The 489,403-nt window shown below is 46.8% G+C and overlaps 11 protein-coding genes and 5 long non-coding RNA genes across 27 annotated transcripts in view; 4 read left to right on the top strand and 12 right to left on the bottom strand.

The window, feature by feature from the left end:
• Positions 1-21,520: 21,520 nt before the first annotated feature.
• On the top strand, positions 21,521-313,607 carry LOC310661854. Its single transcript, XR_014504145.1, has 3 exons — positions 21,521-21,537; positions 126,566-126,636; positions 313,545-313,607. It is a non-coding gene; the product is annotated as an uncharacterized lncRNA (long non-coding RNA).
• TMEM92 (transmembrane protein 92) lies at positions 28,311-36,000 on the top strand. The gene is made up of 5 exons (XM_083408373.1): positions 28,311-28,764; positions 29,912-29,946; positions 30,861-30,914; positions 33,044-33,251; positions 34,811-36,000. The coding sequence occupies exons 1-5, from the start codon at positions 28,702-28,704 to the stop codon at positions 34,916-34,918; spliced, it is 468 nt and encodes a 155-aa protein (XP_083264499.1). The 5' UTR covers positions 28,311-28,701; the 3' UTR covers positions 34,919-36,000.
• MPP2 (MAGUK p55 scaffold protein 2) lies at positions 47,067-112,876 on the bottom strand. 2 transcript variants are annotated; one of them, XM_083408372.1, is made up of 13 exons: positions 112,745-112,876; positions 98,049-98,157; positions 84,135-84,235; positions 73,172-73,324; positions 70,129-70,278; positions 68,948-69,175; positions 54,048-54,179; positions 53,556-53,661; positions 52,501-52,569; positions 52,243-52,404; positions 51,059-51,261; positions 50,249-50,377; positions 47,067-49,435 (listed from the first exon to the last, which is right to left on the bottom strand). In XM_083408372.1, the coding sequence occupies exons 2-13, from the start codon at positions 98,077-98,079 to the stop codon at positions 49,259-49,261; spliced, it is 1,641 nt and encodes a 546-aa protein (XP_083264498.1). In that variant the 5' UTR covers positions 98,080-98,157; positions 112,745-112,876; the 3' UTR covers positions 47,067-49,258. The 2 variants fall into 2 exon arrangements, with proteins under 2 accessions (XP_083264498.1, XP_083264497.1); XM_083408371.1 differs by lacking the exon at positions 112,745-112,876 and having other exon boundaries at positions 84,117-84,235; positions 98,049-98,071.
• On the bottom strand, positions 119,961-126,125 carry LOC310661381. The gene is made up of 3 exons (XR_014503919.1): positions 126,075-126,125; positions 121,358-121,545; positions 119,961-120,034 (listed from the first exon to the last, which is right to left on the bottom strand). It is a non-coding gene; the product is annotated as an uncharacterized lncRNA (long non-coding RNA).
• LOC310661847 (goannatyrotoxin-Vere1-like) lies at positions 132,076-138,903 on the bottom strand. Its single transcript, XM_083408370.1, has 4 exons — positions 138,807-138,903; positions 135,117-135,304; positions 133,641-133,736; positions 132,076-132,566 (listed from the first exon to the last, which is right to left on the bottom strand). Exons 2-4 carry the CDS (start codon positions 135,302-135,304, stop codon positions 132,542-132,544), a joined length of 309 nt encoding a protein of 102 aa, XP_083264496.1. The 5' UTR covers positions 138,807-138,903; the 3' UTR covers positions 132,076-132,541.
• Positions 150,489-157,691, bottom strand: LOC310661846 (goannatyrotoxin-Vere1-like). Its single transcript, XM_083408369.1, has 4 exons — positions 157,572-157,691; positions 156,803-156,990; positions 153,740-153,841; positions 150,489-150,604 (listed from the first exon to the last, which is right to left on the bottom strand). Exons 2-4 carry the CDS (start codon positions 156,988-156,990, stop codon positions 150,580-150,582), a joined length of 315 nt encoding a protein of 104 aa, XP_083264495.1. The 5' UTR covers positions 157,572-157,691; the 3' UTR covers positions 150,489-150,579.
• Positions 201,899-209,852, bottom strand: TMEM101 (transmembrane protein 101). Its single transcript, XM_083408356.1, has 4 exons — positions 209,651-209,852; positions 206,798-206,978; positions 204,452-204,598; positions 201,899-204,348 (listed from the first exon to the last, which is right to left on the bottom strand). Exons 1-4 carry the CDS (start codon positions 209,800-209,802, stop codon positions 204,040-204,042), a joined length of 789 nt encoding a protein of 262 aa, XP_083264482.1. The 5' UTR covers positions 209,803-209,852; the 3' UTR covers positions 201,899-204,039.
• Positions 215,712-254,383, bottom strand: ETV4 (ETS variant transcription factor 4). Of its 2 annotated transcripts, none has more exons than XM_083408349.1 (13): positions 254,182-254,383; positions 253,119-253,220; positions 252,878-252,974; positions 252,022-252,069; positions 236,335-236,388; positions 234,571-234,694; positions 232,834-232,908; positions 229,923-230,173; positions 223,252-223,326; positions 222,332-222,400; positions 219,131-219,300; positions 217,967-218,068; positions 215,712-216,247 (listed from the first exon to the last, which is right to left on the bottom strand). In XM_083408349.1, the coding sequence occupies exons 2-13, from the start codon at positions 253,176-253,178 to the stop codon at positions 216,032-216,034; spliced, it is 1,341 nt and encodes a 446-aa protein (XP_083264475.1). In that variant the 5' UTR covers positions 253,179-253,220; positions 254,182-254,383; the 3' UTR covers positions 215,712-216,031. The 2 variants fall into 2 exon arrangements, with proteins under 2 accessions (XP_083264475.1, XP_083264474.1); XM_083408348.1 differs by having other exon boundaries at positions 234,571-234,697; positions 254,182-254,375.
• Positions 310,995-324,723, bottom strand: MEOX1 (mesenchyme homeobox 1). Its single transcript, XM_083408357.1, has 3 exons — positions 323,975-324,723; positions 315,242-315,441; positions 310,995-312,531 (listed from the first exon to the last, which is right to left on the bottom strand). The coding sequence occupies exons 1-3, from the start codon at positions 324,426-324,428 to the stop codon at positions 312,409-312,411; spliced, it is 777 nt and encodes a 258-aa protein (XP_083264483.1). The 5' UTR covers positions 324,429-324,723; the 3' UTR covers positions 310,995-312,408.
• A 71,870-nt stretch (positions 324,724-396,593) lies between these two features.
• Positions 396,594-406,433, bottom strand: SOST (sclerostin). The gene is made up of 2 exons (XM_083408361.1): positions 405,610-406,433; positions 396,594-399,812 (listed from the first exon to the last, which is right to left on the bottom strand). Exons 1-2 carry the CDS (start codon positions 405,836-405,838, stop codon positions 399,391-399,393), a joined length of 651 nt encoding a protein of 216 aa, XP_083264487.1. The 5' UTR covers positions 405,839-406,433; the 3' UTR covers positions 396,594-399,390.
• Positions 406,434-422,481: 16,048 nt separating this feature from the next.
• Positions 422,482-439,118, bottom strand: DUSP3 (dual specificity phosphatase 3). Its single transcript, XM_083408367.1, has 3 exons — positions 438,637-439,118; positions 427,261-427,487; positions 422,482-422,929 (listed from the first exon to the last, which is right to left on the bottom strand). Exons 1-3 carry the CDS (start codon positions 438,756-438,758, stop codon positions 422,721-422,723), a joined length of 558 nt encoding a protein of 185 aa, XP_083264493.1. The 5' UTR covers positions 438,759-439,118; the 3' UTR covers positions 422,482-422,720.
• Positions 438,256-482,827, top strand: LOC310661837 (uncharacterized protein). Of its 5 annotated transcripts, none has more exons than XM_083408350.1 (14): positions 438,256-438,295; positions 439,112-439,313; positions 440,450-440,608; positions 440,759-440,814; positions 444,170-444,231; positions 446,392-446,464; positions 447,676-447,791; positions 451,679-451,745; positions 467,032-467,102; positions 469,518-469,592; positions 475,076-475,194; positions 478,035-478,158; positions 480,493-480,545; positions 482,696-482,827. In XM_083408350.1, exons 1-14 carry the CDS (start codon positions 438,271-438,273, stop codon positions 482,757-482,759), a joined length of 1,266 nt encoding a protein of 421 aa, XP_083264476.1. In that variant the 5' UTR covers positions 438,256-438,270; the 3' UTR covers positions 482,760-482,827. The 5 variants fall into 5 exon arrangements, with proteins under 5 accessions (XP_083264476.1, XP_083264478.1, XP_083264479.1 ...); XM_083408352.1 differs by lacking the exon at positions 482,696-482,827 and adding an exon at positions 480,955-481,106; XM_083408351.1 differs by lacking the exon at positions 438,256-438,295 and adding an exon at positions 438,481-438,545.
• LOC310661855 lies at positions 481,121-482,281 on the bottom strand. Its single transcript, XR_014504146.1, has 2 exons — positions 481,756-482,281; positions 481,121-481,645 (listed from the first exon to the last, which is right to left on the bottom strand). It is a non-coding gene; the product is annotated as an uncharacterized lncRNA (long non-coding RNA).
• A 371-nt stretch (positions 482,828-483,198) lies between the features above and the next one.
• Positions 483,199-489,403, bottom strand: part of LOC310661850 — a 93,166-nt gene continuing 86,961 nt past the window's right edge. Inside the window, exon 2 of the long non-coding RNA XR_014504141.1 lies at positions 483,199-484,754. This is a non-coding gene — a long non-coding RNA (uncharacterized lncRNA). The remainder of the gene's footprint in view (positions 484,755-489,403) is intronic.
• The window catches only part of MPP3 (MAGUK p55 scaffold protein 3), an 80,114-nt gene continuing 73,909 nt past the window's right edge, over positions 483,199-489,403 (bottom strand). For 5 of the 6 annotated variants that reach the window (XM_083408310.1, XM_083408312.1, XM_083408309.1 and 2 more), the window contains 2 exons: positions 488,857-488,979; positions 485,753-486,900 (listed from right to left, as the gene is read on the bottom strand). In XM_083408310.1, coding sequence (XP_083264436.1) covers positions 486,721-486,900; positions 488,857-488,979 — 303 coding nt within the window. In that variant the 3' untranslated portion in view covers positions 485,753-486,720. Of the gene's footprint in view, positions 484,057-485,752; positions 486,901-488,856; positions 488,980-489,403 lie in introns of those variants that run through there. The other variant, XR_014504139.1, reaches the window with a different exon arrangement.
• On the top strand, positions 484,833-486,459 carry LOC310661851. The gene is made up of 2 exons (XR_014504142.1): positions 484,833-485,474; positions 485,743-486,459. It is a non-coding gene; the product is annotated as an uncharacterized lncRNA (long non-coding RNA).

Below are 489,403 nucleotides of genomic sequence, written 5' to 3'. Positions count from 1 at the left end.
CCCCGAGAGAAACCCAGGACCCAGTGTTTGCCCTAGAATAATTGGGAACAGTGAAAAGAAGGCTTGTATTCCCCCCCCTCCTTGCTTCTCGTAGCCATCTTCTTAGACCCAAACTTCACTGTTTTCAGGAGACGAACAACAAAGACTCGCCGAATGAGTCATCCAAACATCTGGAAAAACTGCAACACAAAGCAAAGCCAGCAACACCCCAAGCAGTGCCTCTCGCTTTGCAGTCGGACCAAGCCCTGTGGTCCAAGGTCTTGTTGCTTTTCTCTGCATCTTTCCAGTTACACCCAGAGCTTTCCTGATTGGTCGAGACTTCTCTCAGGGCCAAATCAGCTCCCGCCATTCACTTCTTGCTGACTAACCCCTGCCTCCTTTTTTGCTATTGGATAATAATACTAAAAACCCACTTGCCCCTCCCCGGAGCTGTTTCCCCTCACCACCAAGAAAAGAGTAGCAGGTCAGGAAAGCTGGAGTCCATATAAGGGAAAACAAAAGAAATAGAACGAAAGGTTTCTGGCACAAAGATGTGTCGAAATCGGGCTCAAAGCTGCTCTTGACGGACCAGGATGCTTCGGGATGGCTTTTGACATCTCTTCTATATAGTGTCGGAGAAGCTGTGTGATTTAGCTGGTTTTTTTATTTACAGGAAAGCACTTTTAAAAAATGAGCTGGGGGCACTATATTTTGCAGGCAATTCTATTCTGTCCCTTGTGGCTTAGATTATGGATTTTTATTTTTTTATATGGGCGTGAATTACTTTTCCCAGCCACTAGCACTGCCACGTTGATCGATCCCTGTAATTATTTTGCTTTCAGAGAAGAGTTGCAGTCAGTTCTGTTTTGTTCTGCTTTCCTCTCTTATCTGACTTCTCTACATTCCTCAGCCAGGAGTGTATGTGTTTGCCAATTTAGGATTCCATCGCATTCACCACAACTTATAATAAATGTGTTAGCCTTTAAGGTTCCACAAGACTCTTTGCTACTGAAACTAGGCTCAGGCTCAGCCAGGATTCAGATTTAAAATGTCTAGCTGGTTTCCAGATTTGTTTTGCAAAGATATAAAAGGAGTCCCTCAGAGTGTGTTTGAATATTAATGACTAGGCAGCCTCTGCCAACCTTCACACTTCTAAGAGGTTTCTGACTATAAGGTGCAAGTTTCCAAAATAATGCATAACATTAAATGTATGTCTCGTTCGTATCACTTCACGCGACCGAAGATCATAACTGGCCTCTATACACCTTGGATTATAGATTATAGACAAGGTTCTCCAGAAGTTTTTCCAAGCAGGCATGAACTTCAGATTGTCCTGCTACAACAATTAATTGCGTCATCAGTTAAATCAATTGATTTAAAAAGCAAGCAAGCAAACAAACAAACAATTTTCATAGACTGAAAGTATCCCTGAGCAGAAGACATATATAATTTTTGATACAAGTGACTGTAAACTGTGGAGATGTCTCTTCCAAGATGGCTCCTGCCGCAACATATTTGTGTCATCTAGAAACAAAGAAAAAGGCACCTCAATTCAGAAATATTATTTCTACCTGGATGTAACTTTTAACGATTAATGAACGGACTAACATTTATTTCATCAGGTTGCTTCTGTAATAAGTTTAGAAAATTAAGTGCCTTGTGCCCAAGGAAAGGCAGGGGTGCCATATGTAGGAAGAAATTGCTACACAAAGTATTAATGCATTTACTAGTAAGAAAGCTCTATTGTGCTCTGCGGGATTTATTTCTGAGTAAACATGCAGGTCAGGGTAGAGGTTGTAGGAATGTGGCAGTGGTGTAGCATGGGGATGGGCAATGAGGGGTGGCGCTGCCCCGGGCACAAATTTCTAAAGATGCAATATTTCAAAAGAAGAAAAATAAGAGAATAGTAATAATAAATACCAAAATAGTGTGCCCTCCCCCTCACACAGAGTATTGTAGTCCGAAACAACACAGAGATGGTAACAGAGGCAGGGCTGCTCTCGCAGGAGTTGAAAGCCACTGTCTAGAGCTTGCCCGCTGGCCTTTCCTTAGAAAAAGGGGCCAAGATCAGCCTAGTCGAACTGCACTCTGAAGGGGGCTGCTTAAACACATGTTGAGAAGGGTGCAGGGAGACTTAAGTAGAGCTTCCACTCTCAGGGGCACTCTACCTGTGTGTGCGGATATGAGGAAGGAGAGAGAGAGGTGAATGCCATGTGCACTGATGTGATTGGACAGAGTTTTTCCTCGGTTGGCCCTTGTTGGGAGGTGCAAAACTTGTCTTGCCCCGCTGGCAACCCACGCTGCACCACTGGGATTGGAGCAGGGCTGGCAAGCTCCAGCACTTTATTCCCACGCACCTTAAGAAGATAAGGAGAGTCCTGCCAGGTTGGGCCAGTAGGCCATCTACTCTCTGTTCTCACAGATCCTGAGCGCAAAACAGTGTTGTCCCCGTCTGGATTCCTCAGCAACCAGCATTCAGAGTTATACTGCCTCCAACTGTATGACTGCCATCATCTCTAGTATCTGCAGACAGCCTTATCCTCTGTGAATTTCTCTAATCCTTTTTTAAAAGCCATGCAAGTTAGGGGCCATCACTCACTCCTGGGGGAGCAAAGCCTTCCAAAGCACCCTATGAATACCTGAAAAGGACTTATACTTTACAATGCATCCAATGGGGGTAGATCTAAAAACCCCTCAAAACTTAAAAAGGTAAATGACCCCTGACCATTAGGTCCAGTCATGACCGACTCTGGGGTTGCGGTGCTCATCTCGCTTTACTGGCCGTGGGAGTTGGCATACAGCTTCCAGGTCATGTGGCCAGCATGACTAAGCCACTTCTGGTGAACCAAAGCAGAGCACGGAAATGCTGTGAACCTTCCCGCAGGAGCAGTACCTATTTATCTACTTGCACTTTGACGTGCTTTCGAACTGCTAGGTTGGCAGGAGCAGGGACCGAGCAACGGGAGCTCACCCCATTGCGGGGATTCGAACCGCCGACCTTCTGCTCGGCAAGTACTAGGCTCTGTGGTTTAACCCACAGCGCCACCCGCGTCCCATCCCTCAAAACTTACACTATGGTAAATTTGTACGTCGTGATTGAATGACAGGACTCTAAACCACTGAACCTCTTGGGATTGCCGATCGGAAGGTCAGTGGTTTGAATCCCCGCGACAGGGTGAGCTCCTGTTGCCCTGTCGCAGCTCCTGCCAACCTAGCAGTTCGAAAGCACACCAGCGCAAGTAGATGAATAGGTACCCCTGCAGTGGGAAGGTAAACGGCGTTTCCGTGTGCTCTGGTTTCTGTCATGGTGTCTCATTGGGCCAGAAGTGGTTTAGTCATGCTGGCCACATGACCCGGAAAGCTGTCTGTGGACAAACGGCGGCTCCCTCAGTCTGAAAGCGAGATGAGCGCCACAACCCCATAGTCGTCTTTGATTGCACTTAACCATCCAGGGGTCCTTTACCTTTACCTATCTGCTGTAGAATTTTTAAATGTGCGAAGGTCGATTTGATGGGCTTCACCATGTCAGCGTATTGGAATCAAAAGGAGGTATGTATTGTTTTGAAGTTTTCTGCCCCCCTCCTCTGTGTTTAAACAAGAAGAGGAAACCATTGCAGATAGCTTTCTTTTATTTTGTACTTATTTTATTTTTGTGGCCGGGGGATTGGGGGTTGCGAATGCAACGCATCAAGCTGATTACTCTCCCGCCCTCCCCCATCCCTAACACACATTTGCAGATCCTTTTTCATCTTAAATTGTTCTCTCCTCAGTGTCCACCTCATCTGGTTCCCAGCTGCTGCTGAGGCGCTGGCTCTCATTCTCTGCTTGCGGTTGCCTTCCTTTAAAGCTTCTTGTTGTTTTTCCCCCCTGAAGTTTGATGCATGTAGAGTCGGGCTGGGTTCCTGCTGATGTGGCAGCGAGAGATACTCTAGCCTAGAAAGAATCTCATTCTCTCCCAACAAGAAGAGCTGTCCTTAAAAAGGAGAGAGAAAATTGGCAGCGATGGATCCAGTTCTCCTCTTCCATCCTTGTGATCATGCCCTCCCTGTGGTCTTGTTAGCACCTGCGCTTCTTGTTGTTTTTTACCCTTTCGTTCAGTTGTCGCCCCTGATTTTCATGCACAAAAGGACAGCAGAGCAGGAGATGGCTCCCTGCCCAGACACTGCGTCCACCTCTGCTCCACATTCTTTCCTTCCATCGCTCTGTCCGCCCGCCTCCTTTCCTCAGGGCAGCTCTAACAGGCTTGAAGTCTGTTCCCTTCTTCTTCGCAAAGGAGCCGCATTCCTCCGCAGCATCTTCAAGTGGTCATTTCCTTCCTGTCCCTAACTGACCACCCTGTTTGTACGCCTATGTATCAGTTCTCATGAGTCTGACGCCTATCAGGTTAGAGACGGGTTCAGTGTGGATGAACGGAGTCCTCACGTACATCCTATTCCACCCAGTCCCTGACCGTCCGCATTTGACGCAAGGGAGGTCAAGGTCTGAGCACAAGTGAGGATATTCTCTGCACCCTGCCTCCTGTCAATACATATACAGTGGTACCTCAGGTTACATACGCTTCAGGTTACAGACGCTTCAGGTTACAGACTCCGCTAACCCAAAAATAGTACCTCGGGTTAAGAACTTTGCTTCAGGATGAGAACAGAAATTGTGCTCCGGCAGCACAGCGGCAGCAGGAGGCCCCATTAGCTTAAGTGGTGCTTCAGGTTAAGAACCGTTTCAGGTTAAGAACGGACCTCCAGAACAAATTAAGTACGTAAGCAGAGGTACCACTGTAGTGTTTGTGTCAAAGCAGCTTTATGCTGAGTCTGACCATCGGCCAATTGACCTCTCCAGTTACGAAATGACTCTTCTTTTCCTACATCTGTGGCTGAAATCTCCTGGGTGACACAGATACTTGAATAGATGCCTGATCGTTAGGTACAGTTGTGGACAACTCATCTCAGTCTATAGGCCAAGGGAGCTGGTGTTTGTCTGCAGACAGCTTCTGGGTCATGTGGCCAGCATGACTAAGCCGCTTCTGGTGAACCAGAGCAGTGCACGGACACGCCGTTTACCTTCCTGCCGGAGCGGCCATGCGTATTCCTATTTCTCTCCCTCCCACTCCTCTGCCCGGCCCCGGGCACTGGCAACCCATGCTATTCCACTGCATCCACGTTGGCCGTATCACAACTTCTTACGAGAGTGTTTTTTTGGTTATAAGCCTGCTTTTCAGAATTGTTGTTTAGTCGTTTAGTCATGTCCGACTCTTCGTGACCCCATGGACCAGAGCACGCCAGGCCCTCCTATCTTCCACTGCCTCCCGCAGTTTGGTCAAACTCATGCTGGTAGCTTCAAGAACACTGTCCAACCATCTCATCCTCTGTCATCCCCTTCTCCTTGTGCCCTCCATCTTTCCCAACATCAGGGTCTTTTCCAGGGAGTCTTCTCTTCTCATGAGGTGGCCAAAGTATTGGAGCCTCAGCTTCAGGATCTGTCCTTCCAGTGAGCACTCAGGGCTGGTTTCCTTCAGAATGGACAGGTTTGATCTTCTTGCAGTCCATGGGACTCTCAATAGTCTCCTCCAGCACCATAATTCAAAAGCATCAATTCTTCGGCGATCAGCCTTCTTTATGGTCCAGCTCACACTTCCATACACGATTACTGGGAAAACCATAGCTTTAACTATACGGACCTTTGTTGGCAGCTTTTCAGAGTACACTGCCATAATGGTGATGACGATGACAACAACAACAACAACAACAACAACTTATTATATTTGTATGCCCCCCATCTGACTGGGTGGCCCCAACCACTCTGGGCAGCTCCCAACAAAAGACAGTAAAAACACAACACAAATTCACACACACTAAAATCTTCCCTGAACTGCCTTCAGATGTCTTTTAAGTTCAGAACGATCTACTGAAGGAGTTGGTAACCTGGGGCGCCCCAGGTGTTGCTGGACTGTAATTTCCATAACCACTGACACCAACCATGCTGCCTGATGCTGATGGGAGTTGGAGTCCAACAAAATCTGGAAGAGGGGTCAGGTGTTCCCAAGTCCTCAGCTGTGTTGCACTTAATTCCATCTTCCTAATGTTTCCATATGCGTCAACTTTCATGTTTACTTCCACATGACGTAAACGCTGCCCACTATAGAAGTTTAGTGCTCATTTCTGCTGTGGGGAGGCGAGATCTTCCATTTCAGCAACTGAATCATGGGCTAAGACCTGCCGGGGATGTGCTGCTGTGCTCATTAGTCCTGACCCTCAGCCAAGTCTGTGAAGATCATGTTCTTGCTAATACGGAGTTAACTCCAACTTAAACAGTGTGATTTACAGCCGGCTTGCTCTGCGACAATTGCCTCCTCCTCAGTCTCAACACTGAACTTGTAGAACTCAGCAGGGAGGATGATGGAACTATTGGGCTCTAACATTGGCTCTGGTGCCATCTGCAGTTGCCTCCCTGCTTTTTACCCTCCCAGTTCCAGTGGGCACCAGTCACCACTGCCCAGTGCTGCTTGAAGAAGAAGAAGAGGAGGAGGAGGAGTTTGGATTTGATATCCCGCCTTATTACTACCCTAAGGAGTCTCAAAGCAGCTAACATTCTCCTTTCCCTTCCTCCCCCACAACAAACACTCTGTGAGGTGAGTGGGGCTGAGAGACTTCAGGGAAGTGTGACTAGCCCAAGGTCACCCAGCAGCTGCATGTGGAGGAGAGGGGAAGCGAACCCGGTTCGCCAGATTACGAGTCCACCACTCTTAACCACTACTATACCACACACAGAACCAATTCAACCTCCCTGCTGCATTGTCCCTCTGTGCCCTGCTAATGCAACCACAAACTTCCTGCCTAGCAGCTAACTAGTGTCTCTGCCCCACCTGGTGAGCTGCTTCGACCTGAAAGTGAAAATGTCTAAGTTACACTTCCAGAGACAATAGGCAGACTGAAATCCTTTGCAATTCTCACCTTGCTGGATTTTGCAACGCAACAATAAAAACGAAGGGTTCAAAAAATTTGTGCCCGAGTAAAAAGTGTTCATAAAAAAATGCATGGATTCATGAAAATAGCGTACAATAGATGCATTATATTAGGGAGAAGAGCTTGTTGTTATGTGTATATTGGGAGTGGGGGCAAATGCACACTAAAACAGTGACAGTTCTTCTGTGAGTGCTTAGAAAACCCAAAACCAAGCTAATGTGGAAATGGGAAAATAAGAAGCAGGAACTGAGTTTGACAAGTTTTTAAAGTTTTTAATGCTTGATGTTTTATTGCCCAGAGTGGCTGGGGAAACACAGCCGGATGGGTGGGATATAAATAAAATCACCATCATCATCAGATTACAGAGGTGTCATGATCACCCCTATCATGGCACTATTCATTTCACATTGTGAATGGGACATTAATATGGAATGGAAGGTGAAGAGAAGGGTTGCCTTTGACCAAATAAACCCCCATTTCTTCGCAAAAGGAAGCTTCTGCACTTTCGCAGCCCTTTCCGCATGCTTTGCCGAACTCCTTAAGCACGTTCTTTCCCTAAATAGCCGTTTCGGTGGGCGCAGCTCTATGCCAGCCTACGCTAAACTAACACTTCCCATCCTGCATTTTAGGAAGATAGTGGCTTTCAAACCACCACTTGGATCTCTGCGCATTTAGTGGGATTAAGATGCGGTGAGGGCGAACATTAGGTTCCAGCCCTGCACGGTCATTAAGGATAATGAAACACCTTGCAGCCTCGGATCTCTCCTGTGTGTGGCTCAATTAAAAAACAACAACTGCCTCTTGCCTTCCCCAGAGAACCGCAAACAGAGAGAGAGTTCAGTCAGGGAACAGGAGTTGCCCCTTTGCTTCGGAAGAGGATTCTTAATAAACTGTGCATGCGTCACTTACATCGTGTTTGCGTGCTGAGGTCCCCCAAAACACCCCTGCCCCAATAACTCACACATCACACAGAATTTTTGTTTAAGGTTTTTGGCATAATTTTGGCCACAACTTTATTAACATACATAGATGTGAGTGGTTGCTTAGGCATTGGCTAGGACTATCTGTCCCCCCGGACAGAACTGACTCCGGGATTCCAGCGAAAAAGTCAGTGAGGGAAAACAATATTGGGGAGAACTGGAGCTGCGACACAGGCCCTCAGCTTCTCCCCGCATGCTCCCAGGGGCTTACGTGGCCCAAACCCGATTCCAGGGGTTTGGACGAAAGGATGGCAAGCCCCTGAATTCCTTTAACGGAATTGCCTTGCAGCAGCAGCACTGGAGGGGCAGGCGCAGCCAATCCTTACCCCTCCACCAACCAATTTTAACCAATGCCTAACCGCCAACCTTACAAGTTGTGACGATTTGCTACGCAGTAGGCAAAAACCAAATGGCACCAGCCAATCAGCCAGATGGACAAAATTCCTACCAGGCCCCCGCCCCAATGGCAGACGACCCCACGACAGGCATAGCAAGGTCAAAGCACAAGCCCAAAACAAGGGCGGGCGGGCAGGTGATCCGGTGCCCACAGCGAAAGAGAAGGCAGCTTGCTGTGAGCACGGCTTAAATAATTTCTGCTCCCACCTCCCAGCAACTGGGGCAACCAATCCTTGCCAGGCCCATCTAACCCAAACTACCTGGCAACAGCGGGGTGTCTTGCCTGGCCCCAACCACAACACGTGCTCTTTATTAATGAGAACACGCTTTGGCAACCATACCACTTGCTAACAGTAATGTCATGGCAAATTTAAGGTGCAGGAGTTCAGAGTGACAATAGCCATGCCACCAAGGAAAGCCCCAAAATGTAGGGAGCTGTTTTGATCCATGTGGGCACATGAGAATTTTTTCCTATTTTTTTATGTTCTTCTTCTTACCAGCTTACGCCAAACAGAACAAAAGAATTAGGAAAAATTAGCATGACCCAGTCAAAATCCAGCCAACAGAACTTGAAAACACTGGCTATTGGTTGGCTCATAAGTCCTTTTTGGAAACATTTTCCAGTCCTGCCATTCAGTCTCAGTGGAAGGGAGAGGCTATAATTAGCGGGTAGCCAAAGTGCTTAGCCATATTTCCAGGCACTAGGAGGCCCCGAAAATGGAACCAAATTGTTGGGTCTTCCTCCCTTCACCTTTGTTTTTCTCTGATAACATTAATTATTGGGAATTAAAGCCGGTCTCGGCTGAGCAACTGTGGAACAAGTTTAAACTCTTCCCACCTGGGCCAAGTGCTTGAAAGAATTTGCCAAGGGACAGCACCAGACTGCAAGTTAGCAGAAAGCTCCTAGGGTAGATAGATAGATAGATAGATAGATAGATAGATAGATAGATAGATAGATGATGATAGATAGATAGATAGATAGATGATAGATAGATAGATGATAGATAGATAGATAGATAGATAGATAGATAGATAGATAGATAGATAATAGATAGATAGATAGATAGATGATAGATAGATGATAAATAGGTAGATGATAGATTAGATAGGTAGATAGATAGATAGATAGATAGATAGATGATAGATAGATAGATGATAGATAGATAGATAGATACTGTAGTTATGTTCAAACAAAGAGTGCCTCTGAGCATAGGATCCCTTGATGCCTCCTGCATGATAAAAGGGTTTCCAGATTCTCAGATTTAGGTTCCCCCACACAGGGTGCCTAGCCAAAGGTGTGCAAAAGAAGAAGACAAAGAATGAGGAGGAGGGGGAGGAAAAGAAAGAAAGAGAAAGAAAGAAAGACAGACAGACAGAAAGAAAGAAAGAAAGAAAGAAAGAAAGAAAGAAAGAAAGAAAGAAAGAAATTATTGTGAACCTAAGAAATATTGAGGGAGGGCCCAAATTTGGTCCTTGCTCAGGACACTATATTACCAAGTCTGCCCCTGCAGGTTCTAGACGAATGAAGGTGGGGAGTCTGTGGACCGGGTTGCACATTTAGTTTTGAAATTAGCAACAAGATCTCTTGCACCCAGATAAATTTATTTCCTAAAATCCATCGGTCACTGCAAAAATACAGATAGCAATGTTGAGGTACATCTTAGCATGCTGGAATCTTTTGCTCGTGACCCTGAGATTAAGAGTCTACTAAGTGAGAGAAGCCAGCCTTACTTTGCTCAGTAATAAGAAAAAACTGCTCCTTTTCCCTTATGGGATATCCAAGAGCCGATATAGAGTCCCTAAGTGGGTTACCTATCAGTAGGAGAAAATAACAAAGGCTAAGCAGAGTATATTGAGAAGCAAAGCAGCTAGTAAGCCTGATCTTTATTAAACTGTTGCAACAAGGTCCCCACTCCCCACACGCAGGAGGGAGGAGGAACCCTGAACAATGGTGCCCAAGCCCTAATATAGACTTTTGAACTTGCCCAGCCTGTAGCCCAAGACCACCCCCCAAAACATCATACATACATCACAGACGTCTGCCAGGATACCTAATACTGGTCACTGATTGCATTACCTGGGCAGCCTGGCCCTTCTGTTGTGATGGCTAATACTTTAGTTCCAGAATCCAGATCACAGGCTCACCCTATTCATACACAAATGTGCCTTCAAGACAGGGTTTGCGAGCAAAAGACAATGGGGAGACTTTACCTATTTGCCTCCCTTACTGCAGAGGAATATTTGAGGTCACTGGGAGAGTCAAAAGGGCTTCATGATTGCTCTCCTGAACTATTTCAGACAAATGGTTCAAATGCTTATGTATGAGGTTGCCTTGTACATTTGTGAACATTTAATTTATATTTGAGACTTTAGAATTCTTACAACACCTCTGTTGAAGGAGTGCAGCCTTGGTTTCCATTCTTTCAGTATTACAATAGTCATCCGGGTTTGGGTTTAGGAGCAAAGGGTGCTGTCTTACAACAAGTCAGACCCATGGTCCAGTACTATCTACATGGATGGGACACGGGTGGTGCTGTGGTCTCAACCACTGAGTCTCTTGGGCTTGCCGATCCAAAGGTTGGCGGTTCGAATCCCCGCGACGGAGTGAGCTCCTGTTGCTCTGTCCCAGCTCCTGCCAACCTAGCAGTTTGAAAGCACGCCAGTCCAAGTAGATAAATAGGTACCACTGTGGTGGAAAGGTAAACAGCGTTTCAGTGCACCCTGGTTTCCGTCACGGTGTCCCATTGCACCAGAAGCGGCTTAGTCATGCTGGCCAAAAGACCCGGAAAGCTGTGGACAAACGCCGGCTCCCTCGGCCTGAAAGTGAGATGAGCGCTGTACCCCATAGTCGCCTTTGACTGGATGTAACCGCCTGGGGGTCCTTTCCCTTTCCCTTTTACCTTTGCATGGATGGGCAGATGGTGTCCAGGGTTTCAGGCAGGAATTTCCCAGCAGCCCAGCCAGGAGATGCCAAGCACTGTACCCAAGACTGAGTTACACCTTCCATGCTAAGAGTAAGAGAAAGCGGCCTTCTCTTCTGTCTTTTGCCACCTACTGGCAGGCATGGAGAGTGCTTTCTTCTTGGGAACTTTGCTGTCTGTGGATGCACATCTGCACAGAGAGAGGTTGCGTACGAGAAGGGACAAGGAAGAATTTGGATTTTTGAAACTTGCATTCATCTGGCATTTTTTATTTTTTATTTTGGCGGGGTTTGGTGTGTGTTTGTGTGTGTCCTGGGCTCTCTAGCATTTCACACAGGGAAACGCGTGCACTCTTGTATACAGTGGTACCTTGGCTCTCAAACTTAACCCATTCCGGAAGTCTGTTCCAAAACCAAAGCGTTCCAAAACCAAGAACTGCTTTCCCATAGAAAGTAATGCAAAACGGACTAATCCGTTCCAGGTTTTTAAAACAACCCCTAAAACAGCAATTTAAGATGAATTTTACTATCTAACGAGACCACTGATCCATAAAATGAAAATAACAAACAATGTACTACGGTCACACAGTCAATCAATCAGTAGCTGAACTGGGTTCCACACAGTCTCTCTCTCTCTCTCTCTCTCTCTCTCTCTCTCTCTCTCTCTCTCTCTCTCTCTCACACACACACACACACACACAAAAGAGCCACAAAAAACAACAACAATGCAAAATAAACAGCAAAAACAGACAGACCGCAGCGTAACACTCAACGGAAGTGTGGCACTCAAATCGGAAGCATAACACTCAAAACAGAGTACGTTCGGCTTCTGAAAAAAGTTCACAAACCAGAATACTTACTTCCAGGTTTGCAGTGTTTGGGTTCCAAGTTGTTTGAGTACCAAGGCATTTGAAAACCAAGGCACCACTGTACACTGTTTTCACATTTCGGATCCCTTTGCCGAGACCCTCGCCCTGACCCCTTACTACCTATTGCTCAAGACACTTGTCTGCCTGAGGATGTTTTATTTTGCAATAGTAGGTCCCTCCTCCTGGACGGATGTTCGATGCAGGGATTCTGTCCATCTGGAGAGGCAGCGCTGGAAGGATGGGGGAAATGCTCTGCACCAAGGAGGGGAAATCACAGAATTGTAGAGTCAGAAGGGATCGTGAAGATCATCTAAGTCCAGCCCCCTGCAATGCAGGAATATGCAGCTGTCCCATACGGGGATCGAACCTGCAACCTTGGCATTGTCAGCCCCACGCTCTAACCAACTGAGCTACCCAGACATTGCTGGACTACAACTCCCATAATCCCTTGGATACTGACTGATGCTGGTCGAGGTTGATGGGAGCTGGAGTCCAGCAGCATCATGTGGGCCCGTTTCCCTGGCCCGGCTCGGCATTTTGTGCCCATGCAAATTAATCCGCATATGATCATTCGGCACAAGAAAGACCTTGCAAACACCTGCTGGAAATATAAAGAGAAAAAAGGCACCTTTTATCATATGTGGTGGCTGTGTAAGGTAATAAAAGCTTTCTGGGAGATGACATGTAATGAATGGAAAAAAAATGTTTAAAATAACTTTTGTTTAAAAAACCAGAAGCTTTTTTATTAGGAATTATAGGTGCCAACATTCCAAAGGAGCAGAAAAGACTTTTTATGTCTGCGACAACAGCCTCACGGTGTGGACATTTCCATTCCACCTTAAGGAACAGACATGGGATTATTAGGTGTCACATGTCTGTTTACATTCCAGCACAGTATGCTGGGAACTTCCGTTTGTGTATAGCTTTTGTTTTTCTCGTTCTCTCTGAGATGACACCAGAGAGAGATGACATGTTTCTTTGTCCTGATTTATGATTAATAAATCTGTAGTTGTAATATGCTTCCACAAACCTCACGCCTATTCTGTGTGTGCAGTTCTCTCTGCTGATAGCGTGCCCTGGCTTTGAAGCCCGGGTCGCTGATTTATGTTGGAGCACGGGCCGATGGATGGAGACGGCACAGCTGGGGCTTGCCAGCTAGCCTCCTGGCCCTCTGTATGTTGACACACGGATGATATGAGCTGAGAGATGGAAAGAAGAAAGAGACCCTACCAGAGAGGAATGCCAAATCAAGCTGATGGACTACACCGAAATGGCAAAGCTGATTGGAAAGAGCAGGAACCAAGAGGACAAAATGCTTTAAAAAGAATGGGGGGGGGTTATAATTTTATTTAGGAGGCCACTGTAAGCAGGTGAAAACATTAGCAGGATTTTAATCTCACTTGTAATGTAGCAAACACCACGGGCAATATGGATAGATTATGAAATAATATGCAGTTGAAAATTTTGACAATAGGACCCATGGAGGGGATGAGGGGGAGTCTCAAGATTCAGAGAAATCTCTAAATAGGGATATGTATAGTGGTACCTCGGGTTAAGAACTTAATGCATTCTGGAGGTCCATTCTTAACCTGAAACTGTTCTTAACTTGAGGTACCACTTTAACTAATGGGGCTTCCCGCTGCCTCCGCGCCACCAGCACCCAATTTATGTCCTCATCCTGAAGCAGAGTTCTTAACCTGAGGTACCATTTCTGGGTTAGCTGAGTCTGTAACCTGAAGCATCTGTAACCTGAGGCACCACTGTATTTGGTATTGTTATAAATCTGTAAAATCAAATAAAAATGATTTCCAAAATGAAAATGAAAATTATGCAGAATCTTGGGGAGGGGGGAAAAGACATAACTCCCCTGTTTATACCAGTGGTGTGATACTATCTTTCTTGAGGGGCAGAATTTGCCGTTCGTATACTTTTTTGCAGCTGGGGAGGCAGTTTTTTGCCACCTCAGGGTTTTCCAATATGCCAGCCCCTTGCTAGGAGCCAACCTTCCTTGCACACAGGAAGACGTCTTCTCATCTCAACATGGTGGAAACGTTCTCCCCGGTCCCTTTCCCCTCCCTCTCAACGCCTTCCACTCGCTTGCGTGACGGTAGGCTTGCAATATCTGCCCTCGGGCAGGAGGAACAGCCAGGAAATGAAAATTCTTTTGCTTTGCCTCGTCTTTGCTTGGCTCTCCATCTTCCACCCGGCGACACCAGCGAGTTGTGGAATCCGGGAGATGCAAACCAGCGCGAGGAGAGATGATGAAACCAATTTGGCTCAGAGCATCTCCTTGCTCGTTCCTCCCTCCTTCTCACATTCTTGATAGGTAACTCTATCCCCCGATCTAGGCTACTGTTGCTTCCTGTTCCTTGCATTAGTTCCCCCCCTCCAACACCCCGCCTTGCAACGCCATGTCAGTTTGTCGTTCCAAATCCCTCCAGGGCTGGATCGGGAGAAAGCTTTTTCATGTTAAGTAAATTAGTGTGTTTTTGATTTTTAAAAGGAAAGTTGGTGGGGCCTAAAGGACGTGGTTCTCTCCTAGTAATTCTTTGCCCTACTTGTAGAGGGATATGGGCAGGGCTGGGCAGGGCTGGCTATGGTTCCCCATGTATTTTGGAGAAGGCATTCTGCACATGCTCAAATCTACTCTTTTCCTCCCATCTAAGGTGCAAAATAAACTATGTCAGCTCCAGGGCCAGCATACTTTGTCCCTCCTTTCAGGGATATGTTGGGGGGGGGGGATGGGGGCACTTTCTATGGATTCTGTATAGTTCCCCCCTCCATGGCTTTCCTCTCTGTCTCTATTTCGTTTTGTGTCAGTGTTTTTCATTTTTTTTAATTGTAAGCCTGTGGAGTTAGACTGGCTTGTTTTAATTTATTGTTATGCCCTGGGAGCCTTTGAAGCTGAAGAGTGGTGTAAAATTGCTCTAAATACACTACAAATAACAATAAATACACACATGGCACGCCCCCCCCCAAAAAAAACTTTTCCCTGTCCAGCACTTTAAAGATAGTGGCCTTTCTGCAGTCCCATAGAAACAAGATGTGCAAATAGGTCAGTTTTGGTTCTTTCACCATCTCATTTTCACAATCTGCAGTTTTTAAATTTCTGCAGCCATCTGTGGATCTGAGTTAAAATAAAAACTCACCAGCATTTTAGAGCAAATTTTGGAGCAAATAGGCACATCTTTCTATGTAGTTTTGAGTAATATACCCATTTTTGCAAGCAATTCCTGCTGACATAGTGCATTTTCATTTGTTATTTTCATTAACAGATGCACTTATATGCACACATTACTCAAGTACAGTGGTACTAGGGGAGGCTGATCTAGGTATTTATCACTGTACAGTGGTACCTCAGGTTAAGAACTTAATTCGTTCTGGAGGTCCGTTCTTAACCTGAAACTGTTCTTAACCTGAAGCACCACTTTAGCTAATGGGGCCTCCCACTGCCGCGGCGCCGCCGGAGCACGATTTCTGTTCTTATCCTGAAGCAAAGTTCTTAACCTGAAGCACTATTTCTGGGTTAGCAGAGTCTGTAACCTGAAGCATATGTAACCTGAAGCGTATGTAACCCAAGGTACTACTGCATATGCTTTTTGTGCTGGTTCATTGGCTGAAGAACTGCATTGCAAAATTCGGAGAAATGCAAACTTCAGAAGACAGCTGTGTTTCGGTTCACAATTTGTTTCAGAAAGTCAGTTTGCCTTTGAATGAGAACTGAGAAATTTCACCCCCAACCCTACATGGGGGCATCTAACACTGAATCACCTTCTCCAAGGGTGGACCAATCTCCTCACTGCTGGAGAAGAAGATCCAGGAAATCATGTGCAGCCTTTGACACCCGTCGCCGTGACCATAATATTGTAGCCTTGATTCATTTAATTCATTGTAATTTACTAAGGTTGCAATCAATGACCACGTAACAAAAAGCAAGTCCCATTGAATTCACTTGGACCTACTTTTGAATTATCGTGCTGGAGGAGACTCTTGAGAGTCCCATGGACTGCAAGAAGATCAAACCTATCCATTCTGAAGGAAATCAGCCCTAAGTGCTCACTGGAAGGACAGATCCTGAAGCTGAGGCTCCAATACTTTGGCCACATCATGAGAAGAGAAGACTTCCTGGAAAAGACCCTGATGTTGGGAAAGGTGGAGGGCACAAGGAGAAGGAGACGGCAGAGGACGAGATGGTTGGACAGTGTTCTTGAAGCTACCAGCATGAGTTTGACCAAACTGCGGGAGGCAGTGGAAGACAGAAGTGCCTGGCGTGCTCTGGTCCATGGGGTCACGAAGAGTCGGACACGACTAAACGACTAAAGAACAACAACTTCTGAGTAGGGGTGGAGGAGAAATGCAATTCAGTTTGCATCTAAAGGCGAACCAACATAACTTTCACTTTCCAAAAGACAACAAGAAAGCAAGCAGAGCCATCTTTCACAATTCATAGTTCTCTGAATTTTGCGACGTAGTTCTCCAAGCAAGTAAAATAAGAATGCATATTTGGGGTAAAGTGGGCCTAAACATGCACATATTAGTAAAATAAAACCATACAAAAACGCTTTACATTAGGGGGAATCCTTCTACAGAAATGTGTAAATTAGGCAGAATTGCATGCAAAGATGTGTACATTAGGAACAGGTCACTGATGAATTTTCACGATGACTTTAAAAAAAGTGAACAAATGTGGAAAAGCTGAGATGTGAACTCATGATTGGGAAAAATGTGGATCAGTAAAAATAGTTTCACTTCAGCAGACCAAACGAAGGCAAAACAAAAATATTTTAAAGGACCCATCGGCGCTTGCTGAATTTGCTGCCCAGGTACTGCTAACTATTGATGGGCAACTTTAAGGTCTATCCTACTCTCTCCCTTCTTTAGGAAGGAGTTTCGTAAAAACTGTCCTCTGAAAACCAGGACACACATGGTCACCCTAGGTGGGGTGTGGAGAAGAGCACCTTCAACAGATCTTAATGAGAAGACAAATTCATATGGAAGAAAATGATCCTTCAACTCTCCTGCTCCTAAAGCTGTACCTACCTACCTGTCAGGGAACTGCCATCAGTGCCGGAGGGAGAGAGCAAAATCCAGAGGGATTCCGGAGAGCGTCCCGGGATTGGGAGAGGCAGCCCATCTTCTGGGGAAGAGAATCAGCGTAGCACCAGTGGAGAAGGGGGGCAGATGGGGGAAGCGGCGAGGCGGTCCCATGACTCCTTGCCAGGGACCAGCGGGGAGAGTAGAGGTCCTCCGCTGCCTACGCCCTCCTTGCGCAGAAGGCTTTTGCACAGAGAGAGTAGGAGAAGACTAGGCGTCAAAGAGCTTCTTTGCTGGAAGAAGTTTAAGAAACACCCACTGAGGAATTCTGCCAGCGATTGAGACAGCCACGGGTGAGTGGCTGTCCGGACAGAAAAGGTTCACTCAGGCAATCCAGCCAGGTGTTTGCACCGGCTTACGCACGAGCAACCCCTAGAACCATTACACTACCTATCAATTGATCTATTGATCAATCCATATTCCAGCTCCAAGTTCAGTCCATTTACATCCATTTCTATACATGCATGGAGAACTCATTCTACGAATTTGGATCCGGCTGTAGCTAAACTGTATCTAAGCATCTGAAGTCCTCGTGAAAATTCAGACAGAATTTTAGTGCAGATTTATTCTAATGCACACATTTTGATAGCAGTTTCCCTTGATATACATTTTTTGCACAGAAATTCAACCTAATCAAATGCACTTCTGTATGTTATTTTCAATAAAATAACATACACAAAATAACTGTACGCATTTTGTACAGATTAGTTGGCTGGAAAACTACTGTGTAAGATTTGGAGAATTTTCAAGGATAGCTGTGCTTTGGTTTTTGCGTTGCTTCCCAAAAAAAGGTGCAAATTAGGTAAGTTTGCCTTTAAATAAAAATAAATAGAAATTATCACCCATCCTTAGCCTCTGGCATCCCTGAACAGGAACATCAGAAGTAAACAAGATTGCTACCTATGGCTGTCCATTACTCCATCTTACTGAGGGGCATCAACTATGTTTTAAAGGTAAAGGTAAAGGTACCCCTGCCCATACGGGCCAGTCTTGACAGACTCTAGGGTTGTGCGCCCATCTCACTCAAAGAGGCCAAGGGCCAGCGCTGTCCGAAGACACTTCCGGGTCACGTGGCCAGCGTGACATCGCTGCTCTGGCGAGCCAGAGCCGCACACGGAAACACCGTTTACCTTCCCGCTAGTAAGCGGTCCCTATTTATCTACTTGCACCCGGGAGTGCTTTCGAACTGCTAGGTTGGCAGGCGCTGGGACCGAACAGCGGGAGCGCACCCCGCTGCGGGGATTCGAACCGCCGACCTTTCGATCAGCAAGCCCTAGGCACTGAGGCTTTAACCCACAGCGCCACCCGCGTCCCATTAGATGCCCATTAAAACCATATTTGCCCTAATATTTTTAAAATTGAATTGTTCAGTACTTTGGTTTTGGTTCATAATTTTTATCCAATGAATCTTGATTTGTATTTTGTTTAGATTCCAGTGTTGAATTTCTGGTTTTTACTTCATAAACGTGTGTGTGTGTGTACATGTATGTATAATTTTTAAAATGTCAGGGCCAGGTGTGCCAACTTGAATAAAACATTAGAGGGGCCAGGTAAGCCCCACCCCACATAACAGATCACATGACATTGCTCACACACACCATTTGAATGACAATGCCCATCAACTAGATCAAGGGAAGTAATAGTGCCACTGTATTCTGCTCTGGTCAGACCTCACCTGGAGTACTGTGTCCAGTTCTGGACACCACAGTTCAAGAAGGACACTGACAAACTGGAACGTGTCCAGAGGAGGGCAACCAAAATGGTCAAAGGCCTGGAAACGATGCCTTATGAGGAACGGCTAAGGGAGCTGGGCATGTTTAGCCTGGAGAAGAGGAGGTTAAGGGGTGATATGATAGCCATGTTCAAATATATAAAAGGATGTCACATAGAGGAGGGAGAAAGGTTGTTTTCTGCTGCTCCAGAGAAGCGGACACGGAACAATGGATCCAAACTACAAGAAAGAAGATTCCACCTAAACATTAGGAAGAACTTCCTGACAGTAAGAGCTGTTCGACAGTGGAATTTGCTGCCAAGGAGTGTGGTGGAGTCTCCTTCTTTGGAGGTCTTTAAGCAGAGGCTTGACAACCATATGTCAGGAGTGCTCTGATGGTGTTTCCTGCTTGGCAGGGGGTTGGACTCGATGGCCCTTGTGGTCTCTTCCAGCTCTATGATTCTATGATTCTATAACTTTGTAGGGCCCTGGTCCACTCAAGTATTGTGGGGGGCTGAAGGGACCTCAGACCCTAGGAAATGGCTCCTATGGTCAGGGCTGGTTTCAACTAAATGGTTCCGCTAATGGAAACCCTTACAAGACCTCCCAGTATTGCAACAGGACTCTCCCACACCTTCCTCCACACCCTCACCCCACACCAACCCCAAATCTGCTCTGGCGGGTCAAGAGAACACCTAGAACAGCCCTTGGGGGGCAGAGAGAAGGGAGATTGTTCTACTGGGCTTACCCTAACACCACAGTCTCCTAAATACTACATTAAATTCCACCCTCAGCTTCCTGGATTCCAAACATTAACGGAACAGGTCCATGCCCTTACAACACAATCTCACACAGGTCTACTTAGAAGTAAGCCCCACTGAGTTCCATGGTGAAGCCGGTGTTCATTAGGGAGATTTCTGATGGCTGAGGGTACTGTAGATCCCAGACCCTGCTGATAGCTGGACCCCTTGAGGGCAGGGGCATAGCGTGGGTTGCTGGTGCCCAGGGCAGGGCAAATGTTGCACACACACATACACACACACACACACACACACTCGGTGGACTGGACAATGGCCAGTCCCTTCTCTGGCCAGAATCTAACCAAGGGAGTCTCCTCTTGCAAACTAATCCCAACTTGGGAGCAGAAATAAGGCAAGAAATGTGGAAGCCAGGGGCGCCGCTGTGTTGCCCTCCCCTCCTGTCCTTGCAGTGATGTGCTCTGAGTTGCAGCAATGCTTTCCAACCTTCTTCTTCTTCCTCCCTCCTTGGTGGGCAGCAGTGGCGTAGCGTGGGGGGTGCAGGGGGGGCCGGCCGCACCAGGCACAACATCGGAAGGGGGGCGCTCGCACTCGCAGCTCTCTGCCACTACCTGGCTCACTCACTCTCTCTCACTGCAGTGCTGGCTGTGCAAATCCGATCCGCCCACTGTGGAGGGGAGGTGCCAGGCATGTGGTGCGGTGCGGAGAGAGAGCGAGGGACTATGGGGGAGGGACAGTGCAGTGGGGGGGGGGGCACAAATTACTTGCCTTGCACCGGGTTAGGGGGCGCAAATTACTTGCCTTGCCCCGGGTGCTGACAACCCACGCAACACCACTGGTGGGCAGTGACAACACTCTCCCCCATCCCTCCCTCTTGGCTGGTTCAGGAGTGGAGCACAAACAGATGTCCCTTCGCTGGCCATTAGGAAATGGAGGTGCCACTGCCGCCACAGGTCTGATGGCCCAGCCCAGGTATGACTCGCCTCCTCACAGTGAGGGAGCCTGCCTGGTGGCCCCTGGAAGACCCCCTCAGAAATTTGAACCCAGAGCCACGCCCCTTCCCCACACCCCACCGCTTGAAGGCCCTGTGCGGTTTTCTCTTCTGCCTGGGAGCTGGAAATGGTGGTGCCAAGGCAGGACTTCACCTCGGTCAGGTTTCAATGGGTTCCAGCACCTGAAGATCTGGAAGAAGCATTTCCATGTCAGAGGAAGGTGTGGCTTCCAGGAGGGGATGAGCTCTAGCAGAAAGGGGAAGGGGGAGGCCAAACAAACAAACAAAAACTGCTGCTACAGAGTTGGAGCCAATATCCTGATTGTCCCTTTGACACTTCTCAGATTGTGCTGCTGTCTGATTCAGACTCTTTCTCCGTTCAAAACGGGGTTTGCTGTCTCCCGACCACAGAAAGTGTGTATGTTGGGGGGTGGGGGCGGGGAGAGAAAGAGCAAGGAACACCCTCCTAAACCAAGCCTTCTTTTCCAGGGGCCTCTCCATGGAAAAGCCAGCTTGCCAGCGGCCACAGCAGGGTGGAAAATAAATAAATAAATACATACATATCCCAGCTGCCACCAGCCTGGGAAAGCCATCAGCTTAAGCCTCTTCCAGACTTCCAACCACTGGTGTACGTGGCAGCTGCAACTTCATGAGGCTTTTTTATTATTATTATTATTTTAAAAAAGAAAAAGAAGCCGAGGCGGAGGAGATCCCTGCCGTTGTTACATTCCAGAAAGGAGAAAGGAAAGGGGGCAAGTCAGGCCAGATGGAATTTTGTGGAAATAAAATTTTTTAAAAAAGAATCTTCCCTTTGCTGTAGAATTTCAGGAGAGAGAAAGAGGGAGGGGAAAAACAATTTTAATATACAGTGGTACGTCGGGTTAAGAATTTAATTCGTTCTGGAGGTCCATTCTTAACCTGAAACTGTTCTTGATCTGAGGTACCATTTTAGCTAATGGGGCCTCCTGCTGCCCCTGCGCGATTTCTGTTCTCATCCTGAAGCAAAGTTAACCTGAGGTACTACTTCTGGGTTAGCAGAGTCTGTAACCTGAAGCGTCTGTAACCCGAGGTACCACTGTATGTTTTGAAGACAGAAAGCAAAGGTTTGTCTTCAAAGCACTGTTGCATGCACCTCAGTCTCTGAGCTTTGAGAGACTTCCAGGGCGTCCCAACACTTACTCAGGGTTTGGCTTCGCCAGAATGAAGGTAAACAAAGACTATGATGTCTTTGGGATACAGTCGTACCTCGGCGGTCGAACGGAATCCATTCCAGAAGTCCATTCTACTTCCAAACCATTTGTAAGCCAAGGTGTGGCTTCCGATTGGCTGCAGGAAGCTCCTGCAGCCAATTGAAAGCTGCGCCGGACATTCAGGTTCCAAAGAACATTTGCAAACCAGAACACTCACTTCCGGATTTGCAGCGTTTGGGAGCCAAAACGTTTGACTCACAAGGCGTTTGACTTCCAGGGTATGAATTTATCTGCACATATGCGCTGTGGGTTAAACCACAGAGCCTAGGACTTGCCGATCAGAAGGTCGGCGGTTCAAATCCCCACGACGGGGTGAGCTCCCGTTGCTCAGTCCCTGCTCCTGCCAACCTAGCAGTTCGAAAGCACGTCAAAGTGCAAGTAGATAAATAGGTACCACTCCTGTGGGAAGGTAAACGGCGTTTCCATGTGCTGCTCTGGTTTCATGAGAAGCGGCTTAGTCATGCTGGCCACATGACCCAGAAGTTGTACGCCGGCTCCCTCAGCCAATAAAGCGAGATGAGCGTCACAACCCCAGAGTCGGCCACGACTGGACCTAATGGTCAGGGGTCCCTTTACCTTTACTCCCAGTTAAGTGTATATAGGATTTCAGCTGCTATCAATTGTCCTGTGTCACTTCATTTTTTCTAGATGCTTCCATTATTATTTTTATTATTTATTACATTTCTATCACCTGAATATCACAGGGTGCTTTACCATATAAATTGTGTAAGCAGCTGATCCCTGATCTGCCTGTCACCGTGAGGCAATGACTCATCCTTTGCCATGGCAGGAGCCACACAAAATACTGGTGTGTCCTTCAGCGTCATGGAAACGGCTTGAGGCGTCAGGTGCTTTGTGATAGTGAACTTCAGAAGGGGAATCCCGTGTAGTCTGATATCTTGCTGGTGACACGGGTACCTGTGGAGAAAACGGTGTGTCCTCCTGAAATGTAAGATTACTTCCTGTTTTAGAGGGAAACTGAGGCAGGAGGGGGAGGGCAAATCAACTCTTCATAGGAGACAATTTCTTGGAGGCGAGGTTCCTTCAGGCCCCCCCCCAATAAAATATTTGAGGGGGCCAGGTAAAGGCAAAGGTACCCCTGCCCGTACGGGCCAGTCTTGACAGACTCTAGGGTTGTGTGCCCATCTCACTCAAGAGGCCGAGGGCCAGCGCTGTCCGCAGACACTTCCGGGTCACGTGGCCAGCGTGACATCGCTGCTCTGGCGAGCCAGAGCCGCACACGGAAATGCCGTTTACCTTCCCGCTAGTAAGCGGTCCCTATTTATCTACTTGCATCCAGGAGTGCTTTCGAACTGCTAGGTTGGCAGGCTCTGGGACCGAGCAACGGGAGCGCACCCCGCCGCGGGGATTCGAACCGCCAACCTTTCGATCGGCAAGCCCTAGGCGCTGAGGCTTTTACCCACAGCGCCACCCACGTCCCAGGCCACAGGCCACAGGCCAGACCCCTCACCAAATCCATGGGCATTGCCATTCACTTGGTATCCGTGTGTCTCATCTTGCAATTGATTATGTGGAATAAAATATTTTATTCAAGTTGGCACCCCTGACTGCTATATTGAGCAGGAGGCAGCTGAATTCATAAGGAATGGGTTGTGTTAATTTTTCATTTTAATTTTTTTTAAAACCATTTTAAAGACTCAGTGCTATTTGGTTACTCTCAACTTTCAAGGCAAGCATTCAAATGTATATTCTTTTAGGGGGAGACAATATCTTAACACCTGGGAAGATCTGTAGGGAAGGAGGTGGTCTTTCAGATATCTGAGGCCCAAGTCATGCAGGGCTTATACAAGGGTAATAAAATGCTACAATAAAATGGAATGTTGACTGTTGCAAGTGAATGGAAAACTGGGATGGGGGAATGGAATATTCTGAAATAGGGCATAGGAACCCTGAACAGGAGCCGCACTCCACGCTGCAACATCCCGTTGCACCGGCTTGTGAAACTTCCTGTGAGGTCAATGCCATTTTGCAAATGTTGTACGGAAGATTTCAGAGCCTATGGATTCCTTTGCTGGAGGCAAAGCCTATATAGGAATGCTCAGCTAGTTTCTCTCTCTTTCTTTTGTTCCTTTTAAAGGATGAGATGCAAGCAGTAACATGCCCAGGTTGAGAAGCTTCTATAGTATAGTGATGAAAACTAGGAGCTCTGAGCTGGGGATTTTTCCTCTTCCAGCTTCGGGACAGGCATGTATTAAAATTAAGCAAGCCATTATCTCTTGGTGTCACACCCCAGCATTTATAATGTGTGTGGTTGCGGGGAGTAATAAAATCGGCCCAGTATATAATGTTGTAATTGGGATTATGGAAAGAACAGGTGCGAAATGCTTTTAGTACCAAAGGGAGGATACACAGATCCTAAGGATCCAAAGGGACACAGGTGGCGCTGTGGGTTAAACCACAGAGCCTAGGACTTGCCGATCAGAAGGTCGGCGGTTCGAATCTCTGCGACGGGGTGAGCTCCCATTGCTCGGTCCCTGCTCCTGCCCACCTAGCAGTACGAAAGCACATCAAAGTGCAAGTAGATAAATAGGTACTGCTCTGGTGGGAAGGTAAATGGCATTTCCGTGCGCTGCTCTGGTTCACCAGAAGTGGCTTTTTCATGCTGGCCACATGACCTGGAAGCTGTACACGGCTCCCTCGGCCAATAAAGCGAGATGAGCACCACGACTGGACCTAATGGTCAGGGGTCCCTTTACGTTTAAGGATCCAAAAATTATTTGCTGTGCTTGGCATTGAAAAGAGGCTGGCGGAAGACCTGCACAACAGCACTGAACTCAGGTGGGTCACACTCCTAGCATCTTCGTTAACCACCAGGAAAGGCCATTAACAGCCAAGGTGACCTTCCGTCGCCGGGCTTGGACTGACACCTTGTGGCTGAAACCCATAATAACCACTGTCTATTTGGTGGGCTCTGCTTTACTTCAGGGTGGGTGAATCTGTCTGTTTTGGTTTCTCCCACTTTCTCATTTTTCCACCCTTGAATTCAGTTCTCCATATCTTTTTCTTTGGCGATCACTCGTAGCCGAGTAAGATTGTTTTCCATAAACACGGTTTTAACAGTGAGTCCGTAAGTGACCATGGAGGCCAATTCTGGATCCACATATCCTTCCACAGTGGGGACATAGGTTTCTGGGCGGGAGTTGATCACGGTGTGGATTTGTCAAGCGTGCCTTCCTCTCAGCACATTTCTCCCTTGTGTCCTGAGTTTGAGTGTCTTCAAAGCCCATGACACCTTTGGTAAAGGCTGTTCTCCAACTGGAGCACTCGCAGGCCAGTGTTTCCCAGTTGTCAGTGTTTATACTACATTTTAAAAGATTTGCCTTGAGAGAGTCTTTGAACCTCTTTTGTTGACCACCAGCATTACGCTTTCCATTTTTAAGTTCTGAATAGAGTGGTTGCTTTGGAATCAGGCATCCTCACAACACGAACAGTCCAGCGAAGCTGATGTTGAAGAATCATTGCTTTGACACTGGTGATCTTTGCTTCTTCCAGTACACTGGTATTAGTTCACCTTCCCTATTGATATGTAAAAAATTTTGGAGACCACCATTGATGGAATCCTTTGAGGAGCTGGAGATGGTGTTTATAAGTGATCCACATTTCACAAGCAAACAGTGAGGTTGGTAGTACAATAGCTTTGTAAACAAGCATTTTGGTTCCCCTGCGAATGTCTTGGTCCTCAAACACTCTGCACTTCAATTGGGAGAAAGCGGCACTCGCAAAGCTCAGGCGATGCTGGATTTCGGCATCAGTGTCTGCCCTTGTATGAGCCCTACATGACTTAGGCCTCAGATATCTGAAAGACCACCTCCTTCCCTACAGATCTTCCCAGGTGTTAAGATATTGTCTTCCCTTAAAAGAATCTATATTTGAATGCTTGCCTTGGAAGTTGAGAGCAACCAAATAGCATTAAGTCTTTAAAAGGGTTAAAATAAAATAAAATAAACACAAACCATTCCTTATGAATTCAGCTGCCTCCTGCTCAGTATAGCAGTCAGGGGTGCCAACTTGAATAAAATATTTTATTCCAAATAATCAATCGCAAGATGAGACACACGGATACCAAGTGAATGGCAATGCCCATGGATTTGGTGAGGGGTCTGGCCTCCTCAAATATTTTATGGGGTATGGGGCTGAAGGAACCTCGCCTCCTAGAAATTGTCTCCTATGGTAACAGTCATGTCCTGGAAAGAAGAGTTGATTTGCCTTCCCCCTCCTGCCTCAGTTTCCCTCTAAAACAGGAAGTAATCTCACATTTCAGGAAGACGAACAGTTTTCTCCACAGGTACCCATGTCACCAGCAAGATATCAGACTGCACGGGATTCCCCTTCTAAAGTTCAATATCACAAAGCACCTGACGCCTCAAGCCGTTTCCATGACGCTGAAGGACACACCAGTATTTTGAGTGGCTCCTGCCGTGGCAAAGGATGAGTCATTGCCTCACGATGACAGGCAAATCAGGGATCAGCTGGTTACACAATTTATATGGTAAAGCACCCTGTGATCTTCAGGTGATAGAAATGTAATAAAGGGGGAAAGGAAGAGCGGGAAGAAAGTCAAATATTAATAATAATAATGCAAGCATCTAGGAAAAATGAAGTGTCACAGGTCAAATGATAGCAGCTGAAATCCTATATGCACTTAACTGGGAGTTAGTACTAATACTATATACACTCAAGACAATCCACTATCCATCCATAGTTTATCAAAATACTTCTTTTAAGATGATGTTTGGCTTCTGCAGTTTTTGTAAGCATCTGTATGAAAGCCCTTCCCCCCTCATTCAAACAGTTTATTTTAATCTAGGAATCTAACCAACTAGATTAACTAAGCATTACTGTTCTAGTGAAAAGGGACTTTTCTTTTTTAAAATAATTTGCATTAAATATTTCTTAGTTTACAAAAAATATGCCCATTGTCTCTTTTTTCGAGTTGCGTTTTCAACAGATCAATTACATTTGTTGACAACTTTTCCGTTATGGGCAGGAAGTAAATGAAGCTGAGTTTTTAAACAAGTCAAACCTCGGATCCCAAAAGCCTCCATTTTGGAACATTTCGGCTCCCGGACGCCGAAAACCCAGAAGTGAATGCTCTGGTTTTCAAATATTTTTCAGAAGCCAACGCAGCTTCCACTTGAGTGCAGGAAGCTCCTGCAGCCAATCAGAAGCCGCGCCTCTGTTATCAAATGTTTCGGAAGCCGAACGGGCTTCCGGAACTGATTACGTTCAATAACCGAGGTATGATGGTACAGTGGTACCTCGGGTTAAGAACTTAATTCTTTCTGGAGGTCCGTTCTTAACCTGAAACTGTTCTTAACCTGAAGCACCACTTTAGCTAACGGGGCCTCCCACTGTTGCTGCCACACCGCGCGATTTCTGTTCTCATCCAGAAGCAAAGTTCTTAACCCGATGTACTATTTCTGGGTTAGCGGAGTCTGTAACCTGAAGCGTCTGTAACCTGAGGTACCACTGTATAGAAAACAGAAGGTGTATTATTTGCTTCTTAGCAGACTGGCATTTTACCATTGTACTGTGGAGAGTGTATTAACTTATGGTCTGTATGTGTGGTTTGGGAGCTGCACAGCCAGGGAGAAAACAACACTGTCCATGGTTGTAAAGACTGCAGAGAGAATAATTGGGTGCACTCTTCCCACCTTGGATCAGATCTATGGTTCCAGGTGTCATGAGAAAGCTGCAGAGATAGCGCAGGATAGTGCACATCCCGGAAATGATCTCGTTCAGCTTCTGCCTTCTGGAAGAAGGTACAGGGTTATAAAGACTAGGACTAGCCGCCTGAGAAACAGTTTCTATCCAAATGCGATTTTGGTTTTAACACAGTGTAAGGAGTCTCTATGGGAGTGTATTGTATTTTAAACATGGGGTATCAGAATTTTTAGGGGGCTAACCTGGTTGGGATAGCTGGGATACCAGGCTTGTTGGTTTTGAATGCCTCGTGTAGACCCCCCCCCCCCAATTTTGTTGTTGTTTAGGGATGCGGGTGGCACTGTGGGTTAAACCACAGAGCCTAGGACTTGCTGATCAGAAGGTCGGCAGTTTGAATCCCCGCGACGGGGTGAGCTCCCATTGCTCGGTCCCTGCTCCTGCCCACCTAGCAGTTCGAAAGCACGTCAAAGTGCAAGTAGATAAATAGGTAGCGCTCCGGCGGGAAGGTAAACGGCGTTTCCGTGCACTGCTCTGGTTCACCAGAAGCGGCTTAGTCATGCTGGCCACATGACCCGGAAGCGGTGCGCCGGCTCCCTCAGCCAATAAAGCAAGATGAGTGCCACAATCCCAGAGCCGGTCACGAATGGACCTAACGGTCAGGGGTCCCTTTACCTTTACCTATGGGACAATGACAATAAAGATTATCGTATCGTATCGTATCGTATCATAATACCCCACGTCCAGTGTGTTGTAAACTCCTGCCTTGCTGTTTCCCATGGAATCCATGCTCCTCCTAACATAGGAGAGGCAAGACGCACAATTCTCTTATGCCTCACCTGATCTCCTTGGATATCCCATACACAGTTTCAGAAATGGTAGCCCTGGTGGGGCGGGGGAACCCTCTGCTGGTCTTGGGAGCCCTGGCAAATGCCTGATCTCCTTCTCCGCACCTTGCTGTGTGCTCAGCACAGCACATGACGGTGTCTTGTACCCAGTGGCAATGACCCCGTTCCCCACCCTCAGGCAAAGTCCACAGGGCGGCGAGCAAGATAAGACTTTCTCTGAGCGCTCCGAGTCCTGCACAGAGCACTGAACTGCAAGGCAAGAGGATGGCAACATGGCGAAACCAAGCAGCAAGGCTCTTGACTTGCCTCTTCGCTGTTTACCAGGAGGTGAGTTTGCCGAATGCCGTGGGACTCATAGCACAGAGCTGGGAACATTGCTGGAAGAGGCAACCCCAATGAGCTGTGGAAGAGAGGGAACCTTATCCGTAAGGAAAGGCTCCAACTTTGGGGATATTTTAGGGAATCACATCAAGACTTCCAGTTATTCTTTGGAATAAACCAGAAGTGGCTTCTCAGCATGCACATTGACCCTAGGTGGGAAATTTGTAAGCAAATATTTTGTCACTCGGCCTCATTTCTTCCTTGCTTGCCAGCTAAAGGTTTGTTTTTCAAGCAGATGGATAGAAAAGCAACATATTTCGCATTAATATTCCATCATTAGAGGAAAACAAGGGAAGCAGAAGTGGATTTGCTGCGAGACCAGCTCATTAGAAGAACTTCACAACTTTGGAAACTACCATATTTTTCTGTGTATAAGACGATGCTTTTCGCTAAAAAAAAAAAGCTAGGCAAAAATTGGGTGTCGTCTCATACGAGGATAGTGAATGCAGAGGGGGGGCGTGCGATTAGTGGCAGCAGCAAGCAGAAGATTGGCAGCGGTGATTGGGCGGTTGATTGGTGGCTGCGGCAAGGCCTGCTGGTGATTGGATGTGGCTGCGGCAATTGGGCAGGCAATTGGCAGCTGTGAAAAGTGGGCGGGTGGACTGTTGGTGGCGGTGAGCAGGCAGACAATTGGTGGCTGCGGTGAGGTGTGCAATCGGCAGTGGCTGTGGCAAGCAATTGGCAGTGGCGGGGAGGCAGGTGAGTGATTGACGGAAGTGACCTCCCCCACCCCCACCCAAAAGCTAAACAACTTAATTTCTTAATTTTGGGTGAAAAAAAATAGGGGTCGTCTTATACATGGGGGCATCTTATACACGGAAAAATACGGTAGTGCCCGAATTTGCTTTTTCCTCCTCCATCCCCAACTTCTCCTCCTTTCATGCTGTGTCTTTTAGCTCAAGGTAGGGAACTTGGTTTTTTAAATAATTGGTCCACAACCTTCACTGGCAACTCCCCTCCCCCTCCCCGTGAAGATCAAGATAAAAATATCTTGCTGAAGGAAGGGTGGGATATAAACTAAATAAATAAATGCTCTTTAAATAAAGACATATTCCTTTCCAGTCGTTCACTTCCAGATTCATTCTCTTTCTAGGTTTCGACGTTCAAAGGAAACTGTATGGATTACTCGTAAGTTACAGCTCCAGCTTTTTCCTCTGGCCTGTTCTCCTGTACTGAATATGCTAGAAGGACTGGCTCAGGCCTTAAATGGACGAGCGTCCAACCTGGGCGTGGAAAAATTGGGTAGATAAAAAAATTGGGTAGAAATTGGTGCAACGCGGGTGGCGCTGTGGGTTAAACCACAGAGCCTAGGACTTGCTGATCAGAAGGTCGGCGGTTCGTATCCCCGCGACGGGGTGAGCTCCTGTTGCTCGGTCGCTGCTCCTGCCAACCTAGCAGTTCGAAAGCACGTCAAAGTGCAAGTAGATAAATAGGTACCACTCCGACGGGGAGGTAGACAGCGTTTCCATGCACTGCTCTGGTTCGCCAGAAGCGGCTTAGTCCTGCTGGCCACATGACCCGGAAGCTGTACGCCAGCTCCCTCGGCCAATAAAACGAGATGAGCGTCGCAACCCCAGAGTCGGTCACGACTGGACCTAATGGTCAGGGGTCCCTTTACCTTTAAGACAACAGGGGTGGAGGTGAGGAAAACCCAAGCAAAAAAAATTGGCATGGCCGAAAAAACTAGGCTTGAGAAGAAATCCAGACCCTCTCCAGGGTTTCCTTCTCCAGCTCTCGCTGCAGAGAGCTAGGAACTTGCATGCAAAACGTGTGCTGTGTCACTGAGATGCAGCCTCTACCCACAAAGTTAGGGAAAATCCAGGAGCAGCTGGTAGAGAGGAGTGGCGGGCAAAGAGAGAGTGGCCTTTTTCTGTTTTATTATTATTTATTACTGATGTTCTACAATGTATTTTTAACGGGGTACACCGCCCTGGGATCTTTTGATAAAGGGTGGTATATTAAACAGAAATAATAATAATAATAATAATAATAATAATAATAGCTTTTGTTTTTCTAAACTTTTGCCTCTCTCCTTCTTCAAGGTGTATAGGCAGCTACTGCACCTGCATTGAATGGACAATGCCTGGCTGGTCCATGTACGTATGGAGCGAGTGTGGGACCCCCTCCCGGGAGAGTGGATTAGGTGGGGGAATCACTGCTTGTGAACTGGCAGGAGAAGACTTTGGTTTGTCCGTGATCACACCAGTGTTGAGACTGGTCCAATATCACATCGATGGACTGGAGGAATCCGTTTGTGTGCTGCCAGGGGTTGGGAACCAAATGTGGTCCAGGCTATGCCCCCTTCCCAGCCACACCCCTTCTCCTGAAGCCACACCCAGTGCCAGATTTACATATCAGCTAAACTGGTTATAGCTTAGGGCCTCACTCTCTTGGGCCCCCCCAAAATAATTAAAGGGAAAAAATATGGATGTACATTTCCAAAATATAAGCTAAAAAACAAATAAAATAAAGCCTACATACAGCGACAGTGTTTTGTGTTGTGTAGGCTCCTATGATGTAAGTAATGGGTCCCGTCTGCCAGTCTGCTCCCTAAAATATCACTGGTTTGCGCATTTCTATATATAGGGTGCCTACATTCTGCAATTTATAATTATTAGTAGTTTGCATCATATATTTACACCTGTTATTATTTCATGTTATAGCAAGTTTCTAGAGACGAGATTATGAGTCTTTGTACATTGTGTTTCTAAAGGAACTTTTGTTATTGCCAAACACCAGTGTGTTTGCATTATTAAGTTTGTTATGAATAAAAAATTATATTAATAATTATTTCACTATTAATATACTTCTTCTTAATTGTATTTCAGTTCATTAATTACTTTGATAAAATACCTATTTTGTTATGTGCAAATGGCTATAGATACCTATTAAAGGTAAAGGTAAAGGTACCCCTGCCCGTACGGGCCAGTCTCGCCAGACTCTAGGGTTGTGCGCTCATCTCACTCTATAGGCCGGTAGCCAGCGCTGTCCGCAGACACTTCCGGGTCACGTGGCCAGTGTGGCAAGCTGCATCTGGTGAGCCAGCGCAGCACACGGAACGCCGTTTACCTTCCCACTGGTAAGCGGTCCCTATTTATCTACTTGCACCCGAGGGTGCTTTCGAACTGCTAGGTTGGCAGGCGCTGGGACCGAACAACGGGAGCGCACCCCGCTGCGGGGATTTGAACCGCCGACCATTCGATCGGCAAGTCCTAGGTGCTGAGGCTTTAACCCACAGCGCCACCCGTGTCCCCTATAGATACCTATTAGGTCCATAAATTACCACAGAGCATATATTCAACACAAAAAAACCCAGCGACAATTTGTTGTTGACAAAGGACAGCTGGACATATAAAGGGCCCAATTACCTTCAGTTGCTTAGGGCCTCATCAAACCTAAACCCGGCCCTGGTCATGTGCCCGTCTGCATTATATAACAATTGCTTAAGCCTTCCTTAAAAACATTAAAAGTCACGAGTATTGTACACTGAAAGGGTCTCATTCCTCTCAGCTGTGCTGCCTCATTCTGCCTTCTCTGCTGCTTCCAAATCAAGCGTGAGGGAAGCCCCACAGAGAGTGCATTGCCGTAGTCTAATCTTCCACTGCTATACAGCTTTTCTTTTTTGCAAGCATTTTATTCCCGATACAATGCAAATTTGTATGCTCAACTTGCGGGGGGGGGGGGGGCTGGGAGAAAAAACAATGCCCTGGAACAGAATGCAGCCTAGAGAAGGAATGTCTTCTTGGTGGTGGGTTTCAGATATTCTGTATTAGCAGCATGGTAAAAGATAAGGACGCGGGTGGCGCTGTGGGTTAAACCACAGAGCCTAGGACTTGCCGATCAGAAGGTCGGCAGTTCGAATCCCCGCGACGGGGTGAGCTCCCGTTGCTCAGTCCCTGCTCCTACCAACCTAGCAGTTCTAAGACGTCAAAGTGCAAGTAGATGAATAGGTACCGCTCCGGCGGGAAGGTAAACGGCGTTCCCATGCGCTGCTCTGGTTCGCCAGAGGCTGCTTAGTCATGCTGGCCACATGACCCGGAAGCTGTATGCCGGCTCCCTCAGCCAGTAAAGTGAGATGAGTGCCGCAACCCCAGAGTCGTCCGCGACTGGACCTAATGGTCAGGGGTCCCTTTAACTTTTAAAAAAAGATAAAACATTTCCTTGATGGGGTTTGGTAGATCCAGGAGCTAGACTTATGCTATGCCTTTCCTTTGTCTCCATGCAGAGGTCTTGTCACTGTCATTGGGATCGGATTGGGCCTGAGCTGCCTGACGGTGCTTTTTAAGTGTTGCTGTGCAATTTGCAAAGACCCGGAGGAGACCGACCGAGAAGAAGTGGCAATACACATGCCCACCTTGCCGCCTGCCGTTGCCCCACCTGTGCCCACAGCTCCTCCACAGCAAGAGAGCATGGATCCTCCTCCCTACAGTGAGGTAACCATCTCATGTGACTCTTTCTTCTGCTCGTGAGATACGGCAGGTATTCCTGCAATGACGACAGCTAGCCTGCTTCCGGTGAGCTTTATAGTGGTGTTGAAGAGGGAGTTCCACCGCTTTGTGGTAGGGAGCTACACAACATTTGTCAATCTAGTATAGCCTGCACTGACAGGCAATAGCTCTCCGTGGCCTCAGGCAGGGTCCTTTCCCACCACCTGCCGCCTTCATTTACATGGAGGCACCAGAGATGGAGCCTGAGGCTTTCTGCAGGCAAAGCACAGTGTTCGTCCACTGAGTCCCTCCTGGCTGGAACTCACTTTTTGCAGATGGCCGTTGTCTTCTGAGAAAGCCACATCTGCCTTAAGGAGGAGGTGGGGTTGTGGGCTTCACGGCCCCTCCACATGCCCAGGGGGTGGGAGGCCAGCCCCTGCACGACTGGGGGATTCCCAGCTGCGTCACCCCCTAGCTGGCCAATCGGGTTGGTCTGGGGGTGTGGCCTGGCCCTTAAAGGCAGGGCACAGGTGGGGGATCTCCTTCTCTGTCCGCCCACCAGCTGCTCCGGTTTCCCCACCCTCCTGCCCTCTAAGGTTTGCTTTCTTTGACCTTGGTTGGTCGCCGTTGGGGGCACGTGGTATGAATTTTTCCACTTGACAAATTGGCACCAGCCACTTGGTTTTCGCCTACCTCGTAGCAAATCGTCACAACTTTCTGGGTATTGGCGGTTAGGCATTGGAATAATTCTGTACATGGAAAAAGGGGAGGTAGCACCATCACCTGCCCTGCATATTGAAGGGTAGTCCGATAAAGGATTCAGGGGGGCGTTGCCCTGACCAAAGCCTAGGAAGTTAGGGCCTAAGGCACGCCCCCTATCGGTGACCCTGGGGGAGTTCCTAGTTGGTGTGCATCAGCAGGACTCCCCCGACTGGTGGTTAACCCTTCCCGAACTTCAAGCAGACGGGCTGGAGTCAGATCTGGTCGGTTAGGTCCAATGCCTAAGCCAATACAGTGGTGCCTCGCAAGACAAAATTAATCCGTTCCGCGAGTCTCTTCGTCTTGCGGTTTTTTTGTCTTGTGAAGCACGGCTATTAGCGGCTTAGCGGTTATTAGCGGCTATTAGCGGCTATTAACGGCTTAGTGGCTTTAAGATAAAGGAACCAACATCCAAGAACTCGCAAGACGTTTCGTCTTGCGAAGCAAGCCCATAGGGAAATTTGTCTTGCGGAACGACTCAAAAAACGAAAACCCTTTCGTCTAGCGAGTTTTTCGTCTTGCGAGGCATTCGTTTTGCGGGGTACCACTGTACCGCTCATCACCGGTAATCAATAAAGTTGTGACCATTTTTTAACCCACTAACCTTAATAATTGTGTCATGTGTCATTATTTGTGAATAATAACTTCATTATCGTGAAGTCACCACACAACCTTCTTTCCACCCTGGAGAAAATCTCCTTCCCTTTTCATTCCCGATGGTTGGGTAGAGTAGATGTGTGTGTTTAAGAGCCCCCCCAGAATTCTTCGTGTTTTGACATTGACACCGTTCCACTCATTCTCTCCAGGTTGCTTGGAAGCTACCCTGTTACCCAACTCCTGAGGGACAGCCGCCTGCTTATGACAACATAGCTCTGGATATCTCCGAGCCTCCTGCATACATAACCGAAAGATGACAGTTGAAGAGCGCCGTGTTTCTGCTGCTATTACAACCAGAACTGTGAGAAGAACATAAAAATAATAATAATGGGTGGATCGGTCAAGGCTCGCATTCCCTTCCCAGTCTGCAAGGTTTCCTTATGAAGCACAAAAGCGGGGAATATAGATGATGGCCTTTCCCTTCCACGAACATTTGGTCTTCACAGATATACTGCCTCATGAAGGTTCCATTAGACATTATGCTGAATAGTTGTGGACAGATCTGTGCTTTATTATTACTTTGCCTAACCCCTGTTAAAAATCTCTCCGAGCTTGTGGCCACCTTCACATCTTGTGGGACTTACTCCATGCTTATCAGTTATTAACTAATCAGGCTAGTAAGTGTATTATTATTGTTGTTGTTGTTATTATTTATTGAACTTATACACAGCCCTATACCCGGAGGTCTCAGGGCGGTTATGTGTTGAAGAAGCACCTTCCTTGGTTCTTCAGATACAGAAGAAAGTGTCTCCATACTTATTGCCCCCGCAAGGGTCTTAATTCTAAGCTACAAACCTCAGCCACAGTCCCCCCCCTCCTTTTAATTCTCTCGTCAGCTGAGGAAACCTCCCTGTTGTTGTTGTTTTTAAAAAAATATTTATTGAATTTTCAAATTTTGCACATGTCCCCCTAGACATTGGACTCTCCTTGTGACTTCTCACCCACCCTTCTATGGTGCTCTATGTTTTCCCTTGTGCTGCTTATTATCTTTATAATTATCATCCTAAATTATTCATCTGACTATTTCTAAGCTGTTACTCGTATTTCAAATCCTGCTCGTGTTTTCATCAAACTGTTTCTTTAGATATGCTACGAAATACTTCCACTCCTCCAAAAACGTTCCTTCATTTTTTATCTCTAATTTTGGCTGCTAACCTTGTCATTTCTGCCCATTTCTCCATCATTCTTATAAACCATCTGTCTTTCGTCGGTATCTCATCTTCTTTACATTCTTGAACTCTGCGTGTGATCAGACGGAAAACTGTCTGCACTACACACTTCTGAAATTTGGTTCCTGGGACTTCCAGGTCAAAGGGTTGTGTGTGACTGCCCAATACAGTTGTAGCAATGCTACGGTCACTTGTAGGTACGGAATCAGTACAAATTTCTCTCTCTCTCTCTCTCTCTCTCTCTCTCTCTCTCTCTCACACACACACACACACACACTTCGTCTTCCAGATCTAGCCCTGCTGGATGAGACCCAAAGGCTTATGATTTATTTGATTTATGTTGTAATTGCGATGTTCTGCCAGGTTATTATTTATTGTATGTAAGCTGCTTTTTGACTCATGTTGAGTGAAAACCAGCACAGAAATAAAATAAAGGAAATGAAATGACTTGAATCCAACACACAGTTTTCCACAGTGATTAAGCAAATGGCCTTCTCCTGCTCTTGTTCCTCAATTACTATAAATTTAGGGTTGCCATACACCCGGGATTTTTCAGACATTACTAGGATTTGGCAATGTCAGGAGTGTTGATTTTCCCCGCTGAAAAATAGCTCAAAAACTTCAATTTTCTTGGAGATTTTGCCAAAAATCTTTTGTGTCCGTATTTTCACTTTTTGAAAATGAGAGTACCCCTAAATATTCTTTTTAGAAGAAAAAAAGCACTGCTCAGAAGTAACAATGCCAACCCTATATAAATTAGCAAATGCAATTTTTACGCAAATATGTGTCTTATTTGGCGGCTGCAGCGCCTCTTTTGAAAAGCAATGGCATTGCAATTCTGTGAAATATACAGTCTGCATAACTAATATCACAACATTACATAATATGGTACACTTGAACTTCTGTATAAATATGAACTTCCATGTCTGTTCTGATATTAAAACTTCTGCTGTGTCTGTCCATTTCCTTCAGTGTTACACACACAAATCCTTTCCTATTTTTAAAATCTGTGTACTTATTTCTCAAACTCAGTTAGATTGGTCCTTGTGTTTTCAATCCTATTTTTCCAGGAAAAAAGGTGCTGCAGCTCTTAGAATGGCGATGGGACCCACCTGAGACAGCTCAGCTCTGGCTTAAAAAAAAAGCCTTGCATATACATTATACATATGCATAACAATTCTATTTTTTTTTTTTTAATGATTCTCTGTGTGTGTGTGGTTTCAGCACTTCTTAATTTGACTGTAAGCCGCTTTGAGTCTCTGTCAGGGAAAAAGGTGGGGTGTCGATAAATAGGTCATCATCTCCTGTGTTTTCAGCCGCATTGAATTCCTGGGCCCACTGTCTGGCTCCGCCACACCCTGATTTCGCTTGGAGTCCTTTCCTTCCTGGCTTCACAGCCAGCGATGTTTTGCTCTTTGGACTGCACTGTGGCAACAGCAACAAGCTTGTCACCAACTACATTAGGCCAGCTGCCAAGAGGGCACCCTGACCGGCACCCGACACTGCTGAGGTGGTGAAACACTGCCATTCCTGGGAGAAAAGTGTCGCGACGGTGCTTCACGACTGACTGAAGTGCTCTGCGGACTTACATTGGAAGACAAACCAAAATCTTCGCAATGAAAGGTTTTAAACCTCATAAATTGAAGGCAGGCTTGGCACCAACACCCGGCCTCTGTGGGCAGTTAGGTAAAGGGACCCCTGACCATTAGGTCCAGTCGTGGCTGACTCTGGGGTTGCGGCGCTCATCTCGCTTTATCGGCCGAGGGAGCCGGTGTACAGCTTCCGAGTCATGTGGCCAGCATGACTAAGCCGCTTCTGGCGAACCAGAGCAGCGCACGGAAATGCCGTTTACCTTCCCGCCGGTGTGGTACCTATTTATCTACTTGCACTTTGACGTGCTTTCGAACTGCTAGGTTGGCAGGAGCAGGGACCGAGCAACGGGAGCTCACCCCGTCGTGGGGATTCAAACCACCGACCTTCTGATCTGCAAGTCCTAGGCTCTGTGGTTTAACCCACAGCGCCACCCACGTCCTGTCTGTGGGCATGTTACTGAGGTCCTAATTCACCAGCAGTACATGGGCCTGACTTGTGTAAGGTTCCCCATATTTCAAGAAGTAAAAATCTGGACACAAAAAGTTGAGCTTTTTGGTGAAAGGTTTTTTTGGGGGGGGGGGGATTGCCCCAAAAGATGGTAACTGGACATATGGCAACCCTAGACATATGGCTCATCCAGACTTGCCCTTGCCCTGCCCCTTTCCCCCAGGGAAACCCAATATTTACCACTGAACTGGAGCAAACCTGAGTCAGTTTTTCTCCAGATAGATGTTTGCTCCAATTTATTGCTAAAGAATACCTTTTCCCGAGGAAAACAGCGAGGCCAAAACCACTCAGGCCCAAGCCTAGAAAGCACGGGCCCAAGTGAAAACCACTGGGACGCTTTGCAGTGTTCTTAAATCCCAATGGGTCTACTCTTGAGTAAAGCTTGAACATCGCCCATCACCTGCATTTCTCAAGAGTGGGGCAATCGGACGAGTTGCCATCATGCAAGCTCTGTCTTGCTAACAAGCACAGAAAACCCCGGCGTTCCAAATTCCCCCAAAATGCCACGAGTTTCAGCCTGAGAAGCCGGAAGAAGACACAAGAAGACAAGAGTTTCGAATTTTGTGTGTTCTTTCTTTGAAATTTAATAAAAGTCAACAGAAATGTGTAACAAAAGGGGTCCGTTTCAGTAGTGGCTACAGGGGCACAACGTGCGCCAGAGAGAAGAAAACAAGGTACAACAGCATCCAGGGTTCTCAAAAGCAGCTACTTCTTTCTCCTATTAATTAGGAGTATAAAACAGCACGAAGAAAAGGGAAAGTGAGGAAAGTGTAAACATAAAAAACAACCAGGACAGCCACCGACGCCAGACAAACAGTTGGAGAGGTAGAAACAGATTTTTAGAAAGAGAGGCAAAGTTAATGTTCTTATTTTCTATTGCAGGGATGGGGAAGGTTTAAGCCTCCCAGATGTTGCGGAACGACAGCCCCATCATCCCCAGCCATTGGCCATGCTTGCAACATCTGGAGGGCCTAAGCTTCCTCACACCTGTTCTCATGGAATCACTGTAGAGTTGGAAGGGACCTGAGTGGTCATCTAGTCCAACCCTCTGCGAGGCAGGCATCACAGCTAAGTGATTCCATTGAGGTCCAAATCTTACCCCAAGTTGGGAAGTGTTTGGCAGTGTTCATGCTTTATCCTTGGCAGTTACACCGCTAGAGAGATGGGCTTCTTTAAAAGGGCAGTTTATTTAATGTGGTTATCATCTCTCCCCTTGCCTCTGCCCCACCCCACCCCGAGCAGTCTGAATTTGATAAAGAAGCCAACCAGATTGGTTCCTGGATTTTACATCCGCATTGGCAGCAGGTCTTCCAACAACTTGCTCGCTGCTGCCCTCTGCTGCCCGTGAGCATCCTTCACGCGAGGCATCCTCCTCACTCTGCCTAACAGAAGGGCCGGACCCAGATTAATTCCAAATATCTCAGGCATATGGATCAAAGTGTTAAAAGGGATGCAGGTGGCGCTGTGGGTAAAACCTCAGTGCCTACGACTTGCTGATCATAAGGTCGGCGGTTCAAATCCCCGGGGCGGGGTGAGCTCCCGCCGTTCGGTCCCAGCTCCTGTCAATCTAGCAGTTTGAAAGCACCCCTAAGTGCAAGTAGATAAATAGGGACCGCTTTATAGCAGGAAGGTAAACGGCGTTTCCACGTGCGGCGCTGGTGCTGGCTTGCCAGATGCCGCTTTGTCATGCTGGCCACGTGACCCGGAAGTGTCTTCGGACAGTGCTGGCTCCCGGCCTCTTAAGCGAGATGGGCGCGCAACCCTAGAGTCGGACACGATTGGCCCTGATGGGCAGGGGTACCTTTACCTTTAAGAAACCATTCTTCCATAGGTTGCTCTTCCCACATTTCATTGCATGTGAGCACATAATATAAACATGACTCTCGCCTACCATAAACCAGTGCACCTACTGATGGGCGCGATTTCCCCTAGGATAATGCATTTCTGTATGCTGCGTTCACTAATTCATGCATTTTTGCAAATACTTTCCCCTGTAAGATGCCTTTTTGTATATATACTCATGTTGGAGAGCTATTCATTCAAGGAAGTGCAGTTTCTGAATGATATGCATTTCGATTGAAGAATTGTTTTGGGGAAGTGCCAGCTTGGTTGGTTTGCATTAAAGTGCAAAGGGAAATCAAATCTCTCCCGCCCCCCACCATGGCGCATTATCTGCTGCTGCAACCACTGTAGCCGACAGCACCACTTTTACCTTTATTCCACCCGAAATAAAATGGGCGGAAAACAGCCACAAACTTTGCCAAACAAAGCTCAGCAACTTCTGTGTCTGGAGTTTCACTTTTGAAATATGGCAACTCTGTATGAATTAGCAAATGCAAATTTTACGCAAATCTGTCTCTTATTTGGGGGCTGCAGTGCCTCTTTTGAAAAGCAATGGCATTGCAATTCTGTGAAATATACAGTCCGCACAACTAATGTCACAACATTACATAATATGGTACATTTGAACTTCTGTATAAATATGAACTTCCATGTCTGTTCTGATATTAAAACTTCTGCTGTGTCTGTCCATTTCCTTCAGTGTTACACACACAAATCCTTTCCTATTTTTAAAATTTGTGTACTTATTTCTGAAACTCAGTTAGATTGGTCCTTGTGTTTCCAATCCTATTTTTCTAGGAAAAGAGGTGCTGCAGTGCTTAGAATGGCAACGACACCCACCTGAGACAGGAGCTCAGTTCCGGCTGAAAAAAAATCCCTGCATATACATTATACATATACATAACAATTCTTTTCTTTTTTTTAATGAGTGGTTTCAGCACTTCTCAATTTGACTGTAAGCCGCTTTGAGTCTCTGTCAGGGAATAAGGTAGGGTGTCAATAAATAGGTCATCATCTCCTGTGTTTTCAGACGCATTGAATTCCTGGGCCCACTGTCTGGCTCCGCCACACCCTGATTTCGCTTGGAGTCCTTTCCTTCCTGGCTTCACAGTCAGCGATGTTTTGCTCTTTGGACTGCACTGTGGCAACAGCAACAAGCTTGTCACCAACTACATTAGGCCAGCTGCCAAGAGGGCACCCTGACCGGCACCCGACACTGCTGAGGTGGTGAAGCACTATCATTCCTGGGAGAAACATGTCGGGATGATGTTTCACGTCTGACACGTCTGACACGGCTTCCGCTTGACTGCAGGAAGCTCCTGCAGCCTATCGGAAGCCGTGCCTTGGTTTTCGAACGTTTTCGGGAGTCGAACGGACTCCTGGAACGAATGAAGTTTGGGAACCAAGGTAATACTCTATAGTCCAAAACCAGTCCATATCATCATATCATTATCATAATTTTTGACCTGGCGATATATCGCAAATCATGGTGTGCATGTGTGTGCACTGTGCAAAAATCAAAATGTGAGGAAAACTGTGAATCCATCCAATGCAACACAAAGCCATCCTTATTTCAGATATATTGATATATTGCGATGTTTAAAAAGGTAAAGGACCCCTGACACGAATGACTCTGGGGTTGCGGCACTCATCTCCTCAGCAGTGCGACAGGAGAGTAAATGTTACAAACCCCTGGACACCTCGGATGTGAAGCTTTCCTTCAAAGTTCTCCTTGGCAACCTGCTCAAAAAACAACCACCAAGGGGTTCGCAGCACAGCAATAACTTGAACACTAACACCAGAACTAGGGTGGCAAAGTAGCTGCCATAGCTCATAGGTGACGTGAAGTGTCATCCGCTTTAGCATTTTAATGTTTTGTACCTTTTAAAGTGTCGTATTTCCCCCCCTGGTTTTCTTGTTTTTATCTTTTCGTTAACCGCTTTGAGGCTTGTTGCTTTTGCAAGCGAGAACTGTAGAAATGCTTTGAAATAAAATAAAGTAAAATAAAATAGGTACAGTGAAACCTCGGTTCTCGAACGGCTCCGTTTTTCGAACGTTTCAGCTGCTGAAAGCCGAAAACCCGGAAGTAAATGTCAGAAGCGGCTTCTGTTTTGAGTTTCCCTATTGAATTGAGGCTTCCTCTTTCAATTTCCAAATGTTTTGGAAGTCGAACGGTCTTCTGGAATGGATTATGTTCGAAAACCGAGGTTCCACTGTATTGGAATCTAAACCTCTGTATTGGTCCCGTTTGTACCTAGGTATTGTTCTGGCCACAGCACCCTCTTGGGTTCGCCTGCAGCAACTGCAAGGGAAAAATCCGAACGCTCTTAATCGGAAAGTGTCGTTCTTATCATTCTTTATAAATAAATAAATAGATAACTATAATAACCATAATAAAAATTCAGAACAGGAAAACGTGTACAATGCTTCTCTCCCCCACCCTATAGCAATGACAACAGGAAAGGACCCACCAAATCAGTTAGAAGAGAACCTACCGAGCTTTCAAAACATCCAGGACAAAAACACCATCTAAAATGTGGCGCTACTGAAAATAACACGGCACTCTCAAGAGAGACGGCTTTTCTATCACACACGCACACACAATAGACAAGATACTGAACTGTTCATCTTCTTTAAAGTAAAGGTAACGGTAAAAATACATGACAGCAGAGTGCAAAAGAGAGGGAGAGAGAGAGAAATTAAGAATGTGACATTTCCAGTATGAGACTCTCTTGCACAGTATAAACAGTTTTTAAAAATAAATAAAGGGGAAAGAAAGCCACTCTATGCTGCCAGGTCCGTGAAGTGGGGTCGTTCTCCAGACTTCCCACTTCTTGCGATTTCATCGTGCATTTTACGCGTGTGGTGTTCTTTATGCCTAAAGTTCCACTTTAATAACATTTTTAGCCCTTGTAGTTGTTGATATAATACTGGAAGCAAGACTTGTGAGTGGAGCCCCAGGCAAAACGCGCAGTTATTCTTTTAAAAACAGAGATAGATGGAGAGAATGAGTTAGGGGGAATGTTAGCTCAACCGGGAACAGGGGAAAGATAAAAAAAAGTGATGGAGGAGGCCAAGGGCACATTCATGTCATACATTTAAAAGCACTAGGATTCCACTTTAAATAGTCGTGGCTTCCCCTGAGGAATTCTGGGAGCTGAGAATTGATAGGAGAACCCCGGTTCCCTTCCCAGAGTGGTTTAACAGTCCATCCATCTTCCCATGGAATTCTGGGAACTGTAGTTCAGGAAGTCTTCTAACCACTCTTGATAAACTACAGTTCATAGAATTCTCTGGGGAAAGCCATGACTGTTTAACGTGGCAACACAGTGCTTAAAAAAAAGGGATGCGGGTGGCGCTGTGGGTAAAAGCCTCAGCGCCTAGGGCTTGCCGATCGAAAGGTCGGCGGTTCGAATCCCCGCGGCGGGGTGCGCTCCCGTTGTTCGGTCCCAGCGCCTGCCAACCTAGCAGTTCGAAAGCACTCCCGGGTGCAAGTAGATAAATAGGGACCGCTTACTAGCGGGAAGGTAAACGGCATTTCCGTGTGCGGCTCTGGCTCACCAGAGCAGCGATGTCACGCTGGCCACATGACCCGGAAGTGTCTCCGGACAGCGCTGGCCCCCAGCCTCTTGAGTGAGATGGGCGCACAACCCTAGAGTCTGTCAAGACTGGCCCGTACGGGCAGGGGTACCTTTACCTTTATAGTGCTTTAAAAGTATGGCACGAATGTGGCCAAAAAGGAATAAAACAGGGTCGGTGCTTGTCCAAGACATTTCGCTGCCTTAAGCCGAACCCCAAAGGTGCCCCATCCCCACTAAGCCCAAAGCTTTAAAATACCGGTATTTGTGGCCCCATTTAGATGCAAGTCCCTGACTTTATCTTTCTCCCAGCTAAGAGACGCATGTAAAAGAAAGAAAGAAGAGAACAGAGGCACAGAACTACTACGGAGAGATGGGCAGGTACAAAGATCCAAACCATGAGAAGTGGGTGACAGGGCAAAACCGCAGGAGCATTTGCAGTAAAAAAATTTTAAAAATTTAAATGATTCCAAGCAGAAATGCAAATATAAGCAAAACCCTATTAAGAACGAACCCAGGAGTCATTGGTGGGAATGCGCACAATTAATGCCACCAACAGCTCAACCCCGTGCATGTATCTACTTTGAATTAAGTCCCACTAAGTTCAGTGGGTGCCACGGCCCCACTGTAAATCCAGCAATTCTGCTACGCCACTGCGGCCACAAAGCAGTATAATAATTGGCAAGTTTCTGCCAGACACTCTCTACAAAACCCATGTCTGGATTCTGAGTGACCAGACATGTGTGAGAGTCAGCTGGGCCTCAGAGGAATAGGAAATGGTGACTGCTCCAAAAGAGACAGCCCCTCCCCCGCTCTGTGACTTAATCCATGTAAACAATAGCATAACTGCTTTTAAATTACTGCCTCCCCCCAAAAAAAAATCAGCTTTGATTTTTAACGCCTGTTTTGCTATAACATCAGGCATGTCCTTTTGGCCATTTCTAGCCAGGGTGCTACAGTTAATAATACTTGTTTCCTCTTTGCACACCCGTAATTGCTACCAATTTATATAGATTTCTCTCTCTTTAAATATACAGGTTTTCCCCCGCCCCAAATAAAGGTGCATAAATCTCTCCTCTATTTCAGCTATCTGTACAAAATTAAAAACTCATGCACGCATACATTTTGAGGGATATAAAAAGCACATGAGAAAGATTTGGAAGCCACTGGTCACGAGAGAGTTAAGATCCCAAAGAGGGGCAGAGCGGTTATTTGAGAAGCTAATAAATAAGGCGTGGTTCTTGGGAGGGTGACAAGAAAGTAAGGGCCGCAGATCAAACCATTCCTACTGTGTCTGGAGAGAAGGCATTGCCATAAGGCAAATTCAAATGAGGATTTTAGCCCGTGCCGGATTAAACGCTGTGGAGGCCTCGAGGGAATTGAAATCTCAGGGCCCCCCTCGCAAATTATCTCCTAACACGTTTCTGATTTTAGAGGGATGACACGGAACTAAGAAAGATTGATTGTGATTTTCTTTCAAGATCAAATCAATATTATTTTGATCCGTTGTCCCTAAAAGGAATGGGCCGGTGCCTATGATGCCTGTTTGGTAATCCGGCACTGATGTTATCTTGCCAGATTTGCATCCATGCTGCAGCACAATCCTGAATATGTCTACTGAGAAGTCCCACCATGTTTAACCTTCTTTCTGGATAAGCAAGTACGGTGGTACCTCGGAAGCTGAACGGAGTCCGTTCTGGAAGCCTGTTCCACTTCCCAAACCAAGGTGTGGCTTCCGATTGGCTGCAGGAAGCTCCTGCAGCCAATCAGAACCCACGTTGGACGTTCGAGTTCCAAAGGAAGTTCGCCAACTGGAACACTCACTTCGGGTTTGCGGCACTCGGGAGCCAAAACGTTTGACTCACAAGGCGTTCGGGATCCAAGGAGGGAAGGGGAAAGCCTTGGCCTTCCCAGATATCAGTGGCTTTCAGCTCCCATCATTGCTCAGCATTGGTCATGGTGGCCGGAACCAATGGGAGTTGGGTTCTGACAACAGCCAGAGAACCACAGCTTTCTCATTCCTGCGGTATATAATGGCAGTTTCAAAGCAGATTAGCAGATGCCTACCAATATTCCAAAGCCAGAGAGTTGTGCTGTTTCTTCTCCTGGGAATGAGCAGGTTTCTTCTGAAATGCCCCTGTTATTGTTCTGGGTGGTGGTGGTGGTTTGCTTTGCCTCCTTGTTCCACAACTTCTCCATTTCAATTTATCTACACCCCTACTTGGGGGGGGGGGGGGAGTTACTGGGTGTGCAGTCTGCAGCAGCTTTCTGCATCATCCCCTCCTTATATTTGTGGAGCAGAAGAAGCAGTCCCTGTTAGAATTCCTGCTCCATGATTGCAGTCATAGGATTGTTGTCTTTCACATGACATGGTATGTTTTGACTCCACAGAGTGGGAAGTGACAGGGACAGGATGTTTGTGTTGCGTGAAGTGGGACTATTGTCCTTTGTTCTTTTTCTCTTTGCTGTCTGATTCTAGAGAGAGAGGGAGCCATGTTGCAGTGCTCCGTGTGTATTTATATGTAAATAAAGTAGATTAGCCAAAATGCTGAGTTGCTGAGGTCTGTTACGCAACTGTGCAAACTCTGCGGATCCCTAAGTGTGCCAATGTCTGTTGGCATCAGTCGCTGTGATGTTTGGGCAGAAGAAAGCTTTTGAAGCTCCCGATCGACCAGGAGGGAAGGGCATGTGTCTCTGCAAGGGGCCTACTCGAGAGTAGGACAAGCTCCTGACAGTCCCCACCACATCAACAGCAACCACTCACGGAGTACTGCCTGGCAGTGGGTGGGTGGGAATTGAAAATCTGAAGTTATCAACAGATGTAAGAATCAGAAACATGTTTGTGAGCAAGGAGGAGCCTACAACTCTGGGCTGGGTGGAATGTCAGGTCTGCATAAACTGATAACCGCAGATGTCCTCCTCACGTAGCCCTTATCTCCAGACCTGCTTATCTCCCAAGGAAGGTTGTTGAGCAAACAATGAGGGGACAAGGAAGATCAGAAGATCCTGTTTCGCAGCCTTGCTATTGTGGAGTGGAAAATCCTGACTCTCACCATGTCTGAAATACATCTTGATATATATTTGGTAGAAACAGTGGTGTGTTTCAGCTCTCAGGGTCCTGCTTGCCCCATCCGCATGGTGAGAGTAAGCCAGAATGCGTTGCGGTGATTTAATAAATAAATGTTCTGCTTGACAGACAATTGGACTCTGCGTCTTATTGGCTGTTCAGGGTTTTGGGTACTGAACCCCAATATTCCCCCCCCCAACAGTATCAATGCACTGCCTTCTCCTTGCAGTTTTGTCCATGAGCAAGAGGGTTTTATAGTTACTGGGAAAGCACACACTTGATCACCAGCAGGTGGAGTTATTGCTATTTCTTTCTTTTCAAATTAACACTTGGTGTTGCAAGTAACAGGAAACCTGGCCAGGGACTTCAGGGGCTACCAGGCTGCCCCTGGCAAATTCAGGTAACACACTCTTACCGTTGATTTGTGCTCTTGCACAACAAACCCGCTGCCCCTTCCCTCTCCCCGAAACTTGACTTCTTGCAACCAGGACGGGGAAATGCATGAGAAACATGACCTAGCCTTTCCACAAACAAAAAATGCTCCATAAATAACCAACAGTGTCTATCTTTCCCCCACAAACTTTCTGTGAACAAATTAGGAGGAATGTTCATAATATAGTTGGGGGGGGCAGAGCTGGGGCAGTGACCCAGCTATCCTCTCTTCTGACATATAAAGGAAAATATCCCAGCTCTATAACCTCCTCCCTCTCCTGGCCCCATGAAAGTAGCCTGATAACCGCTGGACCCGATGCATAAGTGTGGGTCTGCCTGAGATGGGGCTGTTTTGTTCTGGGTTTCTCTCTGCCCTCCTCCCTTGCAAAGATACGGTGGTAAATATACTGGTTGGGCTCTGCCCCACGTTGCCCTGCTGACCAGCTCCCCATGGACTCAGCATCATCTTAGAGGTGGGTGATGGGTGGGAGGAAATTGGGTTTTTGTTTTTCTTTAAGGGGGGTGGAGAAAGAAATTGGCATGTGGGAGAAGCACTGCAGAGAAGCTTCTTTTCTTTACCTGGTGATAAAAAACACTCCCCCAAGTCCAAGGTTCTGCCCTTGCCCTGCAGCGGGTAGTCCCGCCAGTTAACAGCTGCCATAGAGTTGTGAGGTAGTGATTGTTGGTCCTTGGCAGGAGAAAAGGAGAACCCTGGAACTCGAGGGAAGCAACTGCAGGTAACGGAAAATCCGGGAAGCGGAATCCGCGAGGGGAGTGGGCTTCACGTAGGCGCAGATGAGAAGCAGACCATTATTTCTGCACTACGGATTTTAAGCGCCTGATCATCTCTTCTGCGTTTTGATGTTGTAAAAAGGGACAAAGAGAGCTGTGGGCAGGAACAGCAAGGATTAGGATCAAAGATGACTGTAATTGCTATTGCTTTCTCTGGTGGTGCTTTTGTTTGTAAGCGGTGGGGCACTTTGGACAATGGGTGCTCATGGTGCCCCCCCCCACTTCCACTCTATGGTGCCCACTCTCCCCCAGGCTAGATTCATGCATCCACCTACAGGGAGAACATAAGGCAGGTGGAGCAGCATGCTATAGCTCTATGCTCTTAATGTTTACATGCTTGGAGGCAAGAAGTCAGCTGAGGGGCAGGGAGGTAGTGCTGCCCCCCTTGCAAAGGTGTGGGTCTTGGCAGGTGCCCACCGATGCTGATCCCTGATGCCAGCCCTGGGTTCCCCTCACTGCCTCCCTACACTGCTTTCCTACTAGCGGGTCAGCTTCCCGGAGGCTGGAGAAGAACGACTTCCTAGCTGGTATGATGACGCTGCCTTTTGCAGAGTCGAACCATGAGCCCACCTTGCCCAGTGTGGCCTAGGAGAGTTGAAAGAGCTTGGGGCAGGGGGAGAGGTCTTTGGGTCTATGGGGAGGCCGAGGGAGACCCAGGTTGTACCAGACACAATGTGCCCAACAGCTCTTTGGGGATATTTGCGGCGAAGGAGCCTGCCTCTGCAAACAGCGTAAAACGAAAACAAACCATATTAAATAGCCCCATTTTACAGACAGCTAAACTGAGGCCGAAGGATCTCGTTCAGCCGCCGGCCGCCACGGCCCAGGGGAACAAGTGCAAAGTCCCCACCACCAGGCTATCTTGCATCACATTCTTCCTTGCCTCGCTTACAAACCTTTCAGGCGTCCCTCTGCCGTTTTTCCAACACCCCGGAAAATCTCGTGCTGACCAAGGTTGGCAAGGCATTCGCCCCTCCCCTCCTCCAATCTACTCAGTGTGGTATGTTCGGGGGGGTGGGAAGGAGCAACACCCCAGGGTACCAGTTCTTTTGGCAATATTGAGGTTGTGGTCCATCGACAAAGCAGTGATTTTGGCAGTGAGTTAGCTGTGACTGGAGAGGCGTTGTGTTCCCGCCCACCCCTCTTCCGCCTGAGCCAATCAGAGGAGCCGGACACAATTGGGTGGAGCCAACGGGGCAAGGCATTGTGGGTAACTGGTAGCCTGGCTCGACCCCTCTGACCAACCCCCCACGTCCGCCATGAGATGAATTCTTCCTGTGTTGCCAGCAATGGTAGGAGAGGGTGGGGAGAGCAGCCACCCCCCACATCTGTGGCAGAGTTCTTGGCTGGTTGGAGGTGATCTGGGGCCGGACCATCAAGGAAGCACCTTTGCTTTTCGAATCTAATAAAGCCAACTTTTTTGCCACGCCTGATTTGCCTGGGCTGTTCAGATGGTGCCGGGTGGTTGGGGAAAGGAGAAAGACGTCGGGGGGGGCATGTGCTGGGTGCTGCAGGTTAAGAGATCTGGGATTCTTGGCCAAGTGAGGAGGACAAAGCCGACACTCGTGAGGCTGTGGGGAAGAGGAGGAGGAGGAGGAGGAGAGGCAGGGCGTCCCTCTAGTAGACCCAGCTGACGGGGACCCATTGTGGTTCGCTGTGCAACTTCTCCAAGGCTTCCTGCAGCTGCTGGAATGTCTGCTCCATGTTGTCGTTGACCAAGCAGAGGTCAAAGTAGTGACCGTAGCCCCGCTGGATCCGGCAGCTCTCATCAACCGTCCGCTTCAGGTCGGCATCCTGGCAGGACATGCAAATTATTATTATTATTATTATTAATTGAATTTATACCCGGAGGTCTCAGGGCGGTTCAAAGAACAAACTCAATACAGTGGTACCTCGGGTTAAGTACTTAATTCGTTCCGGAGGTCCGTTCTTAAGCTGAAACTGTTCTTAACCTGAAGCACCACTTTAGCTAATGGGGCCTCCTGCTGCCGCTGCGCCACCAAAGCACGGTTTCTGTTCTCATCCTGAAGCAAAGTTCTTAACCTGAAGCACTATTTCTGGGTTAGCGGAGTCTGTAACCTGCAGCGTATGTAACCTGAAGCGTATGTAACCCGAGGTACCACTGTATATAAAACCGCAAAATATAAAACCTCAAAATAAAAGCAATAACCCAATACAGTCATACCTCGGGTTACAGACACTTCAGGTTGCGTTTTTTCGAGTTACGGACCGCCGGAACCCGGAAGTACCAGAATGGGTTATGTCCAGGTTTCAACGGCCATGCATGTGCAGAAGCACTGAATCGTGCTTTGCGCTTGCGCAGAAGCGCCGGATTGCAACCCGCGCGTGTGCAGATGCGCAGATGCGGGTTGCGAACGTGCATCCCGCACGGATCACGTTCGCAACCCGAGTGTCCACTGTAACCCGAAAAGTCTCCTTTCTTTTAACTTGAAGGCACTGGTTCAGGTCCTACGCTCCAGAGCAGGCATCCCCAACCAGCGGCCCTCCAGATGTTTTGACCTACAACTCCCACGATCCCTAGCTTAACAGGACCAGTGGTCTGGGATGATGGGAATTGCCTGCCATGTGGGCGTTGAGGGGACTCACCGCAAGCTGCTTGGTTGCCACACCATGCTCCAGCGCTGCCTTGTTCATGGCTCGAAGGGTTTCAAAATCCGGTGCCTCAATGAACACCACGTACGGGACGAACTCCGCTGTCCTCAAAACTTTCACAGCCTTTTGATGCATCAGAGAGAGGAGAGAGAGAGGAAAGGAAGAGAGGGGGTAGAAAGAGGGAGAGAGACAGAGAGAAAGGAAAGAAAGAGGAAAGAAGAGAGGAGAGAGAGAGAGAGAGAGAGAGAGAGAGAGAGAGAGAGAGAGAGAGGAAGGAAGGAAGGAAGGAAGGAAGGAAGGAAGGAAAGAAGAGAGAGAGAGAGAGAGAAGAGAGAGAGGAGAGAGAGAGAGAGAGAGAGAGAGAGAGAGAGAGAGAGAGAGAGGAAGGAAGGAAGGAAGGAAGGAAGGAAGGGAGAGAGGGAGGAAGGAAGGAAAGAGAAAAGAGAAGAGAGAGAGAGAAGGAAGGAAGGAAGGAAGGAAGGGGGAGGAGGAAAGAGAAAGAGAAAGAGAAAGAGAAAGAGAGAAAGGAGGAAAGAGAGAAAGAGAGAAAGAGAGAGAGAGAGAGAGAGAGAGAGAGAGAGAGAAAGAAAGAAAGAAAGAAAGAAAGAAAGACTTCCAGTACTGCAACACTGATGAGAGTCGAGTTGCAATTCTGTACTTACAAATTATGTGACCTGAATAAATTATGCAATCCAAGACCTAGCACTGCAACCAGGAAAGGTTCCTGGCACAGCCGACCAAAGGAAGACCTTCTCCCCACTCCTCCCTCGGTCCCAACCCTTGGAGCCAGAAAAGAAGCAGTACCTGGGGGTTCACATCCAGAATGCACATCTTGCCTGACTCTACGACTTCATGGATGGAGTCAATCTTGGTCCCATAGAGGTTCCCTTCATACTCGCCGTGTTCCAGGTAGCGGCCTGCTTTGATGTCTCCCTCCATCTCACTCCTGGTCACAAAGCAGTACACCTGCCCAGTCTTTTCGTGCTCCTTGGGTCTCCGCGAAGTATCTGCAGAACCACAGATGAGCAAAGAAAGATCACCTGGAAACTGAAACTGGAGATGGGATCTCCAGTTTGGACACAATGGAGAGGTAAAAGATTTGGATTATCGTAAAAGATGGCAGGAAGAAATGATTAATAATAGGAACTGCAAAGGGGAGGAGGGAAGTCCAGGAGATTCTTTTGAATCTTGTTTTTATGTTGTTTGTTGGATATGTGGCTGTAAAACTTTAATCTGAAACCCCCCCCCCCAAAAAAAATGTGTGTGTGTGTGCATACACACACACATACGCACACAACCACAAATATTATTTTACAAATAAATCAAGGTGTGTGAATGTGAAACGGACCCGGAAATAGACCGATTCATCCATTCCTAACACAAGATGCAGGAGTCTCCTTCGCATACACACACAGACCCAGAGCAGAGTGCAACAACACGACTAGGATCTGCCAGGATGTTAAGATGCACTCCATGACCCCGTGTTAGGAGTCCAGGTTCCCATCTTGATAACACAGTAAGCGTAGGTAATGAAAAAGGAGGATTTACTGCAAAAACAAACAGATAGCTCCGGACGGCTCCTGCATCATTACTCAAGATGACCCTTCTGAAGACTGCTTCCGGCCACGACAGAAGATATTGAACTTACGGCTCTAATGCCTCTTGTTTTGCTTCCTGTCTAGCAACCCTCCCATTTGCCACCTCCTTGGACTTAGTGAGTCAGCTCCAACCTCTTCCTGGTCTGAGAGGCTGAGTCTATTCATGCCTATTTGTGCTTCCTGCGAGCTTTGGCTTTGGCTTAGCCTGCTCTCAGCTATGGCCCATCAAGGTCAGGAAGAACAGAAGTATGCAGCTGATGGCTCTCCCCTGCCTAACATCTAAGCCTCTCTGTTGCCTCTCTGTTCCTGGCTGCTTTCTGCAGTTGGCTGCAAACCTTCGCTGGGAGCTGGCTCATTCCTGACACCCCGTCTGCAATCAACAAGACTCACACGGGATGGTGGTTCCGTACTGCGACTGGTCAGACATGATGAGCTTGTTCTTAAGACTGCGCCGGCCGACCCCCTGAGCCCCAATCAGCACCAAGGTTTTTCTGCGGAACGGAGGCATGCGAGCCACTTCCTCGTAGATCAGCAGCTCGTGCCGGTCGAACTCTGAAGTGGGAGGGAAAGAAATCGCCATCAGCCATTAATGCAGAGGAAGCGTGGTCAGGCGATGGAGAAATGTGAAGGCACACTGAGATCCCTTGCCTGCATTTTTAGTGGTCAGATACATCATCCTCTTCTTCTTCTTGCCGCTGAGGCTTCCGCACAAGGCACCTGCCAGGAGGGGGGAAAGGAGGCACTAAGCAAAGCTGTGGAGAGAGAAAGCTATCGCACGTGTGGAAGAAGGTGGGAGTAGGGGCACATTCACACGACACACCTTGAAAGCACCACAATGCCACTTTAAACGGCCATCGCTTCCCCCAGGGAATTCTGGGAGCTGTAGTTTGTCAACAGTTCTTAGAAGACCCTTTACAGTGGTACCTTGGTTCTCAAACTTAATCCGTTCCGGAAGTCCATTCCAAAACCAAAGCGTTCCAAAACCAAGCCGCGCTTTCTCATAGAAAGTAATGCAAAACAGATTAATCCGTTCCACCTTTTAAAAACAACCCCTAAAATAAATGGCAAAAACATACAGGCCTCAATGTAGCACTCAGAAAAAAAGTGTGACCCTCAAATCGGAAGTGTGGAACTCAAATTGGAAATGTGGCACTCAAATTGGAGCATGTTCAACTTCTGAAAAGAAGTTTGCAAACTAAAACACTTTCTTCTGGGTTTGCAGCATTCGGGTTCCAAGTTGTTCAACAATTAAGCCGTTCGAGAACCAAGATACCACTGTATTCTCCTCTCGGAGCTAGTTCCCAGAGTTCCCCAGAAAGACAGATTGACTGTTAAACGACTCTGAGAATTGTAGCTCTGGGAGGGGAACAGAGGATCTCCTAAGAATTGTCAGCGTCCTTGACAAACGGCAGCTCCCAGAATTCCTTGGGGCAGCGGTTCTCAACCTGTGGGTCCCCAGATATTGTTGGACTACAACTCCCATCATCCCTGAGCTCTGGCCTTGCTAGCTAGGGGTGATGGGAGTTGTAGTTCAACAACATCTGGGGACCCACAGGTTGAGAAAGGCTGCCTTGGGGGAAGAAGTCACGACTGTCTAAAGTGCTGAGAGTTGTTAAGAGAGCCCCATTTCCCCCCTCAGACCTATGTCTCTCTTCCCAGGGAACTCTGAGAACTGAGGCTCTGAGAGGGGCTGTGCCTTTTACCTGATGAGGGGGTGACTTCGAGGTCTCGCTTCACAAAGGCCTTGCGTTTCTCCTCCAGCAGCTGGCTTGGGATCAGACCAGCACTGCCGCCTTCCACGTGGCAGGCCTGAAACAACCAAAGGTTAGTTCTGAGCACCTGGGTGGGGAGGTAAATTGCAGGACCCGAGATCACGGAAAAACCTTCCCCCCTCCCACAAAGACACGCAACCCATTTTCTTCATTCTGACATTTTTAGCAGTCGCAGTATTAATAAAAGAATTGCAGTAGAGGTGGAGACCCCCTCATACAGACTTCTGGTTTTTTGCCTAGGAATTGCATTCCTTTCCTTTTCTTGCATGTAGCCACTCTGATTTCCCTGGCTAGTTCTGGCCTAGCGCCCTACAAACTGATTTCTTGGCAGCTCTCCCTGAACGCCACCCATGCCTTATCCCATGAACATGCACCCGGGCCTGATCCTGCCCATGACTCATTTATTTGACACAAGGTCCATACCTGCCACCAGTTGGGGTCATCTTGGTTGACGATCTGGAGGAGGTCTCCAGCAATGAACTTCAGCCCGGCTTCCTTACATGGAATGAGGTTGTCAGAGGCTGGGTCATAGTCAAAGTGAGCCTTCACAAACACCTATGGAAGGGGAAGCAAGGTGAGATGAGCAGGGAGGCTCTGGAGTGAGAGAGGGGACTCAGAAGGACCAATCCGAGGGGGGTTGACATCACGAGCCAGCCAAGATTGAAACAAAGTGGGCTTGCAGGTCACGGTAGAATGTGGCATTGACACCAGAAACCATGGAATTGAAAACAGGAAGGGATGAAAGATACATATTACAGGGAAATGTGAACAGGACAGTTCTACCCATCTCAAGTCTCCAGTTCTGCGAGAGATAGCTATGGCTGTCCCAATCCTGCAATAATAAAATAGTAATAATTATGATTATAATTTGTTATTATTTGTTATTTATACTCCACCCATCTGGCTGGGTTTTCCCAGCCACTCTGAGCAGCTCCCAGCAGAATACTAAAAACACAATAAAACATCATACATTAAAAACTTCCCTAAACAGGGCTGCCTTCAGATGTCTTCTAAAAGTCAGATAGTTGTTTACTTCCTTGACATCTGATGGGAGTGCGTTCCACAGAGCGGGCGCCACTACCGAGAAGGCCCTCTGCCTGGTTCCCTGTAACCTCACTTCTCACAGTGAGGGAACCGCCAGAAGGCCCTCAGAGCTGGACATCAGTGTCCAGGCTGAACAATGGGGGTGGAGACGCTCCTTCAGGTATACTGGGCCGAGGCTGTTCAGGGCTTTAAAGGTCAGCACCAACACTTGGAATTGTGCTTGGAAACGTACTGGGAGTCAATGTAGGTCTTTTAGGACCAGTGTTATATGGTCTTGGCAGGCGCTTCCAGTCACCAGTCTAGTTGCCGCATTCTGGATTAGTTGTAGTTTCCGGGTCACCTTCAAAGGTAGCCCCATACCACCAACCCCTAAACCTTCCCAGAAAACTTATAGCAGGGCAAAAGAAGAAGTGGTGGCATCAGGTATTGGTGTGCCAGCCTAAGCTGGTAAAAAGCACTCCAGGCCCTGCCACCACCGGGGCATCCCCGGGCATGTTGGGTGCAGCTGAACTCCCAAACAGCCGGCATGGTCCTTCAGGAGTGCAATTCCATCTAGGACTAGCTACAAACAACAACAACACACACACATACACACACAGCTTGACCTGCAGAAACCAGTGAAATAAATAACTTGCAGCACAGAGATGAGCAAACTTAGCCTGCCCATTTTTGCAAATTAAACCACAGCTCAGAAACTTGGGGGAGGTGGGGAGTTGGCAACATGAGGCTTCCTAGCCGAACTGAAGCTTGGTACCCTTTTCTTTAGCAATAAATTGCTCGTTTTCATTGTAACGCTCTAACTGCAAACACCTCCTCCCTCCTTGTGGACTGAAAAGAACAATCCGGTAGTCAGGAGACGGATCCAGCAATTTGCCAGAGAGACTGCAGAGCAAGAGCATGGCCAGTACAGTACTCATTTTGCCCTGTTATCTTCAAACAATAAATCCTGGTGGTGGAAGGCAGCGAGGAAAAAACACTAGCCTCTCTCTCTCTTCATTATAGACTCCTTTTATTTGCATTCGCAGGAGACACACACTGCTGACGTCTCCTGGGAAACGGATCATATCTGAGCCTGTCTGTCGAGACCTTTCACTCGTCCCCCTCCCTGCCCAATCTGAACGCTTGTGGGGACGAAAACACAGAAGGATGTTTGCAAAGAAACTCAGGGGCTCAGCGCTTGAGCAGTAGCAAAGGGAGAAGAGAACCTCAGCTCAGGCTCTCTCGATCCCCACCCTTGCAGCCCCCCATTGAGTCTCAAAAATGAAATGTTGTCGAAGATCAAACTTGGCTCCACTTCTCACAGATCAAGGGAAATGGGCTAAGGCACTAGCTGGTCGGGGATGTGGGAGAAATGTGATTCCGTTTCCTTAAAAAATGTTTTCCTTGAAACATTTTAATGGATAACAAAGCCACATAGAAACTCTGCTTTCAGTTTGCAGAGACTTTTTCGACAGCTCAGTTATATTTGGAGCAAGACACTGCTATCGTAGGCATTGTGAGTCTGGAGAACTGAAATCACTTGCACTTTCAGGAAGCAATATGCAAAGCGAAACCCAGCCACCCTTTAAAATGTGCACTGCTCTGAATGTTGCATTAAAGTACCCCGGATGGTTAAGTCCAGTGAAAGGTGACTATGGGGTTGTGGCGCTCATTTCAGGCCAAGGGAGCCAGCGTTTCTCCACAGACAGCTTTCCAGGTCATGTGGCCAGCATAACTAAACCGCTTCTCACGCAATGGGACACACTGACAGAAACCAGAGTGCAGGGAAATGCCGTTTACCTTCCCGCCGCAGCGGTACCTATTTATCTACTTGCACTGGTGTGCTTTTGAACTGCCAGGTTGGCAGAAGCTGGGACACAGCAACAGGAGCTCACCACCGTCAAGCAGATTCAAACCGCTGACCTTCTGATCAGCAAACCCAAGAGGCTCTGAGGTTTAGACCACAGCGCCACACACGTCCCTGAATGTTGCAGTAAAAGGCAAAGGTAAAGGGACCCCTGACCATTAGGTCCAGTCATGGACGACTCTCGGGTTGCGACACTCATCTCACTTTATTGGCTGAGGGAGCCTGCGTACAGCTTCTGGGTCATGTGGCCAGCATGACTAAGCCGCCTCTGGCAAACCAGAGCAGCGCACGGAAACACCATTTACCTTTCGAACTGCTAGGTTGGCAGGAGCAGGGACCGAGCGACAGGAGCTCACCCCATCACGGGGATTCGAACCACCAAACTTCTGATCGGCAAGCCTTAAGCTCTGTGGTTTAACTCACAGCGCCACCCGAGTCCCGAATGTTGCAGTACAATCCCGCAAATGTGCGTAAATGCAACCTAGGGTAACAGAGTCCTAGAGTTGGAATGGACCACAAGGAAACCTGACAGCTGATGGTGGACTGTGTCTTCCACTGTCACCTGAGGGCAGAATGCTGCTCTCCCTCCTTCCCTCCCTCCCAGCATTTGCCTTCTGAGGCAGCCTCCTCATTCTACCCAACAGCAGGGCCGGCCCTGAATACATCCTTCCCCTGTTGCTTCTCCGCTCTAAGTTGTTCCCTCCCAAAGCCCTTGAGCAAGTTATATATTATCTCTCCAGATAGAGGGAAAGATTGAGGTGGGGAGGCAGAGGAGGATTGTGTAATAAGTTAACGTGTCTTCCCAAGCATGCATGCACACACACACACATGCCCCTGTTGTCTTTTTTTAGGCCGCTATTTGGGCTTGGTGGTGTGAAATAATCCTCTTTGCTTCCACAAAGAAGCAGGATTATATTCACATGAAAACAAGCAGCGCTCGTCTCCATCACCACCATTCACGTCATACCTCCCCCACCCCTCTGCCGCTCACTTTGGAATCAGCATGGGCTTTGTGACAAGGAGCTGTTGCTAACTCATTACACAATCCCTCCCTCCGGAATGCTTCTAGCATCGCCAGACGTTACTCTCAAATCCCCGCCTGCACCATCGCAACAGGGAGAACACTCGAGTATTCCGTACAAAATGCACGTATGCCCTCAAATCGTTCCCCCCTTCTTTTTATTCCCTGCGTTCCACATTTCATGCTGAAGTGTTTCCACTAAGCGATCCCAGATGTACTCAGAAGACTGGTGGATAGCAGAGGGACGCTGCAAGCATTCTGCTATCCATGTTCGGAGGATAACATCTCTGACACAGCGGCCTGTAAGCACTTTGTGAGGGTGAGGCGTTGGCATCGTTCTTCAGAGTTTAGTTCCTCATCAGTGGCATCTAGAAATTCAATCTCCCAGTGGATGAGTCAATGCATATCATCCTATACTGGGAGAGCAAAGAGCCATGTTTTTTACATACAGTGGTAAAGACTCTGCTAACCCAGAAATAGTACCCCAGGTTAAGAACTTTGCTTCAGGATGAGAACAGAAATTATGCAGCGATGGCGTGGCGGCAGCAGGAGGCCCCAATAGCTAAAGCGGTACCTCAGGTTAAGAACAGTTTCAGGTTAAGAACGGACCTCCAGAACAAATTAAGTTTTCAACCTGAGGTACCACTGTAAATCTGGATAGGTTTGATCTTCTTGCAGTCCATGGGACTCTCAAGAGTTTCCTCCGGCACCACAATTCAAAAGCATCAATTCTTAGGTCCAGCTCTCACTTCCATACATCACTACTGGGAAAACCATAGCTTTAACTATACGGACCTTTGTTGGCAAGGTGATGTCTCTGCTTCTTAAGATGCTGTCTAAATTTAGAATCTTTTAAAGAAGACTGGAAACCTTTCCTAGTCTATATAAAAAGTTATTTTCCACACGAGGACCACAGCGGTGTCTGAAGTGTAAGAAAACAGCAGAACATATTGAGAAATATGTCACAGCGGATAGAATCAGAAAAAGAGGAAACCTAAAATGCAATTGTATGTGATTTGGGTTATAAGCATTGATGCTGGCCGAGCGGGAAATCAATAGTATTTTTTTAATACAGAGTAGCAAATGTAACTTTCTGTACGGAAAAAGAATACAATATTATTATATGTATTAAAGAACACCTGCTTCACTGTAGGGAAATGATGTTTCCTTGTAGAGCTTTAGTTTAGCCAAAAGAACAACCATCAGCTGCTAAGGCTGCTTTTAAAAGGCTGCAAAACACAGCATAGATTCTATGGAATGAAGAAGGGGTAGGGAACTGGATGCAGCTGGTGGGGGGCGGGTGGATCCTTGTCTCCACCCCCTTCTCCCCTTGCAGGGCCAGCCACCTGTCAATCACCTGATGTCACCATGACATTGGGTGACCCATTTTCCTTTGGCTGCGCAGTCTGAAATCAAAACAGCTGTAGGCAAAGACATAGCACTTTGCAAGCCCCCCACTTGCACAGCACAGGGCCCTGCAGGCACCGAGGATCAGCGGATTGTCGGGACTCGAAAAGGGTTGTGCCTCACTCAGCTGCACCAGGCAGTTCCTATTGGAAATAATCAGGAGCTCGTTTCAAGCTCCCAGTTGCAGCTACATTCTTATATGTCTCCCCACCTCACGTACAATATCAGGTGAGGGGCAGATGGGTCTGATTTTGGAAAAATAACCACATGGGCCAAACGGGGATGCATGCCAGGCCTAACTGGTCCTGTAATTAAAATTAAAATTAAAATTAAAATTAAAATTAATTTATACACCACCCATCTGGCTGGGTTTTCCCAGCCAGTCTGGGCAGCTCCCAACAGAAAATTAAAAACACAATAAAACATCAAACATTAAAAACTTCCCTAAACTTCCTCTGGTTGGAGTCTCCCAATCCAAGTGAAATGGTTGGTGGGAGGAGGCGCTGCAAAGTGGGGAGTGAAATAATAATAATAATAATATTTATACCCCGCCCATCTGGGCAGCTCCCAAAAGAATATTAAAAGCACAATCAAACATTAAAAACGTCCCTAAACAGGGCTGCCTTCAGATGTCTTCTAAAAGTCACAGATAGTTGTTTATTTCCTTGACATCTGAAGGGGAATAAGAATAAGGATGTTGGAGATAAGGATAAGAGTATCAGTTTACTTCTGCTCCATGTCACTTTCACTTCTCTTAATCCATAGTTCCACTCTACCCCATTCCTGCATTAAACTACATTTTTTAAAAATCTGCACAGAATTCTGCTTTTAAATATGCAATACTAAACATATTCCAGGGATGCGGGTGGCGCTGTGGGTAAAACCTCAGCGCCTAGGATTTGCCAATCGCATGGTCGGCGGTTCGAATCCCCGTGGCAGAGTGAGCTCCCGTTGCTCAGTCCCTGCTCCTGCCCACCTACCAGTTCGAAAGCACCCTTAAGTGCAAGTAGATAAATAGGTATAGCAGGAAGGTAAACGGCGTTTCCGTGTGCCGGTTCACCAGAGCAGCTTCGTCACACTGGCCACGTGACCCGGAAGTGTCTGCGGACAGCGCTGGCTCCCGGCCTCTAGAGTGAGATGAGCGCACAACCCTAGAGTCTGGCAAGACTGGCCCGTATGGGCAGGGGTACCTTTACCTTTACTAAACATATTTCCCCTTGCAGTACTCTTTCCTCTCAAAAGACACATCCCTATATGTATTTTCACTCGACATGCACAATTCCATATGGTTTTTAAAGGTATTTTGGTATCTGCCATGTTCCAACCTGAACATTAGTCCAAGAGGTACAGAGCAGGTTGATTCCCATCAAAACTTGAAAAGATCCAAAGTCTTTTGAGGCATTTCCAGTTAAATGCTGGAGGCTATTGAAGCAGCACCTCCGCTCTGCTGACTGTGAAGCTTGTTTGGCTTCCTTTTACCCTGCCCACCAAAAACTTAAGTGTTCTGCAGCTGGTTGCAATTTGATGCAGAGTGCGGCCCCGACTTTGGCTGAAAAACAATACCTGCTTAGGAGTTAGGAGTTAACTCCCGTTCGTTCAGCGCAATGGACCTTACTTCTCAGCGGTGTCTGTATATATGAATGATTCAAAGTGTTGGTGCTGACCTTTAAAGCCCTAAAGGGCCTCGGCCCAATATATCTGAAAGAGTGTCTCCACCTGAGGTCCAGCTCCGAGGGCCTTCTGGCGGTTCCCTCACTGTGAGAAGTGAGGTTACAGGGAACAAGACAGAGGGCCTTCTCGGTTACAGCGCCCACCCTGTGGAACACCCTCCCACCAGATGTCAAGGAAATAAACAACTACAGTGATACCTCGGGTTAAGAACTTAATTCGTTCCGGAGGTCTGTTCATAACCTGAAACTGTTTTTAACCTGAAGCACCACTTTAGCTAATGGGACCTCCCACTGCCGCCGTGCCGCCGGCGCACAATTTCTATTCTCAACCTGAAGCAAAGTTCTTAACCCGAGGTACTATTTCTGGGTTAGCGGAGTCTGCAACCTGAAGTGTAGGTAACCTGAAGCATATGTAACCCGAGGTACCACTGTATCTGGCTTTTAGAAGACATCTGAAGGCAGCCCTTAGGGAAGTTCTTAATGTTTGATGTTTTATCGTGTTTTTAATATTCTGTTGGGAGCCCCCCAGAGTGACTGCCGCATTCTGGATTAGTTGTAGTTTCCGGGTCACCTTCAAAGGTAGCCCCACGTAGAGCACATTGCAGTAGTCCAAGCGGGAGATAACTAGAGCGTGCACCACTCTGGTGAGACAGTGAAGTGGGGAATCTTCTGTAACTGCAGAAGGGAATTCCACAATTCGTTCAGTACCTTGCACGGGGAGTGACTGCGCTTCATGAAGGCACCCTCCAACTCATGGAAGGTGGCAAGAACGATACTGAGAGAGGAGGGAGAAACTTGTTTGCCCCCGGTCCACCTGCCTCAGGCGTTCCTGCTATACACCGTAGCAGGACGCCGGGAGAGGATGTCTCTTCTTTTTTAAAAAAATATTTTTTATTAACTGACCAATCAAATCAAATCAAATCAAATCACATCACATAAATTCCAAATCACAAAGCCGGATTTTAAATTTTTGTTGGGGGTACCCATATTTCAAGTTCCGAAGGGGGTCCAATCATCTTCTTGCTGCTGCATTAACGTCCACAAATCTGTCCAAATAATGTTCATAATTCTATCCAGTCCTATCTTGCTGTTTCCACATCTCATCTTGTTATTTTCATATATTTTTCTTTTTTCTTTATGACCTCTTCTAATAATCTCCTTAAGCAGGTAAAAGCAAGTTGTAATCCTGTGTGAATTTTTCCGTTCGTCCAATAGCCATATCAAGATGGTTTCCATATATCATCACTTCCATAAATAAAAGCACTCTCTCCATCATTAATCTTCGCAAATCTGTCGCCTTCTTTAATCCTCTGAGGAGGTTCACCCGCAGTATGAAAACAAATCCATCCTCCCAGACAGAACTTGCCAAAATGGCAACGCTGTTTTTTACTGCGTCATCCCAAAGCTCTTGTACTTTCCTTGATCTCCTTAAAACATGCTTTTGGTTAAAGTTTATCTTCACACAGTCTTAAATCATGCAGCTTAGGTCATTTAAGTGGCATTTCTGACTTGTGAGGGGGGATTATTGGTTAATCACATAGAAGAAAGAAAGAAAAGTCCCCCCCCCCATCAAGTCCCACTGCCGACATACCAAGCCTTGGTGTGTCTTCTCATGATATATTCCTGTTTATCCGACCCGTCTTCTTTCACAGAGGTCCCTTCAATTAGCAGTCTTTACTCCCCATTCTTCACTTGAAATATGTGCATTTGCTTCTTCCTAATTGTTTCTTTTCAAGTTGCTGTAGCTAGTGGCGCGAATCGGAGACAGCGTCCAGGAGAGCCGAAGTCCACACAAGGGCGTTGTGTGGCCTCACCCCCTCGAATCCGGGGGTGATTTATGGGCACAGCAGGCAAGGGCAGTCCCCCCCATTCCTTTGGGGGGGGCAGGGAGGCTGCATACTCCCATAACAGCCTCTTAATTACCTTGTGTGGGTCGGAGCGATGTTATTGTCGGCCATCTTCCAATGCGCCCCTAGTGCCCCCCCCCCGGAGAGGATGTCTCAGGCAACAAATCTCATGTGGGAAGCAGAGACGGGGTGGTCTTAGGAAGCAGAAAGCCTTCCCCATCCTTTTCTTGCACCCCGAAGGACTAATGGCTGCACCAGGGTCCCCTCCAAGGTGTGAAGTCCAGGTTGGTTTAGGCCAGAGAGGAATGCCTGAGGTAAAAAAGTGCTACCTCCTGAGCAGAAATTTGCTCGCGTTGACTTAGGCCTTACCCAGAACCAGGTTGCCAAAAAAAGGGCTGTGTGACACACCTACATAGCTTCCCATGCTCGGAGCGTGAGACGGCTATGCGTAATTGATTTGACACCTGCTCATTAAATTCTTACGCCACTATGCCCAAAGCACCCAAGCATTAAGTCACTTCTGAACTCCGCCGCATGAGACAAAGAGAGGGGACGCGTGACGGAACAGAATGGAAAAGTCACTTGGCAAAGGAGGAGTGGAGGAGAGAGGGACAGGGACATTGGCTGAGGCAGCAGATTTCTCTCTCTTTCCTTCCCAAAGGGTTGCGAGAGATGAGGAGTTACAGCCCTCAGGCTGGGAGGGACAAATATGTATTTCTGTTTCTACCCATTAAGTCTGTTTGTGCCATTTCTGAATTAGAATCTGTGATTCAAAAAAAACAAAAACCCTCCATGTAAGTATTCATTTAAACTTCTACTTCCTTTCATATTCAAAAATGCATATTTTTTTATCTCCAATAAAGCATTTAAATACGTACAGTCGTACCTTGGAAGTCAAATGGAATCCGTTCCGGATGTCCGTTTGACTTCCAAAATGTTTGGAAACCAAAGCATGGCTTCTGATTGGCTGCAGGAAGGTCCTGCAGCCAATCCGAAGCCGCGAAAGCCCCTTCAGACCTTCGGCTTCCAAAAATAGTTTGCAAACCAGAACAGTCACTTCCGAGTTTCGATCATTCGGGAGCCGAAACGTTCAAGAACTAAGCAGTTCAAAAACCAAGGTATGGCTATATTTTGATATGTTTATGTTGCAACATTATAACTTCTGGTTTAAAGGTGGCGAATGAGTTGTTTTAATAAATTCACAAACATTATGAGACGTATGAAATCTGTTGGGTAGATACAATCTGCACTCTTGTCCAAGAGATACAAATCAAACCAAGAGGTGTTAATTTTGTACAGGAATCTGAAAGATTTAGGGTTCTAGTCAATGCAGCAATTCAAGGGCTGCCAACCTCATGCCTGTAGGAGCCATTGCACCCATGAAGGTCTTTCATTTGCACCCCTGCACAGTGGCCCCAGTCTTTTGAGCTTTCTCCTAGAAAGAAAGTTTTGAAAGAAAAATATGCAGATACCCTTTCAAGCATTTTCTGTGAAATGAGCAAGCCCGGCTGATCTATCTTACCAGTGTTTGTAACCAATGAGTGAAGTCAGAGCTGTGATTGATAAGTGAATTGTTGAGCCAACAGGCAAGAGGAATTCCTGAGGTCTTAAAAGCCTGCTGTTTTCTCCTTCTTTTTAATGCATTTTTTCCTGTTTCTGTCTTATTTTCCAGGCAGAAATTCAACAGTTTATGCTTCCTCTCATATGGAAATACAGTTATGAGGAAAGCATCGCCCTGACTGCACACTTTCTAATTTTCTGCCCCCACAGCAGCCATTTTGTGACTTGTGCCCTCAGAACTCTCAACATTCAAAATGTGCCCCCTGGTCCAAAAAGGCTGGCAACCCCTGTGGCCATCAAATAAATAAATATAGATAGGGAATAGGAACATCTAAGAAGACTTACCAGGAGGTGGTATGCCTAGCTGTGTATGAGTGCCGCCAGAAGTAACGGTTGCCAGATCATAATTCAAAGAAAAGTGAGGAACAGGGAGGGAGCATACAGGGAAGAGCTATGTCCCCAACTGTGGCTGGAATGGGGATGGTTTCTATAGGGTTCCTTAGATTCACATATTTTATTTTATTTTAAGTTGGAATCTGCACACCACCTCAGGCGAGCTGAAAATCTGAGATGCAAACACAACAATGCATTGGTTATGAAGAAATCTCCCCCTGCGTCCGTTGTGAGATTGACAGCAGGAGTCTCTGAGCAAGGCCATCTGTCATAACTCAGGACACACAAGAAATGGTTTATGCACCAAGAGTCATGGAAGATGGAGCGATCCTCCCCTTTGACAATCTCAGGAAGCAGCCAGAGTGTCAAATACTTTGGCATGTACTCAGTGGCGTAGCATGGGGGGTGCAGGGTGGGCCGGCCACACCGGGCGCAACATCTGGGGGTTAGGGTTAGGGGGCGCAAATCCATGGGTTAGGGGGCGCAAATCCACGGGTTAGGGGGCACAAATTACTTGCCTTGCCCCGGGTGCTGACAACCCACGCTACGCCACTGCATGTACTTCCAGGAGGAGAAATCTGCGATGTGGTTTCCTGCTCCTAAGGTTTCCTTGCCTATATCCTGTGACACTAACAGCTCTTCTCCAAAAAAAACTCCCTCTGGACACCCGGCCTTCCATGACTGTGAGGGGAGAGACTCCATCAGGCAAGGCCTCTTTCCACCTACCTTGCCCCACCCTCTGACCCTAGGAGTCCTCATAAGGGAGCTGTTCCTGGAGGAAGAACTGCGAGGGGAAAGACTCCATCAGGCAAGGCCTCCTTCCACCTGCCTTGCCCCACCTTCTAGTCTCTGCTTCTCAATTTGTATTGTATTATTTTATGTACTATTGGGACACGGGTGGCGCTGTGGGTTAAACCACAGAACCTAGGACTTGCTGATCAGAAGGTCAGCGGTTCGAATCCCCGTGACGGGGTGAGTCACGTTGCTCGGTCCCTGCTCCTGCCAACCTAGCAGTTCAAAAGCACGTCAAAGTGCAAGTAGATAAATAGGTACCACTCCAGCGGGAAGGTAAACGGCGTTTCCGTGTGCTGCCCTGGTTTGCCAGAAGCGGCTTAGTCATGCTGGCCACATGACCCGGAAGCTGTACGCTGGCTCCCTCGGCCAATAAAGCAAGATGAGCGCTACAACCCCAGAGTTGGCCACGACTGGACCTAATGGTCAGGGGTCCCTTTACCTATTTTATGTACTGTGGCTTGCCGTTGTTTTACTGATTATAGTTTAGAAATTATTTATTGTAACTGTTTAACTTTTTTATGTTGTTATTATTATGTAATACGATTGACTGTTACTTTTTTGACGTAGGTTGCCTATTTTAAAGTTTTATCATCACATTTTTGTATTGCATTAGATTGTTATAAGATGTACATTTTCTGTTTCTTCAGCTTGTAAACCACCTTGAGTATTGCAGGATAGAAAGACGGTATACAAATTAAAAAATGATGATAAAGCGTGCAAGTTCGAGGGAGACAAGAGACACTGCAGCCTGTGGCCCCTTTGGTTGAAAACGGAGTTCCTCCAGGGAGGTGAAACCTTGGATTTTTGCACCCCTGACTAAAAAACAAGACTATATCAGTTGTCATTAGGCTTCAGACTGGTTCTGGGGCAAGACTTCAGTTTGCTGAGCGAGCACTGCTTGCAAATGCAAAATCTTGTCTCTGACTCCAAAGTGCGCTGACCAAGGTGCTGAATTTCATTCCACTCTGTTGCCTGCCTGTCAGAATCTATTACCCATCCTCGGTTGAGACTGATGGTTGTTCCCCAGATGACCCGCCTCACGACGGCTCATTTTAGATACAGCATATAGAAAGTTTGGCCAACTTTCCCAATACAGTATTACATAAAACAAAAGGAGGAAATCACTGGCAACAGCTGCAAACAGAAAGCTGGGCAGCTTGTGGAGGTTAGTGTAAGAACATAAAGAAGAGCCTGCAGGATCAGGCCCATCTGGTCCAGCATCCTGTTCTCACCATGGCCAACCAGATGCCTGTGGGAAATCAGCAAGCAGGATGCAAGCACAAGAACGCCACTCTTCCCTCCTGCAGTTTCCAGCAACTGGTATTCGGAAACATGGTGGCCTCCCACTGTGGCGGCACAGCATAGCCATTGTGGCTAGTAAAAAGGTAAAAGGTAAAGGACCCCTGGATGGTTAAGTCCAGTCAAAGGCGACTATGGGGTTGCAGCACTCATAATAATAATAATAATAATTTATTATCTATACCCCGCCCATTTGGCCAAGTTTTCCCAACCACTCTGGACGGCTCCCAATCGAGTGTTAAAAACAATACAGCATTAAACAATAAAAACTTGCCTAAACAGGGCTGCCTTCAGATGTCTTTTAAAGATAGTTGTTGCTGTTTAGTCGTGTCCGACTCTTCAAGACCCCATGGACCAGAGCATGCCAGGCACTCTAAAATAGCTGCTTATTTCCCTGACATCTGATGGGAGGGAGTTCCACAGGGCGGGCACCACTACCAAGAAGGCCCTCTGCCTGGTTCCCTGTAACCTCACTTCTTGCAATGAGGGAACCACCAGAAGGCCCTCGGTGCTGGATCTGAGTGTCTGGGCTGAATGATGGGGGTGGAGACGCTCCTTCAGGTATAAAGAACCGAGGCAGTTTAGGGCTTTAAAGGTCAGCACCAACACTTTGAATTGTGCTTAGAAACGTACTGGGAGCCAATGGATATCTCTCAGGACCGGTGCTATGTGGTCCCGGTGGCCACTCCCAGTCACCAGTCTAGCTGCTGCATTCTGGATTAATTGCAGTTTCCGGGTCACCTTCAAAGGTAGCCCCACGTAGAGTGCATTGCAGTAGTCCATCTCACTTTCAGGCCAAGGGAGCCGGTGTCTGTCTACAGACAGCTTTCCAGGTCATGTGGCCAGCATGACTAAACCACATCTGCACAACAGGACACAGTGACAGAAGCCAGAGTGCAAGGAAACACAATTTACCTTCCCGCCACAGTGGTACCTATTTATCTACTTGCACTGGTGTGCTTTGGAACTGCTAGGTTGTCAGGAGCTGGGACAGAGCAATGGGAGCTCACCCCGTCTTGGGGATTCGAACCGCTGACCTTCTGACTGGCAAGCCCAAGACGCTCAGTGGTTTAGACCACAGCGCCATCCGCTAGTAGCCATCGATAGCCCTCTCCTCCATGTTTTTTGTCTAATCCTCTTTCAAAGCCATCCATCCAAGTTGATGGCCATCACTACTTCATATGTGCTGCATGAAGAAGTACTTTCTTTTAACTGTTCTGAATCTTTCAGCAAAAGAAATCACAGTACAGTGGTACCTCGGGTTAAGAACTTAATTCTTTCTGGAGGTCTGTTCTTAACCTGAAACTGTTCTTAACCTGAAGCACCACTTTAGCTAATGTGGCCTCCTGCCGCCACCGCGATTTCTGTTCTCATCCTGAAGCAAAGTTCTTAACCCGAGATACTATTTCTGGGTTAGCAGAGTCTGTAACCTGAAACGTATGTAACCTGAAGCATCTGTAACCCGAGGTACCACTGTAGTTAACAGCATCACAGCGTTCAAAACAGTCACACGGATGGGGGGAATTCACGCTATAAGGCTGCAGATATTGCTGGAGGACCATAAAAGGTCCTTCGTGGCTCTCTTGTAGGCGTCTGCTATGAACACGAGAGCATCTGAGCAACACTTGCAAATGCCAAGAAAGTCTCCATGCTCAGCACTTACAGAGTCTTCTTATCCAACAATTTCTAATGACCTAAATAATTATCTGTGTATGCCAAACATGCAGCTACCAAAAACAGGGGGGCTTTTAAAATCACTTTGAGCTTTCAAAGGTTTAATCGGTACTGACTCAACGTTTTGTTGATTAACAGGTGGTGGTGGCCAAATTTAAATTGGTGGCCCTGCAAGTTAAGAGCACATAACTTGTTTGTTTTCATGGGCTATTTTAGTTCTCAGTGTGCTCCTCCTGCCACAGGGAATGCAAAAGAAAATACTACGGACGGCCTTTCCTTTTCGGAAAAAGAGCTTTGGGACGTTACCATAGACTTCCCCCCAGCAGCTCTGAAAGGCACCAATACGGATGTTCTGATAATATCCAAAAAAAGAAAACAGATAAATAATTGATGAATTCTTTAATCAGCCGACAGCGTAATCATTATGATTTTAGGACGGGGAATCTTTCTGAAAGGAAGAGAGAAGCAAGAAAGGAGTGGGGAAAGAAATGAAAGAATATAGTGGAAAGCCTGTCTGTTTCAGTCAAGAGATGACGATCACATTTTATCTTTGTTCCAGGCAGAGGTAGGGTGGAGGAAGAGAGAAGCAAGAAAGGATTGGGGTAAGAAATGAAAGAATAAAGTGGAAAGCCTGCCTGTTTCAGTCAAGAGATGACGATCACATTTTATCTTTGTTCCAGGCAGAGGTAGGGTGGAGGTGGGGGGGCAATTAGCAAGACCTTATTTAGCACAGGGGAGACAAGTAACTAAATGATGGCGCCTCCTACCTGGCGAGGCGGGTGTGGCTCCTGGTAACTGGGCAGGATCTTGAGTACGACGCTTCCGCTGGCGTTTTTCAGCACCTCTTGCAATGCCCGTGGGTCACTGCCCACCTCCTGCCCGTTCACCTCCTTGATGATGTCACCCACATGCAGCAGCCCCTGCTGGTCAATCATGCCACCGTGCAGGATGCGGGCAATGACAAGCTCGCCGCGCTCCACCCGGAACGTCACACCCTGAGGGAAGAGAAAGCAGCAAGAGTGCAGGGTCAATGCAAAGCAGTTATGGGTAATGGAGACAGGTACAGCCAAACCATGAGGCAAGCTGAAGCAGCTGTTCCACCTGGGCTACCCTATTGCTATGCACCGTATTTTTCGCTCTATAAGGCGCACCTTTTCCCTCCTAAAAAGTAAGGGGAAATGTGTGTGCGTCTTATGGAGTGAATGCAGCTATCGCTGAAGCCAGAACAGCAAGAGGGATTGTTGCAAAGCCTCTTCAACAACATTTGATTCAGAATATTTTTTTTCTTGTTTTCCTCCTCTAAAAACTAGGTACGTCTTATGGTCGGGTGCGTCTTATAGAGTGAAAATATGGTAAGTGACAGGTTGGTTGGTTAGTTGATTAGTTGGTTGGTTACAGGGCCAGATTTAGGTCTGATGAGGCCCTAAGCTACTGAAGGTAATGGGGCCCTTTATATGTCCAGCTGTCCTTTGTCAACAACAAATTGTTGCTGTTTTTTGTGTTGAATATATGCTAGATGGTAATTTATGGACCTAATAGGTATCTAAAGCCATTTACACATAACAAATAGGAGCCTACACAACACAAAACACTGTTGTTGTATGCAGGTTTTATTTCATTTGTTTTTTATCTTATATTTTGGAAATGTACATCCAGGTTTTTTCCTTTAATTTTTTCGGGGACCCCCAGTAGAGTGGGGCCCTAAGCTATAGCTTGTTTAGCTTATACATAAATCCAGCACTGGTTAGTTAGTTGGTTGGTTGGTTGGTTGGTTGGTTGGTTAGTTAGTTAGCTGGTTGGTTGGTTGGTTGGTTGGCTGGCTGGCTGGCTGGCTGGTTGGTTGATTGGTTAATTGGTTGGTTAGTTGGTTAGTTACAGGTCTGCTCAGTACACTGGCCTTTAAACTAAAATATGGTGAGGCCAATGACAGTGAAAAAAGACTACTCACCAGGTGTTCCCCAGCAGTCTTACGAATCCCCACCATGCGCACGGCATCTGGTGGCACCGGCTGGTTGTTGAACATGGGGTCCAGGACTGGACTGGGTGGTGGCGTCTCGTAGCTCTTGGAGGCAACGGAATCGTGGGTTTCCAAGAGGGACTGAGAAAGGAGTGCGGCAGGGGTGGGAAAGAGGAGGCAACAGAAAGACTCCCTCAGTTGAGACCAGAGACAGATCAAGTAAAACGTAAAGGAGGGGAATGGACCTCGTTACGGGGGATCATGAGGATCAAGTCTTTTGCACTAGGTCCTGGATCTCCAGGCCTTTCTCTCCAAACAGCACACTCATGATACCCCAGAAAGCACAGTAATGGCTTGCCTAGAGGCATCCCTTCATATAGGAAGCCTAAGAAACTGCCCTATGCTGAGTCAAACCCTTGGTCCATCTGGCTACACTGACTGGAAGCAGCTCTCCAGGGATTCAGACATTCCCACTGGGAGATGCCCATGAATGAACCCAGGACCTTCTGCGTGCACATAAACAGGTGCTCGACCACTGAGCTACAACCGTTCTGCAGCTAATATGCATATTTGTGCAAATTTGTGCCATGGGCCTGTGTCCAGAAACCTTAAAGTCCCTAGTCACAACACTGGAAGCAGGGGCAAATCTTCCAAGCCGTACCCAGAATGTCAAAAATCAAGGGGTGTCTTATACACAGATACATCCCCTCCATTTTCTTAAATCTGAGTCCTCCAAAATAGGGGGGGGGGCGTCTTATAGATGGAAAAATACGGTATGTTCTTGATCAGAAGAGGATCTATTCCATGGTGATTTCCGAAATCACTAGATTTAGCCCAGCAAGAACATACACAAACACACAGCGTCCTGGGGAACTATTAGGCCATATATAAATGGTTAGATATATAGTACAACAGGTGTAGAGGTGCCTATCAAGCTAGGACTAGGGAGTGGACCAGGCTTCAAATCCGCACTTAGCCATGACAGTCACTGGGTAATTGTGGGTCATTCATTCTCTCTGAGCCCACAGGATTATTGCAGAGATAATACCATGTGTGTCACCTTGAACTCTTTAGAGGGAGATGAGATCACAACATCTGAATGACATTGGGAGGGGGGCAGAATCTAAAGAGCAGAATTCCAAGTGTATTACAACTTGGCTTCTGATACCTGACTATTAAATTATTATTATTATTATTATTATTATTATTATTAGTACCCCGCCCATCTGGCTGGGTTTCCCCAGCCACTCTGAGCAGCTCCCAACAGAATATTAAAACACGTTAAAATATCAAACATTAAAAACTTCTAAACAGGGCTGCCTTCAGATGTCTTCTAAAAGTCAGAAAGTTGTTTATTTCCCTGACATCTGATGGGAGGGCGTTCCACAGGGCGGGCGCCACTACCGAGAAGGCCCTCTGCCTGGTTCCCTGCAACCTCACTTCTCGCAGTGAGGGAACCGCCAGAAAGCCCTCAGAGCTGGACCTCAGTGTCTGGGCTGAACGATAGGGGTGGAGATGCTCCTTCAGGTATACTGGGCCATGGCTGTTTAAATATTGTTTAACTATTGTCTTAAGCTTTTAACTGGGGTGGGCAATAAATGAAGCTTTCACTGTTAATAAGCTTCTACTTCAGTTTCCTGTGAAAACTGAAGGCAGCCCTCTTTAGGGAAGTTCTTAATGTTTGATGTTTTATTGTGTTTTTAATATTCTGTTGGGAGCCACTCAGAGTGGCTGGGGAAACCCAGCCAGATGGGCAGGTATAAATAAATGATGATGATGATGATGATGATGCATAAACCTACCAGTTAAAACAAGACAGGCAAATCCTTGTGAGCTTTTAAACTACTCCCTCATGCCACCTTAGACACAGACACAGAGAGGCAACACTAGCACAGAGAATCTACACTTTGTGTATATACATCAACAGTCTGAAGTTACACGATCCAGGAAATTTGCTGAAGCTAAGCAGGTATTCATCTGGTCAGATCCTAAGTGGGAAAACACCTGGGAACTCCTGGTGTGTTGCCACACAGCCAATACAGAAGAAAGACCTGATGCAAATGCAACAAGGAAGCAAGCAAATAAACCAACAGCATTAAGCCAGACGCCTCAGGTGTCTCTGCAAAAAAAGAGGACATAAACCATCTCTTTCTTATACACACGGAAAAAAAATAAATCTTGCTGTTGCATGTTGTTGAGCAAAGGCGCCTCGCCCCTCAGCCTGGCATGAAGCAGAAAGCTTTATCCATCGCCAAGTCGGAACCCTCCCCCCAACTCCTGCTGCCAAATAGGGCAAATCCACAGATGTCCCTTATTAATATCCTGGCCCTGTGGTTCTTTGTGCGAAAGGGCACTTCTCCCGACACTTTTCTCTCTGTGTGTTTCACACACAGACCAAGCTGCTATGCGCTGGGATTCCTGCTGACACCTCCTTATGAGAAACGAGCCCTTCGTGAATTGTCTGTCCTCCTTCCAGGGCCACTTCCAACGAGCCCCAAGCTCCAGGGTCCATGCGGCATCAACGATCACAGTTCAGGTCTGGAAGTGACACCTTTTTCCTCACTCTCTTGAGAGACAGCTGCCTCTCACCTGAAAGTGAGGCTCCCTTCAGATAAAAAGCTTCACAACTTTTAGAAGACATCTGAAGGCAGCCTTGTATCGGGAAGTTGTTGTTGTTGTTGATTTTAATTTTTTTATTTATACTTTTCAAATTCATTAGTTTTACAATCAATCTAACATTTCAAAATTTGACTTCCTTCCCCCTTTTCCTGCGGTTCCTAAAATTTATTTTTTTAAGATCTTCTGCATATCCAAATTCATTTAACTTGCTCTTTTAATTGCCTACTGTAAATACACGCTCTTATAAAACTGCAGGTTATTACAATGATCCTGCTCGTGTTTTGGTTTACAATTTATCTGCAAATATTCAAGAAACCATTTCCATTCTTTTCTAAAAAGTTTTGTTATCTTGATTTCTTAGTCTTCTGGTAAGTTGCGCCATTTCCCCGGATCTTGAGAGACAGCTCCTTCCTACCTGGAAGTGAGGCTCCTGGAGAATGCGAGCCAGTTCGGCGGCCGTGCTGTCTTGCTGAGCGATGCGAGTGATGTCTTTGAGTATCTCCTGGACCAGCTCCAGATTGTTGTCCCTCACGGCTTCCAGCTTTGTCTCCTCCAGTCGCTCGTGAGCCTGCACAGTGGGCGGGTGGCAAAAGGGCGAAGGAGGGGGGTGGATTAGAGAGGCACATGTAAATAAACCAACAAACCAACAAAGCCCTGTGAACCCTTTGTCCTTCCGACACTGTGGATGCTGGAGACCTACAGGGTTATGTTTCTGTGGATGCCTGAAAAACCCACGGCCCTGTCCCCCAAGTTAAACCAAAAGCATGTGGTGTGTGGTTGATAGAGCTCTCCAAATTTTAAATATGGGTGCCTGCGGAGTTTGGGAAAACTCATCAGCACTTTCCAGAGCCAAAAGGGTAAGGTTGGGGGGGGGAGAGAGAGAGGGTGTGTGTTGTGAACTGTGTAAAGGAAAGGGGATTGGAAGAATTACTCACACATGCCGCTCTCACACAAACACACAGCCCACTTGCTCAGAGCAGCATCCCCAGAAAGATCAGAGCCTCTCCCAGCCTTTGACAGGGAGCGCAGTCAAAAATCAAGCAGGTCTTTGCTACAAAAGGGATGAATCGCTGGCTCTGGAGGAGCCTCGAGAAAGGCTGTCCAAAGGGAGGCAGACACAAAAGAGAAGGAACTAAAAATAAGAAGGCTCTCAAGCAGAAGCTTAGCGCTGCCTGCCTGAAGTCATCAGGAGGGGGGTGGGAAGGAGAGCTGAATATGAGCCAGTTCTGGAATCCAGGGCTAGCATTGGAAAATAGCGAGGTGGGATGTTTCTGGATAGCTTTAGCTGAAAAATAGGACAAAAAATCCTGTTTCTAGCCCTCTCGAGAGGAACTTTCCCAGACTCCACTATTTGACAGGGGATTAGGTGAGAAGGGAGAATGCATTTGGGCCCTCAATCCAGGAAACATTAACATACAAGTTTCGCTAGGTTTCTGCAGACAGCTCAGGGCCCAACTAAAGGAGAAACAGGAGATGTACAGTTTTCTTACAGTATCTGAAAGCAGCCCTGTTTAGGGAAGTTTTTAATGTTTGATGTTTTAATCACTTTATTATTAATTATTATTATTATTATTATTACTATTATTATTCTGTTGGGAGTTGCCCAGAGTGGCTGGGGAAACCCAGCCAGATGGGCAGGGTATAAATAATAAATTATTATTATTATTATTATTATTATTATTATTATTATTATTAAAGGGGGATACAGTGATTGGGATCAGAGGTACAGCATGAGGGAGGGTCCGCTTAACCCTTATCCTTCCTGCCATTTCCCTGCTCAAAATCATTCCCCAAGCTCTTTTTTCAGCCTGCGGCTAGAAGATATGTGGTCCCTGTATCTTTTCCCCCCTCAAGGAGAAAGGCTGTTTGGGGTAGGGATGTGGCAGGAGAGGAGAGAGAGAAATTTGATTCGATTCACATCAAAAGGCAGATCTACCTAATGTGCAGTTTCCTGAAACTGCATGTAAACGGAAACGCAACAATCCTTCAAGATTCTCTGAATTTTGCCATTCTCCAGCCGAGTAATGTGTACAAAAATGCATTCAACTGAGGTAAAATGTGCGTAAAAATGCATATTAACTGTTAAAGCATACAAATGAAGACAAATATGTTTTACAGAAATGGGTATATTACATTAAAAAAATGTGTATTTTAAATGCTGGTGAATTTTAAAGAGGACGTTTTTAAAAAATTAAACTGAAGTGGAAATGCGAAGGACTGAAATTAAGATTTGAAAAGCGAGAAATCAAGAGCATTGAAAGACTATGTGTTACAGCCGAATTGGTTAGAAATGAATTCAGGATTTCAGATAGAGAGATGCTGCCCATTTCATTTTCAATTACTATTTCAGTTATTGTTACTTGATTATAAATAAATTAAATTTCGTTATTATCTGAACTTGGTTGAAATAAAATGTATGTTTCAGATCCTGCTCATGCATCCCCCATTTCAAAAGCAACCTGGCTCCAAATGACTACAAATTCCGAAGCCAGAAACAGGTTTGCCCTGCAATCTTCGGATGGAGGGTAGTGTATTAATGATCTAGGCAGCAACCATTTCGCACGGGGGTCTGTTTTCGGGTCTCCACACCTGTCGGCAGAGCGTACATAATTCTGCCTCTGTTCTTCCCTCTTTGCATGTCTTAGTGCAGAAAGCATTGATCTGATGTGTAGAGATATTTCCTATTCTAATTCATTCAAGAGGGTTCTGGAAGCTTCTCTGTGTGAAAGAAGCAAGCAGAAGGTTTGTTAAGTTTGGGTTATTCCTTCAGAGAAGCTGGTTAAAACTGGTTCTGTTATCTCTTTCTGCCAAGGTCATGCTGACTAAAATAAAAGGCCAGAAGGAGCCAGGGTTTCACTTTCTCTTTCTGTCTCTCTTCCTTCTGGTGTGGTGTTCTGTACATAGTATGCTGAGTGTTAAGGTTTAGACTTCTTATAAGTTATTGTAAGTTTAAATTAAGTCTACTGCAACTGGATTTCTTTTTTAATTTTAATTTCTGTTTTAATTTTATTTAATTTATTGGTATGGGGGGAATAATAAAACAAAACAAAAAAGAGAGAAAAGGAAATACATAGATAAGACAAAAATAAATTACTATTTACACAAACAAAAGTCATTCCCACCCCGTGACTACCCATCACCACACCCCACCGCTTCCCTCCACCACACCTCGACTACCATTTATTTTGAATTTCGTATAATATTTTAAGTTTTATATTTTGATCTTGTTATGACATGACTTATTAATGGTTTCTGTTCCACTTTACTCCTTTAATCTAAACATATCAGCACATTCTTTTTTGACCAGTGTTTATCCATATATTCTTCAAAACATTGCCATTCTTGTCTAAGTTTTTGATTTGACTGCATTTTTATATTTGCAGTTAGCTTGCCATTTCTAGAAATTCGCTTAATTTGTGTAGCCAGTCATCTTTTGTAGGTATTGTCTCGGAACTGGATTTCATACAGACGGTGCCAATCCTGAATGTATTGGATTTGTGACCATTGTTCTCATTTGCCTTCAGCAGCAGTAAAGCTCTGCCTCTGGTCTGTTAAGTTTTTACTCTGCTAACTATACGTTGGAGTTCTGCTCTGGATCAATATTGAGTAGAATTCCATGACAATAACGACTGCACACACTTGAGAGCAGGCGCTGTTGGCTGTCTACTCTTCCTGGGTTGTTTGCTTATATTATCTTTCATTTTAATGGCCAATTTTCCCTAGTGGCTGCAGTGGAGAGAATGAGGGACAATTAGCTGCCAGAAGAAAGATAAGCAGAGGTAAACAACAGAAAGGTGGCCAGGGATTAATGTCTCTGAGAGTGTGTGTGCACCCGCAACTGTGAGCATTTCTCACACACCCCATCTTCCTCTGCCTGCCTCTAGGGGAACTGCCTCTGTAACCTGAAGCGTCTGTAACCTGAGCTACCACTGTACTTGCACTGATGTGCTTTCGAACTGCAAGGTTGGCAGGAGCTGGGACAGAGCAACAGGAGCTCATTCCGTCGCGGGGATTTGAACCGCCGACCTTCCGATTGGCAAGCCCAAGAGGCTCAATGGTTTAGACCACAGCGCCACCCGTTCCCATTATGGATATATAGGCCCTTGCAGGTTCATCAGGCTATTTCCATGGTATCCAATATTGTAACAGGGAACTCATTCTTCAAGTGTGCATTCTTGTGCAGCCAAAACAATGTGATCCAAGCAGAAGAGGGATGGATCAATGGTGTGTGGGGACTCCCAAGATTTTCAGAAGTACCCAAAACAGCCCAATGGGGAGGAATTAGCATGCTCAGTAGGTGAAGAATACTGCCTGAATGTTCAGGAAAGAAAATGGAAAACCATGCACAGGGAGGATGGAATGAATTATTCTGGAAAAGCCCATCGCTGACTGGAAGCCTGAACAGGAGTTCTCTGCACAGCAATGTGTGCTGAGACAAAATTATCCCCTCCAAATTCTAACTAGTGAATGCTTTTCTCAAATACTCTCCCGCTATTCTCTAAGTGGCTGAATATTTGATGGCTGCTTTTGACATCCAGCTACACTGAATTTTGTTGTTTGATGCCTGACAGGTTTTGACAATAAGTTATTGGTTGATGCTAGCAATTGTGTTTGATAGTGCAGGCAGGACAGATAGCAAGTACACAAATTGTATTATTGAGCTTCAAACCAAAAACCACACTCAGATGATGGCTGATTATATCTACTAATAAGATGGTTATTGTCCTCTTTTGGGGAAGATCCACTGAAGGGTGATCTGTAAATATTTTAAATAAGAAAAAATGTAAATGAAAACATTTTATACTAGAAAAATAAAAACCCACTTTCCATCCCAGAGTAGTTAAGAAAAAAAAATGGGAATCAGCATTGGTATTTAAACTGGCACACCAAGCAAAAGCTGGAATAAACGTTCAAGAAAGCAAATTTCTTGAAATGTGGGTTTTATTTATACATTTTTGTATAATACATTTTTGGAATAATAGAATTGGGGGATAGTATCCCACCCTATGCTAAACAAGAGTTGAAACCTCATTCGATATGGGATTGGGGGGGGCAACTCCCATCTCTTGCGGGGGCGCAATTAGTGCCAGCACCGTCCGTTAAGAGTTTGGGTGTAATCTTCGACACCTCCCTTTCCATGAAGGCGCAGATTGCAGCTACAACAAAGGCGGCATTTTTCCATCTCCGCCAAGCTAAGCAGTTGGCTCCTTACCTCTCTCACCCTGACCTAGGCACTGTGATCCACGCGACGGTCACCTCCAGACTGGATTATTGTAACTCGCTCTACGTGAGGCTGCCCTTGAGACTGACCCAGAAACTCCAGCGGGTGCAGAATGCCGCGGCGAGACTCCTTACGGGATCTTCGCTGCGAGATCACATTCACCCGGTGCTATACCAGCTGCACTGGCTCCCGGTGGAGTACAAGATCAGGTTTAAGGTGCTGGTTTAAACCTTTAAAGCCCTATACGGCCTAGGACCCTCGTACCTACGGGACTGCCTCTCCTGGTATGTCCCACAGAGAAACTTACGGTCTTCAAATAAAAACATCTTGAAGGTCACAGGCCACAGAGAGGTTAGGCTGGCCTCACCTAGAGCCAGGACTTTTTCGGCTGTGGCTCCGATCTGGTGTGTGTGTCTGTCTCCCCGGGGCTAAGATCCAAGATGTAACTGAACGACTGCAAGGAATCATAAAACCCACTGACAAATACCCCTTCCTCTTGGTTCATGTGGGAACCAATGACACTGCAAGCAATAGCCTCCAGAAGATCAAAAGAGACTACGAGGCTCTGGGCAGGAAATTGAAGCAATTAAATGCACAAATTGTCATCTCATCTGTCCTCCCAGTTGAACGACGTGGCCCAGGGAGAGAGAGGAAAATAGTGGAAGTAAACAGCTGGCTTCGCAAATGGTGTAAACAGGAACGGTTTGGATTCTTAGATCACGGACTGCAGTTTCTTGAGGATGGACTTCTGGCAAGCGATGGGCTGCACCTCACAACGGTTGGGAGGAATGTTTTTGCCAAAAAACTAAGAAACCTCATCAGGAGGGCTTTAAACTGACTAATGTGGGGGAGGGAGACAGTGCTCCTGAAGGTAGGAGTCTATTAATTGATGAAGATGATCATCCAAATGTCATAGACCAAATGGAGCAAACAGCAAGCAGACCTAGTGGTGGGAGGAAAAAATCCTTAAATAAGAGACACGGGGGAATGACTAATGGACTTCAATGTCTGTACACTAATGCACAAAGCATGGGAAATAAACAAGATGAGCTTGAGCTCTTGGTACAGCAAACTAAATATGACATAATAGGCATCACTGAAACCTGGTGGGATAAGTCCCACGATTGGAATGTAAAAATGGAGGGATACAATCTATTTCAGAGAAACAGACCAGACAAGAAAGGAGGAGGAGTGGCGTTATATGTCAGGGATGTGTATACCTGTGAAGAGATCCAAGATTTAGAACCTCAAAGCCAAAGTGAGAGCATTTGGGTCAAAATTAAGGGAGAGAAGAATAATAGTGACCTCATTGTGGGAGTTTACTATAGATCCCCAAGCCAAACGGAGGACATAGATGATGCCTTCCTGGAACAGATGGCCAAGCATGCAAAAGGAAGGGAGATAGTAGTAATGGGGGACTTCAATTACCCAGATATTTGTTGGATGTCAAACTCAGCCAAGAGCATAAGGTCAAACAGATTCCTCACTGGCCTTGCAGACAACTTCATTGTCCAGAAAGTGGGAGAAGCAACAAGAGGAACAGCCATTTTAGATCTGGTCCTAACCAATGTCGATGACCTGGTTAATGGGGTAGAAGTGGAAGGATCATTAGGTGCAAGTGATCATGCTCTTCTGAAGTTTACTATACAACGGAAAGGAGCAGCCAAGCATACTAGGACTCAATTTCTTGACTTTAAGAAAGCCGACTTCATAAAACTTAGGGAAGTGCTGGGTGAGATCCCATGGACAGTAATATTAAAAGGAAAGGGAGTTCATGATGGCTGGGAGTTTGTTAAGAGGGAGATAGTAAAAGCACAACTTCAGGCAATACCAATGAGACGGAAACATGGAAGGTGCCTAAAGAAGCCAGGGTGGCTATCTAAAGAACTTTTAACTGAGTTAAGATTAAAAAAGGATGTGTACAAAAAATGGAAAAGGGGGGAAACCACCAAAGAGGAATTCAAACAAATAGCCAGCACGTGTAGACACAAAGTCAGAAAAGCTAAAGCACAGAATGAACTCAGGCTTGCTAGAGAGGTTAAAAGCAACAAAAAAGGCTTCTATGGGTATGTTCGTAGCAAAAGGAAGAACAAAGAAACAGTGGGGTCACTCAGAGGAGAAGATGGTGAAATGCAAACAGGGGACACAGAAAGGGCTGAACTCCTCAATGCCTTCTTTGCCTCAGTCTTCTCCGATAAAGAAAACAATGCCCGACCTGAAGAATTTGGAGGAAATGATTCAGCAGAGGAAACACAGCCCAGAATAACTAAGGAGATAGTACAAGAATACTTGGCTAGTTTAGATGTATTCAAGTCTCCAGGGCCAGATGAACTGCATCCAAGAGTATTAAAAGAACTGGCAGATGTGATCTCAGAACCACTGGCAGTCATCTTTGAGAATTCCTGGAGAACAGGCGAAGTCCCGGCAGACTGGAGGAGGGCAAATGTTGTCCCTATTTTCAAAAAGGGGAAAAGAGAGGACCCAAATAATTACCGCCCAGTCAGTCTAACATCAATACCAGGGAAGATTCTGGAGCAGATCATTAAGCAAACAATCTGTGAGCACCTAGAAAGGAATGCTGTGATCACCAATAGTCAGCATGGATTTCTGAAAAATAAGTCATGTCAGACTAACCTGATCTCATTTTTTGACAGAATTACAAGCCTGGTAGATGAAGGGAACGCAGTGGATGTAGTCTACCTTGATTTCAGCAAGGCATTTGACAAGGTGCCCCATGATATTCTTGTAAAGAAGCTGGTAAAATGCGGTCTTGACTATGCTACCACTCAGTGGATTTGTAACTGGCTGACTGACCGGACCCAAAGGGTGCTCATCAATGGTTCCTCTTCATCCTGGAGAAGAGTGACTAGTGGGGTGCCACAGGGTTCTGTCTTGGGCCCGGTCTTATTCAACATCTTTATCAACGACTTGGATGATGGACTCAAGGGCATCCTGATCAAATTTGCAGATGACACCAAACTGGGAGGGGTGGCTAACACCCCAGAAGACAGGATCACACTTCAAAACGACCTTGACAGATTAGAGAACTGGGCCAAAACAAACAAGATGAATTTTAACAGGGAGAAATGTAAAGTATTGCACTTGGGCAAAAAAAATGAGAGGCACAAATACAAGATGGGTGACACCTGGCTTGAGAGCAGTACATGTGAAAAGGATCTAGGAGTCTTGGTTGACCACAAACTTAACATGAGCCAACAGTGTGACGCGGCAGCTAAAAAAGCCAATGCAATTCTGGGCTGCATCAATAGGAGTATAGCATCTAGATCAAGGGAAGTTATAGTGCCACTGTATTCTGCTCTGGTCAGACCTCACCTGGAGTACTGTGTCCAGTTCTGGGCACCACAGTTCAAGAAGGACATTGACAAACTAGAACGTGTACAGAGGAGGGCAACCAAAATGGTCAAAGGCCTGGAAACGATGCCTTATGAGGATCGGCTAAGGGAGCTGGGCATGTTTAGCCTGGAGAAGAGGAGGTTAAGGGGTGATATGATAGCCATGTTCAAATATATAAAAGGATGTCACATAGAGGAGGGAGAAAGGTTGTTTTCTGCTGCTCCAGAGAAGCGGACACGGAGCAATGGATACAAACTACAAGAAAGAAGATTCCACCTAAACATTAGGAAGAACTTCCTGACAGTAAGAGCTGTTCGACAGTGGAATTTGCTGCCAAGGAGTGTGGTGGAGTCTCCTTCTTTGGAGGTCTTTAAGCAGAGGCTTGACAACCATATGTCAGGAGTGCTCTGATGGTGTTTCCTGCTTGGCAGGGGGTTGGACTCGATGACCCTTGTGGTCTCTTCCAACTCTATGATTCTATGATTCTATGATTCTAAGAGACTAGGGCGCTGCGGGACTTGACATCTTTCCGCAGGGCCTGCAAGACAGAGCTGTTCCACCAGGCCTTTGGCCAGGGCACAGCCTGACTCCCTCCTTTGGCAATCTTCGCGGAGCTCTGGCCCAATGGTTGCCAGTGGCTTGATTTGAATTAATTTTATAATGAATGATTTTAGAGTGTTGTTTGTGTTGTACTTTTGTACTGTTTTATTGTTGTTAGCCGCCCTGAGCCCGGCTTCGGCTGGGGAGGGCGGGATATAAATAAAATTATTATTATTATTATTATTATTATTATTATTATTATTATTATTATTATTAAACTGGGGGTAAACATGTTTGGGCTCTATTCAATTACTGTATTTTTTGGGGATAAGACTATATTTCCACCCAATTTTTTTAAGTTTAAAATTGGGGGTCGTCTTATACACAGAATGTTGCAATTAATTATTTCTTAATTTTGGGCTCAAAAAAATAGAGGTCGTCTTATACATGGGGGCATCTTACACACACAAAAATATGGTAAGTCCTACACAGAGTAGACAAATTAAAATATGAATTTTGTTAGTCATGCCCATTAGCTATAATGGGTCTATTCTTGAGTAAGACTAACATTGCCCCCACCCCGCAGTTAATCCTAACTGTGTTACACCTTGTTTGTAACATTTTTTCTTATAAAAACACTAAATGAAAAACCCATTTATAACCGGGCCTTTCTGCCTCAGCTTGACGCAGCTTGCAGCAAAATCAATATGTCTGATCAATAAACATCAACAAAAACAAAGAATATGAACAAGCAGAGGAGAGTAAATAATACACAAAACTACTTAGCAGCTGGGAATCAGGCAAAAGTCCCCAGTTGATATGCAATGGCTTTTAAAACAAACAAAAATACCAGCCCACATGAAGGATAGCATGCAATGGTAGTTAGTACTTGACAGCGTTAGACAGCTGGACAACTTAAGAGATTTGTTATTTGAAAAACTACCCTGAGAGACACTCGCAGCTTAAAGTGGTTGAATTTTGAGGAGGAAGTTTTTCCTGCTTAAAATGGCACTTTTAAACTTAAAATGTCTTGTCCCAAAATTGCCAGAGTTTTATATTTCTGCAGATTCTGACCACCAGCTCTCTCCTGGAGCATGAAAGAAAGAAAGAAAGAAAGAAATCTTGAGCCTGCATACAGGCAGTTCATATGTCTCAGGCCTGTGTCCTGTATAATCCAAAGCTGGAGCTGTGCTGTGATGAACTATGGCTAAAATGAAGTTGTCTGTAATAGAAATAGTAAATAGGCTGGGCAGGGGGGATGGTCCCCAACAGGGTGGATAAAAATCAATGATTTTTTTAAAAAAATAAGATTTAAAAAATAAATAAATCAGATTATTATTTTTTTAAATTGGATTTTTAAATAAAATGCTTTTGGAGGAAAAGTCTTTCTAAAGATAGTTTTCTGTTTAAGTTACATTATAGCCCAACAAAATATTAAAATACAGTGGTCTGTTAAACATTAAAAGCTTCCCTAAACAGGGCTGCCTTCAGATGTCTTCTAAAAGCCAGATAGTTGTTTATTTCCTTGACATCTGGTGCGAGGGTGTTCCACAGGGCAGGCACCACCACCGAGAAGGCCCTCTACCTGCTTCCCTGTAACTTGGCTTCTCGCAGTGAGGGAACCGCCAGAAGGCCCTTGGAGCTGGACCTCAGTGTCTGGGCTGAACGATGGTGGTGGAGACGCTCCTTCAGGTATACTGGACCGAGGCCGTTTACTTTAATATCACATTCTATTATTTCTCTTTGGAAATTTGAGATTTCGTGAGCAAATCCTTTTCTTCTTAACATTTTTAAATCATTCATTTATCTGGACGTGTCGTAACCAGTTTAGAATGGAATCTTTAATCTTCTCACCCACTTCTATTTTGTATTCCTCCTGAATCTCAAAGAACCACCTTGCACTTGGCTAGATACCATCATCCATTCTGTCACACCACATAGGACCCATTCGGCTAAAAAACATGGAAGAAGTCATATATGTGTGTGCATTTGTGTCTGTCTGTGTGTGTGTGTGTGTGTGTGTGTGCATTTGTATTATGTGTGCGCAGTGTGAAGGCCGGATCGTGTATCCAGGTAAAGGGGAAATAAAGCGAGCAGAGAATAGGTTGTCAGCTAATCTAGTTGGCAAAAGCGTTAACGGCAAGATTAAGAAGGAGTAAGGGATGCAGCGGAAGTGGGTGGAACTGGAGAAGCAGGATCTGTTGCAGCAAACTTCCCCTCTCCCAACTACCCTGTGTAACTGTACCTTAGCCAATGATCTTACTATTGGACTCTCCATGAGGCCACGGAGAAAGATGAGGTCCAGGTCTCCGGCTCCCATAGAGTTCGGGAGGTCACTGAGGTTGTCCAAGACCTGCTGCATTGCTGTGTAGAGAAACAACAGGGATGAATGAATTTATTATTTCGGTCGCAGACCAGTTCCAGCCCACATACAATATCAAGGAAGTCATAAAACACAATAGGGATACATTTGAATGTGCAATTAGGTATTGCAATCAGGGATGTTATTTCATTTTTTATTGGGGTGGGGACAGAAATCATAACAAAACCGGTATGATCAGGGCGAGCCCAAGACATTCTGGCACCTGAGGCAAGCCACAAAATGTAACCTACCTTCCCACCATAGCCTCCAACATTTCTCCGATGAAAATAGGGACGTCCTATCCCATAATAATAATAATTTTACTATTCCTGCCCCATCAATCTCACTTGGATACCCCAGACGCTTCTGGCATACAGTGGTACCTCGGGTTACAAACGCTTCAGGTTACAGACGCTTCAGGTTACAGACTCTGCTAACCCATAAGTAGTACCTCGGGTTAAGAACTTTACCTCAGGATGAGAACAGAAATCGTGCGGCAACAGGAGGCCCCATTAGGTAAAGTGGTGCTTCGGGTTAAGAACAGTTTCAGGTTAAGAATGGACCTCCGGAATGAATTAAGTTCTTAACCAGAGGTACATACGTTTCAGGTTACAGACTCCGCTAACCCAGAAATATTAGCTTGGGTTAAGAACTTTGCTTCAGGATGAGAACAGAAATTGTGCAGTGGTGGCAGCGGGAGGCCCCATTAGCTAAAGTGGTGCTTCAGGTTAAGAACAGTTTCAGGTTAAGAACGGACCTCCAGAAAGAATTAAGTATGCAATCAGAGGTACCACTGTATATACAAACATAATAAAACATTAAACTTTTTTTAAAAAAACCTCCCCTATACATGGCTGCCTTCAGATGTCTTCTAATGGTTGTATAGTTACTTATCTCCTTGGCTCCGGATAACTCCATACTTTCCAACATTTCTCCAAAGAAAAAATAGGGATGTCCTAAGGAAAAGCAGGACATTCCGGGATCAAATCAGAACCCAGGGAAGCTTTTGTAAATCTGAATCTGTCCCTGGAAAATAGGGTCTGTTTTCAGCTGCTTGGGGGGCCTTTTTATCTTAGACAAATGCCCTAAATAAATAAAGAATCTTGCTTCATCGGAATACAAACGCGAAGGGGGGAAAGCCATTTCCCTTCATAAAATTTAACCAAAGGGGGAGGTATTTGGCACAGCCTAGTCAGTAGTGTGCCCTACATTTCCAGGCCCACTCGCTAATTGAGGAGAACATTTCATTAACGACGGACGCTTTTGTTGATCAATTTACTGACTGGATCACCAATCCTACTTCATTTGCTGTGTGGGGGGGGGAATTCCCCCTCATATTTGCATTCCCTGAGAGGGAAGGAAAAACCAGACTGCAGCCTCTGTGCCTTTGTCCACATGCACAAACAGAGCGCAAACAAACAAACAAGCAGCATTCGTGGGTCTTGGCAGACAGCCACAAACATCTGCTTCATCCCCCAGATGATAAATTCATTAATACAGGATATAGCTGGGCTTCCGCTCTTGCCTGTCAGTCCACAGAGCAGGCAGAGAGGCCTCTGAAGATGACTGACCGCTGTGGGGCGAACGTTTGAGAGGCTGTTGAAAACGTTGTGACAGAAATAGCCACACGCAAACGCCAGGCACTAACTGCTGAGAATTGTGAGGCTCTCCCAGAGACGGACGGCCGTTCTTCTTGTGTATCCCACCCCACCCCACCCCCCACTATAGTGGCTAATTGTCCCTGTGAGTTATGAAGGGACAGGGCAGAGACAGCAGATGGAGAGGGAGAAGTGAGCCAGCAGTTCCCTCTCCTCATGAGGGGTTTTTGCCTCAGCTGGAGTCTCTGCCGGCCCTTGACAGGAGTTTCGGGATTCTCAAGCCTGAGGGGGCAGCTTAGATTGTATGACAGTTGCAACCTCGGTTCTCGAAGGAAATCCGTTCTGGAAGCCCGTTCGGCTTCCAAAACGTTCGGAAACCGAGGCTTGGCTTCCCATCAGTTGCAAGAGCTTCTTGCACTCAGCGGAAGCCATGTCACATGTTCGGGTTCCGAAAAACGTTCAAAAACGGAAGCAACCCCAGAGTCGGCCACGACTGGACCTTTACCTTAAAGGACCCCTAGACAGTTAAGTCCAGTCAAAGGCGACTATGGGGTTGTGGCGCTCGTCTCGCTTTCAGGCCGAGGGAACTGGCGTTTTTCCACTGACAGTTTTCCAGGTCATGTGGCCAGCATGACTAAACTGCTACTAAACCACTACTGGCACAACGGGGCACCGTGTCGGAAACCAGAGTGCACGGAAACGCCGTTTACCATCCTGCCGCAGCAGTACCTATTTATCTGCTTACACTGGCCTGCTTTCAAACTGCTAGGCTGGCAGCAGGTGGGCGTTCACTTCACTGCAGGGATTGGAACCGCCAATCTTCTGATCGACAAACCCAAGAGGCTCAGTGGTTTAGACCACAGCGCCACCCACCACCAATGCTTTCAAATGCTTTTGAATCTACTCCTTCCCCCATCCGACAGAGGGATGAGCCTGGATAGCTCAGTTGGTTAGACCATGGTACTGATAACACCAAGGTTGCAGGTTCGATCCCTGTATGGACCAGCTGCATATTCCTGCATTGCAGGGGGTTGGACTAGATGATCCTTAGGGTCCCTTCCAACTCTACAGTTCTGTGATTCTGTGAAATGGGCAGTCTTTGTTTTGTGTTAAGTTGACAAGAGGATTCAAAGCATGGTTCCAAAGAAGCCAAATACCATTTCCGAAATGTCCAGGGGCACATTTGGAAAGATCAACCCGAAATTGTACATTTCCCTAAAGCGCAGAAATCCCCCCCCCCTTTTCCCACAACCAGAAACTATGAATTACCACTTCTTTGTCGCTGTCAACACACACTCCCGATAACTTAAAGAGGGCTGAGTTGTCAGAGTCTGTTACCAAGATAGGAATGTGCCACCTGCAATAGCTCTACGGGCAGCTGGTGGGTAGCAGCATTTGTGAAGACATTTAGCAGCCACCAGTAAGCAGCACTTAGTGACAAAAGAAGTGCCATAGGTACATATTAACCATGTTCAATCATAGATGTGTGGGGAGATGCCGGGGATGAGGGGTTGGGGTCAACCCAATTTCAAACAGGAAGTGTAGATAGATATGCATTAGCACACCCTAACCAGGGGCTTGGACCCCTATTCTCCATGTTAGCTCTGAGATTAGAAGCTGTTCAGCCAACGAGTTAGAAAAGGTATTTGGATAGCTCAGTTGCTTGGAGCATGGTCTGATGATGCCAAGGTTGCAGGTTCGGTCCAGCTGCATATTCCTCCATTGTAGGGGGTTGGACGAGATCAGTGGTTCCCAGCCTTCTTTTGGCCATACCCCACCTAAGCATCTCTAAATTCCTGATGCACTGCACCCCCCCCCCGGCTGGTGACATATACAGTGGTGCCCCGCAAGACGAATGCCTCGCAAGACGGAAAACCCGCTAGATGAAAGGGTTTTCCGTTTTTCAATGCGCTTCGCAGGACGAATTTCCTATGGGCTTGCTTTGCAAGACGAAAATGTCTTGCGAGTTGCTGCGATTTTTTTCTGCTCCCCACCCCCTTTTTCTAAGGCACTAAGCTGCTAATAGCCGTTTAGCAGCTAATCCGCTAATCCCTTAAGCCTTTAATAGCCGCTAATAGCCGCTAAACTGCTAATAGCGCTAATCCGCTAATAGGGTTGCTTCGCAAGACGAAAAAACCGCTAGACGAAGAGACTCGCGGAACGGATTCTTTTCGTCTTGCGAGGCACCACTGTAATTCTTAGTATTCAAAAAGTGAACTCCTATTCACGTGGAGAAAGCCTAAAAGGCCATTGGCTTGGTCTAAACAAGCTTCCAAATTGCCCTCCTTAAAAATCAAATTGCTACCCTGTGAGGCATGTGCCCCACGTTGGGAACCATGGGACTAGATAATAATATTTTAATAATAATTTATTATTTCTATAATAATAATTTGTTATTTCTGCCCCACCCATCTAGCTGGGTTTCCCCAGCCACTCTGGGCGGCTGCCAACAAAAGATTAAAAATACATTAAAACATCAGTCATTAAAAACTTCCCTAAATAACAATAATTATTCCTCAGGATCCCTTCCAGCTCCATGAATGCAAAGAAATGAGGGGAAAGCGGATTTTTATTTCAGTTTAACCAAAACAGGCATGATGGCATCTTTCCCTACACAAACGCCACTCAGAACATTCACAAAGCTTCCAGGTTATGCAGAGCTCTTTCCTTGCACAAAGCCTAGATGAAGAAGCATTGCTCAGCGGTTTTGCATCTGTTTTGCATTCAGAAGCTTCTACGTTCAAGTTCCAGCATTTATCGACGCCCAAAGCTGACGTAAAGGTAAAGGTAAAGGTAAAGGGACCCCTTACCATTAGGTCCAGTAGTGACCAACTCTGGGGTTGTGGCGCTCATCTCGCTTTATTGGCCGAGGGAGCCGGCGTACAGCTTCCAGGTCATGTGGCCAGCATGACTAAGCATGCCATTTACCTTTCCGCCCGAGTGGTACCTATTTATCTACTTGCACTTTGACGTGCTTTCGAACTGCTAGGTTGGCAGGAGCTGACATAGAATCACCGAATTGTAGAGTTGGAAGGGACCCTGAGGATCATTGAGTCCAACCCAGAGGCGGAGCAAGTTGGGTGCAGTCGGTGTGGCTCGCCCTGGGTGTCATCCCTGAGGGGGGGTGACATCACCCCCCGGGATGCTCGACGCGCCCCCGGGACACTAGCCCCTCCCTCCAGGTGCAAGCCCACCACTGGTCCAACCCTTTGCCATTGCAGGAATTGTCATGGAATTCCACTCAATATTGATCCAGAGTCGATTCCAGTGTATAGTTAGCAGAGTAACAACTTAAACACATTGCAGAATTCCCACTCCAAAATATAGACCAGAGGCAACTGTATTCCCTCCAGCAGAGCTTTGCCGCTACTGAAGGCATATGAGCATTATGGTCACAAATCCAATACATTCAGGATTGGCACAGTCCATAAGAAATCCAGTTGTAGCAGGCTCATCTTAACCTTCCAATAACTTATAAGAAGTCGAAACCTTAACACTAAGCACACAGACCACCACACCAGAAGGAAGAGAGACAGAAAGAGAAAGTGAAACCCAGACTCCTTCTGGGCTTACTATTATATTCAGTGTGACCTTGAGAGATATAGAAATGAACATGGGTAGGCAAACTAAGGCATGGGGGCCGGATCCAGCCCAATCGCCTTCTAAGTCCGGCCCATGGACGGCCTGGGAATCAACGTGTTTTTACATGAGTAGAACGTGTGCTTTTATTTAAAATGCATCTCTGGGTTAATTGTGGGGCCTGCCTGGTGTTTTTACATGAGTAGAATATGTGCTTTTATTTAAAATGCATCTCTGGGTTATTTGTGGGGCATAGGCATTCGTTCCTCCTTCTTTTTTTCAAAATATAGTCTGCCCCCCCCCCCCAAAGATCTGAGGGACAGTGGACCAGCCCCCTGCTGAAAATGTTGGCTGACCCCTGGATAAGAGAGCCAGTTTAAGCCTGCTGTACAGTGGTACCTCGGGTTACATACGCTTCAGGATACATACGCTTCAGGTTACAGACTCTGCTAACCCAGAAATAGTGCTTCAGGTTAAGAACTCTGCTTCAGGATAAGAACAGAAATCGGGCTCCGGCGGCGCGGCGGCAGCAGGAGGCCCCATTAGCTAAAGTGGTGCTTCAGGTTAAGAACAGTTTCAGTTTAAGAACGGACCTCCGGAACGAATTAAGTACTTAACCTGAGGTACCGCTGTACTCAGCTTCTCTGAAACTTCATGAACCTTCTGCTTGCCCAAACTTCATGCCCAAACTTCATGAACCTTCTGCTTGCTTCTTTCACACAGAGAAGCTTCCAGAACCTTCCTGAATTAAGTAGAATAGGAAAGATCTCTACACATCAGATCAACACTTTCTGTGCTAAGAAATGCAAACTGACAGAAATATGCATTTTGTCCCATGCAAGGATCAAACTTGCAACCTTGGCACTATCAGCACCACGCTCTAACCAACTGAGCTATCCAGGTCATCTTTGCTACAACAGAATGTGTGGGCTTGGCTTTGCGCCTCTCTCTTTCTGTCTCTCAACTGGCTGCTGTTGCTTCCACCCCTGGGTAGACAGAAAGCAGCTTCCACAGAATTAACCCTACTAAATATTTCACACATATCTAGGACGGAGCCTTAATCTGGAACACCAGGGAAGTGGGCAGCATTATCATCCCCACAGTCCCTTGCCTCAGGGACAGCTATCTTCTACCTCCTCTATGAAGCTCCGATTTCAGAGAGGAAACGAAGAGCCTCTCTTCCGAAAAGAGATCACTCACTGGGTTGCCATTCACAGCTGTCTTCTGGAAAGATGCTGAGGGCACTTCTTCCTGCTGCCGTGGCAACCGTCTCAGGGTACCACAGCCCTGTTAACATTGCTCTCAGCTCAGAACAAAAGGCAAGGGGAGGCAGTTCTTCCCCACCTCTTTTCTAACAGTCTCAAATGAGGCAGAAAAAAAATTGCCAGACAATGAGATGCAAAATATATAAACTCTGTGTGTGCGCGCGTGCATTTGTGCCTGCTTACGAGAGCAAGTAACACGTGTAAAAGAGGTTGGCATTGTGAATTGTGTTCTCTCTTGTACTGCCAGCAAATTTGGACTGAACTCTGATGGGGCAACAAGTGAAACTGGCAGATTAATGGATTTGGACCAGCAGCTACCGCCCTTTAAATGTGATATACAGTGGTACCTCGGGTTAAGTAATTAATTCGTTCCGGAGGTCTGTACTTAACCTGAAACTGTTCTTAACCTGAAGCACCACTTTAGCTAATGGGGCTTCCCGCTGCTGCCATGCGAATGGAGGAACGAATGCCTATGCCCCACAAATAACCCAGAGATTTAAATAAAAGCACACATTCTACTCGTGTAAAAACACCAGACAGGCCCCACAATTAACCCAGAGATGCATTTTAAATAAAAGCACACGTTCTACTCAGGTAAAAGCACGCTGATTCCCGGACCGTCCGTGGGCCGGACTTAGACGGCGATTGGGCCGGATGTAAATGTGCTTTGCTGCCCTGAACCCTCACTACTACTGTGCATTAACAATGGGCTTTCAACACCCTGAAGGTCTAGCTAAAAAGGTCGCTCAGATTTTAAACCAAATATGGAACCTTCCCAAATACTTGCAGCCCAGACACCTAGGAATCTATTTTTATGTACATAAATCCCACTTTTAGGCTACAAAACCTCCCAAAGTGGCCAGAAATTGAATAATTATCTATTCAGCTTGGTTCTCAAAATTATAATGTTGTCTCTTTAAAAGATTGCTGCCAGTGTTTTTTAGGAACTGGGTGCCACTTCCAGCTACAGGATACTTAAATCTTATAAGGGTACTTAAATCTTATAAAGGGTACTTAAATCCATCAAGCCTGTTCAGGCTGGAGTTGAGCCAAACTTTATCAGCAAAAGTTACCAGAGAACTTTCAGTCTCCCCTCAAACTGTTGGAAAGTATCAGCAGACCCAGGGGAAAATTTGGCAAAATGCCTCCCCCAGCCTGTACACACACACACACAACCTGAGCCTACAACCGGGGGGGGGGTGTTCACAGCATTAATACCCCAGCAATAACTTGCTTTGGGACGTGGGTGGCGCTGTGGGTTAAACCACAGAGCCTAGAACTTGCCGATCAGAAGGTCGGCGGTTTGCCTTGCCAGAAAGCTAGCCGGGCTTCTATTTTAACAGTTGCTGGATGGGATGGAGAATTCCAGGTGCCAACTACGGATGCAACACAAATTTATTTTGACTGTTGAAGAAAGGAGTGGTCTTGATTCCTGCCACCTCCCAAGCCAGTTTGCTAGGACTCTAGAGGCTCAGATTCTGAAATTTAAAGGGTGGAACCTGGTGAGGTTGGGGCAAAGCCTGGTTAGCATTCAAATTTCTGACAAGCCTGAAATTGTTAGCTGTGAAAATAGGTTATTTTGAAGTGTTTTCCAATATTCTGAAATGGTTTAAAACATTGTGAGTTTGTGTTGTATTCTATTGTTTTGCTCTTCTGTTGTCTTCCACCTTGGGCTCCTTTGGGAGGAAGAATAGGATACTGAGAGAGAGAGAGAGGGGGGGGGCGGGGTATCTTGAATCTCGAATAACTTGGCTCCCGAACAAATCGACTCGCAGACAATCGAACCCCTGAAGTGACTGTTCCGGTTTTCAAACAATTTTTGGAAGCCGAACGTCCGGCCCTTTGGTTTCCCGACGTTTTGGAAGTCGAATGGACTTCCGGAATGGATTCCATTCAAGAAACAAGGTACACCTGTATATATATTCAAACATTTTGACTGAAGCATGGCAATCATTTGAATCACTGTACTTGTTGAGGCTTTAGAAAGAGGCCAAGATGCTTGGGGGGGGGACATGTTTGTTCATTCCCCCCTTGCCTCCCTCATGAGCTCCACCTGATGCAGGGTTTTCGCACAGGAAGCCATCAGTTTTCTAATCTCTTTAAGATGCTCCCTGATTTTCCCCTACTCCTCCCCTTCCCCGGCGCCTGCTCTATTACATCCTCGTTTCTGTGGCAACGAGGGGAAGAGATTTGCATCCAAGGTTACGCTAAAACTAGGGATGGATGAAAGAAAGATTTAAAGAGAGAAGCAGAGACAGAGAGAGGCAGCACAACTCTGGTTGCAGCCCCAAACCCAAATCCCACCAGAACATCAAGTCTCTCAGAATAGGAGAAGTCACAAACAGGAATGGGCAAATAAACCCAATTTCTCATTTATCCAATACTGAATTCAGTTCTCGGCATGTCCATGTCAGTTTTGCAATGTGTTACTTAAAAATAAAAGCACCCTCAGGACAATTCATCAGCATTTTAGTGCGAAGTTCTCCAAATATATATATATTTTTAAATATGCAATTTTGTCTGTTGCGCACATTTTTTGCAAAGCAATTTCCCATAATATAAGGTGAGGCAAAAGGTAAAGGACCCCTGGATGGTTAAGTCTAGTCAAAGGCGACTATGGAGTTGCAGCGCACATCTCGCTTTCAGGTTGAGGGAGCCGGCGATTGTCCACAGACAGCTTTCTGGGTCACTTGGCCAGCAGGACTAAACTGCTTCTGGCACAATGGAACACAGTGACAGAAACCAGAGCGCACGGAAATGCCGTTTACCTTCCTGTCGCAGTGGTACCTACTTATCTACCTGCACTGGTGTGCTTTGGAACTGCTAGGTTGGCAGGAGCTGGGACAGAGGAACGGGAGCTCACCCTGTTGTGGGGATTCGAACCGCTGACCTTCTGATCGGCAAGCCCTAGAGGTTCAGTGGTTTAGAGCACAGCACCAGCCACGTTCCCCAATAGAAAACATTCTTGTACTCCTATTATATGCACATAGAGCCACGCTTTACCCTAGCAGATGGGTTTTTGTACTTGGGTAGAGAAAAGGAAAGGAGAGCGGAAATAGGGGCTGCCTAATATCCAGACTGGGATGCGGGTGGCACTGTGGGTTAAACCACAGAGCCTAGGACTTGCCGATCAGAAGGTCAGCGGTTTGAATCCCCGCGACGGGGTGAGCTCCAATTGCTCGGTCCCTGCTCCTGCCAACCTAGCAGTTTGAAAGCACGTCAAAGTGCAAGTAGATAAATAGGTACTGCTCCGGCGGGAAGGTAAATGGCATTTCCGTGCACTGCTCTGGTTCGCCAGAAGCGGCTTAGTCATGCTGGCCACATGACCCGGCTCCCTTGGCCAATAAAGCGAGATGAGCGCCGCAACCCCAGAGTCGGTCACGACTGGACCTAATGGTCAGGGGTCCCTTTACCTTTACCTTTAATATCTAGTCTAATAGGGGCTGTGGGTATGTATGAAGGCTGTTTGGAATTCCAGCCTGCAAACTTCATCCACAGTTGTGATAGCTCTCAGCTTAGGGCAAGACCTGATACTTTCACTACTATGTGTGGTTAACCGGCTTATGCAGAGCTGCGAGGATTACAGGCTGCGCTCCCTGTGTAATCGGAAGATTCAGAGAGGAGATTTAATTGGACAGGCAGGAGCTTAGAAATCGAGACAAGAGCTAGCAGGTGAGGATGCTGAGGATGAGTGCAGAGACTTGAAACCAAATGGCTCCTGTGGTCCATGAGATGTGCACCCTGGGAGCAGAGGCATATGAAGGGGAGGCAGGGGCGGCGTGGCCCAGGTGCCATCCCTAACGGGGAGTGACTTAAAGGCACCCCGTGGGGGGCTCGCCTTGCCACCCCCATGCACAGTGGCTCATCACTGCACCTCTGGCGCACTCGTGTCCCCAAAGCTGCATGAAAGCTCCTCCTCCAGTATACCTGAAGGAGCGTCTCCACCCCCATCGTTCTGCCTGGACACTGAGGTCCAGCTCCGAGGGCCTTCTGGTGGTTCCCTCCCTACAAGAAACCAAGTACCAGGGAACCAGGCAGAGAGCCTTCTCAGTGGTGGCTCCCTCCCTGTGGAACGCCCTCCCACCAGATGTCAAAGAGAAAAACAACTACCTGACTTTTAGAAGACATCTGAAGGCAGCCCTGTTTAGGGAAGCTTTTAGTGTTTAATAGGTTATTGTATTTTAGTGTTCTGTTGGAAGCCGCCCAGAGTGGTTGGGGAAACCCTGGTATAAACAATAAATATTATATTATTGTTGTGTTGTTGTTGTTGTTGTTGTTGTTGTTGCTGTTGTTGTTGTTACTGTTACTGTTATTATTATTTCTCCTTGGTCTAAGGCCGGGGGGCTGGATGTGACCCAATCGACTTCTAAGTCCGGCCCACGGACAGTCCGGGAAACAGCGTGTTTTTACATGAGTAGAATGTGTCCTTTTATTTAAAATGCGTCTCTGTGTTATTTGTGGGGCATGGGAATTTGTTCATTTTCTTCTTCAAAATATAGTCCGGCCCCCCGCAAGGTCTAAGGTACAGTGGACTGGCCCCGTGCTGAAAAAGTTTGCTGACCCCTGGCTTATTGTATTTCTTTGGTGGTGAGAGAGGTTAGTGGTGGCTTAGGATGTGGTTGGTTGTCTTTGGTTAGCTGTAATGAGGTTTGTTTTTGTGTGTGAGTAGGAGTGTGTGAGTGGGTGTTTGGATCAGGTTAGCCAGATTGATCCGTATGCTGTCGGCAGATTATTGCTGTTGTCTTGTTGGACTATGTATGTGATAAAGGGGAACCATACCGGGGTGAAGGCGTCTTCTTCTATTTGTCCTCATGTCAGTTTCAGTTTATTGGTTAGTTTTTCTAATAAGGCTGTTTCCCATACTATTTGATACCATTGATCCATGCTTACGCCTGACAGATCTCTCCAGTGTCTGGCTATGATGTTTCTGGCTGCTGAGAGTAGGTGGGTTATGAGCTCTTTATGATATGAGTGGGCATTATTATCTTGGAAGATGTTTAGTAGGGCCAGTTCTGGGGTGACTTCTAATACTTGCTTAGTTATTTTGCATATTTCTTGTAGGCACCACTGAAATTTGAAAGAACAAAGTCCGCCTCCATCAAGGGACAAACCACGTTATGATGTACAGCTGCGTTCGAAGTTATTCAACCCCCGTCGCAAACCACGTTTGTTATCAAAATTCACAGACTTTGGGCTGTTTCCAAATCAAACAAAAGCAACTGAAGTAGCCCGACAGCATTTCTGAAACAAAGACTGCATGGAACAAATTGCTGTGTGAATGGAGTTGCAGTTTCTCTCAAAATATGCACCTTTTTGAGTCAAGATGAGTGTCGGAATATTTGGAATGGTGAAAATCCCAAAAGTTATTGACAAGAAGTCAGTGCCATATACACAGCGCCCTGGCTATCAAGTACTTCCCAAACAATGTTATAATCTTGTCCTCAGCGCCAAGAAAACAAAAGCACAAAAGACAGGTTATGAGAAACTCATAGGAATGACAACAAAGTCTGAGAGCCCCGCTTAGACTAAACACCTCAAAGAAGCTGGAGGGAAATTAAGACACTCAGCACTGTTCACTCGGCTCCTGCTTATATTTCCCAGCAACAATAAGAACTTTTGATGCAAAACACCGCGGAAAAGGAAGGCCATGAAAACCCTGATACAAAAAGCAGAATGAGTTAGGATCATGTTACGCCATGGGAAAGTGCACTCGGCTCTGCAGCAACAAAAGCGAGGGCAAAAGAAAGCAAATACCTGCACAGGACCTCATTTTGATGTCTGCTACCTTCTCCCCCCATTGCATCACCAGGGCTGGGTGGTACGTGGTTTTCAACATCACAATGTATCACCAACCAAATATCGCAATATATCACAATGTCTGGAATAATAAGGATGGAGCTATCACGCTTTCTCCCACATGGTGAGTCCCAAGGCTGAGGCCAGTTCTCGGATACGTTGTGGACCGAGATAATTCTGCATCTGGAATCTGTGGTGCAAGATCTGCAGCTGCTTTTGAGAGAAAGCAGTGCGAGTTTTGCTCTTCTTGCCTCCTTTACTTTCCTCCTTGCAGTCAGATCTGGGGAGGGGGCGGCTTGTTGGGGCTGCTTGCAGAATCTGGTGTATAATAAGTGAATATCCCAGAGCTGCAAGACCTCGGGGAGAGATCTGGGTTATTTCTGGGGCCCTTCCCTTCCGGACCGCTAACAGCCTCGGGGGCAGGGAACCCCCCCCCCCCCGAGCAGCTCCCCGTCTCCATCTCCTCCTTCACCGAGGGCCAGTAGTAACCGTCGTAGCCCATGTCAGCCGCCGCCGCTGCCACCCCTGCAAGGTAGACCCGGTAAGAGGCATTGAGGGCCAGGGGGACGCTCATGAATGGAGGAACCGGCAGGACCCTTCGGAAGCGTGACTGGATCACCCTCTCCCACATGGTGATTTTTGCATAGCAAAGACACATCACGATTGGCGATATATATCGCCAGGTCAAAAATTATGAAACCAATATCTTGATATGGACTTCAAAACAGTTTTGGACTGTATATTGCCCAGCCCTAGAGGCAGACTCCTTGGCTTCAACATCAGCCCCAAAAAACAACAATGAAGTCTTCCACCTCACATTGCTCCGTTTACCATCTAGCCCTGGTGCAGGAAGCCTGTGGCCCTCCAGATATGGCTGAACTACAACTCCCATCATCCCTGGCCATTGGTCATGCTTTCTGGGGCTGATGGGAGCTGGAGTCCAGCAACATCTTGAGGCCTTCCCCACACCTGATCTGATGATGAGCTCTGGAGAACTCAACAGCTTTCCCACTGCTTTGTGATATTTTGGTTGGGCTAATTGAAGGTACCACCCTACAGTGGATTTTAGAATTTTCTTATATACATTTACATATAGGCACGTTTGTTTTCTATAGCTGGTTTTGCGAGCTCCCCCCCCCCCCCATCATCAAGGAAACTTTTTCCACCTGGATTCGTCTGCCAAGGTGTGCTCGCGAGCAAGTGTTTGGTTCCAGACGTAGCCCTGCATACTTGCAGGCAGTCGTAAAATGGTACAAAGCAGATATTTGAGGAATAATCCGTAGCACAGTCGTACCTTGTAAGCTGAACAGAATCCGTTCCGGAAGTCCCTTCAACTTCCAAAATGTTTGGAAACCAAAGCCCAGCTTCTGATTGGCTGCAGGAAGCTCCTGCAGCCAATCGGAAGCCCCGGCAGATGTTCAGCTTCCAAAAACAGTTTGCAAACCGGAACAGTCGCTTCTGGGTTTGCGGCGTTTGGGAGCCAAAACGTTCGAGAACTAAGCTGTTCGAAAACCAAGGTACGACTGTACTCGGAGTGGAGCAGGTTTGGGGATGCTGAGATAGGAGCGAGTCATTACCTGTCTCTGAGTCGGTGGAAGCAACAGGCATCTCAGCAGCTGGGGATGTTTGCGCAGTGTCAGAAGTTCAGGTGGCTGGCGTTCCTTCTGGTGAGTCTTCTTGGTGGTGCTGTGAAGAGGAGAGAAATGGAACAACTGATAGATGGTCTAGGGCAGGCAAGTCCAACTCCCAAGAGATTGTGATCTACTCACAATATAAAAAAAATAAATGACAGTGATCTATGCTTTTAGGGAGCCAAAGTTCTTGAGCTTTTTTTGGTGGAGAGAAATAACTAGGAGACCACAGATCGACCTGTTGGACATGCCTAGTCTAGGGCATGAGGAGGGCAGCTTCCAGCTAGTCTTGTCTGTGCCTACAACCACAAGATCTGCCAACTGTAGAAATGCACCTAGAATTAAAGAACAGGGAACTCCGAACATGCTTTGAATCTAGGGCCAGAACGGAGCTGAGCTTACAAAACCAGCTCTCATTTCCAGAAAGCTGGGGAGGAGTCAGTCGAGGCCACCAAGAGGCGCATTCAGAGGGTCTACTGTGCTGAACCCAGGGACAGCAAACGCCTGTCATGGGCTGGCTGGACACAGAGGAATGGTGGGAGGCACAAGCTGGGGAACCCCCAAAGGAAGAAGGCTCAGAAACTGGAGAGTGGTAGTGGGATGACAATGAGTGGTCAGAGGGAGGAGACTGGGAGAAAGAAGTGTCAGAAGATGAAGGGGTGACAGGGCTTAGTGAGCAGGGAGAGTCTATGGCAGAGAGAAGTCCAGAATCAGCAGCAGAAGCAGGAGAGGAGGGAGGCCAAGAGGCAGAGATGAGTCAGACTGGTGAAGAAGCTCCGCTCCCCCCACCAAGTCTCCCAGAACCAGAAGAAGTATGAAGAGAGAGCAGCAGAGACAGGCACTGTGGCGTAGTCTCAGGTTGCTTGGGAAAGACCCAGGGGAGGAGAAGATTTAGGCAGCCGGGGACCTTCTGCTCCCATAACTGCCTCATAGGGGCAAGCCCTACCTTGAGAAGAGCTGGTGTGCTCATTAGGCCTCGCACCCCTGAGCAGGCATTGTTCCTCGTTCACTTACTCTGTGTGATTTATTGCTGGCTGACTCCCTGACCGTGCCTTGGTCTCTGAGCTTTCATTGTTGAGGACCACTACCCCTTACTGGTAATTGGTCGAGGACTTAATGTCCATAATGGGCAGAGCCAATGTCAGTGGTTGGCGGAGCCAGAATTAAAGGCAGGTGGGTCTCTCTGTGCTCTCTGCTTAAGCTTTGGTGTTGAAAAACTCCTCTGTAAGAGCTTGTTAAAAGCAATAAAAAGCAGGCTGAGATTGTTCTGAAATAGATGGTCTACCCACACTGCTAACAGGACCAGACCTAGGTTTCAGGGGGGCTCTTGGCAAAACACCCCTCCCAGTGTACCCCCTACCTAGGTTTTGAAGATTGCCACTGCAGGAAAGGGAGTGAACACTTTCTTCCCTTAACCTTTCTAAGCTCTACAACCATAGGAATCTGTAGCTCCTTAGAAACTAAACAGCTAAGAAATCTCAACAATCATCTAATGGAGACCTAATTGTTCAAAACACACGGGTGGGGGTTATATGACATGAGTTCATAAGTCTGCCTCCTGCATCTCCCCCTCCCAATTGATTCTGCTTTGGGATGCTGTCCTTTTGGGTATATTCCATTTGCAGAGTTGTGATTGCTGCTTGCAAGCCTATGGAGACGCTTCTGACGGAAGCAGTAGACTCAGGATGCTTGGGATAAGGCATTCGACTCCATTGTGGGGGATTTGCCTGCAGTGGCGCTTCTCACTATACTGCTTATGATTTTTGGATTGTTTTATTTTCGCATCTCTTGGCAGTTCTTGGACTGCTCCCTGTGCTTTCCATCTACAGGATGGACTTTATTTGTTGCATCCTCTCCCTTCTCGAAACTGGAGCTGAACAGCTCAACAGATGCTCACACTCAAAGCATAAAAATAGTTCTAAGCTAGCTACTAACCATAAGCAGGCAAAGCGGCTTTTCAAACCTCGTGCAGCTTTACCTATTTAAAACCAGGTTGCTACAAGGGGTTGAGCAGCCTGTACCAACATGCTGCCCTCAAAATATTCTTGGATTCCAGCTTCCAGCTGGCCAATGGTCAGGATGATGGAAGTTGTAGTCTGACAGCATACAGAAGGCACCAGAGTGGGGAGGCTGGGGTACAATAACAGTGCTGGGTTTGGATCAGGGAGGCCCATGGTTCAAATGAGATGCTTGTGTTCTCTAGGCTCAGGTCCAGAAATGAGTGTTGTGGGCTTGGCAATGCTTGCCTCCTAGAAGAAGAGTTGAGCATTAGATGCCCTCAAAGATAGTCTTCCCACTTCGATTAAAATATGAACGGCAAAAATCCATTTCTATACTTACACATCCTTTGGGAGTACAGTGGTACCTCAGGTTAAGTACTTAATTCGTTCCGGAGGTCCGTTCTTAACCTGAAACTGTTCTTAACCTGAGATACCACTTTAGCTAATGGGGCCTTCCGCTGCCACCGCTGCACGATTTCTGTTCTCATCCTAAAGCAAAGTTCTTAACCCGAGGTAATATTTCTGGGTTAGCGGAGTCTGTAACCTGAAGCGTATGTAACCTGAAGCGTAGGTAACCCAAGGTACCACTGTATAACGCTGAGGACACTGCCTCTGTGGGGCAAAGGCCCACCCCCAGAGGGGACCACACGCCATCTCCAGGCAAGGGACAGATGAATCTGTCAACCTGATTTCTCTCTCTCCCCCCCCCCCAAATCTTCAGTTATTCACAATTCTGCATCAGTTTGCAAATTATTCGAGTTGTTTGCATTTAAATGCAAACTGAATTTAATCTCGCCCCCGTCCCAACAGCAAGGAGGCCTCCCTGTGGAGAGCATTCCACAAATAGGGAGCCAATGCAGAAAAGGCCCTGCTCCTGTGTTGCCTCTCGTGGAGGAGGCACACAAAGAGGGGTCTCAGAGGATGGTTGCAGAGTCCAGGTCGGTTCACATGGGGGGAGGTGGTCCTTGAGGTATTGCGGTCCCAGGAAGACCATGAGGGAACCTAAAAAGGTTCCCAACCCCTTCTCTGTCAGGATAATATTCCGCAACTAGGGCTGATGAAGGCACATGAGCCCAACTCTCCCCAAAGTGACACATGTTAACCACTGCATTGCCCTTTGCCAGCTCACCATCTTGTAACTGTTAGGAACATAATAAACTGGGGAGCAGGCACTACTCTTTCAGAATTATATCTGGAAAGGCGAACCTGTGGCCCTTCTGCTATCATTGCACTCCAAATCCCATCAGCCCCAGTCAGCACAGCCAGTGGTCAGGGATGATGAAGGATGTAGTACAACAACAAATTAACATCCCAATTTGTATTACATATGATCAACATATGGAAGTGAGAGCTGGACCATAAAGAAGGCTGATTGCCGAAGAATTGACGCTTTTGAATTATGGTGCTGGAGGAGACTCTTGAGAGTCCCATGGACTGCAAGAAGATCAAACCTATCCATTCTTCAAGAAATCAGCCCTGAGTGCTCACTGGAAGGACAGATCCTCAAGCTGAGACTCCAATACTTTGGCCACCTCATGAGAAGAGAAGACCCTGATGTTGGGAAAGATGGAGGGCACAAGGAGAAGGGGACGACAGAGGACGAGATGGTTGGACAGTGTTCTCGAAGCTACCAGCATGAGTTTGACCAAACTGCGGGACGCAGTGGAAGACAGGAGTGCCTGGCGTGCTCTGGTCCATGGGGTCACGAAGAGTCGGACACGACTAAACAACTAAACAACAACAACATGATCAACATAGTTGCTGGTATTTGGGGGCTATGGGGGCTACAATGATGAGCTTCTCCTGAGCTTCAGGTTTCACTTCTACACCTTCCAGGGTTTCAGCAAACAGAAGCCACGCAATTTTCAGGCTTCTCTTTCCAAGCAAGCCACTTAAAAAATAAATAAAAACACAAGCCAAGGAAATTGCCCTGGCCGGTCACCCCTAAGACGCTCCATTATTAATGCAGCCCTCGCTGACAGCTCGCAAGAGAAATCTCAACCTGGTCTTCTGGCGGCAGAGGGAAATAATCCATCACACAGCCAACATGCCCACGAGCAGGGGCTCCATCAATAACCAAGGGATCAATAGTACTCTGGGGACGGAGGAGTCACATCCCTTTTGCTAATGGACTCGTAGATGTTTGGTGGGGCCCGAAGGCAGACCCGGATCCGGAATCTGGGAGAGAGGGAGTCAAGCGACCCGGCTAAACTGAAATAGGTTGAATGTGCAAAATGAGAATTCTCTCGGGCTGCATCTTATCTGATTGAGATACTCTGTGCAAAGTTGAAATGGTGAGCTGCTTTTAGGAGCCCCACTCATTTTGGAGCTTCTCCATATTGTAGAGTTAAAAAGGTAAAGGTACCCCTGCCCGTACGGGCCAGTCTTGACAGACTCTAGGGTTGTGCGCCCATCTCACTTAAGAGGCCGAGGGCCAGCGTTGTCCGGAGACACTTCCGGGTCATGTGGCCAGCGTGACAAGCTGCATCTGGCGAGCCAGCACAGCACATGGAACGCTGTTTACCTTCCCGCTGGTAAGCGGTCCCTATTTATCTACTTGCACCCGAGGGTGCTTTCGAACTGCTAGGTTGGCTGGCGCTGGGACCGAACGACAGGAGCGCACCCCACCACGGGGATTCGAACCACCGACCTTTCGATCGGCAAGCCCTAGGCGCTGAGGCTTTTACCCACAGCGCCACCCGCGTCCCATTGTAGAGTTGGAAGGGACCAAAAGAATAATCTAGTCCAACCCCCTGCCATGCAGGAAGCTTTTGCCCAACATGGGGCTCGAACCCACAACCTTGAGATTCATACTCTACTGAGCTCTGGCAAATGCCCCCCTTCTGGAGCTGGCCTTCTGCAGATGCCCAGAGGCACCTATATCACCTCCTTACTCACAGCTTCCTAAGCTAGCAGATTCCAAGGAAGGACCCTGATGAACATTTCCTGAATACCACCCTCAGCCACTTAAATTAGGGATATTGAAACCTGCAATGAAGAATTTTGTCTTTCGATCTAGTGGGGGTGGGAAGCACAATGGATTTCTTTTGGAAACCCTTTTTGATCTTTGGCCTTGAATTATCAGAGGATTGCTTCCATTACAGTGGGGCCTCAGATATAATCATACATGCATATTCTGTCTCCAGCTCCGCTACATCATGGATCTGTAGTCTAAAGACTGCGTAAATATCTTGAGCAGGTATTTTTCTATCCTTGTTGCCTGAGCTAAGCAGCTAAAAACGTTACAGCATTTTGCAAATGTTTTGTAAGCATTTTAAAGGTGCCAGTTTTATAAAATCTTAAAATCCCAATGGGGAAAACTGTAAAGCAAAGCGCAAAAGTTTTTCTGGCAGCAGAGGCAGCCAGGAGACTTCAAGAACACTTTTTCTGCACTGATTTGATGATCTGGGCTATACATAAATACAGCCGTACCTTGGTTCTCGAACATAATCCGTTCCGGAAGTCCGTTCGACTTCCAAAAACATTCAAAAACCAAGGCATGGCTTCTGATTGGCTGCAGGAATTTCCTGCACTCAATTGGAAGCTGAGGAAGCTACGTTGGATTTTTGGCTTCCGAAAAATGTTTGCAAACCGGAACACTCACTTCCAGGTTTGCAGCGTTTGGGAGCAAAAACATCCAAGTACCAAGGCGTTCAAGAACCAAGGTACGACTGTAGTCCGATCATGGAAATTGCCTGCAATAGAATGTTTTAATCAGTCTGGAGCTGGAAATGAAGGTCAACTTTCTTCTAAAATTCTTGCAAGCATATAAATATAATCAATTGGCTATTTACGATCCGTGGCAAGGCATCCCTGGAGGAAGGGACAGAAAGAAACAGGTTGGCTGCAGGAAATACCTTTGTAAAGTAAGCTATGTGACAGGCACACACAGAATCGAAAGGTTTCTACATACAGTACACAACAGCTCACACCATCTTTGCATCTTCTAGCCAGCCGAGCAAGAAATATTCTTTACAGCAGGTCAAAGGTGCATTCTGCTAGCCAGGCAGAAGCACTCAAAGAGGGTGTGGAGCAACGCTGGGGAAAATATTGCCTGGGGTATTTCCCAAGGGCCAGACAGAGAGACCTGGGGGTCACATTCAGCTTCCAGGACCAAAGATTGCCCATCTCTGGTCTAACAAGAAATGGAATTTATTGTCGGGATGAGAGCATGGAGAGAGAGCCAGAGGGTTTCTGAGCTGGCAGGGAGGCTAGCTGGAAATCAGGGTAGCGAAACACAGTATGAAAGGCAAGGACTTCAGCCCAGTATATCTGAAGGAGCGTCTCCACCCCCGTCGTTCAGCCCAGACAATGAGGTCCAGCTCCGAGGGCCTTCTGGTGGTTCCCTCCCTGCAAGAAGTGAGGTTGCAGGGAACCAAGCAGAGGGCCTTCTCGGTAGTGGCGCCAGCCCTGTGGAACGCCCTCCCATCAGATGTCAAGGAAATAAACAACTATCTGATTTTTAGAAGACACCTGAAGGCAACGCTGTTTACGGAATTGTTTAATGTTTGATGTTTTATCGTGTTTTTAATATTCTGTTGGGAGCTGCCCAGAGTGGCTTGGGAAACCCAGCCAGATGGGCAGGGTATCAATAAATTATTATTATTATTATTATTATTATTATTATTGAAACTCAGATATATAATCTAGGCGCCAAATGACTCCTTAAACCATGGGTAGGCAAACTAAGGCCCGGGGGCTGGATCTGGCCCAATCGCCTCCTAAATCCGGCCCGTGGACAATCCATAGTTCATTTTACATATCACAGGTAAAGGTAAAGGGACCCCTGACCATTAGGTCCAGTCGTGGCTGACTCTGGGGTTGCAGCGCTCATCTCGCTTTATTGGCCAAGGGAGCTGGCGTACAGCTTCCAGGTCATGTGGCCAGCATGACTAAGCCACTTCTGGCGAACCAGAGCAGTGCATGGAAACGCCGTTTACCTTCCCGCCGGAGCGGTACCTATTTATCTACTTGTACTTTGACGTGCTTTTGAATTGCTAGGTTGGAGTGTCTGATAGCCAGGTACAAAATACACCTGGCACCTGGCTAATTTTGAACACCTATGGCTTCTGGGGCAGACAGCCAAAGCTGGGTGCCAGGAAAACTCCAGCATATTCCCTTAGTAGTGTGTGGCATTGTCTACAAGCTTTCTGACGCCATGTGCCAGCCATAAAGCAGAGCTTGTGAATTTTGCCAGTGGAGAAGTGGATTGTCAAGGAAAGAGAATTAAGACTAACTGACTGCACAGCTGTGAGCAGCATGCTGGCTGGATGAGGCCCTTACCTGTGCTTTAGGGATAGGAGGACTGGAAGGAGAACTGGAAAGTGGGTGGGTAGGGAGGAGGTTGGTTCCTTAGGGCAAATGGGGCACTGCCCCACCAACCTCAGTCTGCTCTCAGCCAGTTCCCACCTGCCTGTCTGCATACTTACAAGCAGTCCAGGGTTGGCGAGAGATTTGTTGCAGGCTGAGACATTTTATTTTAGAATCAATGGAGATTGAGTACTTGTTTATTCCACATAGTCCAAACACCATCGAGATCTTGCGTATTTTTAGTCCCTGAAAAGTGCTTCTTGAGGAACTGGTTTCTGTTCCAAAAACCACAGATTGATTCTGCATTACCCCACAATGTGTACATTTGATCACAAACACCACCAGGGTGCATTTGATTTAAATCAAATGGATTTAAATCACAATTTAAATCACTAGTCAGTAAGACTTGATTTAAAACTGTTTGTTTGTTTTTACAGAAAGACTCATTCTTGCTGGTATAATCTTAATATTTACAACCAGATGAAGGTTTCATTTTTGGACTAATAAATTTTCAGAGTAGTTTTTACAAGTTATATCAAAAATTACTGACTTGGTTATACTGTTAGAAATACATAGACCGATAATTACAAAATTATTGCGAGGTTTAATAAGTTAACTGTTTTAACTTTTCTGCTGTACTTTATTGAAAGGAGAAAAACAATCATTTCCTTCATAACAATTTAACCAATTTATTTAACTGCAACAGTAACATTATAGCATATGTATCCATGTTTGTTAACTGTTGTGGTTAAACAATTTAAAAAAAAACTTAGACTAAGTTTTAGCACACATGAAAAACTTAAAACAAATCCTTATTTCCTGATGACTATCCTTTGGACTATAAAGTGACTTAAACAGAAAACTATCTTTAGAAAGATTTTTCTTCCAAAAGCATTTTATCTTAAAAATCTATTTTTTTAAAAAAATCCGATTTAAATTTTAAAAATCTGATTTATTTATTTTAAAAATATCATTGATTTTTATCTACCCTGATCACCACTTCTTCCTCTTCTGTTCACCTGGGGCACGAGCAGGGAGGAAAAGGAAAACCTCATCTAAGAGTGGATTTTCAAGCAATTATCAAGGAACCATCGAATCACAGAACTATCGAGCTGCAAGGGTCCCCTCAGGCTCATTCAGTCCAACCCCTGGCAATGCAGGAATCTCATACCTAAGCATCTATGACAGATGGTCGTCCAACCTCTGCTATAAAAAACAAACCAGTGAAGCCCACCAGTTTTCGAGGGAGTCAGTTCCACTGCTCAACAGCTTCCACCACCAGAAAGTTCTTCCTGGTAAAGGTAAAGGGACCCCTGACCATTAGGTCCAGTCGTGGCCGACTCTGGGGTTGCAGCGCTCATCTCGCTTTATTGGCCGAGGGAGCCGGTGTACAGCTTCCAGGTCATGTGGCCAGCAGGACTAAGCCGCTTCTGGCGAACCAGAGCAGCGCACGGAAACGCCGTTTCCCTTCCCGCTGGAGCAGTACCTATTTATCTACTTGCACTTTGATGTGCTTTCGAACTGCTAGGTGGACAGGAGCTCACCCTGTCACGGGGATTCAAACCGCCGACCTTCTGATCGGCAAGTTCTAGGCTCTGTGGTTTAACCCACAGCGCCACCTGGTAGTTAGTCGAAATCCCCTTTCTTGAAACTTGAATCCACCCCAACCATTGGGGATGGCAGGATCCAAACCACAGCTGTCAACTTTTCCCTTTTCTTGCGAGGAATCCTATTCGGAATAAGGGAACTTCCCTTTTAAAAAGGGAAAAGTTGACAGCTACGATCCAGACTCAATATAGGCTGAAAGCAGCGCACTCAGGATAACCATACACGATTCCAGATTGAGGGGGAAATGACATTTCTGTGCTGCAAGCAGGTTAGTGCCTACGCTGCCATGGTCTCTAGGGAAGCATCAATCTCATCGTAAAACAGCTCTCTCTCTCTCACACAGACAGATACAAATCCTACCTACTCACTCCACAGCCTCCTCCAGCCTTTTTTCCCCTCCCCAGCAGCTGAAAAGGATTCCAACATCATCCATTCAAAAGCAGAAACATTCTGGATTATAGGAGCCCGATTTCACGTGACAAGCTAGGACCTGCCATGGGGCTGAGGGAGGGGAAAGGGAGAAATTGTAGGCTGCTGAGCTGCTCTGTGCTGCCAGCCTATCACCACATTCCCCCTTATGTAAGACCCTGCTCCACTCAGCCTGCTGGAAAGCTCCAATGTTTGCGGCTCTTTGTTTTCAAAGAAAACACACAAATGCCCTCTTTATTGTCAGTGGTTTTCGAAACGGGCAGAAGCGGTACCACGGAGAGAGCCATTTTGAGGATGAGCGGAGCACAGCTGAAATAAAATTTCATACGCATTTTTAAAAAAGAACCGCTGAGATTTAGTTTCCATTATTTTCCCACTCTTGTTAACACCATACTTAAATGGTTGCCTTTTTTCTCTCTCTTTTTAAAGTCCTCTTATCCTTGGGAATTCTTAAGTAATCGTTTTAGGTGTCAACGTGCAACTCATCCCTCCCCCACCACAACCCCCCACCCAGTCCAACCATTCTTATAACTATCTTGAAACTGCAATTAGAATAGAGTGGTACCTCGGGTTAAGTACTTAACTGATTCTGGAGGTCCGTACTTAAGCTGAAACTGTTATTAACCTGTTATTAACTACTGTATGAGCTTTGATTTGCAAGAAAACTGTAGGGTTGTGCCACCGCTGCTCCAACCATTTTCACCTCTAGAATGCCGAAATCATGGTAAATCACTTTTGTGTATTATAGAATCATAGAATTGTAAAATTGGACCAGGGGTCATCTAGTCCAACCCCAACATGGTTCTCAAACCCACAACCCTGAAATTAAGAGTCCCGTGTTTTACCAACTGAGTTACATACAAAGCTATATAAGCTATTATGATTTAAATAATACTTAAAACTATTTCTTTAAAATCATGAGTCATGGGTGGCACTGTGGTCTAAACCACTGAGCCTCTTGGGCTTGCCGATCAGAAGGTTGGTGGTTCGAATCCCCGTGACGGGGTGAGCTCCCATTGCTCAGTTCCTGCTCCTGCCAAGCTAGCATTTTGAAAGCACGCCAGTGCAAGTAGATAAATAGGTACCTCTCTGGCAGGAAGGTAAACGGTGTTTCCATGCGCTGCTCTGGTTTCGCCAGAAGCGGCTTAGTCATGCTGGCCACATGACCCGGAAAAACTGTCTGCGGACAAACGCCAGCTTCCTCGGCCTTTAAAGCAAGATGAGCGCTGCAACCCCAGAGTCATCTGCGACTGGACTTAACTGTCAGGGGTCCTTTACTCCCCCCCCCCTTAAAAACTAAAGACTTTCTGCCCACAAGGCAAGCCAAGAGGTGCTTTATTTTCTACCGTATGAGAACCCCGACAAATCAAAAATAGACACAAAATACTAGGGGTGGTTCCTAGTAACACCGCGTTTGCTAATCAACTTTCTAAAAATATGCATTGTCTGTGCCTGGACCGCAACAGGGGCTAGGACATCTGCAACTTTGAAAATTGTGCAGAAGAGGGAATTTTGGCAGGTGAAACTTGTCGTGTCAAGACCAGAGGTGGGGAAACGATTTCAGCTGAAAGGCCACATGCCCCTTCTGGGCAACCGTTTGGGGGCCACGTTTTCAGTGGTGGGCGGGGCCAGGGCCAAAAGTGGGTGGGGTAATAATTGCAAATTTTACCTATGTAAGTAGGCTCATTTCTACACACAGTCACATGCGCCTCTTTCATTCTAACTAGGCAAAAATATTTGGGGGTGCAAATAGGACCAGTGAAGGTTGTAGAGTGAAGGGGGGGGGAGATCTGAGAGCCACTTAGAGAGCGCTGGTGGTTCTCCTCTCCTGCTATAGAGTCGCACCAACCCAGTTCCCTCTTTGCCTCTCTTGCATCTACCTAGCGAAGGTGTGCTAATCTCACACATACATCCGCAGACTATTGTTTTCAATCATCCCTGACCAATGGGCATGCTCCCTGGGGCAGATGGGAGTTGGACATGGGTAAACAAATCCGGGGGCCGGATCCAGCCCAATCGCCTTCTACTCACAGCTGTCCATGGAGGCGCAGGTTAATTCTGTGTCCAGGGCAGCTGTCTACCAGCTCCATCTGGTACGCAGGCTGAGACCCTACCTGCCTGCGGACTGTCTTGCCAGAGTGCTGCGTGCTCTGGTTATCTCCTGCTTGGACTACTGCAATGCGCTCTACATGGGGCTACCTTTGAAGGTGACCCGGAAACTGCTGTTAATCCAGAATGTGGCAGCTAGACTGGTGACTGGGAGTGGCCGCCGACACCATATAACACTGGTCCTGAAAGACCTGCATTGGCTCCCAGTACGTTTCCGAGCACAATTCAAAGTGTTGGTGCTGACCTTTAAAGCCCTAAACGGCCTTGGTCCAGTATATCTGAAGGAGCGTCTCCACCCCCATTGTTCTGCCCAGACACTGAGGTCCAGCTCCGAGGGCCTTCTGGCGGTTCCCTCATTGCAAGAAGTGAGGTTACAGGGAACCAGACAGAGGGCCTTCTCGGTAGTGGCGCCTGCCCTGTGGAACGCCCTCCCTTCAGATGTGAAGGAAATAAGCAGCTATCTTCTTTTTAAAAGACATCTGAAGGCAGCCCTGTTTAGGGTAGTTTTTAATATTTACTGCTGTATTGTTTTTAACACTTGATTGGAAGCTGCCCAGAGTGGCTGGGGAAACTCAGCCAGATGGGTGGCGTATAAATAATAAATTATTATTATATTATTATTATTACTATTATTCTAAATCTGGCCCATGGATGGTCCGGGAATCAGCATGCATTTACATGAGTATAATGTGCCCTTTTATTTAAAATGCATCTCTGGGTTATTTGTGGGGCATAGGAATTCGTTCATTTTTATTTTATTTTTTCAAAATATAATCCACCCCCCACACACAAGGACTGAGGGACAGTGGACCGGCCCCCTGCTGAAAAAGTTTGCTGACCCCTGGAGTTGAAGAATAAGGGCATCTAGTGGACAACAGGTTCCTGGCCAGACCCAGATAGTAAGTAAGGTAAAGGTAAAGGTACCCCTGCCCATATGGGCCAGTCTTGACAGACTCTAGGGTTGTGCGCCCATCTCACTCAAAGAGGCCAAGGGCCAACGCTATCTGAAGACACTTCCGGTTCATGTGGCCAGCATGACTAAGCCGCTTCTGGCGAACCAGAGCAGCACACGGAAACACCATTTACCTTCCCGCTGGAGCGGTCCCTATTTATCTACTTGCACCCAGGGGTGCTTTCGAACTGCTAGGTTGGCAGGCGCTGGGACCGAACAGCAGGAGCGCACCCCGCCGCGGGGATTCGAACCGCCGACCTTTCGATCGGCAAGCCCTAGGCGCTGAGGCTTTAACCCACAGCGCCACCCGCGTCCCATGTATAGTAAGTATGATACTGATATGATGGCACCCTCACCAGCAAGAACCAGGGCAGCAGAGGGGTCTGGGGGACAGAATAGAGGCCGATTTACACCTTGCACTTAAAGCACATCCAACACACGTTTAAAGCAGATGGCTACCCCACAAGAATTCAGGGAACTGTAGTTCCCAGCAGCGCCGGATTCAGTTCCCCCGCCCAGGGCACTGAGAGCATGTGCAGAATGGAAGGTGAGAGAGGGGAGGGCACCAACTTGTTCAGGGTGCTGTATTACCACCCCCACCCCGTTCCTAGGATTTTTTGGGGGGTGGAGGGTTGCTCCAGTGGCGTAGCATGGGTTGTCAGCACCCGGGGCAAGGCAAGTAATTTGCGCCCCTAACCCGTGGATTTGCGCCCCCTAACCCTAACCCCCAGATGTTGCGCCCGGTGCGCCCGGCCCCCCCTGCACCCCCCACTGGGTTGCTCATGTGCTTTAGATGCATGGTGTGAATCTGCCCTAGGACTGGAAAGACCTGGGTTCAACTCCTCACTCAGACATTTAAGTTCACTAGGAGACATTGGGCCGATATCTCTTTCTGCCTCTCTGTCCGTCTGCCTCTGTCCCTGCCTTTTTCTCTGCCTAACCTACCTCCCAGGGTTGTTGTGACGATAAACCAGGGAGGAAAGAACGGAATATGTCACCCTTTTTTCTTTAAAATACAGTAGTACCTCTGGATACGAACGGGATCCATTCTGGAGCCCCGTTCGCATCCAGAAGCAAACGTAACTAGCGATGGCACGTCTGCGCACGCACGTATTGCTTTTCGGCGCTTCTGCGCATGCGCGTGATGTCATTTAGAGCGTCTGCGCATGCACGTGATGTCATTTACAGCGTCTGCGCATGCGCAAGAGGCAAAACCCGGAAGTAACGCGCACCCCGCCCATCTGGCTGGGTTTCCCCCGCCACTCTGGGTGGCTTCCAACAAAGATTGAAAATACATTAAAATGGGTTAAGAGTGTTGGACTAGGACTCCAGGTTTCAAATCCCCACTCGGCCGTGAAGCTTGCTCACTCGTGGCCTCCCTCGCAGGGTTGTTGTGGAGATTAAATGAGGGGAGAGAGAAGAACCATGCATGCCCCCTTTGAGCTCCATGGAGAGAGAAAAAGGATGAGGTCAAACGCAATCCATCAATCAATATGACCTGCGGGGGGAGGGGGGTATAGGGCGGTATACAAATTTAATTAAAAATAAAAATAATTAAATAATTAAAATAAAAAACAATTAATAAAAAATAATTAAATTAAATAGTTAAAATAAAAATAATTAAAGAGAAACCGGATTAAAAGCCGTCAGTAGCACCCAGGGCATCACCCTCCTCCTGTTCCGGGGGGGTGGGGAATGAATTGCAACGCCGGATCTCCACGCGCGCCGCAGCCATCATCAAAAGCAAGGAGTAAGGCAAGAGTAGGGGGCGGGGAGCAGGACGCAATGAAGAGGAAAGGGACCCACTGCAAATATTCAGATCATAAAGGGGTTGGGGGGCTGTGTGAAAGACCCCCCTGCGACTTAGCGGCAAGAATTAGGGGGCGGGGTGGTCGGCAAGAGCTTTAAAATGAAGAGGCGCGTCTTCGCCATCAAAGACGAAGGTCTCTATTCCACACAAGAAGAGGGGGGGTGTTAAAATCCGAATTGGGGGGGTGGGGGTCGCGTAATGCAAGCCTGGAATTGATGGCGTTGGAACTGACCGGTGTGTTTAGAGGAGGCGGGGGCGGGGGTAGAACGGAGAAGAGGGGAGGAAGATCAAAGACCCGGCAGGGGGGAAACTCCCACGTTGTTAGGCGCGCTCTGATTAAACACGCTCCATGGCGTGTAGGAAGGGGGAGCGGCGTGAATGAATAGGGGAGGCAAAGAGGGAAAGGAACGCGGCCGCCGCTCACCTGCTTCGGTGCACAGGCGACGGAGACGCCGGAGGAGCGAGCGAGCGAGGCTAGGATGCGATGAGATGGATGGATGGATGGAGTCGCTGCGCTCCGAAGCCGCTGCGAATTCCCGCGGCTCTGGATCTGGCGAGGCGAGGCTCAGGACTGGCTCGCGTCGCTCCTCGGAGCGGCCTCTAGGGGGCAGCGCCTCCTTAAAAGGGCGACTCTCCCGGCAAACGTGATTTCTCTGGGTCCCACCAGCCTTTATTTGTGCAAAAGCAGGGTTTGGGTTAAAGCAGAGACATCACCTTGCCAACAAAGGTCCGTATAGTTAAAGCTATGGTTTTCCCCATAGTGATGTGTGGAAGTGAGAGCTGGACCAAAGAGAAGGCTGATCGCCAAAGAATTGAAGCTTTTGAATTCTGGTGCTGGAGGAGACTCTTGAGAGTCCCATGGACTGCAAGAAGATCAAACGCATCCATTCTTAAGGAAATCAGCCCTGAGTGGTCACTGGAAGGACAGATCCTGAAGCTGAGGCTCCAATACTTTGGCCACCTCATGAGAAGAGAAGACTCCCTGGAAAAGACCCTGACGTTGGGAAAGTTGGAGGGCACAAGGAGAAGGGGACGACAGAGGACGAGATGGTTGGATAGTGTTCTCGAAGCTACCAGCAGAAGTTTGACAAAAATGCAGGAGGCAGTGGAAGACAGGAGTGCCTGGCATGCTCTGGTCCATGGGGTCACGAAGAGTCGGACACGACTAAACGACTAAACAACAACAGCAGCAGCAAGGTTTGGTTTCTCCCACCTGTTAAGTTGTGGGTGAACATATCAGACGACACAGCGGTTCTTCAAACAGCTCTTGTTTATTCACAGGCCCAGAACAGAACTGGCCTGAAGGGTTCACCCAGCCTGCTTATATAGAGCTCAACTACAAAGCAACAGTAACAACTTTGTGTAACTATCCAATCACTGAACGCCACTCTCAATTCCTTATTTGCATATGTGGACCTGAGTGAAAACTATCTACAGTAACCCCCTGCTGGCCCAGGGTGAGAACTTCAGTACATAACACCACCCACCCAGTGCTTTTTTTCTTTTAAAAAAAATGTTTAGGGGTACTCTCATTTTGACTCAAGAAAATCACCTCTTCATAGTTCAAATCGGGGAAAATAAATACAGTCAATGGAAAAAAGGACAAAGATGTTTAGGGGCAGTGCATTTTTTCTAAAAAAAATGTTTAGGGGTACCCTCATATAAATGATATTATTATTATTATTATTATTATTATTATTATTATATCTTGCCACATTTTGAGGAAAACAGAGTAATCCAGGTTAGCATCTAACCTGGCAGCAGCAGGAGGCCCCATTAGCTAAAGTGGTGCTTCAGGTTAAGAACAGTTTCAGGTTAAGTACGGCCCTCCGGAACGAATTAAGTACTTAACCCGAGGTACCACTGTATTAATGTTGGCTACATACCTTTACAGCACATTCAAAGCATGCTTTCCTTCTCCCCAAGGAATTCTGGGCCCTGTAGTTTGTTCAGGGAACTGGGAATTGTAACTTTGTGAGGGGTGAACTACAGGGCCCAGAATTCTTTGAGGGAAAGGATGTAATTGAATGTGTTTTTAAAGACATAGTGCATGCGCATACAGTGGTACCTTGGTTCTCAAATGCCTTGGTACTCAAACAACTTGGAACCCAAACACTGCAAACTCGGAAGTAAGTGTTCCGGTTTGCGAACTTTTTTCAGAAGCCAAACATGCTGTGTTTTGAGTGTTACACTTCTGTTTTGAGTGCCACACTTCCATTTTGAGCGTTACGCTGAGGTCTGTCTGCTTTTGCTATTTATTTTGTTGTTGTTTTTTGTTTTTGTGGCTCTTTTTTTCTAACTGTGTGGAACCCAGTTCAGCTACTGATTGATTGTGTGACTAAAGTACATTGTTTATTGCTTTCATTTCATGGATCACTGGTCTCGTTAGATGGTAAAACTCATGCTAAATGGCTGTTTTAGGGATTGTTTTTAAAAGTCTGGAACGGATTAATCCATTTTACATTACTTTCTATGGGAAAACGCGCCTTGGTTTTGGAACGCTTTGGTTTTGGAACGGACCTGAAACGGGTTAAGTTTGAGAACCAAGGTAGCACTGTACATGGTTATTTAGCTTATAAATTGGTACCTCATTCCCTGCTTCAGTGTAAAAACATTTCATTTTTTTTAAAAAGCAAATTTTATTTTTCAGAGATCTTTTGACATAAAAACAATCCAATATTTCCCATATATATATATATATATTGACTCCCCAGCCCCAGCCCCCCACTCCATGTAAAAACATTTCCAGGACAACCTGCCGGCCTCTACCACCACCTCCAAAAAATTAATATCAAAAGCAATATCAAAAGATTTTTTTTTAAAAAAGCCAAGCAATGAATTTTTTAAAATTGGTGGTCAGTGATTATGGGAGCTGTAGAGGAAGAACATTCTGCACTGCACGGCAAAGGTTAAAAAAATAATATTTTAGCTCCATCTAGTGGGCATTTGTGGGAAACGGAACTGAAAAGAATGAGACACATTTGAGCAAATTCGCCTAGAACATCAGAAGGTTGGTGGTTCGAATCCCCACGACGGGGTGAGCTCCTGTTGCTCGGTCCCTGCTCCTGCCAACCTAGCAGTTTGAAAGCACGTCAAAGTGCAAGTAGATAAATAGGTACCGCTCCGGTGGGAAGGTAAATGGCGTTTCCGTGCGCTGCTCTGGTTCGCCAGAAGCGGCTTAGTCATGCTGGCCACATGACCCGGAAGCTGTACGCCGGCTCCCTCGGCCAATAAAGCATGATGAGTGCCGCCACCCCAGAGTCGTTCGTGACTGGACCTAATGGTCAGGGGTCCCTTTCCCTTTACCTAGTGGGCATTTGTGGGAAATGGAACCGAAAAGAATGAGACACATTTGAGCAAATTTGCCTAGAACAGTGATGGGGGGGGGCACATCCCTTGCCTGTTTGCTTGCCGCTCCGGTCCAGCCTTCCCTCCCTCAGCGCCTGGGCCGCAGGGCTGCATTTAAAATGCATTTTAAATTTTAAAAGCTGAAACTTTCCAGAAAGCCACAAAGCTCATAAACTTGCAACACGTAAAGAAGCAGCAGCACAACAAATTGGAAAAAGCAAAGCAACCGCAAATGACTCAAAATCACAAGAAAGCATAAAACAACGCTGACCCTGTTGCAGGAATTTATGTATAGGTTGGGGGGGGGGTTGCCCCTCCAGCACATATCATGCACATGCAGCCCACTACCAAAATCAGCACAATCACTTTTGTGACTTTTGTGATTTGTCCCCACGAAACACTTCATCACAGTTTCCTCCTATCTATTCAAAGGGCCTTTGGTGCACAATACCAAATGTAAGAATTCACTGATAAATGTATCTGTGTACTGGCTCACTGGGAAAACTTCAGAAATTCATATAGACATGTGAGCTCAGCTACTCAGCAGCCCCTCTGCCTGAGTGATAATTCCTCCCAGTGGCGTAGCGTGGGTTGTCAGCACCCGGCGCAAGGCAAGTAATTTGCGCCCCCTAACCCGGGGCAAGGCAAGTAATTTGTGCCCCACCCCCCCGCTGCACTGTCCCTCCCCCAGATAGTCCCTCGCTCTCTCTCCGCACTGCACCGCACGCCTGGCACCGTCCCCTCCACAGTGGGCGGAGACCCGGCGGCTCAGATCGGATTCGCACAGACAGCACTGCAGTGAGAGAGAGTGAGTGAGCCAGGTAGAGGCAGAGAGCTGCGAGTGCGAGCGCGCCACCCCCCAGATGTTGCGCCCGGTGTGGCCGGCCCCCCCTGCACCCCCCATGCTATGCCACTGATTCCTCCTCAGTGCAGCCCTCCTCAGCACGGTCCCTGACGGTACACAGAACAAAGCAAGGACTCTGCAAAAGCAGATATAGACAGTTTGCATTGCACGGACCGACAGCTTGCAGAGAGATAGAGAGCATCTGTCATGGATGCTTTAGCTGAGATTCCTGCATTGCAGGGGGTTAAAATAGAGAAGCCTTGGGGTCTCTTCCCACTCTATGATTCTAATGGCTGGAATATAGGCAAACACAGCAATCCCCAAATGAAAGGAGCAGATTTTTTAGCTGCGGGAATTCAAAATAAATAAAGAAGATTTGTTGTATGCTTGTTGAAGGGTTGCAGCAAAACCTGCAAAGGCTACAGAATTCTAAAACAGGACAGAGTTGCTCTCTTCAACACAGTCTACTTTGACGAGACCACAACCCGATGTCTTAAGTGATCTTTCCAATCTAATTCACCCAACAGATCTTGGGTAGCAAGTCCACCCAAGTCATGTGGGATTGGCTTCTGGTGAGATCTCGCGAGAATTCTGCGAGATCTCATGAGATCTTACCAGAAGCTGCTGCCATGCACAGTAGCAGGGGCTCCCATAGGGTCACTGTCCCACAGGATTCTGCCACCCGAGGCAGCTGCTTCAGCCCACCTCATGGGCAGCCCGGTCTATCAGTCATAGCTTTCTCCATTCTCCAGGCCATGCGATCAAAAGACAGGACCAGAGATGATGAATTCAACTACAGGAACAAGCAAGCAGAAAATTGAAGACTCCTTTCCCAGTGATTTCCCCATTATTGCCTTCCCATGGTGATTTTGTTAATTGCTGTACCAAAGAAACCCTAGAGGCCATTTTGTCAGACTCTTGTCGTCTGTAATCTTTATGGAATGTGTGCACTATATAATATACCGAGATGAAATCTGGACTCTATTTGGATTTTCTTTTCTTGTACAAGAGCTGGAATTGGTGGTTATGAGGCGGAACCCAATGCAGGTTTTGAGAAATGCCTTAGAAAAAGAAAAACAGTCCCCACCCATAGAGAAGACTGTGGCTGAGGGGGACTGGTACCTAATGTGCACCTCTTATTGGGGCATGTCCTCTGAATGTACTGGTCAGGCTAGTAGAACCTCTATGTTATTCAGGAGAAAAGGACTGCAGATTGAACACAAACAACACCCTACCTGCACGTACTGGTGTGGGTGAGATTTGGTGGACCTCAGGGAAGCTCCAGGAACGGTTCAAAGTGTGTGGACTGTAGTTTGTTAAGGTCAGTGCTTTTTTTCTGGGGGGATGCAGGGGTACGCATAGCCCTAAACATTTTGTGATCTAATGGGGACGACTAAAACAAATTAAATTGGTGCTGTGAATTGTGGGTCTGTGATGGCTAAGTTTCAGTTCCAATGATTTACTGATGGCGATGATGATTTATTTACACCCCGTTCATCTGCCTGTGTTTCCCCAGCCACTCTGGGCGGCTCCCAACAGAATATTAAAAACATGATAAAACATCAAACATAAAAACCTCCCTAAACAAGGCTGCCTTCAGATGTCTTCTAAAAGTCAGGCAGTTGTTTATTTCCTAGACATCTGATAGGAGGGCATTCCACAGGGTGGGTGCCGCTACCGAGAAGGCCCTCTGCCTGGTTCCCTTCAACCTCACTTCTCACAGGGAGGGAACCACCAGAAGGCCCTCGGAGCTGGACCTCAGTGTCCGGGCAGAACGATGGGGGTAGAGATGCTCCTTCAGGTATACTGGGCTGAGGCCGTTTAGGGCTTTAAAGGTCAGCACCAACACTTTGAATTGTGCTCGAAAACATACTGGGAGCCAATGTAGGTCTTTCAGGACTGGTGTTATATGGTCTCGGTGGCCACCCCAACTCACCAGTCTAGCTGCCGCATTGTGGATTAGTTGTAGTTTCTGGGTCACCTTCAAAGGTAGCCCCACGTAGAGCGCATTGCAGTAGTCCACGCGGGAGATAACCAGGGCATGCACCACTCTGGCAAGACAGTCCGCGGGCAGGTAGGGTCTCAGCCTGCGTACCAGGTGGAGCTTGTAGACAGCTGCCCTGGACACAGAATTTACCTACGCCTCCATGGACAGCTGTGAGTCCAAAATGAGTCCCAGGCTGCACACCTGGTCTTTCAGGGCCACAGTTACCCCATTCAGGACCAGGGAGTCCTCCACACCTGCCCCTCTGTCCCCCCCCCAAAGCAGTACTTCTGTTTTGTCTGGATTCAGCCTCAATCTGTTAGCCACCATCCATCCTCCAACCACCACCAGCCACTGAATGTGCATTGAATGTGCTGTAAATGTATGGCGTGAATGTAAATCAGACCCATGACCACTGATACCTCCTGCAAAGCTGGGTTTAAAATACCACCAAAGCAATTCAACAGCAGATACTGCAAGATGTTTCCGCATTTGATTTCAGTGCTTTTACATTCAAAGGCGACCAGATTGCAACGAGAATCTTGCTTTATTATAATGATTAAATTCTACAGTTAGTTCAAGAGGAGAGGAAAGAGAAGGCCCAGGAGGGAATGTCTTCCTCGGAAGCAGGCGGCCATGATCTGAAGAAAAAGTCAGGTGAAGAGGATCGTGGGGCAATCAGGTTTCAGTCTGGGAGGCTTGCAGATGTCCTCCTTGTGGACATGTCCCTGAAGGATGCAATGGAAGAATGCAATAAAAGCTGTGAGTGGGAGATTCCTCATCTCTCCTTATGTCTGGGACTGGGGGGAGGAGGAGAAATGGTGGAGACCGCCTTCCCTTCCAGGGAGGAGGAAGAGGAAGACAGTATAGATTTACAAGAGGGGTTTGAGGGAGGTCGCAGCTCAGAGGCAGATGAGGGGAAAAGCTGGGAGATCATGGGAGAGCCAGAACAACACCCGGCTGACACATGAGTGCAAAAATGTGTGCATGAGTGCAATGAGTGCAAAAATATGTGCATGAGTGCAATGAGTGCAAAAATGTGTGCATGAGTGCAATGAGTGCAAAAATGTGTGCATGAGTGCAAAACATGTGCCGACATATTAGCAAAGAAGAAGAAGAAGAAGAAGAGTTTGGATTTGATATCCCGCCTTTCACTCCCCTTCAGGAGTCTCAAAGCGGCTAACATTCTCCTTTCCCTTCCTCCCCCACAACAAACACTCTGTGAGGTGAGTGGGGCTGAGAGACTGTGACTGGCCCAAGGTCACCCAGCAGCTGCATGTGGAGGAGCGGAGACGCGAACCCGGTTACCCAGATTACGTGACTACCGCTCTTAACCACTACACCACACTGGCAGAAAAGTGTGTTATAATTGGGGGGAACTGCTTGCAGAAATGTGCCTATGGATGGAAAGTACCTTGGGATATGAGTCTGAGAAATTTGCACCGGTTCCAAAAATAAAACTTACTTGTCAGTTTGAACAGTCCAATCTGGTGCTTGGATCTCCGCAGAGTGCCTGGCTGCTGGATCGCTTACCAAATCTGGGTAAAGATGAAAAGCTGGTTTGTCAAACTGTCTTTACCATCACCAACAACTATTCATTCCTATGCAGTAGCACAGACACACACTCTCTGCATTCTGGCTTTTAATGAGAAATAGAGAGTCCTGTGGAGCATTTCCCACAGGGCCGTCTTAACCATAGGTACTTGGGGTGCAGGGCACCCAGGCACTGGGCTCTCAGGGGCACCAGGCCAAGAGTCCAGGGCCCAAGAGTTGGAGTCCGGGGAAGAGCCTGCCCGCCGGTTGGAGAACCGCGGTGGGCTCTTCTGCTGCAGGTGGCTTTGCTCCATGAGTTCAGGGGCAAGTGAGCTAGCGAGGCACTGAGGCAGCCATCTGGCTCCATCCTCCTGCGTACCTGGGATTGGCATAGTGCTATGGAGAGGCCTGCTCAGCGCATGCTGCTTACACCACGAGGCGCCTGGCTTCACTCAGACTCAGACGCCTCGGGCTGGTTCCTTGCGCTGGGCTCCTTATGTTTTCTGTTTTCTTTTCTAGAGCAGAGATAAGTGTGGTGTCAACTCTCTAAAAAAAAAGGTCAACAACTCTGGGCAACAGGGTGTGTGTGTGTGTGTGTGTGTGTGTGTGTATGTGCCAGGCGGATCTTTCCACCCCGGCACCACATATGCTCAAGACGGCCCTGGTTTCTCAAAATGCTCTACAAGGTAAAAAGGGGGTCTACATAATAATAATTTATTATTATACCCCGCCCATCTGGCTGGGCTTCCCCAGCCACTCTGGGTGGCTTCTAACAAAATATTAAAATACAGTAATCCATCAAACATTAAAAGCTTCCCTAAACAGGTCTGCCATCAGATGTCTTCTAAAAGTCTGGTAGTTGTTATTCTCTTTGACATCTGATGGGAGGGCGTTCCACAAGGCGGGTGCCACTACCGAGAAGGCCCTCTGCCTGGTTCCCTGTAACTTGGCTTTTCACAGTGAGGGAACTGCCAGAAGGTCCTCGGCGCTGGACCTCAGTGTCCAGGTAGAACGATGGGGTGGAAACGCTCCTTCAGGTATACTGGACCGAGGCCATTTAGGGCTTTAAAGGTCAGCACCAACACTTTGAATTGTGCTCAGAAACGTACTGGGAGCCAATGTAGGGCTTTCAAGACCATTGTTATGTGGTCTCGGCGGCTGCTCCCAGTCACCAGTCTAGCTGCTGCATTCTGGATTAGTTGTAGTTTCCGGGTCACCTTCAAAGATGCACATAGAGCGCATTGCAGTAGTCCAAGCGAAAGATAACCAGAGCATGCACCACTCTGGCGAGACAGTCTACATGAAGAATTAAATGCATTTGACTTAACCTGGGACGGTTGATTGAGTTGTGGTATTGCTGATACTCGTTGTAATATTGAACCAGTTGGTCGAGTGGAGCATCTTCACCGGGGAATTCGGGAGCGAGGCGTGCCGTGTCCCCAATGTGGCTGAGAAACACAGCCAGACAGCAAGCGAAGGTGAAGAAAGAGAGATGGGATCTCCTTGGAGCGATCATCTGTATTGAGAAAGGGAAATTCCCTATGATACCAAGGCGTCTTGGGAGGCAATAGATGTCAACATCACTAAGCCTTATTATGGTATATGTATATGTAGCTAATGAGCTAGTGCGCTACTATTCATAATAAAAATTAGTATTATTATTACTATTATTCTATACCACCATCCGAGGATCACAGGGCAGTTTACATTATAAAAACACAAAAATACATAAATAGTAACTAACAAAAACAGTACACACAGAAAAACAGTTTAAAAGGCTATAGATTGTTTTATTAACCACACATTGCTATGTCCATGGAATAAGTTCAATATGAGCTAGTGTATGGGGAACTCATACCCTCCAACATTTCTCCGATGAAAATAGGGACATCCTATTCAATAATACAGTGGTACCTCGGGTTACATACGCTTCAGGTTACAGACTCTGCTAGCCCAGAAATAGTGCTTCAGGTTAAGAACTTTGCTTCAGGATGAGAACGGAAATCATGCTCCGGCGGCACGGCAGCAGCAGGAGGCCCCATTAGCTAAAGTGGTGCTTCAGGTTAAGAACAGTTTCAGGTTAAGTACGGACCTCCAGAATGAATTATGTACTTAACCTGAGCTACCACTGTAATAATAATAATAATAATAATAATATTTTTATTATTTATACCTTACTCATCTAACTGGGTTGCCCCAGCTGCTCTGGGCAGCTTCCAACATATATGAAAACCTAATAAAACATTAAGCATTTTTAAAAAAAAAAAAAAAAAAAACCTTCAGATTTGCCTTGAGAAGTCTTCTAAAGGCAGTCTAGTTACTTATCTCCTTGGCTACCCTCCAACATTTCTCCAGTGAAATTAGGGACGTCCTAAGGAAAAGCGGGACATTCTGGGATCAAATCAGAAACCAGGATGGCTTTTGTAAATCCGAGACTGTCCCTGGAAAATAGGGAAACTTGGAGGGTCTGGAAACTGTGTGAAGCAAGGTAGGCAGATGCACATGAGCAGTGGCGTAGCGTGGGTTGTCAGCACCCGGGGCAAGGCAAGTAATTTGCACCCCCTAACCCGTGGATTTGCGCCCCCTAACCCTACCCCCCAGATGTTGCGGCCGGTGCGGCCGGCCCCCCCTGCACCCCCCACGCTACGCCACTGCACATGAGTGCTGACCCCAATGCTGGACATGTTCTGCAGCATTGATCCTCCTTCTCGGTCCCCGTTCTAAGACTCATAAACATTACAGCAACCTTATCCTTTTGCATCTGATACAGTGAACCTAAGGGCTCACTCTGACTTTTGTGCTATGTTTTGAGGCACAGATGCAGGCTTTAAAGCTCTGTGTCTGAACTCTTTCTTTCTTTCTTTCTTTCTTTCTTTCTTTTTCCAGAAAGACCAACGTTTGATTAGAGCAAATGGCAACTGGGTTTTCCGCAGAATGGTGTTTGCTCAGATCTAGCGGTAAAACATAGGTGTGGATCTGTGCTCTGAAAGCGCAGCGCAAAAGGATGAGCTCTGACCCATCCTGGACCAGGTCAAAGCCCATCCTTCTGTTCACGTCTCTGGCCAGCCAGAAGCTTCATGGAAGCCTGTGAATAAGGAGTGGGCTATCTTTAAGGAATACATCAAAATGTATGTGGAAAAAGTAGAATTTCTGACAGATATTGAGTGAATCCAGAAAATGATTAAAGTGAAAGGAGAGTAAAGTAAAAAGATAGAAGAAGAGATTGAGGAAATAATGAAATGCGTTTAAGCTAGTTGGAAAAATAAAGTAACGTAACTAGAACAGCTGGAAGTCAAGTCACTTGGTGGGTGTCCGTGTGGGGAAGGTGTGTAGGTATGTTGATATGTACAGTATAGGTAGGTATTATATAGAGTAATGTAGGTATGCTTTATGTTGTGAAAAAAAGGTAGTGTGTTATGTATGTGTATTGTGTAAATGTATAAGTACCATATTTTTTGCTCTATAGGACGCACCCGACCATAGGACGTACCTTGTTTTAGAGGGGGAGAACAAGAAAAAAAATCTCCCCCTCTCTGCTCAGCGCCCCTTCAGTGAAGCGGCAGGAGAAATGGAGCCCCTTCCATTTCTCCTCCCACTTCGCTGAAGGGGCGCTGTGTAGCTCTCCCTCTCTGCTGAAGCCGGGAGAGTCTTGCTCTTTAGCAAAAGGAACCCGGAGCCTTCGGAGCGCAGTGCAAGTTCCCGCTATGCTCCAAAGGCTTCAGCCGGCTATCCCTGAAGCCTGGAGAGCGAGAGGGGTCGCTGCGTACCGACCCCTCTCGCTCTCCAGACTTCAGCGAAAGCAACACAAAACCTCCGGAGCGCTGCGTTTTGGAGGCTTCACGTTGCTATCACTGAAGCCAAGGAGCCTGCATTCGCTCCATAGGACGCACACACATTTCCCCTTCATTTTTGGAGGGGGAAAAGTGTGTCCTATAGAGCGAAAAATACGGTATGTGTTTTATATGTTAATTAAAAAAATCTTTTTTAAAAAGAAGAAGAAGAAGTTTCATGGAAGCCCACAGACTTGTCTGTGAAAACTTTCCTCTACCCACAGCAGGCTTCACTTGATAGTTCACAATGGTCGAAAATACTTTTATCACCTCCCAAGACTTTTCCATCCTAGTGCCAAACACTCTCAGTTTCTCCTTGGACCCGTTTCCCCAGCAGAAGCTTAGGAAGGAGGGAGAAAATCGTATAGTCATCTCCTCCCGCCCCACAAGCCAGGAAAGTATCAGAATGCACAGCAGGTGACAGAGCCTTGGAAGGAAACTTCCTCCAAGCAAGACACTTTTATCTGAGAGAAAGATGGCGAAAACAGAAAATTCACTGGGACAGTGTGAATTTTGCAACTGCAAGCAATGAACCAGGGACGGCGCAAAGGAGATCTTCTGAAACAACAAGTAGCACCGCCCAAGGCGTGATGGAGAGCAGCAACGGCTGGCAAAAGATAGAGATGATATATTACAAGGACAGGAAGAAACACTACGGAGAGAATATTGTATTGTAGAATATTGGAGTACTGCAATATATCCAAAACAATGGGAGAAATTGGAAGGATCTCAAAAGAGAAGATAGGGACTGGAAGGTATTTAAAGGATACATGCAAAACCATATTAAAAAAATCAATATGAATAAACAAGTTCCGTTTTAAATACTGGAATACTAAATAAGATGGATAACAATGTGTAATAGAAAAAGAAGCATGAAATTAGGTTAAAAGTGTGTGAAAGAAAGTAATTGAAGTGGAAAGAAATTGCAGTTGAGTAGATTGGAAGTCTAACACAAAAGTGGGGTGAGGGGTGGTGGATGGTGAAGGGAAAAGGAATTATCTGTGGGATTGAGTGTAGGTATGTTTGAACATTTTTAAGGATTGTATGAAATGTATGTTTGTATATTCGCAATACGTGTGTATTAATGCTGAATTATTTTAACAAATAAACTTTTCAAGAAAAAAAAAGAAACATTACGGACAGAATAATTGCCACCCATAGGAAGGAGAGAGTTTGAATGCTTCACCTGCAGTTGTAGAAATCATTCAATGTGTCAATACGAATGGCAGTCGATAAAACTGCAGTTGCGATATAAGGGATTGGTATTTGGACTGGAGCGTAATTGAAATTTATAAGATTTTGGAAAGAAAACCATCAAACCGTTAATTCTAGCACGCGGGGGGGCAACCTAATTTGCATAATTTGGCACCTCAGTGATTGGTATTGTTAATTGTGTTATAATTTGGCATTGTTATAATGAGGCTATTATTGGATTGTTGTCATTGAAAAGCAATAAAAATTATTATCGAAAAAGAAAATACTTTTATCACCTCTCAAGACCTTTCCGTCACTAGTGCCAAACACTCCCCCCTTTTACTTGGACCCGTTTCCCCAGCAGAAGCTAGCAAAGAAAGGAGAGAGAAAATCCTATACGGCAGTACCTCGGGTTACAGACGCTTCAGGTTACAGACGCTTCAGGTTACAGACTCCGCTAACCCAGAAATAGTACCTCAGGTTAAGAACTTTGCTTCAGGATGAGAACAGAAATCGCACGGCGGCAGCAGGAGGCCCCATTAGCTAAAGTGGTACCTCAGGTTAAGATCAGTTTCAGGTTAAGAACGGACCTCCAGAACGAATTAAGTTCTTAACCTGAGGTACCACTGTAGTCGTTCCCTCCTGTCCTACAAGCCAGGAAAATATCAGGGTGCACAGAAGAAGAAGAAGAGTTTGGATTTGATATCCCGCCTTTCACTCCCTTTAAGGAGTCTCAAAGCGGGTACCATTCTCCTTTCCCTTCCTCCCCCACAACAAACACTCTGTGAGGTGAGTGGGGCTGAGAGATTTCAGAGAAGTGTGACTAGCCCAAGGTCACCCAGCAGCTGCATGTGGAGGAGCGGAGACGCGAACCCAGTTCACCAGATTACGAGTCTTAACCACTACACCACACTGGCTCTCAGGATTTCAAGAGCCTTGAAAGGAAATTTCCCCAAAGCAAGACAACTGAATAGAGAAATTAGTCCCCAGGCACTTCATCACAACCACAACAAGTTTTTACCCTGAGCCTTTTGGAAGTTGGAAACAGGAATGTGCTGGGCTGGGTGGATCCTTCTGTGTTTCCTCTCGCTCTTAATCTGTGGCAGCTGCTGAGGGAATTTTATACCTTTTTTTCCTCCCCTCCCTCCCCCTCACACCTCCACACAGCGTAAAGGGGGACACTCTTAATAGCCCTTTGCAACCAGTGAGTTCCGTCCCTCCCCTGACAGTTCACCCACCTGAAAACATTTTGCTGGCAAGAACCAGATTGTGGGGGTTCCTCCCCCCTCTAAATGCGAGTGATTAATTAGTTATTTGTTTTTGGTCCGCCTGAAGATAAAATGGAAAGAATCGCCTTTAAAAGAGGAAAAGGGAAAAAACAGAAGCACAAAGCATCTAGTGTTATAGCTCATGGTGTGTGTCTTATTTTCATTAATATGCCAATTTTTATTTACACCTTCCTGATACAGTGGTACATCAGGTTACAGAAGTTTCAGGTTATAGACGCTTCAGGTTACAGACTCCACTAACCCAGAAATAGTACCTCGGGTTAAGAACTTTACCTCAGGATGAGAACAGAAATGGTGCGACGGCAGCGGGAGGCCCCATTAGCTAAAGTGGTACCTCAGGTTAAGAACAGTTTCAGCTTAAGAACGGACCTCCAGAACGAATTAAGTTCTTAACCCGAGGTACCACTCTATTTGCATTTTTGCAAACATTGTTGGGTTGGAGAGCTACATCGCAAAATTCAGAGGAGTGAAAACTTCGAAAGATGGCTGTGTTTCAGTTTTCATTAATTTTTGGAAATGGCACATTTGATAGGTGGGATGCAAATGGAATTGAATTTCCTCCCCAACCCTAAGTACGAGATATATCTTGCCTGCAGTAATCCGCCAAGTGGTAATCATTCAAAGAGTGCTACTATTTTTAAGTCTCAGAGGCCGGATCCTTCACCCTCAGCAAATCTCTCTTTCTTGGTGCAAAGTGAAATGTTCAGTTCCCACCACTTGCCTACGGCTTCCCTCAACTTCATTCCTCAAAAGCTGTTTTCACAGCAGGGCCTGAAAATTTCTGGTTTGGACTTTTATTCTGTTCTTCAGGTCCATAGAGTAGTAATGACAAAACAGACAACTTCTGTTTAGACTGGAAGAGGGAAAGGTAAGCTTTCATCATACAGTGTCTTCATGGTCCTGCTAGATCTATTACCAAAAAATAGACTGATAATAGTTTCAGGGCCAACTTGCCCACACACATTGGGTGTAGCTAACCAAAGGCAAATAATGAAATAAAACCAAAGAGATCAGCTTCATAGGTCACACTGAAGGCAAGGGTGGCATCTAAAACCTCTTCCCTTTGAGTCCAATGAGATTTACCCCCTGATGGACGCGGGTGGCGCTGTGGTTTAAACCACAGAACCTAGGGCTTGCCGATCAGAAGGTCAGCGGTTCGAATCCCTGCGATGGGGTGAGCTCCCGTTGCTCGGTCCCTGCTCCTGCCAACCTAGCAGTTCGAAAGCACGTCAAAGTGCAAGTAGATATAAAAATCCTTTGTATTTTGGGACTCCCACAGCACTAAGACCAGGGATCCACAGCGCTAAGATTCAGAGAACTGTATAAACCACATAAGGCTGAGCATATGGAGGTGCATAGTGCTTCACCTAAAAACTTCCACGTGAACATATCTATGAGCTACTTGTATAATTATGCATGTGTTGCTAGGTTTCTGGGTTTTGCTCCTGTGAAAGAGGCCCTCTCTCTCTCTCTCTCTCTCTCTCTCTCTATATATATATATATGGAGTAGGAGTGGGTGGAGAAATCCACTTCAGTTCACATATATAAGCAAGCCTACGTAAATAATTTTCAATTTCTGTAACAATGTACAAACACAGCCATCCAAATCTTGTAATGTTGTTCTCCAGCCAAGTAATGTGTACAAAATAGGATATATTGGGTTAAATTAAACGTAAGGATGCATATACCAGTAAAAATAACAGATAAGAATGTATTGCATTAGGGGAAATTGCTTTGCAAAAAAAAAAGTCCACGTTAGGAGAAATTAGCACTAACATCCCAGTGAATTTTCACAATGAATTTAAAAAAGTTAACAGATGTTCAGATGCACAGAACTGAACTTAAGATTGTAAAAATGAGAAACAGAGAGACCAAAACTGACCAGTTCTCCCATTCCCACGTCAAGCGCAGTGGATCCCTGCATGGAAACCTCTTTCCACACATGCAATAATTTCACTTAGGTCATGGTGTGCTAAATGTCTGTCTATTAAACACCTTGAAGACAAACACATTGGGTGAAAAATGGAGAAAGCAACATTGAATTTGGCAACACGTGCAGCGGATTCCAAGAAAGACGAACTTTGAGGGGGGATTGTTTGGGGTCCCTCCACCCCTTGATCCTTTAGAGAAAGACCTTTGACGCAATTTTCATCTAAGTTTCCCTTCCATCTTCGGAAAGGCATTTTCAAAACAGATCCTTAACAAGCGGTCCAAGCGGGTGAACTTCTTCGGGTTCAACAAAAGAAAGGGAGAGAAACAGATGTTGCTATCTATGACCTGAAAGCTGATTAATGCCAGAGGCAGATTTAAATAACTGCTGGCTGGCTGCTGTGTTTTCAGAAGGAGACCAGCCGCCACGACTTTGCCCCAGTAGACTTTGGGTGCAATCTGAGCATCCTCTAAAATTAATCATGGCTCCATCACACCTCTTTAATTCCAGTCTGAGACTGCGACAGGACACAGATTTAGGCTTACGTCATGCTAAGAAACATCTGTTTCCGTTTGCTGCAACCTGGCCCTCTTGGTGACTTTTAGCGATGTTTCTTCTAAGAATAAGATGTTACGCTGCAGCTGAATGGAACTTCCTTGCTGCTGCCTGCATCCAGCAGGTGGCACCCCAGTTATTCAGGAAGTCCCAGAATCCCAGCAGTGCATCCAGAATATAAGGGCATTTTATTTTATTTTTTGTCCTTGCAGTAGCTGTCAGATTTCCAGCAGGTGTCAACTGTCTGATTCTTTCTTCTCCCCTTGTGTCAACTGTCTAGCAAGCATGAACTTAGACTCCAAAGTTACGAAAGTGTAAGTGTCAAGTGTTCAGAATTTTGGCCCTCCGCCCTTGGGAAGGACATCTCTTTTCAAACCTCGAGGGTGGACAGATGCAAAAGGGCTCCTGCACCTTTCATTAATAGTTGTGAATTTTGCTGTTATCTAGGGACGTGGGTGGCGCTGTGGGTTAAACCACAGAGCCTAGGACTTGTCGATCAGAAGGTTGGCGGTTCGAATCCCCGCAACAGGGTGAGCTCCCATTGCTCGGTCCCTGCTGCTGCCAACCTAGCAGTTCGAAAGCACCCCAAAAAGTGCAAGTAGATAAATAGGTACCACTCCGGTGGGAAGGTACACGGCGTTTCCATGCGCTGCTCTGGTTCGCCAGAAGCGGCTTAGTCATGCTGGCCACATGACCCGGAAGCTGTACGCTGGCTCCCTCGGCCAATAAAGCGAGATGAGCACAGCAACCCCAGAGTCGGCCACAACTGGACCTAATGGTCAGGGGTCCCTTTACCTTTATCTATCTATCTATCTATCTATATCTATCTATCATCTATCTATCTATCTATCTATCTATCTATCTATCTATTTATTTATTTATTTTTAAATGGTTTTTCAGATTACAATTTTACAATCACTTATTCAACATACAACATAAAATCAAGATTCCAAAGAACCTCCTGGACTTTCCCCTCCTCCCCTTTGTGGGTCCTATTGTTAATCATTTCCTCCTGCATCTTTTCTAATAATCCAAATCTTTTGCATCACCATTATATCCAAAATTCATCATGAAACTACAAGTGATTTTCCAATCCTGCTAACGATTTTTAACTGTTTACAATGGTTTTTAAGATAAATTATGAATTTCCCCCACTCCTTATTAAAATTCTGGTCTCCCTGATTTCTGATTCTTCCGGTCACTTTGGCCATTTCAGCATAATCCATCAACTTAATCTGCCAATGGTGCTCCCTTGTAATCACTATTTTATAAAGTATTAATTCTAGATATTTAACTGAGTTTCTTATATTTTGATCAGGGGTCGGCAACATAAGGCCCATGGGCCACAAGCGTTCCATGGGGGGGTCATTTAACCAGCCCATGGGCCCCTGCCGCCCGCTCGGGGACCCCCACAACCCATTCAGTTGACTCCCATGTGCCATGCTAAAGCGGTGTGGAGCAGAGCGGGGACCGCCTTCCACGATGCTGTCTGGCTTCCCATTGGCTGCAGGAAGCTCCTGCAGCCAATGGGAAGTTGCGCACGCCTCCTCCACACCAGAAGGAGCACTGGAAATAGTGTGCGTGCGTGCACGTGCACTCCAGCCCACCGCGACATTAGTGGGACCGTGAACTGACCCAAGCCACAAAAAAATCTTGCTGACCCCTGATTTTGATGATGTTGCTGTTGTTCCGTGGTTTGCTGGTTGTTGCATGGTTTTTATTTCTTACATGATATTCTAAGCCACCTTTTGTGAAAGGTTTGGTCGTAACCATTTGACATAAATTAGATTGTGGGTTTTTTTGTGGTAGAGCTGTGTAGGCCACCTTGGGAGCCAATCTTGACTTTGGGCTTCTGCGTACCTCCATTTGCCCAGCTGCTTTCCCCTGAGGAAACTTGATATTTAGTGCTGAAGTGGAACAAACACCAATCGAGACCATTTCCCTCCCACACAAACCCCTTCCGTGTAGCTGCGGGTCCTGGCAAACCACGCTACGCCACTGGGAAAGGTGACCGATTTTAATATTTAAAGGGGTGTGGGGAAGTAGAGAGGGGACCATTGTTCAGACCATACATGAAGGACAGAACCCGGCCTACCCAGTCACCAGAACAAGATGTTAGAATAGATGGTTCGTTCTATTTCAGACAGTAAGCAGGGGAATGGTGTTTTTTAATGCTCTCCTCCATCGGAAGCTTCTCAGGACATAGAAAATGGGCACAGAAAGCAAAGTATAGAACCGGAGGCTTTCTCTGCAATAGAGAAAGGGTTCTCCTTGGAGGACATTTTGGCATGACAAGGACTTGGAAAATGGTATCCCGGGACTCTGTTTCCCAGTTGGAATTCTCTAGTATACGCTGGGAAACTGTGTATGTACAGCTACTCACACTCCATTAAGGTTTGGCAGACAGCCAGAAGGCAATCTGAAGGAATAAGTCTGCCTGGTGATAACAGAGACATGGAGACTGCTCCCTGATTGGTCAAGCTCTCTCAAGGGAGTGATAATTAATGGCCTACTACCTGGAATGGGATGTGGGTGGCGCTGTGGGTAAAACCTCAGCGCCTAGGACTTGCCAATCGTATGGTCGGCGGTTCGAATCCCTGTGGCAGGGTGAGCTCCCGTCTTTCGGTCCCAGCTCCTGCCCACCTAGAAGTTCGAAAACAAGTGCAAGTAGATAAATAGGTACCGCTTTATAGCGGGTGCTGCACTGGTGCTGGCTCATCAGAGCAGCTTCATCACGCTGGCCACGTGACCCGGAAGTGTCTCCAGATAGCGCTGGCCCCCGGCCTCTTAAGTGAGATGGGCGCACAACCCTAGAATCGGACACAACTGGCCCGTACTGGCAGGGGTACCTTTACCTTTTACCTTTACCTAACTGGAATGTGTTAGTTCAGAGTTTCGTGTTCAGAGTTCAGTGTATCAGTGAGTGTAGGAGTTGTGAGTCGTGTCAGAAAGAGCTAGCATAAGATCCGTGTTCTGTAAATAGTCCACTGTATATAATAAACGCCTAACTACAAGTTCCTGGTTCCTGCTTCGTCTATCCTGTCTGCAGCCAAGTTGCCAATTGCTTCCGTGGATTCTGCGTGTACTCTGCTAGGTCTGGCTAAGGTCCTGCAACTAGTCGGAAAGTTGCAAAACACCAAATAGGTTGTGCCAATAGTATATTTGCTGTAACAGTTTCTGTACCCCAGCACCCAAAGACTGTCCCACTTCAGTTGGTTGGGAACAAAGGGAGGAATGCAATAGGCTTCTCCATCAAACTTGCTTTTTATTCTTGAGACAAACAGAAATAATTTCAAATACATACATTTACACACACACATACTCCTATTCACACCCGCACACATGATGTACAGGACAACCCAGAGTAGACATAATGAGGGCTTGCATTGGGGGGGTATTACAACCTTGGCTGCTGCCAAGGGTTGGGGGCAACCTTTGTGCCCCCAGCCACAAAGCACTCTTCTGGCACCCCCTGTTGGCTTGTAGGGAGAAAGAGGCCTGGCTCATTGCAATGTTGTTGTCTTGAAAGGGGGGATGCAGTGAGAATTTCTTTCCCAAGCCTCTTCAGTATTGGATGGAGAAAGTTGAGGTGGGGAATGGACTCTTTAAATCATCACAGCTTAATTGGTTTTGAAAAATGCAGAATGAACACAACGATTTGCCTGTTTAAAAAGAAGCAGCAGATGGACCACTGGCTGAGAAGCATCGACATCATTACCACATGTTGGAGTCATCAAACCTGCAAAAAAGAAAGAAATTGTTGTGAACGTAGAGAATTGTAGGAAGAAGTTCAAGTACAATTCGCTGCTGCTCCCTGTCCCAAAGGCCAAGACCATCTACCTGCAGAACCCAGAGCATTGGTGCACCAGGCATCCACAAACATTTTAAAAAATGGTTTCTTAGCAAGCATGTATTTTATATACATTGTGGCTTCAAAAATGCTGGGTGCTTCAAAAATATTGTTTTTACTCATGAGCAAATTATAGATAGATTATTGATAGTGAAACTCCCATGATTAATTGATTCCAATAAGTTTTTAAAAATTGTTCTGTGAACCACCCTGAGACCTCTGGGTATAGGGCGGTATATAAATTATAACAACAACAACAACACCTTTTATTTTATTTTATTTATTTTATTTTATTTTATTTTATTATTCCATTGCATTGTATTATCAGCTGGCTAGCTCCATTGGATAGAGTGTGGTACTGATGATGCCAAGGTTGTACGTTCAGTCCCCATAAGGGACAGCTGCATATCCCTGCATTGCAGGAGGTTGGACTAGACAATCCTCAGGATGCCTTCCAACTCTATGCTTCCATGATTTGCTTGAGCATATGGGCTAGGATAAGCTCTAGATCTCAACAAATGTCATAAAACAGGGGTGATACCATGCTAGATACCATGCTTAGACTGAATCATGAATGGCCCTGAATCTATATTACATGATTCCTGGGATTCTTCTATGTGTCTGCGGTTTAGTTTGGAAAAGGGTTAGGTACGTGCAGAAAGCTGCTTCCCCATTGCTGGGTAATCTTGACGTTCTAGGTCTAGAAAGCATTGCTCCTTGAGCAGACAAGGTGGTATCCAATCTCTTGAGAATCACTCTTCTTTCTTTTTACGAGGCAATAGGAATGTCCCTCCCCATCCCAATAGATGACACAGAAAACACAATGTGTCTCCAAGCCTAGTGCTTGCCCTTCCCTTTAGCAAGGTTGTGGTGGTTAGAAAGAATTGGCTCCGGGTCAGAAAGAGGCAGGTCCTGGGTAGGTTTGCTGCAAAAATGATTGCACCCTGCGCTGCTAGGACTTACCTTGACCGGTCATCATGACTAGCTCCACTGTTGCTGCTGCTGTCTCCAAAAATAAGCTCAGACATCAAGGTCTCTGGGCTGGACCTCTTTCCAAACCTTCAGTTGGGAGAGGAATAACTGAGTTAATGCCATCCTATTTGTTCCCTTGGAGACAAAAAAAAGGGGGGGGTTTCCTCCTCCCCACCCTACCTCTGATTTGCACAGCCATGAGGCAGCCCCCCCCCCTTCCTGTTATTTAATGGCAGCAGACATGCATGGCAAGGAATTGAACACTAGCACACACACACACCCCACAAACTAGTGCACATTTTATTCATGCACGGCCACTGGGAAATAATTTAAAAATTCAGTTCAAACCCGGAAATTGTGGGAGGGAGTTGGGGAGTCCTTGGGGCAGGCTTTGTTTCGGCTGCCTAGCCTCCCCGCCCCATAGCTGATGTGTGGGGTATCGCAGCAGCAACTTTCCCATGTGTCTTCCAGCCTCCTGCCAACCCCAGAGCTTCAATTCTAGCTGTGGATATTTTTGGATGCAGTATTTTTTTGTCTGCATTTGGTTTGGATTTAAAATTTGGGCATTTTAGGTTTGTCTTGGTCTGGTGCACATAGGATCTTTCCTTCTGTAGTTGTGTGATTTGTGCCTATATTGTGATGGCCATTGGCGATAAACAATAAAAAATCTATTGAATCAATTTGAGGGAGAGCTGCCAAGAGAGCGTTTAAAAGGCATTTAGAGAATGCTCCCCACTTTACGCAATATCACCGATGCCCGGAACATAACCCCTGTGTAAGTGGAGGGACGCCTGTAAGGTAAAAAAAGGTAAAGGACGCCTGGATAGTTAAGTCCAGTGAAAGGCAACTATGGGGTTGCGGCGCTCATCTCATGAGGGAGCCAGCATTTGTCCACAGACAGCTTTTCAGGTCATGTGGCCAGCATGACTAAACCACTTCTGGCACAACAGAACACAATGATGGAAGCCAGAGCGCATGGAAATACCGTTTACCTTCCCGCCGCATAGGTACCTGTTTATCTACTTGTGCTGGCATGCTTTTGAACTGCTAGGTTGGCAGAAGCTGGGACAGAGCAACGGGAGCTCACCCCGGCGCAGGGATTCGAACCGCTGACCTTATGATCGGCAAGCCCAATAGGCTCAGTGGTTTAGACCACAGCGCCACCTGCATCCCCAGGTACACCTGTACTGCCTCAGCCGCTAACCTTGCTCTGACTCACGCACTCACCCACATAGGGAGTCGCTCCCACTGCTGCCTTCGCCTGGGGAATGTTAAATAAATGTGCTCAGGATGGAAGAAGGCTGCATTTTTCTCTCCCTTTCTTGGGAGCCCTGCGCATAATGCTCATTCCCCACCAACATTCAGCAGGCAGGAGTGTGTGTGTGTGTGTGTGTGTGTGTGTGTAGACAGGGCTCACAGAGACCACTCCAGAGACCATCACTGCACCACTTTAAAAGCATCCCGCACCTTGGCCTTGTCACCAGGTTAAGGTAGTGTCGGAGAGCTGACAAGTATCTGGCCATTTCTTCAGCGGAGGCATCTTCTCCAGGGTGCTCTGGCTGTTGAGGGTAGGCCTCTACCAAGGTTCCCAGGCAGAACAAGATGCACAGAGTCACAGCGATCATGAGAGGCCAGGACTTCAGGGAGGCCACCATCTAGCGGAAAAGAGACAAGAATGTACAGAGTCCGAAAAGCAGCTTTGGCTAACTGAGGGTTGCCAGGTTTGCACTGCAAAAGCTCCCTGTCCACAGTCCCTTGTGGAAGCGCCAGTTTTACATTACGTTAGCTGTCTTACACATCGACAACTTGTCAAGATCTGGTGTACAGTGGTACCTCGGGTTGCAGACGCTTCAGGTTACAGACTCCGCTAACCCAGAAAAAGTACCTCGGGTTAAGAACTTTACCTCAGGATGAGAACAGAAATTGTGCGGCAGCGGCAGCGGGAAGCCCCATTAGCTAAAGTGGTACCTCAGGTTAAGAACAGTTTCAGTTTCTAGTACAGCTGCTAGAATAGTGCTTGCTGCTAGGTGGAAGTCACAAATTATACCCACAAAGGAGGAACAGATTTGTACACTAAATGAAGATTTAATTTTGGCAAAATTAACTGCTATAATGAGAAATCAGTCAAATCAAAAATTAAAAAAGGAGTGGAAATGTTTTGATGAGGTCGAGGTCCCCAGGGCCACCCCAATAACTCACACATCACACGGAATTTTTGTTTAAGATTTTTGGCATAATTTTGGCCACAACTTTATTAAAATACAAATTTGTGAGTGGTTGCTTAGGCATTGGTTGAGACTATCTGCCCCCACCATGGGGGACAGACTGACATTCCGCACAATGCGAAAGTCAGAATAGGGGAATACACTTGGGGGTAGCGACGGAGCAGTGAACCTGCCCTCACCCCAAATGCAACCAGGAGCTCATTGCTATGGCCCGAGCCCCCTTGACAGAGTGGACAAGCAATAGTTAGCCCCTGATTCCTTTAACGGAATCACTTGCAGCAGAAGCATTAGAGGGGCAGGCACAGCCAATCCATGCCCCTCAACCAACCAAACCATAAACCAATGCCTAACTGCAAACCTTACAAGTTGTGACGATTTGCTACACAGTAGGCAAAAACCAAATAGCCCCAGCCAATCAGCCAGATGGACAAAATTCCTACCAGGCCCCTGCTCCAAAGCAGACGACCCAATGAGAGGCATAGCAAGGTCAAAGCGAACAACCCTAATTCTAGGGTGGGGGGGACGGGCAATCCGATGCACGGGCAAAAAGAGGAAGCCCTAGCCTCGTGCAAGGAGTTTTAGCATTTCTGGCTGTCAGTCAACAAATGGCAACATTAACTTCTTCCCAACAACAAGGGAAGCCCCAATCGCATCAGTGGCCAACGGTCAATTAGCCCGCCCCCAACTTTGGAGTGTCCTGGCGGCCCCCACCGCAACACGTGCTCTCCATGAAGGAGAACACACTATATGGCAAAAATTTGCTCAAAAAAATATACGCTAGTATGCCTAGATTAAAATGTGAAGTACTGGATGGAAGAAAAATTAGTAAGGAAAGATAATAAGAATATATAGACGATTTGAGAAGATTGTAGAATGCAAAGATTATTGTGAATTGTATAATGTGGAGGAAATCGAGGGGGGGGCAGAGGGAAGTGGGAGGAAGGAGAAAAGAATAATATGACGGATTGAGGAAATATAAATGTAAATGTATGGGGGAATGGAGAAGAAATGGTGTTGGCTTTGGTACATCTGTATTGTAATGTAGTATGCCAAAACCAATAAAAAAATAAAAAAATTAAAAAGAACAGTTTAAGGTTAAGAACGGACCTCCAGAACGAATTAAGTTCTTAACCTGTGGTACCACTGTACTAAGCATCAGGCTTACCTAAACTGCCTGGAAAGCAAAACATAAGCAGATGTTCTGTGTGGGAATAAGCACCTCATGCTGCAGAGGCCATGCTCCAGAACATTCTGCTTACAGATATGCCCTCTCTCTACATTCATAACACATTTGCCCCAATTCTGAAGCTCAGCATAGATAGCAGTTAGGGTTTCCACGTCTTGAAGCATCTGCTGCTAATATTCAAGAAGCAGACTGAAAGCAAGCAGAACAGAAGGATATGAAGCGCAGAATCTGAAGGAAGCACTTGGATAATAGAGAGAGTGTATTGGGTTCATATGGGAGTACGAATGAAAGGTCTGTTGATTTCATTTCTCCTGAGTTTCTCATTTCTCAGTTTCTCTTAATCTTAAATTCAGTTCCCCATGTTTCTGCAGCATTTTTTTTAAAAAAACCTCATAAAAATTATTCAGATTTTAGTGCAAATGAAGCCTTAAAAACATATTTTGGTAAGCGATTTTGATAAAAGCAGTTTCTTCTAATAGAATGCATTTACACATTTCATTTCCGCAAATATGTTGGTTTTCCTACCTAATGTTTCCGTTTTGGCAAACTTTGGTTCTTGTTTCTAGAACTGAATCGCAAAATTTAGAAGTGCGCGGATTTTGAAGGGTGGCTGTGTTTTGAGTCTCACGTTGTTTCGGATTGTGTGGATTTGATCGATTCAGCTTGACGTACAAACTGAATTGACCTTCTCCCCCTTCCTCCGTGGGAAAGTTCAAATCATACTTGGCCATAAGCATATTGGAGATTCACCTATCCAGACAATAGCTCCTTGTACAATGTAGTGGAGACAAGTATACGGTACTTTCCCATGGCAAACCTTCTCCATACTGGACTTCTAAGCATCCTTAAAACAAGGATTGGACGTGGGTGGCGCTGTGGGTTAAACCACGGAGCCTAGGACTTGCCGATCAGAAGGTTGGCGGTTCGAATCCCCGCCACAGGGTGAGCTCCCGTTGCTCGGTCCCAGCTCCTGCCCACCTAGCAGTTCAAAAGCACGTCAAAGTGGAAGTAGATAAATAGGTACCACTCTGGCGGGAAGCTAAACGGCGTTTCCGTGTGCTGCTCTGGTTCGCCAGAAGCGGCTTAGTCATTCAGGCCACATGACCCGGAAGCTGTACGCCGGCTCCCTCGGCCAATAAAGCGAGATGAGCGCCGCAACCTCAGAGTCGGTCACAACTGGACCTAATGGTCAGGGGTCCCTTTACCTTTACCTAAAACAAGGATGAGGATGTGACCCTCCTGATCTTGATGGACTGCAGCTCCCACCATCCCTGGCAATAAGCCATGCTGGTTGAGGCTGATGGTAATGGTACTCCAGTGATATCCCTCACCCCTCTTTTGGCCTCCTCTCCCTTGCAGTTTCTCTCCCCAAGACCCTCTCCTCTAAGCCAGGATCAGTTCCAATATCCAAGCCCTCCACTGGTTGAAAATGGCTGGAAAGAGGGGCTTCTGGGAGTTAAGGAGAAGAAGATCAATGAGACCGATCTGCACTCCTCAGCTGCTATTTTCTTTTGCTTCTAAAATCAGATCTCCTCCCATTCACATCTAAACGTGGACCCGGCTGCCCAAAAACTCACAGAGCATCTTGTGTTTGTCAGCCGCAAGCAGCCCCCAGATTTTAGAAACCTGGGGGTTTCAGCCGGCCTCTGGTTCCCTACTCCCCACAACTTTCTTTCCCTCTCCCCCCCCCCGAAAAGAAGTGCAACACATTGGAGCAAAATTGCTTTCCTGCCACACTGTACTCACCGTCAAAACGAGGTCGAAACAGGTGCAAAAGCTGGGTGCCGAGGGGTGCAAATTTCAAGTCGCCTCTCGCCGGTGCCTCTGCTAGCAGCGCTCTCTCGGCCAGGGGTTTATATCCTTGGGAGGTAGGTAAACTAAGGCGGGGGTGGCTCCTCCCTCCCTCCCCATTCTACTCGCCCATCTTTTGTTGATCGATGCAATTCTGTATCAGGCACCTTGATTACTCTGCGAGGAAGCTGCGCCCAGTGAAGGGGGGTGGGAGCAGGAAGGAGAACCAGTTCAACCCAGGCAGGGTGTGGGGATTTATAGACACAGCGACTGTGTTCCTGAGCCGAGCTCTTTGTGGAATTGAATAACTGTTGTGGAACATTGATGGGGCTAGGATGACAGCGCCTTATAAATTCATACAGACATTCTGGTTGTAGAGTTAGGGGGTATACAGTGGTACCTCGGGTTACAGACGCTTCAGGTTACATACGCTTCAGGTTACAGACTCCGCTAACCCAGAAATAGTACCTTAGGTTAAGAACTTTACCTCAGGGTGAGAACAGAAATGGTGCGGCGGCAGTGGGAGGCCCCATTAGCTAAAGTGGTGCTTCAGGTTAAGAACAGTTTCAGGTTAAGAACGGACCTCCAGAACGAATTAAGTTCTTAACCCAAGGTACCACTGTACTCTCGAAGTTTAAGAGAAGTATCAATATAAGCTGATCAACTGCAATGTTTAAAGGGGGCGGGTGGTCTTTGCTTCCATCATAGCAGAAGTAACCTGTTAGTCTCTGCGCCAACAATTCTTGTGACAGGCACATTGTGAAGGCCATGGTAACACTACCTAGTTTTTGAAGCTGGAACACAACTATCCACTGAAATTTGCACTTCTTTGAATTTTGTGATGCTGTTCTCCAACACGTACAAAAATGCGTCTATTTGTGAAGATAACTGCCGAAACGCATATATTATTCACGGCTACATACAAAAATGTGTATACAGTGGTATCTCAGGTTACATACGCTTCAGGTTACAGACGCTTCAGGTCACAGACTCCGCTAACCCAGAAATGGTACCTCAGGTTAAGAACTTTGCTTCAGGATTGGAACAGAAATTGTGCCCTGGCGGTGCAGCGGCAGGCCCCATTAGCTAAAGTAGTGCTTCAGGTTAAGAACAGTTTCAGGTTTAGAACAGACCTCCGGAACGAATTAAGTACTTAACCCGAGGTACCACTGTATTGGGAGGAATTTGCCCTAAAATGCTGGCAAATTTTCATGAAGGTTGAGTTAAAGAGGAAAAAAAAGAATTCTTGGCAGATTGCTGTGTAAATGTGTAAAAACCGAGTTTAAGACTGGGAAGATGAGAAACTAAGAAAACCTGCAATGGACCAATTTGTCCATCCCTAGGAGAGAACATGCTGAGCCACCAAAGATAGCAATTCTTACTCAGAAGAAATACTTCAAAGGTGGAGAATGAATTCTTCCAAGATTCCATGAGCTACAATTTTTTGCACACATTGCGTGCTCAGATGAAGGGCACTAGAAGCAGTGTTTTTTTTCCTATAAAAAAATGTTTAGGGGTACTCTCATTTTCCTACTCATATTGAAATACTGCCCCTCAGTGAGGCCAAGCTTAGATTCACAAAATGTTTAGGGGTATACGTCCCCCTGTGTCCCCCTGAGGGGGGGAAAGCACTGACTAGAAGCATCAAAAGAAAGTAGTCTATGCAGAATTTGACTGTGCTGTATTGAAGTGGTCCAGGGCTGTCCCCACATAATATAATAATAATAATTTATTATTTATACCCCGCCCATCTGGCTGGGTTTCCCCAGCCAGTCTGGGCAGCTTCCAACCGAATATTAAACCTACAGCATCAGACATTAAAAACTTCACTAAACAGGGCCACCTTCAGTTGTCTTTTAAAAGTCAGATAGTTGTTTATTGCCTTCACATCTGGTGGAAGGGCGTTCCACAGGGCAGGTGCCACTACCGAGAAGGCCCTCTGCCTGGTTCCCTATAACCTCACTTCTCGCAGGGAGGGAACTACCAGAAGGTCCTCGGAGCTGGACCTCAGTATCAGGGCTGAAGGATGGGGGTGGAGACACTCCTTCAGGTATACAGGACCGAGGCCGTTTAGGGCTTTAAAGGTCAGTACGAACACTTTGAATTGTGCTCTGAAACGTACTGGGAGCCAATGTAGATCTTTCAGGACTGGTGTTATATGGTCTCAGTGGCCACTCCCAGTCACCAGTCCAGCTGCCTAGCAAAGCTTGGATTGCCCCAGATCTGCCTGATTCTGTTCAAGGACTCAGCCAATGAAAAGCACTTTAAGTGGGTATTGGAACAGGGCTGGTGAGAGATGTGGTCTGGGAAGGAAGAGTCCTGAGGACTAGACAGTCTGAATTTCCCCAGCCTTCCTCTAAAGTTTCTTTTTTTTTGAAATCATTTTTATTTGATTTTACAAATATAAAATTATAACAATGCAAATACGTATCCATCCATTACTCTGAATTACTCATGATTACCCTGAAACTCATGACTTACCCCCACCCCCTCCATGGGTCCTATTGCCAACATTTACAACTGCATATTATTCTGTAATCTATATTTTATATCAATCCACATTGTCCATAATATTTGTTACATTACAAGTGAGATCAAAATCCTGCTAATGTTTTCATCTGCTTGCAATGGTCTTGTAAATCGATTATAAAATTGTCCCATTCTTTTTTGAAGTTTTTGTCCTCTTGGTTCCTGAGCTTTCCAGTCAGCTTCACCATTTCTGCATAGTCCATCAGCTTAGTTTGCCATTCTTCTCTGGTGGGGACACTTCCTTCTTTCCATCCCTGAGCTGGTAGCATCTGTGCAGCTGTTGTGACGTACATAAAATGTCTTTTCTGCTACTTTGGAACATCTGTACCTATCATTCCTAATAGAAAAGTTTCTGGTTTTTTTAACAAAAGTTCCTTTAAACATTCTTTGCAGTTCCCCAGAAGCATTAAATGGTCCCCCATGCTTAATACAGAGTTAACTCACCTCCTCCATTCGGAAGACGTGAAGACCATCTACTCAGCCATTGTATTAGCCAATACCGGGGCAAAGGCCATGGACTCGTTCAACGAGTTATTAGCAAGACTAAAGACCTTCCTAACAACTGAGATACTTAACTCTGTTACAAAGCGGGCAAAGGATCAAGAGAGTTGGTTTGATTCGGAGTGTAGACAAGCAAGGAAACGTCTGAGATCAACCTATCGGAATTACAGAAACACCGGAGCACCCTCGCTATTTATGGCCTACATCTATTTAAGACGAAATTACAAACAGCTATTAAAGGTAAAAAAACAAAAAGCCGAGAGAATGGCCTGGTGTAGACTAGTGAAGGCCTCGAATGACAAAGACTCAACCTCCTTCTGGCGCACCATTAGGGGGATCCTGGGCCAAGAGCAGATTGGTCCCACATGCACTGTAGAACCCCAGGAGTGGATGAAATATTTCCAAACCCTCTTCTATGATGACAAAGCTCAGCACAACGATCCAAGTGCCTACTCTGAGAATTTACCATATTGGCCTCCTGTCTCCATAGAGGAGGTGGGGAAACTAATTGCCCAACTGAAAAACAACAAAGCCCCGGGCATAGACTACATTCCAGCAGAGCTCCTGAAGAACAATACCAGTTGGTGGGCTCCTATAATGGCGTCAATATTTACATACATCGATTCAACAGGCATAATCCCTGGTTGCTGGACAGAGGCAGTAATCATCCCAATCTATAAAAAGGGTTCCTATGGCAGATCCAGCGAGCTACAGACCCATCAGCCTCCTCCCCATTCCCAGCAAATTGTACGCCAAACACCTCCACATTAAACTAATCGACTGGATGGAAACTGAGGCAGTTCTGGCAGAGGAGCAAGCCGGCTTCAGACAGGGCAGAACAACAATAGACCATTGCTTCGTATTAGCACATCTCATTGACAAATATGTCAACAAAACACGTGGGATTCTATACGCAGCATTTATTGACCTAAAGGCGGCCTTTGACTCGATTTCACGAATCAAACTCTGGGCGAAACTCAATGCTACCAACATTGACAAAAGATTACTATTCTTGATAAAAAGCCTATATAAAGACTCCAAGTTATATGTAAGAGCCTCAGTAAATGGGCAACTAATTGGCCCTGTACCAGCCACCAAAGGAGTCAAGCAGGGTTGCATTCTAGCCCCAGCCTTATTTAACTTATATATCAATGACATGGTCAAACACCTAACATCCCCAGAGTTCCATGCCCCCAAACCGGCCGAAAAATCAATTTCAGTGCTCCTCTATGCGGACGACGCGGTTCTCTTATCACGAACTAAAGTAGGCCTCAAAAGGCTACTAAGAGAATTCTCAGCTTACTGCAGGAGAGATCAATTGGTGGTTAATCACCAAAAAACTAAAGTCATGGTCTTCGCTAGGAGACACAGACATCACAGATGGGAGATGGACAATCAGCCAATAGAACAGGTCAAAATTTTCAAATACCTCGGAGTAGTTTTCCAGTCAACAGGGGCCTGGGAGGCCCACCATAAATATGCTAGGGAAAAAGCATCTCAAAGCGTCAAAATACTGTCTCGCTTTTACTTTACGAAGGGGGGAAGACATATCCCAGCAGCTTTGGAGGTCTTTCAAGCAAAACCCTTGGCACAACTACTCTACGGGGCCCAAATCTGGACGGGAAATCATTGCCGCACACTCGAAACGGTCCAGTCTAAATTCCTAAGACAGATTCTAGCCGTTCCATCATGCGTACCAAATGCGGCCCTACGGCTGGAGACCGGCCTCCTCTCCATCGAGACCCGGACCTGGATAAGAACATTCAACTATTGGCTTCGTTTAAATTTAAACCCATCCGGACTATTACCTCTAGTAGCACGAGACGCTCATAGAAGTCGGTGGTCCAAAGTAGTGCATCAAAAACTACTTACATGTGGCCTACAAGCACAGCATCTCCTGAAAGTGGGTCTCCCCAAGGCAAAAACCATTATCGATCAGCGCTTGAAGGATATTGAGCAGCAGAATAATCTGGCCTATATTAAGAAATTTAGTGCTTGGTACGCTTATCTGCCCCCCTCCCATTTTGATTTTCGGGCACCTTATTTGTCTACCTTAACCATTCCAAAACTTAGGCGGGCCTTTACACTGGCCAGACTAAATATGTTACCGTCAGCTGTTCTTGAAGGTAGATATCAAAAAATTCCATTTGAGAACCGGCTCTGCCCCTGTGGAGCTGGCTATGTAGAGACGGCGTCACACGTTCTCTTGTCTTGCTCCCTATATAAAAATCTCAGGGACGAGACCATCACGCCGCTCCTATCTGCCATCCCCGGCCGCTCTTGCGAAGCCAAATTGTGCTCACTTCTAGCCGACCAGAACAGCTCGACAACAGAGAAGGTTGCCAAATTTATCGAGAGAGCAATGAGACTGAGAGCTGGTATCTGAATGATATCAGTGTGGTCACCCGGATTCCTCGCCTGGGTTTTTATGATTATTATCATTATGTTTTATTACTATTATTTTATTACTTCTGCCAAGTTTTAAGTACTGAGATTATTAATTTACCTAGGGTTTTAATAGGTCACAAGATTTTAACTATATTTGTAATGTACTTCTGTTGGTGTTTGTCCTTTGATGCTATGGCCTGTTGGGTATGCAAATAAAGTTTTATTTTTTTTTATTCTTTTCAGTTATATATCTTATATAACATTCTTTTCATTATATATCATTTCCCAGAATACTTTTATTGCCTTACATGACCACCACATGTGATAAAAGGTACCTTCTTTTTCTTTACATTTCCAGTAGGTATTTGTACTAGTTCTATACATTTTTGCTAACTGACTAGGAGTCAAATACCACCAGCACATCATTTTCATATAATTCTCTTTCAGCATACAGCATGTTTTCCATGACCTTTCCATTTATTAGATTTTACCATTTTATATTCAGTCAACATAATGACATCGTATAATGGAAAAAAGCCAAAAAAGCCATAAATCACACACCCCTATCCCTCGTCCCCCCTACCCCAGGGACTTTCCCCAACTTCTCCTTCTGGTTTTTTGATGCATTTATTTCTTCTGCTATTGTTGTTCTACCTAACTTCATAATCTCTTTTGTAGGTATACTTCTAATCATCTTTCTAATTGTATTTCAATATCTTTTTGAGATCTTTTCCTTAATTGTGTTTATTCAAACCCTGCCAGTGCGTCTTTTCCTTTACAATGTTTCTTCAATTACTGTATAAATGGATTCCAGTCTTTTCTAAATTCTCTATTATCTTTATCTCTTAATCTTCCTCTTACGCAGTTGTTTTGGTAATTCTTGTCCTGTAATGCCTAAAAGATGGGACGTGGGTGGCACTGTGGGTTAAACCACAGACCTAGGTCTTGGCAATCAGAAGGTGGGAGGTTCGAATCCCCACGACGGGGTGAGCTCCCGTTGCTCGGTCCCTGCTCCTGCCAACCTAGCAGTTTGAAAGTACGTCAAAGTGCAAGTAGATAAATAGGTCCCGCTCTGGCGGGAAGGTAAATGGCATTTCTGTGTGCTGCTCTGGTTCGCCAGAAGCAGCTTAGTCATGCTGGCCACATGACCCAGAAGCTGTACGCCAGCTCCCTCGGCCAGTAAAGCGAGGTGAGCGCCGCAACCCCAGAGTCGGCTACAATTGGACCCTTTAGGGGTCCCTTTAGCTTTTTAATGTCTAAAAGAAAAGCTTCTGGTTTTTTTAACAAACGTTATTTGAAACATTTTCTTCATTTCATTATAAATTATTTCCCAATACTTTTTGATTATTTTACAATTCCACCACACATGACAAAACATTGCACGATGGTTCCATAACCTTTCTCAATGTACCATCTGAATAAAGTTTCAAGGTATTTGGTTGCAGCAGCATCAGTCTTTGAATTCTCCTTCATGCGCTAGAATATACTTTGGCCTGAAGGGAACATCCCAGTCTCTGATAACTTCTATGTCTGTTCCCTCCCAATCATCCTATGATCTGGGTATGGCGGTTAAAAAATGGTTTCTTCTGTCTTTCTGTCCACATCCTCCATGTGAGGGAATACCATAATCTCTAAACAAAACCTTCACACCTTCTTTCAGTCCCATGTGGCCACGAATGCAGGTCTTGCTATAAACCCCCTCAGCTTCATTATGTAAATTATGTTATCATTATGTTGCTCCAACCCTGCTCATCTCAATGCCAAGGAAACGTGATCCAAATGGAGGGGAAGGCAATTGCAAATAATTTGCGAGATGAAATCAGCAGCAACAGCAAATACCAATTTCGTGGGATTGATTTTGATTCTGGACAGGGGTTGAGTAAGCGAGCACCAGCCATTCCTGCCCCTGTTTCTATTTTCATTTGAATTCTTCTTCTTCTTTTATTTTGACAAGGTAATACGCATATATAAATAAGAACAAAAATATGTACCCCATCACCCAGACCATTACATTGTAACTATCCAACTTCTGAAAATTTCAACACCTCTTGCAATGGTTTCACCCCTTTCTGTTTTAACACTACAAATTCTACAAACACCCTCTATATCTCCTCGAAATCATTTCTCCTGCATATTCCTCATCTTATGGCATGTTAAGGTCTTTAACATGGGACCCCTGACCATTAGGTCCAGTCGTGGCTGACTCTGGGGTTGCGGCACTCATCTCGCTTTATTGGCCGAGGGAGCCGGTGTACAGCTTCTGGGTCATGTGGCCAGCATGACTAAGCCGCTTCTGGCGAACCAGAGCAGCGCATGGAAACGCCGTTTACCTTCCCGCCAGAGTGGTACCTATTTATCTACTTGCACTTTGACGTGCTTTCAAACTACTAGGTTGGCAGGAGCAGGGACCGAGCAACAGGAGCTCACCCCATTGCAGGAATTCGAACCGCCGACCTTCTGATTGGCAAGTCCTAGGCTCTGTGGTTTAACCCACAGCATGTTAATTTATTATTAAGCATGTTAATTTATTATTAATTAATTTACCGGCACATGTTAATTTATCATGAATAGCTATATCCCACACCTCTTAATACCATTCTTCCATTTTATATTCTGCTTGCCCCCTTCCACTTCCTAGCTGCCAATAAATTGGTGAGCAAGTCCTTCATAGCCAGCGAACCTTCCAGAATTCTGCAACATCCCCAAATTTAATAAATATTCTTCTTAAGAATGATGTCAGCCAGGGAACCAAAGTGGATAGGTTAGCCTGGGTTCGCACCCTAAAATGGGGAATTTTACCCAGGGTGACTTAACTCTGCATCACAGGCATTGTGATGGGAAATGTCACAGCTGATGACATTTTCCCTTACCAGCAGCTGGTACTCTTATGTCACCAAATGATGTTTTATGACTTTTTGGGTGCATTTGGTTCTTGCTTGTTGTATTGTGCTCTGTCATTGTGAGGCAAGCCTTCCCCAACCGATCAATAGATGCAAAAGAGCAAATAAAGTCAAGGTACTAAATAAACATCATGTATGTCTACAACATAGATATGAAACGACGTAGAAACTTCACAAAGATTAAATCCCTGGCCTATGGCCAATAGGCTGTACAGTTACCGTAATAAACAAACCATCATGTGTGGCTTCCCAACGCTGAAATGCAGACAATGTGTATAATACGGCATCCCTGTATTCCAAAATATCTTGCTGTGCTAACTAGATATATGTCTTTCAACTGGCTCTAGTTGAGGCCAGCCTAACCTCTCTATGGCCTGGGACCTTCAGGATGTTTTTATTTGAAGACTGTAAGTTTCTCTGTGGGACATACCAGGAGAGGCGGTCCCGTAGGTACGAGGGTCCTAGGCCGTATAGGGCTTTAAAGGTTAAAATCAGCACCTTAAACCTGATCCTGTACTCCACCAGGAGCCAGTGCAGCTGGTATAGCACCGGGTGAATGTGATCTTGCAGCGAGGACCCCATAAGGAGTCTCACCAGTTTGATGGGTGACTTCACATAACGCAAAACAGCCCATGCATAATTGGCATTCAGTATGCATGATGGAGGGACACAGTATGCATGATGGAGGGACGCGGGTGGCGCTATGGGTTAAACCACAGAGCCTAGGACTTGCTGATTGGAAGGTCAGCGGTTTGAATCCCCGCGACAGGGTGAGCTCCCATTGCTCGGTCCCTGCTCCTGCCAACCTAGCAGTTTGAAAGCATGTCAAAGTGCAAGTAGATAAACAAGTACCACTCCGGCAGGAAGGTAAACGGCGTTTCCGTGCACTGCTCAGGTTCGCCAGAAGTGGCTTAGTCATGCTGGCCACATGACCCGGAAGCTGTACGCTGGCTCCCTCAGCCAATAAAGCGAGATGAGCACCGCAACCCCAGAGTCGGCCACGACTGTACCTAATGGTCAGGGGGCCCTTTACCTTTACCTATGCATGATGGAATCTAAAGCCATGTTCAGTGGCTGTGGAGAAGCAAGACTTGAATGAGCCATGCTGCTGCAGTATTCCATGGGTCATCATATCAGAACACCCCATGGATCCTGTTTCCCAGTTTGCAGTTCCTTGGCACATATGGAGTACTGTTTGGGTAGTTTCTTCCATCCAACATCCAATGAAGACCTCACTTGAGATGGTTTAAAAAAATTGTATTGCATGGATTTTGGTAATAGATAAGAATTTGCTATGTAATGCAGTACAAAAGGGTTTGAATACATAATATTCCATGGGAGATTGGGATAGGTTATGGAAAACAGACCTGAAATTCACGGCATGTTGTACTTTGAAAGAAAACTATATGAAAATGTTGTACCGGTGGTATTTGACCCCAACTAAGCTGGCAAAGAGGGGACGCGGGTGGCACTGTGGGTAAAACCTCAGTGCCTAGGACTTGCCGATCGCATGGTCGGCGGTTCAAATCCCCGCGGCGGGGTGCGCTCCCGTTGCTCGATCCCAGCGCCTGCCAACCTAGCAGTTCAAAAGCACCCCCGGGTGCAAGTAGATAAATAGGGACCGCTTACCAGTGGGAAGGTAAACGGCGTTCCGTGTGCTGCGCTGGCTCACCAGATGCAGCTTGTCACGCTGGCCACGTGACCCGGAAGTGTCTCTGGACAGCGTTGGCCCCCGGCCTCTTGAGTGAGATGGCCGCACAACCCTAGAGTTTGTCAAGACTGGCCCGTACGGGCAGGGGTACCTTTACCTTTACTTTAAGCTGGCAAAAGTGACAAGTACAAATACCTGCTGGGAATGTAAAGAAAAAGAAGGCACTTTTTGTCATATGTGGTGGACCTGTAAGGTGGTAAAAGCTTTCTGGGAGATGATATATAATGAAACGGGGGGGGGGGCGGGGAATGTTTAAATTAACTTTAAAAAAAAACCAGAAGCTTTTTTATTAGGAAATATAGGTACTGACATCCCAAAGGAGCAGAAAAGACTTTTTATATATGGAACAACAGCCGCCCAGATGCTGCTAGCCCAGAGATGGAAAGAAGACAAAGTCCCTACCAGAGAGGAATGGCAAACTAAGCTGATGGACTATGCCAATATGGCAAAACCAACTGGAAAACTCAGGAAGCAAGTGTGGTGTAGTGGTTAAGAGCGGTAGACTCGTAATCTGGGGAACACGGTTCGCTTCCCCGCTCCTTCACATGCAGCTGCTGGGTGACCTTGGGCCAGTCACACTTCTCTGAAGTCTCTCAGCCCCACTCACCTCACAGAGTGTTTGTTGTGGGGGAGGAAGGGAAAGGAGAATGTTAGCCGCTTTGAGACTCCTGAAGGGGAGTGAAAGGCGGGAAATCAAATCCAAACTCTTTTTCTTCTTCTTCTTTACAAAAGAATGGGGGGAAATTATAAGTTATTTAAGAGACCACTGTAAGCAGATGGAAACCTTGGCAAGACTTTGATTTCACTTGTAGTGTAACAATCACCATGGACAATATGGATTGATATAAAAGTTAGAGTCTGCGAAAAGATACAGTTTTAAATGTTTAAAATGGGACTGCAGGGAGGGGGAGTCCTGAGATTCGGAGAAATCTCTATATATGGATATATATTTGGATTCTTATAACTCTGTACTGGGGGGTGGGGGGAATCAAATAAAAAAGATTTCAAAAAAGAAAGAAAGAAAGGGGTTTGAATAAAAACACTATGGGAGTGTGAGTGGGAAGCCCTTCGTGAAACAAATATGTTATGTAATTATGGGGAAATTTAATTAAAATAATATATTTTTAAGAGAGAGAAAGCATAAAAAAGGAAAAACTCCAGGAGGCTTCTCCATTAAACTTGCTTTTTATTGTGGATGCAGAGAAAATTCATTGAAAATGCATACATTTACATACATTCACCCATAACCACACATACACACGCGCACACAAATGGTGTATAAAATAAAGATCAACCCAGAGGAGACATAGCAGGCTCTTGCACTGGTGAGTCAACACAGACGTCACTACGAATACAACCTAGGTCACCACAAAGGCAGCCCACCCCCACCCCCACCTTGTCCCCAAACACAAAGATCTCTTGTGTCGCCCCCTGCTGGCTTATGGAATGACGGAGGCATGGCTTTGTTGTAGTGTTGTCTGGGGAGGGGAAATGATTCCCCAAGCCTCACGAGTACGAGCTGGAGAAAATCGAAGTGGGGGGAGAGGAGAGGGTCTCTTCAAAGAAAAGTTTTGGCTCTCATCACGGGTTGATGGTTTTTCTTTGAAATAAAATTTAAAAACCGCAAAACGACACCACAGAATTGGAACGTCTAAAAAGTGGCAGCCGGCGGGCCATTGGCCAAGGTGTGCGAAGGTCGTCACCACCCGTAGGAATCATCAAATCTGCAGAAAGCAAAGGCAGAATCACACAATTGCAAGGGAAGGATCAAAATTCGATGCTCCTGCCCCCAAAACAAGGCCACCCACCCTCTCAGATCCATCCAGAACAATGGCACACCACAGGGTGGGTGGTTTAAACCAGGGCTTCCCAAAACTTGGTGTTAGGGACTGGGAAGAGGGAGAATGGTGGAGACCATCTCCCCAGCCTGACCCTTCCAGAGAAGAAGAAGACAGTTCAGAAGAAGAAGAGGAGGAGTTTGGATTTGATATCCCGCTTTATCACTACCTGAAGGAGTCTCAGAGTGGCTAATGTTCTCCTTTCCCTTCCTCCCCCAAAACAAACACTCTGTGAGGTGAGTGGGGCTGAGAGACTTCAGAGAAGTATGACAGGCCCAAGGTCACCCAGCAGCTGCATGTGGAGGAGCGGAGACGCGAACCCGGTTCACCAGATTACGAGTCTACCACTCTTAACCACTACACCACACTGGCTCTCAGAATTCAGAATTACAACTGGGGTTTGAGGGAGGTCACAGCTCCGAGGCAGATGAGGGGGATAGTTGGGAAATAATGGGAGAGGAGGAGGAGGAGGAGGAGGAAGAAGAAGAAGAAGAAGAAGGAGGAGGAGGAGGAGGAGGACACTGTGTCTTTCGAAAGCATTCCAGACACACACACCCTCTCCCAGAACATGGCGGACCTTGAACGTAGGAGAGCAAAGAGCTCAACCAGAGCCAGGGCTTTTTCAGCCGTGGCCCCGATCTGGTGGAACATTCTGTCACAAGAAACTATGTAAACGGTGCTATTTTTACTGTTGTTAGCCGCTCCGAGCCCGGCTTTGGCTGGGGAGGGCGGAATATAAATAAATTTATTATTATTATTATTATTATTATTATTATTTTCAGCACCTGTAGTGATGACTCATGAGAAGTGGGAGGGACAGAGGGAGTGGGGTTTGACTCTGAGCAACACCATAATTCTGAGAAGGCCACATTCCCGAGCCTCTCTCTGTGAATATCGAATAAAAGCAGATGGTAAGAACTTTTCCGTGTCTTGTCAGTTCCTGGCAACCTGCCGAGGGGGCTGGTACCTCTGTTGCCTGACAATACCCCTTTTCCAGCGAGTAAGCTCCACTAAACTATGACTTACTTCTGATTCTGAATAGGCAAGTGTGGGAGTATCACCAGAAAGCATCCCAGACCCACCACCTCCTAGAACCCAGCAGGCCTTAAAGGTAGGAGAGCAAAGGGCTTGGAGGTCATGGGGGGGGAGTGCTGTTGATGAATGGGGAAGTGGAAGAGAAGGGAGGTGAAGATTTACTCGGGGCAACACCATCATTCCAAGAGCCTCTCTCTGTAAATATTAAATGAAAAGCAGATGGTAAGGACTTTTCATTCTCTTATCCGTTCCTGGCAACCTGCCGTGGGGGTTGGTTCCTCTGCCGCCTGACACTTGGGTCGCCAGCTGTTTCTGAACTACAACTCCCATCATGCCTAGCTAGCAGGACCAGTGGTCAGGGATGATGGGAACTGCAGTCCCCAAAGAAGCTAGAGACCCAAGTTTGGGAAAGCCTGGCTTAAATGATATTGCATTGTTAAATACAGTAGAACCTCGGGTTGCGAACGTGATGGGTGCGGGAGGCACATTCGCAACCCGCAGAGACGCATCTGCGCATGCGTGGGTCACGGTTTGGCTCTTCTGCGCATGTGCAAAGCGCAATTTAGCACTTCTGCGCATGTGCAAGCGCCAAAACCCAGAAGTAACCCCTTCTGGTACTTCCAAGTTCGGTGTCAAGCGCAACCCGAAATCGCGTAACCTGAAGCGTCTGTAACCCGAGGTACCACTGTATATCTTTTATAGAAACCTTTTTTCAGTGTCGCCCTTGGATGTGCTAGATCTGAAATAAGGGCCATGAAAGATAAAAGGATGGAATAATTGCACTGGATCACGCACACCTCTGAATCCACAGTGTACGGTTCCTGGGATTATTCCGCATTTGTCTTCAGAGGCAGCGTGGTGTAACAGTCAGAATGCTGGAGCAGGACCTGGGTTCGAATCCCCACTCAGCCACAAAGCTCGCTGGGGTGGCCTTGGGCCAGTCACTGCCTCTCAGCCCAACCTACCTCACAGGGTTGTTGTGAGGATAAAATCGAACCACATGCACCAGCTTTGAGGAGAAGGTGGCATATAAATAATTATAGTTTAGCATGGGGTAGCAGGGAGGTTCCTTTAGATAAGTGCAGAATGCTGCTTTCCTAATGATGAGGAATCTTTCAGGGGGGTTGCAGGGGGGCGGAGGGGAAACATTGCACTGGGTCAAGATGGAGGTGGCTTCCAGCAAGTCTGAGTCTTAAACTCACCTTTGTTTCTACAGATTAGACATCACAGTAATCACACAAATGTATCTGAACGTTTAAAGCATGTTTTTTCCTTCCTATTTAGCAACCCTTAAAGGTTGTTGTGGTTAGAAAGAACAGATAAAAATGAAAGGTAAATGACCCCTGGACAGTTATGTCCAGTCAAAGATGACTATGGGGTTGTGGCCATAGCTGTCAACCTTCCCCTTTTTTTGCAGGAAATTCCCTTATTCCAGCGCCGTTTCCCGCTGCTTCCCGCTGCTATCCCGGATTGTTAGATATCCTGTAGACTGTCCCCAGGACAGGTGAGGCTGCTGATCCCTTATTTTTGAGGCTGCTGATCCCTTATTTTCAAATATGAAAGTTGACAGCTATGGTTGCGGCGCTCATCTCACTTTCAGGCCGAGGGAGCCAGCGTTTGTCCACAGACAGCTGTCCAGGTCATGTGGCCAGCAGGACTAAACCGCTTCTGGCACAACGGAACACCGTGATGGAAACCAGAGAGCACAGAAACGCCTTTACCATCCCACCACAGCGGAACCTATTTATCTACTTGCACTGGTGTGCTCTTGAACTGCTAGCTTGGCAGGAGCTGGGACAGAGCAAAGGGAGCTCACTCCATTGTGGGGTTTTAAAGCGCCGATCTTCCGATCGGCAAGCCCAAGAGGTTCAGTGGTTTAGACCACAGCGCCACCTACTCCTCTAGAAAGAATAGGATCCACGTCAGGTACAAGTGGCTTCCGGTACTCTAAAAACGGCTATGCCCTGCAATGTTCGGAGGACTCACCGTGATCTCATGTTGTGGTCACTGTTGCTGCTGCTGCTGCTGCTGCTGTCTCCAAAAATGAGTTCAGACATCAAGCTCTCTGGACTGGATCTCTTGCCGTACCTTGTGTAGAGAAAGGGATGGAGAGAAAGGACTGAGTTAGTGCCGTCTTAGAAGTTTCCTTGAGAGATGTCCAGATTTTTACTCTTCCTCTCCCCGCCACCTAATTTCAGCAGCTACAAGGCAGGAGCCCCACAGTGAACTTGCAACAGATGGAGCAAGGATAAGAAAGGAATGCCTCTAAGCATGTACAGAATGAGCTACTGTGGCATCACCACTCACGTTTACACCTTTGGGCCCAGTATACCCAAAGGAGCGTCTCCACCCCCATCGTTCAGCCTGGAAACTGAGGTCCAGTGCTGAGGGCCTTCTGGCCGTTCCCTCACTGTGAGAAGTGAAGTTGCAGGGAACCAGGCAGAGGGCCTTCCCGGTAGTGGCACCTGCCCTGTGGAACGCCCTCCCGTCAGATGTGAAGGAAATAAACAACTATCTAACTTTTTGAAGACATCTGAAGGCAGCCCCGTTTAGGGAAGTTTCAAATGCTTGACGTTTTATTGTGCTTTTAATATTCTGTTGGGACCCACCCAGAATGGCTGGGGAAACCCAGCCAAATGGGCAGGATATAAATAAGAAATTATTTATTATTATTATTATTATTATTATTAGCAAGGAATTTCGAAGCAGAGGGTAGAAACTTCAGGTAGCCCTAAACAACCTTTAATAATAATAATAATAATAATAATGCATTAGATAGTTATAAGATGTACATTTTTTGTTTCTTCAGCTTGTAAACCGCCTTGAGTATTGTAAGATAGGAAGGTGGTATACAAATTAAAAATGATGATGATGATATTTATACCCCACCCATCTGGCTGGGTCTCCCCAGCCACTCTTGGCAGCTTCCAGCACGTATAAAGACATCACAAAATGTCAAACATTAAAATCTTCCCAATACAATGGTTTGGGCACGCAACTCAAATGCAAAACCTGCGTTGCAAATCTTGCCTGTGTTTGAACACCCCCAAAGAAGGCTGGTCAGACAAGAGCAACAGAGAAGATTGGCTACATGAGCTGACCCTTAGGGTGTGACGCTCCCTGCAAAGGTGGGCATTTATCAGTGGATTCTAAAAGGCTTGTGCTTTTTCCCCCACAGGAATATATGCGCTGCCGTTCCATGGCTTGCAGAAATCAGATCCACAGCTCCCCTGGGTTCAGAACTGGGTCAGGAGTTCAAGAAGGACATGGAGACAAAATGAATCAACCCAGAAGGGCGAGGGCTTGATAATCGCCTCCTGGGTCGGATTTCCAATTAAGTTTCTAGGAGATGACAGTTAATGGGCTGTACCAGGCAGTTGGTGCTAATGGTGGAGGTGTTGAAATGGGCTTTGTTGTTTTTTTTAAAAGCAGCTGGGCTGCTGATTTGATTGGCTGCCTTTAAAAGCTGCAGGGCTCAGCAATCTCTGCAAATGAAAAGCTACACTCTGTGGGCGCACAGACCATCGTTAACGTACTCGACAAAGTAGTGATAATTTGCATAGGCAAATAAGGATTAAGAACATGCTTCATGGGCCTTCTTAACTTACACACTCACTCAGCAGAAGATAAAAACTGTTTGCAGACCCTCCAAGTGTCCCTGTTATCCAGATTTACAGAAGCCTTCCCGATTTCTGATTTGATCCCAGAATGTCCCGCTTTTTCTTAGGATGTCCCTATTTTCATCAGAGAAATGTTGGAGGGTATGGAGTCATGCGACCCCCTTGAGCCAAGGAGACAAGTAACTATGCAACCTTTAGAAGACGTCTGAAGTCTGCCCTGTACAGTCATACCTCGTGTTATGTTTGCTTCATGATATGTTTTTTCAGGTTGCGTCCCGCGGCAACCCGGAAGTACCGGAAAGGGTTACTTCCGGGTTTCGCTGCTCACGCATGCGCAGACATGCAAAATGACGTCACACACATGTGCAGAAGCAGCAAATTGCAACCCGCACGTGCGCAGATGCGCCACTGCGGGTTGCGTTCTGCTCATGTTGTGAATGAGCCTCCGGAACGGATCGCGTTAACAACCAGAGGTACCACTGTAGAGGGAAGGGTTTTTTAATGTTTAATGTTTTGTTGCATTTTTATATATGTTGGAAGCCACCCAGAGTGGCTGGGGCAAACCCAGTTGGATGGGCAGGGTATTAGTAGAAGTAGTAGTAGTAAATAGGTAAAGGTATCCCTGACCATTAGGTCCAGTCGTGACCGACTCTGGGGTTGCAGCGCTCATCTCGCTCTATAGGCCGAGGGTGCCGGCGTACAGCTTCCAGGTCATGTGGCCAGTAGGACTAAGCTGCTTCTGGCGAACCAGAGTAGCGCATGGAAATGCTGTTTACCTTCCCGCCGGAGCGGTACCTATTTATCTACTTGCACTTTGACGTGCTTTCAAACTGCTAGGTTGGCAGGAACTGGGACCGAGCAACGGGAGCTCACCCGTCGTGGGGATTCGAACCACCAACCTTCTGATTGGCAAGTCCTAGGCTCTGTGGTTTAACCCACAGCGCCACCCGCATCCTCTGGTAGTAGTAAATAGGACGTCCCTATTTTCACTGGAGAAATGTTGGAGGGTATGCTGTTAGCGTGCTGTCACAACACAGAGAAAATGAAACCTGGCACAGGAACAGTCTAAGGTTGAAGAAAGGTGTCATCTTTTGAAAGGGTTCACCATGGCTTCCTTGCAGCTTCACAACTGATGACATACAAGGATGTTAGTGAGCTGGATACAGTCTCAGACAGCAGCCTTGCCCTGACTCCTTCCCTCTGCTTCCTTCACCTGGGGAATGTTAAGAATGTGTGCTCTACTTGGCAGGGAGCTAAAGCCTTTCCTCCATTGCTTTGGACCTCTACACCCAATGCCCATTCCCCACCAACGTTCAGGCAGGCAGCAGGGGTGTGTGTGTGTGTGTGTGTGTGTGTGTCTATGTGTGTTCATTTCCCTGGTACATAAGAAGCCACTACTGCACACCCAAACCCACATGATCCTGCTCACCTCTGCCGTGTCACCAAGTTGATGTAATGCCGGAGAGCTGAGAAGTATTTGGCCATCTCTTCGGGGGAAGCATCTTCTCCGGGGCTCTCTGGCTTGGGAGGGTAGGCATCCACTAAGGTCCCCAGGCAGAACAAGACGCACAGGGTCACAGCGATCACAAGAGGCCAGGGCTTCAGAGAGGCCACCATCTGGAAGGAAACAGACAAGAACGCACAAAGCCTGCTAAGCAGCCTGAACTAACCCAGTGCCGCCAAGTGAGCCCTGCGAAAGCATCCCATAGTCCCTTGTGGAAAGGCCAGCTTTACATTAATACATTCCCACCTTGTTGAGATCTGGTATGGCCATCAGCCTTTCCTAAACTGCCCGGAAAACAGAAAACCGTCAGATGCTCAGTGTGGACACAACTGCGTACAAACACGCCGCATTCAAATGTTCAACCAGCAGAAATGTCCGGTTCCCTGAAACAGCCTCTTTCCCTTTTGACCCCTGATCCTGAAGCTCAGCATAGCAGCTCGGTCTTTCGAAGCACCTGCTATAAAATGTCAGGAAACAGCAAGCAGAAGGGGAGCATGTGCCCAAAAAACACCTGCCATCCTGTTGTGTTCAGGAACCCCAAGCAGCCCTCGGCTTTTAGAAATTAAGTCATGCTTCGGCTTTATTCCCTAGTCCCCACCACTTTATTTCCCCCCCTGAAAAGAAGTGCAGCAGCAGATCGAAGGGACTCCCCCACCCCCATCCAAACCAACAATTGCCTGTCCCAGATACTCACCGTCAAAAGGAGGTAGGAACAGGTGCAAAGGTAGATGCAGACAGGTGCAAGTAGGATTCAGCCAGCCCTTCTGCAAGTTTCAAGTTGCTTCTTGCAGATGCCTCTGTTAGCAGCTCTCTCTCAGCCAGGGGTTTATATCCATGGTAGGTGGGTAAATTAAGGAGGGGGAGGCTCCTCCCCTCCCTCCTCATCCAGTCATTCACTCACCCATCATGTGTTGATCGATGCGATTCTGAATCAGCCACCTTGATTGCTGAGCGAACAGGCGCTGCATTTGCTAAGGGAGGGGGAAGCTGAACGGGGAACAGGGTGAACCTTGACAGGGGGGGGGGGCAGAATTTAGAGAGGCAGCGACTGTGGACCTGAGCCAAGCTCTTTGTACGATTAAATAACTGGAGCTTCTGATGGGGGGGGACGAGGATAATGGGGCTTCACACAGTCCTAAGATCTCACACTGAAGGAGGAAGGCATATATACTCTTCAGGTTTGTGCTCATCCCCCCAAACTGGTAAGATGCAAAGTTTCAGAAGAGAAACAGGTTTCACTCACACAGCGAAAGAAGCCGCCTCTTGGTCTCAGTGCCAGTGAGTATTGTGACATGCACAAGCATATGAGAGAGCTGGGAGGCAAGTATCGGTTCATATCAAGTATTATGTTGCCTTGATAAGCAATGTTTAACTTTCAGGACTGAGATTCTTCCGGCAGTGGCGTAGCGTGGGGGGTGCAGGGGGGGCCGGCCGCACCAGGCGCAACATCTGGGGGGGGCGCGCTCGTGCTCGCAGCTCTCTGCCCCTACCTGTCTCACGGGTTAGGGGGCGCAAATTACTTGCCTTGCCCCGGGTGCTGACAACCCACGCTACGCCACTGTCTTCCGGTGATCTGTCTGATGAGAGGAGAGGGACGTTGCCCCGCTTGTAAACTTCACCGTGGTGTCTAGCTGTCCACTGGGAGAAGAGAGGGTGCTGAAATCCATCAGCCACAGACTTGCCACATTTCTATCTGGCTAGGGGGGCCATGTCAAAATCTAAGGGGTTGGTGGAAAATCTCAGTGGGATGCTGTGCGAATATTCTGAGGTTCTATATGCACTCAGTGTTTGCGTGTCCAAGAAAAATCTCACCGCAGACTAAAAAATTCTGCCAAGTTTACTTTTTGATTCTTTAAAACAACAACAACAAATTTGTTTGTTTCTTTCTACCTCACCCATATGGGTGGGTTTCCCCAGTCACTCTGGGCGGCTCCCAACAGAATATTAAAAGCACAATAAAACATCAAACATTCATCAAAATCAAATCAAATTGATAAAAAATCAAACTTCCCTAAACAGGGTTGCCTTCAGATGCCTTCTAAAAGTCAGATAGTTGTTTATTTCCTTGGCATCTGATGGAAGCGTGTTCCACAGGGTGGGTGCCACTGCCGAGAAGGCCCTCTGCCTGGTTCCCTGTAACCTCACTTCTTGTAGTGAGGGAACTGCCAGAAGGCCCTTGGAGATGGACCTCAGTGTCCAGGCAGAACAACGGGGGAGGAGATGCTCCTTCAGATATACTGGGCTGAGGCCGTTTAGGGCTTTAAAGGTCAGCACCAACACTTTGAATTTGTAAAACAAAATTATTGGTTTTACATAAGAGTTATACACAACAGACATAACATTTCCAATAATAATAATAATAATAATAATAATAAATGGTTCTTTCGAACCTTCAGACCTCCTTCCTTCCCTCCATGGGTTCCATTTCTATATTTTGTTCCTGCATCTTTTAATGTACTCTATCTATTATATAATCATGGTTTCCAAAGTTCATGTTACTTTACAAGTGTCCTTGTATTCCTGCCAATGATTTCAGCTGTTTACAGCTGTCTCTCAAATGTGCTAAAAATTATTCCAGTCTTTTAGAAAAACTTGATCTTCCTGGTTTCTCATCTTTCCCATCAGTCTTGCCATTTCTGCATATTCCATCAGCTTGATCTGCCACTCTTCTCTGGTCGGTACTTTTTCTTCTTTTCATCTCTGGGCTAGGCGCATCTTTGCTGCTGCTGCTGCTGTTGTTTAGTTGTTTAGTCGTGTCCGACTCTTCGTGACCCCGTGGACCAGAGCACGCCAGGCACTCCTGTCTTCCACTGCCTCCCACAGTTTGGTCAAAGTCATGCTGGTAGCTTCGAGAACACTGTCCAACCATCTCGTCCTCTGTCGTCCCCTTCTCCTTGTGCCCTCCATCTTTCCCAACATCAGGGTCTTTTCCAGGGAGTCTTCTCTTCTCATGAGGTGGCCAAAGTATTGGAGCCTCAGCTTCAGGATCTGTCCTTCCAGGGAGCACTCAGGGCTGATTTCCTTCAGAATGGATAGGTTTGATCTTCTTGCAGTCCATGGGACTCTCAAGAGTCTCCTCCAGCACCATAATTCAAAAGCATCAATTCTTCGGCGATCAGCCTTCTTTATGGTCCAGCTCTCACTTCCATACATCACTACGGGGGAAACCATTCTTGCTGCTGTTGTTGCATACTTAAACAGTCTTTTATTTTCTTTGGGTAGTTCCACGTCTATACTTCCTAACAAAAAAGCCTCCGGATTTTCTAAACAAAAGTTATATTAAACATTTTTTTCAGCTCATTATATGTAATTTCCCAGAAAGCTTTTACTTCCCCACATGTCCACCACATCTGATAAAAAGTACCCAGTCCCTGACACTTTATTATGTCCCTTTACTGTGTTTTTGATATTTGTTGACAACCTACGCTAAAAATTTGTTGGATGGTATACGTTTAATAAATGAATCCATAAATGTATTTAGATCACCTAAACAAGTAAATAAGTGGTGCCATTATAACAAGATGCTGCATTTCATTTCATTTCATTCAGTCTGTGATTATTTTTTTGCTGTAAAAATTGGACATCTTCCTAGGTTGCAAACTTGCATTTGTCATTTAGAAGATTGCCCAGGGGGGTTTCAATGTGTTAGTCCATGGCAGCAAAAAGAAAAGTGTATTGTGGCACTTTATAGGTTAACAAGCATGACAGAAGCTTTCAAAGGCCGGCGCCCTTTGCATTTTCTAATTAGCAGAAACCTTATCTGACGAAGGAACGAAAAATTGTTTCCTGGGATTGGCAAAGGGGTATATTAACATAGATCTTTCACAACATCTCATAAGCTGTTTTATGATGATAGTTTTCTAGGGACACAATATGTATTGCCTGCAGTTGTGACACTTTAAACTTATTTCTGCGTTTGCAAATAATCTCCACAACCTTGAGTCAGACCAACCTATCTGTACCATGGAGAAAATGCAAGTAACTGCTGGATCTCATGGAATATCAATAGACTGTGGTCATTTGCAACAGAGAACCTCCGACAATTGCAGGAACAAATTGTAAAAAACCACAGGAATGCAAACAAAAGGAAGCAGCTGGGGAACTACCAAGGGAAGAAGGCTCAGAGCCCAGGGAGCGGTGGTGGGAGAACAAATTGTTGCAGAAATGGGCTGCAGAAATGTGAATTTAACATTGGGGAAATGAGAAATGGAGAGAATCAAATTTGAGAGACCCTTCCACCCCTATTCCCTAGGCATAATGACAACATGCAATCTCCAATACGGTAGTACCTTGGTTCCCAAACTTAATCTGTTCCAAAACCAAAGCGTTCCAAAACCAAGGCACGCTTTCCCATAGAAAGTAATGCAAAACGGATTAATCCAGTCCAGACTTTTCAAAGCAAGCCCAAAACAGCAATTTAACGTGAATTTTACTGTCTAACGAGACCATTGATCCATAAAATGAAAGCAATGATCAATGTACTGTACAGTGGTACCTCGGGTTACAGGTGCTTCAGGTTACATACACTTCAGGTTACAGACTCCACTAACCCAGAAATAGTACCTCAGGTTAAGAACTTTGCTTCAGGATGAGAACAGAAATCGTGTTCCGACGGTGTGGTGGCAGTGGGAGGTCCCATTACCTAAAGTGGTGCTTCAGGTTAAGAACAGTTTCAGGTTAAGAACGGACCTCTGGAACAAATTAAGTACTTAACCTGAGGTACCACTGTACTATAAAATAAACAAGACAGTATTGTAGATGATTAAAAAAATATTCTTATGTGCACTGATGATAGTCATTGTTTGGATGGGGGGCTTTTATCCATTTCTGCAGTCACACAATCAATCAATCAGTAGCTGAACTCGGTTCCACACAGTCACAAAAACCAAGTCACAAGCCATAGCCACAAGTCAGTCCCATAAAACAAAGAACAAGTCACAGTCACAAAAACGAAGAAGCCACACACACAAAACGCAAAAAAAAAAAGCAACAACAAAAGCTCCAAATATCACCTCTGTGTTGCATGAGTGCTTGGGAGCCAACAGACTCAACAGGGTCTCTGATTAGCAGCAGGGGACTCAATTTACAAACGGAAGACACTCGACAGGAAGTGGAACATGTTCTGCTTCCAAGGCAAAGTTCACAAACCAGAACACCTACGTACTTCCGGGTTTGCAGCATTCTATTTCCAAGTTGTTCATCAATGAAGCTGTTCTAAAACCAAGGTACCACTGTACTTCTGCAAAGTTCCACAATCGCGTCCTCTCTAGCCCAGCTATACCTAATGAACTATCATTCGCTGTCTTGAGTTTCACTGGATGGGCAAGCATCTCACGCATCTCTTCCCCATATTTCCAAAACATTGTTGTGAGTTTTTTTGGGGGGGCAAGGGGGAGTTACAGTGCATGATGCCTGAGTCCCTTCCAATTGCTGGATCTAGCAAGGGTCAAAATCTAATGGAGGATCCTATTCATGAGTTAGCCAGGCAAGAGACGTAATTGCCAAACAAGCAGAAATTCCCTGTGCAACTCTGAAAGGCGCAGGAGCACCCTGTTCACTTTGGGATTTGGCAATCTTATGCTGCTGCAGCTCAGCATGTAACTAAGCCTACAACTGAAACAACGACATATAGCTTCCCTGTTTACATCTGCCACCGCTTCCCTGCTCTCCCTCTGTTGTTACTCCTGTGCTGACTTTTAGATTGTAAGATTCCCAGGGCGGAGACCTTATATTCCATAAGCACCACACACACCTATGACAAGATAGGTACATACACATAGGTAGACAATAGACAGATGAGAGATGACAGACAATTACCATATTTTTCCGTCTATAAGACGCCCCCACATATAAGACGCCCTCCCTAATTTTTGACATTATTTTTTAGGGGGGGGACCTATTCTTATACACAGAAAAATATGGTAGATAAAGACACACAAACTGGAAAACTAGAAGGAGGATGGATGGATGGATGGATGGATGGATGGATAGACAGATAGATAAATGAATAAATAGTTGGATAGACTGGTTGACTGATCTTTCTTTCTAAGTCAGGGTTCCTCAACCTCGGCCCTCCAGATATTTTTGGCCTACAACTCCCATGATCCCTAGCTAGAAGGACCAGTGGTCAGGGATGATGGGAACTGTAGTCTCAAAACATCTGGAGGGCCGAGGTTGAGGAAGCGTGATCTAAGTGGACAGCATGTGTGAAATCAGAGATGGCCTCCCTTGCAGATTTTGGCTCACAAGAAAACCAAGAGTATCCCTCATTCAGCTGAACATCTTTAAGCTGAGGAAAAGGGCGGCTGCTTTGATCAATGTATGAACCAGTTGCCTGCATCAAACGATAGGGCTGGCTATGGCTGAATGAATGTACACAGAGGATGTCAAGCAGAGAAGAGGTTTTAGAACTGTCATGGGGAGGGTGGCTGGAAAAGGTTCAGGTGAGAATAGACATTTTGACACAGGCCTACTTTCATTTCTTGGCGGTTTAGCCTCGCTCCTAAAAGCATGTCATCACTGGTGTCTAAAGGTTGTTAAATTTCATTCATTAATATAGCACGCAGTAGCAGTTTCAAGTTTTTCCACTGCGGGAGATATTTTTGACTTCCAGTTCTTGTTACTTTTACACATAAACCCACTGAGCTCCATTTCCAAACTAATCTATGAATCTTCACCCACCCCCAAGCTGCACAACAATTTGCATTAAAGTGCATATTTCAATACCCATTTTAAAATGTGTTGGTAAAAAAATTAATAAATGTGTTTGCGACCCCCCAGGTTTTCAGACATCCATAAAAAGCTTCATACACACACACAACTTTGCCCTTGTGCACCTTCTCACGGTGAGGCACACAACTCCATACGTCACCAGGCAGCCAACCGGCCTCCTCTCACTCCTCTTAATTAGAAGGATGCATGATTTGTTCATTAATCATTGCTTTGCTGTCCAATCTCCCATTAAAACTCTGATTGCATCAGAGAAATTTCTCCCCACCTAATCAATAGTCATCCAAATCCTCGCTTTATGGACTGATTAGTTACCCTTTTGTGGTTTCGTTTCATTAACATTGCAGCTTTAGTGGATAATATTTCAGGGCATCGGTGTTGCAGGCCACGGGGCCAAGTGCCATTATCATGCCACCCTGGATTACGCAATATGGTGGAGCTCTGTGCAATTTTTACCCAATAGAGATGTGGTGCTAAGAAGTCAATAACTTATTGCCTGTTGGTATTTTTACTTTAAAAGAATAAAAGGAGAATTCACTAGATGTCTAGATCCAGGTTTGGGGCAAGTACTCTTTGGTGAGAGCGCCCCAGCAGAGATTTAAAATCATAAAACATGCAGCAAAGTAAAGCGTGGAATTATAGGCTGTTAGACCTTTAAAATTACCCCTTTTAAGTTTCTTTCTGAAGTTTCCCTTTCTTCCCTTAGCACTGAAAGAGACCACATGTTCGGTGAGTTAAAAATGGTTACTTACAAACTCTTCAAAGGTCAGATTCATGTGCTTTTCCACACAGCAGCAAGGAAACACAGGCAGAAAAACTTAGGTTACAAAAATTGATAAAATGTTCCTAAATAATTGGTCTAGAACTGCAAAGTGGCTTGTAAGCCATGCACATGGTCTGAACCTGGATAAACCAGGTTTATTATTATCAATAATAAATGTATTTTAAATTTTTATTTGTACCCCGTCCTCCCTGGCCGGAGCTGGACTCAGGGCAGCTAACATCATAAAACTAACACAGTATACAAAGAACATAAAAACATAAAACAGGCAATCAATTAATTAAAACACATCTTAAAATTAGTTCAGAGCAAATTAAAATCTGGACAGATGGCAGTCCACGGCTAAAATTGGGAGTGGTTAATATTCTCCAGGACCAACTGTTACCACTGGTCTTATAAAGGACCTGTGAGTGGGCTAGGAGGCCTCTTTAATGCTTGTTCTTATACAGAAAGAAAAGAATCAGACTAAACCCCGTCCAAAGGCCAGGTGGAACAGCTCCGTCTTGCAGGCCCTGCAGAAAGATGTCAAATCCCGCAGGGCCCTGGTCTCTTGTGAGAGAGTGTTCCACCAGGCTGGGGCCATGGCCGAAAAGGCCCTGGCTATGGTTGAGGCCAGTCTAATCTCCTTGGGGCCTGGGATCTTCAGGGTGTTATTATTTGCAGACCTTAAGGTCCTCCATGGGGCATACCAGAAGAGGCGGTCCCGTAGGTATTATTATTATCAGTAGTGCTCACTGGAAGGACAGATCCTGAAGCTGAGACTCCAATACTTTGGCCACTCATGAGAAGAGAAGACTCCCTGGAAAAGACCCTGATGTTGGGAAAGATGGAGGGCACAAAGAGAAGGGGACGACAGACGACAAGATGGTTGGACAGTGTTCTCGAAGCTACCAGCATGAGTTTGACCAAACTGTGGGAGGCAGTGGAAGATAGGAGTGCCTGGCGTGCTCTGGTCCATGGAGTCACGAAGAGTCGGACACAACTAAACGACTAAACAACAACAACAACAAAGTAGTAGTAGTAGTAGTATTTAATTTTCAGTTATATACATTTCAATAGTTTTAGAGTCATTTTAACATTTCAAAACTTTACATCTTTGGAAATCTTAGAGGGCACACACACAAAGTTTTGTTTTCTGCAGGCAACATCTCTTCAGTTCCTTCAGCCTGTCCTAATTCTTTTGTAAGAGCAGGCCTGGTTTCACTTCTATAGTTACTCCTGGACCAGGATTCAAAGTAGCGCATGTGCGCAGAGGTCGCTCAAGGGAAGGATCGGCTGGAAGGTTATCGTGCGCACCCTGTCCTCCTTTCATTTCCCCTGCTGTCGTTTTAAGTGGACATCATGCAATATTGATCTCCTCCTTACAAAGTCCCCCAGGGGTCTTTTCAAAAGGCAGAGATAGCCCAAGCCTCCATGATGGATGGGAAACCAGCCTTGTGGGCGAGACGCGCCGTTCGGAGAGATGACGAGGCCCGTCTGACAAATCCTATCACGGATATCACTTACTGCTCAGAAGAGGCCTGACAAATCCATTCTCTGAAGCCTGCGCCAAAATAAATAAAAGGATCGCTTAGTCGCAGTCATATAAACCACCGCGGAACTTGCCAGCTTGCTGATGGCTCCAGCTGAAGAAGGAAAATTGGATGCTGCTGTAATCTCAGACGTCAACAGTCCCTCAAAAACTGAAGTGACGGATTGGACAAGGTGGGTCTACAAGTGAATCAGGCTGGAGAAAACTTGTGGGAGGACAAGATGGTGCTTTCTTCCCATTCCACACACCAAAGCTAAATGATGCTTAGAAGCTGGATGACCCAGTACTGGACCTGGAGTACTGTGTCCAGTTCTGGGCACCACAGTTCAAGAAGGACACTGACAAACTGGAACGTGTCCAGAGGAGGGCAACCAAAATGGTCAAAGGCCTGGAAACGATGCCTTATGAGGAACGGCTAAGGGAGCTGGGCATGTTTAGTCTGGAGAAGAGGAGGTGAAGGGGTGATATGATAGCCATGTTCAAATATATAAAAGGATGTCATATAGAGGAGGGAGAAAGGTTGTTTTCTGCTGCTCCAGAGAAGCGGACACAGAGCAATGGATCCAAACTACAAGAAAGAAGATTCCACCTAAACATTAGGAAGAACTTCCTGACAGTAAGAGCTGTTCGACAGTGGAATTTGCTGCCAAGGAGTGTGGTGGAGTCTCCTTCTTTGGAGGTCTTTAAGCAGAGGCTTGACAACCATATGTCAGGAGTGCTCTGATGGTGTTTCCTGCTTGGCAGGGGGTTGGACTCCATGGCCCCTGTGGTCTCTTCCAACTCTATGATTCTATGATTCTATGATTCTATTACCCTGGTGATGGGACAGGGTCCCTCACTGCATCTGAGCTAGCTTTCTTGGGAAGGGCCATAGCTTAGTTGTAGACCCATCTGAAACCCTGGAGGATACTGTCAGTCAGTGTAAGCTATATTGAGCTAGATTGACCACTGGTCTAAAAGTCCTTACACTTGTAAAATCAAATAAAAATTATCCCCCCCCCCCCAAAAAAGGAACATGTTTAATGAAAATTAGCCCTTTTCTCTCTAGAATGGTTGAATGATTGAGTATACAGCCGTACCTTGGTTCTGAAACAGAATGCATTCCTAGAGTCCGCTCGACTCCCAGAACCATGCAAAAACCAAGGCGTGGCTTCTGATTGGCAGTAGGAGCATCCTGCAGCCAATCAGAAGCTGCGAAAGCCACAACAGACATTCGGCTTCTGAAAATCGTTCAAAAACTGAAACACTCACTTCCGGTTTTTGATCGTTCAGGAGCCGAAACGTACGAGTTCCAAGGCATTCGGCAACCAAGGCACGACTGTATGCATCTTTTAAAGTGATATAATTACAGATAGAAATCACTGTAAAGGAACAACAACAACAATTGATTTATACCCCACCCATCTGGCTGGGTTTCCCCAGCCACTCTGGGCAGCTCCCAACAGAATATTAAAAACATGATAAAACATCAAGCATTTAAAACTACCCGAAGCAGGTCTGCCTTCAGATGTCTTCTAAAAGTCAGATAGTTGTTTATTTCCTTGACACCTGATGGGAGGGCGTTCCACAGGGCGGGCGCCACCACCGAGAAGGCCCTCTGCTTGGTTCCCTGTAAATTCACTTCTCACAGTGAGGGAACCGCCAGAAGGCCTTTAGCACTGGGCCTCAGTGTCTGGGCTGAATGACGGGGGTGGAGACTCTCCTTCAGGTATACTAGGCCGAGACCTTGTGGTACAGCAAGGTCTGCCAGCTCCTAATACCGAAAGCGTCTTCAGCCACGCCCCTTCCTTGCCTCAGAAGAGTACCTAGTTTACAGACATCTTCCTCCAATGCCACCAACACAGTTGCCAAGTGACCCTCCTCTCACCCGAGAGAAAACTCATGTGCGCAGCGGGGAGAGTGTATCCCCAGGCAATGGAGGTGTGCAGTGCATGAGCTTCAAGGTCCACAGAACTGGCTGCAAAGCAAACTCAGCTGCCTGCTCACATGCGCATACACCAGCAGTTAACAACCATGCTCCTCAGAAATATTGCCCTTCTTTCCATGAAACCCTGCCGTACATAAATATAGTCATTCCGCCTCCCTTCATTGCAGGCATTGACAAGGTCTTAGCCTTCTCACCAGCGTAGGTAACTGACCACACATTCTGGGCAGTTCTTTAGAAGCAGCCCAGCAGCAGAAGCCCTCCGCATGTGCACAAAATGTGCTATTTCTCCCTAGGTGAGTATTTCCCTAGTTTGATCTATGTTCACACATCCACATATCTTCCACACAATCGTTTCTCACTGTAGTGCTCGTAAGCTCCCATTGTGTGGTGTGTGAGAGGCAAGCAGGGATGGAGGAGCCATTTCCAAAACAACACGGGAACCGATACAAAGCCATGCTTCAAACGTCACTGAATTTTGCAATTCAGGTCTCCGGCCACAAAACGTGTATAAAATGCATGTTATAAGCTCACGTGTGCCTATAAATGCATGTATTTGGAGGAGGGAATGACATGTAATACTGCATTCTATTATTGCAAAAGTATATGGGGGCATGTAAAAATGGGGGTTGGGGGGAGAAATTCGTGCAAAAATGTTGATGAATTTTCATGTAAATATTCACCAGCGGATGCAGAATTGTGGAGAACCAAACTTAAAATGGGAGCAATGAGGCAGTGAGAGAAGCTGAACCTGATATATCCACCCATCCCTACAAGCAAGGTGCCACATTGTGAGTACAGTGGTACCTTGGGTTACATACACTTCAGGTTACATACGCTTCAGGTTACAGACTCCGCTAACCCAGAAATAGTGCTTCAGGTTAAGAACTTTGCTTCAGGATAAGAACAGAAATCGTGCTCCGGCAGCGCAGCGGCAGCAGGAGGCCCCATTAGCTAAAGTGGTGCTTCAGGTTGAGAACAGTTTCAGGTTAAGAACAGACCTCCGGAACGAATTAAGTACTTAACCCAAGGTACCACTGTATTCTCAACAGCCTGCCCCACACATCCCCCTCCAAGTTCCTTAGATATTGTAATGATGGGATCCTTCTTTGCAATACAGGGGTGTTTTTAATGCTGTGGCATGTAGGGACATCCCTGTTGAAAAAGCAAGAAGCAGGCTTACTCTAAAACAGTGGGAGGGAAAAACATTTTCCCATTCAGCTACAAAGAATCGGTGTGGTGCAGTCACAAGGCCACTCCAAGCCACTTCATTGTATGGCGGCAGAGCAGTAAATAGAGTCACCCACCAACACCATGTCATAGTGCGTCATACCCAAAACCAGTCAAGTTATTTTGGCACCTGAGGCAGAAGTTCCCCCCCAAAAAACTCTCCCTACCACAGCTGGGGGAAATGTGGCTCTTTAGATGCTGTTGCACGGCATCTCCCGTCATCTCTGATCATTGACCAGATGTTGCACAGCCCTCCAGTAAAACACATCGCCTTGGGGCAAGTGGTCAGGGGCCAGATGTCCACAAAGATTGGGGCAAAAACACCCCCACACACCACACAATGCACACCACATCCTCTCACACTAAGATGACTATTCACACAGATACACATAGGCATATTAAGGCGCATAGTCCCCTTTCTTGGCTCCCCAGGAGATCTTTGTTTTCTCTTTGTGTGCTAGGAAGGCACCTGTCCGGAGCGAGCCAGCAGTAAATCACACAGTGCAAGCTGAAATGAACTCTTTATTAACAAAAGCACAATCCGCACAGGGCCAAATGAGCCCAGCAATGGACCTCTGGCAGGTCTTGCTCCAATTCAGCAGTTACTGAGACTGAAGGGCTCAGCTTCCCCACAGCTGCCTAAGTCCTTATTCTCTTCAGGGTTTCCCCCCGAGCAATCTGAGACTGCACCTGCATGAAGCCAACCTCTCCTCCACCCTTTTTATGCCTCTTCTGGTTCTGGGAGGCCAGCGGGGAGGAGGGATTGTCGTGGCAGGAGGGGGAGACACCCTTGACTCTTCTCCAGCCTGACAAATCTTTGGCTCTTGGCTTCCCCCATCCCACTCACTTGTTTCAGCTTCAGCATCTGATTCTGGGCTTTTCTCTGCCATAGGCTCCCCCCACTCACTAAGCCCTGTTACCCCATCTGCTTCCAACACCTCCTCATCCCAGTCTTCTCCCTCTTCTCCCTATGTCCACCCATCATTAGCCCAACACCAATCCCCGGGCTCTGAGGTTTCTTCTCTTGGGGGTTCCCCAGCTGGTTATTCCTGCCATTCCTTTGCATTCAACCAGTATATGACAGCACCCTTTCCCCAATGCATGAAGAGTAAATTCAGCCAGCTGTTGGCAGTGGGAGATCTTTTCCCCCACATGGCCTGGCTGCAGTGAAACAGCTTAGAACAGGCATAGGCAAACTCCAGCCCTCCAGATGTTTGGGACTACAATTCCCATCATCCCTGACCACTGGTCCTGTTAGCTCAGGATGATGGGAATTGTAGTCCCAAACATCTGGAGGGCTGGAGTTTGCCTATGCCTGGGTTAGAACATGGTACTGATAACACCAAGGTTGCAGGTTTGATCCCTGCATGAGACAGCTACATGTTCCTTTTTAAATAAAAAACCAAAAACCAAAAACCAAATCTATTATTGGTTTTTAAACAAATACAATAAACCCTTATCCATCAGTACAGCTAATGGTGTTTGTTTTATCCGTTGTCTCTCGACATAGACGTACACATTCAACATCCAAACATATGCCTTAACATAACCCCTCCACTGAGAATATTGAGCAGTTGGTATAAAAAGGTCCTGATTCTGGTCATTAACATGGTTAAAGAAAGAGGTTCGCATTTCTTGTGAAGGTGTCTCTATTCGTTGTGCCTTTATTTCAGGGGTCGGCAAGGTTTACCTCACCTGGGACGGTTCACTCCCACGGAGATCACTCCGCGGGCCGGATCACGTTTGCACAGATGCGATTTCTAGTGTCTGCGCAGATGCGATTTATCGCGCCGCGGAAGCGAGTCGCCGCTCCGCACTGCACCAGTTTAGCACAGCGCATGGGCTCAATGCGGGGGCGGCTTGTGGGCCATTTAAACAACCACCGTGGGCCGTGGGACATTCCGCTGAGATTCCTGCATTGCAGGGACTAGATGATGCTTAGGGTCTCTTTCCACTGTGATCTAAGGGCAGGTGAACAGAGAAACACGGCTGGGAAAAGAGGCGTGGCTTAGGGAGAAGCAGCTGAGGTTGAAATGGAGAGGCTTCTCTTCTCTGATTCTCTGGCTGCCTGCAACCCAAGGCCAGGAAGGAAGAGGACAAAGGATGGGTGCAGTCTAACCCCTCTGGTCTGCGCATAAGCCCTGAGCCAAGAACTCTGCACTTCCTGCTGTGTCCTTCCGCCCACCCCATGCCCCGTACCGTACCCAAGAGAACAGGCAGCGTAAACAAGACCAGAGTCTGTTCATCCGTGAGCAAGTTACATCCACCTCTGGAGCTTTCTCTCGAAGCCAAGCGTGGCGGCTCAGTGGCAAAACATTCTGAGTAATAAGTACAGAAAGCAGGGAGCCCATTTAGTCGCTCAGGTGTGTCTGTATTAGCAGGCGGTTGGCTAAATGGAAGCTGCTAACACAATCAGGCTTATTCTCCAAGGCATGGCAGGAGAGCAGGCCAGGTACTGAGGAATAAAGGTAGGCAATCAGAGCATGGCTTGGCTCTCAATCTAACCTCCCTCCATCGCTCCCGCTGGGGCTCTCGTTTTTCCTAGTATTGCATTTCTCCAGCCGCCCTCCCTCCCCAAACTCATTTGCAAAAGCAGGCGGTGGGTGGCAGGGGGAACAGCCAAGAGGAACAGAGCTATAACAAACGGTTGGGATTTAGTTCGTTCCAGGAAGGTTAGGGTGACCAGATGCTCAGGATTGTGTTGTGGGGGCTCGTGCCTCTAATGGCTATGGAGGAGGAGGAGGAGTGCAAAGTGGCAGAAATGCAGCTTGTCTGCTGTTAAATTCTCCTTTCTATCTAATTACAGTGGTACATTGGGTTACAGATGCTTCAAGTTACAGACGCTTTAGGTTACAGACTCCACTAACCCAGAAATAGTACCTCGGGTTAAGAACTTTACCTCAGGATGAGAACAGAAATCGTGCTCTGGCAGCGTGGCGGCAGTGGGAGGCCCCATTAGCTAAAGTGGTACCTCAGGTTAAGAACAGTTTCAGGTTAAGAATGGACCTCCAGAACAAATTAAGTTCTTAACCCGAGGTAAAAAGGTAAAGGGATCCCTGACCATTAGGTCCAGTCATGGCCGACTCTGGGGTTGCGGCGCTCATCTCGCTTTATTGGCCGTGGGAGCCGGCGTACAGCTTCCGGGTCAAGTGGCCAGCATGACTAAGCCACTTCTGGCGAACCAGAGCAGCGCACGGAAACGCCGTTTACCTTCCCACCGGAGCGGTACCTGTTTAACTACTTGCACTTTGACGTGCTTTCAAACTGCTAGGTTGGCAGAAGCAGGGACCGCGCAACAGGAGCTCACCCCGTCGCGGGGATTCGAACCACCGACCTTCTGATCGGCAAGTCCTAGGTTCAGTGGTTTAGACCACAGCGCCACCCGCATCCCGAGCTACCACTGTATTAAAGGCACACAACACCCTCTGTCTTGCTTGCAACCATTCTGGGCATAGGATCCCCCAATAAAATATTTGAGGTGGTCAGCCCCACCCCCCAAAAAGCTGATGGGCATTGCCATTCAAATGGTGTGTGTGCACCATGTCATGTGATCGATTATGTGGGGCAGGGCATACCTGGAGCCCCCAATATTTTATTCAAGTTGGCCCCCCTGATTCTGGGCATTTGGTCACCCTAAGCTAGGCTAGCAAGTGAACAATGGGCACCTTTCCTGTGTTCTGAGGCATACCTGAGTTATAGGTAAAAGGTAAAGGTAATGAACCCCTGGACGGTTAAGTCCAGTCAAAGGCGACTATGGGGTGCGGTGCTCATCTCACTTTCAGGCCGAGGGAACCAGTGTTTGTCCACAGACAGCTTTCTGGGTCATGTGGCCAGCATGACTAAACCGCTTCTGGCGCAACGGAACACCGTGACGGAAACCAGAGTGCACGGAAACGCCGTTTACCTTCCTGCCGCAATGGTACCTATTTATTTACTTGCACTGGCGTGCTTTCAAACTGCTAGGTTGGCAGGAGCTGAGACAGAGCAACGGGAGCTCACCCTGTCGCGGGGATTTAAACCGCCGACCTTCCAATCAGCAAGCCCAAGAGGCTCAGTGATTTAGACCACAGCGGCCCCCACATCCCAGGTAGAGGAATAATTTTATTATTTATAGCCCAGCCACTCTAGGCAGCTTCCAGCGCATATGAAAGCATAATAAAACATCAAACATTAAAAACTTCCCGATACAGGGCTGCCTTCAGGTGTCTTCTAAAAGTTGTGCAGTATCTCCTTGACACCAGGTGGGAGGGCGTTCCATAGGGAAGGAGCTACTGCCAAGAAGGCCCTCTTGCCTTCAAATATGCCAATTGAAAGCTTGCAGAACATGACTGCAACATCTACTGAGTAGTGGCAGCTTCAGGGCAGGACTTGGAAGTGGGGCAGAAGCCCAGGGCCCCCGTTCAGCAGCATGAGGATGCCCCTCCCAACACATCAGGGCTTGTTTACCATATCTTGAAGTACACAGTACCTGCTAAAGCCACTTCCGCCATTAGGAGGAGGTGGGGTTGCGGGCTTCACGGCCCCTTCACGTGTGCGGTGAGTAGAGGCCAGCCCCGCGCGATTGGGGGGATTCCTGGCCACGTCACCCCCTAGCCAGCCAATCGGGAGCTCCCTCTTTGCCACCCGCCAGCTTTTTCTCCCACCCTATAGGTTTTCGTTCTTTGACCTTGCTATGGACCTTGGTTGGTCACCACTGAGGAACCTGGTAGGAATTTTTCCACTTGGCAAATTGACACCAGCCACTTGGTTTTCACCTACCTCGTAGCAAATTGCCACAACTTTCTGGATATTGGCAGTTAGGCATTGGTATAGTTCTGTAGCTGGAAGAGGGGAGGTAGCACCATCACCTGCCCCGCATATTGAAGGGTAGTCCGATAAAGGATTCTGGGGGGCGTGGCCCTGACTGAAGCCTAGGGAGGTTAGGGACTAAGGCACACCCCCTATCGGTGACCCCAGGGGGGTTCCTAGTTGATGTGCATCAGCAGGACTCCCCTGACTGGTGGTTAACCCTTCCCAGACTTCAAGCAGACAAGCTGGAGTCGGATATACAGTGGTGCCCCGCAAGACGAATGCCTCGCAAGACGGAAAACCCGCTAGACGAAAGGGTTTTCCGTTTTTCAATGCGCTTCACAGGATGAATTTCCCTATGGGCTTGCTTCGCAAGACGAAAATGTCTTGAGATTTTTTTTCGCTCCCCAGCCCCTTTTTCTAAGCCGCTAAGCCGCTAATAGCCTTTTAGCAGCTAATCCACTAATCCTTTAAGCTTTTAATAGCCTTTAATAGCCGCTAATAGCTGCTAAACCGCTAATAGCGCTAATCCGCTAATCCGCTAATAGGGTTGCTTCGCAAGACGAAAAAACCGCTACACGAAGAGACTCACAGAACGAATTAATTTCGTCTTGCAAGGCACCACTGTAGTTGGTTAGGACCAATGCCTAAGCCAATACCGCTCATCACCTGTAACCAATAAAGTTGTGGCCTTTTTTAGCCCATTAAACTTAATAATTGCATCATGTGTCATTATTTCCACATTGGGGGGGGGGGTCGGGAACTAGCCACGCAAAGTGTATTTGTGCCTGGAGGGGGGGGGGGTATAAGGCCATTACATCCAGAGTCTACAATTACCTTACTGCCATTGGGAGATGTTTTGCTCTCCGTGGAATTTGATCCCAGTTTCTCTCCAGCCAACTGGTTGGTTCTCTTGGAAGAACAGAGCTCTCCTATGAGCAGCGTTTTGGTGACATTCCGCTTTAGTAGCGAAGCTGCCGTTTCAGAGGGTGCGAAGAGGTCTGCCAAAAACCAAGGCTGCGCACACATTACCAGGGTGAAACACAGCTAACAATGTAAAGGTATTAAGAACATAAGAAGAACGTTGCTGGATGAGGCCAATGGCCCATCTAGTCCAGCATCATGTTCTCACAGTGGATATTATTATTATTATTATTATTATTATTATTAATAATAATAATATTATACCCCACTCATCTGGCTAGGTTTTCTTTTAAAACCATCCACTGCTGCTTCCTGCTGGAGGGAGTTCCATAGTTCAGCTACGCGCCGCATGATTTCTCTTACCTGTCCTGAATTTTCCAACCTTCAGATTCCGGCCCTGGGAAGCTTCGTAAGAGAGCTGTTCTGCTCCACAGGAAGAACTGTAAGGGGAGAGAGACTTTCTATTCCTCATCAGGCAATGGGATTTCCATCTGCTTTCCCTGACCCAGCCTTTCCCTGACCATGAGTTCGAGAACAGCAGCAGCAACTGGGAAGAGAGGAGTTCAGAGATAGATAGATGCATTTTTAATAGTTTTATGTGTGTCCTCATTCCTCAGTTTGATCCGTTTACATGGTTCTGTATGCTTTGTGGTATTTTATGCATTGCGATTTGCTGGGGTTTTTTAAATTGATTATAGAGATTGGTAATTCTTTCTTGTGGCTGATAAGTATAAGCTGTTTAATTATCATTTGCTGGTGTTTAATTTTACTGTTTACTATTAGATTCCGATGGCTTGTTGAATGTCACTTTGTTTGATATAAGTTGTTTATTTTAAAGCTATTGTGACTTTTTACATTGGATCAGATTGTTACTATTAATGCTTGATGTTTTTCTGTGTTCGAAGCTGCCCAGAGTGACTGGGGAAACCCGGCCAGATGGGCGGGGTACAAATAAAAAGTTGTTGTTGTTGTTATTCCTTGCATGTCCAACAGGAGAAAACAAACTTTTCTCTATCCTCTTTCTCCGTTCCATGAATAATCCTTTAAACTCCTATCCTGTCACTTTTTTCTCACCTAAAAAGGCCCAAACACTGCAACTTTCATAGGAGAGTTGCTGCATCCAATTGATCGTTTGGGTTGCCTTTTTCCAGGTTGTTCTTAATTCTGATTGAAGCTAGTTTCTTTGGGGGGGGGCTGGGGCACACCAGCATGCAGCATTTCTGTAAGAAATGACAGGATAGAAACATGATAGCTATGGTGGTCTTGTAATGAGGTTAAGGCTTACTGGAAAATGATATACAATGAGATGAAAATAACGTTGGGGGGGGGCCTTAAGCCTTTCTCTTTGGAATTATAGGGACAGAACTACCAAAATTGTTTAGAAATTTATTCATACAGCGACAAGAATGTTACTTGCCCCAAAATGGAAAGAATAAGAAGTCCCAGCAAATGAAGAATGGATCCAAAAACTTATGGAATATGGCAAAACTTACCGGAAGAATAAGAAATCAAGCTGACAAACTTTTTATTAAAGAATGGAAGTGGTTAATTGAATATTTACAGACAAATTGTAAACAGATAAAAACACTGGCAAGATTATTGTAACAACCTGCAGCTACATAAGGGTATATATTTAAAGAAGATAAATAAATGAGCAGGTTAAGTTAATTTGGATATGCAGAAGATATTAAAAATAAATGTAAGGAACCGCAGGAAGAGGGGGAAGGAAATCAAGTCCTTTAAAATGTCAAAGTGACTGTAAAATCGGTGAAATGTATATATCTGAAAAGTATAAATAAAATTTAGAAAAAGAAAAAGAAATAGGATAGCTATGGATTGTGAGTTATGTTGTATGTACACCACTTTCCAAACCCAGCAGTGGGAGCGCACTGAATGCAGAGTAAACAGTAGTGTGTACATAACCAAAAAAAAACCTTCGTTCCACAGTTTGTTCTACACCTTTTAGTAGCCACCATTTCCTCAATCTGCTGCTGCCTGGTGGAGGTTTTTTAAGCTCAAAAGGACATTGTACTCTTTCCCCTGCTCCTAAACCTGTTGCTGTGAGATGAAGCACCTGCTAAAGTACATTGGAGCATGACTCGTAGCACAACCTTTCTCCGTGGCACATAAATGCTTCACTTTAAAAACAAGTGTGGGATCGTAAGGACTCGTTTTCATTAGAGGTTTTAAAAGAGAGACTTGATGGCCGCTTAGAATCGTAGAGTTGGAAGATAACTTTTGTGAAAAGAGCAGAAGCCTTTTTATTAGGCATTTCAGGTCAAGATTTGCCAAAAGAAAAGAAAAAACCCTCTTTATCTATGCTACCTTCTTATAGGCAAGCCCAAGAGGCTCAGTGGTTTAATCCACAGTGCCACCCACATCCCAAAAAGACAATACATATATATCTGGTATGTACAGTGGTGCCTCGCAAGACGAAAAGAATCCGTTCCGTGAGTCTCTTCGTCTAGCAGTTTTTTCGTCTTGTGAAGCAAGCCCATTAGCGGATTAGCGCTATTAGCGGTTTAGCGGCTATTACCCCTGCCCGTACAGGCCAGTGGTGTCCGACTCTAGGGTTGTGCGCCCATCTCACTCAAAGAGGCCGGGGGCCAGCGCTGTCCGAAGACACTTCCGGGTCACGTGGCCAGCGTGACATCGCTGCTCTGGCGAGCCAGAGCCACACACGGAAACGCCGTTTACCTTCCCGCTAGTAAGCGGTCCCTATTTATCTACTTGCACCCGAGAGTGCTTTCGAACTGCTAGGTTGGCAGGCACTGGGACCAAACGAAGGGAGCGCACCCCGCCGCGGGGATTCGAACCGCCGACCTTTCGATCGGCAAGCCCTAGGCGCTGAGGCTTTAACCCAGAGCGCCACCCGGCTATTAGCGGCTATTAAAGGCTTAAGGGATTAGCGGATTAGCTGCTAAAAGGCTATTAGCAGCTTAGTGCCTTAGAAAAAGGGGGTGGGGAGCGGGGAAAAAACCCCAGGAATCGCAAGACATTTTCGTCTTGCGAAGCAAGCCCATAGAGAAATTCGTCCTGCAAAGCACCTCCAAAACGGAAAACCCTTTCGTCTAGCGGGTTTTCCGTCTTGCGAGGCATTCGTCTTGCGGGGCACCACTGTACTAGGAGGAAGTTCCAAAGAATAGGTGCCACCACAGTAAAGTCCCTATTCCTATGTCATACAGAACAGATTTCCTGAAGAGGAGGCGTCTGCAGGAATCATAGAATTGGAGAGTTGGAAGGGATCACAATAGTCATCAAGTCCCACCCCCTGCAAGGCAGGAAACTTTTGCCCAAAAGGGAAAGGGATCCCTGACCAGTAGGTCCAGTCGTGGCCGACTCTGGGGTTGCGGCGCTCATCTCGCTTTATTGGCCAAGGGAGCCGGCGTACAGCTTCCGGGTCATGTGGCCAGCAGGACTAAGCTGCTTCTGGCGAACCGGAGCAGCGCACAGAAACGCCGTTTACCTTCCCACCGGAGCGGTACCTATTTATCTACTTGCACTTTGACGTGCTTCGAACTGCTAAGTTGGCAGGAGCAGGGACTGAGCAACGGGAGCTCACCCCGTCGCAGGGATTTCAACCACCGACCTTCTGATCGGCAAGTCCTAGGCTCTGTGGTTTAACCCACAGCGCCACCCGCGTCCCACTATCTGGTATGTACTAGGAGGAAATTCTAAAGAATAGGTGCCACCACAGTCAAGTCCCTATTCCTATGTCATACAGAACAGACCTCCTGAAGAGGAGGCGTCTGCAGGAATCATAGAACTGGAGAGCTGGAAGGGACCACAAGGGTCATCAAGTCCCACCCCCTGCAAGGCAGGAATCTTTTGCCCAAAGTGGGGTTCAAACCCACAACCCTGATATTAAGAGTCTCATGCTCTACTGACTGAGCGGTGGACAACCAGCTATGTACGCGGGTGAGACAACCTACCCTTTTAAAGCGATGGTGCGCCAACCATTACAATGCCTCCGCCGTATCTCTAGCTGCGTCCTTGATCAAGCAAGGAAACATTCCAAGTCCTGTATTCAATGTCTCCTTTGTTGGGCTCAAAGCAGCTCCAGATGGCTGGCTCAGCTAGGTGGGCTGGCACGGTTGCCCAAACTATTAAGAAGAGAATTGGCTCTGCCTGGGTGCAGTCAGGGAGTAAATGTACCACTGGCGAAACAAGAGCTCCCTGTTATTTGCCCCGGCAAGATCACCTTGAGAAGAAGAAAGCATTTCTTTGGGGGTTACGCCCCCTCTAAATTTGATATGGTGCGGCACAATTTGCTGTTCACATCAACGTCAACAGCCTAAAACTGGAGTAGCCCTCCAGAAATTCATGGGCTCTCCACAGCCAGTATTCAGAGATGTTGAGATGTGGAGCCCAACCAAATCGGAAGGGCACCCCGTTGGCTACCCCAGTCCAAAACAATCATGATAATAAAATAAAAAACAGCAGCCCAAATATAAGAAGAATGGTTGGCATCCACCTGTCTCGGGAGTCCACAGAGGAGTGCACCTTTGTGGATGAAGTCAAACCGTTGGGACATTGCAGCACTTGCTGTGGCTGCAGAGACTGGTGTGGGAGAGAGATGTTTTGTTGCAGCTGGGGAAGATGAAGGCGTCTGGTTGGGCTGCAGCAGGGCCGGATTTAGGTTTGACGAGGCCCTAAGCTACTGAAGGCAATGGGGCCCTTTATATGTCCAGCTGTCCTTTGTCAACAACAAATTGTCACTGTTTTTTGTGTTGAATATATGCTGTGTTGTGTTGAATAAATACGGCCCTGGTCCTAGTCCATCGCTCTAACCACTACACCAGTCTGGGTGGCGTCATTTTGGCTATGCATAAGTAACAGCGCTCACACCCCAAACGTCGGAAATACCGGTAGAAGGAATTATTAAGATCCTGGAGGGGGAGAAAACGTAACTGGCTTTGCCCGGTGCTGAAAGGGCAGCAAAGCAGTTAACCTGTACACATCCATACAGTCATTCCCCGGTAATGTGTGCAGTGAGTGTACATTCTGCCTACCCCAGTAACTCAAGAGTTGAGATGTACAATTCAACAAGTGTAAGCTCTTTCGCACAATGAATGAATGAATGAATGAATGAATCTTTATTTGCATCAGCCATCAGCCATAGCAATAAAACAACAATACAATATACAAAGAATAAAAAAATAAAGTCAATTATATAAAATACATTTTAGGGTTTTGAATCAATAGTGAAATAGTGGATCTTATTCTGGTTGTCCCAGCTAAAAACCTTGATGTCTTTGCTGTCACCTGCTCATTTTGATCTGTCAAGAGAAAGGACAGTCTGGCAGTGGTTGGGTGGCCCAGAATGGACAATAAAATAGGGGTGATAATCTCATTCCTCAAGGCTTTGTAAAGAATGCAAGCCAGAAGGGCATGTGCCACTGATTCGGTACTGCCATCTTCGCAGGGACATAAGGTTTTTGTGTGTGGAATCTGTTGGAATCGTCCCTCAAGTACAGCCGAGGGCAATACATTCAATCTTGCTAGAGTAAGAGCATGTCTATATTTTATAATTGCTAGGTTATGCAGATAGGGTGCCAGAGAGTCGAATACCATGGGTGAAAATTCTTTATTGTGGCCAAGTTGTTCTGACTCTTGAGAACAACTCAAGAGGTGTTGACAAATTTGACTGCTTTCTTTACTAAAACCCAAAGTGAGTTATGTTGTGGTCATAAACCACAAGAGTGAAGTTTTTGATAGACAGTTTTAGTCCAGGCACTCTTGGGACAATCCTGCAGCACTGGGGATATTAGACCGGGGGGATTTGAGTTTAGGCGAAGCCAATAGTTAAGTGCTCTATGCCAGATCCATAATTCTACTGAGGGAAGATTAGTCTCTAGGCGCAATGATGCATTTGGGACACAGGGTGGTACAGAGAAAATTTGCCTTAAGAACTTTGATTAGACAGCTTCTGTAGATCCAAGGTGAGGTTCACACAAAGACTTGCACGTGCGTAACAAAGAGCCTTGTACGTCGGTTCAGTGTAACATGCAAGCGAGGCTTTGCTACAGAGTAGAGAGCTCCAACCATCATTGCACAAAAAGTCTTATTGTTGGTTTTGTTGTGTGTGTGTTTTATTATACAGGGTAACCTTCTCATTCCGTAGGTGGCATTGGGATAGAGGGCTCCATCTCCCTAGTTGGCAAGGATTGTGTTGTTGTTCCATTTTCTCCAAGTGCCTAGCACACTTGCTTGACCTCAATGAAGTCTAATAACTGGTAGTAGTAGAAGATAGTAGTAGTGGAGGCAGCCTTGTGTGCATTTAATCAGATCCCCTGACCTAAATCAAGGAAGACGAAAAAAGAACAGGGTTCGATGGTGGAAATAAAAGTTTATTTGCTGCAACCAAAATCGATGCTGTTTTCTAATTTCTTCCAAGAAGTCATTAAGCACTAACTCAAGAGAAAATCTCCCAATCAATGAAGATGGAGGAAAAACAGCTTTTCAGTAATTAATTGCCACTAACGGCTGCTGGGTTAATGACAACAAAGCGGTGAAAGCAACAAGAAGGGGAAAGCAATGATGTGCCGACTATCGCAGATGTCTGGGCCCAGCACCAGCCCTTGGCTTTCTTGGGTAAATGTCTACCAAGGCCTGGTCTGGGCTCCCTGTTAATATTATGTTTCCCATAGTGCAGCTGAACGCCAGGACAGCATTCACACTACATGATCATGCTTTAAACCATCATGGCTTCCACCAAAGAATTCTGGGAGCTGTAGTTTGTGAAGGCTGCTGTGAGTAGTTAAAGGTAAAGGGACCCCTGACCATTAGAGAGCCAGTGTGGTGTAGTGGTTAAGAGCGGTAGTCTTGTAATCTGGGGAACCGGGTTCGCGTCTCCACTCCTCCAAAATGCAGCTGCTGGGTGACCTTGGGCCAGTCACACTTCTTTGAAGTCTCTCAGCCCCACTCACCTCACAGTGTTTGTTGTGGGGGAGGAAGGGAAAGGAGAATGTTAGCCGCTTTGAGACTCCTGAAGGGGAGTGAAAGGCGGGATATCAAATCCAAACTCTTCTTCTTCTTCTTCTTCTTCCAGGTCCAGTCATGGACGACTCTGGGGTTGTGGCACTCATCTTGCTTTACTGGCCGAGGGAGCCGGTGTACAGCTTCCGGGTCATGTGGCCAGCATGAGTAAGCCACTTCTGGCAAACCAGAGCAGCACACGGAAACACCGTTTACCTTCCCGCTGGAGAGGTACCTATTCATCTACTTGCACTTTGACATGCTTTCAAACTGCTAGGTTGGCAGGAGCAGCAGGAGCTCACCCCGTCGCAGGGATTTGAACCGCCGACCTTTTGATCAGCAAGTCCTAGGCTCTGTGGTTTAGACCACAGCGCCACCTGCATCCTACTGTGAGTAGTTAGGAGGCCTCATTCCTCTCATAAGAGGGGCCTAAGAGCTGAGTCTGAGGAAGAGGCCGCCTGTTGGCTGGAGCACCGCGGTGGGCTCTTCTGCTGCGGGCAGCTCTGCGCCATGAGTTTGGGGGCGACCGAGCCAGCGAAACGCTGAGGAAGGCCGGCCGGCTCCGCCCTTCTGTGCGCCTGGGACTGGGCAACCTGGGGGGGGGGGCGCCAAGTGGATCTTTGCACCTGGTGTCACATATGCTTAAGACAGCCCTGGGGCTCTGGATTCAGTGGATCCAAGACCCCTCATTTTGTGGACTTCCACCTTCTTCTTACTTCTTCCGAGTAAGACTGTCTTCCATAAACACAGTTTTGACAATGAGTCTGTAAGTGACTGTGGAGGCCAATTCTGGATCCACATGTCCTTCCACAGTGGGGACATTGGTTTCTGGGTGGGAGTTGATCACGGTGTGGATTTGCCAAGTGTGCCTTCCTCTTAGCACGTTTCTCCCTTGCATCCTGAATTCGAGTGTCATCAAAGCCCATGACACCTTTGGTAAAGGCTGTTCTCCAACTGGAGCACTCACAGGCCAGTGTTTCCCAGTTGTCAGTGTTTATACTACTTTTTTTAGATTTGCCTTGGGAGAGTCTTTAAACCTCTTTTGTTGACCACCAGCATTACACTTTCCATTTTTAAGTTCGGAATAGAGTGGTTGCTTTGGAAGACGATCAACATCAACTTCGTTGGACTGGTCTTCCACCAGAGGAAACATTGCCAGAGCTACATCTATCTCCTCTGTGCTTTCTACAGGAGTTCATGTAAACTCAGGGGCAAATGTGTCTCTCCACCCCATAGGTAGTCTCTATGGGAGTATATTGTATTTAATTATAGGGTATCAGAGTTTTTAGGGGGCTAAACAGGCTGGGATAGCTGGGATAGCAGGCTTGTTGGTTTTGAATGCCTGATGTAGATTTTTTCAATTTCATTGTTCTGTATGGGACAATGACAATAAAGATTATCGTATCGTATCGTATCGTATCGTATCGTATCCTTCTTAAACTCCTACAGTCAAGAGATCTGGAGGACAGAATTGCTCAGACATACCTTTCAGGCAAGCTTGGGCTACTGATCTCTTAGCCTTGGGGAAGGGAATATTATGTTTAAATTACCTATTGATAATTTTTTATTCTTAACAGCCATCTTGGATGGCCTGTTGCCGGGCAGAAAGGTGGGATACAAATATTTCAAACCAACTCATCAATAAGAATTGTTAACCATTTTGTTTAGTTCCAGCTTGGATCAAAAGCCCCTGGGAAAGAATCTAGTTCCAACATTTCTGTATCAATGCACTACTAGTTTGGTGCCCCTGAAACTAATGGGGAGAAGTCAGTGTTGATGCCGTGCACTTTTGTTTCAACCTTCTGATATGTCATTATCTCCAACCCCTGACATACCACTTTATTTCCAAATTGCATTTTATAGTTATTCAGTGAAGGAATGAGATACGTAACAACAGCCTTCAGCTTTCATTGCCTCTCTTTGTTGTTGAAACTTTTTCTTCCGTTCATGTATTATTGTAATTTTAAAAGTTATAATAAAGGTTTGGCAGGTAAGAGGGAGTTGCAATGGAATGATGGTTCCTTGTTTCTTTGTCAGCTGGCAAACTCTGAAGCAAGTCCGTGTTTTGTGCTGAACATCGTTCCCAGGGAGGTGCCAATTCTACAGCAGCCCACAGAGCTTGTTGGGGGGGAAAAATCTCCCTTTAAAACCCCAGCAGGCATAGTGTGCCGAACATGCAGAGAGAAAGTGATCAGGTGTTATGGGTTAAATAAAAAAAAAGAGAGAACGCCAGGTCATGCAGAAAAGAGCAATTGCTTTCTTTTGACATCAGGAGGTCAATTAGCAATCAATGTAATCGTTGTAAGAAAGACACGCCGGGCTGTTTGCCCCGGAACCTCCTCCACTAATCGATTGGAGGACGAATGTGTGTTTGAACAAGATAAGGCTGAGTGGAATGAGTCAATTAAACAGGGGCCCCCTTGTCTCTTCTGTGTACACAATGAGGCCAGTTCATCCTTAGTAGCCTCGCCAATGGTTTTCCACGGACGCATTAGCTCAGATAATGTCATGCACAGGGCACAAGAAACCAGGGATATTGAGAGGGGGGCAAAACTACAGGAAGCCGGACACCTGGCCCTCCCTGAGTAATGCCCATCTTGTTGCCTAAATTGCCAGCAATTGCCGGCAAATTGCAGCCTCGACCCTTTTTATGTGCTTCCAGTCGAAAGACGATGAGCGACGAAGCATTTTCGAGGCTTGGTCTGAAATGGTTATGGGGTTTTTTTGAGACCAGCCTTGACCAAGCTGGCGCCTTCCCAGTGTTGCTTGACTAAAATGACCCTGGGAGTTGGAGTCCAACAATGTCTGGAAGATGTTAGGTTGGGGAAGAGATGCTTTAGCATTGCAGCTGGAGGGCACTGCCTGCGACTTTTTCAGAGCCTACAAATAGTGCATAGTGCTGGTGTCATTTGGTTTTTGCCTACTGCGTAGCAAATCATCACAACTTGTAAGGTTGTGGTTAGGCATTGGTTTTATTGAATTGGTTGGTGGAGGGGTATGGATTCAGTGGCGTAGCATGGGGGGTGCAAGGGGGGGCGGCTGCACCGGGCACATCTGGGGGTTAGGGTTAGGGGGCGCAAATCCATGGGTTAGGGGGCGCAAATCCATGGGTTAGGGGGTGCAAATTACTTGCCTTGCCCCGGGTACTGACAACGCACGCTACGCCACTGTATGGATTGGCTGTGCCTGCCCCTCCAAATGCTGCTGCTGCAAGGGTATTTTGTTAAAGGAATCCAGGGGCTCGCCATGCTTTTGTTCGAACCCCTGTTAAGGGGCTAGGCAAGAGCCCCTGGGAGCATTTGGGGAGAGTTGAGGGCATGGTACCCAGCTCCGTCTCTCCCCCCAAGTGTTTTCCTTTACTGACTTTGCGGGCGGGCGAATGTCAGTCTGTCCCCATGCAGGGTCAGATAGTCGCAACCAATGCCTAAGCAACCACTCACATTTCTTGTGATTTTAATAAAGTTGTGGCCAAAATTATGACAAAAACCTTAAACTAAAATCAAGTGTCAATTGTGTTTTTATTGGGGGGTGTCTTGGGGACCTCGACACGCAATGAGTGGTCTGAGGGAGAAGAGAAACAGACTCGGAAGAGGAGGTCTTGAAAAGTTGAAGGGGCAACAGAGTTCAGTGAGCTGGGCGAGCCGGTGGCAGAGAACAGTCTAGACTCAGAGGCAGAAGCTGAAACAGAAGAGGAGGGAAACCAAGAAGGAGAAAGGAGTCTGGCTGGGGAAGAGTCACAGCACACTTTAAGCACTAGTTTCAAACATTTTTTTAAAAAAAATAAAGTTCTCTTTTGTTTGTGTTTGACACCCTCATTGCTCGATCAAATATATACTGGAGACAATAACAAGCGTTAAAGATGTGGAGAGTCAAACGCTGATATAATTCCATATCGTCTACTGCTGCTCCAAAAATAAAGGCCTCTCGGATGACTATTACAAACAAAATTAAAACTATAACAGGTTAGGAGTTGCCAGCAGATCCATTAGTAACTCTGGGTACATAAAACACCATGTCTTATCAGATTATGTGGAAATGATAGTTCATCTCTAAACAGCCACGTCGTATGTCAGTTCGTTCCAGGTGGGTGAAATCATGAACTGTAAAAGAGAAAAATTTAAGAGTATGAGAATGAATAAACTTATAAACAAAAGGGAAAGGAAGGTGGACATCTTATTTATTGGAAAGTGGAGTGTGTTGTGGCGGAGAGACCCCAATAAAATAGTTATCGGCATATACTATTAGGAACCTTGTAAAATATTAATGTTATTTTTATGTATTTACCTGTATGCTAAAGTTTCCCTTTGTATACACGTACAGTGGTACCTCGGGTTAAGTACTTAATTCGTTCCGGAGGTCCTTTCTTAACCTGAAACTGTTCTTAACCTGAAGCACCACTTTAGCTAATGGGGCCTCCTGCTGCTGCTGCACCGCCACTGCACAATTTCTGTTCTCATCCTGAAGCAAAGTTCTTAACCTGAGGTACTATTTCTGGGTTAGTGGAGTCTGTAACCTGAAGTGTATGTAACCTGAAGCGTATGTAACCCGAGGTACCACTGTACAGTACATTGATTATTGCTTTCATTTGATGGATCAATGGTCTTGTTCGATAGTAAAATTCATGTTGAATTGCTGCTTCAGGGGTTGTTTTTAAAAGTCTGGAACGGATTGATCCGATTTGCATTCACCATCAGAGCACATAGCATGTCCACGGCTATAGCCTGCACCAAAAAAATCATGCATCCACTGTTTCCATGGTGCAAAAACATGGTTACAAAGCATGGATCCACATGGATCCTCAGGATTTTTGCACTGGGCTACCCCAAACTCACTGTCAAATCACGTCTGTGGCTACAGCATGAACCACAAAAATCATACATCCACTGTTTCGTTCAGAATATATTTTTTTTCTTGTTTTCCTCCTCTAAAAACTAGGTGCGTCTTCTTATGAAGCGAAAAATACGGTACTTTCCGTGGGAAAGCACGCCTTGGTTTTGGAACACTTCGGTTTTGGAACGGACTCCCGGAACGGATTAAGTTTGAGAACCAAGGTACCACTGTACTTTTAACATGCCAGTGAAAAGCAGAGGACCGAGCTCTTTGCAGACGGCTCCGAGTGCCTCTGCTTTAATTGGAAGTGATGGCTTGTATCCAGCCTCCCTCTGCCAAGCGCTCCCTGCTGGCTGTGGCCTCCTCTTCCTCCTGGTGACTCAGGAAGATCTCCCAGGGTGGGCTTCGCTTCCAGTGCTCCTGGCTGAGAAGGAAGGGGCTGCATCTGACAACCTTTGCCTGGGCTTCGCCCCCTCCAGGGTGGGAGAAACAGTTGGAGACCGAGTTATCGGCTCTGCTTGAAGAGCAAGCCTTGCTCGGGAAAGGAGAAGAGGCTGCAGTTTAGCCCCCCCCCCCCCCGTTAATAGAAGCATTGTCACAGCCAGGCTAGGCCAGAACAAGGCATATTGCATTCCCTCCAACACGTCCCATTGCCGAATATAATGAATTTTGTATACCGTGGTATACAAAGTACTAATTCGTTCCGGAGGTCAGTTCTTAACCTGAAACTATTCTTAACCTGAAGCACCACTTTAGCTAATGGGGCCTCCCGCTGCTGCCGCACTGCCGGAGCACGATTTCTGTTCTTATCCTGAAGCAAAGTTCTTAACCTGAAGCACTATTTCTGGGTTAGCAGAGTCTGTAACCTGAAGCGTATTTAACCTGAAGCGTATGTAACCCGAGGTACCACTGTATTATTTTCACAAACACTTGTATTTCTTCTTCCTGTGTTTTGCTCTAATATATGCATATTTGGTGCACCTTATTTTTGGAGGCCTGCTTCGTGAAATTCAGAGAAGGGCTGCACCCCACCAGAAAATGTCTTTATTAAAGGTATTTAAACAGAAAAACAATTCAAACCTGGCCCAGTGGCAGTGTGATTTGGAAGGCAATGTACATACAAATAGCCTGAGAGCTAGGATTCCCTGAGTTCTCTCTTCATGGGGAACTCTGGGAATCGTACCTCTGTGAGGGAAATTTGGGGTGGTCTCCTAACAAATCTCAGAACTCTTAAACTACAGCTCCCGGAATTCTGTGGGGGAAGCCATGAGTGTTTAAAGCAGTTTCCCAAACTTGGTTCTCCAGCTGTTTTGGGACTACAGTCCCCATCATCCTTAACCACTGGTCCCGCTAGTTAGGGATGATGGGAGTTGTAGTCCAAAAAACAACTGGAAAACCTGGTTTAAAGTGGTGTCATGGTTCTGTAAACGAATGGTGCAAATGTGGCCTCTGTCTCACCCTGCTGTGCCTGTGACATGTTCCCTGCCTTCTGTTCTTCCATTTAGGAGGGGGAAAGAGGAGGGGTAGGGAGCTGTTTACACAGTGAAATGCGGAGCAATCTGAAGGAAAAGAGTGTGCAAACAGAAGAGGCTAAAAGGGGCCATTTAGTCACTGCTCCTCTTAATGCACACAGCCTGGCCCCGTCATTTAGAACAACCTGCAAACGTCAAAATGCTGTCGGAACAGCTTACGAAACTGCCCAGGGGGTGTCCATCTAGTTTTCTGGAACTATCCCCTGAGATGAGCAAAAGGCCAGTTTTCCATCCCATTTGCTAGGAAAGCAATCAAGAGCAATTTCCCTCCCCAAAGCACCACGAGACAGATCTCTGATGCAAAGGAAACACTTCTTGGCCGAGGCCCAGAGATGGCAGGACTGAAGCTCCATGATGCCACCATGATCAGCTGCTTCGTCACATTACCAGGTGTTATGGGAGCTGAGTAGCGGACAGTGCTATTTCAGCCATGTTTTATCTTCGCTTTCATTGGAAAACCTGCTTGCGGGGGGGGGGAATTAAAAAAAATGATCAAGCAGTCTGCAAATACGAAATGATAATCGATACGATACGAGGACTTTTGGATCAGCGTATGATGATTTACTACAAACAAAAGACTGGAGACCCTTACAAAGTTCACACAGAAACATAATAATGCTTGCTTCTAACTCGCCTGTGAAAACAACTCAGAGGTTATTAAGAAGAAAAATGATAACAACAAGAAGACTGGAAGATGGGACTTGTGAACATCAAAGCAGCAGAAATATGAGATGATTGGACCCTTACTGAACTTGAAGCATGGGTACCCCCAACAAAAATTTAAAAATTGGCAAAATTTTTGGACTTTATGATATGTATTGGTACAATCTGGAATAACTAATGTGATTTGATTGGATTGTTGAATGGAAAACTTTATATATATATATATATATATATATATATATATATATATATATATAAACTATATGATAAACTTTATTGTCATTGTCCCATACAGAACAACGAAATGGGGGGGGCGAATCTACATGAGGCATTCAAAACCAACAAGCCTGGTATCCCAGCTATCCCAACCAGGTTAGCCCCCTAAAAACTCTGATACCCCATTTTTAAAATACAATATACTTCCAGAGAGACTCCTTACACTGCATTCAAAACCAAAATCGTATTTGGATAGAAACTGTTTCTCAGGCGGCTAGTCCTAGTCTTTATAACCCTGCACCTTCTTCCAGAAGGCAGAAGCTGAAAGAGATCATTTCCGGGGTGAGCACTATCCTGCGCTATCTCTGCAGCTTTCTTATAGCACCTGGAAGCATAGATTTGATCCAAGGTGGGAAGAGTGCACCCAGTTATTCTCTCCGCAGTTTTTGCAACCTTGGACAGCATTGTTTTTCCCCTGAATAATTAAGAGGGCAAATGATGGTAGGTAGTATCCTATTCCTGCTAAGGTAGACATCCTCTTGCTTAGTATACCAACACTTTTAATTGTGCTCAGAAACATATTGGGAGCCAATATAGATCTTTAAGGACTGGTGTGATATGGTCCTGGCAGCCAGTCACCAGTCTAGCTGCGGCATTCTGGATTAGTTGTAGTTTTTGAGTTACCTTCAAAGGTAGCACCACGTAGAGTTCATTGCAGAAGCCCAAGATGGCTTACAAAAAGCTCTCAAATGCATGACAAAACTGAGGGCCTTCTGGCGGTTCCCTCACTGCAAGAAGTGAGGTTACAGAGAACCGGGCATAGGACCTTCTTGGTACTTGTACAAGCCCTGTGGAACGCCCTCTGATCAGATGTCAAGGAAATAAACAACTATTTGACTTTTCAAAGATATCTAAAGACAGCCCTGCTTAGGGAACTTTTTAATGTTTGATGTCTCACTATGTTTTAATGCAGGGGTCAGCAAACCTTTTCAGCAGGGGGCCGGTCCACTGTCCCTTAGATCTTGTGGGGGGCCGGAGTATATTTTGGAGGGGGGGGGGAATGAATGAATTCCTATGCCCCACAAATAACCTAGAGATGCATTTTAAATAAAAGCACACATTCTACTTATGTAAAAACACACTGGTTCCTGGACCGTCTGCAGGCCGGATTTAGAAGGTGATTGGGCCAGATCCAGCCCCCGGGCCTTAGTTTGCCTGCCCATGTTTTAATGTGCTGGAAGCCACCCAGTGTGGGTGGGGAAACCCAGCCAGATGGGTGGGGTATAAATAATATGTTGTTGTTGTTGTTGTTGTTGTTATCATGACAACTTTTATTTTTAAAAAATGCAAACCGATAGGGAAACATGGAGAACTGGACTGGAAAAATGAGAAACTGAAATGGACAAATATGCCCATCTCCACTCTCCCCAGGCAGTTTATAATTTCACTGAGAAACAGAGGAGGCTGGGTGTGGGGTGCTGTGAGACCTTTGCAGGAGAAAAGGGACAGGGGTTAAGCATTTGCCAAGCTAACATTCAGTTCTGCCCCAACACACAAAAGAACAAGTAGAATAAATATGATTACCGGTAATCGGTCTCGATCATTAGCAGCAGGTGTTGCTCCATTGTCACCTGCAACCATATATTGTATGATAACCCTCCTAAATCCTACCGAGTATAAATAATGAACCATTTATTCTTCAGCTCCCAAACTACCGCACACAGTCTAGAGAATTCCTTTTCATAAAATGTTGTTTGCTGGGGTTTTGTTTTGCTTTTCGTTTCTTACTTTTTCAGCATTTCATTTCCAGGTGTAATTCAGATGTTGGCACGTAAGGGACACTTTCATCCAGGACAAGGCCACAGTTTGTTCTGTGTTCCTTTCAGGTGTCTCTGGGAATGGTTTTGGGGAAGGTGAAAAAACAGGCCAGCCTCCCCTTCCATCTCTAGCATACCATTGGTTTGGCACCCATAATAAGTGAGCCTGCCCGCTGGAAGGATAGAAAAGGCTGTCACAAATGCTGTCTACACCCGGTTTTTCTGTCATTTCTAGGGAGCATGGAAGGTGTGTTGCATGGGTAGGCAACCTAAGGCCTGTGGGCTGGATGTGGCCCAATCGCCTTCTAAATCTGGTCCGCTGACGGTCTGAGAATCAGCGTGTTTTTACACGAATAGACTGTGTCCTTTTATTTAAAATGCATCTCTGGGTTATTTGTGGGGGCCTGCCTGGTGTTTTTACATGAGTAGAATGTGTGCTTTTTAAAAAATGCATCTCTGGGTTATTTGTGGGGCATAGGAATTGTTCATTATTATTTTTCAAAATATAGTCCGGCCCCCCACAAGGTCTGAGGGACAGTGGACCGGCCCCCTTCTGAAAAAGTTGGTGACCCCTGGGTTGTAATTGCTTGACACTGAGTCTCTTGGAGCAGAGCTGGGGGAGAAGTTCATTTTGGTTTGCCAATTTTTATTTTTTTAAAATCTGATTTAGGCTTCCTGAGCCAATACGCAAACTGACACCCCAGAGTCGATGCTCTTCCACTGAGCCTACAGCCCTTGATACTAAATATCTAAAGGTTGATATTAAATTACCTAACAGACCAACACAAATAGAAATCACAAGATTGTAGCTGTTATATAAGGGATTATGATATCTGAATGGAATGCAATGGAGAATATTAAAATTTTGGAACGCAGAAAAAAATGTAGACGAATGAACTCATCAACTCTAGCATGCGGGGGGGGGCACGGTTTAATGAAATTGTATAATTTGACATTTGAATAATTGGCAGTAATGACTGTATTAATTAGATAAAATGGGTATTGTTACAATGAGGCTGTCATTGGAACGATATTGGAAAATCAAATACATACACGCACAGTGGTTTTTTTCTGGAGGGGGGGCATAGGGGGACTCATACCCCTAAACATTTTGTGAATCTTTGTACTTTTGTCCATTTACTGTATTTATTTTCCCCGAATTGAACTATGAAATGGTTCAATTTTCTTGAATCTAAGTGAGAGTACCCCTAAACATTTTTTAGGGGGGGGGGAGCACTGTGTGTGTGTATACGATTGATTATATAGATATGACTGATTATACACAAACACACATAAATAGAAATAGAAATAGAAATAGAAATAGAAATAGAAATAGAAATAGAAATAGAAATAGAAAAAGAAATAATAGAAATAGAAATATGAATAGAAATTGCCTTCCTAAACACACACAGAGCTGTGCTGGGAATCCCACTTCCCATCATGCACTGTGTTTTCCGGATCTCTTTCAGACCCCCAGGCATATAATTTGCAAGAGACACCTGCATCCCTTGTCCTGGGAACCAGATCAAGCCTGAAACAGACACCTCTTCTTCTCATTTTTATTGAATCTCCTGTAATGGCCCGACAGGTGCTGCTGCGCAGAGTGGCAAAGGTGAGATGCTCCTGGGGACGCAAGCGTAAGCGAAGCTCTGCCTGCTGCAGGTGGCTCCCTCACTCCCAAGCCAACAGTGATTAGCTTCCAAATGCCACAGGGAGATCTCAAGTTCCCGTTTATGTCCAGGAAGCAGCTGCAGCCGGGCGGGGAGAGAGCCTGGCATCATCAGGTTCCGGCATTCAGTGCTCCTTGGATTCAGTTCATAATTCTCCTGGCACGTAGTGGCAAAGACGGAGCCACTTAGCACCAGAGAGGACGGCTAGCGGGGAAATATTTGGCGCATGGGCTACTCTGGGAAGTGCTTAGCAAGCCAGTGCCGGATTTTGATGTTGTTTAGTTGTGTCCGACTCTTCGTGACCCCATGGACCAGAGCACGCCAGGCACTCCTGTCTTCCACTGCCTCCCTCCCGCAGTTTGGTCAAACTCATGTTGGTAGCTTCGAGAACACTGTCCAACCATCTCGTCCTCTGCCTTCCCCTTCTCCTTGTGCCCTCCATCTTTCCCAACATCAGGGTCTTTTCCAGGGAGTCTTCTCTTCTCATGAGGTGGCCAAAGTATTGGAGCCTCAGCTTCAGGATCTGTCCTTCCAATGAGCACTCAGGGCTGATTTCCTTCAGAATGGAGAGGTTTGATCTTCTTGCAGTCCATGGGACTCTCAAGAGTCTCCTCCAGCACCATAATTCAAAAGCATCAATTCTTCGGCGATCAGCCTTCTTTATGGTCCAGCTCTCACTTCCATACATCACTACGGGGAAAACCATAGCTTTAACTATACGGACCTTTAGTGCTGGATTTACGTATAAGCTAAACAAGCTATAGCTTAGGGCCCCACTCTCTTGGGGGCCCCCAAAAAATTCAGAATGAAATTTCAACCTTTCAGAGAGAAATAATAGAAAATGATAAGAAATCAGTATCAAAAATGTGCAATCTGTTGCTGGACTGGAAGATGAAAGATGAAGTGGTTGAATCAGTTATGATTAAATGGGCACAAGATGTGGGACACAATATTCGGATGGAGGAATGGGAAAAACTATGGAAGAAAGAGATAAAATTTACAGCATGTGTGGCAATTAAAGAAAATTACATGAAAATGATGTACAGATGGTACCCAACTCCTGTTAAATTAGCAAAAATGTGCGAAACTAAAGAAAGGAAGTGTTGGAAATGTAAAACAATAGAAGGGACATTTTTTCATATGTGGTGAGATTGCAAAATTCTTAAGAAATATTTGGAAATGATTTATAATGAAATGAAGATGTTTAAAATAACTTTTGTTTTAAAAAAAACAGAAGCTTTCCTATTAGGCATAACAGGGATGGATTTACCAAGATCACAAAAGAACTGCACAAAACAGCTGCATGAACACTATTAGCACAACACTGGAAAGAAGAAAGTGACCCAGCTAAAAGAAGATTGGCAAGTAAAATTACCGGAATATGCTGAAATGGCAAAATTGACAATGAAATTAAGAGGAAGAGACAACTACGAATTTAAGGAAGAATGGAAGGACTTTATTGCATATACAGTGGTACTTCGGGTTACAGATGCTTCAGGTTACAGACGCTTCAGATTACAGACTCCGCTAACCCAGAAATAGTACCTCGGGTTAAGAACTTTGCTTCAGGATGAGAACAGAAATCGTGCTCTGGCGGCGCGGCAGCAGCAGGAGGCCCCATTGGCTAAAGTGGTGCTTCAGGTTAAGAACAGTTTCAGGTTAAGAACGGACCTCCGGAACGAATTAAGTTCTTAACCCAAGGTACCACTGTATACAGAAGCAATGTACACAGGTCATTACATTGCCACGGTTTTAAGACTACTTGTAATCTCATTATGAATAGAGAATAAGTCATTCAAATGGTTAAAACTTTACAATGGACATGTAGTACACTGACACACAATGGAAACAAGGAAGAGAATAGGGGGAAGCCAATCTGTTTTGTTTTTGTTTTTATTGTTGTTGTTTTATTTTTGTTATTGTTGGAAAACTAATAAAATGTTATGGGGGGGGGGGAAGCAGCTTTGGAGGAACGATGTTGATTTAAAATATTGGGGTGGTAATGCAGAGGTCCATTAGGGTTTCTGGGTCAATGAACTGCTCACCATATAGATAAAACGTTTGGTCCCTCCAAATGAACTGGGGTTTTGTGTGTTTACAGGCTTGGCAAAGCTGGAAACTCACAACAGGACACCTCCAACCCTAATTACATACACACCCCTTCAATTGGTTTGAGGCCAGAACTGGGGCAGGTGGTTCCAACTCAGATCATCTGATCCAAGGAGTCCATGTTGAGCCCTGGGATTGTATCAAGGAGTTGTGTTCAACCTTAGTAACAAGCAAGGGAATGTGATAAGAATTTTAAGGTCTTAGATATATGATAAAAAGGTAAAGGTACCCCTGCCCGTACGGGCCAGTCTTGACAGACTCTAGGGTTGTGCGCCCATCTCACTCAAGAGGCCGGGGGCCAGCGCTGTCCGGAGACACTTCCGGGTCACGTGGCCAGCGTGACATCGCTGCTCTGGCGAGCCAGAGCCACACACGGAACGCCGTTTACCTTCCCGCTAGTAAGCGGTACCTATTTATCTACTTGCACTTAGGGGTGCTTTCGAACTGCTAGGTGGGCAGGAGCTGGGACCGAAAGACGGGAGCTCACCCCACCGTGGGGATTCGAACCGCCAACCATGCAATCGGCAAGTCCTAGGCACTGAGGTTTTACCCACAGCGCCACCCGCGTCCCTACTGTATATAATAACTGTTCATAAATGTACCAACCAAGCATAGATCAACACAGGAAGACCGAACTGAAACCATTTTGACTCCCAAGTTGGCCAAATGTTTTCTCTGCAAGGAGGGAAGGGGTCAGGGAGCCTTCCCATTGTCTCAGGAACTGAGTAATCACCATTTCAAAGGGTGACAGACTACCAGGAAAGGCAATCAGATAAGGCATTATCAGATAACCTGGCAGACAGGGAAAACAACAACATTCAAATTTCTGTTGTAGACCACCTTTACTGTGATGTGGGTATGATGTTTGTGGGGGGTGGTCTTGGGTTACACCCCTTCTGTGATGGATGGATGATGTATGGAGGGGTTGTCTTGAGCTCCAGGGCAGGGAATTTAAAATGTCTATATAAGGGCAGGCACACCTTGGTTCTGGGTCCTCCTCCTTTCCTGCATGTGAGGCGAGCACCCTGTTGCAACAGACCAATAGGCTTATTAGCTGCTTTGCTTCTCAATATTCTCTGGTTGGCCTCTGTTATTTTCTCCTACCAATAGGGAACCCACATAAGGACTCTATAAGGGCTCTTGGATACCCCATAAGGGGAAAAGGGCAGATTTTGTTTACAACAGGAACAAATTAAAATAGAGGGTGGGCAGGCGGCAAGGGATGAATGTTTTCCTACATCCAAAACTCTTTCACTCTCTCAAGAGATTGGTTAAACAGCAAATTAGGGGATTTCACCTACACCTCAACTATCCCAGGAAAACTGGGACATCACCTTTTTTCAGTGGCGTAGCGTGGGGGGTGCAGGGGGGGCCGGCCGCACCGGGCGCAACATCTGGGGGGGCGCGCTCGCATTCACAGCTCTCTGCCCCTACCTGGCTCACTCACTCTCGCTCACTGCAGTGCTGGCTGTGCGAATCCGATCCGAGCCGCCGGGTCGCCGCCCACTGTGGAGGGGAGGGTGCCAGGCGTGCGGTGCGGTGCGGAGAGAGAGCGAGGGACTATCTGGGGGAGGGACAGTGCAGCGGGGGGGCGCAAATTACTTGCCTTGCCCTGGGTTAGGGGGCGCAAATTACTTGCCTTGCCCCGGGTTAGGGGGCGCAAATTACTTGCCTTGCCCCGGGTGCTGACAACCCACGCTACGCCACTGCCTTTTTTTCACGCAAGAGCATAGCGGCCATTTTGCGCACTGTGATCTTGCACAGGTCACGTAACTCATGCAGAAAGCGTGGCCGCAGGAAATGGCGTCCTGGTTTCCACCTCGACGTGTTGGAGGGTATGTTGCATGTGTACGTTAGGGGGGTTTTGTGGGTTTATTTTTTCTTTTAAGAGAGAAAGAGGGAAGAGCGTCCGGAAGATAGTAAAGTCACCTTCCATTTCCAGATCAGAAAAGGGAAGCAGCAGATGCTTCGGAGAGCATATAAATAAAATTACAGCGCTTGAAAGATTGATTAGCAGAGTCCCAGCTGTCCCATTATCACCAAAGTTGGAATTGATGATGTCCTTAAAAGCAAATCATTGAGTGGAAGGCGCCTGCCATGATGGCTTTGGAAACTGTATCGTCTGCTTCGAATCTCTACCTGACTGCGCTTGGAACACAAAGCAGAGGCGAGCAGTCTCCTAGGAACATCTGCTTGGATTATTTCGGGGAGAAAGAGAAATAAAAGAGGCCAGTCTGAGTCAAAAATAACATTGTACCTTCTCTTTGACCCAGTAAGAACGCACTGATTCTCCCCGCCCTTAAAAATCGAAGCAGAACAGCCTATGATTCTCCCCACTATGGAGCAGAATTCAACATTTCCTTCTTCCCGCAACAGGAAACCTAGCAAAATTCAGGTTCCTAGTGCTGGTCTACAAGGTCTTATATTGTTTGGGACCTAAAAGATTGCCTTGCCCCTTAAATTCCCAGTCAGTCACGGCACCCTGCTGGAGAGGGCTTCCTGCAGATATCCTATCAGAAGTTTATTTCCAAATGAAGGAAAGTTTTTAATGACTGATGTCTTAATGTGTTTTTAATCTTTTGTTGGAAGCTTCCCAGAGTGGCTGGGGAAACCCAGCCAGATGGGCAGGGTTTTATTTATTTATTTATTTATTTATACTTGTAACACCAAATAAAAATTATTTCGGGGGGGGGGCGAGAAAGTGTTTGCAATTGTTCGCGAGAACTCACTTCGAGAAATGTAGTAGTAGTAGTAGTAGTAATAATAATAATAATAATAGAGCAGTGGACTCAAATACATAAACAAGGTTTATTTCGCTTACCTGAGCTATCTGGGCATATCCCATTTCACATCGTTCGTATAGGGCGCACATATTACGTGGCATTTCTGGTGGGTTGAGGCATGAGGCAAGGTGTGGCGAACCTTCTCTCAGGTAAGCATGTAAAGAAATTAATCTTCATCCCTACTAGCAGGTGTGGCAAGCTTCTGGCCTCCAGATGGTGCTGAACCATGACTCCCATCATGCCTGGCTATTGGCCATGTTTTCTGGGGCTGATGGGAGTTGGAGTCCGGCAACATTTGGAAGACCAAAGATTCCACACATAAGGCCCATGGCCTTGCCTTCAGGCAGCAGGGAGCTGACTCAACTCAGGGCCGGCCCCAGACATCTTGCTGCACAAGACAAAAGACACACACAGACACACCTGTTTCCTTGAAGAGCAAGTGACTAGAATGGCAATTGAATTTTACTGGCAGGACATTGGCTGCCAACCGTACTGTATGCTTGTGAAACATGGACAAATGCCATCTCCAACTCCTCAAAAGATTCCATCAACAGTATCTCCAGAAAAATTTACTCATCACCTGGGAAGACAGGTGAACTAATGCCAGCGTACTGGAAAAAGCAAAGATCACCACTGTCAAAGCAATGATTCTTCAACATCAATTTTGTTGGACTGGTCATGTTGTGTGGATGCCTGATTATCGTCTTCCAAAGCAACTACTCTATTCCAAACTTCAAAATGGAAATCGTAATGCTGGTGGTAAACAAAAGAGATTTAAAGACTCTCTCAAGGCAAATCTTTAAAAATGTAGTATAGGCATTGACAACTGGGAAACATGCCTGCGAGTGCTCAAGTTGGAGAACAGCCTTTACCAAAGGTGTCATGAAACGTGCTAAGAGGAAGGCACACTTGGCAAACCCTCACCATGATCAACTCCTGCCCGGAAACCTATGTCCCCACTGTGGAAGGACGTGTGGATCCAGAATTGGCCTCCACAGTCACTTACGGACTCACTTTTAAAACAGTATTTATGGAAAATAATCTTACTCGCTAAGAGTGATTGCCAAAGAAGAAGAGGAAAGAAGATGTTTGCTAGGCCTGATGGGAGTTGTAGTTCAGAAACATATGGAGAGTCAAATAACTGGGCAAATCGGGCCGAGTTATTTCTCTTGCTCATTCCACAGACTGAAGGAAGGTCTAGAAACCACGTTTGTAGCACTTCTCCAAATTCTTTCGGTGGTCTTAAAAACGAAGCACTCAATTGTTCCGACAATGCTTACTCTATACAGTCGCCATCCAGCCATGCTCCTTTTCACACCCCTTAAAAAAAACACCACAACCCAGTTCTTGGATCTGTCCATTTTCCACCCAGCATATTGATGCAAGGAACACGGTGACAAAAACAAACAAAACCTCACCACGCAAAATGGTGAAAGGGACCTGTCAAAAATGAACGGCGGGACAAGACTGTGTTACCCAGAATGCCGCAGAAGTCATTGTTCGATGCTTACCTCACGACGCATGTTTGAAACAGGCTGCTTTGTTCAGGACAAAGAGGACACACTGCCTTTGGTTTTTATCCTGGATTAGTCATTGTTTCCATGCTGGTTAACGCCATCAATTTATCCTGTAACTGACAGAAACAAAAAGCTGGTCCACACTCCCCTATTCTCTCAGCCTAGGCTGCACCAGGCAGCTCAGTTATTACATCTTGACAAAGCTCTGGAAAACTAAGAGAAGAACCAATTAGAACAATGCGAAGATGTGGGTATCATAAAAGCCTGCGTGCCATAATAGACATTAAGGAGCCAGAGGACAATGCTATACCACAGATTGCTTTGGTTTGTAGTAGCCAATGTCTCAATTTCACAACGTTCATTTGGACGTATTTTGCTGGGATGGAAACGCAAATAGGGGTGGGGAAGACCTTTATTTCCACTCACATTTCAAGGCAAACCTAATTCACACTTTCAAAAACAAAATAAGTGAATTGAAACACAGCCACCCTTTGAAAACCACACTTCTCTGAATTTTGCAATGCAGTTTCCCAGCCCAGTGATGTATACTAAGGGGGAGGGAGCGTATACTGGGGTAAAGTGTATATATTAATTAAAAACAACTTGTATTAATTAAAACCTATGAAAATGCATTACGTTAGGGAACATTGTTTTGCAAAAAAAAAAAGAAGAAGAAATTGCATGCAAAAAATAGAAGAAAATTCTGCTGAAATGCCAATGAATTTTCATGAGGAGTCTATAACAAAACTCTACAAACTGATGTGACAATGTGGAGAAATGAGCTTATGATATACACAAACATTCTTCAGTCCCTGAGAAATGGCCTGATGCAGGATTCTTGTACCAATAGGTGCCATAAAGGTAAAGGTACCCCTGCCCGTACGGGCCAGTCGTGTCCGACTCTAGGGTTGTGCGCCCATCTCACTTAAGAGGCCGGGGGCCAGCGCTGTCCAGAGACACTTCCGGGTCACGTGGCCAGCGTGAAGAAGCTGCTCTGGCGAGCCAGCACCAGCGCAGCACACGGAAACGCCGTTTACCTTCCCGCTATAAAGCGGTACCTATTTATCTACTTGCACTTAGGGGTGCTTTCGAACTGCTAGGTGGGCAGGAGCTGGGACTGAAAGACGGGAGCTCACCCCGCCGCGGGGATTCGAACCGCCGACCATGCGATCGGCAAGCCCTAGGCACTGAGGTTTTACCCACAGCGCCACCCGTGGTGCCATAGGAAGGTCCTTCATGCAGAGTCAGACCATTATCTAGCTCAGTATTTTCTTCGTGACTGCTTGTTGCTCCCTGGAGAAACTGAGCGAAGAGAAGTCACGATGGCAAAAAGCAGGGCTCTTTCCCAGCCTTCCTTGGCTTAGCCCCAGCACAAGTCTTCTTTCCCCGAATACTTGGTTTGCTCAGTCCAGCAAAGATGTGAAGCTGCGTTGCCTCTGCAGAGATGCAGAATACTAGACAAGCATAAGTACAGGCTAGGAAATGATTCTGGAGTCATAGTAGTATCAGACTTCCAGGAATATTTGGATCCTCTTATTTCATTTTAAATGCTTATATATCCTGTCTGCCCTGCTATCCGAACTTGCACATTTTAAAGAAATTGTTTAGAAAGGATAAGCAGTGGAAATACTGCATTTAGCAGTGGGAATGCTTTATTGAACTGAACTGGGCATGCATTCAATGCAATCTTCCCCTTTGCGCACACCCAGAGCTGTAAAAATAAAAAATAAAAATCTGCTATAGATTAGGAGAGGGGACCACCTAGTGCCAATTCCTGGTCACCGCACTTGTATTTCAAGACGGACCAAGCAGCCAGAAATGCATTTTTAGTTGAAACACCTAAAGACATACATCAGGCTGCGGGAAGAGGGGTTATTATTTTGGTTTAATTATTTACAGTGGTACCTCAGGTTACAGATGCTTCAGGTTACAGACTCCGCTAACCCAGAAATAGTACCTCGGGTTAAGAACTTTGCTTCAGGATGAGAACAGAAATCGTGCGGCAGCAGCTGGAGGCCCCATTAGCTAAAGTGGTGCTTCAGGTTAAGAACAGTTTCAGGTTAAGAACAGACCTCCAGAACGAATTAAGTACTTAACCCGAGGTACCACTGTACTTGCATTTTATCTTGTTTTATTCCATCATATGCCCTGGGATCTTTTGAAGAAGAAAATAACAAATAAATATCATGGAATTCTTTCTGCCAGTTCCTTAGGGAACTGTTTAGGGAGATTTTAAAGTTTGTTGTATCGCTTTATCGCTCCCCCCAGGGAAGTTCGCCTGGCGCCTTCATTATACACCTTTAGGCACCAGTATCAGGCTGTTGGAGAAGATGCCCTGCCAGAAACCCTGGCGGGCTGCTGCCAGTCAGTACAGGTGATACTGAGCTACAGCGACCAATGATCTAACTTGATATAAGGCAGCTTCATAAACGCCTAAGGGACGCGGGTGGCGCTGTGGGTTAAACCACAGAGCCTAGGACTTGCCGATCAGGTCGGCGGTTCGAATCCCTGCGACGGGGTGAGCTCCCGTTGCTTGGTCCCTGCTGCTGCCAACCTAGCAGTTCAAAAGCAGGTAAAAATGCAAGTAGATAAATAGGTACCGCTCCGGCGGGAAGGTAAACAGCGTTTCCGTGCGCTGCTCTGGTTTGCCAGAAGCGGCGTAGTAATGCTGGCCACATGACCCGGAAGCTGTATGCCGGCTCCCTCAGCCAATAAAGCGAGATGAGCGCCGCAACCCCAGAGTCAGTCACAACTGGACCTGAAGGTCAGGGGTCCCTTTACCTTTACCTTAAATGCCTAAGGTGCTGGCATGACATGACGACGCACAAATGCTGAGCTTCGTACAGCTGCCAGCTTCTGTCTGGGATACCAAGCATCGCATAACCGAAACCTCCCTGGTCCATGCAGCCCTGCTAAAACTTGGGTTGTTTGGAAGTTCAAAGACCGACGAGTGTTTGGAAGCAGCGGAAAGGACAGGCACGGAAAGATAAAAAATGGGAGACTGGAAAAAGTGTTTTATTTTCTTCTTGATCCTCCATAAACACAGTGTGGTTTAGAAAAAGCCAAAAGGAAGACGCAGCCATCAGCAATTATCTGCCCATAAGGGAAAGGGGGAATGCAGTGTATGGTCAACCGTGTTTCAATGGCGTTTGAGCCTAGAACAGAAAGCCCAATCAGCTCCAAAGTGCCTCCACAGGAGTGCTTTGGATACGACCGAAATGGAAGAAGACACTTTTTAAAAAGCAGACACACACCATTGCATCCAAACAGATGGTGTGGCTATTGTTTCCCAGGAGTGATTGCTGGGCAGCATTTTAAATTCCTGGCTAGCCCCAGTCAAACACAAACATCCCACCCTCCTCAACATACACACCAAATTCCATGGGGATGTTCAATTCCAACAAGGGTTTTCTTGTTTCTTCATGCACACTCTTCCCTGAAGTGCAATCCCCATTGTAGAAACTGCATGTATGCAGATTAAACTGCAGAAAGCTTGAGCACTGGGGTCAACAAAGAAAAACCTAATCAGGTACAGGGGGAGATTAAATGTGTGTTCTGGTGGTAGGTCGCCTCCACACCCCAAAAGCAGCTTCCTGTCCCTATAACAGCGCAATTCAATGTGTTTCAGCGCACGTGCCGTTTTAGCTGATTATGCTAGGTTTTAAAGATTTATGAACATGCTGAGAATCCCCTTCCCCACCCCCCTCATTCTTTTCAAAAGAGAAAACAAACTTGAGAGAGAGACGCCAATACTATGGAGCAATGATTCAGTTCTGTGTCACCTTTGAGTCCTGAAGTAATAAATAAAATGTGCCAAGCATGATCTTGCAGATAGAGAAAGAGCTTGCGTTTGGACATAACCAGCTGGGAAATTAAGGTACCCCACACCCTCATGGTGAGAGAACCGTTCTCAGCCTTTCCCAAGTTATGCTGCAGTGGCGCTCCAGATGAAACCCAACTGCCATTGGCCCTGGCAAGCGTGCCCAATGGTCAAGGACAATGGGTGTTGTAGTCCAGCAAAATCTGGAGGGTCTCAGCATCCCCAGTCCTAGAATAAATTATTCCAGAACAAAACCTGCTCAATGCTGGGGGATGGAAGTAGCAGGAGTTTCTGAGCTCTTGAAAGCTGCCTTGGGTCATTAGGCAGCCCACCTAGTCCAATATTGTCAAGTCTGAGCTTGCCCCTTCCAGGGGTGAGGGGCAATGAGCTTGAGGCTTCTCTTCCCCAACAACCCAATCCCATCCACCAAGCATTTTGAGAGCAGCCTCCAAGACTCCTGAGTTAGGTAAAAGGTAGCGCTGGATCAGCTCTTCTTTTCCCATCGTGCAAGGATGACACCAACAGTTTGCCATCCCGTTTAATCAGCTACGCCCTGTGTGCGCACAAAAGCTGTATGCACTCTGTACCGCGCAAGAATGGCGGCAGGGAGACATTTCTCCGAGTTGCTACGTTCCAAATGGAACAGTTTTTGCCTAACTGGTTGTAGCTGGCATGTCACACGTGCCCATGGAGCTTTGCAAAAGCTTCGGTACAGGCAAAGAGGAAGCCAGCCCATCTAAGCAGGAGTCTGTTCACACGAACTTCTGGGAACCTTTCAAAAGCCCTGACTTGCTGGTTAGAAGGAAATCCATGTTCCACAATGGCCTCCACCATCTGCATACAGAGCAAAGATGAGTCGAATGATCTCTGTGTCTTTGGCTACCCAAACCCCAGGGTTGGGATCCAGAACCAGCGCACCCAAGGTCACAGCGACCTTTGCAAATTTACCTTTAACCTATTGACCAGCATGGAAGCAAAGATTCACCCCTTCCCCACTGAAATGAGATGACAGCCCAAAAGCTTCACTGATGCAGCCCTGAGACTCTCGCAATTACGACAACATTTGGAGGAGGAAGCTGCTACGGTGTCCTTTGAAATGAAAACAAAAATGTAGGAATGGCTCTGGATTTTGAAAACAACCACCCGCTCTTTCGTTTAGCTGCCAATAAGCAAGGAACGGGTTGTTGTTTTTTAAAGATGCAGTAAAATGATAAAAAAATAAATAATAATAAAAAAGAGGGAGAGTCTCCGTCCTCTGCAAAAAATGCACCCCACTCCCACTTCAAAGCACCGTGCTTCAGTGTCTCACAGAGTCGAATGTCAGCCATCTGTGGCCAAAATTATGGCGGCCCCGAAGATCCCAACGTTCTGCCCAACCAGCTTCATTTGATTCCAGAATTCGACTCGGCGGGAATCGTGCCAGTAACCCAAGTTGCCGTCGATGAAGAGAATGACCAGAGGGAGGATGACCGACAAGATCTGAGCGGCTGCGGTGATGTAGTAGCCAGACAGGAAGGACAGGGCCAGCACCCCGTAGAGGACAAAGAGGAGCTGTAAGGCAATTTCTCCACCTGGGACGCCACTGAGATAGGCCAGGCGGTCTTCCTTGCTGTGCTGGAGAGAGTAGGCCTGGAAGAGGAAAGGGAGACAAGCAAAGAAAGTGAGGGTGATGTGAGTTGTGGCCCAGCAACATCTAGGGTTCCACACATTTGGGATTTGACAGCATACGTACCACGCAGATGAGGTAGATGCCGATGAAAACCTGCCCCGTGGACTGCAGGGACCTGTTCCGCGGTTTCTGCCGGTAGATCTCGCCGGCCCCGCTAGCCAAGACCAAGAGACCACCAATGATGGCTATCGTTCGTGAATACATCCTCACCTGTGCCAAAAGAGAAGGCAGGCAAGTTAATGGAAAGCAAACCAAACACCTTGAATCCACAATAACCAGAGATACGCTGGTTTACTGTATCATGTGAGCTGCAAACATTTGCCTCCTGGAAGTAGCATCCTGTGCACCCAAATTCCCAAGCAGCCACACTGCTATTTTTGCAAGGAGAGAGCATTCTTTTACTCTGGTCTAGCACAGACCATTTAGGGAAGATTACAGTTAAATGCCTTGTTTGGACCTATAAATCCCAGCTTAATAAACATGAAGGATCATTGCATATGTGCATTCCAGCCTTACGCAGCCCCCAACACTGCTGAGGCTAATCCAGGAAGCCTTCCATTAGTTTTCTGATACATCCACAAACCACAAAACTATGGTTGCTGAGTTCAGAATAAGCCATGATCTTAAACAATGGTTTGTACATTAACGAGAAATGTGGGTTAATGGAAGACTTCTTAGGTTGATCTTGAAGGGAAAGGGGAGGACAAAGCAGGTAGGCACAAGGTTTGTGAATATGTTGGTGTATTAAGCCAAGATCTGTACTTCTGAAGTGGGCCAGGGTCTGATACCAGAAGGGCTAGACAGAAAGCAGAAACGGGGCGAAAATTAAAGGTGCCATTGTCCAATTTGCTCTCTCACTTCGATTCACAACCAACGCCTAATCCACACAGGCTCAGAGCAGATACCCTGTAGAGTAAAGCCATCATAAAAAATTAATCCTGTACTTACTCTAAAAGCACTTTAGAAGACAAACCATTCTTTATCCCTCAGCACTTATAGGCACAAACTAAAGCATCTCACATTGCTCACCTCTGGCAGATCCTCAGTCTCAGGCAAACCTGAAGATCTGTTCAGAGGAAAGCTCAGTGCCACAGCCTTACGCCGGGAGGCAACTATCAGCCTGCAAGCTAAATCCAGTCAACAGAGAAACCATCTATCCGCTGACTGCTCTGATGTCCTTCAGGAAGCAAAGAGGAGCCCTCTGGACATATCTAATCTCACCACTGTCCTTTATTGCAAAGAAAGCAATTTTTTGGGGGGGGAGGGAGGGGGGTGTTAAGGCTGGAAAGGGAGGTGACCAAAGAGCAACATGAGTGCAGAAAGCAAGCAGCAGGGATCACTTTTGCTCCAAAGATTTTAAGATTAAGTGGGCAGTTGATATAAATGCATAAATAATATCTGGGATTCATGTAGGATAGCTTCAATAGCATATAAAGGATTATACACTCATACAGGGCAGGTCCATATACAGAAAAAGTACAGTCAAACCTCAGTTCTCAAACAGCTCCGTTTTTGAACATTTCGGCTCCCAAATGCCAAAAACAGGAAGGAAATGCTCCGGTTTTTGAACGTTTTTTGGAACCCAAACATCCGACATGGCTTCCGCTTGAGTCCAAGCAGCTCTTGCAACCAATCAGAAGCCATGCCTCGGTTGCTGAACGAATGTTCTTCCAGAACAGATTATGTTCGACAACTGAGGTTTGGCTGTATGCCTCTGACCACTTGATGCTCAGGGCGAACATCAGGGTTTGGTTCCCTTCCTCATAAGCTATTGGAGACGATGCTCTAAGCCAGCCTCTCTCAACCTGTGGGTCCCCAGATGTTGTTGAACTACAACTCCCATCACCCCTAGCTAGCAAGGCCAGAGCTCAAGGATGATGGGAGTTGTAGTGCAACAGCATCTGGGGACCCACAGGTTGAGAACCGCTGCCTAAGCAATCAGAGACTGCACCTGCATACGCGTCTTTGCACCACCCTCTTCATGCCTCTTCTGGTTCTGGGAGACCAGAGAAGAGGGGAGCTTGTCACAGCAAGAGGGGGAGACACTTGTGACTCTTCACTAGCCTGACTCATCTCAGTCTCTTGGCCTCCCTCATCCCACTCTTCTGTTTCAGCTTCTGCCTCCGATTCTGGACTTCTCTCTGCCATAGATTCTTCCCGCTCACTAAACCCTGTTACCTCTTCAGCTTCTGACACCTCCTCCTCCCAGTCTTCTCCCTCTTCATCGTCCCAAGACTACCCCCCAGGCTCTGAGCCTTCTTCCCTTGGTGGTTCCCAAGCTGTGGACTGAACCTGGGGACATTTTGTACACAGAGCAAGCGCTCTTCTACTCAGCTGCAATCTAGTACAGTCCAACTGCAGCTTTTGAGAAGACAATGAGCCAAAGACTCTCTCTCTCCTCTCTCTCACCTTCAGCCAGTCTCCATAGTGCGCATAGCCTCCAATGTACGCCGCATATGTGCTGATAGCCAACTGAAGGGCAGCCCCCAGGGCAAACCACCTGCGTTTCACCCCAAAGGACATGAAGCTGGCACACAGCACCGCCATGCCCATGTCGAAGTAGAGAAATGGAACAGGGATGTCTGGTTTTCTGGGCAAGGAAATAAAATGTAGAACATTAGTCATCAAAGGCACCCAGAAAAAAACAAATACAGCACAAGGAGAAAGGAAAGAGAAAAATAGGGCTATGGTTGTTGTTTTTTAAAGAACTAAATCCCCAAGGAGGAATCATTCCACCCCCAAATGACCCAGGAGGAATCATTCCACCCCGAAATGACCCAGCCATGGAAAGTTTTTTCGTGATGTATGAACTGCTGCAAAGCTACACAGATTTAATTAGCGTTGCTAAATGCAACATTTTGAAACCACGGGAAATTCAATTTCAAGCACAGTCTGTTAGAAGTGCTATGGAACTCATTGCCACGATATGTTATTTTGAAAGTCTGGACTTGGGGGGATGTGTTTGTGTGTGTGTGTGTTTTAGTAAGTCAGTATACTAGCAGCACGGGACACAGGTGGCGCTGTGGGTTAAACCACAGAGCCTAGGACTTGCCGATCGATCGGAAGGTCGGCGGTTTAAATCCCCACAACGGGGTAAGCTCCCGTTACTCGGTCCCTGTTCCTGCCAACCTAGCAGTTCAAAAGCACTTCCGGCGGGAAGGTAAACGGCGTTTCTGTGCGCTGCTCTGGTTCGCCAGAAGCGGCTTAGTCATGCTGGCAACATGACCCGGAAGCTGTACGCCAGCTCCCTCAGCTTATAGAGCGAGATGAGCACTGCAACCCCAGAGTCAGCCCCGACTGAACCTAAAGGTCAGGGGTCCCTGTACCTTTACCTATACTAGCAGCAGCTCTAGGTTTCTACCCCAAATATAGGTAAAGGTAAAGGGACCCCTGACCATTAGGTCCAGTCCTGACTGACTCTGGGGTTGCAGCGCTCATCTCGCTCTATGGGCCAAGGGAGCCAGCGTTTGTCCGCAGACAGCTACCCCCAAATATAGTTAGCCATATAAACATCCATGTTCTTTTACTTCCTTTTCCCAGAGTTTTCCACTATATCTCTTCCCATCTGCAGGCATGACAAGAAATGCATGCATTTGCCAATACACTTGAGAAGCTATGTTCAGGTATCCATCCTGCAGGCTTGTAAACAGCCACCAGCATGGTCGCCTGTGGCAACTGTGACTCATCTCCAGGCAACCTGCAATCTCTAAAGCATCCAGTCCTAGCTTCCAGAGCAGGAGAAAACAAGCTTGCTCTGTCCTCCATGTGACAGCCCTTTAGATATTTGAAGATGGCTATCAAATCTCCTCTATCTCTTTTTTGGACATACTCAGCTCCCTCAACTGTTCCTCATAAGTCTTGCTTTCCAGACCCTGTATCATCTTGTCAACACCCTTCTTAAATCGCCCAGAACTGGGCACAAGTATTCCAGGTGTGGTCCGACCAAGGAAGAATAGATGCTTCAATGGAGATTCCTGCACTGCAAGGGGTTACTTAGATGAAAGTACCCTTGGGAATAACCATATAACCTTTAGCCCTGCATAAAGAAGCTTCTTAATCTTTAATGGTTTATTATGTTATTACGTTATCATAATGACCCACAATGGCTCTCTTAACGGCTCTGGCTTGGCCAGGCTACCCAGGAATTCCTTTGCAGCTTATATTCTCCTTTCCTATCACAAATAGCCCAAAACTCTGGCATTTGTTAATTTTGGTGTTAAGGAAGACACACAGACAGTTCTATAACATTATGCTGGAAGCCACACAGATGGGCAGGGTACTACTACTACTACTACTAATAGCAATAATAAAATAACAACATTTATTGAATTTATATACAGTCATACCTCGGGTTACAGACGCTTCAGGTTGCCTTTTTTCGGGTTATGGACGCGCTGAAACCCGGAAGTACCGGAACGGGTTACTTCCGGGTTTCAGCAGTCGCGCATGCGCAGAAGTGCTAAATTGCACTTTGTGCATATGCAGAAGAGCTGAATCGCAACCCGCCCACGCACAGACGCGGCGCTGCAAGTTGTGAATGCTGAGGGTTGCGAACGAGCCTCCCGCACGGATCACGTTCACAACCTGAGTGTCCACTGTACTGCCCTATACCGGGAGGTCACAGGACGGTTCACAGAATAAGGGTGGTTCAAATAATAATAATTATAATAATAATAATAATAATAATACAGTGGTACCTCGCAAGACGAATGCCTCGGAAGACGAAAAACTCGCAAGACGAAAGAGTTTTCCATTTTCTGAGTTGCTTCGCAAGACGGATTTCCCTATGGGCTTGCTTCACAAGACGAAACGTCTTGCTCCTTTTTTAAAAAACCGGCAATGCATTCCTATGGGCAACCGTCAATACACAGCGGTGCTTCGCAAGACGAAAAAACTCACAGAACGAATTAATTTCGTCTTGCGAGGCACCACTGTATTTATTGAATTTATATACCGTCCTATACCAGGAGGTCGCAGGACGGTTCACAATAATAATAATAATAATAATAATAATAATTCCAACTTTACAATTCTATGGTTCTTCCCCCACCTAACCCCTCTCTGTGAAGACCCTGGAGGGCTCCCCACCCTTCTCCTTTCCCCACCCCACAAACCCCCTAAGCTCACGACCTCCTAAAAGCAAATACTGGATTCCTTCCCCGACCCCACAACCCGCCAGGGAGTCAAGGCGCAGAAGGCCCTCTGCACATGCTCAGAAGCGCCCTCGACGCCGCCACCGCTTTCCCGGCCGCGCGGGCTCACCGGCGGGCGTCGGCGCGCTCGGCGTTGAGGAGGAGGCCGCTGAGGCAGTGCCAGAACGGGAAGCGCGTGAGCAGCACCGAGCCCACCCGCATCAGCAGCCGCAGCGCCCCGCGCCGCCGACGGTGCCCGGAACCCCCGCTGCCCGCCGCCATCTTGCTGCAGGGCGGAAGTACGGGAAACGCGGGCGGGCTTCCCTGCCCGACGCTGCGGTCCGTCGAGGCTTCGCTCCCGCCGAGGCCCGTTTCCCAAAGTCTTCCGGCCTGGAACTGACACACGGGACAGAAGGTTCCTGGCTTTTCCTCCTCGCACCTGGGCAGCGCTGCAGCCAGGGCCGGATTTAGGTTTGATGAGGCCCTAGGCTGCTGAAGGTAATGGGGCCCTTTATATGTCCAGCTGTCCTTTGTCAACAACAAATTGACGCTGTTTTTTGTGTTGAACATATGCTGTATGGTAATTTATGGACCTAATGGGCAACCAGTCCATGCAGAATGTAGGCACCCTATATATAGAAATGAGCAAACCAGTGATATTTTAGGGAGCAGGCTAGCAGGAAGGGCCCATGACTTACATCACAGGAGCCTACACAACACAAAACACTGTTGCTGTATGTAGGTTTTATTTTATTTGTTTTTTTATCTTATATTTTGGAAATGTACATCCAGGTTTTATTCCTTTAAATTTTTTTGGGGGGGGCCCAGAGAGAGGGGCCCTAAGCTATAGCTTGTTTAGCTGCAGCACATGGGTAGCCCCGGCTTCTTGTCACAGCGGGAAGCAACAAAAGCATTCCCTTCCCACCCCAAAAAAAGTTTCAGGTTGCCGCCTGTTTATTCCAACACCCAGGACAGGCAGAAATTCATCAGGTGAAGCATCCATACGCAGCCGGTCAATTGCACACCAGCTGAATTTGCACCAGTCATGCAGCTGTAAAGTTATTTGTGCATTTATCCCCCCCCCCCTTTCATTCCCTTACAGTGTGGTGTAGTGGTTAAGAGCGGTAGTCTCGTAATCTGGGGAACCGGGTTCGCTTCCCCGCTCCTCCACATGCAGCTGCTGGGTGACCTTGGGCCAGTCACACTTCTCTGACGTCTCTCAGCCCCACTCACCTCACAGAGTGTTTGTTGTGGGGGAGGAAGGGAAAGGAGATTGTTAGCCGCTTTGAGACTCCTGAAGGGGAGTGAAAGGCGGGATATCAAATCCAAACTCTTCTTCTACTACTACATTTAAATCCCATCTTTATTTGTTTATTTATTTATTTGTTGAATTTATATACAGTGGTGCCCCGCAAGACAAATGCCTCGCAAGACGGAAAACCCGCAAGACGAAAGGGTTTTCCGTTTGCAGAGGCGCTTCGCAATGAAGGGAGTGGGACGTGTATCTTATTGAAGGGAGTGGGACGTGTATCTCTTAAGCTGGTAAATCAAGTTTGGCTGGAGAGCTCTAGCAATGCTATTATCTTCTGATAGTATCTTAGGCAAGTCAAACAGTATCTTAGGCAAGTCAAACCTGTTAGGTTAGAATGGCCCCTAGTAAGAATGGCCACACATATAGAGAGAGAGAATGGACACGTATATGGAGAGCGTATATGGAGAGAATAGGACACGTAGTAATTCACTACTAAGCATGCGTAGGAATGTAAGGTTGCCTTTCTCCCCCCATGCTCCAAGAAGGTGGGGTGTATAGGTGGATGCATATGATTGGGTGTAAAGGGGGGGCAGGAGGAGAACTGAGGGTGATAAAAGCTGAATGCACCTTTGTTTCAATGCGCCAGTCTTTGTGAAGCAATTCCACTGGTGCCATTCATATATGAAAATAAAAACCTTTCTCTCTGAAGAAGCTGGTCCCTGGTGCCTTTGTCTCCTCCGAGGTAGGGAGTGCGTGCTAAATGGGCTCAGGCCCTGGATCCCCGTGGTAAATAAGGCTTCAGCAAGACGAATTTCCCTATGGGCTTGCTTCGCAAGACGAAAATTTTTGAGTTTTTTTCCGCTCCCCAACCCCTTTTTCTGAAGCGCTAAGCTGCTAAAAGCCTTTTAGCAGCTAAACCGCTAATCCCAAGCTATAAAGCCTTTAATAGGCATTAATAGCCCTTAAACTGTCAATAGCGCTAATAGCGCTAATCCGCTAATGGGCTTGCTTCGCAAGACGAAAAAACCGCAAGACGAAAAGACTCGCGGAATGGATTCTTTTCGTCTTGCGAGGCACCACTGTACCACCCTATAGCCGAAGGTATCAGGGCGGTTCACAAAAAAGATCACAATCACAATATATAAAATCAAAATAAAAACAATAAACCAATACAGTGGTACCTCAGGTTAGGTACTCAATTCGTTCCGGAGGTCTGTACTTAACCTGAAACTGTTCTTAACCTGAAGCACCACTTTAGCTAATGGGGCCTCCTGCTGCTGCCGCGCCGCCAGAGCACGATTTCTGTTCTCATCCTGAAGCAAAGTTTTTAACCTGAGGTACTATTTCTGGGTTAGCAGAGTCTGTAACCTGAAGCATATGTAACCTGAAGCGTATGTAACCTGAGGTACCACTGTAATACGCCGCCGCCCCCAAAAAGCCACATTTTAAAAGGGTATAGGATGTTGATCTTTCTTCCATCATGGAACCCAAATCACCATAGATGTGGTTTCCAGGGTCACCCATCTAAGCACTGACTAGACCCAGGTAGTCTAAAAACTCTGAGTGGGTTTTGCTTGCTTGTTTTGTGGGGACAGGTGGAATTTTAGCACATACCAGAAATTTAAGTTTGTGCATTAGGAATGGCTTCAAGGGCTCTGTCACTCTAAAGCAACAAAGCCACTAGAAATAATAATCATCAGACTTTTGTGGTTTGGAAAGGGATGGGAAAATGTGTTGAAGTGTGTGGAATGAGCAACTGACTAACCAAAAGACAAATAAACACCCCGGATCAGGAGGAATGCTCATTGTTGTGTAACTTATCCACAAATAAAAAGGAATGCTCAATGAAGACCAGACATAGTCTAACCTCTGTGTAAGTTTAGTGTAAGCAATTCAGGATGAATGGTCGATAAACTTGCTTACCTTCAGCAAAGTGGTGGCCTCATATACACAGGCTTGCCATACGTCAGCAAAATTCCTGACACGTCCTGGTTTTCGGGTATAAAAATGACGTCGGGGGGGGGACTTTGTCAGGGGGGGAACTTTGTCGAATCAGCAAAATGTCAGGGAAAACCCGAGTGTATGGCATCGTGATGGGAAAAGCAGCAGAAACAGCTCCAAAAGCTTAAAAACACTATTTTGGGAGGCGGCCTTCCCCCCAAAACTCCACAATTTAGGCAACCCTACATATACATTTAGATTATACCCTGAGATCCCCCAAACACAGGTGCTTGAAGGTATAAACAGCTCTCTACTTTCATCTAATACGGGAACGTTGGGTCATCCAATATCATTGATGGGGAACATTAAGGAGAGACTGTGGAAACATGGAATTAATTTATGGATCTCTCACACACAAGATGTGCCGAGGACTAATCGCTTGGAGGGGTAAATTCATGGAGACGAGGAGGAGGATATCTATGGCAATTATCAACAGCTGTATAGAGCCTCCAGGTTCAGAGGCAGTCTATCACTGAAGTCCTCCAGCAAGAAGACAAGCAACAGGATGGGGCTGTAGGCTTTGATAGAAACATCTGGTTGGCCACTGGACTAGATGGGCCTTTGCTATGATTTCCGTGCAAGGGGGCTAACGTTCTGTTTTACCAAAATTCTCCCTAAAAGAAAAGGAAACGGGGCCTCAGTTGGTTGGTGCATGGTGCTGATAACACCAAGGGTTGAACTTGATGATCTTCAGGGTCCCTTCGCACTATACAATTCAACAATTCTATGAAAGCCTCAGCAAAATCTCTTTTTAGGACACCCCTGCCCTCTATGGAGAGCGGTGCCAGATTTACGTATAAGCTAAACAAGCTATAACTTAGGGGGGGGAACTGGATGTACATTTCCAAAATATAAGATAAAAAAAAAATCAAATAAAACCTACATACAGCAACAGTGTTTTGTGTTACGTAGGTTCCTATGATGTAAGTCATGGGCCCCACCTGCTAGCCTTCTCCCTAAAATATCACTGGTTTGCTCATTTCTATATATAGGGTGCCTACATTCTGCATGGACTGGTTGCCTATTAGGTCCATAAATTACCATCTAGCATATATTCAACACAAAAAACAGCGTCAATTTGTTTTTGACATGGACAGCTGGACATATAAAGGGCCCTGTTACCTTCAGTAGCTTAGGGCCTCATCAAACCTAAATCTGGCCCTGATGGAGAGGGAGGAGACCCCCTAGGAAGCATCAAGGTGAGCAGGAACATTTTGGACAGCAGAGAGGTCTTGCCTGCAGCCCTAAGCCCAGTAGCACTTCAAAAGCTAGCGAATATATTATTGCACAAGTTTTTTGTGGATTACCAAGAACGAGGCATCTGGTGAAGCAAACTCTGCTCACACTGTAATTGGTCAAGTCCTTAGGGTGCTAGTACTGTCCTTTTTGTTGTTTTACTTTAAAAGGCACTAGGGTCTCCTTGTAAGAAGACAACTGTTGGACACTTTGCAAACTTCCGTTACAAAAAAGCAAGGTACTGCAGAGGAGAGCTTTTGTGTGTATGTAATATGTAATATAAAAGGTATGTAATATAAAAGGTAAAGGGACCGTTAGGTCCAGCCGTGACCGACTCTGGGGTTGCGGCACTCATCTCGCTTTATTGGCCGAGGGAGCGGCGTACAGCTTCCGGGTCATGTGGCCAGCATGACTAAGCTGCTTCGGGCGAACCAGAGCAGCGCACGGAAACACCGTTTACCTTCCCGCCAGAGTGGTACCTATTTATCTACTTGCACTTTGATGTGCTTTCGAACTGCTAGGTTGGCAGGAGCAGGGACCGAGCAACGGGAGCTCACCCCATCACGGGGATTTGAACCACTGACCTTCTGATCGGCAAGTCCTAGGCTCTGTGGTTTAACCCACAGCGCCACCCGCGTCCCTGTATGTAATATAGGAGCGTGGATTCTCCTTCCTTGGAGGTTTTTAAGCAGACGTGATTACGCCCTGCTTGCACACCCAGCCCAGCAGACACCCACACACCGAATTTGCCAAGAACCTATTTATAAGTCCAGTGTTTGTAGGCCTGGATGTATCCCAATTCTTTCCTGTGGCTTTAGGTCAGGCGTTTTTCATTATTTGAAAACTGCCCCCTCTCCCCACGTTTAAAACAGGGGGCAGACATGCTGGAGAAAGGCTTTTATTATTCATTATAATATTTATTTATTATGATGTTTATTAATATAAACTGTATTATGTTGTTCTCCATTCCTCCAAGGAGCTGAAGGCAGCATTCCTGGATCTCCTTCCCCTCATATTTTCCTCACAACAACCCTGTGTGGTAGGCTTAGACTGGGAGACCATAAGTGGCCCAAGGACACACAATTGAGTTCCATGGCTGATTTCAGCCGTGGCCTCCCAGATCCTAAGCTCACTTAATATCCCCCCACTTTCATCCATATTCTGCAAATAAAAAGATGTCGACATGAATAAACTGGGGGAGATGAATAATATTTTCCCCACAGGTCCAGAAATTTATGGCGTCCCTTCTTAACAGCCCTCTGTGTAACCATCAAAACTAGCCACTTCAAGCTGCAATCGTGTGTTTACTGATTTGGGAGCAATCCCCATGGAATTCAGTAGGGCTTACTCCTGAGTAATGTAGTTATTGTGGCATGAAACTGTGAGAGCAAGGACCCCTTCTGGAATAAGGTAAGACCCTTAAATATTAATAAAATGGCAGTGCTTACGTGCCCAATGTTTATTTGCAAGGGAGGATAGGGAGAAAACCAGGCCACACAAATTTTCTCCCAGTCAAAGAGTCTGCGAACCAGGCACAGATACCGGTTCAATCGCAGAGAAGCTGCTTCGAATTTGGAGTCTGCGCGTTCAAAGCCCCTAGCTTGGTTGCTTCTTATTTCATCAGGCAGATCTTGCCGCTCCCAGGTTCAAGCTGAGTACACTTACTGTTAATCAACCAAGATAGCATTTTCAAAAAGCAATGTACAAAGCACTTTACAATCTTTATTTGACCCCGTCCTCACAACATCCCTGCAAGGTAGGAAGCTCGTCATCAAGAACGGAGGCTGGAATGAAAGCAGTTTGCCCAAAGTTCACCCAGCGAGTCCACGGCTAAGGCAGGATTTGAATCCAGATCTGGGTACTGGGCAACCGTACTGCCCTCCCCTCGAAAAGGCAGCCCACTGTACAGTCCGGTTTCGGCGTCAGGAAAGCCGAGGCAATACTCTACATTGGTGATTACCGACAAACGTCTTCATATATGTACAACTCGGCCATTATCTGACCCGTCTCTTCGGCCGGCAGTTAATAGGTGTAGCCTTTCCCATAGGGCGTCTGCCCCCCGAGATCTTGCATATAGGCTACGCCCTCGTCCAGGTGGGACAGAGGCACTGTGTCCTCCTCGCTGACGTGCCACTCGAATTCGGCCTTCAGGGACGGGCGCTGATTGTCGGGGAAAGCCAGAGAGAAGAGGGCTTCTGGTTCGCACACAAACTTGTACACATAACGCTCACCAGCCACCTGTAAGACAGGAAGGAAAATGGAGTAGAAAGAGAATACTGCAGCAAACGGTTCTTGCCAATAACCCCACATGGATGACCCCAGAACAGAGGTTGGGTGCATTCTTTATGCCAGGGCAGCTGTCTACCAGCTTCTGGTACACAGGCTGAGACCCTACCTGCCTGGGCCCTATCTGGCCAGAGTGGTGCATGCTCTGGTTATCTCCCGCTTGGACCACTGCAATGCGCTCTGCGTGGGGCTCCCTTTGAAGGTGACTCGGAAACTACAACTAATCCCGAATGTGGATGTTGACTGGGAGCGGCCGCCAGGACCTTATAACACCGGTCCTGAAAGACCTACCTTGGCTCCCAGTACATTTCCGAGCACAATTCAAAGTGTTGGTACTGACCTTTAAAGCCCTAAACGGCCTCGGCCCAGTATTCCTGAAGGAGCGTCTCCACTCCCATTGTTCAGCCTAGACACTGAGGTCCAGCACCGCGGGCCTTCTGGCAGTTCCCTCCCTGTGTGGTGTGAGGTTGCAGGGAACCAGGCAGAGGGCCTTCTCAGTGGTGGCGCCCGCCCTGTGGAACGCCCTCCCACCAGATGTCAAGTAACTAAAGGAACCCAACATTCTGTGTAATGAACAGATTATGCTAGTAGAACTGCAAGAAGTTTTGTAAGGAGGACTATTTGAAATATTGCAAGAAAGACTATGAGGAGAATTATTAGTTAATGATAATTGAGAGTAATAGAGAAATTAAGAAATGCAGAATAAGTGATAAGGAACAGAAAATCATCAGAGGTGTTGACGGAAGTCTAAAATATTGTATAAGATAAGAAGTTATGTTATATGATTGTTGGAAATGATATGTTAAAAAAACTAATAAAAATGTCTCTGTGTGTATTTATAATATATATCATATATATATACAGTGGTGCCCCGCAAGACGAATGCCTCGCAAGACGGAAAACCCACTAGATGAAAGGGTTTTCCGTTTTTCGATGCGCTTCACAGGACGAATTTCCCTATGGGCTTGCTTCGCAAGACAAAAATGTCTTGCGAGTCTTGAGATTTTTTTCCGCTCCCCACCCCCTTTTTCTAAGCTGCTAAACCGCTAATAGCCTTTTAGCAGCTAATCCGCTAATCCCTTAAGCCTTTAATAGCCACTAATCCGCTAATAGGGTTGCTTCGCAAGACGAAAAAACCGCTAAATGAAGAGACTCGCAGAACGAATTAATTTCGTCTTGTGAGGCACCACTGTATATATATATATATATATATATATATATATATATGACCATATATATATATGATCCCAACATTCTGAGCAGCATCTTTATTGCTTCATTCCCCCTTTCTTTTTTGTTTCTTTCCCTTTCTCTAATTCCTTTCTTCTTCCTGCTTCTTTTTCTCTTTTCCCTTTTTCATAGCCTTTTTAATTTCTATTAATTCACATGCTCCACACCCCTCCTAAGCTCAAACTGCACAGGCAGTGGAGGCTAATTTATTTGGGGGGGGGGGGAGAGGCACTGCCCCACCAACCTCAGTCTGCCCTGATTCAGCCCCCAACCTGCCGGCCTTCTCACAACCAGTCTCTGAGGCGACTCTCGCTGTCATCCTCTCTATCCTTAGTCACAAATTTGACTTTGCAGAAGTCGGGGGTGGGGACAAAACTGCACCCAAGCGCAACCCGACTTCAACTCCAGACAACCGCTCTCCGCTCCAGACGCAAAACCAACCTTTTGCATAATGCCCTTTTCGTAATAGTAGCGAAGAGAGCGGCTCAGCTTGTCGTAGTTCATGGCTGGGCGATTCTTCTGGATGCCCCAAAGCCGCGCCACCTGCAGCCGTGCCCATCGCAGAGAGAAAAACAATGCTGGGTTTAATTCTATGCCCTTTAAAAATCTGGGGGTTTTTCGGGGGGGGCAGGGTTGGGTTGTTGTTGTTTTTATTTTGATTATTCAGTACACCTGAAGGAGCGTCTCCACGCCCATCGTTCTGCCTGGACACTGAGGTCCAGCACTGAGGGCCTTCTGGCAGTTCCCTCACCACAAGAAGTGAAGTTACAGGGAACCAGGCACAGGGCCTTCTTGGTAGTGGCGCCCACCCTGTAGAACGCCCTCCTATCAGATGTCAAGGAAATAAACAACTCTTTGACTTTTAGAAGACATCTGAAGGCAGCCCTGTTTAGGGAAGTTTTTAATGTTTGATGTTCTAGGGTGTTTTAATATCCTGTGGGAAGCCGCCCAGAGTGGCTGGGTAAACACAGCTAGATTGGCAGGGTATAATTAATATATTTATTATTATTATTATTTACATTGTAGCTTTATATTCTGATTTTATCCTGTGAACCGCCCTGAGACTTGCGGATATACAGTGGTACCTTGGGTTAAGAACTTAATTTGTTCTGGAGGTCCGTTCTTAACCTGAGGTACCACTTTAGCTAATGGGGCCTCCTGCTGCCGCCACACGATTTCTGTTCTCATCCTAAAGCAAAGTTCTTAATCCGAGGTACTATTCCTGGGTTAGTGGAGTCTGTAACCTGAAGCATCTGTAACCCGAGGTACCATTGTAGAGCAGTATATAAATTCAATAAATAACAATAATGCGAAACACACCATGCCAAGGAACCTCAAAAAAAAACCAAAAAAAAAAACCACCACGTTCAAACATCGAAGCCAGGTTTTATTTAGGGAGTACAAACTAGCTAGCTGGGCTGATGAGAAGGTAGCCTCTGAGTGCACGCAGAGTGCTCTTCCCTGTCCAGCAGTGGCCACTGGCACATTTATCGAAGTTTATTTGGAGAAGGAGAAAGGGAGGAGATAACAATACACGGTAAATTGCACCGGAATCAAAACTTGGTGGGAAGTATTAAAATTAATTCAACCTTAAACAAGACCCACCTCCTCTGGTTCAATGAGTTTGAATTCCATCCCTCGGCCTGTCCAGGCAATGAAATGGGAGTTGCTTGGGTCGTCCAGCAAAGCTACCAGGAACTGCCAAAGTTGCAGAGACCCCCGCCGTTGATAAGGGGGGCCCTCACGGTACCCACCCCCTTCTTGCTTGATGTCCCCTGCCAAGCACAGCCAACATAATGAAAACAAGAAAAGAAACTGTGCCAACAAAAAAGGAATGGCAAGACAAAGCGTTACGAGTATATTGAATTAACAGAGGCAATTAGACACTAGACAAGAGTTTCAAAAAGCATGGGGGAAATGCAGAGAATACTTCACAAAACAGCGCCCTAAAATACATACCTGGACTTGTTTCGATTAATGTCTGCAGGAGACTTTGTGGATATTTAAGTTATAAGTAGAAAAATCTTAATAATTATCCATAAAGGAAACAGCTTATCAGAAGTAAATAAGGAAGCCAGATGCAGGATAAAGGAAGTCTTTTATTTGGTTGTTTGTATTGTTGTATGTTATGCTTATTGTATGTTATATTCACGTTTAATGAGGGTAGATTTCTGTATTGGGGGGGGGGGTTATGTTATGTTGTAAATAAAACTTTCAATAAAAATAAATAAATAAATAAATAAATAAATGAAAACAAGGAGCACCCTGAATGTTAACTCTCTTTTAACCAATAAGAAAGGAGGTGTCAGTATCAACCTCTGCTTAGAACTCCAATTTTTCATTTTCCTCTCGGTAGTAGGGGAGAGGCATGCTCTGGGCATTAGGTGTGGGGCACTTTTAGTTCACCAGGCGCTGCCGAACTGCAACTCCCATTTGCCATGCCTGCTGGAGCTTGTGTGAGTTGCAACTCAGTTACAACTGGGGGCTGGGGCCCTTCTAAGGCCTGGAGGGGGGGGGATTGTGTGGTCTCCAGGAAGGCTGATCGATCACCAAATGACTTCTATCTGTGGGATACAGTTCCTTGACACTGCAATATTGCAAACAGTACGCTCAACAGTCTATAGTAACAACTTAACAACGTGGAAGGTACTGCGTCATTAAATCTCAAAAGAAAGGCTTGGACAACAGCCCGGATTGAAATGATTTAACAACTTGGGAGTTGATGCGTCGTTAAACTTCAAATGACAAATTTGGACAACAGCCTGGATTGGAAGATTGAAATGAAGTCAGGAAAAGCTGTGCCAGTAAACAGACAGTATATAAGCGCTCATCTCGCTTTATTGGCCGAGGGAGCCGGCGTACAGCTTCCGGGTCATGTGGCCAGCATGACTAAGCCGCTTCTGGCGAACCAGAGCAGCGCACGGAAACGCCGTTTACCTTCCCACCGGAGCGATACCTATTTATCTACTTGCACTTTGATGTGCTTTCAAACTGCTAGGTTGGCAGGAGCAGGGACCGAGCAACGGGAGCTCACCCCGTCGCGGGGATTCGAACCACTGACCTTCTGATCAGCAAGTCCTAGGCTCTGTGGTTTAACCCACAGCGCTACCTGCATCCAAAGTGGCTGGTAGCCAGGTGCAAAAGGCGCCTGGCGAATTTCGAACGTTGGCCCAAAGGTGCTGAATGCCAAAAGCTAAGTAGCCAAAATAAGACCAGTAGCAAACAAAGAGGCAGGTGACAGTATGCTTGGTGGAACTCCAGGTTTTGCAGAGGTATATAAATATTTGCAAAAGACCTCCAAAACAGCCCCAGGGGGACTCAGTAGCATGGAGCCCTGAACATCCATTGGAAAAGAAAACTATAAAATTGTGGCTGGGTGGAAGAGAGAACAGAGGAGCCTTCTTGGAAACCAGTGTGGTTAGCTGGTACCCGGAATAGGAGCGCTCCCATTAGAAGATGGAGATACACTGCAACATTTTGTTGCAGGTTTTCCACGTTACTTCATATATTGCAGGGCAGATAAGAGTCTGGCAATAAGGCAGATTCCCGAGCTAAGACTTGCTTCAAATTAAGCCCTGGAAGAGAGTAAGAATTTTACCTTATATAAAATAACTCCAGCACAAAGTCTATAGGCAACTCTCAACTTATGCCGGAGTTACGTTCTGGGGGTGGTTCCTAAAGCCAAAATTACGTAGTCGTACCTCCGCTTACTTATCCCTCTGGATATGGAAACTTTAGGATGCGAACGCAGCAAACCTGGAAGTATTTTTCTGATTTTGCCACATGCGCAAGCACAGAAACGTTCTATGTGCTATGCGCAGAAGCGGTCCTCTGGTTGCGAATTCCTCGGAATGCGGCCAGATCTCCAGAATGGATCTCGTTTGCAACCGGAGGTACCACTGTATTTTCAAAACACATTGGGCTCCTTGGCGGCTGGGATTGCCAAAGTCCTTTTCCCCAGATGCCCACCCCCTTTTTTCTCATCAATGAGGTAAGACGCAATGGCCTAGACCCCTGCTCCAACACACACACACACACACACACACACACACACACACACCCCTCTATTATAATCTGGATTTCAAATTTAATTTTTCCAGTTCTAGTTCCACCTGAAGTTTCAGAGAGGAAGGCAGATTTCAGCTTTGGGCAAGACGATGTAGATCATTGCTCTGGTTCGGATGAGAAGGTTTGATTTGCTTCCTTACCAGAACCATGCACAAGACAAAAGGCCCTACATTTAAATCTCCAAGGCTGTAAAGACTTGGGCTTTTCTTCATATGGAGGGATTATGATCTGTGGCTCATAGCTGGACATTCTGGTTCAGATTTCTTTAATTTTTTTGTTTTAGAGAATACTGAATTCATGCAAAACGTTTCCTTAGCTCAATCAGGCAGCCTTTGAAAAGATGGCGGATGCCCAGTGGTGCCAGTGGCGTAGCGTGGGGGGTGCAGGGGGGCCGGCTGCACCGGGCGCAACATCTGGGGGGGGGCGCGCTCGCACTCGCAGCTCTCTGCCCCTACCTGGCTCACTCACTCTCTCTCACTGCAGTGCTGGCTGTGTGAATCCGATCCGAGCCGCCGGGTCGCCGCCCACTGTGGAGGGGAGGGTGCCAGGTGTGCGGTGCGGTGCAGAGAGAGAGCAAGGGACTATCTGGGGGAGGGACAGTGCAGCAGGGGGCGCAAATTACTTGCCTTGCCCCAGGTTAGGAGGCGCAAATTACTTGCCTTGCCCCGGGTGCTGACAACCCACGCTACGCCACTGAGTGGTGCAGCTCATATAACCCAGGGCAATTGCGTATCTGACCTTCAAACTTCTCAGGGACGACGCAGACGTCATCAGCGAATGGCCGCGCCTGTTTCTCATAACTGTACCCTGTGGAAAAAAGAACACATCAGCAGGCGTGCTGATTTTTTTCAACTTTCACATTCCAAAAACGAGGGGTACTAAACACTTTTCACATGGATTCGAAAAGACAGCTTGGCTAAATGAACATAATTTAGTTTTGCTTGGTGAATAACTGTGTGGAAAAAGATCTGGCTTGCAGTAGGAGTCTTGAACGTTCCCGTTTGGGGGATAATTGACTGAATCATCAACCAGGGTTAGCTGCCAGAACCTTCTTTCCAGTGCTCCGGATTGGCTGGGACTGGTCACGTGTCCCAGTGCTCCTCACAACACTCCAGGTTGGCTGGGAGTGATCACATGACAACCACTCACCCCTATAAAAGCTTCGAACGCCACATGCATTCCCTTGGTGTCGCCCAACCAGGGTTGTGTGACATGGAAACTCTGCAATGCTCAGAAAGTACTTGCTTTTCTTACTGGCCCATATGTACTGCAGCTGAACTCAAAATATAGTGGTACCTCAGGTTAAGAACTTAATTTGTTCTGGAGGTCTGTTCTTAACCTGAAACTGTTCTTAATCTGAAGCACCACTTTAGCTAATGGGGCCTCCCACTGCCGCTGCACAATTTCTGTTCTCATCCTGAAGCAAAGTTCTTAACCCGAGGTACTATTTCTGGGTTAGCGGGGTCTGTAACCTGAAGCGTCTGTAACCTGAGGTACTACTGTACAGAAAACAAAGGACAGATCCTTTCCTGAGTGTATAATCCTGCCTTTTACTAGTCAGCCTGGTCACGTGTGTAGACTGAGAAATGGCTAACAGCCCAGCTAATAGGAGATGTTGGCTTGCGGACAAGAAAAGGCCTTCAAGGAAAATGCCTCACCGAGTGTGCCGTCGGCACTGGAATGTCCTGGGAAGGGTTCCACATTCATATACATCGAATGGCAGCTCGGGACATCTATGAGACAGACACAAAGATACAAAAGACAAACAGGTCAAATCAGTAATGATACATTGGGCAAGAGACTTTGGGTACCATATACAACTTACAGCTTGGGAGAAGTTGCGGAATTTAAAATTCACAGCATGTTAGCAAAAATGTATAAAACATGCTCAAATGTATGCTGGAAATGTAAGGAAAAAGAAGGCACCTTCTATCATATGTGGTGGAATTGCAAGGTAGTAAAAGGATTTTGGGAAATGATATATAACGAGTTGAAAAAAAAATGTTTAAAATAACCTTTGCTAAAAAACCTGAAGCCTTCGTTTTAGGAATTCTAAGTGCCGAAATCCCAAAGGAGCAGAAAAGACTATTTATGTATGCGACCACGACTGCGCGGATGTTATTGGCCCAGAGATGGAAGGAAGATAGTCCCGACCAGAGAAGAATGGCAGGTCGAGTTGACGGATTATGCCGAAATGGCTAAAATGACTGGAAGAATCAGAAAGCAGGAAGACCAAAATTTTAATAAGGAATGGGGAATTAAAAAAAAAACTTATCTTAAAGACCACTGTAAACAGTTAAAACCGTTAGTAGGATTGGAATATCACTTGTAGTTTAAGGCTGAATTCTGGACACAAATAGAGATGTAAAAGATTTGGATCATTGTAAAAGATGCAGGAGGAAATGATTAATAATGGGACCCACAAAGGGAGGATGGAAGTCCAAGAGATTCCTCGGGATCTTGTTTTTATGATTTAAGTTTGATATATCTCTGTAAAATTTTAATTTGAAAAACCAAATTAATAATAATGATGATGATGATGATGATGATGATGACTGACAGATATACAGACACAAATTGCTGGGTTGAGTAGGCAGGATTTGACTTCCACCCTCCAGAGGTGCAAATCCTAAAAGTGGTGGCTTCATATTTGTGGAATACTCTCTCTGGAGAAAATCAGCCAGCCAGGCAGCCCAACACCATATTAGACAGACTCTACTAAAGGGTGGCGCTGTGGGTTAAACCACAGTGCCTAGGGTTCGCCAATCAGAAGGTCGGCGGTTCGAATCCCCGCAACGGGGTGAGCTCCCGTTGTTCGGTCCCTGCTCCTGCTAACCTAGCAGTTCAAAAGCACATCAAGTACAAGTAGATAAATAGGTATCGCTCTGGCGGGAAGGTAAACGGTATTTCCATGCGCTGCTCTGGTTCGCCAGAAGTGGCTTAGTCATGCTGGCCCCATGACCCAGAAGCTGTACACCGGCTTCCTCGGCCAGTAAAGTGAGATGAGCGCCGCAACCCCAGAGTCGTTCGCGACTGGATCTAATGGTCAGGGGTCCCTTTACCTTTACCTTTACTAACACTTCATTAACACACTGTAATAATATTTACGATTGATTTTACAGTATGGCAGGTGGAGAGGTTTGATTCTTTGGATTATTACACTAAATCGCTTTAATGTTTTGAGCTCAACTAAAGCTCTTTTTGCCCCACAAGCCCCGCCCCTTGCATTAAAACCCAACAATGAAACCCGGCTCTGAACAACAGTGTATTTCAAATGCATGGGTTACATGTTTACAAGTTGGTGTTATAGGAATTCTAAGGTCTCATGGTGCCAACAAAGGTCCGTATAGTTAAAGCTATGGTTTTCCCAGTAGTGATGTATGGAAATGGACCATAAAGAAGGCTGATCGCCGTAGAATTGACGCTTTTGAATTATGGTGATGGAGGAGACTCTTGAGAGTCCCATGGACTGCAAGAAGATCAAACCTATCCATTCTGAAGGAAATAACCCCTGAGTGCTCAGTGGAAGGACAGATCCTGAAGCTGAGGCTCCAAGACTTTGGCTGCCTCATGAGAAGAGAAGACTCCCTGGAAAGGACCCTGATGCTGGGAAAGATGGAGGGCACAAGGAGAAGGGGACGATAGAGGACGAGATGGTTGGACAGTGTTCTCGAAGCTATGAACATGAGTTTGACCAAACTGCGGGAGGCAGTGGAAGACAGAAGTGCCTGGCGTGCTCTGGTCCATGGGGTCACAAAGAGTTGGACACAACTGAACAACAACAACAAGGTCTTATGGGGGGGGGGGTTGAGTACCCTGTTGCAACAGTTTAATAAAGAACAGGCTTACTAGCTGCTTTGCTTCTCAACATTCTCTGGTTGTCCTCTGTTATTTTCTCCTACCAATAGATAACCTACATAAGGACTCTATATGGGCTCTAAGGGAAAAGGGCCATTTTTTTCTTATAACATTGGTAAGGTGGGCTTCTTTCCCCAAAACAGCCTGCGGTGGAGAGGAAGGGGCAGCCCAGGAAAAGCCTTTAAAGGCTGCCCGTGGAGAAAATTAAGGGCTGCCGGAAAGAGGGGGCTGGTTTTTTCTTCCGGCTTCTCTGGCAGCCAAAGAAGCCCCTGTTCTACCCAGGCATTTTGACGCCTCGGGGAGTCAGAAGTTGCATGCCCAGACTTTCTTCCCTCTGGGCTTTGAGCCAAGCAAGATTTGGCTCCGGTTACCAGCCTGTGCGCTGATGTCAGCTGCCCATAAGGAGAGCAGCCTTGCTGTAATCCGACACCCCGCCAGCCCAGAGCCCAGTTCCTGTGCCTCCATTTTGTGAATGAAATTCCTTTCTGCTCCATTCAGCAACAGGAGGGCTCCCTGCCAGGAAGCAGAGGCAGGCGGGGGGGGAGGCGGCTCGAGGTTATGCAATGCAACGCAATGCCAGGCCTTCAGAAGTAGCACAGCAGCGCCTCTTCTCTCCCTCCCTGCTTGTATTTGAAGGTCACAAAATGTCACGCCACCCCAGTGCGGAATAACTGCGTGCCCTCGGGGTTTGATAAGCTGAAAAGCGAAGGTGCAATTTAAGCAAGGGGGTGGATGGAAAGGAAATCCCGACAACCTCACAGGCCAGATAAAAGTCTCCAGCCAGATGAAACGGTTGCCAGTTTCTTTTTGCACACAGAAATGGTACAGCGGTACCTTGCTTCCCAAACTTAATCCGTTCCGGAAATCCGTTCCAAAACCAAAGCGTTTCCAAAACCAAGGTGCACTTTCCCATAGAAAGCAATGCAAAACGGATTAATCCGTTCCAGATTTTGAAAAACAACCCCTAAAACAGCAATTTAACATGAATTTTACTATCGAACAGGGGTCAGCAACCTTTTTCAGCCATGGGCCGGTCCACCGCCTCTCAGACCATGTGGTGGGCCGGACTATATTTTGAAAAAAATATATGAATGAATTCCTATGCCCCACAAATAACCCAGAGATGCATTTTAAATAAAAGGACACATTCTACACATGTAAAAACACCAGGCAGGCCCCACAAATAACCCAGAGATGCATTTTTTTAAAAAGGACACGTTCTACATTCTACTCATGTAAAAACATGCTGATTCCCGGACCGTCCGCAGGCTGGAGTGAGAAGGCAATTGGGCTGCATCCGGCCCACGGGCCGTAGTTTGCCTACTCCTGATCTAATGAGACCATGGATCCATAAAATGAAAGCCATAAACAATGTACTGCAGTCACACAATCAATCAATCAATCAATCAATCAGTAGCTGAACTGGGTTCCACGCAGTTACAAAAACAAAACAAGAAAGCCACAGAAATAAAAACACAAAATAAATAGCAAAAACAGATAGACCTCAGCGCAAGACTCAAATCGGAAGCGTAACACTCAAAATGGAGCACATTCAGCTTTCGAAAAAGGTTCGCAAACCAGAACACTTACTTCCGGGTTTGCAGTGTTTGGGTTCCGAGTTGTTTTGAGTACCAGGGCGTTTGAGAACCAAAGTACCACTGTATTATTAAGTGGGGCAATTGAATAGATACATAAACTACCTGAAAATGATTTACAGATCATTGATGGAATATGTGCAACTTGCAGATTTAACATATAGAATAAGAGAACAAGAAGAACATATGTTTAAAGAAGATTGGAAAATGTTTACTGAATATATGGGTGAGAATTGTGTTCATTTAAAAACGCTGGTAGCAGTAAGATAAATTCAACAGTGTAAATAAGTTTTGGTGGATGTGATAACAGAATACTGAATGGTTTAGTTTATCTGAAATATGGAGGGATATATGGTATGCAAAATGAACCATGGAAAGAGAAGAAAGGAAGTCTTTGATATTGTAAATAAATTAATAATAATAATAATAATAATAATAATAATAATAATAATAATTTATTATTTATACCCCGCCAATCTGGCTGGGTTTCCCCAACCACTCTGGGCAGCTTCCAGCCGAATATTAAAAACAATACACCATCAAACATTAAAAACTTCCCGAAACAGGGCCGCCTTCTTTTAAAAATAAAAGAGTTGCTTATTGCCTTGACATCTGCTGGGAGGGCGTTCCATAGGGCAGGCGCCACCACCGAGAAGGCCCTCAGCGCTGGACCACAGTGTCCGGGCAGAATGATGGGGGTGGAGACGCTCCTTCAGGTATCTTGGGCTGAGGCCGTTTAGGACCTTAAAGGTCAGCACCAACACTTTGAATTGTGCTCGGAAGTGTACTGGATGTTTAAACAAGTACAGTGGTACCTCGGGTTAAGAACTTAATTCGTTCTGGAGGTCCGTTGTTAACCTGAAACTGTTCTTAACCTGAGGTACCACTTTAACTAATGGGGCCTTCCACTGCCGCCACACAATTTCTGTTCTCGCCCTGAAGCAAAGTTCTTAACCCGAGTGTCAGGGAGAGGCAAACGGGAAAAGATGAAAGGACAGAAACCAGCAGTTATAGAGAGCCTAAAGAGATTATCAGCAGCTTGTCGTCTGAAAGTGGGTCTGACGTAGAGGGGGAGGAGGATGAGCCTGGCACAAGTCATTAGGTACACAGAGAAAGTAAGGGGAGGAGTTTTCGCAGACTTGCATGCTGGATGCGGAAAAGGAAGAAGAAAGATTAGAGGCAGCAACTGTGCACAAGGGGAAGGACGCTAATTGAAATGCTGGAGATGTACGTTTGAACTTTGTCAAATAAATCAAATTGTTTGGAACTGGCTGAGAGCCCGGAGTCTTATCTATGGACAGCTGGACAGCATTATGCCTCTGACACCGATGTGCTATTTCTGGGTTAGCGGAGTCTGTAACCTGAAGAGTCTGTAACCTGAAGCATATGTAACCCGAGTTACCACTGTATTTAAAATTGCAAAACAGAAAACGTAACAAAAATCATATAAAAGAAAAGAAAAAGTAAAGTACGATTAAGTGGACTGTTGCATAGATACATAAATGTCAAAGCCCAGTTTGATCCCCACGATGGTTTTAGAAGGTTATTGAAAAAACTGGATGAGAGGACCAATCTCACTGGAGAGGGTTTCGTTTATCCAGGGCAGGGGATAGGTTTGTAGGAGGTTTGTAGCTGGAGCTGGCCCTGGAAGAACTTATTCAGAGTTCTTGCAGTGTGTAAGCTATCCCTCCACAGTGAGATGCGCGAGAGGAGGGTAGGCTTGCCTAAAGAACAGCCGATCACATCTCACAGGCTCATTAGCTTTCAAGCTATGAAACTGAGCACAGAAACATTCCAGGCTGAGATGTAAAAGGAAATGAGTAAAGAAAGAAAAGATTGCCTCTCAGTTAAAGAAAGGAGGGGGGGAGAGGTGCAGCCTGCTTGAAAGTGACCTGTGGCTTTCTTTTTAGAAAGAAAGAAAGAAAGAAAGAAAGAAAGAAAGAAAGAAAGAAAGAAAGAAAGAAAGAAAGAAAGAAATTTGGATAGCTTATTTTGTCATTGTTGCCCCAAAAGAAGAATACTGAGATGGTTAAGACCACTGAGTTTGGGGAAGCAGTTGCGTGTGGGATGGGAGGCTGCAAGCTTTCAAGATTCATCAAAGTGATAGTTGGCTGATGAAGAATTCTATGAACCCGAAAAGCTTGTACATTTCCATAACATAATCAATAGCTTAAGAAAAAACAGCTTTTAAAAACACACACAAAACGGGCTGTGTGACTGTACATTAAGATACATTACGGAACTGCAGAAAGAGGGGGGAAGGAAGTCAGGTTTTGAATGTTAAAATGATTGTAAATTAGTGAAATGTATAAACCTGAAAAGCAATAAAAAAATATATTGTTTTTAAAGGACCACTTCCATGTTTTGGGTGCTCTGTGCATGACACCCCAACCCCACCCCACCCTTCAGAAGGAGGGCTCCACCATGATGACTCTGCAGGGCTAATGGGCTTTGATACGCTGTGCTGAAGAAAAATACTAAAGCAGGGGTCAGCAAACTTTTTCAGCAGTTGGCCGGTCCACTGTCCCTCAGACCTTGTGGGGGCCAGATTATATATTTGGGGGGGGGGATGAATTCCTATGCCCCACAAATAACCCAGAAATGAATTTTAAATAAAAGCACACATTCTGCTCATCTAAAAACACCAGGCAGGCCCCACAAATAACCCAGAGATGCATTTTAAATAAAAGCACACATTCTGCTCTTGTAAAAACAGGCTGATTCCCAGACCATCTGCGGGCCAGATTTAAAAGGCGATTGGGCCAGATCCGGCCCCCGGGCCTTAGTTTGCCTACCAATGTACTAGAGTATCTCATCTCTCTCTCTCACACACACACACACAATCCACAATTCAGCCCGACTCTCTCACCGCCTACCTGCGTCAAAAGCATAGTCCATCTGCTCCTGTTTGATTACCACTCCTGCTGCATATCGGGAGGTGCCACTGGCCCCCAGTGGGTTTGCCTGGTCGTACATTGGGTCGTGGAACTCCTGCTTGAAGCCCTGGGCTGGGTACGGGAGGCATGGGGCAGACAGCGGGCGCTGATATGCCGGCGGGGCGTCCGATCCCAAGGCTTGAGAGGTGGGGAAGGATTGGCCCATCTCGCCGCGCAGCTGGTACGAGGAGCTGGGAGGAGGACAGAAAGGCAATGGGCATAGAATAACAGGATTACAGACTTCGAGGGAACCCTGGTGATCATCTAGTCTCACCCCCCCTGCCCGGCGCTGGGTGCAACTACAGGCATTCTGCTTAAAAGGCCTCCAGCGAAACCTAAGATTTAAGAAACGCACTACAGTCGTACCTTGGAAGTCGAACGGAATCTGTTCCGGAAGTCTGTCCAACTTCCAAAACGTTCGGAAACCAAAGAACGGCTTCTGATTGGCTGCAGGAAGCTCCTGCAGCCAATCGGAAGCCCTGTCAGACATTCAGCTTCCAAAAAATAGTTCGCAAACCGGAACAGTCACTTCTGGGTTTGCGGCGTTCTGGAGCCAAAATGTTTGAGAACTAAGCTGTTAAAAACCAAGATAAGACTATACAAGCTGGCCAGCTCCCCCATACAAAGCAATGTGAGTGTAACAGCCACCCCCCATTTGTAGAATCGTAGAACTGTTGGAAGAGACCTCAAGGATCATCTAGTCCAACCCCCTGCAATGCCGGAATATTTTGCCTAACAAGGGGCTCAAACCCACAACCCTGAGATTCAGAGCCTCCTGCTCTACCGACAGAGCTATCGCCCATCTTGTGGCAAAGGCTCCCAGGCATGTGAACGACCGGAGTCTGGAATGCCAGGTGAATTCAGCAGCGCTTAGCTGCAGGTTAGCTTGCATCCTGGCCCAACATTTCCAAGCAGCCCGAGTTTCTGATCTCCAGCATGCCGGGTTGAGAAGGCGCCAGATAGGCTAACTGGTCAGGAGCAGGCCGAGACTAGTTGGGGTTTAGCCATACCCCAGAAAAATGGGCACTCGCAGATAGCCTGCAGGCATGTTTTGCATTGCAAGTGAAAAGTGAGCACGATGCTCAGCTCTGAAGATCTCTATATCTGTCTTTCTGTCTGTCTCTCTATTTCTTTGCTGGGTTTGGATTATGGGATGGGGGAGAGGAGCTTCCTGGAAGTTTATTTGCGTTCTAAAATTAACCCGTTCTGGGGAGCAATGTGTTAGCCCGTCACACACACAGAGAGAGTGTTGTGAAACCTCTAAGACTAATATATGTAAAGTAAAGGTAAAGGTAAAGGACCCCTGGATGGTTAAGTCCAGTCAAATGGGGTTGTGGCACTCATCTCGTTTGTCCACAGACAGCTTTCCGGGTCATGTGGCCAGCATGATTAAACCGCTTCTGGTGCAACAGGACACCGTGACGGAAACCAGAGCGCACGGAAATGCCGTTTACCTTCCCTCCGCAGTGGTACCTATTTATCTACTTGCACTGACGTGCTTTCAAACTGCTAGGCTGGCAAGAGCTGGGACAGAGAAACGGGAGCTCACCCCGTCAAGGGGATTCGAACCGCCGACCTTCTGATTGGCAAGCCCCAGAGGCTCAGTGGCTTAGACCACAGCGCCAGATGTGGGGTACCCTTTGGCCCTCCAGATGTTGCAGAACTACAATTCCTACCATCCCTGGCCGTTGGCTAGGCTTCCTAGGCCTGATGGGAGCTGTGGTTCAACAGCATCTGAAGAGAACAATGTGCTCCACTTTGAGCTCCTTGGAAGAAAAGGTTATATAGAAATATAATAAGAATAAAATATACACAACCAAAAAGTAGGGTAAAGCTTTTCTGAAATAAGAGTCAAGGTTCAGGGGGCTCTTTCCCCCCCCCAGCCACTAAAAAAAAAATGTAGGGACCCTGCCCAAGCGATGGGGAACTTGCAGCTCTCCATCTGTTGTTGGACTAGAACTCCCATAGTGTCTTCCCACTGATGGCCATTTGTGGACCAGCAATAGCCGGAGGACCACAGCTTCCCCCTCCTTGCCCTACCCACTAGTGATCCAGTTAACTACTTAGCTCAGGAGCTGGTAGTGTTTAAAGCAGCTGGTCCACATGTGTAGCACCCTCTTCCCCAGAGGCCCACCAGAGCCCTAGCCTGAGCATATGTCGGAGGAAATATTATTGCAGTCAGACCAACAATTCATGTTTTGCTAGAGAGGCGTATGAACGGGCTGAGGCTCACAGAGCTCTCCTGTAAAATATGCTAGAGAGAACTCCGTGAGATCACTTCCTTTGTCTGCCTTGGCAGGAAGCTGTGACACTACATACTTCCTTCCTGCCTCTTCCATCTTCATTGGGCTTCCTAGCTGACCCCATGTGCGTGTCTGAGCTCGTCATTTTTGAACTAAGATTTTGTACTTTTGTAACTTAGTAGTTATAAGCCTGCCTTCATATTGCTACTGTAATCGCTGCTTCGATACCTAAATTATGTAAGTAAATGCTACTTTTATTTCTTCACAAAACAATGTGTGTGTCATTGTTGCTTTTTAAAGGGAAGGGGTAATACCAGGAAAATCCAGTCTGCCTTATAGCATCCTGGGTTATTGTTTCTAGAAGGTTAAATCCACCTTGCCTTAACTTCCAAGGTTAACCTGCAAAGGATGCTGCTCTGCTGATCTCGCTAATGTGAGCAAGGAAGGATGACAACTAGGCAATATATCGTCTCCTAGTGTCTAAATCCATCCCTACAGAAACATTAAAGTCTTTCTCCTGGCATTTGGTGGCTGGGAGGTCAAGCTTGAGCCTCCAGGATTGGTTGGGATGCATTGCGAAACGATACCTGCTCAATGCCATGGCTCACCTGTGCTCCATAAGGTATGCCCGTCCGGGCGCAGCCTGGGGGAGGCCGTGGGAGCTCACAAAGTTTGACTCTTGCCTAGAGAAATATGCAGGCATCAGTTGCAGACGGATATACATCTTACTTGCTCCCACCGACCTCCTCCACTTATCCCAGCATAACCCTGACACATGGTAACTGGTGCGATTCTCAAACAGTTGCTCGTTTTCCTTAGCGACCTCATTCTCTGGGTACAGATCATTACGTAGCCAACAGGGTGGATTTGATTCAAATCAAATTGATTTAAAATCACAATTTAAATCACTAGTCAGTAAGACTTGATTTAAATAATTTTTTTAAAGAAAGACTCATTCCTGCTGGTATAATCTTAATATTTGCAACCAGATTAAAGTTTCATTTTTGGAATAATAAATTTTCAGAGTAGTTTTTACAATTATATCAAAACTGATTTGGTTATACTATTAGAAATACATAGACAGATAATTATGAAATTGTTGTGAGGTTTAATAAGTTAACTGTTTATATTGGGTCAACTTTTTCTTCTGTACTTTATTGGAAGGAGAAAAACAATCACTTCCTTAATAACAACTTGAACCATTTATTTAACTAAAACAATAACATTATAGCATATGTATCCATGTTTGTTAACTGATGTGGTTAAACAATTAAAAAAAGACTTAGACTGAGTTTTAGCATACATGAAAAACTTAAAACAAATCCTTTTTTCCTGATGAATAGCCTTTGGACTATAATATACCGTATTTTTTGCCCCATAGGACGCACCGGCCCATAGGACGCACCACGTTTTTGGGGGGGGGGAAATAAAGGGGGGGAATTCTTTCCCCCCCCCCAGGCGCTTGTGGCGCTCTTCTCCCCACAGCCCGCCTTCAGACCAGGTCCGGGGGACAGCGGGAAGATGCGCTGCACCTCCCCACTGCCCCTGGAGCTTGCGGGGCTGGCAGCGGGGTCTCCCCGCCGTCAGCCTCCAAACCACTTCAGGAGACAGCGGGATGGTGGCGTTCCGCCTCCCTCTGTCCCCCAACCTTGTGGGGCTGGCGCTGGGGCTCTCCAGGCTTCAGCGAAAGTCTGCATTCGCCCCATAGGACACACACACATTTCCCCTTCATTTTTGGAGGGGAAAAAGTGCGTCCTATAGGGCAAAAAATACGGTAACTTAAATAAAAAACAATCTTTAGATTTTTTTTTCCTCCAAAAGCATTTTATTTTAAAAATCCAATTTAAATCAAAAAAATCTGATATAATTTTTAAATTATTTTTTTTAAGTAATTGATCTTTATCCACCCTGGTAGCCAAAACAGCACCACCCATACACAAGAGGAAAGTATCAGCACACACAGGGAAACCTTGAAGTTTGCAGGAGTATAAAAAAGTACTGGGCTGGAGGAGCCCTAAAAGTGTGCGGGGGGGGGGGGCGGAATGGATGGGAGGGAAATCTCCAAAGCAACCCAATGAGGACTGTGTATGTTTAGTGGGCACAGAATGGTGGCTGGCTGTTTCTGGGGAGGGGTGGGATGGAGTGACCAGGAAAAGGGCATGTCTTGCTGGCCGGCCGCTTGAAGAAGGTTGAGTCAGTGGAATCCTCGTATGGACAGATTGCCAGAACATCAATTCTTAACGCTTTCAAGGAACACTGGAAGCGCATCTCAGAATGACAGGTGTGCTTCAGGTGAATGTCACATCAGGGGCGATGGGTTGGAACCCACTCAGCCCAAGCATTACCTGGCATAAAGACATTGCTCCCCATTACGGTACTGGTAAGGCTGTCTGCGCCGGCAGGACCCCGCTGCTTCCGAACATGGGCTCTGAGGCTCCTTCTTGATCTTAGCTGGGGGGCTGTGAAGGGCTACTGGGAAAAGGAAATCGAGGCGTCAAGGCCTTCCGGCAGGAAAGAGCCTGCATTGCGACTGGGTTGGGGAGCCCATGGGTCTCCAGAAGCTATCGGACTCCAACTCCCATCAGCCCCAGTCCAACGTGGCCAATGGCCAGCCATCATGGGAGTTGTAGTCCCAACATTCGGAAAGCCAAGCCTGGGCAGTGTGTATGGAGGTCCTGGGCTCTCTCAGCCTCACTCCAAAGGAAAGCAGAGCGAGACGTTTGGCACCAGCTTGGCTGCAGGAGTTGCCAGAAGGAGGCGTACAGGGCACCATCCAACCATCTCAGGGGTGCTACTTTGGGTTTGTGTAGGGTTTACTTCCCTTTGTACAGCAGGCTAGCTTCTACATCTCCATCTCTAGCCTATGTTCAGGCAAGCCAAACAATAATAATAATTTATTATTTCTACCCCACCCACCTGGCTGGGTTTCCCCAGCCATTCTGGGCAGCTCCCAACAGAATACAGTGGTGCCCCGCAAGACGAATGCCTCGCAAGACGAAAAACTCGCTAGACGAAAGAGTTTTCCATTTTTTGAGTCGTTCCGCAGGACGAATTTCCCTATGGGCTTGCTTCGCAGGACGAAACGTCTTGCGAGTTCTTGCGAGTTTGTTTCCTTTTCCTTTAAGCCGCTAAGCCGTTAATAGCCGCTAATAGCCGTGCTTCACAAGACGAAAAAACCGCAAGACGAAGAGACTCACGGAACGGATTAATTTCATCTTGCGAAGCACCACTGTAAACACGATAAAACATCAAACATTAAAAACTTCCCATCAGAGGACTTCTAAAAGTCAGATAGTTGTTTATTTTCTTGACATCTGATGGGAGGGCGTTCCACAGGGAGGGCGCCACCACCGAGAAGGCCCTCTGCCTGGTTCCCTGTAACCTTGCTGCTCACAGTGAGGGAACCGCCATTAGGCCCTCGGCGCTGGACCTCAGTGTCCAGGCTGAACAATGGGGGTGGAGACGCTCCTTCAGGTATACTGGGCCAAAGCTTTTAGGGCTTTAAAGGTCAGCACCAACACTTTTAATTTTGCTCAGAAACGTATTGGGAGCCAATGTAGGTCTTTCAGGACCGGTGTTATATAGTCTCAGGGGCCGCTCCAGTCCCCAGTCTAGCTGCCGCATTCTGGATTAGCTGTAGTTTCTGAATCACCTTCAAAGGCAGCCCCACGTAGAGTGCATTGCAGTAGTCCAAGCGGGAGATAACCAGAGCATGCACCACTCTGGCGAGACAGTCCGCTGGCAGGTAGGGTCTCAACCTGTGTACCACATGGAGCTGGTAGACAGCTGCCCTGGACAATGCCAAAAGCACTGTCAGAGTTCAAGATGGGGGGGTGGCAGGAGGGAAAGCATTCAAGGAGGGTGCAAAGCATGATGGATGTGACAGAGTCAGGCAGAGGGGCTTTGAGGGCCACATCTGGCTCACAGGCCTGAGGTTCCCCACTTCCCAGTTCAGCGCATCCCGGTTGTGCGAAAGGGATCAGGCATGCTGGCGTTCCAGACATTTGCATCACCTTCTGGTTTCTCCCACTAAAGCCCTACCTTCCCCTCCTCCTCCTCCTCCTCCTCCTCCTCCTCCTCCTCGCCATCTCCCCAGCCATAGTACTTACAGTTTTCTGAATGAAAGTCAGGCACAAATTGCTCATCGCTGTCTGGAACTTGAGCTGCAAAAGGGCAAGAGAGAAGAGAAAGCAACGTTTGGCATCAAACTTGGCGCTCTATTAAAACCAGGCTCCTGAAGAAATAAGGCAGCGGGGATTGTGGCGGGGGGTGGGGGGGTGGGGAGGGATGTGGAGAACTAGCTTGCACATGAGGCAATGGGAAAAGGATCACTGCCAGGAGACGGGAGCCAGTTTCCCCCTTGGGACTCCAGTCACTTCTACGTAATCTTTTCCCCCCAGTAGGTTCGCCCATTAGCACGGCTGGCTGTTTTCCTCCCTCCGGAGGATCAAAAACTCAGGTGCTCTGCTTCCTTTCCCACCGTGCAGCGCCGATCTCTTAGCGCTTGGGGCGATGCTGCAATAGAAGACCAGGCTAGCTTGGTCCGGATCAAGAGACAGGACGCCGCAAAAGAGCAGCGCCGCGCAGCCGAGGGATCCAGACCACAGTAAGGTACAAGCAGCAAGAGATAAGGCAAGCCAGATCAAGCTGCTGGTGGGAGCCAGTGTGGCATAGTGGTTAGAGTGCTGGCCTAGGAGCTGGGAGACCAGGGTTCAAGTCCCTACTCAGCCATAAGCTTATTGTGTGACCTTGGGGCATTCACCGTCTCTCGGCCTCACTGAGTTGCTGTAAGGATTAACTGGGGAGAAGGAGAACCTTGGGAACTGTAGTTTGTTAAGGGTGCTGAGGGTTGTTAGCAGCATTAGAAACTCAGGTATATAAGCTATTTGCCAAATGGCACCTTAAACCTAGGCTGCCGTCGCCACCACAGATTGTCTAAGCGCCATTTCTTTTCATTGATGTTTGATGTTGTTGCTCGTTTATACGTTAATCCTTATTGTCATTGTCCCATACAGCACAACGAAATTGAAAAAATCTACCTCAGACATTCAAAAACCAGCAAGCCATTTTGACGCCACTTTATATTTTAAAGGAGAAATCTCAAAGCTGTTTACAACACATCAAAACACCAAATAAAACAATGCAGAATGAAACTGAATTCAAGCTTCGAGGAAAATATTTCAGATCCTTCTCTAGGTGACATTTTGCTTTCCCCAGTTGCCAGCCCAGCATCCAGAGATCTCCACGTGGTCGCAATTAGACACAAAACGTGCCTGGCGCTTGGCTAATTTCAAACACCGGTTGTTAGAGACCCCAGATCCCCATGCAGAGTTACAATTTCCTAAGTAGTTCAAGAGTCAGTCCTTCCCAGGGAATTACAGTGGTACCTCGGTTTTTGAGCGCCTCAGAAGCCTAACATTTCGGTTTTCAAATGCCGAAAACCCAGATGTGAATGCTTCTACAGTGGTGCCTTGCAAGATGAAATTAATTCGTTCCGCGAGTCTCTTTGTCTAGCGGTTTTTTCGTCTTGTGAAGCAACCCTATTAGCGGCTTAGCGGATTAGCGCTATTAGCGGTTTAGCGGCTATTAAAGGCTTAAGGGATTGGCAGATTAGCTGCTAAAAGTCTATTAGTGGCTTAGCGGCTTAGAAAAAGGGGTTGGGGAGCCGAAAAAAATCTCAAGACTCGCAGGACATTTTTGTCTTGCGAAGCAAGCCCATAGGGAAATTCGTCCTGCGAAGCGCATTGAAAAACAGGAAACCCTTTCGTCTAGCGGGTTTTCCGTCTTGCGAGGCATTCGTCTTGCGGGGCACCACTGTATTTCTGAACGTGCTGCGGAAGTTGAACGGCTTCCGAGGTGTGTTTCTCAATTGATTTTGCCGACCGCCCATTGTGCCTCGGTTGTCGAACGTCTAAGAAGTTGAACGGTCTTCCGGAATGGATTACATTCGACAACTGAAGTACCACTGTATAGCTCCCTGAGGGGAATGAGGTCTGTGCACCCAGGGGCGGAGCTAGCTGTCCGCAGGGGCGGGGCAAGCGTCCCAGGGGAGCGCCGCCTGCGACGAGTGTCCTGGGGGGTGAGGGGGTGATGTCACCCCCCCTTCAGGGATAACACCCGGGGCATGCTGCTCCCACCGTGCACCCCTTCCTTCGCCAGTAGGTCTCCTAAGAACAAGAAGAAGGTGGTAATATACTGTTGCAAGATGGCAAAGAGATGGAGAAGGGAGACTTTTAAATGCAAGGCCAAGGTTTTGGGGGGATATCGAAATGGAGAGGAAGCCAGGAAAGGGATGTCGTGTGAGAGTAAGAAATGTGGCATGCCCTGGTAGGAACGCAGATTATATCGCACCAGGGATGGGCAGCCTATTCACTGCAAAAAGGCAGCTGAATGCACACATAGTCCATGCTAAAAGCTAAATGGCTTCTGTGAAAAGGGATCTCCTGCCCTTATCTGTTCTGTCATCACTCTCTGGCTTCCATTAGGTTTCCCAAGCAATATTCTAGGTTAGGGAATTTAACAGCACAGTCCTTATATATTGAGTTCAAAGAGGTTTACTCCCAGGTAAACCTAAGCTCTGCGAGTGCAGCTTTCTCCCAACTGAAGTGCAGAGTGTTTGAGGGCCAGGACATTCACAGAGGAACCAAAATGCTTGTTTACAAAGCTATTGTGCTACCAACCTTGTGAAACGTGGACTACTTATAAACACCGTCTCCAACACCTCAAAAGATTCCATCAACGGTGTCTCCGAAACATTTTACACATCACTTGGGAAGACAGGTGAACTAATGCCAGTGTACTGGAAGAAGCAAAGATCACCGGTGTTGAAGCAATGATTCTTTAACATCGACTTCGTTGGACTGGTCATGTTGTGTGGATGCCTGATTATCTTCTTCCAAAGCAACTACTCTATTCCGAACTTAAAAATGGAAAGTGCAATGCTGGTGGTCAACAAAAGAGGTTTAAAGACTCTCTCAGGGCAAATCTAAAAAATGTAGTACAAACACCGACAACTGGGAAACACTGGTCTGCGAGGGCTCCAGTTGGAGAACAGCCTTTACCAAAGGCGTCGTGGGCTTTGAAGACGCTCAAACTCGGGACAAAAGGGAGAAACGCACTAAGAGGAAGGCATGCTTGGCAAACCCTCACTGTGATCAACTCCCACCCAGAAACCAATGTCCCCACTGTGGAAGGACGTGTGGATCCAGAATCAGCCTCCATAGTCACTTACGCACCCACTGTCAAAACCGTGTTCATGGAAGACAATCTTACTCGGCTACGAGTGATCGCCAAAGAAGAAGACACCCAGGTAAACAGATATGGAGCCACAGGTGAGAGCCGAGTCCAGGGTGTGGAAGAAAAAGAAGAGTTTGTATTTGATATCCCGCTTTATCACTACCCAAAGGAGTCTCAAAGCGGCTAACAATCTCCTTTCCCTTCCTCCCCCACAACCAACACTCTGTGAGGTGAGTGGGGCTGAGAGACTTCAGAGAAGTGTGACTAGCCCAAGGTCACCCAGCAGCTGCATGTGGAAGCGAACCCGGTTCACCAGATTACGAGACTACCGCTCTTAACCACTACACCACACTGGCTCACAGGTGACAAACTGCCCCAGAAGGAGCAGGACATCAGCAGTTTGATGCCACCCCCAGAAGCGCGCTCCATTGTCTCTCAAGGCAAAAAGATGCCAACAAAGCAGATCTAGGGTAGCAGGCCAAGAACGAGTCATACCAAATTATTATTTTACCAGGGATAGCTCTAAAATGCTACCATGTCACATAAAATGATGTAATATCTCTGAAATGATAAAAATAAGCAATCCACTGCTCGGTTTCACTTGCACTTTAAATCCATCAGTCTCAGTTCCCTGAGCCACCCCCGCCCCATCCCTGGACAATTCATGTTTCTTTCATATGCATGTCTTGTTTCCGCTTGCGTAGTATAAATAGAACTTCTCTGAGAGGCTGGTGCTTTTTAATGCCTTCCACATGGCACTGAATTAAAGGGATATTCCACACCCTACTTCGACCTGGCTTGGACTAATGAAAGGAAAGGGGGGGAAGCTGGAAAACTGAAAATGGAATACCAAATATAGGAAACGGCCTTCTCCCAAGTCAGACAGTTATTGTCCACAGTCGCTGGCAGTGCCTTTCCAAAGACAAGGAAAAAGGACTATATATATATAATTAAATATTAAAACAACTCCTTCCCTATACAGGGCTGCCTTCAGATGTCTTCTAAAGGTTATATAGTTACTTGGCTCAGGGGTCACATATCTCCATACCCTCCAACATTTCTCTGATAAAAATAGGGATGTCCTAAGGAAAAGTGGTATTCTGGGATCAACTCAGAAACCGGGGCGGCTTCTGTAAATCCGGGACTGTTCCTGGAAAACAGGGATATTCGGAGGGTCTGGTAGTAGGTATTATTATTGTAAGTTATTCTATTTATGTATACAGTGTTGCCCCACAAGACGAATGCCTCGCAAGACGGAAAACCCGCTAGACGAAAGGGTCTTCCGTTTTGGAGGTGCTTCGCAAAACGAATTTCCTATGGGCTTGCTTCGCAAGACGAAAATGTCTTGCGAGTTCCTGCGATTTTGTTTCGCTCCCCACCCCTTTTTTCTAAGGCACTAAACTGCTAATAGCCTTTTAGCAGCTAATCCGCTAATCCCTTAAGCCTTTAATAGCCGCTAATAGCCGCTAAACCACTAACAGCGCTAATCCGCTAATGGGGTTGCTTCGCAAGACGAAAAAACCGCTAGACGAAGAGACTCGCGGAACGGATTCTTTTTGTCTTGCGAGGCACCACTGTACTGCCCTACACCTGAGGATTACAGGGTCAGTTTACAGTAGCCCCACTAGAAGGAAAGTTATACAGCAAAATGTGATGGCACCCTTCTAAGTGGTTTCTGTACCCTATACATTTAAAGTGGCATCATACCACTTTACGCAGTCGTGGTTTCCCCCAAGGAATACAGTGGTACCTCAAGTTAAGAACTTAATTCATTCCAGAGGTCTGTTCTTAACCTGAAACTGTTCTTAACCTGAAGCACCACTTTAGCTAACGGGGCCTCCCGCTGCCGCCACACCACTGCTGCGGGATTTCTGTTCTCATCCTGAAGCAAAGATCTTAACCCGAGGTACTATTTCTGGGTTAACAAAGTCTGTAACCTGAAGCGTCTGTAACCTGAAGCGTCTGTAACCCGAGGTACCACTGTACTGTGGACCTCCATTCCTCAAGAAACTACCATTCCCGGACTTCCCTGGGAAGTGGAATCAATTGCAAAACCGCTCCTGCAGTCTCCTTTATCCAACCCCTCCTCTTCCATTATCAGAGCTTTTATCTTTTTTTTATTTTCAATGCTACATTTGGGCAACTGCAGCACCCACTCATCGCGTTTACCGATGGGCACCATTTAATTAGTATCATTTGAATGGAAGGTGATAACTTCATATGAACATCTACTGGGTGTGTCATGTTAATCAAGCACGATTTAAAAATAAATAAATACAAGGCATAAGCTGCCATTCCGGGGAAAAGCAGCTGTGAACGTAAAACACAGAAACGAAACAAGATCACAGCTCTGAATGTACGTTATAGCAGGGAGAGGCAGAAGATAGATCCTGATCTAGCTGTAGATCTCTGGCTAATTAGAAGTAGATAAGTAGATAAGCAACGATTTCTGACTCCCAAATGTTTAACGCCAACAAAATACAGTGGTACCTCGGGTTAAGTACTTAATTCGTTCCGGAGGTCCGTTCTTAACCTGAAACTGTTCTTAACCTGAAGCACCCAGTGGTACCTCAAGTTAAGAACTGAATTCCTTCTGGAGGTCTCTTCTTAACCTGAAACTGTTCTTAACCTGAAGCACCACTTTAGCTAATGGGGCCTCCTGCTGCTGCCACGCCGCTGGAGCCCGATTTCTGTTCTTATCCTGAAGCAAAGTTCTTAACCTGAAGCACTGTTTCTGGGTTAGCGGAGTCTGCAACCTGAAGCGTATTTAACCTGAAGCGTATGTAACCCGAGGTACCACTGTAATTCCCATCTATGCCGCATTATACTACTGAAGTGAAGGAAGCAAGGGATGATACTAGGAGTAGATTTGAAGGACTATGAGCTCTGTTCAGTTCTGGCACTCCAAGCAGATTCCTGGGATCAGAATAGCTTGATTCTAAGTGCAAGTATTTTAAATGAAGCTCTGATTGGTGGATCTCAAGGTTCTAGTAAACACAGACACAGACACACACACACACAGAGAGAGAGAGAGAGAGAGAGAGAGAGAGAGACAGAGAGAGAGACATACACAGTAGATTTCACAAGCCAGAAGCCTGAAAGGATCTAAAGTAGGAATTGGCAGCCTCCCGTAGCAGAGGAGTTGGAATACTGGATTTGGTTTTGGGAGGATCAAATCCTCGCACAGAGTGAAGCTCACTAACTGACTTTTGGGCCACACCCTCAGCCTAATCAAACTCGAATGATGCTGGGGGCGGGGGGAGAGAGAATTGGGAAGAGATAGTCTTGTATCCCTTTCATGGGAGCGGAAAAATCGAATCAGGCTAACGCACAGAAAACTATTCCCGTATTTTTCGCTCTATAAGATGCACCAGACCACAAGACGCACCTAGTTTTTGGAGGAGGAAAACAAGATAAAAAATATTCTGCATCTCAGAAGCCAGAACAGCAAGAGGGATCACTGCGCAGCGAAAGCAGCAATCCCTTTTGCTGTTCTGGCTTCTGGGATAGCTGCGCAGCCTGCATTCACACACATTTCCCCTTACTTTTAAGGAGGGGAAAAGTGAGTCTTATAGAGCAAAAAATACGGTAAGTCCTTTGGATGAAATGCAGATTTTTATTTTTTTAAAAAAAAGGTTTTAAATAAACAAAATAAAGAAACAGGAGGCCCAGGTGCAAAATCTGCCTCACTCAACACAGTTGAGTTGAAGGAAGACCCCTCCCCGCCACAAAAACAATACAATATTTACAAATGCCTTCCTTTTCTCCCTGCATGTCATTCCTGAATGTTGCAAATAAGCAATATGTGTTCTGGGAAGGAGCCCTTTTCAGCTCAAGGGTCTGCGTTCTAACCATTCTTTTTTTAACGTCATTTACAGAACACAGCGTGCTAAAAATCTCCCACGTAAGATCACTAGCAGAATAATGTTCCCCACAATTTATTATTGTCACCACCAACCGTTGTGAATTAACAAATCTCAAGAATGACTCCTGAAATGACATACAGTGGTGCCCCGCAAGACGAATGCCTCGCAAGATGGAAAACCCGCTAGACGAAAGGGTTTTCCGTTTTTCAATGCGCTTCTCAGGACGAATTTCTCTATGGGCTTGCTTCGCAAGACGAAAATGTCTTGCGATTCTTTTTCGCTCCCCATCCCCTTTTTCTAAGGCACTAAGCTGCTAATAGCCTTTTAGCAGCTAATCCGCTAATCCCTTAAGCCTTTAATAGCCGCTAATAGCTGCTAAACCGCTAATAGCGCTAATCCGCCAATAGGGTTGCTTCGCAAGACGAAAAAACTGCTAGACGAAGAGACTCGCGGAACGGATTCTTTTCGTCTTGCGAGGCACCACTGTACTTAAGAAGGGGGAGCTAGAAAAAAACATGTCTGCCAAATCCTAGGCCCTTTCTCTGGATGCAATATTTTCCACTGTGGGAATCAGCTTTCGGAAGAAATCTTCGGTAGAAACAAATAACGGAGAAGGTTGGCTTTGAAAGTTCACCCATGTTTGTCAGGATCGATCTGAGAGCAGAGATTTGGAGGGTTCAGCAGACCCCAAATGAAGTGCTGCTTCTGGAAGAAATTGGTACAGGCTTTCAGTCTGGGCAGTTTGCATATTTACCTTCTTACCCAACACTGCTGCTTCATGAGCGCAGCAGATTTCGGCATGCTTAACAGAGCTTTGACCTCCTCTGCAGCCCTCAGAAATGTTTCCAAGGGCGCACAGGAAAAGGGGAAGTCCCACTACATTAGCAGAACCTCCTTCCCCCCACCCCCAGCATTGGACACAAACATATAGAATCACAGAATTGTAGAGTTGGAAGGGACCCAATGGTCATCTAGTCCAACCCCCTGCAAGGCAGAAATCTCGGCTAAAGCATCCATGACAGATGGCCCCCCAACCTCTGCTTAAACACCTCCAAGGAAGGGGAGTCCACTATTCCCCAACAGCGCTGTCTTTAGCATATGCGCCGCAGTGGTGCAAAGATCTGCCCAGCTCCCCCAAATTTAGTTTAGCCCCCAAATTAACTTTTACTATGCTTTTGTCAGACACCACGCTTACGCCTTAATCTCTTGTTTATGAAAGAAGGGAGGGAAAAGAAACAATTTTTTTTATTTTCTCATTTCTTTACAATGCACTTCTACTTAAGTATACAACACCACCACACTTAAATTTATAAGTATTGTTTAGGCACCTAGTTAGGAGAAACATTACAGAGCAGTTCAATACATTATGTAACATAATATTTTGATGCAGGAGTTAATTTCGCGTGCGCGGCGCCATTGTGAATGACAAGTGCATCTTTGGTAAAGGAGCGCACAAAGTCGGACGTTCTTTAGTGAAACAGTAGGTATACATTTCGGTAACACCTAGGTATACAGTGGTACCTTAGGTTACATACGCTTCAGGTTACAGACTCTGCTAACCCAGAAATAGTGTTTCAGGTTAAGAACTTTGCTTCAGGATGAGAACAGAAATCATGCTCCAGCGGCACGGCAGCAGCAGGAGTCCCCATTAGCTAAAGTGGTGTTTCAGGTTAAGAACAGTTTCAGGTTAAGAACAGACCTCCGGAACGAATTAAGTACTTAACCCGAGGTACCACTGTCTATGTATTTTGCTTTTCTAGCTTGATCAAAACTATTTATTATTTCATAACAGGTAGATAGTTAAGAGCTTAGGCGGCTTCAGAGGTGGGCGCCTGCCCCCCCCCCAGAATTCAGCGCCCAGGTGCCCCACACCCCTTGCACCCCCAGGTAAAGACGACCCTGTATCCCCAAGGAAGACTGTTTCACTGTCAAACAGCTCTTACTGTCAAAAAGTTCTTCCTGATTTACCACAGAAATCCTTCCAAATGCAGAGCTATGGAGATGATAATAATAATTATAATAATAATAATAAATTTTTATTTATACCCCGCCCTTCCCGGTTCAAAAACCAGGCTCAGGGCAGCCAACAACAAATTTAAAACACTTAATTGTAAAAGCAGCATAAAATACAGTATAAAAACATGAATAACAATAAAATTCAAAGTTCAGAAATCAATTTACGGGAAATCCATCTAATAAGCATTAGATAATCACCAGCGATAGCTGGCTGAATTAGTCCTACTTGGGCGAGTGAGGAGGCCAGGGGAGAATCAGCTATGGGGTCTCAGAGCAGGTAATCACATCCCAACCATATATTCTGCATGGATCTCCTTAAAAACTAGAGTTTTGGTGAAATACCAAGCTCGCTTACCTAGAAGCAACACACCACTAGATTCAAGGGTACTAACAAAGCAAGCATGCCTAGGATTGTAGCCTTATGGTCCACTCTTCAAATCAAAGTGGCCCGCCTTTTACATAAAAACAGATAATCGATTGGTTTTGTGAAAAAAGGACTCACCACCTCTGTGTGTCCGCAAGCCAAGGGTGGAAAGGCATCTAACATGCCATGATTTCAGTCGTCCCGGCCAAAGCATTTGAACGAGGCCAGACAGTAGGAGAGCTCAACATTTCCTCCTAGAGACGGCAAATTTATTCCTCTCTAAGCAGACATTGGGGTTGACTGGAAAGCAACCAAGAAGCCCAGAAAGCTCATCCAAGGTAGATGGAACATCTACCTTAATAGCGCAGAGAGCTGCCTTATACAGAGCCAGGCTGGTTTTGTCTACATCAAGCACTTCAAGGCTGCTAATGGTTCTCCATCCAGAGGTCTTTTTCCTTCTCCTGCTACCCAATCCCTTTCTCAGCTAGAGATGCTCAGAAAGGACCTTCTGCACACAAAGAAAATGGTCCACCGTTGAGCCATGGTTCCTTCCCTGCATAGGACTCTGTCAGATGTGTTCTTGATGCCAGCAGTCTCCAAAATATAAAATAATGAATCAGGAAAAGATGGACAGGGGGAGAGGGAATCCACAACTGCAAGAGGCTAAAAATTAGCAGGATACCCAAGAAGCAGAGACTACATTGCCTAAGAAGCAGGGAGAGGGTTTGTTTAAAAGAAGCAAGCAGCTGCTTTCAAACAGGCCAACGCATTTTGGTCCAAGGCACACACACACACACACACAAGTTGTGAAATGAAATAGCAAAAAAGAACCAGTTTCTCAGTCTGAGGCTCCCTTTGAGCTGGAGGGTCACTGGACAATTGGCCCCACGTACACACACACACACACACACACACACACAATCAGCTAAATTGCAACCTAGTATATAACTGAAAATCATAAATAAATAAAAAAAAGAGAGATTCATGGAGCCTAAATCAAGGGCTGTTGCCTCCAATACCTACATAGACTCTTCATGATCCCAAGACAGAACACCAAATACTAGAGGCAAGCAATGGGGGTTTATTCTCTCTCATTCTGCCTTGCAATAAAGCTTCCAGAGGCTTATGACCGGCCACAGGACTAGACAAGCCTTTGCTCTGATCCAACAAAGAGGTTATTATAGTCATGTCTTTCCATCTTGCCCGACGCCCACTATAAGGCAACAGACCTCTTTCTCAAACAGCAGCTTTATTTAACAGCTCGCCTGGTAACCACAGGCAAGCGGAAAATCATAGCATTGGAAGGGACCCCAAGGATCATCCAGTCTAACCCCCTGCAATGCAGAAATCTCAGATAAACCATCCATGACAGATGGCCACCCGACCTCTGCTTAAAAACCTCCAAGGAAGGAGAGTTCACAACCTCCCAAGGTAGACCATTCCACTGCCAAACTCCCCTTCTCCACAACCAGCGTCAAAATGCAGTAGAGGGACAGACATGCATATTTCTGCAAAATTGTCTCTCTGAAAGCTGGTGGCCATTGGCACACCTTGTGGCAGTGAGTTCTGTATGTTAACTCTGTGCTGTGCCGTACGCTGTCCCACCCGCAGCTCCTGAAACCAATGTTGGGATTACAGATATAGGAGCCAATAAATATCTGTCACAAATCAAAACTGTTGGTTTCAACGTAGCCCTGCCACTCGTCACGGATCGCCTTGTCACACACCTCCAGCCAGTACATTTGGCAGAAGGCTTTTCTTTTTTTAACTAACCTGCTGGCTGTGTTGGAAAGGGCTTTCCCTCTTCCACAGCCAGCATGGAAATGCAGGCTATTTTTTTTATTTAAAAATGCACATACTATATCTATTTCACAAGTGTTTTATGCACTACTCTTGTGAAACGCAGCACTGTTATTTGTTTCAATGCTATTGCTCCTGTACACTTTAGGAGTCCCATTGACTGTGGTTTCCATGTAATTTACAAGGCTGTCATGCAGGGATCTCTCAGAGTCTGTTAACACGCTCACATCACTCAAATAAAAATCACATCATCTCCTGTGTGATGATGATGCCCTTTATGATTGCAAGCCATTGTGATCCCAGATAAAATCCCCGCACTTTCCCCCACGCACCCCGGAGGTAAGGCTGGACCACACGACCCCAGCTGAGCTCAGCATGTGTGCCGAGACGGGAGGCGGAAAAGGCACGCTCAAGACTAGCTAAACGCCGACTAACATTCGATCGGCTGCATTCCCCAAACCAGCTCCCAGCAAACTCTCGTATTGACACCATCCCAGAACAAAGCCTGTCAAAAGAGATGCAGCCATCGCCTGTCCCCGAAGTTCCAATGTACGCCAAGAAACCTGAGATCGCAGAGTTTAACCGTTGCGTTGGGGGTCGAAGCCTTGGCCCCACAGCCCTCCCCATGCCCTTGTCTCAGGGCCTGTCCTCTGGCACAACATTGCTGGGCAGGGTCTGAATCTCACCGGGGTGCAGCAAAAGAGCTCAGCTAGTGGTGCAGCGATAAAACTGCTAGCACATTTGCAAAGCTTAGCACGGTCCAGTATGGGTTCAACTTGGATGGGGGAACATGTGTCGAGATTCCTGCATCATAGCGGGTTGGACTCATGTGTTTGAAACTCAGATATATAAGCTAGGGGCCAAATGGCTCTGTAAACCAAGGTTGCAGTTGCTGAAAGGGAATGTCTAGCTGCCATTTTGGAGCAAGTCGTCTCTAAAGTCTAATTTTTCAAGTGGTGGACTGACTGGGATGGATTATCAGTTAAATATCTGGCTAGTTCAGATGACAACCTTGAGCTAGGTTAAGAGCTCTGAGAAATTCCAGAAGAAAAGTCACTTTTATCCAGGGACAGTCCACATATATATTCAGTGCCGGATTTACATATAAGCTAAACAAGCTATAGCTTAGGGCCCCACTCTCTTGAGGACCCAAAAAAAATTAAAGGAAAAAAACTGGATGCACATTTCCAAAATATAAGATAAAAAACAAAATAAAACCTACATACAGCAACAGTGTTTTGTGTTGTGTAGGCTCCTATGATGTAAGTCATGGGCCCCGCCTGCTAGCCTGCTCCCTAAAATATCACTGGTTTGCTCATTTCCATATAGCATATATTCAACACAAAAAACAGCGATGATTTGTTGTTGACAGCTGGACATATAAAGGGTCCCATTACCTTCAGTAGCTTTGGGCCTCATCAAACCTAAATCCGGCCCTGTATATATTGGCCGATTCCGACCTCTTTATCTTAATGGTGACACGGACCATTCATAACATTAAGAATATTTTTCACAACTCAGAGCACAGCAGTAGGGTGGGGTAAGTAAGACAAGCTGCAACAATTCACTATAACCTTATTCACTGCTCCTGCTCAGGCCGCACGGGAAAAACATTTTAGTTCCTGAAATTCATCCTGATTGCGCAGGTAAAATCTCATGGATAGCATTCTACACGGTCTAGATCCAAGGATCCCCAGGCATGTACCTCCAGATGGTGGAGATGTCAAGGGACATCTTGGTGACCCGGGCATCTTCACTTGATCACAAGTGGCCAATAGGCACATGGCTAATTTTGAACACTGGTCGGACTAAACGACGCTCAGCGTCCCTTCCAGCTCTGTGATTCTTTGAGTCCCCTGTAGATTCTGATATTGATGGCAGCTGCATTCCACAAACTGTTTCCAAAGAGCTAAAGGTAAAGGGACTCCTGACCATTAGGTCCAGTTGTGGCCGACTCTGGGGTTGCAGCACTCATCTCGCTTTATTGGCCGAGGGAGCCGGCGTACAGCTTCCGGGTCATGTGGGCAGCATGACTAAGCCGCTTCTGGTGAACCAGAGCAGCGCACGGAAACGCTGTTTACCTTCCCGCCAGAGTGGTACCTATTCATCTACTTGCACTTTGACGTGCTCTCGAACTGCTAGGTTGGCAGGAGCAGGGACCGAGCAATGGGAGCTCACCCCGTCTCAGGGATTCGAAATGCCAACCTTCTGATCGGCAAGTCCTAGGCTCTGTGGTTTAACCCACAGTGCCACCCGCGTCCCTTCCAAAGAGCTACCCTCCACAATTAGCAGAGGATCTACAATTATTAGAGGGCTGTTATTCCCACTTTGCACAGCATATCCATGAAGATCAGGTTAAAGGTTTCTCAGTCTGTATGTCTTGCCACTTCCAGGTGGGGAGGGCAGCCCTCCTCCGAGGTCCTAACCCACCACCCACCCACCATCCAGAATCTGTATTTTTCCAATTGTCCCTATTCCCCAGAGACATGCACAATTTCCCCAAATCTGACGAACCCACGTGTCTTGTTGCATCGCTATTTTGTTCCGGCAATTGCTTCTTTTCTTTTCTTTTGTAAGTTCGATGTGACCGAGCTGCAAAGAGTTGCAACTCTTTGAAAGTTTGAGTTTCCTCTTTCAAATCCCTGGAAGTTTCAGTTCCAAGTGCATGGGGTTCGTCTCATATATGTGTGAAATGTACACACATGGACCTTAAGATACCAAGCAAAGGCACAGCCTGGCGTTTTGGGTGCTGCAAAGCTCTGCTTCTGTTGCTAGAATGTTATGGGACAATCATGTGCTTCTGTCTAGTCAATCTGGAACCAAAATAGCCTCCTTCGATTTAAACTAGTGCTGGATAGGCTCATACAGAGTAAACCACATTAAGAGTCTGGCAAACTTTGGCAGTACTGAAGAGGAGGGAGGGAAGTGATCCTCTGGGCGAGAATACTCTAGGTCAGGAATGGGGAAACTTTGACCCTACTTTTGGAATACACACTGAAGTGAAAGCACCCAGAATCCATGCCCCCTCTCCCATTGTTTGTCAGATATATGTTCGACGAAGACCCACCATATGAAACCTATTTCAATTCTGAGCTTCCTTCCTCCCCGAAGCTGTAAGATCTCCCCTTCAAAATACAAAACAAGGATACTACATTTCTTCTCAGATATCCTCAAAGCACTGCCAACACAATCAGCAGATCTTAAGAGCATAGAATTCCAGTACAGGAACTGAATTTCTGACATACTAAGCATTTTAAGAAAAATAAAAAAGCAGAAGCGAAAATGCAAGGCCCAAGGTTCTAGTCCTTATGTTTATTGCAATAGAGCTGACAACACAGTGTCACAATTCCATACACCACGGACCATACTACCAATAGGACTGGCACATTCTTTAGGCAATATTGAGGGTGAAAAGTGAAATTCCAGAAGCAGAATACACCGTGCAGATTGATTGTTCCTGCGTGTACTGGGTCAACTTTGCAAAATCTATCCCATTTCTAGGATTCAGACTCTCAAATAATTTGGAACCTTTTGAAAATAGTTTCCTAAATCATTCCAACGCAGGAAGGGGGAAAGTTTTGGAGAAGATTCTCTCTAAAACCATGAGATCCAGTAGTTTGCTTTTTAGGTATTTATAAACAGAAGCCGTGCTTCAAGATGCTCAATTCCACTGAGAAATTATTTTCCTTGCAATTATTGGACATCTGAGAAAAAAGCACCAAGCTACATTGTAGCACCCAGTTGATAAATCTCCTGCAGCGATATGAACATATCTGTGAGTCATCTTGGTGGAATTCCCCCTTACAACACACACTTTCTTCTTTCTTTTGAAAAATTTGTCATCAGTGCCGATGGTATGCAATTGTGACTTAATCTTAGCTACGTTCCAGGGTGATCTACTGCCCAAGAACAACGGCAAGTGAAGTACACAATACAATTTTTAACCTTTTTAACCTTTCTCAAAATGCCAGGTCCCTAGATCCACCGTCTCCAAGAACAGAAGCCAAAAACTCACTTCAAAACTGCAATTAACTACTATCGGCATTAATTGGGCTCTCAGGGAATCAACAGGCTCCCCCTTCCCAGGCCTACGTCAGTCGGGAAGCAGAGAAACAGTGGAGAGAGATATCATAACCTAACAAGCCAAAGGGAAAAGGAAACTCGAAGCCTTTAATTTATTTTTTCCCAAAGTGTGCCTCATTCAAAAGCTTAAAAGCAGGTGGCAGATCTTCAGATCTGCGAAGGAGAAAGTTTAAAGCAAACAAACCGTAGGTCCCAGACCAGCCCATTCTGGAAAAGGAAGTTTTTTTGGGGGGGCCTGCCAAGTTCCTTTCATAAGCAAATAAGGACACAATGGTGTGATTCATACTCCCGAGTTTACCCAAGCCTGAGCTACATATGCAAAAGTCTCTAGAAGCAGAAGGGGGGGGGGGAGGTGGCCAAAGAAGATGAAGGGGAAGGGGAAGGGGAAGGAAGGGGTTGGCCAGTGAAGGAATCCAACAGCTCAGCCTTACCTTCAGTCAGCCAGGTTTCCTGAAATTGGTTCAGGTCGTGGAAGAGATCTGCAAGAGAACAGGACAGGGTATGATGGCCATGAAGCGGCTGCAGCAGAACGAGAGCAATGCGTTAGACGTAGGGCTGCCTCTGAAGATGGTTCGGAAACCTCAGCTGGTGCAGAATTCAGCGGCCAGGTTGCTCACTGAAGCAAGATGGTTTGAGCCTATTACACCGATCCTGGTCCGACTGCCCTGGCTACCAATTAATTTCCAGGCCCAATTCAAAGTCCTGGTTTTGACCAATAAAGCCTTAAACGGCTCAGGACCGCAATGCCTCAAGGACCGCCTCTTTCCATATAAACCTACCCGGACCCTGAGATCATCTTCTGATGCCCTCCTTTGTGTGCCTTCTCCTCAAGAGGGTGGCAACACGAAAACAGGGCCCTTTCTGCAGTGGCTCCCTGTCTGTGGAATGCTCTCCCCAGGGAAGTTCGCCTGGCAGGGCTGCAGACAGTTCCAGAGGCTGTGCAATGACAGCATTGGGAAGCCTAAGAACATAAACTGAAGATAAACCTGGCGTGTTTCAGAAGTGTCAAAAAAAGAGAGAAGCCAAACACTGAGCATTAAAACTCATGGAAGACTCAACCCATGATAAGCTAGGGGGGTCACACGAGAAGGGATTCCTGCTCAGCCTCAGTTCCTCAGTCTGTAAAATGGGTGCAAAAGCTGTACCAAAATATCATTATTTCAGGTCACAATGTTGCATCAGGATCCTTTTATTCCAGTGCCAACAGGCTTCACGCAGGTGGTATATTCATGTGGTCCCCATAGATAACCCACATTCATCTCTCTCCAGGATCTCCCACATACACACCTTCGGGGTCTGGGACGTGGGGCATCCCTGGATCCATGGATTTCTTCCGTGCAGCCATCACAGCTCTGCCTTCCAGGATGCCATTTCCTGACGGTTTCTGTATTTGAAGAAGAAGAAGAAGAATTCACACAACGTAAGACAATGCTGGACTCAACTCCAGTCCAATCTACAGGCTGCAAAGATGAAATGCAAGGCCGACCAGGAAAGAGGTCCGGCCGTTAGATTCTCCTTCATCGCTCACCTGTGCAGAAGTGTAAGGCACCTGCTGGTCCAAATACCCTTTCATCCTCCCATCAGTCATGGGTGCGAATCCCTCGCCAACATGGAGGGCCGGCAGCAGACCCTGCAAGGAGAATTGCATGGAGGAGAAACAAACAGGGACCCAAATCGTGCCCCATAGCAGTCGGGACACACAGAGCAAAACACAAGGATCGCAGAATTGCATACAAAACAGGTGATATTATGTGGTTGCTCTGTATCTGGTGACGCGCGGGGGGGGGGGGGATTACAGTCCCTTCCAGTGACCCTCTCTTTGCAGAAATACCCAAGTGGGCACGTCCTCTTCCCACATTGCACAAATTGAAAGACCCCCTTCAGAGGAAGAGGGTGCTCAACAGAGAGGAATTTCCTAATCTCTTCCCCCCTATTCCCCCCCCGCACCCCTTTCCCAGCCTCTTCTCTTTGCTTACTTTACTGACTTTTATTCCCACCCCTCCCTCACTTCAAAACCCAACTTTCCTCAAAACCGGCTTCCTTCGCTTTCCTTAGCCTAAGACTGCACGCTTGTGCCCACTTACCTGGGAGTAAGCCCCACGGGACTCAGCGAGACCGAGTAGACACGCATCAGGGTCGCGTGGGGAAAGTCTCCCGCCCCTGGTCACGCACTCCTCTTTTCTATTTGTCTCCCTTTCCTTTGGCTACCCGCCTCCCTCCCTGGATCTTTCCTACATCCTGACACCCTATCCAAAAAATCAGCTCCCTCCCGGACTAGGCCCCAGAACTGGTTCCCACGTCCTTTTCCTCCCCGGTATAATTTACCCCCCAAAAAAACTTCTGCGACGTGAGGCGACATCGCCACCCCAATTTGCCTTAAAAAGTTATTTTCCCCGCGCCTTCACCCAGTGCTTTTTTCGGGGGGGGGGCGCAGGGAAAGCATACCCCTAAACCTTTGGTGAATCTTTGCACTTTTGTCCATTTGCTGTATTTATTTTTCCCGATCTGAACTGTAAAATGGTGATTTTCTGGAGTCAAAATGAGAGTAATCCTTAATATTTTTTTAGCAAAAAAAAAAGCACTGCCCTCACCTGAGATTGGAAAAAGAGTGGGGGGGGTCAGTCCAGGTCTTTGCAGTCGGCCCCCACCGCAGGGCAGCTGATCCCCGATAACAGAGCTACGCTACTTCTCGTGGGACGGCGCCGAGTAAGGTTGCTCCCGCCTCCAGCCCGGGAGTCGTTTCCTCTTTCACAGAAACAGACTCTTTTCTGTTTCTCTTTGTTTCATTGACTTTGTGAATGGAGGAGCGGGAGGGGCGGAATCCCCCCCGCCTCGGGCGGGGGACACGCTCGGCCAATCAAGGCTCCGCGTCGCCCTTATCCGGCCGGGGAGGGGCGTGGCTTGAGCGCCCCGAGCCAATCCGCGCGAGCTGCTCTAAGATTCATTCACGGCTGGAACTCCCATTCATAAAAAAAGAAGCACAAGAGCGCCCAAAGTTCATTCATAAAAGGCTGGGGAAGGAGGGAAACGTTGTAGGCACGTTGGTTGGGCTGCTGCCGTAGACCCGGCTGCTCCCGCCTTTCCTCTAGGCCTCAAACTGGTTCTGTTGCTGCGTTTGTAAAGGCGTTGAGATCGGTTTACCTCCCCCTTTACGTCCGTCAACAGGCGAGGTGTGGTGACGGTGGCAGGAATCAAGTAGATAAAAAAACCTAATCTACATCATAGGTTATGCTTAGGTATTTCGGAAAATTTTGTCTAAACGAGCTTCCTTTTTTAAAAAGGAGGGATTTTATTTTGGAGGGATTTTATTTTGGGATTTCAGGTTTGCAGGGTGGGAGGTTTCTAGTAGGATAGGTGCAGTTTAAAGGGGGGGGGGAATCCCTTTATGTTGCATATGCTAAACGCTGAATTGTTTATAATAGTTAATAATATTGGGTTTTTAAGCCTTTTATGCCACTTTTTAAAGCAAAGGCGCTTTAATTTTTCTTTCCACATACACTTTATTTTATTCCTTATGCTTTACTGAGAAGTGCCAGGTCAGGCTATTACAATAAAATAACGTATTTTTCCGTGTATAAAACTATATATTTTCCCTGTTTTTTTCAAGTTTAAAATTGGGGGTCGTCTTATACACAGATAGTGCATATGGAGGGATTTCTTTATTTGGAGTCCCCTAAACAGGGGTTGTGTTATACACAGAAAAATACGGTATATAATTATAAATACATAGGCCCATTTGACTTGTTTAGGGTTTGTGCTCAGTAAACAGGTCCACATTCATGCCATATATTTAAGTCAATATCATACCATGGCTTCCCCCCAGGTAATCCTGAGAGCTGAGGTTTGTTAAGGGTGCTGAAAGTTGTTAAAGGTAAAGGGACCCCTGACCATTAGGTCCAGTCGTGACCGACTCTGGGGTTGCGGCGCTCATCTCGCTTTATTGGCCGAGGGAGCCGGCGTACAGCTTCCAGGTCATGTGGCCAGCATGACTAAGCCGCTTCTGGCGAACCAGAGCAGCGCATGGAAACGCCATTTACCTTCCCGCTGGAGCGGTACCTATTTATCTACTTGCACTTTGCCGTGCTTTTGAACTGCTAGGTTGGCAGGAGCAGGGACCAAGCAACGGGAGCTCACCCCGTCGTGGGGATTCGAACCGCCGACCTTCTGACCGGCAAGTTCTAGGCTCTGTGGTTTAACCCACAGCGCCACCCACGTCCCCTGAAAGTTGTTAGGAGATCCCTATTCCCTTTCCAGAGCTACCATTGCTCATACACCCTGAATTCAGTCATTCATGAATATCATCATATCATATCATAGACATCTAAGTGGAGACCTCAATACGCTTGAATGGCGCCTTGTACGCCTTCTTCTGGCGACTCCTGCAGCCAAGCTGGTGCCACACATATTTCTCTGCTTTCCTTTGAACTGCATCAGTGAGGCTGGGGGGGGACTTGTCATCTGGGCAGCTCAGGACCTCCAAACACACTGCCCAGGCTTGCGCCCTGGGGAGGTCACTTCGGGGCTGCTAATGCAGCAGTAACAACATGGGACACAGTAGTTATGAGTTATTGCAGCCACAGCAGGCGTTGTGATTCTGCACCAGTCTGACTTTGTCCCTGGATGTGCACTCTATTGTCTCAAGACAGACAGATGCCAAGAGCAACATAGTGCTACCTTGATAGTCGAACTATCAAGAGCTATTAGCTCTTGAACAAATGGGCTCCTGAACGCCGCAAACCCAGAAGTGAGTGTTCCGGTTTGCAAACGTTTTTCAGAAGCCGAACGTCCGAAGCAGCTTCCGCCTGAGTGCAGGAAGCTCCAGCCAATCGGAAAGCGTGCCTTGGTTTTCGAACCATTTTGGGGGTCGAATGGACTCCCAGAACGGATTAAATTGGAGAACCAAGGTACCACTATACAGTCATACCTCGGGATGAATACACTTTGGGTTAAGCATTTTCGGGTTGTGCTCTGTTACTTCCGGGTTTCGTCGCGCGTGCATGCGCAGACCGTCAAAATGACGTCACGCGAATACGCAGAAGCGCCGAGACGTGACACGTGCAGACATGGGTTACGTTAGCTTTGGGATGCGAACAGGGCTCCGGAACGGATCCTGTTTGCATCCCGAGGTACCACTGTACTGCAAACTGTTTGAGACATAGTAAAGCAGACAAAAGCAGAGTACAGTGGTACCTCGGGTTAAGTACTTAATTCGTTCCAGAGGTCCGTTCTTAACCTGAAACTGTTCTTAACCTGAAGCACCACTTTAGCTAATGGGGCCTCCTGTTGCCGCCGCGCCACCGGAGCACGATTTCTGTTCCCATCCTGAAGCAAAGTTCTTAACCCGAGGTACTATTTCTGGGTTAGCGGAGTCTGTAACCTGAAGCGTATGTAACCTGAAGCGTATGTAACCCAAGGTACCACTGTACAAATAAATGGCATATTGTTGTTGTTGTTTAGTCGTTTAGTCGTGTCCGACTCTTCGTGACCCCACACCAGGCGCTCCTGTCTTCCACTGCCTCCCGCAAAATGGCATATAGGAGGGGGTTTTTTTGGGGGGGGTTGCTGTTTAACACTTCAATTTTAAAAATATTGCTGACGGTCCCATCGCAAAGCCATGGCTGCACGCCAGGGGAGGACAGAACTTCAAAAGAAATGCAATGTGTAACTGAAAGTGAAAAGGGGCTTGCAGAATGGTGCAGGCATGCATGCAGGGAGAGAGGTTGTGTTCAGTGCCAAAGCAATATTCAGCAGGCTTCTGCACAGTCACATTCCTTATGGCAACTGCAATTGGCAAGGAATGTGTGCACCGCCTGAGGGCAGATCCTCATGCTCCCCTGTTGTTGAAGGACTCGGAAAACTAACATACATAGCAGTGCAACCTCAAGTGAAAATGGGCAGGTCTTGCGGGGGGGGGGCGGAATGTGCAGAAGTGAGACCTGCAACAAAATGTTGTAGTACTCCCTCTCCGGGTCCCAATTGTGCCCTTTTCGAGAATACTCCGTTCCGTTCCCAGGCTGCATTCTGGGGCTGATCAGCATGCTCACATCTGTTTTTTTGGGGGGAGGGCACAACCTTAGAGGCTTTTTCCTGCCCCTTTTTGCATCTCTCCAACCTAGGCTGAGCGGGACGTGGGTGGCGCTGTGGGTAAAACCTCAGCGCCTAGGACTTGCCGATCGCATGGTCGGCGGTTCGAATCCCCGCGACGGGGTGCGCTCCTGTCGTTCGGTCCCAGCACCTGCCAACCTAGCACTTCGAAAGCACCCCTAGGTGCAAGTAGATAAATAGGGACCGCTTACCAGCGGGAAGGTAAACGGCGTTCCGTGTGCTGCACTGGCTCACCAGATGCAGCTTGTCACGCTGGCCACGTGACCCGGAAGTGTCTGCGGACAGCGCTGGCTCCCGGCCTATAGAGTGAGATGAGCGCACAACCCTAGAGTCTGGCAAGACTGGCCCGTACGGGCAGGGGTACCTTTACCTTTAACCTAGGCTGTGTGTGAGTTCCCTGTGTCCTGCAAACGTTTCCTTCTCGTGTGGTGGGCAGTACTGTTATGGTTCCGCAAGGATCCACACTCAGAGAACTTGAGTGCATTACAGTGGTACCTCGGGTTACATACACTTCAGGTTACAGACTCTGCTAACCCAGAAATAGTACCTCGGGTTAAGAACCTTGCTTCAGGATGAGAACAGAAATTGTGCTCCGGTGGTGCGGCGGCAGCAGGAGGCCCCATTAGCTAAAGTGGTGCTTCAGGTTAAAAACAGTTTCAGGTTAAAAATGGACCTCCAGAACGAATTAAGTACTTAACCCGAGGTACCACTGTATTGTTCTAGGAGTTGAAGCTCGGGATGTGGGGATACATCTGGTCTCCAACGTGACCCCATTCAAACCAGGACCACATGCCCCTGTTGACAAACGTCCAGGGGTTGCATTCTGGTGATGGGTGGGGCCAGGCAGAACAAAACAGTGGCGTAGCGTGGGTTGTCAGCACCCGGGGCAAGGCAAGTAATTTGCGCCCTCTAACCCGGGGCAAGGCAAGTAATTTGCGCCCCCCCCTGCACTGTCCCTCCCCCAGATAGTCCCTCGCTCTCTCTCCGCACCGCACGCCTGGCACCCTCCCCTCCACAGTGGGCGGCGACCCGGCGGCTCGGATCGGATTCGCACAGCCAGCACTGCAGTGAGAGAGAGTGAGTGAGCCAGGTAGAGGCAGAGAGCTGCGAGTGCGAGCGCCCCCCCCCCCAGATGTTGCGGCCGGTGCGGCCGGCCCCCCCTGCACCCCCCACGCTACGCCACTGGAACAAAAGAGATGAGATTTCCCTTTGTACAGTAACTGATGTTCAGTCAGATGTTCTGCAAACACCAATGCACTCATCTCTCTCTCCAGGCAAGCAAGAAATAGTATCAAGAGCACATTCCAATTTGAACAAAAAACAGGCAAGGAGGATGTAGAAAGGGGCATTTAGGGGTGGGGCTTAGGAAGTGGGTGGGGCCTAGGAAGTGGGTGGGGCTTAGGAAGTGGGTGGGGCCTGGACAAGAGTCCTAAGAGTCAGACAGGGAGGCCTGACCCAGGCCTAAAGTCCCCCACCCTGGATTTATTTGTTTTATTTTATTCCATAAAAATGTATGTACCTCTTGGTTGTAAAAAAACTTCCAAGCTGTTTACGAAAAGCTAAAGCAAGAACATTGAGGGGGGGGAATCACAGCCGTGCTTTAAAACACACAAAAGATTTTTTAATAAAAACTAAAGCTTTGACATTGCTTCAACTTTCTAAGCATCTGGGTACGCTTGTTTAAACACGAACATTTTTAGCAGGCACCGGGAAAAGTGCAGAGAAGGCGTTCCAAAGTGCAGGTGCCGCCACAAGAAATGGCTGCGTTCTTGCAAAGGCGGAATAGGAACTTGGCACCCGTAGAAGTGCCGGTTCTTCCAGTCAAAGTGGCCAGTCGGCACATAATGGGGTAAGGCGATCTCATAGGCAAACTGGCTCCAAGTTGTTAAGGGCTTTAAAAAGAAGAGACATCACCTTGCCAACAAAGGTCCGTATAGTAAAAGCTATGGTTTTCCCCTTAGTGATGTATGGAAGTGAGAGCTGGACCATAAAGAAGGCTGATCGCCGAAGAATTGATGCTTTTGAATTCTGGTGCTGGAGGAGACTCTTGAGAGTCCCATGGACTGCAAGAAGATCAAACCTATCCATTCTGAAGGAAATCAGCCCTGAGTGCTCACTGGAAGGACAGATCCAGGTCCAATACTTTGGCCACCTCATGAGAAGACTCCCTGGAAAAGACCCTCATGTTGGGAAAGATGGAGAAGGAGACGACAGAGGACGAGATGGTTGGATAGTGTTCTTGAAGCTACCAGCATGAGTTTGACTAAACTGCGGGAGGCAGTGGAAGACAGGAGTGCCTGGCGTGCTCTGGTCCATAGGGTCACGAAGAGTCGGACACGACTAAACAACAACAACAACAAAACTAACGATAACCTTGAGCTTGGTTCGGTGGTGAATCAGAAACCGGTGCAGATCTCTGCACACAAGTGTTCTATGCTGACAAGGCCTCACTCCTGTCCGCAATCGTGCCACAGCATTCTGCACTAACTGCAGCTTCAGCACAAAGCACGGCAGACACCCCACATAGAGTGCATTTCAGCAATCCGGTCGTGTAAATGTGAATATAGCTGCCTGAACATCACCATGCCATGTAATCAGACCCTCCAAATGTCCCTATTTTCCAGAGACAGTTCCAAATTTACAGAAGCCGCCCCAGTTTCTGATTTGATCCCAGAATGTCCCGCTTTCCCTTAGGACATCCCTGTTTTCATCGGAGAGATGTTGGAGGGTATGGAGTTATTTGACACACACACACACAAGCCAAGGAGATGAGTAACTAGACAACCTTTAGAAGACATCTGAAGGCAGCCCTGTATAGGGAAGTTTTTAAAAATGTTTTATTATGTTTTTTATATATGCCAGAATCTACCCAGAGTGGCTGGGGCAACCCTGTCAGGTGGGTGGGGTATAAATAGTAAAATTAACAACAACAACAACAACAATAATAATAATAAATAGGATGTCCCTATTTTCTTGGGAGAAATATTGGAGGGTGTACACCCTGTCTTTTCACGCACAGCTTGGGCTGCTTTTGAAGAACTGTTAATAATCAAGGGTAAATTGGAGTTAATATTTTTAGAAATATGAAGTTGGAGAACAGTTAAACAGGTGATATAATGAAATTCAGATAGAGGGGATTCGAGGAAGTCAGTTATCAATGTTAAGAGATTTAGGTATTTGAAGTAATAATTTTCTTTTGTGTTTAGTTTATTGTCGCGTGTTCTGTTATGTTTTTTCTTTTTTTCTTTGTGTGGAAAATCAATAAAAAAATTGAAATCATCATTATCATCAAGGGTGAATTACCACGAGGGTCACCACCTCACCAACCTTGCTTTCCCCCAATCCCCACCTGCCTTCTTACTTCCAAGTAATACAGGAAGCGGGTGTCCCTGGCTTTCTGTTTCATCCTCCCTAGTCTTAGCTTTGTCCATTGCAGAACTCAAGAGATGTAGAAAAGCCCCCCCCCCCGAACGGTTAAGTCCAGTCAAAGGCGACTATGGGGTTGCGGCGCTCATCTCGCTTTCAGGCCGAGGGGACCGGCGTTTGTCTACAGACAGCTTTCTGGGTCATGTGGCAGCAGGACTAAACCACTTCTGGTGCAACGGAAAACCGTGACGGAAACCAGAGCACATGGAAATGCCATTTACCTTCCTGCCACAGTGGTACCTATTTATCTACTTGCACTGGTGTGCTTTCGAACTGCTAGGTTGACAGGAGCTGGGACAGAGCAATGGAAGCTCACTTCATCACGGGAATTAGAACCACTGACCTTCTGATCGGCAAGCCCAAGAGGCTCTGTGGTTTAGATCACAGCCTGTCCTTGGTTCTGCCAACCTAGAGTCTCTTTGCTTTCTGCCCTACCAGTACCATTGAGCATCAGGCACTGCAAGGCAATATATTCCCACCCGCACCCCTGCAATAAATACGAGAGCTCAGCACCATCACCATCATAGGAATCCAGAATTGGGGTCCCCACAAGTGGGTGACGTGCCCCCTTGGCACTTCTGAGCCCAGCGCCCTTCCCCACTCCCCTGCCCCTTTGACTGCAGGGCGCCACCTCTTACTATTCCTCCCAAGTCCCCTCTTTTATATAGATATAATTTTCCGAGTGGGAGTCGTGTTGGGGGCACTTTGCATGCAGGAAGGAAGCCATTAAATTCTTAGCACTTTGAGAGATTAAATGCCATAACTTACAGCCGCCGAAGTTTCTCTCAAAATGTTATAATGTAAGAAAACAATTAAAAAGAGTTATCTCAGGGTGGGCAATGGTTTTATTGTGATGGAGTGCGCCGTTAATTGATTGCCATCTTGTAAGATTGGACTGGGGGCAGGGGCAGCGGAGCAGTAAATGGCCGCGGCTCAGGAAGTGCTAAGGCGAGGAAGGGAAAAATCACTGTGGCTGAAGGGGGGGGGGGCGTGTTAGAAAGTACAGTAATGTACACACAGAAGAGTAAAAGGAACCATTTTGTCACACACAGAGAGAGAGACTGTGTACACGCCATACAGTTAAAGTACAAGATTTCACCAAAACAGTCCCGGGAATTGTAGTTCATTAAGGTTGCTGGGTTGTCTTTGTCCATGGAGTTTTCTTGGCATGGATACTGGAGTGGCTTGCTGGTTCCTCCTCCAGGTGGATCACGTTTGTTCAAAACTCTCCACTATGACCTGTTCATCTTGAGTGTCCTGCTCGGCATAGTTCATAGCTTCTCTGAGTTATTCAAGCCCCTTCGCCACGGCAAGGCAGTGATCCACAAAGCTATGGTTTTCCCAGTAGTGATGTATGGAAGTGAGAGCTGGACCATAAAGAAGGCTGATCGCCGAAGAATTGATGCTTTTGAATTATGGTGCTGGAGGAGACTCTTGAGAGTCCCATGGACTGCAAGAAGATCAAACCTATCCATTCTGAAGGAAATCAGCCCTGAGTGCTCATGAGAAGCGAAGACTTCCTGGAAAAGACCCTGATGTTGAGAAGGATGGAGGGCACAAGGAGAAGGGGACGACAGAGGACGAGATGGTTGGATAGTGTTCTCGAAGCTACCAGCATGAGTCTGACCAAACTGCGGGAGGCAGTGGAAGACAGAAGTGCCTGGCGTGCTCTAGTCCATGGGGTCACAAAGAGTCAGACATGACTAAACAACAACAACAAAGGGTGCTGGGAATTGTAGCTCTGGTCTCATACATTTAAGACAGTGTTACACCACTGTCAACAGTCATGGTTTCCGCAGAGTCCCGGGAACTGTAGTCTGAGCATGCTGAGAGTTGGCACAAGAGGCAGCTATCAAACTGACAGACCAAACTGTTCCAAATGGCACTGTGATCGTTCCTGAGTCTGAGGAGCAGGTTTGCGCCTATGTTTGTACAAGGTATGACTGGAAAGTTTGGTGAATGGTCACAGAAATCGGACAGTGAGAGACATTCAAACATACAGGCCTTACAGGCCTTCAAAATCAGCTCCCTCTGATCCAATGCACCGTTGACAATGTTCGTAGAACTGTTGGAAACTTCTGGAGAAGTCCTCTTTTTTTACTGCTTTCAGTTCCCTCATCACAGCAGCTTGGACATTTGAAATGTTGGGAAATCTGTGCCCTTTCAGTGCAGATTTCAGTTTTGGAAAAAGAAAGAAATCTGGTGGGGCCAGTTCAGGAGAATATGGAGGGTGGGACAACTCAGTAACCTCAGTATAAATTTCACGCAGAATATGCCATTCTTCTGCCATCATTTGGACGGACAAACACTGATCCCGCATCAATAAGTCACGAACTCTGTTGACATTTGAAGCCGTTTGCTGACGGTCTGCCAGACCGAGGGTCATCTTGGATGGTGTGCCGCCCTTCATGAAAACGCCTTAACCCACTCATACACTGTCTTTCGAGTTACAGCTTCATCTCTGTACACAACTGTGAGTATTTCATGGGTTTCCGATGCCAATTGTATGTTTTTCTCGCTGTCCGATTTCTGTGACCAAACCCCTGAAGGACCAGGTGCGCAACTTGGGAGTCATTTGGACTCAAAGCTATCCATGGAGGCGGAGGTAAATTCTGTGTCCAGGGCAGCTGTCTTCCAGCTCCATCTGGTACGCAGGCTGAGAACCTACCTGCCCGCAGACTGTCTCGCCAGAGTGGTGCATGCTCTACTTATCTCCCGCTTGGACTACTGCAAAGCGCTCTATGTGGGGCTACCTTTGAAGGTGACCCAGAAACTACAACTAATCCAGAATGTGGCAGCTAGACTGGTGACTGGGAGCAGCCGCCAAGACCATAGAACACCGGTCCTGAAAGACCTACATTGGCTCCCAGTAGGTTTCAAGCACAATTCAAAGTGTTGGTGCTGACCTTTAAAGCCCTAACGGCCTCGGCCCAGTATACCTGAAGGAGCATCTCCACCCCCATCATTCAGCCCAGACACTGAGGTCCAGCTCCAAGGGCCTTCTGGCGGTTCCCTCACTGTGAGAAGTGAGGTTATAGGGAACCAGGCAGAGGGCCTTCTCAGTAATGGCGCCCGCCCTGTGAAATGCCCTCCCACCAGATGTCAAGGAAATAAACAACTACCTGACTTTTAGAAGACATCTGAAGGCAGCCCTGTTTAGGGATGTTTTTAATGACTGATGTCTTAATGTATTTTTAATCTTTTATTGGAAGCCGCCCAGAGTAGCTGGGGAAACCCAGCCAGATGGGCCGGGTATAAATATATTATTATTATTTATTATTATTTTATACATGTAAAACCAAATAAAAATTATTTTGGGGGGGGGGGGAGAGAAAGTGTTTGCAATTGTTCATGAGAACTCACTTCAAGAAATGTTATAGTAGTAGTAGTAATTTGCATTTTTAATCTTTTGTTAGAAGCCGTCCAGAGTGCTTGGGGAAACCCAGCCAGATGGGCAGGGTATAAATAAATAAATTATTACTACTACTACTACTATTACTATTTTTGTAGCAGCAACTGCAACCATGTTAGGGTTGTGGCTCACTGTTAGAGCATCTGCCTTGCATGTGTAAGTTCTGAGGTTCAATCCTTACCTTCTTCAGATAAGGCCAGGAAAACATGGAGAGATACTGCCAGCATGGGTCCCCATCTTCGCTTGACTACAACTCCCATCATCCCTGACCACTGGATACCCGACCACAGTGGCTGGGGGGGGGGTAGCCCAGCGATGAGAGAGGCTCAGGCAGCGGCACATTCCCATTTCGCCTCAGGTGACAAAAAGGGATGGGCCCCTCTGTTCATACACAATGTACCGTATTTTTCGCTCTATAAGATGCACTTTTCCCCTCCTAAAAAGTAAGGGGAAATGTGTGTGCATCTTATGGAGCGAATGCAGGCTGCACATCTAAGCCAGAAGCCAGAACAGCGAGAGGGAGTGCTGCGCAGCACTCCCTCTCGCTGTTCTAGCTTCTGGCTTAGCCCCTCAGTCCCTTCCCCCACCTCCCAGACAAGCCCCCAAAAGCTGCGCTCCCTTTAAAGAGCGTCTGAAAGAGCGTCTCCACCTCCATCGTTCTGCCCAGATGCTGAGGTCCAGGGCCAAGGGCCTTCTGGCGGTTCCCTTGCTGCGAGAAGCAAAGCTACAGGGAACCAGGCAGAGGGCCTTCTCGGTAGTGGCACCCACCCTGTGGAATGCCCTCCCATCAGATGTCAAAGAGATAAACAACTACCTGACATTCAGAAGACAACTTCAGGGAAGTTTTTAATGTGTGACATCTTAGTGTATTTTTGGTCTTTGTGGAAGTGGCCCAGAATGGCTGGGAAAACCCAGCCAGATGGGCAGGGTACAAATAATAAATGATGATGATGATGATGATTAAGAGTGGAGCGTGTGTGCAGCTCTTGGGGCTTTTCCCCAAGGAGGGAGAAGGGCAGCCCGTCAGTGACGGGCTGTGTTATGTAGTACTGAAGTTCTCACCCGGGGCCAGCAGGGGGATACTGTAGATAGTTATGCAAATAAGGGGTCGAAAGTGACGTTCAGTGATTGGATAGTTTTAGAAAATTGTTACAGTTACATTGTACTGGAGCTCTATATAAGCAGGCTGACTGAACCCTTCAGTTCTGTCCTGGCCTGTGAATAAACAAGAGCTGTTTGAAGAATTGTTGTGTCGTCTTATATGTTCACCCACAACTTAACAGGCTGCCCTTCTCCCTCCTCAGGAAAAGCCTGCACACATGCTCCACGTGTCTTGTGAAAGGGAGCGCTGAGCAGAGCCTGGGATGCATACAGGCTCTGCTCAGCGCTCCCTTTAAAGAATATTTTTTTTCTTGCATTCCCCCTCTAAAAACTAAGTGTGTCTTATGGAGCGAAAAATACGGTAGGCAGAGTTAGTCATTTGATTTTTAAAAATAAATTAATGCTGTTCTTAAACAGCCCCTGCGCTGACTCGCTCCACTTGGCCCACAGGGCGAGTGGAGGTCCAGATAGTATCAAAATGCAGCTTGTGATCTGATCCCTGCTATCGGAATTAAGTCCGCTCTGGAAATGAGCCTTGGCTCAAAGGAAGCACCGCCTAATTAGACAGGAGGAAATTGAACTAGGAGCAGTGACTTTACAAAAAACAAAAAAGCTCTGGGATTTCTGCCTGGCTGTTGGAGGTGGGGCAAAGGGGAGGGAGCAGGAGGTGTCAAAAGAGACCCATATCTTTCAAGATATATATTCAATGACAGGCGAAACGCTGCCTTCTACAGCCTTACGGATTTAGCCTGGGATCTGGAAGCCTGTTGACAATAAAGGCTGTTGAGTCAATACCTTCCAAAGTGATATATGCTGTCATCTGCTAGCCATAGCATTCTACACAGGACAAAGCGACTAGACCCTATGCAAACAAATCAACAGACGCAAATCTAGCAGGGATTCATAAATCAGTAGAACACTGCAATCTGCCAGGATGGCTGATCGTAACGGTGGACGTACTTGAAAAGGGTGCTTCAAAGGGAAGCTCCTGCATGAAACTAAGCTTAGACGGCTCAGGAAAATCTTTAAAGAATATTTGGAAAAGTATTACAATAACGAGCATCTCCTGGCAGAAACAGAATGATCCTTGTAAAACAACAAATATAATGTTTTTCTGGAGATATGATGAAAACAAAGAAAGAAGTATAATAATTTGGAACTGTGTGTGAAAAAATTGTAAAAATAATAATACCATGAGTCTAATCAGAAGTCTTTATTTTTATTTTATTTTTCTCTCTTTCTTCCTCCCTTTTTCTTTTCCCCTTACCTCCACCCCCTCCCTTCTTCTTCTTCCTTTTTTCTTTCTTTTTGTGTTTCCTCTCTTGGTCTTTCTCTTTTCGATATTCTATGAAAAAGACAAAGAGATAAAAGTATATTATGAAAACCTCAGTAAATTAAAAGTGATGCTATGTAACTTCTTTAGTAGTATTCCTAAAATGTTTAAATTGGTTGACTGTCATGATCTGATGTAGCGACCACCATGGTTTCCCCCCCTCTTTGTTATTGTTGAATTCTAAATAAAGTTTTATTCGTAAAAAAAAAAAAAGGCTCAGGACTGCAATACCTCAGGGGCCGCCTCTTTCCATATGAACCTACCCAGACCCTGAGATCATCTTCTGTGGCCCTCCTTTGTGTGCCCCCTCCCTGAGAGGTCCAGAGGGCAGCAACGTGAGAACGGGGCCTTCTCTGCAGTGGCTCCCCCTCTGTGGAATGCTCTCCCCAGGGAAGTTCGCCTGGCGCCTTCTTTATACACCTTTAGGCGCCAGGCAAAAGCGTTCCTCTTTAACCAGGCCTTTGGTTGATCTGATTTACATCCTATGCCCTTTTAAAATGTGGTTCTTTGTGGGGGTATTATTGGGTTTTGGTTTTTATTTTTATTTTATATATTGTGATCTTTTCTGAGAACCACCCTGAGACCTCCAGGTATAGGGTGGCATATAAATTCAAATAATAATAATAATAATAATAACAACTACTACTACTACTGAACTACAATCCATCCAGAAGTTCAACTATTCATTTGGGTCTGAATAGAGACAATGGTTTGATTCCCCACTTCTGTTGTTAACTCAGCACTGTCTCGCCTACCATTTTATCCCCTGTCACTGCTGTTGTCAAGGTTCACCCCGATTATGGGCTCACCCGCCGCTCTGGGCGGCTCCCAACCAAAAATAGGAAAACACAATACAACGTTGCACACTTAAAAACTTCCCTGCATTGCCGGGGGTTGGACTAGATGACCCTCGTGGTCCCTTCCAACTCTGTGATTCTGCGATAGTTCTAAGGTTGTGTACTGTGTGTGAATAAATCTGTGCTTTGGCTGTGCAGGGAAGGGAGGCTGATGGATTGGGGCATGTCAGAAGACGAGCCTTGGCAAAGCAGGATGTGGGGTCAATACAGTGGTGCCCCGCAAGACGAATGCCTCGCAAGACGGAAAACCCGCTAGACGAAAGGGTTTTCCGTTTTGGAGGTGCTTCGCAGGACGAATTTGCTATGGGCTTGCTTCGCAAGACGAAAATGTCTTGCGATTCCTGGGGGTTTTTTCCCCTCCCCCCCCCCCTTTTTCCCAAGCCCCTAAGCCGCTTAACAGCTGATCTAAGCCGCTTATCAGCTGATCTAAGCCGCTAATAGCCTTTTAGCAGCTAATCCGCTAATCCCTTAAGCCTTTAATAGCCGCTAATAGCCTTTTAGCAGCTAATCCGCTAATCCCTTAAGCCTTTAATAGCCGCTAATAGCGCTAATAGCGCTAATCCGCTAATGGGCTTGCTTCGCAAGACGAAAAAAACCACAAGACGAAGAGACTCGCGGAACTGATTCTTTTCGTCTTGTGAGGCACCACTGCAAATAACAAAAATTAAACACTCTTGACTCCAAACGTGGTTTATTCAGTAAAACACCAGTAGTGTTTGCCCTCCTAGGTGTGTGACCTCATAATGGGTTGATAAGGAAAGGGTTAACTAATTGTAAAATGACTAATCAATGGGAACCCAAGGGGCAGCGTTAACTGTGTATAAGGTTTTAAACACAGAGGGTTTTTTGGGAGGAGTTAGGGTGGTTGAGAAGACAGTCTGGAGTTAGACGAGAAAGGGAAGATAAGTCTGTGGGTTGGGCTAGTCTGGTGTGAGAGGGTGAGAGAAATTGTTAAGAGGAGTCAGTCAAACAGTTGAGATAATCAGTCAGAAGGTATTAGGAAGGTAAAGGCCGGTAAAGAAACTAAAGTTAAGATACTGACAGGAATATTATCTGAGAAACCATAGACATGTGAATGTTTGTAAAACAAACTTGTGGGTTTTTTGGTTCACCTTTAACAACTGTCTGGACTCAGTGTCTTACCAGAGAGTAACGGGTTGGTGGCAGCAGGGAAGTAAGCACAGCGGTGGCATAGACCGTTAAACGTCGGGGACCCTGTGTGACCACCACAACACCCCATACCATTTCTGAGGTTTTTCTCAATGTTTTTTGGGCAGGAAAGATAGATGTTTGATCTCCATTTGTCAAGCCAGTATATCCTTAGTGGCCAACTGCTGAGGACAAACACAAAATGGGTGGACACTGCTATCACACCTTGCTGGATAGCATCGTGGGAGCAGCAGGTGTGCCCCTCTTGAGGGCTTTTGATCTGACCCACCAAACCAGGGCAGTTCCTAACTCCCTGAGTGTCAAGGCTTCAGGGAATCTGATCCCGCTTCCTCACAGCTGGCAGCCAGAAATGGGTGTGCTGGGCCCGGGGGTAACCGGTGAAACACGGTCCAGGTCCAGTCCAGAATCCGCAGGTTCTGCTGGGAGTCAGTCCGACAGGGCCAAGGCAGGACACGAGGCAGGGAACCAGGCAAGGACAGGTACAGGATCTAGCATACAACAATGTTGCTCCCGCAACCTGGGGTGGGGTTCGACAGCCTTTTATCTTTGTCAGGGTAGCGTCCGGTCCTGATCCCCCGGCGACTCACCTCCCTGTTTTGCCCGAAGGTGAGCACTCCTCCTGCGAATACTCAGGTCTCTCCTTCTCTCAGACCTTAGTCTCTGCAGTTCGGGAGACGTCGGTGGGTTACTAGACCCAGGGGCTGCCTCAGCCTCCCCTGACCAAACCAGTAGTGGAGCAGCTGTAAGTGATGGCCCAGCTGAAGGCAATGAGGTAATCCCCGCATCTGGAGCCAGGGCAGGCTCAGGCCCCTGACTCAGCCCAGCTGGTGTCACAGGGGAACCTGTGCAGACTGGGACCCTTCAGGATCAGGCCCCAGACTAGGTTCAGATGATGCCTGAGGCAAAGGATCCGGTGCAGACTGAGTCTCCACTGGTTCCGAGTCCGAGCCCGAGTACCAGGCCATCACAATGGGGAAACAAGGCGTTCGTACCATGGTATTTTATTCAGTATTCACAGAGAGAGACTAAGGACTGCAGTCTCTCTTAGATAATGGCGTTGCTCCAAGTCAAGTCCCACCCTCTCAGTCCCTCCTATTCTACGTCACCCCTGTGCTGGCTGATCTGTGCTTTCTGCTTCTGAGTTTTCTGTTCTACTACTCTCAATGCACGCCGGGTCCTGGGAGAAGGGAGGTCAGGAATGCTTTCTAGAGACACTGAGTCTGTCGGCTGTCTCTCCCTTGGTGGTGCTTCTTTTTCCTGTTGCTCTCCCAATATTTCCCAGCTCCTCCCCTCTGCAGCCTCTGATCTACGGCCTTCTGCAAACCACTGTTCTTAATCTATACTGTCCTCCTCTTCTCAGGAAGGTGCAGGAAGAGGGGGACGGCGGTTCCCACTATTCCTCCTCAGTTCAGCCTCTGACACTGAGACATTTGTGAATGGGTTGTGTAGCTTTCAGGTGCAATCAGGTCCCCTGGGGCAAAGCCAGCATTCGAAATCCACCAGGAACATTTTGCACCTGCTTATTGGCCACCTGTGAACAAGTGCAGATGCCCAGCTGCCAGGGTGGCACCCAACATTTTCACCATCTGGAGGTGTCTGCCCAGTACCAGATTTACGTATAAGCTAAACTAGCTATAGCTTAGGACCCCAATCTATTGGGGGCCCACCAAAAAAAAATTAAAGGGAAAAAACTGAATGTACATTTCCAAAATATAAGATATAAAACAAATAAAATAAAACCTACATACAGCAACAGTTTTTTTGTGTTGTGTAGGCTCCTATGATGTAAGTCATGGGCCGCGCCTGCTAGCCTGCTCCCTAAAATATCAATGGTTTGCTCCTTTCTATATATATAGGGTACCTACATTCTGCATGGACTGGTTGCAGGGCAACATGTGCAAATGGCTTTAGATACCTATTAGGTCCATAAATTACCATATAGCATATAGGTAAAGGTAAAGGGACCCTTGACCATTAGGTCCAGTCGCGGACGACTCTGGGATTGTGGAGCTCATCCCGCTTTACTGGCCGAGGGAGCTGACGTTTGTCCGCAGACAGCTTCCGGGTCATGTGGCCAGCATGACTAAGCCGCTTCTGGCGAACCAGAGCAGCGCACGGAAACGCCGTTTACCTTCCCGCCGGAGTGGTACCTATTTATCTACTTGCACTTTGACGTGCTTTTGAACTGCTAGGTTGGCAGGAGCAGGGACCGAGCAACGGGAGCTCACCCCGTTGCAGCGATTTGAACTCCGACCTTCTGATCAGCAAGCCCTAGGCTCTGTGGTTTAACCCATATATTCAACACAAAAACCAGAGGCAACTTGTTGTTGACAAAGGACAGCTGGACATATAAAGGGCCCCATTACCTTCAGCAGCCTAGGGCCTCATCAAACCTAAATCTGGCCCTGCAGCCTGCCCATGGTGAGGGGAGTCCCACACGCCAGCCACGGGAGCAGGTGGGGAGGCAGCAAACGTCTTAGCCAAGGGTGTTTGGGTCTTTAGCGATGCTCCTGCGCCACACACACACTTGGAGGAGCCGCCAATAAAACCCAATCAATGGACGGCCTTTTAAGTTGCGGTGGATCAGCGACCCAGCTAATAGCTCCCCTGCAGAAAAAGGAAGTGATAGTCAATAAAGGGAGAAATCAATGGGAGAAATCTATTAACGAGCGTGAGCAATGGGGGGACCTTTGGTTTAACAGCAACCTCTTTTGGAAAGGAGCCACCAAACGGCGCAAGCAGGCTTTTAACTCTCAGAGCCCCAGAGAGCTGCCGATACAGGTGGCATTTGGTGTAGGAAAACCCCTGTTCTTCTCTGGGCACTTCCAGACGATCTGTTTATCAATTGTGTTTGTTCTGATTTGATTGCAGGGAGGTTAGATGATGCTGGCTATTGAGTGAGCCTTCATTCTGGTTTTAGGCAGTGAGGTGTGGGGGTGTTGCATCCAAGCCAACTGTTGTCTCACAGCATCTGGTGCGTTTCCCCACTGATTTCCCTGATTGCAAGAAGTGGGAACTTTTTGGGGGAGTGGGTTTGTGTTGCACAAGGTCTCCCGAGCGACTATAATCACGCATCCTGAATTTGGCAGTACAGTGGTACCTTGGTTCTCAAACTTAATCCATTCCGGAAGTCCATTCCAAAACCAAAGCGTTCCACAACCAAGGCGTGCTTTCCCATAGAATGTAATGCAAAACGGATTAATCCGTTCCAGACTTTTAAAAACAACCCCTAAAACAGCAAATTGACATGAATTTTACTATTGAACGAGGCCACTGATCCATCAAATGAAAGCAATAATCAATGTACTGTACTATAAAATAAGATAGTATTGTAGATGATAAAAATTAAAATTGCTTTTTCCCCCTTACCTGCACTGATGATAGTCATTGTTTGGATGGGGGGCTTTTATCGATTTCTGCAGTCACACAATCAATCAATCAATCAATCAATCAGTAGCTGAACTGGGTTGCACACAGTCACAAAAACAAATTAACCGAAAAAGCTTCAGAAACAAAAACGCAAAATAAATAGCAAAAACAAAAGCGCCAAACTTAATCCGTTCCAGAAGTCCATTTGACTTCTGAAATGTTTGAAAAGCAAGGCGCAGCTTCTGCTTGGTGCAGGTGCCCCGGAAACAATAGCCGACAACCGCATCGGATGTTCGGCTTCTGCAAAACATTTGGAGACCGAAACACTCCAGGTTTTCAGCATTTGGCATTTGAGAACCAAGGTACCACTGTATGTGGTGAAATCCCACTGGAAATGAGTGACAACTTGGAAGCTCCCTCTGCTTCCAACCAGGCAAACCAGGCATAGGCAAACTTGGCCCTCCAGATGTTTTGGGACTACAACTCCCATCATCCCTAGCTAATAGGATCAATGATCAGGGATGATGGGAATTGTAGTCTCAAAACACCTGGAGGGCCGAGTTTGCCTATGCCTGGCTTAGAGCATCCAGGGGCGAGGGCATCTCATTAGATGGCATTCATACTGTTAAAACGGAAAGAGGTCAAACCACCGCAAGAGGTGTTGAAATTTTGGAAGGTTGGATAGTTACAATGGAATGGTCTCGGGGGTGGGGTGCACATTTTTGTTCTTGTCTATTTGTGATTGTTGCTTTGTCAAAATAAAATTTTAACAAAGGGAAAGAATAGACTGCATTCAATGGAAGAAGGAAGCGCAAAGCAAGGGTTCTGGGCCACCCATTCTGGAGAGGGCATTGGAAAAGCAGGTGCTATGTGGCTTAGTCCGTGACAAAGACCCAATAATGTTGCATTTCCAAGGATTGTCCACAAGAGGGTGCTGTCCAAATGTCTATGTTCCACCCGTTTTCTCCAGAGCCCTGGCACTCATTTCTCAATGTACCTTTTTCCTTTTCGGTTTTCGGAGAAGGGGGCAGAATTCAGACTGGAAGTGGACGCACGGCACGGATATGGCCCTTGGGTGACCCCAGCTGGCCCACTAGTCATATTCACCCCCACATTTCTTTGCTGTGCTTGCCAACAAATAAGGACCCCAGTGCTTCCTTCCATGGGTGATGCGGGTGGCGCTATGGGTTAAACCACAGAGCCTAGGGCTTGCCGATCAGAAGGTCGCGGTTCGAATCCCTGCGATGGGGTGAGCTCCCGTTGCTCGGTCCCTGCTCCTGCCAACCTAGCAGTTCGAAAGCACCTCAAAGTGCAAGTAGATAAATAGGTACCACTCCGGCGGGAAGGTAAACAGCGTTTCCGTGCGCTGCTCTGGTTCGCCAGAAGCGGCTTAGTCATGCTGGCCACATGAGCCGGAAGCTGTACACTGGCTCCCTCGGCCAGTAAAGCAAGATGAGCACTGCAATCCCAGAGTCGGTCACCACTGGACCTAATGGTCAGGGGTCCCTTTACCTCCTTCCATCTCTCTCTCTCACACACACACATACAGTTATACAGCAGTGATGGGAAACCTGTAGCACAGCCCAGGTGTTACTGGAACTACAACTCCCACCATCCCTGCCTGGTTGGCCATGTGTCTGCCTGGGGCTGATGTCTGGGAGCCCAACAGCATCTAGAGAGCCACAGATTCCCCATCCCTGCTCTGCAGAGAAGAAAGAAATAGTCAGGGTATGCCTAGGAAAACGGCTGGTGTTTGATGCTGCAGCCCTAATCAAGATTAAAGGTAAAGGTACCCCTGCCCGTACAAGCTAGTCGTGTCCGACTCTAGGGTTGTGCGCCCATCTCACTTAAGAGGCCGAGGGCCAGCGCTGTCCGGAGACACTTCCGGGTCACGTGGCCAGCATGACGAAGCTGCTCTAGCGAGCCGGCACCAGCGCAACACACAGAAACGCCGTTTACCTTCCCGCTATAAAGCGATACCTATTTATCTACTTGCACTTAAGGGTGCTTTCGAACTGCTAGGTGGGCAGGAGCTGGGACCGAAAGACGGGAGCTCACCCCGCCGCGGGGATTCGAACTGCCAACTATGCGATCGGCAAGCCCTAGGCGCTGAGGTTTTACCCACAGCGCCACCCGCGTCCCTTAATCAAGATTAATATAGATCAAAAGATCTCAAGGCGATTCACAAGATAAAAACATGAGATGCTGTTTAGTCGTTTAGTCGTGTCCAACTCTTCGTGACCCCATGGACCAGAGCACGCCAGGCATGAGATAAAAGCACAAAAAAAATAGTTAAAACAGAAACAACAAAACAGCAACCCCCTCCCCACATGTTTGCACTTTTTAACAAAAATCAATAAAATATTAAATATCACAAGCATCTACCAAGGAAAACATACAGGTACCCACAGAGTACATCGAAGGCGTTTCCCACATGGCAAAATAGCAGCAGGAGTTAAAATTTAGGTCTGGAAAGCAAGACATTGAAAAGAATTAAAACATTTCTCCCGTCTCTGGTGTCGCAGTCCCAAACTAAGCCTCCCTCTTGTGGCTGCTTTTAACTTCCTCTTTTCAAAAATGCATACAGTATCTGATCATGGCTCTCCTAACGTTTCATTTGGTTTGGCCCTAAGCCCTCCAGGCTTTTAGAGTCTGAACATTTTTAGACAAATGTCACACCAAGTGTTCTATTACATTAGGGTGCTATGTGTTATGTCGCCATGAGGTGGCAGCATCGGAAGTAACAGGAAGCAGACAGGGACAGATAGGTAAGAAATTAGAGCACATTTAACTTATGCACATTCAGCTTTTTTGGCAATTTTTTTAAAAAAAAGAAACAGAAAGGGGCAGATGTCCAGGGGGAAAGACTGGCAATCTCACCCGCTGTTGAACTCACGATTTTGGCTTTGGGTGTAATATCCGGAACGTTGTCTCTGTATAAGTTGCAGGCTTACTGTGTTGCAAGGGCTGTTCAGACCCCAAAATCAGTGGCGTAGCGTGGGGGGTGCAGGGGGGGCCGTCCGCACCGGGCGCAACATCGGGGGGGGGGGCGCTCGCACTTGCAGCTCTCTGCCCCTACCTGGCTCACTCACTCTCTCTCACTGCAGTGCTGGCTGTGCGAATCCGATCCGAGCCGCCGGGTCGCCGCCCACTGTGGAGGGGAGGGTGCCAGGCATGCGGTGCGGTGCGGTGCGGTGCGGAGAGAGAGCGAGGGACTATCTGCGGGAGGGACAGTGCAGCGGGGGGGGGGGACAAATTACTTGCCTTGCCCCGGGTTAGGGGGCGCAAATTACTTGCCTTGCCCCGGGTGCTGACAACCCACGCTACGCCACTGCCCAAAATTCCTGCCAGCCGATCATTCAACCCAGGAGAGGCCTGAGATAGGTGGCGAAATAAATAAATGAAGATCTTATGTATATAATAAAGGTTCATAAATGTACCAAGCAAACACGTACAGAGATATATAGGCCACATGGCTGAAGCTGCACAGGAGAGCAGCCATGGAGCCATTTTGACTCCCAGGCTGACCAGGTGTTCAAATGGAAGAACCTCCCCATTGTCTTTTCTTTCACAAATGCTGTCTTAAGGGTATGTCTGTGTATGAATAGGGTGAGCCTGTGACTTGGTTCAGGAACTAAGTACTTATCATTACAAAAGACTTGCCAGGCTCCCCAGGGTATCAATGCAGTAAACATTAACAGGTAACTTGCCAGACAGGAGGTAAACAACCCACTCAGATTTCTGCCTTAGCTCGCCCTTTCTGTGATGTAGGTATGATGTATCTGGGGGGTGGTCTTTGACTCCAAGGTGGGCAATTTAAAATGCCTATATAAGGGCGGACACACCTTGGTTCTGGGTCCTCCTCCTTTCCTGCGTGTGAGATGAGCACCCCGTTGCAACAGTCCAATAAAGATCAGGCTTGCAAGCTGCTTTGCTTCTCAATATTCTCTGGTTGGCCTCTGTTTTTTTCCTCCGACCGATGGAGAACCTACAAAGGACTCTATAAGGGCTCTTGTGTCCCCCATATGGGAATAAGGACAGAATTTAGTTTATTACAGTGGTGTTCAAATACCTAGGGTTATGGTTAACTGCAAAAAATATACGGTAAATAAATAAAAACCTACAGGTGTGGGGAAGGATGAATTTATCATTTTGGGGAAGGATATCGGCTATAAAAGTGAATGTGCTACCAAGAATGCTATTTTTGTTTCAATCAATACCCGTGATCAGTGGGGCAGAGCACTTTAAAGAATGGCAAAAAAACAAATATCTAAATGTATTTGGCAGGGGGGAAAGCCTAGAATGAAATATAAGTTACTGATAGATTCCAAAGAAAGAGATGGCTTCTACCTGCCAGATGTGAAGTTATATTATGAAGCGTCCTGCTTATGTTGGCTTTGGGATTGGATACTGTTAAAAAATACAGATGTATTAGATTTGGAAGGTCATGACAACCCAGAATCTGGGTTTATGGCCACCTCTGCTCTGCAATAACACTGTGTGGTCCCTCATAAGTTGCTGCCTCAGCCTTAGTTCTACATCTGTAAAACAGGGATAATTTCAGACGTCTCTCTCTCAGAGGTACTGTGAGCAGAGACGCCAGCTTCTCCGGAGGATTGAGGGGACCCCATATGACGTCCTGACTCTCACAATGTCTGACGTCGCGCACAAGGACCACTGAACATGGAAGGGGACTAGCCCCCTCAAACAAACAAAAAAGATTGAGGGGCCTCAAAGTGCCTCGGCCCCCAGAAGCCAGGGCCTTTGGCTGTGAGGATTTATATTGATTTATTTCCAATATTCCCTCCCAAGCCATCCAAGACCACCGGCAAGATTAAGAGATAAACACAATACAGAAGAATCCATTCCATTAGATAAACCCTATAATTAACAAAACGTAAAGCAATTCAAAACAGCAGCAGAAAAAAACACCCTCAGAAGTACGAAAAGAGGAACAACCAAATTAAGTATAGAAACTAAAGGAGATTTTGACAAATGAGTTCCCGGTTGTTTCCAGACCACCTGCTTTCAAGTGTTCCTCCTCATTTGCTTGCGCTTTTGATTTGCAGGGCGGTTAAATGACGACAGCTATTTATTGAACCTTCATTCTTATTTGGTTGGCAGGGAGGCTAACGTTACGTCAAGCAAGTGTTATCCCTCATTTTCCCAGAGTGTTTTCCCGCCACCCCCATCACTTTCCTTACTGCAAAAAGTCCAATTTGGTGGAGGGGGAGCAAGTTTGTTGTGTAAGAGCTCCAAATCACCTTTAATTGTGCAGCCAGATTAATTCTTAGATGCTGAGCTTACGTGTAAACCAGGGCTGTGTTTAAACCTTCCCTGCCAACGCCTACAGTCCCGTCCCCGTCCCCCCAGTTCCCTTGAGAGCAAAACCTACATGATTGATGATCCCAGGGCACCGCCACTGCTAGCAGCTGAATAAACAGGCCAAGCTGCCTGCTGAGCTGGGGCAGCGGGTGGATGCAGTTATGAAAAGAGACCAGATGAACTCAGCAGCAACAGCAGGCCTGGGAGGCAAGGAAGGTCTCTGGGGTCGCAGGCTGCAGCTTGGGATTTATTTAAAAAAAGGAAAGGAAGAGGCCCTTTGCTCCAAACGCCAGAAAAGCCTAACCTTTCACCATTGCAACTTTACTAATTTTTATATTGCCCAGCAGTGTAATTCGAACCCAAGACCCATTGGGATAGGTTTTGGATGCAGTGGTTCTTGGACTTTCTCAGCTGAGCCAGGGCTACACCAGTGAAAGCCGCTCAGCCAGAGATAACACTGGAATATCAGACAGCATAGGAGCCAATTTCTAGGGGTCGAGGGCTCACCTGGCCTCCCCAATATTTTATTCATGTTGGCACTGCTGTCAGTGTAATTTATGCTGGATTAAGCCTCCAAAAAATGGGTGTTCTGGGGGAGTAGAGGGGCAAGGAGAGACTTGTAGCTATTCCAAATTCTGTTCAGCTGGGTTCATGTGACCCAAACCTCACAACTCGGTCCCACACTCACCTGCCAGCACATCCCTCCTAGAGGCTCCTGTACTGAGTTTAGGGTAACCTGTTGTTCAGTCGTGTCCGACTCTTTGTGACCCCATGGACCAGAGCACGCCAGGCCCTCCTGTCTTCCACTGCCTCCCGCAGTTTGGTCAAACTCATGCTGGTAGCTTCGAGAACACTGTCCAACCATCTCGTCCTCTGTCATTCCCTTCTCCTTGTGCCCTCCATCTTTCCCAACATCAGGGTCTTTTCCAGGGTCTTTTTAGGGTAACCTATGCCAGCCTAATTTACACCAGCTTCCTATAGCTGAGGTTGCTCTGCAAATAAATTAGGACGAGCTGGTTCTGTCAAAAAGAGAGGGTGGTATTCAATAGAACAATTAATAAAGATTTTATTTTTTAAAATAGCATCCTAGTGGTGCAGCAATAAAACTCCCATCGCACTTGCAAAGCTAAGCAGGGTCCGGTCTGGTTTCAAATTGGATGGGGAGCCACATGTTGAGATTCCTGCATTGCAAGGGGTTGAGCTGGATGACTGTATGCGAACGCACGGCTGCTATGACTTAGTGTACCCCACTGTAATGCTAGGTGATGCAGGTAGGGTTTGGAAAGAAGGCGCCCTGAAATGATGGCCCGAATATGCTCACAAGACGAACAGGGATCAAATGGCCTTATGTATCCACAGGTGAAACCCACATGGCTTTAAAAGAGGGCTAGACCGATGGAATGGAAGTGAGAGAATGGAAGTGTATGGAAGTGAGAGCTGGACCATAAAGAAGGCTGATTGCCGAAGAACTGATGCTTTTGAATTATGGTGCTGGAGGAGACACTTGAGAGTCCCATGGACTGCAAGAAGAGCACTGCCTGGCGTGCTCTGGTCCATGGGGTCACGAAGAGTCGGAGACGATTAAATGACTAAACAAAAACAACAGACCAATTCATGGAGGAGACAGCCACTGATGGCTACTAGCCACAATGGTTAAGCTTCTGCCTCTGCAGCTGCAAACCCCTCCAACATTCCTCAGATGAAAATAGGGACGTTTCTCACTCCCCCTCCCCAACTGACCTTATTTTATTTTGTTCTTTGGTAGATTGACAAAAAGAAAAACACAAGATGTTTAAAATGAGAAAGCCCAAAGCTTTTCTGATAGGGATTATAGGGGCAGAAATCCCCACCCCACCCCCATGTTATGTATGAATGTGGACGTGGGTGGCGCTGTGGTCTAAACCACTGAGCCTCTTGGACTTGTCGATTGGAAGGTCAGCCGTTTGAATCCCCGTCACAGAGTGAGCTCCCGTTGCTCTGTCCCAGCTCCTGCCAACCTAGCCGTTCGAAAGCACACCAGTGCAAGTAGATAAATAGGTATCGCTCCAGTGGGAAGGTAAACGGCGTTTCTGTGCGCTCTGGTTTCTGCCATGGTGTTCTGTTGCGCCAGAAGCGGTTTAGTCCTGCTGGCCACATGATCCAGAAAGCTGTCTGTGGACAACCGCCGGCTCCCTTGGCCTAAAAGTGAGATGAGCGCCACAACCCCATAGTCACCTTTGACTGGACTTAACCATCCGGGGTCCTTTACCTTTACCTTATGAATGTATGCAGACATGCAAAGCATTCCCCCCCCCCCCTTTTTATGTCAAGACTCTCCCTTTCTTCATGTCCAGGGCAGCCCTTGCCCTCTGGATGTTGGCATCCGGGGGTCAAGAGGCCAGCTGGCTAGGCTCCAGCTGGATCGTCTCCCTCTCAGCCTTCACGCTGTGGAGATTCATCAACCTCTGGCTCCAACGTAAATCAGCAACTCAAGCTTGCTGCCTTGAGCACACAATACGTAGCAGAGTAAACTGCACAACAGAAGAGGCTGAGGCTGTGGATACATACTAAAACGACGGATTTATTTTACATAAATCAGAACAAAGAAACATGTCATCTCGGAGAGAGAGACAAATCGGAGAGAGAGTCAAAAACAAAAGCTATACACAGAGCAGAAGTTCTGTTCACGGGACCCAGCTGTCTGTGCTGGAATGTAAACAGACATGTGACACGCAACAATCCCACGCCCATAGCTGTCAACCGTCTCTTATTTGGCGGGAAAGTCCCTTATCCCAGCGCTGTGTCCCGCTGCTGTCCCTTATTGATGATGTCCCTTAAGTTTCCCGGGTTTCAAAGGAAGCAGCTCCTCTCTCTCCCTCCCTGCCGGCCAGGGAGGAGGGAGGCTCCAACTGTGTTGCTTGGCTGCGTTGCTCACCCAATAAGGAGTCTAAGAACAACTGGGGGGTGGAGCTTGCATGCCTTGTGCTGATCAAATTGGCCGTGTTGCCTGGGGACTCGCCTTTGCTCAGCGCTTCCCAGCGGAGAGGTGACGGTGGTTTTCCTTGCTGCATCCCCTTTGCCGGGTTGCTGCGCTGTGGGAACCACCGCTTGAGGCTTCGTTTGGCTGCTGGCTGGGCTTTCTGCCTTTGGCTTGGAGGGGCTCAGAAGTTGAACATACCTGTGTTCAAAAAATCCCTTATTTTGGCTGCTGATCCCTTATTTTCGAGGCTGCTGGTCCCTTATTTTCAAATCTGTAAGTTGACAGCTATGCCCATGTCTGCAACAAAAGGTGGAATGGAATCTCCAACACTGCCTACCGTTCAGACCTGGCACGTCACGCAGGGCTGGGCCTTCGCAGTGGCAGCTTCTCCTCCTCCTTGCCCACTCTCCAGCAGTTGCTACGAGCTGCTCAAGGAAGGAGGCCGGCAGCAGTGGCCATAGTGAGGCCATGGGATGCTCTCTGGCATCTGCCACTGCTGCCACCGCCGCTCAGGACAAGCACCGGCTCATCCTCCTCCCCAAACTCAGAGCTGGAGAAGCTGGCAGGGAAAATAGGGACATTCCAGCTTCAAATCAGAAGCCGGGGTGGCTTTTGTAATTCCGGGACTGTCCCTGGAAAATCAGGACACTCGGAGGTGTACGCAAGTTGGAGGCAGCCATGTTTGGGACGCCGCTCGCTGGAAACTACAGGAAGGAAGATTGCTCTTGCACTCAAATCCTGCTTCCTGGTTTCCCCCAACCTTTCGGCCTCTGTGGGAGCAGGATGCTGGATAATAATAATAATTTATTATTTATACCCCGCCCATCTGGCTGGGCTTCCCCAGCTACTCTGGGCGGCTTCCAACCAAATATTAAAATACAGTAATACATCAATCATGAAAAGCTTCCCTAAACAGGGCTGCCTTCAGATGTCTTCTAAAAGCTTGGTAGTTGTTCTTCTCTTTGACATCTAGTGGGAGGGCGTTCCACAGGGCACGCGCCACTACGGAGAAGGCCTTCTGCCTGGATCCCTGTAACTTGGCTTCTCGCAGTGAGGGAACCAACAGAAGGCCCTCGGTGCTGGACCTCAGTGTCAGGGTAGAACGATGGGGGTGGAGACGCTCCTCCAGATATACTGGACCGAAGCCATTTAAATGAGCCTGATCCAGTAGGATATTCTTTTGCCCTTCAGCCTTGGTTTATGTAGAAGTCAAAGGGCTATTCCATGTCATGCGACAGCAGAGCATCCATTGATGGTCCCAATCCAGAGGCTGGCCCGGTCCCACAAACAAAGGGACTCGGGGCTTTCCAGATTGGCTTACTCAGGGATGAAGTCATTGTTTCCGTTTGGCGAATGCCAACTCCCCCCCCCCCTGAAAACAGAAAAGCAGCTCTTGCCCAGAGAGTCTTTTCGGTTGTAGGTTTCAGTCGGTGAAACCTCAAACCCTGATTTAGTGTGATTCAGAGGAAGAAGTGTTTGCTACTTGCTGCAGCAGCAGCTGCCAGGAGCAGATTCCGACAGCCAGGAAAATGTCATCCATCTGGAATTCAACAGGAAAGATGGGGCTGTGCAGCTCTGGGGGGGAAGCTGATGCTGTATTCGGGACGGCTGGGGAAGGCCTCCTTCAGCTGCCCAAGGACCACCGAAAAGGCTTTTGCATAACACCAAAATTGAAGTGGCCGTCAGCACACTTAGCAACTGGACACCTTCTGGCTTGGCGCTTGATATACCTTTAGGGCCACAAAGGAACTATACACACACGATTTAGGAGGAGAGGCTGTAGCTCAGCCGTAGAGCTTTGGCCTCGCATGTAGAAGGTCTCAAGTTCAATCCTCAGCATCTCCAGGTAGTCCTGGGAACAATCCCCAGCTTGAAATCCCCCTAGTGTTGACAGTACTGAGCTGGCTGGACCAGTGCTCTGATCCTGTATAAGTGTCGTGAGCGAGCCTGCAATAAATCACACGGATTACATGAAGTTAACTCTTTACTGGAAGAATCATAGAATCATAGAATCATAGAATCATAGAGTTGGAAGAGACCACAAGGGTCATCGAGTCCAACCCCCTGCCAAGCAGGAAACACCATCAGAGCACTCCTGACATATGGTTGTCAAGCCTCTGCTTAAAGACCTCCAAAGAAGGAGACTCCACCACACTCCTTGGCAGCAAATTCCACTGTCGAACAGCTCTTACTGTCAGGAAGTTCTTCCTAATGTTTAGGTGGAATCTTCTTTCTTGTAGTTTGTATCCATTGCTCCGTGTCCGCTTCTCTGGAGCAGCAGAAAACAACCTTTCTCCCTCCTCTATGTGACATCCTTTTATATATTTGAACATGGCTATCATATCACCCCTTAACCTCCTCTTCTCCAGGCTAAACATGCCCAGCTCCCTTAGCCGATCCTCATAAGGCATCGTTTCCAGGCCTTTGACCATTTTGGTTGCCCTCCTCTGTACACGTTCTAGTTTGTCAGTGTCCTTCTTGAACTGTGGTGCCCAGAACTGGACACAGTACTCCAGGTGAGGTCTGACCAGAGCAGAATACAGTGGCACTATAACTTCCCTTGATCTAGATGCTATACTCCTATTGATGCAGCCCAGAATTGCATTGGCTTTTTTAGCTGCCGCGTCACACTGTTGGCTCATGTTAAGTTTGTGGTCAACCAAGACTCCTAGATCCTTTTCACATGTACTGCTCTCAAGCCAGGTGTCACCCATCTTGTATTTGTGCCTCTCATTTTTTTTGCCCAAGTGCAATACTTTACATTTCTCCCTGTTAAAATTCATCTTGTTTGTTTTGGCCCAGTTCTCTAATCTGTCAAGGTCGTTTTGAAGTGTGATCCTGTCTTCTGGGGTGTTAGCCACCCCTCCCAGTTTGGTGTCATCTGCAAATTTGATCAGGATGCCCTTGAGTCCATCATCCAAGTCGTTGATAAAGATGTTGAATAAGACCGGGCCCAAGACAGAACCCTGTGGCACCCCACTAGTCACTCTTCTCCAGGATGAAGAGGAACCATTGATGAGCACCCTTTGGGTCCGGTCAGTCAGCCAGTTACAAATCCACTGAGTGGTAGCATAGTCAAGACCGCATTTTACCAGCTTCTTTACAAGAATATCATGGGGCACCTTGTCAAATGCCTTGCTGAAATCAAGGTAGACTACATCCACTGCGTTCCCTTCATCTACCAGGCTTGTAATTCTGTCAAAAAATGAGATCAGGTTAGTCTGACATGACTTATTTTTCAGAAATCCATGCTGACTATTGGTGATCACAGCATTCCTTTCTAGGTGCTCACAGATTGTTTGCTTAATGATCTGCTCCAGAATCTTCCCTGGTATTGATGTTAGACTGACTGGGCGGTAATTATTTGGGTCCTCTCTTTTCCCCTTTTTGAAAATAGGGACAACATTTGCCCTCCTCCAGTCTGCCGGGACTTCGCCTGTTCTCCAGGAATTCTCAAAGATGACTGCCAGTGGTTCTGAGATCACATCTGCCAGTTCTTTTAATACTCTTGGATGCAGTTCATCTGGCCCTGGAGACTTGAATACATCTAAACTAGCCAAGTATTCTTGTACTATCTCCTTAGTTATTCTGGGCTGTGTTTCCTCTGCTGAATCATTTCCTCCAAATTCTTCAGGTCGGGCATTGTTTTCTTTATCGGAGAAGACTGAGGCAAAGAAGGCATTGAGGAGTTCAGCCCTTTCTGTGTCCCCTGTTTGCATTTCACCATCTTCTCCTCTGAGTGACCCCACTGTTTCTTTGTTCTTCCTTTTGCTACGAACATACCCATAGAAGCCTTTTTTGTTGCTTTTAACCTCTCTAGCAAGCCTGAGTTCATTCTGTGCTTTAGCTTTTCTGACTTTGTGTCTACACGTGCTGGCTATTTGTTTGAATTCCTCTTTGGTGGTTTCCCCCCTTTTCCATTTTTTGTACATATCCTTTTTTAATCTTAACTCAGTTAAAAGTTCTTTAGATAGCCACCCTGGCTTCTTTAGGCACCTTCCATGTTTCCGTCTCATTGGTATTGCCTGAAGTTGTGCTTTTACTATCTCCCTCTTAACAAACTCCCAGCCATCATGAACTCCCTTTCCTTTTAGTATTACTGTCCATGGGATCTCACCCAGCACTTCCCTAAGTTTTATGAAGTCGGCTTTCTTAAAGTCAAGAAATTGAGTCCTAGTATGCTTGGCTGCTCCTTTCCGTTGTATAGTAAACTTCAGAAGAGCATGATCACTTGCGCCTAATGATCCTTCCACTTCTACCCCATTAACCAGGTCATCGACATTGGTTAGGACCAGATCTAAAATGGCTGTTCCTCTTGTTGCTTCTCCCACTTTCTGGACAATGAAGTTGTCTGCAAGGCCAGTGAGGAATCTGTTTGACCTTATGCTATTGGCTGAGTTTGACATCCAACAAATATCTGGGTAATTGAAGTCCCCCATTACTACTATCTCCCTTCCTTTTGCATGCTTGGCCATCTGTTCCAGGAAGGCATCATCTATGTCCTCCGTTTGGCTTGGGGATCTATAGTAAACTCCCACAATGAGGTCACTATTATTCTTCTCTCCCTTAATTTTGACCCAAATGCTCTCACTTTGGCTTTGAGGTTCTAAATCTTGGATCTCTTCACAGGTATACACATCCCTGACATATAACGCCACCCCTCCTCCTTTCTTGTCTGGTCTGTTTCTCTGAAATAGATTGTATCCCTCCATTTTTACATTCCAATCGTGGGACTTATCCCACCAGGTTTCAGTGATGCCTATTATGTCATATTTAGTTTGCTGTACCAAGAGCTCAAGCTCATCTTGTTTATTTCCCATGCTTTGTGCATTAGTGTACAGACATTGAAGTCCATTAGTCATTCCCCCGTGTCCCTTATTTAAGGATTTTTTCCTCCCACCACTAGGTCTGCTTGCTGTTTGCTCCATTTGGTCTATGACATTTGGATGATCATCTTCATCAATTAATAGACTCCTACCTTCAGGAGCACTGTCTCCCTCCCCCGCATTAGTCAGTTTAAAGCCCTCCTGATGAGGTTTCTTAGTTTTTTGGCAAAAACATTCCTCCCAACCGTTGTGAGGTGCAGCCCATCGCTTGCCAGAAGTCCATCCTCAAGAAACTGCAGTCCGTGATCTAAGAATCCAAACCGTTCCTGTTTACACCATTTGCGAAGCCAGCTGTTTACTTCCACTATTTTCCTCTCTCTCCCTGGGCCACGTCGTTCAACTGGGAGGACAGATGAGATGACGATTTGTGCATTTAATTGCTTCAATTTCCTGCCCAGAGCCTCGTAGTCTCTTTTGATCTTCTGGAGGCTATTGCTTGCAGTGTCATTGGTTCCCACATGAACCAAGAGGAAGGGGTATTTGTCAGTGGGTTTTATGATTCCTTGCAGTCGTTCAGTTACATCTTGGATCTTAGCCCCGGGGAGACAGCACACTTCCCGAGACATCTTGTCAGGCCCACAGATCACTGCTTCTGTTCCCCTCAGTAAGGAATCCCCTATCACCACTACACGCCTTCTCTTAGGTTTGGTCAGGGTTCTTCCGTGAGCGGTCCGTTCCAAGGTTGCCTGCACATTCCCTGAGGACTGACTTTGCTGCTCATCTTCATATACGTGATCGACTGTAATGAGGGAGAGATCCTCAAATGGAGTCTGCTCTTTGTCTTCCATGCTAGGGGAGAGGACCTCAAAGCGATTGTGTATTTCTAGACAATCAGAGCGAACCCTGGGCCTCCTACTTCTTTGAGTCACGTTTCTCCACATATCGGGCTCCTGTGTTGACAGAATCTGCTCAGGAGTGCCAGGCCCAATGACCGCAGCCGCTCTTCTCCAGTAAGTCTGAAGGCTGTGGAGACTGAAGGTCGGAGAATCATAGAACTGTGAGCTAGAAGGGACCCCAAGGGTCATCTAGTCCAACCCCCTGCAATGCAGGAATCTCAGCCAATGCACCCATGACAGATGGCCATCAAACCTCTGCTTAAATACCTCCAAGGAAGGAGAGTCCACAACCTCCCGAGAGAGACCATTCCCCTGTTGAACAGCTCTTACTATCAGTTTTTCCGTATGTTTAGTCGGAATCTCCTTTCCCCACCTTCCCAGAGCTGCCTAAGTCTCCTCATCTCCTGGGCCCTTCCCAAGTAATCTGAGATTGTGCCCATGTGAAGCTAACTTCCCCTCCACCCTTTTCATGCCTCTCCTGGTTCTGGGAGACCAGAGAAGAGGGAAGCTTGTTGCAGCAGGAGGGGGAGATACTTGTGACTCTTCAGCAGCCAGCCTTCTCTGCCTCCTAGCCCCGCCCCCCATTTCTCCTGCTTCAGCTTCTGCCTCTGATGCTAGACTTCTGTCTGCCACAGATTCTCCCCGCTCACTAAACCCTGTGACCGCTTCAGCTTCCGACTCCTCCTCTTTCCAGTCTTCTCCCTGTGACCACCCATCATTGTCCCACCACCACTCCCTGGGCTCTTAGCCTTCTTCCCTTGGGGGTTCCCCAGCTGGTTGGTTCCTCCCACCATTCCTCTACATCCAGCCAATTCATGACAATAAGGCACCTTCCTGTTGTTGTTTAGTCGTTTAGTCGTGTCCAACTCTTCGTGACCCCATGGACCAGAGCACACCAGGCACTCCTATCTTCCACTGCCTCCTGCAGTTTGGTCAAACTCATGTTCGTAGCTTCGAGAACACTATCCAACCATCTCGTCCTCTGTCGTCCCCTTCTCCTTGTGCCCTCCATCTTTCCCAGCATCAGGGTCTTTTTCAGGGAGTCTTTTCTTCTCATGAGGTGGCCAAAGTACTGGAATTTCAGCTTCACAATCTGTCCTTCCAGTGAGCACTCAGGGCTGATTTCCTTCAGAATGGAGAGGTTTGATCTTCTTGCAGTCCATGGGACTCTCAAGAGTCTCCTCCAGCACCATAATTCAAAAGCATCAATTCTTCGGCGATCAGCCTTCTTTATGGTCCAGCTCTCACTTCCATACATCACTACTGGGAAAACCATGGCTTTAACTATACGGACCTTTGTTGGCAAGGTGATGTCTCTGCTTTTTAAGATGCTGTCTAGGCACCTTCCTATGTTCCACCAACACAACTTTCCTGCAGTTTCTTCGTGCCCCTTCGTTCTCCTGTGGCAGTTGGCTTTGCTCACTTGCTTGAGTCATGCGGGTTGACGGTGACCTATGCTTTTAAAATGTCCACAAAACCAAGGTGGAACACATGTTGCTCCTTCAGTTTTCACTGAAAAAATAAGAATTCCCGCCCACGTTTCAGCACCAGGGGTTTTATCAACCGTGAGCCAACCAAAATACACAATGGGCTTTCATACAGTCTGCCATTTGTAGATGACAATGGGGACAAATGGGCAGCCAGCTGTTCTAGTCGCTTGGAACATGTGTCATGCCTTGGCTGTCTAAGCCTGGAAATGGATCTTCAAGATTTTGCGGTGCTGTTCTCCAACCCTTAAGGAGTGCATAAAAATTGCAACTCTTAAGGAACATAGCACACAAAAATTGGGCACATTTGCATGCAAAAAAATGTGTCTGTTAGGGAAAAATTTGCATGGAAATGCTGATGGCTTTGCACAAGGACTTTAAAATATAACAAACGGATGGGGAAATGTAGCAAAGTGAATTAAAGGTTAGGAAAATGAGAAGCAGAGGCAAATCGAAATTGACAGATTCACTGTTCCCTCTTTAGAATACTAGAAATGTAGCTACTTTGCAGCAACATCCCCCTTCTTCCTGGCTCATTTCTCTTACTGGGAGGAAAACGAACTAATTTTGCTGCCTATAATGATGCCTGTCCCAGGCCAGGAAAGTGATTCTCTCGCCAGTTTCCTGGATTCTGTCTGTGTCCAAATCCAATGTTATAAACCCGCATTGTTTTCCAAGTGCTTCTTTACATCCTCTCTCTCTCTTTCCCTCTTTTTTCCCTGGCATTTGTAAGAGATGGCAAAGCAACAAACAGCTCCGTGAACATCTGGAGAAGGAGCAGCCTTGGAGCCCAGGGTCTCTATCCAAGCTGCGGCTTTTAGAGCATCCCACACATTTGTTTCCTTGCAGCTGCTCTTTTCCACGTGTGAATAATAGAGATCAAAACGTCCCTAATGTCAGGGAGGCCTTAGGCCCCCTTTTTAAATGCAGGAATAGGTGACCCGGTGAAAAAGAAAATAGTGCTTCTGGGCTACGGTTTCTGCACAAATCTGGCAGCATTGCAGAATTGCTTGGGGGGAAAGGTTTTCCGTTTTGCTCCATTTGAAATTCATTTATTCGTTTGTTTCAGTGATGCCTTGAAACAGGGGTAGGAAACCTTTTTCAGTCTGAGGGCCACATTCCCTTTTAGGTGACTTTTCAAGGGCCACACAGAAGTTGTTATGTACTGAGTTGAATAGGATCCAAAATGCATCAGTCTGATTGGTCCTAGAACAATAGGATTCAGAATGCAGCAGTCAGATTGGTCCACAGGAGCCACCCAATCCAGCTCCAGGTGGAAGTGAATCTGCAACCTGATTGGCCTACAGGAGAATCCCGAAAATAGCCAATCACGTGGGGCCCATTGTGTAAATAATGTATATAAAGCAGACATTCTGGGGAAACTTCCATTCCTCCTCACCACTATGAGCTGAATAAAGAGCATGAAATCCACTTTCAGAAGTGGTGGGCGAGGCCAGAGGCAAAAGTAGGCGGAGCAACAAAGGATTACTTTTAACCTTTGTCCCAAGAATCAGTCTAGATTCTACATACAGTAGGCTAGTTTCTCTTTATTGTCCATCCAACATTGTCTTCTTAATAAAGCCCCCTTTAAAAACCATACAAATTAGCTAAAGAAGATTGTCAGCCCTCCAGTTTTTCAAAACAGATAAAACTGACTTTTTGCAGTTAGGAAAGTGATGGGGAAACATGGTGAGAAGTGTGGGAGGAATGAATGAATGAATGAGCAGGAAGATGTATCACCACCCAGCAAAGAAATCAGAATGAATGCTCAGCATGGCTGTGTACACACATTTAAATCCCATCTTCCCCCTGCCCAAAGAAACCTCAGCACTGCAGTTTGACAAGGGTTCTGGGAATTGTAGCTCTGTGTGGGGTGGTAAACTACAGTTCCCAAGATTCTTTGAGGGTGAGCTTTACAGGATGGTGTGCCGTGCATGCAGTCGTAGTTAAATGTTGGGCAAGAAAACCAGGACCAATGCTCAGTCTAGAGGAGCACAGTCCAGTGAGATGGAGAGTTTGGGGGAATGTTACAAGTTTGCTTCTTTGCTGCATTTCTGTCTCCAAGGAGGTTAAGGTGGTGTACAGTGGCATGCAATGAAATTTTCCGCAAGGGAACAGTTAGGGCCAGAGGTGCCAGCTTGCGAGGGTGATGGGGAGGGCCGACGTCATGCATGTGAGCATCATGCCTAGGCACCCCCCCTTCTCCTGAACCTTCCCAAGAACAGGAGGACAGTATAGATTTAGAACAGTGGCTTGAAGAAGGGCATCGTTCAGAGGCTGCAGAGGGGAGAAGCTGGGAAATATTGGGGGAGGAACAGCAGGAAGAAGAAAAAGCACCAGGGGAGTGTGATGGCCTGGGATTCGGACTCAGAGGCTGAACCTGAGGAATCCCAGCCTGCACAGGAGTCCCTTTAGCTAATGGGGCCTCCCGCTGCCGCCATGCAATTTCTGTTCTCATCCTGAAGCAAAGTTCTTAATCCGAGGTACTATTTCTAGGTTAGCGGAGTCTGTAACGTGAAGCGTCTGTAACCCGAGGCACCTCTGTATTTCAATGTACAACATGCCGTAAATTTCAAATCCAGATTTCCCAGTCTGCCATCTGAATATTATGTCCCAAGTCGTTTGCCCAGTGTATCATAGCCACTTAACCTGTTCCTAGTCTGACACTCTAACCACTGTCCCACATTGCCTCTCAGAGAAATGGCAGGCCCAGAGAAATGAAACGATCGTTGGCTGTTGTGGAGAGAGGGGGGGGAAAGGGTTTGGAGGAGGAGGAGGAGGAGGGTAGAGGCCCAAGACTGACTCAGAGCTGTTCCCTTTTACCTCAGAAATAAAACCACGCGCCAGAGGAGAGGAAACCACACGGCTTAACTTGCACCTGCCTGCGCTCAGCCTTGCAATAGATACCGCAAACAGCTTCGCCGTGATTCAGACATGCCGCCCCAAAAGCGGTTGTCGGGGGGGGGCGTGTTTGGAGAAGTGGGAGAGGGGAAGCCTTCCCGGGGTCCCTGGCAAGCCCCAGCCAGACTGAAGCCCCTCCAGTGTCGGAATTGTGAAAATGGAGGAAAGGCATTTCCTGACGCTTCGTCAGAGCTGCAGAGACCTTGGCCTGTGTGGGACGCCTGGCTCGCCAGAGGAAAATGTCTCCTCTTTCTCGAGGAGGGTCTTATCTTCCACAAACACGTGCCCCCCTCTGGTGCGAGGAGTCAAGTCCCGGCATGATTTAGTGGTTGAGGCAATGTCATATTAGCCACCGGCACAGACAGGGGGAGAAAGGAAAGGAGACCCAGAGGGGCTCTCTCCTTAAATGGCACAATGTATTTGGAGAGTAGTGGAAAATCCCACCGGTAGTCTAGATGGGCAAGATCTTTGACTGCTAACCCCCCGACGTATCAGATTTAAAATAAGGGCACTTGGAGGTCTCAGGTGAGCTCATTCGGCTGAAACCAGGCCTCAGAAAGCACACTGCATCGCCGTGCATAAATGTCCTGTTTTGTGAGGGCTCTGGGAGCATCCACAGACACGTGGCAGAATGTGGACAGTATGAATCTTCGCCCTTGTTTCAGTACTGAACCCCATCTTCGCATCTAACTGCCCCAGATTTAGTGAAGGGGCCCTAGCCAGAGAATCTCTGGTTCCTAGAATTATTATTATTATTATTATTGACGTGGGTGGCACTGTGGGTTAAACCACAGAGCCTAGGACTTGCCGATCAGAAGGTCGACGGTTCGAATACCCGCGATGGGGTAAGCTCCTGTTGCTCGGTCCGTGCTCCTGCCAACCTAGCAGTTTGAAAGCGCATCAAAGTGCAAGTAGATAAATAGGTACCGCTCTGGCGGGAAGGTAAACGGCGTTTCCGTGCGCTGCTCTGATTCGCCAGAAGTGGCTTAGTTATGCTGGCCACATGACCCGGAAGCTGTACGCCAGCTCCCTTGGCCAATAAAGCGAGATGAGCGCCGCAGCCCCAGAGTCGGTCACAACTGGACCTAATGGTCAGGGGTCCCTTTACCTTTACCTATTATTATTATTATTATTATTATTATTATTATTACCCCACCCATCTGGCTGAGTTTCCCCAGCCACTCTGGGCGGCTTCCAACAGAATATTAAAAACACAATAAAACTTCAAACTTCCCTAAACAGAGCTGCCTTCAGATGTCTTCTAAAAGTCAGGTAGTTCCTTATTTCCTTGACATCTGACAGGAGGGCATTCCACAGGGCAGGCGCCACCTCCGAGAAGGCCCTCTGCCTGGTTCCCTGCAACCTCACTTCTCACAGTGAGGGAACCTCCAGAAGGCCCTTGGAGCTGGACCCCAGTGTCCGGGCTGAATGATGGGGGTGGAGACGCTCCTTCAGGTATACTGGGCCGAGGCCGCTTAGGGCTTTGAAGATCAGCACCAACACTTTGAATTGTGCTCGGAAACACAACTGAAAGGGAGCACTAGGATCATCTAGTCCACCGCCTGCAATGTAGGAATCTTTTGCCCGACATGGGGCTTGAACCCACAACCCTGAGATTAAGAGTCTCATGCTCTACTATCTGAGCTATCCCAGACCTCCATCCCCAGTTATCTCCAGTGGTAGTCCATCAGGAGAAGACACCCTGCCCCAAGCCCAGCTGTATGGCTGGAATGCAGTCTCCAGGGCCAGATGAACTGCATCCAAGAGTATTAAAAGAACTGGCAGATGTGATCTCAGAACCACTGGCAATCATCTTTGAGAATTCCTGGAGAACAGGCGAAGTCCCGGCAGACTGGAGGAGGGCAAATGTTGTCCCTATTTTCAAAAAGGGGGAAAGAGAGGACCCAAATAATTACCGCCCAGTCAGTCTGACATCAATACCAGGGAAGATTCTGGAGCAGATCATTAAGCGAACAGTCTGTGAGCACCTAGAAAGGAATGCTGTGATCACCAATAGTCAGCATGGATTTCTGAAAAATAAGTCATGTCAGACTAACCTGATCTCATTTTTTGACAGAATTACAAGCCTGGTAGATGAAGGGAACGCAGTGGATGTAGTCTACCTTGATTTCAGCAAGGCATTTGACAAGGTGCCCCATGATATTCTTGTAAAGAAGCTGGTAAAATGCTGTCTTGACTATGCTACCACTCAGTGGATTTGTAACTGGCTGACTGACCGGACCCAAAGGGTGCTCATCAATGGTTCCTCTTCATCCTGGAGAAGAGTGACTAGTGGGGTGCCACAGGGTTCTGTCTTGGGCCCGGTCTTATTCAACATCTTTATCAACGACTTGGATGATGGACTCAAGGGCATCCTGATCAAATTTGCAGATGACACCAAACTGGGAGGGGTGGCTAACACCCCAGAGGACAGGATCACACTTCAAAACGACCTTGACAGATTAGAGAACTGGGCCAAAACAAACAAGATGAATTTTAACAGGGAGAAATGTAAAGTATTGCACTTGGGCAAAAAAAATGAGAGGCACAAATACAAGATGGGTGACACCTGGCTTGAGAGCAGTACATGTGAAAAGGATCTAGGAGTCTTGGTTGACCACAAACTTGACATGAGCCAACAGTGTGACGCGGCAGCTAAAAAAGCCAATGCAATTCTGGGCTGCATCAATAGGAGTATAGCATCTAGATCAAGGGAAGTTATAGTGCCACTGTATTCTGCTCTGGTCAGACCTCACCTGGAGTACTGTGTCCAGTTCTGGGCACCACAGTTCAAGAAGGACACTGACAAACTAGAACGTGTACAGAGGAGGGCAACCAAAATGGTCAAAGGCCTGGAAACAATGCCTTATGAGGAACGGCTAAGGGAGCTGGGCATGTTTAGCCTGGAGAAGAGGAGGTTAAGGGGTGATATGATAGCCATGTTCAAATATATAAAAGGATGTCACATAGAGGAGGGAGAAAGGTTGTTTTCTGCTGCTCCAGAGAAGCGGACACGGAGCAATGGATCCAAACTACAAGAAAGAAGATTCCACCTAAACATTAGGAAGAACTTCCTGACAGTAAGAGCTGTTCGACAGTGGAATTTGCTGCCAAGGAGTGTGGTGGAGTCTCCTTCTTTGGAGGTCTTTAAGCAGAGGCTTGACAACCATATGTCCGGAGTGCTCTGATGGTGTTTCCTGCTTGGCAGGGGGTTGGACTCGATGACCCTTGTGGTCTCTTCCAACTCTATGATTCTATGATTCTATGATTCTATGGCTAGTTCATAAGAGTCAGGTCTATTCCCTGCCCACCAGCAGCAGAACGCAGCTCCCGGAAGGTTCTCTGTGAGGGAACGGGATCCTCGAACCCGAAAAGGTTCCCAATCCCTGATCTAGCTTAGTCTCAACTGACTGGCGGTGGCTTTCCAAGTTTTCAGACTGGGCTGTTTCGCAATGCTAGTTGGAGACATCCAGGAATGAAACCCGTGACCTTGGTGAAATCTACACACATATATATTTTAAAAACGCTGTGAAAATGCTTTTGTTTAAAACATTTTGAAAAATATATTGAAATTGCCATAGCTCGGCATCGCCATCTAGTGTCACATCTGTATATTGCAGTTTGCAATGCACTTGAAAAGTTTTATTTACATCTGCATAGCTGAGTCCCTTGTGAATGCAAAGCAAGTTCTCCAGCACTGGTCATAACTGGCAGCATGTAAGTCACCCAAGCAGATTTGCCGATGCAAGAATGTGGCTTTGCCTACATCACTCATGTCTGTAATATAGGCATGCTTGAAAAGAACTCCCTAAATGTTTCTAAAACGCTCTCTACGAGAAGGGACCAAAGGGGACTAGTGTCATGAGAGATGATGTGAGCAGTCTTTCTGCTGGACACCCGCTCTCTCAATAGTGGCGGCGGCTTCCCCTCTTTCAAGTGAAGAACTAATATTTTCCCTGGATTTTGAGCCTTGCACGCTTTGAGCAGATCGGTTCTCCCTAGAAATATGCGAGCACCTGTTGCACGTTAACCTTTGCCCCTCTTAACCAAACATTAGCCTTTGACAGTCATACGATAAGACAGATTCATATCTAAGGGGAGGGGAGAGGGAAAGGGGGAGTCTGGTCTTTCCACTGACTTCGGGAAGAGAGGCTGTAATTTCTAAAACGAGCTCTCTCTCTGGGCAGGTTGAAGGAAGCGGTGGGATTTTGTGCCAGATGCTTGATTTATTTACTTAGTTTGTTTATATCCTGCACAGCATCCAAAAGTTTCTGGGCAGGTAATGATAAAATTCCATAAAACATCATCAACCTCATAAAAAAACAACATAAAACACAATTTAAACAGTGTGCAGCACAGGGCACTCCCAGTCTGTCACTACTTTTGAGTGGGATTCAATTGCATACCAGCAAATTCGTGCCACCTGATTATAATTGACTAGGAGATCTTGCACAACAAAACTGCTTTCCCCAAAGATCAGTCTTTTCAGGATAAGGAAAGTCTTGGAAAACTGCATGTGACAGTGTCGGATTTGCTTTGATGCAACATCATCTAATCTCGCTGCAAACAATTCGGAATGAATGCTCATTGAATAGCCAACGCCCTGCAAATAAGCCAGGCTGAATGCTCTGTTAAGTATAATTGCTTTAATTCACACTGAAATGCAGAATGCCTGGCTGCTTATTACTGAAGGCTTTAACATGGGGATTTTCCATGGGGCTATATTAAGCTCTCTAGATGGGTTGGTCTCTAGATGGGACACAGGTGGCGCTGTGGGTTAAACCACAGAGCCTAGGACTTGCCAATCAGAAGGTCGGTGGTTTGAATCCCCGCCACAGGGTGAGCTCCCGTTGCTCGATCCCTGCTCCTGCCAACCTAGCAGTTCAAAAGCACAGCAAAGTGCAAGTAGATAAATAGGTACCGCTCCAGTGGGAAGGTAAACGGCGTTTCCGTGCGCTGCTCTGGTTCACCAGAAGCGGCTTAGTCATGTTGGCCACATGACCCAGAAGCTGTATGCTGGCTTCCTCGGCCAACAAAGCGAGATGAGTGCGCAACCCCAGAGTTGGCCACGACTGGACCTAATGGTCAGGGGTCCCTTTACCTTTACCTAGATGGGTTGGTAATTAACTGTTGAATGTTTTCCACTCTAGTCGTACCTTCAATCCCGAACGCCTTGTGACTCGAACATTTTGGCTTCCGAACGCCGTAAACCCGGAAGTGAGTGTTCCGGTTTGTGAACGTTTTTTGGAAGCCAGCCATCCGATGTGGCTTCCGCAGCTTCCGATTGGCTGCAGGTAGATTGGTGCTAAGTCATTCAGAGCAGATCATCTGTAAAACCTTGAATTCAGCCCAGGGATTTATCAGCAGCCATGGGCGATTCTTTAAGAACCAGAACACAGTTGTGATAGGTGTCAGAACCTGTACTTAACCATGAAGTTGTTAGTGTCACACTTTTTAACAAAAACAGAAAGAGGTGCTGGTACTGCTGCTTCAAAATAAGAGAGGCTCGCTTAAGCATACTTTTATTTGTTATAGGAAAATCCTTGGGCTCACTTGGATTACCAAACAAAGACACTAGCCAGGAATATAGGAACAAAACAACAGCCAGTAGGCCCGGTCTTTATTTTAAAAGACTGTTGCAACAGGACATCTACTCACCACATGGAAGAAGCCCAGAACAAAGGATGGCTCCCGCTTTTATCAGTTTTACAAAGATACCCACAACACCCCTAAAAGTACATCTTGTGTACATCAGAAATACATCACAAATTGGGAGGGTCTGGTGACAGAAACCTGAGCATCAGGTTTGCCCCCACCCTTCCCTTGACCTCCACCTCACACCCATCAAGTAAGACAAAAGAAATACTTACAAGTTCCTGGTTTCCCAGGCCAAGTCAATCACACCTCTTTGTCCCAACCAAGAACCTAATCCATTCCTGGGTGGTTTACCATTGTCCATGGGAGGACTGCCTGTCTGACACCCATTTGCCAGGATGCCAGTGATTACCTCTTGTGCAAGAGACTGCTCTGTATGTGATCCCAGGTTTCAGGGATTATGTCCGCCCACCTCCCAGACTCGTAAGCCATTCCTTTCCTGAACAGAACAAAGTTGGAATGGTGCAAATCCATAGTGGAGCGATTTTATGTGACTTTCTAAAATTTTCCCAGTGAGCCAGTACATAGACACACTTATCAGTGAATTGTTACATTTGGTAATGTGCAGCAGAGGCCCTTTGAATGTTGTTGTTTAGTCATGTCCGACTCTTCGTGACCCCATGGACCAGAGCACGCCAGGCACTTCTGTCTTCAACTGCCTCCCACAGCTTGGTCAAACTCATGTTGGTGGCTTCAAGAACACTATCCAACCATCTCGTCCTCTGTCGTCCCCTTCTCCATGTGTCCTCCATCTTTCCCAACATCAGGGTCTTTTCCAGGAAGTCTTCTCTTCTCATGAGGTGGCCAAAGTATTGGAGCCTCAGCTTCAGGATCTGTCCTTCTAGTGAGCACTCAGGGCTTGATTTCCTTAAGAATGGATAGGTTTGATCTTCTTGCAGTCCATGGGACTCTCAAGAGTCTCCTACAGCACCATAATTCAAAAGCATCAATTCTTCGGCGATCAGCCTTCTTTATGGTCCAGCTCTCACTTCCATACATCGCTACGGGGGAAAACCATAGCTTTAACTATATAGACCTTTGAATAGAGATAGGAAAAACTGTGATGAAGTGTTTTGTGGGGACATTTGCCGAAGTGATTGTGTTGATTTTGGTAGTCGTCTGTGTGTATGATATCTGCTGGAGGGGCAACCCCCCAACCTTTACATAAATTCCTGCAACATATTAAAAAACAAAAAATTATCATAACGTTTTATTGGCCCTCTGTTCCCTTCTCCAGGTGTTTATGGAAGCTAAATATCAACCGGGGCTTAACTGTCTGGGCTGCTGTTAGAAGAGGCCCAGCAGCTGGGTTGCAGGAGCCAGGATTTGTGTTGAGAACACTCAGGGGACATAGCGAGGAGTCGGAGCCAAGGAACAAAAACCAGGAGTCTGAACATAACCCAAACACACCAAAGAGCCAGGAGAAACATTGTTTGCCAGACAAAGCCCCAGGACAAACAGGAAGCCCTGAAAGCATCTTTCTGTCTAGGTGAGGGACCAGCGGTCCACTTGGGTGGGCAAGGCCGGTCCTGACTCAGCCAAGAACACCTTGCCGCCCAGGAAGGTGCTCCATGCTGCAGTTCCAGTAGCTCACCACAAGGGGTAGCTGCACAGGGAACTGAAGGTCCCTGGTTTGAATCCCAGCAGGGTTCTCAGAACTGGGATGGTGTTATCTTGATTCTAGTGCAGAGGCAGGAAAGCATGACAACGCCCTGCTGGGCGCTTACTGGGAAAGTGGGTGTTGCCGCGAATGTGTTTTGAGTTGCAGCTGCCCTGTGGGAGCCAGAGCCATGGAGCAAGACTAAACAATCTGAAGCTGAATGGAAAAGGAACCGCAGTTCAGGATTGGACACCAAGCGCCACTTCATAACAGGCTGATTCAGAGCCGGCAAATGCCGTGCAACTTAGGCGTCTAAGGATTTGCCCATTTCACTTCTCTCCGCCTCTTGTTTTTCCAAGTCTTAAATTCAATTCTCCACATTTCTGCAGCAATGTGTGTGTGTGTGTGTGTGTGTGTGTGTGTGTGTGTAGCAGGAAACCCCCCCCCATCATTCAGTTTGTACAAACTTCACACACACTCACACACTACATACGCTACACTTCTGTTATAAATTCATAGAAAATCAACCATACATCAGATTTGCACTGTTCCACTTTTATTTTACTCCATGAAGGAAGGACTACAAAATGGGGAAGGTTTGTTACAGGCCACCATAATCCCTTGAGCATAGCAGCACATCCACAGGAGCCCTGCCCAGTTGCTATGCCAACCCTGATGGTCCCAGACAGAAGACAATCAAAAATCACAACAGACTGCATACACGAGTGGATTCAACACGGACTATAACAAAAGAACAGTGATTGGATTCCCCCTCAGGGGGCAGGAAACTGCGACTACCTTTTGTCTTCAGAAAATGACTCATGGGGGGGGGGAGGGGAACCAGCCAGGTGACAGGACACTCAGATTACCACCACAACTCCTCCCTCAACCCCTCCTTTCTGTAATGTATGCATGATGTTTCTGGGGGTGGGCTTGACCTAGAGGAGGGGAATTTCAAAAGTTTTTATAGGGTCTTGCACACCATTTTTCTGGGTCTTTCCTCTCTCCTGCGAGTGAGGGGAACACCCTGCTGCAACAGTACAATAAAGGCCAAGCCTACAGGCTGCTGATTTGCTCCAATTTACTCTGGTTGGTGTATTTACTTTTTGTCCAAGGGAGCCCTCGGATTTTTCCGGTAACAGTGTGCTTGCTCATCTAGAAAGTTATTCAGCATTTTGGTTCAAATTTCTCCTGATACACATACAGCTTTGACTAACTTGCGCGTTTCTGCAAGCAACTTCTAATATGGTGCAGATTTGCATGCTATTTCCCCCCCCCCCCCAATGTTTTTGTTTTCATCCACACTTTGCCCTAAGGCAGGGATCAGCAAACTTTTTCCACAGGGGACCAGGCCAATGTCCCTCAGACCTTGTGGGGGGCCAGACTATATTTTTTGGGGGGAACCCCCCCGACTCTCCCCTCGCTTCTCCACAGCACCGGACAAGCCCCGGTGGCTGCTTACCTGTGCCTTGTGAGCGGCAGGGGCTGGCGGTGGGACGATGAGCAGAGCGAACGGGCTGGCTCCAGAGAGGGGCTGCTTAAAATGGCGCTCAGCCAACCGTGGCTCAACAAAGCCCAGCCCTCTTCCTCCTCTAGGCAGGGCAGGGAGAAGCCAGGAGGAGGGAGGGAGGAGGAGGAGGCGCCGCGATGTTGTGGGGGGGGGGAATGGTGCAGCCCGAACAATCAGAATCCCCACGCCAATCCACAAGGAGATTCCCGGACCATCCGTGGGCTGGATCCAGAAGGCAATTGGAAAACCAATTGTTTTCCCCGTGCCTGCTCCTCCTGATGTCCACAAACTGATTCTTTGATAGGCTATTCCAAAGCATCTGCCTTACCACTGTGTGACTGTAAAGGTAAAGGGACCCCTGACCATTAGGTCCAGTTGTGGCTGACTCTGGGGTTGCCGCGCTCATCTCGCTTTATTGGCCGAGGGAGCCGGCGTACAGCTTCCGGGTCATGTGGCCAGCATGACTAAGCCGCTTCTGGCGAACCAGAGCAGTGCACTAAAACGCCGTTTACCTTCCCACTGAAGTGGTACCTATTTATCTACTTGCTCTTTGACGTGCTTTCAAACTGCTAGGTGGGCGGGAGCTGGGACCGAGCTACCGGAGCTCACCCCGTCGCAGGGATTCGAACCGCCAACCTTCCAATCGGCAAGTCCTAGGCTCTGTGGTTTAACCCACAGCGCCACCCGTGTCCCTTCAAACTGCACACTGCAAATAGAGGGACGTCCTCTGTATAGTGTGCCACTTGGCCACCCCAGACGCAACCCTAATGGAAATCCAGAAGCCGGCACAGAAAAAAGCAAAGAAGGGAAATTGTTGGATCACATGCTCAGACCCGCCAAGTGTCCCTATTTTCCAGGGAAAGTACAGGATTTAGAGAAGCCATCCCAGTTTCCGATTTGATCCCGGAATGTCTCGCTTTTCCTTGGGACGCCCCTTTTTTCATCGGAGAAATGTTGGAGGGTATGGAGTCATGCGGCCCCTGAGCCAAGGAGATAAATAACTATACAACCTTTAGAAGACATCTGAAGGCAGCCCTGTCTAGAGAAGTTTTTAAATGCTTTGTTATGTTTTTATACATGTTGGAAGCCGCCCAGAGTGTGGCTGGGGCAGCCGAGTAAAATGGGCAGGGTATAAAGAATAAAATTAGCATCATCATTATTATTCTGGAATGGGAAGTCCCTAATTTGATCGGAGAAATGTTGGAGGGTAAGCACAGTTCCCCCTTGGGCTCCTGCCCTGGAAAAGAAATGGAGTTTAAATAACCTTTCCCTCAAAACAAGAGGTGGCATTTTGACTCCCCCTCCGGGTTAAGTACTTAATTCGTTCCGGAGGTCCGTACTTAACCTGAAACTGTTCTTAACCTGAAGCACCGCTTTAGCTAATGGGGCCTCCCACTGCTACCGCGCCGCCGGAGCACGATTTCTGTACTCATCCTGAAGCAAAGTTCTTAACCTGAAGCACTATTTCTGGGTTAGCGGTGTTGAATGGTTTCTTTAAATGTAAAGGTTCATCATTGTTTCACCCGATGTGTATATCTTTAAGGGGCCAGAGCAAGGGCCAGAGCAAACTAACGAGATCCAGCTTTACAGCTGTGAAACATAGCAGGTGCTGCTGAGTTGCATTGATTAAGCTGTGTCAGGAATTGGGTGTAGTATATAAGGAGCAGCACCTAGCTCTGCCATTACCCTGGGGGATGGGTTGGTGGTTGGGTCATGTTTGTTTGTTAATGTATTTAGTGTAAAAGGAGTTTTTGTTTTTCTTATTAAAACCTTGTTTAAGTTATTTTTGAGTCCCTTTTTAATGCATGGTCTCCCCAGCAAGCTCTCTGCAGCGTTACTATACTGCAAAAAGCCAACAAGTGGAGTCTGTAACCTGAAGCCTATGTAACCTGAAGTGTAGGTAACCCGAGGTACCACTGTACTTTTTAATTCCCTAGGACGGTCAATCACCATTTAGCAGGGTTTTTTAAAAATAAATAAATAAATAAATGGAGTGGGTTTGAGGTTGCATTGCAAAAACATTGCCTAATTTCCTCTCCCCTGCCCCAACCCCTCCCCTTCTGGAACATTTTTGCTCTCCGGACCCAGATCCACCCTAGCTCAAAAGAAGTATTGTCTGCCTTGACGTACTCTGGCATCCATTACAGCTCAGGGAAAGGAAACCGAGAGGAAGGAGTAATTTAATGTTGTGTCATATGATTGTAGTTCATCCAGACATATTATGCCGGGTGAGCAGGGACTCGTTTCCCCAATCCCAGAAGGGCAACAAATTTAGCTGGATAAAAAGAGCGGCCATTTTTGTTTTATTTCTTGGCGGAGGGGGATCTGAGGGACGCGCAGCTTCTGGAATGTTCTGTCATGCTCGCTGTGTTCCTTAGCGCCACGCTTTCCTCCTCCCTCCCTCAGGGCCCAGAGGGAGGATGAGCGGAAGAAATCAGAGGGATTTGGAGGGGCAGGAGACAATTGGCTGTTGTGGAGCCGGGTTAAGCTTCATCAAGGGCTTTGCCTCAGGCCTGGTCAAGGAGAAAGCGATCGGCAGGTGGATTAAACAAACTTTGCCACGGGATGTGTCACAGGTTTCGAAAGCGCACCCAGTGGCATAGCGTGGGGGGTGCAGGGGGGGCCGGCCGCACCGGGCGCAACATCTGGGGGTTAGGGTTAGGGGGGGGCGCAAATCCACAGGTTAGGGGGCGCAAATCCACGGGTTAGGGGGCGCAAATTACTTGCCTTGCCCCGGGTGCTGACAACCCACGCTACGCCACTGAGCGCACCGAAGGAAAACGGAACCGTCCGCCTTCGGTTTCTTACCGCCTCAGCTCCCCGATGAAATGCCGTCAGATCCACTTAAGTAATGCCTCCTGGAAAAGGAAGCATCGTGTTTTTATTGGACACCTTTGTGACTCCGAAACTGGCGAGAAATGCGCTCGCCGGCAGGTATCCATTCCGGAGGCTTTTCACCAGCTTGTAACGCTGACAGCGCCAGGCCTGCTCTTTCAATTAGACCCTCCGAAATCTCGGTAGTGGGAGCCTGAGGGAGGGTGGGGATGAAAATCTGTGTTTCTCCGGGTTCCCCAAGCAGCAGCTGCTTCAGATTTGGGTTTTATAAACCACCATTGGAGGCCGGCATCTTCCCCCGAGCTCACTTTCTTGATTGAAAACATCCTCTACATTTTGAGCCGGGGGACACTGCCAAGCCAGGCTTTGGTTCTGTGTGAAATTCTTGTGTTAGGGAGCTGTCTTTGACTAGAGGTGCACTGCTTGTTCCTCGAACTCAGTACCTCCAGCCTTTTCTCCAACACAGACCGCTCCCAGACAACCAGTTTAATGAGCATTCAGCCTCATTCACTGGTGTGGAGATCAGATAGCACTGGCTATCTGATGAGCCTTCATCCTGATTGGCTGCGATCAGATGGTGATGGTGTTGCGTCAAGTCTGTTGCTATGTCTGTGTACTTCTGTCATGTTGTGTGGATGCCTGATTACTGTCTTCCAAAGCAACTACCGTATTTTTCGCTATATAAGATGCACCAGACCACAAGACACACCTAGTTTTTGGAGGAGGAAAACAAGGGAAAAAATGTTCTGAATCTCAGAAGCCAGAACAGCAAGAGGGATCACTGCACAGTGAAAGCAGCAATCCCTCTTGCTGTTCTGGCTTCTGGGATAGCTGCGCAGCCTGCATTCATTCCATAAGATGCACACACATTTCCCCTTACTTTTTATGAGGGAAAAAGTGAGTCTTATAGAGCAAAAAATACAGTACTCTATGGAAAACAATCTGAACCAGCAGTTATTATTTACGACGGATTATTTCTTGCCTCCTATATCTGTGATCCCAACATTTGTTTCGGGAGCTCGGGGGTAGGCATAATACATATATGGCACTACATAACCTAGGGAACTCACTGCCACAAGGTGTGCTGGTGGCCACTGGTTTTAAGAGAGACAGATTCACAGAGATATGCATGTCTGTCCCTCTGCTGCCTGATTATCGTCTTCCAAAGCAACTACTCTATTCTGAACTTGAAAACGGAATGCGTAATGCTGGTGGTCAACAAAAGAGGTTCAAAGACTCTCTCATGGCAAATCTTTAAAAAAGTAGTATAAACACTGACAACTGGGAAACACTGGCCTGAAAGCGCTCCAATTGGAGAACAGCCTTTACCAAAGGTGTCATGGGCTTTGAAGATGCTCGAACTCAGGACGCAAGGGAGAAACGTGCTAAGAGGAGGGCACGCTTGGCAAATCCACGCCGTGATCAACTCCCGCCCGGAAACCAATGTCCCCACTGTGGAAGGACATGTGGATCCAGAATTGGCCTCCATAGTCACTTACGGACTCACTGTTAAAACCATGTTTATGGAAGATAATCTTACTTGGCTACAAGTGGAAGAAGAAGAAGAAGAAGAAATTCTGTACATGGAATGAGCGGGGGGTGTCATCTTGTCTGTCTCCTCAGGCAGGAAAATGTCTTGGGCCAGCCATGAGACCAGGGGTGGGCAGTCTGAGGTGAGCTGAAGAAGCAGAAGCCATAGGAGAAGACAGAAGTCAGGACTAAAGGACAAACCAAGAGGCAAGGTCAAAGAGCAGCCAGATGTCAGGACCAAGAAGCAATTGGTATCCATGGGCAAATCAGGGCTGAAAAGTAAGAACACACACACGCAAAACATGCGAGAGCTCATTGTTGCTCAAGCAAGTCTTGTCTGACAGAGGAAGCCCTCTTATATTTCTCTCTGGCCAGAGAGGTCCAATGAGCAGTATGGGTGGCAGATTCAGTCCCGAAGGCCCTTCATTGATATGTACGGTACATCCTTCAAATGTCACAAGCACTGCCATTTTATAAAGATACACATTTCTCTGTACCCCATTGAAACCTGAGAGAGGGAGATGTTTAAACCCAAACTATGGTTCTGATCTGAAGGAAATCAGCCCTGAGTGCTCACTGGAAGGACAGATCCTGAAGCTGAGGCGCCAATACTTTGGCCACCTCATGAGAAGAGAAGACTCCCTGGAAAAGACCCTGATGTTGGGAAAGATGGAGGGCACAAGGAGAAGGGGAGGACAGAGGATGAGATGGTTGGACAGTGTTCTCGAAGCTACTAACATGAGTTTGACCAAACTGCGAGAGGCAGTGGAAGACAGGAGTGTCTGGCGTGCTCTGGTCCATGGGGTCACGAAGAGTCGGACACGACTAAACAACAAACAACAACAACATGGTTCTGATTGCATGTTTTAAAACTGATTTTAATATTGCATTGTTATATTGTTGTAGCCCATCCTGGGACCTTATGGTGAAGGGCATATTAGTAGTAATACTCAACTCAGCTGTGGCCAGGTCTGAGCCAGTTGGGAGGGGGTATTTTCAGTGGGAAAAGCAGATTTTAGGGGCCCTTGCATGGTTATCTGAAAGGCCTTTCCCACATCGCTTGGCTCCTTCCCATGGCACCCCATGAGGGGTGAGGGCATCAGGGCACCATGTAGCCAGTCAGATAAGGCTGCCCAAGATAATGCCAACAGAGCCAAATCTGAGGGAGGGACATCAATAATTCTGCCAGGGCCAGCCCGCCCGTGAGGCAAGGTGAGGCGACCGCCTCAGGCGCTGGGGTCCATAGAGGCAGCAGATCCCCATGTAGATCTTTATTCCGCCCCCTTGTTCCTGATGTAGATCCTCACTCGCTGGTTCTTCCCTGGCAGGCAGGAGGGTAGCATTTTGTGCTTTACCCATAGCTGTCAACTGTCCCTTATTTGGCGGGAAACTCCCTTATCCCAGCACCGTGTCCTGTTGCTGTCCCTTATTGATGATGTCCCTTAAATTTCCCGGCTTTCAAAAGAAGCCGCTCCTCTCCCTCCCTCCCTGCCGGCCAGGGAGGATGGAGGCTCCAGCTGTGTTGCTTGACTGCGTTGCTCACACAATAAGAACGACTGGGGGGCGGAGCTTGCATGCCTTGTGCCAATCAAATCGGCCGCGTTGCCTGGGGACTCTCCTTTGCTCAGCGCTTCCCAGCGGAGAGGTAACGGTGGTTTTCCTTGCTGCATCCCCTTTGCCGGGTTGCTGCACTGTGGGAACCAACGCTTGAGGCTTTGTTTGGCTGCTGGCTGGGCTTTCTGCCTTTGGCTTGGAGGGGCTCAGAAGTTGAACATACCTGGGAAATCCCTTATTTTGGCTGCTAATCCCTTATTTCTGAGGCTGCTGGTCCCTTATTTTCAAATCTGTAAGTTGACAGCTATGGCTTTACCTCAGGTGCCAAAATGTCCCGGGCCGGTCCTGATTCCAGCCCTGGTTCTGAATGGGAGAACGTTTTTGACCTCTTTTACAGAACTTCCAAGTTATCCTGAAATGGGGAAATGTGTCTGGCAAGGGGATTCCCCTCTCCGCTGCCCCACTCCCCCCTGCCAAAATGGCACCTCCTCTGTTTTGGCTAGCGCAGATTTACAATTTCCTATATGGATCAAGTTTAGGGGAAACAATTTGCCAGTTCACAGCTGCTGACTGTCTGACACTTCAGGCATCCCAAACTCCGCTCCAGCCCTATTCCCCAGAGCAGCTCTTTCAAAACAGATTTTCCTTTGCCTTTTAAATTGAGAGTGGTACATTGCTGCTGTTGTTGTTAAAGGCTAAAAGGCCACCGAAAATTTTGGGAATAAAAATAAATTCAACAAGAACAGCTAAAAGAAGAAATTGGTTATAACTTGGTTTGCCGGAGGGGCAGGAGCAAGCCAGTGGAATAGCTGGGGATAGGGTTAAAAAAAATCTTGAATTATGTATATAAGAACAATTATGAATAGTTACTAGGAGAGATATTCTCTAACAGAAAAAATCCCCAAGGAAGCCGGCCTCAAACTCACACAGGCAGAGAGATGCAGTGAAAGCGATGCTCCCAGGACTTCTTCACTTGTGCTTACAAAAGTGAGCGGCTGGAGCTCAAACCGCAACCAGCCTTGGGACTCTCCTCCTGCTGGCACTGTGGACCTGCTTGGAAGCAAATGGAGGAAACAAAATAATAATAATAGACGGGGGCGGAGGTTTCCTGTGAAGCGTTCTTGCCTATTGGGCAAAGGATCGAAGAAAAATTGGCAGAGTCGCTTTTCAATTGTCGAACTGGCAGTAATGTGAAGTTCTCAGGGCTCAGTCCCAGCCTGAAAACAGAAGATGGGTCTGAACTCTGGCTCAGGTTAAGTCCTTGCATTCCACCCCCTCGCTTTCCTTTAGAGCAGAGGTTCCCAACGTGGTGCCCTCCGGGTAATGTTGTACCTCTGAGAGCCAGTATGGTGGTGTTGTAAACAAAATCCGCCCTTCTTCCCTTATGGGGTATCCAAGAGCCCATATAGAGTCCTTACGTAGGTTCCCTGTTGGTAGGAGAAAATAGCAGAGGCCAACCAGAGAATATTGAGAAGCAAAGCAGCTAGTAAGCCTGATCTTTATTGATCTGTTGCAACAGGGTGCTTCCCTCACACGCAGGAAAGGAGGAGGAACTCAGAACAATGGCGCGCAAGGCCTTATACAGTGGTGCCCCGCAAGACGAATGCCTCGGAAGACGAAAAACTCGCAAGACGAAAGGGTTTTTCGTTTTCTGAGTTGCTTCGCAAGACGGATTTCCCTATGGGCTTGCTTCGCAAGACAAAACATCTTGCGCCTTTTTTTTTTAAACCGCCAATGCATTCCTATGGGAAACCGTCAATACACATTGGTGCTTCGCAAGACGAAAAAACTCGTAGAACGAAAAAACTCGCAGAACGAATTAATTTCGTCTTGCGAGGCACCACTGTATAGACATTTTAAATTCCCTGCCCTGGAGCTCAAGACCACCCCTCCATGCATCATACATACATCACAGAAGGGGTGTAACCTAAGACCACCCGCTAGATACCTACATCACAGAAAAGGTGGTCTAAAATAGAAATTTGAATGTTGTTTATCTCCTGTCTGGCAGGTTACTGTACTTGATTGGATACCATTCTTACTTGATTGGATACGCTGGGGAGCCTGGCCAGTCTTTTGTAATGATAAATACTTAGTTCCTGGGTCAGGTCACAGGCTCACACCCTATTCATATCTTAAAGGTAAAGGGTAAAGGGACCCCTGACCATTAGGTCCAGTCGCGGACGACTCTGGGGTTGCGGCGCTCATCTTGCTTTATTGGCCGAGGGAGCCGGTGTGCAGCTTCCGGGTCATGTGGCCAGCAGGACTAAGCCGCTTCTGGCGAACCAGAACAGCACACGAAAACGCTGTTTACCTTCCCGCTGGAGCGGTACCTATTTATCTACTTGCACTTTGACATGCTTTCGAACTGCTAGGTTGGCAGGAGCAGGGACCGAGCAACAGGAGCTCACCCCATCATGGGGATTCGAACCGCCGACCTTTTGATCGGCAAGCCCTGGGCTCTGTGGTTTAACCCACAGCGCCACCCATGCCCCAATTCATATCTTAAATGTGCCCTTAAGACAGGATTTGTGAAGGGAAAAAACAATGGGGAGGTTTCCTACTTGGACCTTGCAGAGAAATAATTGAGGTCAATTTGTTCAGGACTTTTTTTCTGTGGGGTTTTCAGACATGTGGTTCATATATCTATGTACGTGTTTGCTTGGTACACTTATGAACATTTAACATATATCTAAGACCTCAAAATTCCTATCACAGTGTAGTGTTTGGCATGTCAGACAAAGGTCTTGGGAGACCAGGGTTCAAATCTACACTTGGCCATGAAGCTCACTGGGTGACTTTGAGCCAGTCATGGCCTCTCAGCCTGACCTACCTCGCAAGGTTGTTGTGGGGATTGCAGGAGGAGCACCAGGAATGAGACTCCTGCATTGCAGGGGGTCGGTCTGGATGACCCTCCGGGTCCCCCTGCAATTCTTTGTACTCCACCTTAAGCTCCTTGTGGGGAAAGGTGGGATATATTGTGTTTTATTGCATTTACAGCTGCGCTGGCTAAAGGCTGATGGGACTTGGAGTGCATGCTCTGGTTATCTCCCGCTTGGACTACTGCAATGCGCTCTGCGTGGGGCTACCTTTGAAGGTGACCCAGAAACTACAACTAATCCAGAATGCGTCAGCTAGACTGGTGACTGGGTGCAGCTGCCGAGACCACATAACACCGGTCTTGAAAGACCTACATTGGCTCCCAGTACGCTTCCAAGCACAGTTCAAAGTGTTGGTGCTGACCTTTAAGGCCCTAAACGGCCTCAGTCCAGTATACCTGAAGGAGCGTCTCCACCTCCATCGTTCTGCCCGGACACTGAGGTCCAGTGCCAAGGGCCTTCTGGTGGTTCCCTCGCTGCGAGAAGTGAGGCTACAGGGAACCAGGCAGAGGGCCTTCTCGGTAGTGGCACCCACCCTGTGGAATGCCCTCCCACCAGATGTCAAAGAGAAAAACAACTACCAGACTTTTAGAAGACATCTGAAGGCAGCCCTGTTTAGGGAAGCTTTTAATGTTTAATAGATTATTGTATTTTAATATTCTGTTGGAAGCCACCCAGAGTGGCTGGGGAAACCGACCCAGATGGGCGGGGTATAAATAATAAATCATTATTATTATTATTATAGTATATGGAGGGCACCACCTTGACTATTCCCAGAGCATCCTGCGGCCGCTACAACAAGAGACAGGTTTTGGTAGTACGCAAAGCACTCACCCCATTACATTTCCTCCCCCCCCCCCCCAATCTGCTTTGCTCATGCTCCAGGGCTGACATGCTTCTGTGGTCAGGAAGTAATTTCCTCCTGGGTCAAGCTAGCAGTGACCCTTGGGGCTTATTGGCTTCCCAATCCCATCTCTGCTTGCATGAGTCATCCCACGCTATTTGCCGACTAAGCACTTTCCTGCTGCTCCTTCCGTGTGCAACACGTACCTACCCCTGGCTGACGTTGACCAGGGACGGTTCTGGTTTTCCGATGCCATGCAAGCAACAAGAGCGAGCTGCAGATGGTCAGTTTCGTTCTCTCCAGTGGTCCCCTGTGGCCAGCAAGCTAGGTTTTATTTTATTTTATTTTTAAGCCTTCTGACAAGCAGACTGGTGGAGGTGCGACAAAGCGATCTGTTATGGGGCAAGACCAAAGCTACATCCGAATCAGCAAACAGCACGACAAATTCACAGATGTGACAAGTTCTCTGCACTAAAACAGAAATAGCCAGGGCCCCTCCAGACATCCTTTTTACAGTGTACTCATGAGGGACATGGGGCGTGGGTGGCGCTGTGGGTTAAACCACAGAGCCTAGGACTTGCCAATCAGAAGGTTGGCGGTTCGAATCCCCGCAACGGAGTGGGCTCCCGTTGCTCGGTCCCTGCTACTGCCAACCTAGCAGTTCAAAAGCACGTCAAAGTGCAAGTAGATAAATAGGTACTGCTCTCACGGGAAGGAAAATGGCGTTTCTGTGTGTTGCTCTGGTTCGCCAGAAGCAGCTTAGTCATGCTGGCCACATGACCCGGAAGCTGTACGCCAGCTCCCTCGGCCAATAAAGCGAGATGAGCACCGCAACCCCAGAGTCGGCCATGACTAGACCTAATGGTCAGGGGTCCCTTTACCTTTACTTTACATGATCTGTGTCCAGATGCTATTATTACACGCAATCCTGCTTTCAATACTGTTTGGGCCTGCAGAGGTTTTGGGGCAGTCACAGGGCCAGATTTAGGTTTGATGAGGCCCTAAGCTACTGAAGGTAATGGGGCCCTTTATATGTCCAGTTGTCCTTTGTCAACAACAAATTGTCGCTGTTAGAAATGAGCAAACCAGTGACATTTTAGGGAGCAGGCAGAGCCCATTTCTTACATCACAGGAGCCTACACAACACAAAACACCGTTGCTGTATGTCGGTTTTATTTTGTTTGCTTTTTATCTTATATTTTGGAAATGTACATCCAGTTTTCCCCCCTTTAAATTTTGTGGGGGCCTAAGCTATAGCTTGTTTAGCTTATACATAAATCCAGCACTGGGCAGTCAAACCGCTTCATCTCCAGTCACTTCCTGCGGAAATCTCACAACTTTTAACACCGCAAACTTTCTAGTTTACTTTTTCTTCCGCTTTTGTTGCTCTATAGCCCCTTCCGGACAGGGATAGCGTCATAGCATTGGGGAAGCATCGCTGGAACAAACCAGAGCAGAATGAACCCACCGCTAATTAGCTGTGATTTCCTGCATTCCAGGGGGTTGGCCTAGACCCCTTCCAGCTTGGCAATTCTGCGATTGTGTAGCGCACTATCCTTGTGTCAGAAATGCGTTGCAGAATACAACCATGGTAAAACACCAGCCTAGAGGAACCCCCGCACTGGCCAGCTCATGTCACAAACAGAAGCAGGCTACAGACACCTATGAACAAACCCAACCCTCCTTTTTATAATTTATCAGTACAGTGTCATCTCAGTTCCTGTATATAGACTTCAGGTTTATGTTAGAAGCAGAGAAAGGCCTGGACGACCAAGAGAAGGAATCAAAATGCAGAGTCCCCCAAATCTGCAGAACTGTTGCACAACCAAGTACAGTGGTACCTTGGTTCTCAAACGTCTTGGTTCCCAAACACCGAAAACCCGGAAGTAAGTGTTCTAGTATATGAACGTTTTTCGGAAGCCGAACATCCGATGCGGCTGTTGGCTATTGTTTCTGGGGCGCCTGCACCAATCAGAAGCTTCGCCTTGGTTTTCGAACATTTCGGAAGTCAAACAGACTTCCGGAACGGATTACGTTTGGTGCTTTTGTTTTTGCTATTTATTTTGCGTTTTTGTTTTTGAGGCTTTTTCTGTTAACTTGTTTTTGTGCAAGTGTGGAACCTAGTTCAGCTACTGATTGATTGATTGATTGTATGGCTGGGGAAATGAATAAAATTCCCCCTCCCCCATCCAAACAATGACTATCATCGGTGCAGGTAAGAAAAAATAAGAATTTCATTTTTTATCATCTACAGTACCATCTTATTTTATAGTAAAGCACATTGATTATTGCTTTCATTTTATGGACCAATGGCCTCGTTAGATAGTAAAATTCATGTTAAATTGCTATTTTAGGGGTTGTTTTTACATGTCTGGAACAGATTAATCCATTTTGCATTACTTTCTATGGGAAAGTGTGCCTTGGTTTTGGAACGCTTTGGTTTTGGAACGGACTTCCGCAACAGATTAAGTTTGAGAACCAGGGTACCACTGTAGCTGCCCTGTAATTACTGAGAGAGATCCGAGCTCTTCAAGTGGTTTTTGCAGGGAGGTGCGGTGAGCAGCAGGGATCAAAATTCACAGCACACACTTCCAAGCAACAAAGCAGCCTATTAATCATAGGCAAGAAAGTGGCAATTCTTGACACATTCTGGGAGTGCAGATTCTTGTCCAGCCCTTGGCAAGGACTGATCGTTTTATTTCTTTTAATGGTGGAAGATAATATAGTACTAGGGGCGATCTATAACACTTCGCAGTGGGATTTGAAACTGCCTAAGGCAATTCTATATGCACACTTTTTCTTCTGGGGAGCTCGAGAGACCGGCTGTAAGATTTTTTCGGTGACCTCCTGGGTGGTCTAGCCTCCTTCTGCTGCAAACTCGAAACGTCGGCTTGTTGCTGTTTTCCAGAATGTGATCCTGGAGAGGGATGCTAAGTTGGGAGCAAACACAACGTACATGCTCGCTTCATGGTTCTAACAATGTCATGTCTGCAGCCTTAGAATGATTGGGAAGCCATCCGTGCCTTGATTTCCCTTGTTGGTGGCTTGTGAAAAGCAATTCCGTCAGAGATAAGAAGGAAGGAAGTAAAGAGCCCAGATCTACCTGGGAAAGCAAGGCCAGGTCTCTTCCGATACTGCTCCTTCTTCAGCCAACTCTTGCAAAGTCTTAGGGAGAGAGCAGACCATCTGGGCTGTGATGATGCCAAGAGATTGGTCCAGGCCTTCTGAGACACTGTGTACAGGGCTACTCTGAGCTGGGAGAAGCAGCTGAGTCCATGTCTTCCAGGCTGTGGTCCTGGGGTGACACCGGCTGCCCACCTTTCACACGTTTCCATTTCATCCTGCGGTTCTGAAACCACACTTTGACCTGTGCGAGAAGAGGGAGAGGATTAAGCTGAGCTTGCAGGCATGCAAACACAGCCCTTGCAAATTCACACTTTTCCGAATTTTGCAATGCAGTTCTCTAGCCACTTGTCCCCCCAAAAATTTGCACCGGCTAGGGTCAAGTGTGGGGATGCAGGTGGCACTGTGGGTTAAAGCCTCAGCGCCTAGGACTTGCCGATCACATGGTCGGCGGTTCGAATCCCCATGGCAGGGTGCGCTCCCGTCATTCGGTCCCAGCACCTGCCAACCTAGCAGTTCGAAAGCACCTCCGGGTGCAAGTAGATAAATAGGGACCGCTTACTAGCGGGAAGGTAAACAGCGTTCCGTGTGCTGCGCTGGCTCGCCAGATGCAGCTTGTCACACTGGCCATGTGACCCGGAAGTGTCTGCAGACAGCGCTGGCTCCCGGCCTATAGAGTGAGATGAGCGCACAACCCTAGAGTCTGGCAAGACTAGCCCGAACGGGCAGGGGTACCTTTACCTTTTACTAGGGTCGAGTGTGCATAAGACTGCATGTACAGTGGTACCTTGGTTCTTGAATTTAATCGTTCTGGGAGTCCATTCGACTCCCGAAAAGGTTCAAAAACCAAGGCACGGCTTCCAAATTGCTGCAGGAACTTCCTGCACTCAACCGGAAGCCACGTTCGGACGTCCGGCTTCCAGAAAACGTTCGCAATTCTGGGTCTGCGGTGTTTGGGAGCCAATTTGCTTGGGAGCCAAGTCGTTTGACTACCAAGGTACCACTGTATTAGTGAATATAAATCATGCATCACATTAAGGGAAATTGCTTGCAAGAATGTTCGTATTGAGAGAAATCTGCACTGAATAGTTGTTGAATTTACAGTGGTACCTCGGGTTACATACACTTCAGGTTACATACACTTCAGGTTATAGACGCTTCAGGTTACAGACTCCGCCAACCCAGAAATAGTACCTCGGGTTAAGAACTTTGCTTCAGGATGAGATCAGAAATCATGCTCTGGCGGCGCGGCAGCAGCAGGAGGCCCCATTAGCTAAAGTGGTACCTCAGGTTAAGAACAGTTTCAGGTTAAGAACGGACCTCCGGAACGAATTAAGTACTTAACCTGAGGTACCACTGTACACTTGTTTAACTTGCGCCATTTCAACCATACACAGTTGAAGACAGACTGGTTGTAATTGTGCCAATTACAGTCATACCTCCATTTACAAAACCCTCTGGTTCTGTAAACTTCGGGATGCACGCGCGGCAAACCCAGAAGTATTTTACTGGGTTTCGCCGGGTGTGCATGTGCAGAAGCAGTCCGCGCATGGGCAGAAGCGGTTCTCAGGTTGCGGAAACCTCAGGATCCGACCGGACCTCTGGAACGGATCCCGTCCGCAACCGGAGGTACCACTGTAAATACAAATAAGGCAGAGAGCTTGGAAGCACTGAGGATTCCCTCTCTTCCCCTCACCCACTAGCCTTGGGGGCAGATCAAAGGCTTTGGGTACATGCCGTTTTTGTGAATATGTGGAACACCTGGAAGTGAACCCCCGAGTAAGATGCCAATGTGGAGAACCGAGTTTAAGATTGGTGAAATGAGAAAAAGAGCAGACCTGAAATTCACAGATCCTCCTATTCCCATTTTCAGCTCTGTGATTCTATATAGGAAGGCCGTCAAGACCATATAACACAGGCCCTGAAAGACCTACATTGGTTCCCAGTACATTTCCGAGCACAATTCAAAGTGTTGGTGCTGACCTTTGAAGCCCTAAACGGCGTCAGCCCAGTATACTTGATGGAGCGTCTCCACCCCCACTGAGGTCCAGCACTGAGGGCCTTCTGGCGGTTCCCTCCCTGCGAGATGAGGTTACAGGGAACCAGGCAGAGGGCCTTCTCAGTAGTGGCGCCCACCCTGTGGAACGCCCTCCCATCAGATGTCAAGGACATAAACAACTATCTGACTTTTAGAAGACATCTGAAGGCAGCCCTCTTTGGGGAAGTTTTTAATGTTTGATGTTTTGTCGCTTTTTTATATATTCTGTTGGGAGCCACCCAGGGTGGCTGGGGAAACCCAGCCAGATGAGTGGGGTATAAATAATAATAATAATAATAAGGTGTTGTGTTGGGTGAATTGGCCTTGTGATTGTGGGGTTTGTTTTTTGTTTTTGGTAGATGAATCAGTGTACAGTGGTACCTCGGGTTACAGATGCTTCAGGTTACAGACGCTTCAGGTTACAGACTCCGCTAACCTGGAAATAGTACCTTGGGTTAAGAACTTTGCTTCAGGATGAGAACAGAAATCGTGCTCCAGTGGCACAGTGGCAGTGGGAGGCCCCATTAGCTAAAGTGGTACCTCAGGTTAAGAACTGTTTCAGGTTAAGAACGGACCTCTGGAACGAATTAAGTTCTTAACCCGAGGTACCATTGTACTTGTTTAAGCATCCAGTACACTTCCGAGCACACTGTATATGCTATATGGTAATTTATGGACCCTAATAGGTATCTAAAGCCATTTGCACATGCAGAATGTAGGCACCCTATATCTAGAACAGACCTCCGGAACAAATTAAGTTATTAATCTGAGGTACCACTGTACTTGAGCAGGTAGTAAATGAACATTCTCCCAATATTTTCCCTCTTCTCTCCACCATTGCCTCCAGGCATCGTTGCCCAAAGCTGGAGAGGAGGCTGCCCAGCCTCAAGGGGCCACTGGAGCAGAGGAGCTTCACCTGTCTTTCCGTCAAGTCGAGGTTCACCGCAATCTCGTATCTCCGGAGCCTCGTCAGGTAGTTGTGGTGTGCAAATTCTGCCTCCAGCTCCCGCAACTGGTCCTTGGTGAAGGCGGTGCGTTCCTTCCTTGCTTTGGAGCTGCTGACTTCTGCTTTTGTGCTGCTGCTGCTGCTGCCCCCGCCACCTGTGTCCTGGCTTTCTGGAAGAGGGAAAGGACAGAAACATTCCTTGTGGAAGCAAAGTGAGCCCACTAGGGGAAAGAGAGGGACGCGGGTGGCACTGTGGTCTAAACCACAGAGCCTAGACCTTGCCGATCGGAAGGTCAGCAGTTCGAATCCCTGTGACAGGGTGAGCTCCCGTTGCTCGGTCCCTGCTCCTGCCAACCGAGCAGTTCAAAAGCACATCAAAGTGCAAGTAGATAAATAGGTACCACTCCGGCGGGAAGGTAAACGGCGTTTCCGTGTGCCGCTCTGGTTCGCCAGAAGCAGCTTAGTCATGCTGGCCACATGACCCAGAAGCTGTCTGCGGACAAACGCCGGCTCCCTCAGCCAGGAAAGTGAGATGAGCGTGGAACCCCAGAGTCGTCCACAACTGGACCTAATGGTCAGGAGGTACCTTTACCTTTTAGAGGAAAGAGAATTGGCATGGTTCAAGAACCGCAATACCTGAAGGACCGCCTCTCTCCATATGAACTGACACAAACCCTGTGACCATCACCTGAGGCCCTTCTTCCAATGCCTCCTCCCCGAGAGGTCTGAAGGCCGGCAACACAAGAATGGACCTTTTCTGCAGTGGCTCCCCATTTGTGAGATGCTCTCCCCAGAGAGGCTCGCCTCACGCCTTCATTACATATCTTTAGGTGCCAGGTGAAAACGTTTCCCTATAAACAGGCCTTTGGCCAATTAACCTTTTATGCCATTTTACATGTATTTGTGTGGGGGATATTGGTTTCTGTTCTTGTTTTTATTATGTACCGTATTTTTCGCCCTATAGGACACACTTTTTCCCCTCCAAAAATGAAGGGGAAATGTGTGTGCGTCCTATGGGGTGAATGCAGGCTTTCGCTGAAGCCTGGAGAGCCCCACCGCCAACCCCACAAGCTCGGGGGACAGCGGGGAGGCGCAGCGCGCCATCCCGCTGTCTCCCGATGTGGTTTGGAGGCTGGCGGTGGGGAGAAGCGTGCTTCTCCCTGCCGCCAGCCCCGCAAGCTCAGGGGACAGCGGGGAGGCGAAGCACGCCATCCCGCTGTCTCCCGAGGTGGTTTGGAGTCTGGCGGAGGGCTTCCCCCTCCCCCAGCCGCGCAAGTTCCCAGAGCGACGCTGAAGCTGCCCGCAGCTTCGGCATCGCCCTGGCTCCCGTTCTGGGGGCTGGGATCGGGGGAAGCTCGGGCTTCCCCCGCCCCAGCCCCACGCTTTGGGGGGGGGGAATAAAAAATATTTCCTTTATTTCCCCCCCCCCAAATCTAGGTGCGTCCTATAGGGCGAAAAATACGGTATTTTGTGTTCTCGTTTTGTATTTTTATGCTGTGAACTGCCCTGTGTTCTCCGGATGAAGGGCAGCATGCAGATCCAATAAATACATTATTAAATAATGAAAGAAATGCAAAGATCAAGCAATCCGAGTTCATTGGTAGGGTCTCTGGGTGAAAAACAGGGAGTAGCATGCAGCTAAATTTTACCCAGAGTAGTCCTATTGAATTTAACAGGCTTAACATCCCATCAGCTCCAGCCAGCATGGCCAGTGGCCAGGAATGATAGCATTTATAGTCCAGACACAGGTTCCTCATTCCTGTCTTAGCCAGCATTCACAAATCAAGATGGTTAAAGAACGGGCCCAAGGTATGGGGAATTCACTCTGGTATGTTTGGTGATGAGGGAAGGGCCCTCTTCTATGGCTCGATACATTTTCTTCATCATCAGGATCACACATATTCCAGAACCTGTGGGAGATTAGCAGCCAATCCCAACAAATGTGTATTCTTGCTAGTTAGCATAAGAAGGGGTTAAATCCACTGAGCTGTATTGCTGATAGGCAGATACTCAGACCATAGAAATGCGATTGCTAGAGGGGGTTCTGTGCGGTGTCATTTCCCCTCTCTCCTGGAGAGGAAGGAGCACAGAGTACTTCCTCTTCCTCTCTCTTACGTACTTAGGTCCCAGACACTTCCTGGTTATGCTGCAAATGTAAGTATTTTGCCTGCATAGTTTTTACTGCTGCCTTTGCTGTGGACCAATGCATCATTATAAAGCAAGCAAATCTTATTTTTGAACTTGCTCCCCAGATTGTTGCCTTATTCATTCTCAAGCTTTGTGAGGAGGGGGAAGCCAGCTTGCTTTGTAGCTAGATTTGCTCAAAGGAGGCTTTGCAGCCTCATTCCTAGGCTTCTGGTTTTGCTGCCAAGGACAGGATTTTGAAAGTCTGTTCAACCCAACACACATGGGTGCTTTTCAACCCATCCCACAGAACCAAACCTCAGTGTCCAGAACAGGATCAGTCTCAAACTCAACCACGAGAAAAGCCTGCTAGAGCAAGCCAGTGGTCCATCTAGAGCAGCCGTTCTCAACCTCTGGGTCCCCAGATGTTGTTGGACTACAACTCCCATCATCCTTGCACTCTGGCCTTGCTAGCTAGGGATGATGGGAGTTGTAGTCCAACAACTTTTGGGGACCCACAGGTTGAAAAAGGCTGATCTAGAGCCAAGCAGATGCCTAGGGGAGACCCAAAAACAAGCTCAGTGTCAAGCAACTCTCTTTTTCAGAACACTCTCTAACATAAAGCAGGTCCTGGATGTGGGCTGGGATTTCTGCCTAAACCGTCCTCTCAGCCACAACATTTTTGGGCCTCACAGGGAGCTGCTGGCTGTATTTTCCTGGCCCGCGGTACAAGTCTGGATTAAACGATACGACCGCTCATGCTATCTAGCCTTCAAATCCCCTGAAAATGACTGCATGTGTTTTCCGTCCAGGAGGAAGGATTGAATTTAGGAAGGAACAAAGAACGCTGTCTTATACCAGACCTAATCCACGGACAGTGCCAGGTGTGAGGGAGGCCCCAGCCTTTCCACGGTGACCACCCCACCCCAGTGAAGCCAGCAGGCTTCCCAGCAGTGATGGTGCCCATGAACAGCAGTAGCATCAACAAACGTGATGGATAATCTGCCCCCACCCATTCCATTCACTGGAACAGCCCCGCAATACCCAAATCCTGCGCTGGCCCAGGGCACTGTGGGGACATCAGTCACCTGCCACAGCAAGATTCCTGAGCCACTTCTCATTTGTGAGGGCATATTGGGTTCTGGCTACATTTGGTGTGGGAAATCCATGATTGGATAAAGGATTAATGTTTGGGTCTCCTGATATTCTGTTTTAAACCAGGTGTCTGCATTGCCAGGAGGCCAGGGTCTGAATTGAACTGGAGCAACAGAACCTGAGAAAATAGGTTCCCCTTCCTTCCTGTAGCATTTCTCTGACTTCTTTCCTGCACACACACACACACATACACACACAAAAACCAGCTGCTATTTTTGCTGCTAGAGAAAAATAAATTTACCTGCTCATAGGACTTCTCTAAGCCTACTCAGATTTGTTGTCTTAAACCAGTGGTTCTCAAACTTTTTTTCCTCTGGCCCACACTTTCAGAATAAACATTTGCTCACAGCACACCAGTTTTCTTTTTGGGAAACAAAAAGAAGCAACTCTTAGCATGTGCTGGAACACAACAACTTTATAATATGATCGTGGGACACCCAGAAACTACAGTGGTACCTCGGCTTAAGAACTTAAATCATTCTTAACCTGAAACTGTTCTTAACCTGAGGTACCACTTTAGCTAATGCAGCCTCCTGCTGCCGCTGAAGCGTGATTTCTGTTCTCATCCTGAAGCAAAGTTCTTAACCCGAGGCACTATTTCTGGGTTAGCGGAGTCTGTAACCTGAAGCGTCTGTAACCCGAGGTACCACTGTATAAAACAACACAGCCATGTAAGAACACGAATCATTCCCAAAATATAATATTGATGAATTTTCCTGCCACACTTGCCATCCTCTCCTGCCATTGGTGTGGTATGCCACACCCTTTGAGAACCACTGTCTTAAGCTGTTATTTTATTACCACTATGATGTGGTGGTTGTTATTATTTTCAGTTACCTGGTGTTATTGTCCCAGAGTAATGAAAATTCACCTCAAAGAGCTTTTGCTTATTAGGGGAGAGAAGAGTTTGTCCTGTGTTTTTATGATGGCAAGAGAGGGTGGTAATGCCATGGAGGCAGCAATGCCAACGGGTCGTGCCAGGGCTCCCCAAGGCTCATGACAGCCCTTCCCTATAGCACCTATTCTGACTGGCAGCTGCTCTGCAGGGCCTTCACTGGCTGCCAGCAGAAGAGATCATGTGTTGTCTGCCCTGAAAGAACCAGCTTCCTTGCCTCCAAGCTAGACATGTGCTTCCTTGTGCATTGTTTCAAAGGTTATGGGGCAAGGTGTGGTTGTCTATGTAGCTAAGACAGATGCTGTCATTCAACAGACCTACACAATTCTGATAGGGCAGCTAATGCATTGCTTGAGCATTTGGCCTGTCCTGCCAGGCAGAACTTTCAGGCCAGAGGGCATGTTTTCAAGGCAAGCTCGAACCTCAGCATCTATCTGTGTGCGTTGAGTACTGTAACTAGAGTTGCCAAGTTGTGGTCTAGGGGTGTCTCATATTCCGGTGGGGATGATTCACGAGGCTTTGTAGGATGGTGCAGCTGTTGGTCCTCCTGATGCATCATCCCAGGGATGGGGAAGCTTTGCAGCCCTCCAGATGTTGATGGACTCCATTTCCCATCAGCCCCAGCTAGCATGGCCAATGGTCAGTGAAGATGGGACTTGTAGTCCAGCAGCACCTGGAGGGCCACAGGTTTCTCAGCCATTAGTCCCCTTGCCCACACTTTTCCTGGGCCTGCTATAGCAAGCAGGAATCTGATTCCATCCCAAAGGAGTCACAGGAAGTAGACAAGGAAGGGGACCAATGGGAAAAGAGGGGAGGGGCAGCCAAAGTTGCATGGTCTCTTGAAAACATGTGACATTTAAAGGACGTTACACACCATCTTTGAGTTGCAACCTGGGAAGCTTATTTGTAATGACTGCAGACTGGAGATAGTCTCACTCTCATCTCCAGAGGCAATCAGGGATGTTTTTATTTTAGATAATCTAAACGCCTGCCTTCCTTTCTTGCTCCTTTGGCTCATAAGCCGAACTCTGTGCTTTATTACTGTTGTCTTTTAACTAGACTTTGCATGCAAAATCTGGAGTTGCGATCATCTCCATGATGTGAAACAACATCTGCAATGGCGGCTATTTCACAGAAGAAGATTCGCCTTTCTAGAATCTTCTAGAAAGGATACCTAAGCATAATCTCGGAGCTGCACTTTCCAAGACTCTTGGTGGGAGAGAAGCCATCACACTTGAAATCCATTTCAGAATCGTTTGTCGAGAAGAGGTGCCCTGGCGCTTTAACCCAATATTGCCACCAGTCCAAAGGCAGGGCAGGGTCACCTTCTCTCACAGGAACCGGCCCACCCCCTGTGGTCCATTGGACACTGCAGGCCATGCTCTGCTTCCCATTGCCATCCAATTGGCTGGCTGGGCTGCCAGAAAGGGCCCTTTTCTGTAGGGGACCATAGCTGTCAACGTTTCCCTTTTCTTGCGAGGAATCCTATTCGGAATAAGGGAATTTCCCTTAAAAAAGGGGAAACGTTGACAGCTATGTAGGGGACCCACATTGTGGAATTCCCTTTCCCCCAAGAAGCTCATTAGTCCACCTCCTCTTATGATTGGCTTTTAGATGGGCCTGTTGAAATCTTGTTGTTCCGTGATAGGCCGGGGCTGGGGGAACCTGGAGTCCTCAATACATTCTTGGACTCCAGCTCCCATCAGCTGCAGTCAGGAATGATGGGAGATGGAGTCCAGCAAAATCTGAAGGACTGCAGGATTCTCTAACGTGGAATTCATTTTAGTGCATTTCCCACCACTTGTTTTGCTTAATCTCTGTTCTATGATGTCTTGTTTCCTTTCATAATCATTATCATGATTAATATGCCAGAGAGTTTTTGGTCTACATTCCGAACTGTTTGCAAGGTTTCTGCCCAAAGATGGAAGGAAGATAAAGTACCTACTGGAGAAGAATGGCTGACAAAGATGATGGACTATGCTGAAGTGGCGAAAATGACCGGGAAGATCAAAAATCAAGAAGATAACAAGTTTAATAAAGAATAGGGGGAAATTTATAAGTTACCGTATTTTTTGCTCTATAAGACTCACTTTTTCCCTCCTAAAAAGTAAGGGGAAATGTGTGTGCGTCTTACGGAGCAAATGCAGGCTGCGCAGCTATCCCAGAAGCCAGGACAGGAAGATCCCTCTTGCTGTTCTGGCTTCTGAGATTCAGAATATTGGTTTTTTTGTTTTCCTCCTCCAAAAACTAGGTGTGTCTTATGGTCTGGTGCATCTTATAGAGCGAAAAGTACGGTGCTTAAAAGAACACTGTGTAAACAATTAAAAACATTTTAGAAAACACTTGCAATGTAGCGAGAACTATGGTGAGAATGGAGTATTAAGAAAATATAGAGACAATTATAAGATGCATTTGGAAAAGAATAACGAGGGGTGGAAGGGAGTCCGGGGATTCAGAGAAGCCTATGTGTTTACGATTATGATTCATTTGCGATGGTAATCGTTAAAGGCAAAAATGGATTTTAAAAAATTATTTTATTTTTGAAAGGAAGGTTTCTGGACCAGATGAAAACAAATCAGTAATAGATACTAGAGTGGCCATGTGTCCTACTTCACAGAGAACAGTCCTCTCTTTGAAGTACCGTCCAATCCAAGGGCACCTTAAAGATAAAGTACAGGAAGGGAAATCAGAGGAATGGGCGTAGCTCAGTGGCAGATCACACACCTTGCAAGCAGAAGGCTGCAGGTTCGATCCCTGGTCTCTCCAGGAAAGGCTGGGAGAGACCCCAAGTCTGAAACACTGTATACAGTCCTGAGCTAGATGGACCATAGCTGTCAACCTTCCCTTTTTTTGCAGGAAATTCCCTTATTCCAATGCCGTTTCCCGTTGCTTCCTGCTGCTATCCCGGATTGTTAGATATCCCGTAGACTGTCCCCGGGACAGGTGAGGCTGCTGATCCCTTATTTTCCAGGCTGCTAATCCCTTATTTTCAAATCTGAAAGTTGACAGCTATGAGTTGGACCAGTGGTCTGACAGTATGCAGCAAATTCCTCTCTTTGTGGGTTGAGGTGGACGGCAGATGGAGCAGGCAGATGGGGCACCTGGTCACTGTCTTCTCTGCCAGGGTGAGATGGATTTGTATTCAAATCACAGTAATCATTTCTAAACTTGCATCTCTACATATAAATTAGCAAATGCATGCAAATCTGTGTCTTTTTGTGGTCCACATTTTTCTGTGATGCATAACTAGACTAACACATAGATTTTTATATATTTGGGGCTGCTTCCTTGGAAATTTTTAAGCAGAAGTCGGGTGGCCATCTGCCATGGATGCTTTATCTGAGTTTCCTGCATTGCAGGGGGGTGGACTAGAAGACCCTTGGGGTGCCTTCCAGCTATTATTATTATTACTATTATTATTATTATTATTATTATTATACTGCCCTATACCTGGAGGTGTCAGGGTGGTTCACAAAACAGATCACAATATATAAACTCAAAATAAAAACAATAACCCAATAATACTCCTCCCCAAAGAGTCACATTTTAAAAGGGCATAGGATGTAAATTGGATCAACCAAAGGCCTGGTTAAAAAGGACTGTTTTTGCCTGGTGCCTAAAGGTGTATAATGAAGGCGCCAGGTGACCTTCCCTGGGGAGAGCATTCCACAGACGGGGAGCCACTGCAGAGAAGGCCCCGTTCTCATGTTGCTGCCCTCCGTACCTCTCGAAGAAGGGCCTTCTTCACATGAAGAAGGGCCTCAGAAGATGTTCTCAGGGTCCAGGTAGGTTCATATGGAAAGAGGTGGTCCTTGAGTTATTGCGGTCCTGAGCCATTTAAGGCTTTATAGGTCAAAACCAGCACTTTGAATTGGGCCCGGAAACTAATTGGTAGCCAGGGCAGTCAGACCAGGATCGGTATAATATGCTCGAAGCGTCCTGCTCTGGTGAGCAACCTGGCCGCTGAATTCTGCACCAGCTGAAGTTTCAGAACCATCTTCAGAGGCAGCCCTACGTATAACACATTGCAATCTAACCTTGAGGTTACCAGAGCACAGACAACAGTAGTTAGGCTATCCCTGTCCTGATAGGCAGATCCTGAAGCTGAGGCTCCAATACTTTGGCCACCTCATGAGAAGAGAAGACTCCCTGGAAAAGACCCTGATGCTGGGAAAGATGGAGGGCACAAGGAGAAGGGGACGACAGAGGACGAGATGGTTGGACAGTGTTCTCGAAGCTACCAGCATGAGTTTGACCAAACTGCGGGAGGCAGTGGAAGACAGGAGTGCCTGGCGTGCTCTGGTCCATGGGGTCACGAAGAGTCGGACACAACTAAGCAAACAAACAAAGTCCAGATGGGGGTGTAGCTGGGCCACCAGCCGAAGCTGATGGAAGGCACTATGGGCCACTGAGGCCACCTGAGCCTCGAGCAACAGGAAAGGACACAGGGAATACCCCTCAAGCTACGAACCTGCTCCTTCAGAGGAAACGTAACTCTACCAGTCTAGGATTCTTAAACGCCACCTTACCTGCGCTCCCTTTTTTCCTTCTGGAAGTCTTCTTTTCCGTTTCGCTCACCACGTTCCCTGCCAGGACGTAATCTTCGCTCGTGCCAATGGCGGCATCCACCACATTTGGGCCACTGCCCTCTGGCTCTCCGGAGACCAAAGCCAGCTCGGCCGCCAGACGTCGCCTGCCCTCTGCGGCTGCAAAATGCCACGCGGGGTGCTGGAAAGAAGAGTGGTGCTCATCGAAAGCTCGCTCGTCACGGGGAAGGCTCTGGGGGGCTGCAGCCAGGCAGGAGTTGGAGAAGTCCGAGTAGATGCCAAAGTCCGGTTTGTGGTGGAACGAAAAGGGGGCTTGTGGGTAATGGTGTGGCCCAGTGGTCCCTCCACCTTCGGCATGCTGGTTTCGAAGGCAACCCCAGAGCGCATTGGTAGGGTGAGAGTTTCTCATACAGCTACTGGCAGCAGGTGGCTCCATCTAGGAGTGCAGTTGGAAAGCCTTGCTTCTTAAGATGCTCTCCAAACGCAGTTGCAAAGGGAGCCCGATGGTCTAACTTTTTGCCCAGGAAAAGAAACCGGTCCTCTGCAGCTAGACAGTTCTGCAGCTCGCTGCCATGGCTTTGCCGGTGAGGGGGAACCCTGCAGAATTCTCCATAGCTTCCACAGGAGAAACTTCACATCTGTTGCGTTTGAAGCCCGAAGCTTCCTTGCTGTGAAGTGCTGAAGCCCAGAAAACACTTTTTAAATACTTTGCTGGGGTGTGAGTGACAAGCTTAGGAAGGGAAATGTGAGAGAGGAGCGAGGGGGAGGGCTTAACCTGTATGCACAACCCCTCCAACCCAAGCCAAGCATGCAAGCTATTAATCACCCGAAACCTTAGAGGCGCATCTAATGGGAACTGCAGATGGAGACTTTTAAAGAAACATTGTCTGCACTTTTTTTTTTGTAGAGGGGGCGGGAGAGAAATGTACACACGCACACAAAAGGAGGGTTTAATGTTTCCTTCTCACACACTGGAGTTATTTTTATTGCCCTGGTAAAGAAAACCCTTCGTCTTCTATTTTCAGAAAAGGATCCACGAGCCAGTCCAAAGGGGGACAAGATAAGAAAGAGAAGCCAGGTAAAGAGGGGAGATATTTAAAAATTTGAGGCGTGAACTAAAAGTTTGAATGCTTATGTGGAGAGTGAAGCACAAAGACTTCAGGAGTGGTCTAAGCAAAGGTGCAGACGGAAACCCCGAGTTGCTTCGTGAATTTAATTGCTACATGGAGGGTTAGGCTAACAAGGTCTGCTAGCCGTGATGGCTGCGGCTGAGTATGAAGCACTTGTTTTCCTTCAAAGAATTCTGGGCACCGTAGTTTGCCTCCCATAGAGTCACAATGCCCAGCAACCCTTAAGAAACTACAGTACCCAGAATTCTTTGAGGGGGAAAATGCGTTTCAGATTCCCTGTAAAGGTACTGTGTGTGTGCAGCCTATATACTTGCCAAAAGGGACGCGGGTGGCGCTGTGGTCTAAACCACTGAGCCTCTTGGGCTTGCCGATCAGAAGGCCGGTGGTTCGAATCCCCGTGATGAAGTGAGCTCCCGTTGCTCTGTCCCAGCTCCTGCCAACCTAGCAGTTCAAAAGCACGCCAGTGCAAGTAGATAAATAGGTACCACTGTGGCGGGAAGGTAAATGGTGTTTCCGTGAGCTCTGGCTTCCCTCACGGTGTTCTGTTGTGCCAGTAGCGGTTTAGTCCTTCTGGCCACATGACCCGGAAAGCTGTCTGTGGACAAACGCTGGCTCCCTCGGCCTGAAAGTGAGATGAGCGCCGCAATCCCATAGTCACCTTTGACTGGACTTAACCGTCCAGTGGTCCTTGACCTTTATCTCTTATGTACTTGATTCTTCTGTCAAAGGCTGTATGCCTCTGAATACTTGCAGGTGAGTGAGTGTCCCCCAAAGCCTCCAACATTCCTCCGATGAAAATAGGGACATCCTATTCAAGAAAAAGAAGAAGAAGAAGATCATTTATAACACGCCCATCTGACAGGGTTGCCCCAGCCACTCTCGGCGGCTTCCAACATACATATAAAAACATGAAAAAGCTTCCCTATACAGGGCTGCCTCCAGATGTCTTCTATAGGTTTCCTAGTTACTTATCTCCTTGGCTCAAGGGATTGTATGACTCCATACCCTCCAACACTTCTCCAACGAAAAGAGGGACGTCCTAAGGAAAAGCGGGTCATTCTGGGATCAAATCAGAAACCGGGACGGCTTCTGTAAATCCCTGGAAAATAGGGACACTTGGAGGGTCTGTGACAGTCACAGAGCTATGTATATATGCTTAACTTTCCTTTCTGGTTATTTTACAAAGGCATTTTAAATTCAGTGGATGTTTCTGTACTGGATAACTGCTTTATTGAATCCTTTGTCATACCATTACCCAAACCAGAAGCGTTCATTAAAGCATCCATAAACCCTTGAACTCATATTCTTTCGCTAAGAGCCCTGAGTTGAATTCGTAAGCCTGGAAGTAAAATTCTAGACATCATATTGCGGCTTTGTTCAAATGAATGCGGGATATACTTGGATCGAGGGCTCAGTCCCCCAGCATTTGCCAGCAGTGCTACAGTTTGGCCTTACAAAATCTAATGTAATCATACAAAGAAAAGAGCTTCTGATAGGGTAGTCCCTTATGCATCGCCAAACAAGAGGATGAAATGGGACTGAGATTTGCATGTAATTTTCATATGCTACCTTAAATAGGTGCAAATTTAGATATACCGTATTTTTCTCTGTATAAGATGCCCCCGTGTATAAGACGGCCCCTATTTTTTTGAACCCAAATTTAAGAAATCAATATTTTAAACATCAAACGGAACAACGTTGAGCTTTTTGTAGGGAGGTCGCCCAAAGTTGTTGAACTTTTTTGAGGGAAGTTGGCCAAAGTTCAAAGTTGTTGAGATTTTTTTTCTGGATGTCACCATATTTCAAGAGCCTGAGACCCGAAACTGAACCCCTGTGGATTCACTATCCGTATGTAAGACAACCCCCAATTTTTGACTATGAAAAAACATCATCTTCTACACATCTTATACAACAACCCCTACAATGCAGGAATCCTGCCCACAGGTGTTCTTGGGTGGGCTCAATCCACCAACCTTCTGGTTACGCACTGAGCCATTGTGCCACCCTAGTTCCTGAGCATGCGCAGAGTACAATACTTCATATGAGCTTCTAGGTACATTTGACACGCAACATCTCGCTTTCTGGAAACTGAATGTTGTGCAAATCACTTGCAGATTAAGGTTGACCGCTAGCCAATATTTCATGAGCCTGAGCTATAAAACTATGTCCCGTCAGATGCTAACTGTACTGGGGAAATGTTGTTTCCATCTAGGGACTGGGGAGAAATTTGATTCATTTCATATTTCAAGGCAAACCTACATAATTCACACTTCAGTTGAAATTCACTTCTCCAAATTTTTCAGTCCAATTCTCCACCCAAGCAATGTATATGAAAATGCATTTGCGGGAGGTAAAGCTTGCATAATGATTGCTGAAAATAATATAGAGGAGTATTTTTTAAACTGCTTATCCTCATCCCAAAGCCAGTAACATCCAATTTAAATGTAGCTCTGGCTCCTGTTCCTGCTTGGTTAGCCTGTTTTTGTTTTTGTTTTTTGTTGTTGTTGTTTTGTTGTTTTTTAAATCAGAATTTAGCAACCCTCCCTACAAGTGTTATTTGAATGAACTCTTTTCATATCCCTTTGGAGAGAAAATTCTCAAAACTGGGAGGGCAGGGGAAGGACTGATCCTGCAAGAGCAATCAAACAGCAATACCCCTATTCCTACCCAAGTAAAATCACAGAGGCAGCAAGCAGGACCAAAACTCTTCCCTGATTCTTCTAGTGACCGCTGACCTCTCTGCCTTCCGCAATATTCAATCTGCAGCGTAAAAGTTGTACAGTGGTACCTTGGGTTAAGTACTTTTTATTTGCAGGTCTGGAGTCCGTTCTTAACCTGAAACTGTTCTTAACCTGAAGCACCACTTCAGCGAATGGGGCCTCCCGCTGCCACCGTGCCGCCGGAGCACGATTTTTGTTCTCATCCTGAAGCAAAGTTCTTAACCTGAGATACTATTTCTGGATTAGCGGAGTCTGTAACCTGAAGCGTATGTAACCCGAGGTACCAAGTTGAGCCCTCTTTGGCTGAACCTGAAAATAAAAAATAAATAAACCTCACACAACCTGTTTTCCTTCTCTGTCGGGGTTCTCACGCCAAATGGCTCCCACTGGCAAGACATCGATAGTTGATTTATGAGGTCATGTCTGTTTTTGTAAACACGGGCTTAGAAGAGGAGGTTGGGGCGAGGAGAGCCCTGGGTCAATCCAAGAAGTGGAGTCAAGAACAAGGGAAGAATGATAGAATCTCACAGAATTGCAGAGTTGGAAGGGGACCACAAATGGTCATCTAGTCCAAATGCAGGAATCTTTTGCCCAAAACGGGGCTCAAACCCACGACCCTGAGATCAGTACAGTGGTACCTCGGGTTACATACGCTTCAGGTTACAGACTCCACTAACCCAGAAATATTACCTCAGGTTAAGAACTTTGCTTCAGGATAAGAACAGAAATTGGGCAGCGGCGGTGCAGCGGCAGCAGGAGGCCCCATTAGCTAAAGTGATGCTTCAGGTTAAGAACAGTTTCAGGTTAAGAACAGACCTCCGGAACGAATTAAGTACTTAACCCGAGGTACCACTGTAGTCTCATGCTCTGCCGACTGAGGTGCCCTGAATTATCCGCTCTTGCTAGCCATCCAAACGAGATTAATGGATCTGAAAGGAACTAGGAGCTCATCGTCTGACCTCTGCCCCTGGGAAGGATCTTTGACATGAGTCACCACCCCTGAGCAGCAAAAACCAACCCTTAAGAGGCTTGCCCACTGACCAGCAAAACACACCTCCCAAGACTTTGTTAATATCCTTGCATCGGGCAGGGATCTAGACAAGACGGTCTCCAAGGCCTTGACGTGCAGAAATTAGGAGAATAAGCTTCTCCATGGCCCGGGTTACACACACAAAAAGGCTAACTGATTGTAGGGACCGAGATTACAAAGCAGGAAATATTTTTTATGTATGCGACGACAGCCGCACGGATGCTACTTGCCCAGAGATGGAAAGAAGACAAGGTCTCTACCAGAGAGGAATGGAAAACCAAGCTGACAGACTACGCCGAAATGGCAAACCTGACTGGAAAGCTCATGAACCAAGAAGGCCAAAACTTTAATAAAGAATGGGGGAAATTTATAATTTACCTGGGAGACCACTGTAAGCAGACGGAAACATTAGGAGGATTGCAATAAAGCTTGTAACGTAGCAAATATTATGGACAAAATGGAGAGACATAAAATATGGATTACTAAATAATATGCAGTTGAAAAAGTTGACAATAGGACCCATGGAGGAGAAGGTGGGAAGCCCTGAGATTCAGAGAAATCTCTAAATACGGACTTTTTTTGTATTGTTATAATTCTATACAGTACTTGTAAAATCAAATAACAATTATTTTGTTTTTCTTTTTTAAAAAGGGCTAACTGAGCCCTATGGCACCCCAGCTCCTCGGATGTTGCATACACACAGGGTTGGATTTAGGTTTGATGAGGCCCTAAGCTACTGAAGGTAATCTTGTTGTTGCTGTTTAGTCGTTTAGTTGTGTCTGACTCTTCGTGACCCCATGGACCAGAGCACGCCAGGCACTTCTGTCATCCACTGCCTCCCACAGCTGGGTCAAACTCATGCTGGTAGCTTCGAGAACACTGTCCAACCATCTCGTCCTCTGTCGTCCCCTTCTCCTTGTGCCCTCTATCTTTCCCAACATCAGGGTCTTTTCCAGGGAGTCTTTTCTTCTCATGAGGTGGCCAAAATATTGGAGCCTCACTTCAGGATCTGTACTTCCAGTGAGCACTCAGGGCTGATTTCCTTCAGAATGGATAGGTTTGATCTTCTTGCAGTCCATGGGACTCTCAAAAGTCTCCTCCAGCACCATAATTCAAAAGCATCAATTCTTCGGCGATCAGCCTTCTTTATGGTCCAGCTCTCACTTCCATACATCACCACTGGGAAAACCATGGCTTTAACTATACGGACCTTTGTTGGTAAGGTGATGTCTCTGCTTTTTAAGATGCTGTCTAGGTTTGCCATCGCCTTTCTCCCAAGGAGCAGGCGTCTTTTAATTTCGTGACTGCTGTCACTGAAGGTAATAAGGCCCTTTATATGTCCACCTGTCCTTTGTCAACAACAAATTGTCACTCTTTTGGTGTTGAATATATGCTATATGGTAATTTATGGACCTAATAGGTATCTAAAGCTATTTGCACATAACAAATAGGAGCCTACACAACACAAAACACAGCTGATGTATGTAGGTTTTATCTTATTTCTTTTTTATCTTATATTTTGGAAATGTACATCCAGGTGTTTTTTTCCTTTAATTTTTTTGTGGGCCTCCAAGAGAGTGGGGCCCTAAGCTATAGCTTGTTTAGCTTATACAGTGGTACCTCGAGTTAAGTACTTAATTCGTTCCGGAGATTCGTTCTTAAGCTGAAACTGTTCTTAACCTGAAGCACCACTTTAGCTAATGGGGTCTCCCGCTGCTGCCGCACCACCGCCACGCAATTTCTGTTCTTATCCTGAAGCAAAGTTCTTGACCTGAAGCACTATTTCTGGGCTAGAGGAGTCTGTAAGCTGAAGCGTATGTAACCTGAGGTACCACTGTACGTAAATCCGGCACTGCACACACATCATCAGAACATTGCTTAACATCAGGACATCACCCCAGGCCCCCTCAATCATCTTGCGAAGATGGCACCCCTGGTCTGAGAGGTTTTTCAGGACGTCCCTCTTTTCATCAGAGAAATGTTGGAGGGGGTGTGTTTTCCCTGCTTCTTTCCCTGGGAAAACTCACTGTTTATCCCTGATTCAGAGCAAACGCCATTCCACAGAAAACACAAACACACATGTCCTCTGCCGCCCTATGCTGCTCTTTAGGGCTGCACAGGGCAGTTCACATTCTTCAGTAATGGGAACCCGTGACCCCTTCCGGCCGTGACCCCTTCCACAGCTGCTGTTGTCAGGCATCTCCTCTGCAGGGGGGCAGCGCTTTTCTCCGGGGGGTGGGTGGGGGGCAGGAGGGAGAAACAGCCTCCCCCTCTCCTCCTTGCTCGCGCAAAGCAATTTGTCATTAAGAGATAGACACCTTTAACCTCCGAAAAGTCACCATCTCCCACATTCACGGCAGGACAGCTGGAAGACGTTCTTCTGGTCAAGCGTGAATGCCAGATCCTGGCTTGGCGTTCCCTGTGTGTTTGTGTGTGACAAAGCTTGCCCTTTAGGGTTTGTTTTGCTTTTCTGTTAGTAGGCAAAGCTCACAGAAAGGGGAAGAGGAATGCCCCTTGGTGGTTTCTTTCCAGGGCTCAGTTGGCAGAGCACCTGCTTTGGGTGTCGAAGGCCCTTGGCTCCATCCCAGGCAGGGCTGAGAGGGTCCCCTGTATGAAAACTCAGAGAGATGCTGCCAATCCGTGCAGACAGTACTGAGCTTGATGGACCAATGGTCTAACTCACGGGTAGGCAAACTAAGACCCAGGGACCGAATCTTGTCCAATCGCCTTCTCAATCCGGCCCGCAGACGGTCCAGGAATCAGCGTGTTTTTTACATGTGTCCTTTTAAAATGCATTTCTGAGTTATTTGTGGGGTATAGGAATTCGTTCATTCCCCCCCCCCCCCCCGCCTTCAAAATATAGTCTGGCCCCCCACAAGGTCTGAGGGACAGTGGACCGGCCCTCTGCTGCAAAAGTTTGCTGACCCCTGGCTAACTCAGTATATCACAGCTCCCTGTGTCCCCGCCACTTGTTAGCATTTCTCAGCATCATTCATACACACACACACACACACACACACACACACACAGTGGTACCTTGGGTTACATACGCTTCAGGTTACAGACTCCGCTAACCCAGAAATAGTGATTCAGGTTAAGAACTTTGCTTCAGGATGAGAACAGAAATCGTGCAGCGGTGGCGCAGTGGCAGCAGCAGGCCCCATTAGCTAAAGTGGTGCTTCAGGTTAAGAACGGACCTCTGGAACGAATTAAGTACTTAACCTGAGGTACCACTGTAATGGGATTACAAAAATAATAATATTTGGATTATTGGAAAAAGATGCAGCAGAAAAGTGGTGATAACAGAACCCACAGAGGGGAAGCTGGGAAGTCCAGAGATTTGGAAGAATATCTTAATTGTGGATTCGATCTGGTATGATTATAATTATAAACTTGTAAAACAAACAAAAAAAATTATTATTATTATTATTTTAAAAAAGGATTCCATGCACTCCTGCCAAACCTGCCTGCCACATGCCCTCCTTCTTTGTCTCCTCTTACTCCATTTGTCCAGGAAATACAAGCCGGATTTCTGCACACGGAGTTGCCTCTCTCTCCGGCTATCCGAACCCTGTCACGTGGGCAGCATCCTGTAACCTGGTACCACTATGCAGAAGAACCCCACTCAATGATTTTGCCGTGTGGCAGCTCTTGGAATCGTTGAATTGTACAGTTGGGAGAGAATTGTCTAGTCCAACTCCCTTGCAATGCAGCCATCCTGTGCAGTGGCGTAGCGTGGGTTGTCAGCACCCGGGGCAAGGCAAGTAATTTGCGCCCCCTAACCCGTGGATTTGTGCCCCCTAACCCTAACCCCCAGATGTTGCGCCCGGTGCAGCCGGCCCCCCTGCACCCCCCATGCTACGCCACTGATCCTGTGCGAGGATCGAATTTGCAATGTTCGCATTGCCAGCACCATACTCTAACCAACTGAACTATCCAGGGTGTGCAGAAGAGCACCTTCCCTTCCCCCTCACCACGGGGGGTTCCTTGGTGCGTACAAGAGGCCAAGGGATGCTGGTGGCACTGTGGTCTAAACCACTAAACAGATTATCATGGATGTGCAAGGAAAGGGAAGTTTGGAAGTGCCCTTGGTATGTCTCATGACCAGGAGTGGCAAACCAGGCAACTGTCTAGGGTACCAAAATCCTAGGGATGCCTATCTTGGCTGCATCGTATGAATGTTGGATTGATTGTATCTGCATTTTACTTTTTAAACTTTGCACACAAGCCACTTTGCGTAATCATCATGAAAAGAAGATAGCGATTTGCATGTGTATGTATAGACACACTTCATACCCTCCAATATTTCTCTGATGAAAATATTTTAATAATAATAATAATAATAATAATAATAATAATAATAATAATTTATTTATACCCCGCCCATCTGGCTGGGCCTCCCCAGCCACTCTGGGCGGCTTCCAAAAGAATATTAAAATACTGTGATACATCAAACATTAAAAGCATCCCTTAACAGGGCTGCCTTCAGATGTCTTCTAAAAGTCTGGTAGTTATTTTTCTCTTTGACATCTGGTGGGAGGGCGTTCCACAGGGCGTTCCACTGTCGAGAAGGTCCGCTGCCTGGTTCCCTGTAACTTGGCTTCTCGCAGCGAGGGAACCGCCAGAAGGCCCTCGGTGCTGGACCTCAGTGTCCGGGTAGAATGATGGGGGTGGAGACGCTCCTTCAGGTATACTGGGCCAAGGCCGCTTAGGGCTTTAAAGGTCAGCACCAACACTTGGAATTGTGCTCGGAAACGTACTGGGAGCCAATGTAGGTTTTTCAAGACCGGTGTTATATGGTCTCGGCGGCCGCTATTATTATTATTAGTAGTAGTAGTAGTATTAGTATTAGTATTAGTATTAGTATTAGTATTATTAGTATTATTATCATCATCATTATTATCATTATTTGCATGTGACTGCCCCAATAGCATCCTGAGCACAAATCATCACAAATGCACAATAAAAAAGGATTCCTGGAGATATCCTTGTTTCTTTGCTCTCTGTTCTCCGGCGAAGAGGACCCTCTCATGAAGCTAAACTGTATTTCCATGTTTCCTGTGACTTTGGGGGGGGGGGAGGAATGGAGAGAGAAAGGGAATTATAAACCCAAGCACATTTCATCAGCGTCGGAAGCAGTAATCCTGTGCGATAAGACGCACTGCCATAAAATTAGCAATATAGAAATATGATGTCAGAAAACTTAACAAGAGCCAAAGAGATGAGCCTGGGGTTGGAAGGGAAAGCAGGAGAGGATCGGGTTGTGGATGGGCTTGGGAAATGGAGCGTTATTCTTTCCTAAGAAAATGTGGGATTCTGGAGGGCTGAACATGCTGGGGGGAAGAATGAACATTCAGGATCTCCCAGAATCTGAAAAACAGCCTTTTATAAACTCACTCAGTCACCTTAAACAGGACATTCTCATTTTCAGTGCCACCCCATCTGTCAAATGGGGATGATGCTATTGACCTACCTTGCAGAGTTGCTGTGAGGGTTGAATCAAGATACAGCTGTACCTTTCAAAGTCGAATGGAATCCATTCCGGAAGTCCGTTCAGTTTCCAAAACATTTGAAAAGCAAAGCGCGGCTTCTGATTGGCCACAGGAAGCCCCTGCGGCCAATCGGAAGCCCCGTTGGATGTTCAGCTTCCAAAAGAACGTTCGAAAACTGGAACAGTCACTTCTAGGTTTTGATCGTTTGGGAGCCGAAATGTTTGAGAACTAGGCTGTTTGAAAACCAAGGTACGGCTGTAATGTCCAGGAACCACTTGGAACATTTGAAAGCATTCTGTAAATGCTGAAGTATTGATACTGAGAAATGCTGCTTACAGCTGAAAACGCTGGCAGCATGAAGATAAATTTGGCAGTGTAAATAAGTTCCGATGGGTGTAATAATAGAGTACTGAATGGTTTAGTTTATGTAAAATATGCAGGGATTTATGTTAGGTAAAATGAACCATGGAAAGAGAAGAAGGGAAGTCATTGATATCTTAAGGGTGTAAAAATGAGTGCTTTAAATTGTAAAACAGAAAATTTAATAAAAATTATATAGGTGGTCCGTACTTAACCTGAAACTGAAAAATTTAATAAAAATTATATAGGAGGTCCGTACTTAACCTGAAACTGAGCAGAGCACAATTTCTGTTCTCATCCTGAAGCAAAGTTCTTAACCCGAGGTACTATTTCTGAGTTAGCAGAGTCTGTAACCTGAAGCGTATGTAACCTGAAGCGTATGTAACCTGAGGTACCACTGTATGTCCATAGTTCTCGTAACATTACAAGTGTTATTGCAGTCCTACTAATGTTTTCGACTGCTTACAGTGGTCTTCTAGGTAAGTTACCCTCCCCTCCCCCCATTCTGTATTAAAGTTTTAGTCTTCCTGGTTTCTGAGCTTTTCAGTCCGTTTTGCCATTTTGAACGCATGGAATGCTTGGGCAATTGCCAGACCATCTCCTGGAAGGATGAGCTGCGGCTTCCTGCCCAAAACACTGGCTGGACGCACAGGGATGGCTCAAGGTGTTTTGACCCCTAAGGTGAAATACCCCATGGGCCTCGACCAGACCTTGTACGCCTCCTTCCGGCAACTCCTGCTGCCACACTGGTGCCAAACGTATCGCTCTGCTTTCCTTTGGACCACACCAGTGAGTCCGAGGGGGGTGTCTTGTCGTCCGGGCAGCCCAGGACCTCTAGACACACGGCCCAGACTTAGAATCATAGAATCATAGAGTTGGAAGAGACCACAAGGGCCATCGAGTCCAACCCCCTGCCAAGCAGGAAACACCATCAGAGCACTCCTGACATAGGTTGTCAAGCCTCTGCTTAAAGACCTCCAAAGAAGGAGACTCCACAACACTCCTTGGCAGCAAATTCCACTGTCGAACAGCTCTTACTGTCAGGAAGTTCTTCCTAATGTTTAGGTGGAATCTTCTTGCGCCCTGGGGAGGTAACTTTGGTGCTGCTAGCATAGCAAGAGCAATGCAGGAGGCAGCAGTTATGAGTTACTGGTCTCTGCAGCCGCCGTGATTCTCCAGCCATTTGATTTCACCTCCAGAAGCGCACTCCATTGTTTCTCGAGACTGGCGGATGCCAACAGGGCTGGATTTAGGTTTGGTGAGGCCCTAAACTACTGAAGGTAATGGGGCCTTTCATATGTCCAGCTGTCCTTTGTCAACAAAAAAATGTCGCTGTTTTTTGTGTTGCATATATGATGTGTTGTAATTTATGGTATCTAAAGCCATTTGCGCATAACAAAATACCGTATTTTTCGCTTTATAAGATGCACCAGACCATAAGACGCACCTAGTTTTTGGAGGAGGAAGACAAGAAAAAAAATATTCTGAATCCCAGAAGCCAGAAGAGCAAGAGCGTTCGCTGTGCAGCGAAAGCAGCGATCCCTCTTGCTGTTCTGGCTTCTGGGATAGCTGCGCAGCCAGCATTCGCTCCATAAGACGCACACACATTTCCCCTTACTTTTTAGGAGGGAAAAAGTGAGTCTTATAGAGCAAAAAATACGGTATGTGTTTTATCAAAGTAATTGTTGAACTGAAATACAATTAAGAAAAAGTATTTTAATAGTGAAATAATTATTAAGCTCTAACTTAAAATGATTGGGGGCCTATTACTTACATCATAGGAGCCTACACAACAGAAAACAGAAACTGGGACGGCTACTGTAAATCTGGGACTGTCCCCAGAAAACTGGGACAAGTGGATGATTTGGAGTTGACCAAGGATGAATCCAACCTGTAGGTCAAAAAATGTCGCCTACAAACACACCTTAGAAGACTGAATCTGAACGCTTCATTGCAAAATGATTTCGGGAGAAAATAATGGTTTCCCATCCCACTCTGTCTCACACTGACTAAACTAAATTGAACCCCCCCCCCCTCCTCCAGTCCACCAGACATCGCCTCCCTGCCTAGACGGTCAGATGCACAAAGGAGCTCAGCTGTTTTGTCTTGAGTCACCAAAGTCTGGAAATCTTCCCCGCATGTCTAGTACAACCATTGAAAGAAGTATGCAATGAGATACTGGAAGGGAAGGGGGCACCTGAATCGTGGAGAGAGGCTTTTATATCACTTATACCAAAAACTGAGACTGAAAAGAACCAGGTTAAAAACTACCGCCCGATCTCACTTTTAAATGTGGATTACAAAATATTTGCAGACATTTTAGCAAAAAGACTTAAGAAAGTGTTGATAGGTGAGATTCATAAAGATCAAGCTGGCTTTCTCCCGGGAAGACACATGTCGGACAATGTAAGGAATATAATTGACATTGTGGAGTTATTGGAAACAAACATTAATAGAAAAGTAGTATTGATTTTTGTGGACGCGGAGAAAGCCTTTGACAACATTTGTTGGAGCTTTATGAAAAAGAATCTCCAGGGGATGGGGGTAGGCCAAGGTTTTGAAAATGGTATAAGTGCAATATATTCTAAACAGAAGGCAAAACTAATTGTGAATAATGTGGTAACTGAAGAGATAGCTATAGAGAAAGGAACACGACAAGGATGCCCCATTTCTCCCTTACTTTTTATTTCAGTCTTGGAGATATTGTTAAACATGATTAGAAAGGACCAGTTGGTAAAAGGAATTCAGTTCGGAGCGAAAGAGTATAAGTTAAGAGCATTTGCAGATGACTTAGTCTTAACATTACAGCAGCCGAACACTAGTACAAAAAGAGTTTTAGAACTGATAGAAATATTTGGTCAAGTTGCAGGATTTAAATTGAATAAACAAAAAACTAAAGTGCTGGAGAAAAATCTAACAAATGAGGAAAAAGAGGCATTCCAAAAAGAAACTGGTTTGGGGTTAGCAAAAAAAGTTAAATATTTGGGGGTAAATCTGACATCGAAAAACGTGAATCTATTTAAAGACAACTATGATAAATGTTGGTCAGAAGTTAAGAAAGATCTAGACACATGGTCAGGATTGAAACTTTCTCTGTTAGGAAGAATCGCCGTTATCAAAATGAATGTATTGCCTAGAATGTTATTTTTGTTTCAGACTTTACAAATAATAGACAAGATGGATTGTTTCAAGAGGTGGCAGAAAGACATATCCAAGTTTGTCTGGCAGGGCAAAAAGCCTAGAATAAAATTTAAGATTTTAACAGATGCTAAAGATAGAGGAGGCTTTGCCCTGCCAGACTTAAAACTGTACTATGAATCAGCAGCATTCTGCTGGTTGAAAGAATGGCTGCGCCTCGAGAATGCAGACATCTTGGATCTTGAAGGATTTGATAATAGATTTGGTTGGCATGCATATCTATGGTATGATAAGGTAAAATCTCATAAAGGTTTCAAAAATCATGTTGTCAGGAAAGCTTTGTACAATGTTTGGATTCGATATAAAGATTTACTTGAAAGTAAAACCCCCAGGTGGTTGTCACCTATGGAAGCCAAAGAGGTGAAAAAATTGAATATGGGGCCACATTGGTCTAAATATTCTGAAATTATAGTACAGGATGGTGAACAACTGAAACTGAAAAGTTTTGAGGAGTTGAAAGACAAGGTGAGAGATTGGCTACATTATAGACAAATAAATGAAGCATTTAAACAGGACAGAAAGATAGGCTTCCAGATGGAGAGATCCAAACTAGAAACAGAATTGTTAGAACCCAATACTAAAAACCTATCAAGGATGTATAATTTGTTGCTGAAGTGGAATACTCAAGATGAAATGGTGAAGTCTAGTATGATTAAATGGGCACAAGATATTGGACATGATATTGAGCTTGCTGACTGGGAGCAGTTGTGCACCACTGGTGTTAAATTTACGGCATGTAATGCCTTAAGAGAAAACATTATGAAAATGATCTACAGGTGGTGCATGACTCCTGCTAAGTTAGCGAAGATCTATCATTTGCCCAGTAACAAATGCTGGAAATGTAATGAAACTGAGGGAACCTTCTTTCACCTTTGGTGGACCTGCCCGAAGATTAAGGCATTCTGGGAAATGATCTATAATGAAATTAAGAAAGTTCTCAAGAGAACCTTTTTCAAGAAACCAGAAGCTTTTCTCTTGGGCATGGTGGGCCAAATGGTGTCAAGGAAGGACAAGACATTTTTTATGTACGCCACAACAGCAGCAAGAATTCTCCTAGCAAAGTATTGGAAAACGCAAGAACTACCCACGCTGGAAGAATGGCAGTCGAAGGTGATCGATTATATGGGATTGGCGGAGATGACTGGCAGAATTCGAGACCGGGGGAAGGAGGCGGTGGAAGAAGATTGGAGTAAATTTAAAGAATATCTTAAAAATCGTTGTAATTTGGATGAAAACTAAGGTTCAGGGCAATAAGAGGTAAAGAGCTACAGCTGTTAATACTAAGTTAAAGAAAATTTAATTGATGGAAAAAAAGGTATACATTGTTTGACTAAAAAGTTGCTGAAAAATCTGAAATAAGGATGCAGAAAAGGGGTGGTATGGGGAGGTCCATTTTATATGTTTGTTATTGTTTTTGTTTATGTTATTGTTATGTTTGTTTTTTATGTGGAAAAATAAAAATTACTTAAAAAAAAAAAAAAAAAAAAAAAAGGAAATCTTCCCCGCATGCAGAAAAAGAAATACAATAATAATCTCAGCCCCTCCCCCCCCCCTCGTCCCACAATTACAGAATAGGACAGAGTCACTCAGTATTAGGAGTGCATTTTGAAATCTGATAGCGGTTGACTAAGCCAGAAAAGAACAGGAGGGCTTTTGGGCTGGAAGACAAAAACCATTATAAAGTCCCAACAGCTGGGAGGTGAAGTCAGACGAAAATGAGCCCTGAAATAAACCCCACTTCCTGGTGGAGGAGAATACATACGCTCTGGAGCTTCTTACTTAAGGAAAGAGCGAGGGGGCGGGGGGAATATGCACGCCACCGGCCAATTTTTACATGACTCGCACCTGAAAGACTGCAAATGGAAGCTTAAGAAGTCCACACTCCATCCTGTGTCCTGTTCGGCTTAATACCTTCGTTTCTGCACTTCCTAGGCCTCCCTCCCCAGACTGATTTTTGTGTGTGTATGTGGGTGTATTGTGCAATATGCTATTGGCTGTGTACACCCCAAAGTTTTCAGCGCACGTGGTCACACAGATTTCTCCATGTGCAGATCCGGCCGAACACAAGAGCTTTCAATTGCCCCATCCCGGTGTTTTCTATCCAAACCATAGATGTCAACCTTCCCTTTTTTTGCGGGAAATTCCCTTATTCCAGCGCCATTTCCCGCTGCTTCCTGCTGCTATCCTGGATTGTTAGATATCCCGTAGACAGGTGAGGCTGCTGATCCCTTAATTTTGAGGCTGCTGATCCCTTATTTTCAAATCTGAAGGTTGACAGCTATGATCCAAACCTGTGGGCAGTGCTTAAATGGGATGCATTCACACTGCACACTGTTACCCCCAATCAGTTAGTATTCCCTGAGTTTTGAAGCCTAAGGTGCATTGTGGGCATGCACACAAATATTTGTTTACCTGTGTGCATGGCGATTTTTTTTTTTAACTGTGATACCAAGATTTCCACTATACCTGAGATACAGGTGGCGCTGTGGTCTAAACCACTGAGCCTCTTGGGCTTGCCGATCAGAAGGTCAGCGGTTTGAAACCCCATGACGGGGCGAGCTCCTGTTGCTCTGTCACAGCTCCTGCCAACCTAGCAGTTCGAAAGCACACCAGTGCAAGTAGATAAATAGGTGCCACCGCGGCGGGAAGGTAAACGACATTTCCGTGCGCCCTGGTTCCTGTCACCGTGTCCCGTTGCACCAGAAGCGGTTTAGTCCTGCTGGCCGCATGACTCAGAAATCTGTCTGTGAACAAATGCCGGCTCCCTCGACCTAAATGCGAGATGAGCGCCACAACCCTAGAGTTGCCTTTGACTGGACGTAACCGTCCGGGGGTCCTTGACCTTGACCTTTTACAAGAGGCCAAACAGGTTCCTGTGCCCACAATTCTCTTGTCACAGAGCTGTAGAGGGCAGGAAAAACTGAACTATTTGTATCAAAGAGACTCAAGCAAGGGAGATGGAAAATAAAAATGTGGTGGATGTTTCTCCTTTCCTCCTCCCCCCCCTTTTTTTTTGTAATGGTTGGAACATTTGCTAAAAATACATCTGAAAAGAAGATCATAACATTGGCAAACCAAACCCAGATTTTTTTTTTTTTTTTAGCAGAATGATGTTAACTTGATTAATGAGACATATGGGTCACTTCCATTAAAGCCATCACTTCAGAGAAATCATTATTCCCATGTTTCTGAGCAGAGAGGGGAGAGCGAGAGAGAGAGTAAAAGGACAGACATAATGAAATGTCTAATGTGGAGATATGAAGATAATGGATGTGACTGCCTCACGCATAAACCCCAAACGCTTTGGCCTCCAAACCTCCTCCCCATAGAAAACGCTAACGATCGTCAGGGGGGTCAATCTGACTGACTGGGGTTCCCCCCCCCCCCAAAAAAAAATAATGACCCCTGAATTTTTGAATTTTATTGATATTGATGCTGCATTTTATGTCGTATTCTATGCTATTTTATGCTGTTTTTAAGTTGCATTTTAATCAATGTTTTATATTTGCTGTTAGTCGCCCTGAGCCCGGTTTTTAAACCAGGAAGGGCGGGGTATACATAAAATTGTGTGTGTGTGTGATTTTTATTAAATGTTCTGTTTTACAATTTAGAATATTCATTTAAGCAACCTTGAAATATCAATGACTTCCCTCCTTCTCTTTCCATGGTTCATTTTGCATAACATAAATCCCTGCATATTTTACATACCATTCAGTATTCCATTATTACATCGATCAGACCTTGTTTACACTGTTGAATTTATCTGAATGCTGCCAACGTTTTCAAGTGTACACAATCCGCGGCCCCCCATATAGTCAAAAAACATTTTCCAATCTTCTTCAAATGTATGTTTTTCTTGTTCTCTTATTCTATAAGTTAGGTCCGCAAGCTGCACATATTCCATCAGTTTAAGTTGCCATTCTTCTTTGGTTGGGACCTCACTCCTTTTCCATTTGGGGGCTAACAGAATACAGGCCGCAGTAGTGGCATAACAGAAAGAACATTTTTTGACACTTGGAAATTTCAGTCTGAGTTATCCCCAACAAAAAGGACTCTGTTTTGTGGTGTGTGGTTTTTTTTTTTTTTTGTTTTTTTTTGGAAAAGTACTGTAATGGTTCTAGGGGTTGCTTGTGCGTAAGCCGGTGCAAACACCTGGCTGGATTGCCTGAGTGAACCTTTTCTGTCCGGACAGCCACTCACCCGTGGCAGTCTCAATCGCTGGCAGAATCCATCCGTGGGCGTTTCTTAAACTTCTTCCAGCAAAGAAGCTCTTTGACGCCTAGTCTTCGCCTACTCTCTCTGCGTGAAAGCCTTCTGCGCAAGGAGGGCGTAGGCAGCGGAGGACCTCTACTCTCCCCGCTGGTCCCCGGCAAGGAGTCATGGGACTGCCTCGCCGCTTCCCCCATCTGCCCCCCTTCTCCACTGGTGCTACGCTGATTCTCTTCCCCAGAAGATGGGCTGCCTCTCCCAATCCAGGAACGCTCTCCGGAATCCCTCTGGATTTTGCTCTCTCCCTCTGGCACTGATGGCAGTTCCCTGACAAGTACTTTTAAACATTTTTTTCAATTCATTATGGATCATTTCCCAATACTCTTTTACCCTTTTCCAGGTCCTCCACATATGAAAGAACGTTCCCTCAACCTCATTGCATCTCCAGCACTTATCTGAAGTGCAACTCTGATCCTAAACCTCTGCTGCCTTGTGGGATGTCTTCAGGAGAAGAAAAGGCTAAAGAGTTCACTCTACTCAGATCCAGAGTAGAGTCCCTAAGATGGCACCTTGTACGCCTCCTTCCGGCAACTCTTGCAGCCAACCTGGTGCTAAGCATATTGCTCTGCTTTCCATTGGACCACATCAGCGAGGCCGAGAGGAAGGTCTTGTTGTTGTCGACACACCCTGCCCAGACTTGTGCCTCAGAGAGGTCCTTTCGGTGCTGCTAATGGAGCGGGTTTGACTTGGCTCCCAGAGGGTGCACTCCATTGTCTCTCAGAGAGAGAGAGAGAGAGAGAGAGAGAGAGAGAGAGAGAGAGAGAGAGAGAGACCAAGAACGGTTGTGACTGCTTTTAGAATGCTTTGGCCTGTGTGAGAATTCTGTTTTATTTTTTTAAATGATGTACAGTGGTACCTCTGGATGTGAACGGGATCTGTTCTGGAGCCCCATTCGCATCCTGAAACGAACGTAACACGCTTCTGCGCATGCACGGGTCGCGTTTCGCCGCTTCCGCGCATGCGTGTGATGTCATTTTGAGCGTCAGCGCATGCGTGAGTGGCGAAACCCAGAAGAGATGAATGTGACTTTTTAAAAGTCTAGCCTGCTTTCCTGATTCTTAGGGTCATCTAGCCCAACCCGCTGCAGGAATCTTTTGTTCAACATAGGGCTTGAACCCACGACCCTGAGATTAATAGTCTCATGCTCAACTGCTATCTGCTTATGGGTGAAGTGATGGGAGACTTTAAAGGGCCTGGAGGTGGGTCTCTATAGATCATCAGCAGAACAAATGTTCTGGGGCTTGGCTCTGCAATTCCAAGCCCCAGACTGGGAGTTCTGGCACTGCCTCCGGTTAAAGGCTCTCAGGCCGTGGGCTGGGAGAGATCTAGAGTTGCCAGCGAACTTCGCCTACAATGAAACTTGAGGAAAACCTGGGTGTTCCAGCCCGGGCAGGACATCCAAGGAATGTCAAGGGGGGGGGGGTGTTAGGAAATCTAACGAGCGAGGCTTTGCTTGGGAAAAGGATTTTAAAAATAATTGGGTTTTGGAAGTGCAGGCTTACAGAGCAATCTTCTGCATTTTACACAGACGCAGGGATGGAAGGATCTGTCAATCTCGGTCTCTCTCACTTTCTCATATATTTTTTTCCTTTTCCATGTTTTATGTTTATTTTATTATTTTATTTTGACAAAGTAATAATCATAAATAAGAAAGAATAAAAACGGGCACCCCACCCCCAAAACCATTCCATTGTAACTATCCAACCTCCCAGAATTTCAACACCTCTTGCGATGGTTTGGCCCTTTCTGTTTTATCAGTACAAATCCTACAAACGCCTTCAATATCTCCTCAAAATCATTTCTCCTGCATATTCCCTGTCATTAATTTATCGTTAATAGCTATATCCCACACCTCTTTATACCATTCTTCCATTTTATATTCTGTTTGCCCCCTTCCACTTCCTAGCTTTTCTCATTTTGCCAAGTTGATTTTGCACTAACGTGCACATTTTTGTGTGTGGATGCTTTCCTCAGGACGCAAGGGAGAAACGTGCTCTGAGCCCTGAAAGGGGAAACTGTAAGATATGAGCATTGCCACCAGGGCTGGATTTAGGTTTGATGAGGCCCTAGGCTACTGAAGGTAATGGGGCCCTTTATATGTCCAGCTGTCCTTTGTCAACAACAAACAGACTTCCAGAATGGATTAAGTTTGAGAACCAAGGTACCACTAAAGGTAAAGGGACCCTTGACCATTAGGTCCAGTCGTGGCCGACTCTGGGGTTGCGGCGCTCATCTCGCTTTATTGGCCGCGGGAGCCGGCATACAGCTTCTGGGTCATGTGGCCAGCATGACTAAGCTGCTTCTGGCGAACCAGAGCAGCACACGGAAACGCCGTTTACCTTCCCGCTGGAGTGGTACCTATTTATCTACTTGCACTTTGACGTGCTTTCGAACTGCTAGGTGGGCAGGAGCAGGGACCGAGCAACGGGAGCTCACCCTGTCGCGGGGATTCAAACCGCCGACCTTCTGATCAGCAAGTCCTAGACTCTGTGGTTTAACCCACAGTGCCACCCGCATCCCTTCCACAACACAAAACACTGTTGCTGTATGTAGGTTTTATTTTATTTCTTTTTTATTTTATATTTTGGAAATGTTCGCCCAGGTGTTTTTTTTCCTTTACATTTTTTGGGGGGGCCCAAGAGAGTGGCTTTTTAGCTTATACATAAATCTTATGCCCTCATCTGGGCAGGTGGAGTGAAAGGAAGTCCTGGGCAGAGTAACGTATGCTGCTTTGTGTACAAAGAATGTGCAAATGTTTGCTTGAGCGCGGACAAGCCTTCTCCTTGCTGCGGTGTCTGTCTTGCATCTGCCAAGCCTAGGAGACCTGGCAGGCTGTAAGTCTACACCTTTCTTTAATAAAGCATCAGAACTGATCACTCTTCTTCAGTATCCCTGCAACTACTCCTGAAAGTCCTCCTCTGGGTCAGCAGTTCAAAAAAGCCACCCAGTGAACTTCATGGCTGAGTGGGGATTCAAACCCTGGTCCTCAGCTACACAGCTGCAAATAAAACGTTTTAAATGTGGTCTAAGGTGCAAAGAACCTTTTAATGAGGGTGAAAGAGGAGAGCGCAAAATATGGTCTGAAGCTCAACATCAAAAAAACGAAGATCATGGCCACTGGGCCCATCACCTCCTGGCAAATAGAAGGGGAAGAAATGGGGGCAGTGAGAGATTTTACTTTCTTGGGCTCCATGATCACTGCAGATGGTGACAGCAGCCACGAAATTAAAAGACGCCTGCTTCTTGGGAAAAAAGCAATGACAAACCTAGACAGCATCTTAAAAAGCAGAGACATCACCTTGCCAACAAAGGTCCGTATAGTTAAAGCTATGGTTTTCCCCATAGTGATGTATGGAAGTGAGAGCTGAACCATAAAGAACGCTGATTGCCAAAGAATTGATGCTTTTGAATTATGGTGCTGGAGGAGCTCTTGAGAGGCCCATGGACTGCAAGAAGATCAAAGGTATCCATTCTTAAGGAAATCAGCCCTGAGTGCTCACTGGAAGGACAGATCGTGAAGCTGAGGCTCCAATACTTTGGCCACCTCATGAGAAGGGAAGACTCCCTGGAAAAGACCCTGATGGGGACGACAGTGGACGAGATGGTTGGATAGTGTTCTCGAAGCTACCAGCATGAGTTTGACCAAACTGCAGGAGGCAGTGGAAGACAGGAGTGCCTGGAGTGCTCTGGTCCATGGGGTCACGAAGAGTCAGACACGACTAAACAACAAAAAAGTGCAATGTACAAACGTGACACTAGATGGCAACCGTGAGCTATGCAAAACTCAATGTATTTTTAAAAACTTTTTTTAAAAAGCATTTTCACAGCGTTTTTAAAATATGTGTGTAGTTTCCACAGGTCCTAGTCTGACACCCGAACCACTATATCACACTGCCTCCATATGCCTCCGGGTATGAAACAGCTTTTCTCTCCCCAGGGCTGATTAAATTTGCACAAATTTTATAAAGGCAATTTACTAATTTGCCTGTTGAACAGTCAGAGGTTTTGTGCATTTGTGCCATTGAAGAAACTTGAGAAAATTAAGAGAAAATGTTGGATAATAATTGGATTGCTTTGTGAGCATAGAGATGATTTACAGCATCTTAGATAGCGTGGAATAATTATCTTGATTCTCCCCTCCACACAGAGAGGGGGGGGAGGATAAAGAAGAAGGATAAAGAAGGCAATTTCATCAAGAGACTGCTTTGTGCTCTCAGTAAATGGTTTTCTAATCTAGGACAGATATTGTACCTCTCTATGGAAAAAATGAGAGGAGAAAGGAGGGCTAACTTTCATTTTATTTCACAAAATTCATATGCCACTTGATTGTTGTAAAACCTCTAAGTGGTTTACAAGAAATATTAAAATCATCAATAACAACAGTTTAAAAACCGATTAAAAACATTTAAAGATCATTAAAATTAACAATAAAAAAGATTAAAGCTCCTTGGCATTGATGTGGCTGGATAGACTTGCCTAAACAAAAATGTTTGAGAGAGATAGAATCTTTATTTGCGTCTGCCACAAGCCGTAAGCAAAGGAATCAGATGCAATAAAATACAGATATAGCTAGATGGTTGGCTAGGCAAAACGTGTTCTGAAAGTTCACAACAATACAAATAAAAGAGTGAATAACTGTCCTTGACCACAAAAAGCAACAACATATGGACGAGTGTGCTTTCTTTACTAGGCATCAAACAGGTTAGTCAGATGGTAGATCCAATTCTAATTGCCCCAGCTAAAAAATAAATGAATTGTCGTGTTTGCTGTCAAACGCGGTACTTGAGGGTTGTTTCTGTCAAATTCCGCTTGAAGAACAAAAATGTTTTGAGCAGGCACCAAAAAAGAACCCAGTGACAGTGTCTTCCTGGTGTCAATAGGCAGGGAGTTCCGAAGATTGATTTCCTGTTGTTGCTTAGTCGTTTAGTCGTGTCCGACTCTTCGTGACCCCATGAACCAGAGCATGCCAGGCACTCCTGTCTTCCACTGCCTCCCGCAGTTTGGTCAGACTCATGTTTGTAGCTTCGAGAACACTGTCCAACCATCTCATCCTCTGTCGTCCCCTTCTCCTTGTGCCCTCCATCTTTCCCAACATCAGGGTCTTTTCCAGGGAGTCTTCTCTTCTCATGAGGTGGCCAAAGTATTGGCGCCTCAGCTTCACAATCTGTCCTTCCAGTGAGCACTCAGGGCAGATTTCCTTCAGAATGGATACGTTTGATCTTCTTGCAGTCCATGGGCCACAATTGATTTTCTACCTGATGTCAATAGGCAGGGCTCCCAAGTGTGGGTGCCATCATGCTGAAAGACTGATTTCCTGTCGCTGTAACATGGGCGCTATACTTCACCAGTAACAGTGCTGGCTCTGCAAATCAGAGCAGTCAAGTGGGCATGTCTACAATCCTTACATTTGCACTAGCACAGTGTTTCTCAAGCAGTGGGCTGGGCCCACCGGTGCTGTAGCCGCTGTTGGCTCTGGCTCCCCCTACTGTTGGTCTTCCTGCCTGTCTGAATGTGCACTGGCTGCTACCAATTCGGTTGCAGGAATCTCCCTTTGGAACTGTTATAAGAATTTCATATATTTTTTTAAATATAATTTTTATTCAGTTTACAAATAAAACAAATTAATACAATTCAAACAATTTATGAAACCATTCTCTCATTTTTTGACTTCCCTCAACTTGGCTGGTACTCCTTCCCTTCTCAATTTTCCACACATTTCTTGGTTCATATCTACTTCTTAAATTAAATCTGCTTTCAATCCATAATTTTAACTTTCATTTTTACAAAGCTTCTCTGAACGTTACAAGCGTTATTTGTTTTTCACTTAAATTATGCATATATTCTGAGAATTTTTCCCATTCTTCAATAAATCTCTGATCTCGTCGATTCCTAATTCTTCCTGTCATTCTATCCAGTTCTGCAAAGTCCATCATTTTCATTCTCCATTCTTCCAGTGTTGGTAGGAACTGTTATAAGAATTTCAAGGTCTCAAATATAGAATATTCATAAATGCACACATACCTAAACATACAAACCATGTGTCTGAAATAGTATGGGAGAGCAACCCTGAAGCCATTTTGACTCTGAAATATTCCTCTGCAGTAAGGGAGGCAAATGGGGAATGCTTTCCCATTGTCTTTTTGCTTGCAAATCCTGCCATAAAGGGCGTATTTGTATATGAATAGGGTGAGCCTGTGCCCTGGACTTAGGAACTAAAGTATTAATCATCACAAAAGAAAGGGCAGGCTGCCCAGGTAATGCCATCAGTGACCACTATCAGGTATCCTGGAAGACAGGATTTCTGCTGTAGACCGCCTCCTTCTGTGATTGTATGTATGATGTTTTGGGGTGGGGCCTTGGGCTACATGGTGGGCAATTTCAAAAGTCGATATAAGGGCTTGTGCACCATTGTACTGGGTTCCTCCTCCCTCCTGCGTGTGGTGAGTGAGGACCCTGTTGCAAGAATCCCTTGAATAAAGATCAGGCTTACTAGCCGCTTTGCTTCTCAATATACTCTGGTTGACCTCTGTTGTTTTCTCCTACCAATAGGGAACCTACTTTCTCCTACCAATAGGGAACCTACTTAAGGACTCTATACGGGCTCCGGAATACCCCATAAGGGAAAGGGGACAGTTTTTCTCATAACAGAATACTTGCGGCCAAACTGCACTTCATGCAGAAAACCGGCTACTGAATCTCCCTGAGGATGCTGTTGTTTTTTCATCTTTTGTTTAACCAAAAGGCAGTTTGCTGGAGCAAGATGGCGGGGAGTTTATTTGCAATTGCAGCAGGGGCAGTGGGAAAAGGGGAGGATAATCTCCCTCCCCCCAAACTGGGGGAAAAGACAATGACAGTGGTTTTCATTGGGAGATGGTTAAAATTCCATTTCCCCCTCTGCTAGTGGTCCAGTGAAACTGTCTGCTACCACCAGAGATGTCTACATTCCTTCCTTCCCTCCTTCTTTCTTTCTTTCTTTCTTTCTTTCTTTCTTTCTTTCTTTCTTTCTTTCTTTCTTTCTTTCATTTTTTAAGTTGGGAGATCAAATCAAGAATGTTTTTCTATGTAAAGGGCAGTTTGGTCCATGAGTAAATCCTGTGTTATACGTTTAGCTACTTTGCCTGTTGCATATACAGTTTTCAAAGAGATCGGGTGCTCCATACCGAATTCCTGAGGTGTCTTGGCTAAGCAGGGGCAAGGGAGGGAGTTCAGGGATTTTAAGTCCACCTTGGATACAAAAATGCCCTTTTTTTTATTTGCATAACCATATCATGGCCACAGATGACTACAGGGATAGTTATGTGTATTTGACACAGTTTGTATTTGGACATAGTCCTAACCCACTTTGCGACTGAAAGCTATGAAGGGGAGACATTGGAAAGGCAGTACGGTGGTACCTTGGTTCTCAAACAACTTGGAACTCAAACAACTTGGAACTCAAACACTGCAAACCCAGAAGTAAGTGTTCTGACTTGCGAACTTTTTTCAGAAGCTGAACGTGCTCCGTTTTGAGTGTTACGCTTCTGATTTGAGTGTTATACTGAGGTCTGTCTGTTTTTGCTATTTATTTTGCATTTTTGTTTCTGCAGCTCTTTTTTGTTTTGTTTTTGTGACTGTGTGGAACCCAGTTCAGCTACTGATTCATAGACTGCACTACATTGTTTATTGCATTCATTTTATGGATCAATGGTCTTGTTAGATAGTAAAATTCATGTGAAATCCTGTTTTAGCGGTTGTCTTTAAAAGTTTGGAATGGGTTAATCTATTTTGCATTACTTTCTATGGGAAAGCGTGCCTTGGTTTTGGAACGCTTTGGTTTTGGAACGGACTTCTGGAACAGATTAAGTTTGAGAACCAAGGTACCACTGTAGTAACTAAAGGCAATGGATTCCCCTCGCCTCTGCGCCGGTGAACAGCTTCCTTTGGATGTTACAGAATGTAGGCTCTAGATGGCGGTATTTCACTTCAGTGGAGAGGAGACTATTTATCTTGCTGTTTGTGGGGTCAGCTATTTGATCCAGTTAAAAGCTGCTTCGTCCTAATGAAATTCCAATTTACGCCATACCCTCCAACATTCCTCTGATGAAAAAAAGGGTCTTCCTTTTCCATTATTATTATTATTATTATTATTATTCCCAGCCCATCTGGCTGGGTTGCCCCAGCCACTCTGGGCCTCTTCCAACATATATATATAAACATAATAAAACATCAAACCTTATCAAACTTCCCCATACAGGGCTGCCTTCTAAAGGTTGTCTAAAGAAACTAAAGTAAACTAAAGTAACTAGACTAAATTAAAGTAACTCCTTGGCTCCGGGGTTGCATAACTCCATACCCTCCAACATTTCTCCGATGAAAATAGGGACGTCCTAAGGAAAAGCGGGACATTCTCGGGTCAAATCAGAAACACCCCACAGTTTGAAGTTGTAGAATCCATTCTACCACCACCTTCTGCTAATATGTCCAGGCCAGGCTGAGTTCTAGATCTGTTCAGAGCAGCTGACGTTTCTCATTTGGTAAGAAACTCTGCATGTCCTCTTCCTATGGGTTTGCTCCATATAGAATCATGGAATCATAGAGTTGGAAGAGACCACAAGGGCCATCGAGTCCAACCCCCTGCCAAGGAGGAAACACCATCAGAGCACTCCTGACATATGGTTGTCAAGCCTCTGCTTAAAGACCTCCAAAGAAGGAGACTCCACCACACTCCTTGGCAGCAAATTCCACTGTCGAACAGCTCTTACTGTCAGGAAGTTCTTCCGAATGTTTAGGTGGAATCTTCTTTCTTGTACTTTGGATCCATTGCTCCGTGTCCGCTTCTCTGGAGCAGCAGAAAACAACCTTTCTCCCTCCTCTATGTGACATCCTTTTATATATTTGAACATGGCTATCATATCACCCCTTAACCTCCTCTTCTCCAAGCTAAACATGCCCAGCTCCCTTAGCCGTTCCTCATAAGGCATCATTTCCAGGCCTTTGACCATTTTGGTTGCCCTCCTCTGGACACATTCCAGTTTGTCAGTGTCCTTCTTGAACTGTGGTGCCCAGAACTGGACACAGTACTCCAGGTGAGGTCTGACCAGAGCAGAATACAGTGGCACTATTACTTCCCTTGATCTTGATATTGATGGTTACATTTAATTCCAGTTGAAATCTATGGGATATACTTGACCTGTTGATTTCAATGGGACTCAAGTGAAACAGATTTGCAGTAAAATCCTATGCATTTCCAGTTGGAAGCAAGTCTCACTGAATTCAACAGGACTTAGTCTCAGATAAGGCTAATATGTAAGACTAGGAGATATGCGCAAAATTCAAATAAGTGTGAATTTTGAAAGATGGTTGTGTTTCAGTTCCCATTTTGTTTGGGAAAGCGTGGATTTGATCAATTCCAGACCCTCCAAGCACCCCTATTTTCAAGGGACTGTCCCAGATTTACAGAAGCCATCCCAGTTTCTGATTTGATCCCTGCTTTTCCTTAGGATACCCCTATTTTCACCAGAGAAGTGTTGGTGAAAATAGGTCGTCCCTATTTTCATCAGAGAAATATTGGCGGGGATGTCTCTATTTTTCATTGGAGAAATGTTGGAGGGTATGAAATAGGCAAACTCCACCCTCCAGATGTTTTGGGACTACATCTCCCATCATCCCTAGCTAACTGGACCAGTGGTCAGGGATGATGGGAATTGTAGTCTCAAAAACATCTGGAGGGCCGAGTTTGCCTATGCCTGAAATAGGATGTCCTTATTTCCATCAGAGAACTGTTGGAGGACATGCAATTCAGCTTTAAACGTGGATTGGGTCAAATTTCTCCCCATCCCTAGTCCAAATACCTTTGTTAATGGGAAGGCAGATTCCCATCTAAGGCTGCTTCACCAGGTGCGAGCAGGTAAGGCTGCCATAGGCAAACTCGGCCTGCCAGATGTTTTGGGACTACAACTCCCATCATCCCTAGCTAACAGGACCAGTGGTCAGGGATGATGGGAGTTGTAGTCCCCAAACATCTGGAGGGCTGAGTTTGCCTATGCCTGAGGTAATGCCAGGCAAAGCTCTCCAGCTGGATTGTACAGTTGTACCTCAGGTTGCATATGCTTCAGGCTACATACGCTTCAGGTTACAGACTCCGCTAACCCAGAAATAGTGATTCAGGTTAAGAACTTTGCTTCAGGATGAGAACAGAAATCGTGCTCTGTCGGCGCGGCGGCAGCAAGAGGCCGCATTAGCTAAAGTGGTCCTTCAGGTTAAGAACAGTTTCAGGTTAAGAATGGACCTCCGGAACGAATTAAGTACTTAACCCGAGGTACCACTGTATAAGCACTTCCTTCAGCAGGGCACCTGGTTCTAGGAAGCTCATTGGCTGTGTTGTCATCTTCTCGGGTCATGGGGTAGAGAGCTTGTGTGGTCAACAGGAGGTGTTTAAGTGCACCCCATTGGTTTCCTCCGCTTGGCAGGCCTGGCCAATGAGAGGCCGGCGAAATATTTCCTGTGATTGCATATATGCAAAGGCAAGTCAGGAGAGCGCTTCGCATTGGTGGCAAACCCTGCTTGCAAAGCCGCAGATGGAGGCCCACAGCAGCCAAACCCTGTAATTTGGGGTTTGACAGGCGCATGGTTTGGGACTGCCAGCGGTTAGAGAATAGGTGTCTATTTCCAGCTACATTGTGGGCCTCGTGGATGGCCTCAAGGAAGAAGAAGACAAAAAAAAATCAGAAGTTTCAAAAGAACGTGGCGCTGGGTTTCTGAGGAATGGATTTCGCAGTGTGGATGGAAAAGCAGAGCAGGCACATGGGTGGAAAAACTGGGAATAAAGGGCAGAACATAATGTATGCATGAACCAGCGATTTCGGAAAGAGAATCTGTGCACAAAAATCAGAGACAATACACAGTCCTCTTTTTTTCCATCACCCACGCACCATAAAACAGGCGTGAAGATCTAGCACAAAACTCCCTGGGTGTTTTTGGTCCAGGAACCATCTCTTAGTTTAATTTAGGATCGACGTGAGGATAAAACAGGGAGACAAAGAACGGCGTCTGCTGCCTTCTCCACCTTGGAGAAAGTTGCTTTCAAACTTCAGAGGAGCAAGCAAACCAAAGTTTGCTGTAGCATCTTTATGGTCCTAGGAGATACTACTTTTCCAATGTGCAATACCTATTTCCTGGACCTTATGAACACAGGTAGACAGGCAGGATGCTTCATAGAACCATAGCATTGTAGAGTTGGAACGAAACCCCACGGTCATCTAGTCCAACCCCCTGCAAAGCAGGAATCTTCTTGCCCAACGTTGGGCTCGAACCCATGACCCCAATATTAAGAGTCTCGTCATCTACCCACTCGGCCGACCTGCATGTCTGAATGTCCGTTGCTAGGATCCACAGGTAGGGAGACTCCCAAACAAATTAACAAATTAACTTCAGCTTCAATGTTTATTTCCCCTAACAATTTGACTTCCCAGCCTCACCACCAAGGTGTTTTCGTTCCCATCCTTTTCCTACTGCATCACACAGCATAACTTTTTATCTAATACATATTTCCTCTGTGATAATATAATCCTTTCCCTTCCGCTGCTCATATTTTGAATCCTGCCTCCGATTTCATTTGACAATTTTCTCAAGTAGTCCACCCTTCAATGAAAAGTTCGTGCCTTGGATCTCTTGGGCTGGGGCAACATGGGCCTGTTTAACATTATTAGAACGATATTAGATACCGTGGTACCTCGGGTTAAGTACGTAATTCGTTCCGGAGGTCTGTTCTTAACCTGAAGCTGTTCTTAACCTGAAGCACCACTTTAGCTAATGGGGCCTCCTGCTGCCGCTGAGCCACCGGAGCACGATTTCTGTTCTCATCCTGAAGCAAAGTTCTTAACCTGAGGTACTATTTCTGGGTTAGCAGAGGCTGTAACCTGAAGCGTCTGTAACCTGAAGCGTATGTAACCCGAGGTACCACTGTATATCGCTCTAAAGCATCACAAGGCATAATTTTAAAATAAAGTGTTTCTTAACTTTGGGGTTTTTTCCGTCAAAATAGCTGATCCCCTACTGCTCGTTGCTGGTTGTTCTGCAGCACCCTCCAGTATCAAATTTTAATAGAGCATTCTGAATGTTAAAAGCAGAACGTCTTGTATCCATATGGTTATCTTAGGGCTCCCATACATCCAGATTTTCCCGGACATTACCGGGATTTCAAAGGCGGGTTTGATGTTCGGGGGGGATTTCCGAAAAGCGGCCTTTCTGAAATACGGCAACCCTATCTATACCATGGGACGCAGGTGGTGCTGTGGATTAAACCACAGAGCCTAGGACTTGCCGATCAGAAGGTCGGCGGTTTGAATCCCCACGACGGGGTGAGCTCCCGTTGCTCAGTCCCTGCTCCTGCCAACCTAGCAGTTTGAGAGCACATCAAAGTGCAAGTAGATAAATAGGTACTGCTCCGGCGGGAAGGTAAATGGTGTTTTTGTGCGCTACTCTGGTTCGCCAGAAGCGGCTTAGTCATGCTGGCCACATGACGCCGGCTCCCTTGGCCAATAAAGCAAGATGAGCGCCACAACCCCAGAGTCAGCCACGACTGGACCTAATGGTCAGGGGTCCCTTATCTATACCTTTCCTTAACCCTTCCTTAACGATAAAAAAACATGAGTGTAGATCTGCCCTTAGTCTTGTTCTCAACTTTGACATTTCTGCATAGTCCATTAGTTTTAAAAGCCTTGGGTGGGCCTTTCCCCTTCTTTCCATTTTTGCACATATGGGATTCTGGCGGCTGTTGTTGCATACATGAATGATTTAATCATCTTCTTTGGGACAACCGTCCCTTTCAGTCCACTTTCTCAACCTTGGTCCAGCAATAAACAGCTCAGGACCACAATACCTCAAAAACCTCCTCTTCCCATATGATCCTACCCAGACCCTGAAATCACCTTCTGAGGCCCTCCTTTGTGTGTCCCCTCCTCCAGAGGTCCAGAAAGTGGCAACACAAGAACGGGGCCTTCTCTGCAGTGGCTCCCTATCTGTGGAATTCTCTCCCCAAGGAAGTTCGCCTGGTGCCTTCATTACACACCTTTAGGTGCCAGGCCTTGGTTGACCTGATCGACATCCCTTTTAAAATGTGGCTTTGCGGGGGTGGGTTGTTATTGGGCTATTGTTCTTATTTTGATTTTATATATTGTAATCTTTTGTGTGAACCGCCCTGAGACCTCCGGGTAAAGGTAAAGGTAAAGGTACCCCTGCCCGTAGTGGCCAGTCTTGACAGACTCTAGGGTTGTGCGCCCATCTCACTCAAGAGGCCGGGGGCCAGCGCTGTCCGAAGACACTTCCGGGTCACGTGGCCAGCGTGACATCGCTGCCCTGGCAAGCCAGAGCCGCACACGGAAACGCCGTTTACCTTCCCGCTAGTAAGCGGTCCCTATTTATCTCCTTGCACCCAAGAGTGCTTTCGAACTGCTAGGTTGGCAGGCGCTGGGACCGAACAACGGGAGCGCACCCCGCCGCAGGGATTCAAACCGCGACCTTTCGATCGGCAAGCCCTAGGCACTGAGGCTTTTACCCACAGCGCCACCCGCGTCCCATGAGACCTCCGGGTATAGGGCGGTATATAAATTCAATAAATAAATAAAATACATATAGACAATTAAATATAACACGGCTGGGGACCTACAACCCTCCAGATGTTGCATCATCCCTGACCATTGGGCCATACTGACTGGAGACGATGGAAGACCAGTGTATGACAACATCTGGAGTGCCACAGCTTGCCCTTTCCTTAAAATATAGCTTGCCTTTCCCTTCCTTCATTGGAAAGGAGTGCAGCGGGGAAGCTGGCGTTCAGACCGGGAGCACAGAATTGCCTATTGAGCATGCGCTTGTAGCGTCTTCCAACAAGTCTGCTTCTTGTTTACGCGAAACGTCAAGTGGCTTTACGAAATTGGAATTACGATTCCAAAACAAAGATTTGACAGCCAAGGAGCGATAACCGCAAACATAAAACAATGTGCAGCCTGACATAAAATAAGCAAACAACTGAGAACCGCCAGATTAAATTTAAAAAAATAAATTCTGAAAATCGTCTTAACTAACAACCAAATGAAACAAATGGATCCCCCAAGCCATCTGTGATGAGTGACTACGGATGAATTGTCTATTTCCATTCCCTGTCAATTTTGCATCTGCTCATTTGTAGCACAAGTGATTTCTGTGACACTTCCTCATATTTCTGATCTTCTTACAGCAAAGCCCATGGCTTTTTTCCCCCCCAGACGGAACTCAGTTCTGGCACCTCTCAGGTAGTAGTAGTAGTAATAATAATAATAATAATAATAATAATAATAATTTATTTATTTACACCTCGCCCATCTGGCTGGGTTTCCCCAGCCACTCTAAGCAGCTCCAAACAGAATAATAATAATAAAGCAATAAAACATCAAACATTAAAAACTTCCTGAAACAGGGCTGCCTTCAGATGTCTTCTAAAAGTCAGATAGTTGTTTATTGCCTTGACATCTGGTGGGAGGGCATTCCACAGGGTGGGTGCCACCATAGAGAAGGCCCTCTGCCTGGTTCCCTGTAACTTGGCTTCTCGTAGTGAGGGAACCGTCAGAAGGCCATCTGGGCTGGACCTCAGTGTCCGGGCAGAACGATGGGGGTGGAGACGCTCCTTCAGGTATACTGGGCTGAGGCTGTTTAGGACTTCAAAGGTCAGCACCAACACTTTGAATTGTGCTTGGAAACGTATTGGGAGCCAATGTAGGTCTTTGAGGACTGGTGTTATATGGTCTTGGCAGCCACTCCCAGTCACCAGTCTAGCTGCCGCATTGTGGATTAGTTGTAGTTTCTGGGTCACCTTCAAAGGTAGCCCCACGTAGAGCACATTGCAGTAGTCCAAGCGGGAGATAACTAGAGCATGCACCACTCTGGCGAGACAGTCCATGGGCAGGGAGGTCTCAGCCTGCGTACAGATGGAGCTGGTAGACAGCTGCCCTGGACACAGAATTGACCTGCACCTCCATGGATAGCTGTGAGTCCAAAACGACTCCCAGGTTGCGCACCTGGTCCTTCAAGGGCACAGTTACCTCATTCAGGATCAGGGAGTCCCCCCCTGTCTTGTCAGGATTCAACCTCAACCCATTAGCTGCCATCCATCCTCCAATCGCCTCCAGACACTCACACAAGACCTTCACCGCCTTCACTGGTGTGAACCTTTGCCGTTCTAAGAGAACAAGGGATGTGTTCAGGATGTGTTCCAGCACCTCTTTTTCTAGAAAAATAACACTGGCAAAGTCCATGTAAAGATTCATACTTCCAATGCGTATGTGAATAGTATTTTACCACATTTTTACTGTTATCTTGATACTAATGCTCATTTCTAAATGTAGCTTCTCTTAAAATACATCCCCCCCATCCTTGCATGTGCTGGTACATATTTTCTTGCAGAACCCGAAGAAGAATAATTATGTTCTGAGCTGTCATGGACTATATGGAATCCGCAGAAATGACTGGCAGAATCAGAGACCAGGGAGAAGAGACGGTGGAGGAAGATTGAAAGAAATTTAAAGACTATTTACAGAAACACTACAAGATTAATGAATGTTAAAATAACATCAGATTGAATGTATAAGGTTATTGGAGTAAAACTTTAAAGATTAGAAGACCCAACATCTTAAGTTCTAAGCATTGAATAAGCTATATTAAGACATTCAAATCAAGAAAGGAGGTTAAACATGACAGAGGGAAGGGATTTGTTGTTTAATTGTATGAATTGGAATACAGGGAAGGGAGACTCAGGGAAGTCAGAGAAACAAGTCAATGCAAGATCAATATGAAGATAAGATTGCTTTTATTTCTGTTGCCTGTAGTATGTTATGTTTGTGTAATTCTGTATGTTTTTGGGGTATTGTTCGTTGTTTTTGTTTTGCTTTGTCGTTTTGTATGTAAAATCGAATAAAATATTTTTTTAAAAAAAATAATAATTATGTTCTGATCTGCCTGTTAGTCCAGGAGGTGTAAATTAGGTTGCTTCTCTTAAAACTGCAGCGCAGACGAATTTCGCCTCCATTGAAGTGTGTGTGTGTGTAAAAGAGAGAAACAGGGAGGAGGGGGTAAGATAAGTTTGAAGACTTAGCAATTGAGCATCCAGAAAGTTTTGCCGTAGATGTTGATCTCAGGAAACGCCCAAGATGCCCACGTTTCTTCATATCCAAAATAGTCCATCCATTGCAATGTATATATTATATTATATATATTGTCAAACCCAGAACACTATAAGCAATCGTCTCTTATTTATTACAAGCAGACAGAATTCTAATTATGCCAATTCATGTCGCCAAACACCTCCTCCAAATGGGGCTGCAAATGAAGGGATTGGTTTGTACTAGTAATTATGGTTTACCATGAAATTACTTTACCCCCCCTCCCCCCGCCGTTTCGTCCAGGTTAAATTGGCCGCGGCTGGGTTTATATTTATATTTATCCAACGAGGAGCACGCAACCCAAACAACAGGAGACCGGGTGGAGCACTGAGTAGGTCTGCAATTAAAGTATGGGAAAGGCTTGTGGCTTTCCACAGGGGTTAATGCCAGCAGTTCCCTTTGCAGGTGAAAGTTTCATACGTTGGAAGGAAGTAATAACAACAACAACAACAACACAGGGAAAGAGGAACTCTGAGCAAGTGCAGACTGCCTTCCTCCCCTCCCTTCCACTGCTGGGTGTGATGGCCTGGGATTCGGATTCAGAGGCTGAACCTGGGGAATCCCAGCCTGCACAGGAGTCCCTGCCTCCAGAACCAGTTGAGCTGGGGCTTGAGCTTGAAGGGTCCTCACCTGTGCTGGATCCTCAGATGCAGGCACCAGCTGAGTCTGCTCTGGTTCCTGAGGTGATGGAGGACCCATTGCCTGCAGGTGCTCCATTCTCAGCCCCATCAGGGGAAGCTGAGGTTGCCTCTGGGTCCGGTAACCCTCCAGCTCTCCTGAGCTGCAGAGGCTCAGGGCAGAGAGGCGGAGGGAACTAAGTTCCCGCAAGAGGAGTGCTCGCCTCCAGGCCAGGAGAGGCGAGTCACCTGTGGACCGGGGCCGCCCTATGCCTCGGGGCAGATAAAAGCCAGCCAGCCCCAGTCCCAGGTTGCGGGAGCAACATTGTTGGTAGCCTGTTCCTGCCTGCACCCTGTCCTGCTCTCCTGCCAGAGTTCCTGACCTCACCTGACTCCCTGCCTTGGACCCAGCTTCAGCTTTGACGGACAGCCTCCATACTGCACCCTCGACCTCAGATTGGACTCAGACCTCGCAGCACGGTTAACCCTCAGGACCAGCACACTGACTCATGGCAGCTTACCCACACGCATCTGAGAGCAGGAAGCTTCAAAGCCAGATGTGGCTTTGATCCACATCTCTCTTCTCAGCACTGATTCACACAACCATTTTAGAGCAACCACATGCAGGTTACAGGTAGGGAACATGAGAACTCCACACACACACACCCCATTTTGTTCCTACTGTTTTACTGGTTCGTTCTGCCCTGCGTCACACTTATCATCAATTCCAGTTTATCGAGGGCTGGGTTGGAGAATATTTTTCCCTGTTGACATCTGCATTACCCCAGACAGAACTTGCTGGCGTCAGGAATTGGGCCACAGGCATAACCAGAGCCAAAAATGGGTGGAACCAAAACAAGCAGGTGTGGCAAAAGTGGGGCATAGCCAGTGGTGTAGCGTGGGGGGCGCAGGGGGGGCGGCCGCACCGGGCGCAACATCTGGGGGGGCGCGCTCGCACTCGCAGCTCTCTGCCCCTACCTGGCTCACTCACTCTAGGGGGCGCAGATTACTTGCCTTGCCCCGGGTGCTGACAACCCATGCTACACCACTGGGCATAGCCACCCAAAGGCATTCAAACACACATTCATACACATCTATTCAGATACAGCGGATGCTCGGGTTGCAAACGTTGCAACCCTCAGCATTCACAACCCTCAGCTCTGCGTCTGCTCATGTGCGGGTCGCGATTCAGCGCTTCTGTGCATGCACAAAGCGCGATTTAGTACTTCTGCACATGCGCGAGTGCCAGAACCCAGAAGTAACCCGGTACTTCTGGGTTCAGTGCAGTGCGCAATCCGAAAACGTGCAACCTGAAGCATCTGTAACCCGAGGTATGACTGTACACACACATAGGAACATCCTGAATTGTGCTGTGATCAGTTCTGGCCTGTCCACAATTCCTTAGCTTCCTGGTTCAGTACAGCCTTAGCAAACATGAGTTTTGCTTACTTCAAGGTGTTATGAGTTCTGGGGAGGTTGGAGAACCAGTCAGGTGAGTTCCTTTAAAGACAAAGAGCAAAGGCACCGTGATTCACATGTGGTGGAACTTCAAAAAAATAAATCAGGGAATTTTGGGAAATAATTTACAATGGACTTAAAAAAATGTTCCTTCCCAAAGAAGCCTGAAGCCCTCCTACTAGGCATAACGAGCAACGAAATTCCAAAAAGTGTAAGGAAAATCTTTATGTATGTGGTAGTAGCAGCTAGAATTCTAAATGCTAAGGTATGGAAAGGGGACTCTGCCCCCTCTAAACTAGATTGGCAAAATAAAATGCTAGTATATCTTGCAGAACATTAGCAAGATTCTGAGACCATAAAGGTAAAGGTAAAGGGACAGGGACCCCTGACCATTAGGTCCAGTCGTGGCCGACTCTGGGGTTGCAGCACTCATTTCACTTTATTGGTCGAGGGAGCCAGCGTACAGCTTCCGGGTCCTGTGGCCAGCATGACTAAGCTGCATCTGGCGAACCAGAGCAGCACACGGAAACGCCGTTTACCTTCCCACCAGAGTGGTACCTATTTATCTACTTGCACAGGCATGCTTTCGAACTGCTAGGTTGGCAGGAGCAGGGACCGAGCAACGGGAGCTCACCCCGTTGCGGGGATTCGAACCACCAACCTTCTGATTGGCAAGTCCTAGGTTCTGTGGTTTAACCCACAGCACCATCCACGTCCCATTCTGAGACCATACAGACCAAATATTCAATAAAGAGTGGAATATCTACAGAGAATACTTCAAAGAACATTGGAATAATATAAATTCTTTGGCAGACCTGGATTGATTTCTGCATGAAAGATTGCTACAGAAATAAAACAACATAAGAATTTAGGAGAGACAAAGTTAAATGTGAAGTGTCAGGAAACCTAGGAACCATAGTTGGAACCGGAAGTCCACTGTCCCTCAGACCTTGTGGGGGGGCTGACTATATTTTTTTGGGGGGATGAACAAATTCCTATGCCCCACAAATAACCCAGAGATGCATTTTAAATAAAAGGAAACATTCTGCTCATGTAAAAACACTCTTGATTCCCGGACTGTACGCAGGACAGATTTAGAAGGCGATTGGGCTGGATTCGGCCCCTGGGCCTTAGTTTGCCTACCCATGGTCTATGCTCTGGTAACTTCTAGGTTAGATAACTGCAACAGATGAAGGGTGGTATATAAATGTAATAAATAATAATATTATAAGAATTTTCAGGTCTCAAATATAGAATAAAGATTCATAAATGCACACGTATCTAAATATATGAACTACGTGTCTGAAATCGTATGGGAGAGCAATCGTGAAGCCATTTTGACTCTCCCAATGGCCTCAGATATTCCTCTGCAGTAAGGGAGGCAAATGAGGAAAGCCTCCCCATTGTCTTTTTTTTGCCTTAAGGGCAATGCCTTTTTGCATTGTCTTAAGGGGATATTTGTGTATGAATGGGGTCAGCCTGTGACCTGGACTCAGGAACTAAAGTATTAACCATCACAAAAGAATGGCCAGGCTGCCCAGGTAATGCCATCAGTGACCATTATCAGGTATCCTGGCAGACAGGATTTCTGCCTCCTTCTGCAATGTATGTATGATGTTTTTGAGGGTGGTCTTGGGCTACAGGGTGGGCAATTTCAAAAGTCTATATAAAGGCTTGTGCACCATTGTACTGGGTTCCTCCTCCCTCCTGCATGTAGTGAGTGGGGACTCTGTTGCAAGAGTTCCTTGAATAAAGATCAGGCTTACTAGCCGCTTTGCTTCTCAATATACTCTGGTGGGCCTCTGTTTTCTGCTACCAATAGGGTACCAATAGGACTCTATACGGGCTCCTGGATGCCCCATAAAGGAAGGGGAGCAGTTTTTCTTATAACAGGTGGTAGCTGTGGCAGCTGTGAAGGAGCATTCTGTTGCCTCCATGGCTGCTGTTGCTGGCCTGCTGCCTTGGACAGCTTGCTGAACCTGCTGAAGAACAGGAGAGGTGGAGGAAAGGCTGCTGGGGCCCAGCCTCGCGAGACGTGCTGGCTCTGAAAGACAGTAATATCCAAGGCAACACGATGACCAAGTACAGTGGCTGTTATGTACTGAAGTTCTCACCCAGCAGGGGGATACTGTAGATAGTTTTCACTCAGGTCCACATATGCAAATAGGGGATTGAAAGTGACATTCGGTGATTGGATAGTTACAGAAAGTGGTTACAGTTGCGTTGTAGTGGAGCTCTATATAAGCAGGCTGGCTGAACCCTTCAGTTCAGTTCTGTTCTGGCCTGTGAATAAACAAGAGCTGTTTGAAGAATCGCTGTGTCGTCTGATATGTTCGCCCACAACTTAACAGTGGTACCTCGGGTTAAGTACTTAATTCATTCCGGAGGTCCGTTCTTAACTTGAAATTGTTCTTAACCTGAAGCACCACTTTAGATAATGGGGCCTCCTGCTGCCGCCGCACCACCGCGGCACACACCGCAGCAGAACACACACTGTTCTCATCCTGAAGCAAAGTTCTTAACCCAAGGTACTATTTCTGGGTTAGCGGAGTCTGTAACCTGAAGCGTCTGTAACCTGAAGCATTTGTTACCCAAGGTACCACTGTACAACAATGCAATATCAATATAAACTCTTTATATAATCTATACAGAACATTGAACAATATGAAATATATGAAATATGCACTCTCTGCAAAACCAAATTAACAGAGATCTGATAAATCTCTGAAAGTCACAAAATGTGCACTCTTGATGGATTCTCTTGAAAACATAGAACCATACAAACATAAATCTTATATGTCTCTGATAGTCTTTGTGGACTATGCAAGTCTCTGAAAGAAGCAATGGGTCAGATTCTTATCTGGTGAAAACAAGCCGTAAAGCTTTGTTTTATGACGGCCAACGCTGCCGAAGTGGTCCGCGAACAGACGTAGTGATTCCGGATATACCCACTGTTTCGTATAATTCTTCTTCCGCACACCAGAAGGGTACAAAAATGCTTCATAAACTGCAAATGAATTATTTGAAACGATAACCTGCATATACATGGTAACTTATAATAACTCAAATTATTATAAACTATACGCATGAACAGGGCTACTCTGTGCAGGAAGACAAAGGGAGCAGACCAGAATGCAAAGAGCCTTGGTTGTTGTTTTTTATTTATTTTTAAATGCTTTATGCATCCACATCTAATCTTGCCCCTTTCTAAAATTTATTTATTGCTCTATGTTTCTCTTTTTGCAAATCTACCAAATTGGGATTAAGGAGTTTTCTAAGGACGGCAGTGTGTGTGTGCGCGTGCACGCACGTGCTCTTGCTGTGTCCTGTGGATATAGTGGTGGAGAATGTGGGTGGCGCTGTGGTCTAAACCACTGAGCCTCTTGGGCTTGCCGATCAGAAGGTCACCGGTTCGAATCCCCATGGCGGAGCGAGCTCCCGTTGCTCTATCCCAGCTCCTGCCAACCTGGCAGTTTGAAAGCATGCCAGTGCAAGTAGATAAATAGGTCCTGCTGTGGCGGGAAGTTAACGGTGTTTCTGTGCACTCTGGTTTCCATCACGGTGTCCTGCTACGCCAGAAGCGGTTTAGTCATGCTGGCCACATGACTCGGAAAGCTGTCTGTGGACAAACGGCGGCTCCCTCGGCCTGAAAGTGAGATGAGCGCCGCAACCGCATAGCCGCCTTTGACTGGACTTAACCATCCAGAGGTCCTTGACCTTTACATTTTAGTGGTGGAGGAAAAAATTGGGGGTGAAAGAAGGTCAGTTGGGGTAGTGAGAAATATCCTTCTTTTCACCCGAGGAATGTTGGAGGGTATGAGTTCATGGATGACACAAAATAATTCAGCCCAGTGAAAACCCACGTGGAACTGCGAAGAATTCAAAAAGAACATTTCCAAACAGGGTGAATGGCGGGTATGCAAATTAGGTTCCATGTTACTGTAAAGTGAGACATGTGGAAGGAAAAAAATAAATCCTAACTTTCACCACACAGACGCTAACAGTGACTAACCGGGAAAGGGTGGATTACTCAATAAAAATGTCACCTCAAGTGTGGTGCATCAGTGAAGAAGGAAAATTCCATGCTGGGGATTTTGAGGGAAGAGGCTGGCAATAAATCAGTCAGTATAATAATGCTCTCCTATAAATTCATGGCACGTCAACATCTGGAGCAGTGTTTACTTCCAGATGAGCTGTTTAGTGAGGATTCATCCTGATTTGTTTGCAGGGAGAGCGAGGCCATGTTGCATCAATGCAAGTGCTACCCCATACAGTAGTACCTTGGTTGTCAAACACCTTGGGACTCAACCGTTTTGGCTCCCAAACGCTGAAAACCCCGGAAGTGAGTTGTTCTGGTTTGCGAACTTTCTTTGGAACCCAAACGTCCGACGCAACTTCCACAGCTTCCGATTGAGTGCAGGAAGCTCCTGCAGCCAATTGGAAGCCGTGCCTTGGTTTCGGATGTTTTCGGAAGTCATAGAATCATAGAGTTGGAAGAGACCACAAGGGCCATCGAGTCCAACCCCCTGCCAAGCAGGAAACACCATCAGAGCACTCCTGACATATGGTTGTCAAGCCTCTGCTTAAAGACCTCCAAAGAAGGAGACTCCACCACACTCCTTGGCAGAAAATTCCACTGTCGAACAGCTCTTACTGTCAGGAAGTTCTTCCTAATGTTTAGGTGGAATCTTCTTTCTTGTAGTTTGGATCCATTGCTCCGTGTCCGCTTCTCTGGAGCAGCAGAAAACAACCTTTCTCCCTCCTCTATGTGACATCCTTTTATATATTTGAAGTCGAACGGACATATACAGTGCCTTGCCAAGTGCACAAAGGAGCCTAGGGACAGTACGCCTCTGAATCTAGAACCTGCCATCCATAAGAATGGGTGGGCTTACTCAATGTGCATTTGAAAAACCTCCCCTTGATATCCATGCCTCCGCCCGCCTGCCCAAGCCCCTGATGAGTGAAGGAGGAAGAAGTGGAGATTGCAATCTTGGTATATATCCACCCAGAACATCATTGGGCAGCTGAGGATACCGTCTACATCCGATTTCAAGTGGACACACTATGAGATATTGCAGAATCAATCTGCAGGGAGCTTCTAGTGAAGCCAGTGTGGTGTAGTGGTTAAGAGCGGTAGTCTCCTAATCTGGGGAACCGGGTTCGTGTCTCCGCTCCTCCCCCTGCAGCTGCTGGGTGACCTTGGGCTAGTCACACTTCTCTGAAGTCTCTCAGCCCCACTCACCTCACAGAGTGTTTGTTGTGGGGGAGGAAGGGGAAGGAGAATGTTAGCCGCTTTGAGACTCCTTAAAGGGAGTGAAAGGCGGGATATCAAATCCAAACTCTTCTTCTTCTTCTTCTTCAATTTCTCAGCAAGCACTTTTCAGGGGCCAAAATAATAGTAACAATGCAACAGATCTAGATTGTGTGTGGACTATGCAGAAAGCAACAACAGCAAGTTGTTCTGGAATAAAATGTTGTGCATACGCAACCATGGCCTCCCGCAAAGAATCCTGGGAACTGAAGTTTGTTAAGGCTGATGTGCGCTGTTAGGGGACCCTTCCCAGAACTACAGTTCCCAGCACCCTTAACAAACCATACTTCTCAGGATTATTTGTGGAAAGCTATGGCTGTTTACCTGGCGCAAAGCAGTTCTCCTTCATGGAGAGCACGTGTTGCGGTGGGGTCTGCTGAGCCACCCCTCTGTTACAAGGCAGGGTCTCTAAAGATGGCCTGGGGCAGTGATTGGTTCACTGGATTGCTGGGGTAAAAGTTATGTTGCAATTTTAGTGGGAGGGGTAAAATGTTTAAATACTCTGCACACAGCCTGGAGCTTTCTCTTTGCTGCGTGCAACGGATCACCCGCCCTTGAGTAAGGGGTTGTTGCATTGACCTTGCTATGCCTGTCATGGGGTCGTCTGCCGTTGGGGCAGTGGCCTGGTAGGAATTTTGTCCATCTGGCTGATTGGCTGGGCCATTTGGTTTTTGCCTACTGCGTAGCAAATCGTCACAACTTGTAAGGTTGCGGTTAGGCATTGGTTATAAATTGGTGTAGGAGGGGTTAGGATAGGCTGTGCGTGCCCCTCCATGGTTGCTGCGGAAAGGGAATTCCGTTAAAGGAATCCTGGGGCTTGCCATCTTTTCGTCCAATCCCTGGAATGAGACTAGGGCCGGCAAGCCTTCGGGGAGCATGCGGATGAGAATTGAGGGTCTGTGAATCAGCTCCACTTCTCCCCGACCTGCTTTCCCCCGCACTGTCTTTCAGTGGTGCCCGGAAGTCAGTTCTGTCCCCAGGTGGGGGGACAGATAGTCTTAACCAATGCCTAAACAACCACTCACGGTTTTGTATTTAAATAAAGTTGTGGCCAAAATTATGCCAAAAACCTTAAACAAAAATTAAGTGTGTGTTGTGAGTTATTTGGGGGGTGGCTTGGGAACCTCGACACGCAAGAGTGCTTGAAACGGACAGTGTAGGTGTGATAACTGCAAAAATTGTTGTAAGCTGCATCAAGGAGTCCTCCTGCTCAGTGGATTCCTGATCCACTGATCCAGCAGTGTGTGTATTAGGCCAGATCACAAACACAAATATGGATATCAGGATATATTCTCACTAAGACACTGATGAATTTCCTTGAGGACTTTTGTCAATGTGGGAAAACTAAGAAACTGAAAACAAACCATCAATCCATCCATCCTGAGGGATCATTGCTAAAGTTAACACATTTGTGTTGGGGAACAAAATTTAGAGAAGTGCACTTTTCAAAGGACAGGTTGGTGAAGTGCGAATTAGGTCATTTCGCACTGAAATGTGAAATGAATTACTTCCCACACCCCACCCGAAATTCCTTGTTCCGGCAAGCTTTTGTCTTGCAGGGCAAATATGGTTTTAGACATTGAACCCTGTTCCAGGGTCATTTGTCTGCTGAGGATCCAGCAGTGGATTTTTGCTGAGTAGATTCCTGGACTACCCTGATGGTGCTAAGAAACATCTTTTTTTTTCCCCTATCAGGAGGTTGATGGAGCCAAGAGGCAGGTATTGGAGCTTAAAGTTCAGCCAGATACCATGAGCACACTGATCAGTCAATGTCCTATTACAAATATTTTATTTTAAAAAAATTAAGGCCAAAGTAGGTAGCTTGTGCATGTCTGGGTTCCGCTTTGCAAGACAGGCCCAGGGAGGAACAGAACCATTTGTCTTATAATAATAAACCTCCTACAAAACATGCCTTAAATTGGTCAAACTGCAGGGTGGGGGGGGAAATAACTTTCCCAGCCCACACACTGCGGCCTGGAAGGATGATGGCAGCTCCTGAACGGCTCCATCTGGGACCAATGAAATTAATTTGTTGTGGCTTCACTTATCACTTTGCAAAAAAAAAAAAAACCCAAGGCGGCTCCGAGCACGATACGGTCATGATTTCCTGTTGCTATTTCGGCATGGCTCCATCCGAACAGGACAAATGACTGCGGCAAAAACAACAACAACAACACAACAACCGGGGGGGGGGGGGGAGAGAGAGAGGAGAGGCATGATAATCGTAGCTCAAGGCCACTTCAATCATTGGACTGAGACAGGTTTAAGGCTGCAGAGGAGATTTGCAGGCAAAGCCAGGGCTGAGAGCATCAGTGGCTTTTTTCCTGGCTGCGCATCGTGTGTGCACCTGTGGCAAAACAGGTGTGTGCACAGAGATCTACGCATGCTTTCCTCTAAAGAGATGGACTACCCAGGTGAGAGGTGAGGGAATCGCATCTAAATAAATTGTGAGCTGTCTGAGGTGCTGCCCTTCCTTCACTCCCCCCTTCCTTTTTTCCAATCCAGGTGCACAGCAGGTGAGGTCAGCAGGTGAACTAAATCATACTCTGCTGTGTTGACTGCAGTACAGGCCAGATGTATTCTAGTTTTCCGGATGAAGAGCTGAACTTGGGAGAACAGAGAGTTTTTGGCCAAGGGGACCACCCAGGGAGCCCACTGTGGCAGAGATGCCAATTTTGCTTTCAGGCACGGCACAAAATATTTAGAGGTGGTGGCTGTTTAGTTTCTTCAAAAGAGAGCTCAAACAGCCCTAAATAGCACGCTGACCTGAGTGCTGCCGCCACAGTTTCCTAGTGGAGTTGCCAACATTTTTACCAGCCCCTGCTCCTCCGCTGTCAGTAACCAGCATGTTCTGCAGCTATTTACAATACTTTATATGCTTGTTCTGCAGAGAGCCAGTGTGGTGTAGTGGTTAAGAGTGGTGGACTTGTAATCTGGTGAAGTGGGTTCGCGTCTCTGCTCCTCCACATGCAGCTGCTGGGTGACCTCACACTTCTCTGAAGTCTCTCAGCCTCACTCACCTCACAGAGTGTTTGTTGTGGGGGAGGAAGGGAAAGGAGATTGTTAGCCACTTTGAGACTCCTTCGGGTAGTGATAAAGCGGGATATCAAATCCAAACTACTACTCTTCTTCTTCTTCTTCTTCTTCTTCTTCTTCTTCTTCTTCTTCTTCTTCTTTTTGCATAGATTATCTCTATGCTCCCCAAGAAGCATCACTGGCAGAATGTTTTTCTCCCTCTCTATTTTGAGCAGTTGCATACCCTTCCACATTTCTCTGATGAAAATAAGGACATCCTATTCCACCATAATAATAATTTTATTATTTATATTCTACCCATCTGACTGGGCTGCCCCAGCCACTCTGGGCGGCTTCCAGCACCTATAAAAACATATTAAAACATTAAACATTTAAAAACTTCCCTATACAGGGCTGCCTTCAGATGTCTTCTAAAGGTTACAATCTTTACTTATCTCCTTGGCTTAGGAAGGTTGCATAACTCCATGCCCTCCAACATTTCTCTGATGAAAATAAAAACGTCCTACGGAAAAGTCGGACATTCTGGGATCAAATCAGAAACTGGGATGGCTTCTGTAAATCCGGGACTGTCCCTGGAAAATCGGATGGTCTGCAGTTGCTAAAAGCACAGGAGCACACCTGCGCAGGTTCTCGCAGTCATTGGCAACCCTAGTACAGCCCAAACCACCTCACAGGGTTGTTGTGGGGATAAAACAAGAGGAGGGAGACCCGTGCAATGCCATGTGGAGCTCCTTGGAAAACAGGTGGGGTATAAATGTAATACACGCAACAACATCTGCATACATATATCCCATTTTGCCCTGCTTACTTTTTAAACAGTCTTCATTGTTTTTAAATGTCTTTCCAAAAAATAATAATTCATTGTATTGTTTATACTAGTTTGGTGTTTACTACCCTTTGGGAGGAAGGATGGCGGAATAGAAGCTTGATAAGATAATACAGTAGTACCTCGGGTTAAGTACTTAATTTTTTCCAGAGGTCTGTTCTTAACCTGAAACTGTTTTTAACCTGAAGCACCACTTTAGCTAATGGGGCCTCCTGCTGCCGCCGCGTCGCCGGAGCACGATTTCTGTTCTCATCCTGAAGCAAAGTTCTTAACCTGAAGCACTATTTCTGGGTTAGCGGAGTATGTAACCTGAAGCGTATGCAACCTGAGGTACAACTGTACAACCCAGCTGGAGAGCTTTGCCTGGCATTACCTCAGGCATAGGCAAACTCAGCCCTCCAGATGTTTTGGGACTACAACCCCTAAGCTTCCCTAAACAGGGCTGCCTTCAGATGTCTTCTAACAGATGCCTTCTAAAAGTAAGATACCATGGTACCTCGGGTTACAGACACTTCAGGTTACAGACTCTGCTAACCCAGAAATAGTACCTCGGGTTAAGAACTTTACCTCAGGATGAGAACAGAAATCACACGGCGGCAACGGGAGGCCCCATTAGCTAAAGTGGTGCTTCAGGTTAAGAACAGTTTCAGGTTAAGATGGACCTCCGGAACGAATTAAGTTCTTAGCCTGTGGTACCACTGTAGTTGTCAAGGCATCCTGCATGCTTACATCTGGTTAAGAGAGGCTTCTGCCTCCTCTTGCTCTCTGACACCCCCTCACCGCACTTTTGTCATGTGATGGGCTGAAAACAGCAGAACTGGAACTCCCAGGACGCCTGTCGAGAGACCCGCGTTGTCTTCCACCGTCTTAACCTTCCTTCCCTGTGAATCTGCATGCTCTGTAAAGACCCCCGACCATTCCCCACATCCTGCATCGAAGGGGCTTTCAGGAAGACTCCCTTGCCAATGCTCTCAGCCAATGCTACCTCATCCACTCCATGTTATGCTTGGCTTGAGAGGCGCTGCTTCCATGACTGGTTCCTCGCGAGGCCTGCGTGTGAGGTCTTCCCCCCTCGCCTTCCCCTCTCCCCAAAAGGCAGCTCTAAATGTGTTTTCAGTAGAATCCCTCTTGCCACCCACTGCCTCCCCAATTTTCTCTTCCAATGTACTGACTCTTGACCCGGCTTCATCTCTCCCGTATGTCCCCCCACACACACACACTTGGGATGGGGGCAGCATTCGAAATCTGCAAACAATTTAGACGCAGCAACAACATCTCCTCGTCTTCCAGAAAGTGACACAGATGAGTTATTACGCACGGGCAACTCTCCCTTGTCCGCCGTGTTCTTTCTTCCACACAAAATGACGGTGCGGTTCATCACCTGTTAACAATAAGGCTAGGGATGCGGGTGGCGCTGTGGGTTAAACCACAGAGCCTAGGACTTGCCAATCAGAAGGTTGGCGGTTCGAATCCCCGCGACAGGGTGAGCTCCCGTTGCTCTGTCCCAGCTCCTGCCAACCTAGCAGGACGAAAGCACGTCAAAGTGCAAGTAGATAAATAGGTATTACTCTGGCAGGAAGGTAAACAGTGTTTCCGTGCGTTGCTCTGGTTCACCAGAAGCGGCTTAGTCATGCTGACCACATGACCCGGAAGCTGTACGCCAGCTCCCTCGGCCAATAAAGCGAGATGAGCGCCACAACCCCAGAGTCGTCCACGACTGGACCTAATGGTCAGGTGTCCCTTTACCTTTACTAACAATAGGGCTACATACAAAAACCAGGCATTTAAAGCACATGGATTCTGGGAACTGTAGTTCAACCCTCGCACCCTTAACCAACTACAGTTCACAGGTTTTTCTGGGATGGGAGTGTGCCTTAATGCAGCTGGGGAGACCCACCTGCTGCAGTTTACTTGTTGAACCTCAAAGACTAAAATACTGGAGGGACTGGGGAGTAAAAGGAAAGAAGATTTATAGGAGGAAAGAGACGGAGAACCAATTAATTGCTAATCATGGAAAGCAATGCAATTAGTCTGGGGGCAGAAGAGGGGAAGGTGGAGGTGATGCATTTCTGGAGCATAAAGTAATATTAATCATGGAAGGCAGTAAAAGTAATTTGAGGAGTTAAGGTGGATGTGACTTCTTGATAGATCAGAAAAGAATAAAGTCACTGCTCTTAATTACAGGGTAAACGTAGATTTTAGATTTTTTTACTTTGGCAATGCCTGCCTCTATGCTTCAGCCATGCTCGCTTGGCGTGTAGTCGCTGGAAAGGTGGCCGGGGTCAGTGTGGCCTTCCATTAGCCCTGCATCCACAAGGTCACAGGTTCAATCCCCAACTTCTTCAGGAAGGACTGGGAGAAAATCCTGCCTGAAACTCTGTTGAGCCAGAGTGTAGTCAGTACTTATAAACACCATCTCTAAATCCTCGAAAGATTCCATCAACAGTGTCTCCGAAAAATTTTACACATCTCTTGGGAAGACACTAATGCCGGTGTACTGGAAGAAGCAAAGATCACCAGTGTCAAAGCAATGATTCTTCAACATCAACTTCATTGGACTGGTCATGTTGTGTGGGTGCCAGATTATCGTCTTCCAAAACAACTACAGTGGTACCTCGGGTTACATACGCTTCAGGTTACAGTCTCCGCTAACCCAGAAATAGTACCTCGGGTTAAGAACTTTGCTTCAGAATGAGAACAGAAATCGTGCAGCAGCGGGAGGCCCCATTAGCTAAAGTGGTGCTTCAGGTTAAGAACAGTTTCAGGTTAAGAACAGACATCCAGAACGAATTAAGTTCTTAACCCGAGATACCACTGTACTCTATTCCGAACTTAAATGTGGAAAGCATAATGCTGGTGGTCAACAAAAGAGGTTCAAAGACTCCCTCAAGGCAAATCTTTAAAAATGTAGTATAAACGCCAACAACTGGGAAACACTGGCCTGCGAGCGCTCCAATTGGAGAACAGCCTTTACCAAAGGTGTCATGGGCTTTGAAGACGCTTGAACGCAGGAAGAAACGTGCTAAGAGGAAGGCATCCTTGGCAAACCCTCACAGTGATCAACTCCCACCCGGAAATCTATGTCCCCACTGTGGAAGGACATGTGGATCCAGAATTGGCCTCCACGGTCACTTACGGACCCACTGTTAAAACCGTGTTTATGGAAGACAATCTTACTCGCCTACGAGTGATCGTCAAAGAAGAAGCAGTCAGTACTGATCAAAAAGCATCTATAGCCTTACTCAGTATAATGCAGCTTTTTATGTTCCTTGGCTCAACAAAGATTGGTGACTGGGAACGGCCGCCAGGACTGTTAAGTTGTGGGCGAACATGTCAGACGACACAGCGATTCTTTAAACAGCTCTTCTTTATTCAGATGCCAGAACAGAACTGGCTGAGGAGCTCAGTCAGCCTGCTTATATAGAGCTCCAGAACAATGCAACTGTTGCCATTTTCTAAAACTATACAATCACTGAGCATCACTTTTCGATCCTTCATTTGCATAACTATCTACAGTATCCCCCTGCTGGCCCAGGGTGAAAACTTCAGTACATAACAAGGACCATATAACACCAGTCCTTAAAAGATCTAGATTAGCTCCCAGTACATTTCTGAGCACAATTCAAAGTGTTGGTGCTGGCCTTTAAAGCCCTAAATGTCCTCAGTCCAGTATACCTGAATGTCAGGGACTAGGCAGATGAGGATAAGTGGTGGAGGGACGGGGTAGATGAAGAGAGTATGGAGACCCAGGTTTGTGGTGATGAGATAACAGGACACACCCCAGAAGAAGAAAAGAGTTAGGAAATATTGGAGGGTGAGGAACAGGGGCAAGCTAACAGATGCACAAGCCCTGAGCGGAGACAGGAGTCAGATGCGATAGAGACAGTACCGCAACCAGTTGATACTATGTTCCTTGAAAGGGACGTGGGTGGCGCTGTGGTCTAAACCACTGAGCCTCTTGGGCTTGCCGATCAGAAGGTTGGCAGTTCGAATCCCCGCAACGGAGTGAGCTTCCTTTCCTCTGGCCCAGCTCCTGCCAACCTAACAATTTGAAAGCACACCAGCACAAATAGATAAGCAGGTACCACTGCAACAGGAAGGTAAACTGAATTTCTGTGTCCTCTGTTTTCCATTATGATGTCCCGTTGCGCCAGAAGCGGTTTAGTCATGCTGGCCACATGACGTGGAAAGCTGTCTGTGGACAAACGCCGGCTCCCTCAGCCTGAAAAGCGAGATGAGAGCCACAACCCCATAGTCGTCGTTGACTGGACTTAACCATCCAGCAGTCCTTTACCTTTACTTACCTTACGTTCCTTGAGAGCCTGATAGATCCCCGCTCATAAAATCAGGAGTTTCATCCCCATCACAGAACAGAAAACCAAACAGAAGCAGAACGGGTCCCTTGGCAGCAGTTGTTGGCAGCAGGAGGGATGAGATACATAGGAAGCGAGCTGCTGTGAGAAGGAGCAGGCATTCTGGGCAGCAGCTCAAGCCTCCAGGAAGTACACTTTATGGATCTCCTTGTATTTCTGTTTAATACTAATAAATGAACTAACAAAGAATTTCACTGCATGCCTGGTTTCTCTCGGCTGTTCGCCAGTGTGCCGCCTGACAGCTCCCTCATGAAACTGAAGGAGCGTCTCCCAGGAGTGGAGGAAAGAGGGGGCGGTGGGGGTGGTCTGCTCCGGTTGTCACCACTGAGGGGGGTGGCAAAATGCCGGGTGGCGCCTGCAGTGTGTCTGAGCCACGCGTCTCTCCTAGGAGTGACGTGGTAGCTTTGGCACTCATAGGCTCCGCCCTGCCCCAAATGGTCCGCCCACCGCCTCCCCCTCAGCTGTTGGGCGGCTGAGTGGGAGGAGGCAGGCAGACTCCTCGGAGGCCCTGCAGAGCGTCCTGCCCCGGCTGGCCCCGCCCCGAAGGCGGTTGGCCCTACCTCTGGCCGCAGGGCGCATGTGCCGCCCCGGGAGCCCGATCAGCTTGCTCCGCCGCTGGCGTCTCCACTACCATTGTCCAGCCCAGAAACTGAGGTCCAGCTCCGAGGGCCTTCTGGCAGTTCCTTCACTGCGAGAAGTGAAGTTACAGGGAACCAAGCAGAGGGCCTTCTTAGTAGTGGCACCTGCCCTGTGGAATGCCCTCCCACCAGATGTCAAAGAAATAAACAACTATATTGACTTTTAGAAGACAACCAAGGGTAGCCCTGTATAGGGACATTTTTAATGTTTGAAGTTATGCTGTTTTATATTCTGTTTTATGCTGTTTTATATTTGTTGGAAGCCACCCAGAGTGGCTGGGGCAGGGGTAGGCAAACTAAGGCCCGGGGGCTGGATACGGCCCAATCGCCTTCTCAATCCAGCCCACGGATGGTCTGGGAATCAGCGTGTTTTTACATGAGTAGAATGGGTGCTTTTATTTAAAATGCATCTCTGGGTTATTTCTGGGGCATAGGAATTCGTTCATTTCCCCCCCAAAATAGAATCATAGAATCATAGAGTTGGAAGAGACCACAAGGGCCATCGAGTCCAACCCCCTGCCAAGCAGGAAACACCATCAGAGCACTCCGGACATATGGTTGTCAAGCCTCTGTTTAAAGACCTCCAAAGAAGGAGACTCCACCACACTCCTTGGCAGCAAATTCCACTGTCGAACAGCTCTTACTGTCAGGAAGTTCTTCCGAATGTTTAGGTGGAATCTTCTTTCTTGTAGTTTGGATCCATAGCTCCGTGTCCGCTTCTCTGGAGCAGCAGAAAACAACCTTTCTCCCTCCTCTATGTGACATCCTTTTATATATTTGAACATGGCTATCATATCACCCCTTAACCTCCTCTTCTCCAGGCTAAACATGCCCAGCTCCCTTAGCCGTTCCTCATAAGGCATCGTTTCCAGGCCTTTGACCATTTTGGTTGCCCTCCTCTGGACACGTTCCAGTTTGTCAGTGTCCTTCTTGAACTGTGCTGCCCAGAACTGGACACAGTACTCCAGGTGAGGTCTGACCAGAGCAGAATACAGAGGCACTATTACTTCCCTTGATCTAGATGCTATATTCCTACTGATGCAGCCCAGAATTGCATTGGCTTTTTTAGCTGCCGCGTCACACTGTTGGCTCATGTCAAGTTTGTGGTCAACCAAGACTCCTAGATCCTTTTCGCATGTTCTGCTCTCAAGCCAGGTGTCACCCATCTTGTATTTGTGCCTCTCATTTTTTTTGCCCAAGTGCAATACTTTACATTTCTCCCTGTTAAAGTTTGTCTTGTTTGTTTTGGCCCAGTTCTCTAATCTGTCAAGGTCGTTTTGAAGTGTGATCCTGTCCTCTGGGGTGTTAGCCACCCCTCCCAGTTTGGTGTCATCTGCAAATTTGATCAGGATGCCCTTGAGTCCATCATCCAAGTCGTTGATAAAGATGTTGAATAAGACCGGGCCCAAGACAGAACCCTGTAGCACCCCACTAGTCACTCTTCTCCAGGATGAAGAGGAACCATTGATGAGCACCCTTTGGGTTCGGTCAGTCAGCCAGTTACAAATCCACTGAGTGGTAGCATAGTCAAGACCGCATTTTACCAGCTCCTTTACAAGAATATCATGGGGCACCTTGTCGAATGCCTTGCTGAAATCAAGGTAGGCTACATCCACTGCATTCCCTTAATATGGTCTGAGGGAAGGTGGACCAGCCCCCAGCTGAAAAAGATTGCTGACCCCTGGGCTGGGGCAACCCAGCCATATGGGTAGGGTATTATTATTGTTGTTATTGTTAATCCAGCACCACAGGACTCCCCCACCTGTCAAGCCGAAACATTCGTGCTGATGGAGCGACTGCCTTAGTTTGATGCTGAATTCCGCTCTTTGTAAACAACCAAACACGAATAGCTACCAGAAAGTGCTCAAAACCAGTTGCATGTGTCCCTGACGCACTCTGAGGGGACTGCCGCCAAGCAACACCCTGGCCCCTTCTTGAAAAGTGCTTTTCATCACGTCCACACCCCCACCACCACCACCCCGACGACATGCCTGTCATGCAGCAGTCATTAAGTGGGAAATTCCAGTCCTTGTTCTCTTCATGTTTGGAGAAGTGATCTGTAGTTGCAGCCAGATTGGTTTCCCCTGTGGTGCTGTGGTGCTGGTGCTGTCAAGCCCCTTTCATGTGAAGGAGAAGTTCGGAGACCCATCACAGAACTACAGTTCCAAGCACTCTTAACAAACTACAGTTCCCATGATTTTTGGGGGGTGGGGAGCCATAAGTGGTATATGAGGACTTTAAAAACATACTGTGCAGATGTGGCCCGGGTCTCCACAGGTAGACCACTGGTACTGGCCACTGTTTCTACTTTGAGACTACAGATGGGACTAAGAAACAAAACGAAAAACCCTTTCTGCATTAAAGATCTGAGCAAATTTTCCGTTCCAGCCTCCAGTTTGAAAAGCAAGGAGGAGCTGGCCCTCGTCTAAAATGGAGCACCATGTATAGCTTGCAGAAATCCTCCGCGTTAGCTAGCCGATAATTTAGAACGAATGTGTTTCCTGTGTGGTATATAGATGCCTGCCGGACCACAGGAGTTGAGGTTGTGCGCTTGTGTGGTCGGCAGGGCTTAATTTGTGCAAGGGCCTAGTAGCTACAAAACCTGATTTCAATGTACGATGTGTCAGCTGTAGACCGGACCATAATTTATTTATATATATTTTTTGATGCACACACACCACAAAGGAACTGGACCTTTGAATATGTGCAGAGAATTCGTCACATGCAGTCACAATTAGACTTCAGGAGCATGAGACCCCGAACTGGTTTTCAGTGCTCAGAGAATCAGTGCATCCCTGAGAAAGTGGAATGATAACCTCTGAGCATGAACAAAGTATAAAGGTAAAGGGACCCCTGACCTTTAGGTCCAGTAGTGGCCGACTCTGGGGTTGCGGCACTCATCTCGCTTTATTGGCCGAGGGAGCCAGTGTACTGCTTCCAGGTCATGTGGCCAGAATGACTAAGCCGCTTCTGGCGAACCAGAGCAGCGCACAGAAACGCCGTTTACCTTCCCGCCGGAGTGGTACCTATTTATCTACTTGCACTTTTACGTGCTTTCGAACTGCTAGGCTGGCAAGAGCAGGGACTGAGCAACGGGAGCTCACCCTGTCGCGGGGATTCGAACCGCCAACCTTCTGATCGGCAAGTCCTAGGCTCTGTTGTTTAACCCATAGCGCCACCCATGTCTTTTCCATGAAAAAAGTATATTCCGCTTAAAAGTGCCCCACATCTCAGCTTGTGAAGAAGGAATTTTGCAGGTGCACAGGTGCACACCATATGACCAGTTGAGGGAAGGAATTTTTGCTTAAGAGGAGCAAAACTTCTCTTAAGAAGCTCTTTGATGTTGAATTCCACCGTTACCTCCCAAAGCAAACGTTCCCGGGCTGTAGAATGATGATACTTGCCTTTAAGGATGGACATTATCTGTCATTTTGGTTCCTCTCCATTTCTCACCTGCCTACAATTGTGTTCCCCGCATTTCTGCAGAAAGTTGCAAAAAACAGAATTGTTTTAAAACTGCCATGGAAATTTCTACTGCAAATTTATCCCAATGAATACGTTTTGGTGTGCAGTTTTGACTAATACCCACATTTTCACAAGCATTTTCCTCTGATATAATTGCATTTTGTATGTTATATGCACTTTTCTCGTACGCATGGGTACGTTGAAGAACTACAACGAAAAACCTGGAAAAATGCAAATGTCAAAGAATAGTTGTGCCTGTTGATGATTAACGTATTTTTCGCTCCATAAGATGCACTTTTTTCCTCCTAAAAAGTAAGGGGAAATGTCTGTGCATCTTATGGAGCGAATGTGTGGTCGATTGCTGGCTCCCTTTCTGGTCCCACTCCCCTTGCCCAAGCCTCCACTGTTGAATGTTCTGCAGAGAGAGGCTGTTTGTTTCCCCAGAGACAAGTAACTGTCTGATATCTGTCTGGAAACGGTAGAAATGGTTCCCTTTCCTTTCCTAAAGAAGCTGCACAACTGTGAGTTGAACCCCATAAAAACAGGGTTTTTTTTCCACTTTGCAAAGTAAGCTCAACAACTTTGAGCTGATCCCCCCCAAAATGAGGCTTTCCCCCTTTGCAAAAGAAGCTACACGACTGTGAGCTGATCGCCCCAAAAGCAGGGCTTTCCCCCTTTCCTCCTCTAAAAACTAGGTGCGTCTTATGGTCAGTTGCATCTTATGGAGCGAAAAATACGGTATGTATCGTTCTGAGAAGTGCAATTGAGGTAGCTTCTCCTTAAACAGCAGGCAAAATCCAATTCGTCCCCACACCCTTCTTGCACTTAAGCCAAGCGTGTAGACTTAATCCAAACAGGGTGGAGTGGAGGACACTTTTTCAGGATGGAAGGGCAGAAGGAAGATCAAGGTTTGTTTGTTTACTTCTTTCTTAAGTCTTCTCAACAGGTCTGGGCACATTTAATTAACAGACGCCTGCATCTCATCATGCTGATTGGAGCTGATGGGAGTCGCAGGCCATAATATCTGAAGGAAGTGAAGGCTGCTTTATGGCAATGCTCGGCCAGAGTCTTGGACTTTGCAAAGGACTACAGTGGCATAGCGTGGTTTGCTAGCACCTAGGGCCATGCAGAGGGGGTGGGGTGGGAGGGAAACGGAGTAGGCATGCGCATTCAACTGCCTAATGGCCTCTGCGTCACCCAGGAGATCTCCACCGCAGAGATAAGAAAAGACGAGTCGTTCCGTGTTCTGGAGAGGTCACTTCTTGGTTCACATGGATAAGCTGTTTTCAGCTGAGACCAGCAACGGAAATGAGCAGCTGTACAGTGGTACCTCAGGTTAAGTACTTAATTCGTTCCTGAGGTCTGTTCTTAACCTGAAACTGTTCTTAACCTGAAGCACCGCTTTAGCTAATGGGGCCTCCCGCTGCTGCACCACCAGAGCACGATTTCTGTTCTCATCCTAAAGCAAAGTTCTTAACCTGAGGTACTATTTCTGGGTTAGCGGAGTCTGTAACCTGAAGCGTATGTAACCTGAAGCGTATGTAACCCGAGGTACCATTGTACTGAGACAGCACCAGGTGTTTACATTTCTCCCTGTTGAACTTGTTGAAGACTCTATCAACTATCTATCTATCATCTATCCTATTTTTCTTCTCTTTTGGAACTCCAAGCAGTTTATGTGGAGTTCCCAGGCTGTCTCCCATCCAAGTCCGGATGCGAACCAGACCTGCTTAGCGTAGCTTCAATGAGGTGGCTGTATCATGTGCCTGCAGACCAAGGGCTTGGGTTTTGCACCCGAAACCCGAAGCATTATTTCCCATCATTCTTAAGCCTGGCTCGCACACCAACATGAAATCCACGAACTTGGCTGGCTGCTGTGTATTGTTATTGCCTAGAGATTATTACTCAAGACAGCATCTCCTGTCCTCAGCAACACTTCCCATTTGCGTACCAGAAAACAATTTGTCGACCACAGCCCGGCATCTTCTCTACTTGTTAAGCCACAGGAAGGAATTTATAGCGACTTCTCGTGCCTGCGGTTGGAATTACAGAGGATGTGGGCAGGTTAGGCTGTGTATCAACAACGGGGAAATAGTTCTAGTTCTGTTGTCTTCTTGCAGAAATCTGTTTGAACTCGCTGGCTTGGTTCACACACACACACAATTATTTTCCAGTGTTTCGGCCATGTGGTTTGGAGATGTCTCGGTCTGTAGCTTTCCAGGGAGAACCTAAGGAGTTCTTCTTTGGGGATCACGAGGCTCTTCTGCAGCCAATGCACGTCAGCAGCACCAGAGCATGAAAAGCAAAAGGGCGCTTTGCTTGGACGAGAGATCCGGGCATGGGGTCAAACCACACTTGATGGCAAGTGGGTCTCAGCATCAAGCGTGCGAGGGTTTTAAAAAATGCTAACTGCATCTGCTGATGAAGAGGGCTGACAATTAATTCTGCATACACAACAGACAATTAGAGTTCACCGTCCCCCACCGCCAAAGAATCATGGGAACTGTAGTTTGCCCCCTCACAGCGCTACAGTTCCCAGCATCCTTAACAAACGACACTTCCCAAGATTCTTGCAAAGGCGTGTGTGCATTAAATATATGGTGGATGTTTTGGATCAGTTAGCCATATTGATTTATATGCTGTTGGTGGCTTATTGTCATTGTCTTGTTGGGCTGTGTATGCGATAAAAGGGAGCCATACCGGGGTAAAGGCGTCTTCTTCCGTTTGTCCCCGTGTCAGTTAACCCACCCCACTCACACATGAAAACAAAGATCACCACAGCCAATCACAAACAAACAATCACACCCTAGGCCAACCCCAACCTCTCTCACCACCAAAGGAACACAAGTGAACAGCAGAGAACCGGCATGAGTAACGCTGACACCAAACCCTACATACATTAAGCAAAATAAAAACACCGCCACCCAAGGCCACTGGACTGAGGCCATTTAGGGCTTTAAAGGTCAGCACCAATACTTTGAATTGTGCTCAGAAACGTACTGGGAGCCAAAGTAGGTCTTTCAAGACCGGTGTTATATGGTCTCGGCGGCCACTCCCAGTCACCAGTCTAGCTCCCATAGAAATCCTGCAAGGCAACCCTTTGCTCTTCTACTGTGGTCCTGAGGAAAAAACCCTCTTCTGAAGATGCTATTTGCTGGCCGGGGATTCACCTATCGGCCCCTCAGACCATTAATTACATTCCTCCTCCACGCTTGCTCTGATCCCAAAAATTATCAGTCCTCCCAACACACAAGCTGATAAAATGTGCATTTTAAAAATCCTGCATGTCAGATACTATGATGCATTTAACATCAATTATAAATAAAAAGGATAAAAAGAAGCTGTCAGCATTTTGCAGTAGAGATTCAAGTGCATCCTAGAAATTTAGGTTTGCGCATTTAGAAGAGATTGAAGATGTAGGGGCAATTAGAGACGTGAAGGCCTGGAAAAAAATAGGGTGGGGTGGGAAAAACTACCTTCTCCCATTCCCTCTCCCCCCCCAAAAAAAAAACCACACCAAGGGGGAATTTCTCTGGGGTTTTTCCTGGACCTTCACATCTCTAAGTGCAACAAATATACCTCTAAAAAAGCAGCCTTTGGTGTTTGGGAGAGGAATAAGGAAATGCATTGAAAAGTGTGTGGAATAAACAAATGATTAATTGGGGGATGTATGAACACCTTGCAAGCGAATCAGAAAGGTTGATCACTGTACAGTTGTACCTCGGGTTACATACGCTTCAGGTTACAGACTCTGCTAACTCAGAAATAGTATCTCAAGTTAAGAACTTTGCTTCAGGATGAGAACAGAAATCGTGCTCTGGTTGCGCGACAGCAGCAGGAGGCCCCATTAGCTAAAGTGGTGCTTCAGGTTAAGAACAGTTTCAGGTTGAGAATGGACCTCCGGAACGAATTAAGTACTTAACCCAAGGTACCACTGTAATATAACCACCCTATAAACATACAGTGGAAGCTTGGGTTGGGAACGTTATCTCTACGGGAAGCACGTTCGCAACCCGCAGCGTTCACAACCCGCAGCACCACGTCTGCACACGCGCGGGTTGCAATTCGGTGCGATTTACTGCTTCTGTGCATGCGCAAGCGCAAAAACCCAGAAGTAACCCGTTCAGGTACTTATGGGTTCGGCGCAGTGCGCAACCCGAAATTGCACAACCCGAAGGGTCTGTAACCCAAGGTATGACTGTAACAGAATAAATGTGGTACAAAGCCCGAGCATAGTCTAACCTTAGCATAAGCTGTGTGCCAGCAAATCAGGATGAGTGCTGAATAAACAGATCATTTGGAGAAGCCTTGAATAAATACTTTATGCCAACCAAGAAGGCTAGAAACACAGGGCTGTTTCCATACCATCCAAAGGCACCAATTAGCTTGGCACACCCTGGGTTCTCATGCCACGTCTAGTGATGGGCTGTGAAGTCTCAGTGCAGGTTCTAAGGTCACTAATCCACACCATACATTTGAAGCCCTCTTCTGGCTTTCCCTGAAGAATCCCGGGAACTGTGGTTTATTATTAAAGGTGCTGGGAATTGAAGCTCAGCGAAGGGGGTCTCCTAGGAAATCTGAGCACCTTTCACAAGACTACTTTGGGGAAAGTCATGACTGTTATAGTGGCATTTGAATGCTGGAACGGAATATAAAATATTCACCCATCTAGAGGATTTTCAGGCAATATGCACCATAGGAGAGTTTGAGGAATTTTAGAGGGTGAGAGAAAGTACCGTATTTTTTGCTCTATAAGACTCACTTTTTCCCTCCTAAAAAGTAAGGGGAAATGTGTGTGCGTCTTATGAAGCGAATGCAGGCTGCGCAGCTATCACAGAAGCCAGAACAGCAAGAGGGATTGCTGCTTTCACTGTGCAGCGATCTCTCTTGCTGTTCTGGCTTCTGAGATTCAGAATATTTTTTTTCTTGTTTTCCTCCTCCAAAAGCTAGGTGCGTCTTGTGGTCTGGTGCGTCTCATAGAGCAAAAAATGCGGTATATGTCATGTCCATTCACAGAATTCCTGCCTCCTTACAGACCTTTAAATGACTCCCATTTTGATTGGCCAGGAGCTCCAGTGGGGAAGTGGATTGAACCAAAGAGCCAGACTACTGGTGACTTCCCTACCCACCTGTCAGTCACCTGACATCACAATGAGCATCAGCTGATTGCCGGAACTTGTGAAGCTCCATGCACAGTTTTTCACAAGCGCAGATCATAGGCTTGCCATGTCCCAGTTTTCGGGTGTGAAAATGGTGTCGGGCGGAATTTCGCCAAATTGGTATGGTATGGACCAGGGGTAGGCAAACTAAGGCCTGGGGGCCAGATCCAGCCCAATCACCTTCTCAATCCAGCCCGCGGACAGTCTGGGAATCAGCATGTTTTTACATGAGTAGAATGTGTGCTTTTATTTAAAATGAATCTCTGGGTTACTTGTGGGGCATAGGAATTTGTTCATCCCCCCCCCCCAAAAAAAAATGTAGTTCACGGGCGATCAAAGTCCCGGCTGGGGACGTTGGGACCGGGGGCAAGATGGCGGGGGCGAGCAGGAACGGGAGTCCAGAAGCCAGGAGTCAGAAAGCCAAGAGTCCGAGGGTCAGAGAGCTGGGAGTCAAGAAGCAAGGAGGCACGAAGTCAAGGGTCTGAGGGTCAAGGAGTCAGACGCAACAAGGCAGGGAACATGTTGCTGTGGCAAAGAGCTGAAGAGCTGACCTTATATCCCTTCCCGACTTTTGCCACCAGGTGCTGTGAGTTAGCAATCGGTCTCACCTGTGTGGCCGCACCTTGCTTCTTCAGAACAAACTTAGGAAGGCCCCAGTCCTGCAGAGTCCTATTGGTCACAGGGCCTGGCTCCTGCACGCACACGTGACACCTGCTAGCAGATCAGCTGATTTTAGTTCCTGTGCACCTTTCTAAACCTATGCAGAGACGGCAGAACTGATGGCACTGATAGAAGATACAGATTTAGAATCTTTTAAAGAAGACTGGAAACCAGTTCAAGTCTATATAAAAAGATATTATCCATATGCAAAGACCACAGCAGGGTTTGAAGTGTAGGAAAACAGCAGAATATGTTAAGAAACACGTTAGGGAGGATGAAATCATATAAGATGGAACCTTAAAACGCAATTGCATGTAATTTAAGTTATAAACTTTGCTAGTGGGTGAGAGGGAATTCACTTGTCGAATTGGAATATAACTGTTGAGTAACAAATGTGGTTTTCTGTATGGGAAAAAAAGAATAAAATATTATTACAAAAAGGAAAAAAGTGCACATTTCATCTTTAAAATAATATGTTCTTGAGCCAAAAACTGCATTGTTAAGAGAACTGTGAAACCCAAATGATATTTACATTATTCCTCTCCACGCATTTGTCTAAGAAGTGTGGGTCAAGCCAATTCGTATTGCGGTTGGTACAGATTGAATTCCTCAAGCATCCTTACCTGCCACTCCATCTCCTCCCAGTCCCAGGAGAATGGGAGCTGCTTGCATTCATTGGACAATGACGGGAGGAATTCTGTACATGCTCAGGTAGTGTTGCTTCACAGCAGAGCATTTCATGTTGGTGACCCACTTTTTAGACAGGCATCATTTTGTGACACACTAATTCAGTTTTTTTGGGGGGAGGGGGGTGAGTTGGGACACGGGTGGCGCTGTGGGTTAGAGCCTCAGCGCCTAGGGCTTGCCGATCGAAAGGTCGGCGGTTCGAATCCCCGTGGCGGGGTGCGCTCCCGCTGTTCGGTCCCAGCGCCTGCGAACCTAGCAGTTCGAAAGCACTCCCGGGTGCAAGTAGATAAATAGGGATCGCTTACTAGCGGGAAGGTAAACGGCGTTTCCGTGTGCGGCTCTGGCTCGCCAGAGCAGCGATGTCACGCTGGCCACGTGACCCGGAAGTGTCTTCGGACAGCGCTGGCCCTCGGCCTCTTTGAGTGAGATGGGCGCACAACCCTAGAGTCTGTCAAGACTGGCCCGTACGGGCAGGGGTACCTTTACCTTTACCTTTAATTCAGTTTTACGAGCAAAACCGGAGGTTAAACTCCCTTTCCAGTGTCAGTAAGAGCACAGGGAGTGTTTGCACAACACAGCTACACACTGCAGCCGACACATTGACGTATCGCGACACACAGTTAGGAAGCTCTGCTTTGTAGAATCTTGGGTGGAGCCAAAATGATCTGGAACTGTCCGCACTGCACTTTTCCAGGCACGTGTCCCAACTCACCCCCCTCCCCAAAAGCAGGTCCCTGTGTTTCTGCCTCCAATCAACCCCACAGACATATGGCTGGTTTATTTCACAGCTGTTTACAGGAGAGCAGAGACTGTGCAGTTGCCAAGGTTGATTGAGAAAATGTATCCCGGCAGCAGAGGATAAAGGCTGAAAAGCTAAGTAACGGGAGAAACCTACAAAAAAAGCAGTGTACGCTTCTATTTGGTGTCTATCAAGGAGGATGCCAGGAGGCCACATCTTGTTCCAGCGAAGGAATGAAATGTACAAATGGCCTTCGAGGAATGGAGAGTTCCCCTGTGAGCGAGCATCCGTAGCAAACTCGTTACCCTCTGCTAAGCAACTGTCTGGCCTCATCCAAGCTTGTCCATTTAATTATCCCTGACGTAGGAGCATTGTTACTGACTATCAACTGTTTAATAATAATAATAATAATAATAATAATAATAATAATAATAATAATTTATTTATACCCCACCCATCTGGCTGGGTTTCCCCAGCCACTCTGGGCGGCTTCCAACAAAATATTAGAATACAATAGTCTGTTAAACATTAAAAGCTTCCCTAAACAGGGCTGCCTTCAGATGTCTTCTAAAAGTCTGGTAGTTGTTTTTCTCCTTGACATCTGGTGGGAGGGTGTTCCACAGGGTGGGCGCCACCACCAAGAAGGCCCTCTGCCTGGTTCCCTGTAACTTGGCTTCTTGCAGTGAGGGAACTGCCAGAAGGCCCTCGGGGCTGGACCTCAGTGTCATCCAGCATCTCAAAAACTGCCAGAAGGGGCATAGGTCAGTGACAAAGTACCAGAAATGCCCCGGGTTCCATCCCTGGCATCTCCAGGTAGAATTGGGAAAGACCCCTTCCCGAAATCCTGTAGAGTTGCCTCTGCTTCTGCCACTGATTCTGGACTTCTGTCTGCCACAGACTCTCCCTGCTCAGGAAGCCCTGTTACCTCTTCAGCTTCCAACACCTCCTCTTCCCAGTCTTCTCCTCCTTCTCCCTCTGACCACACATGGTCATCTTACCACCTATCCCCGGGCTCTGAACCTTCTTCCTTTGGGGGCGGGTTCCCTAGCTGGTGCCTCCCATTACTGCTTGTTGACTTCGCATAAGAATCTGGTTGATCACTGTTGGAACAGGATCCTAGACAAGATGGGCCGTTGGGCTGATCCAGCAGGCTCATCTCATGTTATCATCATCTTCATCTTCATCATCATTGTTCCTCACCCATCCCTAGTGGGGGGAATTCTGGTGCTCTCAGGTCATGCTGGCTAGCTTTCCGTAAGCATCTATTTGACCACCGTGAGAATAAGCTAGACTAGATGGCCTTTGGTCTATTCTCTTTCTGCAATGTAAGTCTGTTCTTCTTGCGTTCTTCTCCTCACTTTCCTGGCCCCCAATTCCTCGCGTTCATCCCCCCCACCACCACCACCTCCCACCACTTGCCAGAGCAGAAGTAAAGAGGAAACAGACCTTAAGTCCCTACAAATAGTACTCACCCCTCAAAATGAGGGTGTAATTATGTCAAATTGGAGACTTATTTCAGGCTTAAGGAGGTTTGGGGGGGGGGGGAATAAACCACGAAAGCCTGAGCTCTTTTTTTTTTCCTCCCTGAAAGCTGGATTTATTACACACGAGCGTGAAACGGGCTGTGTTTTATAGCAGAGGGGAGGAAGGAAGCAGAGAGAAGGAAGGAAGGGAAAGGAGGAAGAAAAAAAGATCAGATACAAATAGTCTCTCAGGAGCCAGGCTGTCCCAAGGCCGTTCCCGCAGGGGGTGTTCTGCACAGAAAGAATCCGAATGAAGGATGAGCTCATTGTGTGTGTTTGTCTCGCCAGGCGTGAGCTGTTTTCTTAAGTCATGGAAATAACCTCACGCCACAAGCACTACAGAAATTGGCAAAGCGATAAAGGCGCGCACTGTTTAGCCCGGGGGCCCGATAACCCGCCATGTAAACAAAAGTGGCCGGCCCCTGCTTGGCGGGAGGAGGTCGGAAAGGACACAGAGGATGGACAGAAGGACTGATTTAGCTGAAAAATACCTCGAGAGAAAGAGAGAGAGAAAGAAGGCTGGTTAGGCCAAAACTTGTAAAGGACAGCGCAGAGGGGAGAGGGGTGCCCTGCCTGTGTTTTCTCCCCACAATAACACAAAACAACAAGCTTTGTTTGGCCTAACCCAGCAATACCAGGCCAGTGTGGAGTAGTGGTTAGAGCGTGAGACTAGGACCTGGGAGCCCAGGGTTCAAATCTCCCTTTGGCCATGAAAATCACTGGGCGACCTTGGGCCAGTCACTGCCGCTTAGCCTAACCCACCTGTTGCTGTGGGGATTAATTGAGGAAGGAAAGGAACCATGTATGCCACCTCAGGTCCTAAGGGCATCAAAACAATGCAATGCAACCAATAAAAGGTCCAATAAGAAAGAGAGCTTTGTGGCCTTGCTTTCGTGGGAGATTAGTGGCCAAATCTAACATATGCATATTCTTCTGTTGTAAACAAAACCTGCCCTTTTTCCCTTATGGGGTATCCAAGAGCCCATATAGAGTCCTTACGTAGGTTCCCTATTGGTAGGAGAAAATAACAGAGGCCAACCAGAGAATATTGAGAAGCAAAGCAGCAAGTAAGCCTGATCTTTATTGATCTGTTGCAATAGGGTGCTCCCCTCACACGCAGGAAAGGAGGAGGAACCCATATGACGCGCAAGGTCTTATATAGACAATTTAAATTCCCTGCCCTGGAGCTCAAGACCACCCCTCCATACATCATACATACATCACAGAAGGGGTGTAACCTAAGAACACCCCCCAGATACATCATACCTACACCACAGAAAAGGTGGTCTAAAACAGAAATCTGAGTGACTTGTTTATCTCATCTGACAGGTTACCTGTTTAATGGTCACTTGATTGGATTGTCTGCTTACTTGATTGGATACGCTGGGGAGCCTGGCCAGTCTTTTGTAATGATAAATACTTAGTAATGATAAATACTTAGTTCCTGAGTCAGGTCACAGGCTCACCCTATTCAAACACAGACATACCCTTAAGACAGGATTTGTGAAGGAAAAGACAATGGGGAGGCTTTTCCATTTTCCTTTGACCTTGCAGAGAAAACATTTGCTCAGTTTGGGAATCAAAATGGTTTCAGGTCGGTCTTCCTGTGCATGCTTCTATGTACGTGCTTGGTTGGTACACTTAAGAACACTTAACATATATCTAAGACCTCAAAATTCCTATCACACTTGTTAGTTGGCATGAGAAGGGGCTAACACCACAGAGCTGTACAGGCAGATACTCAGACCATAGAAATGTGATTGGTAGAGAGGGCTCTGTGCCGTGTCATTTCCCCTCCTCTCCAGTTTCTCCCTCTCCCTTCCTGTTTCTCCCTCTCTTCCTTGGATCAGCATGGGCTGCAGACATGCCTCCACTTGATAAACTAGTCATACTGTAAATATAAGCATGGCTTTTTCTTTTTTTCCAGCTGGAGCTCACTGAAGCTCATCTCCAGCACCTCTCAGGTGGGTGCCATTGCCATTCTAAGAGAACAAGGGAGATGTTTGTGGTGAGCTCCAGCACTTATTTTTCTAGAAAAATAGCGCTGAATATAAGTATTTTGCCTGCATAGCTTTTACTGCTACTGTTGCTGACAACCAATGCATGGTTATAAAGTAAGTAAATCTTATCTTTAAACTTACTTTGCAAGTTCCTGCCTGGTTCTTTGTTAAGTATGAGGAGGAAAGCCAGCTTATTTCATTGCTCAAAAGGAGGCTTTGCAACCTAATTCCTATGCTTTTGATTTTGCTGCTGCCAAGGATGGGGTCTGTGAAACTCTCTTCAACCCATACACATGGCCACTTGGAGGGATAAATCGCAATTAATAAATCCTCTCCTCACCATTAAAACCTTGGACCTCTGGGGAGGGTTTCCTGGTCACCTTTGCAGTGAGGTAGCAGCTGACTCAGTGTACTGCATGTCAGCAGAGCTAAGCACAATCTGTGGACAATCGTCTATTGCTTCCTGCCATGTGCTGAGGTCGCCACAGCTCAGTTGGTTAGAGCGTGGTGCTGATAATGCCAAGGTTGCAGGTTCGATCCCCATATGGGACAGCTGCATATCCCTGCATTGCAGGGGCTTGGAGCCTTTTCAGTCTTCCCTTCATATGCACAAGGATGTCACAAACTGACACGAACCCTGAGTTTCTCTGGCCAAATTCAGACCATACATTTAAAGCACTGTAATACACCTTGCCAACAAAGGTCCATATAGTTAAAGCTATGGTTTTCCCAGTAGTGATGTATGGAAATGAGAGCTGGACCATAAAGAAGGCTGATCGCCAAAGAATTGGTGCTTTTGAATTATGGTGCTGGAGGAGACCCTTGAGAGTCCCATGGACTGCAAGAAGATCAAACGCATCCATTCTTAAGGAAATCAGCCCTGAGTGCTCATTGAAAGGACAGATCATGAAGCTGAGGCTCCAATACTTTGGCCCCCTCATGAGAAGAGAAGACTGCCTGGAAAAGACCCTGATGTTGGGAAAGATGGAGGGCACAAGGAGAAGGGGACGACAGAGGACGAGATGGTGAGACAGTGTTCTCGAAGCTACCAGCAGAAGTTTGACCAAACTGCGGGAGGCAGTGGATGACAGGAGTGTCTGGCGTGCTCTGGTCCATGGGGTCACGAAGAGTCGGACATGACTAAATGACTAAACAACAACAACAACACACTTTGATGAAGCCCCCAGTGCTTTTTTTCTTTTAAAAAAAATGTTTAGGGGTACTTTCATTTTCCTATTCATATTGAAATACTGCCCCTCAATGAGGCCAAACTTAGATTCACAAAATATTTAGGGGTATGCGTACCCCTGCATCCCCCCAGAAAAAGGACTGCTTCCCCCCAAAGTATTCTGCCAGGAAGTGAGATCACTTGTTAAAGCATTCTGGAATTGTAGCTCTATGAGAGGAATAGAAGTCTCCTAGCAACTCACAGCACCCTTTAGAAACTACACTTCCCAGATCCTTTGAGGTAAGGGCTTTACACTCCCTCTGGAGGAGGAGGTACATAGCTTGAGGGGCACTCCTGGGTCCTTTGCTGTCACTCGAGGCTCAGGTGGCCTCAGTGGCCCGGGGTGCCTTCCATCAGTTTTGGCTGGTGGCCCAGCTACTCCCCTATCTGGACAGGGATAGCCTGACTACTGTTGTCTATGCTCTGGTAACCTCTAGCGTACATTACTGCAACGCAGTATATGTAGGGCTGCTCTGAATTCAGCAGCCAGGTTGCTCTCTGGGACAAGACTGTTTGAGCATATTACACCGATCCTGGCCCAACTGCACTGTCTGCCAATTCAAAATGCTGGTTTTGACCTATAAAGCCTTAAACAGCTCAGGATACCTCAAGGACTGCCTCTCCCCATATAAACCATCCCAGCCTCTGATCATCCTCTAAGGCCCTTCTACGTGTACCTTCCTCCACGTGAGGTCCAGAGGGTGGCAACACGAGAACGGGCCTTTTCTGTGGTGGCTCCCCATTTGTAGAATGCTCTCCCTAGGGAAGCTCGCCTGGCGCCTTCATTGTATATTTGTAGGCACCAGGCGAAAATGTTTCCTTTCAACCAGGCCTTTGGAAGATTAATATCCTACGGCCTTTTAAATGTGTCTGTGGGAACGCGGGGGGGTTATTGTTTTGCTGATTTGCTTTACTTATTTACTTGTTCTTTTATCCTGTATTTTATTATTATATTATATTATATTATATTATATTATATTATATTATATTATAGAGCTGAGTGGGGGGTGCTCGTGTAATCTCACTGTATACAAGTTGTACAAGTGACAATAAAGAATTTCAATTTCAATTATTCTGTGAACTGTCCTGAGATCTTATGGTGATGGGTTGCATATGAATCTAATAAATAAAATAAAAATAATTAGGGTGTGGCTGTAGCCCCAGGAAATGCCCCTTCTCAAACTTCCAGGCAGGAAGTAAGGTTTTGCTCTGTTTCCACTTCCTTGGAAGTAAAATTACAGCTATAGGATGCTGCCTGATACTGAGTCAGACCTTTGGTTTGACTTTCCGTACTGACAGCACTATAGGACATGGGTGGCACTGTGGTCTAAACCACTGAACCTCTTGGACTTGCCGATCAGATGGTCGGCGGATCTAATCCCCGCGATGGAGTGAGCTCCCGTTGCTCTATCCCAGCTCCTGCCAACCTAGCAGTTCAAAGCACACCAGCGCAAGTAAATAGGTACGGCTGTGGGGGGAAGGTAAATGGCATTTCCGTGCACTCTGGCTTCCGTCACGGTGTTCTGCTGCGCCAGAAGCGGTTTAGTCATGCTGGCCACACCCCACCCCACCCCGGAAAGCTGTCTGTGGATAAATGCCGGCTCCCTCGGCCTGAAAGCGAGATGAGCGCCGCAACCCCATAGTCGCCTTTGACTGGACTTAACCATCCAGGGGTCCTTTACCTTTTTACCTTTTACCTTACTATCTGTACTGACAGCTCTCCTGGATTTCAGACTGGGGTCTCTCCCAACGATACCTGGAGATGAATTTGTGGCCTTCTGTGTGCAGGGCAGGTGCTGATATTTTGCTGAGATTTACCGTAATTTTACCGTTTACTATTCTATCGAATACTGGATTATTGAACACTGCTTTGTTTGATATAAGCTGACTGTTTTAAAGTTATTGTGACCTTTTTTGTATTTTATCAGGTTGTTATTACATGTGCAATCTTCCCCGTCTATTTTGTTTCTTCTTCAACTTGTAAATCACCTTGTGTATAGTAAACAGAAAGGCAACATACAAATTCAAAGTGAAACAAAATGAAAACATGCCTGCTTAGGCAGCAACTGGAGAGGTACTGATGGGACAGGGCAACCATCTGGCTTCCTCCAACTTTCCTGTCCTGAGAACAGTGGTGTAGCATGGATTGCCAGTGCCCAGGGTAGGTGGGAGGGAAATGGATGGAGTACACATGCACATTCAATTGCCTAACAATGTCTACATCACCCAGGAGATTGCAGCTGCAGAGATAAGAAAAGAAGAGTAGTTCCGTTGTCTGGAGAGGTCACTTTCTGCTTCGCACAGAAGAAGCCATTTTCAACAGATGCGCACGACTGTATTAAGCCAGCACCGGGTGTTGGAATTCTGTACCAATTTTGAGCCCAGGGCAACTGCCCCCATCCTCCCCCCCCCCCGCCCACTACACTATGGCCTGCAATACTTGCATTACACCAACGAGGTGGGAGACCTCAGGCTCAGGTGAGAAATACAAGTCCAATTTATCCAGCCCTCAGACTTCTCCCCAGGCCACACACTCTCCTGAGCCAAACACTCTCTTCCCAGGCTACACCCTTCAAAGCAAATCAGTCTCTTGAATCATAGAATCATAGAGTTGGAAGAGACCACAAGGGCCATCGAGTCCAACCCCCTGCCAAGCAGGAAACACCATCAGAGCACTCCTGACATATGGTTGTCAAGCCTCTGCTTAAAGACCTCCAAAGAAGGAGACTCCACCACACTCCTTGGCAGCAAATTCCACTGTCGAACAGCTCTTACTGTCAGGAAGTTCTTCCTAATGTTTAGGTGGAATCTTCTTTCTTGTAGTTTGGATCCATTGCTCCGTGTCCGCTTCTCTGGAGCAGAAGAAAACAACCTTTCTCCCTCCTCTATGTGACATCCTTTTATATATTTGAACATGGCTGTCATATCACCCCTTAACCTCCTCTTCTCCAGGCTAAACATGCCCAGCTCCCTTAGCCGTTCCTCATAAGGCATCGTTTCCAGGCCTTTGACCATTTTGGTTGCCCTGCTCTGGACACATTCCAGTTTGTCAGTGTCCTTCTTGAGCTGTGGTGCCCAGTTTCTTGAGCTTAAGCCAAGAAAGAGTATTCTCTATAAGATTGAATATCAATATACGTATCAGGACTTTGAGATTAGACCACTGAAGAAGCCCGGAAAACTATCTTGGGAGTGTGCTATCTGCAAGCCCCAGTAAAAGGGCCCCATCAGGGGCCAACAGCGGCCTTACTTGGACTGCCAGGGCGAAACAGGTGCAAAACGCCGGCACCCTGTCGTCTACAACTTTATTAACACCTATCTACAACTCCACTGGCAACTCTCGGTATTGTGAATAACACCGAACTTACCTTTTGTTGGTATCTTCATGAACTTATCTAAAAGACTGAGTTAAGCCTACTGAAATCAGACATTATAAGTTCATCTTCGGTTGGGTAGTTCGCAAGTCTCTGTGGCTTTGTTTAATGTTTTGTATTTTTCTCAGAAGGCTGATAAAGAATGTATACCGTAATTTATTATTCTGTGTATATAATAATAATAATAATAATAATAATAATAATAATAATAATTTATACCCCGCCCATCTGGCTGGGTTTCCCCAGCCACTCTGGGCGGCTTCCAAAAGAATATTAAAATACTGTGATACATCAAACATTAAAAGCTTCCCTAAACAGGGCTGCCTTCAGATGTCTTCTAAAAGTCTGGTAGTTGTTGTTCTCTTTGACATCTGGTGGGAGGGCGTTCCACAGGGAGGGCGCCACTACCGAGAAGGCCCTCTGCCTGGTTCCCTGTAACTTGGCTTCTCGCAGTGAGGGAACCGCCAGAAGGCTCTCGGTGCTGGACCTCATTGTCCGGGTAGAGCGATGGGGGTGGAGACGCTCCTTCAGGTATACTGGACCGAGGCCGTTTAGGGCTTTAAAGGTCAGCACCAACACTTTGAATTGTGCTTGGAAACGTACTGGGAGCCAATGTAGGTCTTTCAAGACCGGTGTTATATGGTCTCGGCGGCTGCTCCCAGTCACCAGTCTGGCCGCTGCATTCTGGATTAGTTGTAGTTTCCGGGTCACCTTCAAAGGTAGCCCCACGTAGAGCGCATTGCAGTAGTCCAAGCGGGAGATAACCAGAGCATGCACCACTCTGGCAAGGCAGTCCGTGGGCAGATAGGGTCTCAGCCTACGTACCAGATGGAGCTGGTACACAGCTGCCCTGGACACGGATTTAACCTGTGCCTCCATGGACAGCTGTGAGTCCAAAATGACTCCCAGGCTGCGCACCTGGTCCTTCAGGGGCACAGTTACCCCATTCAGGACCAGGGAATCCTCCACACCTGCCCGCCTCCTGTCCCCCAGAAACAGTACTTCTGTCTTGTCAGGATTCAATCTCAATCTGTTTGCCGCCATCCATCCTCCAACCGCCTCCAGACACTCACACAGGACCGTCACCGCCTTCACTGGTTCTGATTTGAAAGAGAGGTAGAGCTGAGTATCATCCGCATACTGATGAACACCCAGCCCAAACCTCCTGATGATCTCTCCCAGCGGCTGCATATAGATGTTAAAAAGCATGGGGGAGAGGACAGAACCCTGAGGCACCCCACAAGTGAGAGCCCAGGGGTCTGAACACTCATCCCCCACCACAACTTTCTGAACACGGCCCAGGAGGAAGGAGCGGAACCACTGTATGACAGTACCCCCAGCTCCCAGCCCCTCAAGACGGTCCAGAAGGATGTTATGGTCAATGGTATCAAACGCCGCTGAGAGATCCAGCAGAACTAGGAAACAGCTCTCACCTTTGTCCCTAGCCCGCCGGAGATCATCAGCCAGTGCGACCAAGGCAGTTTCAGTCCCGTGATGAGGCCTGAATCCCGACTGGAAGGGATCCAAATGGTCCGCTTCTTCCAGGCGTGCCTGGAGTTGTTCAGCCACCACTCGCCAGCGTGTTGCATGAGTCACACTACACCCTTCAAAAGTCTTACTTCATAGGCTCCTTGTATGTGGTGGGGTTGGTTTGGTTTGGTTTGGGGGTTTTTTGCCTCTCTGGACGGTGTCCTTGTCAGAAACTGGCAGGATTAGGGAGGGTGGTAGGAGTTGCCTGCCCGAGAGCCCCCAGGAAGGGCACAGAAGATGACAATTTAGATTTCGGATCCTGGTGGTGGAATACCAGCTACACTTCAGAGCAGGGGACCCACTGGGAGATATGAGTAGCAGGAAGTGTGAGGGATCACGGAGAGGCAGGTGGGCCCAGCACAGGACAGAGAGATGAGGTTTCCAGTTTGCATGCTGACTCCGACAGAGGGGAGCCGGAGCCTGCAGCTTTTGAGAGAGATTTTTAACTGTGAGAGCAGCAGATGTTGTTTTATGCTGCTATGCGCCTCAGAATGAGTTCTGCAAATATTAGTCAGCCTCGTATATAAATTCATGTAAATATGTTCCAGTGTACCAAGTAAAGCAATGTGTTATTTTAAACTTTTAAACCACGGGTTTTGCGCAGTCTTTTCTAGGATGGGGAAAACAGAACTGTTTCAAAAGGGCCAAACGACTTGGGGAAACTTCCGCATAATTAAAGCATAATTGCCACAGAGCTCTCCTGCGCCACCAACAGCACAGCCTCCCCGGCCCCCTGACTCCCAGAATGCGAAGGATGTTGCCGAGGAACAGGCCAGACAGGCACAGAAAGGAGGTTTCTGCCATAGCGGAAGATTACAGGGGCGAAGTCCTGACTCAGAGGGCTAGAGAGCAAAGGAGAGGCGTTTTCATCCCCAAAAAAGTTTCTGATTTGAGTTCCTACTGAAATGAGGCTGCATTTTAATGTTGTATTTTAATCTTGTTTTTAAGTTGTATTTCAATCAATTGTTTTTATATCTGGTGTTAGCAGCCCTGAGCTCGGTCTTGGCTGGGGAGGGCGGGGTATAAATAAAATTTATTATTACTATTATTATTAAAGTGGTACCTCAGGTTAAGTACTTAATTCGTTCCGGAGGTCCGTACTTAACCTGAAACTGTTCTTAACCTGAAGCACCACTTTAGCTAATGGGGCCTCCTGTTGCCGCCGCGCCACCAGAGCACGATTTCTGTTCTCATCCTGAAGCAAAGTTCTTAACCTGAAGCACTATTTCTGGGTTAGCGGAGTCTGTAACCTGAAGCGTATGTAACCTGAAGCATATATAACTGTATTATTATTATTATTTACGAGCTTTAATAAAGAAGCTACGGTAACTGCATGTTAGCCTCGTATCTCCCTCTTTGGCCTGTGAGTGACCTGTTTGTCCTGTCAGCCCCTTGACAGTCCTTGAGTTCCAATAACACCTCTTTGTTGTCTGGGCGGAGGATAGAGAGGGTGCAAAATTCATGTCTGTGGCTCCACCCACTTTTGCCCCTGACCCCGCCCACCAGCTATGTAGCCCCCAGATGGCTGTCTAGAGGAGCCACATGGCCCTCAGGTTAACAACCCCTGCATTGCACATTTTAAAAAAACAAAAAACACCAGTCATCATTTTCCATGGACATGACTTTATTCATTTAATACTTTTTACGAATATATCTGTATAACTCTGAAACGTCAAGCTAAATATCTCAGGAGCAGGATTGCCCGGTTGCTACATGATGAAGAGCAGAGAAGAAAGAAAGTCGTCGCATAAATACTTTTTACAGGGAAATAATAAATATGCCATTTTAATCTTGGGAAATGCAGTTTTTCTGTTGCCAAGTCCACCAGTGGAAACAAATCCTAAAGGCCACACACACACACACACACACACACACATCTTACAAGTTGATGAAGCAGGAACAACTGGGGGAAGGGATATACCCAGGTGCTGAATTTTGTCTTGTTTAAAGCAGGTTTGGAGTCCAGCAACATCTGGAAGGGCTGCCGATTCCGCACGGGCTGTCCAGATGTTGATGCCTGGAGGATGCTAAACGAATGGGAAGGGAGCACTAAACCAAGCGCAGCTGAGCTCATGCGCAGCACATGTTTCCCACTGCCAAATAACCGAGACTCGCACATCTGGATTTAGGGGGGAAGGTGTCCAAGTCGAGGGAATGAACTCCAAGGAGGCTTGAGGCCTGGGTGCTGCTCGTTTCAGAAACGGAAAATTACTTTAATTCCTGTTTCAGTGACGGCAGAATTGGCAGCACGTTCAAAGTTCTCTGGATCAGCCACGAGGCATCTAGAACTAGGTCTCCAGTGGACAGAATATTGGTCTTTGTTGGGCTTCAAATCCTAGCTTGGCCATAAGTCTATTGGGTGCCTTCTGGCAAGTCAGTGTCTCTAAATATACCCACTTACTTAGGACTCAGGGGTCATCTTTTAACTTTTCCCCCTTCTCTTTCCAGGCACAAGTCTATGGTTTAAACTCAGATCTGAATGTGTGTGTGTGTGTGTGTGTGTGTGTGTGTGTGTGTGTTTGCCCTGGAGCTTTCCTTGCAAAAACCCGCTTTTGGGCGCTCAGTTGGAGCAAATGTCAATTTGGGTTTTCTGCAGATTGCCATTTGCTCCGATTCAGCTTTAAAGAGCTGGTTTTCGTGGAAAATCTCTGGAGCAAAAAAACCCAACAAAGGTGCTCAGACATGGAGCATTAAAGCATGGACCGTGCCTGGAAAGAGCAGAGGAAAGTTAAGTGTGAATCATCCCTAAGCCTTGCTGAAATCAGTGGGAATTACTTCTGAGAAGGCAAAACTAACACATATGGAGGAAGCCCCTTTTGACTGCAGTGAGACTTGCAACCATAGGCTCAGACTGCAAGCCTCGCTGGAGCAAAATGGGAATATCTATGACTTCCTGCACAAAAGGTTTGTATCAGGATATCACTCACAGCACTATGAGTGCAATGGTAATTCTTTATCCTTGGTTATTATTGTTGCTGCTGCAGCAGCAGAGAAAAGGTCTTCCTCGGTGTTTTAAAAGAAGGTTTCTGGCCCTCATTGTTGCAGAGAACAGATCAGCTGTGTGTTGGCATTGTAGAAACAACATTCTAGTTCTAATCCACATCAAAGGCTAGGAAGGGGGTGGGAAGTGGCAAATGCCTAAACCAACAAGCCACATTATACTGAGCTGCACCAGATCAACAGCATCCTAAGAATCAACGAATGGTCAAGACAAACAAGGGAACAGCAGGGTGGCTCCACATGTGCCGAGGTTGACGCACCTGTTGATGAACACATCACAAATGAAAGGAGTAACTCCAGGGTGCAGATTTCTAACTTCTGCACAGCTACCATATCTGGTCCATGTTTAGAAACCTATTTCCACAAACAGATTGAATCCACTTAACTGGAGCAAATGAATCTGGGTCCCCTCTGAATTGCCCTTGCGTTCCTACAAACCGCCCCCCCCCCGCCCAAAAAGAAATATTTTTTCTGCCACTTTGAGGACTAGAAACTTGTTTTGCCTTTCCCTTTTTTTAAAAAAATTGGGACTCCCAGAATACTAGTAAAAGGCTGCTGCACGGTATATACTTTCTGACTCTAAAATAGCAAACCACATTCAGCCTTCGAGCACCCTATATTTATATACAAGTCAGGCTCTGTACAATACTGCATGGTTTTAAAATCTCCCACTCTTTTGGGTTTCCTGGTCCAACTTGCCCCTGCAAAGTGAGCTGTCTGCAAAGACGTGTGTGCATTTGGCACTGTACAATAAGGCGTGATTTCATTTTTAATTTTTTAAGTGTCCCACTTCTGGTGAATGGAAGGACAACCCAACAGATCACAGGACAGGAAGTAAAGACGTCCCGCTGACCAAGAGCTTAGCGCATAGTTCAGGCAATGCTGCAGCAAGGAGCGACGCATTAATTTGTGAAGTAGCAAGGATAGCAGAGAAGGTGTGCAGGTGAGCACACACCTGGAGAGATGTCACCTGGTTCTAAACTGATGTTTGCTTTCGCAGAGAGGCGCCAGTCCTTTGTCAAACAGAGTCAGGGCAAGGAGAGGGAGGCAGCGGAAGAAGTTGGCCCTGCTCGCTCGCTTTGGCCTTTCGAATCACACCACCCCTTGTGGACCCTCTGAGCGACTCATCTCTCAGGCCTCCTCCAGCTCAGTTTCGCTCTGTCCATTCCCCCCACCCCACCCTTCACCTCTCTCGTCCGACCACCTTGAGGAGAGTCGGATAGCTTTTGGGCTGCATGAGCTCTGAACCTCCAACCGGGGCGGCTGCCATGGAGACCCCTCGACACCATCCCCCGCTCACTCCATTCCATGTTTATCCAGTCGCCATCAACAACAATGAAAAGAGAGGGTGGGCCATGCAGAAAACAAAAATCTGGGCTGGGCCTCGCCAACGGCCCCTCCGCTTAGTAGGAGTTCTCCAGCTCCGGCTGGTTGGCCTTACTGCCCCTGGCCCTGGAGAGACGTGGCTTTTTGTTCTTCTGGGGCCGGGCGGCCTCTTTGCTGAAATCCTTGAGCTGGGAGCGGTTGTGGTAGCGGGTGTAGCGCTTGCACTTGCAAGCGGTGACGGCTCTGATCTTGATAGTCCGCAGCTCCTCGTCGGGGCAAGCCAGCTGGATGCGCTGGGAGCGGCTGTGCGCCGGGATGCAGCGGTAATCCAAAGCGTTCTGCCGCCACCATTTCCCCTTGCCGATGGAGTTGGGGAGGAGGTGGGAGGGAAGGCACTGGCCGGAACAGACCAGCTCCCTTAGCGGCTTGATGCTGCGGCACAGACCGTCGGTGATGTAGCGGGTCGAGTATGTTTCCCGGCAGCTGAACTCCAGGGGTTCTAAGAGAGAAAGAAGGATGGGTTGTTTTTTGTGGAATAGCCTGCATGCTGAAGTCGAATTACTGCATGAAGGGGTTAATACCATAGAGTTAGCTTTCCTGTCAGGCTCAGCTAGGTCGCTTCCCCTCACCTTGGGAGGAGGGTAACCAAGCCTATTGTTTCCCCTCAGTAGCCCCACCAACTACTAGGATCTTTGGGCCTGCACACTTTTGTATTTTGTCCCACCTACCACCAGTATGCAGCACTCGCCACTTCCCCCGGAAGAAATGCAGGCTTCGATCCTGAAAATATTCCACACCTGTCCAAACAGCACTAGATGCTCTGAATGAGCACAAAACCAGCCGGCAAAGTCTTCAATGGATTCTATCTGATTTGCTATTTGGCAGGAGTCAAGTAGAGTTTTCTACGCACCACTAAAGTTCTGGCCAATCGGCGAGCACACCTGACAGGGCATCAGTTAGCCTGTTCCAAATTCAGAAAAACAACAGCTGTACCACTGGGATGTTCCACTGCAGACCAATGGAGGGCGCTCACACAGCTGAACACTCTTTCATTAAAAAAAGCCTTAATACATAAAAAATATGTAGTGAGAGATTACCTGGAACACGCTACAGACTAACTGTAAACCACCTGGAGTTTTTCCCCCGCCTCTTGCAATTAGCAATATATACATTTTATTAAACCCACCGGCAGGCTGAAGTGGTACAACCCAGAAACAGGTTTGCCACCTCCTCACCTGCTATGTCAGAACTAGGCCTTAGGCAGATTCTACAGGACCTTGGAGAGCTCCTGGGGGGAAGCAGGTGTGGCTCCAACAATGACCAGATGTCAACAGGGAACTTTAGTAGCGGAATAGTTTTACTGGATGTCTATCGGCTTCTGCTTCTTAGCCAGCAGGAATTTAAAAGGACAGGGCCCTTCCTTGAAGCTGGCCACTATGGCATGGTTAGACATCTCCAAGACTTTCCTTTTTGATCAGGAGATCTCAGAGGAGTCACAGAGACCTTGGTGACGATGAGTGAGGGTTGTGGATTCATATTCCTTGCTTGTAGAATATGAACCCCCGTTCTCCAGGGCAGAACAAAACATCAGAGTGAAACTTGGATGGCCGTAAATGGAGTTTAGACAAATCCCTGGAGGATAAGGCTATGAATGGCTACTAGCATGATTTTCCAACATTGTAAGTGGTGTGCTTCTGAATACTAGTTACTGGGGAGAGTGCTGTTACACACAGGACATGCTTGTGGGCTTACTATAGTTATTTAGCTGGCCCCTGTGAGAACAGGAAGCTGCCTAGGGAACCAGGCAGAGGGCCTTCTCAGTAGTGGCGCCCGTCCCGTGGAACGCCCTCCCACCAGATGTCAAAGAAATAAACAACTATCTGACTTTTAGAAGACATCTGAAGGCAGCCCTGTTTAGGGAAGCTTTTAATATTTGATGAATTATTGTATTTTAATATTTTGCTAGAAGCCGCCTAGAGTGGTTGGGGAAACCCAGCCAGATAGGCGGGGTATTATCATCAGCAGTACCATCATCCTTTAATAATAATAATAATAATAATAATAATAATAATAATAATTTATTTATACCCTGCCCATCTGGCTGAGTCTCCCCAGCCACTCTGGGCGGCTTCCAATAGAGTGTTTAAAAACAATACAGCATTAAATATTAAAAACTTCCCTAAACAGGGCTGCCTTCAGATGTCTTTTAAAGAGAAGATAGCTACTTATTTCCTTCACATCTGAAGGGAGGGCGTTCCACAGGGCGGGCGCCACTACCAAGAAGGCCCTCTGTCTGGTTCCCTGTAACCTCACTTCTCGCAATGAGGGAACCGCCAGAAGGCCCTCAGAGCTGGACCTCAGTGTCTGGACTGAACAATGGTGGTGGAAACCTTCTTTGGCTTGATCCAGTGGGGCTCTTCTTATGTACTTAGATTCTCTTCGTGAAGAGGGCTCCATAGATTGTTCTCCCTTAGACTGGCCTTCCAGCTAATTTGGAAAATGTGGGGTCTCAGGAGGCGGTCTCTGGCTTGCATTTTTGCAGGCCTCTGAGTAATAGGACAGCACAATGCCCATCCAGAAATTGGACTCAGCCAAAAGCTTTGATGTAACTTGCCAAAAAAAGAGGAAGGAGATCATTCAATGGGAATGTGAAGGCGTAGGGGCTGCGAAAGATCCAAAGCAGCCCACAACCCCTTTAACAACAACAACAAAAATCAGCAAGGAGTGATATGCAGATAGGCTACACAAAGGATTTGTTTCTAAAAGGGGAGCTGTTCTGATAACCGAGAGGAACAGGTATGGTTATGACCCAGAGGAAGAACATTCTAGAATTGCTTGCTCAGCCCAATTTCAGGAAGGTGACTGTTTCCTAAGCAAAGTATGAGCTTCCCCCATGCGGACAGAAGCAGGAAGTGGGCTGATAATCCGAGACAGAACATGGGAAGGAGCTTGCGAGTGTGCCAACTTCTCATGCGGTTGTTGGTGACAAGATCCCACAGACACACATTGTCAGAGGGCTGTCACTTACGCCTCGAGACAGCCGCACGCTCCGGGCCAAGCGAGAAGTCACTTTCATTGCACGAATAGCAACGGCACCTGCTTGTATTTTTATTTTCTTTTTTAATTTAGCAATTGGCATTGTGGGGAGGGCAGGGTTTTCATCAGGACCGCAGGGCGTGGGGAAGAGGAGGTTTGAGCCTTCCCTCCCCGGCTGCAGTCCTGACAGGGACCCCCCCTCCTCTGGACACACAAGTGAAAAACAGAACAAGGCTTCTGCACCTCCAAGTAGCTACAAGTTTGTTATGCAAAGCCTAATCAAGTATATGGTTCTGTTCTATGGTACAAGATAGCTCAGACCTTGATCCCCAGGGCTCCTTGCAATTCTGTGATTCTAACCCTTGTCCTCTTGTGATTGAGGGGAGGACAGGATCCTGCGGGTTGCTGCGAATACTGCTCCTACTCAGAGTAAGCCCATTAAAGGACACGGCTCACTTCGGTTCATTCATTGCAACGGGTTTGCTCTTAGTTGGATACAACCCTGTGCAGTAGGATTTTTGCAAGTACTGTACCTATATTGAAGTTAGGATTTCCACACTCACTCACACACACACACAGAGAGACAGAGAGAGACAGAGAGAGAGAGAGAGAGAGAGAGAGAGAGAGATGTTTTTTAGAAGGGGCTCGATCCCACCGCCCTGAGATTAAGAGTCTCATTGTCTACAGGCTGAGCTATTCCAGATCCAATCCTCATTTCCAGGTACATTTCCAGGTGCTTCAGTCCAGGTCGTGGAGAAAACAGGAACTTTCATACATCAGCAACCTCAAAATGGAATGAGTTACTTCTAGGGTGCGCCCAAAAGGCTTTGTTTGCATCAGTTCTCCCTCTCATATTTTATAATGGAACCAAAATAAAAGGGAAACAAACAGTAGATTTGTTTTCCCCATCTGCAAACTGTTTGAGTCGGAATTACTTTATGAATAGTAAGACCCCCTTCTCTCACCCTGTCATGGCAAGGCTCCATGCACAGATCTGTTTTTCAGGCAAAGTAGTTCAGTCAGCCAGTCCTTCCCACCCAGCCTGCCATTTCTAGCAAGTTTGTGGGGAGCAGCCTTCTAGTTCTGCACGGGACATTGCAAAGAGCACCACGATGTAGTTCGTAAGGATTGGGAAATAGCCTGGTTTCGGTTTTTCCAATCTCCAGATCTCCACATCAGTTAGCAATCTTTTCCTCATTAAAATTCACCAGTATTTTAATTCAAATATCTTCTAATGCTTTTTTGTTGTTTTTGCAAAATCAGTTTTTCCTAATACAAAGCATTTTTGTATCTTATTTTCACAAACATATGCCTTTCTATGCACATTTATCTTTTTTAAAATTGTCATTTTTTTCCACTTACAAAAATGGACATTTACCCTAGTATGTACCCTTTTGCACACATTACTTAGCTGAAGAGCAGCACCGCAAAATTCAGAGCGGTGCAATTTTTTTAAAAAACTTCCTATATTTTGCATCTTGTTTTAGAGAATGTGAATTAAGTAGGTTTGCCTTGAAATGCAAATTGAATCCAATTTCACCTCCACCCCTAGAGGTCAGAACATCATACTGTCTCATTGCAAAACCTGTAAATAGAGCCCTAATTGAAGATATCATCCCGCAATACTCCGCAGTGTTCATGGGTCATATTTCAGGACAAATTGCTACCTTCTTAGGAGCATTTTCACACATGTCCTTTGGCGAGCGTTCCTGTTACGATCTAATCATTGATCTTGCAGGACAGGAAGCAGAAGAGACATGCTTGCAATGCCAACAAACATTCTGGCTGAATAGGTTTTATGTTTAACAAAATCTGGTCGAAACAAAAGCCACTTTTAAGTCTCACGGATGAAAACGGCTACTGGGGGACCAAATGGTTGTAAAAAAATTATTGGCCCATGAAGTGTGAAAGCATTCATGTTACACAGAGCTCCTTTGCTAGGGGACAGTTCTTGGCTGTGTGCAACAAGCAAGGCAGATTACAAGAGGCAGAAGGTGTGGTCTTGAAGGCACGTTGTGTTGCAGGGACCTTCCTGAAACAAAGCGGGTCAGGATCTAGTCCTGGGAGACCACGTGGGGCTGTCCTAGTCCCAAGGAATGGTCTGAAGGCAGGTTGTGCTGCAGCCTTCATGAAGGCAAGCAGATAGCTCAGTTGGTAGAGCATGAGACTCTTAATCTCAGGGTCATGGGTTCGAAACCCACGTTGGGCGAAAGATTCTTGCATTACAGGGGGTTGGACTAGATGTACCTTCCAACTCTTCTATGATTCTGTACGGATCTGTGTCTGACCAGTGCCTGGGCGGGAGACCACCTGCGAAGACTGCACAATGCTGCCTTTCGTAGGGTAAATCAATGTGATTCCTAAAAAGTCATTTCAGGAGCCCAATCACTAGATCTTTAGCACCATGACAACCCACACATAGTCCGAGCCTTGCCAGTTTTTCTTTCCTTGAAAGAAGCAAGCAAGAAAAGCTTGGGTGAGGGTAAACAGAGTTTGTAGATGCTGCAACCGCAGCTCCCACCACCCCCTGTGGTGGAGTGGGACCATAGCTCAGGGGAGAAAGCACAGATTCTGCATGCCAAGCACTCCAGGTTCAATTCCCAATCTCCTCCAGGGAAAGGATCTCAGGTTGCAGGAGAAAGGTCCATTGCTTAGAAGCAGAGTAATTGCTTTCCTCCTGAGTGCAATTCCCAGCATCCCTGGACAGCTGCTACTGGTCCATGTGAACAATCCTGAGCCAATGGTCTGACTCCATAGACGGCACCTTCTGCTGTTCCTCCTCCTATCCCAACTAATGGGAAGTACCTCTGCCTTCACCTAGAGACCCTGGAGAGCTCCTGCGAGGCAAAGCTCTCAGATAGCTCAGCTGGTAAGAGCATGAAACCATTGATCTCAGGGTTGTGGGTTCGAACCCCGAATTGGGCAAAAGTTTCCTGCATTGCATGGGGGGGGTGGACTTAGATGGCCCTTCCAACTCTATAAAAATGAAAACCAGGGATGGTGGCACCTGTCGGCTTCCAGATCTTGATGGACTCCAACTGCTATCATCCTGGACCACTGGGAATGATGGGAGTTGGAGTCCGATCACATCTGTGTGACCACAGCTTTTCCCTTATCCGTGGAACAACATCAAATGTGTGCACTAACCTGCAGCAAACAGTACCTGCTTGCTCTGCTACAACAGCCAGCTAGAGATGCCCACACACCTGAGAACTAGAAGAAGTTGCTTTCTCTCTCTGTTTATATATTGTTTTCCTTACCTGTTCTGCCCAGGGCAACTTGCAGGTGCCTCTCTCCCTGCTGCGCCCGGTTGTTCATGGTGTCGTTGTCACTCTGGACGTACGGTTGCTCGGCCGGCGGCTCGGTATTCTCCGGGAAGTCGGGCACGATCTCCGTGGCATCGTTTTTAAGAACTTGCCAGCCTCGCCCCGAAGGGAGGAAGACTTGGAAGAAGATGCAGAAAGAGCAGAGAGCCTGAGAGGTCTGCATGTTCAGGCCAGGCAGCAGCGGGGAAGGCTGTGGGAGAGATGCCTTTCGGTCCTCTTGTCCTCTTGGAGCCTAAGCGATGCAAAACCAAGGCCTCCTTTTTAAATTCCTTCTTAGAAACTGGCCGGCCAATGGCGGGGGAGTGGGAGGGGCCAGGGGTGTGTAGGGGTGTTGAGTGGGGTGTTTGAAGATTCATTCATGCCAATTTGTCTGTGCAGAGAGAGAGAGAGAGAGACAGAGAGGAATTTGAGGGAGGGGGGAGCTGCGGTTGCAGCATCTACAAACTCTGTTTACCCTCACCCAAGCTTTTCTTGCTTGCTTCTTTCAAGGAAAGAAAAACTGGCAAGGCTCGGACTATGAGTGGGTTGTCATGGTCTGTATAGATCTGCCAGACATTTCTCCCGCCACTTGGACAAAAAAAAACCAAGTGAAATAAAACTTTTTTTCTTCTTTTTTTGGCTGCCTGGACTCCAGCGAGTTTTCTGAACGGTTCAGAGCTTAGATTGCAGAGTCTCCTGATCATAATCCTAGAACTGAGAAGTATGAAGGGATGGGGAAACTGTGTTGGGAAAACGGCATACAAACCCAGACTGGGAAATGGATACACCTACGATGTTCAAGCAGCTACAGTGTGCTCGACATAGGCTTCTGGAGACAAAATGCAGCCCAAACTTAATCCTCTTGGGCCAATCTGACAGGCAATTCTCCTATTCAACAAAAGTCTCCTTCTGACCCGAGGATCCTGATCGAAGATCATTTTTAGCAGAAATTCCACTTGGTGTCAGAGGAAAGAAATTCCTAAGGGATTAAGAATATAAAACAATGGTAATACTGGAAGGGACACAGATGGCGCTGTGGGTTAAACCACAGAGCCTAGGGCTTGCCAATCAGAGGGTCGACGGTTCGAATCCCCGCAACGGGGTGAGCTCCTGTTGCTTGGTCCCTGCTCCTGCCAACCTAGCAATTTGAAAGCATGTCAAAGTGCAAGTAGATAAATAGGTACCGCTCCAGCAGGAACGGCGTTTCCGTACGCTGCTCTGGTTCACCAGAAGCGGCTTAGTCATTCTGGCCACATGACCCAGAAGCTTTCCACCGGCTCCCTCGGCCGATAAAGCAAGATGAGCGCCGCAACCCCAGAGTCGGTCATGACTGGACCTAACGATGAGGGGCCCCTTTACCTTTAAGAATACTGGAAGCGGCCTTCTATTCATAGAATCATAGAACTGGAGAGTTGGAAGGGACCCCAAGGGTCATCCAGCCAAACTCCCTGCAATGCAAGAATCTCAGCTAAAGCATCTACAACAGACGGCCACCTAACCTCCGCTTAAAAAACCTTCCAAGGAAGGAGAGACAACCACTTCTCTGTTCTACTCAGCTCTTACTGTCAGAAAGCTCTTCCCAGTGTTTAGTCAGAATCGACTTTCTTGTAATTTGAAGTGATGGGTTGGAGTCCTACCCATATTGAGTCTATCTGTCTGCCCTGATCAGGAGCAGTTCTCCAGGGTTTCAGAAAAGGACTTTCCCCCGATCCTACTTAGAACCGCCAGGGAAACAGATGTTCTACCGCTGAGCAACTTCTCCAAAGTTCTACTGGGCCAGACACACGACTCAGCTCCTTTAGCCTCCTTTTCTCATAATGACCAACTGGATGTGCTTCTGGGAATCCTGCAAACCACGTATATTCTCTCCCGCCCCCATATCGCCTCTGAACGTGGTAGCCTCAAAGCATCTCAGCCCCCAGGAGCTGGTGCCCCTGTTCTCTCATTTCCATATTGGCTGCCTTTTCTGTAAACCAGTGTATGCAAAGATGAATCCAGGTCTCCGTTTCGGTACTGATTTCATTCATTTCCAGTGCATACGTTCTTCTTGTTCCTAGAGTGCTGAGCTTTGCGGTGTGTGTGTGTGTGTGTCATTTTACATCAAACAAAAAAGATATAATTTCACTTCAAATTCCAGTAGCCCATTTTGACCTCCCTCTGCTCCCCTTTCTGCAGTTGCTTATGTTCATAATGTCTTAGCTGCATCTCTTAATTTAAGCCTAATTATTATCCCATACATTCAAGATTACTATTTTCTCACTGCATGTCTTTGCGTTAACCCTGCTAATGATTGTATCTGTTTACAATAATTTCTAAAATACCCAATAAACGATTTCCACTCTAAATTAAAAGAGTCTTGAATCTTCTTGATTTCTTAGACTTCCAGCAAGTTTGGCCATTTCTGCATATTCCAATAGTTTTTGCTGCCATTCTTTGGTTGAGACATTGTCTTCTTTCCATTTGGGGGGGGGGGGCAAATATCATATGAGCTGCTGTGGTCGCACACGTAAATAAGTATATATATTTTTCAGATGTCTCTAATCCCAATAACCCGAAAAGAAAAGACTCTGGTTTCTTAGAAAAGGTTACGAGCTTTGAGAGGTTTGATGTATTTTGCCGCCACCGCTGTTTCTCAGTAGGCATGGAGCTTGCAAAATGGCACCCATGAGTAGATGGACACACGAGGGAGATCTTAAAATGATATTGTCACTGGAAGAAATTAGACAACTGGTGAATGTCTGCCACAAATGCGAGAGCGGAGAAGTGTTTGATCAGGATAATGGGGGGCGGGGGAGAGATCTCAGTCCAGAATTTCAGATCAGCCTTCTGCCTCTTTAATGGAGGCCGAGCATTTTTGGGCAGGACGACCCCCCAAGTGGTGAACAATGGGCCAAACTAAATGTTATGTTAATTTTGTGGCTTGCCCTTTTTTCTTTCAAAGGCTGTGGCTAATCCAGATCTGGACTCTGGCGTGGGGCTCCGAGGAGGAGGGGGAGAGCGACTTTCTGAAATAATGTTTTGGAAGATAATTGGCCGGGGGGCCCAAACTATCCATGCTTTACATGTGAATTGGCTCTGTCGTGTCCTGGTGCTTCTTTCATACTTGGAGAGCTACGCGGAGTCAGATTTTCTCCGTGACCATGCGGGAATATCGATATTCTCTTTCCCCCCAGTTTAGGTGAAGCTTTTTTATGTCTGCGCTGCATGCGAATCATCAGGAGCAAGCAAAGGAATGTGGAAGCTTTTTCAGTCACACAGAATGCTTCATCAGAAGACCCCACAGAAAGGCTACGTTGTTAGTGAAAGGAAACAGCAATCCTAGTTATGGATAGGCAATTATATTCCATCTACCACCTCCCACCCACCCGGATTTCACCTCCATCATTGGGTGGCCTCAGGCAAGCCACTAATCTCTAAAGTTAAAACCATCCCATCTGTAATATGGGGGCAACATTAGCCTACCTTATAGGTATGTTGTAAGGCTTACTGAGATAAAGAGCTGTGGAAGCTCAGGAACATGCTACATTATTATAATTATTGTTTTTACTACTAACAGGAGGGAAAGGAGCATAAGTTTTTCATCCTCAAAGAATCATAGAATTGTAGCATTAGAAGCAGGGCCGGATTTAGGTTTGATGAGGCCCTAAGCTACTGAAGGTAATGGGGCCCTTTATATGTCCAGCTGTCCTTTGTCAACAACAAAGTGACGCTGTTTTTTGTGTTGAATATATGCTATATGGTAATTTATGGACCTAATTAGGTGTCTAAAGCCATTTGCACATAACAAATAGGAGCCTACACAACACAACACACTGTTGCTGTATGTACGTTTTATTTTATTTATTTGTATCTTATATTTTGGAAATGGACATCCAGTGTTTTTTTCCTTTAATTTTTTTGGGGGCCCCAAGAGAGTGGGGCCCTAAACTATAGCTTGTTTAGCTTATACATAAATCTGGCACTGGTTGGAAGGGACCACAGGTCATACCCGCTTCAATGCAAGACTCTTTAACCCAACATGGGGCTTGAACCCTTGACCCTGACATTAAGAGCCTGGATAGCTCAGTTGGTTAGAGTGTGGTGCTGATAACGCCAAAGTTGCGGGTTCGATTCCTGCACTGCAGGGGGTTGGACTAGATGATCCTCAGGGTCCCTTCCCGCTCTACAATTCTATGCTTCTAAGAGGCTCATGCTCCACCAATGCAGCTCATCTAGGGTTTCAACAACAGACTTGATTTCATTGTCCATTTTCAAAGTTGAAACCAGCTTTGGATAATCTAGTGCACTTAGTGGGGAAGGTTCATGATGTGTCTAGTTACAGCACAAAACTCTTAAACGTACAGAGAAAGAGTTAAAAATAACTTTTGTTTTTTTTAAAAAAAACCAGAAGCTTTTTCTTGGGGGAATTATAGGGACAGAGCTACCTAAATTGTATAGAAATTTATTTATGTATGCTACTACAGCAGCAAGAACGCTACTTGCCCAAAAGGGGAAAGAGGCAGAAGTCCCGGCAAAGGAAGAATGGATACAAAAACTTACAGAATATGCAGAAATGGCGAAACGTCCCGGAAGAATAAGAAATCAATATGTTATAAAAAGATAACAAACTTTTTACATAAAAGAATAGAAATGGTTTGTTGACTATTTACAGATCAATTGCAAACAGATAAAAACATTGGCAGGGTTATCGTAACAACCTGCAGTTTCATAAGAGTATATATTTAAAGTGGATAATTCACTGAGCAAATTAAATGAATTTGGATATGCAGAAGATATTTAAAAAATACATTTAAAGGACCACAGAAAGAGGGGGAAGGAAGTCAAACTTTGAAACGTTAAATTGATTGTAAAACTAATGAAATGTGTAAACTTGAAAAGTATAAATAAAAACTTTAAAGCACAGGCTGTCATCTTCGAAACTCTCCCAGCTATGGATTGTCAGAGCGCTGGCTTCAGCATGTGGACCTGAGCTCTCCCTAGGCATTGGCTTAGCTGCCGATTAAAAGGCCAGCACAAAAGCCCCTGCAGGAAAATAGGATTGTGGAGAGATGGTATAGGTAAAGGGACCCCTGACCATTAGGTCCAGTCGCGGACGACTCTGGGGTTGCGGCGCTCATATTGGCGGAGGGAGCCGGCGTACAGCTTCCGGGTCATGTGGCCAGCATGATTAAGCCGCTTCTGGCGAACCAGAGCAGCGCACGGAAACGCCGTTTACCTTCCCGCTGGAGCAGTACCTATTTATCTACTTGCACTTTGACGTGCTCTCCAACTGCTAAGTTGGCAGGAGCAGGGACTGAGCAACGGGAGCTCACCCCGTGGCAGGGATTCAAACCACCGACCTTCTGATCGGCAAGTCCTAGGCTCTGTGGTTTAACCCACAGCGCCACCCGCATCCCGGAGAGATGGTTGTTGTTGTTTAGTCGTTCAGTCGTGTCCGACTCTTCGTGACCCCATGGACCAGAGCACGCCAGGCATTCCTGTCTTCCACTGCCTCCCGCAGTTTGGTCAGACTCATGTTTGTAGCTTCGAGAACACTGTCTAACCATCTCGTCCTCTGTCGTCCCCGTCTCCTTGTGCCCTCCATCTTTCCCAGCATCAGGGTCTTTTCCAGGGAGTCTTCTCTTCTCATGAGGTGGCCAAAGTATTGGAGTCTCAGCTTCACAATCTGTCCTTCCAGTGAGCGGAGAGATGGTAGGAAAGGGTTAATCAGAGATGCGCATGAGCACAGCATGCAAATGACATGTGCATTTGCATTAACATTGCATGTGGCTGTGGGATGGCAGGGAGACAGGAATGGAAGATATTACACTCAAAGCAATATTACTATAGACTCAATAATTCACCGGTCAGGTGGAGTGAAGATTTACTGTGCTCAGCAAAGGACTGGTGCATATTTTATTTTTCCCTGATCAGAGCTTGAAAAGTCATTGAAAAACAAACTATGTTACACAGCTGTCCAGGATCACATCTACACCATACTTGTCTGGAACGAGCCAGCAGTAAATCACACCATGCAAATTGGAGCTGACCCTTTATTAGCAGGAATACGATCTGCACTATAGACTTAGTGATCACAGCAGCTCATCGCCGGTGGTCTTCCTCCATGAAAATGTTTGGTTGGTAGAGCATGGGACTTAACCTCAGGGTTGTGGGTTCAAGCCCCGGGGGGGGTTAGACTCGATGACCCTGATGGTCCCTTCCAACTCTACAGTTCTATGATTCTGTGTGACTCGAGGCTGGTGAGCACCTCTGAACATGTGCAGAGAGCTTTCATTGAATAAACTCGCCTCCACTCATTTTCCGATGGCTGATCTTTAGGTAGCGAAAACAACACCGCCACAAAAGAGCACGATATCGTTTCATCTGCATCCAATTCTACCATTCATCTGGGGCTGAAAGAAGAGTTTCCCACTCAGGATATTGTTTTAAGTCTAGGGAACCAGCGGCCCTCCAGGTGGCGTTGGATTCCTGAACCCTCATCAGCCACAGCTAAGCTGGTTAATGGGATGGAAGCTAGTCCTAAAACACTGGAAGGCCCATCGAATCAGAATTGTAGAGTTCGAAGGGACCCCAAGGGTCATCTAGTCCAACCCATTGCAATGCAGGAATGCATAGGTTAATAATAATAATAATAATAATAATAATAATAATAATATATTTATTCCTCGCCCATCTGGCCGGGTTTCCCCAACCACTCTGAGCGGCTCCCAACAGAATATTAAAAACAAGATAAAACATCAAACTTTAAAAACTTCCCTAAACAGAGCTGCCTTCAGGTGTCTTCTAAAAGTCAGATAGTTGTTTATTTCCTTGACATCTGGTGGGAGGGCGTTCCACAGGGCGGGCGCCACTCCCAAGAAGGCCCTCTGCCTGGTTCCCTGTAACTTCGCTTCTCACAGGGAGGGAACCGCCAGAAGGCCCTCGGCGCTGGACCTCAGTGTCCGGGCTGGATGATGGTGGTGGAGATTCTCCTTCAGGTACACTGGGCAAAGGCTGTTTAGGGCTTTAAAGGTCAGCAGCAACACTTTGAAGGGTGCTCGGAATTCCCTGCATTAGTCCCAAAACCACATCTGGAGAACTCAAAAGGCTTGTTTACCATCTCTTGTCCTTCTCTCAAGTGGTGCTATCAGGCCAGGAATTGCAGGGCCGAAGTCCAGGTCACCATTCAGGGGAAGGGCCAAGGTGGTCCTCAAACGCAAGGAGGCCGGCTTACCACAAATAAAACAGCCTCCATTACCATCTAAAGCAGCATTGAGGAACCAGTGGCCCTACAGAGGTTGTCGGATTCCCAACTCCTAGCATGGCCAATGAGCAGGAATAACAGAAATCATAATAATTCAGTGACATCTGGAAGACACCCCACTCTTTTTCAGTAAACACATTTGTGTGCAATATATAGTCCTAGCATAGCCCTCGGTAGCAACTGCTTCGGACATCCTCCTTTCAAAATATGGGCTCTCTCTCCCTCCTTTGCTGGAACCTGTCCTGATGTTTTGCATTATAGCTGCACTATATTCCCAGCTGAGATCCTAAAAGCAGATGTTTAATTTGTTCCGTTTCCCCCTCGCTGTCTCCTCTGTCCACCTTGCCCCAGACAGCTTCCCTTGCCGTTTATTTATCTGGGATTGTTCTCTCTACCCTCCCGTTCCCAACACACACCCCCCACCCCCGTTTCCTGTTTTCTTCATGAATGGGGTTCCCTGTTTGTGCAACACTTCTCCGGAAACTGTCCCCTGATAGGACGCATTGTGGTGGCCAGCTTGGACATTTAATCAAGCATTCCATCCCCATTGTTTCTTTCCCTCTATAGGACTCTGGTTTGCGTAGCTCTGACGATAAGAACACAATTGCAGAAACCTAGAGTGTCAGGGGTCCCTTTACCTTTAAGGGACGCGGATGGCGCTGTGGTCTAAACCACAGAGCCTAGGACTTGCCGATCAGAAGGTCGGCGGTTCGAATCCCCACAACAAGGTGAGCTCCCTTTGCTCGGTCCCTGCTCCTGCCAACCTAGCAGTTGGAAAGCACGTCAAAGTGCAAGTAGATAAATAGGTACCACTCCGGCGGGAAGGTAAACAGCGTTTCCGTGCGCTGCTCTGGTTGGCCAGAAGTGCCTTAGTCATTCTGGCCACATGACCCGGAAGCTGTCTGCGGACAAACGCCAGCTCCCTCGGCCTGAAAGCGAGATGAGCGCCGCAACCCCAGAGTCGTCCGCGACTGGACTTAACGATCAGGGGTCCCTTTACCTTTACCTTTAGAGTTAGGGTCTGAGTGCAGCCGATCTCGTCACCAAGCAGAAAGTGTCTCATTTCGCACACACAACATGCGAACCCTTAAGGAAGTTTAACGTTCCCCATGGGTCTTTTATTAACTGTGTCTCCTGAGCAGAGAGTACTTATAACACACACCCAGAAACGGAATCAGAGGCGCTTGGTTCTTTCCTTAATATTATTCCACATCTTCCAAGGCTGAGTATTAAAGGCAGGGGCTGAACCTCACCTTTAAAGATACAACCTGTTGCTTCACCCTGAGGCGTGCCTAGGCAGCTTTGTAATTTCCTTGTAATTTAGATTGGAGTCTTTTCCTTTCTCCAGGGCATTTGCGAGAGGAAAGTTAGCTACTTTCCTAAATCCACCCGTGAAGCATTTTTTTTAAAAAGAAATGCGAAAGTGCAGTGCAGCAGCCTTGAGCGTTGTTCAATTAACTCTAGTGCAGTGCGAAAGCATTTTAAATGGATGCCAATTTAAATGGAATTCCTGGGGCAACCCAATCAGATGGGCGGGGTATTATTATTATTATCATTATTATTATACAGGACATCCCTATTTTCATCGGAGAAATGTTCAACACTATGAAATACAGTAGTACATAAAAAATATAATATGATATAATAAATATAATTGTGCAACAGCCTGGAATCTCCTCTGGAAACCTGATCCTGTGAAGGTGTGAGTAGGGGCGCAATAGCCTAGGTAGTGACAGGTAATCTGAAGGCCTGTTTGCACCCATGAGCACTGTCCCTAGATCAGTGTCAAGGGTGAGGGGGGCTAGCTCTCTGGTCCTTTGAGAATGTCCCTAGAACCTGCCAGCCTTCTTCATAGCGGCTCCGCAGTTTTGAAATTCCCTCCTGAAATCTCAGGCCCCTTCTCTCGAGACCCTTCTCTCAGCCACTCCAAAGTGTACCTATTTTACAGATGCCACCCCGGTTTATCATTTGATCCCAGAATGCCCCGCTTTTCCTTAGGATGTCTCTATTTTGATCCGAGACACGTTGGAGAGTATAGAGTTATCTGGCCCCTGAGTCATCTGAAGGCACCCGTGTATAGGGATGTTATTAAAATGTTTAATGTTTTATTATGGTTTACTATATGTTGGAAAGGGGGACGCGGGTGGCGCTGTGGGTAAAAGCCTCAGTGCCTAGGGCTTGCCAATCGAAAGGTCGGCGGTTCGAATCCCCGTGGCGGGGTGCGCTCCCGTTGTTCGGTCCCAGCGCCTGCCAACCTAGCAGTTCGAAAGCACTCTTAAGTGCAAGTAGATAAATAGGGACCGCTTACATGCGGGAAGGTAAACGGCGTTTCCGTGTGCGGCTCTGGCTCACCAGAGCAGCGATGTCACGCTGGCCACGTGACCCGGAAGTGTCTCCGGACAGCGCTGGCCCCCGGCCTCTTGAGTGAGATGGGCGCACAACCCTAGAGTCTGTCAAGACTGGCCCATACGGGCAGGGGTACCTTTACCTTTACCTTATATGTTGGAAGCTGCCTAGAGTGGCTAGGGAAAGCCAGTCAAATGGGTGGGGTATAAATAGTAAAATTGTTGTTGTTGTTGTTGAATAGGATGTCCCAATTTTAAGGAGGAATGTTGCACTGTATGTTCACTGCCTCCTCTTCTTCTGTCAGAAACCTTTGTATTCTACAACGCTTTTTGTAAGATTCTGTGCTGGCTCTTAAGTGCACTGCAAAAATACCCGTTGGGTTGTGTTTTTCCTATCGTCCATCCCATTTTAAAATGTGAGCCATATTCACTTTTGCAGTTCGGCTGTGGTCTGTGCATTTGAGGCAGCCCTTTGCACATGCACAGGGGACAGCCCATGTGTAGACAACGGCCTCGTGAATAGGAGTGGGAGGGGGGTATATTAGTTATTTGATTTCTACCCCAGCTTCCCTCCACGGGGCTCAAGGCAGCGGCATACGTGGTTTTCTCCCTCTTGCCATTTTAACCTCACAAAAAGCCTGTGAGGTAAAGTTAAAAGGTAAAGGACCCCTGGGCAGTTAAATCCAGTCAAAGGTGACTATGGGGTTGCGGTGCTCATCTCGCTTTCAGGCCGAGGGAGCAGGTTTGTCCACAGACAGCTTTCTGGGACATGTGGCCAGCAGGACTAAACCGCTTCTGGTGCAATGGAACACCGTGACGGAAACCAGGGCGCACGGAAATGCCGTTTACCTCCCCACCACAGTGGTACCTATTTATTTACTTGCACTGGTGTGCTTTCGAACTGCTAGGTTGGCAGGAGCTGGGACAGAGCAATGGGAGCTCACCCCATTGTGTGGATTCGAACCACCAACCTTCTGATCAGCAAGCCCAAGGCTCAGTGGTTTAGACCACAGTGCCACCCGTGTCCCTTGTGAGGCAGGTTAGGCAGTGTAGCACATCAGTAGTTTTCTACAGAGGCAGATCAATGGCACAACTAGGGGCCGATGCACACACCTCTGCTTGTCCTCCCCTCTTCCTTCAGGGAAAACCTGCTTTTTTACCACCATATCGGAGCAAACACCAACCAGGCTTTCTGCAAATTGACGTTTGCTGTGATGCAACCGTAAAGAGCAGGTTTCCCCAGGGGGATCAGCAGGCCCATGGGAAATTGCTTTAGCCGTGCCTAGAAATCAGGGGACGAGAGGAAAATTGCACGCAGCTGTTTTTTCTAGCCACATGTATCAGTCAGCCCGAGAAAGCAAAGGATTGTAGCAAAGATGCTGAACGCATGTGTCATGCACACACCCAACAGGGAATGAAACCGCTATGCCTGATTTGCTTTTGTGGGCCCAACGCACCTTATGGGTTTGATGCTGAGAGCAGCATGCTCCATCCATGTAAGATGGAAAGGGAGCACAGGAATGCCATCGAGCGGCACAGCTGAAGGTGGAACTTGCAGGGCCTCCTGCCCAGAACGAAGGTGTCAGGGCACCACCTGGCGTCAACGAATGGTAAGTGCAAAAGACAGCACACGTTCCATCCAAAGAGCATTGATGAACTGCTACCCTGCTTTTCCACAGGGTAAATGGAACCTGTTCCCAAAAGCCCTTTAGATGACAGTAAGAGCTGTTTGACAGTGGAACGGGCTCCCTCGGGAGGTGGTGGACTCTCCTTCCTTGCAGGTTTTTAAGCAGAGGTTGGGTGGCCATCTGTCACGGATGCTTTAGCTGAGATCCCTGCTGTGCTGAGCCCGGGGGTAACCCGAGTACCACGGTCGAGGTCCGGTCCCAAATCCAAGGGTTCCACGAGGAGTCAGTCCGACAGGGCCAAGGCAGGACACGAGGCAGCAAACCAGGCAAGGACAGGTACAGGATCTCAGGCAGCTTCTGGCAAACAGCCATGTTGCTCCCGTCCAACAGCCTTTTATCTCTGACAGGCTAATGGCCGGTCCTGATCCCCCGGCGACTCCTGTCTCGCCCAAAGGCGAGCACTCCTCCTGCAAGTACCCAGGTCTCTCCTTCTCTCAGACCTTAGTCTCTGCAGCTCGAGAGACGTCGGTGGGTTACTAGACCCAGGGGCCACCTCAGCCTCCCCTGACCCAACCAGGGTGTAAGTGATGGCCCAGCTGAAGGCAACGAGGTAATCCCTGCATCTGGAGCCAGGGCAGGCTCAGGCCCCTGACTCGGCCCAGTTGGTGTTTGTTGCAGGGGAACCTGTGCAGACTGGGGCTCTTCAGAATCAGGCCCGACTTGGTTCAGATGCTGCCTGAGGCAAAGGATCTGGTGCAGACTGAGTCTCCTCTGGTTCCGAGTCCGAGCCCGAGTCCAAGGCCATCACACCTGTACTGCAGGGGGTTGGACTAGAAGTCCCTTGGCGTTTCTTCCAACCCTACAATTTTATGATTCTATGAAGCAGGGTCAACCAGCATTGCCATGCATTTGCTGGCATTTTCAAGCAGAGAGCGATCCTGCCATTTTCATCTCTCCATCTCTGGATGAAGAGTGGGCTACAATCTGTAGACAACGCTGATCGTCGCCTGCCGGGCCTGGAGAGCGCCCATAGCATTCGCTGTGGCCTCATGGACCAAAAATCCCTGGACATTTGAGAAATAAGGAGTGCTTGGAACTGGCCTCAGAGGCTAAAGTTATTATAGCATCCTTCCTGGAGTCGGCAGATGAAGAGAAACCTTCCCAGCATCCTGATTTACCAGGGACAGTCCCAGAATTACAGGTGTCCTGGTTTCTGATTTGATCCCAGATTTGTCCCGCTTGCCCTTTCTGAAGGATGTCCTTATTTACAGCTGAGAAATATGTGGTGGGGTTGTCCGTTAGTTAATGAATTTCGGAAACAGATTGGTATAGAAATATCAGAAATTGTGGCTAGGAAGGTGGAAATATCTAAATTAATAGTTCTTATTAGCCTGAGTAGCACTGAGTTAAAAACAAAAGAGGAATGTAAATGGGTAAAATTGATGGTAACTGCAGCCAGCAGGTTATAGCGAGTAGTTGGAAAAATGCCGAAGAGCTAGGGGTGAACCAATGGAGGAAAAAATTGAATATTATTATAATTTTAAAATATCTAACTGTGAAGATACACAGAATGAAAGGGTTTAAGGTCAATGAGAAAGAGGAGGATTGGTTTGAGAAGATATTGAATTATTTGGGTAGATTTGAACAACTTGGGGCAATTAAAATGTTACAAGTTAAATAAACCTTGTGGAGCAAGGAGTGTTAATGTATATGGAATTGTACATATGGCCGATTTGAATATGTTGTTATTGATTATTATACTCAATGTATCAGCCGCTTGGGGGGTTTCACTGTTGGGTTTTGGTTGTTGGTAAAAAATAATACAGTGGTACCTCGGGTTAGTACTTAATTCGTTCCGGAGGTCCGTACTTAAGCCTGAAACTGTTCTTAACCTGAAGCACCACTTTAGCTAATGGGGCCTCCTGCTGCCGCTGCGCCGCAGGAGCACGATTTCTGTTCTCATCCTGAAGCAAAGCTCTTAACCCAAGGTACTATTTCAGGGTTAGCAGAGTCTGTAACCTGAAGCATAGGTAACCTGAGGTACCACTGTATATATGTAAAAAATTATGACTGAGAAATGTTGGAGGGGATGCAAGAGGGTGTCCCTCTTTTCATCCCCCTTTTTGGGGGGAGAGGGGGTCCTGGGCAAACCCCACATTCCCCTCTACACACCCACAAAAGACACACATCAGAGGAGTGTAATGCCACACAAATACTTTATTGGACACTGGTGGGTCATCTCTCCTCCCACAAGAGACAACTATCACATCAAACTTATAAAAGATGGCAACACACATCCTTCTGGTAACTTATTTCCCCCCTTCCATCACCCGAGGTGGGCACTGCCCAATGGCCGCTCAGCCCCTTCCACTTTTTCTCACTGTGGTAGACCCTTCCCCAAATACATTAATTCTGAACCTCTCATTCCCGGCGAATGCTACACCCTCCAACATCCAGGTATTTGGCGCTTCGGCAGACAGGAGTCAACACTGCAGGGAAGCCATCGCCAAGCCCCAACATGCAGCGTGCTAACAGAACTGGGCTTGCTCAGAGCATGATTTCAAAACGGGACTTGCTTGCGCATAAAAGGGCCTCAGCTGCACAACCCGATTCTGATGTGCGTTTGCTCAGATCTCACTTGGTTCAGGCAACCGGGCTGACTCCTGAATAAAAATGCATGTCGTATTTTTTGCTCTATAAGATGCACCAGACCACAAGACGCACCTAGTTTTCGGAGGAGGAAAACAAGAAAAAAAATATTCTGAATCTCAGAAGCCAGAACAGCAAGAGGGGTCGCTGCGCAGTGAAAGCAGCAATCCCTCTTGCTGTTCTGGCTTCTGGGATAGCTGCGCAGCCTGCATCCGCTCCGTAAGACGTACACACATTTCCCCTTACTTTTTAGGAGGGAAAAAGTGAGTCTTGTAGAGCGAAAAATACAGTATATACTGTAGAATGGCGGCCCTCCATCCTAACTCGACATAGGTAAGTTTGCAAGCGATCCAGAGACAGCACTCCACCCTGACAAGCGCTTGAAACTATCTTATACCAAACTGAAGATCCACCTTGCCCAGTGCTGTCTGTTCTGACTGGTAGCAGCTCTCCGCAGATGGAGACTTTTAAGTGGAGATGCTTGGGGGGGGGGGCGTGTCGAACCTGAGACTTTCTGCATGAGAAGCATGTGCTCTGTCACCAACCCAAGGCTCCTCTTCCTCCTCCCAGGCTGAAGGGGAAAGAGCTGACTCCTCGCTAAAAAGGCTGACAAGAAACAAGGCAGTGAGAGTTGGCAGTGGGGCGTGTTTTTGTCGTCGTTTAAGTGCGCAGGGCTCCAGACTATGGGGAAGATGCGCTTTCGAACCCAGCGGCTCCGACTTCTAACAAATCCCATGGACCCTAAGGTCAGGTGTTCAGAAACGCACTCTGCACGTGCCTCCGAGGGCCTTCCCACATTCCAGGCCTCCGGGTGAAATCTTGAAGGCAAGCGTGTCAACAACAGGATTTTCGGGAGGGGGCAGTGCACTGTCTCTATAGATGGGGCCGCCTGCCCCACTTGCAGCGAAAATAAATAAATAAAGCAAGGCCACACGTTCTCATAAAAGTTGCACGGAATCAAACCTGAGTTCAAAAGAGAGCGTGAGCGTCTCTCTTTGCCCACAAACTATTGCTTTTGAGCGGGTGTGCCGCTACAGCCCAGTTGCAGCTACAAGGGCAAAAGAAAAAACAAAAAGCCCTAGGTTTCTCCGGTATCTATCCAGAGTGATGAATCGCTTCTTGACCAAGGAGGGTAAGAAGTCCCTTCGCCGCTAAGTCTGAGCCCAGAGAGAAAATCTAAAGAAACACACATACCGAGTGAAAGCCCAAAACCAGCTTAAAAATGAACCAGTGAGTCCCTTTCTCCATTGACTTCCAACTTGAAGCTGGTTTTGGGCCTCCCTTTAGTCTCGTGCAACTTGAAAACTTACCCCTGGCACTCATAACAGCTAGGACTTGCTGGCCATAAACACACGCCTAAAGCTGCACTCGGCCCTAAGGCAGCCTTTCTCAAGCTTGGGCCCCCAGATGTTGCTGGACTACAACTCCCATCATCGCTAGCTAACAGGACCAGTGGTCAGGGATGATGGGAGTTGTAGTCCAACATCTTTACAGATGTACATCTTTACAGATCAGCTTATTTGAGCTCATTCGTTTCACTTCCACAATGGAGGATTTCAAAATTGCCATCACTGGAGGAGGCCAGGCAAAAAAAAAAAAAGCTGATTGCCAATATCCCCGATTGCAGGGGTGACCCTCTGGATGTTACTGGGACTACAATTCCCATCAGCCCTTCTCACTGGCCCTGCTGGATCACATGATTCCCCATCACTGCCTTATAGGACCAGCAGACACCATCTTTTGAGTATAGCTAAGCACTGACACGCACACACCCTTTCACACCAAACACATTTAGGCAGAGGCCACAACCTGGTGACTTTGTCCTACGACTCCCCGAGACGTCAGCGGCCGCATGCGGCTGGTGCGCCACCCGACACATTCCTGGGCACAGGATCCCAAACCGCCACCACATTGGCCTTTAAATAATAATCATAGTGAATCTGCTTTGGACACACAAAAAATGTGAGTACAGCTATTATCAACGATCTATATACAAAAGGCTACTTGCCTCGATAGCGTGTTCTCAAATGGCTTTTCTTCATTGCTTGTGTGCATATTTTATATATATTATATCAGTGTATTATGTATATATATATATATATTCTATATATCAAGATACTCATATGAAACACAGCGAATATACAAAAAGATTACATGGTTAGCAGAGAGTGTGTTTCTATCTATTTACAGTAATGCGGCTTCCTCATCTCGTAATGCTCCGAGAGGTCAGACCAAGCGTGAGCAGGGGCAGATATGGGGCAGCCGGTGCTTCTCTAAAAGAAAAAGGTGGGGAAAGTGTGTGTGTGTGTGTGTGTGTGTGTGTGGAGGCAACCAGCTCTGAGCTCCTGCCTGCTTCCCATCTGCTCCGGGTTTGCTCCCGTTAGGAGCCTATTTCTCTGCTTGCTGCAGCCTCATTTGGATGAGGGAGAAAAGCACAACCCAAGAGTGAGAATGCATAGCATCACAACTAAGCAGCGGAACATGGGTAGAAGCCGAGTGGGGGTCAGGTGGCAAGCTGGGCTCAACCAGGTGGGACTCCGGGCTCCAAAAAACCTTGCAAGGTCAAAGCGTTCGAGCCAGGAGCCCAACACCTAACCAGCTTGCTTGCCCAAGGTCGGAGGCCAGGTGGACCCTGCACAGAGACCATATGGACTAGGAACCTGACTCTGTTAAGTTACCACCCTTTGGCACATGCTGTTAGCAAGGGATGAAAGTGGTAGGTTTGGGCCGGGGGTGGGATAGCCCTTGGCCCCTTAACATGTAAATGAAAAAAGACCCTCCAGATTTAACCCCCAGAGGAGGAGGAGGAGGGCACTGGGTCTGCAAGATGGCACAGCACAAGAGAGGGCAGCAAGCGAGGACCATCTGCGCCGGCAGTGATCTGGCAACGTGAACACTCGACTTTATCAAAGGCCTTCACAGCTGTGGTGCAAAAAGGGACTCCAAACAAAATCACACACACAAAATCACACGCGTTATATTGGGCGGATTCCAAACTAAAAAAAGAAAAGACACAAGAGACAAGCCGGCGCCTGGGCGCTGGGCGTTTCAATATTGCAGCAGCACCCTCTGGCGCCACCCAGGGCAGCAGGAGAAACCAGAAGGGGACCCCTGCCTCCCTTGCGCGGCCTGGCAGTTGGAGCTGGCAACCGAAAGCAACGAACGGGAGTTCCAGCAAGAGAGGGCAAGCGGTGGCGGCCATTACGGCTTCTTCAGCTTGCCTTCCTTCACCAATCGGTCGTTGAGCTGGCACAGCTGCCGGAGGAAGCCATCGTTGGGGCCGATCTCCCGCTTCTGCCGGACGATGCTGACGGCGCTCTTGACATCCATGTTCTGCCGCAGCATGAGGTAAGCGATGACCAGTGTCGGCGAGCGGCTGTAGCCTTCGCGGCAGTGGACAAACACCCGGCCTAAGAGAAGAAGAAGAAGAAAAGTTTGGATTTGATATCCCACTTTATCACTACCCGAAGGAGTCTCAAAGCGGCTAACATTCTCCTTTCCCTTCCTCCCCCACAACAAACACTCTGTGAGGTGAGTGGGGCTGAGAGACTTCAGATAAGCGTGACTGGCCCAAGGTCATCCAACAGCTGCATGTGGAGGAGCGGAGACGCGAACCCAGTTCACCAGATTACGAGTCTACAGTGGTACCTCGGGTTAAGTACTTAATTTGTTCTGGAGGTCCGTACTTAAACTGAAACTGTTCTTAACCTGAAGCACCACTTTAGCTAATGGGGCCTCCTGCTGCTGCCGCACCACCGGAGCACGATTTTTGTTCTTATCCTGAAGCAAAGTTCTTAACCTGAAGCACTATTTCTGAGTTAGCGGAGTCTGTAACCTGAAGTGTATGTAACCCAAGGTACCACTGTATCGCTCTTCACACTGACGGGGAAGATGAAAAGAGAAAAGCCGGTGTAGTCAGGATATGTGACAACTGGGGGCTCATGGAAGCTATATGCAAGTGTGTGTGTGTGTGCGTGTGCGTGTGTGTGTGAGAGAGAGAGAGAGAGAGAGAGAGTGTGTGTAAAATGGAGTCCTTATGCAAAGGGGGAACACACAGAATCACAGAATTGTAGAGCTGAAAGGGGCCACGAGAATCATCTAGTCCCACCTGCTGCAATGCAGGAATCTTTTGGCCCAATGTGGGGCTCGAACCCACGACCCTGAGATTAGCAAGCTGCAAAAGAAAATGGGGTGAGGAGAGACAGAAGAGAGATTCTGAAGGGAGGTGACCATCTGCCACCCACCATTTTGATAGGGTATCAGAGGAAGCTGTCTTACACCGAGTCCTACCATTGGTCCATCGAGTGCAGTACTGTCTATCTACATTGGCTGTTGTGGGCAGGTTGGACACAGAGGAAAGGTGGGGGCAACCAACTGAGGAACCCCCAAGGGAAGAAGGCTCAAAGCCCGGGGAGTGGTGGTGGGATGACCATGAGTGGTCAGAGGGAGCAGGCTCGGAGAAGGAGGTGTCAGAAGCTGGAGAGGGAACAGGGCTTGGTGAGAAGGGAGAGTCTGTGGCAGAGAGAAGTCCAGAAGCAGAAGAAGAGTGGGATGAGGGAGGCCAAGAGGCAGAGATGAGTCAGGCTGCTGAGTCATGAGCGTCTCCCTTTCCTGCTGCAACAAGCTCACTCTCACAGAACCAGAAGAGGCATGAAGAGGGTAGAGGAGAAGTTAGCATCACTCAGGCACAGTCTCAGATTGCTTGGGAAGGACCTCTGGGAGGAGGGGACTTAGGCAACTGTGGGAAGGTGGGTCAAGACCTACCGAGAAGAGTTGTGGGACTCATTAGGTAAATAAATAAAGGTAAAGGGACCCCTGACTGTTAGGTCCAGTCGCGGGTGACTCTGGGGTTGCGGCACTCATTTCGCTTTGTTGGCCGAGGGAGCTTCCGGGTCATGTGGCCAGCATGACTAAGCTGCTTCTGGCGAACCAGAGCAGTGCACGGAAACGCCGTTTACCTTCCTGCTGGAGTGGTACCTATTTATCTACTTGAACTTTGACGTGCTTTCGAACTGCTAGGTTGGCAGGAGCAGGGACCGAACAACGGGAGCTCACCCCGTCGCGGGGATTCGAACCGCCGACCTTCTGATCGGCAAGTCCTAGGCTCTGTGGTTTAACCCACAGTGCCACCCGCGTCCCTTTCAGGACAGGAATACATCCCTATAAAACCTGATTATGAACTGAGACTGGGATAGGTTTTCCTCATTACAAGAAGGTGTTAGGACTGTTTGGCTTTTGGGGAAGAAAGAAAAAAAAGCAGCCGCGCTTGGCCAGGTTTGTGCATTTACATATTAACTTTTCTATTTATACTTTTTCTTTTCTTTTTTGCAAGCTGCTCTGGGTTCTCGCTGCGGATGAGCAGAATAGCAACGCTTAAATAGCAAGAACAAATGACAAGAATTCCAACACTCCAGGGAACTCTCACTCGCCCACAGGGCCCAACTGGCTTTCTTTGTTCGGGAAACAAAATCTCCTTCGAGGTGCGGGAAAAGGACAAACTGTCCAGGCTGTCGCTATTTTCGGGTGGGATCCAGTTACGAAATTGCCCGAAGAGGAGGGCTTGAGAAGCTTTGCCTCCGGGGGAACGAGAGCAAACCACATGTGGGCCGCACAGGAACACGTTAAGCCACGAAAAGGGGGGTAGGACTAGATGACCATTGGGGTCCCTTCCAAATCTATAATTATGAGATTCTATGAGTCTTGTGTCCCCTTGAAGACTACGATGGCATAAATCTTTCCTGGAAACTAGCTCACAAAACCTTATGCCACAAGCCAGCCCCCCCCCCTCCCCTTTCTGGTTCCCTCCAGATTCTCACATTGTTTCAGAAGGCAAAAAAGTTGTTAGATTCGCTTTAAAATGTGAACACAATCAAATTTCTAACCCAGGGGCCAGCAAACGTTTTCAGCAGGGGCTGGTCCACTGTCCTTCAGACCTTGGGGGGGGGGGACTATATTTTTGGGGGGAAATGAACAAATTCCTATGCCCCACAAATAACCCAGAGATGCATTTTAAATAAAAGCACACATTCTACTCATGTAAAAACACCAGGCAGGCCTCACAAATAACCCAGAGATGCATTTTAAATAAAAGGGCACATTCTACTCATGTAAAAACCAGGCAGGCCTCACAAATAACTCAGAGATGCATTTTAAATAAAAGGACACATTCTACTCACGTAAAAACACCAGGCAGGCCCCACAAATAATCCAGAGATGCATTTAAAATAAAAGGGCATATTCTACTCATGTAAAAACACGCTGATTCCCGGACCATCCGTAGGCCGGATTTAGAAGGCGATTGGGCCGGATGCGGCCTCCAGGCCTTAGTTTGCCTACCCCTGTTCTAACCCAAACCTAACAGGGAGAAAGGAATGCTGAAGGTTAGCAGATGCCAGTGCCAGTTTGGAAGAACTCTGTATGTAGAGGAGGTGCCCACTGAGCTGCCCGGGGACTTGAAAACAGCTGCGCCGCGGATTCAAAATATGAATGAATCAGCAACAGCGGATTTAAACAGGCTGTCAAACCACAAGCAGTTGAAAGCCAAGGCCCGACTCTTCACTTCGTAAGAACCTAAGTGGGCCTTCTCGGTGGTGGCGCCCGCCCTGTGGAACACCCTCCCATCAGATGTCAAAGAAATAAACAACTACCTGACTTATAGAAGACATCTGAAGGCAGCCCTGTTTAGGGAAGTTTTTAATGTTTGGTGTTTTAAATATTCTGTTGGGAGCTGGCCAGAGTGGCTGGGGAAACCCAGCCAGATGGGCAGGATATAAATAATAAATTATTAATTGATGATGAAGATGATGATCAAGCAGCCAATGGCCCATTGAGTCCAGTGTACTGGTATAAGCCAGATACTTATATGGGAAGCCTTGAAGCAGGATTTGAGCAGAAGAGTTGTCTCCCCTCCTGTGGTTTCCAGCGATTGTCATTCAGAAGAAGCATTGCTGCTCCCGCCTGCACAACCCAGCTCAAATATATAAAAGCACAGAATCCACCATCAATCTGAAAGCGATCCTCAGCCAGCAGACAAAAGCTGTACTCCCGGCGAGAATAATGGGGTATACTTCACATGTTTCTCCTGCTAATCCTCCCACGCTGCCGCTGATTCCCTTCAATTCATGTCCCTTAAATTCCGCACAACACACACATACCGTATTTTGTGCCCTATAAGACTCACTTTTTCCCTCCTAAAAAGTAAGAGGAAATGTGTGTGCGTCGTATGGAGCGAATGCAGGCTGCACAGCTATCCCAGAAGCCAGAACAGTAAGAGGGATCGCTGTGCAGAGATTCAGAATATTTTTTTTCTTGTTTTCCTCCTCCAAAAACTAGGTGTGTCTTATGGTCTGGTGCGCCTTATAGAGCGAAAAATACGGTACATCCTGGAGATGAGAATGATCACAAAAATCCAGATTGACAAGGGACTAAGAGGCCACTGATCCGGACCAGCCATTCGCAAACTGGTGTCCTCCTGTTTTTAGACTTACAACTCCCTGATGCAGCAAGCAGGACACCGGATTGGTTCAGACTCTCCAGCCTGCCCTCCTTTGCGCTCAAGGCTACCATGCAACGCAAAGAGCAACCAAACGCATCTGTAAGCAGGGGACAGGGAAATAGCAAGGGAGGGCCATGGTGTAGCTTGGCCCGCACAACGCAGCAGAATGCAGTTCAGCAGGACAAGCAGTCCATTCCCCATAGCGGAGGAACAGGTTCTTGCAGCTGCGACAGGTGACACTCTCACCATCTTTCTGTGCCAACGCCTTCTCGATGAAATCGGCGGCTTCCTCAAAGTAGCGGCTGAGGTTGAACTCCTGGGTGTCATTGGCCTTGATGCCGTGATAAGTGATGCCTGTGCCTTCGTAGAACTCGGCATTGGTGTTCACGTGCATGAAAGACTTGCCTTCTGCCGCGTTCAGGATGTGGGTGATGCCCAGGCGTTGCAGGCGCATAACATTCTTGGCTATGAACCTGTAACGGGAAGATTGAGTCATGTCATTCATAAACGTGTGTCTGTGTGTGTGTGTGTGTGTGTAATTTTTATTACATTTTCTGTTTTACATTTTAGAACATTCACTTAAAGAACCTTAAAATATCAATGTCAGGGAACTGCCATCAGTGCCGGAGGGAGAGAGCAAAATCCAGAGGGATTCCGGAGAGCGTCCCGGGATTGGGAGAGGCAGCCCATCTTCTGGGGAAGAGAATCAGCGTAGCACCAGTGGAGAAGGGGGGCAGATGGGGGAAGCAGCGAGGCGGTCCCATGACTCCTTGCCGGGGACCAGCAGGGAGAGTAGAGGTCCTCCGCTGCCTACGCCCTCCTTGCGCAGAAGGCTTTCGCGCAGAGAGAGTAGGAGAAGACTAGGCGTCAAAGAGCTTCTTTGCTGGAAGAAGTTTAAGAAACGCCCACTGACGGATTCTGCCAGCGATTGAGACAGCCACGGGTGAGTGGCTGTCCGGACAGAAAAGGTTCACTCAGGCAATCCAGCCAGGTGTTTGCACCGGCTTACGCACGAGCAACCCCTAGAACCATTACAATCAATGACTTCCCTTCCTCTCTTTCCACGGTTCATTTTGCACAACATAAATACCTGCGTATTTTATACAAGCTAACCATTCAGTTGGGACGCGGGTGGTGCTGTGGGTTAAAGCCTCAGCACCTAGGACTTGCCGATCGAAAGGTCGGTGGTTCGAATCCCCGCTGCGGGGTGCGCTCCCGTCGTTTGTCCCAGCGCTTGCCAACCTAGCAGTTCGAAAGCACTCCCAGGTGCAAGTAGATAAATAGGGACCGCTTACTAGCGGGAAGATAAACGGCGTTCCGTGTGCTGCGCTGGCTCGCCAGATGCAGCTTGTCACGCTGGCCACGTGACCCAGAAGTGTCTTCGGACAGCGCTGGCTCCCGGCCTTTAGAGTGAGATGAGCGCACAACCCTAGAGTCTGGCAAGACTGGCCCGTACGGGCAGGGGTACCTTTACCTTTACCTTTAACCATTCAGTATTCCATTATTACATCCATCAAAACTTATTTACACTGTTGAATTTATCTTAATGCTGCCAGTGTTTTCAAACAAACAAAACTGTCCTCCGTATATTCAAATAAACATTTCCCAATCTTCTGTAAACGTACGCTCTTCTTCTCTTATCTATATATGTTAGGTCCGCAAGCTGCACATGTTCCATCAGTTTAAGTTGCTAATATTCTTTAGTTGGGACTTTGCTCGTTTTTCATTTTTGGGTCAATGAAACATGACCCGCAGTAGTGGCATACATAAATAACCTTTTCCGACACCTGGGAATTTCCATCTGAGTTATCCCCAACAAAAAGGACTCTGGGGCTTGTTTTTTTAAAAAATATATATTTGTAAAATATGCAGGGATTTATGATATGTAAGCGATACGGGTGGCGCTATGGGTTAAACCACAGATCCTAGGGCTTGCCGATCAGAAGGTCGGCAGTTCAAATCCCCGCAACGGAGTGAGCTCCCGTTGCTCAGTCCCTGCTCCTGCCCACCTAGCAGTTCGAAAGCATGTCAAAGTGTAAGTAGATAAATAGGTACCACTCCAGCGGGAAGGTAAACAGCGTTTCCGTGCGCTGCTCTGGTTCGCCAGAAACGGCTTAGTCATGCTGGCCACATGACCTGGAAGCTGTACGCCGGCTCCCTTGGCCAGTAAAGCGAGATAAGCGCCGCAACCCCAGAGTCGGCCACGGCTGGACCTAATGGTCAGGGGTCCCTTTATCTTTACTAACCGTTTGAACTGAGCCATTGGCCTGTCTAAAAGGTCTTGATCCACAAACCCCATAGAGGACAACGCACACTTTTTGTGCTGAAAACAGTTCTGGAGAAGGGCGGTCAGGGGTAGGGGGAGAGAAGAGACCTTTCTTGCAGCCCCCAGAGAGGGCCATAAACTCCTGCCTGCTCTAAATCTGGAGCTCATCCTAGCAAGCCTTGTAACATTACTCCAGCCTCCAGATCAACATTACCCTCTACAGAATATTGCACTAGCAAAGAGAGAGACTGCTTGTCACCAGTGAGAGAAATGTCAGAAACCTCTTGGTATAAAAAGACTGGCTTATGGGACAGAAGATTTGCCACAGAGTAGAAAATTCAGAACTGTGGCCAAGGAGAATATCTTGCACGACCAATACATTGTGAACACACACAAAAAGCCAAGGTAGCCAATGAATTATAGAAATCTATTACCTAAACAAAAATTTGAAACGATTTTTTTTTTAAATTGATCAGAGCCCAGTGGCCAATAGATTCATCTTCATATGCAAAGGCCCTGAACAAACTGGATATAAAAATCAATTAAAATAAAATAACATGTGCAGTTGCATGAAACAAATATTTCCCCAAAGCCAATTATCTGCAGCCAGATGAGTTTCGACTAATCCATCTTCTTTAGTGGCAGATAAAGAATGCCAAACACCAGCAAGGGCAGGAACCCAGAAGGAAGATATAATCATATTTAGGCTAGGCCACGATTGCAATGGCAAAATTCCAAAGCAAAAGATGTAGACCGGGGTCAGCAAACTTTTTCAGCAGGGAGCCGGTCCACTGTCCCTCAGACCTTGTGGGGGGCCGGACTATATTTTGAAGTGGGGGAAAATGAACGAATTCCTACGCCCCACAAATAACCCAGAGATGCATTTTAAATAAAAGGACACATTCTACTCATGTAAAAACACGCTGATTACCGTACCGTCTGCTGGCCAGATTTAGAAGGTGATTGGGCCGGATTCGGCCCCCGGGCCTTAGTTTGCCTACCCATGATATAGACCTTGTAGTCTTCAAAAAGAAGAACTGGTCAACCCCTGCCCCCCGAAAACTTGCTTTCACATAGAATCATAGACTTCGTAGAGTTGGAAGGGGCCATAAGGGTCATGTAGTCCACCCCACTGAAATGCAGGGATCTTTCGCCCAACGTGGGGTTCGAACCCACAACCCTGAGATTAAGAGCCTCATGCTCTACTGACTGTGCTATCTCCCAGGTGTAAAACACCATTGTGTGGTTTACAGCAGCCCTGCGACGTAGTGTGGTATTAAACCTCTACTGCAGGACTCAGCTATGTTAGTATTTTTTAATGCATTATACCACTGTGACATCAGACGGGACTTTGATCCTTCAGCAACATGAATTCCTGTTATGAGCTTTACAACGCGTTTCCCTGAAATGTTGTGGATTTTTTATATGTCTAGATCCAGCCACAGGCTCAGCCAAAGCTGAGAGAATGCAGTAACGCTGCAATGTTGTCCCTTGAGCTTATCTCTCAACATTGTAGGTTGGGCTGAGAGTCTACAGTGGTACCTCGGGTTAAGAACTTAATTCGTTCCTGCTGCTGCCGCGCCGCGTGATTTCTGTTCTCATCCTGAAGCAAAGTTCTTAACCCGAGGTACTATTTGTGGGTTAGCGGAGTCTGTAACCTGAAGCATATGTAACCCGAGGTACCACTGTAGCAATCATAATTTCTTACTTATTTATAGCATTTTTGTTTCCATTGTGTAGATTCAACCACAGTTTGTAGATCATTATTATTATACATTTGGGAGGTTTACGTCAATAATCAAGTAACAATGCACGAACAAGTGTGTGGCAGCAGTGCATCTACTGCACAAAAACAAAAGGGCCTGAGAAGACCCTTTGGGTTGTTCCTTAGGACCATAAAAGGGTAAAGGGACCCCTGACCATTAGGTCCAGTCGTGGCCGACACTGAGGTTGCGGCGCTCATCTCGCTTTATTGGCCAAGGGTGTCGGTGTACAGCTTCCGGGTCATGTGGCCAGCATGACTAAGCCGCTTCTGGAGAACCAGAGCAGCGCACAGAAACGCTATTTACCTTCCCGCCGGAGAGGTACCTATTTATCTACTTGCACTTTGACGTGCTTTCAAACTGCTAGGTTGGCAGGAGCTGGGACCGAGCAACGGGAGCTCACCCCGTCGAGGGGATTCGACCACCAACCTTCTGATCAGCAAGCCCTAGGCTCTCTAGTTTAACCCACAACGCCACCCGCGTCCCTCCTTAGGACCATACATAGGAGCAAAAGTGTTGAGGCATCCTCAATTACACCTTCATCTAACCTTCAGATTTTAATTAACACTCCTTGCTCCCGTCTTCCCTGGACCATTTACCTATTTTTTCTTTCCTTTTTCTTTTTGCAGACGCTGCAATTCTGCATCCTGAATTTCTAGTTCAGAGCAGTCTGACCTTTTACTTCGACTTGTATTAAAATGCACAGAGTTCATTGGTGCCCTGCTTAGTTAGCACTCCTGTATCAATGACCTTGTCAGCATTTGTACCAATCAATGTCTTCTTCAAACTTCTTCTTCAATGACTTAAAAAACAACAACAAACATTTCTTCCTGATTTTAAATACATAAAGATAGAGGAAACTGGATCTGCACTACTGAGAATCGCCAATGTATTTCATCAAATTCTCTCTTTTCTTAACTGAGAGACAGTGGTCCACCACTGAGCTGAAAGGCCTGGGTTCAAGTTCCCTCCTCTGCCAAGTACTCACTGTGTGAGCTTAGGAAAATCAACAAGGTCACCTCAAATGTAAATCTAACTCACAGACATCATGCCAAAGAATAGTTAACCATGGTTTGGAGCAATGTTTGACTTGACAAACCATGGTTTTCAACCTACCAGCAAACCATAATCAGAAACCATGGTCTGGAGTGAGTTTGCAAACCACAGCATGTGTGTTGTTGTTGTTGTTGTTGTTGTTGTCGTCATTATTTTTATTAATAAAATTTTTATACAGTGGTACCTTGGAAGTTGAACGGAATCTGTTCCGGAAGTCTGTTCCACTACCATAACATTCGGAAACCAAGGCACGGCTTCTGATTGGATGTAGGAAGCTCCTGCAGCCAATCAGAAGTTGCGGAAGCCGCGTCGGATGTTCGGGTTCCAAAGAACGTTCGAAAACCGGAACAATCACTTCCGGTTTTCGAACGTTCGGGAGCCGAAACGTACATGTACCAAGGCGTAAGAGTTCCGAAGTATGACTGTACTACCTTTCATCCAAGGATCGCATAGCAGTTTACAATATAAAAACACAAAAATGCATACCACCATAACAAACAGAAACACCTCCCTCCAGTCTAAAATGCCATAGATTGCTTAATTAGCCAAAGGCCTGGAAGATGAGAAACAAAGATGCCAAACGTGTTTTGCATGTTGTCAGACTCAACAAACCAAAGGGCTGTTGATCTGCCTTGAGGCTGATGCAACAAGAAACTGGAATACTAATCAAGATGATCACGGAAAACAGGCAAGTAGCCTAAAAATGGTTTGCCTGTACATTTCCATGCTCAAACTAGGGTTTGGGTTATTAACTAGTTAGCAGTATGCAAACCACAGTTGGACATGGCGTCGGGTTATTGTTAGAAAGACACAAAACATTTCAAAGTGCTTTGGAAATTAAAGGTAAAAGGTAAAGGTACCCCTGCCCGTACGGGCCAGTCTTGACAGACTCTAGGGTTGTGCGCCCATCTCACTCAAGAGGCCGGGGGCCAGCGCTGTCCAGAGACACTTCCGGGTCACGTGGCCAGTGTGACATCGCTGCTCTGGCGAGCCAGAGCCGCACATGGAAACGCCGTTTACCTTCCCGCTAGTAAGCGGTCCCTATTTATCTACTTGCACCCGGGAGTGCTTTCGAACTGCTAGGTTGGCAGGCGCTGGGACCGAACAACGGGAGCGCACCCCGCCGCGGGAATTCGAACCGCCAACCTTTCGATCGGCAAGCCCTAGGCGCTGAGGCTTTTACCCACAGCGCCACCTGCGTCCCCTTGGGAATTAAAAGAGCAATGTAAAATCATATGCGGCAATTATGTCCTGAGGGTGCCAGGATTTAAGAGCACGTGAACTTAAAAGTATTTGCCTACCCACGGCTTCCAACACCGTACACATAAGACCAGACCTTGCGCAGCCATTATGACCTCTGGGTCTTTGCCAGGGGTGGGGAGCCTGTGACCCCAAAATATTGTTTGACTCCAGCTGGACCCCAATCTGGAGGGCCTCGCACCCTATGTGCTCACAGACAGGGATTAATATATCCCCATTCGCATAAAGGTACACAGCGCCAGCCGAGGAAGCCATTCCTTCTTTTACAGCCACAACTGCCAACGCCTCAAGGTAATTACAGGATCTTAAGGGATAATCAATCCCTATTCAAGTAGAAGCTTGGCAAGTAGAAGCCTGAAGGGGGCAAGCTGGTGCCAAGGGCAATTTCCCAAATCGGGCACCTAGGGACGTTAATCATTCCCCCTTGGACACTGCATGGGCTCGCGCTGCCAGAGTTAAGTGGCCGAAAGCCCATTGACATCGATGGGCTTAGAAATGCTGACTCTGCAAAAGAGAGGTATGCTGTCTCACAATAGGGACAGGTCCCCCCAGTGGCGTAGCCTGGGTTGTCAGCACCCGGGGCAAGGCAAGTAATTTGCGCCCCCTAACCCGGGGCAAGGCAAGTAAATTGCCCCCCCCGCTGCACTGTCCCTCCCTCAGATAGTCCCTCGCTCTCTCTCTGCACCGTACCGCACGCCTGGCACCCTCCCCTCCACAGTGGGCGGTGACCCGGCGGCTCGGATCGGATTCGCACAGCCAGCACTGCAGTAGGAGAGAGTGAGTGAGCCAGGTAGGGGCAGAGAGCTGCGAGTGTGAGCGCGCCCCCCCCCCCAGATGTTGCGCCCGGTGCGGCCGGCCCCCCCTGCACCCCCCCCACGCTACGCCACTGGGTCCCCCTTCTGGTCAATTACAGTTATGCTTCCTACAACTGGCATAAGTGACAATGGCCGGAGTGTTAGAAACTCATATATAAGCTTGCAAAAACGGAACTCCACAGCGTCGCCTAGTGTCACAGTGTTATAATGCATATATATGACGCATATAAAGTGCTTTTTCTTTGCCAATGTAGCTGAGTCCGATGTCTGACATAAGGATGGAACTGTGTAGAGGCATTGGCTGGCTTCACAGTTTTCCCCACATTGTGATTTTTGCATAGCACACACATCATGATTCGCGATATATTGTGTCAGAGAACTGCCATCAGCTCAGAGGCGAGAGGTGGAAGGGCAGTTGTGTTACAGAGAGCCTCCGAAGATCTTGCGAAGTAGTTCTTCCTCTGGCGAGGAGGGAAGCCACACCTCCAGTGGGGAAGGGGCGCAGGGATCAGAAGATGCTAGGGAGAGCCTCAACACCGAGCCTGAGCAAAGCGGAGGGGAGGCGAGTCCCCCTTTGCCAGCGCCCATTCTGCGCAGTAGTCTTCGGCGCAGAGAAAGTTGGGGGTCACATAGCTGTTACGCTGGGGAAGGTATAAGGACCGACCACTCCCAGATTCTGCTAGCGACTGAGCAGACATGGACTTGCGACGCTCTGCACTGTAAATAGTTTGTACAGATAATAAAGCCTGAAAAAGACAGGTTGGAGTCTTGCCTGTTTGCTCCAGAGCAACCACATCAGCACCTGACATATTGCCAGGTCAAAAATCATGAAACCCGTATCGCAATATGGACTTCAAACCGGTTTTGGACAATATATTGATATATCTCCCAGCCCAAAACATATAAATCCATACGTACAAATCCTGTGTTCATATAAATATTGCCAGACATTTCTGGATGGCGGATTTAGGGCTAGGTTAGATTTGATCTGTGGCTAAACCTGCAGCCTACGAGCTTCAGCAGCTCAGTTCAAAAGGTTTGGTGGTTCTTTAGTTTAGATTCCTGTATTGCAGGGAGTTGGTTGACCCTCAGGGTCCCTTCCAACGCCACAAATCTACGATTTTACGACGTTTGCCTTTGGTTGAATTGGAATAGCCATTCACAGGGCACCCCAGCAAGTACTAAAAATGGAGAGCTAAACTGAGGCCTACGCCTGCAGCGGAACGAGGCGGGAAAGCTCTGAGGTGATGGAATGAGCAGGGGAGCAGCCATTTTGAAATGCAACCCCCTGCAATGTAAAAAGCTCCCTGACAGCAGAAGGATGGACGAGAAAAGCAAAGTTCTAGTCAGCCTCTTATCTGCTCTGCTGATTTTCTTCTTGTAACAAGTTTTTGTTTGGTTTAAAATAAAATACAAATGTAGGCGAGCATTCATTTCCCTTTGCGATCTGAAGAAGTACATTCCATCTTGTCACTTCAGGATTTTTCATCCCGCTGTATGTATGGATCCAGGCCTTAACTCATACCCTCCAACATTTCTCCAATGGAAATAGGGACGTCCCATTCAATAACAATAATATTAAGAATGATGATGATGATTTATAGCCTACCCACCTGACTGGGTTGCCCCAGCCACTCTGGGTGGCTTCCAACCTATATAAAACTGAAATTAAAAAATGAAACATAAAAAAAAACTTCCTTATACAAGGCTGCCTTCTAAAGGTTGTATTTCCTTGGCTCCAGGGGGTCGCATAACTCCGTACCCTCTGACATTTCTCCGATAGAAATAGGGACGTCCTAAGCTAAAATCGGGACATTCTGGGATCAAATCAGAAACTGGGGTGGCTTTTGTAAATCTGGAGCTGTCCCTGTAAAATAGGGGCACCTGGAAGGTCTGATAAACTTACGAGGGAAACCATGAGTCGTTTTCAGGCTCCGGATTGCAGAAAAATAAAACCTGCCTTCTTACTACAGTAAGCCAGCTGGCCTAGAAAATGCCATGATGCTGTTTTGGTATTTACAGGTGACTTTATGAGAAAAGGCCAAAGCTCAGCACTTAGAGCACACAAATGCAGCAGGTTCCAAAGGCCATCCCAAATTTTAAAAATCCCAAGAATGAACAGTGAAAGGCTTCTCTTCCTGTAGCCACTGCCGGAGCACTTTCAGAGCATCACTGTTTTTGAGCGGGATTCAATCTGATGCCAGCAAATTTGGGCTGTGCAAATATGGCATATCTGGAGGCCCTTGCACAGCAAACCCACTTTCCCAAAGGATTGGACCTTTTGCAAATAATGAGAGGGGAAACATCCTTGCTTGACGCAACGCCAGCTAACCTTCCCACAAATAAATCAGAGGTCATTTGGAAGTGGCCCCGGTCAGTGAGAGAGAGAGAGAAAATACTTAGCTGGGCAGCCTAATTTTATGGCTGTGCCTTGCATATAAGCTCATGAGTTTCCAAATATATAAGGCGGCAACACACCCAAACCTGCTTGCTTTCCGGAAAAACCGGGCTGCAAGGAAGGAAGATGGTGCTGGAAGAAGGTGAAAAGGGGGCTTATTTTAGGGCAGAAACAAGAAACCAACTCCCATCAGCCCCAGCCATCATTCCCAATGGTTAGGGATGATGTAAATTGAAGTCCAATTACAGCTGCGTTATTGATGACTTGAAAGGTTGGGAGGGAGCATAACTCAGTTGGTTACAGAATGGTGCTGATAACACCAAGGTTGCAGGTTCGATTCCTGTATAGGACAGCTGCGTTGCAGGGGGTTGAACTAGATGATCCTCAGGGCCCCTCCCAATTCTACAATTCTGTGATAGTTACGTCTTACCAGTCTCTGCAGCCACAGCGGGTTCTGTGATTCTCCAGCAGTTTGGTTCCACCCCCCACCCCCCCGAAAGGCACACATCATTGTCTCTCGAAACAGACAGATGCCCTAAAGTTTCCCCTCCATAGACGTGCACAGAAAGACTGGGGCCAATTCCTACCCTATTAAAAGTGTTTAATGGGACCTGCAAATCTTTACCATCTTCCAAAAGTTAAGAGCAAAGAGCAGGTTGCAAAGCCCTGACGGAAGCCAAGGTACACGCCAGCCAACAAAGCTTTCTCATACAATTTACAGATACGAGGAAGGCAGAAGTCAGGGTTTTTGAAACATCACTTGTAGAAACATCCCAGTGCTTAGTCCTATGGAGATGCGGAGGCAGCCGCTAGTGCAACAAACAGAGTTTAACTTCCTGGAACAAGATGTCAAAATGGTTTACCAGCCGCCAAAACTATCACTGAAGTTTGGTTACTTGCACTCAACCTGTTCCAAAGATCTCTCCTTTGCACTCACAAAACGGAAGTATACCTGTTTTTATTTGGCAGATTGTGGACTTGGTTTTTCCCACCAGTTAAAGTACAGGGCTTCCCCCCAAAGAATACTGGGAATTATTGTTTCTTAAGGATACTGGGAATTATGGCTCTGTGAGGGAGGAGCTACAGTTCCCAGGATTCTTGGCAGCCACAGAATGCATATCTCTCAACATGACATGACCAAATCTCAGGGTTGAACACATTTGCGCAACTATGATTTATGTCAGGGGTTCAGGATTTATGGGGGGGGGGCAGACGGGCCAGAGCCAAGCTATCTGTGAAGTGATGGGTCAGTTGGTTCACTATTTTTATTTATTTACTTGATGGCAGGGGGGGAGCTGCCCTCATGGGTTGAACAGAAGGTCCAGTCTTCAATCCCTGGCATTTCGAGTATCTGAATGATTGCAGGAGTTGGAAAAGGCTGAACCTGAGACCCTGGATAGCTGCTGCCAGTCCGAGTAGACAATATGGGTGCAGATAAGACCAAGTGCCTCTCAAATCAGCTTCATATATTTGTACGCAGCAAATTTAGCGTCCCAGAGGTCTCTCGCCTCTCCTTTGCCCTCCATTGGTCTGGCAGGGGCCTGGGTTCCAATCACCTGCAGGCATTTGGACAAGCGGCAATCACTTGCCTTCAGTCCCCCAAACTTTACCATGGGAGCACCAGCAGCCCTCCAACCCAGAGGGCAATGAACACTTAGCTGCCCCACAGCCCTAAGAAGAGGTTCAACTATACGCACGATGACGGCAACAAAACCTGTCAACTGTAATAAATACCAGGCGGGAGAGGGAGGGGTGGAGGTCCCTAGCCCTGTTACTGGAATTAGGGACCTTCCCCTCCCCGCAGTAGGAGAAGGACTCATTCTCTGCCCCCCACCCCTTGCATCCCACCCCCACCAGCAACGTCCTCCCCGTTTTCCAGCCCACCCCGCCGTCCTCAACCTGTCCCCCCCGCCCTCGCCCCAATTTTCATCTTTCGCTCTTTCCCAGGCCTACAGACAGCCTCATGGATTGGGGTAGGGTGTTCTTGCTTCCCCCCCCCAACCGAGGAGGGGAGGGCGCTGGCGAGGTGGGGGTGGGGGCTTGAGGTTTGGGGGAGAAACTCACGCGTTGCCCACGTGGATCCGGGGCGCCACCTCGTTGCTGTGCGCGCTGGGGAGGCTGTAGCAGCCGCTGCCGTTGGCCAGCAGGTCGTTGAGCTCTTCCACCGAAATCTGGAACTCTGACATGGCTCGCTCGCCCCGCCGCTATGGGCAGGGCTGCCTCCCCGCTCCTTTCCCCGGGCCCGGCCTGATAGGAGGGGCCGCGATCAGCTGGTGCGCGCCGGGCAACTCCCAGCGCCAGGCCGGGAGGAAGCGGACGAGTTCGTGCGCCCTGGGCGCACCGCCAGGAAAGCGCGGCCGCCCCCAGGACCCGTTTCCACCGGCCACCTCCCTCCCTTAGGCCATCGAGAGAGCGCCCAGTTGCTCCATTAAGGAGTCACCGATTTGCACCGCAATCACACACACGGGCCAAAATAGCTTTCCTTCCGTTTTTGTTTTTTACTCCGGATCCGTTAAATCTTGGTGTTTGTGGTTTAAAGCTACAGGTGCCCTCCTGAATTCGAGGTGTGCGGGACAGGGATGGGTTCTATTTCTCTCGGCAGGAGCGAAAATACCCCAACTGTTCCGCCTTGAGACAGCTTCTCATGCTCCGGAGGCGACTTGGGCCTCTTGCTGGCCCGGCTCCGAATCAAAGCTTAGATATATGACGACCTTCCCCTGCTCCGGATCTCTTTTGTGCGGGTAAGGTGGAGGATATCCCGCTTTTGAGCCCCTTCTCTGCGCCAACGCGTGGCTGTTAGTCCCAAGAGAACCCTTGCCTTCTCGATTTCTACAGGAGCAATCAATACGAAATTCAGTCTGGGCTTTTACCCGCCGTGGAAGCCAGGCAATGGATCTCAGTGGTTTAAAATACGTTTAGGATCTCAGCCTGAAGATGGGATCCTTTGCACTCATACGTGGGTCCAAACCCTGTAGGAGTCAGTGCTATTTCTGCGAAAACTGCTGGTGCATAAAAAAAATCAGGCACAGCACTTCTTTGATCCCCTATAGCGGAGCTGGGGAACCTGTGGCCTTACCGATGCTGTTGGACTCCAACTCCCATCAGCCTCCGCCAGCAACGTGGCCCATTGTCAGGGGATGATGGGAGTTGCAGTCCAGCAATATCTAGAGGTCCACAGGTCTGGGCACACTGCGCTATACGTAGCAGGGCAGATTTCACAGGTATATTGGCAGGTTAAACCGTGATGCTGAAAGTGGGCTTGGGGACTGAGTGGGCTTGGGGACTGAGCACCACACTCTAAACCAGTGGTCAGCAAACTTTTTCAGCAGAGGGCCAGTCCACTGTCCCTCAGACCTTGTGGGGGGCTGGACTATATGGGGGGGGGGGGACAAGCGAATTCCTAAGCCCCACAAATAACCCAGAGATGATGCATTTTAAATAAAACACACATTCTACTCATGTAAAAACACCAGGCAGGCCCCACAAATAACCCAGAGATGCAGTGTAAAGAAAAGGACACATTCTACTCATGTAAAAACATGCTGATTCCTGGACCGTCTGCGGGTCCAATTGAGAAGGTGTTTGGGCCGCATCCAGCCCGCAGGCCTTAGGTTGTCTACCCATGCTCTAACCAACTGAGCTACCCTGTCTGGGAAGCCTGAATGTTGTGCCTTTTTTCCCTTACCACTGATCAAGCAGAGCCCAGTTTTCAGATTTGGAGGCAAGACTTGAGACACCTATTTTTAGAAACCAGTCGCTGCCACAAACTAACCTCATGCAGCTCTCTAGTGCATAATGTGCACCTTGCCTAAGGAAGGGGTGGTGGTGGCGACCTATATTTATTCTGACTCCTCCTCCTCCTCCTCTCTCCTTCCAGTGTTTCTGGCTCAGATGTTGGGCGGGCCGCCCTTGTTTTGCTCCTGCCAAATTCCTTGCTCCGTCTGGCAACAGATCTCGCCATGGCGCGAGAAGACGCTGGGTCACTGCCCATCCTGAAGCTACTCTTGGTCGGAGACAGCGGAGTAGGAAAATCCAGGTGCATGGGAAGTGGGGGAGGGGAGGCTCACTGAGGGGGCTCGGGAGAAACTGCTCCAGTTGGAGAGAGAGAGAAAGAAAGAGACAGAGAGAGAAGCAAGTCCCAGTATGTCTCCGCAACTCACCTCTTTCTCCTTGTCTCCTCCCACAGCCTTCTGCTGAGATTCACTGAGGATCAGTTTGAGCCCTACTTGAACCCAACCATTGGTGAGCATCAACTGGCTACCCCTGTTCTCTAGAAGGAGAGGGGGGGTGGAACCTGCCCTCTATGTTGTGGGCATTTGGGTTCCCCTCCATTCCTCCTTGGAAGCCCAGGATTCAAATGTCACCATCTCTTAATGGGAGCCAGTGTGGTGTAGTGGTTAAGAGTGGTAGTCTCGTAATCTGGGGAACCGGGTTCGATTCCCCGCTCCTCCACATGCAGCTGCTGGGTGACCTTGGGCTAGTCACACTTCTTTGAAGTCTCTCAGCCCCACTCACCTCACAGAGTGTTTGTTGTGGGGGAGGAAGGGAAAGGAGAATGTTAGCCGCTTTGAGACTCCTGAAGGGGAGTGAAAGGCGGGATATCAAATCCAAACTCTTCTTACTCTTCTTCTTAACACAGGTCCTGTCCGCAGCTCCTGGCTTCCCTGTCCCCAAAGAACCTTGGGAACTGTAGTTTACCCACCACAGAGTTGCAATTCTCAGCACCCTAAACAAACTAGCATTCCCAGGATATTATTTTTTTCCAGAGGAAGACAGACGTGGGGTGCGACTGTGCTTGACAGTCTCAATGAGCGGCCTTAGCCAAGCTGCTGTGAGCTCAGCTCCAGCCTTCTATCTTCTGTACAGAATCATAGAGTTGGAAGGGACAGCCAGGGTCATCTAGTCCAACCCCCACAATGCAGCAATCCTGTCCCTGGGTGTAGGTGTAAAAATAGTGTCCTGCTTTAACAGAGATGTTGCGGGTTCTTCATTCATTCATAATGTTTATTTATTGATAATATTTATAATTTTTCAAAGGGTTGTGGCTCAGTTGCCAGAGCATCTGTGTGCAGAAAGTTCCCCAGGTTCCATTTTGGGCACCTCCTGGTAGGGCAGAAAGAAACTCCTGCCTGAAATCCTGGGGAGCTGCTGCCAGCCTGTGTAGACATTACTGAGCTAGACGGACCAAGTCTGTGACTTGATCGATATAAGGCAGCTTCCTATGTTTAAGTGTATATTTATTATGTTTCTGTTCTGCCCTTCCTCCTTCAAGCGGCCTACGTGGAACTCCCCACACACAAAGCACACCTCCTTTTATCCTCACAACAACCCTGCGAGGTGGAGAACAAGTGGCCCAGAGGCACCCAGCAACAGCTTCCAGGGACTGGGGAGTGGGATTTGAACCCTGGGCTCCCCAAATCACATCACGCAACTTGAGTTGCTGCAACATCATGGCAAATATAGGCAGGCCAGGTGAAAATCAAGTGCGGGCTTCTAGCCTATGCACGCTGGAACACTAAATGTACAGTGGTACCTCGGGTTAAGTACTTAATTCGTTCCGGAGGTCCGTTCTTAACCTGAAACTGTTCCTAACCTGAGGTACCACTTTAGCTAGTGGGGCCTCCCGCTGCCGTCACGCGATTTCTGTTCTCACCCTGAAGCAAAGTTCTTAACCCGAGGTACTATTTCTGGGTTAGCGGAGTCTGTAACCTGAAGCGTATGTAACCCGAGGTACCACTGTAAAGCCAAACTGTTTAGAAACAAAGATATTGGAACAACCACTATTTTGGAAGCTCCTCTTTCTTTCATATTTTATAATAATATTTTATTATTTTTAGGAAGTTAGATTAGCCTCAACCAGAGCCAGGGCCTTCTCAACTCTGGCTCCAGCCTGGTGGAATGCTCTGTCTCATGAGACGAGGGCCCTGCGGGATCTGATTTCTTTCCACAGGGCCTGTAAGACAGAGTTATTCCACCTGGCCTTTGGCTTAGAATCAGTTTGATTGTCTCCCCCTCTTTCTTTTTCCTTTCTCCTCCTATGAAGAGATTGCACCCTAATGTTTTAATGTTGTACCTTAATCTTTTAAATTGTATTTTAATGAACTTGTTTTTATTATTGGTTGTTAGCCGCCCTGAGCCCGGTCTTGGCTGGGGAGGGCGGGGTATTATTATTGTTGTTGTTGTTGTTGTTGTTGTTATTTTCCAAATAGAAAGTTACATTTGCTACTCAACGAATAACTTTTTATACAGACTAGAAATGGTTTCCAGCCTCCTTTAAAAGATTCTGAATTTGTATCTTATCAGTGCCATCTATTCTGCCATCTCTGCATTCACCATTTCCCAAGACTTTCACCAACTGTTCTTCCTCGGAGGGAGTTCTCTCCTCCTTCCATTTCTGCACATGGAGAACCGCATATTACATAAATACCGTTGAGGCATCTCTTTCTGAAAGCAAAGCCACATTTACTAATCTGGCTCTGCGCAGAGTTTGAATGCGATTGTGCGGCGCTGGGGAGAATTTGTGCGTGTTCAGCAGCGATCGGCTGCTGCATACAGTGGTACCTCGGGTTACATACGCTTCAGGTTACATATGCTTCAGGTTACAGACTCCGCTAACCCAGAAATAGTGCTTCAGGTTAAGAACTTTGCTTCAGGATAAGAACAGAAATTGTGCTACGGCGGCAGCGGGAGGCCCCTTTAGCTAAAGTGCTGCTTCAGGTTAAGAACAGTTTCAGGTTAAGAACGGACCTCCGGAATGAATTAAATACTTAACCTGAGGTACCACTGTACTTTGTTCCAGTTCTGGCCCTGGACCAGCTCGATCCATTTTGCCACTCATTTTGCTCCTCAGCGATGGCAAAGGGCACTCTGGGATTGTACGCTGCCTTACTGGCGCCCTAAATGCTCTCCTGCCCCAGGCCACCACCTGACTTGCAAGTCCAGGCACGGAGACTCAAATAGAGCTGGGCCTACCAGCATTAACCAGCCTCTCTATGTGGATAATACAAGGACAGGGAATCTCCTCCTGTGGGCCTCTTTCCTTCATAGGTGAAATATATTCAGAGTCGCAAAGTGATTTCATGCTCTTTATTCAGCTCATAGTGGTGAGGAGGAATGAATGGAAGTCCCCTCAAAGTATCTGCTTTATATACATTATTTACACAATGGGCTGCCCATGATTGGCTAATTCCGGAATTCTACTGTAAGCCAATCAGGTTGTGGATTCACTTCTATCTGGAGCATGATTGGGTGGTTCCTGCCAACCAATCATACTGCTGCATTGTTCTAGGACCAATCAGACCGCTGCATTCTGAATCCTATTGTTCTAGGACCAATCAGACTGCTGCAGTTTGGATCCTATTCAACTCAGTACATAACAATAGGCCATCTTCCAGGCGCCGCATATCAGTGGGGCGGGGGTGGGGGGGTTGGAAAAGCTTCTCCATCCAAACAAGCAAGAGGCCCCCTCACATTTATCTGTTTGAACAATTTATTTCGATTTCCTCCTGTCGGAATTGCTATGCCTGCCACGCAGCATCCGAAAAGCCCTCTCCAAAAACAGGTGGGTCTGTTCTGACTCTCCTCTTTCTCTCCCCAGGGGTTGATTTCAAAGTGAAGAAGATGGTGCTTGGTGACTTTCCCGTGCAACTCGCAATATGGGTAAATAGTGTCTTTTCTCTCCGTTGCAAACCAGGCTGCTGGTACTTATTTTCCCCCCTTCCCATTTGGTGCTGAAGTGACTTCAAAGCAGTCCATTACAATCTATTGCAGCCCCTCTAGAATTTGTCACACGCGCAGACATACACACGAATTTGTAAACCGGTCTGTGCTTGGCTACCCAGAGCTCAAATACATGGCCTTTTGCACACCTTTTCAAACAAGTGCTTGGGAGAGGATCCCTAACTTGGCAGAGGGAAAGACAGAGAGAGACACACTCACACACAGAGAGAGGGAGGACCTGAAATATAGGATAAGCGTTATCAATACAGGACATGGCAGCCATTTTATTTTCTGCACACATGGAGCATGTTTTCTTTTCTAGTGAAAAATACAGTAGTACCTTGGGTTACATACGCTTCAGGTTACATACACTTCAGGTTGCAGACTCCGCTAACCCAGAAATATTACCTCGGGTTAAGAACTTTGCTTCAGGATGAGAACAGAAATTGCGTGGCAGCAGCAGGAGACCTCATTAGCTAAAGTGGTGCCTCAGGTTAAGAACAGTTTCAGGTTAAGAACGGACCTCCGGAACAAATTAAGTTCTTAACCCGAGGTACCACTGTAAAGAAAGGCTTGGGTTTGTTTGTTTGTTTGTTTGATTGATTGATTGATTTAAAAATGGCTTTGAGAAAAAGTGAGACATTTTGTGAGTGTAGTTCTACCTTCTAAGAAAGCAGAGCAGCAGCCATATCCTGACTAGGGTGCTAAAACTATTCGTGCTTGTACCAATACCCCAATATAAGACTGCTGGGTCTGCTCTCCAGCAGAGTGCTTGTTTTTCAGAGCTGTGACACCTCAAAGCACTGAGCAGAAGCACTTTCATGTCAAGGGAAAAGCAGGGGGTCTGTATTTTGCGTGAGGGATTCAAGCGCATATCAGAACTTTGGGGTTGTGCATTTTAAGTGGATTAAAGGGTTCTGTCACCCCAGGGCAACAGATCCACATTTATTTATTTTTTAAAGACTTTTTATGTTTTGTAAAGTGATGAAGGACTGAAAGTCCTCACCTCCGCAGCAACTAGTGGAGCTATTTTTCAGAAATCCCCCAAAGTTGTTGAGCTTGTTTTTAGCCAACTTTCTGAGGAACAGGCAGTGGCTCCTCCGTCCTGCAGCACACATATTACATATTGCCCAGCAACCCCTGTACCACCCTGCAGACCCCCATGATGCCCAGTGCGCCCTGCCCCTTCCTTCCTCCGCTACTGTCTCCGGAGCTTTTCCCATGCAATCAGAGACTACGCCTGTGTGAAACCAAACTCTCCTCTGCCCTTTTCATGCCTCTACTGATTTTGGGAGACTAAGAGGGAGGGGAGACGCTTGTGACACTTCACTAGCCTGACTCATCTCTGCTTCTTGGCCTCCCTCCTCTCCTGTAGATTCAGATTCTCTGCCAGAGACTCTTCCTGCTCACTAAACCCTGTTACCTCTTCAGCTTCTGACATCTCTTCCCAGCCTTCTCTCTCCTTGTTGTTCCACCACCACTCCTCGGGCTCTGAGCCCTCTTGGGGCTTCCCCAGTTAGTTCCTCCCACCATTCCTCTGCTTCCAACCAGTCTCATGACATATCCCCAGGCCCTGTTTCCCTGGGATGTCCCTATGGAAGGCAATTGGGTCCTGGGGCTGGCAGTGGCGGGTGTGTGTGTGGAGCTATTAGTTTATCATTATATTTACGTTGGTGCTAGGTAAAAGTAAAGGGACCCCTGACCATTAGGTCCAGTCGTGGCTGACTCTGGGGTTGCGGCGCTCATCTCGCTTTATTGGCCGAGGGAGCCGGCATACAGCTTCCAGGTCATGTGGCCAGCATGACTAAGCCGCTTCTGGCGAACCAGAGCAGCGCACGGAAACGCCGTTTACCTTCCCGTCGGAGTGGTACCTATTTAGCTACTTGCACTTTGATGTGCTTTCGAACTGCTAGTTTGGCAAGAGCAGGGACAGAGCAACGGGAGCTCACCCTGTCATGGGGATTCGAACCGCTGACCTTCTGATCGGGAAGTCCTAGGCTCTGTGATTTAACCCACAGCGCCACCCACGTCCCTTACGTTGGTGCTACAGAGCTTTAAATGGTCTCTTTGTTCTAAACACCTTTGTTTCCCTTTCCGTAGGACACGGCAGGGCAGGAGAGATTCCGGACTTTGACTCCGAGCTATTACCGAGGTGCTCAAGGTATAATTTTAGGTACGTGGCAGGCATAGCAGGGTTGTAATTAGGAAAACTCTGAAGTGAAACGCATTAAGACAGAGGTAGATGGAAGTACACACTTTCCTCTTATGGGTCATGCTGGCACTGGTGGATGTAGAAGAGCAATTAATGCTGCCTCGCGTCCATGCCACTAAATCCAAAGGTTGGCAATGGTTGTTCCCTTGGCAGAGAGCCTCTACTTCTTGAAAAATTTTCAGACATAAAGGCTGAAGGCGTTTCAGCTTGGCTTCCGAGACATTTCCATTTGACATTGGTTTTAGGCCATAGAGTAAATAGCCTTTCCGGCCTTTTCCCAAAGAAAACAGAGAGCCCTCCACCCAGCTGCATTTTCATCTTGCTGAAATATTCTCACAGGTTCCTTTTAAAGTGTATGTCGGGGGGAGTTCCAAAAAGTGATTCAGTCATGCAAGGTTAAAGCTGTTATCACTAACTGCAGCAATAGGTGTGCCCGTGACATTCCCGAAACCGCACTCCTTACAGTGCAGTTTTGTTTATTTAAAGCATTTTTGATCTTCCTTTCAGCCAAAAATACTCCCCAGAGTGGCTTGCAGATCAATAAAACAAAAACCAAACCAAGGCAATCCATACCCTCAGGCTTACAATCTAAAGGGCATGGCACAAAAGGAAAAAGGGATGTGGAGGGAGGAAAAGGATCGTAAGCTAACTCAGAGAAGTCAAAGATGTCACAAAGAGATGAACGGGAACAGGAGAGGCAAAGGTTTTCAAGCGGGCAAAGGTTATTAAGATTGGTGGCCCAGTACGCAGAAAGCCCACATTCACACCATTCACTATGGTACCACTCTGAGCAGTCATGGCTTCCCCCCAAAGAATTCTGGGAGCTGTAGTTTGATAAGGGTGCTGAGAGGTGTTAGGAAGGCCCCCTGTTCCCCTCGCAGAGCTGTTATTCCTAGAGTGGTTTAACAGCCAATCCCTTTTCACAGGGAACTTTGAGAATTGCAGCTCTGCAGAGCAGAATCCCTCAAGCTGATGTCACCAGCTGTTGGAATGATGTCAGCTGACTGACAGGCGAGCGTAATCTGTGGAGTGGACAGCCTCACAGAACCCCCTGATAGGCCAAGACTGGGGGAAACGGCAGCTGCTTCTCCTTCCCGTTTTGCTCTTTTCATGTGAACACAAAATGCACCTGAGTGAGGAAAGACCTGTTTGTTTTTGTCCCTCCTGACCAGTTTATGACGTCACTAAGAGGGAAACTTTTGCGGGACTGGAATGCTGGCTGCAAGAGCTGGATGTTTTCACGAAGAAAAGCGTCGTGAAGATGTTGGTGGGCAACAAAATCGACGAGGTCAGTTGGGAGCTGGGAGCCTGCTCGTTTTATTTATTTGAAAGCATTTATCTTTATTTAAAAAACCCCTAAGCAGTGTACAGCCTGAAGAACAAGCAAGATATCATTAGGACATTAAAACTATCCGCCACAGGGGCAAGTGGAAAGCCATGGGGAATTTGTGTATGGCATTTGTTTCTTAGAATGGTGTTGCTGTTGTTCTGGCTGGCCCCCTTTGATGAGGCACTGCAAAAAAGATCGCATTCACCTTTATTTATTATTATTCCCACACAGTCCGGCCACAACATCCTAAGCCAGGGATGAGGAACATGTAGCCTTGCAGATGTTGCTGGACTTGATCTTTCAGTTCCTGTTTTATTAGTGACATGAATGCTGAAATATACTCGGAGTTGAGAGTGGATTTCATGCTCTTTATTCAGCTCATAGTGGTGAGGAGGAAAAGGGAAGTTCCCCCAGAATGTCTGCTTTATATACATTATTTACACAATGGGCCCCACGTGATTGGCTAATTCCGGGGTTCTCCTGTAGGCCAATCAGGTTGCGGATTCACTTCCCCCTGGAGCTGGATTGGGTGGCTCCTGTGGACCAATCAGACTGCTGCATCCTGGGTCCTATTGTTCTAGGACCAATCAGACTGCTGCATTCTGAATCCTATTGTTCTAGGACCAATCAGACTGCAGCATTTTGGATCCTATTCAACTCAGTACATAACAAATGCTAAAGAAGATGGTGGGCCTAAAGAGCAAGTGTTGCTTCTCCTGGGGCTCTAGATTACAATTGCTCATCATTGAATCATTGAATTGTCAAGTTGGGTGGGACTCCAAGAGCCATCTAGTCCACCCCCTGCAATGCAGGAATCTCCACCAGATCATATGTGACAGGTGGCCACACAACCTCTGCTTTAAAATCTCCCAAGGAAAGAGAGTCCACCAGCTCCCGAGGGAGACCATTCCACTGTCGAACAGCTCTTGCCACCAGAAATTTCTTCCAGATGTTTAGTCAGAATCTCTTCTCTTGCAACTTGAATCCCTTGGTTTGGGTCCTGCTCTCTGGAGCAGGAGAAAACAAGCTTGCCGCATCCTCCATGAAGATGGCTATCATAGTCTCTTCTCCAGGCTAAACATGCCCAGCTCCTTCGACCGTTCCTCATAAGGCTTGGTTTCCAGACCCTTGATCGTCTTGGTCACCCTCCTCTCTGCACGTCCTGGTGTGTCAATATCCTCCTTAAATTGTGGTGCCCAGAACGTATGAAAGCGGGGCTCTGTGCGCAGCAACTAACAAATACTGGAAGAGCTGGAATACAAGAACCCGCTGGGGACGTTTGGCACCCCGCTGCTTCTCGTTTGCTCATCTTGTCATTGCTGACCAAGAACGCCTGTCCTAGGACTGCAGCCTGATGGGGCTTTTCTGCTTCCGGGTCCACAAGAGGGTCAGGGGAGAAAATACCAAGAGATGCAAATGTTTCATCGGAGAGATGGAGGAGGAGAGCAGGTGCAGAGAGAGACCTGTGGTGGTGCAAGGAGGAAAAAATACGGGGTTATTTGAGAAATGGGGATGCAGGAAGGAAGAAACCAGAGGAAGTGCCTGAGAGTCGGAGGCACACAGAGGACTGTGGTTGTGCAGAGAGGATGATGTCCAGTGGAAAAAAGAGGGAGAGTTTTGAGGGGGAGCTTTTGCTCTGGGCTGCAGAGAGAACACAAGGAGGCTGTTTGAGAATGGATAGGTTCCACCGTTGCCAAACACTTCCCCATGGGAAATAGTTGAATTGTGCGCCTCTAATTTAAAAGACTCAGGGACGCGGGTGGCGCTGTGGGTTAAACCACAGAGCCTAGGACTTGCTGATCAGAAGGTCAGCAGTTCGAATCCCCCGACGGGGTGAGCGCCCATTGTTCGGCCCCAGTTCCTGCCCACCTAGCAGTTCGAAAGCACGTCAAAGTGCAAGTAGATAAATAGGTACCGCTCCGGCGGGAAGGTAAACAGCGTTTTCGTGTGCTGTTCTGGTTCGCCAGAAGCGGCTTAGTCATTCTGGCCACATGACCTGGAAGCTGTACGCCGGCTCCCTCGACCAGTAAAGCGAGATGAGCGCCGCAACCCCAGAGTCGGCCACGACTGGACCTAATGGTCAGGGGTCCCTTTACCCTTTACCTAATTTAAAAGAGGCCACGCGCATTTCGGGTCTGCTGATGGTTAATGCAGGCTACCTGCAGGCCCTGGTATAGGACTGATGTGCAGGCCCCGTTAATGGCTAGAGCAAAAGGATTCATGAGGCTGTCAGCAATGGCTTCCACTCCCAGCCTCTCTGCATCCTTCCAGAGCCTTGTCCCAGCTTGCAAGGGTTGGTCTCTTTGCTCCTGTTGTTGTTGCCTGCCTGTGCCTCCTACGCTTTGCCAGAGGCACCAGCTGACTCAATACCCCATCTTCCTGGGAGAGACCTCTCCCTCTTGCTCTGCCTTAATGGGCAATCTGTTTAGTCTTTTGAGAGCCCCTTGTGTTTCGTTGCTGCTTTTCATATGTGTGTGTAAATCGCTGGATTTTCCTGTGGCTTCGGGGCTCCCTCCCCCACAACAAGAAAAAACAGCTCACAGAGCAAAGAGACAGCCACGTCACGGCTCTTGCTGATACCGTCTATCTTTTTCTGGCTCTTTCTTCCCTCTTGCTTCGTTGTGCATCTCTGAAGCGAATTGTTCCATGAACAAAATATGGGCACTAACAAAAACCACAACAACCATGATTGATTCGTGGTGCGCGGCGCCTCGTCTCTCAAAAGTTGTTATAAAGGCAGAGGGAAGCAAACACACAAGCAAAAGCCCCTGGGGTTGTTCAACATCCATCAGATCTTTGCTATAGCTGCGCAGGAGGCATACGTAATTTGCAGCAGGATCAAATGCAAAGGGGAAGCAGCTCTTCTGCTTGGCAGCAGAAGCTGAATTTGCACGGCACTGATTGGCACAAGGACCAGCCAGTCAAGAAGCACTTCTCCTCGTCTGGCAACGCTGATTTGCTGGCCCTCGTGTTAATCACAAAGCCAGCTGGCCATTCCCCAAGCAGTCCCACAAGTGTAAAGGGGGCGGAGAGGGGCCTTTAACAAATTACCCTGCCTAAAATTCCTTCTTGACCCCACACAATGCAGTTGGCTAGACATTCCGTGCAAAACAAATTTCACCCCGAACATTCATTAAACACATGCCAATTCCGGAGGTTATCAGAGCAGAAAGCGAGAGGTGCCCAGAATTGGCTTCAGAGGGCAGTAAGCAGGGAAGGGAGTACAAGCTGTCTTCTGTCTCTCTGGATTTGAGTCCTTAATTGATGCAATTAAGACCCAGAGCCATCTCTGGGTAGCTTTGTGCATGCAAAAAAGGGAATCCCAGGCTGGCGTTTGGCTAGGTCGCAGATCGTTGTGTTTTTAAATCGGCATCAGCCTCAGAAATAACAGCCCCGCTATTGTTTTATCCAAGGATGGGGGAAAGGCAATTCGAGAACCCTTGTTCTCTTCTCCCTTTCAATCACCGACAAAACAGAGGCAGAAATGCATTCATGAGCATCAGTTATCCTAATCAAGATACAGCTTATTAAATGCAATGTTTGTATCATTTGGAGAACTCTTAGGAAATATGCCTTGGGGTTGGGCAGGGGCCGGGGTGCAACAGGTCAATTCTGTTGCCCTGTCCCTCTTGTTCCAGCATTTGACAGTTTGGAATTTAGCAGCTAAAACCTTCAAATGCTGTCAAAACTGAGGGATGGCAGCTGAGCTGTTAAGATAATCTAGCTGGACATTTACTGATTCAGTAGGAATGCAATATCCTGATTTGGTGTGTGTGTGTGTTTGTGTGTTTATACAACCCACCACTTGGGTCCAGTGTCTGATAACATTCTCTCCCTATCTATAGACGGATCGTGAGGTAGACAGAAAGGAAGGCTTGCAATTTGCTCAGAAACACTCCATGCTCTTCATAGGTATGTGAAGAGAACCCACAGAAGGGGCTGGCTGGTATACCAAGGTTGAAACAGGGGAATAATAATAATAATAATAATAATAATAATAATAATAATTTTATTTATACCCCAGCCACTCTGGGCAGCTTCCAGCAAAATATACAAACGTAATAAAATGTCAAGCATAAAAAAACCTTCCAATATGGGTTGCCTTCAGAACATATTGGAGCAGTCACCTTTCTGTTGGGCCCATCCATGTGTCTTAAAGAGCAATATTGCATGCAGAAAATGAGCAGGTAAATCCATGTTCCTCTCCAAGCAAGAAAATGGTTCACCTGCTCCGTGTCTGCTTGCAAGACTGCTGTTCAAGACACAGAGATGGCAGCAGTAAAAGGAAGGAAGATCCCCCAGATGTTGTTGGACTACAACTCCAATCATCCCTGAGCTCTGGCCTTGCTAGCTAGGGGTGATGGGAGTTGTAGTTCAACAACATCTGGGGACCCACAGGTTGAGAAAGAGTGAGTCAGACTCATTGCTCCATCTAGCTCAGTATTGTCTACAGTGAGTGGCATTTGCTGTCTGGGGATTCAGGCCAGGAACATTCCCAGTTCTTCTTGTAGATGCAGGGCATCCTAGTTGGGAACATCTGGATGCAAAGCAGTTGCACAGCTCTTCTTCTTTGTGGGTCTGTTTAGGCGATCCTATTGGCTGTGGCAACAGATTTCTCAAAATTAGCAGAACCCACAAACAAGTTTCCATCAGCTCCTCCCATAAACCACCTGGGTGAATGGCACTGTGGATACAATTCCCTTTCACAATATTTCAACTGCGCAGAAATAAACCAAAGCATCAATTTACCTTGTACAAAGAGAGGCCTGTTCTTTCAGGGAAATCTCTCTGCTCTTTAGTAGTTAATATTTCTTTGTACAAACGTGGGTGCATGCATTTAACAAAGAAGAACCACAACAGATCTTTAACAGATCCATGATTGCTCCTTGCTTTTGCCACATGAGGGCATTAGGCATAACTAATTAACTAACTGCACAACAGCTACTAATAGAAACCCCTTTAGGGACGTAGTCTAAACCACTGAGTCTCTTGGGCTTGCCGATCAGAAGGTCAGCAATTCAAATCCCCACAACAGGGTGAGTTCCCGTTGCTCTATCCCAGCTCCTGTCAACCTAGCAGTTCAAAAGCACACCAGTGCAAGTAGATAAATAGGTATCACTGTGGCGGGAAGGTAAACAGCATTTCCGTGCGCTCTGGTATCCGTCACAGTGTCCCGTTGCGCCAGAAGCGGTTTAGTCCTGCTGGCCACATGACCTGGAAAGCTGTCTGTGGACAAACGCCGGCTCCCTTGGCCTGAAAGTGAAATGAGCGCTGCAAGCCCATAGTCACCTTTGACTGGACTTAACCATCCAGGAGTCCTTTACCTTTTTACTTTTTTAGAAACCCCTTTAGAAAATGAATGTTAAAAAAGTCTTTACCCCTGCTTCAACTGCCCAGACTTTTCTTCTCTGCTATTTATCTTCGCTGTTTCAGAATAAATTCATTTAGAAAAGATCAAATGAATACAAAGCCTGATTTAATTTACAGTAAGGCAATCGATTGGGACGCGGGTGGCACTGTGGGTTAAACCACAGAGCCTAGGGCTTGCTGATCAGAAGGTCGGCGGTTCGAATCCCTGTGACGGGGTGAGCTCCTGTTACTCGATCCCTGCTCCTGCCAACCTAGCAGTTCGAAAGCACGAAGTGCAAGTAGATAAATAGGTACTGCTCTGGCGGAAAGGTAAATGGTGTTTCCATGCACTGCTCTGGTTTGCCAGAAGCAGCTTAGTCATGCTGGCCACATGACCCGGAAGCTGTACGCCGGCTCCCTCGGCCAATAAAGCGAGATGAGTGCCACAATCCCAGAGTCGGCCACGACTGGACCTAATGGTCAGGGGTCCCTTTACATTTAAGGCAATCGATGGGCCCTGCATTCCTATGGCTCCTGGGAAGCTGTCCCAGGTGGGAGTCATAGGAGCCCCAGATCACTGTTCTTCATAACTTCTGCGCCGATTTGCTGTCTGATTTCTGCCTACTGCATCCATCCCCCAGTTAAGTTTAAATACAGAAGTGGGAGCAATGAGTTGAGAGGGGATCTTCCCCTTGCACTGGGGACTTCTGCAGTTTAGCAGCTCGTATTTCATATTTTTGGTGCCTAGTACTAACACCACTCTGAATGCAAACTGGAACTCTGGAAAGCCTAGGTCCTCACATTTCAAGCAGTGCCTTGCTGTTTGTTTTTGCCTAGAGACCAGTGCTAAAATGAAGGATGGCGTGGAAACTGCCTTTGAGGAAGTCGTGATAAAGATCCTGCAAACACCAGAACTTTGGAACATCAGAAACGAAGGCGTTGTGCTGGCGCCTGAGAGCAGAGCCCCCAATACAGCCGACGCCTGCAGTGGGCTTTGTTCTGTTGCTTAAAACCCGCCGCCTTCAAATAAAATAGCTCAGGTCAAACATACTTCAGAAATGGACTCCTACCTGCTATCACCAGAAAATGGGCCATAAGGAGATAAGGATATAAGGAGAAATTCTGGGGCCACCACCGCCGGGTCGGGTTTTCTTTTGATGAGAGTGTGTCAGAGGCTTAAGGTGGATATGCAATATCTGGGGGTATTCAAATAATACACGTAAAGGATTTGGGGAACAGGTACCTCAAGCAAGCAGCGCAGCAGCTAATGGAAAGGGCACCCCACGTGCAAAGGCACTTTCACCTGTTTGTGTCTCTCGCAAGCACTGCACTCCTCTGCTGCTGCTTCCTGCCAGCTCTAAAACGGGCTCTGCCTTTTCCCAGCGGTGATGGAAACCTCATTCGAAATGACAGATTCAAAGCTAACAGAGAAACCCCCCACCTGCCCAGTGACCATCTCCTAACCTCATTAGCTCATTATGGTATACCTGAAGGAGCGTCTCCACCCTCATCGTGCAGCCTGGACACTTGAGGTCCAGCTCCAAGGGCCTTCTGGCTGTTCCCTCCCTGCGAGAAGTGAGGTTTCAGGGAACCAGGTGGAGGGCTTTCTTGGTGGCAGCACCAGCCCTGTAGAACGCCCTACCATCAGATGTCAAGGAAATAAACAAGTACCTGACTTTTAGAAGACATCTGAGAGCAGCCCTGTATAGGGAAGTTTTTAATGTTTGATGTTTTATCGTAAAAGTTTTTAATATTCTGTCAGGAGCCGCCCAGAGTGGCTGGAGAAACCCAGCCAGATGGGCGGGGTATAAATAATAAATTGTTGTTGTTGTTAATCAACAGCAATTCTGGGCTTTTAGCAGACAGTCTGGGGACAAAGGGAAATGCCTTATACCATTGCTGGATTTAGGGCAATGCAGGTGGTTCCCCTGCAGAGGGCGCCAAGCTGAGCGGGTGCAGAATAATAATAATAATAAATAGGAAAGGAATTGTTGGGGAAATAAGAAATAACGGGGGGGGGGGGTTAGGGTGCCAAATGTTGTCCTCACTGAAGGTGCCATAATACCAGAGTCTGCCCCTGATTCCACGGAGTGAGATTCTTGGTCTACCTCATGGGTAGGCAAACTAAGGCCCGGGAGCCGGATCCAGCCCAATCGCCTTCTCAATCCGGTTTCAGGAATCAGCATGTTTTTACATGAGTAGAATGTGTCCTTTTATTTAAAATGCATCTCTGGGTTATTTGTGGGGCATAGGAATTCGTCCCCCCCCCCTCAAAATATAGTCTGGGCCCCCACAAGGTCTGAGGGACAGTGGACCGTCCCCCTGCTGAAAAGGTTTGCTGACCCCTGGTCTACCTCATTCAGTGGTGTCTGCATTGAGAGGCTGTAGACTATCCAGGGTTTCCGATATCAAGGATTGAACCCGGAACATTCTGCGTGCAATGCATGTGCTCCAACGATGACATATGGCCTGCCGAAATCTTGCTAAGAAAAAGAACGCTCACTCGGAAGTAACAATGCCATCATTGTTCCAGGTTTGCGATATGGATGCATACAGATAGAGAACTCTGGGCTCAAAGCCTGGGATGTTTACCACCCATTCAGGAGCTTCTGTAAAAGCCTTTTTGCTCCAAAGGTTGGTGGGTTAGAGGGCTAGTTGTTCTGTTTATTACTGGTTTTTTCCATGATTTTGGGTTGATTTTATTGTATCTGATTGTTTTATGTATCTTTTAATCCCTCTCTCCCTTCCCCCTTCCGTTGTTAGCCCCCTTGGATGTTCTGTTTTGAACAGGAAATGGGGGTATAAGGTATTAATAAAAAAAAAGCAAACAAAAGTCATTTATTGCTAAAATTCATATGCCACGCTTCAGAGTCAATTGGCATTTCCAGGCTGGCTTGCAAAAGAATGAAACCCAAAGCAGTATCAAACTCCAATCAAGGAGAAGAATAGAATCATAGAATTGTAAAGTTGGAAGGGGTCACGAGAGTCGTCTAGACCAACCGCCTGCAAAGCAAGAACCTTTTTGTCCAACGTGCTATATCCAGTGCTATTTTTCAACAACAACAACAACAACAACAATAATAATAATAATAATAATAAATTTTATTTATACCCTGCCCTTCGCAGCCAAGACAGGGCTCAGGGCGGCTAACACCAAATATAAAAACAGTTGATTGAAATACGGCTTAAAAAACAACATTAAAATACAACATTAAAACATTAAAATGCAGCCTCATTTCAGTGGAAACTCAATCAAAAACTTTGGGAAGGATAAAAACATCAAGTCTTCAACAAGGCTAATTATCCAGACTGGTCCTACATGGGCCAGAAAAAAGCCAGGGAAGTCCCCAGATAGAAGTTCCAACACAGAAGGAGAAAGGAAAAAAGAAAGACGGGGAGGGTATCAAATTGATTCCAAGCCAAAGGTCAGGCGGAACAACTCTGTCTTACAGGCCCTGCGGAAAGATATCAGATCCTGCAGGGCCCTGGTCTCATGAGACAGAGCTTTCCACCAGGCTGGAGCCAGTGTTGAAAAGCCCCTGGCCCTTGTTGAGGCTAATCTGACTTCCTTAGGGCCCAGGACCTCTTAAGGTGTTGTTATTTATGGACCTTAAGGTGCCGGAACTCACCACAAGTGAGGAAATGGTACCCACCTGAGAGGTGCTGGAACTGAGTTCTGACGAGTTCCGGCTTGTGGGGGGGAGCCCTGATTATAGCTTATGTTGTTGTTTAGTCGTGTCCGACTCTTCGTGACCCCATGGACCAGAGCACTCCAGGCACTCCTGTCTTCCACTGCCTCCCGCAGTTTGGTCAAACTCATGCTGGTAGCTTCGAGAACACTGTCCAACCATCTCGTCATCAACTTGTGCCCTCCATTTTTCCCAACATCAGGGTCTTTTCCAGGGAGTCTTCTCTTCTTATGAGGTGGCCAAAGTATTGGAGCCTCAGCTTCAGGATCTGTCCTTCCAGTGAGCACTCAGGGCTGATTTCCTTAAGAATGGATAGGTTTGATCTTTTTGCAGTCCATGGGACTCTCAAGAGTCTCCTCCAGCACCATAATTCAAAAGCATCAATTCTTCAGCGATCAGCCCTCTTTATGGTCCAGCTCTCACTTCCATACATCACTACTGGGAAAACCGTAGCTTTAACTATACGGACCTTTGTTGGCAATGGGACGCGGATGGCGCTGTGGGTAAAACCTCAGCGCCTAGGACTTGCCAATCGCATGGTCGGCGGTTCGAATCCCTGCGGCGGGGTGCGCTCCCGTCGTTCGGTCCCAGCGCCTGCCAACCTAGCAGTTCGAAAGCACCTCCTGGTGCAAGTAGATAAATAGGGACCGCTTACCAGTGGGAAGGTAAACGGCGTTCCGTGTGCTGTGCTGGCTCGCCAGATGCAGCTTGTCACGCTGGCCACGTGACCCGGAAGTGTCTTTGGACAGCGCTGGCTCCCGGCCTATAGAGTGAGATGAGCGCACAACCCTAGAGTCTGGCAAGACTGGCCCGTACAGGCAGGGGTACCTTTACCTTTACCTTTACCTTACCTTTGTTGGCAAGGCGATGAATAACTCAGAGAAGCTATGAGCTATGCCGTGCAGGGCCACCCAAAATGGACAGGTCATAGTGGAGAGTTTTGACCAAACGTGATCCACCTGGAGCAGGAACCGGCAAGCCACTCCAGTATCCCTGTCAAGAAAATTCCATGGACAAAGACAACAGGCATTATAGCTTACAATATCCTGTTACTGGTTATATCTCAATACTCCTATTCTCCTGTAGGAAAGGCCATATCTTTGGCAGAAGATAACATGGGGGCACGAACCCTTCAACTGCTGGGACTCAGAGCTGGGAGTAGAGGGGAAACAGTCTTTGACATATTTCCTCTGCGGAGTTTGTTCCAGGGCTGTGGAGCCACTGTGCCTCCGATGGTTGAATGGGAACTGAGCTCGGATGAAGCATGTCTTTTGTACGCCACTGAACTCCAGGAAGAGGCACGGCAGCTGGTTCTGCTAAAAACACGCACATTCACCTTTTATCTCTGTTAGTTGCTGGTGCAAGAGCTCTGAGTCAGCACCTCGCCAAGCTTTGCTAAGCTAGCTCTGGATTTTGTTGGACAGTTCCTCCTCTGGTCCAGGCCTCCTGGCAAAGATTTCCACCATCCAGTAGCTCTGTTGGACAGCTCCCAGCTGGGCCTACTCCAGCCACCAGTCCCAAAGCAATGATTCTTCAACAGCAACTTCGTTGGACTGGTCGTGTTGTGCAGATGCCTGATTATCGTCTTCCAAAGCAACTACAGTGGTACCTCAGATTACACACGCTTCAGGTTACATACGCTTCAGCTTACAAACTCCGCAAACCCAGAAATAGTGCTTCAGGTTAAGAACTTTGCTTCAGGATGAGAACAGAAATCATGCTCCGGTGGTGCAGCGGCAGCAGGAGGCCCCATTAGCTAAAGTGGTGCTTCAGGTTAAGAACAGTTTCAGGTTAAGAACGGACCTCTGGAACGAATTAAGTACTTAACCCGAGGTACCACTGTACTCTATTCCAGACTTAAAAATGGAAAGCGTAATGTGGGTCGTCAACAATAGAGGTTTAAACACAAGGTAAATCTTAAAATATGTAGTATAAACACAACTGGTAAACACTGGCCTGCGAGTGCTCCAATTGGAGAACAGCCTTTACCAAAGGTGTCACGGGCTTTGAAGACGCTGAAACTCAGGACGAAAGGGAGAAACATGCTAAGAGGAAGGCTGTGGTCTAAACCACTGAGCCTCTTAGCCTTGCCGATCAGAAGATCAGTGATTCGAATCCCCACGACGGGGTGAGCTGCCATTGCTCTATCCCAGCTCCTGGCAAACTAGCAGTTCTAAAGCACACCAGTACAAGTAGATAAACAGGTACCACTGCAGCAGGAAGATAAACAGTGTTCCATTGCACCAGAAGCGGTTTAGTCAATGCTGGCCACATGACCTGGAAAACGTTCTGTGGACAAACACCGGTTCCCTCGGCCTGAAAGCGAGATGAGCGCCGCAACCCCCTAGTCACCTTTGACTGGACTTAACCGTCTAGGGGTCTTTTACATTTTACCTTTACCTTACATGCAAATATGTGTAACTGAGCCCCAGTGCCATATTTTATATGAAAAGCAGCTACGGAAAATCATGAATAAAATCATGCTTGGAGCAAATAGTTGACTTTCTTTTGTTATTGCTCATTTCAGCATGTTTTTAGTGAACACTGCCTGTTGACTGTTCTGACACTTGATTGATTTTTATCTGCTCTTTTTCTCTTGCTGTTATTTATTTATTTCACTTTTTTAAAAAAGCGGGGGGCGGGGGGGTATTGCACAGTCAAAAGTTCTCTTCCTCCAAAGTTGCTTTCTCCAACTTTGCGACAATGCATCTTCATTATTATTGTTGTTGATCGCTTCAAGTGTTTTATGCAGGAAAATTGGCTATAACTTGAAAAAAATAAAACAAACGAACCAAGTGAGGAGAAAAAAAACATAATTCAGTTGTCCCTAAAGCTGTCTGAAGGCAAAATAAATTATTTTCTTAGCACAGAAATTAACGTGGGGAACCCAAGACCGTGCAGTACTGTGACAGGCAGTATTATAAACAGCTCCAGAACGTGTTCAGAGATAATTGTATTTCTAATCTAAACACATCCCCCCCCCCACTGTACGTTGATTATTTAGTTTTTCTGCCAAAACAACCCATTTCTAATATATATACATAAAATGTAGGCAAAAGACCTCCAAGTCTATGGTAGTTAGTAAATGCTACTGGATGCTAGCTAGATGCTCTCCAGATAAAACTCGAATCAGCAGCAGAAGAAGAAGAGTTTGGATTTGATATCCCGCTTTATCACTACCCTAAGGAGTCTCAAAGCGGCTCACATTCTCCTTTCTCTTCCTCCCCCACAACAAACACTCTGTGAGGTGAGTGGGGCTGAGAGACTTCAGAGAAGTGTGACTGGCCCAAGGTCACCCAGCAGCTGCATGTGGAGGAGCGGAGACGTGAACCCGGTTCACCAGATTTCAAGACTACTGCTCTTAACCACTACACCACACTGGCAGGAGGAGTCTGGGTTCAATATTGGTGTTCAGATGTTTCTCCCACAATCTGCTATGATTTATGGAGTCAAAAGTGGCAAATAAATCAGTAAATGCAGCAGAAACAACTTGTTCTTCTTGTTGCCAGTATACTTCTTGCTAATACGATTTGGTCGATAGTGCTGAATCCCTTGTTCTCCATGCAGAAATTTTGTTTGCATGTCGCCAGTCTGTTAGTTTTCCTAATAAATGCTAGGCATATAGCTCCGTTTTGTGTTCTGCTTTTCGATTTGTCACGGCCTTTGGCTAGCACAACAATAAAGCTCTTTATTAGTTACCAAATCTAAAACAACACAAGGGGGCAAACGGATGCTTGGTTTTTATTTATTTATTTTGCAATTTATCCTCTGGTGTTTGGAGCACTGCTTTAAATCCAGGCTATTGTTCTTTTCCAATTCCGTTCATGGCAGACAAGTTATCCCCCTTTGTCTGTTCTCTGTCCTTTAAAGCCTTTTCCTTCCATGGGCAGAATGCTGAACAAGGTGGACCCATGTCAGGCTTCAGGAAATCAGCTTCTCCCCCCTACCCCACCCCACCCCACCATGGCAGTAGATAAGCAGAACAAAGGAAAAGGAGTCTTCTTACCAGTTAGAAACTTTAATAATCACAGCGAGAGAACAAAGAACCCTTCTTCTAGGAATGGTGGTGCTCCCAATTAAGGATCCCACCCTCTTCCACCCCTATTAATCAACATCACTCCTACGTCTTGCAATCTGAGCTTGTACCCTCTGTGCTTCCTGTTCTGCCCCTTTCTGAGCTCTTCTTGACCTTGGGGAGAGCGGAGGAATGCTTTCCAGAGACAGTGAATCTGTTAACCCCATCTCTCCCAGTGTTTCTTCTGCTAGCTGTTCCCCAGTATTTCCCAGCTTCTGCCTTCTGAATTATGCCCCTCTGCAAACCGCTGTTCCAAATCTATGTTGTCCTCCTGCTCTTGGGAAGATTCAGAATCCGGATCAGGGGGAGAGGGATGCTCCCACCATTCCGCCTCAGTGCAGCCCTCCTCAGCACGGTCCCTGACAACCCATTTCTTAGACCCAGCATTGCAATTCTCACGCACCAGCCTTCCCTGGGTATCTCACCTGGGCGGCGCAATCTCACCTGGCAGCATCCAAAGGCTCTTGGGAGTTTGTGTTGCCATCCTTCCCGCTTATGGCATTTCACAGCCGATGATGTCACAGCTGTGGCATCTATGACAACAAGTGGGAGGTGGTCTTCAGAAGCTAAGCCCCCCAGCTTTGCCTTTTTGACTTGGGACCTGGCAGTGGTGGGCTTGTGCCAAGATGAGCAGCTTCGATGTCTTGACATTCCCTGTGGTGGTTGCCAATTCTAGGCAAAGAATAGCCTGTTCAAGGAATCAGTCCCGTACTGGTGAATATGTGTTTCGTGGCAAAAAAGAACTGGGTAGGCTTAACTTCTTGCAATCCTAAACCTGCTGAGTACAATAACTTTGCTGGGTGATCCTATGAATGCTTGCTTAGAAGTTGTAAGCCCCATTCTGTTCAGTCGGGGGTTCTCCAGTGTGCATAGGAATGTAGATTTAAAAGCTGGTGGAGATGCCAGAAGCATCGATATAAAGACTTGACAGCTCGGCGGGCACTATCCAGACACCATAGTGTTGCAAGCATGTGCGCTCTCTCTCTCTCTCTATATATATAATTTTTATTATTTTTTTTAACATAATTATCAACAGTAATCAAACATACTTTTACATCTTATTCACATTTTTGACTTCCATCAATCCTGCCTGAAAATTTTCCAATCTAATCTCTCAGTATGCATTTCTTATCTTCTCTATTACATTTCAAACTCATAACCAATATCGCTTATCTTTTTCTACTTTGTAACACTTCGTATATTTCTCCTTACAAAACTTCTTGTAGTCCTACTCGTAATTTGTTGATTACAGTTGCTCTTCAAATAATTCATATACTTCGTCCAATCTTCTGTAAATCTCTGGTCCCGCCGGTTTCGAATCCTTCCTGTCACTTTGTCCAATTCTGCATAGTCCATTAATTTCGTCTGTCATTTTTCTTTTTTTGGAATTTCTTCTTGTTTCCATTTCTGGGCTAACAATACTCTTGCCGCAGTTGTTGCAGATAAAAACAATTTAACATCTTGCCTATTAAAGTCCTGACCTATAATACCCAGTAAAAATGCTTCTGGTTTTTTTAAAAAATGTATATTTCAACATCTTTTTCATCTCATTATATATCATTTCCCAGAAGTTCTTTACTTTTTTACATTCCCACCACATATGATAAAATGTTCCTTCTTTTTCTTCACATTTCCAACATTTATTATTTGTCTTATACATTTTAGCTAATTTCACTGGTGTAATAATATACCATCTATACATAATTTTCATCATATTCTCTTTCAAAGCATTACAGGCTGTAAATTTTATCCTTTCATTCCACAACCTTTCCCATTCATCAAGCTGTATATTATATCCAAAGTCTTTTGCCCAATATATCATTACCTATTTCACTTAGTGTTGCAAGCATATGCTTACCTAAAAAGAGCCTGCTGGCTGGAGCCTGCTGAAGATTTACATCTCACAGAGCTGTGATAGAAGTTTGATTTATTGTGGTGGTTTGGTTTTCCAGATTGCTTTGTTTCATTCTGTGTTATATGAATCGTAGATTTGGAAGGGGCCACGAGAGTCATCTAGTCCAACCCCCTGCAAGGCAGGAATTTTTTGCCCAGTGTTGGGCTCGAACCCACCAACCTGAGATTAAGTGACTCGTGCTATATATAATTTAGAGCATTTGCACCCTGCTCTTCATCCTCATCCTCTTAGGGACGCGCGTGGCGCTGTGGGTAAAAGCCTCAGCACCTAGGGCTTGCCGATCAAAAGGTCGGCGGTTCGAATCCCCGCGGCGGGGTGCGCTCCCGTTGTTCGGTCCCAGCGCCTGCCAACCTAGCAGTTCGAAAGCACTCTCGGGTGCAAGTAGATAAATAGGGACCGCTTACTAGCGGGAAGGTAAACGGTGTTTCCGTGTGCGGCTCTGGCTCGCCAGAGCAGCGATGTCACGCTGGCCACGTGACCCGGAAGTGTCTCCGGACAGCGCTGGCCCCCGGCCTCTTGAGTGAGATGGGCGCACAACCCTAGAGTCTGTCAAGACTGGCCCGTACGGGCAGGGGTACCTTTACCTTTTACTTCATCCAGTTGGAACAAGACAGTAGCTCCCTGCAGGCTTATAATCTAAACAAAGAAAAAGACACACAAGGTAAAAGGGAAAGGGAGGGCAGAGAAAAATAAAAAGGCACACCAGTTTTCTGAACAGTTGTTCCTATAATGACCAGACGGCACAGTTCAGGTGCTTGATGGAGCTGGGCCTCCAACAAAGCGGATCAAATGAACCCTGCTTCCTATATCTCCAACTGAGGCAGTCTGGTTGAATAGCTGCCCCAGAGAGAAAGAGGGAGAGAGTTGTATCTTACACTGCGATTCATAACAAAAGAGCTCCAGATGACTCGAGTAATAATAATAATAATAATAATAATAATAATTTATTATTTGTACACCACCCAACTGGCTGGGTTTCCCCAGCCACTCTGGGCGGCTTCCAACAAAGATGAAAAATACATTAAAATGTCACACATTCAAAACTTCCCTGAACAGGGCTGTCTTCAGAAGTCTTCTAAATGTTGGGCAGTTGTTTATCTCTTTGACATCTGATGGAAGGGTGTTCCACAGGGTCGGCGCCACTACCGAGAAGGCCCTCTGCCTGGTTCTCTGTAGCTTTGCTTCTTGCAGTGAGGGAACCGCCAGACGGCCCTCGGCGTTGGACCTCAGCGTCTGAGCAGAACGATGGGGTTGGAGAGTAAGCGAGCCAGGCCACTTGTAGATATATTTATTAATTCAAAACCATTTGTATGCTTCCCCTTGCTTTCCTAAGGATTCTGGGGCAGCTCACAGCAAGTACAAACACCCCGTCAAACACAAAAAGCTCAGTTGAAAACAAAGCAGAATAGAGTAATAGAAACAAATGACACCAGTAGGTGACATAGCTAAGCCTGGCAGAACAGCTCACTCTGTGGTATTAACCCCTTCATGCATTAATTAGAATTAAGCATGTTGGCTTTATGAGGCTGGTTATCCAACAATCTGGGTGTTTAGTTCTCATTTCTGACCTCTCACAAGTTATTGAAATGCAGAGCACCCATAATATCCTATTGCCCCTTGCAATATTTTATTCTTTCTGACATGAACTGAATTACTGCAACAGCACCATGTGTTATTTAGATGGTTGGATCTATTGTTACACACTCCCAAATTCCCCAAGCGATGGGAATGCCCACACGTTTCAGAAGGATATTGTAGAAGTGAAGAATTAGTTAGATTCAAAAGATGCCTTTTACACCTCTAACAGTTATTACTCCTGGGTTGTACCAAAGGATGCGTCCTTAAGAAATACATATACTTAATGGCAAATCTGTTGAACAGATTTTAATTGCCAAATACCAGAAACAAAATCCATATTCTTGAGAAATTGTCGCCTAAAGCTTGGCATGCCATGCTTATGAGCAAATTAACAACACATAGGAAGCCTGTGGAAGGAGAACCTCAATGCAGTTTGTCAGCTTCAGAAACAATGTTAAATATTTATTTAGCCCTGGAATAAAAGGAAGCCCAATTAAAATATTGGGGCTGGAGTTTTAGAGCTGGTGTAATTCAATTTCCTGTTCTGTTCTTTACTTTTCATTATACTTACTGATGACGAATGGGTTGTCATTTTGTCTGCTTTGCCCCATATTTATGGGTTTTTACAGATAAGTTAGTTAGGGTGCCTAGGTTTGCTTCCATTTGAATGAGAGGGAGACTGAAGGCAAAGGCTGCTGCAGTTCCGAGGAAGGAGAGCAAAATCCAAAGGCTGTTGAACTGCCTTATCAAAAGCTCTATCAGACTCTAACCATCAAGGCAGAAGTGAAGGTTGAGGAGCAACAAGGGTGGTTGCCCAGGAAAGTATAAAGACAAGAAAACGTTTCTTGACGCCCTTTTTTATTTCAATCTTTACAGAGAAAGGCTATAGAACCCAGCCTCCTGGATAATTGCCTCTGGTCTATTTTGGGGGGAATCATGCAACGTGTTTAAGTTTTTGCACTCTGCTAAGTATACATTGGAATAATAAAATGAATAATAAAATTTTATTTATTTCCTGCCCTCCCCAGCCAAAGCCGGACTCAGAGCAGCTAACAACAGTAAAATAATACAGCATTCTAAAATCAGTTCATTCTAAAATCAGTTCATTCTAAAATCAGTTCATTATAAAATCAGTTCAAATCAAATTAATGGCAACCATTGGGCTAGAGTTCTGTGAGGATTACCAAAGGAGGGTGTCAGGCCGTGCCTTGGCCAAAGGCCTGGTGGAACAGCTCTGTCTTGCAGCCCCTGCGGAAAGATGTCAAGTCCCGCAGGGCCCTGGTCTCCTGTGACAGATTGGAGCCACGGCTGAAAAAGCCCTGGCTCTGGTTGAGGCCAGCCTAACCTCTCTGCAGCCTGGGACCTCCAAGATGTTTTTGTTTGAAGACTGTAAGCTCCTCCGTGGGACATACCAGGAGAGGCGGAATCCAGAATCTGTTCTGGATCGAGTAGAATTTCAGTGGCAATTACTTCCTGACTCCAAACACAGTGATCGATCAGCTCCTGTACACGTACGAACGGCTTTCCTGCAACCCCCTCAAAAGACAAACTTACGTGGGGCACCTCAGACAACACCAGTTGTTGTCCTCGATGCTGCAGAAGAGAACAAAACATCCAGGAGGAGTTGCAAGAAGGATGAAATCCTTCATACATTTATATTGAGCTCCATGAGGCTCTTAGCTCCAACAACTGTTCACTATTCAAGATTTACAGCTGTCATTAGCAATATTCTGTTTTCCTACTTGGTTTTGCTAACAGCCAGTGGGCGTTTATGTGCAGGGCGAAAGTCAGCGAGAGAGTGTATAGACTAGAAAAAAGCAGCATAGGCTGGTTTTTTTGTTTTGTTTTTTGAAATATTTTTTATTTGATCTTCAAGATTATAAACTGAATCTGCTGGCTTTCTCCCCCATCCTTTCCATAGGCCCTATTTTCAACTGCATATCATTACTTCTCCAATTTTTTTGATCTTTCTAAGTTATCCATACATACTGTTACATTACAATGGTATTTAAAATCCTGCTAGTGTTTTAACCTGCTTGCAATAATCTCGTACAGTGGTACCTCTGGTTACGTACTTAATACGTTCCGGAGGTCTGTTCTTAACCTGAAACTGTTCTTAACCTGAAGCACTACTTTAGCTAATGGGGCCTCCTGCTGCCGCTGCACTGCCGCCACGCAATTTCTGCTCTCGTCCTGAAGGTACTATTTCTGGGTCTATAACCTGAAGTGTATGTAACCTGAAGCGTATGTAACCCGAGGTACCACTGTATATGCATTATAAACTTTTCCCATTCTTTTCTAAAGATCTTGTCTTCTTTGTTCCTGAGCTTCCCAGTTAATTTTGCCATTTCGGCATCGTCAATCAAATTGGTTTGCCTTCCATCTCTGGGTTATCTCTTCTTTCCACCTCTGGGCTAATAACATCCGTGCAGCTGTTGCCGCGTACATAAACAGTTTCTTTTCTGGTCTTTTGGAATCTCGGTACCCGGAAAAGCCTTGTAGACTAGATCAGGATATTTGAAGGTAATATGTATGGGAGCAGAGATCTATTTCTACCCTTTTGAAAACACTTGTTTTCTCCTCTCCCGGCAGCTAGAAGTCACGTGGATAGTAGACCTCCGGAGGCCAAGACTCACCTCTACTTCAAGGTTTCCAAGATACAGGTACATGAGCTTTCCCTTTGCAATTGGTGCTGATGTTGGGCATAAAGTTAGACCATTTAAAGGTAAAGGTAAAGGGACCCCTGACCATTAGGTCCAGTCGTGGCCGACTCTGGGGTTGTGGCGCTCATCTTGCTTTACTGGCCGAGGGAGCCAGCGTACAGCTTCCGGGTCATGTGGCCAGCATGACTAAGCCGCTTCTGGTGAACCAGAGCAGTGCACGGAAATGCCATTAACCTTCCCGCCAGAGCGGTACCTATTTATCTACTTGCACTTTGTGCTTTCGAACTGCTAGGTTGGCAGGAGCAGGGGCCGAGCAACAGGAGCTCACCCCGTCGTGGGGATTCGAACCGCCGACCTTCTGATCAGCAAGTCCTAGGCTTTGTGGTTTAACCCACAGCGCCACCCATGTCCCTCTTACCGTTTAGGTGTAAGCAAATGCAACTAAAAAACCCGATCCTTTCAAAAGGCAGGGCACAAAGCTTGCGCTTTGCTCATCACTTTACTGCTTCTGATCAAACCCTACGCAGCTTTTCATGCCATCTGGTTCCAAACATCCCCTTGGCCTTGAACTGGTCTTTGACTGTAATAAATTATTATTATTATTATTATTATTATTATTATTATTATTATTATTATTATCTCTTTGGCCTCCCAAAGCACATGTCTAAAACCCTGCAGGAAGGAAAACAGGTGGAATCTGGAGTGGGGAATCAGCGGGTTGGGAAAGGTTAACTTTTGTTCTCCATGCTTTCCCCCCCCCCCCAAGCCTTTTTTTAACTGAAAAATGAGGGGGAACATTTAGGGAGAATGGCATGTGCTTATTTTTATTTTTAAAAAATATTCAGGGCCCCTCCAGACTCCAGCTTTTTATCTGGGAACAATCTATGGAGTTAGGCTGTTTTGCAGTTGCATATGTAATAAAACTACACCAAGTTTATGGGTGTTTTTAAAAGTATGGGCAGAATTGTTTCGTTGCGTATTTAAATCATGTGTAATTGGTTTTTATATGTACTGTATTTTTCTGCGTATAAGACGATTTTTTATTATTAAAAATGTTAAAAATTGGTGGTTGTGTTATACACGGATAGTGCAATGGGGGTGGCTGATTGGTGGCAGCATGAGCAGGAGATTGTCTGTGGTGATTGGGCAAGTGATTGGTGGCTGCGACAAGGCCTTCTGACGATTGGCTGCTGCTGCGGCAATTGGGCGGGTGGTTGGTGGGTGTGTCAAGGCCTGCTGGCGATTGGCTGCTGCTGCGGCAATTGGACAGGTGATTGGCAGCTTCTGGCGACGATTGGTGGCTTCGGCGAGGCATGCGATTGGCAGTGGCGGTTAGGCGTGTGAGCGATTGGTGGCAATCCCCCCCCCAGAAAAGTTCAACAATTGTGGGCAATTCCTCCCCCCCCAAAAAAAGGTTAACAACTTGCCCAAGATTGCCCAATCTCCCCCCATTTCCTTAATTTGGGGTCCCAAAAATAGGGGTCATTTTATACAAGTGGGGGGGGTGTTATACACGGAAAAATACAGTAATTGGTTTTACATTTGTAAAACGCTTAGAAGCTCATTTTGGCAAGGAAGCGGTATATAAATCAATAACACATAACATAATACATGTGACTAAGCACAGAAGAAAAAGAACCGGGGTAATAAACAAGAAATCCAAAGGGTGGAATAGAAACACAAATGATCTGGTTTCCCTCAACACCAGGAAAAACGTGAGTTCTAAAGGGAACATCTGAAATGCATTGCATTCCTTTGAAAAAAAGGAGACGAGTAGGTGAGGTGTTTTAGCATACCATCTGAATGGTTTTGCGGTTTGTTTTTGCTTTTTAAAAGTACAGTGGTGCCTTGGTTCTCAAACGCCTTGGTACTCAAACAGCTTGGAACCCAAACACTGCAAAGTGTTCCAGTTTGCAAACTGTTTTTGGAAGCCAAACATACTCTGTTTTGAGTGTTACACTTCCGATTTGAGTGCCACGCTTCTGTTTTGAGTATTATGCTGAGCTCTGTCTGTTTTTGCTATTTATTTTGCGTTTTTGTTTTCGCAGCTCTTTTTTGTGTGTTACTGTGTGGAACCCGGTTCAGCTACTGATTGATTGACTGTGTGACTAAGGCACATTATTTATTGCTTTCATGTTATGGCTCTCGTTAGATGGTAAAATCCATGTTAAATTGCTGTTTATGGGGTTGCTTTTGAAAATCTGGAATGGATTAATCCATTTTGCTTTCTATGGGAAAGTGCACCTTGGTTTTGGAACGCTTTGGACTTCCGGAATGGGTTAAGTTTGAGAGCCAAGGTACCACTGTATTGTACCGTGGCTTCAAAAGAGTTAACAAAGAAGCTGTAGAATGTATTAGTTAGACCTTTCTTCTACTAGCAAATCTAATCAAGTCTCCATACTCTCTTTTCTTCAGAAGCTAAAACTCCCCAAGATTGTGGAGCCAGATAATACGGAGACGCAAAATGCACCTGTGGCAGTAGAAGTGAGGGTAAATGTCACCATATCTTGAAGGGCACCCCCTTAGTTCAGGCCCAAGCAGGAGGTAGGGCTAAAAGCAAGACAGTAGCTGCAGGAGAAAACCATGTGCTATGCTCAGCTCTTGCATAAAACTATTTGTTGTTCAGCTCCTCGGAGCTGCTCATCATTGAACGAGAGAACATTTTGTACCAGGAGTAAGGTCAGCGAGAAAAGTAAGGGGCAGAAAAACTGAAAATTCAAGGATGGAATGAAGAAGAGAAGAAGAGTTCGGATTTGATATCCCACTTTATCACTACCTGAAGGATTCTCAAAGCGGCTAACATTCTCCTTTCCCTTCCTCCCCCACAACAAACACTCTGTGAGGTGAGTGAGGCTGAGAGACTTCAGAGAAGTGTGACTGGCCCAAGGTCACCCAGCAGCTGCATGTGGAGGAGCGGGGAAGCGAACCCAGTTCCCCAGATTACGAGTCTACCACTCTTAACCACTACACCACACTGGCTCTCACACTGGAATGAGGAAAAAAATAGAATGGTTCGAGGCTCCTGAGGGAGTTGAAACTTAGTGGCCATGCAGCGAACTCCTGGAAGAGGTTTAAACGTGACTTCACCGTTGACATGCAAGCTACAGGAATGGATGAAAAGAAGATCCTCAAAAGGTAACCATGTTGTTGCCTGTGGCAGGGCGTGAGGCAATAGACATTTTCTGGCTGTGCAATCAAGGCAGAAGGAAGAGGAATTTTTTATCAGGAAGTGTGCAGAAATTGGATGAGTATTGCATGCCCAAGAGAGCAATGAGATTTATGAAAGATTTAAGTTTTCCTTCAGAGGAAGGGGAATCGATACGGACTTTAATAGATGATTCAGAAATGCAACTGTGGGACCCTAACGGCATCATTAATTAGAGATCAGATAGTGTTGAGGGTTGGAGACTGTGAACTTTTTGTTTAAAAACTCCTGCAAGACTGTGATCTGACTCCTGAAAGGGCAGTCCAGGCTGCAAGGCTAGAATGCAAGTATTAAAGGAAAACCTTTTAAAGTCAATGTGTTGGTACAATTTCTGAGGACAGAAGCCACAGGAATCCCAGATACAGCAGGAGCAGGTTTTCATATGTGTTTTCATGCACACATATCTGAATTAATACCTCGTCAAGAGAAGTGCATACATTATGCAAGCAGCTAGAGACACAATCACTGCCCTGCAATATGGAAGTGTTGCGACGCTTGCGAAAAATAAAACCACTTTGCAAAAAAAGTATGTTTACCAACCAAGGCAAGCTCAGAAGAAAAGACAAGGGTTAGCTGATATCTCCCCACAAGACAAAGCAGAGGAATTTTTCCACATGATGAATGGACCGTTCCCTTTTAAGCAAGTGGAATTGTGGCGGAATAAAAGTTGGGCACGGGATTACAGGTCAATGTCATCACTGGTACAACCTTTCAAACTCTTCTTTTTAAAAAAACTGGTAGAAATCAAAATCTGAGATTGAGGGCTTATGCTGGGGAAGAAATGATGCACAGAGGTGTCTGTGAATTGCAGAACAGGTTCCAAATTTGAATGGAGGTCATCCTAGTTCAACTTGTCATATTCTGGTTAAAAGACTGAACATCATAAGGCAAACCAAAGATATTCACATTGTATCCCGATGTCTTTGAAGGAACAGGCAAGGTGGAAAGTGTATACAGTGGTACCTCAGTTTTCAAATATAATCCGTTCCAGAAGACCGTTCGTGTTCTGAAATGTTCGAAAACCGAAAATTCAATACGGAAAACTCAGTATGGAAGCCGCGTGACATGTTTGACTTCTGAAAAGTGTTCAAAAACTGAAGCATTTACTTCTGGGTTTACGGCATTCAAGTTCAGAAACATTCATCTACAGAGACATTCAAAAACCAAGGTACCACTGTATAAAACCCAATTAACAGAGCCAAAGAAACTAGTGATTTATGCACCTTGCAGAAGTTCCTTCGGCCCTCACAAAAAGTCTAGGAGAACTCAAACTTCTGGAGATCGTTGAAAATGTAGAAGAGCCATGGAACTGGTCCATTTTTCAATACTCATAAAGAAGAAACATACGTCGCTCAGATTGTGCCTGGCTCCACTGAAAGAAGTTCAGTTTTGGGGTCATGACATGGGCAAAATATTCTTCAAATTTAGATGCCTCTCCAGAATTCTGGCGAATACCATTAGACTAGAGGGGCTCATGAATTTTCAGTACACTTATTTTTGCTCCCACGGATAGCCATTTGATATTAAATCTGCCTCCCATAGAAAGCACAGTGGAAATTGTGAAGTGCTTGCTGAAAAAGGCCTTGGATACAAAAACAGATCCTTACTTGGCATAGCTGGATTACAGGGGTGGAAATGGGAAAATTCCCTGCTGAGCTCTTGTTTATTAGAAAACTCAGGACCAAACTGCTATGGCTGGAACACCATAACTCTGACTCAGCTTGAAGTGTTCAGTAAAAAACTGAGAAAGAAGCAATATTATGGCACAAATTCAGGAGCACCGAGATCCCTCTACAACCCAAAAATGAAGTTCAAGTGTGGGATGGTACCCCATTAAGCCAAAGGGTTGTTGTCAAGCCAAGAAGTAGCCCCCAGATCATACAACATGCAGACTTCCGTTGCAGAAATATTGTGGCGTAACCAATGGCATCTCCTCCAGATACCAGAAAGAGAGGAAGGAGAGAAGAAAGGAGGAGTAACACAGCAGGGGAAGGAAGCAGAAGGAAAACACTGTAGTCATACCTCAGGGGGGTTGGGAAAATGAAGCATCTTCAGAAATGAGTCTGAGAAGGTACACTCAAAACCAGAAGACCCCAGAGAGACTTATTAAAAAAAAAAACAACACAGACACATTGTTTTTAAAAAGGGAGATGTGAGGATAAATGGGGTACCTCCCATATCAAGTTTAGGAGGTTAGGTCGGAGAAGAAGGCAGGGTGAGAAGCCAAGGAAAAGAATGGCTAAAGGAGAGAAGACCTCTTTACGTAGTTCTTTAATTAAACTACCACTACTTCTTCTTCAAAGGGATGCGGGTGGCGCTGTGGGTTAAACCACAGAGCCTAGGACTTGCTGATCAGAAGGTCGGCAGTTCGAATCCCCGCGCCTAGGTGAGCTCCCGTTGCTCGGTCCCTGCTCCTGCCAACCTAGCAGTTCGAAAGCGCATCAAAGTGCAAGTAGATAAATAGGTACCGCTCCGGCGGTAAACGGTGTTTCCGTGCACTGCTCTGGTTCGCCAGAAGCGGCTTAGTCATGCTGGCCACATGACCCGGAAGCTGTACGCCGGCTCCCTCAGCCAATAAAGTGAGATGAGTGCCGCAACCCCAGAGTCAACCACGACTGGACCTAATGGTCAGGGGTCCCTTTACCTTTACTTCTTCTTCAAGCCCTCTAACCTGCTCCTCATTAAACAGAGAACATTGCAGCGGAAATTGTAATTAAAAATGTGAAATTAGAAAGGAATAATAAACCCCCCACCTTTAGATGTTTTCCCTTTTCAGTTTTACAAAGCGTTTCCCCTAACGTTAATTCAACCACTAACCAAAGTTACCAGGGAGAGGAGAAAGGAATTTCTCATTCTTAGGGGCAACCAAACGTCATCGTTCTCCCCAATCTAGAAAAGGAAACATTTCTAACATTTCTTATCAGCCAGTTTTTGTTTTCTTAGTTGTGACAACAAGGTATTTCTGGCAGTGCTGGCCAAAATACCAGATGTCATTGTGCAACGTAAGATTTGGATTTGTCAGTAGACCCTCAAATATTTTTAATATATCTACAGTTGTACCTTGGTTTTAGAACAGCTTAGTTCTCGAACGTTTTGGCTCCCGAACACCGCAAACCTGGAAGTGAGTGTTCCAGTTTGCGAACTGTTTTTGGAACGCGAACATCCAACGAGGCTTCCGCAGCTTCCAATTGGCTGCAGGATTTTAACAGTAGGTTCGTAAGTGGCTGTGGAGGCCAGTTCTGGATCCACACGTCCTTCCACAGTGGGAACCTAGGTTTCCGGGTGGGAGTTGATCACGGTGTGGATTTGCCAAGCGTGCCTTCCTCTTAGCACATTTCTCCCTTGTGTCCTGAGTTCGAGTGTCTTCAAAGCCCATGACACCTTTAGTAAAGGCTGTTCTCCAACTGGAGCACTCGCAGGCCAGTATTTCCCAGTTTTCAGTGTTTATACTACATTTTTAAAGATTTGCCTTGAGAGAATCTTTAAACCTCTTTTGTTGACCACCAGCATTATGATTTCAATTTTTAAGTTCAGAATAGAGTAGTTGCTTTAGAAGACGATAATCAGGCATCCGTACCACCTGAGGGCCTAAGTTCGTCTTGTCCATTCATTTCAGTAGGTCCACTCTGACTTAGTTAGTTAGTTAGTTAGTTAGTTAGATACAACCCCCTAACTTTTAATAAAAGGTTGTCAAGTCTCCCAAATAAGGGAATGTTTCTCATTTGTAAATTATCATTGCAGCATCATCACCCACCCGAATATATCATTTACCAAATTCAACAGCAACAAAAACTTATGGGCACTGCTAGTATTCTCTTTTTAAGAAAAAGAAGCAATGTCAATGTCGCCGCATCAATATTTAGTCTGGTACATACATATTTTAAGATTAAAAGTTGCTGGGGAAATGGGATCAAAACCATGACGCCATGAAGGAGGAATGGCAAACAAAATTGATGGAATATGCAGAAATGTCAAGTTTAACCAGTAGAATAAGAGATCAGGAAGAAGAGTGGGAAATATTTGGAAAATATCGGAAGATTCATTGCAAGCAAATTAAAACGCTAGCAGGATTAGAGTGAATTCAGCACTGTATAATTTAGCTGGGAGAAAAAACTAATATGGAGTAATTAGAATATGCAGCAGCAGAGGATAATTAGAATGAACCATGGAAGAAGGGGAGGGAAGTTGATGAATAAATATATTGTCTGTTCTTTTTGATGAATGTAAATGTGGAAATTTGTAGAAGTGACATTATATTAAAACAACAACAACAACAACAACAACATTACACTACAGATCGTTTTATTTTTTTCCCAATTAAAATTGCCTTCTTCCCTTCCATGAAACTGCCATTTCCCCCGCAGTAGGAAAATGCAGGCACCCTGAGACCCCAGATATATTTTCTTCCTGCAGTACATACCACAGTCCCGACAGGAGAGAAAATAACCGGCAAAAATTCTGCAATTCACCATTTTATAAAACAGTCACACTCTGCTTTACTTTTTTGTCACGCACATAGGCATGGGGAAAGGGGCCGGGGAGGTGGGTTGTGGGGTTGGTTTTTCTGCCAAATGTAAAATAAAAAACAATTTACATCCTTGGGGACGGGGGACATAAGTACTGTATGTGTAAAAATGTTATTTAAAAAGAAAATGTGGGAGGGGGGATTGGGGAGGGGCTTGAGAGCTCCTGCTTATTATAGGATAAACAAAACTTTTATTATAAAAAACCCCTCACAGTTTCTGTCTCTTGCTCTCTCTTTCCATAGGACGCCCAAAAGAAAATTGGGCTGATTGAACGGGAAAACAAGACCCTGTCAACACGCCTAGCTCATATATATCGCGGCACGGGCCTGGTAGACTGCTGGAACCCGTACCAAAAAAAGAGGTGGGCAGTTGTGAGTCTTTAATGCCTCTACGATATCCTTCCAGGAGTGCCAGCTTGGCCCCACAGCCGTGGTTGCTCGGGGCTGTGGGTGCCATGCAGCGTGTATGGCCCTGGGGCTGAAATTTGTGGGTGCCCGGCCCCTTCATGGAATAAAGGTAAAGGTAAAGGGACCCCTGACCATTAAATCCAGTCATGGCCGACTTTGGGGTTGCGGCGCTCATCTCGCTTTATTGGCCGAGGGAGCCGGCGTACAGCTTCCGGGTCATGTGGCCAGCATGACTAAGCCGCTTCTGGCAAACCAGAGCAGTGCACGGAAACGCAGTTTACCTTCTCGCCGGAGCGGTACCTGTTTATCTACTTGCACTTTTGACGGGCTTTCAAACTGCTAGGTTGGCAGGAGCAGGGACCGAGCAATGGGCGCTCACCCCGTCACGGGGAATCGAACCGCCAACCTTCTGATCAGCAAGTCTTGGCTCTGTGGTTTAACCCACAGCGCCACCTGCATCCCTATCTTCATGGAATAGGATGTCCCTGTTTTCCCCATAGAAATGTTGAAGGGTCTGTCATACTGGCCAGGAGGGCAGAGGGTGGCAGCTGACTGAATTCCAGCAAAAACTTTGGCCTATAGAGCACACAGAGCCTGACTTTCCTGATGTGTTGAGGGACCAGGACCCTCCATAGGAGGTGAATCACCAAAAGCCACCTGCTGGAGACCCTGGTTGGAGTCCTCCCTTCATCACAGGCTGCCTCCTCATTGTTATCTACGTATTTAATAAATGAGTCGTAAAAGGGGGTGTCTCAGAACCAGCTGCTTTTCATGACAGTAAGCTGTTCATTCATACGGTATAGAATAAGAAAGCTTAATCTCTAGTGAGTCGCCTATCTCTCCCCACTGGCTCCATTTTGAGACTGATGAAATAAAAAAGGGGATAAAGTAATTTTTATCGGGGGGAAAAGAAATAACAATAAAAATAACAGAACAAACGACAATCAGCTGCCAGTTGACGCAAAGAAAGATTCCCTTTTTAAAAATTAGAGGGTTTTTGTATTAAAAGATTTTATTGTGTTACAAAACAAACAAATAAACAGGGGAAAGTATTTAGGGCTTTGACACCAAGCCAGGTACGTCTTCCATTTTGCTTAAAACTTAAATCTTCTTACGAGTCCTGGAGACCTCAGAAGCTTGCTCACAATTCTGTGACATTTTAATTGCCCTGCTATGGATTTTGGATCCCTCCTCCTAATATATTCCCAGGGTGGGGAGGGCAAAAGAAAACATTCAAGAATAAACTTTCTACTTTCATTGCATTTTTATAGCAATAACGTGACAAGAGCTCTTTGAGTGTCTCATGACCAGTCAAGAGGAGTGATGTTCTCAACAGATGCCCATCTGCTTCGCATCCTCCTGCTCTCTTTTCCATTTAATATAAGACAGACATTTTTGGCTGGGGACAGTCGCATCCTAATGAGGTGGATTTTAATATGAGATGGCTAAAGAAAGATGCTCTCCATGGTGGGACAGCTGTCCCAGGATTCCCCATGTGGTCACAAGGGATCTAGAGATACACCTCCTGGATCCTTTCTGGTTCCAGCCGGAGGGGCAGTACCCAATAAAAGGGACGCAGGTGGCGCTGTGGTCTAAACCACTGAGCCTCTTGGGCTTGCCGATTGGAAGGTTGGCGGTTCGAATCCCTGCGACAGAGTGAGCTCCCATTGCTCTGTCCCAGCTCCTGCCAACCTGGCAGTTCGAAAGCACGCCAGTGCAAGTAGATAAATAGGTACCACTGCGGCAGTAAGGTAAATGGTGTTTATATGCGCTCTGGTATCCGTAACGGTGTTCTGTTGTGCCAGAAGCAGTTTAGTCATGCTGGCCACAAGACCCGGAAAGCTGTCTGTGGACAAACGTCGACTCCCTTGGCCTGAAAGTAAGATGAGCACCACAATCCCATAGTCGCCTTTGGCTGGACTTCACCGCCCAAGGGTCCTTTACCCAATAAAATAGTATTTGCAGGGAGTCAAAGATGCTGCAGAGTAGATTTTGAGGCAGGAACTCTCCAGCCAGAAACCAGCATCTCCATGAGCTACTTGTCTTAGAATCTTAGAATCATAGAATTGTAGAGTTGGAAGGGACCTTAAACGTGATGGGCTCTTTCCAATGTTCCACCAGCAGAACTCTACTCACACAGTGAGACCCTTCCTCTCCTTCTCCTTCTCCATTCACTCCCAATCTGCTCTGAAAGGTCTCTCAAACCCTTCAAAACTGATTTTGAGGGTGCAGAGTGAGGACGCTGTAGGGGATTGGAGGGGAATATTTTATTCTTTGTGCAGAAGTCTTGCGCTAGCAGAATAGGAACATCTGGTGCCACCAATAATAATCCTCAGCCAACAGTATGTCGCCTACTCTCTTTTTCTACTACTACTACTACTACTAATAATAATAATAATAATAATATATTTATACCCGTCCATCTGGCTGGGCTTCCCCAGCCACTCTGGGCAGCTCCCAACAGAGTATTAAAAACACAATAAAACATCAAACATTAAGAACTTCCCTAAACAGGGCTGCCTTCAGATAGTTGTTTACTTCCTAGACATCTGATGGGAGGGTGTTCCACAGGGCAGGTGCCACCACCGAGAAGGCCCTCTGCCTGATTCCCTGTAACCTCACTTCTCGCAGGGAGGGAACCACCAGAAGGCCCTCAAAGTTGGACCTCAGTGTCCAGGCTGAACGATGGAGGTGGAGACGCTCCTTCAGATATACTGGGCCATTTTCCAGGGCATCCCCTGGGAATGCGTAGTGTTTCTCCACACCCTAGCCTTAACCTGTTTGGGTTTTGCAGTTCACAGCGGCAGAAGCAGAACATAGAACTTGTGAGGATTACCGTGGAGAATCAGGGTATCCTCAAGAGGATCCGAGAGAGAAAGCCAACCTATGACCGGAAGCAGTCAGAGATTGACTGGGAGGCAAGTGCACCCTTCCCCATATTTATCAAAAATGCAACCAAGGTACCAAGGTCACCCAGCAGCTGCATGTGGAGGAGCAGAGATGCGAACCCGGTTCCCCAGATTACGAGACTACCGCTCTTAACCACTACACCACACTGGCTCTCCAAAGAGCCCTCTGCCTAGGCCAGTGTTTCTCAACCTTGGGCCTCCAGCTGTTTTTGGGACTACAACTCCCATCATCCCTGATCACTGGCCCTGCTAGCTATGGATGATGGAAGTTGTAGTCCCAAAAACAGCTGGAGGCCCAAGGTTGAGACACTCTGGCCTCGAGGGTGAGCCTAGAATTGCGATGTGTTCCCTGCTTTTATCAGTGGCTGCTTAATATCCACATTTTCAAGAAAATGTAGCAGCTCAATCCATTTTGCGACTCTCCCCGCCAGCAGTTGTAGAATATGATAACCGATTATGATCATCTTGGAGCTGGGGGAACAGGGTGGGAGCAGCGAGGCGCATTTCCCGAAGCTCATGCGTGGGAAACGACTGTTCCAACCTTGTTATTAGCAAGAAGGGAGAGGGTGCAGAGTTTGTGTCGCTCGCCGTCACGTTTTCGCGTCCTCCCCCTCCTCCCTGGTCTCATTATTCTGCAAAGCCGCCTTCCCCGATATCTTTTGTCGGTGGAATTAAAATCTCTCCCGAAAAGTCGAGCGGCGTCTCCTCGATGTCAACAAGCCTCCCACAGGCAGTGGAGAAGGCAGATGGCACAGCTGCAACCTTTTGTCTTAGCACAAAAGTTTCTGCCCCTTTGTTCCTCTTCTGAAACTGGGGACTAGGCGTTGATGGTGCTTTGCCGTCACAGATCGAGAGAAGGGAGTTTTGCTCTCATTCGCCTGTACCCTAAACACTTTCCTTCATTGCGCATACCCCACTTCCCCCCCCCCCATTGTGCACTCGTGGTGTGCATGTTACAGGTGGCCGGTGCTGCTTTCGATACTGTTTGTGCCTGCAAATGTTCCAGGGCAGGCATACACATTCATTTCCAATCTGCGCACATCCCGCAACTTCAGGTTATAATAATACAAAGGCAATGAAAACCAGTGAATTGATTATACTACAACATAAAGAAATGGCAATCTGTAAATTTATGCTAGAGAAACAATATCCGGCCCATCCAAAAGGATAGCTCAATAAGACTTTGCTTCATTTGAGAAAAGACGTTTACTGTTACAGGTCAGCCACTTGAAAAACGGTTACTGTATTTTTCCATGTATAAGACGCCCCCTGTTTTGGAGGACTAAATTTAAATAAAATGAGGAGAGACGGCCCAAAGCTGTTGAGCTTTTTTAAGGGGGAATTGCACGCGCACAATCACCCCAACGTGCACCTCCCGCAGTGGCATGGGGGGGTTGCATACCCGCCAACCAGCTGGCTGGTGGCACACAGCTCCCCCCCCCCATGCTACTATCCATGTATAGGATGAGCCCAGTTTTTTTACATGATTTTTGAGTCAAAAAACCTCATCTAATACATGGAAAAATATGGTATGTCCCTGTGGAGATGTCAGTACTGAATCGGTGGCTCATGTCCTTCTGGCTTGCAATCTTTATAAAGATTTGAGGAGTGAGGTTATCACCCCTCTATTACTATTACTGTCCATTTTGGGACGCCCAACCACTGTCACAGTGTCCGTTCCCTTGGCAGATCAAGATGAACAGTGACAGCAAAGGTTGCAAGGTTTTTAGCCTGGGCAATTAGAAGAAGATCCATTATTTGACTATTGATCCAAACCCCCAAAATGTATTTTATATAATTGGCTTTTTACCTTTATCTTCTGTATACCGCATTTTGTTTGTTTTATTGCTATGGCTGGTGGCCAATGCAAATAAAGATTCATTCATTCATTCAGGTAAGCCACTAAGAATCTGACTCTATCTTAGGGGGCAGTTTTGCTCAGTCAAATGCAGTGGGAGACAGAGAAGGAAAGGGACGTGTTTATATAATGTAGTTCTGGTTCTTCTGCACCTACACTAGGAAATTAACTGCATTTTGTACCAGCTGCTGGTTTGGGATCATTGTCAGCAGCCTAGCAATTTAGCCTCAAGGTCAGGAAGATCCAACAGCATTGGTTAAATAGCATCACAATGAAATAATACGCAGTTGAAAATGTTGACAATAGGACCCAGGGAGGGGATTGGGGGGCAGAGAAGTCTCGAGATTCAGAGAAATCTCTTTATATGGATTATGTATTTGGTATTGTTATGAATTTATATTTGTAAAATCAAATAAAAACAATTTCAAACAAACAAAATAGCATCACTGACTAGTTTGTGACCCTGATTGTCTCCCCCCCTGCAGAATTCAAGGAAATATCTGAGGACCAGCACTCGCTTTCTAATCTCAAACCACGAGTAAGTATGAAGCACAGTCTAGACCATGTTATTGGTGGGGTGGGTGTACACACACACACACACACACACACACACACACAGCTACAGCAGAATAAATCTACCACAAATGCACTACTGTGTTAACATGTTGCAGAATGCAACCCTATACAACAGCTCAGAGTATGATTGAAGGCTATGGTCCCTTTAAATCTCCACCCTCTGGGTGCTGTTTCATGTATTACTAGACTAGCCTCTGAGTCAGCATTGTACTAAGAGCTCAGCACCCATGCAGATCAAAACCTGGCCCAATAATGAGCATGAACTTGACGTTTATGTAACTGTAACACTGTCATATTTACGTTGTTTTGGAATTATCTTTCATGGCTTTTTGTACGTGCAATGCAATGACAGCATGACATGTGTCATTTAGCAATATATCTCAACTGCCCTGAAGAAGACATACGAAATGAAGACCATACCCAGGCATCTTGTCGACAGGAGTCCTTCATATACACAGTCTTTATCTGGAAGATTTACTCCATAGTTGAACTATTGAACTCTTGTTCTCAGTTATCATGAACAGCAATTTGCAAGACTATATACCGTATTTTTCGCTCTATAACACGCTCCCAACCATAACATGCACATAGTTTTTAGAGGAGGAAAACAAGAAAAAAAATATTCTAAATGAAACAGTGGATGTATGATTTTTGTGGTTCATGCTGTGGCCACAGACATGTGATCTGACGGTGAGTTTGGGGTAGCCCAATGCAAAAATCCTGAGGATCTATGTGGATCTGTGCTTTGTAACAACGTTTTTGCACCACTGTGGCCCCAGGCAACAGTGGGTGCGTGATTTTTTTGGTGCAAGCTGTAGCCATGGACATGCTATGTGATCTGATGGTGAATTTGGGGTGACCCAGTGCAAAAATCCTGAGGATCCGTGCTTTGTAACCATGTTTTAAGTGGGGAGGGAAGGAAAAGCACTCAAGGGACAAGGAATACGTGTGGGGTGGGTGGAGAAGGATGCTGTTAATAATGCAGAAGAGGGGTATAAGAGGAGAAGGCTCCTATAAGAGGAGTGAGGAGGAGAGAGAGACAGAGAGCCTGCTTGCAAAAAACTTTGCTGCTATTTAGCGAGTGGGGAGGAGAGACAGAGAGCCTGCTTGAAAAAACTTTGCTGTTATTTAGCGAGTGGGGAGGAGAGAGACAGAGCCTGCTTGAAAAAAACGTTGCTGCTATTTAGCGAGTGGGGAGGAGAGAGAGACAGAGAGCCTGCTTTAAAAATCTTTGCTGTTATTTAGCGAGTGGGGAGGAGAGAGAGACAGAGAGCCTGCTTGAAAAAACTTTGCTGTTATTTAGCGAGTGGGGAGGAGAGAGAGAGAGAGCCTGGTTGAAAAATCTTTGCTGCTATTTAGCGAGTGGGGAGGAGAGAGAGACAGAGAGCCTGCTTGCTTTAAAGGAGCCAACCGGACAGGAGCCGCTTACACTCGTGTAAGCGGCTCCTCTCCTCTCCCGCTTTGCTCCTTTAAAGCAAGCAGGCTCTCTGTCTCTCTCTCCTCCTCACTCAGCGGCTCTTCTCCCGCTTTGCTGTTTCAAAGCGAGCCACGGAGGAGGGAAGGAAGGGGAACCATGGATCCTCTGCTCACGACTGCAGCAGATCCCCCCCGCCATCCGTAGGCATTCACTCCATAACACGCACAGACATTTCCCCTTACTTTCTAGGAGGAAAAAAGTGAGTGTTATGGTGCGAAAAATACGGTGTGTGTGTGTGTGTGTGTGTGTGTATATATATATATATACACACACACACACACACACACACACACACACACACACACACACAAGTTCTTTGTGACTGTATATAAATACCTTGTGTGGATATTATTTTGAGTCATAATACCAATTGCATTGGGGCATCCAGTGCATATTATACTTTCATTGTATACAGAGTTGTGTTCGTTTTGTTTTGATTAGATTTTATTCTCTCTATTCCTTCGTTGTTGGATCCAGGGTTAACCCCTGGCACAAGAAATAGGCTCTGGAGCTGAGCCCTGGTAGGGTGACTTCTGGCCCGGCGTAAGCCCAACAAAGCATTTAAGGGCCCACCTTTCTCTGATGAAACAGCTACACTTCCCTGTGTAATATTTCCCCCTTCTGATTTGTTGCAGGAAGCTAGGCGCTGTGAGGAATAGCAAACCATTTGGGCCTGTTCGAAGTTCAACAGCTAGTTGACGGCACCGCCAGCAACTGGCTGATTTCTTTGTTAGGGTTTCAGAATTAAACATGATGCGCGGAAAGAACGTCTCTTCCTTGCTTCCCTTATGCCAAGTTTGCCAGCGCCAGGGCACACACCTTCTGAGGGTTCTGTTCAAAATTCATGGAAAAGAATATCGGAGCCACGTCAGTATTTGCTGTGAAGGCAAATCCTAGCAGCCAGCCAGTCAACAAAATACTTGCTGCTGAAGATATTGCCCATATGTTGTGGTTTGGAGATACCATACTTCCTTCTTTGCTTTTGGATTGAAGTTTAGTAGCAGATAAGCACTGTGTACTCAGCTCTCCCTTAGGAACTTTTCTCCCCACACCAGCCAGAGCTGACAACACTTCTTCACGGCATCCGGTCATGTGGAGATGGGCAAGTCCAGCCCCTGTAATATACAGAATAATGCACTCCCATGATAAATATATTTATTAAATTAAGAACATCAGGGCACCAGTGCTCATTTGAAAGTATTTCTTTGCCGAAGATTAATTCAAATACTGAGTATCACAAAACTTATTGAAATAATGAAACAAGAGTCCCACTGTACAGATTGGGGGCGGGCGAAGACATTAAGGTGAGGCAAGCAGGGATGGCTCAATGCCAACATGGCTGATTGTGCTTATTTCAAAGAAGTAGCACACATGAAAAGAAAACATCCAAACCTTGCCAGAAGCCAGCAAAACTGCCCATGGCCGCAATCCTAAGCACACTTACCTGGGAGTAAGCCAAACTTAACTCAACAGACTTACTTCTGAATAGAAAAAATAGATGCATATGGCTGAATGGCACATATTAAAGCTATTTGCAAATGGAAAGTATTGCTCCTAGCTGCCCATAGGCTGCCTTAGGTCGGAATGAACTGAGGCAATGTGTTATTCCCCGTTCTACCTCAGATAGTTCTGAGAGAAAATGTACCAAATCTTTCTCCTTTCCACCCCATTGCACCATGGGTAAGAGCTGAAAGCACGGAGCGTTTGCCGATATTACTTGATCATCTGTCACCAAGTAGCTGTAATAATCATTTGTATTTAAGCACGCAGGGCTGAAAATGCCTCATGCCACCCACAGGAGCAGCCCTTTCTCAGTAAGAGGTTCCTCACATGCAGTTTTTGTTCTCTGGCGGTTGCTTCCTTGCGCAAGACATGCACAGCCCGGTCTCACAGAATAAGCCGCCGGGGGGGAAAAATAAATGATGGCTTTCGCGGAATGCAGCCAAGATGCAGGAGGAAGTTGATAAGGCAACTTCCGCTACTTAGCAGCATCTACCTAGTGTTGGAATAGGAGCATTTACATCAAACGCCAATCCAATGAAGAAGAAGGGGTGGGGGAAAAGAATATACTTCAAACATTCTTCAGACTAGAAACAGGGATTGAAATTCGGAACAAACAATTGGGGAGTACATCCGAGAGTACAGCACAAGTAAACAAAACTCCACAGCTCTCATCCAGACAGTGAGCCTTAGAAAAATAATGACATCTACCAAGTGTGCCAACTCAAGCTGAGATGATGGATTGTTCCACTTTGAACATCACAAAGCAGATTATTTATACAGGAGGAATCAAACCGCTGTGATTTTTCCAGCTCTCTACCTTCAAGGAACCATTTTCAGCATAGTTTTTGTCCGCTAAGGGTCACCTGAGCATCTGCCATGGAACCCCCGCATGCTTCCTTCCTTGGGCTATGTTCCAAGGTTGATACTCTGTTTATGCAAGTCAGTGTCTTTAAACCATCTGCTCACATCAACTGAGATGGGTATCATAGAGCACACCACGATATCCCCTGCTGAAGGCTGGCAATGGTGGATAAAGTCTCTTTCAACGATGCATGTCTGCTACAGTTAACTGGTTCGTTGAAGAACAAACCACTGGTAAGTTTCCAAAAATAACCTCCAAATGCAATTTTGAAACGGATGGGCTAAATCATTGGCCTTCAACTTGTGGGTCAGAAGCCACTACAGTGGTACCTTGGAAGTCGAACAGAATCCGTTCAACTTCCAAAATTTGGAAACTAAGGCACGGCTTCCGATTGGCTGCAGGAAGCCCCGTCGGACATTTGGGTTCCAAAGAACGTTCTCAAACCAGAACATGCACTTTCAGGTTTGCGGCATTCAGGAGCCAAAACGTTCGACTCGCAAGGCGTTCGGGAGCCAAGGTACAACTGTACTAGGGTCACAGATTGATCTAATGTGGGTCGTGACAGCAGCACTACCACCATTAAGAAAAATAGTTAAAAATAATAATAAAGAAATAGCCGCCGCCCCCAATGCATCTGGTGGGCCTTGGGTCTGAAAACGTTGAAGACCACTGGTCTAAATCATAAGTATACTGAGAACTTGAGTTTTGAATGGAAAGTTCACGATAAAGGTTTTGGTTGACACACATTAACAGCCCCAGGAAGATCTACTGGAAAGTCTTCCTCTATGGGAATTATTATTACAAATAAATACACATGGAAATATTATTACACTGGAATATAAAATCTGCATTGATTTTTTGGAGTGCGGGGGGTGGAGGTCAGGGAAGAAACTAAAACAAGCAAGAAACATACTGGGCAGTCTCCTGACTCCTCACACTTATAAACGACTCCCACAACTCCCTCTTCCAACAAACAATGCCAGCAAACACATACAATCCACAAAGCTGCCATGAAAACCCATATTCTGGGGACATCCCTGCATACAGTGGTGCCTCGCAAGACGAAATTAATTCGTTCTGCGAGTTTTTTCGTTCTACGAGTTTTTTCGTCTTGCGAAGCACCAATGTGTATTGACGGTTTCCCATAGGAATGCATTGGCGGTTGTAAAAAAAAAAAGGCGCAAGACGTTTCGTCTTGCGAAGCAAGCCCATAGGGAAATCCATCTTGCGAAGCAACTCAGAAAAGGGAAAACTCTTTCGTCTTGCGAGTTTTTCGTCTTCCGAGGCATTCGTCTTGCGGGGCACCACTGTATATAGCTCCCTAGCCATTTGTTTATTTGGGATTTTATTTCTAAATAGTTGGTTTTCCCGGTTAGAAAATGGAAAGTTTCCCATGCTTCAAACACACTTCTTAGTCCATTATTTAGGGCAACTTGCAAATACAATAGGAGGGACAGAAACAATCCCTGATGGTCTTTGACTGCTCAAAATATAGTTTAGCTATAGTTGGGGCTATATTTAGGTTACATAACATGGTTCGTTTTTCAGGCAGGAAGTTAAGAGCTTTGCTGATTTGCCCTGGGAGATTTCGCCTTTCACAAAAAAGCACCAACTTTTACCATCTGAATAAGAGCTCTCCCAGTTCTAGCCTGGTTAAGAAGTAAATAAATGAACGAATAAAAGTACCTTATTTCGTTACATGAACTTAACCCTTTCACTGAATTTATCCATCCAGGATTGCAGTGACCAACAGAAAAACTGAGCTTGTGTGTTCTTCCTAACATTTTTTGCAGTCTTTGCCTGGAACCACCACATACAGAGCCTTTTTTTTTTACACCGCATTTATACTTCTTTGTTCATCCTCTTATTGTTATTTCTGTCGTGAGTAGCCCTAAGATCTTCGTTACGGCACAACCTAGAAATACTGCAAACAAACAAACAAACAAACAAACACAATTGCAAGTTTCCCAAAAGCTAAAGGCATCTGTCCAGACACCTGGAATTTGACATGACTATTGTCCAGTGGCATACAAAACAAAAATCTCTGGATTGTATCCTGTGGCGCTTTTCCATTCCATTGCAACGTGTGTTTTTTTCCGATTGCATTAGAATCTGCTCCCACACAGAGCAAGGTTTCTCTTTGTTTTCATCCCAAGCAAACTGGCTGCTCCAGCAGAGTTCCATTTTCCCCTACTCCTTTTGATCATCCACATTATTTACAGCGCATTATCAAACAGGTATATCTCGTTCTCTTTTGTTTGTTTGTTCGTTCTTTCTTTGGCACAGCGTAGCAGACTACAACCTGACCCAAGAGACTGGCACCCAGAAAGAGTCTGTGTTCAGTTTCTCCAGGATGGTTTTCAGCTGGCTGCAGGCGCTCTGCAGATCTTCCTTCACCAGGACAGTGTCAATCAGGTGGCCGTACTGCTCTTCGATGAAGGCAGCCGAGCTGAGCATTTCTTGCTGCTCCTCATCCTGCAAATCAAAAACAAAAAGAACATGAGATGACGTAGCAACCCCCACCAGCTCCGCCATCCCCCCCAGTGCCCCAAATGACCAGAAGCCACAGTGCCCCAAATGACCAGAAGCTCCCCTGCCGCCCAGAATCCCAACCCCCAACTCAAAGCAGCCACTGTGCTGCACTACAGACTCTTGTAGCACCCTAAAGACCCCTGTGGCACACTATGCCGCACCCAGTGCGAAATGCCCCTCTTCCCCGTCCCCCGGCTAGCTACACTGCTGGGGTGCAGTACCATTTGGCCATTAGCCAAGAAAGAAAATCCTCAGGTTGAGACATGTTGCCACAGAAAGCAGGTTTTGTTACTTGCAGATAAGCCTGTGAGGGGGAAAGAGACTATGGCCCTTTTTGCACCAAACAATTCAAAGCACTGTTCTATTACTTAATCAGTCATGGTTTCACACCCCCCCCAAAGAATCATGGGAATTGTAGTTTGTTATGGTTGCTGAGAGTAGTTAGGAGACACCCTATTCGCCTCACAGAACTACAATGCCCAGAATGGTTTAACAGTCAACTATCCATCTTCACAGGGAATTCTGGGAGCTGTAGTTCTGTGAGGGGAATGAGGGTCTCCTAGCAACTATCAGCACCAATAACAGACCACAGCTCCCAGGATTCTTTGGGGGAGGCCACGACTGCGGCCTTGCGCTTGCCACCAGGAGATAGCTGTTTCCACCTGTCTCATTCCATCCTGTGCTTAAAGCTGTATGTGCCTTTACAAGTCAAAGCCAGCACTCTGAATTGGGCCCAGAAACAAACTGGTAGCCAACGCAGTTAAGCCAGAACCCGTGCTACATGCTCACGTCTTCTGGTTCCATTTAACAATCCAGCCACCACATCCTACATGAGCTGCAGCTTCTAAACAATCTTCAAGGGGAGCCCAACGTACAACACACTGCAGTAGTCTATCCTGGAGATTACCAGCGCATTGCCAACTGAGGCAATTGCCCTATTCAGCTAGGCTACCAGCTAAAGCTGGTAGAAGGTACTTCTGCTCACGGTGCCTCCAATGGCAGCATTAGGTGCAAATTGTGCGCCTTCTTCTTCAACTGGAGGGTAAACCCATCCAGAAGAGGATATGTTCCACTAATCTGGACAGAGGAACCAATCGCTAACAGTGTCTCAGTCTTATCTGTTATCTGTTATATATATATATATATATATATATATATATATGCTTTCGTATATAATATATATAATTTTTATTAAATTTTCTGTCTTACATTTTATAATATTCATTTAAACAAAATATCAATGACTTCCCTTCTTCTCTTCCCATGGTTCATTTTGCATATCATAAATCCCTGCATATTTTAAATAAACTAAACCATTCAGTATTCCATTATTACATCCATCAAAACTTACTTACGCTGCTGAATTTATCTGAATGCTGCCAACGTTTTCAAGTGTACACAATTCCTCCCCCCGTGTATTCAATAAACGTTTTCCAATCTTCTCTAAACGTGTTCTTCTTGTTCTCTTATTCTATATGTTAAGTCTGCAAGCTGCACATATTCCATCAGTTTAAGTTGCCGTTCTTCTCTAGTTGTGACCTCACTCATTTTCCATTTTGGGGCTAACAAAACACGGGCCGCAGTGGTGGCATACATAAATAAACTTTTTTGACACTTGGGAATTTCCGTCTGAATTTTTGCCAACAAAAAGGACTCTGATTTTTTTGGGAAAGGAGCTGGGACAGAGCAATGGGAGCTCATCTACCTGTTGGACATGCCTGGTGTAGGTGATCTCTTACATGGTCTTGCAAAAGGAATCCCTGCTGGTAACAAAGTACCACACTTTGGGGCAGGTGGGCGTAGAGTCTGCTTTGCGATCATTTTCAGCGGGGTGGACCTGGAGTTGCCTTGATGTTGCGGCTCATTTCTGCGAACTAGCTTTTCAAGCAAAATACTTACAAGCGGGACGAAGATTTCATCGGTCAAGAGAGACGCTGGGGCGTTCTTTTTCTTTTCTGAGATGAGAGGCTTCACAAACACCACATACGGCTTGAACTCCGCCGTCCTCAAGTGCATCACAGCCTAGGCAGGCAGGAATACAAAGGGAGAATTCCGTTCACCAATCTGTAAATGCTGCACAGTAACTTAAAGCAAGAAAACAAAACTAGAGCTGGTATTCCCCCCCCCCCAACACACACACACACAGAGACAGCTTTCCGGGTCATGTGGCCAGCAGGACTAAACCACTTCTGGTACAACAAGACACCGTGACGGAAACCAGAGCGCACGGAAACACCGTTTACCTTCCTGCTGCAGAGGTACCTATTTATCTACTTGCACTGGCATGCTTTCAAACTGCTAGGTTGGCAGGAGCCGGGACAGAGCAACGGGAGCTCACCCTGTTGCGGGGATTCAAACCGCCAACCTTCTGATCGGCAAGCCCAAGAGGCTCAGTGGTTTAACCCACAGCGCCACCCGCGTCCCTATGCTTAAGGAGGGAGCTTGC

This window comes from Podarcis tiliguerta (genome assembly GCF_965153285.1).
Source record: "Podarcis tiliguerta genome assembly, chromosome: 13".
Lineage (NCBI taxonomy): Eukaryota > Metazoa > Chordata > Lepidosauria > Squamata > Lacertidae > Podarcis > Podarcis tiliguerta.
The sequence above is the reverse complement of the archived record's forward strand: the minus strand, read 5'-3'. Positions and strand labels throughout refer to the sequence as shown.

Coding starts and splice junctions, on each gene's coding strand:
- MPP2 (XM_083408372.1), bottom strand. CDS start 98,079: ATGCCTGTTGCTTCCACCGACTCAGAGACAG. Junction 84,236..98,048: donor TTCCACCGACTCAGAGACAG/GTAATGACTCGC, acceptor TTCTCTACACAG/CAATGCAGCAGGTCTTGGAC. Junction 52,570..53,555: donor CGAAGTCACCCCCTCATCAG/GTAAAAGGCACA, acceptor CCCTCCTGGCAG/GTGCCTTGTGCGGAAGCCTC.
- ETV4 (XM_083408348.1), bottom strand. CDS start 253,178: ATGACTGATGGGAGGATGAAAGGGTATTTGGACCAGCAGGTGCCTTAC. Junction 236,389..252,021: donor GGAAACCTGGCTGACTGAAG/GTAAGGCTGAGC, acceptor GCCCTTTTGCAG/CTCAAGTTCCAGACAGCGAT. Junction 219,301..222,331: donor CGTCCCTGAGAAGTTTGAAG/GTCAGATACGCA, acceptor TGTGCTTGGCAG/GGGACATCAAGCAAGAAGGG.
- LOC310661837 (XM_083408350.1), top strand. CDS start 438,271: ATGACGGCAACAAAACCTGTCAACT. Junction 447,792..451,678: donor TGGGCAACAAAATCGACGAG/GTCAGTTGGGAG, acceptor CCCTATCTATAG/ACGGATCGTGAGGTAGACAG. Junction 467,103..469,517: donor TCAAGGTTTCCAAGATACAG/GTACATGAGCTT, acceptor TCTTTTCTTCAG/AAGCTAAAACTCCCCAAGAT.
- MEOX1 (XM_083408357.1), bottom strand. CDS start 324,428: ATGGAGCCACCTGCTGCCAGTAGCTGTATGAGAAACTCTCACCCTACC. Junction 315,442..323,974: donor AAGGAAAAAAGGGAGCGCAG/GTAAGGTGGCGT, acceptor TCCCTCTTCCAG/AAAGCCAGGACACAGGTGGC. Junction 312,532..315,241: donor TCGACTTGACGGAAAGACAG/GTGAAGCTCCTC, acceptor CTTCTCGCACAG/GTCAAAGTGTGGTTTCAGAA.
- LOC310661846 (XM_083408369.1), bottom strand. CDS start 156,990: ATGGTGGCCTCTCTGAAGCCCTGGCCTCTTGTGATCGCTGTGACCCTG. Junction 153,842..156,802: donor AACTTGGTGACACGGCAGAG/GTGAGCAGGATC, acceptor TCTCTACACAAG/GTACGGCAAGAGATCCAGTC. Junction 150,605..153,739: donor GACCACAACATGAGATCACG/GTGAGTCCTCCG, acceptor TGCTTTCTGCAG/ATTTGATGATTCCTACGGGT.
- SOST (XM_083408361.1), bottom strand. CDS start 405,838: ATGCAGACCTCTCAGGCTCTCTGCTCTTTCTGCATCTTCTTCCAAGTC. Junction 399,813..405,609: donor AGTTGCCCTGGGCAGAACAG/GTAAGGAAAACA, acceptor TTTCTCTCTTAG/AACCCCTGGAGTTCAGCTGC.
- DUSP3 (XM_083408367.1), bottom strand. CDS start 438,758: ATGTCAGAGTTCCAGATTTCGGTGGAAGAGCTCAACGACCTGCTGGCC. Junction 427,488..438,636: donor CGGATCCACGTGGGCAACGC/GTGAGTTTCTCC, acceptor TTCCCGTTACAG/GTTCATAGCCAAGAATGTTA. Junction 422,930..427,260: donor GGCGTTGGCACAGAAAGATG/GTGAGAGTGTCA, acceptor TTCTTCTCTTAG/GCCGGGTGTTTGTCCACTGC.
- LOC310661847 (XM_083408370.1), bottom strand. CDS start 135,304: ATGGTGGCCTCCCTGAAGTCCTGGCCTCTCATGATCGCTGTGACTCTG. Junction 133,737..135,116: donor AACCTGGTGACAAGGCCAAG/GTGCGGGATGCT, acceptor TCCCAACTGAAG/GTTTGGAAAGAGGTCCAGCC. Junction 132,567..133,640: donor AGTCATGATGACCGGTCAAG/GTAAGTCCTAGC, acceptor TCTTTTTTGCAG/GTTTGATGACTCCAACATGT.
- TMEM92 (XM_083408373.1), top strand. CDS start 28,702: ATGGCAACATGGCGAAACCAAGCAGCAAGGCTCTTGACTTGCCTCTTC. Junction 29,947..30,860: donor GGAAACTGTATGGATTACTC/GTAAGTTACAGC, acceptor TCCTTCTTCAAG/GTGTATAGGCAGCTACTGCA. Junction 33,252..34,810: donor ATCCTCCTCCCTACAGTGAG/GTAACCATCTCA, acceptor CATTCTCTCCAG/GTTGCTTGGAAGCTACCCTG.
- TMEM101 (XM_083408356.1), bottom strand. CDS start 209,802: ATGGCGGCGGGCAGCGGGGGTTCCGGGCACCGTCGGCGGCGCGGGGCG. Junction 206,979..209,650: donor GAGCGCGCCGACGCCCGCCG/GTGAGCCCGCGC, acceptor TTCCTTGCCCAG/AAAACCAGACATCCCTGTTC. Junction 204,349..204,451: donor GCATCTACCTCATCTGCGTG/GTACGTATGCTG, acceptor TTCCTCTTCCAG/GCCTACTCTCTCCAGCACAG.